The sequence below is a fragment of the Lissotriton helveticus genome, chromosome 3_1, assembly GCF_964261635.1.
Source record: "Lissotriton helveticus chromosome 3_1, aLisHel1.1, whole genome shotgun sequence".
Taxonomy (NCBI): domain Eukaryota; kingdom Metazoa; phylum Chordata; class Amphibia; order Caudata; family Salamandridae; genus Lissotriton; species Lissotriton helveticus.
Window position 1 is genome coordinate 1,554,185,031 of NC_136061.1, and position 576,716 is coordinate 1,554,761,746.

At 44.1% G+C, this 576,716-nt stretch overlaps 1 protein-coding gene across 2 annotated transcripts; it reads left to right on the plus strand.

The window, feature by feature from the left end:
- Positions 1-26,288: 26,288 nt before the first annotated feature.
- Positions 26,289-455,257, plus strand: SIK2 (salt inducible kinase 2). Of its 2 annotated transcripts, XM_078682308.1 has the most exons (16): positions 26,289-26,556; positions 162,467-162,583; positions 210,625-210,688; positions 278,470-278,631; positions 363,698-363,822; positions 365,142-365,265; positions 368,044-368,264; positions 381,251-381,403; positions 401,327-401,491; positions 419,747-419,984; positions 426,417-426,704; positions 437,203-437,366; positions 441,071-441,184; positions 442,432-442,523; positions 449,240-451,911; positions 452,109-455,257. In XM_078682308.1, the coding sequence occupies exons 1-15, from the start codon at positions 26,422-26,424 to the stop codon at positions 449,817-449,819; spliced, it is 2,742 nt and encodes a 913-aa protein (XP_078538434.1). In that variant the 5' UTR covers positions 26,289-26,421; the 3' UTR covers positions 449,820-451,911; positions 452,109-455,257. The 2 variants fall into 2 exon arrangements, with proteins under 2 accessions (XP_078538434.1, XP_078538435.1); XM_078682309.1 differs by lacking the exon at positions 452,109-455,257 and having other exon boundaries at positions 441,089-441,184; positions 449,240-449,959.
- The last annotated feature ends 121,459 nt before the right edge of the window (positions 455,258-576,716 follow it).

A 576,716-nucleotide genomic window follows, 5' to 3' on the forward strand; every position in this document is an offset into this window, starting at 1 on the left:
TTGGTAATTAATTAATATTAATTAGTTAATTACATTAAATTGAGTTAATGTTTTAATATATATAAATTTTTGTTATTGTTAATTAATTAATTGGTAAATAAATAATATTAATTAGTAAATTAAATTAATTAGAGTTAATGTGCTAATATATTTACATTTTTATTATTGTTAATTAATAATTAATTGGTAATTTATAATTATTAAGTGATTAAATGATGTGATTTATTTATGTGTAGTGGGTTGTGTGTTTATAGGGGGATAGGGTGTGATATAAATAAATGTAATTAATTAAAGAGATTGTATTTATTTGTTGGTATTTATTGTTAAGTAATTAGTAATTAATATGTGTTAATTAATTCATTTATAATTACATCAATTTAGTAATATTAATTGTTTTTAATTGATTAATTGAAATTTATATTAATTGTGTTTTTTTTATGTGTAGTGTGTTGTGTGTTAAAGGGGGAGTAGTGTGGGAAGTAATTTTTACCCCCATGCTATCCAACGCTTTCCCTACTGTTGCACCCTCTAGAGTGGGAATGGTAATTTAAACCCCTACGCTATCCAACGTTTTCCCTACTGTTGCACTCTCTGGAGTGGGAATAGTAAATTTTACCCCTACGCTATCCAACGCTTTCCCTATTGTTGCACCCTTTGGAGTGGGAATAGTAATTTTTACCCCTACGCTATCCAACGTTTTCCCTACTGTTGCACCCTTTGGAGTGGGAATAGTAATTTCTACCCCTACGCTATCCAACGCTTTCCCTACTGTTGCACTCTCTGGAGTGGGAATAGTAATTTAAACCCCTACGCTATCCAACGCTTTCCCTACTCTTGCACCCTCTGGAGTGGGAATAGTAATTTAAACCCCTACGCTATCCAACACTTTCCCTACTGTTGCACTCTCTGGAGTGGGAATAGTAAATTTTACACCTACGCTATCCAACGCTTTCCCTACTGTTGCACCCTCTGGAGTGGGAATAGTAATTTAAACCCCTACGCTATACAACGCTTTCCCTACTGTTGCACCCTCTGGAGTGGGAATAGTAATTTAAACCCCTACGCTATCCAACGCTTTCCCTACTGTTGCACTCTCTGGAGTGGGAATAGTAAATGTTACCCCTACGCTATCCAACGCTTTCCCTACTGTTGCACCATTTGGAGTGGGAATAGTCATTTTTACCCCTACGCTATCCAACGTTTTCCCTACTGTTGCACCCTTTGGAGTGGGAATAGTCATTTTTACCCCTAGGCTATCCAACGCTTTCCCTACTGTTGCACTCTCTGGAGTGGGAATAGTAATTTAAACCCCTAAGCTATCCAACGCTTTCCCTTCTGTTGCACCCTCTGGAGTGGGAATAGTAATTTAAACCCCTACGCTATCCAATGATTTCCCTACTGTTGCACTCTCTGGAGTGGGAATAGTAAATTTTACCCCTACGCTATCCAACGCTTTCCCTACTGTTGCACCCTTTAGAGTGAGAATAGTAATTTTTACCCCTACGCTATTCAACGTTTTTCCTACTGTTGCACCCTTTGGAGTGGGAATAGTAATTTTTACCCCTACGCTATCCAACGCTTTCCCTACTGTTGCACCCTCTGGAGTGGGAATAGTAATTTTTACACCTACGCTATCCAACTCTTTTCCTACTGTTGCACCCTCTGGAGTGGGAATAGTAATTTTTACCCCTACGCTATCCAACGCTTTCCCTACTGTTGCACCCTCTGGAGTGGGAATAGTAACTTTTACCCCTACGCTATCCAATGCTTTCCCTACTGTTGCACCCTCTGGAGTGGGAATAGTAATTTAAACCCCTACGCTATCCAACGCTTTCCCTACTGTTGCACCTTCTGGAGTGGGAATAGTAATTTTTACCCCTACGGTATCCAACACTTTCCCTACTGTTGCACCCTCTGGAGTGGGAATAGTAATTTTTACCCCTACGCTATCCAACGATTTTCCTACTGTTGCAATATGTGGAGTACCTATATATATTAATTTATATGTAGAGTTTTTAATTTATTTTAAATGTATATGTATTAGTTATAATTTTTTTATTATGTTTTAATGTTTTTATTTAATATTTGTAAATTTATATATATTTTTAAATTATTTTTACATTATTATTAATACATTTAAAAAACCGATATTTTTAATTTCGATATTTTTGTACTACGATATTTAATTTTCGATATTTTTGTACTTACCTTTATGAAGATAAAACTCCGATATTTTTGACTTCGATATTTTTGTGTCGATATTTTTGTATGTAGATATTCTGTCTTTCGATAATATGTCAGTGATTCAGATACACACTGCCCTCGTGATGCTATTGTTTATGATGCTATTATCGCTCTTAACACCCTTCTCACTAGCATAGTAACAATTACTTAATAAGGAAATAAAGCAATATTAATCTTAGAACAGTGACACTTGTTTGACTGTTTGATTTTACATTATTAAAAGTTATAAACACGTTGCACTAATGTGTTGATAATTCTAACAACCAAAATTATAACCATAATAATAATAATAATAACAGTAAAAGTGTGGTTATGATGCTGCTGATAATCAAATGTAAAGTATTAATGATAACAGTAGTGGTATTAGTAGTGTTATGATAATAACAAAAAACAATTATCATTAGCAGTAATAGTAGTGATATTAGTAGCATGATGTAAGTTAATCTTGTTATTATTATCAAGGATTATATATATATCACATGAAGTCTGAGACGGGAAGACACGCTAACGAGCCTATGCCAAGGAAGACTAACATTTTGCACAATAATAGTTAAGGGCATATATTCATATTGGAATGTGTATTTCACAAGAGGTGGATGTATATCTCTTCCAATATAATGCGAAAAATACATTTCTTTTCAGCAAGCGTACCGGTCAGAATGGACCTGGAGCAATAGGGGTTTGGGGGGCAGCCAAGCACAGGGAGGTCTGCCCCCCGGGCAGATTGGGAGGGTTTGGGCAGGCCAGGTGCCAGCCATCGTGTAATACTTTGGGCTATATAGGTTGTAGCCCAATAATAGCCCAACTATAAGGGTCATCAGTGGGCACTCTCATCCACCATTTTAGGTTTGGTGACCTCGTTGTTGGGAGCTGTGGTAGCGTAGGAAAAGCTTTTTCCCCTCCTTCCCATCCCTTATAGCGAGGTCTTAGCTTTGTAAGGCAATTGCCAGGTATTGTATTTGTAATGTGCACCTGTTTCAATAAAGTTGCCTTTTTCACACACAAATTGGTCTCAGTATGGTCTGCCCCCCTCTCTCCCAAGGGATATTGGGACAGTGTACTTTACATGGTAGCTTTGTGGGCATTTTTGTTTTTAAATTGGTGATGGTGCCATAGTTCACTTAGAGCCTTGGCAGTATGTCCTTTGAATGTGCGAGAAGGTCTCCCTCTGACCTCAGTTTGCACAGTAGTGTTAAAGAGTGTTAAGAGAATGCTGGGGTGCAGGGGCTTAACTTCAGGCAGTCAAGATATGACTTACTTGACCTTGTCCATTTCCTTATCCGCTTTCGCCCTCACTAAGACCCTTAGCTGATTGGTGGGTTCCAACCCCGCTGACCAATAACCTACCCCCTCCTTCCTGGGTGCCAGGCTCTTTTCGCAGGCATTTCTGTGGCTCCGTGAGGCCCCACCCTCGGGAGACATTCATCGCCGGCCTCTTCAGGGTCAGCTTTTGCCTTCCGGGCCCTCGCCATGGGGCTTAGCTTCTTTTGTTGCAGCAGGTACTATTGCAACAGGCCCAGAGGCCTGAGGGGCCCATTCAACCATGACTAAATTGTAAACCAGAACCGCGGGGCCCATTTCCTTCCTTGGCCTAGGGCCCACTGGCAATGCTCCTGCTGGGTGGTTCTTCTTACAGCAGTATGCGTTTGTGGGCCTTTAATAAACAAAGAAAGCCTAAGCAGTACCTTGCTCAGACAGCATTGTGGCACGTGCCGTGCACAAATTGTGATGCGAGCACAAGCTTTCCGCAGACTGATCTAGGGCATGAAACGTGCACAGATATTGTTCAGGCCTGGTTGTAGCACTTGCATTGTTGAGGACACACAGATTTCATAGGTAGATTTTGGGTCATATTTTTGGGCACCGATATTCTTGGTGACATGAGCATTGCACAGATAATTTAGGGTTTGTTCTGTATATAAATGATATTAATGTGCATTTCATTTCCGTAAATAGCTGCTGGCCATGCTGTTTGCTCAGATGTTGCAGGTGGCATGTTCCTTGCACTGGTAATGTTGGTGTAATTCAACTTATATACACAAGACATATGCCACAAAATTATGTATACCATTCTGTACTATGGTAGTGCCACAGTTAGAGAAACTGCACGTTGAGCCAGTGGTGAGGGCACATCCCTTGCGGCCCAGATTTACTAAACGTTGATGCAAAGCAATGCAGTAAGGAAAGTTACTGTGTTGCGTCAAAGGGAGAGAGCAGAAATGCGCTATATCTACTCAGATAATGCACCATACCTACTCAGATATGGTGCATTTCTGCTCTCTTGTTGCACTGGTTCATTTTGGGCACCCTCCCGTCAATGCAGTGCCACGACTCAAGTGTGTCTGCATTATAGTCAAAATATTTTTTTGCAGGAAGACATCTTCCTGCACAGAAACTATTCTTAGAGACTTATTCATCTTTGTATGTGTTCTGCAATACACATGTAATAAAAAGGAACTCCACCCCCACCAATATGTGTACGTTTGGTCGGGTAGTTAGCCCCTGGGTATTGGGCAGGTCCTTATAATTTGAAAAGCTGTTCCATGTGCACAATGTATCAAAACAGTGACATAACGCATCATGGTGGGGCCCCCTCATGACATTCTGCAGTAGGGCCCCAAGTCTCCCATGTCTCACAGGTATTCGTTAGCATTGGGCTGAATGGGGACCCATCGAAGGGTTGGGGCCCCCATTGAGGGTGGGGGTCCCATTGATGGTTGGGGCCCACTTGTGCTGCTGGCGCCTGTATTGTGCCCGGTTTCAAAGGAGACAGTTGTTCCTGTTCACTGTTTCATTCCATTGTGCGCATAATGGGGATTGAAGTGGTTTAACCCCTTCGCTGCGGTGGCAATTCCGCCGCAGCGCTAGTGGGGAGGGGGGCCGCGCGGCGCTCACATGCTCGTGACGGAACCGCTCTGTCACGAGCCTCGGGTGGGCTGTGCTTGTGACGGAGCAGTTCCGTCACGGCCCCGCCCGCTCAATAGAACGCGCCGCGCAGGTGCATAATCAGCGCCGCGCAGGCGCGCCGAGCGGGCCGTGACGGAACTGCTCCGTCACCAGCACAGCCCACCCGACGCTTGTGACGGAGCGGTTCCGTCACGAGCATGGAAGGGGTTAAACCTCTGTTATTCAATTATAATACACGGGATTCTGTATAAGCACCAGCATCTAATTTATTTAGTTGTGTCATAACTCGCCAATCATACTAACTGATTATCAAGAAAAGACGGCAGAACTCAAGACTACAATTTATTACATTAGAGTTCTGACATCACAATGCCTGCTGCCAGCAGCCGAGGCGAAAGGCAGGTCAGGTCACGAAGCATAATTGAAACAGCTGTTTAAAGCAAATAAAAAGGAATGTGTCTTTTTTTCTCTCTTCTGTTGTTTTAGCTTACAATGAAAGAGAGAGAGCACATGTTTTTGTTTTTTAACTCCTGAGGTAATTGGGTAAAAACTAGTATCCTTCTTCATGTTTCTACACATTCCGAGCCAGTGCAGCTTTCTGTGTTTTTTTTAAAGTACTATTTACAGCTTTCTGATAAAAAAGGACTTCTACTGAACTCTTACTAATATCATTTTAAACACATCAAACACGTTATTTGTTGCAATTTTGCACATGGGGGTTTGTTTTTATTCTTCGGGAACCCCTATAGAGGAACGAGGCCGAAATCTAGATCCTGCATAAGGTTATTGAATTCCGAGGTGACCAATATCCTTACAATGTACGGCAGGGTGTACTTTATCCCTTATATAGTATTTATCTGTGTTCTGCGCGTGGATGTCGCGCTATGGGTTTGCCATCAGATGTCCAGTTCGCCCTAGCTATGTTTTTCTGGCAGGCTTGTGAATGAAGAGACTTGAATCACCTTTCTTGGCAACCCCAGACATCTGAATCAAGATGTGTCTTTTTTATTTATCACGGAAGGAAATTGAATATTATTTTAAATTCAGCACTTGTTTTAATCTGGACTAGCACCTATTATGTATATTGAAGTACTGCAGGGCATGCATACTGCGCTGCTAGGGTTTGAATTTCTAAACCATATAAAAACAATATGTTTAATATGAAACGATGAGAATATTGCTTTTTAAAATTTTTTTACTAGTATTGCTTTCAAAGTAAAGACAATCTGAAACAATGATTTAACCCCGCGGGTGCTTAAACCTGTAACTCATGCAGAAAATGTGGGGATATGAAAATTGCAACGTCATTATAGGGTTAATTTACCTCCTTCAGATAGTGCGTTCGGTATGTGGTTTTCACGGATGGTTTTGGAGAATTAACTACAACAGACATTACTGGGGCTTGGATCTTGCCCACACACTCCCGTAGAAACGATTTATTTAAACCATATAAACTGCACGTCCCCCACATGTTCATAATTTACGTCTATTTGCCTTTTATTTCAAATATTCAAGTTACGATGTCTTTATGAATTTGCAAACCTCTGCACCTGGTCAGTTACCTTCTCTCAGGTGTGCAGATTTACCACTTTTGACAAATTGCAGGCATAATTCAGTAATGTTTTGTAACGTTATGGCAGCCGGAGGTTTCCAAGTGATCGGGGAGAAACTTTTGTGAATGCTTGGCAGAAAGAAATGTCGGGCTCCAGGTACAGTTTACTCTGCAAGGCAGGATTTTATCCAGGTATAATAACTCTGTTAATCGACCCCATATTGTTTTGGACAGGATCTTTGCACAGACTGTATTAGGGCATGTACCCTGCACAGATAGTGTTAGAGTCATGACCATTGCACAGGGAGTTTTGGGGCACATATCATGCATAAAAAGTGTTGGGATGTGAACTTTGTTCAGACGATAATGGTGCCTATAGTTTCTGCATATTATATTGAAATCATGTACCTTGTAAAGGGTTGGGGCACACACAGTGGATTGATCAGGATAGTGTATGTAGCTTGTAAAGGGTTGGGACACACACAGTGGGTTGATCACGATAGTGTATGTAGCTTGTAAAGGGTTGGGGCACACACAGTGGATTGATCAGGATAGTGTATATAGCTTGTCAAGGATTGGGACACACACAGTGGATTGATTACGATAGTGTATGTAGCTTGTAAAGGGTTGGGGCACACACAGTGGATTGATCAGGATAGTGTATGTAGCTTGTAAAGGGTTGGGACACACACAGTGGATTGATCAGGATAGTGTATGTAGCTTGTAAAGGGTTGGGACACACACAGTGGATTGATCAGGATAGTGTATGTAGCTTGTAAAGGGTTGGGGCACACACAGTGGATTGATCAGGATAGTGTATGTAGCTTGTAAAGGGTCGGGGCACACACAGTGGATTGATCAGGATAGTGTATGTAGCTTGTAAAGGGTTGGGGCACACACAGTGTATTGATCAGGATAGTGTATATAGCTTGTCAAGGATTGGGACACACACAGTGGATTGATTACGATAGTGTATGTAGCTTGTAAAGGGTTGGGGCACACACAGTGGATTGATTACGATAGTGTATGTAGCTTGTAAAGGGTTGGGGCACACACAGTGGATTGATCAGGATAGTGTATGTAGCTTGTAAAGGGTCGGGGCACACACAGTGGATTGATCAGGATAGTGTATGTAGCTTGTAAAGGGTTGGGGCACACACAGTGTATTGATCAGGATAGTGTATATAGCTTGTCAAGGATTGGGACACACACAGTGGATTGATTACGATAGTGTATGTAGCTTGTAAAGGGTTGGGGCACACACAGTGGATTGATCAGGATAGTGTATGTAGCTTGTAAAGGGTTGGGGCACACACAGTGTATTGATCAGGATAGTGTATATAGCTTGTCAAGGATTGGGACACACACAGTGGATTGATTACGATAGTGTATGTAGCTTGTAAAGGGTTGGGGCACACACAGTGGATTGATCAGGATAGTGTATGTAGCTTGTAAAGGGTCGGGGCACACACAGTGGGTTGATCACGATAGTGTATGTAGCTTGTAAAGGGTTGGGGCACACACAGTGGATTGATCAGGATAGTGTATGTAGCTTGTAAAGGGTCGGGGCACACACAGTGGATTGATCAGGATAGTGTATGTAGCTTGTAAAGGGTCGGGGCACACACAGTGGATTGATCAGGATAGTGTATGTAGCTTGTAAAGGGTTGGGGCACACACAGTGGATTGATCAGGATAGTGTATGTAGCTTGTAAAGGGTCGGGGCACACACAGTGGATTGATCAGGATAGTGTATGTAGCTTGTAAAGGGTTGGGGCACACACAGTGTATTGATCAGGATAGTGTATATAGCTTGTCAAGGATTGGGACACACACAGTGGATTGATTACGATAGTGTATGTAGCTTGTAAAGGGTTGGGGCACACACAGTGGATTGATTACGATAGTGTATGTAGCTTGTAAAGGGTTGGGGCACACACAGTGGATTGATCAGGATAGTGTATGTAGCTTGTAAAGGGTTGGGGCACACACAGTGGATTGATCAGGATAGTGTATGTAGCTTGTAAAGGGTTGGGACACACACACCGGATTGATCAGGATAGTGTATGTAGCTTGTAAAGGGTTGGGGCACACACAGTGGATTGATCAGGATAGTGTATGTAGCTTGTAAAGGGTTGGGGCACACACAGTGGATTGATCAGGATAGTGTATATAGCTTGTCAAGGATTGGGACACACACAGCGGATTGATTACGATAGTGTATGTAGCTTGTAAAGGGTTGGGGCACACACAGTGGATTGATTACGATAGTGTATGTAGCTTGTAAAGGGTTGGGGCACACACAGTGGATTGATCAGGATAGTGTATGTATCTTGTCAAGGGTTGGGACACACACAGTGGATTGATCACGATAGTGTATGTAGCTTGTCAAGGGTTGGGACACACACAGTGGATTGATCACGATAGTGTATGTAGCTTGTAAAGGGCTGTGGCACACACAGTGGATTGATCACGATAGTGTATGTAGCTTGTAAAGGGTTGGAACACACACAGTGGATTGATCTCGATAGTTTATGTAACTTGCACATTTATTCTTGTGGGCACGCTCCCTGCACTTGTGATTTAGGTCTTGTCAAATGTAGCGCTACCACAGAGGTTTCCTGGAGCTAAAGCGCATAACCCATAGAACAGGTATCTTTAGGAAAACTCTCAAAATACAAGATGATCTGAGGTTTCTTTCTGATTCGTTGGTAGTTTGTTCCAGAGTTTCTCGGCAAGGTATCTGAACCACCTGCCTCCCTGTCTCATTTTTTCACACTCTGAATTTGTAGTAGAAGCTGGCCTTTCGTGTATGACGCATGGGGACGGGGTCTGCATTTTACAGGAGGTGGCTAGATGAGGATTACTGTAAAAGGTTTTATGCATAATACAGAGACATTTAATTCGCATTCTATGCTCTCTCTCCATCTGAGACACGGAAAACACTGCATATGTGGGTAATCAGTGATTATCCAATTTAAAATATCGATATGGCAAAATATTGAGTTTAAAATATTGAGTGGACATAATATCGACTTACAAAAATATAGTGGTGCAGAATATCGAAATGCAGGTAAGAAATATCGTTTTTCAAAATATCGAAGTTAGTAATATCGACAGTCATAATATAGTCGTTAAAAATATATTTTCTTTAGTGTTTTAAGTGTTAATATATGTATTAAAAGTATGTATTATGTTTGTAATGTATGTTCAAATTTTTTAAAACAATGAATTTTATGTTAAATATTTTTTCCGTAATTTAATTCCATACGGGGTTGTGGGTTTATTGGGGAATAGGGTGGGATGCAATTTAATTATAGTATAATTTTTTTAGAATTATTTAGAATTAATTAATTATATGTTATTTCGTTTTTGCGTCATTTAATTCTGTAGCAGGTTGTGTGTTTATAGGGGAATAGGGTGGGAAGTAATTTAATTGAAATTAATTAAATACATTTTTAATTAATTAATAATTTAGTATTTAATAATTTATATTGTTAATTAAGTAAATTAATGGAGTAATAATTAATTATACATTGATTAATAACAATTACTATTTAATTGGTAATTATGTTAATTGTGTTCTTTTTTTAGTAATTAATTAGAAATTAATTATTAATAATTAATTTATAAATATGTTGATTGTGTACTTTTTTAGGAGTGGGCTGAGGGTTGATAGGGGAGTAGGGTAGGAAGTACTTTAGTTTTAATGTAATTTTGAATATTTTTTATATTATATTTATTAAAAGTTATTTTATAGTGTTAATTGTGTGAATTAATTTTGATTTGATGGTTGTTAATTTTAATTGTAATTGTAATTAGTTAATTAATTAACTGTTAATTAATTTTGTTAATTTATTAATATTTTACAATATTGTAGGTGACGTTTATACAGGAAAATGGTGGGAGGTAAATTAATTTTGAAAAAATTATTACTTGTTAATTATGTTATGTTATATTATCAGGGACTTATAAAGCGCACGGCTACTCGACTGAGTGTATCGGCACTACAAATACTAGGAGGGGCTAATTAATGTTAAGTATATTGCAGGAGTGGGTATACTAAAGTATTCCCCTACGCCATCCAACACTTTCCTTACTGTTACACTTGGTGGAGTGGGAGTATTAAATTATTCCCACCCGCTATCCAACACTTTCCCTACTGTTGCACTCACTGGAGTGGGAATAGTAATTTTTATCCTCCCGCTATCCAACACTTTCCCTACTGTTGCACTCACTGGAGTGGGAATAGTACGTTTTTATCTCTCCCGCTATCCAACACTTTCTCTATTGGTGCACTCACTGGAGGGGGAATAATAATTGTTACCCTCCCGCTATCCAACACTTTCCCTACTGTTGCACTCACTGGAGTGGAAATAGTAATTTTTACCCTCCCGCTATCCAACACTTTTTCTACAGTTCCAATTGCTGGAGTGGGAATAGTAATTTTTATCCATCTGCTGTCCAACACGTTCCCTACTGTGCCACTTGTTGGAGTGGAAATAGTAATTTTATCCTTTACGCTATGCAACGTCTTCAGTATTGTTTTATTTAATTTAGTGTAAAATATTATTATTTTTTAAATATTTTAATGTTTTAACTTAATATATATAATGTATTTGTATTTTTATAGTCATAGTATATGGATATATATCTATATAATTATATTTTAAATTATGTTTTTAAAATTGTATCATTACAAATATTAATACTTTTTTAATATTACGTTAATATATATAATAAAAAATAAAAATTGATGATTTTACATTGCATTTATTATATATTCATTTTAAGGTTTTTAAATAATTTTTAAGTATGTTTTACTTAATTATATTTATTATTCAATTCATTTTATATTACTTTTAAAACATGTAAAAAAGTCGATATTTTAGGAAACTATATTATTGACAACGATATTTAGGATTCAATATTTTTGTACTTACCTGTTTGTAGATAGCAAGTCGATATTCTGTCACTCAATATTTTTCCCTCGATCTTCTGGCAGATCGATATTCTTCTCACCGATATTCTGTCAGTGACCCGCATATGTGACAATGTCTCTAATACATATTTGATCATCTAGTCTGATGGCTGAGTTTCGGATCTTTTGCAGTTTTTTTGGTCTTCCAAGTAGATTAAATGTAAAACATTACAGTTGTCTAGCTTCAAGGATGCGCACAGTGACGCTATGGTGATATATTAACCAAGAATTGTCAGGACACACATTTATTTACATATGATGCACATCTTATTACAACATCGTATTAAGACATGGGATGCACAAACTTATTTTATTTTATTTTTTACCCGCACGCACATACAAGCAACTGCTCACACAAATATGATTTTGATGCCAACATAGGCACAGGACACCTATTGGGAGGGACCTGTCATGAAGGATACAAGGGATATGCTGACAACTATAAGAGGGTAATATGTGCATGGGACCTGCAGAAAACATGCTTTATTCCTTGGAGATGATGGGATTCCCCATTTGAACCTGACATATTGCAAACAAAAGAACAGGATTCATGATACTTCAATATATCAAATAACTAATTTACCCCTGCAGAAGTCTCTTGTGAAGAGACGAAACACTTTGGCTACACAACAAATCTGATTTTAAGAAAACAAGAATAACAGGAATATACTTTTTATATAAAACAAATAAAGAACATATAAAAGAAGTTTGTGCATCCCATGTCTTAATAAGATGTTATAATAAGATGTGTATCATATGTTCATAAATGTGTGAGCTGATCATTCTTATTAAATAACATTATGGAGTTTTACTCCTGTTAGGGCGACAGGGAGGCAGTTCTTCCAGATCAGAGAACAACAACGTTTGATTGAGTGAACTTGATGTTTTAGGTGTGTTCTTCCTTTGCCTCAGCCTCATTTCTTGTAAATCACTCGCTATGGTGATATATGCTTTCTTAGACCACAATGGAAGTGTTTGTCTTAAGATCTCTAAGATCTTGTAGCTGGTTCTATTGGTTATATTCAAATGGGAATCCCATAGGAGACCACTGTCTAGCAATCCAGGAGCCGGAGCCTTTTACACTGAGACGTCGCCCTCTCCGGAATCTTAGTCTATGACTATTTCATCCTTTTTCCTTCCCTCAGGAGTTCACTTTTACTGGCCTTCGATTTTAGAAAATGATAAGTAATTCCCTTTTATTAATTGACTGATGGAGGTACACGTGAGATCGGGATCCGTCCACCGCACTGGTCTAACTGATGCTAATCTGGGTATTGGTTGCAAAAGAAAATAGAGAATAGCCAAAAAGAGAGGATGAGCTTTATTAGAAATTGAACATATATGTTGCGATGTAGAGATGATAGGGAGGAGCCTTCTGAAACTCCCAATGTACAGGCAGCAACTTTAGGGTAGGTGTTACTCATTTTTACCCTTGAACTCTAAGACCGAAAAAGAGTATTTTGACAATTCTAAGAGTGCACTGTAACTCCAATACCTGTGTTCTTGAGGTGATTGCTCATGATCTTGGGGTTGATCGTGTCAAAGGTCACAGCAGTAGTTGTTCGACTTGGCAGCTCTGAGTGCCCTTCATCATAAATAGTCCCGAGTTCTTCAGTAGCCACTAGAGTAGCTGTTTTACTGCTTCTTCTAGGATGAAACCTGTTTTTCTGTCATCCAGCATATTATTTTCCAATTAGGCCAATCATTGTCCAACAGCTAGATGTACCAGTATTTTGGATAGAGCAAGGAGGAGTATAATTGGGCGATAATTAGCGACTTCCCTGGGATCAAGATTGTATTTCTTCGCATGGCGAAAAACAGTGACCCTCTCAAGAGAGTCGACATCACTTCTATAGTCATGGAATGAATGAAACATTCTAGGACCGGTGTGGATAAGACGGAGTCCAAAAACATCCATACATAATATTCTGCGCATGAATCCAGTGGGGAGCCAGGCTTGATAGCTCCAAGCAAGTTCGCCACTTTCTGGACGTCTTTTAAACTACACGACACCCTGATAATTGGATCCCCTGCTGCATTTGAGTTTATTAAGGTGGAGGAAACTTTCCTTTATCAGCTTCAGTAGCTGAGTAGATGGCGTTGTTTGGAATGGAAGAACTCAGGAAATTTGTCACAGAGATCTTAGGCTTGAGCTAATGCCTGCTCCGGGCATTGAAGGTGAATGAAGGAACTAAGGGGTATAAAGGCTTCTTTGTGCACTTACTCTTTTTTCAATATGTGATGTTAAAAAGTCAGATGTGGCTTTAATTACAGTGTCCTTATATATTTAATTTACACTTAGTATGCCTGCAGATCTTCTGAAAAATGTCTGAACAATTGGCGTTCTGCTTGTCATGTTTCTACCTTCCTACTTTTGGTGTCCGCTGTACCAGAATCACACGATAACCTGGGCAAGAAACATAACCACAGTTGTCTTCTGTATCTGTACTCTTCATGGATAGCGATTGGGCATGTACATTGTGCAGATTGTGTCATAGACATGACCCCAACACTAACAGCGATGGAAACATGCATGTTGCACAGATAGTAGTGTTAGGAGTATACACCCTGCACATACAATTTTGTAGATTGGAACATGCACAGGCAATCAATCAATCAATCAATCATAGCCTTTGTCAAAGCGCACTACATACCTGTGAGGGTCTCAAGGCGCTGGGGGGAGGAAGGAACGCTGCTACTATTCAAAGAGCCAGCTCTTGAGGAGTTTCCTGAAGGTCAGGAGGTCTTCGGTCTGCAGTAGGCGGATGGGGAGGGTGTTCCACGTCTTGGAGGCGAGATGGGAGAAAGATCTGCCGCCGGCGGTCACTCTTTGGATGCGGGGGCGGTGGCAAGGGTGCGGTCTGCGGAGAGGACCTGGTGGGTGGAGGTGTAGAGGCTGTTGAGGTATGCTCGTCCGGTGTCGTGGAGTGCCTTGTGTGCGTGGGTGATGAGTTTGAAGGTTATCCTCTAGCTGACGGGGAGCCAGCGCAGGTCTCTCAGGTGGAGGATGTCAAGGATCAGGCGTGCAAAGGTGTTCTGGATGCGTTGGAGCAATTTCAGGAGTTTGGCCGGGGCTCCTGCATAGAGTGTTGGAGCAGGGGTTGGAGAGTTCCTTCACGATGCTGAAGAGCTCTTTGCTGTTTGTGCGGTCTTTGAAGGCGGTCCTTTTGGCGGATCTGATGAGGTGGTGGTGTCGGAGGGTGGCGTTCCTGTGGGCTGTGTAGATTTCCAGCGTTCTTTTGTGGGTCCAGTGTTTTTCTAGTTTTCGGCAGGTTCGCTTGGAGGCCTGAAGGTCTACGGTGAACCACCTGGCTCTCTTGCTGGTGTGGGTGTTGTGGGGTTTCTTGAGCGGGGCGAGGGTGTTGGCGCAGTCATCGATCCATAGTCTGAGGCTGCGGGCTTCGGTGTCGGGGTTGGTCGGGTCTGTGGGTGGGCTGCGGGCGAGGGCCGTTGTTAACTGGTCCTCGGTGACCTTGCTCCAGCTGCGGCGAGGCATCTGCTGGGTACGGTGGTGTGTGGTGGGTTTCCGGAAGGTGAAGTGGATGCATTGGTGGTCGGTCCAGTGGAGTTCGGTGGTGCAGTTGAAGAAGACGTGGGTGCTTGCTGAGAAGATGGGGTCAAGCGTGTGGCCGGCGGAGTGGGTGGGTGTTGTGACGAGTTGTCTGAGTCCGAGATTTCCGAGGTTGTCGATCAGGGTGGAGGAGTTGGAGTCATTGTTGTCCTCGAAGTGGAAGTTCAGGTCCCCGAGGAGGATGTAGTCTGTGGAGGCGAGGGTGTGTGGGCTGATGAAGTCGGCGATGGAGTCGCTGAACTGCGGTCGGGATCCGGGGGGTCTGGAGATGAAGTGTAGATATATTTACTTGCATTGATGGCTTTTAGGCATATACTTGTGCAGAGTGATTAGGAGGGGTGACATAGGTTGTGAGACAGAACCACACATGTGTTTACCACGCATGCCGGTTCCACGCGGTCTTAACCACGCATATGCCTTTACCACGCATGCCTTTACAATAACATATGCGTTGTTAAGGCATGTATGGCAAAGACAAATGCTTGGTTAAGACTTATCAGATAATTCTCACCCCCGACCCCTGCCCTGAGACCTAAAACTACCCCCTCCCTCCTGAAAACCAACCCCATCCCCCAAGCCGCTAAAAACCTCCCTGCCTCAAGCCCTAAAAAATACCCGGCCCTACCCTAAGTTTTAAAATCTACACCGACCGAGCCCTAAAAACTACCCTTCCCAGCCCTAAAAAGTATCCCGATCCCTGCCCCCACCCAGAGCCTTAAAACATCCCCCAAAGCACCCGGAGACCTAAAACGACCCCCTCCCTCCTGAAAACCAATCCCCAAACCCAAACTTTAAAAAATTCCCTGTCCCCCGTAAGCCCTCAAAATGACCCCCACTCTTAAGCCCTAAAAACGTTCCCGTGCTGATCCTTTCACCACCTAACTTTGCAGAGTGGCTGTTGACTGAGTCGAGGGATTGTGATAGATCCTGCTCTTCAACCTACTTTACTCCTTGCGTTGTAGGAATTTTCCTTAATACATATGTTCCGTCATCTAATTTATTGCAAACCCAAGTGTTGGAGTGCAGATGGATGATTAGTTCCAGGAACGTTGGTGGGATTCCCCAGGACTTTAATTTGAACAAGAGAGCCCCCCTTGGTACACAATCGAATGCTGATTTAAAATCAATGAAGCAGCAGTATAGCAGTGAGTCTGAGGAGATAGCTTTGTCCAACAAAATTGAGATTGACAACAGGTTGGAGAGTGTGCTAGATTTCACGGTGAACCCAGTTTGATATTTTTGGAATATGCTTCTTTGACTCCACCCATGTCCATAATTTAGCTTTATTGTTGAGAAATGCTATTAGTCTAGAATTGCCCTGATCGGATCTTAAACCCCCTTTATGAATGGGATGAATTATTGTTCCACACCACACATCGGGGACCGACGAACTCCTCAAGCAGTAGTCAAGGAGCAGAGAGAGCCTTTCTGCCCAGAATGGAATGTATTGTTTGAAAAAAGCATGAGGGAGGCCATTGGCCCAGGTATATCCTGGTGTTCGATATCACATTACCCAGCTGCTTTGCTTGCCTTGTCAAGTCATGGATATGGCTCCTCTAACAGTCTCGATGTTGAGAATTGCTGGAAGTGGTAGATGTTTCTGGGTTATGCTGTACATTATGTGAACCTGAGGCTTCTCTCCGTGCGCTTCTCTGCAAGTGGGGACTGAAAGACATCTATTCTGGTTCAGTGATGTTCACACAGCCAAACCTGCTGGATCCATTAAGCTGCTTTCAGACCAGGCATTACAAAGTTCTTAGAATTAGATTTCTTACTCTTGTGGAAGAGGATTGTCCAGAAGTGATTTAGGTGTCTTAGTTTCTCTGCATGAATGGCCTGCCAAGCGTTTTTCTGAGTTAGCTTCAAAGAACCAATAAGCTCTTTCAACCTGGGATTATATTGAACTCTTCTCATTGCCGTGTTGCAGGCTTTCTTTAGATGCCGGATCGTTGACGATGCAATGGCTATTTTAGGGTGATTATACTGGCGGACTGGACATAAAAATATTTCAAGGAGCTTAGCGGTGAGACCTACCCATGCGGTGATTGATGATTCTGTGCTTAAATTAGATGAGGAAATTGATCTGCTACATTTAACCTTGATATCGGCACTGATGAATTCACTCCATTTAAGGCATTTTAGATTGTCTGTATGTGTTCCTTTCAGGTTACAGTAGCAAGAACTAGAAGGGATATGGCTGAATTAATTGTGATGATTTGAGGGTGATGATCATTCTCATTGCGAGAAAAAAAGCTGAAACTTTGTAGTGATTAGAACATTTGTGTACTGCATATTGTGCAGTCAAATAAGATGTTTTTCAGTCAGTTCTTGACTAGTTTGGTGGAATGTCTTGAGGCAGCCTGCCATTCAGCACTTTGAAACCCACATTGTTGTATTGCAAGATTAGAAGCTCTCCCGGTGGCCAGCGTTGGTAGCCCCTTGGTCCAATTTGATCTTTGGTGTTTGTGGTAGTAGCAAAGGGGAACTCGTCTGGGTTTTCCTGATGATCCTGAAAGAGACTGGTGATGAAATCCCCAGTTATCATACAGTCGGCGTGATGGTACCCCCTAATTACATCACACAGGATCAAAATCAACCTATTTAATTTTGACTACTTCTCCTTTACGCTGGGGCTGACATAAGCAACTGGAGGTAGTGGCATCCTCTCTAATTGATCAACGTTTATTTTAATTCCTTGCATCGAGCTCTCTTGAATTCTCAGCTTGACGTTCCTTTGAATTTTAACCCAGACATATATTGACAGGCCTCCTCTTGGTCTTCCGAACTTGCCGTCTCTCTGGGCTGGCTTCCAATGCTCAATATATACCATGATCAAATTTTTCTGCTCAGCCCATGTTTCCAGCAGTACAATTATATTGTGACCTTTTATAAAATCTAATAGGTTGAAAGACTGAAGTTTCTGCAGGAGACGATTGATATTCCATGAACAGAGAGATAGCTTGTGTGGCTTGGGGCGCTTGAGTGTCGGACGATCAGTTCAGTTCAAACTTCCATGTGAATGGACTGTGGGCAACCAGTTCCAGCAAATTCCTTAAGGGTCAGTTACTGCTGCTCTAGGTTAAGTACTGGGCCCTCTGGCGGTTTTTAGAATGGGGTATGGCTCTTTCCTAAGGGTCTGAGAGGGCCGGGGTTTTGCAAGCACTGTGGGGTAGCCAATCGCATTGAGGGGGCTGATCTTGATGCCCCATTGAGGAATGTATCAGATCTGGAAAGAATTAGCTGCACAGAGGCTGGTGAGACAACGGTCACTAGCATGGTTTCTGGTGTTTGGGAACCCTTTGAGGGAAGAAACTCAATAACTCAGAAATGGGGGTTCTGGTTGGCAGAGGTATGCACCCTGTCTAAGCAGGAACCACAATCCTAGTCTAACAATACTTTTGATTGACGGCTTTGGTCGCAGTTATCTTTCAGAGGTAGCATTCAGTACAAGTGCCATGCACAGATGATGGTGGGGTACGTTCTACAAAGCTCCCAAAAAACCCTAAATCACCTGTGACACCTTTATCCAGTTCCGAGTTTTAGCCACTGGCGCGTCGTATAATGCGACTTGGATTTTCTAATGACCCTCCATGCAAAGGGCGGCAGTCAAAAAATTCAGGATTGACTACAAATTTTACACAGAAAAGGTAGTCACTTGAAATCTTCGTCATTTGCAGTATCCGTGCAAGGTGCATATGCCAACACTATTAGGTGCATGAAATAAAAGGGTTGGAGCACATGCCTCAGACACAGATTCTTGGAGTTATTTTCCTTTCAGGGATAGAATTATAAATGCACCAAATACTGAGATATCCTGTGCAGAAATTGCTGGTGTGATATACTGTGCACAGCATGGGTGAAACTTGCAGAGACAGAGTAGATGAGACCATGCACTCTCTGTTTTGGAAGCATATACTAATCGGATTGGTTGCTTGTGTCCTGCAAAGATCACTGTAGGCAAGTCCCTTGCACAAATAGTACTGGGTGCTTTTATCTTTCTGACAGAGCGTTTGATGCATGCACCTAGCATTGTGGACGTTTGCTGTACACAGATAGTAGTGGGTGCATTTACCTTTCTGATGCAACATTGGGTACATATTAATGGATGCCCCACATTATTTGTGCATCTTATGCTATTGAATGCATTACACTGAACAGAGAGTTTTGGGACCGGGTCGTACCTTGCACAGATATCACTGCATGCTTTTATATTTCTGAGCTATTATTCTGTGGTGATAGATCTCTTTGGGGGTATTTGCCTTGTACAGGCAGTATTCAGAATGAATAATGACCAAATAAAGATTAATTACCCTGCACAAACGATGTGTGCACGGTAGATGTCCCAGTACTATCATCTGTACATCCCTCCAAATTGTTTTAGGAACGGTACCCCGCATAGGTGGTTTGGAGCATGCAAACTGCAGATATAATATTAAAGGTCTATACTTAGCACAGGTGAAATTTGGCGAACGTATTCTGTGCACTGTTTCTGTTAGTACCTAAAATAATCTGAACAATGGTTCTTTCTGAAGAAAACTACTAAAATGATCTATCAAGGAGGGTGTGAGAAATCCACTTCTATCTGTACATCAATTTTTTAAAACTGTATACTCATCTAGTGATCAAGTTAGATAAAGGTTGTACATTCTTCAGTTTCAGATAGCTACAGAATTACTTTTGACTGTGGCCTGACATGCATTTTGTATTATTATGTATTGATTTTCATGCAACTGTCTCCTTTCGGATTGTTGTAGATGTAAGTGTTGCACTGCGTCGTTTATTATTTATCACTGGTCACTTCCCTGTGAATAAAATACTGTAAAATTCTGTCGGTGTTTCATGTTAACACTAATATTTTGTATAAGGATCTTGGAAATGTTTAATGACTTTTTATTCATGTGTATATATGTGTGTGCTTTTATGGTGTTTTTTAATCACCGAATAAAGATTCTTTGAATTGAATACTGCACAACATGTAAATTGTTTATGACAAAGGAAGTAATTTATTTTGGCTGGAATTCCAAAAACTGTGGACAAAGAAGCCATTACTGCATAGTGTCCCACTTATGACTTTGAATTGCAAAGAGCATTGATAAACACTATAAACCGTTGTTTCAACCCCTTTAAGGTTGCTACTTTCCACAGGGTCTTCCTCGAGCCTTGACTCGGCAAGAATCAAGCGCATTCAGCTTGCAACTAGGAGCGAATATCAGTCACATTGCAGAGAATAGAACGAGTCATCTGTCAGTATTGAACTCAAGCAGTGCCTAATTTGTAAATAAATAAGTGCCGGGCTCTGGTCAGGAGGCGACTGTAGCTTGCATAACCCGCTGCCCCTGCCAGAACTGCCAATGACAGCACCAACACACTACTAATCACCACACTCTTAAAGGTGTAACAACTCCAGGCCCCGGCAGCTATAAAAAAAAAGATGGCCTGGGAAGTACGTATTAGCCATTTTGAACGTATATTCAATTCATAAACAGGTGTTTTGCTTATCTCTGAATTCGACTGACAGCACCGCCGTTAGGCTGACTGGCATAATAGTGTTGACAGTAAGTGCCGGTGCCGAGCACCAGAAACCACTGGCTCAAATTAAGCACTGAACTCAAGAGGGCAGGCTCTCCTCCTAGCCAGTTTGATATTTTTGGAATATGCTTCTTTGACTCCACCCATGTCCATAATTTAGCTTTATTGTTGAGAAATGCTATTAGTCTAGAATTGCCCTGATCGGATCTTAAACCCCCTTTATGAATGGGATGAATTATTGTTCCACACCACACATCGGGGACCGACGAACTCCTCAAGCAGTAGTCAAGGAGCAGAGAGAGCCTTTCTGCCCAGAATGGAATGTCTTGTTTGAAAAAAGCATGAGGGAGGCCATTGGCCCAGGTATATCCTGGTGTTCGATATCACATTACCCAGCTGCTTTGCTTGCCTTGTCAAGTCATGGATATGGCTCCTCTAACAGTCTCGATGTTGAGAATTGCTGGAAGTGGTAGATGTTTCTGGGTTATGCTGTACATTATGTGAACCTGAGGCTTCTCTCCGTGCGCTTCTCTGCAAGTGGGGACTGAAAGACATCTATTCTGGTTCAGTGATGTTCACACAGCCAAACCTGCTGGATCCATTAAGCTGCTTTCAGACCAGGCATTACAAAGTTCTTAGAATTAGATTTCTTACTCTTGTGGAAGAGGATTGTCCAGAAGTGATTTAGGTGTCTTAGTTTCTCTGCATGAATGGCCTGCCAAGCGTTTTTCTGAGTTAGCTTCAAAGAACCAATAAGCTCTTTCAACCTGGGATTATATTGAACTCTTCTCATTGCCGTGTTGCAGGCTTTCTTTAGATGCCGGATCGTTGACGATGCAATGGCTATTTTAGGGTGATTATACTGGCGGACTGGACATAAAAATATTTCAAGGAGCTTAGCGGTGAGACCTACCCATGCGGTGATTGATGATTCTGTGCTTAAATTAGATGAGGAAATTGATCTGCTACATTTAACCTTGATATCGGCACTGATGAATTCACTCCATTTAAGGCATTTTAGATTGTCTGTATGTGTTCCTTTCAGGTTACAGTAGCAAGAACTAGAAGGGATATGGCTGAATTAATTGTGATGATTTGAGGGTGATGATCATTCTCATTGCGAGAAAAAAAGCTGAAACTTTGTAGTGATTAGAACATTTGTGTACTGCATATTGTGCAGTCAAATAAGATGTTTTTCAGTCAGTTCTTGACTAGTTTGGTGGAATGTCTTGAGGCAGCCTGCCATTCAGCACTTTGAAACCCACATTGTTGTATTGCAAGATTAGAAGCTCTCCCGGTGGCCAGCGTTGGTAGCCCCTTGGTCCAATTTGATCTTTGGTGTTTGTGGTAGTAGCAAAGGGGAACTCGTCTGGGTTTTCCTGATGATCCTGAAAGAGACTGGTGATGAAATCCCCAGTTATCATACAGTCGGCGTGATGGTACCCCCTAATTACATCACACAGGATCAAAATCAACCTATTTAATTTTGACTACTTCTCCTTTACGCTGGGGCTGACATAAGCAACTGGAGGTAGTGGCATCCTCTCTAATTGATCAACGTTTATTTTAATTCCTTGCATCGAGCTCTCTTGAATTCTCAGCTTGACGTTCCTTTGAATTTTAACCCAGACATATATTGACAGGCCTCCTCTTGGTCTTCCGAACTTGCCGTCTCTCTGGGCTGGCTTCCAATGCTCAATATATACCATGATCAAATTTTTCTGCTCAGCCCATGTTTCCAGCAGTACAATTATATTGTGACCTTTTATAAAATCTAATAGGTTGAAAGACTGAAGTTTCTGCAGGAGACGATTGATATTCCATGAACAGAGAGATAGCTTGTGTGGCTTGGGGCGCTTGAGTGTCGGACGATCAGTTCAGTTCAAACTTCCATGTGAATGGACTGTGGGCAACCAGTTCCAGCAAATTCCTTAAGGGTCAGTTACTGCTGCTCTAGGTTAAGTACTGGGCCCTCTGGCGGTTTTTAGAATGGGGTATGGCTCTTTCCTAAGGGTCTGAGAGGGCCGGGGTTTTGCAAGCACTGTGGGGTAGCCAATCGCATTGAGGGGGCTGATCTTGATGCCCCATTGAGGAATGTATCAGATCTGGAAAGAATTAGCTGCACAGAGGCTGGTGAGACAACGGTCACTAGCATGGTTTCTGGTGTTTGGGAACCCTTTGAGGGAAGAAACTCAATAACTCAGAAATGGGGGTTCTGGTTGGCAGAGGTATGCACCCTGTCTAAGCAGGAACCACAATCCTAGTCTAACAATACTTTTGATTGACGGCTTTGGTCGCAGTTATCTTTCAGAGGTAGCATTCAGTACAAGTGCCATGCACAGATGATGGTGGGGTACGTTCTACAAAGCTCCCAAAAAACCCTAAATCACCTGTGACACCTTTATCCAGTTCCGAGTTTTAGCCACTGGCGCGTCGTATAATGCGACTTGGATTTTCTAATGACCCTCCATGCAAAGGGCGGCAGTCAAAAAATTCAGGATTGACTACAAATTTTACACAGAAAAGGTAGTCACTTGAAATCTTCGTTATTTGCAGTATCCGTGCAAGGTGCATATGCCAACACTATTAGGTGCATGAAATAAAAGGGTTGGAGCACATGCCTCAGACACAGATTCTTGGAGTTATTTTCCTTTCAGGGATAGAATTATAAATGCACCAAATACTGAGATATCCTGTGCAGAAATTGCTGGTGTGATATACTGTGCACAGCATGGGTGAAACTTGCAGAGACAGAGTAGATGAGACCATGCACTCTCTGTTTTGGAAGCATATACTAATCGGATTGGTTGCTTGTGTCCTGCAAAGATCACTGTAGGCAAGTCCCTTGCACAAATAGTACTGGGTGCTTTTATCTTTCTGACAGAGCGTTTGATGCATGCACCTAGCATTGTGGACGTTTGCTGTACACAGATAGTAGTGGGTGCATTTACCTTTCTGATGCAACATTGGGTACATATTAATGGATGCCCCACATTATTTGTGCATCTTGTGCTATTGAATGCATTACACTGAACAGAGAGTTTTGGAACCGGGTCGTACCTTGCACAGATATCACTGCATGCTTTTATATTTCTGAGCTATTATTCTGTGGTGATAGATCTCTTTGGGGGTATTTGCCTTGTACAGGCAGTATTCAGAATGAATAATGACCAAATAAAGATTAATTACCCTGCACAAACGATGTGTGCACGGTAGATGTCCCAGTACTATCATCTGTACATCCCTCCAAATTGTTTTAGGAACGGTACCCCGCATAGGTGGTTTGGAGCATGCAAACTGCAGATATAATATTAAAGGTCTATACTTAGCACAGGTGAAATTTGGCGAACGTATTCTGTGCACTGTTTCTGTTAGTACCTAAAATAATCTGAACAATGGTTCTTTCTGAAGAAAACTACTAAAATGATCTATCAAGGAGGGTGTGAGAAATCCACTTCTATCTGTACATCAATTTTTTAAAACTGTAAACTCATCTAGTGATCAAGTTAGATAAAGGTTGTACATTCTTCAGTTTCAGATAGCTACAGAATTACTTTTGACTGTGGCCTGACATGCATTTTGTATTATTATGTATTGATTTTCATGCAACTGTCTCCTTTCGGATTGTTGTAGATGTAAGTGTTGCACTGCGTCGTTTATTATTTATCACTGGTCACTTCCCTGTGAATAAAATACTGTAAAATTCTGTCGGTGTTTCATGTTAACACTAATATTTTGTATAAGGATCTTGGAAATGTTTAATGACTTTTTATTCATGTGTATATATGTGTGTGCTTTTATGGTGTTTTTTAATCACCGAATAAAGATTCTTTGAATTGAATACTGCACAACATGTAAATTGTTTATGACAAAGGAAGTAATTTATTTTGGCTGGAATTCCAAAAACTGTGGACAAAGAAGCCATTACTGCATAGTGTCCCACTTATGACTTTGAATTGCAAAGAGCATTGATAAACACTATAAACCGTTGTTTCAACCCCTTTAAGGTTGCTACTTTCCACAGGGTCTTCCTCGAGCCTTGACTCGGCAAGAATCAAGCGCATTCAGCTTGCAACTAGGAGCGAATATCAGTCACATTGCAGAGAATAGAACGAGTCATCTGTCAGTATTGAACTCAAGCAGTGCCTAATTTGTAAATAAATAAGTGCCGGGCTCTGGTCAGGAGGCGACTGTAGCTTGCATAACCCGCTGCCCCTGCCAGAACTGCCAATGACAGCACCAACACACTACTAATCACCACACTCTTAAAGGTGTAACAACTCCAGGCCCCGGCAGCTATAAAAAAAAAGATGGCCTGGGAAGTACGTATTAGCCATTTTGAACGTATATTCAATTCATAAACAGGTGTTTTGCTTATCTCTGAATTCGACTGACAGCACCGCCGTTAGGCTGACTGGCATAATAGTGTTGATAGTAAGTGCCGGTGCCGAGCACCAGAAACCACTGGCTCAAATTAAGCACTGAACTCAAGAGGGCAGGCTCTCCTCCTAGCCGCGTCTAACTCAACCAACGCTATGGGGGCCGTGTTATTTTAGGGGCATGTACTGTACACAGACCTACTGGCTGGATAATCATTGTGCAATGGCATTTACTGCATGTACCCCTCACCATGTACTGCAAGTACCCCTTGAAGGCGTTTACTGTTCACAGATAGTGTTCGGTGCCGTGCAGGGGTGTAACGCAAGCCCCTACGGCGAGGAGAGCCCCCAAACTTTCAGGGAGCCAACCGTCAAGAGGGCCCCCGTTCCCCCGGAGGCCAATGAACAGCTATCTGTGATATGCGGTAGACTAAGGGGCTCCCCCTCACCTTCTGCACGGGCTCACGCGTGCGTCACGCCGCTGCTCGGTGTTTGCATCTTTACTAGTGCTACTATATCGATCGTTTACAGGTGTGCATCCTAATATAAATATAATTGCATCCACTGAGATAGACCAAATATACCTGCGAATGGTATGTGGCGAGTACCTCTACATTGCCCATAATAAGAGCTGCGTGGATCATTCTAGACGGAGTAGCGTGGCTGTTCCTGGTAAAGAGTGCTCGGTGCATGATTTAATAGCGCCATTTTTATGGAGTAATACCCTATGTACCAGGCACAGTTCAGTGTAGAGGTTATGTAAACTGCAGAGATGGTGCCGCGTGCAATTATCTTCCGGAGCTACCGTGTACCCTGTGCTAACGGAGCTGGCACATAAAAAATATACCCACGCCACGGGTGCAAGCGGTATCCAGCTGCATGGGTGCGCGGAGACAGAGTAGGCGAGGGCAGGCACTCTGCACAGCTGGCGTCTGCCTCCCCCTCCTTGCCCACCTCCGGAGATTGATAGCCAAGGAGCTGGCAGCGGACACACTCCCTGATTGACATCTCGGCGGTGACGTCAACGCTGACTGGGGTCGCCATGGCGACGCCTTGGCAGTGAACTGTGAAAGTCTGCAGGCCCCGCCTCTGCTCTTCCCGGTGCCCTGACGTCAATTGACGTCACCGAGGGGCGGTGCAGGGCGCAGGCCCCGCCCCCCGGCCGAGGCTGAGCTCTGCCACCGGAGCCGGAGCTGCTCGCGCCGCTTCCCCGGGCTCCCGCACCCCGGTGCCGCCTCCGCTGCTCCCCGGCCCCAGCATGGTCATGGCCGAGCCCCCGGGGCACCCCCAGCGCGGCCCGGTGCGGGTGGGCTTCTACGACATCGAGCGCACGCTGGGGAAGGGCAACTTCGCCGTTGTGAAGCTGGCGAGGCACCGCATCACCAAGAGCGAGGTGAGTGCCTGTGAGGACCTATAGAGGGATTCCTATAGATGATGCACATTCATCCGTAGACACAGACACATGCACGCCGGGCCCCTGGATCACCGAGAGGGAGGTGAGTGCACGTGGGGAGCCAAACAAACAAAAAAAGGTCCTAGAGACGCACCACACACAGCCACAGAAATGTGTACATGCCTTGCAAAGTAACACGAGCCAGGCATCACCTCACTAGAGCAATAATGCATATAGGGACTTACAGGGGCGTCACTCCCACACGTTCATGTGAGGCAAGAGCCAGGCATGGCATCCCCAGCAGCCATAGACTGCGTGTGTGCAGTGGCACGTATAGACTACCACCTGAATAAACTGCGCTATACATGTGTGTATATATATATATATATATATATATATATATATACACACACATACATACATATATCCAGAAGAAAGAGGTACTGCATCACCCGGAGTTGAGAATATACAAGGTCCTACAGCAAAGACTGAGCTACGGTTATATGCAAGCCACCAGTCCGCACTGTATCACTGCAAGTGAGGTGAGTGCATGTGGTTTGTATAGAGCGGCGCCTGCACACACACTTTGCACAGTCGTGCATTGGAAAAGAGATATGACACGTTGGGAGCACCCGTGGATATTGCACACGTCTAGCGCCGTTCATTGTGGTGACTCGGAGCGCAGCTGGGAACTCGCGGGTGTGTGTGTGTATGTATATGTATGCCTGCCTTTATTTCTGCCCCGTATAAGCCACGAGCCAACGACCACCCCGAGCAAGATAAATGCGTGAGGACTGAACACATAGTTGTGCTGCCTGGACCTTCGCTTGCACGCTCTTCCCCTTAGATACATGCATGTATAACCTATAGAGGTGTACCTATGGGTATTGCACTGACATCCCCAGACACTGATGCTTGCAAGTCAGGAGCCACCCAGAGAGCGTGTCTTGTGACTTAAGAGACCTCGACGTGCAGCACACGCACCCCTTACCAATAGATGCCAGCTTAGCTCAGGGAATTGCTACACCAAGATCTAGGTAAACAATGGGGGGGGGGTCCTATAAGCTTCCTGTGCACAGACTAGTACCTATACGTATCAAACAAGAGCCAGTCACCTCATCACCAAATACAAGGTGAGTGCATATGGAACATATAGAGTGCTATTTAAAAATACGACACAACCCAGCAGACGCATGCAAGTCAAGAGCCTGGAATATATGGCCCATGGAGATACTACACACATACGTCTCTCACACACCCACTTCGATTGTGACCTGCATGATGTATGCCCACATTGTATACATAACCCATGCCAAGAGCCAGGCGCCACTTCGCCAGCTGCGAGGACATTGTAGCAGGGATTGCAGAATAGCACCTTTAAATACTGCACAAACAGAAGCGTGGAAGCAAATGTCGCACGCTGCATTACCAAGAGAGGGGAGTGCGCGTTTACACCTATGGCGATTCACCAATATAGAATACACCCTCCTGCTGATACAAGCACAGAGTGGTGCACTGCATAGCCCAAAGCGAGGTGATTCGCCTGGGCCCCCAGAGACACTGTATTCATGCACACATGCCTGCAGACTGAGATCCATGCTGCAACCTGTGGGAGACCTGCTAGATAGCAGCAAGCACAGAGAGAACCTAAAACGGCAGGCATGCACCTAGGGGATCCTCTTTCCCGGTGTTACCATACCTTTGTGTCTTTCCCAGGGCCCCCCAAATCCTTGTTTACATGCCTGACCTCACCAATATTACCCATTGCATGCTTGTTCAAGCCTTTGTGATGCTAATCATTTCTAAATAACATGTTATATTTCATCAGTTTTTGTGTGACCCTTTTAATGATGTTTGGGGTCCTGGGCAAGACCAACTTTAAGGTGACACCCTGCCCCAAAACGTCTCTGTTCCATTCACTATGCAAACGCATTTAGAAACGGATAGGAATGTAGCTAACACGTTTGCAACTCTTCGACGTTTTTCTCTGACACGCCAAGTGATAATTATATTTGACTATTGGTGGATGATGCCTTGTAATGTTGGAAAACCTAATAAAATGTTATTTAAAAAAAAAGGAAACAGAAAGAACAGGCACTGCGTCACCGGGAGCCAACAGGAACATTAGAGAGGAACCTGTAGATATCGGTCTGACGCATGTAGACATATACACATTGAAATTTAGCAGCAACGGCACCTGTAGTGATGCGCCTACATGTATAAATACCCACACCGTACCAGGTGTCGGTTGGTATAGTGCTCAAGTGCCAGCAATGAGGAACCTTACCTCAAAGCAGCCACGTGTATTAATTATGTATGAGCAGTGCACGTAAGGCTTGCACCCGGACTCGGATTTCGCAAACCGCAGTCCCCGTCCGTGCACCTGCTGTCGTGGCACTTACACTCGTGCAGAAAGTCCCTTCGAGATAATACAGCGTGCCTTGGCTCTCATCCCTGCAATCTCTTGCACGACCCTCAGATGACCTTGTGAAACCACGTATGGCGTCAGCGCTCTCCCTGCAACATGGTGGCCCAAGTTTATTTGCTAAAAGTTTCAGCCCAACTACATCCACCTTTGCTTTAGAAAACAAAGTTTAAGAATTGCAGACATTAAATCCATCCATGTCAGACATAAGATACTAAGGTGGAAGGATATCTCGGTGGGCTGAGCGCCCGCTGCAGATTTGTAGTTAGAGCCGTGGGCTGCTCATTCATATCACATCAAGAACATTCCGCCTTTAATCCTACTAGAATTTATTACACAAGTACTCAGGAGTTGAGCAATTATTACAATGTATGTTTAAGCCCCGTGACGTACTTCGGATCCTGGAGGGAAAAGTCCCCGAGTCATCAATATTGCAGGTGGCGTTTTTGATTCCATCAACATTTTAGTGTTTGTAAATGAGGGTTTTTGGCTGCAAGCAGAATCATTTGCTGCTCCACACACTCACGCTGGGGGAGATGCGAGGTTTCTCACGCGCCACAGGCATCCGCTTACTTTATTGCAGAAATGTCAGGCCTCGCCGACAGATTAACCACGTAGTCTTTCTGAAGAAATTTTGTTTAAAAAAAAAAGTATTTGAAATGTCTATCTAGCGTGAGAGGAACTTACAAACGAGGCATTGGGTGATGGTGTTTTCCAAGGTCACGTTTGTGGTCACATTTTAAAGCCGCGATTAAACCGTTATTGCATGGCCAGTGGTCTGTTGCTTGGCGTACATATTAAACAGGGTTAACTTCTTCAGCTTGAGTCTGTTATTGCATACTTGGTTGAGATGAGTTTAACGGACCTCGCTCCTACGTTATAAGTCAGGTCGTACTATACTCTGTAAAGTTATGTGTTTTGAGAATAACACCTGTTTCTTTCACCTATAATGTGACCGAAAGAACCAACAACAAGGTGACCAGTCAACCTCTGTGAAGGGCCTTCAACTGCGCGCAACACGTGTTGCCGATATTTAGTACATTTTGATATGTTTGACCTGAAACAATGTTTTTTGTTAAAGCCTGCAAGTTATGCAGCAGATATTGACTTATATCACACATCCATAAATTATGAAGAGCACGTCGTGGCCACAAAATGAATACATCTAGTGGCCCTTAACAAAATGCATGAAAAGCTCTCGCTATGCAAGCAGAATCATTCTGGCTCGCGCCACCCTTGCATTGTCAACATGTCGCCATGTCACCTATAGTCCCTATTAACATGTAGCGCCTTCTGCTGGGGGTGTTCAGCCTGTTTTAGGCACCTGCAAACTTCCGATGCCTTTGAGAACAAGAGGGAGAAAGGCAGAAAAGGAAGAAAGATGAAGGAAGAGAAAGATTGGAAAGCAGCGACAAAGGTAGAAAGAAGGGATTAAAAAACCATGCAAGAGTGGGACATAGAGACAGGAACTGTAGGGCGGTGGAAGAAAGAGCCATGTGGTAAAATCAAAACTAGCCATCCTTGGTATGTGGCATTGCAGGTTGTAGACTCAAAAGAAAAACTTGGACCCCTTTATTTCATTCACTCATATAGTTCTTACAAATTAAGCCGCATACCTGACCACAGAGGACATGTGAAGGTTATAGTTGGGGGGTGGGGTGGGGTGGACTGTAATGATTAGAGAGGGCATTGTGGGATGGAAGCCAAGACCAAACTCAAAAAGGCTGTAACTGACTCGACACTGGAAACAGATATCTCCTGGTTGGCTACTGTAGTCTTTTTTTTTTTCCTTCTTTTTACTGTGTTTATACATTTCACATCAAACTTGATACAGTATGACGTATAGGAATGGCTACAGGTACAGTAATACATTTTGAGTGGATAAAGCTAAAACAGTGTCATTTACAGTCAGGTCAGTCAGAACTTAATGTAAAAATGTGATTGAAGATCCAGTGACTTAACTTCAGTGGCAACAATATTGCACCCCAAACCCCTCACGCCACCCCCGGAGACCCTGTCCTATACCAGCAAGATATTCTAACAGTTTCAAATGTACACTTTACTCGTGTACAGGTATGTAGGGGAACCCTGGTCGCAGCAGATATTAAGTATGAGTAAAAAAACCTCGCTCAATCGCCACCATCCGCCATCTCTTCAGCAATACCCCTATCTGTCCCCTCTACTCCGGTCAGGTAGGCCCGATAATGGTCCAAAATTTCGCAAGCTCCTCCCACCTTGGAGCCACCCCAGGGATAAGTATCATACAGCGTGTTACAGTAAACCATGTCTGCGTGCCATTCTCTTGTCACCGGTAGTTGGCCGCAGGCCCAGCGCATTGCCACCCGACATCGCGCCAGGAGCAAACCAATAGCTATTAGTTGTCGGACACCGCTCTGCACCTCCTTGTAACCCGGGAGTGGCAAAAAAGGAGAGAGATCAAGCATTTCCCCAGTTATGGGCTCAAGCTCCCCAAACACAGCTCGGCAGAATTCCTGCGCGCCTGAGCAAAAGCAAGCAATGTGGACAAAATCTGCCTCCTCTGCGCTGCAGCACGGGCAGTGCACACTGTCAAGCAAGCCATAGCGGTGCAACCGGGCTGAAGTGTAGTACACTCTGATATACTTAAATTGCAAAAACCTATGTCTGCTGTTTAGGGAGACAGTCATTGGGACGAAGCAGCAATACTGCCACTGCTGGTTGCTGATGACTATCCCTAACTCGCCCTCCCACTCAATCTTGACCCTGGATACCTTGGGCCGGTGGGCCTCGTGCGCATAGTCACCAATAGTCAGCAGGGGGCGGCTGTCTGGATAAGCAAAGTTAATGGCAGCATTTCTGGAGGCTCCAGGGACCTCCTCACCTAGCAGGTTTCGTAATGTATTCCGCGTCCTATAATAGGCCTGCTGTTCTCGCTCAGTTCCACTATCAGCCTGCTCCCATCCTATGTCCCCTCTATTCATATTGCTGTCGCCGTAGCAGTATCCTATAATGTGTATACCCAGCTCATTCAAACAATTTGTTGCGCCAAGCTCCTGGCCCATGGGAGTCCATGCACACCAGGCTAAGGGCCCTTGGGGCGAGTACAATATGGACCCTGCCTGTCGCTGTAGTAGTCTCTGCCATGAGAATACCATTGCATTTAAAGAATCAAAGACACCATGACTGTGCATTGATGTTCCAAACAGCGTACGAGACCGCATCGCACTTCAACCATAAATGCTTCAAGTCCCGTGGGCCATGGATCCAGTAATGGGCGAACATACACTGGGCGGCCCTATAATAAATACGGGGGCATCCAGTCTCCCCAATGTGGTACAGCAGTGTGAGGGTCTCCCAGAGCACCCACGGTTGCTTCCTGACCTACACCAGGCGAATCATGAAAGTCCAGAAGCGCTCTAACGCCGCCCGGGTTAGCAACATGTGAATATTCATGAACTAGAATAAGAACCAGAGCAGCACCACCATTTTCATGATTGCGATGTGGCCCATAAGAGAACTGCAACCTAATCCAGCATTCTGTTGCATCTGAAAGTTTCTGTTCTGCTTTGCCATAGTTGTCTAACATGACAGACCAGGCGGTTGTGTGTACCTGTTTTGGGTGGTGGGTAGCATGGCTCGTGGGGCGGGGGGTGAGGGAGGGAGGTCGCATGGAGCTGGGTTATGCACAATGTAAAAAAAAACATTAAAAAAAAACCACTTACCTTGCCGACGGGTCCAGCATCTTTGTTCCTGCTCTCCTTGTCTTGATTCGAGGAAGAGGAAGCCCAGCCAGGCTCCCCTGACCAATCACAATACTGCAATGCAGCGTTGTGATTTGTTGAGCCTCCTGGTTCGCCGCTCAGGCAGGGAATGGTGGCCTGTACATGTTCTCCAAGCAGGCTGTAATGCAGCCTGCATGGAGAACAGGGAAAGTGTGCATGACTGTTTTGGGCGGCCCAACCGTCATGTGCACTTAGGAGTGGACAAACCAATTCCTCCCCTGCCCTCCTCCGAGAGCAAAGAAGCCTGCCTTACTGCCTGCCCTCCGGCAAAGCAGCACAGAAACATAAAGTGATAATAACTCAACTCAAAATTATTATCATTTTATGTTTCCTTTACGTTGCACTGCTTAAAAGCAGTGGGGTGACGCTCCTCTGCCATAGCGGCGGAGCCGCGTCTGCCTGTATCTCCAGATAGACTACCTGCTGCAGTGGATGACCTATTCAGTATGCTAACTGCACAGGTGGCGTACCTGGGGTGAGTGGGAAAATGGTGGACTTAAACCAATTGACTCGAAGTCTGGAGTGTTAACCGAATTGCACCACCTCATTCAGCACTGGGGTAAGATTACCCTCCGGATTGCGTATATGAAGTAACATATCATCAGCATAGGCCTAGATAATTAACTTGTATCCCAGGAATTGCAGGCCCGATGTGCCTGGTATTCACGCAGTGCACAAGCCAATGGCTCGGCAACTAGCGCTTACAGCAGAGGCGAAATGGGACAACCATGTCTGGTGCCTTTTGTGATAGCAATAGGAGCAGTAACAGTGCGTGAATTAGGATTAACAGCACTCTGTTGGGTGTAAAGTACTGTCGCCAATCGCAAAAAGGCGTGTCTGACACCCATGCGTCGCAAGACAGCTAGCATGAAGCCCCACTCTGCCGAATCGAATGCTTCCTCAGTGTCGAGAAAAAATGCACGAACCTCTGGATCCAGTCAATGAATAGTGTGGAGTAAGGTTCGGAGATTAAATGTCAAGCTACGTCCCAGAACGAATCCGGCTTATTTGGGTCCCACCACCCTGGCAGTATCAGGGCTAAATGATAAGCGAATATCTATGCATATATTCTGGTGTCGACATTCAGTAGGGACAGCGGACGGTAGGCTGAGCAATTATCCGCTGGCTTACCCGGCTTGAATATGGCAACTTGTAAGGCCTCGCGCATTGTGGGGGGGCATACAGCCATTTTAAGTCATCCCACACCTGGTATCCTTATACAAGGAAATGAGTTGATCCAGATAGGTCTTATAGAAGGCCACCGTAAGCCCATGTACTATCCTTAATAGCTGCCCATATCTCCCAAGGGCACAGCGGAGCCATGATGTGTTCCCTATGCTCAACAGTAAGCCTCTGCATGGCGATCTGTGTAAAATAATCAGTGGCTGCACTATCATTGTGAGCAAGCCACAGCTTATATAACACATCATATTATCTGTGGAAACGCTCCAATATCTGCTCAACAGCACATCGTTTTTGCCCCTGCTCATCCTGTATCTCAAGAATCACATTATCCCCCCAGTGGGGTGTGAATGAGCGCTGCCAGTGTTGTATAGTGAAAGAGAGCTACCTGGTGCGAGCATGCTATCGCGTATTTGTCTAGGTGGTTCACCTCACTTTGTGTAGTTATGAAGTTCCTCTATCTTCATTCTGATATCACCCAGGAGACTTCGCTCAGCTGTTTCCCTGTGTTGCTGTTCAAGTTACGCAATATCCGCCTCTAGTCTGGCTTAATGGTCCCATAGCAATCTGAGAACACCCACTTGTTTACATATGGGGCGTCACATTGCCCAAACTTTGAACGCTTCCCCTACAGTCATTTATCTACTGAGCCTATGTTGAGGCAGAAAAACTTGGGGAATGCGTTTTGCAAGGTGTTGACGGAGTCCAACAGCGAATACGGGGGAAGCGCCACAATAATGCGGGAGGCCTTGAGTTCCAGCTCTAAAAGGTCCTTGAAGTGGTCCGAATATGTACACGGGAGCGGCTCGCAGCTTCGTACATGGGAAGCCAGTTCTCGCGACACCCGCATCCACTATTAATCGGTGCATGATGTACATAGCAGCCAATAATGTGTGAAACCCCCTCCACAGTGGAGGCTCTATATTGCCAGATATCCAGCAGACCCTCCTGTGCTGCTATTTCTGCAAGAGCACGAGTCGGCACAGCAGGCCTCTGAGGCGGCCTTTAGATTTATTGTGTTATGGGCTTAGGTTACAATTAAAGTCGCTCCCTTCCATATATGGGGTAGGTTCTCCCATGGTGTTAGTCGGTCATTCAGGACATGCTAAAACTGTGGATCTTCAGGGTTGGTATTTATGGTCCAAACTAAGAGGACCACTAAATCGTCTCGTAACAACGCATCACAACATATCTGCCTCTAGAATCTACACACACCTCCTGCAATGTGATGCCTGATCCCTTGCGTACCCAAATCAAGACGCCCCAGCATGGGCAGTGAAACCGCCCAACGCAATGTCCCTGTATTCCTCGATGTGTCAGGCCACCCTTCCCTTGCGCCCAATGGGATTCCTGCAATATCGTTGCATATACCCTGTGCCTCTGTAGAAAAAATGTCAGTGCACCAGGGACAGAAATGCCATAGCAGGACAATATTCCCAATTGCTCATACAGCCTTTGCTGTTTCATTTGAGGCGACCTTTGCAATTTGTTTTAGTCATTGCTTTAAATAGAAAAACATAGGCTAGTAAGAAACTGCACTTCTAATACCTGGGTGCTACTGAAAAGTGCAGGTGCTCTCCCCTTTTAAGTATTAGACTTGTGCTGAAAAGTGCAGGTACTCTCCCCTTTAAAAAAAAAGGGAAGCACAAGTTTTCAATGTCTGTGAATACCTACCCTTTTAAAGCACTATTTTCAATCAGCTCTTGATTTGTAATGTTAATAACAACTGTTTTTTTTCCTGACGTTCCTAAGCGCTGTAGATTTCAGACGTCACTCAAGTAATGGCATGGAGTGTGTAATTTTATTTTTTGGTTTGTGGGTGGGATTCCTCTCTCTCTCTAGGAACTCTGCTGGGTCCGGCCAACTAATTTCACATAGATGTTCTGTCATTAGCACATCATTAGGGTTTCCAGTTACTCTGACAGTATTGAAATTGCACTTATATAGCGTTTACTACCCTTGACAAGGTGTTGATGCGCTTTTTGGCGAGTATCCAAAAGAGATTAGTGGTGAATTAGCATAGGGAGATATTAAATAAATTTGAGAAATGGATTTGTAAGTTTATTTGGATTGAAAAAGGATAGTGGAGGGATAGAAAGCGCATTGTTTTAAAGTGTTTATTGGGAGATCATAGTAATAGGAGGACGTTTGGGATGAGTAAAGAGGAGGTGGAGGGGGAACGAGTCAGAGGGAAGGGTTTAGAAAGGCTTGTTTGGAAGATCTTAATAGTAAGAGGTTTGAGATGAAACAAGGAGTGGTAGAGGAGGGAAGAGTCTAGAAATTGTTATTTTGGGGATCATAATAGAATGAGGTTTGGGTTGAGTCAGGGTGGAGGTAGAGGAGATATAGGCTGAGATATTGGGTAGTACACTAGAGATACTGAATTAGAAGTAAAGTAATACATTTAAAGCTACATAAGTACATGGGAGGTATATATGTATTAGGAAGGTAATGTATCTCCATTTAAGTTGTCGATTTAAGTAGCCACCCCCTCGCCTGCCCTCTGACTGCCGGTCCATTAGCGCTGGGACGCCCCGTTGCTGGGGCAGCCATGCGCTTTACAAGCATACTTAACATATTTAATAAACTCACTTTCAAGTGTTGCTGTACTTTAAGCTAATTTATTATTTTATATAATTTTTTTTGTAATACAATAGTGAAGCAATTGTAGATAGAGTTATGATAAAGATTTACTTGTTTATATAGTGACCTATATACATGTTAAACATTAATTAATATAACCAGAAGTAATCATCGTTTGTTCTGCTTAACAAATGTACATATCTATACATTTATAAACATAATTACTATAGACATTTATACATAGAAATACACACATGTAGGTACACGTATATAGTCCAAATAAATGCTTCTATATAAAGGGATATGCTGCATATTTGAGTGTTGTGGTTATTTGGGTAAGAGCCAAGTCTTGAGTAGCCTTCTGAAGATAAGGTAGTTACTCGTGGGTCTTATATTTTGGGGTAAAGAGTTCCATAGTTTGGCTGCTTGAACAGAGAAGGATGTGACACCTATGTTGTTTTTCTTGTTCTTGTATGGTGGGATTTTGAGACGAGGTGCCAATCTAGAGGGGAGGTTCCTTTGTTGAATGTATTAGGTGATTTTATTCCTGATGAAGAGCGGTCCTGTTCAATGTATAGCTTTGTAGGTGATACAAAGCAGCTTAAATGTAGATCTTCTGGAAACCATTTTAGGGCCTTCAATGTAGGGGAGATGGGGGCTTGTGGCTTTATATGTAATAGTAGTCTGGCAGCAGAGTGCTGAATCCGTTGTAGTCTTTTCATAGTTGCTAAAGATGATCCGTGGTAGAGTCTGTTTGCGTAATTGAGTTTAGGCAGAACAAGAGAGATGGTATCTTGGTACTTATGTGGAAATTCCAGATGGGAAATGTTGCGTCGCAGAGTTTTTATAGTAATGAAGTTTGATCTTGCTAGGTTATCCACTTGGGCATTCATTGGTGGCTTTGAGTCCACGAGTTTCTTACTTCCTTAGATACTTTAGGTGGAGTTCCCAGGTCATCAGTCGAGGCGGTGAGCGGGTCATAATTTTGTATGCTGCTGACGCAGGCACAGCCTACCCAGCCATGGTAAAGTTTTTAGAGCCTGTGAGCTTCGCACCGGTAATTCTTGTTACTGCAAGTACCTTTAATGTAAGATACAGTGCATGCTAGAAACAGAATGCCTGCTAAAGTGGCGAGTATTAACATCGCCCACCTTAACATCATTCATTTCCTTAATCGACCTAGAGAGGATGGAAGGTTGAACATGCCCCACCTGATTTCAAACCAGTTCTGTTCATGTTAAACACCTACCCCTGCAAAAGCTGCTTAACCAGCTCGGATATGCGACCAACAGTGTTGCTTTCAATTGCTTCAGTTGCCTTTTGGGGTGCAAGTTTAACAAGTACGTGTGTGTTTTTTTGTTGTTGTTTTTTTTTGGTCCGTCTGGCCTTGTTTGGGTTGCACAGCTGCTTACTGCCGGTTGAAAGTACATGTGTAGGTAGCCAGGGTTTCTATTTCCCAAAGACGTACTTTTTTCTCAAAACCTAAAAGCATTCAGTAACCTTAATTATTGTAATGGTACCATGTCTGGTTGAATGTGCGTTCATTTGGCAATATTTGCCAAAGCTTTTGCCAATGTCCAGTTAGCATGTACTCCATCTAACCGAAGAATTAACATTAAACAGAGAAAAACACAAAGAGGAATGATGTAACCGCCAAAGAACTTGAAATGCACAAAAGTCTGTTAGCCATGACCTCATTGCATCAGCGACTCGCGATAAGCGATTGTGGAATTCAGATAAGAGGGCACAGAGGAGGCAAGCGCCGCGGGTTTTGCAGGAAAAAATATTTCTCGTCTCACTGCTATATTGCAACAACGCTGAATATTTCCAAAGTAGATGTTCCTTAAAATACCGACTTTTCAATTGCTGTTCGACCAGGCCACTTTAATGTGTTCTTTTTAAGTTCTGGGGTTGTATTTAAGGGAACTACACTTATCAACAGTCTAAAATAGGAAACCCGGCGCCCTTGTCAAACGGAATGTTTTACATTATGTTGGAGTATTGTTACACCTGCGGTATACTTTTTAAAAGTGTCAATACATGTGCAATTGCATTTTGAGAATTGGCGAGTTGAAGATGATAAAATCCCTCTTTACAAACATCTTTACCTTTGAAGATATATGCCTAAAAGTAAATGTCTACATGAAGTAGATTATTATGTTTTATATCATTTTAAACGTTTAAAACGATTTAAATGTTGCTGCCATCTCACACTACTTACCTGTGTTTTGAAAATTATTAACGTGAGCGTTTCCTTTTGTTTATGAATTGGACTCCAGATTTCCCGTTTTTGTTAAAAACGCGTTCCTCTCCCCTCCCCTCCTGTCCTAACCAATCAGAAAACTAGAATAGACAGGAGAGATTAAAACGTCTTGCAGGCGGTTCCTAGGGCTTCTTGTGCAAAGGTCTTCCATCGAGTGCCTTTTCGCTCTCTAACTGACAATCAGTCTAACCATCGATTACCACGGCAATGACAGACGCCTGCACGCGCTATCCATCACAGTCAGGGGACAGTGTCATACACGCCCAACAAGCTTTGCAATGAGCAACGCTGACAACCTCAAGATGTCATTATCCCTCGGTGTATCCAAGCGCCTGCCTGCGTCTGAGCTCGCGCACATTCCCTGGGCGACAAACGTGTGACGTAACACCGTGGCCTGACGCTCAATAGACTGCTCTTTAAGTAGCCTGGGCAGAACTCGACTATGCACCACTGTGAGGCCTACTCTGCCCACAGAAGCAAAGACCCTTAATTGTCCAGTCTTTGAGCCACCAGCCTGGCCTGAATTGCCCTTGTCAGAGAAATGTCTCCATCCTGAAGGGTCCAGGCGAAGATACTGCCTCGCGTTCTTAGGACGTTTTTCAAATGGGTACCCCTGAGTTAGGTAATAGCCACCCGCGGCCTGTGCAGGTATGAGCAGTAGGGCCGGGTTGGGAATTCGACAGACGACCACAAGGGAAAATTAAATAAATACATTAATTTCTCTTACCTGCACAGTCCTCGGCAGGGCCCCTGGAATTAAGCGACAAGGCAGGACTATATTTTAGCTATGTTGTACCACTTTTATACAAAAGGATTATTAAACTGATTGGACAACTCAGTGTAGTAAGCAGATTATAGGTACAAGAAATACCAGCTGGCAGAGCTGTTCAAAGCTGCCAGCACACTGAAAACCATAAAACTGCGCTTCTGTCTCTCGCACCTCATCTTCCACCACACTACTTAGCATTGCGTCCCTTAACAGAATAACAGTACCTAAGTGGCCTTACAAGATGGCAACACTTCCCACATAGGATCAGAAAACAAATACTGCACCCTTCCACTCATACACCCTACATGGCATAGCTTGCTACAAATGTAGGTAAGCCCTTCAGTGCTCCATTTAGGGGTACTACATAAATGCTGTAACGCAATTTAGTCAACCCAGCCGCATAATTTATTGTATTGGATGTCAAGAAAAATCACATTATGCAGCATAAAGCAGCACATTTGCAATAGTATTTTATAGTTTGCCACATTTACATATGTTAACACTGTAATAAGAACTTTTGCACAAATAGTTTGGCCACTTAAGTCGTTTATTACTGTATTTGTGTGGCAGTCAACCTTTGCAAAGGCCTTCCACTGCATGGCGACAGGTGTTGCTGCATTTTTTGTTGTTGTAACTTTTGATCTATTTTAATAAAAATTAATTTCTAGCTCAAATCTGCAAATTATGCTGCAGATAGTGCGTTATGAACCAGAATTCAGCAAACCCATAGTTATTGCAGAAAACGCTGGGGCCACAGAATCAAATAATTCCAGTGACCCTAGACAATAGAGACAAGATGTAATTTACAGTACTACAAAAAAATGCAAAGATTGTACTAGTAATGTTTGTATACACACTCTAGTTACTCGTACCAAGAAAAAATGTCATTACCCTGGTATAATGCCACATAATGACGGTAAACTTGCATTACGCTTGTTACAGTAAATTTCATTAACTACACCACAAGGGTAAAAGTTTGCTGCAAGGGAACAATGCCAAAACGAGAATACTAGCAGCTGTTGATCGCAACACTTGTGTTATTGTGCTGGTTTTCAAGCCAACATGGAGGCAAGGATGTATTTCATGCTGAAATATGGGAACAAATGTCTGTTTTGCATTTGTGGAATATTTTTGCAGTATTCACAAACTTTTTGAAAAATTTAGCATAATTATGCTAAAGAAATTACGTGATTTCACACACCCCTATTTAATCTAATCACTGCTGATATTCTCTTGCCGTACAATAATTACTGCTCAGAAATATACTTGCATGCTAGGCAATTCTATATCCGCATCATTTATTACAATATTTGTGATATTCTGTTTGTGCACATGTATCTTTGTAATGCAGTAGGCAGTTTGATATTGAAATGTGGTGTTTGTGTAGTATGTATATAGTGTATTTTATTTTGAGATGTACCAATCAATTCTTGACATCAATATTCTCCTCCTTCATAATGTACGAATATATCTGCCTACAAAAAAAAATATGAACTTCTCAAAGTACTAGGATTCATGTTGTTGAAAGGGGGGGTTGAGGAAACTTAAAGTTCTGCATCAGAATATTTTGATGTGCCCTTAAAGTAATTTTTGCATTGCTGATTAATGAATATAGAAAAAGGGCTATTAAACACCCCTAACAGTTATGACGTAACTCTCACGTGAAAGCAATCCCAGAAAGTCCAGAACCATAGGAGTCCATGATCCTATGTTTGTTAGCCTACCTCCTTTCTACATTTACCCATTGGGGGTACTTTATTGTGTATAATGTGCCAACATTCTCGTGGCGACCAACCTACTTTTCAGGGAAAAACACAACATTTGTCCCAGGTTTTTTTGTAAAAAAAAATTACCAGTTATCTAGCGCTCTTCTCTACAGCTAGCTCAGAATGCAGCATGAAAACGCTAAACATGACAGGAAGCGGCAGGCATTGTCTTCCATTCTGTGTTATTATACACGTTGATTGCTAATTTCTAACATTTTTGGCCAGTTCTGGTTAAAGCTTTGACAACTCGACGTAGCTGCAATGTTCACGTGTGCCTGTTCAACGCATCTTTTCAATAGTTTCCCTCTCTTGAATTTATCAATCACTCACCATGTCTCACAACCTTCTACATATTTTGAGATCCCATCATCCTACGGATAAACCCTAAACACATGAACACTAGAGCGTACAATGATAGAATCCCTTGTTACTGTGTAGTGACAACATTTAGACTGTGGAGATAGAAAATGAGACCAGTCAATGTCGTGCGAATAAAGAGAAACAGGCAAGGATGTGGATCTAAGACCAGAAACTAAATTGCTGAATGTCAGGAAACCGCTTAAAACATGGTTATTTTCTTTGTAACTTGCACTGTCATCCCATTTATACGTATTTCTAAAAAATTCAGCCCAAAGACTCCCATGGGAAGTCACAGGCTTAACAAACACAGCCCCTACAAGCATTAGCTCCTGCAATGCAGGCTGAACTATCTTGTTGTCTACAAAAGGATTCTAATCTAAAGAATCATTATTAAAACCTTTTTTATGCTATATGTATATTGTGCCGAACAAGATGTTCAAATATTGTAGTGAGGCAGGAACAGCTGTCAGACTGGTGTGTTTGAGGAACTTTAAGACACATGATTGTCTTACTTACCCATAAATAGGTAACTCTAGATGTAAATTCAGATTTTTGCCTCTGCATCTGAAATGTGATGTAGTTGATTTTCTTTCTAATGTGTGAAGCTCTATACTTATTAGGTAATTGAATACATAAGTCAAGAGTCAGTCAGTTGACGTTGTAAATTGATTAAAGAGTTCGTTAAAGAAAAGGTGTGGCAAGGGAAAGATCTTATTGTGTTGTTGAATAATTGATCAACATGTTTCAACAGTAATTGAATGTAGTTAAAATGCCTTACTCTTCAACCGGTCTGAAGTTGATGTTCCATTTCAAAGCCGTCGTTGACATCTGTCCATCATTCAGAGAAAGTTGGGGAGGTGATGTAGGTAGGTAGTGCTCAGTTCTCCAGACGATTTATTTCCAAGGGATTGCCTTACAATGTGCTTGTACTGGAGCATTTCCAACAGTGTAAGTACAAATGACCCCTAGGTAAATATTCCGTGGTGCTTAGAAGCATCATCCCGGCGAGCTCATCCCGGTGAGCTCTTTGTTGAGAAGCATCGTTGTGCCTGAACATTTTCTACTTCGAGTCAAGGGTCTTACACTGGTAAGCATTATTCACGCAGAACTCTACAGGCAAATGAGCTTTAATGCGGAGTTTAGCTAGATGATCATCTTAAGTGATCAGGTTTGAAGATGCTTATATGACGGTATAGTTGAAGTCTATAGATACAGAAGCACCATACGTGCCAAACTATAGACGTGAAATTATGAATGCTGAACTAAACAGACGTGGAAGCATTGATTCAGAAATGTAAATGCATAGAAGTCTTGTCTCTGCTGAACTCTGCACAGAAGCATTGACGTCTAACTGGATAGACACCGAAGCATTCATTTTAAACTGTAGAGGTAAAGAAGCGTTAGTGCTGGTCTATAAAGGCATATAAACTGTGACAACACTGACCTATAGTGGCATAGAGGCATTCTGCGGCACTATGTAGATGTAGAATCTGCATGATCTGCACATAAGTATCACCAATTTGAACTGTGTAAGCATAGGAGCAATAGTGCTGGACTTCATAGACTTTGAAGCTTTGTCAGCGCTGAACTATATAGACAAAGAAGCATGAATAATGAATAACCGACATAGAAGCATTAATACCGAATAACATTGACATAGTCATTCATTCTGAGCTATAAAGGCACACATGCATTGCCAAGGTTCAACTCCGTGGACCTAGATGCTTTACCGATGAAATATGTAGGCATTAAAGCATTAAGGATGAGCTATGCATGGGTACAAGCAATATGATGGATTATTTACATTTAGAAACCTTAATGCTGAACTGTATAGACCTATAAGCATAGGCATACCAGCGTTGGCAGTGCTGAGCTACATAGCCAGAGAAGCAATCAATGCTGAGCTATCTAGGTGTTGAAGAGTCTGTGTTGAGCGGTATAGCCATAGCTTCTTTAGCATTATTGCTTCTAGTTTAAAAGCAATACGCGCACTATATACATTTGAGAGCATTGTTAATCCTGAACAGAATTAACATAGAAGCCTGAACAACGCTGAGCTACAGACACATTACTTAAATTATTTATTAATTGTGTTAGACGCTTCACAAATGCCGAATGATATAGAGTTAGAGTCCTATTTTCTGTATCATATAGAGTGAGGGGCAGCGCGGTGCAGAACTATAGAAGCACCGTAGAATTGAACTTCTATTGAATATACAGGTAATGATGCACTTCATCTGCTTAGATGAACTATATATGCATGGGAGTATCAAAGATGCAGACCTGCGTATGCATATCTAAAGTAAAGTATACATTATCTTGAATGGTATAGGAATATACATGGGTATTATCAATGCTGAACTATATGCACAGAAGGATATGTTCGAGGCATATGGGCTGCAGATGGTACATTTATGAATAGATCGCCATCTGGTGTTGGGCTCGGATGATTGCACTTGTTTTTCTTCTGGAGAAGTCTTTGTCGTCATCGATGACTCCTCCTCTTGGTGTTAGTGCGCATGGGCATCGGCTCCATCCTTAGATTGTTTTTTTCCGCCATCGGGTTCGGATGAGGATCGAAGCGCTCCGGACCGACTTCGATAAAGAAGGTTATATTCGGCGCGTAACCCTTTCCAATTCGACGGTATTGTTATCGAACGCGACTTCACTTCCATCTCGGCGCGTTTCGAAGAACGACGACTACGAGAAGACCAGCTCGACGTAGTCCAGCCCGGAGTCCATGGAAAGGACTCCATTCAAAAAATGTCCAACGTGTGGTGCTAAGTTCCCACACAAGGACCTACACGAGGTGTGCAACCTCTGCTTGTCCCCTGAACACGAATCCAGGGACTGTGAGGCCTGTGCAGCATTTTCCTCAAAATCGACGATTAGAAACCGTCGAGCCAGAAGACACGAGGTATCGAGAATGCAGTCACAAGCAATCCCGGAGCTGTTCGAGGACCAGCACCCAGAAGAGGAGGAAGAGGAGGTCGATGAAGCGGGGTCAGAAGCGGACGAGTCCGACGTCGAGGAAATCGACGTCCAGCAAACCGTGAGTGACGACGTCCCTTTACCAAAGAACAGACCCCGCACGGTGTCGACTCCGCCCTCGAGCCCGGTCAGACAACCGAAAAAAGTTTCCGACGCCCCGCCTTCGGGCCCGGCAACGAAACCGAAACACTCGGTCTCCCATCATGGTGGTTCCGATAAACGACCCACATCGACACCGAAGCTCCATGTCAAGGAAAGCTCGAGGTCGAAACAGTCCATGTCGACACCGAAACACGTTTCGACGTCAAACACCCTCGACACCGAGGACATCCTCGACGCCGAAAACATCGGATCCGAATAAAGTCTCGGTGCCGAAAATACAAATGGACAGTCAGAAGAAAAAACACCTTTCGGACCCGAAAACTGCGGTACCGACACAGGAATATAAAACCGATCCTAAACAAAAGACTCTGTTTATTGATCCACAAACTGGCAAGGTAGTCACAGAACTACCTAAAAAGAGGAAGAATGAACAGTCGGACGACAGGACTCATCCGAAGAAGAGAACAATGGGGACAAATGCAACTCCCCTCCCCATTCTCCACAACCTAGAGACACACCCTCTTCTCCTCTTCCTCACAATAGGCCAACTATTCCTCCCACACGTCCATCTACACCTACAACAGATGTAGAAAGTGACACAGGGGAGGGAGAACATCCTGGGGATGATGAAGACACAATCCCAGAGGAGGCAGACCCATGGGAACAGTACAATGTAGGGTCAGATAACGATAACGACCCTGAATTGTATCTGTCAAAACCTTCACCTCCTGATGATAATACTGGTTTTGCGCAACTCATTAATAGAGCAGCAAAATACCACAAGGTAGAGCTACATGCAGAACCTCAAATAGAGGATTTCTTATTAGAAACACTACCTGCTACACAAAGAACATCAGGAACACTACCAATGCTTAAGGGCCTTCTCAATCACACATCAGAGATATTCAAAGACCCGGTGAGGGCTAGGGTACTGAACCCAAGAATTGATAAGAAATATAGAGCAGCTCCAAAAGACCCAATATTCATTAAAGGACAAATTCCTCTAGACTCACTAGTGGTCACAAACGCTCGTAAGAGAGCAAACTCTTTATCTACAGGAGAAGCTCCACCTCCTGACAAAGAGTCTAAGCTAATAGATGCCTCTGGCAAGAGAGTAGCATCTCAAGCGGCAAACAGCTGGCGCATAGCTAATACACAAGCACTACTTGCAAGGTATGACAGAGCGCATTATGATGAATTGGAAAAACTCATCACACATCTCCCCAAAGAACATCAAAAGAGGACAGATCAACTCATACAGGAAGGGAAGTTAATTACTAACACTTCAATCAAGTGCGCCCTAGACGCGGCAGACACTGCAGCAAGATCTATAAACACAAGCATCATGTTAAGGAGACATGCATGGCTTAGGGTTTCAGGGTTCAAACAAGAGGTACAAACATCATTACTGAACCAACCTTTTGATGAGAAAACACTTTTCGGCACAGGGACAGATGAGGCCTTAGAAAAGATGAAAAAGGATACGGAAACGGCTAAATCAATGGGAGCATTGCAACAACCGACACAGAGGTTCCTTTCGTAGGTCCACCTATAGAGGAGGGTCCAAAAATACAGGTACAAGCCAGCAACAAACCTCTTTTACACCTACATCACCCAGAGGTAATTCTAGAGGTGGTTACAGAGGTAACAACAACAAGGGTAGAGGCCGCGGAAACAACAACAACCGCAACTCTCCAACCCCAAAGCAGTGACTTCATACAGCTCCCCCCAGACCATATAACACCGGTCGGGGGACGCCTATCACAGTTCCTACCTGTCTGGGAAAACATCACATCAGACAAGTGGGTGAGACAAATTATCCAACATGGTTATTGCCTAGAACTCACAGCTACCCCACCAAACATCCCCCCCAAACAGCGTCCAATGAAACAAGATCACCTGACGCTGTTAAAACAAGAAGTACTATCCCTGCTAGAAAAGCATGCCATAGAGAAGGTTCCACAGCACCAACAAGGAACAGGAGTATACTCACTATACTTCCTAATTCCCAAAAAGGACGGGTCTCTAAGGCCAATACTGGACCTAAGACCTCTCAACGCATACATAAATTCGGAACATTTCCACATGGTCACGCTCCAACAAGTACTTCCTTTACTGAAGAAAGGGGACTTTCTTTCTACACTGGATCTAAAAGACGCTTACTTTCATATCCCGATTCACAAAGCCCACAGGAAATACCTCAGGTTTGTGGTAGAAGGACAACATTATCAGTTCAAGGTCCTTCCGTTTGGTGTCACAACGGCACCAAGGGTGTTCACAAAATGCCTAGCAGTGGTGGCAGCTCACCTAAGAAGACAACAAATACATGTCTTCCCCTACTTGGACGACTGGCTAATAAAGGCCAAGTCACAAGAGGAATGTCTTCAGAACACACAAAAGACAATTCAGCTGCTACACCAGCTAGGGTTCACGGTGAATTACACAAAGTCACACCTGCAACCAAGCAAGGTTCAACAATATCTGGGGGCTACTATAGACACAGAAAAAGCCAAAGTATACCCCAATCCAGTCAGGATAAAAACAATGCTTACAATCATTCAAAGATTCCAGCCACAACACTCACTAACAGCAAGGGTGTTCATGCAGCTATTAGGGATGATGTCATCCTGCATACTGCTAATACCATATGCCAAACTTCAAATGCGTCCGCTACAAGAATGTTTAGCGACACAGTGGAATCAGGCTCAAGGACAGATTACAGATCTGGTGTTGGTAGACGACCGCACACACCGCTCTCTGAAGTGGTGGAACACAACAAACATTGCAAAGGGGCGGTCGTTCCTAGAACCAATTCCACAGGTGACAATAACAGCGGACGCATCGCTCACAGGATGGGGAGCACATATGGAGAAATACACAGTACAAGGAAGGTGGAGTGTGCAGGAAAGAAGACTGCACATCAACCATCTAGAACTACTAGCAGTGTTTCTAGCATTGAAAGCCTTCCAAATACATGTTACCAACAAGGCAGTCCTGATCAGAACAGACAATATGACATCAATGTATTATATTCAAAAACAGGGGGGGACGCACTCTCTCCAACTATCCAGACTAGCACAGGAAATTTGGAGATGGGCCATTCCTCAAAACATCTATCTGTTAGCCGAACACCTACCAGGAGTCCAAAACCAGATAGCAGACATCTTAAGCAGACAGTCGGAACAAATACACGAATGGGAACTGCACCAACAAATACTGCAGCCATTCTTCCAAAGATGGGGACAACCAGAAATAGACCTCTTTGCCACTCATCAGAACGCAAAATGCCAAAGCTTCGCGTCCAGGTACCCACACCACCTGTCGCAGGGCAATGCGTTATGGATAAATTGGTCCAACAAATTTGCATACGCTTTTCCCCCTCTCCCACTAATCCCATTAGTGGTCAGAAAGCTGCAACAACACTCAATGACCATGATACTAGTAGCACCCACGTGGGCACGACAACCGTGGTTCACCACGCTCCTGCAACTCTCACAAGTGCCACACCAAAAGCTAAGAATTCTACCCATGCCCCTTACACAGAACCATGGAGAAATAATGCACCCAGATCCCACACAACTGAACCTAGCGATCTGGCTCCTGAAATCCTAGAATTTGGGTACTTAGATCTACCCCCAAATTGCATGGAGATAATTAAACAAGCGAGACGTCCCACCACCAGAGCATGCTATGCAGCTAAGTGGAAGAGGTTTGCTATACACTGTACCACTAATAATATCAACCCTCTGGACGTATCAACAAGGGAGATTATTTGCTATTTACTACACTTACAGCAATGTAATCTCGCGTACACATCTATCAGAGTACATCTAGCAGCTATAGCAGCGTACCTACAAAACAGGCAGCATATATCCCTGTTCAGAGTGCCAGCGATAAAAGCCTTCATGGAAGGCCTTAAAAGAGTCATTCCACCAAGATTACCACCTTCCCCGGTCTGGAACCTCAACATAGTACTCACCAGACTAATGGGACCACCTTTCGAACCTATGCATAGGTGCGAGATACAATTCCTTACATGGAAGGTGGCTTTCCTTATAGCCATTACCTCACTCAGGAGAGTAAGCGAATTACAGGCATTGACAATACAAGAACCATTCCTACAGTTGCACCAGAATAAAGTGGTTCTTAGAACAAACCCAAAATTCTTGCCTAAAGTAATTTCAGCATTCCACATCAATCAGCCGGTGGAACTACCAGTCTTTTTTCCAAAGCCACAGACGGTAGCAGAAAGGGCCCTACATACACTAGATGTCAAAAGAGCCATTTTGTAATACATAGAAAGGACACAAAACTTCAGGAAAACTAAACAACTATTTGTAGCATTTTCCCCAACACATAAGGGCAATCCTATCTCTAAAGCGGGCATCGCTAGATGGATTGTAAGATGTATACAAATATGTTACATTAAAACAAAGAGAACATTAACTGTTCCTCCTAGAGCTCATTCTACACGGAAGCTAGGAGCATCTATGGCATTCTTAGGGAACATTCCCCTAGATGGCATATGTAGAGCAGCAACTTGGCCTACACCACATACATTCACAAAGCACTACTGTGTTGATGTGCAGGCTACACAACAAGCCAGAGTGGGCCAAGCTGTATTAAAAACTCTATTTCAAACAGTTGCGACAGACACTGGTGACCACCGCTAGGGAGGTAACTGCTGTACAATCTATTCATAAATGTACCATCTGCAGCCCATATGCCTCGAACGGAATATGCTACTTACCAGTATGCATCTGTTCTTGGCATAGAGGGCTGCAGAGTGGTACATGCCCTCCCTGCCTCCCGGGAAACCTGTGTCTGTCCCAACATTATCTTATTTAGATACACTTACATGGGCATATCTTTATGTATTCTACTACACTACTCCATCTAACCCTACTATGGCAAAACAATCTAAGGATGGAGCCGATGCCCATGCGCACTAACACCAAGAGGAGGAGTCATCGATGACGACAAAGACATCTCCAGAAGAAAAACAAGTGCAATCATCCGAGCCCAACACCAGATGGCGATCTATTCATAAATGTACCACTCTGCAGCCCTCTATGCCAAGAACAGATGCATACTGGTAAGTAGCATATTCCATCTGTGCCCAACTCTGGTAGGATAGAAATATTGAAGGGCCTATTTGCCATTACGTGTTACGGAGTTTGATCTTTAGAAATATACTGTATTTTATTACACTCGGGACTTTGACTCGAAGGCAAACTTTTAACTCCTGTTCCATCGTCACCCATCATTAGTCGTTTACGATTGACCATATATAAGAGATGTGAACTTCGTTTCACCATGCGAGCATGGCATCCAACATTAATTCCTCTCAGAAGTTTATGCTAAACTTTCTTATAATGTTTCATTGATAACATCTTAATAAATCTTTCACAAAAGTCTTTCCCTTTCCTGCCTGGTGAGTTTAAATCGAAGATCACGTTCCATCTGTTCACACCGATGTTGTGTTCATAGCTGCCATTCTTCTAAACCATGCATGTATTTTTAGGCACAGATTTCTGCTTTCATTTAACACCCCTGCCCAATTCACACATACAATGGAAGTGGGTTCGGACCCGGGGCTATGAACAGGGCACCAGCCCTAAAACAAGAAGTGGGGGTACCAACCAGATTAGGCAGTATGCAAGTGAAATCATGACACGTGCCATTACAGCGCATAATGTCGTGATGCGTGACATGGCATGTGATGCCACAGGAAATGACCTCACTGGAAGTGACATCAGATATTAAGACCTCACACATATGTTTATCAGGTATATCATGAGTACATTTAAGCGCATTATGAGATTTAACAAATGAGATTTGACGTTGGGTTGTGCCAAAAAAGTGGCACAATCCAGACGCAAAATCTTGGCCTCAACTAATACATAAATTTTTTTAAACCGTGCCACAAAGAAATTGGCAACAAGGAAAATCATGTTAGTAGATCGGTTATGCTTAATTGGTTGCAAGGTCTACATTTTAAAATATTTGATTGGGTTAAGGCGTCTCCTGTGAAGGTGCCTAGTAAATCTCAGGGAGTAGTAGTAATGGTGAGATAACTCTGGTGGTTAATGCACTTGCTGGAGAGATACGTGTTTTGCGAATTCCCAGATTTGAATCAAAGTAGTAGAGGAGGTAAATGTGTCTCCTGCAAAGCACATCATCTACATGCAGATGACAGATTTTTATTTTATGTAGATAGTCAAGTCGCTTACTGCTTTTAACACAGCGATCCTTTTCTTACCTGCAGTTTATAAATTGTAATCCTTCTAATAGACCACAGCGAGGTATGAAAGACATGTGGCTCCTAAACTTTGTAACCCTCACTGTCTCATGTAACTCATTTTGTACATTGATTTACACATGTACATGATTTATTGTCAATGTGTATGTTACGTAAAGAGCCCTGACACACTGCATTGGGTTGCATAGCGCTATAAAGAAATACAATAGTGCTATTTAAATTATTTGTGTAAATACTGGGACAGACCAACACACCTGGCATTCTTACAGTGCATTTATCTCTTATATACATGAACTGAAGAAAGGCGAAAACATGCCTCTCCTAAGTACCTGTGAAGACATAACAAGCTGTGTGCCTTTGTTTCTTAAGTGTGAGGTTCCAGGCCACCCCCAGTTTAAACAAAAGGAGGTCAGATGGCTCGAAGCAGACAACATGCAGGCGCTGATGACCGTTGTCCCGGTGTCTGAAAATTACACCGGGACAAGTTCAGCATATTTCTTTGGGGCTCAACTTCTTGGCAGGGGGGGGACGGCATTCACCCTGTGAATAAAAAAATAAAATAGTATTGGAACTCCCTCCCACTAGCACTAAAGTCAGAGACCAACCTACTCCGCTTCGGTAGGGCTTTGAAGACTCTTCTGTTCATCAAGCGCAGTTAATAGTTGGTCGTGGCCTTAAGTCAGGTGTTGCTTTGTCCTTTCTTCTACAGTCTGTCCCTGGCGCCGGGAAACCCACTGTGGGTAGCTGTGCGCGGTAAAAGCTTAAAATAAATAAAAAAATAAAAATAAAGAGTGGGTGGATTCTGTGTACCTGCATGTACCCCGACTTGTGCCCTGAAACACACACTGCATTAACCTGTGAACTTGAACTATATGCAGTAGTTCAGTCACTACCACATGAATATTTAGATTACCTTTCGACCTCAGAAACAGCAGAACCTGGAGTATCTCGTATGGATATCATAGAAATGGAATTCATTTTGAATTTTAGGGTTTTAGCTCAGCCTTCTGATTTTGATCAAATGAATACCACTAAATCAATTATTAATCACACCTGTCATTTAGTACTTCATTTGAGCCGGTGGCTGCCTGTGAGGTCACTGGCACTCATTTGTGGGGACTAGCACTGATCAGACTTTTCCCAACATTTCATCACAGCAAGATTGCGAAAAACTCACAAAGGTCTGAATAACCACCTCAAAGGGAAGGAGCAGGAACCTGGAAGAGTGAGATAAAGGGGAAGGGTGTGCACATTGGTATTCAGTGCACCAACATTTGATGCCACTGGCCAGCACTCACGGTTTCTAAAATGAAGCACTACGGTTATGTTTGTTCGATGTAACGAAGACTGTAGCAGCCAGTGCCATATAGAAAAAAAACAATCGGGCATTTTTCAGTAGTTTGCAACGGGATAGAACACAATCCAGTGTAGCTTGTCTTCTTTGATTGAGCAATGTCCTTTACGTCCAATAATGTAATATATAGTAGAATATAGCGCACTGCGGTGACAAGTCTTTTTAGGTCGAGCCTGGGCAGCGCGTGCGCTGCTCTGCGAGGCATGCTGTGTTGGTGTATGCCCTTGGAGCCTCTCCCACTCTCCTCCCATATTTGTCATCTACTTATGTAATTGTCCTTCGTAAATGCTGGCTTCTGATTTGTAAATAGGCTTATTAGTCCCTCCTTAGTACTGCCTTGTCTTAATTTTTAACCTCCCATGAGGACACCCCCTTTTACATGTGTCGTTGCTCGGTAGGCTTTAATTAGCCTCCAAGCACTTTCGTTTAATGGTTTTCTCATTCCCGCTGTTGTAGGCAGGACACGCTCCCTCACAACAGCTTTATTCTTTTTTTCGCACAGCACGCCACACTGATAGTGGCGGCCATGCCTTTGTTATACTTACCGCGGCAAACGCGGCTGCATGTTTTATTAAAAACTATTTATACACATATTTTTTAATTGCCCCATGCCGCACTTGCACTTTAATGTCAGCTGCACCCCTTTCCTTAAACAAGCAGAGTCTAAGGAACGGGGCTTTGCCACCATTAAAAGTGAAAGAGCGACATGGGGGGATTTTACAAAAAAACATTTGTTTGTCAAGTTGGCAAACCAACGTGTTTTTTTTGTATAAGCGCCCCATACTGCGCGTTCACTTTAATGGTGGCCACGCCCCTTTCTTTAGACATGTCTCATCTAAAGAAAGGGGCGCTGCTGATATTAAAGTTTAAAGCGCCGTATGGGCATTTTTACAAACTAGTATTTGTAATGCAATAGGTGTTGCATTTCCGAAACTCACAGAAATGCGAGACCTATTACATGATCGCAAATGCTTGTTCAATAATACTGAACTGTCTCGCTAGCCTGTTCACTGGGGGAAGTGAGCACGGTTTCTAACTGTGAATGTAATGGTTGTGACATTAATTCCTATTCCTCCCTGTTAATTTGTATGAACTCTGAAAATCAAAGAATTTGTAATATCTCTTTGAAACCGGTCAGCCTTCCACTTGTCTTTACCATCTCCAAAACACTCGCTACATGTTTGCACCCTACCAACATCCACTATCCACTGTTTTCAACAACATTTCTAATAAATTATGCAGAAATACTCCACCAGCCAGTTAAATACACGTGTTTGATACCCTAAGCTGCCCTGCAGTCATGCACTGATAAATGAGAAGATGTTCTACATCAAAATAGCACCAACCCTCCTACGATTCAGGAAGAAACTGAAACCTCACCTCTAACTCAGAAAGGTAACGCTACCAGGATGGGTGCAAGTCAGCCATTTTCCTCTGCCTCCGACCTTATATATCATCACTAGGAGTTTCCCCTGTACAGTGCTCCATAGAATGAGTTCTGTAAAATCTACCATGTGCCATTGGAAGCAGATTTGTATTAATATCTGGTGTTCATCCCAGTCTAGAGACTGATATTCTTGTCAACTTTCTCTTCCTGGGTAGGTGGTAAAACAGGCCGTGCAGCCTGCTCACATCCCAGCAGTGCCCCTATACCCAGTGATCCATTGAACCCCTAGGCAGTGATAATCGCACTCTGTGATCGGGGGGAAGGGGGGGGGGGTGTTGGTGCGTGCGCTCCTGTAGGATCTCAGTGAGCCCTGACAACTGCATGTCTTCCCAGATCCACTAGGATGTTTGTTCCCTGAAACACAATGCTGAATTCGATCTGCAAAAGATTGATCCTGCTCCTTGGTTTCCACTTCACTGCACTCTTATAGTACCAACATTTATTGGTCCCTTGGCGCTGAAATGGAGTAGATCCAGTTTGCAACCCGTAGGACCACATGCAGTTGAGGCCGGCATGAATCGCGGGTGGGGGGACGCACAGGAAGGGGATGGGGGTTAATTTAATTTAAAAAAAATTTGGGAAAAACTTGCCTGCGGTGCCTGCAGCGTTGTGATTGGCTAGGACGCCGTCCTTACAGGCGTCTATGGGGAGGCCGTTTTCTTCATGCAAGCTGTGCAGCAGCCTACATGAAGAATACGGAGAGTGAGTCAGCGCCCATAACATTGGGCTAGCCACTCCTACGTGAGAATTAAATTTGCCTTCTTGCTCTTACTGGGAGCTATTTTTGGGTGATCGGGAGTGGTGTGATGTGATCTCATCTTTTGGTTCTAATCTTGTGTCCAGAAGAAGGTGGGGTGAACCATTCATTGTAAGTACCATCGAAAGGCTGCATCAAAAGTTTTTTTTACATGAGAATTTTTTGTTACAATTTTGATTTATGTATGGTTTTTATATTGTGTGAAAACTTGGGTTTAAGCTATTCACATAAACATTGCATTTAATTTGGTGGGTGAATCTTAGGATCCGGAAGAATTATTAATAACATAGATACATGAAAACAAACTTTAAGTTTCTTATGGGGAACTGAGGGCTGCATATTAGGGTATGGTATTGAGGTCCCGGCCCTGATATGTCTCCTAAGTCTGCGTCTTTTTTGTGTTATCTGTTTTATTTTATCTTACAAATTTGTATTAAGCTTTGACCATGGACATCAATTGTATTTTTTCAATTAACTGTGCACTGTACAGACACTTGCTGTTTTATTACCAGGAATATGAATGTATAATGTATTTAATTCTGTTTTCCTGGTTCTCAGGTGTGCACATTTATAAAAATGTTTTCAGTTAGCTTTTGGTAACCTTGGATTGCAACTATATTTTTCGAATTTTTTTTTCATCCTAGGTGGGTATTTTGTTATAGCATGTTTTTATCTAATCATAAATTGTATGTTTGTCACTGTGTCACAACGCATTTTATCTGAAAGCTTTTTTTTCCTACAGTGTATTCTCAATCTTTAAACTGTGATTCTCAATTTTTGCGAAATTCTGTGATTTTGCGAATGCTGCTATGTATTTATATTCAGTTTTTGTTTTGCGGTTTATTTCGTCCAGAAGTCCATAACATTATTCCACCTACACACACACACACATTAATGAATTGGCCCCCTTTTATATACTTATATGAATATTTTGGTCCCCAGTTATTTTCAGTACTGTTGTATGTCGCTGAACGTGTTTGCCCACATTTTGAGGGATTTAATTGTGCAAAATATAGTAGTATAAAAACCCATATTTCAGAAGGAACCACAAATCTGGAAAATTATTTCGCTCTGCCTATTATTTCACTGTGCGAAATACAGGTTTTATCATCATCATTATGAGAGCCTCAAAGCCATTGTGAGGAGCTTTATCATTATTAGGATTTATAGGATTTTGCAGCAAGGTTATCGAAATTACCCACCCAAAAAATCAAATCCTGTAGCACATTCTCTTGCAGTTTTCTTTTCATCCACTAGAGCTTCAAGAGAATTGCGTGAATTATACAAATGGTATGGAAAATGCTGTATAACAATGATTTTGTGGTCTGCATATTCACAGAATCGCATAAATCTACTGGCCCTTGTCCTTGTCTGTTTTTATCAACAATTGATTCTAAAAAGATAAAACCTTGTTAGCTGCACTTTGAGGGAAAATGCTTTTTTGGGCTATTATTCAAAACTGAAACATGTAATATGTATCTTTATTATGGGTAAGCTGTCTAATATGAACCTTTATTTGTATCTCCTTTGTGGCTCTGGTGACATATCAGAAATCACGAAGCCGAGTGGTTTCCAAATAACCAGAACCTCTTGATGCAAAATTAGACAATATTACACAACCACATATATATATGTGTATATGTATATGTGTGTGTATATATATGTGTGTGTGTGTATATATATATATATATATATATATATATATATATATATGTATGTGTTTGTATATGTGTATATATATATATGTGTGTGTGTATATATATATATATTCACTGAAAAAACCATAGGTTATAGACCATATATAGTTAGGAATTAGCATTTAAAAAACCTTATTTTACTCACACAAAACCATTGAAATTCCATATATAGTTAGTTGCACTAACTATATATTGCGCACCCGCAATCCACTGCTGATGATGTCACATATTACATCATTCATGACATGGTCAGTGACATCACTGATGACATCACTGATGACATCACTGATGACATCTCAAATGACATCACTGATGACATCACTGATGACAACATCCAGTGACTATGTTTCTGTAAAGTTAAAATATGTCTTACATATTGAAGAATGAGTGGATGTATAAGTGTCTGGACGAAGGATTTAGTAGGTGCATGACTGAATGTATGAGTGAGTGATTAAATGTGTCTCACTGAGTGCATGGGTTAGTGACTAAACTGTCTTAATTTGTGCATCATTATGTCTGTTGTTCTGTAAACTGCTGCATGTGTTGATCAGTAGCTATATGAGTAACTATATGGGTTATTGATTGATTGCCCAAGTATTTGCATGGGAGACTGAGTGTGTGTGTGGCTGGCTGGGAGGTGTGTGACTCTGTACAGATCAATGTGTACTTGTATCAATGATTGTATAAGAGAGTAAGTATGTGTTAGTATATGGTTGAAAACGTAAGGTGCTCTATGTTTAACTGTATAGAGTAGAAAATGGAAGTGTGATTGATTCTTTACAGGACTGACTAGGTGTGTGAGTAACTCCATGGATGAGTGGCAGAGTGTGAGTGTCTGTATAGGTGTATGAGTGCATATGATTGTGTTGTAAACATGAGTGATTGTATGTATGAATGATTGTATGGGTGAATGAGTGAATGTGTGTGTAGACGTAGGAATCAGTGAGTACGTATGTAGTAACTAGTATTGGTGTGTCAATGGTTTCAAAAATTATACTCTGTTTTTAACACTGGGTGAAACAGAGGTTATATTAAAATGTGAGGAGATGCATTGTATTGTCACATGAATGATATCATCAGTGATGTGGTCATTGATGTCAAATGAGATGTCATCAGTGATGTCATCAGTGATGTCATTTGAGATGTCATCAGTGATGTCATCAGTGATGTCACTGACCATGTCATGAATGATGTAATATGTGACATCATCAGCAGTGGATTGCGGGTGCGCAATATATAGTTAGTGCAACTAACTATATATGGAATTTCAATGGTTTTGTGTGAGTAAAATAAGGTTTTTTAAATGCTAATTCCTAACTATATATGGTCTATAACCTATGGTTTTTTCAGTGAATTTTCAAGGTTTTGTAAATGCTAATTCCTAACTATATATGGTCTATAACCTATGGTTTTTTCAGTGAATTTCAATGGTTTTTTAATAGCAAATATCATAAGCTGTCGAATGTCAAGTACGTGGTAAGATTTTTTTTTTTCGTGTTTATGCACACTGATCTGCTTTGATTGCTGCCCCCCACCCCTCATTTCTATTAGGAGTACTCTCTCTTTGCAGATAGTGAAGGGTAGTTAACGCAGCCCTTTCCCCCTTTGTAATCCGTCGTGCCTGCTTCTCTCTCCATTTGATTGATTGTTCTCTTTGGTTCATTCTCTATTTACAAACAAGCACAGAGTCGCAATACTCTGTTTAGTCTTTGCAGATAGCGAAAAATCGTGTAAAAAAACAAAAGGAATCGAGCAAAATCAGTAGGCCACTAATGGGATCTCTTTTGACCTCGCTAAAATAGAAACATTAGGAACAACCTGTTGAAAATAGCAATGCGTATGTATATAAGCGGCGTTCATTTGTGTTCACAGTACCCCTTGTTGATTGTTTCAATCGAGCATTGAATTGTTCGAAGTTAATTCTCTTAACGATCTTCTCTACCTGCAAACGAGGAAGAATAGGAATATTCTATCTCCCTTTGCAGATAGTGAAGGGTAGGTAACGCAAGCCTTTAACACGTCGTACCTATTTCATTCCTCATTGATTGATTGATTGTCCGAACATTGACTGTTTGGGAATTAGTTCTTTTTGGAGGTATTCCCTGTTTGCAAATAAACGTAGGAAAATCTTTGCAAGTAGTGAAAGGGTACGTAATGCGGACCGTTCTCCCCCGTTGTAATCTGTCATGCCTATCTACTCCCCACTGATTGATGCACCTTTTTCACCCGGACCATTTACTAGAGATACGTCATCTGGCCCGACCAGAGAGCACCCCTAGTGAAAAGGACATATGCAATAATAACGAAGTGATCACTGTATCCTGTTAACAGAAACTTTACCATGAAACAACCTGGAAAGAAAAAAATAGGAAAACGAAAATCAGTAGGCCACTGATGAACATGAACTTTTATTAAACAACGAACAAAGAAACGATAACATAACGTAATGATAAAACCTATTAATGTCCTAGAAACAAGAAAACGTTAAAATATGCCAGTGGTGAGAGACCAGAAAAACAGTAAGAGAAACCAAATCACCCCTCGCTGTCCCACCGCCTGCCACGCCAAAAAAATCGATAGACTAGGGAAAATGCAAGTCAGTAGAACATCCACCCCCACTCTGGAAACTTCCAAGGTGGGGCAGGGTTCCGGCTACGCCCAGCCGGGAGCAGCCCATATAAGGCAGGTCCTGCTGCCACGCCTCGGCCAGGAGATACTAACGTAGGGTGTAGCCGGAGGAGAGGCCGAGACCAGCGGGACCCGGCCAGGGGATTGCCTTTACAACGCTGAACAGTTGCAGGGGGGGGGAATGTCTCCTCGACCCTCCCCTCTCTCTCCCAGTCCGGCCGCGGTGGCCCTTGAGAGTTGCAGGTAGTCCCGCCACATGCTCTTCCGGTCCGACCACCAACGGTCGGGGGGCCGAGGCCGACGGGATCCGGCTGCAGCCGATAAACCAAGAAACCCGTTCATGGGGCCAGAGCCAGGGGCGTCCGGCCGACATCCACCGGAAGCCCGGCCCGAAGACGGACGGGACACTTCTTTCTTTTATAATGGCTGCGACAACACTGGAGGGGGATGTCTTGCACATGCCTCCGACCCCCCCCTCGTCCTCATCGCCTGGTCCGGCCATAACAAATCTCAAGCGAGACGCCGTGGGGTGCACTGGGAGGGAGAGATGGTGCGAACAGGCCTCTCCCGCCTCCCCAGGTGGAGGCTTCCCAGCTGCACCCTCAGTGCTCCAGGCGGTGGCATCCTAACAACTACAGTGCTGCACAGTTTCGGAACGACCTAGATAACGGTTCTTCCACTGTGGCCATGCTGCAACGTCTCGCCCGGCAGGGTGGAGCCCGTCCGCTCATGTGACCCCGCGATCGCCGGTAGCTGCCGAACTCTCAAAATGGCGGTCGACCTGGCAAGAGCGGGCCCAACATAAAGAAATGGCCCGGTCACTGGTTGACTCCACCACCGTAGTCCTCCACGACCTTGAAGATTCTAGAGGAGCCGCGGGAGTCTCCGACCCCCGATGGGGAATGACTGCCATGATCGCCCGTGGAGTGACGAAACTGTATCCGCGGGACGTCGGCGCTCCCATGCTGGCGCCAGCCTCACTTTGAATTACTACAATCCTGCAGACCTCACTTCCGGTGAAAGCACAGTGTGACCCGGTAGGAAAAATTATTGCACCCCCTCCCCTTTTTGACTGATAGTTCAAACCACCGATCCTTTCCTTTGCCCTTTTAACGGAACTTTGGACTGCCTCCCCCTCTTTTACATTTTCTAGAGAAAACAAAACATTAACCACTACATTAGCATAGCAGTTGACACCAGAACTGTTTTCAAATTGAAAACCAACAACATCTTCAACAGAATCCTTTTTGTTTCTGCTGTGACCCTGCTACAGCACAGGCATTGTCCCCAGCAGTAATTCTGCAATGCCGGTAAGAATAGCTGTGGTGCCTACTGGACTCACTCACCCCCGCGGCGCCCCACGCCGTTTTTTGCTGGGCGGCAACTTACTAGACATCACTTTCGTGCCATCTAGATTTCAGCGCGTTCTGCTGCCTTGGAACTATTCGCACAACAGACCGCTACTGACAAGAATATTTCATTATTGGTGCTGTCAATTTCAATAAATCTATTGGATAATTAAAAAGAAATTGCCACGGTCTCTTCGTTGTTTAAATGTTTTTACTGTTTTTGTTTTGTTGTATATATTTATATGTTATTAAAGTTTTATATTCCTACTACTTTGTTGGAGTGCTATATATTTTTAATGTGACACATAATTGTAAAAACTTTGATGTACAAAGAGTCATTCCTGGAATCTTCCGCTTCAGGCTCGGTCCCCTCCCCAATCACAATACAGGATGGTTTTCAGATAGTAGGAACGCGTGTGCTGTGACGGATCACATCGGGTGTGGGCCTTGATCTACTATAACTCCTTTGAAGAGGGGTGATTCTTTACAGCTGGGGCCATAAACTACATCTGCAGGGCTAGCTGATAGCCTAGGACCGGCCTGGACATTCGGACACAGAGGAAGAGGAGTGTCAGAGGGTGCGGTAGTGAATAGGGCGAAAGGGAGGTGTCGGGCGGGCACAGAGTGTGATTCTCAGGGAAGAGCAGCGCAGATGGGGGAAGGTTTATTGCCCATGCATAAGACAGAGAGCGGTGGTGACCAGTGCCTGGGGGAGATGCTTACGAGGGTGAGGAGCCATGCTACGAATCGACAGCGTGCAGAGAGTGGGTCTGGTCAAGACATCTAAAATGGCTGCCGTGCACGACAAAAGTGTGGCATTTCAAAAAAGGCAAGATGGCGCAGACAATGTTTTTCAACACTTCCTCATTTCCTTCGAATCGAACGTTAACAGACGTTGGGGCATATTACCAAAGTTAAGCGATATTTATCGCTAACGATGCTTACCAACCAATTTTTTACCACTAAGCATCGTCAGAAATTATCGAAGATAAACCTTACTATTATCAAGGTTTATCGCAAATGCGATAATAAACGGCCGCAATGCATGAATATCGCTAAAAACTCAGCGATATTCATGCATTACCGAGCTAATACTCTTAGCCATGTTATCCACCTCCCATTGGATAACATGGCTAAGAACTGCTCAGGGCAGGTGTTACTTTTTGGAGATATTCGCGCTTAGCGCGAATATCTCCAAAAGTTGGTAATAGGAGATAGATATCTTGCATGTTGTAATGCAAGTTATTGTGGTATATGGAACTCATACCATAATCTCTCAGGAAAGCAGAAACTGATCCTTTTGGGACCGCCTAAAAAGGCCTAGGGGGTGAGGAGTACTCTACTTTGCCCCCTTTTCACGTTCCGAACTATTTTATTTTACTCTCTTCTGTAATTACACAAAATACCAGCGATAAGATGCATCGGAGACACACAGTGAGAGAAAGGAGGCCGGAGATGAAGAAGACATGTCAAATACACATTGGAGATAATATAGTGGCAGAAGGGAAGTAAATATGAGTAAACTTACCATGTAACATAAAAATGTTGCACTCTATACTATAAGTCTCATTTTATACTACAATCACTTCGCTACAACCTCATAAATTAAAAATAAAAATGAATAATGTCTCAAACAATTTTTGATTTCTAAATATAAATTTATTCTTCAGAATGTTCTAAATTTGAAAGAACTAGTAACATGTCCTCATCAGCAATGTCCTCATTAAAAGTCTCCAATGATGATTCTTGTAACTCTATGGTCTCCAAACACTCGATAAATTCGCCATCAAGAGATTGATCAAAAAAATCATTCAAGTCATCTCCTCCTTCTGACAATATTTCATTATTGGTGCTGTCAATTTCAATCAATGTAGTGGAATCATTCAAGTCATCTCCTCGTGACAATATTTCATTATTGGTGCTCTCAATTTCAATCAATGTAGTGGAATCATTCAAGTCATCTCCTCCTTGTGACAATATTTCATTATTGGTGCTGTCCATTTCAATCAATCTAATGGAATCATACAAGCCATCTCCTCCTTGTGACAATATTTCATTATTGGTGCTCTCAATTTCAATCAATGTAGTGGAATCATTCAAGTCATCTCCTTGTGACAATATTTCATTCTTGGTGCTGTCCATTTCAATCAATCTAATGGAATCATACAAGTCATGTCCTCCTTGTGACAATATTTCATTATTGGTGCTCTCAATTTCAATCAATGTGTTGGACAATTCAAAAGAAATTGCCACGGTCTCTTCATTGTGAGCCATTTTATTTTGAAATTGCTTGCTGTAAATTGCAGAAAAAAATAATCACTTTCATTTATCGTCTTTAGTAATACATAATATAAAACTAACTTTATCAAGTATTTAGTATAACAGAAGGACTGCAAATAAATAACAGAAAACATTTTTCAAATTATCTTCAAGTGTACAACATAGTTCCCCATACAAATTAACAACTCACCTTTTTAAAAGTAGCAGAAGTGTTAGTACTGTGTAAATCAAACACCAGAAATTCACCACCAAAAATTCCTCACAAATGTACCTCAGACAGTAGTATCACAAAATGGCTGTGGTTTCCTCTCATTTGACATATATACATAACCAATTAACTTTCATCACACACAAATACAAAACCAAAGTAACATTTTAATTGGTTCTAAATTTCAACACTTTCAAATGTGTTTTCCCCATGCAATTTTCCATAGGACATTTACATACGTCTACAGCCTGAATGGCTGAACGGAATTACACCAAACTTGGCAAAATGGCACATCAAACCTAAGAGGTCAGGAAGGATCTACTATGCCCCCTTATGGTCATTTCCCCCTTCGCTTTGGCCTCCTCTTGTCTCTCAATCCTACCGAGGGACAAGATGGCGGCCGCTACGGACTGTTTGGAATGTTGACAGACGCCGGAGAACCAATCAGCTTCGCAAAGCTCCGTAACGCGAAAAGTACGCGAAGCGGAGCGCTGTTACAGATATATATCTTTTTTTCAACGTTAATTTCTCAAAATCCACTGGAGCACATATATTGAGACCTAGCAAAGGCACATCGGGCTACCAGTCCCTAATATTTTGCCAAGTTTCGTGCAAATCCATTCAGCCGTTCGATTATTATTATTTTGTTTTTTTTTTGCCCCGCGGGGCCCTTTTAAAACCTCCACATCAAACCTAGGGGGTCAGCGAGGATCTACTATGCCCCCTTATAGTTATTTCCCCCTTTGTTTTGACCTCCTCTTGTCTCTCGATCCTACCGAGAGACAAGATGGCGGCCGCTACGGACTGTTTGGAATGTTGACAGACGCCGGAGAACCAATCAGCTTCGCTTCACAAAGCTCCGTTGCGCGAAAAGTCCGCGAACCAGAGCGCTAACCGGTCCGCTGTTACAGATATATATCTTTTTTTAAACGTTAATTTCTCAAAATCCACTGGAGCACATATATTGAGACCTACAAAAGGCACATCGGGCTACCAGTCCCTACAATTTTGCCAAGTTTCGTGCAAATCCATTCAGCCGTTCGGGCTAAAAGTGAGGCCAACCGCCCTATGGAAAACTCAATGTTAAAAACACGTTTTGGGACCCCCCTTTTTTCTCGGCCCCCACTGGACGAACCCCCCCCAAATTTTCAAGGGCTGCTCAGAAACAAAATGTGCCATTTTCCTGAAAATTTCAGCCGATTCCGTCCACAAACGCCAAAGTTATTAGACATAGAATTTTCAAAAAACCCATAGAGAAAAAATCCTAACTATATATACCTACTGGCGACCGCCAGTAGGTAATATGTGTATGTGTGTATATATATATGTGTATGTGTGTATATATGTGTATGTATATGTGTGTGTGTGTGTATATATATATATATATATATATATATATATATATATATATGTATATATATGTATATATATATGTATGTATATATATATGTATATAATGTATAATGTGTGGTTTATTTTTTTATAGCATTGAGGACACTATCTACAAGAATGATAAAATACAAAAGCCATAATGCCTCCAAATCAGCGGCACAATTTTGCTTTAAACACATGTTGTATAATGTTTTCTTTCTTCAAGGCGTACTTTGGTTTTCCTTGCCACACAATTTGGCCAACCCCGCTGCACAAGTTGGTGCTCCGTTACCACATAATTTCTGCAACCCTCATTAAACAAAATTGAATGCCACCATGCTTTGGCAGAGCATTTTATAGTGCATCAGTTGGATGCCATGCCGTCTACCTTCTATTGGCAAACTGGAAAACATGCTATAAAGTCAATTCTATTTGCGCCACTGGTCTCTTAAAATTGTTGGCAGGAAGAAAATACCGTTTTCCGAAATTCTCGAATTTCTTCCTAATTCTCTTTATTGAGAGAGATTCTGCCAAGTCAGCAAATTGTATTACATGAAGTAGAAATGCTTGTATTTTGTTCATATTACGTGTAAATAGTGATAAGCTGGGCATATTACCAGTGTTTCCTAAAATATACAGTAATTACTGGCCACTTACTGCCCTCCTCGCGTCCATCCTCTCCTCCCGCTTGTGGCTGGTACTCTCTTGAGAGGTTGATGGTATCGGCACGCCTGTAAAAAGCCTTATTCTTTCAGATTTCTGTGCTTAAATTAAAACAAATTGAAGGCCTAATGCCCTATAAACATTATTAGCGTCGAGTGAACTCCATCCTTTCATGTCCTTTCTGGCTCCCCGCCTATTCTCAGCGGAAGGGCAGATTTTTTTTTGCCTGGTTTGCATAATGTGACTTAATTTGTTTTTATAGCGAATTCCATGTGAAAAGCGTAATGACTAGTGAGCCTCATGTGGTTTGTTCAGAGAAACTTCCAAAGTACATATTGAGGCGGGAACTGGTGCACTGACGACCTACATGTACCTCTGTGAACTACTAGGCAATAGAGGGCCAAGTTACACAGCAGTTTTGACTCAATTATGTGGTGAACAAAAGGCTAGTTAAGCAGTAAGGGAATGTAAATGATGCTGCATGGTATGTGGAGAAAATCAAGTAACGTGCAACAGTTTGTGACTTTGTGTGGCTATTTTGAAATGTTTAATTTCCTGAGACACAATTAGAGCCACAACACTACAGAAAATTTGGTTTAAAAAAATAAATAGAAAACCAGACATTCAATAGATCCTGTTTAAAATGTTATACAACAAACCACTAAATCGATAACTTTGCAAAGCAGCAAATAAACGCTATTTTATTAAAACTGTCCTTTCTACATTCCAGAGTAATATAGTTTGTGCACAACTTGTATACTATACATTGTTTCCCTCTGGGGAAAACAAGTCTACAGGCCCACCCTCCTTTTGATTATAGATGTGCCTCTTTTATTCTGTGTATCGCAGCAGCAGTTTGGGGTTTACCCCGCATTCATGCAACATGTCCTCTGAAATCACCCTTCAAATCCGGTACATTATTTCACGTCTCGCATCTTTTTTTAACATGTCTCACTAGAGGGCACTTTCAGATTCAATAAAAAGAGATACTACGTTCTCGACATTCTTGTCAAGTCTGAGTGCCCTCCTGTAATAACTGCTACTTTGAAAACATTGCTTTGGTTCACTTTTCACACAAAATTCCTGTTTACCTAACTGACAGTTTCATGCCAAGGAAAAAATCCGTCTTTTCGCCCTGTTTGAGTTACAGTAGAGCTCTGGATTTTATTTTGGGCTGGAAATTACATTTCTTGCTCTTGCCCATCAACCGGTATAGTAATACCATCTTGGCAAAATTGTCACTATTTTGAGCGTGCGATACATCAGTCAGTATTTGAATGGTGAACAATTCACTTTTGGTAAGCGTTGGACATGGAGTAGGCAGCGTTGAGTCAGAAACATTTTTTGGGTTCCAGTCTGCTCAAGATGGATTTATGGTAAGCGTGGCAAATCTATATGTATGCGGAAAAGATGCTGCTGTGGCTGCCGTAATTCCTGTTTGCTGTGCCTCGGGCACAAATTCTCATTTAGAAGTTCACCCGATTCTTACTGTCTGAAATTGGTAAGTGTCTGGCACAGGCATACGGTCACAACCAGCTACTATCACTTGTGCCCATGAATAAAATGTGGGATAAGTAACTAGATCATCGACACAGGTACATTTTCCATGAGCATGCCCAGATGCGTTTTTAGGTCTCGTGGCGTTCTGCGCACATGCGCAGTCGAGCTCGTGAGATTTTATGTTTTTAGGTGGGTTACACTAGCAGGCTTTAAGCCCCGCCCCTCTTTTCCATTGGCTGACGTCACCATTTAGGGTAAACGGTGACCAGCCATTGGAAAAGAGCGTCCTGTGATGTACACTTTTCTCTTTGTAGTCCGTCCCATTCGGACGGACTTCCCCGACTTACTGCTGGCGTAAAAGGTTTCTTATCTTCTTTATGGGTCCAAACAGATGGGCCCATAAAGAAGATACCTTTTACACCAGCAGGAAGTCCGGCCGAGTCCGTCCAAATGGGATGGCAGACAAAGAGAAAACTGTCCGTCATGGCGAGCGCTTGTTTAGGACTTGTGCCCTGCTTGGATTTGATACAACTATTCATATCTTTGTGAGGAATGACAATCAAGAACAGTGGTCCGGGATCACACAGAGTGTCCGAAAATACCACGGTCCTGCTTCATTGACACACACCTGAGCATAACCAACAGGCCCCTACCCAGGAGGAAGAGCCTGACTGCCCCCTCCCCGCGCCACCTTCCCCCACCCTGCACAAAGTAAGCCATAGCTGTCTGGCGCGTCCCCCTCTGTGCGCCACGCGCCTTTGACTTGATAATGCTCCGGCCCCCAGGCAGCTGCCTTAGTGCCGGTCCCACGCATAGAGAGTAAAGCGTACGGTTGTACTCACCCGGCCTGCCTGTCCTTGATACAGATGTATGTCCGCCGCTCGAAGCCCTGCCTCCTGGCCCCTGCCCATACCCTGCGGGCACATCCTGCCTCAGTGGCCATTCTATGCGGGCGCACCTGCTGGGTGTGGAGTGTGGGGCCTCCCAGCAGGCATACGTTGGATGGGGCTCACCCGGTGAAAGCTGTAGGCCCAATGGGTGCATCCCGCCCACCAGGCCACTCGTGAGTCACCGGGTACTCCCACACCAGGTATGAGGCTCTTACCACATTTCACCGCATACCTACTCCGAGCATTCCTGTGGTAACTCCGCCCTCCTGACCCACTTACAGAGCGCCCTGGGGAGGCGCGGGTCCAACCATTGTGCGACGGGGGGAAAAAGAGGGTGTTTAATTTAAGTGCTGCAGCGTTCCACTCTGTATATTCAGTCTGAGCACAAGTGGCAATTCCCTTTAGTACTGTTGCACCTGCTGGGATTTCCCTGTATGTTTCATCCACGCCTCTTGGAAATTCCATGTTTAAATCACGCACCTTTATAGGAAATGATCATCTGTTTTATGTCAATTGAATTATTCCTGAGTTGGGTGCCCTTGTCCCGGGATAGGTACTCGCATAGCCCCCAAAATCTTTTATTGGGTGAACACTGCGCTTTATAAATGCCACCATCTCTGTGCAAAAACCTCCGAAGGGCATTATGGGTACACTGTATACTTCTGATTTGGGCTGTACGGTTATTTTTCCACCCTTGAAGACACATCACCTCCACTTCGAGGGCAAGTCCTATTTTGTTTTAAGGCGGTGCCACGCACTTCAGCTGCCCATTCAGTGTGTAAATAAATCTCAGCGCCGAGTACCACGTTTTCATTTGTGGGGAATTCCAATATAAATGTTCGAATTCCTCCAATGACTTGTATATCCAGTTTGGCACACTGGGGAATAGCAAAATGTATGTGCGCGTGGGAAATTCATTGTGCTGTACAAGGATGTTGGAGACTTTATAAACACACTGCGTACTTGTCATATAATAACTTTTATTTAGCACTTCCTTATACACGCCTGCCCTTTCTAAGCATTGGAAATAACAGATGCTGCTATTACTTAATCCAAGTGCAATGGGACACAGTTTTCCTACCTCGGAAGGATAAAAGGCCAGCTCTAGTGCTTGACGTAACCTGCTGAAGTCACCTACTCAACGCAGGCATACATGCCCTGAATTCTGGTCAATCGATGGAACGAATGGAGTATGCCAGCGACATTTTAACATTGGAAAAAGGGCACTTTATGGGCACTACACCGTACCCTATTTACTAGAGATGTTGTGAGCCGCAACATATTCATCTCTGTGGTCTACTCACTCTGGCGGCCCCAGGCACACGTCATGCCATGCTGCATATTAGAAAAGATAGCCTTTATTGCGTGATTACTAAAAACCATTGCAAATGTAAAGCAATATGTCAAAAAAGTACAATATGATCAGACCCTATTTTAAAATACACTTTGATAAAACAATAATCTCAGAGATGTTTAAAGTTCGAGCCCTTGTATGCGTGGTAACTGGATAGTGTGCGTTTGAATTACCTTGAACATCCGCTGTTGGCATCCCTACATTTCTACCAAAGGAAGCCCATCGATGCAGGAGCACCTTTTCAGTATGCATTCTAAAGTAAAGTCACTCATGCTGGATTCTCATCTTCTGCGAAGCTTATCTCGCAGCGCGCTGTCCTACTCTGCATGCACTCATCCATTGTCCTAACTTCCTGCCCATCGTTTAGGGCCGGAAATGGTGTCCAGTGTGCAAACTACAAGGCAGCAGGATTCTATGCTTAGGGTGAACATGACCCTCTCATATAATGAATCACTTGACAATTTGGACACTAAATTAGAGTGATGTCTTCTGAGCAATAATCAGTGTTATATCTCAAACGCTGCTCCTAAACTGTCGGTGTTAACAATGATTTAATAGCTGAATCAAATTTCACATAGACCCTTTTAGGAAGAGCATAGGAACTTCACAACAGACCAGCAACATAGGTATCTGGACAGTGACAACACATCTCAGCAAGGCAGCCATGCTTTAAGGGGCACATTACTGCTGTAGTTTGTGGGAGAATATAGACGTTATAGCGTGTTCTAAAAAGATATCCCTGGTCCCCTTAAGATGACCCTATAGAACAACATGGGTACTCACAAATATTTTCCCAGTGGCCATAAAGTTTTGTCTGTGATGTGACCTAGGGCCACAATGATACCAGCAGGGTGGCAGTGGGAGGAGGGGAGGAGTGTGGGTGCAGAGTGGGGTGGTGGCAGTAAATGGGTGTAGGGATGCAAAGCATATACATCTACACATCTAGTTGCAATTGCATGATGAGAAACCAGAAAACCTGGAATTAATCCTAGCTACTTGTTTACGGACCGCTTGCAGGTTTTCAAAAAACATAAATGTAAGGCATTCTCATTTACAATGACAATAGCTCAACCTCTCACAAAGGCGATACCTATTGCATTGCAAATGCTTGTTTTTTTGGCACAACTGCAATGTAAGTGAGCATCACCCATCTGTCTTTTGCACAATGAGGAAAGTGAGCAGGTGAACCTATTCCTCTGGCACAAGAAGGCCGTAAGTGTGCAGCCTCTGCTCTGTCACTTGTTCACGCACAGTATAAATTAGCATGCAGAGGTTGAGATCCTGCATAAATACCCTAATAGTTTTTAGGGCTCGGACTCCTCCCCACTGAAAGTGGGAGGAGTTTGAGAACTAATGTTAAAGAAGAAAAAAAAGAAGTATCTCCTAGGGCCTTGGCGAGAGGAATTCCACACATTCCTTAGCGTTTTCTGTCATCTGGCCAGTGATTCGTCTTCCTTGTGTTTTCGTTTTAATAGGCTTGAAGTGATAGGGTAAATGTAGTTTTGTTCCGCCATTTTGGGCATATTTCGTTCGTGCTCGCGCAAAGAAGTACATAAATTATAATTAGGAGCTGTCAGGGTGCCTCCGTTAGTGAATCCAGATGGCCGGGCGCGTTCACAATTCTGCAGCGCTCAGCGCGCAGCTTCCTTGTTCTTGCATGTTATGACTACGTTGCGTTGTATGAATAAATGGGGATACGGTAATGGCGCCGCTTTAATTTCTTTCGTATGTCACTGAGGTCCAGACATGCCGATCATTGCGGTGGTCTCCGGGGCTTGTTTACATTTGGGCACTGGAAATACGGGGTACGAAGCAGAGTCGTCATTTCATCAGGACTTGTCATTTGCTGGTTTGTGCACACCGTTGCAGCTTCTGCTGCTCTCAGAGCTCTCTATCTTTGTCGAAGTTTAAACCCTGCTTCCTCCGTTTGTGTGTCTTTTACTTGCCGCGGGTTGTGTGCAGAATTACGCTGCAGCTGATGTCCAGAAGAAAGCGGAAAGCCGATGTCGTGTTATTTAAACTGAAACGTAGCACTGTTAAAATGCTTATGTACTCGCTGGTGACCAATGTGAATGAAGTACACATACATGATGTATAGCATCCATGGAAATAAATAAGAAAACACGAAGGTTAAGTTATTGTTTTTTTGGGCACTGCATTTGTGAGCACGCAAAGACCGGTGTCAAAAGCAGAAGGCGCATATACACCTGAAACCGTAGTGGTGCCGCTGTGAGATGGATGGATCTTGTGGTGAGCGCATGCCGCGTGGGTCTCGGATGGAGCTGTACATGTGAATGTGATTTACGCCATAGAACATGGAAAGTTCACAGCGCGCTCCTGGGACTAGACTTTGTTCGGTTGTAGATTTTTGTCCGGGGCTGTTACCACAATGGCTCAAATGTTATTCACAACTTTTGGATTCATAATCATGCCGCATTCTAGGCGGGAATGCCAGGCTGGGAAGCACAACTAAGGGAGGCGGTGGCCTCCTTCCAGACCGCGCGCCCCTCCCTGGCACCCAGGGGCGGGCTCGCGCTCCTTGCCGTGGTCACCCCCGCCTTGCTAGAGATGAGTTCCAGCTGTCTGCCTGGGGTTCCGCGCTGCACATCTCTCGCGTGCCCTTTCTCATGCTCTGATGTCACGTGCTCCCCGTAGATCGGGCACCCTTCCGATTCTGGGCAAAGGGCCGGGCCTCTTTCCTTTCCAAGATTGCCGAAATTCAACGGGAAACTACGGGATCCAGCCAGTGGGCATCTCGGGCCGACATTGGTGCCACCCGGGTGCTGCTGCAGCTCTCCGGTGCATCGTGGGATTTGTAGTGTAACACTTCCTCTTTACCCTGCTCCTAATCCCCATTAGTCACCTAGTGTCAGTTCTCCCTTCTGTGCCTGTTCCCACACAAGCTTGCATCTTTCCTGTTCTTCTCTCCTGTAGTCTTACGTCTCTCGTTCTCGGTACCTTCTGGGAAGGAAAATTAATAAATAAGACATACCATTCTATTCTGTATACCACGAACATGCCTGGAGATAATGTGTTCGGGTTTATGCTGTAAAAATAGCATTTGCCTGCAGTTATAGTTGGACCAGCTTGGAGGTCGGCCGCTCTAGCTGTTAAGCCACATCCTCTCGTCTGCCTGTTAAGAAACGTTAATATTTTTTTGGACCTGTCTGTCTACGCGTTTTTAGCCTTCAACTGAAGTCTGAAGCTTTTCTTTTTTTCCTCTCCCCTATAGCACACCAGTTTCTCTCTTTCGCTTTAAGCTCCTGTTCTGCAGAGCTTGGCGGCACGTGGAGCACAAAGAGCTTCTGTGATCTAACTTCTCTCCACTAACACTCTCCACTAACACTCTCCACTAACACTCTCCACTAACACTCTCCACTAACACTCTCCACTACCACTCTCCACTACCACTCTCCACTACCACTCTCCACTACCACTCTCCACTACCACTTAACACTCTCCACTAACACTCTCCACTAACACTAACACTCTCCACTAACACTCTCCACTAACACTCTCCACTAACACTCTCCACTAACACTCTCCACTAACACTCTCCACTAACACTCTCCACTAACACTCTCCACTAACACTCTCCACTAACACTCTCCACTAACACTCTCCACTAACACTCTCCACTAACACTCTCCACTAACACTCTCCACTAACACTCTCCACTAACACTCTCCACTAACACTCTCCACTCTCCACTACCACTCTCCACTACCACTCTCCACTCTCCACTACCACTCTCCACTACCACTCTCCACTACCACTCTCCACTACCACTCTCCACTAACACTTTCCACTAACACTCTCCACTCTCCACTACCACTCTCCACTACCACTCTCCACTACCACTCTCCACTAACACTTTCCACTAACACTCTCCACTCTCCACTACCACTCTCAACTACCGATGACAGAGCACACTTACACGAAGGACATCACAGGCAGCAGCTGTGCAAGCTTGTTACACTCACAAGGATACCACAGGCAGCTGAGGTGCAAGCTTCTCCCACTCACAAGAAGGATATCACAAGCAGCAGCGGTGCAAGATTCCCTAACACACTCACAGCAGGTACTGTGCCAAGGCAGCAGCAGCAACAGAGCAAGAGTCCCTTATAAAGAACAGGCACAGCACAGAGATGCACAATGCAATCTTCTCATACTCACAGGCAGCAGCTGTGCAAGCTTCTCACACTCACAACAACGACATCACAGGCAGCAGCAGTGCAAGCTTCTTACACTCACAAGAAGGACATCACAGGCAGCAGCAGTTCAAGCTTCTTACACTCACAAGGAGACCACAGGCAGCAGAGGTGCAAGCTTCTCACACTCACAAGAAGGACAACACAGGCAGTAACGGTGCAATATTCTCACACTCACAATGAGATCACTGGCAGTACACACCACATGAACACACTCCATAACACATAACAACAATACATTGGCATTTACAATGCCATTAGCTCAAACTCAAATAAATCCGAGCCCGATTGCATTTCTAATGCTTGTTTTCTATGGCTAGCACATCTATACTTTGAACGTACTAAACAGGTTACTTACGGGCACGTGCATCAAACTATTTTCCGATTGCAAACAGTGCGATTCACAAAAATCGGCCGTTTGCGATCGCAAAATGGCCTTTTCTAATGCATGAAAGTTTTTTTTATTCGCAATTTAGGTAACCGCAATAGATTGCGATTACCTAAATTGCAACTGGGGATTCGCAATTTGCAATTCCCTAATGCACATGCAAGAAGCCTTTCCTAAATGTGAACTGTGCATTTAGGAAACGCTAATTACCATCAACTTCAAGTTGATGGTAACCATGTGCATACTTTAAAAAATGCACAAAACAGCATTTTTCAAAGTGCCATCTGTGTGCCTTACATGTGCACCTTTTTCTATTAGGGGTGCCTCGGGGGGGGGGCTTAGGCCCCCGGGCACCTTAGGCCCCTGGGCACTCTTGCTTTTGCATTACCTAATTTGTGATTACCAATTAGGTAATCGTAATTTAGGTAATGCAATGCCATTCTCACCTATGGGCCTTGAGGCCCATAGGAAAGAATGGAGTCGCAATTGCAAATAGCGATTCCCTAATTGCGTTTACGATTCATCAAGAATCAAAATTAGAGAAACGCTATTTGCGGTTTGTTTTGTTGCATTTTGCTATTACCAAATGGCGATTTCTAAACAAATCAGTATATGGTAATGAATCGCAAAATGAAACTTTCATGCATGTACCCCTAAGTCTGTAAACTCTGTTTCAACCATTTAAGCTTTCCACTGCCCTTGAGCTTCACTGACTTTTATGTTTAGGTCTGGCATTAGCGGAGGCCTTTTATTTTTGCTAAATGTATCGATATAATATATAGGATAAAATACCCCCTGTGAAACATTACAAAGCTATTTCCGATCACAGAGGAGTTCCATAACCTTATAGAGTCACAAGACCGAAGGCAGAGTTCCTTCATAAGGGCTTGCATCTCCGAGTTCCAACACATCAAAAGCCTGGTAGATATTTGTTGCAGATATTAGAAACCGTTCAATACAAGTCTTTTTTTTTATGTGTAGAAACATGCAGAAAGATTTAGCTTTTTTCTATGTAAGGAGTATAAAATATAAACATTCTCTCTGCTTTTCTTTATTCTGCTCTATATTAGTAGCTTACAGTGACCAGCAATGTTCCATTTCGTTGCTTTACAGAGCTTCTTCAATTATGCTTCTTGACCTGACCTGACTTTCACCTCGTCTGCTGGCTCTGGCAGCAGGCATTGTAATGTCAGAACTCGTCTGCAATAACTTGTAATATTCGAGGTCTGATGTCCTTTCTTTACAATTGGTGATTATAAAGTCATTAGAGACTGCCGTTTATACAAGGTTTACTGACTCCCATGTATTATATACTCATTGGAGCTACAGCCATCCCACTGGATCTATTGATCGGTCATTGGGTCATTCACATTTTTCTTTCCACCCACCAAAGTATTCAGCAGGGGGGCAATGGGTCAGCACACTTTTGGCTAACTTCGCTGTGATTGCGAAACAGAAGAATTCAGTCATAGAAAACATCTGCACACATAAAGCAGTTCCCTTCAGTGCCAGGGAATACTATGGCAATGAGTACTTATTTAATACTCCAAAAATATTTTTGACTTAATCGGTTTTTAGGTCTCGCCTAGCGAATGCAGCGCAGCTGCTTCGCGAGGCTCTATTGTTGCTGCTTTGGTGGGTGAAGGGAGACAAACCATGTGCGCGCACGGACAAGTGCTGTGCACGTGCATGGCGTCTCCTCTCCGCGCTCCAACCGCGCGCTCACACTAGAAGGCAGACAAGCAGGAACTGAAACAAATTAAGACTTCAATTCATTCTGTGGAACGAGCCTCCTCTGAAACCATGCATAAATTGAAAACATGCAATGTCTGGTTCTATTAGTTCAGCTGGTATGTCAGCTTTTTCTACGTGACGTACTATGAGTCATTGCAAACGCGCATGAAATGTTTCATAGGTTAACGTTCGCGAGCTTTCGCAATCTGTGCGAGCTAACTCACGTTTTCAACACGATTTTCCTCCTGCTTACTAAATTAAATTATATTTTGTGCACAGCAAATAACTATTAAGAGGCACAATGTTTTAACATAAACCAATTTTCGTGAAATACTGCTATGTAATCTGGAGATGCTGGGGATTGAACCCGGGGCCTCTTACATGCGAAGCATGCTCTCTACCACTGAGCTACATTCCGATCCGTGGTGACGTACTCAATTCAGATGTATTGACTAAACACAAGTCGCTGCCCTTGTATTTCTTGATGATACTGAAAGAGACACCGGATCAGTGAGCGAGTACTAGAAACAGATCGCACCCTTCTCCTTTTACTAGAGTCCACCAAGCTGAGCGAGATGTGTTGTAGAAGAAAAAGAACCATTAGAAAAGAGCGAGAGCGTGCCAGTACAATAGAATAATAGCAATCCAGAGAGCACCCTCTCCTGTCTGCTTAAGAATATGACGTCATACTTGGTATCCTTCGAGATTTGTTTATCGCATCTCCTTCGCCCTTGTTTTGAAAATAAAGTTATCTGAAGAGACACAGCAGCAGATCTCAGGGTTACATTTCTTTACAGAATGTTTTTCAATTTGTAGCTTTTACAGAGCTCTCTCATTCCCGAGGTCTATGCATGTGTAGGTCGCCCAGACTTTTACTTTTTTCACTGTGCATCTGACACCTGCCTGTGGGTGAAGTAGCTGATAACAAGCAGCAGATTCGAGGTGCTGTGAGCTGTTGGGGTGCTTCAAACAGCAGTCCTTAAACAGGAAACTCCCCAGTCCCAATCGAGACCTGAGTGCCGCGCGCAGCTGCAGTTATCTGTAAGTAATCTGTAGGTTAGACAGACATACGTTCTCATTTCCCAAGGACAATTCATTCTTTCATTTATAAAGTCAGTTATATTGAGTTGGGTAAATACACCGTCTGTGCTGCATTATCTATTTTGTTTAAATAGTCTTTTACGCGCTTTATTGCTTAAAAATATGCAATTCACGAGAATGGCGTTATTGTCGGCGTCACTTCTGGTTATATAACCTAATTAATTCACCGGTACAATTCCATGGTTCTGAATGCCGTATTTCAACCACCGCTGTTTTCCCAATGACAATAACCGACTATGATATGTACATGATCCATAACTGTCAACCTGGTGGTATTGTACTGAAGTGTCGCATAGACTCCCACTAGATGAGAAAAACAACACACACAATTGGTTTGTGCATATTACCAGGGCACGGGAATGGTAATCTGGCAATAGATTTCCAAATGCAAACAACGGTCAAATACATCCCACGTTCCTGTCATGGTAGCGTTTATTACCGTTGTAGAGGAAGGCTGCATGGCCCACACTAAATGATGCTAATAAATGAACGGTTTCAAGGAAAAAGTAATACAGTTGCACTATTGCAAGGTATTTGTGCTTATGCACATGTACGCCATGCACAGTTACACACGATAAAATGCCTTGGCATGTTACAACGTTTGGGATTCCTAAAACGATATAAGAGCTAGGCCTGGGATAGACACACCTTCCCAGAAGTAGTCCTGGAATCCTCTGTAAATTCCTGAAAAGTCAGATATCTGTTCTAAATGTCGATATAAGCCCACAGGCTCATTTTCTTCTGCCTTTAACATAGCCATTCCGAGCAAGTCATCATCATCATCAAATATAATTTTTCAGAGCAAGACAAGTCGCACCACTAAATGACCACTTGAGATTGGCAATGCAAAGTATCACGCACATCACTGTGCTGGTTACTCTTATACACAGTTTGATTGGTGGATATCTGCATTCTGCATAAGTCTACCTTCATCTGTTTGCTCTGTTCAGTAGTTTGTGAGTCAATCCATTTACAATAAGGCCTAGAAGTCTGAACTTTTCTGCAGACTTCCGTTTCTGATATCAATTTGCTTAGATTTCACTTGATGGTTTATTCCATTTCTAGGCACTTGAAGCACACCATGCATAACTGTCCTTATTATTGACTTAATCAGTACTCTAAAGTATAGTAAGGAACAGACAATTCTCCGCACTGCAAGAGGAAGCAAACCCAGACTATACTATTAGTTGCAAATCACACACTCCTTGTTGAACAGTAGTGTGTCCTGGACACTACCCTGACCAGAGGGGTAGCAGTTCAAGACAAACCTAGTCCACACACCGGTGGTGTCTTGGACGGACTATTTAATCAGTATGTGACGAGGTCCCCCAAGAAGATAATGAGACCATTTGAACCAGTCGTTAACCTAGCCACCTGACTAGTCCTTGAAGGATTGCAGCACATGAGTCGCACACCACCATCATTTCAGTCATTGACTCCCAAATGATCAGAGTTTAACAAAAACTATTTAGAACCTGGAAACATACTGAGCCAGAGTTCCCAAGCACCTCAGCAAAATGACATGCCACTATAGACAGGCGGAACGTTTTCCTGCTGTTGTCAAAGCAGAAGATATAACAATATCTGTTGAATTCAGTGGAGTATTGAGAGTTCAATAAAACACAATTGTAATTACAATGCCAATAACTCTAACTGATGCGAGACCTGTTGCATTGCAAATGCTTGATATTATTTTGATGGACAAGAACCTGTCCGCTTCCCCAACAACAAAGATGTGCCAAAGCCATGACAAAACAAAACTGTTATTAAGACCCCTAAAAAGCCTACAACTAGACCTATTGGCTTTGCTGATACTTGTGTTTTATGGTTTACTACTGCCTGAATGGGCTGTCCATCACCTCCATGGCATTTTGAGTTTCTGATGTAGGGTCTATCAAGAAGTCCCGTTTTTTACACGAGGCCACATTCTGCTTGTCATATCTGCAGTCTGTGTTCTTTGACATGGTGAACTTACTGATATGACAACATTTTAATTGCTAATTTTAGACTTTTCCGTTTAGTAAGTGCTTGTTGCGTGGATGCCCCGGGTGCTCAGAACCATGCAATGAGAGGAAAGTGAATAGTTTTGTATGTGTTTAACTTTGCTATCATAATGGTACATTGGACTTGCATTTTATCTGTTAAAATACGAAGATATGTAGCTTTTTTTTTGTTAGGATGCAACAAATCTATAGTCTCATTTCAAATGTATCTACTCAATAAAAGGAGTCCAAAGGCACACACAATAAATATTATGTTCTTCAAAGTGTAGAAGTAGTATGCATTGTAATAGCCCTTTTCTTTGAAGGTACTCCTTAACTCTCCTAATGCAGCCAGCTTTGCTGTAGCTAAAAATGTTGCTCCTGTAGGGGATTTTAATTGTAGGACAGGTTAGGAAACACACAAACAAATCACTCAACTTAAACCAAAACCTTCCCCTAAAAAAAAAAAAGTTTTACTGTTGGCTTTGCCAGTGTTTGTTTCTGTTTGGGATCTATTTCTAGTGATAACCAGTTCATTTCCATGAAACATTAATTCCAACTATTGAGTTGATTTCTTTTTTAATGTGAAGTAAAGCATTCATCATTTTAATGGGCACCTCTGATTGGCACCTTAAATGACAATTCCTGCAAATGGTTTGTTACATGATCTCATGTTTCAAAATAAACTGTGCCACAAAAGGCTTCTTGATCTTCCCTTTCTCAGTTTAAAAAATAGAAAATGGGTCTGGACACCCCCATTTCTAGGTTTCACCTGAGACACCGCGCTGTCAATGAAATATTTTCTTAACAAAACAAAGCTTAGAGCCACCCAATTACTTACCGTTGGTTGGCTTACACATCACTTTTGTACCATTTCTTCTTATTGGTTCCCTCTCCTACTTCCGGGTGGATCTTCAAGTGTTTGTACTTGGTCAATGCTCTACGGCAGGCACCTTTTCCTGTCTGTGGTCATGTACTTCAACTGAGAGCGGGCTCCTTCAGGTACTCTGTAAGAGTGCATGTGTCTCCAGTCTCTCCCTCTCCCACTGTCCGTGCTCTTGACCCACATCCGACCCACTCTCTGTTGTGTCGCTGTTTCCTGCCCCACACCCTCCTCTTGTTGCTTGCCCCCGCACTCCTCATGGCCTCTTTGTTGCGGTTTCCTCCCCACAGACCTCCCTCTTGTTATTTAACCCCATGCTCCTCCACCCTTTGTGTCGCTGCTCCCTCCCTGCTGCCCCACACCTCCCACGCGTTGCTTGCCCCACACCATCCTCCCCATGTCCATAGTGTTGGTGACCCTCCCATCCACCACAAAAAACATTAAACAAAGGCAAGTAGCTTGTGTGGATGCAAGTCATATTTGCCTGTCCTAATGTTTTTTAGACCTATTGCTCAGCACAGCTGGCTGCTGTGCAACATGACAAAGTAAAAAAAGCTAAACAAGCATTGGAAATGCAATAGGTCTCGCATTAGAAAAGTTGGAGCAATTGGTCTTGTAAATGACAAATATTTTATTTATTTGCTGGTTTTTAAAATAGCTAAATTGATAGCTTTGTCATTTACAATGGCAATAGTTATAACTTTCGTGAACGTGACACCTATAGCATTTGGAATGCAACATGTTTTGTATTTACGTGATTTAGATGGCAGCTCTGGTCGTTAGGCCACATCTCTGTTGTGCATTAATGAAAATGGGGTAACCCGAATGATCTAGGACCTGGGTGATTGACGTTATTATAAAACAGTGGTCCAAAGACTATTATTTGTGGTGTCACAGTTAGTCAACAATTTCAAACTTAATGATCTGAGTATAATAATCTACTCTAATCAAATTGGATAATCTTAAAAACGCAACAGCAAAATTGAACATTCAGTAGTGGTTTATTTATTTTTCAACCACTCTTAGTGATGCACTCTTAGTGATGCACATAATTGTAAAAATACATCTGGGTCATGTTGGTTGCCCCAAGTGGAGCGTGCAAAAATAGAAAAGAGTGATAAAGTTCAGAGATAAGAAAAGAAAAGAATTGCAAAGATAAGTGACATAAAAACACAGTAGTTATATTATACACAAGGATCCATTAATCATCCCTACACTCTAGCCTGGCCTTCCAAAAGTCACAACATCAATTATAAGTTAATCAGAAACCTATATTGGTAAATTATAGTGCACGGGGGAACAATATATAGGTCCAGGCAGATATTAAATGGGCGTCGACGTTTCGACTCGGCTTCTGGCCTCCCGGTGATTTAAACCTGGGCCTTGCGAGTCTTCATTAGGACTGTATCGGGCAACCATACACCAGTGGGTGACCCTATAAGACAAATTTTTTTTGTCTAAGACCGCTGTTGCCAAATTAAATCGATTAAGTCAAGTAAAAGCGCAGGGGTCAATTGCTTACCCTAGCGAAGAGGAAGATTTGGTTATGCTTTTTCTTTTGGTCGATCAATGAATGAGGCGTCCTCCTAGAATACAATAGTTTCATGAGGACCTAAAAACCAAAAAACGCAGCCTCATACCACATGTGGAGAAAGGTTGGAAGGGAATTACCTTATCATATGTGTGTGTCCGATGGGAGGGTCAGAGTTTGTTCTAACTGAAGTTTTCTATGAAAAGAAACCAGTGAACTTCATTATCCAAAGCCCCTACTGATTAAACCAATGACTACACATCATACTGAATTAGCAAATACCTGTATTTTTCAGTTATATCAAGTACTGGAATTTAGTCAATATCCATTCAGACGATGTTCCAATTCAAAATGTACCTTCCAGCCGGTGCTGATATCTTAATTAGCTGAAAGAAGGAGGAGAGGGTGTCTCCATTTAGATTACCATGCTCAAGGCAAGTAACGTCTACATCAGAGATTGAATTTAATAATTTAGAGGTCCATTGCTTACCTAATTTTACGAATTCCCCAACAGAGGAGAGCATAAGTTCAGAGTATTTCCTGCGGATTATAGACGGTCCTGTCTATTCAAAAGATCACTGTGATGTTGGACCACAGTCAAAGAGTCCTCCACGTTTCGTTTCAGTAACGCGAACCAGCTCGTGACCGAGTACGGGAAACGCCGGGTTGCTCGAAACTACAGTCTACTTAGGTAAGCATTCGGCAACATGAATCTCTGTTTGAGATTTTATGGGAATGGACTAGAAACTTAATACGACCATTCCCTTTTCCCCTCACAGTGATCTTTTGAATAGACGGGACCGTCTATAATCCGCAGGAAATACTCTGAATTTATGCTCTCCTCTGTTGGGGAATTCGTAAAATTAGGTAAGCAATGGACCTCTAAATTATTACATTTAATCTCTGATGTAGACGTTACTTGCCTTGAGCATGGTAATCTAAATGGAGACACCCTCTCCTCCTTCTTTCAGCTAATTAAGATGTCAGCACCGGCTGGAAGGTACATTTGGAATTGGAACATCGTCTGAATGGATATTGACTAAATTCCAGTACTTGATATAACTGAAAAATACAGGTATTTGCTAATTCAGTATGATGTGTAGTCATTGGTTTAATCAGTAGGGGCTTTGGATAATGAAGTTCACTGGTTTCTTTTCATAGAAAACTTCAGTTAGAACAAACTCTGACCCTCCCATCGGACACACATATGATAAGGTAATTCCCTTCCAACCTTTCTCCACATGTGGTATGAGGCTGCGTATTTTGGTTTTTAGGTCCTCATGTAAATGTAAATGTCGGAATTTGTAAAGCGCACAGCTACCTGAGGAAGAGGTGTGGCGCCGCGGCCAGGGCGACTGACGCTGGAATCTGGGGACCAGGGTTCGATCCCCGGCTCCGGCGGCAGGTTAGCCCAGCACCATGTGACTCTGGGCAATAGCTCGCTTAATCTTCCCGACGGCCCCCAGCGCCTAGAGACCCTTACGGGTGATTGTGCGCTTTACAAATGTGGACTTTACTTTACTTACCTCCACCGGAGGTGTCCCAGCGCTGTCCGTATACCGCTTAGGAACCCTTCCTGGCTTTCCTGGGAAATGTCCACTCCTGGGCACCCCCCAGGTGCAGCCAGGCATCCCAGCGCTTTTGGGGCCGTTGTGGAGACTAAGCAAGCTATTGCCCAGAGTTGCAGCGTGGGACCCATGATCAGAACAGGCACTGAGGCGAGAATATCCAGTCAGGGGAATTAATGAGCCGGAGACCCGCCGAGGCGGGAATCGAACCCTGGTCCCTGGCCAGAGCTCTGCATCAAGGTCTGCCTGCTCTAACCATTGAGCCACACTTCTCCACACTTCTCCACTCATGAAACTATTGTATTCTAGGAGGACGCCTCATTCATTGATCGACCAAAAGAAAAAGCATAACCGAATCTTCCTCTTCGCTAGGGTAAGCAATTGACCCCTGCGCTTTTACTTGACTTAATCGATTTAATTTGGCAACAGCGGTGTTAGACAAAATTTTTGTCTTATAGGGTCACCCACTGGTGTATGGTTGCCCGATACAGTCCTGATGAAGACTCGCAAGGCCCAGGTTTAAATCACCGGGAGGCCAGAAGCCGAGTCGAAACGTCGACGCCCATTTAATATCTGCCTGGACCTATATATTGTTCCCCCGTGCACTATAATTTACCAATATAGGTTTCTGATTAACTTATAATTGATGTTGTGACTTTTGGAAGGCCAGGCTCGAGTGTAGGGATGATTAATGGATCCTTGTGTATAATATAACTACTGTGTTTTTATGTCACTTATCTTTGCAATTCTTTTCTTTTCTTATCACTGAACTTTATCACTCTTTTCTATTTTTGCACGCTCCACTTGGGGCAACCAACATGACCCAGATGTATTTTTACAATTATGTGCATCACTAAGAGTGCATCACTAAGAGTGGTTGAAAAATAAATAAACCACTACTGAATGTTCAATTTTGCTGTTGCGTTTTTAAGATTATCCAATTTATTTGATTAGAGTAGATTATTATACTCAGATCATTAAGTTTGAAATTGTTGACTAACTGTGACACCACAAATAATAGTCTTTGGACCACTGTTTTATAATAACATCTCTGTTATGAGCACGCAAGCAGTTGCCCTTGGACTGCTTGCTGTGTTGCCACCTTGGCTGTAGAGAGAGCGGGACAAAGGGTTCTTGCTGATTCTATTGTGATTGTAATTGCATCTGTATAGTGCTTACTTCCCGCAGGGGAAGCTGAAGCGCCTTAGATTGCATCCAAATAGAACACAGGCATGCAAAACAGTAGTGAATGGGTCTGTGGGGTGCAAGAAAGCCACATAGCTGAGGTATACGAAGGAGCAAGGAATTGTGTGTGTTGTGTGCCTGGGCGTGTATAGAGAGAGTGTGTCTGCTTGTGTGTGCGCGGAGGGGAGAGGGGGTGGGGGAGGGGGGGTGGGGTGTGTGGAAGGGGGGTGTGGGGGGGGGGTGCCCGCAGTTTTGCTGTTCCCAAGAGCTGAAAATCGCACCTGTTACTTATTACCGATTAGTAGACCTCGGAAAGATGAGAGGCTGGGTCGGTCCTGTTAAGATTTAAAGTCGTGGCGCGCAAGTCATGCACAAATAAGAGCAGCGAGCGCTCCTCTTACAAATCATCGATGTTAGAGCAAAAGGTCTGTAAAACAATATAATCAGTCAAATTAATATCAAATAATTTCATATATTCATCAGTTAAAGAGAATAAAAAGCAGATGGGATAGATCAACCGCGACTTCAGAGTGGGTCAGAATTTTTAATATCATTGTAAATGGGAGCAATTACGGCATTAATGCAGGACATTTGAGGACATTGCAGATCCACTTGATGCGGCTTGTGTAGGGAGTTGTTTTGCTTTACAGCTAGATTTACGCTACTTCACACGTGCTTTCATGTATGGGCATTGCTTCTAAGGTCTGTGTGCAACCTGCAAGACTCTGGCTCGAATCTTGGTGTCCCCCCGCAGCTTTTAATTATTGCTAAAATTCGTACCATTAAGGGCTCATTACAAAGTTTTTAACAGACCCCTTGAGACCGAGAGGGATGGACGAGCTGCTCTCCCTGCTGCGCCCCTCACTTCCCTACTTATGACCGGGGGACTGTCACTGGTTTTCCATACCTAGGGCAGGGGAGGGGGCGGAGCGGGTAAAAAAAACAAAAAACAAGACGGAGGGAAGGCAGGCCAGCACTGATCTAGGTACTATGGTCAGACAGACGGGTGATTTTATTAGAGCCACCCCGGTCACAATGGAAGGAGACACGTAAGTAATTGTATCGGATCGAGGACATCGTGGTCACGCCAATTCTGAATGAGTTCAGCAAATTAATGACATAAAATATTCACCTGCATTACATTAAAACATCACAGGGAGCATAATTTTACTTAAAAGATGGGATTTGAAAGAGAACAGACACTCCAAGAGCACATGCGTGTTCAGTTATTTTTTTGTAAAAATCAGCTGTGATGCATGATTGAATAACTATGTAAAAAGACGGAGGGAAGACAGAGAAAGGGAGAGGGGAGTAGAAATGCGACACGGCGGGCAGGGGAGGGGGCGGAGCGGGGGTGTAGGAGGAGGGAGAGCGGATTAAGGAGAGCGGGAGGAGGCAGCGAGTAGTTTAGCGAGCCAAGATGGAGGGCATTGCTGTGGGGATGGGGGAGGAGAAATGTCACAGGGAGCATAATTTTACTTAAAAGATGGGATTTGAAAGAGAACAGACACTCCAAGAGCACATGCGTGTTCAGTTATTTTTTTGTAAAAATCAGCTGTGATGCATGATTGAATAACTATGTGGGAAGACAGAGAAGGGGAGGAGGGAGGAGAAATGCGACACGGCGGGCAGGGGAGGGGGCGGAGCGGGGGTGTGGGAGGAGGGAGAGCGGATTAAGGAGAGCGGGAGGAGGCAGCGAGTAGTTTAGCGAGCCAAGACGGAGGGCATTGCTGTGGGGAGGGGGGAGGAGAAATGTCACAGGGAGCATAATTTTACTTAAAAGATGGGATTTGAAAGAGAACAGACACTCCAAGAGCACATGCGTGTTCAGTTATTTTTTTTGTAAAAATCAGCTTTGATGCATGATTGAATAACTATGTAAAAAGACGGAGGGAAGACAGAGAAGGGGAGGGGGGGGAGGAGAAATGCGACATGGCAGGCAGGGGAGGGGGCGGAGCGGGGGTGTGGGAGGAGTGCGGCTGTGGGAGGAGTGCGGCTGAGGGAACAGACGGCGATTTCAGGCTGCGATGAGGGTGTGAAGCAGCAGGTGCTGCGGGAGGGAGGCTGGGCTGCCTTTGATGGAGGCTGGGCTGCCTTTGATGTGTAATGCAAGGCAGGCGGCTGGTGGCATGTGCACGCGCTTTTAATGTCAATGCGCTTGCGCATTGAGCTTGAATTTCACGGGCACTGCAAGGAATCGCCATCGACTTGCAAGTTGGTTAAAGTCTGTTTAAGCCCCCATAGTCTCGCAAGCTCAATGCGCATGCGCATTGACAGGCGAGACCTAAAAACTGCTGTGGCCAGCACAGACTGCGTCATGTCACTTTTTTTTTTATTAAGCCATGACGCGGTCACTGCTGGCCGCGTCATACGGCTTAACGTTTTTTAAAAAGTGCCGTTGTACAGCTTCCCATGCTACTATGCAACATGTCTGAACAAACATTAGCAAAGCCAATAGATCTTGCATAATGTTTTTTAGTCTACTTATTAGATCTAATATTTTAGGTGTAAATGCCCATGCTCTACCCGGCCCTAAAATAAATCCGCTTCTTTAGCTAAAGATTTATGTGCAGATTTTTGGAAACTAATTGAAAATACTCATGCCCCTTTAAAAATTAAGAATGGGAAAAGGCAAGGCCCACATGCGTCACTGATTTTGTATCTGCAGGTGATGGCATGACAGCACTCAGCATAAATATAAACCGTCTCTTCATAATTATGTGTACATTTAACATGTCATGGTTTGCTTACAATGCATAGGCCGTGCCAAACAACTCACCAAACCAGAAGGTGCACGAGTCATACAATTTCTAAAAAGAAACTTTCACTTTGTAGTCTTACGAGACGGTTAGTAGCAGAAAGGGTGTCAAATAATTGTCTAAACGTGTACAAATTCTCACTACCAAATACCCATAGCTTAACTCGGTGAATAATAGTAACACATATGGAATTCTGAAAATGCCTAAATATGTAATGCTTGCCACGGGCAGATTACTATGAGGTAGGCCAGTTTTGCACTTTTACTGAATTAACAAAAGCAAAAGGTCTTAACTTCAAGGTCCTAATGGCTAGAGCTTCTAACTCGAAGCAGGGGTAACCAGGTTCGAGTCTCGGCAGGGACGCTCAACATCCTGTGATTCTGGGAAAATCACATACTGGCACATGCATCAATATTGCATTTTGCGATTCCTTAATTGCGAAAAATAAGGAATCGCAATTAAGGAATTGCAAAATGCAATGCATCCAGAAATTGCTAAAAAAAATAGCGATTTCTTAAAATTCCTTAATTGCGATTCTCTAATGGAGAATCGCAATTAAGGAATACCTCCCCATCCATTCCAATGGGCCTAGAGGCTCATAGGAATGAATGGAAAGACATTCTTAATTTGCAATTCACCATTAGAAATTCGCAAATTAAGAATGCAATTTCAAGGGTGCAGGGGTGTCCAAAGGACACCCTGTTGCACCCTTGTAATCTGCTTAGAAGTTTATTTTGCACACTCACATGCCCCAAGGGCATGTGTGTGTGTAAAATGGAACTTTGAAAAATGCACTTTAGTGCATTTTTCAAAGTTTTCGCAAATTACCATGAAGGTCAACTTCATGGTAATTTGCTCCTCTTATTTGCGAATTCGCAAATTTTAAAAGTTTGATGCATTGCATTTAAGGAATCTCAATTTGAGATTCCTTAAATGCAATCGCAATTTCAGAAATCGCAATTTTGCGATTTCTTAAATTGCGAAAATAACAAAAATGATAATGCATCTCAAAACCGGGAATTGCATTCGCAAACGGCCGAATTTTTCGATTCACACCATTTGCGAATGCAATTTCCTTTGCATGTGCCCAATAATCTCCCCGTGACTAACAAAATGAATATATCCGTCTGTAACACAACTGGTGCTCAGTTCATGCTATATAAAACTTATATAAAACTTTGAGTCGAGTTCGCGCTATATAAAACTCTCCCCAAAAATGGCTTTAATGATGAATGTTCATGATCAATTGAAGAAATATTCGCAAAAAGAACATTCTTCAGAGTGATCCAGTTGAGCAGAATAATATCCTGTGAAACAGGAAATGGGTAATTCAATGTGGCATGTACTTGCCATTCATTACCAACCACTCTTGCAAGATGCCACGTTATTGGCACTGGCTGGACAAAGGACCTTAAGTGAATCTTACACCATTAAATGATGTACTGCATTTGGCTGGTGTTGCCTCTTGCTTGTTTATCCGAGAGAACTGCCATGCCAAACAGAACTATTTGTGTAACACTCGAATGATGCAGACCAATGATTGGACAAGACTGGTTTATTTGTATAACTTTCTATTGCTCCGAAAACCTGTTGTAGGTCTGTAATTAAAGAATAAACAACAATTTCCAACTTGGTTCCTCTTCTCACAAGCGATCACAAAATATTTTACAATGCAAGTAGAGCACCTTCAATGCCCAGGTTGAGTAGCAGCTTAGAGGAATGTGTGGGCTGCTATCATGTTCCCCTGCCAACACCTTAATTGGTCCAACTTACCTTTTTATTGACCAGTAAAAATTGCAATGATACACAACCCTGATAAAATGTGTGACCGGTACAGAATCGATATTAAGATAAAAAGAACTGGTTAGCTCCACGCAAAATACTTTAAGGCGGATTACAGAAGGTTCGTTTGATAGAACACCACTTCATATGCACAATCCTGTAAGAATCCAGAATGAATGTTGTGTGACAGGGCAAGCTTAAATCTGACTCCGAACTGCACTATCACCCTTTCAAGCTCTGCAGGAAGCCTATTTTGCATCCCGACTAGATGTATGACCCTCTGGTGCTCTGAAGTCTCAGATCCTTGCGTGGTCTTGGGTTACACACTGAAGGTATTGCACTTTTCCCTGGGTTGTCGAACCTTCTGGTCTGTTGAACCTTCTGGTTTACATATAGAGTATAAAAATAGGTACCACAAAAATGAAAAACATAAAGTACTCTCCTACAAAAATATCCTCCTGGTAAACTCCTCTAAACCAGTTCAACGGTAAACCAGTTCAACTCACTTCTCACAGACTGTTAAATTACACTTGTAACTCCAGCCCTTTAATACCTGGGGCAGGTGCTTTATGGCAGTTGTTAATGATTTTGTCTGTAAAAATGTATACATGGGAATTATTTTTGCATTTCGCATTTTAGTCTTTTTATATTTTCATATTATGTATTTATGTCCTGGTCGAAAAATGCAGGAATCTCTTGCATAAATGTGAGATCCAGCCACCCTCTTGCTCTTTTTTCAGCTGTGCTGTTAAATATAAAAAATTTCAAGTAGAAAAGTCCAGATGGGAAAAGTATATTGTATGTTTTCTTTTAGACTTGTAAGTCGCGTAGTACTCTTTGTTGGCTAACAGCGTCTTGCCATTACAATCTCACATCAAAAAAGTTTCTATAGGGTTAGAAATAGTTCTTTAGAAACATTTGGATCCTAGATCCCAACAATGACTACTGTAAAGAAAGTCTAAGTCACATAAAATGACCTCTGTATTAAAGTTGGATCTCGCAGTGACTGTCCAGTAGCCACTTTGGCTACTTGCCAGCTGGTCTTCTGCTGCCCGTTTTTACTTTGCCACTCTGCCTCTGTGGACATTGCTCGGGCTTCTGCCCTGGTCTCACAAAATGTCACCTGCCTTGATCCTCGACTGGTTTAAGAACTTTATGATGCAAATCACACTATCATTACGTCCTTTGTAGAACAATCATTGTCATTATAGATGGCATAGTTTTGCTGTAAGAACTGGAAAGTCATGGTTTTTTTCTTTATCTCGCAAAAGTGTTTACTCAAACTGCAGAAGCTGCCATTCCCACAGCCATTCCCCCAGCCTCACAATTCCCATAAGCCCCATTTGAACATGTTCTCCTTCCCGGAACCATTTTCTATCCAGGGGTGAAATCAACGGAGTACATAAGAGTGGCGGAGTGATGATTGGCCATGATTAAGCAAATTAGGTACTTTCATTGTACGAAGAGTAATAAGTGTAGTCTATTTTAAGATTTAGGGTAGAAATCATTGGCATTGGAAAGACATGTGTCCAGCCCAGTAGCATGTACATTCTTTCCTCCTCTACTGCGCATGCATAAGTGAGGATTACAGCATCTGCCCTTTTGTGCAACAGAACCTGGTCAGTGTGCTTAAAGGCATGAGTGAGGCCTTAGAATGAATTTTAAAAGATGAACCAAAACCTAGGATAAGTGTGGCTGACATAAAGGTGCAATATATGCGCAGACTATGACAACCTGGCGTAATATGACTGTAAACTAGCATATGAATCCTAGCATATGAATCTAGGCATAATTGAGGCTGTACCTGCCTGTATTATTAATATTATTTGTAAAGCGCATAGCTGCCTTAACCGGGCTTACCAGCGCTTGGCAAGTTTAGGTATAGCATAAGAACCTTGACGTTCAAACAGGAGTGTTTAAAGAGCCAAGTCTTTGGTGTTTTCTGGAATCTTTTCAAGGACTTATAAGATCTCATAGAGGCTGGCAAAGGCCACACAATTTGTGACCCAGAGAAGAACCCGACAGGGTTGGCCCGTCCTTCTGACTCTAGTACTGTAAAGAGATTGCTGTTACTTGGTCACAGAGAACTGCTGGGGCGATAGGGGGCCACCAGTGATATAAGATAGTGGGCCTGAATTCACCTTAGCCTTATGCTTATAGTTCAAAGCTTTAAAATGGACTTGTTTCTCGATCTGGAGCCAGTGGAGGTCTCGAAGAAATTTAGAGGCGCAGGAGCGTTTAAGGAGATAGTCCGGAATGCGGCAGCCAGATTATTTTTCTATCTGAAGACGTCTATTTAGGGACCCCTAAGGCTTCACTCAAAGAATATTACCGTTGTCCAGCCTAGAAATGTTTAATGCTTGTAGTAATGTTGTTTAGTTACTGTTGATCTCCGCCCAAAGTATTTTTCTTAGCCTCCTCCTGTTTCGCCATTCAAATTACCAAGGTAACCATCTTAGATGATCCATTGAGAGGTGGGGTTTTGGCTGGACAAAGTTCTTAACCTCTGAGACAGGGACTGGAGGTGTACCAAGAAGGCCAGGCCAGAGAGGTGGTCCCCATAGACGAGGTTGATTTCCCACCAGAAGAACTTCAGTCTTATTTCCATTTAGTTTGAGGGAGTTGTTATTCACCCAGGCATCTACTTCAATAAGGTAGATGTTTAGAGTGTCAGAGCTGCGATCATCCTTAAGTGAAAGAAAGACCATGATCTAGGTGTCACCCGCATAGGATAAATCATGAGACCACAGCTTTCCATTACGTACATCATATGTGGCACATAAATATTAAATAGGGTCGGGTGAGAGCAGACACCTGAGGTACACCTCTAACCCCCATCCCCTATCCTCTGTGTAAGTTCTGGTGAAGACTTGAAAAGAGCGGTGTTATAAGAATGGGCTCAACCAAGTCAAGGCAAAGTCTTGAATGACCAAGTCCTGCAATCTTTGGAGAAGTAACTGGTGACGTACAGCGTTGAACGGAGCACTGAGATCAAGCAGAGGTTCCAATCTTTCCTTAAGGGTCAAATGCAGGCAGTGTCTCTCCCTCCTTACCGATCTGATTAACATCACACATGGTGTGCCACAGGGCTCGGCAATCAGCCCGATTTTATTTAACATATATATGAAACCTCTGATTGCAGTCATTAAAGAGCATAAGATTAACCTCATAAATTATGCTGACGACACTCCGCTTATTCTCTCCTTGGAGGGAGAGCAGTCTACCTCTTTGGAGGAGTTCCATTGCTGCTTGCGTGATATGGCTCTGCGGCTGAGGGGTAATTCACTGCAATTCAATGCAGGCAAGACAGAGGTGCTCTTCTGCTCTGCGAATAGGGTTCCCTCGGTGTTGCCCAGTAACGTCTGGCCTCCCGTCTGGCGCAGTGAGACCTGTGGATACGGTTCGCAACCTGGGCATCATGTTTAATAACAAGCTAACTATGGAGGCTCAGGTTACCAGAACAGTGGGTAGCTGCCTTGTGATTATTAGATCTTTACGGACATTTCTTCCTTTATTACCCCCCAGGCACGGGCATTAGTTGCACAGAGCACAGTTCTGAGTAGATTGGATTATTGCAATGCCCTTCTGTTAGAATCTCCAAAATTTCTTCTGGACAGACTTCTTAGGATTCAGTCCATCGCAGCTAAACTTACCTTGGGCTGGCCTAGAAGGTCCTCTGCCTCTCGGGCCCTGGCAGAAAGGCATTGGCTCCCGGTGGGGCAGAGGATTCAGTTTAGGTCCCTCTGCCTAGTATTTAAAGCCATGCATGGGCTGGGCCCTGTCTCATTGCAGAGGAAATTTGAGTGGTATGTTCCAGCTAGAAACCTCTGTTCCGCTTCGGCGAGATTAGTTAATACCTCGAGGTTTAGGAAAGTCCGAACGAGTGGCAGAACCTTTACGGTCGCTGCGGCCAGACTGTGGAATGGGCCCCTCTGGAATTGAGACGAGTTAATGATCTCCTTCTCTTCAGAAGAAGACTAAAAACACTGCTGTTTCCGAAAATTTAAGGGCTGTATGTTTGGGTGGTTTTCCAGACCCTGTCGCTCTTCTGCACATTTCTCTACCATGTACTTTCAGTTTGCAAGCGCCAGGATGCCTGTTAGGTGATAGAGCGCTCTAGAAATGAAATAAATAAATAAATAGTTGGAGTCTAAGCCGTTGGGTGACTCCCATCAGAGTGGACGCGGTGCTGCACCCAGCCCTGAAAACAGACTGTTGAAACAAATGCCCTCCTTCATCCCTCTCAAACATTGAAATTTGCTGATTAACATGATTTCTACTTTTTTTTTAAAGTAATGGTAAAAGCGAAATCTGTCTACGATTCGACCAGTTAAGAAGGAGGAGGAGATTTTATTGCATGTTTCCAGGATTTGGTAACTCGGCCTTCGAAGAGTGAGGAGCTTGCATCTATACATGTATCTATATATTATGTACTGTGTCCTTTGAAGTAGCCACAAGGTGACACCAGGGTTTTACAGAGTACCAACCCAATGGGTGCAAGAAGAACAGAAGGAAGCTCTGGTGGAGCGGTGGAATGTTTCTCCAGTTTGTGGGAACAACGTCTTTAATAGATGTGTGGGGGATTGCTCCCAATTTGGCTGGCTACAGGACACAGGTCTTAATACCTGCTTATAAATTAGGCTAATCCATAGTATTATTCTCTGTGGAGAACCTCCACTACTGTATGTTGAGCAAACAGGAAAAGTCCCACTATCCCGCTTTTTCTGCAGATGATGAGGTTGCAGTGAAGCAAAGGCACTATTGTGTGCAATATGAAGGCACTAGGCTGGCCCATAATGGCTACATTTAGGGAGTCTGATGCCACAGCTAGAACACAAGGGCAGTTGCAAGGCATGTGAATCTGAACCAGGATATCTGAGGCTGTAGAAGGTCATGTGTGGCTGTATGTTGGTTACAAAGCTTCTCCTGGGTATTTGAGTTATAAGTCCACATTGAGTCTTCCTTTGGCACAGGATTGCTGTACCTGATATACAGTGTTACTTTATTGACATATGTCACATCCTGGGCTTAGATCATTACCTGGGCATGCCGTGTTGCTCCTTTTTACGATGGAGGTGCATCAGTCTCAGTATGTGTATGATTGCCGTTTACGTGCATACATGATTGTGTCTGGCATCTGAGCCTGCAACTGACCTGAGAATCTCAACCTGAAAATATCATGGCAGTTCCTAGCATACCGTGGCAGTTACTGGGCATATGATTGTGCCCAGGGTACGAGGCAGTTTGTGCCATATGGTGCAGGAACTAGTATGTTATGGCAGGTCCCAGAATGTGAGACTGTATACTGCCTATTTGCTGTGCGTGGGCAGATAATGTCTGCACTTGCAGACCTGCCAACCTGAGCCAAAATCTCACTGTGTGAAGAGGGCCTCTGGAGGGGGCGGGCCTTGTGCCAAGAAGTACCTAAAAGGCACTTTTGCCCCCACCCTGCCCCCAAACCCCCTCCAAAAAAGAAAAGCTTACTAAGGCTGGTGCCAATGTCCTGGGGTGTTTTCACACTCCTTTATGGACTTCGGCAGTTCAAAGCCTTGGAAAACGAGTTGAAATCCACTCTCTGCAGTGGTTTCCGGCTCCTTTTCTCTTCCACCGTGTGATAACAGCCCCTCACCGGGAGACCATGTGATGGAAGCCGATATCGTGTGTCACACTTTAGCATGGTGTTCTCATTGGCAGGTCTGCACTTGTGCTGTACATGGCTACAAATAGGCATGTAATGGCTGTACTTGACATATTAAGGCCTATATATAGGCATACGAGTGTTGCACAACCATCAAATGCACATGTGTATGTGACTAGGAGTACTGAATTGTACCTGCCATATCACACCTGCTTCTGTGACCTAAAAATGAGAAAATTAATTAACACATATTCTTTTACACCACATACAAGCCCATTTGGGTCATGTGCCATGACCCAGCTTGAAGCCTAGCTGGAGATTGTCCATTTTTGGGTGCCATTGGGACTTGGGTCAGAAACTCCCTGTTTGAAAGTTACCTGTCCCTGGCATAGAGCAGGAGTAAAAAGTGATCCCTTAAACAGGTTGGATGACGTCTGCTCATGCCACCAGCTGTATTACTTGCCAGTTATACATCACTTTTGATGTAAATTTACAATGTATGGTGCTCTTATGCCTAGGTATATGCTCGATAAATACACCTGATATATTGTGTTCTGCGCACAATGTGTACACCATACACTGAAATAAATCCCTGGTTTCCAAACCAGACATTGTAGCTTTGCCAATGCTTGTTCCTCTGATTTGGTTTTCAGTGCTTGCTGCACTGCTTTGCTATATATTGTATTTAGTAAAGCGTGAGATGAGCGGATGTTAAACAGTATATCCTACAGCAATATATATTTTGTTATCTTTATTGAACTGACTACTCCTTTTCTTACCAGAGTTACTTTTTTCTATTCATAGTCTTCGCCAGCCTTATGCGCCCCCACCTACCACCAATGGCATCCATGACATGTACCCCCACAATGATAAAGACGCAAAATACCCTTCTTTGGTGCTTTCATATTCAGTCAGTGACGCACTTGACATAATATCAGAAAATCCCACATCTTGCTAATTATGTGCCTGACGGAACGCAGGTGATCCTGACATGCCGCTGACTCTTCCCCAGTACTACCGGCACTAGATGATGCAAAGACTGCTCAGGTTGTATTTTTCGGAATACAAAGTGTGCCTTGTGGAATACACGCGGGCTAACTGTGAGAACACCTCTTCCTCCTTTCAAGATAGCCTTATATTTTGTATCTTTTTGGGGAAATAAGTTTAGCTGCAAATCCTGCTGAGAACTACCCCTTAGAAAATTTAAATTCCCGTTTTCCTGAATATTAGAAAAATGGCGTTGGTGGCTGTTTAAGAAGATAAGACTTTTCTTTTTAAGTATTACTGTTTTTTTTCAAACAGATTACACAAATATATCTCATTTAAAGAAAAACATGATTCTACACAGATCGATATGAAGTTAAAGTATTAGCATATGTATTTCAGCAGCCATCACTTGGGAGATTTGAGCCAATGGCTTAAAATCCTAGCTTTAGCGTTGAAGACATGGGTTTTAATCCTGATATTGGCACTTGAACAAAAACTCATTGTGTAAAAATTACTTTACCTCCCTCTTTGACAAATAATAACTAGGCGTGTGATTAGTATGTAGAAGCTAGCTGTGTGGGTCGGTCTTTTTGGTGAACTGTTACGTCTTCTCTCTCCCATCACATACTAGTATTGGTAGTCTGGTTTAAAAAAGAAATACATTGATAACCTAAGAAAAAGTGGAAGAGAGAACATTTATGTTGGTTGCTGTGGTAATTATGCTGATATAAAGTCAATACATTCGTAATTGAACTAAGTAAAGCCTTGAAAATATCCCAGGTATCAATATCTTTGTTTTGTTAATCTTCAGCTAGATTTGCAGTACATGATGACTTCTCTTATATTATTAGGAGAGATTTCACCTGCACCATATTTAAAATACTTTATGAATATTATGTATATTTTAGGGCAGGGAAAGTGTAAGATTCTAGTGAGAGTTTAATTTGATTGCGTTCACAATTGCAGTAGTAATTTGAGATACCTGCTTTCAGAAATATACAGTTTCATCAGAATTCGAAGATGCATTGATGGGTAACAATATGTTCCAAAAAAGTCCAAAGAGGACACGGTCCCTTCTATTTGTCCTCATTGTACATGAATCTTCGCATTTTACATGTTTGGGGCCAATTCACAAAAGCACGCCAGAGTACGTAAAACAGGTCTACAGGAGTACTGCTTTACATGCACCAAAAGTGCCATTAGTAGAAAAAAGGTCACAAACGCAGGGACCTATTCACTGTCAGCAGGAGAGATGTCATAAACCTTGGTGTAGTGTTCACTGTACCCCCAAAAGACTATTAAGCATCTCCACTCCTATAGAGGGGTATCTTATTCAAGTTATCGTCCTTTGCAGCACAGTGCTCATAATGGCTCAAAGAAAGTCAACAATAATCAATTGGTTTTTTAAAATCTGAAATATCAGTGGGCGATTATTCATTCCCTGAATATTCTTCCATCTTAATTGAAGCCATCGCATATTGGGTTTGATACAATATATTTATTGTCCATCATGCTTTTTTGGCTTCGGATATTCCTAGAAACTTCCAGCGTGTTTTGAATATATGCATTTTCCCTGACCAAGAGAATGGTTTAGTACTGAATTTAAGTCCCAAAGGACCCAAGTCCCACAGGAATCCTTGCAATAAATAGAGCAAGCAGTGTGTAGGGGGTGCCTCCTTCCCTTTCTACAGAGATCTCAATTCTGCTTTAGCCTTTGATCATTGGCAGAGACCACTTCTACTGCCATCATCCACTGGAGGACATGACAATGCAGAAGAACCTGGTCATAACAAACTTTCAATTGTTTGCTATACCGTTTAACATATCTCAATCATAGCCTTCAAAATGGCGTCTCACAGGATATTGAGCAAGGGTTCTTTGGCCTAGTGTTTAATCTTACTAACAGTTTACCAATGGGTTTTGGGGGGAGATCCTGCCTGACAGTGCCATTTTCATTATAACCAATTAGTAATACAACCAATAGGCCTATCTTAATATTTCAAAACACAGTTTATAATCTGCACTATGCCATATGATTAGTGTAGACAGACACTTAGTGCAGTGTTTACAGTCTTTAAATTATCCACACAATACAAATAACACAAGATTTCCAGTATGCCGGTTCTGTCTTCGGGGAGCATTTGAAACAAGTTGACAGACTACCCGTATATAAACTCTACAGTAAGCACACAATAAAAGTAGTGCAGTGTTAACAAGCTGTCTGCACTAGTTGTATAATTGTTCCAAACAGTAGTTCAGGAGACAAAAAATAATTCAACACATTTTCAAGAAAGATTCAGTTAACACTGAAAATTATTTTAGTGAAAAAATCAAGTAGAATAAAAAGGGGAAAAGAAAAAGAAAAGAATGGAGAAACAAGGGACCAGAAATGACAATTAGTGCATCAAAAAAGATCAACAAATAATTTAGAAAAATATCAAAAATGTATTAATCTAAATAATACGCTCATGCGTTAATTGTTGGTTGCTAAAAATACAGTACATCAGTAAAAACCAAACAAGTGGCGAACACTACTTCTGTTCGGATAGAAGGGTTTCAATGTAAACATCAAATTATGAGCCCTCTATAGTTTGGGTGCCACGAATGCGTCAACGGCGTTTCAACCGCAGTGGAAACTTGCGGTCATCATCAGGACAAAGAACGTAAGAGCGCGAACAATTCGGTAAACCTAAATACATGATGTTACTTAATTGGACTCCCTTGGAGAAACAGCAAGGAAATGAAGAAGAAGACAAGCACTGGCGTTGCCAGTAGGTCTCGCAGTAGGAAAGTTGGAGCTATTACAATTGCAAATAACAATGCCTTTTATTTTTTTATTTTAAAAACATAAAGGGCTTTGTCATTTACAAAACTAATAGCTCCAACTTTCCTACTGCGAGACCTATTGGCAACGCCAGTGCTTGTTTTACAATATGTTGGACGAAACCGCTGCAGCCTTGAGAAATAAAATGGATTTCCCTGTAGATAAGGGTTTTTGTCGAGACCTAAGAGGTCTATCTTTTCCTGATTTGAGTTTTGTTCTGTAAGACTGCTAGGGGTTTCCTCCCTGCACAGTTTTTGCGATTGGGCCTTTAATAACCTTATAGCAGTCGGCCTCGGGCTGTAATGATATGCTTGTGTGCGTGCAGGCTAAAATAGTGAGGGAATAAGTACGGTTGGAATTTTGTGCGGACCCCGCATCATACAGGGCACATTAGTTACCCAATATCCAACACCGACTGCCGCAACTCGCAACTTTTTATTTATTTTGATTATTAAAAGTGCACATTTTTTATTACAGATTTCCGTTTTGAGAAGTGGAGTCATATTAAAACTCTTGATGTTGTTCATGTCCTTTTGAAATCCCACATTGTGTCTACTGACGGGTTCGCCTGTTTGTTCTTGAAGTGCTACGTTTTAGCATCAGTCGATTGGAAAGGTTTCGGCTAATGCGTTTTTTATGGTGTATACTTGATAGTGTTTTCTCAAAAGCAGCTTATTTATTTCTCGTCAAATACCTCATCGCCCGTCCTCTTAACAGGATGCAGCGTGTTGGAGATGGGAGAGCTAGGTGCGACTCTTAAGTGTGCATGCCTAAACTGGTGCTGCCTTAAACCTACCGGCCCCTAAAGAGGCTTTGGAGTCGCAAGAAGGGCGTTCCTTAGTGAACCGTTGCATAATCGCCGTTTCGAGTCTGAACCAATGTCCCCGCAGTTGTGCTTCAAAACCGCTGAGTAATGGTCATGTGGCGAGTTTTATTTTAAACAGTTCGTTCCCTTGCGTTTGTTCCTTTTGTGTGGTGTGATTCACAGCTTAATGAGTTGCAACAAAATAACGTTGCCTGTGATTGTAAGAACGCCACCCTGCCCTCTTTTGTAGTGGCTAATTTCATTCCAGAGCGCTCGTAAGAGGTTTCTCGATGAGGAATGTGTAGGCTCATGGAGGGCTGCAGACGGGACGACGTAAATGAAGCCATGTAATTTCTGTTGCAGGTTACATTGGATTATTTTCACTTTGCCTTGGCATTTTAGAGTATTTTTTGGGGCATTGCAGGATAAAGTTATCTTTTGTCAAAATTGTATGCCAAACGTGCTGGGAGTTTCTGGCTAGAGGGAAAGTCTAATGAGGAAGTAAGGTTGAAAGATCACGGTATTTTTGTTGAAAGGGGAAGGGAAGTTGACTGAGAAATTGCGTAGTATTTGTCTTTAAGTGGTCTTTTATAGAGGCAATGCCGGGGATCCTGGGCTTAGCAAAAGTGCACAGTTGTCCGGACGGGGCTGGGGTGGCTGAGGGTGTGTAAGTACTACTATTATTGACGTTATGCGTTAGTGAGACTAACAAAATACTGCGGAATCCCCATTTCGGTTTCGATTTTTTCCTAATAATGGCATACAGTTTTCTTTTAAGGAATTTGACTGACCGGGGGTTTGTCTCACGCTTTCTCGGGTGCACCCTTTTTTAAGAACTCGGAATTAGCCGTATGTTTTCCCCCCCCTCTGACAACAGGAAGTGGAGAAACGAAGTCGCCTTGCCTCGCTGATTAAGCACATTATCACAGTCTTTCCCCTTTTTGCAGAAACATTGCAATGGAAGCGTATCTTCTTTCAACTGCACAAGTTTCATTTGTTCGTTTCTGATATTGCAGTGATGTGTAGAAATGTTAAGAGCTGCTCGTAGCTCCATGGTTACCTCTGAGCAGAGGGCAGTACAAGCATCGTCACTGAAAGGGTTTGAACTGAGTGCAGTGTCCCTGTTGCCATGCTACTAGAAACGAAGAAGTGTTTGCAAAACATAGCACGTACTTCTCGCTCGGAAGACAGAGTAAGGAAGACAGAAAGAAGAGAAAAAGAGGGAGAGAGAAGGAGGGGGTTAAAGAAGCAGAGGGACTGTGCAAGGGCGACGTGTAGGATACGGATAGAGAAAGAAGCGAGAGAGGCTGAGACTGCAGACAACAAAGTCGTATTTTCAATTGCGCAAGGAAGGCAGAGAAGGGGAGGGGGGAGGTTACCAAATACACACTATCTGAAGCAAGGGGGAATGCAGAGCTGCCGGGCGGGAAACTGAAAGTACGGGCCATGAATAATTAGGGGAGGAGAAGCCCTTTGATGTGCTGGGCTGGCCAGAATGCGCGTGCTTGTGATTCACGTGAACTCTAAGAAAACCGCAGTGCAAGAAGCCCTTAGTTTGACGAGGATTTCGAGCACTTGAATTCTCGATCCCTCAATGCGCTTGCGCGCATTGTAGGTCACGAGACCTAAAAAACTACTGCACTAGTTGTATAGCACATTTAATGTGAGGACACACTAGCATGCTCTGAACAGCACAGCAACTATCTCTTGGTCTTTTAGCCAGGCAGACTGAAAACACTAATATTAGTATCAAATGGCTGATGCAGGCAGACACTTGATGGTTTGTTGTATGTGGTAACGCAGATCGACTCATGGGCAGGTTGTTAACAACACTTTATTTGCATCCTGCTTAATTAAGGCAGGTACACTAACTTAAAAGCAGGGCACAAGTCGGGGGTACATGCGGGTGGATGGCGTCCACCCTCTTTTTTCACATGGTGAACGCCGTCCACCCTGCCAAGAATTTGGGCCCCACTGAATATTGTGCTGAACTCGTCCCGGTGTAATTTCCAAACACTGGGACACTTTAAGCAGCGCTTGCACGTTGTCTGCTTTCCTTCTGCAACAATCAACAACTTGCAGGCAGGGACAGGATGGGGCTTTCTTATTTAAGACTCCTGCTGGGCCCATAACAAAGGCCGAATTTGAGGGGTCATCAGGCCTCCTTTTTTTTTTCGAGTCTCTTGGCTGGGAGCAGCCAGAAGCCTCACACCTGATGCATATGAAGCAGAGGGGAATCAAAGGCTCACACCTTGTTAGCACTTCACACATACCTAAGAAAGGCAGCTTTTCTCTTTGTTCTGTCCCTGTTGAGGAGATAACATGCACTGTAAGAATATCAGATGTGTTGGTCTTTCCCAGTATTTACAACAAAACAAATTGCATTTATATAGAGCTTACTTCCCATGAGGAGGCGTTGAAATAATTTAAGTACCACTATTTTTTCTTGAATAGCCCTACTCATTTCAATGCAGGGTGTTAGAGGGCTTTGCATCAATCAACACGTGCATATTACATATATAATAAATTATATGTATGTAAATGAATGTACAGGATGTGGTACATAAATCTGGGGGATTGCAAGGTGTAGAAGTCACATGTCACCTTCCATAGCTCACTGTCTTATTATCCTCGCAATGCGCTCAAGCGTACACATGATAGACCAGCTAAACATATGTGAGGGCTTTAGATCTGATGTCACTTCTTGTGATGCCACTTCCTGTAAAGTCGTGGCTTGTGATGTCAATTCCTGTGATGCCAAGTGTGATGCCATGCGCCATGATGTCACTTGCATACTGCCTAACTAGGTTAGTCCCCCCCACATCTTTTTTTTGGACTTGTGCCCTGCTTAAAACGCTACTGTTTGTTTTGTATTCCTACTTTTTGAACTGAGGCCGCAGACTAGCTTTCCAGGCTGCCCTGTAATATGATGATTTTTTTTGTGTAGATTGGTCCCCAGTGTTAAAAGCGAGCAGTTGCTGTTGACTCAAAGTGCATTCAGGATCTTTTTTACATGACATAGTGCACTACCTGTATTTTTCCATCTTTAACTGATGGCTTTTCGATTACATTTGCCCGTTAGTGTTGCTGACGACGTCCAGTAGATGGTCGCGTTTGGTTCAAAGTAGACATGTAGTTATGTTGAACAAAATTATACTTGAGAGTTCTGTTATGAAGTCCTTCCTCTCTGTTTGCACTGATGTAAAATCCTCCACGGATATCTCTCACTTTCACTTTATCAGTAGGCTCATTAATTACAGGCCTCGCCACGCGGAAAGTATTAATTACTGTCAACCCTGGAAGAATGGACGTCAGAATTAATTGGCAAGGCCAGTTCCAGTCTAGGAGCGTGCTCTCGGAAAAGTTATTGGACAACCAAATTCCCACCATTGTGTTTGGAAGGGAAACATCATTTACAACGATGTCTTTTCCACGATTGACGTTTTAAACGATCCACTTACCCCGCAAACGTCTCTTCAACGAGGGAGCCTTCAACGACCGTCTTGACCACGAAAAAACGTTCAGCGTGGCTTGGGGGGAGACGTGGTATTCCGTCCAGTCGTGATGGGGGGGCTGGGGGAGGGTTGGGAGGGGGCTGGGGGGGCTGGGGGGGTCTCCCCCCCAAAAAATAAAAAGCGAGCGAGCGAGTTAGATAAAAAAAAAAACGCTCTGTGGTATTGATGAAGAAAAAGGAATGACCCTCCCTCAAAGACGTGCAGTGTACGTAAAAAAAAACAGTCCTTTATTTATTTTAGAAGACGTGGGCTGGGGGGGCTGGGGGGGTCTCCCCCCAAAAAAATAAAAAGCGAGCGAGCGAGTTAGATAAAAAAAAAAACGCTCTGTGGTATTGATGAAGAAAAAGGAATGACCCTCCCTCAAAGACGTGCAGTGTACGTAAAAAAAAACAGTCCTTTATTTATTTTAGAAGACGTGTTTTGACGCTTGTTTCCATGGTAGATGGAAGTAAGGGGCTGCAGGAGAAAGACGTGCAGGTAAGACGTTCCTACCGTGGTACAATCCTTCGTTGTCAATTCCAGCGTGGTAAAGCCACTTGCGATGTAAAATTCGCGTGGTAATGCCATGCGTGGAACTTGTATTAGTTGAAAAATCATATATTCGTTTGGAAAAGCACGCATCCATGCCTTGTCAGCACAGATATTTTTTTAATGTGTAGAAGCACATTTGTTTCCTCACACGACCAACCATGTGAATGTTGGTTTGATTGGTGATGTTTCGGATACCAGCATTCTTTAGGGATCAAAAGCCCACGCTCCGGCAGTAATTGGTTCTCCAAACAAGGGGGTTGGCGGGTACTGAGATTAATTGAAATGTTGACCATGGGCTGCACAAGTAATAACATAGTAAAATCATTTCGAAATTCTTATTTACATCACAAAAAATAGTATCATCAATTTAAATATTTAAAATTTAGAAAGAATATATATTGGTATAAAAATGTCAACTTCCATTCATAACTTTATAACTCGCTGAATAAGTGTTATTGTCCTCGCACTTTTGTTTTTGTACGTAGAAATACTTTTTTAGAGTGACTAGCTTGTACATTCTGGGTACACAGAGCTCTGCATTTGTGGTACTTAGAATCTTCTTAGTTGAATTTTGTACAATACTAAGCTCACCAAAAATGCTGTAGAAGAGATTCAATAAATGAATAAATACACCAAATCGCTAGTCTGCATATCTATCAGACCTTTTAAAATGTGAGCTAGACCATGAACTAAATATTTAGCTCGTTTTCTGAATTTCAGGAAATTTACACGAAACAATTTGTATTGTTTTAATTTCTTTCGTAAGCTGGGGAGTCTGGTTCCATTACTGTTATTTATAACCTGAATGGTGGTAAAGCGAGTGGCTTTTGTATTGCATCTTGTGTTTTGGTGCTAAATTGTACAGCCAACAGCACAGCAAATTTGTATGCCAGTTTTGATCCTCTGCATTCTGGCCGTTTTCTGATCAATTCAATGTTCTTTAGTTTCAATGAATTTGACACCTCCCTGTCTAGAGGAACGCTCTCATCTACGGCATAGGTAGATATCTATTCACGATCATTGAGAACAGGAACCCTGTTTATAGCCGACCCCTATCTGGCCCATTAATTTTTGTGCTTCAGTTGTAGAATGTGCTTAAGACTTTGTTGTGAGTGGCGTGCACCTTCGAGTTAGATAGCCCAATTAGTTTGCTCGCATCAGAGAGATGTGTGTAACCATCACGTAACATATTTGACTCTCATCTTTTTAAGTTTGATAAATGAGTATCAAAAGTACGTTAATACCACTCTAAGAGGAAGCATTGAAATAGTTTTGTGCCATTTGAGAGAGGGATGTAGCTGTGAATGGGGTTCAATGGATTTCTAGTCCAGCCCTATCTCCTGTTTCTACCATTGGAGTCAAATTGTATAATAACTGCGGAATTCCTGCTTTTTATTCAGAGTGGAGTGTGGTTATTTTATTTTCATGGGTTCATGGCATTCACCCTCTAGAATAGCAGGTGCTCCTCGGAATAGTAAACCTAGGTATTAAATGTTCATGTCTAGGAGACCTAGGCCATTTAGAATGTATTAGGCAGCCCACTAGGTCAATGGAAGTCCTTGGTGGAGGACCGCCAGCAATATTTTGAGATCCCTGACTGCCTAATGCATATTTCACGGTTTACAATCCATTCTCTGGTAAGGCAGGTTCAGTGCTTTGGGGACATTGATTGATTTCCCAGCGTTGCATAGCAGTCCTGAAGAGAAATTCATTGATGGTCAGAGTGCCATAGTCCCAGAACTTCACATCATCGTGTAGTCTTTGGTACACCCGGATGGATCCTTCCTAGATGAAGGAGGAATGTGCTGAATTTTCAACCTCTTTCACTTATTTAGAATTAATAGAAATCTGGAAGCTGCATTCTGGCCTGTTGGGAAATTCTGCTGCTATGTGGATTTCTGAATTTCTGACTTGGATTTTGTGGGATTTCAACATAGGTGGAAACCGTGAACTTTAAGAGTGTTGCAGACATTTTGAAGACTGCAGCATTTCTAGAAATGGAGTGGAACGATTTGGTCATTTTCACTTAAGCCTACTCCTGGTTTAATTAAACATACTACTCTCTTGTCCCAAGCGTCCACTTACGGATTCCAAGCTACATGTGGATGTTTTCAAAGTCTTCCTGTTGAGTTAAATCTTGGCTTTTGATATGCTGCTGTACACCATAGGTGGGTTAGTTTCCTGGCCTTGTAAGTTGTGGTATCACTTCTGATGGCTGTATAGGTAATTTACCTGGTTTTGAAGTTGATCGTTGCCAAAAGGGAAGTCAGTGAAGTTCCTTTTACATGAAAGTGCTGTCATCTAATTCCCTTGGTTCCTCGATAAGACATGCCACATTGAATAGGATGCCTTTGAATGCACGCAGACCTGTACAGTTGTTTCAAAGTAATTTTCTGGACGGGACGGTTTCATATGTTTTGAACATGGAGAGGTGGGGCCAACCTATCTTTTGTTTTGACGAGTTTCTTGTCCGAAAGTCACTTTTGGATCAGTGCATGCAAACGTCCAACTGCAAATCAGCGTTTGGTGGAATAGATCAAATCTCCACCTCGAGTCCATTTCTGTTTTTTTGGGTCTTTTTACTTGGTTTATTCGGGTGATGTGAAAATGGGTAAGAATAAGAGTGGGAAAGAAGTGCCCTGACAAGCCATCATGATTGTGTCTAGTATTATATCATAGAGCTGTTTGTGTTCTGCTGTTTTGCTATTAGAATAACCTATTTCTACTGTCTGAGTTCAGGAACATTCATACTTTGCTCAGAAGAATTCTTTACTCGACCAGCATGATTTAAAAAAACAAATGTTTTATTAGAGCTTTGAATTGGATAATGTTTTGTTTTGCTTTTTGCTAAACTTTATTGTGGGGGGAAACTGCCAGCTTCCCACCCCCTAAAAAAAAAAGTGTGTTCTTAGCTATTATTAAAAAAGAACACCTTGCCATAGTAGGCCCTAGCTCTGAAGGGAACTTAATCCATTGGCTATTTGCTGTAGTTGGCGGAAAAACCTGATAAATAGCTTAACAAACCAATGGATGAATTTTGGCTGTCTGAAAGGCCCTATGAGTATATTCTACTTACAATTTTAGTAAAATTGAAAGGTTTTTGCTAACACTAAACTCAAAAATGTCAATGACTCCTTGTTTGTAGTGCATTAGGCCTGTATAACGGTTTTAGGAAACATCCTAAATTTAACCCAGTATAACAACATCCATTAGCTAATAATTTGCGCCAAGAAAATCTCTAGAATATAAACCGAAATTTCAACCTGTCTTTGTGTTCAAGTTGGCAAAAATAGCATATTTTTTTGCACAAGTTAGTATGCTCTTTTAGAACCTTGCACGTGTAATAAATTAGTAATTTGAGTCAACGTTTTGATGCAAAAAATACATAATTTTCTTAACTGCCATTTTCGGTTGAGTACAGTTATTGAGGCGTCAGATAGCAGGGTTGGAAGGCACTAACTGGTCCTTTTCATTTAAATATTGTTAGCCAACAAAATAACTGTCCCTTTGTTATGTGTTCACTATCGCTGAAATCCTATCAAGGAAAAACAACCAGTTCAGCATACCAAACCCAATAACCGCACACAAGAGAACTGCAGAATTCAATGGTTTCACAGCTTTCATGAAGGCAGAAAGGACTTGGCTGTTTTGAGGTAACTGATTACAGTCCTGGCCCCTTGACATACCTCTGTTAAAAATTTTTTTTTTTAAAGTTGTTGTCTAGAGATCTTCATTTTTGATTTGTGTTTTTGTATCATTGGAGAAGTAATTTGGCTTGGCTAGACATTGCTAATCCGGGCCGAATCTTTCTGGATGACATTTTTTTTAAATGGCAGATGTGTTGCAGTGATGTAATATTTCAGGAACCATCAGACCTATATACTTCATTTTCGTGTGAAAACATAGGTTTTGGGGGTCAGGTAGTGTTATAGAGACAGAAAATAACTTCTCAGAGCAACCCTTCTGCCATTTTCCAAAATGGCGGCTCTAGAATGACTTGCTTTAGCCACCATATTCGTAATTTGTTTTAATTTCAGATTTTCTGTTGACTCCAATTCGTAAACATGAGCAAAGCAGGTGGTAGCAGTGGATATTTACCCCCTGACAGTGTTGCTAACTACAAAATCTGAGGACTCCAACAAAGAAAAATGTGTCATATGCCAAACTAATCTGAAAGAAAAACTAACATCTACTGCGGCTGGACAGAAGAGTACCACATGCTGCAGAAATATGTCAAGACTAGGTTCACAAAAGATTGAAACTGATGGGTGAAGAGGATCAAATATTTTATGAACGTAAAATGTGCTACAAGTTGTATACAATGGAAAAAAGTCATCAAAAAGTAGCAGAAAACAGTGAATCACAACAATAATCTGAGTCTTCTGCTAAAGCGACGACAACCGAACCCAGTGCCCATCCACTTAAAAGATTGATGGCTACCCCTCGCCTACCTCCAACAACTGATCAGAAAGCAGAGGATCTTCAATGTGTTAGCTGTGGTTAAGACCGAATAAGGGCCAACGGAATTGCCGAAAGAGCAAATTACAGAATATGTGAGTCTACAAGGCAAACCAGGTTTTATCTGCAGCTATTTCTTCCTACATTATGTTTTCAGCAGAGTAGCTGATCTAAACAGTGAGGTGAATTTATTTGCAGCAGATTTGTATGCCCACCCCAACTGCATGTGTGCATACATTTGAAAATATGAATGTACAATGAGCTCCCAGCAGCAACGTAACCACCGACCTTCAGTTAAGCTTACACTCTTTGAAATAGCAAATTAAGTTTTAAAGCAATGCTTAGTGCTGGCTATGGGTTCAAGCTCCGAGAGATCAGAGAAATAATGGGCGACATTGATGAAACTGTATTGATCCACAATAAGGAAATGAGGATTTTTTTGGACAGAATGTACAATGACAGAATTCGAATTGTCAGTCTAACAAAAAGAATGAGGCACTTATGGTGTTCTCAGCTTATTTGACTCCTGAAGTTCTTGCTGCCAAAAATAAAATCATGGGATGCAGTAAGATCAGAAGGGACCATTTTAAGTAACGTCCTGAAAGATTTAGATTTTGGATTCTGTGGCAAATCATGGAAGTTCTCTAAAAGGCCTGATGTTATCGTAACATTTTTTTAAATCATTGTTTAATATCAGCAAAGCTAAACTGTTACAAACTAAAGTTGTTAAGTTCGGAACAGGAGTCGGCAACATTGATGATGGCTTTGAAGTTATAAGCGCCGCAGAGGAAGACTATCGGATGAACCGACAGGCTTCTGCTGTGCAAATGTACTGTCTTGTCCAAATCATGTTTTATGAATTGCATCACGGCAAAAAGAAAACTCAGCTACACATATTTGCCCACGCAATCTGACAAGTGCAAAAGTAGAGAGCTAAACACTTCAGTGAAAAGGACTAGTGTGTAAACGAGTTATAATGGCACAGAACAGAGCAGGAACTTGTTAGCAGAACATTCTGTAAAAACTTGTAAATCCGACAGCACACCACTTCCAAGTCAATTTACCAGGAAAGGATTTACAATCTCTGCTTTTGCTATTTTTGATTTTGAACACCGCTCTTCTTTGTCTGGAACATCAGCATTCATGATACTGCCATGGTGCTTTTTCAAGACTGTACCGATGACATAGCTGCTGGAAAACAAGCGGTGTCAGATGTAGACATAAACAAATGAAGCTGAAAATGTATCACCCAACTGCATTGCCAACGTTGCCAAATCACTACAAACCATCAACATGTCCCTGTCCACCAGAAAGCTTCAAAGTGGCTGAGGACATGGATATTCCTCTACCTGATGCTGCTGTCCGCAAAGCTGATTTAAATGAATTTATCATATCGCTTATTCAGTGCGAACTGAAGGATAAAGAACAGCCAGTTATTTGTTGGCTGGAATTCATCCTCTGATCTCCCAGAATACCGTCCCACTGAAGAAGGTTGGGTTTTTACCAGTAATAGCATTTCCAGTCCCAAACTACGCAACAGTATACACAGCTCTGAAAAATGTCCAAAGTGTGTGTGCTCAGCTTGAAGACCAGCCTATCCTGCCAATTTTCTGTGATTAATGTGTTTTGCGTATTGTAGCTGACATTTTTGTGAGCAATCCAGTAGAATTTGATGATATTTATCCAATTGTGGGCGTTTTCCACATGACAAAAGTTGTGTTGCGGTGTGCAGGAAGTTCAGTGGATGTGGCATAGACAATGCACTTATTAAGGCTGAAATCTTTGGATGCAAACCTGTCCTGCCAGTATTGAGCAGAACTCATTGGGTGCATTCGGTTCAAGGCATGCTCATCATATGTGAGTATATTGAAACATTGTGTTGGAATGCGTTCTGGAACAAGAATGACAAATTAGGTTTTGCATATCTTATCTCAGGAGTGAACAAGGCACAGGGTGCATTTCATTCACAAAACATAATGCAAAGCCGGGCAATGGTCAATACACTCAGTTCAAATTCAGAAAACCTGAAAACCAAGTTCGTAGAGTTTGTCAAAGAATGTGAATAAAAATCAGAACTTTGTAAGTGCTGGGGATATGTTTAACTTCTATTATCTCTAGTGAAAGGATTGGTACATGCCGATCTGGAAGGTGAATGGGTGCTGCACGTGAGGACTGTGAAGTTGCTGATTACTTTGTTTCGCGAATTCGACTGCATAAACTACCTGAGATATGTGTCCTGGTATTTGAAAGAGTGTAGAAGTTAGAGGTGGAAAAACCATACCTCTACAGAGAATTAATCCAAAGACATTTTGTGGAGAAAGACAGAGAGGGAAGGCTCAATGTGGCTCCAGATGTGAAACTAGAACAGATGATCAAGAGATCACAGAAAATCTCCAAGGGAATTCTTGGTTAGACATGTAAAAGTGAATATGTTGCTAAATGGCAGATAATTTACGATGAATTCCATTTCTATTTGAAATGTTTTCAGAGAGATGACCAATTCAAAATTAAGGGACCGTTGTTAAACTGCTCCTCAACAAGAACTTGTGGGAAGGCGAGCGGAACGTTTTAATAAACATGTTGGCTAGCCTTCTTCATTTCATGCAGCAGCAAGGAAACCCCTTTAAAACGACTGAGCCTGAGCGACTAAACAGCTTCATGACCAAACAATATGTGGATAGTGATATAAAGACTGGTCTACTAGGTGTCCTGGATCTAAACTATACACAGAACTGAGCAGGAAAGATTTGTATTGAAAGAGAAAAAGCAGTTTGACATAATCACCAGAGCTAAACTTCCACGCTTTTATTGCCATGGTAAGAGTTTCGTCCAACCAGCCACTACGAAACAGGTTACAAACAAAAGCAACATTCACAAGCATGTAGAGAGATGGAAGTAGCAAAAGAAAGGGGTGACTTTTTCAAGGACATTCTATTGCATGATCTTCAAACAAATACATTATTTGATGGAGATGATGCAACCAAACCGGCGAAGCACAAACTCGTACAAGAGGTAAAAAAAAACCAAAAAAAACTTTCACCTCAAGAATTTAAATTTGAAAAGGTGTCCTCATTTAAAACTGCTGTTGTGAACTATGTCACAATTGCAAATAGTCAAGATTTCATCCATGCAAAATTTCGGAGAAATTGTTCACTGTTCTACAGATATCAAACTCAGTGTGCACCTTGCATGAACTGCACATTGTCTTTGACAGATAGTTCAAGATAACTGTCAAAGAATGTAAGAGAATCCGACAGATGTCTGCAAGTGGAACAATTGACCTCGCCTGCATTAAAAATTCGACACCTTTACCTGTGCAACTTGATAAGTTGTGGTCATCAAAATCGAATAAGATGAACTTGGAGATGTTAATTCGCCAAAACATTGGTGATGCTTGAGTGACCACTGATTTTCCAACTATTGCAATTGGAATGTTTGTCATTGAGGGGTTGTTGCCTGCAGAGATATATTAAAAAGGTATGGGCCATATTGTTCAAGAACCTAACAGCAAATTGGAGGAAGAGGAGAGGAACATGTTGTGCCACATGTTGAGTGGACTGTTCAAATTGGTTCTAATCGAGTCATTGTACTGTCATATGACACAGAAGTTATTATTGTGCTACTTTAGATTTTTTTCAATGTTAATAATTCAAGAATCATCAGTCATAGATACGTTGTGGAACAGGCGAGAAAATACACTTAATCCCATGTCATATTCTTAACAAGGCACCTGACCCAGATTTTTTCAGTGTTCTTATCAAGGCACATATTCTTGTGGGTGTAGATACTATGAGCAAAATTGCAACAAAGCCTGGAGCTTTAACTGCTGAACCTGTGACGTTTCTAAAAGGATTGGCTGATACAGAAGAATGTGACTTTGTGTGTAGAAAATGAGTTCTGACTGTCACACCTTTGGCACAGTGAATTCAAGACATCAGTCCCGCTAAGTGATCTTCCACCAACATCTGACCAAGTAGAACACTCTATTCAGTGCGTGGACAGATTAAAAGATGTCTAAATGTTTTGGACCATGCATATGTAGCGAAAGATCCATTTGAATTTTTTTGGGAAGATATCGATGGGGTGCTAAAACCTGCAAAATTTCTAAAGCCTCGAAGTACATGTACTTTTACTTGCAAAACCTGTGCTACAAAAAGATGCCTGTGTCTATGCTCTTCTCAAATGTTCAACATTTTGAAAATGTACCGCGAGGAGATTGCCAAAACAATTAAAGTGAACTTTGAAAATACCAAAATTAAATACGTAGGTCTCATGGTTCCTGAAATATTGCATCATTTCTGCAACACACCCACCATTTTAAAAAATGACATCCAGAAAAATTTGGCCCAGATAAGCTATGTTTACCCAAGCTAAATTACTTCTCTAATGAACCAAAAACACAAATCAAAAATGAAAATCTCTGGACCACCATTTTTTTATGGAGGTTTATCGCGGCTGGGATTATTATACATATATGGACTTCAAAGGACAAACATATGGCACTGACAACAGAAAGTGATTCAGACCAAGGCAGGGTGCACTTCATCCAAACGGAGGTTTTTAAAATCTATTTTGATTGTTTTAGGTAGCTGATACATATCTGTGCTTAGTTCGGAAAAAAGGCTGAATGATGCCAACGCATTCTAGATTATAGTTCTTTTTAGGACATTTTCAGAGATTTCAAATCTATATTCAACACTTGAACAATTTTTTAACAGATTTAATGCTGGAAAAGTGGCTCTGACTGGATGTCCGTCCAGATCATCTCCCATTGGAGCTGTAACCCGGTCTCGTATAGAAAAAAACATCATTAATTGCTATGGTTTTTACCATGATTGCACTCCTCAAAAGTAATCTCTGTAGCCTAGATGGCGACTCAGGTCATTGTATAAGAGAGCAAGAAGAAACTCTTATTGAGGGCTGGTTGATTTCTGGTGAGGAAGTGTTAGGTGAAGGGTGTTTACATTAAAAGCTTTCAGAACATGAGAAGAACTCAAATCAGTGAGTATTTTTCTGCTTGGGACATTACCATGACCAAGCTCAAACAATGCACTGGTTTTGGATTCTTCATGGGGCATTCTTGCTAAGACCAAGTGGAAGGTGTGCTGTTGGACCAGTGGCTGCTTTGGCAATAGTAACATGACTGAGTCAGAAAGATTGTTCTCTGATGAGGTGTGACATAATGTTGGGAATTTTGGATCATATTAGGAGTAAGTCACGCTTCGGGAAGTATATCTTTGTAAATCTACCTGTCTGTTGCAAAATCATATTAGTTTAATTTGCTCTCCCTATACCTGTGGTTGATTTATTGATAGGGTGACACCATTTTGAAAGTTCACTACAACAACAGAGGTCTCTCGGCAAACACTTGGGTAATGACCATGCCTTACTGTGCCACCAAGCATCTCCTTACTTACTGAAGGAAATACTAGAATGAATTTGCAGAAAATAGCAGTCCACACTGCAAATATCCCCCTGAAAACCATCTTCCTACTTTAGATTCCACTTTGGATATAAGTGTATAGCAATGTTTGGTATCCTGGTCAGAGAGTTCACACAGGAGCACGTAAATAGATGGGTTGTTGATTCTGACGGCAGTCGATTTTAGTGATTGGTAAAAGGGTTGCAGAGTTATTTCTGGCAGCAGAAATTTGGTGGTGCAATCATTCTATCTGGATTAAAGCTGCTCTTCATTATTGGAGAGCGTGCACATGGGGGATTAGTTCCAATACTTGGTCATACTGGCAAATTTCTATCCAGCATAACCAACCTTCAAATTGTGTAGTTCAAGTAATAGATGACCGAACAAACCAGAATTAAATTCTTGTGACACGGACAGTATTGACATTTTCACAAATAGTAAATGAGAAAAAGTACGTTGACCTGATTTTTGAAGTCTGGAAACAAAACAGACTGGCAATAGTTCCAATGTCCTGCCCGAAAAAAAAACGTCCTCCCAAGTTCTAGTTTAAAAATTTCAACAGTGTCAACCCACTTCCTCATTATGCGTCTTCACATAGAACCACTGCTACAAATGCATTCAACTTATCTAAGCCTTTTGACTACTGTGGACCCCACAGAATGACTACTGGATGGGTGGGACCCACGCCTAAACAATTTCGATGATATGAACCTCAAACAATACTCAAATATAGAAACAAGTATACATCAGAGTATTTCAAAATTTGTGTTCTATTTTATTTAGCTCACAAACTAAACACTTCTAATTAAAATATAGATTTTTGCAGTTTGGAGCTTTTCAGAATTCACTTTTATTTTTAACTGCTGAAGTATCATGCTGGACTCTCGCAATACTTTTTTTTCTGTTGTGCTCCTTATTCATGCCCTCTTTTTGTCTTTGAATACTCGGGCGTACATGGAGGTCACCAGTCATCACTACTGGATTCCATTTGCTGTGCTTATCCCATGAATCAAGCTAAGGATACCAACTTATCTTTAAGCCTCCAATTTCAAATGCCTCCACATTTATATAGCGTTTTAAAATGTTCAACTTTGCTTAGTTATGTTCATATACTTTGTTAAACTGCCATTGTTGATTTTATAAGCAGTTATGGACCACTGAGTTTGTGTCGTGGACATGCAGACATCAGTCCATCGACCACAGGTTAAGAACCACTCATCAAGGGGATGCCTCATTGGTGGCAACCAATTAGGAACTCCCTATGATAACCTTGGGAATACTCTTGCCATTTTTGTTTTTGTTCAAATGAAGGTTAGTCCTTTGTCGTAGTGGTGATGGTGTGCTTCTGAAACTCAAGACTACCTAGTTATGGGACTGTGTTCTCTAACAGTGTGTTCTCCCCTTTCCTGATATTTTCGAACAAAATAGAAGTTATGTTATCTGATGTGAGAGAAATTTATTTTATGCTAAATTAAAAACCTTGACAGTATAGAAGCTAAAATGAATGCATTCGATGTTGGCGAGGAGACGCCCAAGTGAGAGAGATTTACTTCCTTGACTTAAAACTGAAAAGAAGAGGCAAAAAATCCCATTTAGCTAAAGAGATGCATAACCGGTTTAGGACTCTGAATTGGTCCTAAAAGTGAGATTATTAGCAGTTAGGAGAGCAGTGTAAATAAGGTTTTTCCTGCTGACATTTATAGTACAAAAATGCTGCATTTTTGTTAGCTGAGTGAGGTGTGGAAGAAATAAACTGGAATGGTGCCATTTATTCAGTGGGAATGCCTTAGAGCAGTGCTTCCCAAACCTTTTAGAACCCAATTTTTAGTATGACAAATGTTTGCGACCCACCTAGCTGTAATGGACATGAGGTGGGGGCATTTTCTACCCTTTTTTATGTAATAGTAGGGATGCTGTCAAAATGCTATAAATTACCAAAATAGCATATTCTTTACAGTGTGTGCGTTCCTTTCACGCAACTATTTGTAAATTTCCCGACCTTGCCCATGCCCTTCGATATGCCTTTATCAAATTGTGGCCAATATATTGACTGCCCATAAAAGTGGCAGATGGTGAAACTGCACTGGAGATGGAACATTTTTTACAGTGAGGCATCTGCTTACTAAAATCACAAGGCTTTTTAAAAAACTTGGTGTTGAGAAGAAATATCCCTTCTGCAGCAGAGTACAGGGTAAAGCTTCATATCCATTTTTGTGTTGAAACGAGGTCCAGTAGATCACATTACATAAGGTCAGATTCATTTTATTTTAAGCACAGAAGAATAAATGATTTGCCAAGAGCCAAAGCCGTGACTCAAACCTGGTTCTCCAGATCCAAAGTCGGCAGCTCTGGCCAGTAGACCACATGCATATTTTTTAATGTATATGTGAAATATAGTCATCCCACGTGAGTATGTGATTATGCTTAGGGAACATATTAATGTTGAAATGGATTTGTGCAGTAAAAAAAGTTGCAGCAAAAAATACTGTAAGGTTTACCCGGAGTCTCGCTTGGGAATACGTTCAATTGCTTTTTTTTTTTAACTCGACTCTGCAACATTGATGTCAGTACACCCCACTCTGAAAATAATGCAGCACCTTTGCACCAGGGGTGCTGGCACAGTGTTACCCCACTGACGTCCTAGAGGTTAATAAAAATCCTAGATTGACACAGCAAATGTGTTCAGCAGAAGAGTGGTAAGGGTGTAGCATGTAGCTGGTAGTGATATGGGAAACGTCGTTTACAACACGGTCGTTACATCGCAATGCCATTACATCGCGGTTTTTAGAATGCAAGTCGTTCATCGACTTGCGCTGGATGGCGCTCTCGGACAAGGAATAGTATAATTTACTATCCAACACCTACCCTACTGTATGTAGACTGGAGTTAGAATAGTAAATTATACTACTTGTAAGTCCAGCGCCCTCCAACGCAAGTCGTTGTAACGACTTGCGTTGTAAAAACCGCGATGTAATGGCATGCGATGTATTAGCATGCGTTGTAATGTCATACAACCAGTGATATATTTCTGACAGTGCAGCACTACCACACAAAGCCTTAGTGTGTTTTGGATAACAGTGTAATTTACAGTCTGCTCATTTTACATTCAAATGGCCACTAAATTTGCACAAACATAAATGCAGTTTTACTGATAAAACTATATAGCACACAAATGATAATTTGCAGAAATTGGTTTTCAGTGAATGTTTATTATTTCTGCATCACCCAGTAAAAGTATCTTGATTCTATTAAAATCTTTGTTTCCATCCACACTTCAGATTTACAAAAAAAAGCTTTGTTTGCTTTCCTAACTGCTGATGTCAAGTAAATGTACAATTATATTTTGCAGTAAGAATTTAAGAGATGTGGCGTGTTACAAAAAAATTGCATCCTACAGTCTTCCCTTTCACACTGCATGTACCAGTAAGATTGACAAGTGAGAGGAGTTTTTAAATGAACTATGCGACAGTCAGAGATAAAAAAAAAAGTAAACACCAATGGCCATGTTATAAGAATAATCCGCATTTTGTCAGAGGACATAGCCTGATATTTGACCTCTATCTTGAAACATTTCTCATGCTTCAAAGAGAAATACAAATGTAAAAGCATCTTTATTTATTGCTCTTTCGGGACCCACCTGAAATCAGCTGTTGATAAACCATTGGGTTGCGGCCCACAGTTAGGATAACGCTTGCTTGGAGGTTTTACTCCTAAATGGTTGGTAATTTGCATTGCGGTTATTGCGATAGGCCACTATTTTATCAGAATGACAACCATTCGTAATAATGAATGCTGTCCTCTAAGTCTTTTTCCCAACCTAACAATCGGATAGGGTGGTGGCCATGGTACACCAACGTTTTCTTACTTGGCATAGGTTCCGAGGAATGTGGAATTATTTAAATAGCATCTGGTTGCTCACGTTGTAATGTATTAATTTGCGAGTTTCTTATTAATAGCAGTGTGAACACGATTGCTGACCCAGAGTGCTTTGTGTAAAATGGCACATTGGTCTAGCAGAGAAAATGTGAACGATTCAGTGATCAGAGTTTAATAGTTTGTGTTTAAGATGAAAATGACAGACACCAGGTTTTGGGGATTAAGGCAGCAGTTGGGATGTTTCAAGAAGTGTCAAGAGGTTTAATATGGTAATGGTTTCATGATAATTCTTGGTAGGATGTGGTTTGTACAGCATTGTGCATCAGTCAACATATCGACATTGGAAAAGATTTGACCTTGGGAATCTGTCTAACCTACAAAGAATAGTAGCAATTGAGGCTAGGTAGAGCAGGACTTAGTTACAAGGTTTGCAATGTTTAATGGGTTCCCAGCCTTGAGTTGTCTGGACGAGATATGTCTTTAGGGCCCTGCAAAACTTTAGGGAACCTGCTTCGAGTCTGAATTGCCCACCCTGCACATTTCACATCGCTGAGCCAGGGATGTGAACAGTTTAAACCCGGAAATCTTAGATATTGTAGAGTTTTAGTGGATCTGTTCTCTTTAGCCTCCCTCAGGGGCCTCAATGACAAAAGATCTTGGAATTCTGTAGCCTGTGGTGTACCCAAGGCCCTTGTTGCATGACCAGTGCAATAAAGGAAACCCGTACCTTCCTTTGAATGTATATTCATTCTGTAGATTCTCCCAGTTTGACTGTAATGCTTTTCATCTCCCTCCACACATTTCTTGCAATATATTTGCCCATTTGTGGCTCGGTGGAACATTTTTTGGGAAAAAGTAAGGAGGCTTCACAGTTGGCAGAATGAATGATTTGGCAGAGAGTTAGAAGTGCTCTCAAGTGCTCCCTAATTGTGTAATTTGAAAGCATGTTTTACTTTTACGTCAGTCAAAGACGACCTACTATTTCGAGAGAGTGCGATTGTGACACATTTATTTTTTGAAAAAATCATATCCTGTTTGATGTAAACAAATTTGACGTAAGTTTCAAAATGTAATGATATCCTGATACATAACCACACTCCCCGAAAAGTGTATTTATTGTAAACGGGGCTCATCGGTGCTATAGAGTCCTTTCAGTTCATGTACCACATAGGAGTTGACAATGAGAAGAAATCCACTTGGAACATGGGTCTGTGGACCCTCTTTTCAAAGCTCCAGGTGCAGCCCTGTGCATTCCCACAATACCACCGAATTGTAGAAAGACTACCCATACCACTTGGTGATCTTCATGTACAAAACAGAGGACACCAGTTCAACCTCGACTCAGCCAGAGCTTGGGAGGCTGGTGAGGGTGCATTTCTACTTAATTACAGCTATTGAGGCAGCCTTGAAGCATGAAGAATTTATTAAAATCAGTCTCTCTCCCTCTGGGGGACTTTTTTTGCCAATTATGTCGGGAATGTTGCCATCTGGGAAGACACTAGACATTGTACACGTCTATGTACAGAGGAGCAGAGTTCCATTCAACAACCAATACCCATAACCCCACTGACTGCCACTATTGATATCTGTGATTTCAGATCCCAGCATAGTGGTATAAAAACCCTTCTCACTACTAACCACGAAATACAGGGAATATTTCACGGCTGCCTGTTAAATAAGGGTTTCATCATCATAATGAGCCCCCAAACTGCTTCAAAATAATCTGGTCTTCTAGTATTATGAGGTATGAAGGGCCAAGTTATAACTAAGAAAATCTTGCCACATGTGGCAGTAAATGCAAATTGTGTCCTATTCCCTGGGAATATAATTCTCATCCATTTCAGCAGGAAACCAGATTTTTGTCAAATCTGCAAATTATATGTAACGTATATGATGTGGTGAAGACTACATTCACAGAACCACATAAACCAGCTGTCTCTCACAGTTCTCCATTGTTTTATCAATGATTTATTCAAGAAAAGTAAATCCAAATGTTCTTATGCCAGTCAGTGCCATGTTAAAGGCTCTTATACAGTGCGAGTACTCACTCCCAAAGGAGTATCTCCGCGATTGCTACTGGGCAGTGATGCATATCAACAATCTTTAAAAAAAAAAAAGTGTATTGTGGAGAGGTCAGGATAGGTGCGGATATGGCTCTCTCTTTCTCTCTTTCTTCCTCTCTTGCTTTCTTCCTCTCTCTCTCTCTCTCTCTTCATATATATATATATATATATATCATCAAACGCCATTACAAAATGTCTGCCAAAAACTGAGTGTAGAGACGAGTAGTCCTACTTCTATGTTCAAGAATTGTGCGTTATTTGTATTGCAAACTTACAAACGGTTCCTCGACCCGTGACCAAGGTGCGGCTGCACCGAAACACGTCTGGCGTTTTACTTGCTGCATTTTTTTTAATAAATTCACACGCTGCAAGGAATTGGGCTTGAGTGGATTCTTTACGGAAAGTGTGAGAATCACGGCATGTGTGTATATGTGTATGTATGTATATATGTGTATATATATATATATATTTTAGCTTATTTCTAAGTGGTGCAAAAGTAAAACATTTGATAATTAAGGAAGTTTAGGGGGGATATGATTGACTGCTAATCTCGTCATTTTAGAAAAAGGGGTTGAGGAGAAATTCGAATTAAATCTAATGTCTCCCTGAACAACAATTTGAATTAAGTGGTTGAGTTTCCTTTAAGCTATTTTAACTATAAGTTACCTACCTAGGTCCCACCAATCATCCCTGCATCTTTTCTTTCATTTCATGCATTTCCATTTTCACTGTCAAGCATGTTGGTGGGTAACGGTACAGAGGTGAAAAGCCTATTGATAACCTGCAGGGCACAAGTCGAGGGTACATGTGGGTAGGCTGCATCTACCCACTCTTTTCACAGGGTGGACGCTGTCTCCCCCGCCAAGATTTTGTGCCCCACAAAAATAATATGCTGAACTTGTCTCTGTAATTTTCAGACTCCAGGATACATTCAGCAGCGCCTACATATTGTCTTCTTTCATTCTGACCCTCAACGTGCAGACGAGGGTGCTTTGTTATTTTAAATTCCAACTGAGCCCACAACAAAGGCTACGGGTCGTCATATGTCCTTTTGACCAAGCATCCTAGCTGGGAGTTATCTGGAACCTCACATCTAGGTGCAAATACAATGGAGGGGAAACAAGTACCTGTGAAGTAATAAACTGTGAGCCTTTAGGCGCGTGCTTTTGACTTATTGTGCACTAAGAATGTCAATGTTTTATATGCAGGAACTGAACAGATCTGTTGGTCTGTCTCAGTATTTACAAAAATAAAACAACATTGCGGTATTAAAGTTTTGTTTATTGTGCTAATGTTCCCAATCCAGGGTGTCTGAGCACTTTACATCACACATACACATTGACAATAAATTGTGTATGTAAATCAATGTACAGGATGGGTTACATAGGACAGCGAGGGTTACAAGGTGTAGGAGTGACATGTACTTCATAGTTCATGTTGCAATACTTATGATATATAGCAATTTATGAACCACAAGTAACAAAAGGATTTGTGTTATCTGCGTAGGTTACAGCTTTTGATAGATGTTTATTTTAGCTAGTTATGTATCAAATGATGTGCTTTGCAGGTGACTCAATAGTCACAGTTTTGAACCAAAGTAACATAGAGGGTTAGACAAAACACAGATGTCTCAATAAAATGACTTATCTCACTATTATAATTATTGCCTGAAATGTTCTAGGCACACAAAGATCTATGCAGCATGTGCTTTAACCCTATAAGATATATAATAAAAATGCCTACTTTGCAATAATTTAAGCAGAACAGATGTACTGGCACATTTCTCCTTGTTTCCAATTTCATTGTGGCAAAGTTTGAAGAAATAAATGTTTACAGTCCAGATTTTGCGCCCGGATTGCATCACTTTTTTGGCACAACTCTGAGGCAAAATCTCATTTGTTAAATATTGTAATGTGTTCGAATTCTAATGCAGGGCACTAGTTGGGGGTACACGCTGGTGGACTGCGTCCACCCACTATTTTCACAGGGTGAATGCGGTCTACCCTGCCAAGAATTTGGGCCCAACTGAATTATGTGCTGAACTCGTCCTGGTGTAATTTCCAAACACCAGGACACTTTCAGCAGCGTCTGCAGTTGTCTGCTTTCCATCTGCAACAAGCAACAACATTCAGGTTGGGACAGGATGGGGATTTCTTATTTAAGACTCCTGCTGGGCCCATAACAAAGGTCGATTTTGAGGAGTCATAGGGCCTCCTTTTGTTCATGTCTCTCGGCTGGGAGCAGTCAGGAGCCTCACACCTGATTCAAATGAAGTGGAGGGGAAACACAGTTTAGCACTTCACACATACCTAAGAGAGGCAGCTTTTCACTTTGTTCAGTTCCTGTTTAGGAGATATGCATGCACTGTAAGAATGTCAGATGTGTTGGTCTTTACCGGTATTTACACAAAGTAAAATGCATTTTCATAGAGCTTACTTCCCCTGAGGAGGCGTTGAAATAATTTAAGTACCACTATTTTTTCTGTGATAGCCCTACTCATCCCAATGCAGGGTGTCGGAGCACTTTACAACACATGCATTTTACATGTACAATAAATTATCTAAGTTTGTAAATGAATGTACAGGATGTGTTACATAAATCTGGGGGATTGCAAGGTGTAGAAGTCACGTGTCATCTTCCATAGCTCACTGCCATATTATCCTCCCAATGAGCTGAAACGTACACATGATAGACCAGCTAAACATATGTGAGAGCTTTAGATCTGATGTCACTTCTTGTGATGCCACTTCCTGTAAAGTCATGGCTTGTGATGCCACTTCTATGATGTCAATTCCTGTGATGCCAAGTGTGATGCCATGCGCCATGATGGCACTTGCATACTGCCTAACGAGGTTAGTCCCCCCCCCCCCCCCCCACTTCTCTTTTTAGGACTTGTGCCCTGCTCAAATGCACTTATGGTAGAACTTTTAAACAGGTGGGTGAGGTCTTAAGATCAGATGCCACTTAGTGTGATGTCACTCCCTGCGAGGTCATGGGCTGTGATGGCACTTCCTGTGGTGCCACGTGCTGTGATGCCACACACCCTGATGTCACACACTCTGATGTCACTTGCATAGTCCCTAGCTTATTTAGTCCCCCTACTTCTTTTTTTGTTTGTTTTTTTGGACTTGTGCCCTGATTACCTGCGTCAAGATCCAAATAGGGCTTTGGCTTAGGGACACCCGTGACAGAGTCACACACAACCCTTCCAGCCTCGGATCCAGCCCTACTGGCCTTTTAGAACCACTGTCGTGTTGTAAATCCTGGTATATACACTGACGCTTGGATTCAATTCCCTATAAGTTTTCCTCGGAAGTGGCGTGCCCCTACTGACCAGCATTGCCTTTAATTACAGGCGGGAATCTGCAAACCAAGGACAAAACACAGGTTTGTCCATGAACCGGGCCTCGTTTCTATTGAAGTCCAGCCCTGCTTCCTGTGTAACCTTTGATTAGCACGCGCCGTGGGTGGGACAGCGCGTGCACTTCCTGCGTCCGCTCAACACGTTTCGGAACACTTTTATTCATGATACTGTGCGGTGTTCAGTAACGAAATGAAACGGTGGGGCTGCTGCACACGTGCAACCTGTATCGGGGACGCTGGTTCCTGGGATTTTCGTTAGTTGTGTACTAAAGTGCAGTGATTTTCTCTCAAGAACTTATTGGAATTCTTATGAATTCAATGATTACTAATATCCAGTTTTCAAGGAAGTAAGTTTGCCAAGGCCCAAACGTGGGAGAACCTTGAAACCCTGCGTGCTTCTAGTAGGCCACAATGGAGACTTACGCAAAACACACCTAATAGAACTGTTGCATACCTCTGATTTTTGCTTCTGTGTTGGCAAGCTTTTCCCTAACGTCTGTGCCGATGTACCCTATATAAAGTGGCTCTCAGTGCCTCCTTCAGGGTTTTGTGTTATGTTTTATTAGAGGTATAGTCAGGGCTTTAAGTGGGCCGGGTCTCACCGGTGCTGAGCACCAGCAGTGTTTTAAAGGGGGCCTTCAAACCGCTCTCTATGGGGCTGCGTTTTGTGCCCTGGCACAGGCGGTCCATTTTTTCCAGACTGCAGTGACAGAAGGCACATCGATGTGCGCGTGCTCTTTCTGCTCACTTCTCACTAGTGGAGAAGATACGGCATGACCTCATGCCAGGTAAGCGTTGTAGGGGAAGGAAAATCCTTTAAAGAGTCATTTTCTTTACAGGTTTCCCTTCTCTTTTTAAAACTCATGGGCAGCAACACTGTTATGGTGTCACCAGGGCTTGAAGTGGAAGCTTTTTCAATATTATATACAAGCCATAGTTAGTGCCTATTTATCTTATGCAACTAACAACCACTGACAAAGCCAATAGTCCTGACTTGTTGTAGGTATGATGTTACTTGTTGTTTCATGTATCTGGATGCAGTGTCAGAAACAGCAAAATGCAAGTCGAGCGGCACACTATGCTAAGCACAGCTTTTCAGCTTGCATGTTTTTAAGCCACGCCCTTAATTACATTGGCCACACCCCTCTAAGAGACCCTGAGTGTTTCCATCCCACTTAAAGCCCTAGGTATAGGCAGTGCTTGAAATGGAAAAATAGAAGTGCAGGTACTCTGTATCAGAGTACCTGCTTGTTTCTGAGAAGTGCTGCTACTCAACAATTAAAAGTAGTACGCCTCTCTTGAGAAGTGCATGGAATCTTCTCCCAAAAAAGAAAAGTGCCGGTGCTCAGTACCGGCCTATTTGAAGCACTGGGTATAGGATGCCTTAGTTGCTCGTAACTGTTGCTGAAAATGGGATCAGGGACAGCTTGGTGCATATTCCCGTATGAGCTGAATGTAGCAAAGCAGGTGCTTCCAGTTCCAAGTGGTACAAAAGGGGGTGGTGATGGACGGAGCATCTGAACCAATCAAAAACTCACACCCAGTCAACAGATCTGGGTTTAATCCATCACCGTTCTTCAGCCCACTCTGCCACCCCAGTTCAGACATGGCCATATGCAAATCAGTCTGACCCTGTGCCTCATGGGAACAGTCCAGCCCGAACTGCCAAGCCATGCCTTCCATGGACCGGATTCAAGCTTCCTAGGACCAGTTTCTGGCATTCCAGCCGTCTTCAGCCAGGCTTGCTTGAATCCAGTGGCAAAGTGAGCAAGGGACTCACATCTGAGCATACCCTGCCACACTTATGGCGGCCAAAGCGGTACAAAAGGGGGTGGTGATGGACGGAGCATCTGAACCAAACACTCACACCCAGTCAACAGATCTGGGTTTAATCCATCACCGTTATGGGAACAGTCCAGCCCGAACTGAACAGAACGGTGATGGATTAAACCCAGATCTGTTGACTGGGTGTGAGTGTTTGATTGGTTCAGATGCTCCGTCCATCACCACCCCCTTTTGTACCACTCCAGTTCCAAGCGGCAGATTTTTTTTGGGAGCGGGGGGGGGGGAGAGGGGGGCGGCAATGAAGTTAAACGGCCTGCAGCGGGGTGGCTAGCACGAAAAAATAGGGAAAGAAAGCCAACAGACACCCCGTAGATCAGGCTGAACATCTATACACCCAGAATGTGAGGAAGCAGTAGGGCGGTCCTGTGAACTATGGCAGAGAAAAAGGTGGAATGTGAGGATGGAGAGGTTTAACAAAGTGTGTGTATGTTTCAGGGAGCATGAGGAGAGCACCCCTTTTCGAAGAAGTACTTGCAAAAACCAATCGGTATGGCCTTGGCATGACTGTATTTTTTTAGGTCCTTTTTTCATTGTTTTCTCAAATCCATGCAATTGACATTAAAAGTGTAAAACCAATAAGCAGTAACAATATAGAAATGCTTTAAGACAGTTTTCATATGTTTGCAATAAAATCTAATACAATAAAGCCCACCACAAAAAGAACCCATTGCAAACTGAAAAAGTAAATCAAAGCAGAATTTTGCCTCCCATCCCTAGCACTGAAACTGACTACTTCCAAGGTAGGTGTACAGAGGGGCAAGAGCATAATTCAGCCGCTTGCAGCGAAGAGAGTAAGTTGCTGGAGTGGGCTTAAACATTGCCTGATGCTCTAGGCTGTGGTTGGTCGAAGCAACATGAGAATGACACTTGAACAGACCAATGGATGAAGAGGTCCGACCAAAAGCCCCTACATAGGTACATCTGTAGCTAATTTTGTTATATTTTTTTGAAAACATGAAGGTGGTGAAACTGATAAAGCTGTCCCTAGGCAAGGCCAAAAAGGTGTAGATAGTGACAGTACAAGTTCCCTGTACTTGCCAGTGTGCACCCCAAAGGTAGTGAGGAACACAGTTCCCTCTAAAGTGGGCAGGCGCGCACACCTAGGTTTTTCTCCCTGCAGAGACCTACCAAAACTGCGCATCACAAAGGATTCCTCTACATTTGAAAAGTACTTAATTAGAGCCTTTGTAATGCTGCCGTAGTGATGAATCTGCGCTGCTAAATGCATTTTAAAGACTTCTTATTGTCTTTAAATATGCTAATTGAGAAGGTGTAAACAACTGGGGCTGAATTATGTATTGGCACTGTTTGCGCCCAGCGTATCTTTGAAACGGTGCGCCAGGCGCAAAAAATGCCAATGTGCTCCATTATGGTGAATGCGCTGCCCTGGGGGCAGCCGCAAACTTGCGTTGCCCCCAGAGCAGCGCATTCCATGTGAAAACACGGAGTAGCTGCTCCGTGTTTTCCCAGTGCAGGCGGCACCTGCCTACACTTTCAAAGGGGACATCAGGGGGGTCCATGGGACCCCTGCAGAGGGCTGCTTTCAGGGGGCGCACTGACAGTGTGCCACCTTTTAAATGGCGCACTGTCAGTGTGCCTCCTGAGGGCTGCTTTGACTCTGCACTTGCGTCTGTAATATGGCGTGAGCGAGAGTCCAAGGAATTCCCTCATTTGCTTAGGACACACCCCTATGCAAATGAGGGAACACCCACTGTTGATAACGCTGGCGCTTTAAGTGTGCCAGCGCTTCGGTATTATAGAAGGGGATGCACAAGAGTCTGCTCCCCCTTCTATAATACCAAAGTGCCGCAGGGGCGCACAGAGCGGGCGCAAACACCCGTTGCGCCCCTGGGGCACCTTATCTAAAACGGCCCCTGCAGTGAAGGGCAGTCCTAGAGCAGCCCCAGAGCGTTTATTGCAGCCCAAAGTTCTGTCTGTGGAATACCATGGGAATTGTGACAATTCCTAGATATTAACATACTTTGGAAGTTGGGGCTGACAACCTTTCAGGTGTCAGCCATCAGTAACATCCCTGAGGCTGAAACTTTATAAATAATAAAGGAAGGCCATCCGTTTTGGAGGCTGATAGTTTTAAAATTCACCATCTGACAGGCCTTGTATTTTTACTGCTGAAACTCCTCTTGTTTCAGAGGGTGGCATGGATAGAAATTGTGCAGCAGGTGCACTGGCACCAGGCTTCTGTTCTGCAGGGTACACTCTGGTGTATCCTAAGTCCCAGTGTGATTCAAACATCCTCTGCATTTTATTATTGCAGATTTTTATAGTTTCAAAAATGATCAATAAAATTAATCTTCACAGCCCTACTACTTGGATATTTATCTTTTCAGGATCTTCATTCCAAAGTAAGGGATAAGCTACAGAGAGTAGGTCCACATTCCTTTTTCCTTATATTCAAGGTCACTGGGATTGTGTGGGCAGGGAGGACTAAATTATGAGGTAGGGTGGACTAAATTATGTGGCAAGAAAAGAAAAAAATCTTTGTTTTGTTAAAATATTTATATTCTGTAGCAGATGCTGGATTATGTGGCAAATGTGAAAAATCCACCAATATGACATTTTGCGGTTGCAGTATTTTCTGCAGAATTCCAGTAGTGGCCCGGCTTAAAGTCTGCAAATGCTTTGGAAAAACTGCATGTGCCAGTGTCATTTGCTTGGTCTTTGTAACTTGTTTAATGAAGTTGACAACTGAGAGACTCAATGGATGTTTCTAACCACATTGGTAAATGTATAACTTTATGCTCGCTGGTTATCAGGTTTGCACATTGCTGGTTATGGTGTGAAGCCAAAGGAAAAGACACTAGACCTGATTCCTTCACTGGGAATAGTTATGTCCGGTGACAAGCGTCTGATCTATTTATTATCAAAAGTTATGACCAAGGTAGTAGCCCTGGCTTGATTATTGTGAAACAATTTTCTTAAAACCAATAGGCCTATAATGGGGAGTTATGATACTGTGCTAAAGCCTGTACAGGCATTTACCTACATAGAATTTCCCAGATTACCTTTGTGGGCAAGAATTTTAGTGCTGGTGACTGACTCGACCAAACTGTGGACATAGGTTTGCAATAGTATAATCATTGTTAGGCCCTCTTATGGGGATTTTAAAAACTTTTTTAGACCACTGTAATTTAGTATATATTTATTGATGGTTGCCTTGCAGAAAAGCTTATTGGCCTGCCTCTGCTGCAGTGATGAGCCAATGACAAAAGCTATACACATGATGGTTCATTGAGAAAAGATATTTCATATACAATAGGTCTGTTCTATATAGTATGACATTTTCTGACCCAGGCCATAGATCTGATCTATTTATTATGAAACACACCGGTTAAAGCCAATAGGCCTTTAATCAGGGCCGGACTGGGAACCACAACCGGCCCTGCAAAGTGCTCGGCCGCCCCCTCCACCCTTCCCCTCTGTGGGGGGAGGGGGTTGGAGGTGCCGCCGAGCTCTTTGCCGGGGCCGATTTTCGGCCTATTTTGGTACAGGGACGATTGTGCAGCTATGCTGCAAAAATGGCTCTATAACAAAAACGGCCCCCAGGGGCCCAAAACCAGCCCCCACCCGTGTGGCGCACCAGGGGATTGCCCGGTTCCCGCTATGGCCAGTCCGGCCCTGTCTTTAATGGTAGATTGTTATTGCACTCTGCATGTAACAAAATACATCTGCAGGATTTAACAATCTCACAGGTTGGTTTTTAGGCAAGAATATTTGTGTTTTTAACCCTTTGACAAACCTTAGGGTTAAAAGATATGCACTTTAATAAGTCTTCCTGGAATCTCTCTTCGTAATGTCTGACAGGCATAGTGGACTGCCAGAATCTTGTATTAAACACCATACATACCACTGTTATAGCACTTCAGTCATAGACTCTCTTGCCATGTGAGTGACATTTGTCTTATCACCTGTGCACAGCGACCTGAAAATGAGGACTTCAGTGCCAAGGCTGGTGTGTCCGTCCTTTAGTTTTCCATTTTCTACTTACAATTCCCTTTTCATTTCTTTCCTTCACCACTTTTTATTTTCATCATCAAAGCACCTCCGAAAGCAGTTCTAACTGGCGGCTTGCTTGCCGCTTACATCTGCAGTGTACCGCAACATGTACAGCCTCTGCATCTAAATCACCTGACCCTTATGGGAGGGTACTGTCCTTGAGGTTTAATTTATTTTACCATTACTAAATGGCCAACATATTGGTTCTAAACGATGCACTCAGATGGAAGTATAAAACTATACAGTATGTACAGTACCAATGCAAGGCGGCCACCTGCTGCTTTGTTTAATTTTGTTATTGCAAGGACATGTCTACCATTTTTAGGCAGTAGCATGTGTTCTTTTTTTCTTTTACTTTTTACTTTTCTGCTGTTTATTTATCTTGCGTATATTGCTGAGTTTGTGTATACATTTTATTGTGGTTGTGTAAATAGGTGAATGCAAGAGTAAGTCCGTGATGAATGGATGCATGATTGCAGGATGAGTAACAGAATGCATGTGTGATGACCTATTCTGTGTCTAAACCCACCAATGAAGGAGGCACTTTAATTTATCCAAACCTATTGACACTGCCAATGCTTGTTATTAACCTTTAAGTGATAGCTACACAATATTTCTAGTTAGGCATCTGATCACTCAGGTACACACATGCTAGAAAGGTGTGCATGCAAACATTCTGTAGCTCACACGAGGAAGGAACCTAAGAAGTAACATTGGTGTGGAACTCCCTGTGCTGAATGAACTTAAAGCTGTGGATGGTTATTCGTCGGTTAGTCAATGCCCTTACTCAAACCTCTTCACAATATCGGGATCTTTGACTGTGGTAACTTAGATATGGAGTTGTTTATCTAGGTTGGCCTACTTTTTTGCCATTTCTTGATTTCAAATCTGACTGGCTCATGTACCCAATGATATTAACTTCACACCAGGGTATTCAAGAGATGTGATACTAAAGTACTTCCATCTTTGGTTTGTAACAAATGATTTAGGTCTCCCGTCATCAAACCATTATCTCTTCAAACTGTTCCTCCTTGATGGTGTGGCTTCTTCATGGGCATTAAACCTGTAGATGGAGCCAAATAGCACATTTTAGAAGTAATGCAAGAAGAAAAATCATGGACTAAGAATGAAAATCAAAATTTTGGAAGCGATGGGAAAAGGAAAATATGGCAGTATAGAGAATCTGTGGAAGTAAATTAGGAAACACGAAAATGTTGAGTAGATTGAGGAAGTGAATAGACATTATGAAGCTACAGGAAGAATGGAAAAGTGTGAAAAGGAATGTGAAAGAAGAATACACAACTTTAATTTAAAAAAAAGGGCATTTAAGAATAGAAAAAACTGCTGGATGGAATACTTGAATTCAACTTGCCACTGGTAATTACTTCTGCAATGGAGGATTTTATTTACTTGGATATTGGAGGAGGCGCCTGTTTGTTTATAGTGAAATCATTGAACAAGCCTGCCGTGTTTTTCTTTTTAACTGCCCTGTATCTCTAAGACAAGCATGCTAATTTTTGAAAGTTATATGAATAATAAATATTTTTTCACTATAATGTTATGTCGATTTGTATTGCGCTGCATATCACCAATCCGGGTAACCACACGCTTGAGCAGGAACGCCGGACGAGCGGAGCTCTTAGTTGAACAGCCAGGTCTTCAGTTTCTTGCAGAAGTTGAGTTGTGAAGGGGTGGTCCTTATGTGTTGAGGGAGTTCATTCCAGGTCTTGGTAAGAGTTGCGGGGGATGCAAAAGGAACAACCTCCTCACTTTCTTCTGCAGATGTGGGGGACCCGTTCGAGTGCAAGTGAAGGTCAGCGTGGCGGTCTGGTTTGATGATCGAGTTGAAGTTGGTTGTTGAAGTACGTAGCTCCGGTGTTTTGAAGGACTTTGTGGGCGAGCAGTTTGAATTGGCATTGTTTCTGGATCAGAAGCCAGTGTAGTTATGTGAGGTAGGGAGTGATGCAAGCAAGCTCTTCTAGGGACATCTAGGATGAGTCTGGTGGCGTTATTTTAGTTGGTTTGGAGTCTTTGGGTGAGGTGGTGGAGTTGCTGGCAAAGAGCGTGTTGCCGTAGTCTCGTCTGCTGGTAGGAGGGTCTAGGTGACAGTGCGTCTCGTTTGCATGGGGACGTTTGAAAATCTTGTGGTGCATGCTGAGTATGAGGAAGCAGGATGAGGCCACTGCGTTCACCTCTTTAATCATTGTGAATTGGTCATCTAGGATGATACTGAGGTTTCTGTTGTGGTCTGTGGGTGTGCGGCCCGGTTCAGCTGGCCACCCAAAGGCATTCCATGTGAAGCTCTTGTTTCCAAAGATCATGATTTCTGTGTTGTCCGTGTTGAGTTTTAGGCAGTTCTTCCTCATCCAGTTGGCCACGTTAGTCATGCAGGAGGTGAAGCTGGTCCCGGTGGCAATCTTCTTGTTGGTAAGGGAGAGAATGAGCTGTGCCGTCTGCTTAGGAGACAATGTTGATGTTATGGGCTTAGATTGTGCGCTTATATACACATGCACCCCTCACCTGTGTTATATATGCGTGTGTGTTAGTATGTATAATATAAACATACATGTTTGTATTATTAGAACAGTCTAAATGTTTATTTGTAGGTGATTTATTCTTATGCTCCTTAATGTGGCTGAGGTCATGTGCATGTTGAACCGGACTGGTTAGTAATGTAAATTGACATTTCTTGATTAGCTCTCTATAACTGTTTTATTTACTTTATTTTAAAGCGTCTTTTTACGCTTAATGTGGAATTTTGTAATATTGGGAACTTCTCTTTTCCTGCTTTCTTAACTGTTTTCCCTATTCTTTCAACATTCCTCTGTGTCACTCTTTGCTCTGTCAACTTAGTTATAATTCTTCTCTTCCCACTTTTTTTCATGGCTCTGCCTCTTTTCACTTCCACCCTCTTATCAACTCTTCCCTAGTTTGTTTCTTCCGTGCATTGTCTTCCTTCTTTGCTGTCATATCTTCATCTCATCCTTTCTTTACTTGCATTTTGCCTGGTATAGGTTCTTTGCTCACCAAAAAAATGCTCATTCATTAAAGTTGTGTTAAATTTAGCATCCTCTCCTAAACCTTTGGATTTTAATTTATAGTATGGTGGTCTGTCCATCTTCTCTGTCTTCTTGCTTTCTCACGGGTCAGTACTGTGCCTGGGCACCAGTAGGGTGTACTTCCAGGTAACCATGTGTGGGGTCCCTGACACTGCAGCCTGTATAGCACAGGAAACTAACCCATGCATCTCGCCAGACATGTAGATGGGGGGGAAGGGGGCACGGGGTTCTGCCTAATTTGTGAGTGACTGTATAGAATTATAAAATATTCACCCTGCAATATAGGACGCCCAGAGATGCATAAAGTAACCGGCTTCTTATAATGAGCTTTAAAAGGTTCCTTGGCAGGAACCATTTGCAGGTTTTGTTCGTTTGGAAGAATTCATCTTTCAACCATTTGCCAAACCTCTCTTGGAAGCGGGCCGTTTATTAAACCAAATACCGTCGGTCCTAATGAGTTAAGCCTTGTGAGTATAATCCAGTGTGTAAATATTTACGGGTAGAGTTTCCCAGTGTCGCTTAGCTGATGCAATGTTTGCAATCTACTGCAATGGGGAGGCAGGTAAGAAAAGACAAAGAGAGTTAAAATGGCGTAGTGTGGTAATACTGCGATTTTCTACTGGGAATCTCCCATATGGCGCTAAAGCCCGCAGCCGGAGCACCCTAACTCTTGTCAAAAAAGGCAATAAGCTCTTCACATGTATACTTGGTCCAGAAGCGTCTTGGTTGTGTGAAGGTTTGCTGATGGTTGGTGAAAAACTGTGCAACTTGAAGATTTGTAAAGTTTTCGATTTTGTAAAATTATGCCTTTGCAACAGTTTGTCCCATGCACTCACATGTCACGCGAAAACCATTTTTCTGCTAAGTATCTTATTCAGAATCATGCTGTTTTGCATCACTGTGTAAAGCACAAGGACTTGCTCAAGAGAAAGAGTTAAACTTGCGCAGACAAATTGTGCATACATTTGCTTGTGTGCATAGATGTATTCTGTAAATGATACTTTTCCAGCTACTAACCGCGATAATTTGGAACTATGTGAGCAAATAAACTTTGTACGCATTTAGAGGTAAGCTCATAAGCTTTTGACATATTTCATTTTCTCAGGCTTTCTTAAATTCTAATTTCAGTTTACTGTGTCTTATTAAAGGACATACTAATAGCTCAGAAAGGCCCGCGCATGACTTTTGAATAGAATAGAGCTGCTTCCGCTGATCCTCGCACCTGAGGTTTGATTGAATGATGTGAGTAAAAGTATGGTGCCAATCTTTGAAGCCTTAGGGTCTTGTTAGCTCTTGCCTCCTTTTTCCAACCTTGGGCATGCAGGGTCGTGCTATGTACTAGGCCATCAAGAAGTGCAAGGCATAGTGCCATCACTGGCAAGGAACATCATATCCTGGAGTTCAGAGCAGTCCGTGACCTCCTCTTTCATATTCTTGATTATGGCAATAGCCTGGATTAAGGTGGTCCTTTATGAATTCTAAAAACACCAAGTGCCAGTCTCTCTTAATGATGGTATGGTGAACCTTCACTGATTTATATTTCATCACAGCTATCTGTGGGTACGCTCTCACAATTGTCAATGCCTCCCTCATTCAGTGCATATTCCTAAGAGCTCCTGAGACAAATTAGAACCTCCCACTCCTAACAAAACCTGCAATAGACCCAGATGATCTTACTCATTACCGATCACTTATTTACCATTTATCCTCAATATTATTGAAAACAAGTCTAAGTTGAACTTCCAAGATCACATCAGTGCTAATCATCTGCATGACTACCAGCGTGACAGAAGATCACACTGTAGCAAAGAGACTGCTACCTTACTACTCATCTGCGATACTCTCTTGACCAGCGATGAAGATGACTCCCCAGCTCCTGATATTGCTGGGCCTCTCAGCTGCTTTTGACAAAGTTGATCATCCCACCCTCATATGCACACTGAAACTGAATCTCATTTGAGACTCCAGTGTCCTTCACTAGTTGAAATCCTACCTTCCCAACCAAAACCAGTTTGTTCACATGGACACCCTCGGTCCCATTAGATCTCCGTCACCCATGGAGTTCCTCAAGAGGAGGCCGTATGAGGCCCTATGTTGAATCTCTATGTGGAGCTCCTCATGGTGCACTTCTCACAGATAACAGCATCAAGATTCACCAATATACTGATGATACACATCTTGAAAGTCTCCTCTGCTTCAGACATTCAGCACTTCAAACACTGCCTGTACGTGATCCAGACCTGAATAACTAGTGCCTCCTTTAAGCTCATCTCAACCAAAACAGAATTATTGTCATTTCCCAGTAACAAGTGACACTACACATCCAGCTCAATGACCTGATCCTTGACCTCTTCAAACCACAAGTTTGACCGAAGGTTCGGTCACTAAACAAGTCTGCAAGCCTCAATCACCTGCCTTGGCAGACTGTGAAGTTGAGTGCCCTCTAATAGCGTCCCTTAAATGTGAATAGATATCTGAAAAATATACTCTGCTTCGCTTCATCCTCAAATACTCCAACCCCCTTGCTCCTGCAATTCCCTGCCGAGCAGCCTGCTCCCTAGAGATGCTGGCTCGTTGCAATGCGGTTTGCCAAGACTTCTTGGGATCGCAATGCGACCATGACGAGAAGTCTGACAACAGCACAGAGATAAAGGAAGCAGAGCACAGTGATGGGTATTGCTTCTTGAGAGCAGTCTGGAGAGAGGGACGGTGCCTTGTATGTCTTTGGCTGTCTTTTAAAAGGCAGGCACAGCACACAATACTCATACCAATATTCAAGCTGTTTATTGTCTGTAGAGAGAGAGGGGTGTGTTATGTTCTGAAAAGTTTAAATGAGCACCCGGTTATCCACCGGTATGATCTTGTGCCTGAAGAATGGCTCATTGAGCTGAATGTTCTTTTGTTGACAGATAGTGTTTTAGAATTCATGCGTTGGAGATCAGGCAAGCTAGGCTCATCCTTCCACCATTCCAGATTGGGTAAACTAATGCCATAAATTGATGAATAGTAACATGTTATTTTATTGCTTAAAATGGCAGAAATGGGGTATTTAGTGCTATAAAATATAATTCTAATTACCCCATCAGAACTTGAAAACCCTAAAAGGGGAGTTAATTCTGGGTGTGAGGTGTTGGAGGTCCTGCCTGCTCATTGCCTATTTACTGATCGAGTCATGTCGCTTTGCATCACACTGATAAACACAAAATGGGGCAAAACATATATTTGTTTTTTGTGGACAATCCTAGCCAGACTTTGAGATGTATCCATCCATCCATCCATCTACTGTATGACTACCTTGTGGGCAGCTTTTTCTTCGACCTATTACCAACCGTAAGTAGTCCTTTCGCTGTGTTTAAATGCATTCCCCACCACATCTGCATGTGCTTTGTTTAGCGTCCTTTCACTGCTTTCTATCTTTCTTTTTTTCTTTTCATCTTACCATCATGTTGCTTTTTCACTCCCACCAACCTGTTGTCCGTTTTGCTTATTTTCTCCCACCCTGCACCCTCCCATTATCCACTTGGTTCTTTCTTTCCACCTCTCACCCTCCTGTTGTTCTTGTTGCTTATTCTCTTCCAACCCTGTTCTTCCCTTTGTCTGCACTTCTCCTTTTCTCTCATCCCCTACCCTCCCGTTGTCCCTGTTGCCAGCATTGGCTGTATCATATAAAAATCACTATGACGTGGCCAATGCTGACCATATCTTAGTGCTTTTATACACGCTCCCTTCGACAACGGTAGGGAGGGTGGGAGAGAACGGTCTGTGTTACCCCTTCTTTTCCACCCTTCCTCCGGTTGTCTGTGTTGCCACCCCACAACCATCTTAAGGAGGAAAAAAAAAGTGTTCTGAAGCGGCATGCACTGGTTGAGTAATAGTGCTTTTTTGTAAGATTTAGCCATGCTGCACAGGAACCACGCTGCTGTACAACATGGATAAAAGACATTGGCAAAGCCAGTACCTCTCTCATAGGCAAGACAGTTTGTTTTCGTCCATGCTTGTTTTGTGTCCTGGTTTCCGCTGTACTGCTGACACTGAAGGTTACCTAATGGACTTTTAATTAAAATGCATTGTGGTAGATTTTTTTTTTTTGAGGACGCAATGCAGGATTACTCTTCCTAAGATGTGAAATGATTCTCATCCTCAAAATGTAGGTCATTGGAGAGCTCAACTAGACTTAAAATGAGGTTTGACTTGACACAAGTCATACATCGCAACGTCTTGTTGGTCTATGAGGAGCCTTGTCTTGGCTTCAACCCGTTTCTTCAAGACCAGCTCTTAGTACCTGCTTAGTAATACGTGTGCAATTTGACCAGGCAGCAATTTGATTTGTGTCTGTAGTTTGTTGCATGTTTTTATAAACAAAGTGATGGAAGTAATGCTTGAATTAATTAATTTCCGGAACTGGCAAATACTCATGGACCTATACAAACAATATTTTTCTCTTACAGTGCCACTCTAGACAGAGACCAGCCGTATGCAAATTATTCTTTGTTCCCATGAGAATGGGACCATCAGCCTGGACTGTCAGGCCAGGCCGCTTTCAGATGGGAACACAAGCATCCCTGGACTCTTTTAATCCTATTTGGGCCTCATGAGTGTAGCTTGCGTCATGTGGCACACTGAGCTCAGTATCCACAATTAGGGGTAAAAATCACACTTAGGGTGCCTACTCTAACGAACAATAAAGAGATGGAAGGAATGCTTTAACTGTTCTCTGCACCCTCGATCACATAGGTGGGGGGGGGTCACTTTACAGACCTTTGCTTTTTGTGCTAGCTATGCCACTCTAGACAGACCAGTTTAATGCAAAATAGTCTTAGCCCTGCTCTAAAAGGACAGTCCTGCCTGCCTAAACGACCATGCTCTCCAGATGGGAACACAAGCAACCCAAGACCGGTTTCATCCTACTTTAAAAAAAGGAAACTAGCTGTAGCTTGAACAAATGGCATGTTCTAAACTTTTACTTGCTTTTTTTATTATCTGTGTATTCGCAAAAGGAAAATTAATATGGCCATTTCTGACACCCAGCTTCAGAGTAGTGCCGATCAGAAAATCCCTCCTATTTATTGTTGATATATTGAACTGGAAAGAAATTCACAGAGCTATTTTTCGGAAAATTCAACTTTGTGCACCAATAATTTAGGCACAATCATTTGCAGCTAAAATGAGGAAAACCACATTTTAGCAACTGCTGTGCATGACCACCAACATAATTTTGTGTCCTCTGATATAATGCGGGATTTTCAGCAGGTTAAGTATACTATCAATAAATTAGGCCAATTTTGTGTATTGTTGAAAAATTGCGGCCCATTGTGGCCCTTTTGCTTTGCTTTTGATGTATTTCTAATGTCCAAAAAGACACACTTCTTCCACTCAGCACATGGTCCTATGAGTTCAGGCCTACATCCATTCTTCCTTCAAGGCACAACTCGAATCAAACTCTGACACAGAAGATTGGAACTTGCGTAAAGATTTCCCATCCTCCGTGTCGCATCATTTCACACCGATTGATAACCCTTCTGCAAGGCTTTTTCTCTCTGAATCCACCCCTGTTTTCTGCTATATTCTTCTTTGTTGTGTTTAGCTACACTTCTTTTCTTCCCTCCCAACAACTTTTTAAAGTATTTTCTGGCTAGCTGTGAAGCACTCTTCTGCTCGTGTGGCATGGGTTGTGCGATACCAATACTACAAATAAATAAATACAATTAAATGTATCCCTTGCAAGTGAAACATCTGTGCATCACCCCCATCTCCTGGTACCCAACAGGATAGCTGCTGAAGAGACTATTTTATTATGGGTGCCCATTCCTATTCCTCAAGAGCTGCATGGGGACACATTATAGTGTGTAGTGCTTTATGAAAATTATAAATGATTTAAAAAGGCTACCATGTCAACACTTCTTTTAAGTTTATTTTGAGAACATCTGAAGGGCAGTTTCGGAACTGTCTTTTATACTATGCCTACAGTCCATATAATGTATGTCTATATTCATACACTCATCAACTCAAACTACTGTGCATATTTCACATAATATTTGCTGTGACTTACTCTTGTCGTACTTCTGTCTTGTGTGGGATATATCAAATTCTTTTTTTAAATTATTTAAAAAAGTCTTCCTCTCGCACTTCTCTGGTTTGCTTCTTGTGGGAGACCGCTCAGCCAATCACAGACTGTTTGAACCTAGGAAATTCAAATCTCAAAGTAAAAGAACTGCCATTGGACAGCATGAAAACCGCCCTCCAGAGGAATTTTACTTTCTCTGTTTAGGTCTGTCTTGTTGAAAGGCACAATGGCCCCTTCAAACATCCTAATGGTAATATGATTGGATGGTAACTCACATGAAGGGCACTACGTCACATGACGAGAAGCTCTTTTAGACAACATGTTGCATAAAAGGAAGTTCTCGAATCAAGCATTTGCCTAGACTTTGTATGTCTGGTATATTCAATTGGTGCTGTGTTTACAGCCTGCTAGTGAAATTGCTCACCCCAATCACATAATAGATCAGTAAACACGTCACTACTTATGTGTCGTCTTGCATGACAACTATGCGGGGGGTTTACGATCTGTGGCCTCCATTAAAATGTGCTTGGAAATCTAGGTGCGGTAATGCATCCGTGTAATAAGACACAGCTATTGGAAATTCAGTTGTGCGGTACTACCCCAAGAGTAATCTTCTGTGAACTCCCTGTGGAATGGGGAATATCATGCAGCAGTCTGTGTTACAGCACCAAATTGTGCATGATATTCCGAATGCTGGCCCCTTTTCACTGGAACCACCAGGTGTGACATGGCGTTTTTATATACTTAATCTACAGTTTAAAGGTGCCCTTTTTAAAGCCATTTAAGGTGAAGTATATGTAGGGGGTGTAACCTCAGCATATGTATTTAAACGACAGCACTCGGTTTTGAGGCTGGATTTTTAAAACCGTGCTGGATGGAAAGACCTGTTTTAATCCCTACTCTTGGGAACATCCATTCTCCTCCTCTTTGATGATGTCCCAAAGAAAGAGCAGGGGTCTCTTAGGGCATTGCGATTCATGTAAAGGCGAGAGGACGCAGCACACAAACTGCTTCTTAAATGTAATCCTTAGTGTCCAGGACTTTAATTGCTCTTGCACGGTCAGTAGAGTTTCTATTTATTGACAAATATATTTGCTACAGGAAATGTTGATTGCGAAACCATATGCAGGTTAGAATGGCACATTGTGGGCAAGGCTTGAGGGCTGCACGTGCACGAGGCTCATAATGCCATGGGACTGGTGAGTCAACATACAACTAGGCCAAACATGCCAGGAGCAGGAAATGTCCCTCTTGTTTTTAACAGACAGAAACTACTAACTTCTGTCCAGGTTCAGCGTTCTCTTTCGCTTCACTAAAAGCTCTAATATGATCTAACAGAAAGACCAACGAAACCACTTTTATTTGGATATTGTTACGTGATGTATCACTTATTTCGAATTTTAACCAAGGGCGTAGCATTGCCCCGACTCGGCTCGCTCTTTGAATTTACCTTCCTGCATACCTCAGACATATCTGTTCACAGCTGCGTATGTTTCTGTGGCTTCCAGGTCCTCATAACTGTAATGTGGCCGGAAAATAAAGGTGCAAAGTATAACTTTTGCAACCATTTGACGTTGAATAATCTTTTTTCCAACAAAAGTACATTGACTTTTCACTGTTGAATGACAAATCTTAGTTTCAGCCGCAGACATTTGAAAGTAAGGTATGTTGTGTAGCCCTGAAAAGATTCAATCTTAGAAGGTTGTATCTTCCCATAGCCACATGACTTGTCTTTAATGCACCCTTCCAAGTTTGAAATTGTTTGCAGCCATAAAACCTAAGAATGAACTACCACCATGCAAATGAGTTGCATCTTTCTTCAACCAACCACATTAAGCTCTGGTTTTAAGCCGCATGGTGTCGTATCTTCATTTGCAACCACAGACCCATGAATATTTTCCAAGCCATGTCATGCATGTTACTAGCCTTAAAGCATGTTGCTGTGAGAACATGCAACCTCATATCATTGTAATTAGAAGACGTATCTTTTTGTCCCATTGTGACGGTGTATCTTTTTGCAGCTGTGTAGCAACCCTCCCATGAGCATGCACATGACGCACATGGCTAGAAGGCCAGATCCGCTGTACCCGGCTGCTAATCTGCCTTTGTGCCTGTGCATGTTGGCATGCCTGTGCCAATCCCTTGCAAGAGCTTGTTCGAGGACAGTTAATCCGTGTGAAAATATGACCCATCCAAAGTGTACCTGCTGCCTACAGAACGTTTACTGAACCAAAACTCTCCAAGATGTGTTGAAGGGTTGACTGAACGCTCTTCGTTAAGGTGGCACAGCGAGACGACTCTTTCCAAGCAAGGAAAAGAATTCACGCAGGTGCCAAAAGTGCAATTTAATTTTTTGCCTAATCGTACATATGACGCAAGCAATGTGAATACCACATTCACATATATCTACCTTGGCGAAAATACTTCATTGGGTTAATTGTGTCCTATTCAGGGAACTGTGTGCATCTTTGAGGTCACAGAAATTATTCCTGGCCAAGACCCTTTCAGGCATTTCACTCTTGTCCACTGTTTGGTTCAGTTTCGGTGATTTTAGCGCAGTGGCTTTTTAGTTTGAGCAGTGACCGCTGGTGAACTTTGAAAGTGGTGAGGTGTACAAACCTTGCTCAATTCTCAGCGAGTTCGTGAAGTGGTCAAGCTTGATCTTTTCTAGCGGAGTTTGAGGAGGAGGGGTTCTTCTCCCTCCCCCTTGATAATTGGACCACACGGTGTAATTTACAGCACAGTTTTCCCCCTACATTGTACACTTAAAAAAAAAAAACTCTGGATTTTTAGACCGAGGCTGGAGCGAGGCAACTAAATTGAAGTTTACTAACAGGAGTAACAATTAGTTACACTTCATCACTTCGAGAGCAGTGCAAACTTCCTAGTGCTCTCGTAATGACCAATGAGAACACTTCTTCTGAAAACATGCATAATTCATGCTCTTGAAAATCCTTTTGGCACAAGTATCATTGTGCCAGATGTTATGCATGCTTTCAATGGTAATCCTCGACAGGAGCACCACTGCCACTCAATGCACTCGAGACACATGCGCACACATACCCCCAGATATCTTCTATTGAATCTTATCTTGGGACAAGGAAGATGAAGATCATCTTCCTCAGCAAGCACTTCAGCATCCCAGCTACTAGGCCCAGATTGACAAACTTCACACCTCCCAACTCTAGCGTGCCAGCCACCAGAAGAAGCTTCCTTTGCTTGATCCTGGCCTGCTCCATGATCTGCTAAATCAGAAGATAAAATAGAGAGGTGAGTCGTCCTCCAGCTTTATCCTAGTTTCTGATGGTGCTTCTGGGCTGTCAATCATACCCCCTTAAGCCCTATTTGCTCCCATGTTGCCCTGACCTTGTTATATCCAGCACAATTTTCAATTCTGAATGGTGCATGCTGTTGATTGGGTTGTGCGCCTGCTGCTGGGGGGGGGGTATGCACCCTGCAGGCCACTACTTAAAATCTCTGTCTAGTCTAATAAACCTGGGAATGTTCTCTGGTTGATGCTTCCAAAAAGAACCAATTGTGATATTCTGAACCCAGCACTGGGGGGATGGGGGGGGGGGGGGAGGCAGGAATTTGTAAAGTACGTGAATCTAAAACTCAACAAGATCAGTCATTTTGCGACAGGTGAATAATGTATTCCGGTTTACCTGCACAGACTTGCTGCTACAAAGCTCAGATTATTAATGTGTTCATATTACTAAAAACACTATAAATCCTCCTAATTAATGTTGGTCTGAATTTCATCACTCTCAATGTTGTTCTAGGGGGCCATCAAGTCACATCAGTGGTGTTTCTCCTCTAGAATGATTCCTTCTTTAGCCAGCCCCATCCTGAGGTCATGGCCCCCTCTGCTTGACTACTGGCACCTTCTTGGAAGATGTGCTGTCACTGGTGGCTTTGATTAATAGAAATCCCACGAGATGGCTGAGTCTTGGGCACTTACTCTTCGCAAACACCATCTGGGCAGTGGTCTGTATTTATATCCTTTGTTGGGCAAAGGTATACAACCGAATGTCCCGGCGTCCTTGTGTTGAATCCGTGTTTTGAGGCAGGTTTTGTTGAGCTCAACTTCTATTTGAAAGCCACGCAAGTCTTAGGGGCGAGAAGAGAGAGCAGGACCATATGATTTACAAACTGGTTTGCAAAATTATCATTCCCGCAATGTCAGTGTCTAAATTATTTAAAAAGACAAAAAGACCATCCGGAAGTCTCAGTCCCTGTTATATACAATAATCAGTAAGATAACCAATATAAAGTTTGAAATCTCCACTAAGTAAACCAAAATGGCATTGAGTGAACTCGGGCAGCCCCTGAGATGGACTTTTTTGAGTTTCTTAATTGATAGATAACTCTTTACCATTTCTGTGTCGATGTTTTTCTCTTACAAGTGTAAGGTTGTTTATGGTTTCCCAGAATTTCCTTGGGTTACTCTGCTTGGCATAAAAAATTGTATTATCCCAGAAAGCATCGGTCACAACTTTCTTATCTTCCCGTAGTTTGTTGCACTCTTTCTTGAGACCTTTCAAACGTCCCCATAGGGGAGATTTTAGGGGGTGCACTTTCAGTTGCCTGGTGAGTTTCTTTTGTTCCCTTTTCAACTTGGTGCAGTGTTTCAAAAGGGGTGGTTTTATTCTTATCCTGACTATCGGGCCAGAAGTCGTTCTTTGTATTGCTAGTGGGGCTTGCAATTTGATCTGTGGTGTTTATACTGTTAAGCTTTAGCTCTTTTGCCAGAGATGAGAGGTCTGCTATGGATTCATAGACCATAGCTTTAGGTTTGTTGTGGTAGTCACACCTGTTTCAACTGAGGCCAGTGCATATATACCTGGAGTTATTCCTAACAGGAACTGGCATGAGTGATCATTGCGTGTTGTATATTTTATAGAGAAGTGCATGACCAAGGGAATCAACGGCAGAGAGACTATTGTGTAGTTACTGATCGCTTGTGAATTGGGACCATAGTATGTGTAATTAGGTGGGGTATCCACTGCAAATCTTCCATTTAGGACCCTCATTCTCCAGCGTAATGACACATTTTTCTGTTAAGATCTCAACGCTTGGATTTAGAGTTGACCTGGACCGGTGCATTCTAAAATGTATTATCAGTGTTGAGTATGTTGTCATCCTCTATGGTATGAATAAGGTTTGCGTTTAAGTCACCCATCAATATTATGTCCCATGTAGATTAATCGGGCTTGTAACTGGATATAGTGGATGTTATTTTTTCTATTAAGGCTTTTTTCTTGAATGCGTTGGGATGAATGTAGAGGTTGAGTAATAATACTTATCTAACATCCAATTACTAAGTTTAATAATTAGGATGCTAGGGTCTATGTTGGGTAGTTCTTCTGTGATAATATTTAGACAGAGCGTCATGTAGACAGTGAGGTCCACTTTGGGTCTTCCGTAGTGTTTGGGTTTTGTGGCACTAGTTTGGTATAGTATAAAGCCTTCTACTATAAGATACACCTCTGACCAGGTTTCTTGGATGCTAAATTAAATCAGTTTGCCCAGTTCTTAGGAGGGGAACCGTCTTGAAGCAGCGGTTTTACCCCTGCAATATTCAAAGATAGACTGAGCAGGCCCATACGCTCAGATGATGGTAAATTTGCATTAATTGATGTGGAGCGAGGTTTGTTTAGTTCTATAGGGTATACAACCCCACTGAGGACCAGTTTGGTCTGTTTACACCTTTTTTGGATTGGGTCTTCTGATTGGTCGATGGAGAAGCTTCTTGCACCCCTCAGTACTGATTGGGTGGTTTTTGCTGTTGAGGACTGTGACCTGTTTTTTTCTAGGAGTGGGAATGGATACCTAGGAGGTTGATATTTTTGTACAGTAAAACACCAACTTTCAAATACCTTTATGGATTAAAGAAGCGACCCAACTATTTCATTTATTTCCAAATTGTTAAAGTGGTTTCTGATTGTAAAAGGTTGTGGGTTGCCAGGAATTCGACTGCTAATAGATCTGTTGAGGTTGTCTTTTAGTTCGGGTATCTCCCCAAGTAGCCTTATGATGTTTCCTCTGTTGAGGATGTCCTGCTGATCTTGGGTAATGTATTCTGGATTAAATAGGAGGTTATCATGCCTACCCTCAGTTTTGGTGGCGGGTTTCTGTGGGCGAAGACTTTTTATAGTGTTTCTTATGGATGTTATGGCTTGTATACCCACGTCTGAGGTCAGTGATGGGCCACTTTGAGAAAAAATTACAACTCTGTAGGAAATCACTTTTGATGGACCTATATTCCCAGCAAGGTGGATACCTTTTGGGGGGCTTGGTTTAGCTCTTAGCAGGGGGTAAGAGTTTTAGTGAGAGGGTTCTATCCCAGCCATTGGTGAAGATGGGCATTAGATGTGGCTTAGGTGCGCATGTGCTTAAATTGTTGTGTTCCCCGTAAAACGTATTGCCTCTTGTTTGAGGGGGCGATTTATTTGGGCCCTCTAGTTGAGTGATTTAGACTTGGGTCTTGGTGAGCTGTTTCACGGCTTACAACCCTATTTTGTGTGAATTCCGCTGGGTCATCCTGCGTTTCACTCCCTCAGCTAATGATTTATATGTCTGGGTGCAAGTGACAGCCATTGTTTGGTCCTGCGGTTGTGATGATCGATTGCTAAAGTTGCTTTTATTTGCCACTTGAGTTTTCTTCTGCCTATATGATTGGCATTTAGTGTTGTCATTTTGAGGGGATGCTTTGCCAGGAGAAGTTGTTGAACAGTGGCCGAACATAGTGTGTCTTCCAGGTGACAGATGGATAAATTAGTGTGCGCTGTACCTGCATCCAGTGTTATTTTTCACAAATAAGGGGTCAATTTGTTTAGGTGCTGATTCCTTTCACTGTGTTTTTATATTTTGCCGCTGGCTTTTGGTTAGTTTGGAGGATGAGAGACTTCTATTGATCATGGCGAACTTGCACCTTGTTTTTGTGAGGTGATTTTTCTCCCGTTTGATTTTCTATGTTGATGGTTTTTGGCTGTTCATATTGTCCTTCTATGGGTTCTAAATCCATGCATAATATTTCCTGTTTTAAGCTCCTGGTTTGAGTCTGTTTGGTGGTGAATGGGTATTTTCGGAAACGACATCCACCAGAATATAAAATACTTGACAAAACTTCCGGGAGCTAGGACAATTTTTCTATTATCGGACTGCATGTACATTTAGTCGGCGATGGTGAATATACAACTTGTACACTTGATATTAAAGATGTCACAGATTCCAGTTTTAAGTTTGTCTGTAATGTATGTAGCCATCGGGTTCATTAAGTCTATCTGTACATCTAGTTTGTCCGATTGGAAGTTCAAGACTTCAATTGCCTTTCAGTGTTAGTAAGATTTCCCACCAGTACGGATCATGTTGTGTATGCCTGGCTGTGATTGTTGGGGGGCTCGCTCCTCATGATTTGTTAGATCATGTGAGGGGACGGGCAGCTTTGCCGACTGTTAAAGGGGTCACATTCCTCGCTTTCGTGTCGCCCATGGGATGTGTGAAAGGCTTGTGTTAGGTTTAAATGGGCCTTTGGAATGCTCTTCCAGGGAGAGTTTCTGTCTACATTTTGGTCACATTGAATTTAGCATTGGAATAGGTATTTTTTTCCGATAATGAGAATTGTTTCAGCCACCCTGTTTGGTAGCATTTTGTTGCTTTGGCCCAGGTTTTATGATTGTACATGAGCCCAAGGGAGACTCTGGAGGCTGGTTGTTATCTAAGCATAATGTTTTGACTTTCAGGGCCTGCATGAGATCTGTATTAATTAAGTTTGAGTTTTGTTGGGAGCGGATCGGGATCTGGTTGTGGCATGAACCTGCAGGGCTACCTGTAAGATTTTTTAACTGGAATTAAGCACTGGCGAAAAGGACTTTCTGTTGGTAGCAACGGTCTGCAGTGTCTGCTGCTGTGGTGAGCTTACATTGGGTGCCATTGTTCAGGCTAGTTGTTTTGGAGGACAAGATGAGTGTGATTCAATGCCTTTACCCGATTTTTGTGGGGGTTATGGCAATCAAGGTACTAACTCTGGTGTGGCATAAATTACTGCCATGGGATCTTTCTATCCTCGATTCATTCTTATTGAAATCTGTGGAAGATTTATGCTTCCATGGCTTATGTTTGGAAAAATAAATTGTTGATCCCAATTCTAAAATGTAAAACCAGTTTAGACATTTCTGCGCACTAAGAATCAGAATCTGGTTCAGTTTTTTAGTTATTGTAATGCTTAGACCACAGTTCATATAACCAATTGTACATTTCCACCAGTATGTTAACTTCGAATAATGCCCTTAAGATTAGATGTTCACCCCTCCTCCCACGTGCTAGTTTGGTAGTGTTCCATCACCGCTCCCACTCTGGAGAGAGACTTCCTCCTGTCTTTGAGTGGAATAAATCTTTGGTAGTATCCATGGTGGCAATACATTTCTCAAAAGTTGGTTAACATAAAATTCGAGTTTGTGGATAGTCATCACATTTTCAAAGCATCCCCTCGCGTGTGCACCCACGCCCCTTCCCTGTGAGCAGATTTATGCACTGATAACATCACAACCTACACCTTCCAGATAATATGAAAATATATATTTATGTAAACAAAATTGATGGAAATCAGTGGGTTTTCTACCAGCATTGTAAAACAGATTGCATTTTCTCATGGTTTCCATCTGTATCCTTTCTTAAACTATCTCAACATTGATTTATAGACTGTAGAGTGCTCCTTTTCCGATTGGCATTATTGAGTGATAGTCATGCCCGGTACTAGGCCTGAGGGATTCAGCTAGGTCCAAAAGATGGCATTAAAAGTGTGTTTACGTTGTTTTTGGCTTTAAGTGCAGTAAGAGTTTTGATTGGGTGGTGAAGGGCAGATCCTCTCTCTGTAATTGTCCAGGTTCCACCTCCCATACTGCCAACGTTTGGATGAAGATGCGAATGCCACTGAGATGGCAGCATCCTCGTCCCACCAGTGACCCGCCAAACACCTGCCATGTTACAAGCAGCATGTACCGCCACCTGAATCTGTTTTCTTTATCCATCTTCTCCATGAACTATGTTAATGTTGGAGGGGTGGCTGTGTAGTAATACAACTCCAAGCTGGTGGGTGGTAGCTACAGTCTCGCCCCTGCAGGGAACATTAAAGTACCAGCAAGGAGTTGTCCGAGGTGTTTGCTTATGCACTTGAAGGTAATCGTAAGCATTGCCCTAGTCTCCTCGATGACTGGGGGATCTTGGGAACCACTACTACCTTGCCTGTGCGACAGTGTGAAAGAACTTGCAATGACGTGTAGGGGTGGAATCCGCGGAAGCCCTCGATCCCAGGTCTGAAGATGCCACATTGTGGTGCTTACCTGCTATCAACAAGGTACAGGTGACTGTGTCAGATAGCAGGCGCTGTACTTTGTTTGTGCTTCTGGTTGCAGCTGATGGGCACGAACACTCATTTTCTAGGGACCAAAGTGATTTTATCATCATTTGACTAGGAACATGAGAGAAAAAAAGTCCGAATAGGGAAGATAGAAAATAACAATGACACAGAGGGAAAGCTGGGGTGAGCACGGACCTTCAGGTGTGAGCCAAAAAAGGCAGGAAGTATGGCGCGGTGGAATAAAGATGCATTAGCTGCAATCATGGTAAAGCAGTATTGTGTTTTTCAGTTAATAAATGAAGCGCTGGCTCGGCAGCACACGGACATGATCTGGGCAGTGCGTGCCCTCCCAAGCTTATGTGTGCCATCACTAGCCATGAGCCCGTCACGCCTGTATTTGAGAGGACTTGCCCCCACCAGCCATGGTGTGGTTGTGGAGCTGTGGTGGGGATTGATGGCCCTCGTGGAGGCAGCACCACCATCGAGGTCTCAATAGACCTCTCGGTTAGGTAAGCCTAGACAGTGTGCTGTACATTCTGCCTGAGCACTTCGAGTGCTTTACCTGTCATATTGCAAAGGAAAAAAAAGGCAATGGTCTGGCAGTTGCACTTTAAAAACATGGGGGCAGATTTACAAGCCCCTTGCGCCTCTTTTACGCCGCCGTTGCGTCACTGTTGTGATGCGGTGGCGCGAAATATGCGCCATGGTGCGGGGTATTTACAACGGGACGCATCTCCCAGATGCGTCACGTTGTAAAGCCCTGCGCCAGAAGGAGGCGTTGCATCGCAGGGGGAGGCGTTCCGGCGCAGGAACGCCTCCCAAAAGTGGCTGAGTGAAATCTACAAGATTTCACTTAGTCACTTTTGGGCCCATGCTGCGTCAAAACCCTGCGCCTGCCTGAAGCAGGCGTAAGGATTGACACGGCATTGTGGAGTTAGACCCCCCAGAGCATTGCTGGAGCTGCGTCGCGCTTACGACGCAACTCCAGCAATGCGCAGCTTTTACGGCACAGATGCATGACGCATCTTTGCCGTTTTTGCCCCATGGTGCGCCGCATTGTAAATGCGGCGCATCCAGGGTGGTGGAACTGCGGCGCACAATTACTGGCGCATCCCTGCTGATATGCAGGGATGCGCCAGTAATTGTAAATCTGCCCTATGGTGTATTGCTGTTGATGGGCTCATATGAAGCCATGTATCCCCCGTGACGTGCCACTGGCTGGTTTACAGTCGAGCCTGGGCTAAAGGCCTGGAATATTAATAAACCGCCTCACTTCTGCCACTGCAGACAACGCATTTACCATCTGTTAAGGCTGTGTAACACTTGGCAAGAGTCCGAGTGCGTGTTTTCAGCGGTATTGTATTTAAAAGCAAGAGGAAGCTGTTGCGTTTTTTATTCATGTGTACAGGAAAGGCTCGCAGCTCTATTCTCGACATCACATCACTTCGCGCGCTTCACACTGCCAGAAAGCTGTCACTGACGGTCAGCAGCGCAGCTCTGGGACCACAGGCTCCGAGTTTCATCTACAATTTTCCCCCAGTTTTTCGTGCTCGGTAAATTGGCAGTCGGCTTCTCTGAGTTTGCAACTTTTTAGCGCTGTTTAAAATAAAATATAATAATTCACGAGAAGCCACGTAGTTTGAAGCTTCACCAATCTAGTTTAATTAAAAAAGAAAAATAGCCAGTAAAAGGAAAGCAGATGGGCTTATCATTTAGTCTTTATAAATTGTATCTAAAAAAATATATATTTTAAACGAATTGGCAAAGCCAAGTTAGTTGAATTGCATTTTGACTTAAACTTAGCGCAATATATATGTATACCAAAAGCACATGTTAACTCCTTAGGGCATCTTGGCTCAGAGTAACCCATGTTTATTGTTACCAATGTTGTGGTGCTTATTTTATAACCCTCCGAATGATGAAAGGCTGAGTGAGCCCCCTGGGATTTTAACCAGTGACGATGATTTCGAGCAAAGACTCCTTGACCGGATGCATTAGCCCACTGAACCATTAGACTTGGCTGTTCAAGTGTGCTGCAGGGAAAACAACACTTAACTTTTTTCTATCACAATGCATTGTAACAGCAAGAATTTAATGTCTGATTCTGTGTACTTTTGAGATGTGAAATTGTCCGTCTTCCATTTCAATGCAACCAGTCCATGGGAAGTTAAATGATATATCAAACCGCCCAATGCATGATATATATATATATATATATATATATATATATATATATATATATATATATATTTTTTTTTTTTTTTCAATACAACACCAAAGGTTACAGGAACGTTATAGTGAGGTTCAGATATTACAATCCCAAAACCTTAGAAATTCAGCAGTTAGTTACTTTGGGGAATGAGTTAGTTAACTCTATAATATATATATATATATATTTATTTATTTTATGGTTCGTTGGAGCCCTGCACAAGTGTCCTATTTGCTTTTGGATGGTGATTGTCGGTGCTCTCTGCCGACCGTACCCTCCACCTCCCATGGTTGGGGTGCTTTTGCAGAGCATTTTGTGTGCATATATAATCAAATAGTTCCTCCATTAAGGGAGCCCTAGACCCAGACAGTGCAGCATTAACTTGCGTGAGCGGAGCACCCATGAATCAAACCAACGAGAAGGAAAACGTTCAAACCAAGTCTCCAAGTTCCCAATGTTTTAATTGCACAAATTAAGAAAGGAAGTGTGCATATCCTCCATAGTCCTGATACATTTCGGCTCCCAACACGAGCCTTGATCACAGGTGAAAAGGGTTACTGAGTTAGGTAACCACATGGTTTAAATGGAGGATGCAATGCGCCTCCAGGAGTGATTAGATAATACAGCAACCAGCATGCACTGTGAATAAAATACTCCAGCTCGTAGCATACTTGTGGTGCTTATAAATCCATATCAAATACCACCAGGGCACTGCAATAGCTTTTGCTATTTCAAGTTCCACTATGCTGGCGAAATAAAGTGACTACTTCCTTAGGGTGGCCTGCATAAATCTCTGTTAATTTACATTTTCGCCTAGTGCCAAATGCATTGAATTGCTGGCTTTGTAATGAATAGAAATAAACAAAAAAAGAGGTCAGAACAATCTCTCAAAACCACAAGAGAAGGAGTCACTTCAAGGATTCACACACCCGCTTTGGGTGGTAAAGAAAGCCCTCACACACCGACCTAGTCAGTGTCATGCTTCATCATCGGGCCCCACCAAAAAGGCCGAGTGCCTCTTTGGTGTGCTACGACGCCAGAAAGACTGCGGAGCTGGTTTGTGTGGGGAGGGCGTATTATCAAATTAGGTGAAAATATTAATAGTGCCTAGAAAGGGTATCAAAAATAAATTTTAATAAGTGATCCCTAAGGCACAAAACAAAGAGTATTTATGTGTCTGAATTTAGCTGCCAAGGTATAAGGATTGGTTAAATTCAGAAAATACTAATATTAATTTCAGTCAACATGTTTCTGCCATATGGGTGGTTTTATTTACCAAGGCATTCGTCAGGACTAAACCCCGGCGGTATGGGCTCTCTAATCACCCACCCTAACCTGGGGACGTGAAAGTGAAAATTAAAAAAGGTGAAAAAGTGCTTAAAAAGGGAAGAGCGTGATGCTCATTCCAAAAAATACTCCAAAATTTTAGGAGTGTTACAGCACCTGTAAAGTGAAAAACATAGACAAACAGAAGACAAACATACATATTATTAATATAAGCCTTACTGTATCATCATAGTGCTCCATAATATGTGGCATATATGGTGTTCACAAAGTAACACTGATTTTAAACACCATCCGAATAGCCCCTAGAGGATATTAGCGGATAACTCTGGGAAGTGGAGTGCTAAAGGTGTCTATTTACAAGGAATATTAAAAGGGGGTTAAAAACACAAAATGTGTACTCCTTATGAAGGGATCAATGGACCTAAGAGGTCAGTGCCCCTCAAGATGGTATCTCATGTTGATATCTCACTTTAAAATAGGGCGCTACTCGCACCATGGGTCTCGGGAGGGGGGGTGGAGCGACCTGGCACATCCTAGAAGGAAGAAGAGGTATTGTTAAGAAAGATGAGTGCACGATTGAACACTTAGCTTATTAGGCGGAATTTCGGCGATCTCGCAGTAGTGTCAACTCACGCCCTCAGCGCTCGCAACCCGCCGTAAACCTAGCTGTGGCCTCAATACCGGACCCCGAAGATGGTAAGACGGGGCCGGTAGCGCTGTGTTTAAAGGTTTCGCTTGCCGTGTGGACCGCTCTTCCGGGTGGGCGTGTCCCGCCACATCGAGGCTTGGAACACGCCCGCCCTCACCGGGAGGCGTGGTCGAGGTTCAGAGAGAGGCTTGACTGCTGTCTCTCCGTCTAGGCAAAACGGGCGAAATTATCATAAGTGTGCCACTCGTAATTCAAGTTAGGAGTGTCCAATGAGAGTGCCTAGAACCACTTAAAGTATTAAGTGTAAGGATACATATTGTGTATATATCTGATTGTGCATTGGGAAAAAAACGTGTATGAATTTAACTCAATGGCTAATGCAAACATATTATTAGGGATATTGCAATATTAGTGGACATTGTAGTTACAAAACGAACAGATAAAAACAGAGATCAAAGAAAGCAATATTTCTGTTGAGTTTGCCACTGTTGGTAATACACAGAGTCATATTGAGTAATGGGCTGATCTCAGGGTAAATGCCAATAGAATCATTAGAGAGTTTCTTAGATGGTTGTGAAAACCGTATGAGCCACAAGGGATTGGTCTCAAGGTAGTACTGTGTTCCATGGGATGTCATCGTTCAGCCCATTTACATTTGTGCCCAAGCGATACACCCAGCGTTGTTCCTTTTCAAAGAGTCTACTGGTTACGTTAGTCGTGCCCCTCACAACTTCAATCACTGTCCACCTCATGTCATTTGGAGTGTGATTGCTGTCCAAAAAATGACGGCTCAGTTTGGTAGTCACTTATTTGCATCTGACGTTGCTCCGATGTTCGCAGATACGTTGTTTGACCTTGCGTGTGGTCATGCCAATGTAGCGTAGCTTGCAGGGGCAAGTGATCAAGTAAACAGCGTTCATGGTGTTACAATTAGTATGTTCTCTTTGCGTCCATACTTTTCCAGCTTCAAGCGACAGAGTTTTGGTAGCTTCAGTTAGGTGGCAGACACTACAGTCCGAGCAAGGGTAATGACCTATGACTCTGGGCAGGCCCCAAACAGCGGTGACTGTTGGTATGGGATTGGGTGGCTTTTCCCTGGGGCGAGTGTGCACCAAGGCATCTCTAAGACTCCGTCCTTTCTTAAAAGAAAAAAGGGGTTTCTCCCAGTTTTCTTTGTAGGAAGTCAATATGTTCCAATGCTTGTTGATTTTCTTCATCAGATTAGAGAGACTACTGTAAGTAGTAACACACGTGAGTGGTATGGAATCAGAGTTGGTGATCTTTTCTTCTAAAAGAGCCTCTCTAGGTTGGTTCCTTGCTCTTTTGAAACCTTTAGTTAGGATTGGTGCTGGATAACCTCTGTCTTTCAGTTTTTCTGTGAGACTTGAGGACTGTTCTTTGAAATCCGTGAGTGAACTACAGTTTCGTCTCAGTCTTAGGTATTGCCCATAGGGAAGGTTCTCCTTAAGTGGGCGAGGGTGGAAACTACTGAACTCCAGAAGGTTGTTTTTCGCAGTGGGCTTATGGTGGGTTTTGGTTGTAAGGCCCACTCCATTTACTGTGATTACAACGTCAAGGAAGACTATCTCCGATTTGCTTTTGGTGTTTGTGAACCGCAAGTTGTGGTCTAGAGTATTAATCCATTGAAGGAAGAATTCTAGGTCTGTGTCATTGCCTGTCCATAGGAGTAGAATGTCATCTATGTAGCGCTTCCCTAGGAGCATTGATGACGAGAAAGCTAGGGTGGGTGGCAGGATGTATTTTGCCTCAAAATCCGCTACATACAATCCAGCCACGCTAGGAGCGAAAATACTCCCCATGGATGTCCCTGAGCACTGAAGAAATAGCCTGTCTTTAAAAGAAAAGAAGTTTTCTTTCAAGGCTATGGTTGCACACTCAATGATGAAGGCTTTGGGTGTCTGGTAATCCCATTCGATCGAGTCTAAGGATTCTGTAAGGACCCTAATCGTGTCGTCCTGTGGGATACTCGTGTAGAGGCTTTCTACGTCCAAAGTTACAAGGGTGACTGAGTTTTCAGGGAAGGTCACATCTGATAGTAATCGTAAAATACTTTTTGTCTCGCCCCAGGGAAAAGCCACCCAATCCCATACCAACAGTCACCGCTGCTTGGGGCCTGCCCAGAGTCATAGGTCATTACCCTTGCTCTGACTGTAGTGTCTGCCACCTAACTGAAGCTACCAAAACTCTGTCGCTTGAAGCTGGAAAAGTATGGACGCAAAGAGAACATACTAATTGTAACACCATGAACGCTGTTTACTTGATCACTTGCCCCTGCAAGCTACGCTACATTGGCATGACCACACGCAAGGTCAAACAACGTATCTGCGAACATCGGAGCAACGTCAGATGCAAATAAGTGACTACCAAACTGAGCCGTCATTTTTTGGACAGCAATCACACTCCAAATGACATGAGGTGGACAGTGATTGAAGTTGTGAGGGGCACGACTAACGTAACCAGTAGACTCTTTGAAAAGGAACAACGCTGGGTGTATCGCTTGGGCACAAATGTAAATGGGCTGAACGATGACATCCCATGGAACACAGTACTACCTTGAGACCAATCCCTTGTGGCTCATACGGTTTTCACAACCATCTAAGAAACTCTCTAATGATTCTATTGCCATTTACCCTGAGATCAGCCCATTACTCAATATGACTCTGTGTATTACCAACAGTGGCAAACTCAACAGAAATATTGCTTTCTTTGATCTCTGTTTTTATCTGTTCGTTTTGTAACTACAATGTCCACTAATATTGCAATATCCCTAATAATATGTTTGCATTAGCCATTGAGTTAAATTCATACACGTTTTTTTCCCAATGCACAATCAGATATATACACAATATGTATCCTTACACTTAATACTTTAAGTGGTTCTAGGCACTCTCATTGGACACTCCTAACTTGAATTACGAGTGGCACACTTATGATAATTTCGCCCGTTTTGCCTAGACGGAGAGACAGCAGTCAAGCCTCTCTCTGAACCTCGACCACGCCTCCCGGTGAGGGCGGGCGTGTTCCAAGCCTCGATGTGGCGGGACACGCCCACCCGGAAGAGCGGTCCACACGGCAAGCGAAACCTTTAAACACAGCGCTACCGGCCCCGTCTTACCATCTTCGGGGTCCGGTATTGAGGCCACAGCTAGGTTTACGGCGGGTTGCGAGCGCTGAGGGCGTGAGTTGACACTACTGCGAGATCGCCGAAATTCCGCCTAATAAGCTAAGTGTTCAATCGTGCACTCATCTTTCTTAACAATACCTCTTCTTCCTTCTAGGATGTGCCAGGTCGCTCCACCCCCCCTCCCGAGACCCATGGTGCGAGTAGCGCCCTATTTTAAAGTGAGATATCAACATGAGATACCATCTTGAGGGGCACTGACCTCTTAGGTCCATTGATCCCTTCATAAGGAGTACACATTTTGTGTTTTTAACCCCCTTTTAATATTCCTTGTAAATAGACACCTTTAGCACTCCACTTCCCAGAGTTATCCGCTAATATCCTCTAGGGGCTATTCGGATGGTGTTTAAAATCAGTGTTACTTTGGGAACACCATATATGCCACATATTATGGAGCACTATGATGATACAGTAAGGCTTATATTAATAATATGTATGTTTGTCTTCTGTTTGTCTATGTTTTTCACTTTACAGGTGCTGTAACACTCCTAAAATTTTGGAGTATTTTTTGGAATGAGCATCACGCTCTTCCCTTTTTAAGCACTTTTTCACCTTTTTTAATTTTCACTTTCACGTCCCCAGGTTAGGGTGGGTGATTAGAGAGCCCATACCGCCGGGGTTTAGTCCTGACGAATGCCTTGGTAAATAAAACCACCCATATGGCAGAAACATGTTGACTGAAATTAATATTAGTATTTTCTGAATTTAACCAATCCTTATACCTTGGCAGCTAAATTCAGACACATAAATACTCTTTGTTTTGTGCCTTAGGGATCACTTATTAAAATTTATTTTTGATACCCTTTCTAGGCACTATTAATATTTTCACCTAATTTGATAATACGCCCTCCCCACACAAACCAGCTCCGCAGTCTTTCTGGCGTCGTAGCACACCAAAGAGGCACTCGGCCTTTTTGGTGGGGCCCGATGATGAAGCATGACACTGACTAGGTCGGTGTGTGAGGGCTTTCTTTACCACCCAAAGCGGGTGTGTGAATCCTTGAAGTGACTCCTTCTCTTGTGGTTTTGAGAGATTGTTCTGACCTCTCTTTTTTTGTTTATTTGTATTGAACTGGGGATTGAGAGAGTGTCCCTAACTTTCCCTACCTCTCCCATTTTTGTCGAGTTTGTAATGAATAGGCCAGGTCATGAATATGGCTCAAATAAAGTGGAGTCCCTTAGGGTACCCAAAGTCCCAGGGCACATCTCTGATTTATTTATAGCGACATTAGTCATTCTCATCATACAGATGTATTTTCTACTTTCTTGAGAACATTGTCAATTCATCCCTTGCACATAAGTTGAAAATGGCCTACGAAAGATGCATGGTTATTGAGACTGTGAGTATGCCATTAGAATCCTTCAACCTGCTGTTGATGAGCCATGTACGTATCCTCTACAATTAACCCGTATCTTAATTATAACTCGCCACCAAATGTTAAGGATGAGGGAAAAGGTGCATTTATCTAAGATGAACGTTTGATATTCATACACATATTAGACACTTCTGGGAGCCGGGTACATTCTGGAAATACCACACTCCTCCATACTGTTGGAAAAAAGCTGCCACACTTGAGACTGGATGTCTAAATCTCTTGTTCTGGGCATAGGGTAAATTCTAGTTAGCAGTGGTAATGATTTGACTTCATTTCTGGGACTGTGTCTGAGAAACTTGCATGTTAGTTAAAATGGTCATGGTTGCTTCCATTTTATTGTTTTTTTTCGTACGTTTCCATAATAAGCTAGTTTATCAATGAAAACCACATGACTAGAACCAAGATGTCTTGGGGATGCAGGTAAATTACGGCCCTGTGATTGTATCATAGAATAAATCACCACATCGCCAGAGATGGGGAAGTGCATCCTTCTCCAGCAACAAACTCCTTTCCAATGCTCTTCTCAACTGCCACACACTCTTGGGTGATATGAGAATTAGAGATGTTTGTTTTTATATTTGAATCGTGGGGGAAGGGGGTATATTGGAGTAAGTGTAGAATTGAGGTGTTGGCGTTATTTCTTTCTAAGCATTGAGGAACTATACAGACTTGCTTTTTGAATCCACAAGCTTGCAATTTTTGTTTTATTGAGTAACTACCCTTTTCTGAAATACTGAAACTAGCACCCATACACACCTGGAAATGTCAGGTATTTTCAGAGGTTGTGAGATAGCCAAGGTGGTTATGTGCCTTCATGCACCTAAAATTACGGCATGGGGGCTTTAACAACAAAAAACATATTTGCAATGCAATAGGACTCGCATTTGCGAGAGTTTAAGCACTTTGCATTTACAATGCCAATAGCTCAAGCTTTCGTAAATGCAGATGCTTGGCTTGTTTAAAAAAAAATCTCTCCAGCATAAGGTCCGAGTCTTCCCCTGTAAAAGGAAGACCTGCGGGCACGTGAACAGTTTGTGTTCTCTTCACGTTTGATCAACCTTGCTTTCTTCTGCGTGTGTCTGCTTTAACTTGCCTGCCTCCTCCGTGCAGGGTCAAGGTGGCCCCAAATGAATCCACGCTGCACGTGACGCACGGCATCCTCTGCCGGTCGCGAGACCGCAGAGATGACATCACCAGCGCGCACTAGTCCGCATTGTGGCGCACGGCGCGCGCAGGTGTCCACCGCATTCTGAGGCAATGGCGGGCAGGGACGTCAGCAGACGAGTAGCCGCCAGGCGAATGGCGCTCCCAGCGCGGCGTTTCATGCGTACCTGCGCAGATGTGCTCTAATCCAAATTAACAAGGAGCAGCCCCTCGGGGGAATGTTACCTAATGTTAAACCAGCCCATGGATTAACTAATTGCTACTTTAACCACGGTTGTATTGTATTTCTTGACATCATCCGACACTTTAAAGCCTGGAGCTTGTAGACAATTATCTCATAATAGGAATGCTAGTCTCAAAACGTTGCGGTAAAAAAAGGCCCTAATGAACTTCTGTTACCTGTTTTATGATGCACCTGCCTGCTGGACAGGTCTCATCAGATGCAGGTCAATTTTTTTTGTTGTTCTTGAATATGAATGCTAGCTTCTGCAAGGCAACTTCTTCGAGGTAGTATACAGATGTGATGTGTATGACCAACACACAGTATTAATGATCAATACTAAATGCAGATACAATTTTCTCACATAGTGCACAACAGCAAATAGAAAAGCTTCTAGGCGCGTACGGTTTTGTCTCACAAGGGAATTGAGGTAATGAGCTAAAATGGTTTGACCTGAATGGACTTCTCTCAAGTGTCTGATTCACAGACAGAATCATCCACTCCATGTACTTTATGTGCATTCTGGTACTTGCGGTTCAGTTTCTCCAGTCGTCAATTAAAGGACTACAGTTACTAAAATACAAACACATAAACTTCATTTTTTTTCTATGTGCTACTTTTGCATTGAATTTGAAAACTTGCCAGCTTCAACAATTTGAGTCAGCTCAAGTGATGAAGCTAGGATTGTCATCTTATTTTGCTGGTTATGAAGTTGTGATAAAAGCCTGCATTCTTAGCTTGTTGCATTAATGTTTCAGACTTGTGTTCAAAGTCTCTGGCAAAAAAAAAATGTTTTTTGTCACATTAGAAAAGGTGAATAAAAGTTCAGCGGTTGATTTTTACCAAGAGAGATACGAAAAATGTCATGCCTAAAATATTACAAGAACGGTTTAAAGCTGCTAGTTAGTTCCTTGTATTACTTTTTGGGGCCAAACTATTTTCGTGATAAATTCTGGTTAGTAGTCCATAGAGAGTTGGGATGGCCGAAAATTCCAAGTCTTTCAATTTTCCAAGACTAAACGGAATATTGGGAAACCAGTCAGTTTTGTAAGGACCACCATCATGCCTTGGGTTGATATGGTAGGGAAAGAAAATGTCCTCCAAGCACAACATGAATATTCGTTAGATTTAAAAGCAGGAAGTGGTATTTTAAACGCAATGCCAATTATAAATCCTTTGACTTTTTTAAGAAGCTTTTATGGCATGTAATGGGCCTATACTAAGGTATGTATATAATTGTCACAAAAATATGCAAATATATGAGCTTTTGAACACTGTAAAAATTCCCATTGACTACTTGCATTTTGTGTCTTCCCGTGGTATTTTGGGCACTGAACTATATGAATTCAGCAAGAAAAAAAGAAGAGAGGTCTGCTGGTTAAAGATATGACAACTAAAACCAGTAGATGCAACAGCTACTTCCAATGAGGGAATTAAATCACTTCCATTTGCTTTATAAAAGTTCTGTGGATGTCCAAAACCAAAAATGCCTGCGACGTTTGTTTAGCAGACACTATTTATAACTGGTTAACTGACTAGACCCCCAGGGACACTGTTTGTATTTAGGCGTTTGCTGTCCATCTGTACAAGAGCTGACATGGTATGCTGACTAGGTATCTCAGTAAGGGTTACAAGGTGTGCTTAAATTATGTGTGATTTCGATATGCAGGACTAGGGTTTGAATTCGGGCAGGACCAACTCACCCTTTCATCTTTCCAAAATCGAGAACGTGAGTTCTATTCAGCTGGGTGTCATTAACACCTGCTCTTTACACGACTTGAAGCAAATCTGTGGTATTCAAAGCTGTGGTATTAAGCACTCAGTCAAACATTGACAAAGACAGCAGGTCTGGCTTCTTTGTCACTTGGCATGTTTCTAGGTCTGTGAGTTTCCAGATTTAGTGAGTGGATTGTTGTGAGAATGAGTCCATGGTTAGGTGGATAAGGAAGTGCACAGGTGGATGAATGATTGAGTGCATGTGTGAAATAGTGAATGGATGGATGGATAGGCAGGTGAGTGCATCGATGAATGTGAGTTCGAGCATCAGTGAATGGGCAGTAGCTGAGCACAGCAGTAAGCTATTTTTAAACAAAATATAAGGAGCTTTTTTGGACCTTTTAGATTCGAAACCACAAAACAGAAAGACCGTTTTAGAGAAAAGGCACTTGAGGATGCTCCCATTTAGTTGACATTCGATCCCAGGAATATCACCACCTTATGCATTATATGGCATCCAATTCTCCCTTATCGTATGATGTTTTTGCGGGCAACCTCTAGCTTCGTAACTAGGCGGTTCCATTAAAGTGAAGGCATCCAGGCTAGCCTTCCCTTTGAATAGACCAAGCGCCTCTCCCTGTCGCAATCGCTGCTCAGCGTGCCTGACCTGAGCCCCAGAAAGCCCCTTTCCTATGTGTGCCCAGCAGTTCTAGGGCATTTAGTAAGACAAAGCAAGCTAAACTATATTTGAAAGTTTATGGTGCGGCAGTAGTGGTGTCAGGTGAAGAAGCCCCTGCCCAGGTTTATAAAATTAATCGATTTGCTGTGCCATTCCCGTTTCTATAATAAAACTACGTAAGCACGCAAAACAGAGTGCTCGGATTTTCCATGCACTTCCCATGAGTAGCTCATCCAGTCCATATTTTCATTGCATTCTGGTACTTGTAATTGTTTGAATGCATAATGGGAAATCAGGATGGGAGGTAGCACAATCACCTTAAAATACATTTTTATATAATAAACATATAAGGGGGAAATGGTGATCTGGCTTCAGGCATGACTACCAAGCTAGCTCGTGAATTGGGGGAAATGGATTCTAAATCTCAACAAGATCACGTCTTTCAATTCATTGTCTGTGGATGTGGCAATAAACTGTACCACCATCACTGGTGGAGTCAGGGTTTTGTGTTCCAGAGGGTGAGGTCTTATACGGGGTTCTAGAGTATGAAAGGAACATCCATAACCATGTGGGCGACCTCGAGCCCGAGAATGGGATTGGGTGGGCATGACCGTTGTATACAATAAAATTCTTTTGAAGAAAAATGCATTTTTAATTTGAATCACATTTCTTAGTGTAAACTTCAGCTTTTGCAGATTGTATTCAAAAGTGCATGTTTTAGTGTTTGGTCAGTTTTATAGTTGTAATTTTTATCTAATTCATGTTCGCCTCTGAAACTTTCAAAACAATTGTTTAGTGGGCCGTAACTCTTCCTTAAGGGTTTTTTTAGATGTAAGAAATAAAATCCCATATCTAATGGCGCGCGTCATCTATGCCTTCCTTTTTAACTAGCTGAAAAGGTTTCCCAAGAGTGCTTCCTAATAAATGTCTCTGCATCAGATTCCATCTGCTGATTTTTTTATTTTATTTTATTCTCCCAAACAGAGCACTCATTTGATGAGCAATGTTTTTCATTCATCGTACATATTTCAGATTTTGTTTTCGTTGAGTTTGCAGCTTGTATTGAAATGACTTAATGGAGTGAGTTGTCTGTGAAGGGTGCTGTGTATCCGGTTAAACTGCAGCAAAGTGGTTTGCATCTGTAGTCGGATGAGGACATATCTCGGAAACCTCAAACTGCACTGCATCGAAAAGGAACCTCTCCTTTAATAATGTATGGGGTGGGGAGATAACATGAGTTTCTACACAAATTCCACCTGCTAATGTACTTCCTTTGTTTCCTTGCCAATACACTGTACCGAATTTGTAAACCATGTTTTTTTATTCTATGTGAACCCTTTCGATAACTTTGCTTTTGGTAAATGTGAAGCAGCGAATTTGTATTTTGATGATTTCATGTAGTGAGTTTACTGTGAAGCCCGCACTGGTGCAGCATGAATGTGGTTGAAAATGCTGAAGCAGAGCTTCGCGGGTTTGAACCAGGCTATCTTGGGGATGGATTAGCGACAGCAAATTTGGGTAATGTGAAATATTTATGTAAGAATTTAATTCTTGGAAATGAAGTATTTTGATTGATCAACAGCAAATTTTAATTCCGCTTGCCAGATTAACTTTTGCCACGTTTATTCCACAGTAGTCGTGTTTTGGCCCATGCCCAGGCTATACAGAAATCATGCTGGGGAAAGCGTATTCCAGACTATTGTAGGCTGGACAGGTCATGTGCGCAGTTCCTGGCTTTGGGCCCGATTCACAAAGCTAAACTTAAACTGTGTAGTAGTTCACTACTGTTTTGGTATCCATTAACTACAAGTTTATCTTTAGTGAATCAGGCCCTGTGTCTCACAGTGGCCTTATTGGAGTGTAAAGTATGAATTTGTGTCTTATTTTAACCAGGACATTTTCTATTAAGTACTAACAATGAGCGGTCACAAACCAGATTTCTTTCTGCAGGTGAATACTCATTAACATACTTCAAACTAAATGTGTTATTTGAATCTTATGTTTTGTAATTGTGCCATCCACAATCTTCATTAACATAGACTCACTTAAGAGGAATATTCGTTTTCACTGTGGATATAACAGGTTTCCAGAATTAGCTTAATTTTTTGCTTTTTCCTTTCCTTAAACTACAAAGACACTTCTATTTTGTATCACCCTAACAATTATGATGACATTTGAAAATGCCCCCGCCATTTTGTCTTTGTGTGTGCACTCAAAATCTGATAATTATGCCCTCAAAGTGGAAGAAAAATAGAAAAATACATATATTTGTATAGAAGGTTTGAGCCAAGAGACCAAATTGAAATTACACAGGTCACTATACTTTCTACACAATGGTACCCCCCACCCCCGGCACTTGTTTTACATTGCTTTTTTAGTTTTCCCCTACAATGGCCTGGCACTTGCTTTATGAAGACTAGACTATTGACTCTTCTGATGTCTGTTTCGTTTCCCAAACAACAACATGTTTATTCAGTTAATCTTTTATTTTGCAGTCACAGGCAATAACGGGGCTATGTTTGTTTTCAGAACATGAACTTTTATGTTTTGCTTTTCCTAAACAAAAATTGTGCTTAATTTCAATACTTCCTTTGTAAAGTTTTTGAGAGTGCTAGGATGCTGCTTGTGGTCACTTCAGAACTGTAGGAGGTGGTTTGGTCTGAACACTTGATTGAGATCATTCTACAATACCAATTTCATGCCACTTGTTTTTGGAGTCCGCATTGCAGGCACAGCAGTTGTGCATTATAACACAAGGTGTAAGAGTGGCTTGTCATGTTGTAAAGGCAGATTAAATTGGACCACTTGGTCTGGGTGCCGTGTGTGAGATCATTCTGTGAAACAAAGTTGCATAAGTGATCTGTTCAGGAAGTGCGCATTGCAAGCATGAAACTTGTGTGCTCAGGCTTTTCTCTGTGTTGGGTAGGCAGTAGGCAGGTAGGACTTATGGCATCCATCTGGTGCACTAATCTCTTCAGAAAAGTTCTTGTGCCTCTGATACACTTTTGGTTGAATGGGTTTCGCCCCATTTGATATACAGGCGTTCTACCTTTGGGTGTGCTAATGGTATCACTTTGGATAAAGGGAAGGACCTTTTCATAGGTGTTAGTAGTTTACTTCTAAATGACTGGCCCAATGGTCCCCATTGTGTGTGGTGTCCCATTGATCGATAAACCTTTATCCAAAGTTTTGCTTAAAAAAAAAAAAAAAAATCAGGCGTTTCTTCAGCCTGTAGAAGTTTTGTTGGGATTTGCAAGCGGTGTCCACACTGTTCCACAGGGAGTCTGAGTTTTTATAGTGTACATTAAAACCAAAAGGGCTTCCGCACGCATTAGCCACCTTCTCAATATAGGTGGCAAATGTGTACAGAAAAGTCCAGTATCGAAGAATCGCTACAAGAGTAGTCTTGTAGTACTTGGTCCTGCATGTTCTCCACTCAGGAACGAAATGTGTCATGGCTGGTAACTGGAAAGGAGATTCCGGCTAGAGTCTGTAAATCTGCAACCAAAAACTCCAACTTCTGTTAACAGCCATGCCGTAGTGGGGCCTGAGTGATGTTCCTGTGCTTTCGCATGTAATGGCATATGTGCACCTATATGGGTGAAAAAAACAATACTTAAGTCGGCTCCCTGTAGCCATGTCAGGGGCAGGATTTTCCCAAAGAAGTAGGGTTTCCTGAGCACCCACTAGGCAGTACAGACAAAACGCTTAAAGACCCTATTGTCACAAAACACGAAATGCTGTGGTTCAAATTATGTGTATGTCTATTAATAACTATTACATTGTGTGATAGTAACTTCTGTTCTTCAAAGGGCATCAGTGTACTGCACTATGAGATGTAAAGCACTGTCAAAACAGATCATTACTGTTATAATTATGATTTTTAATAATAATCTTTCTCCTTTTCTAAATTGTGAGTTTTGTTTTTTTAGAGAGTAGTAAACCAGGTCTTAGCAGCTAAACTTACCCAGAGATCAGAAAGTCCCCTTTTTATAGTAACTCAGTATCACATTAAACATCACCCGTTATTACACCCATTATTACACCTGTGCCACTGTTCCCTCTTCCCACAGTTGATTTAAACTGCAACTGCCACTTATTCCTTCTGCTGACTCAAAGGAGGCAATCCTCTGCAAAGAGTTGCCAATGCCAGCGGTCCCCACAAAATCAGAAACCACTTTATCCAGCCTAGCCCTTTAAGCCACCAGCCCTTTGCATGCTGGTACTTGGTTTCACACTTCCACTTTGTGTTACTGCCTACTAATTAATCTAACATGCCCAGCGTCGTTGCAGTATTACTTCACCTTCTTGCGGGCTCATTCGTAATTAGGGCCTAAATTGGGTAGAAGGGATATCTGTGACTTTTACATTTCCATTCCAGTGCCTCGAGCGTCTCGCAGGTAGAGCGTAACATCGAAAATACTCATTTGGTTACTTGAGCAAATCTCTGTTTTTTCAGGTACCTGACCCTTATGTCTCCTTCATTTGCTCCATCAGGTTGCAATAAAGATCATTGACAAATCTCAGCTCGATGCAGTGAACTTGGAGAAAATCTACCGCGAGGTGCAGATCATGAAAATGCTCGATCACCCACACATCATCAAACTATACCAGGTATTTCAGTATTTTTCAATGTGCCTGGTTTTTTTTGGAGGAGGAAGTGGTGTCCTGAAAAAGGAATGTGTTTTTATTGTGCAGTCAGTGTGTCACTTTATTCTCCAAGGTGAAGAGGTATGTTGAAACGCTTCCAAAACCAGAAAACCTTTGGCAGCCCTTGCCATCAATGATTAAACTGCAAACAGCAGCTCTTGAGAGTTTACATAGTGACAAAATATTTTATAGATCGTTGTTTACTACTAAACTGACTCCACCATTCGTGGGTGCCTTGAATATAGTGATGTTTGATTGTTTGTGTTTTGATCAGAGATGGGTGAATTTTTTTTTTTTTTTTGCTCAGCAAACTTTCTGAATTATTGTTCGGCACTTTCCTACATCCTTCGTAAACCTTTTTACATTTAATTTGTGGGAATAAAGATCTACTTTAGTGTTGTTTAAGGGGGAAAAAGTCGCAACAGAAACGTTATTCTATAGGACCAACACCTTCTCAAATGCAAGTTTTCTTTAAAGAAAATGGTCCTGAAAGCAAAATTTTGTGAAGTTTAGAAAAGTTAGCAACCTTCGAGGAGTTTGTAAATATCAGAACATTTTGTGGTGAAATGTAAATTTCGTACATCCATAATTTTGATGCCGAAACTATTCATTTTCCTGTTACGTTTTGCGGCACAAAAGCCAAGTGGTTTTGTTTTAACAAGCAGCCTCGCCCTTTGATAATCTTTAATTGTTAGTTGTTTCCCAGCCTCATATGCAGTGGTTCTTCATCCTTTGCTTGCATGCCCCAAGAAGTAGCTAATCTTGGCAAATGTGTTTTTGGATAGAACTGCTCACCACAGTGTAAATCCGAGGCATGCACTTAGTGACATCTGTATGGATGATTTAATCACTTTTGAACCATGTTTGTTATTGTCCCTGTTTATGACTACCTAAGCACCATTAAAAAGTCAGGAACATGTCCATTTTCTGCTAGTTTTTAAAGAGATTATAGTTTTACGGTTTGACCAATATCTGCGGGAGTACTCCAGCATGTCTAGACAGGTCATAGGTTGTTTTTAGTGCTTCTGTTTCCTTCTATTTATACACTTACTCTGATTCTCAGGACCATAGTCCATCAGGGTAAGGTGCTGGAAAAGTGTGTTTGCATAGTTATTTATTTTTCTCCATCAGAATTTTTTCCCTGTTGAGAAATCCTTTCCACTACACATTTAGGCTATTTTGGTTGGTTGACATGCACAGTTTGTACACCATGTTGTGCTTCTTGGCACTAACATTAAGCACTTAGTGGAAAACCTAGTGTAAATGTTAGTGAATGCTACAAAGTTGTGAGCACTTTCTTAGTTGCAGCTTTTTCATTAATAAAGACATTTTCTACAACAGAAATGTTGCCATATTGGTCGAAGTGTCACAGTTGTGAGTGTGAAGTAGAGTCATAATAATATCAAATCTGGTGTATGATTCAATTTCAGAATTCTGAGGTTGTTTTTCTCTTTTCATTTTATCTCAGTTCACCTTACGATTTGGTCCAACTCGTATTTCTTTATGGATTTTTGTGGAGCGCTATACACCATGAGTGGTGTCTCAGAGCGCTACACATTTCTTCTGCTAATCAAATTTCTTCTGCTAATCAAATTAACACATGCATTCTGCCTGAGCGTCTGTCACTGCCCCATTCTACCATCTCATAAAATGCAGCAAAATAACAATAAAAGTCCTCTTAAAGTTATCCTGTCCTATTTACTTTAATAATTATATGTATTAAGCAATCTAATATGTCTAGTCGCTCTCACATCTCAGTTCTTTGGAATATCCCTCCCTGACCTGCCACCACTTATGCCACCGACACCATACGGAATCCAGAGACCTTGCTCACCTCATCGGTTGCGCACTTGAGCTGATAGTGGCTGATTGTTCCACGTTTTAAACAAACTCGTCTTGGTGGACACTCCATTGCCGTGAAAGCAGCAGTAGCCTGGAATACCTTACCCCTGGCGCTTCGCGCTAATCAGAACCTTAATCTCTTCAATAAAGCACTCAAGACACATCTCTTTAAAATGACACTTTAAATTTCTCTCTGCTATTTGTAGTTTCTGCCTCTCCGCATCTTTCTTCGCACCAGGATACTCCAGAGTAATTGAGCGCGCTTCAAAACCACCCATAACATAACTTGAGCAACGACTGACCCCTCCACTGTCGTCCGATCTCTGGTCTGTATCCTCTGAAGAGCCTCTTCCAACTGCTCTCGCTCTCCAGAGCCGCAACGGGGGTGGTATTTGGGCTGCCCAGTCTAGCAAGGAGCAGATTGTGCAAACTCCATTGAGCCCTGAAGGAGGAGACACTCAAGCCTACAAATCACTCTTACCAAGGCATAATTTCGAGCCGAAAAGTACAGTTTTTGATGATCATCGCTTCGGCTCCAGTAAGGCTGGCGCTCCCGATCACAGCGCCGTGAGCTTCTTTTGTTCTCTTCACTGTATGGCTAATTCTTGTTGAAGAAAGCAATTTGTGACCCTCTGTTCAAGGTACCCTTTTTGGCTTTACCTTCTGTGCGCTGTTTTTCGCCCCTGCCGGTAACTGCATACCTTCAAAATGGCGGCCAAAATTTCCCTCGATACGCGTCTACCTTCTTCTCACCACAATATTTGTTTCCCATGTTATTGTGGACCCCAAAGTTTGACAGCACGCTCTTCATTCTGTGGCCCCTTGACCTACTTTAATATGCTCTCTCACCCATTTTAGTCCGCGAGTGTAACTGCTTTTGAATAAGCTACTATCAAAATGGTTCCCAGTACATGTTAATGTACTGGTCTCTAACTGCTACTTTCAACATTTGCTGCATTGGGGAAGCAGTCTCCCAGGCTTCTGTATCAGTGACCCAACTGTAAATTCCCCAGACTGCAGTGAGGGTCTTACTCTACCAGCCCAACTGTTCCTAAGATGGCTGCCATGAGTGGGCCCTTCGCTAAAGCTCCCCTTCTCCCCTTGTTGGGGAGGTATCCAGCATCTGTGCTCTGGAGTTTCAGAGACCCCTCTGAGAGAGACCACAGCGACAAGGGAGTCGCACACAGCAGAGGATTGGGAATGATCATACTACCGCTCGGAGCCCAGCTCCACACACCGTTTGTGATGCTCACGATGGAACTTTTTGACGATGCCCCCCTAGGCGGAGTCTAGAACCTTCGGTGCCCGAGCAACCTTTGGCCGATGACCGGTGGAGCTGTCCTATGCAGCTATAGAGGAGTTTGGCTCTGGTTCACCTCTCGGCCGTCACCTACCCAGCCGGACGTCGGACACTATTTTTCCTCCTCTCCCCATTGTATTTCCTACCCACTCCTTCCCATGTTTATGCTGTGCTTTTGTAACTCATGTAACTAGGGGCCCGATGTAGGTAGCCCTTTACCGATCGGAATCGGCCGAAAATACCGATTTTCGGCCGTTTCCGATCGGTAAAGGGCTATGGAGATGTAGGGGCACATTTTCGGTAATTTTACCGAATCGTTATCATTACCGAATCGGTAAATTTACCGAGTCGGTAAAATTTACCGATTCGGTAATATTTACCGATTCGGTAATGATAACGATTCGGTAAAATTACCGAAAATGCAATGTAGGTAGCCTATGTTCCGGCAGCACATGGCTTACAGAATCGGTATTTTACCATGGAATACAAATCCATGGTAAAAAAACGATTCCTGTGTACATGCACATCTGTGCATGTACACATGTGCCATGTGACAGACAGACGTGCCCTTAGGGCATGTCTGTGTGCCACATTGCACACATGGCCGTTTTGGGGGTGCTAGAGGGTGTCAAAGTGACACCCCCTGCACCCTTGTGAATTCTTAAATTACCGATTTGGTAAATACCGAATCGGTAATGCCTAATCATTCCTATGGGCTTCAAAGCCCATAGGAATGAATGGGCATTACCGATTCGGTATTTACCAAATCGGTAATTTAAGAATTGTTAAGGATTCGGTAACGAATCCAGATGTTGGGACCTACATCCCATTTACCGATTTTTGAATACCGAATCGGTAGGATTCGGTATTTCAAAATCGGTAAATGGGATTTACCTACATCGGGGCCCTATGCTCCAGCAACTTTGTAACTATGTTCTGAAACTATGTTCTTCCTCATGTAAAGAGCTCTGATCCCTTCGTGTCTAGCCAGCGCTATGTAAAACTCTTCAAATAAATAAAATAAATAAATAAATCTGATCTATGGTATACACCACAAGAATGCAAAACACAAATATGCTTTGTCTTTAATTCTCAAACTGTACAGTTAACTCTCATATCAAAGATTATTATGTGACACTTGCAAAGTTTTGTTCATTCAGCCATTCATTCAAAATGTGCTTTTTAAGGAACTTTACAAAATCTCAATTTTGTAACATTGCGTGGAAGCACAGTTTGGGAGAATGGTTGGGAGAATGGTTGGGTGAATGGTTGGGTGAATGGTTGAGTGAATGAAGGATCTGTTTTAAATTACCTTGGTTGCCTCTTGAATGCATTGTCTGAAGAAAAGCATAGCACTGAGCTGTACATGTTGGATGAATTCTTAGATGAGTGAAGGTGCAATTGCTGTATGTCTGTATATGAGCTTATTGATTATTAGATCATGATATGTTCATGTTTATTTTTCAGTGTGTATCTGTACACGAAGAGAGAGGTTTATGAAAGATTGTACATATTGCAAAGCTTTTTTATTGCATAGCGCACAAATCATAACCAAATTGCCTCTAAGCACACTTGATAGATGCAATAGTTGCATGCAATAAAACAGCTGGTTACGTAGCTCTTGGAAGTTCATATTTTCCTGACATCCAGTCTGAGCTACATGAAACGTAACTGCTTCTTGACCACGAAGTCCCACCACCTTATGAGACATCCAGTTAACGGGCAGTGCCTGAAAGTGCTAAATTGAATAAATCGATTTGTACTGTAAATAACACAGAAAGAAAAAAAACACTTTGGGAGGTATGGGAAAGAGGCTGAGTCACGTGACCAGATGATCACAGATGTCAAATCTAAAAGATTTTTACTCTGGTGTTCCACTTTAATTAAAGTATTAATCCCACCTGAATGTTTGGATGTACTAATCTGTCAATTTTAACGTTCTAATTTCGTTTTTTTGGCAAAACATCAAGTTGTTTGAAATGTTCCCTTCACCCCTCTGCCAGTTATAACCAAGACCTTTTGTTATGTGATAATTACAGGGAATACTTGTTTAATAGCATCGACAAACGCCATGCCATATATGCTGTGTTTTTTCTTTACAGCTATTGTTTCGTACCGCACCCGTTTGTTAAGCTTTATGTCAACTAATACCACAGTGTCTATAATATCAGAATGCTTCACCTGGGACTGAATTTTAAACTGTATCAGCTTCTTTTGATTGACATGCTGTATGCTGAGTGGCATGCATAATGTAAATTAATGAACAACAATAAACTGGAATGTTTGCAGATGAAAGAGGTGCACTGATGAGCACTGTAAGGACTGTTCCACTGAGGACTAAATAAATGCGATAATTGCATAATTCCGACCTAAGAGAACCTTTAATTATATATTACATAATATGGAAACAGTTATTGTGATACTTATAAGGGAGAGAAAGGAAACATGTTATTTGTCCACCCTCTTTCCCTCACATGCATTATATATTCATACACACAAACAAATGGGCACATTGCTAAAAAAAGACCTGTGTTGAAGTACTGTTCTGCTTATTCAACACTAAATAGTTGTGGTATCGTTTTTAAATAACAACTAAGTAGTCTCTGATGCGAACTACTTAAAGCCAATTCTACTATATCACGGCAGCCATGCACTCCCTGCCCCTAGCGTGACGGGTGATCAGGCCAGGCTGAGCTACCAAGCTAGAGCCTACTGCAAAAGCCAAAGGGGTGAAGATGCAACTGGAGAGGTATGTGGTAGTGTTCCACCTCACGGTTTGAGAGCAGTCATTCTCAGGCAGACCTACTCAACCAAAGCAATGTTCTCAAGCATTCTGCCTAGTGTACTGCAAGAAATCCAGTTCAAATATGAAATCATTAATTGGGGGCCCAGACTAGCACGATATTTGAAAATATCCCGCAGTGTCACCTTATTACTAACGGCTGCAGCTGCCTGATTGTGCACTGCCATTCACTCTGTAAAACACACAGAGGCTGGTGGCACTTACTAGGGCTTTGGCCGCAGAGTCCGGAGGTGGCGCTCCAAGAATTGCTGAGGCAGCGTCTCTCTGCAAGGCAGTGGCTGCAGGCTCACTTAGCCTGTTAGCAAATGCGGGGCACGGTAATTCGAGTTTGCCGGCCGCCTTAGTTAATAGTCACCTTCCAGGCTGGCTGTCCAGTGAGCCCCGGTCTTGCCCGTCCTGTGACACGATGTCGCAAACTCTGTATTGGCGGCTGTTACAACCCAGATCACTCACTCCTTTCCTACTTTCTCGGGTCTGGCAGTATAGAATTTTGGGGGTGAGGGGAGGGTAAACAAAGGGTTGAATAGCACGCGGCGTGCCCGGCGGGAGCTGCCTGCAGCACTTAGCGTGACGCTACAAGCGCCAATGTAATGTAATTTGCGGAGCCTTGCGCAAAACACGAGCCAGCTGCCGCTTTTCCCCACAAACTTATCAGACCCGCTCTGGCAGCAGGAGGATGTGACATCATCCCCGCAGCATTAGCCAGATGCGCACAACCTGATTTAGCCGGAAGCTCCGCTGGGATTCACAGTCATACATTGTAGCAGTGGGAGTGTGAATCTTCAACCCTGCTAGCAGTCTTAGTAGCTTACCTGCAAGAGCAGCAGGCATGACAGGCTGCAACACTTAAGAGTTGTAACAGCCAGGCAGCACTTGGGTGGCAGTTGTGAAACACTATACATTAGGCGTGACAAAGCATTTCAGTGCAGCAATGTGGATTACCACACTGAAATGCGTTAGTCTAACTCCTGATGCTTGGTATTTGGCAGGATTTAACGCATTCAGTCCTCTATGGATCGAGATATTTGGTGTCCAGTTTTATAGATATGACTTTGTTTACTTTTTTAATTAATAATTAGGTATTTTAATTGCCACTGATTTTCTTCCCTTCCGAGATTCACTTACTATTTTCCTTATATGTTGAGGATATATAGATTACGTTAAGTAAACAAAACCTCTTACGCTGGAATCGCCCTCATTTGTAGTAAAACCCTGTTCTAAATATTAAAACTCCATATTTTGTATGACTGTACTACAGTTTAAAAAAATTGTGTCCGTGCCTTGTATACCTGGTTCGTCATTTGCCTATTCATCTGAGCCTACTTCGAGATCATTTGTTTATGGACATTGTTTTGTGCTGAACACCATGCTGTGCCTGGCCTTATGGTTGCGGAATGAGATATATTGTACCAACTTGATCTAATCTACGGTGTACAAACCAGAAGGTGGCATTGGAACTCGAGGGTGGCTGCATGTGCGAAGGTTTCCACAGCATGTGGTCAAAGGCAGCAAACAACTTTAACCCACAAGGGTTCTTCACTGACCTAAGTGGTGTCTGCCATCCTGGAGTATAGAATGGGAAAATGCATATTTAACAAGAAGCATGCAAGGGAAAGAATATGAATGCCTCAGATTTAAACACTTGCGTCCATGGTGCCTGCCATAGCACTGAGGAACTCAGTGGATAAGCCGCTCACCATAGCAACCACAGACCGGGTGGGGGGAGGGCATTCTCTGGTACCTATGTACACCGGAAGGGGGAGCCTTGTGGCTCTGCACTTATGCCACTCTTTTCCACATGTAATGGTTGGGACCTATTTAGGTGCCACTCACACGCATGACATCATTTCCTTTCTCTACACACTTCCAGATGCGGATCCGGAACTCCCTTTAGTTTCTCAGACATTCACCTCGATTTTTCCACTAAATTTCCACAGTGTCAAGGGATGTCACCACTTAAAAGGGCAGGTTTCAAGCTCTGTAGGAAGTATTGCAAACAGAGGTCTGTGAACGATTCCCATCAGGTGTGCCTGGGGTTTCTCATGTTGAGTCACAACTTCAAGCCCTTCCATTAACTCCAAGGCCATCAGGAAGTGCGAGGTGAAGCTCTACATCACCAAGCAGAATAGGAAGATTCTGCAAAGGTACTATTCAAAGTACTGCTCCGCATCCAAAGTTTGCTCTTGGTTCCATTTTCGGAGTAGTCTTAGCCGCTCTACCAAGATGACAGTTAGTATCCTATACGTCCTTGTATAAGTGGCCTCAATAGCGCCCCAGAGCTGAGTCTTCTCCTCGATCAGCCACAGAAAAGTCAATTTCCTAGCCTATGGTGATGGGGCGGGCGGCCGAAGTAGTACCGCCAACTCCAGACCTTGGAAGTTAAAATATATGTCTCAACATAGGTCCACTAACTAGGACAAACATCTTCTGAGCCCCTTCTTCCCTTTGGCAAGGCACTAACATGCAATGTTGGGGGCTTGGGGTAAACCTTCCTCTGGTCCCGCAGTCAATAAACTACTCAAAAAACATCCTCCTCCGACCCCAGCGAACTCTAAAACTGCCAAACTCTAAAACTGCCAGCCAATCTCTCTGCTCCCATTTCCAGTGAAGGTACCGGAAAAAAATCATCAATAATCAACTCCTGGCACACCTGGAGCAGAACCAGCTACTTGGCACCTCCCAATCCAGCTCCCGGAGTAATCACAGCACCGAAACTGATTGCAGCCACCAATGGCATTCGATCCCTCCTCGACCGAGGAGAAACAGCAGCTTTGATCCTCCTCAAATTCTCTGTAGCCTTAAACACCAGACCTCACCACACGCTGATCGAAAGACTCCCAACACATCAGCATCCAACGGAATGCGCTCAGATGGATCACCTCCTTCCTCACCGTAAGACCCCAGAGGATCCACCTCCCACCTCCGAACCCAAGGAGATCACTTGCAGTGTGCCCTAGAGCTCAGCCCCATGCTCTTCACGCATATATGACCACACTGGCCAACATCGGCAGATCCCACGGTCTCAACAATATTTCCTACACAGATAACACCCAACTCATCCTCTTTCTCACCGACAACCCCACCACCACCAGAAGCCACTTCCACATATGCGTGACAAACATATCGCGGACTGGATGAAGAACTACCTGCAGCTGAATACAGACAAGACGGAAGTACTGATCTTTGGCAGCAACACATGGAATGACTCATGGTGGCCATCAGACCTAGGACCTTCATCCACTCCCTCTGTCCACACCAGAAACCTCGGAATCCTAATTGACAACAAGCTCACCATGAAATCATAGATCAACACTGTCTCCCCCACCTGCTTCCTCACTCTGTGCATGCTACATAAGATCTTCAAGTGGCTACCCCAGCACACGAAATGCACAGTGACACAGGCCCTCATTACCAGCCGACTGGACTATGGCAATTCCCTTTATGTAGGAAACACCACACACCTCATACAGAGACTTCAGATCATACAGAACACCGTAGTCGGGCTCCTCCTTGACCTTCCCCGATGAACCCACATCACACCCCACCTCCGGCAACTCCACTGGTCCCCTGTATAGAAGAGATGCAATTTCAAACTGCTGACCCACGCACACAAGGCTGTACACAACCAAGGACCCTCATACATTAACCACAATCTGAACTTGCACCAACCGCTCGATCTCTGGGCAGATTGGCCCGCCAACGCATAAACTTCCACCTTCCTTTAATGGCGTTAACCTAGGCGTCCCTTACTGCCACCCCTTCCAGCCCCCATCGGGAACCCAGCAGTTTTGCGGTAGAGGCCTTGCAGGCCAAGGTCAGAGTGCCGTACAGTTTTGCAGCTTCCCTTTTTAGATTTCACCTGTGAGCATATGGCCTGTCTTTCGCAAAACAACTTTTGTTTACTTAAAGGGGGCTTAGAGCCCACCCATTGCTTACTCTTGGTTGGCTTTGTCATCTCTCTCATTTGTGGACTCATTCTTGGTCAGTACGTATTGACTTCACTTCCTCTTTGTGTGTTTGTCCCTCTCCTGGAGCACTGTCCAAGTACTGCAACCATGCCCAGTGTGTCCTTGTGGTCTTGGAGGTACTTTTTTGCTTTTACTTGCATTTTATAGCATTCCATAAAAGTTAAGATGTTTGCATGCCCCGTCTTTGTTGCTTACCCCCCCATCCTTGTTGCTTGCCGGCCACTCCCACGTTATGCTGTTTTACCCATCCCCCTCCCTCAATGTGTTGCTTTCCCCTTTCTCACTATACTTTTTTGTTGTCAGGTACGTTTCTAGTACTGTTTCACCTATCTCCACTCTCTTATTCTGCCAGGGAAAGAATGCATTATTAGTGAGAGAGAGGTCTCCCCAAGCCAAGATGACACTTCGAGTTGGGACTGGGTGTGTGGGTGTGCCATACTTTCCCACCACGTAGTGACATGAGGGAGATAATTGGTTGTCGACTTAGGAGTTGTAAGAAAATAAGAATTTAAAACTGTTTCAATGAAAGTTAAACATATGATGCCCAGAAGTTTCGGGGTGCACAGTCCCACAATTTGAGTGTGTGGCAAGTCTCGTATCCGATGAATGACAAGTGGAATCAACTTAGTTTAAGGGCTGTAAAATAAATAATCCTCAAGTCTGCACGCACAGCAAGCAACCCCTGGATTGCATGTGGAGCTAGCCTATGTGTCAGAAGCCTGGCTTCGAACAGCATCTATTCACAGGGACTTGAATCCATCTCAGTATCCAGGTCTGCTCTGAGGCTTGATCTGGATAGGACTATATCCCAACACATATTTTGCTGCCTTGGGCTAGCGAGACACAAATCATTGCCTGGTTATACTAGCCTTGTCTGATAGAGACATCTAGCTGCAGTATCCTTATCTTATAATCCTCCCCAGGCGTCAGGCTGGATCCAACAGTACCTCTGTGCGTCGGTAGAGGATGTTTAGCAACTTCACAGTGACTTTGTCTCTCAAAAGTGACGGCAACAGAGTCCAGATAAGCCTTCCCTTGATGCGCGGATGTCAGTTCTTTCTTTTCCACGCTAACAAGTGGATCAGCTCTGCAGACGTTTTTGGCCTACGTGACATTTTTTCAGTGATGGAACAGAGTGCCTTTATCCTTCATCTTCAATGTCCTTGACATTCAAGCCCAGTGAGTCCTGTCGACGATAGATGTCCGCCACGGATCCCCACTTGATTTGCATGTAGTGTCTGGGTGAGCACCATGATTCCGATGAGTGCGACTCTTGTCACTAGGTCCGACCGAAAGCAAGTAGGGAATATTGCATGAAGATCCTGGCGGCACAGATATCAAAGTCTTAGAAATCTTCTCATCGTCCTTAGTCTACTACGTTTAGGGTCTGGCCAATACTGACCCACACTGAAAAACAATCTCGGGAAACAAAGTTGCTCTGTGTTGTTGCTGTAGTAATAGTCACTAAAGAAACTGACATCCACGCGTTGGGGGATGGTTAACATGGACTCCGCTGACATCACTTTCTAGAAAAAAACGTCGCTGTGAAGTTGCTCAATGCCCTCTACTGACGTACAGAGGTGCTGCTGGAAAAATTTCGGTATTCTGCTGGTGAGGATTCGAAGATAAGGAATCTTTGGCTAGATCTTATCTCTACCAGTTAAGGCATTATCAAAGGTAAGTAACATGTTCATCTCAAGCACAGGGAAGACTCATCAACTCAAGACACTACTAGGCATGTTGTCTATATTGGAAGACACTAATAAATTACGACGCTATAGTGCATGTCACAACCGCTGTGAAGATGCCAGTCATTCCTAGAAACAATTGCATAAGCAATGACAGTGCTGCGGAGACACGGATCTATCCCACACTATACTGAGCCCTCCCCACACTCCATCCCCAAAGGCCCAGAGTAATCATAGAAACTATAGTTTGACATGGACACGGTTGAGAAACAGCAAAAAAGTCCCGGGGGCGCTGCTGAAACAAACAAGCATTGCCAAAGCCAATTGGTCTCTCTTCGGCTTGATGTAATCATCACTCTGTTTCTAAATGCCACAGCACTCTTAGGAAACAGGGACACCAAGAGGGGAAGTGACTCCATCAAGACAGTAGTATGGCCTCGTGGGAAACTAGGATTAGAGCATTGGTATCCTGGTTCCAGAAAGGCGGGCTACCCTACATCTACGTCCTGTTCCATAGGCTCATCTTTAGTGCAATACAAGGCAGCAAGAGTCACACTTGAAATAGTTTGTAACGCCTTTCACTTCAGTTATGTAAACTAAGTGGAGCAATGCACGCACCAACACGCAACAAAATAGCACTTTATATTCCCTCTTTCTTCAGTAGTTTCTTTGGCTGTAATTCAAAGTTCTACATCGTTCCATCATTGCTTCTGACATGGTAAGCATATGTTGTAGGCATATCCATCACTGTTTCTTGCATATCAAGTTGTTGGTTCTAAGTTTTTCTCATCACTCCTTCATCCATATTAAGCCTGATTTCAGGTTTTTCCATCAATGCTTTTTCCATATAAACGTCGAATTCTAGGTTGTTCCATTACAGCTACACAACTTCAACCACACCAGATATAGAAAGCAGATGCCACCTCGAATAAGCAGGATATACCTATTAATGGCAAGGCTTACCTGGGGCATGGCAACAACCTGAAGTTATTCATTTACAAAATGAATTGCCGCCAATCGTTGCCTTTGGTTCCAGGGCAGTTCTGTCAATTTGCTGCTCTACAGACTATTTTTGTTAAAGGGCTCTATAGCACACTTCCTGGTGCTTTGATGCTATATGAAATTACTTTATTTGAAAAATAACAGAAAGGAAAACCATATGTTTACAAAATTATAAATGCCATAATGTGAACTGTCGGAATGTATACCTTATTAAAAAAATCCAGCTACAAGTCTTAGAGCGCCAGATAATTCGCTTCCTACTCATTTTAGGGCTGGCTTAAATTGCTAATTTAACTTCAGTTCTGATTTTGGTTATGGGAGCAAGTGCTTGATAAAGAGTCTCGGTGGATGCAGTCATGACTTTGGGTGATATTTATTTGTGGTGGGGATGTTGGTCTATTTTCTGGAGTTTTTTTATTTTACATAAAATGTTTTTATAGTTAGCGTTTCCCATGCTACCAGGTACTAACTGTAGACGTATTATATAAATGTAATACCTTCCTTTGAAGATCTCATTCTGTTTACTTCAGTGGTGTATGCCAAGCACGAAAAAATGCTAACGCTGCATTGTCTGAGGCATTAGATATTGTGCTATTCTAGCACAGGACGTCAGTAAGCGCACATATTCCTTTGGCAAAAAAATCGAGACCCACTGTCCCAGACGACGCTTCCATTTCTGCCTCCTCCCACTGCTGAAAGTGTCTTCTTTCAGTAAAACCCACCTGGAGGGCGAAGTTTCACAGTTTAAAGCCGACAGGCAGCAAAACTCCCTGACAAGTCCGATAAGAAAGCTAGAAACCAAACCTGGCTCTTAATTTGGGGGCTATTGGACACCTTGGCAACCACCAAGATACCCCCTTTAACCACTAAATTATTGAACCATAATGCAAACCAGATTAATAAATATTCCAATGGGAAAAAAAAAATAAGCGCCACGTTTTCAGGTGAAATAAGCAATTCTTCATAAACACAGTCTATCTGATGCAGCTTTTAAACATAAGCAAGCATCCGAGCAGTGCCATGTTCAGCATGACATGACCAGACTATATCCGAGGACCCTTGACACCTCATCCAATGTTTCACACATAGGTCATACTGTAAACGCGCACATCATGCAGGTCTGCCTGTAATCACTCCAGACTGGTCGAGTGCCATGATGTCACTGTAGCACATTACTGCCTACCTGCATCCGTGCATTCTTTCTCTTCTGCTTTCAAATGGTTTGTGCTTTAGGCCTACAAGGTGGTGTTTCAGTACCTCAAGGTGTGCCAAGTCCGTTTCATTTCGTCGCCTGGCTCCGACCCATTTGAAGATTCCAGCCCTGACTTACACACTGACAAAGCCTTACACAACATTATCCACGCCACTCAACAACCGCATAAACGTCCACAAAGCTACCAGACACTGCCGCTCAGCAGGAATCCTACTCGTGCACACTCCCCACATACACAGAACCAAATCCGGCAGTCGTCACTTGTCCTACAGTGCTCCTAAAGCCTGCACAACCCACCACTGTTCATCAGAGCCTCCTCTTCAGGTCGGTAATTCCCCAAGAAACTGTAGGCCTTGCTGGTGGCTCATTATACACAGCTGCGGCCCGTGCAGGTAAGAGTGGTGGGGCAGATTGACCGGGTGGGGTGGGATCTCGACAAACGAGGAAGAGGGAAAATGTATTTAATGAATTTTCCCTCAAGGTCCTCTGTCGAATCCCTCACTCTCCCACCACCCCACTCCAACCCAGCCCCACTGCTCTTGCCTGCATGAGCCACAGCTGCTCATACAGCTCCTACTCAAGTTTCAGGATACACTTTCAGTTTAGTTGTGTGCTATATAAATATGCATAACATAATTTAACATACCTTGTGTTCTGAAAAAGTCACAACTGAAATATGCATTTGTTGCACTTGCAATAAAAAGCTTGGAACACGTGTAAATTTACAGAGTCTACACACGTGCCTTGCAGACACATACATATGTATACTAGGGCACCACTTGGAGCGATGGACATGGATATGAGGAGTCCCCACAGTTTTTAGTGAAGGGACACCTGTTTCCATTAGCTGAGAACTAAGAGACTAGGAGGTGATCATAAGGTCACCTCGAGCACCGCCCCTTCCGCTATTTGCATCTTCTTGGGGTGCTTTTAACCATCCATTAATTTGTGAGAATTGCCCAAACGGAAGTGGTTTTTATATCTCTTAACTGCACTTCATTAATCCTTATAGGGCCGTAGCCACCATTGATGCAGAAGGTGCAGTGACGTCGGAGCCCATTTAACCCTGATCATTTCTCTATTTACTACACCAATAGCAGTGAAAAGGGGCAATTTCCTTGCTTGCATCAGGGCTCACGGCATTCTTGACACACTACAGAATCCTTTCATTACTTTACAAAGTGCGAACATGAGGAGCTTTTAAGCTCTGAAGCTGGTGAACTGTTTAACAAAAATACACTGCAATTTTTCAATTAGTCTGTAAAACAAGTTTAATAGTGTACTAAGTAAGCAATTAAAAATGCCACATTTGTATACAGACCGATTTCTAAGTTCTTAAATATTGTTGTGTAGTAAACATGCATGACAGTCCTAACCAGTAAAACCAATATTAAAGTTATTTTTGCATTTCTGTGTAATTATGTCCATTTGTTGTTTTTGTAAAGCGCACTTGCAGCCAGGTTGTCACCCCAGATATTCACAAACCTCACACAGGTTTTCCACCTGAACCACTATTTTACTAGCCCAGTCTGTGACGAAAACAAAAAAAAAGAATAAACCCGGTTAAACACTGAAAAGTGTTCCCCTTACACTTATAAACTCAAAGCATCGAATCTGATAAAATAACGTGTCAAAAGACCAGTAATGCAGTCTAGACTTCTCCAAAATAGTTTTAAAACCATATAGAGGTCGCATTGCTCTGTTTAAAAGAATACATTGAATTTTGCAGTTATTCTATACTATCAGGCAGTGACAGCTAACAGGTTAACTCCTACTACCCATCACCCACGCTCTTCCCTCAGTACACCATCCTGAGCCCACAACCCCCTAGTCAGACCTCCATAGAAGATAAGTTGGCTGACCTCAGGCAGGATCTTCAACTAATTAAAGATAGCAAGCAAAACTTATTACTCTTTTCAGTGAAGATGGGAAGAAATCTGATGATTATTCAATCCCTGAGACTAATCTTCCCAATACTCCTGCTGCAGGCAAGCATTGCATGAGAATACCTTCGTCCAGCAAAAACCCACTTATTTTTCTTGGGAAAACTCAACCGTATCCTAATCACCACTCTAGACCCCATAGGTCCACTAACCATCTGTCCAGGGATGTCATCCACTCTCTCCTTCTTTCATATAATGGCCCTCGCAGTGTCTCTCAACCTTAGGCACACCATATTCAACCTATACCTTCTAACCAGTTTAGAGAAACCACTGTCAAGCCCAGATCCATGTACAAGAACAACCTAGTCCATATACCCACATCACACCTAGAAACGGTGGCAACTAAATCGCACATCCAATCGATGCTCCTTACTTGCAGGTCAGCGGTCAAACCAATGCTGATATTGCTGACCTTATTTTACACATGACCTAGGCATCATGATATTAACGGAAACCTGGCTCAATGACGACTCCTTGCCAAGTCTGGACATCTTAGTGCCTCCCAAATATCACATCATCAGGATGGATAGACCTGTTAAAATGGGTGGCAGTATTGCATACATTTATAGCTCCAGTCTTACCCAGAGACTCTCACAAACGGTGCCGATGTACTCTCACAAACACCTGAGTGTTGAAATTTGGAACAACAACAAGATTGTCTGTTTACTCCACATGATCCACCATCCTCCTGTAGACCATCTTATCTTCATTGAACAAATGATGGAAATCATATCCTCTAACTCTGAGTTATCCTCTAACCATATCTTCCTTGGGAATGTCAACCTGCATTGGAACACTACAACTGATCCCTCCTGTGTACCTTCAAGTCTTTCCTCTCAGACCTTAACCTCACCCAAGTTTGCAATAAACCCACCCACAACAAGGGTTCCACCCTCGATTTAATCATAGCCAAGGATAACGTGATACAACTGGAAAGCATTTCACAGTGTGACTTGTCAGATCTCTAGGACATTCATACAATAGACCTAACCTCTGTTAGTAACAACCTACTCTCTCCAACCCCTAACTTGACCAATTTAGACGACCCAACTGAACACTATATACAGACCATTCACTAATATACTAGACACAGTTGCTCCGACGCAACTCAAGAGGATACTGGTCAGACAGTCCAAACCGGCGGTCAACGGCTCCCTTAATGAGGAGCGTCTCAAACTAAGGCTCACGGAAAGATTATGGAGAAACTCTCCGTCCGAAACTAACATCAAACAGTTGAGGAGAGCAAGAAGTTCTTACAATAAACATATCCGCAGCACGAAAGCCGAACACTTTGGATATCCGCTAGACAATGCTATAAACAGACCTAAAAAGCTATAAAAAATCATAAAACAACAAGCTAATCAATCAACCAACCTGCAGTCTGCTTCCAGGATCTCTCTCCCCAGTGAAGAGGTCTTTTCCACACATTTGTATCAAAGTCCAAAAAGATTGAACTAGAACTTCAACATGCATCACATAATAGGCTGCATCGGGCTCACTCCATTACGTCAACCTGCTTAAATTCAGAGAGTGCGCTGTCCTATAGTGGCATAGGCCTTACGCCAAAAAATAATGCATCATGGAACAATTTCAGACTTCCTGACGATGCTGAGCTTTGAAAAATCATAATGTCACTAAAACCCTCTAATCATTTCCATGATCCCTTGCCAGCCAAATTCTACAAAGACTTTAGATCTGCCATCCTCCCTCTCTGGTCCATGATTATCCATGAATCCTCGTACAGGGTAGGACTGCTGACTGTCTAAAGTTAGGACAAGTCATTCCCATTCCAAAAAAGCCTAATGTAGACTTATCTGATCCCAACAATTTCTGTCCAATTTCCAACATCATGACTAGCAAAACTTTTTGAAAAATGCATACGCTTGCAACTCTGCAATCACATCAAAGAATTTCATCTGCTTGACCAATACCAATCTGGTTTTAGAGCGGGACATAGTACTGAAACGGCCCTAACCCACATTATTGATGATGCCTTGAGTCTACTTGACCAAAGTGTGTCATGTCTACTTATCCTTCTTGATCTATCCTCAGTGTTTGACACGATCAAACACAAAAACCTGATTGATATTCTGGAAAAAAGGATGGGGTTATCAGGCCCATTCTTAAATTGTTTGACTCGTTCCTACAAAGAATAAAAGTGAATCATTCCCTCACTAAGAGTACACCGATTTCAATTGGAGTGCCTCAAGGTTCCACACTTTCTCCAGCACTCTTCAACTTGATCATGAAACCCCTCACAGAAATCCTGAAACAAACAATACCACATGTACGCTGATGATACTCCGCTTTATATGCAAATGGCCTCTTCTGGAAGACATCAAAACGCTGAACTGTGTTCTTCTGTAAACTGAGCAATGGCTAACTCACAATCACTTTTTGCTTAATGCTCTCAAGACTGAATTGCTCCTGGTCGCCCCACCCACTCAGTCTATACCCAATTACGACTGGCTCAAACATCTTGCGGCCCTTAACTGCAATCCTCATGTTGTTGATACAACTAGATCCTTAGGCATCACTCTAGTCAAACACCTCAATATGCAAGACTACATCAACGCAGCAACTACGGAAGCCAACTACCATCTCCACACTCTTAGGAAAATAAAGCCGTTCCTTCCTCCTGTGGACCTGCATCTTGCAGTCCAGTCCCTAGTGATCCCCTGTGTGGAATAATGAATTGTGACTTTGGCTGGGCTGCCCAAAGTTAGATTGACCCCCATAAGGGCCACTCTGAACTCTGCTGCCAGACTTATCACAGGCTCTCGAAAACATGATCACATCACCCCTCGACGATCCTCTCGACAATCTGATTAGGTTCAAGATTGCCTGCCTGACGCACAAAGCGCTCCCCGATAATACTCCCTCTTACTTGGCAAATTACCTCAAACTCTCTGGTATGTCTTGGTCCCTAAGAAACTCCAACACTATCCTGCTGAAACCGCACAAATTCAAAAAGAAACGAACATGCAACCACGCCTTCTCGGGTCTGGCCACAAGAATTTTGAACGCTCTTCCGCCCGATATCTGTTCCAACCCTTTGACCTCCTCGTTCAAAATACAAGTCAAAGGACTTCACCTGAATAACCAGCTGCAACAACTGTCCCGAAGACAATATAACTAATCTTTTTATACTCTAGAGAAAACATGGCTATCTCATTTGTTTGAGACATTTTCGGGATGCAATTTATGTTCTCGCTACATGTTCCTCATGTTTGGTTTCGCTCTTATTGTATTGGGGTTGATTCACTACAAATGTTTAGGATGTTTACTTGCTTAGTGACTAATCATATCCTTTTTCTGATGAACAGCTCTCTGATACCCTTTTTGGGTCATGTCCGCGCTTTATAAACCTTTTCAAATAAATATTCAAGTATCAGCTCCTGGACCTTTCATAACCTCAAAATGCGCACAAATGGCTGTTTTTTTTCACTAATCATGATGGCAACCCTACTGTGCACAATGGCATATTTTTTGTTGATCAGAACATGTGCCTTAACTTTGTCATCCCTGACTCCAACTTGGTTTAATTTATAAATGATAACTTTGATAGCGCATGATTTCTTACTCAATATCTGTATTTGTCAATTAAAATGCATTTTTTTCCATCCGGTGTATATATACATTTTGCATCGTGACCATCTATGAAAAGGATAAATATTTATAAATGTATGGTTTTGTTAGGCCTTGCTTGAAACATGCAACGTCATTTGTGAGAGCATCTCTTCGCTTACAGTGAGTAGGCTTAGAGCCCACCCATTGTTTACCATTGCTTGGCTTCATCGTCACTCTTATTTACTTGCTTCTGATTTTGTTAACGCTTGTGGGCATCATTTCCTCTCCTGTTTGACCCTTCCCTGGAGCACTGCCAAAGTACTTGTGTCCTTAAACTGCTTGCCTTTTTTCATTTTGTTAAAGCACTCTTTGAAAGTGCATGTGTCCTCCTGTTGCTTGCCCCCATCTGTCCCCTGTTGCTTGCCCCATCCCTCTCCTCCATGCCTTCTTCCTTCTTGTTGCTTTCTCCCACCCGTTATCTGTGTTGTTGCCAGTGCAGTCCAGCTGTGCATGTTGATTGCCTCCCATGTTGTTGCTGGCCCCCTTTGCTATCCATGTTACTACTTGCACCCCCTCCAGCCCTGTTCCAACTGTGCGTGCTGTTGCTTGCCCCTACCTACCTGTCTGTGGTGTTGCTTTCCCCATACCTCCCTCCTCATGTTGTCCATGTTGCTTGCCTCCTCCCGCCCTCTGTATTGCTGCTTGCCCCCCCCCTCTTGCCCTCAGTGTTGTTGTTGCTTCCCTCCTCCAGCTGTGTTGCCCACCCAACTGCTATAACAACCAGCATTGGCATAGCCAATAGGTCTTGCTTTTGGGACCTTATAAGTATTTAGTTATGCAGCACAATATCCTTGGTGCAACAACAGTTGCATGGCGATACACATATAAGGTCCCAAAGGCAAGACCTATTGGCTATGCCAATGCTTGTTTCTTGATCTGATCTCCTTACCATCATGTTTTTACTTTCATTTGATGTTGCTGTTAACTTTCTCCTCTTCTGCAGCTCTACAAACCTATTCCCTTCATTCATTGCCCGCTCCTCACTCTTGAGAATTCTCTCTGACTTAATGCGACTGTTACAGATGTCATCATATAGGCCATATGTTCTAATCCTTGTTAGGGGGTCGTCAACTGAGGAAAAGTCATCTACATTGGCTAACACCACTTGTCCAGAAACGGTTTCTTTATTTGGGTGTGGGAGAGTTGTCCCCCTGTTTGTTTTGTTGTCCCCGGGCCGGCCGGGCCCCATATCAAATGTTTAAGCTGTAGTGCCAACGCAGAGTGCACTGCTTTTATTTTGACATGGCCTGGGCCGGGCAGATTTTTGCCTTGCTTTCTTTTTGCAATTTGCATGAGTGAGGCGAGGCGCGGGGGCGTAGGGAGGGATCTTGGAGCTTGAATTAAATGTTTGACACATGTTGAGGTGGGCCTGGGGGAAGTGGGCCCGCAGGGTCGTAGGGGTGCCTTGCTGTGACCAGCCCGACATGCGCACTGAACCCTGGCCGCTGCAGCAATGTTAGGAGCCCGGGGGGATTACAGTCACAAACCCCAGGTCTCCTAAGGAGCGTTGGCAGCGCCTGACTGAGTCAATCATTGCACTGCTCTCATGCAGTTTCTAACAAACAGCGTCATGACTGGCTCAGGAGATGGGGGGTGGGGCTGAAGGGACAAGCTGGTCACAACTTCCATGCACACCCTCAAAGTCACGAGTGTTCTTTAAAAGTGAGAGGGACTCGTGGGAAGGTGCTGCCATGAGTCACTGAGTCGTGCGAGGTGAAGCTCGAAAAATGTATGATATACCAATGTACTAGAGTGCAGTAACAGTAGAATGCGTTTGGTATGAAACATAGCTCTGTTGAGCTGGCGACCTCCTAATCAGGCCATCACGGTCAGGTGCTGCTTCGATCCAGTTCAGAAGGGGTAGGCCAGTGCAAGATTTGAGCGTATTGCAAAGTTAGAGCGTATTTCAAAGTTATAGCGTGATGGTAACAAAAATCAAGTTACGTGTACTCCGAGGCAGGAGCTGAAGTGAGGAGAGGATCCCTGAGCGGATGTGTGCTCCGAGGTGGGGGGCTGAAGTGAGAACCGACATAGGAGGCACTTGCGCTCGGGTATGCACCAATGTGTGACACGATGAGGGGGTTGAAAGTGGAGAGAGATATGCTCAGCCTTCTTTCGATGCCGCAGAACGCCCTAATTTAATAAAACAGACAACACTGAGAAAATACGTTAAATCATCGATTGTACTACTCTACGCTTAGCTGGGTATATAGCAGCTCACGCCCCCTCAAGGAAGGATGGTATCTACCCGTACTGCCTATGATTCTGGGATCCAAATAAAGTCTACTAACCAGTCTGTCTGTATGTGTCTTGGAGTGCAGTGTCGCAGAAAAACACAGGATTCGTTGCGAACATTAAATTCACAACATGATCAGTCACATAAATCCAATTGAAAAATGTAGATTCCGAGAAGTATGGTTCATAAACCAAAGAGAGAACGGCGAAGAGCAATGCTCGGCTGCAAGCAGAGTGGAGTGGGTGCAACCATGAATGTAGCGGTACATTTTAATTGGTTATACCGTTTCTCTTTTTAACTCCTTAACTGCTGAGCAAGGCACAAGTCCTAACAAGCGCGCTGCAAGCACGCGAGTGGTGCGCGCGCAGCAGAAGTGAAAGTTATCGCGCTGAAAGCTGGCAGCTGCGCAAGTGCACGCGCGTGTAACCACAAGCGCTAGGCCAGCAAAAGCATCTGGTAGCACTTTGAAAACCCCACTTACTAAATGTCTCGCAGACAGCGCATGCGCTGGCTCAGGCGAGACCTAAAAATCACTATGACGCGGCCAGTGCTGGCTGCATCATAGTGCTTTAAAAAAAAAAAGTTTTACTTTCTGCCGTTCACCCTCCTTCACGGTGCCATTGCTTTTCTCCCATGCCGACCTCGTTGTTGCTTACCCCACCCACCCTCCCTAATAAAAAAGGTGCTATGACACTGACACCACCGGCTGCGTCATGGTGCTTTTATCTCACTATGACCTTCCTCTCCCCCTCCGTGATTCCTACCACCAATAAAATAATAGCAGTATGAGGTGTTCAGCCAGCGCAGACCATGTCCAAGCCCATTTTCTAAAATGTGTAATTTTATTTTTTTTACTTTGTCATGCTGCACAGCAGTAGCGCTACTGGACAACATGACTAAAAAAAGAAAATAGACTTATTAGCTTTGCCAGTGATTGTTTTTTAATGTAATCTTGCATCACACCTAAAACGTTAATTGTTTTCTGTTGGAAGGTAAGGTGTACTATGTGTTTAGTTTAGCTATAAATGCATTCAGTGTATACATATACCTACATTCATGATGCAAAGGCTGCATCTCCGATTTGATTGCAAAATAGGTCCGTTTCTTTATAAATGAGAGCTGTTATGGGGAGCACCATCGCTTCCCATTACATGCAAATCGGAAACAATGGTTCTATTGGGTTGATTTGAGCAATATTTAGTGAGGGGGGCCGAAGTATTGTTCCTTTTGGGTAACCCAGAGCATACACAACACAAATCAAATAAACTATAAAATAACGTGGGACCCACAAAGTAAAACATACGATTGATGTATTTGTCCAAGTAAATACAATCAGAAAATCTGTAGGTGATAGACATGTATCAGCATGCTGTTAGCGTTTGATGGTGACTTCCTGTGAGGTCACCTCACTTTACTCTGGTAATTTACAGCATGCATTCTTACATGCAGGTAAAGCAGACTGTGGCAGACCTCTTTAAATTATGATGGCAGACCTCTTTAAATTATGATGGTGACTCACCCACCAGTGTTGTTGGTACCTCATAGGTCGTAGGCCGTTGTTGACTGAAATGCCTTCATAGTGCCTCCAGGGCAACTGCTCGGTTCCATTTGGCGAACTAGATAAAACAGTGCCATATTGTGCCAATACAAGGTGATGTTAAATTACAAGAAAAGGCTCGATAAATGTTATTCATGTTTAGGGCACAGAAGAGCGCTCCAGTGGCTAAACACTATTTTTTCTTGCACTGATTAAATCCTTGGATTCTTCTTTTTACCTCTTAGCCTAGAATGTTAGAGTTAAGGAACATTACTAACTTGTTACAATTGTTGCGGAGTTTGTGAAGGCTTTTATGGCTGGAGTGTGTGGCTCGAAAAACAAGGAAAACCCTAACTGGAGTACCGACTTCTGGTTGACCTATCAGATGAATAGAATGAAAATTAGAAAACAATACCATCTGCTTCACTGCAATCCACCAATTTACTTGTCGATGTGTCTGTCCCCTTTCCTCTTTCCCCTAGACCTACCTATCTCCCCTCCTTCTCAGGTTCACGCGTTTTACTTTTTTCTTCTAGTTTGTTGCAGATAATGGCTCTGCGCTTGAGAGCCCAAAGGAACACAGGTGTGACAGTGAGAGAAGCGCGGGGAAGGATGATAGACGGTGCTTTCCCCCAAACACATTTAGAATGCCTATTCTTAAGAGTTTTCAGTGTTGATCCAGAAAGGCAAGATCCATGTCAAGTTTTCAGGATAATCACGAGATATAAGTAGTTACATTGACTTTAAATAGATCTGTGGTTATATCGTGGACCAGAGTTGGATGCATGGATGGATGGATGGATGGATGGATAGATATGCAAACCTATGATAGATAGCTATGCAAACCTGAGTTTGGGCAACAGACAGTGTGCCATGGAAGTGCAGCTCTTAACAAACATGTGTCCATATTTAGCCTCCTTTAATCTACGCATCAGAGGCTTCCCTTACTTCAAGTTGGACTTAATACACACCATGCCTAGATGGCTGACTGCAATGTATTGGTCCTGGTGCGTGGAGTGCTGCCTACCATTAGACCACACAGATCAGCATGTTTTTCATATTCAAGTCTCCCAAGCGCATTAAAAAAGTCTATAATCAACCCATACTTTAAGGCTCATTAACAAATTGATAAACGCTTGTAAATACAGGAAAACGACGCATGGGTGAGGCACGAATTCATTATTACGTTAGTTTTATGCTTTCCAATTCTTTGGGGAGTGGCCAAGTTAGTCCATTGCGGAGTGGATGAATACTCACTCAGGCCCTTAGTACAACTCGCGTGCAAATCCCTATTCAGGTGCTCACAGGTGTTTACACTCCAATCAGGAATCTAAGTATGGTGCTAAATAACCATATCTCCCGGTTTTTAGGTTTCGCCCTGGGCGTTGGCAACTGCGTAGCAGTTGCCCCGCCCACGGCGAAACCTCATGATTCTACATATGTACTTTGGTTCAGCCTCTGTCTACCATTGGCTAGCTCCATAAATGGAGGCTAGCCATTGGGAGACAGAGGCTGTCAATCACGCTTTCTGGTGAAAACGCGATTCGGGGGCGTTTCTGGGACTTTTTTTAAGCCCCGCCCCTTTGTCCCGGGCCGCGCTGTCATTGGCTGCCGGCCCGGGACACCCCTGTGATGTCATTCCCCGGGCCGCGCTGTGATTGGCTGGCCGGCCCGGGACCTGACTTGTTTATTTATTTTTTCGCAGAAACAGTGTTTTGCGGTAAGGCAATATGCTAATGTGGGCCACGTTTTTTAGCGTGCCCGGGACGATTTTTGATCCCACTCCAACCCTGGAGCCATGAGTACCTTCATTAAAGATGTCTCAGGTCTTACAATGTTTCGAGCCATCACACTAGCTGTGGTTAGGTTTCTCTTTGGCCCTACACACGGTTTACGAGCTCACCTCCATGCGCTTGGGTATAGTATTGTGCCTCACTGTGCTGCGTTTTCGTTTGTGCAAAACACTGTAGTTTAAAAGCTCATTTGACATCTTTGAGCTTCAGAGAGCCTGAGTCCGATGAACACGAGCGAATGAAAGCTGCGCTGCCACACAAGGACCTTCAAGAGGCCGGAGCTGAGCGGCAGACATTGAGATTTTGCTGGAGGGTTCACTGGGGGTGTGAGATGCAGAGAGGGGGGGGGGGGTCGCACGCTGGGGAGGGTTCAAAGGGACCTGTTGACGCTCATTGTTGAGCGGTCTTTAAAGCCCAGCATCGGGCTCTGGTCTCCGTCATCAGTTGAGGAGTTGGCGGTCGGTCAGGCCCCAGCCCGTCTGTCTGTCGGATGTGAGCTCCAGAAGCGCGCGGAATCACTCCTGGTGTCTGTAAGGTTTACAGATGTCAGCCCCCCCCTGCCCGAGGGCACCCAAGAGACGAACAGAGCAGCCCCCTCTGCCCACAGCTGGATCTGCCCCTCCTGGGGGCGGCCCTGCAGGCCTCGGGGCCGGGGCCACTATCATCGCTGTCTGCTTGGCCCCCGCTAGACGCTCCACCAGCACCCCTGCCGGCCACCGAGACACCCCGGGGTGACAACACCAGGCCTAAGTGTCCAATTAGGGTCCTGGCCTGTCTGTGCAGGGCTTCCTGCCACATCCTGCTGTCTGAGGCCACAATCGCTCCCAGATGTCCCCGGAGTAAGGAGCCCCCGCCTGGGTCGGGGCTGCGAAGGGGCTTGTGTGTTTTGAAGCTGAGGCGGGGCTCGGGCCTTACAAGAGACACATTCACTTCCCTCTGATCCTTTTCTTCTGCATTAAGAGCGCCGCCTGGCACCAGTGAGCGCCTCCAGGCGCTGGGCAAAACAAAACAAAAAAAAACAGCCACCCTATGGTCGGCAGGACGGGTCTACCCCAGGCGCCCTCGTGGCATCACCCCGCTGTGTTCGCCGCTCAGACCTTCTCCACCCTGAAGCATAGCGCCTTCCCTCACACGCTGGCGCTTTGTAGTGCTGCACGTGCCTCCGGCTCTACCCCAGGCGCCCTCGTGGCATCACCCCGCTGTGCTGCCCACTCAGACCTTCTCCATCCTGAAGCATAGTGCCTTCCCTCACACGCTGGCGCTTTGTAGTGCTGCACGTGCCTCCGGCTCTACCCCAGGCGCCCTCGTGGCATCACCCCGCTGTGCTGCCCACTCAGACCTTCTCCATCCTGAAGCATAGCGCCTTCCCTCACACACTGGCGCTTTGTAGTGCTGCACGTGCTTCAGGGTCCCTTGGTCTAAAGATGGAGGACAGCGCCACCCCTGACCGCAGGGGCGTCACCGGGGCGTTATTAATGTGCCGAGAGCGTGCCTCGCGGCGCTGGGAGGGCATTACTACCCCTCAGTGAGGGATGAGCTGTCAGGGAGGGAGGGCGCCGGCCGGGATGGATGAGGTGTGAGGCGGCTCCCCCGCCCCCCCACCCCCCCGGCCCCAGAGCCAGGCCATGGAGGCTGTCCGCTTAAAGCGCCTAGACTGACAGCGCGCCCTGCACGGCGCTGTACACCGAGGGGACTCAGGCTAGCAGGGTGAGTCCTCGCAGTACTTCACCCTCAAGGCGGTGAGTGCGCGCGCCCCCACAGTACTGCACACTCAAGGCAGCATAACTGCTGCTTGGGCCCCATTTGTTTAAATTCCGTGCTGCTTCGGTGTATTGGCACTTGGAAGCAAGGTGGCGTCATCAGTCTCACGAGCGCCCTCGGCGCGTGAAAATGAACGAGTTCTTTTTTAAAAAAAAATTTTTTATTGAACATGATCTGTAGTATTCATAAAAGCATTTTCTTTACAGAAAGGAATACATTCTTAATACAGCAATAATACATCCAAAAAATTATTAAGAACAAGATACATACATAAGAAAAATAGAAGAAAAAAAAAAAAGGGAGAAGGACAATTATAATTTACACAGTTTGCCTCGTCTTTACCATGTCAGCCCATGTCGGCCCTTCTCATATCGGGGGGGGGGGGGGATCTTACATTGGAATACCAATTCGAAATTGGGGCCCAAATCTGGGTGCCCCGGGCTCTAGTTTTCCTACCCCTTGTGCGATATATAGCTATCTCCTGCTTATAAGTGGCAAGAAATCGTCAAAGCCACATCTGAAAGGTGGGTACATTGGGATCTTTCCAGCATGCCGCAAGAATAATACGAAAGACGGCAGTACCCAAAAAGACAATCCTCTGTTCCTCTAAGCTGTATCCTAAGGATTCGTCATGACCTAGAAGATATAGAGTAGCGGAGGATCTGAGATTCCGCCCGAAAACTTGAGTCCAAAATCCTCCAATCATTGTTTGTAGGTTATCTAGTTTCGGACATTCGGCAAACATGTGAATTAAATTTGCTTGTCCATGTCTACATCTGGGGCAGCAGTCATCTACTCGCATACCCCAGGTGAAGAGTTTAGCCGGAGTAAAATAAAGGTTGTAAATAGTTCTAAAGTATTGCGCTTTAAGGTTAGGTGCTAAAAATAATGTTGTGTAAAGAGTTATAGAATGATTAATATCTACATCTGGGTTGGCAAGTTTTTGTGCCCAAGATCTCTCAACGTTATCTAAATCATCATTAAAAGATTGGAAAAATAAATCATATAGAGTACCTATTCTAGTAGCTCGTTTCCCTATAATAGAAAAAAAATAAAAACTATCTAAATTAATAGTAAATTTAGAATTACAAATGTTGGTATATACTTGAAAATATTTTAAATAATCTGTAGTTGGTATATCAGATCTCTGTTGTAATCCCTCAAAAGATGGGGCAACATTCTGCCCGAAAAAGTGACCAAGTGTATATATGCCTGAATTCTCCCATCTCCTGGAGACAGTGTCTATTAGAGATGATGATATGATCTTGCTGTGCCAGAGAGAGGTATACCTTGTTATTTTCGGTATGCCTAGTTGTTTGGAGGCAAGTTTCCAGACTTTCCATGCGTCTTCGATTACCTTGAACTTCGTCTTTTTATAATATGATGCTTCGAGCTGTTTCAAAAATAGCCCTCGGCATTTATCTCCTAGTCCAAGTTCGAAGATAGAGGGGATATAAGAATCTATGATGGGTAAGTTGGAAGGTTTCACTTTGAAGAGCAGGCCCATTTGTTGTAGTAATGTCGCCCAGAGATAGAATGTCAAATTCGGGATACCTAAACCACCTCTATGTAGGGGAAGAGTTAAAGCTGGTAATGCTCTCCTTATTTTACCGTAATTCCAAATAAATTTAGATATGGTTGAGTCCAAAATTTTAACAGTGCTACCTTCAGCCATCAATGGAATAGCCCGGAATAGATAAAGTATTCTAGGAAATATACTCATTTTAATATAATTTGCTCTCCCTATTATAGAAAGGTGCAAGTTATCCACCCTCTTCAAATCTGTTTTTATTGAATTAATTAGAGGATCATAATTAAGCCGGTTAATTTCTTTTATCTCAGGAGAGATGTTTACACCCAGATATATTGCGTTTTTAACTTTATAGGGGCTGTCGTATATGATGTTGCTTGTACATAAAACCATGGTTTTATCTCTGTTGAGTGAATAGCCAGAGTGGAGTCCGAAATTTTGAGTTATTTGCTCTATTTCAGCTACTGCATCTGCTGGTTTGGTTGTGAGCACAGCAATATCGTCGGCGTATGCCAATATTTTAGTAGAATACGGACCCACCTTAACTGGTCGAATTTGAGGGGAGGTTTAAGAAGCTTTAAAATTAAAGGATTAATTACTAGGGCAAATAATATCGGGGAACAGGGACATCCCTGCCTAGTACCTCTTTGTACCTCTACAAACTCTGACTCAAAACCCTCAATGGATAATTTAGCCCTAGGGTTGATATATAGAGCTTTCATGGCTTTAATAAAGCCAGGGCCGAAGTTGTTAAATTTCAAAATTTCCCATAAATATCGCCAAGACACTCGATCAAATGCCTTTTCGGCATCGAGTAGGACCATCGAGATCTCTCCCCCCGTGGCACCCATGATGTCAAATAAGGCAATGACTGTGCGAGTATGATCAGTCGTTCCCCTCCCTGGGATAAAGCCGTGTTGCCATGGGGATACGAGATGTTCGATGACCCCCCTTAGACGGTTTGCAAGTATCTTCGAGTAAAGCTTTGAGTCAGTTTATGAGCGATATAGGTCTATATGAAGAGGGAAGCTGGGGTGGTTTTCCTTTTTTAGGAAATATCGCTATATTGGTGTGCTTCCATGACTCTGGTGTAGCTGAGTGATGTTGTACCCCTAGAAATAGATACAATAAGTAGGGTAGTATCTGTTTACCCAACAATTTATATAGTTCTAATGGGATCTTGTCGGGCCCAGCCGCCTTCCCATTAGCTAGATCTGATAGCGCATTTTCTAGTTCTTCCATTGTGATTTCTTTCTCCAGTTCTTCTCTATCAACTCGATCGAGTATTCTAGACATCCCTGGTTCCGGTAACCACTCTCTGAGAGATTTTCATATCTCTTGTAGATAGGTGTTCATTCTCATTTTGATATAGTTTTTGATAGTATTTTCGAAACACTTCTACAATATCTTGAGGAGAGGTATGTTGTTGACCCTCATATTCGATATTCTTTATCCTATTATATGTTTGCTTTTGTCTAGTTTTGAGAGCTAATTGCTTCCCTACTTTTTCCCCTGCTTCATAGATTCTAGATCTGTTCGCTTGATATATTTCTGCTGCTTTTTGGGTTAGCGAGCTATTTATTTCTGTTTTCAGGATCAGTAATTTTTGTAGTGTATCGGCGGTTGATATTCCTTGCTGGATTTGTTTGGCATGCACTATTTCCAAATTGGTAAGTTCTACGTTTAGTTGTTTATTAATACTATCTTGAGTTTTCTTTTGGTTTGCTACAAACGCTATCGTCTCTCCCCTGATTACTGCCTTAAAACAGTCCCATACACTGAATCTGGGTGCACTGTATTGGTTATTATCGAAGAAAGATTGAGCGTATTGTGTAATATAATTAATGTAATCTGGGTTAGTGAGAAGCTTTCGGTCGAATGACCATTGGATATTAGGTCTGTTGAAACTATCCAATTCAAAAGTTAGTGTTAGTGCGTTGTGGTCAGAGATGGTTTTGGGGGATTTAATTATATTTATTAAGGCTGTCTTGTGTAATGATGTCATAATGTAGTCTAACCGAACATACTTGTTGTGGGGATAAGAATAATAAGTAAAGGCATTTGCATTATGCTTCAACATATCCCAAACGTCAAATAAGTCGTGACTGTCCATCAGATGGGATACTGCCTTATAAACTTTGGGTTTACGGCCACTATAATTCTGCGGGAGTCGATTAGTTACTAATTTTTCGATATTTATATTAAAATCCCCACACAGAATTAGTGGGCCGACCCAGGAAGCCAATTCCAGTTCTAGTTCAATAAAGAGCTGTGGGTCATCCAAATTAGAACCATAGAGTGAGCAAATGGTTATATCTGATTCTAATTGAACCACAGCCCACCTGCCATGCTTGTCGACAAGTTGGCGTCTAGGACACCCCATTCCGGGTCTTGCTAGGATGGCGACCCCCCGTATTTTAGACGTTTGTGTTGTTGCTGCTAACAAGTTAAACCCAGGAATTTTTAACAGATTTTTATCACAGCCAGCTATGTGGGTCTCCTGAATACAGAGGATGTCTACAGGGTCTTGACGTAACAGTTGAAAGAGTTGGGCCCCTTTTCTCCCATCATTAAGACCTGCTATATTCCAACATCGCAATTTTACTCTCCCCATTCAAATTTGTTTCCAATTGAACCAGTACCATCTCTATAATATATTTTGTACATGTACCACGACCACCGTCCTACTTTAAGTTCATTATGCAAATTAACATTCCTCTCCCTGTTTAGGTTACTCAAAATACATGGTAAAATACTCCAGTTATTTAAAGAAATTAGAATCGCCAAAACTTCTTTGAAATTTCTTATACTACAGATCACACTCATTTTTACAGTTTTTTCTCCCCCCCTTTTACCCTCCCACCTCCCCCTCCCACTCCCTCCAAACCCCTGCGACCCACCCCCCACCCTCCCCCACCCGCAATGTGAGGCAATTAGACTCTATGAGAGTCTTTGGTGATGGAGAGACACTCCCAAGCCAGGCCCAAACTAAAAATGAACACCAAAAAGAAGGAGAAAAAAAAAAAGAAGGATGGGAGTGAAAGTTTTTAGGAAAATATAGAGAGACATATAGAGGCAAATTATTCTAGTATATCCATATGGAGTTTCAGTACTGCCCAATACGCTCTCTATGTTCATCTAGACTAACTGAAATCCCGCATCCGAATTCTGTTTTCTCTCTTTCTCATCCAATGGCTACTAGAAAAAAAAAAAAAGGGCCATTTATTTATTCTAATTTTATCACTAGTGAATCGTTAAGTGAGACTATCTAAAAATTCTTTCGCTTTGATTTCAGAGGTAAAAAATTTAGTCTGGCCATTGTATATCACTTTCAGTTTGGCTGGATTATTTAAGTAGACTTGTGCTTTCTTCTCCATAAAGGGTTTAATAAGTTGCCGCAAACGCCACCTCCTTTCCACCGTCGTGTGGCAGAAATCAGGTCTTACAAAATAGGAAATGGAATCCCTGGTCCTGCGTGCTTCTGGCCTAGCTTTTTCTGAAATGGCTTGCCGGAGAAGAAAGTTTCCAAAAAATACGAGGACTGCTCGTGGATAACCCCCCTGCTTTCCAGTATTTTTCAAAGTAATTGGAGTTCTATGCACTCGTTGCACTTCAAGCTCCCAATTCCATGAAGAGAGCTCTGGAAGGGTGTCTTTAAAGAGCTGGATGATGAAGGCTCGGATATCGCAGCCCTCAATATTTTCTGGTATTCCAAGGACACGCAGGTTATTACGCCGTAGGCGATTTTCCATGTCCTCGAGCTTCCATCTGACATCGCTTAATTCTGCTTCATGAGATTCTACTTTTTCCTGTGTGGCTGTGGCCTCCGCCTCGTTAATGACTATTCGTTCTTCCATCTCTGTCATTCTAGTGTTGAAGGTATTAACAGATCTTGACAATTTACGCACTACACCCTGAACCTTATGCAGCGCTAATTGTGCTTTGCGTCCATCCCGTGATGTCTCTTCTCGATGTGAGGCGATAGCCTGGAGGACTGTATCCATTACCGTGGAGAGCGTGGCATCCTGTTGGTGTATAGAACTCCGTTGAGTTGGACGAGGGCCGGTGGCATGTTCTTGAGACCCCAATGCGATCGAAGGGGAATAATCCCACGTCAGCCCCTGGGACCTTTTCTTCCGTAAAATAGTCCTTTTGTTTTCCCTGGATTCCACCGTTCTCGTCTCTTGGTCACTTTCCGTCTCGGAGCCAGTGTTAGTTTCGATTTCCAGTTCAGAGTCATCTGACCATCTTGCATCTTCTATCCCTTCTGATAATGAATAAAAGTCTGATGGATCCCTATCAGTGTCGGTAGGGTCAGAAGTTATCGCATCACTGTCACTCCTCTCCTTGCCATCAGTGATCTCCAGCAAGTCGCCCAGATTTTTTGTGATATCTCTAAAATCTGATGTCCAGAGCTCACTATCTAGAGCATTGCTTGATGATTGATTTTGCAGTATTTCCTGCAGAACTACAGTCTCTGGGGCTTCATGGGCTGTTGGTGTAATTTCTAGTCCTGTTTCTGTTACTGGCGCTGATGCTGATACGCCTGCTGGACTGGTCTGTGTCACTGAAGTTAAAGAGGTTAGCGTAACAGTAGAAAAATCAGGAGCTTCACACAAGGAAAGATTTTCCATACCTTGTATTTCTGCATCTGAATCTGCCCCAGTCTTAGGATCTAATACTCCTGCCACCACGGCTGTAGGCTCCATACATTTCACTGAAGAATCCTCTCCTGTAGTTAATGGAATATTTACACTAATATTCCTATTCTCTTTTTCCTTGGTTATGCCGTTCTCTCTTTGCCCACTAGATGCCACTGTAGCCTCGGTTATCGGCAGAACTGATGGATTTTGTGGTGTAGGAACCAGGATCGGGGCCGTAGCAGACATTGAAGCGGGAGTTTTTCCGGAGCAAATCAATCACAGAAGGACCAGCAATAGGTGTGCTCGGCTGTTGTCTCGAAGCTTTTGCCGATTTACCAGCTCCTACTCCCGCATCGAGGTCGGTAAGGTCACTGCTGCCCTCCAGACGTATACCGCCTCGTTTTGTAGTTAGCTCCCTGTCCCGAAGAAGAGCCTGCTTTGCTGCCCTCGTCTTGGCTGCAGCAGCGGCTACAGCAGCGGCGTTTTTCGGCGCCATACCGCAGGAGATGCAGGAGAGACCCAGTAGATGTGGAGCTGTGACCATGAGCCGAGCCGGCTGTTTTAACTCCGGGGGCCCGTCCCGTCTCACTTGTGTAGCTCGCTCAGCTCCTCCACTGCTCTGCAGGCGGACTATGAATCGCAGAACAAGCACACCGATCAAGGAAGCGCAGAATGAAAAACGCCGCTGTATTGCCCTCAGGTCCAGCTGATCCTCAACTCCGATCTCGGACATCACGCCAAGTTCGCCATCTGGGCATTAACAACCACAACTGCAGCAAGAAATAGGGTAAGTGCCTCACTTTTCATTGTTACTCATTATTAGCGAGCTAGAGGTGAAGATGGCGGCGGCTTGTTAGACGCTGTGAGGCAGCTCCCAAGCCAGCACTTCAAGAAAATGAACGAGTTCTAAAGGTAGCGCAATCCCAGCGGGGCGGAAGGGGAGGTGGAGGACAGATTGCCCGTAAAACCGCTCACTGAATACCTCGCAAGGAACACCGTCGCTGCCTGGAAAGGTATGCGTGTTTATAAATGCAAGCATTATCAATGCCATCTTAAGGAATCTGACATATGTTGGGGGCCTCTGTACCGAACAAATTTGAATTATATGCTACAGTTTAACAGGGTCACAAAAACGGTTGCAATTTGACGTGCCCCGGATCCAAAAAACCATACACTAACACTGGTAAAGGAGATAGACTCAGAGTAGATGCAGGTAGAGATGTAGAGAGATTTAGAGGGAGAAATAGAATAGGCGCCTAAACATTGCCCACTTTGCCCATGCTTTAAAACGTCTATCTGGAAATGACTCATACATTACCTGGCGCCTTCAAGAATCGTTTTTTAAAGACATAGAACTAATGGTGTGCTGTAGATCAGAATGCCTAAAGCATTAATGTACATTTATATATGTAACATACATTGCAAAGTTTCTTTCTGAGTGAAATAAGCAGTTTCCACGAAATGTAAGTAATAGGAATATAGATATTTTTATTTTGGTTCTACTCGGTCTTTTGGGAGCAGTGTGCTCTGTCTGTACCGGGGATGAGACTGCCAGCATTCTGTAGTGGGGATCGCACATACAGCATAAGTAGTCTGTACAGGAGACCAGTTGTGAGCAGTCTGTCCTAGGAAGGGCTGCTAGCACTCTGTACTGGATAGCAGTGGAGACAGCCTGTACTAGGTAATAGCACAAGTAATGTATCCTAGGAAACACTGCCAGCATTCTCTACTGGGGAGCAGTGTATACGATCTGCACTAGAGAGCAGCGTAATTGGTCTATACCGGAGAGCAGTTAGATCAGTTTGTACTAGAACCAGTGCGTACACTGCACTAAATAACAGCACAAGCAGGGCGTCGTGGGTAGCATTGCTTGCTGTCTGCAATGCTGTACCTGGCTGTAGCACATCATCGGCGACCCTTACAGTAATTCCCAACCATTTAGCTAACGGTGCACATGTGATCTATGGCCACTGTAATAGTAGATAATTTTAAATATTGCTTCTTACTTTTACATTTTTTAAGCACGTTAAACTATAGATGTTGTTACTGTGCAGTTGTGCAGTGCCGTTTTGAATGTATTCATTTGGATTTCCAGTTGTCTGTAGAAGTAAGGCTATTGAATGAGTGTTTTTCTCCATGTATTGTGTGACTATTCTTCCTAAATATTTTAGTCTAGTTACACTTTTTGGGGCAGCAGTTTGCATTGTTTTTCTCTTACCTTCTTGGTCACGCAACAAGTTAGCCTGACTAATGCACAGAGCAAACTTCATCCAGGCAATCCCTTCCTTGCTACTCGTAGTGTCGGTACAAAATGTCCTGTAGCAGTGTTGTGAAGAGCACGTACACTCACTTTCAGATGTAAATTGTGCAGGCAGTCAACACCTGCAGATTAAAGCACTGCGTTGAGCCTAAAAAGAGATGCAATTCTCATACCCTGGTACTCTACCGGTTTAGGGCGATGCCCTTTACGTTCTAGGTGGGTGTGTGTGTGACTCTGGGTGGGTGTGTGGCTCTGGGTGGGTGTGTGTGTGGCTCTGGGTGGGTGTGTGGCTCTGGGTGTGTGTGTGTGGTAGTAATTGCTGTCCGCTGAGCTCGTCCGTAGGGTACAATAGGTCTCACATTTGCAAGAGATTAAGCTATTGGCAATGCAAATGACAATCCATTTATTTATCAGTTTTCAAAACCAACACATAAATACAGATTTTGTCATTTACAATGCCAATAGCTCTAACTTTTCCAAAGGCGAAACCGTTGCATTGTAAATGCTTGTTGTCTTTGCGATTTATGCTAGGTGAAACCTGCCAGGATTTCTACAACCAGTGAGTGTTCCATTCACAGTTTGTACACTCTGGATATAGGTCGATTATATGGTATTTCAGCATAACACACATTTTCAGGTGTAGAAATCTGAATAATGCAGAATTATCACACCTGGCATCTACGGCACCCTGTGGCATTAGTAGTTACCAACTGTGGTATTGCCACCAGGAGTAGCGCCGGAATTGTAAAGTGGCCCTTTGTCTTCTCTTGGTGGGTATTCGCAAACATTTCGCGGTGTACAAATTTAGCTAACATTCATGGTGAGACTGACTGACTGGGGAGCGCCCCCAAGTGTGCTTGGTTCCTTGATGTTTTCGTTGTGAGTTTATTTCGGAGACCCGGTTGCTTGATGAAACCCCTGTTTAATTTGGAAAAATAAATAAATACATGTGTGGCCTAAAGTTTTTCTTAGGAGCCTACTGCTGACATTGCCAAGTGCCTGGGTTACCAGATGGTAAGGTTGCCTTGTCTCAATTTCACCCCATGCCTTTCTTCTACCACCATACACTGTCTTTCTCACTCTTACAGGTTATTTACATCCCCTTTCCTGCCCTTGTCACTGTTTTCCTGTCTTTTTCTTCCTCATACTTGCTTTGTGCCTTTTTTTCTGTCTGGGTCAAAGTCTGAACTCCGAATCTCCAACAAGCACTGCCAAAGCCAATATTTCTTACCTATGCGAGATTGATTGACTTTGTCAATGTTTTTAGCCGGTATACAACCATTACCACGCAACTTTTACAACGACCTACCATTACCACACATTTTTTACAACGCAGGATCCATTACAACGAAATACCATTACAACGCATGTATTTACAACGCAGGTACCTTTACAACGCATACCATTACAACGTAAGTATTGGTAAGTATATAATTTTATTAAAAATATTATAAGTTTGGTTTTTTGGGTAAAGGGGTATTTTTAGGGTTTAGGGTCAGTTTTGGGTTTTTGGGTAAAGGGGTATTTTTAGGTTTCAGGGTCAGTTTTGGGTTTTTGGGTAAAGGGGTATTTTTAGGGTTTAGGGTCAGTTTTGGGTTTTTGGGTAAAGGGGTATTTTTAGGTTTCAGGGTCAGTTTTGGGTTTTTGGGTAAAGGGGTATTTTTAGGGTTCAGGGTCAGTTTTGGGTTTTTGGGTAAAGGGGTATTTTTAGGGTTTAGGGTCAGTTTGGGGTTTTTGGGTAAAGGGGTATTTTTAGGGTTCAGGGTCAGTTTTTAGTTTTTGGGTAAAGGGGTATTTTTAGGGTTCAGGGTCAGTTTTTAGTTTTTGGGTAAAGGGGTATTTTTAGGGTTCAGGGTCAGTTTTTAGTTTTTGGGTAAAAGGGTATTTTTAGGGTTCAGGGTCAGTTTTGGGTTTTTGGGTAAAGGGGTATTTTTAGGGTTCAGGGTCAGTTTTGGGTTTTTGGGCCAAGGGGTATTTTTAGGGTTAAGGGTCAGTTTTGGGTTTTTGGGTAAAGGGGTATTTTTAGGGTTAAGGGACAGTTTTGGGTTTTTGGGTAAAGGGGTATTTTTAGGGTTTAGGGTCAGTTTTGGGTTTTTGGGTAAAGGGGTATTTTTAGGGTTTAGGGTCAGTTTTGGGTTTTTGGGCAAAGGGGTACAGGGTAAAAAGTAAGTACAATTAAATTTAAATTACATTAAAATAAATTAAATTACATTAAAATAAATTAATTAAATACAATTAATTACATTAAAATTAATTATATTAATTTTAATTAATTTACATTAAAAAAATATTATAAACTTACCAATACTTACGTTGTAATTGTATGCGTTGTAAAGGTATCTGCGTTGTAAATACATGCGTTGTAATGGTATTTCGTTGTAATGGATCCTGCGTTGTAAAAATTGCGTGGTAATGGTAGTCGTTGTAAAAGTATGCGTTGTAACGTCATACATCCTTTTTAGCCACGTTGCCCTGAATTGTGGCTGCTCTGCAACATGGCTGAAGGTAAAGAAAATGAAAGCACTATAAGTTTGCCAGTGCTGACCCAGTCATAGCGCTTTTATTTTCTTTACTTTCAGCTGTGCGTTATATCCTTTTCAATACACGCATGCCCGCCTATCCACCCACTCACCAAAGTGATGGATATGGTGCATTGCGATATGTATTACAATATTTTCTTTTAAACTCTGATCTCTTAAAATAAGGTTATAGCACATGCCAGATGGAGGGACAATCACATGAACATAGTGGCACAGCTTACTCAGCCGGCAAAGTGACCAAAAATAAACACCTAAAAGAATACACGCTATAGTATAGCCTACGTACTTATTTCTTACCTTTTTTTATTTTTCCCTCCCCTTTGCTCAGTCATTGACACAAATATATTACAGGTTTTCGTCAGGGTAAGACGTGAATATCACTGTACAACAGAAACGTGTTAATTTTACACTAGCCATTTATTCATACATGCATCTCGTACTGTTAAAAATATGACATTAGCACTTCATAGCTTTGTTTCTATGGCGCAGGGAAAGATTTTGAGGCAACTTCCTCTTGGGGTAACTAATTGCATATTTTTTGTTTACATTTTCGTACTTAAAGGTCAGACATTTGCTAACAGGAGACCTTGTAATTAGGAAGCTATCGGTTGGGTTTTGTCCACATTTTTAGTCTACATGTCTTTTTAGCATATTGTAAAATGTGCACGTCAACACAATGCACCACGTTTACCCGCAGTAAATTGGCAGCTGCTAAAAAAGTAACTGAGCAACGATCAAATGATGCAAAATTGAAAGGCACCACCACTACTTGACTTTGCACTTTGGCTAAAACAGTTTCTACCTGCATTCCAAGTTCATTGCAATTTTGCTTGTCGATTTCTTCCCCCAAAAAAATACTGTCTGCATTTTAATTGGATTAAAGTTTCAAGCTTTTCAACAAGCAAAAAACATAAACCGGACTGGTAATAAAAACATCAGCAGCTTACACAAATTCATGGCCACTTCTTCCCTATACTGGTATGCAGTCCCCACTTGTTTCATCCTTCGTTCACGGATTTATGCATTAGCATGTCCTTTTTACACCGATAGTTTGGGGGTGCTGTGCACTTGACTAGTCATGCATTCATCATTTTTCGACATCTGAGTTCTTTTAGCGGGCCCACGCAGTTGTCCTCGTTTCTTCAGTCAATCATTTGTTTGACGACCTGTCCCTGCGTGCCGGTTCACTCCGCTCTACGTGTGTGAACACGATAAATTCGCTCATTCATTCGTTACCACCTCAGTATTTTCAAACTGTTATGAATCATACCACTGAAATCTAGCATTTGCAGCATTGACCGAACAATATTCTTGGTACAACAACATCAAGTGTTGCATGGCTAAACACTTATAAGGTCCCAAAGGCGAGACCTATTGGCTATGCCAATGCTTGTTTTAGAATAGGAGACTAGATCCTCATCTGTGTTTCTTGAAGGAAAGGGTTTGCTGGTTGCATTTCTCAACATTGAGATAGGCAATGTTTAAACACTTTCCAAGGCTGCACATACTTTATAGCCCAGCCATGCATTCCCTTTTCCGTCTATATACTTGCTTGAAGGAAAGTCTTTTTATCTGAGACGTACAGTACCTGTAACACACCCTTACAGGTACTGTACGTCTCAGAAAAAAGACTTTCCTTCAAGCAAGAATGATTTAATCAGATCGCAGTGAGACTAAAGCACAGTTGCCTGGAAACCCGCTTATCTGCGTTTGTGTATGGTTAGGAGTCCTGCACTGCACGTAGAAGTCTGTAGATCTGGCTCATTTGCAGTTCTCGGCTTTCCAGGCCAATACTACAAACACTGGTGCAAAAAAAACAAAAAACAAGCAACGAGGGGTAAGAGCGAATTGCAGCAAGCTAATGACTGGGGCAGCGATGAGGGAAGCATCAACGATAAGGGAAGGACAAAAAAAGTACCTTAATCCAAGCACGAGCAGTGGAAGGACGCAATTGAAACCATCAATCTGTACTTGGTCCTTGTTCCATTGAAAGGATGAACAAATGAAAAGGAAGTCACGCCTGTACATGCTGACCAATAAGGAGCAAGGAAATTAGATTGCCTATAAAGCCAACCAATGGTAAAGTAATGGGTGGGCTCCAAACTCTTTTTTAGCGTGCAGTGTTCAGCCGAAACCTAAAAACAAGCATTGGCATAGCCAATAGGTCTCGCCTTTGGGACCTTATAAGTATTTTAGCCATGCAGCACATTATCTTGGGTGCTACAACATGTCCTGTTACTTCACGTGCCACTGGTGACTGGCCATGCTGTGGCTAGCAGTGCAGCCCGTGGATCCCGTGCGTGACAATGATGCCATTAATATGTCCTTAAACGTTCCGTTCGATGATAGCAATGGTCATGTTTAATAATTATTTCTGTTTAGCAACCCCTGAATAATTCCAGCCTCTGGCAGAGATTATTTGCAGACCTGTTTGTTATTTGATTTAATCCATAACTGAAAATACAATGTTGCCTTCACTAACTGCTTGATCTGTCTGTTTTTGTTGTAGCTGAGTTGTTGTTTCTATGATGACTGTTATCTATATTCTCCCTCCTGATGTCTTGTGAATCGCTTTAATGCCCTAGGGATTAAGTTGTGCTATAGAAAATTGCTAAAATAAATAAAAATTGTGCCACCTTAATAAAAAAAATAAAGGCCCATTGTAAGCAATACTCAAGCCACAAGCATAATTGATTGTAGAAAATAAACTCTGATCATGACCGCTCACTAACTACATTGGTTGGATATATAAGAAACCACTGAAAAAGGAGCTTCATAGTAGTTGTGGAGAAACTACACTAACTACGCCGGCAGTCCAGGGAATGGTGGAACGTCCAGACCCCCAAATGCACTGCATGGTGCCTCTGCTTAAACTTACTGCTGTCTAGCATGATGCCGAGCATACCCGGCACTTGCGGTTGAAGGTGAAGAGGCTTTGAGACAGGGAAGAGCCCCCTTGCGGTTGTCCTCGACTCTGTCTATATCCATGATCCTCCTCCTCCTGGCTCTGCTGTCCCTTCATCGGGCTCTCAGGATGTGACATGTAGCCGAAGTCTATCTAATGTCCCTGACCAGTTCATTTTTGCTATTTCAGCCGTCCTAATCTTCAGAGCATGGGGCATGCAAGGGCTCACAAATCACGTAGTATGAAACATATTTTCTAAGTGGTTGGGAAAGTTTGATCAATCTAGATTGGTTGGGGAAGGTTCACCTGGATTGGCTGGGAGTGTATTTATTGTTTATTGGCTGTGATGCCCCACACTTTCCTAATCTAAGATCTGTCCGTGTATGGGTTCATGCTGCAACACTGGGGTGCAGTTTTATTGATTGTTGTCTTTAAACCCATTTAGTCGCAGCAACAACAACACGTGTACATATCTTAAAGGAGGACGTCCTATCTTTTGAATTTCATGGGTCAACCTGAAAATAAAACTTCACTCAAAAAATAAAACGCACCCTCCAACCAACCTGCGCTTTTATACGGGGCAAACTCGCTTCACTTTCACACACGATCTTTGCTTTTAAATTGTTTAATTACATGTTAATTAAAGCCAACAGAAACTATGTCCCTAAATCTAGATACAGGAGCTGGGGCAGCAACACGAGGAGCGCCATGGCTGGTATCCCAGGTGACAGAGGCAGGGATCGACTGATATGGTGTCCCTGACTTTCCCCTCCAGAGTTACCGTGTACGCCCTGCAAAAAAAACCAGATTCTATGGCCCTTAAATTTAAAGCGGGACGGAATACTATAAAAAAAATGTAAACTGAGTTTGGAGATACAAAGCGGAGCTTGGAGCGTGAGCAGGAAACTAATGGCCACGAAAGTGAAAGCGACATCAAATTAATTCCCGAACATTGAGGGTGTTACTGTTAAATCCAATTAAACCAGTGCGGCCGCGAAAGTGATCATTGCAAACAGATGGCGCAGCCGCTCGCTCCCGCAAGGTAAACGCCATACATGCACGAGTTCTCATTTAAAAGAGTGCAGTACATGCACGAGTTTCCCAAAAAGTCATGAGTGATTCCAAGAGGTCATCCTAAGCAGCGCTGCGTTGGGCTCGACCTAATGAGTGCCAGGACCACCACTACCTGCAAACACAAGCACAGTTTAATCACCAATGAACCCAGAGAAGTCCAAACGAGTTTCCAAGCAGGTAGTCTTATTGAGCCAGCAAATAGTAAAGTTAAGCTAGGTTTTTAGGATAGCCACAATGAATAACTAATCAATTTTTATATAAATTATTTAAGTGGAGATTATTTGGGTTTACGGTTTAGCATGCACATTTTGTACAAATGTACCACATTGGGGCCCGATGAGTCCAGCTTTACTTGTGGAGCTAAGATCGGTTGGTGAACTTAGGAGTATTGGAATTACTTGTTAACGAGTTTCATAGTGTCATAACTTTCTTTACTTTGTTTACGTTTTTACACTTTATAAAACTACAAACGTGCAAGCTTTATAAACCAACAAGCTGTGGTTCTTTTTCATAGCTATGTGTGTGGACTTGAGCTCCTTTGCTTTGTAGGTAGATTTGGTGCTATACAAGACACTAATGGTGGGTTATAACACAATAATGCATGGGGGAAGGTATGGGTCAGCACAGGAGGGCTGATTGGAAGGAGAAAGGGAAGGAGGAAGGACCTGTGAGGGGTTAAAGAAATGAACAGGACTTGATAAAGTTTCCCAAAATAATTGATAATGGAATGCTTATCCCTTCGTAAGTCGCCTCAACTGCCCCTTCAAGGATTCTGTGAGATTTCTTTTTTTTCTGGTGAATTATACACTTAGCATTAATTAATATCTGGACACTCACTAACATTAACATGACTATTTTATATATTTTTCTCTTTTTTTTTTGTTTGTTTGTTTTTTCATGGGCTTTTGATTTTAACTCATTTGTGTTTTACTTGTGTTTTTTTAAATTACTGTACCCTCCCGGATTTTTTTTTTTTTTACCTTTTCAACCACATATCACTTACCTTAAACACTTTTTACTTCCCTCATTTATTTTTTGTATCCCGTGTTTTATTTGTGTTTTTCTTCTTTTTTTTCATCTTCTGACAGTGTCCCCGATTTTAATCATTTGTAGCCAAATTCAAGGCATCACGATTATGCCATGTGACCTCTGCAAATGTGGTCGTTTTCTCCTTGTATACAATGTTCCAAAAATGTTAACTTTTAATAGGGAGCCAGCCTACCCAGTATCTCACACATGGTATTCTTCCTTAAACCGCTCACCAGGCCCAAGTGAGTAGTCATTTACCATGGACACTTAAAAATACAATCTCGTGCATCTAGCACAAAAAAAAACGTAACTACTCCTAATCGACTACGATAAATAGTAAAATACAAATATTGATGGTACTAAAAACATGAAAATGAATATAACTGCTGCCGATCGCTTTACTGTGGTGTAAGGTCTCATGCCATTTAATTCTTTATCGAGTTTTATATAGTGCAAACTAGAAGCAACGGTATCGGAGTGCTTTACAGGGATATCACAGCAGCAATAACATGATACCCATGTGGCGTAAATAAAAAGACATAGTGACATTATAGGAAAATAGAATACTCTATGTGGCAGGATATGTGGACAGATAGTTTGGAGGTAGTTACGGTAGGTTAATCATAATATCTAAGCTTTAATAGCATTACAATGTCATTTGTGTGTCCCTGAAAGTTCAAGACCTGGCAGCTAGATAAATAAACACAATAATCACAGCTACCTTGAGAGGTCATTGCCAGTCGGCTACTTGTAGAGAGCACATATGCTGAATTTTCTTGGCGCCTTTAATATGTTGAAAAGAGTTGGAGCCGGGGCAGATGTTTGAACCTACCTGAAATGATTTGGTTTTCAACTGCTTTCGATAAGACAACAGCTTGAAGTCAACCTTTGCTGTAGAGGCAACTCATACCAGATCTTTGCTTCTGCAAGTCTGAAGTTGTATCTCAAATACAATCTTGTTGGTTTGAGCGATACGCTGAGTGCAAGAGTGGAGCAATCTTGCAGACCCAGAGACGTTCTATATGAAGAAGTCTGAGAAGCTGAATGTATCACCTTCTGAACTACTGAGAATGATTTAAAGGAAACTTACAGGCCATGGTAGTCACACCACCTGCACAGCTGTCTCTCTGTTGCCTTTGCTTCACTCCACGCATACCCAGTGTCGGAATGTGGTCAGTTTATAGCTTTTGGCAGACCAGAAGCAGGACGAGGTCATCACCAGTGGGGACTTTTGTTGGCCTTGCTTCCACAAGCTGCTAGGCAATGCACCATGTCGACTTAGCCGTCCATATGCGACATTCCAGTGACCCCATCACAATAATTAGGTAGGTTACTGCACATTTCTCTGGTCCACAAACGGCATTGGCGCTTTACCTTAGTTGATCTTTTTCAATAATGCCTTTTCTCCCTTGGTCACAATCTTTCCACCTCTCACGTATGTTACTCTACCTAGTTGTTTTCCTTTGCTTGTCTTACTCTTTACTCACTCATTACTCACTTCCCTCTTTGCATAGCTTGGAGATTGTAGGAGACATCTTTGTGTCTCTAAAACCACAAGAGTCATTTGGCCTGGTTCCCTTTCCTCTTTTATCCAATCACCACTGAAAGCATTTCTGTGGATTTTGTTATAAATGCAACAGAACAGGGTCACATGGTGCTTTGTGCTGATCGGGCTGCTGTGTTCTCGTTGCCATTGTCTTTCCTCCTTTTCATCTCCATGTTATGCCGAACACTGTGTCTTGTTATATCTGTTTATTTTAGACATTAGATAGCAGACTTACTGTGGGACCGTCCTCAAAGGAAATAGGCAATAGCATTATTAATAGCACAATTGGTATAATTATAATAAATGTGTTCATAAATGTTAATTAGATGTATCATTATAATACTAATTACAAAAAAGATAATAAACATAAAATATCAGCAGCACATATATTATGAGCTACAGACACTAAATGTATACAATTACCATGTAAAGTGATATAAACTGTAACCTATCCAATGAAATAACATTTGAAATTATAATAATGTAAAAGAAATAACAATAATTCGTCAATGTTAAGGGTGGTACATTTTACAAATAGCTTGTTAGAGTTAGAATTGTATCATTGTGAAAGTAAGCAAGGGAAAAAACTAAAGGAGCCTGTCGGAGAATAACCTGGACTTCTGTGTTGGTCTTTTTGGTAAAATAAAAATAAAAATGTGTTTGTCCATATTTGAGAGCACACAAATAATGTAGTTAATTTCACTTCATTTGTGGGCACCATTACGGAACGGCTACATCGTAGGCACAATTTAAGAATGGATATGTTAATTATATAATAATGTATTATTTAATGTTATATATTGATCACATCTGCAGATGACTTACTCCCTTGCTATTGCTTGCACATACGATCTTCTGCGCAGTTGTTCGTGGACATAGAATGTCCAATATGTTGTGTTGTGTGGAATGTTAGGTTTCCTCTGTGGCTACCATTCAACGTGTTACAGTGCAATGTTTTTTCCAAAGGAGTAAACTTCAGATAAACTTGGCCAAAGAGTTCCCAAGGAAATGATGGTGTGACTGCAATTTTTTTTAATTTGCCCTACAATCGTTAGTCATTCCATGGAAAATCCCAGTGAAATAAGAATAGATGGGAGTATATATTTTTATTTTTGATGATTGACTCATTGTTGATAGTGAAATTACTCTGAGTTTAGCATGGTTCTTTGTATGTGCAAGGACCTCTGTATGTGCTGTGTAGCCTTCATGTCACATGTGTAAACCCTGGTCCATTTGTTTTCTTTCTGCATTCAAAAAATGAGTGTTGCTCATTTTGGTTGTCCTATTTGGTAAGAAACTAGAATAAATTGTCTTTGCTGCTTATGTGAAACCAATCTTTGTACCAGGCTTCTCCAGCTAGTAGCTCGTGAGCTTTTGGTTGCTGTCCAGCTATCTGTAAGTAGTTCTCCTATGTGCTGCATAGCCTACTGCATTAGTTTTTCTAAATTGTATTATTTATTATATTTATACTAAATTCGAAAAGTGTGTAATCGAGATGAAAATGTGTCCATTTTCAGATTTCATAAACTAGCGTTTGAAGAAAAATAGTATTACCCACATAGAGGCATTCCACATTGACAAAGCCTGTTTTTTAAATTACTGCTGACAAACATTCCTGATGTACTGAGGTGATCACTGCTGATCATCTTTAATACGGTGGCCATAAAGTAATCTTGTTCGAGTTGCAATTGTGACATGAGATAATATCAGTAGCTCAGGTTGATTTTCATTGAACATAAGTAGATCTTATTACAGAAAAGGCTGCAGATCCCTGCTCTATACTAATATTAAGGTGTAATACGGCTGTCAAAGATGGTGCTGGTTATCGGATTATGAAGATTTTCAAATGCTCAAAGTGGTCTCTGTGGCTGGATAGGTTCTTTCTGTGGAAAGCTTGCTAATGGACTCTTGCCTCTTACCCACTGTACTGCCGTGTGGTAAGGTGTGCGCTGTAACCTGTAGTGCCCACTTTATAAAATAAGGCCCATTGCTGTGGACATGAAGGGTAGGGGGTTTTGAGCAAGTTGCATGTGATGAGTCCACATGCACTCGTTGAGGGACTAATACTGTTATCTGACTCAGTTTGGCATCAGCATACAGGTGGTACCACAGCAGATGGAGCACATTCTGAATAGATAGAAGCTAATAGGAGAGGACGCAGGATTGTACCACTCCTCCTTGGTTTAACGTTATAATGTTAAATATTTTCCTTTGTGCGCTATATATTAAATCCAGATGTGGTCGTTTCTGACATAGTTCCATTAATATACTTCATGAAATTAAAATTCTCTGGCCCAGCTCTCAGTCGGATTCGTGCCTTGAACTGGCTGAGTTAATTGCTCTGCTGCTCTAGTTGACAGATCAAAGGCCTCCGCATACAATAGGCCCATTCCAGGGATGAATACAATTGTGCTGTTGGATCAAGGGGGTGGGGTTGAATCTCCTTTGCAGCCATCCTGCAACAGTCTGATAATCAAAGGGAGAGATGCTCCAGGGAGTTAACAGTGACCGGTCCAAGACTTTGGTCACTGCGTCCTATCCGTGGGTCTCATTGAAGAGGTTTGGCGGGGAAAGATAGTCCTCAGTGGGCATGGATCGGCTTGGCCGGAAAGGCGCATTCATTTTGATTTGAGTGCTGTTTGCCGTCCTTTACAGACTGCAGCACTGGTTTGGGATAGGCAGTCTGCTGTGTAGTGCAGTAATCGCAGGAGACTTCACCTAAATTCTTAATTTCCGGCGCTGGCTCTGCTCCTTGAGGAGGAGCATGAACAAACCCAGGGATGGTTGGCATAGCTGATGGGTTGAAGGTGCACCCTTTTGTGAGTTGTGCTCTGGACTTTTTTAGATTGTCTTCATGGCTGATCATGCCAACTTCCTGACTCTCTCAGCTCAGTGGAGAATGGACTTGCTGAAAAGCCTGCAAAAGAGGGGGTGAAGAGGGAGTTAATAATGTTTCAATTGGACAAGTGTAGCCCTTAACATGTCTTCATTAACTAACATGCCCTGTTCTAGTATTGTTTGCAGAGAGACTTCAATGTAACTTAGGTAGTGTTTCATCTGATCGTCAGTAGAGTTTTCATAGACACCAAAATCGCCATTTTGTTTTTCTCAGGCAGTCTGCATGCTTTTAAAGGCGTGGCTACCAACATTTCTATGGGCTGATATATATTTTATACCACCCATCTGATGGCCAGGGAAGGGTGTGGCTAAACTTGAATCCTAGTTTTACCGTTGCAGCCTAAGATGGTGAGCCAGAAACAAAGACCAAATTGATAACAAACATCTGAGAGTGCTGGCCGTCTACTGCTGCACTCTCTGCAAAGTCTCTGTGGACGCTGCTGTGCGGAGGTTAAAAACCCAACAGGGGGGAGTGACCCCACCTTTAATTCTTCCGAGGTCGGTAAAACCAGCTCATGATTTGGTTACAAAAGAGCTTCAGAAAAATCCCATTAGTGATCTGTGCTGAGTACATGGTCAAAGTACTATTAATTACTATGATCATTCTTATTGGTGTTTTTTCCCAATTGTTGCTGCTAAAATTGTGGCTATCATAGGCATTATTAGGTTTTTCTTATGCTTTTTTTCTCTTTCCTCATCTGTTCGTCTGTCCTCTTTCTTCTGCTTCCTGTTCCGTTTGTTACTCCTGTTTTCCCTTCTCCTCCACCCCCCCCCTTCCTTTTCCAAGACCGGTTATCCTTAGCAATTGTACAGCATTTGAAGCTAGACTTCCTACAAGTAAATTTCTATTTCTGCCCTAACAGGTTATGGAGACCAAAAGCATGCTGTACCTCGTGACGGAGTACGCTAAAAATGGGGAGATTTTTGGTGAGTGCTTGATCATTTTGCGACAACAATACATTTGATTTAAACTAATGCAGCGATACCGTTTTTTTCCGGTTAGTGGAGCACTGATGCAGCTGTAATTGAGTTGCATTGGTGGGCCTTGACCGCTTCCATCTGTATGTTCGATGGTTTCTTCCTTATAAAACTTGGGATTACCTAGTCATGTGAAGTGAAGTGAAGAGATACTTGTATAGCGCGAAACTGCCACCCTACGGGTATCCTGGCTCATGTGTAATGCTGGTTAAATGTTCCTTGTGACCTTTGACCCTTGCAGAGACTCTTTGTGACTCTTGTGTTCCATGCTCCTGCTCTTCCACACCCTTGTCTGTGCACTCATTTACCACACTGTTTTACTACTCTTGCTGCTCTTGTTTGTAATTCCCACCTCCATCTGCTTTTCAAATAATTCATTCCAGTCCTACCAACCCGACCCTCTTCCTTACATCGTGTGCTCCCGCATCCTTCTGTTCTCATATTCACTTCCATTTTGCCTTATGCCATCTCTTCTTCTTGAGTTTTGTCCTATCCAAACTATCCCTTTTCCTGTGGTCCTCGTGGTCTCGAAGCCCTTCGCGCCGTCCAGTCATGTGGGATGCTATGGAATCACCAAAAACATACATTTATTTTCCAATGCCGAAGCATTATTACATATTTGGTTTGGTCTCGTTCGTTTTAAGATGCTCTCTAGTTGATTTATATCATTTCTGTTCGCCTATTTTTTTAATGCAAATTGGTGTAGAGGCAATCAAAGGATTGAGTGAATTCATTACTGGCAATTTGTGCTGTGTGATTACAAAAACAAACTTTACATCACAACTTTGGAAACTCCATCAGTGAAATAGGAGAGCTTTTCATTTAAAAAAAAAAAAAAATTCTGATGAAGTTCTTTGGATGAGAACATTGTAGGAAATGCACGACATGGTGTCCAATCTGGGACCGCATTACCATTGAAATGAAAAGTAATAACTTCAGTAATTATTACAGGCACCATAAGGCAGAATAACATTCTTTTAGCATATGCACATTAATATTGTAGCTTGATATAATATATTGACCGTCTCTGTGTTGTTTAATGATGATCTATGCCACTTTAATATTGCACCACAATGTAGTAAGAGCCAAAGGTGGAACTTTGCATAGTCTTTTTAATAACGGACCATTATGTTTGGGTGTTTGATAAAGGCTGAACAATGCGATGATAACGTTCATATTGAGAAGACCGAGGAACTCATGTAGAGCTCAATAGGCCCGCCTTACAGCGAAGGTCCGTTCGTCATATTTGGACATCGACACTGTGATGACATGGTTGCCTGATGATACAGGAGCGCTTCTATCAGAACATAAATGCTGAACAGCGCCATGCCATGTCTGTTTCGGGAGATCATTAGAACGGAGAGGGGGTAGGGGGGGATTTAAATTAATATATAGGTGATCCTCTGAAAATATTCCCAGGCAAAGTTTTGCAGCACTACATCTAGCCAAAAGTGTGGCATTTTAAGTGGGAAGCGGATTTGAACATTAAATTGAGGTCGGTATGAAAAGATCAAGCGCGAAAGACTCTACTGGCCTCCGAAGCGTCCTCTCACTGATCTGCCAGCATGCAAGCGCCATTTTATTTGACAACCAGGATGGCCGTAGTCCTTCTGTTGATTGCAGTCACATAAAATGGTGACATTTTCCAGATGGGCACTATTGGCATCCATCACCTAATGCGTATTCTGCATGTATTCCCCTAGTTATTCTAGAATGATTCTGGCTTTGATGACATTAATTTAAATCAGTGGTGTCCTTCGTAACTCCAGGAGGACAGAGTACTTGGCAGACTTCCCGGATATCCACATAAAATAAATGTATATATAATTAAGCCAAGTAGAAATCATTTACATGGTTATCCAGAAAGCGTGGCATGGATCCAACCTTTGTGGACCTCCTTGGAACATCTCTGATCTTAATTGTATCTATATATATATATGGAGGCCTATGTTTAATTTTACCCGGTGTAAATAGCCTCCTTAACTATGTCAAATGCTAAACTTTGAATAAGGAGTATTGGGTTTTGGAAGCTGCATCAGGTTTTGTATTGCTGCTGAAGACCGGTGTTTTTGGGAGGATTGTGCCTGAGCAGTCTCTTTAGTTGTCTTGAGATGATTACTCAGTAGACCGCGCTGATGTTGCCTCTCGCATGTCCTCCTCATAAAACCATCCTTTACTAGGTCTGTGTTAACTTGTCATCTCATTCAGCTGCTGAACTTGTTTTTTTCCATTGCTGGATGAATTCGGGAGATAGTTTGGCAACAGACCATGGGTTCAGGACCCGCAATGACCACAAAACAGTGTTATGGATGAAAATGCTGCTCAGATGGCCCAGAGTCTAACTTTCAAGCAGTCCTGTAGTCCTGCAGTCCTGTCCTTGAACACTAGTAAGGAATTTGAAAGTAGAGGTGTTGATATGCGTGTTATTTTTTTTTCCGAGATCCAATATTTATATAGTGAGTGTTGATTTAAGTGCTGTCGAGATTAGGAGTCTCTACCAGTAGAAGATGTGTGTTCTTGATAGTTATGAGCTGTTGAATGTTTTTCCAGGAGAGGGAAATTCATGTTAGATTTTCAGTGTAACCACTATGTAAACAAACTCTCTTTAGATTAATGTCACGTACGTTTCTTTTCAATGTTTATCTGACACGAATACATGCCCGAGTTGCAGGATAAAAAATAGGTTAATCAGTTCAAGTTAGATTAATTGTATGAGCTTTGTATGGATGTGTGCAAAATATGCCATATTGAAAAGTGAATATTTCGGGGGGCAAGTGTTTTTAGTTTTCATTTGCACCCCACCTCTCTCATTGCTTTTCCTACAGAAACATTTTTTTATTTAACGTATACATTTTTATGGGACCCTGCAGCTGCAGTTGTCTCCCAAGCCACTCCATTTTTATGCATGTTTTCGCACCTCTGTAAAGTTCTCTTTTTAATTTTGCATACTGCTCCGTGCCAGCAGCTTTCTTGTAATGGTTAGTAAAAATATAAAAAAGTAGTAACTGCTTCATGCTCACGCATGCGCACTAGATCACCAAAGCATCATGACATGCATGTTTGCATATACCCCCTCTATTTTTCTACTTTTTGAAAAAATGTGTGCCAGTGCTGCATGTGATCAGCAACAAACATTTAAAAAAACCCTAACAAATAGATTCCTGGCATAGACTTTGGGAGAGACAGGGCACCAGGGGGGTCTCAAGGTCAGCAACTTCTAGATTGGTCAGGAGCATGTCCTTTGCAGGAGAACCCTCAAACACTCTGCTCCTCTGGGTACGTGGATCTGAATAGTTTCAGAGCATCAGCAAATACCCACCATGAAGTTGCTAGAACAATGAAGACTAATGGAATATTAATCAAGTGACGGTTGTATAATTGTGATATCTGTTGCAACAGCCCATTGCAGCTCTTTACTTTTTATGTATTTATTTATACCTTTCATCTGGTTTCAATCAACCCTATGTAAAGCGCTCTGATACCTCCTACGTCATGTGTGCTCCTTATTAAACACTCGAAATAAATAAATACATTTTTGTTTCCTGATGTTGCACAACAGCAGAACACACTGGCAAAGCCAAGAGGTTGAACAGACGAGACCTATTGTCTTTTGGAGTGCTTTTTTGCTCTCCACAAGGAAAATATTTTTCACATGGAGCAGCTTGTCCTAAACGTTTGCCAGTACTGAAGCTGTTCCCATCCCTTTCCAGGTCTGTCTTTAGCTACAGTAAAACCTGCAACCGTTGTCAGAAAGGGAAGCTGCCAAAACCAGTAATATGGACCTCCACAAATCCCATAAACTGGTGGGGGTTTACCACCCTTTCAAATGTCCATGGCCTAAAGTTACCAATATCCAGCCATGTGAGATTTACTATCACCTACAATGACGTCATACTCTGACTAAGGGGTGAGGTTTTGTATCCTAAATTAATGCTTAAATTAAAATAAAACTGGGTGTAGAGACCCACATTTTTTCTTGGGAATCAACTTGGTTACTGCTGAGCGCCGGGGGATTGCCAAGTTGCAAGGGTGGATAGTTTTGAACCCCACCTCATGTACCTTGCATCCACCAGCTTAAATTTCCAGTCTCTTTGTCTCACACTTGTAGGTTCTCTTTCTTGCATTCTTTGTCTCCTTTTTGCGGTTTTAAGATATTTCTCGGTCTCCTTTTCTGCCTGTTTGATTCTCTGATACTGCAGGAAATAGTACTGATCCAGGCGGATCCCAAATCCGCCGCTATTATTAAACCAGATCTGGAATTCGGGCCATTGGGTAAAGCAAAGATATCGGCAGCAAAAGTGGTAACCCACTCGGCTATCTACATAAATTATAACTCCGTGACATGCATGTGATGTTTCATGTTGCGCTTTGCAGGAGGCACATTAACCCGCTGATATTTTTATGACTAAAACCTGTGACTAGACTGCACACAGATCTCTCCAGGAAGGGCATTACCCACAGAGTTATCTTACTATTATTATACTCTGGAAACTAGTTAGCAAGCAAAGTTCTGTAAAGCAGTGCTTTAACCTCATAAGACATTTTAAAATGCTACCTGCTTGCGACCAATTAAGTGTGCGAGAACAGATTTACTTTTACATTGGTCCTTGTTGCTAATTTGTGGGGGCAAAGATAGTTATTTTAAAAAATGTGTACTTTGTCTGCGCCCAAAGGGCCCCCCACCCTCCCCCCCCGCCCGTGGCTCCGCATCCTGACCACCTATTTATGGAATCCAGTGCTAAATTTAATTTCCATGACCACCACTGGTTTTAGGTCAAAGTCTGATGCTAATAAATAAGTCCTTATCCTCAAAATTGTGTGCTGATGCCCGCCATTGGCACTAATTCTAAATAAGCCTTGATGCCAGGCCTTTAAGTAGGCCGGGTCTCACCTGGTGCTGAGCACCGGCAGTTTTTTTTTTTTTTTAAAGGAGGCCTCGAAACGGGTCTCTATCGGGCTCTGTTTTGTGCCCTGGCGTTTCGTTTTTTCCTGGACAGCAGGGACATTGATGTGCGCGTGCTCACACTGCTCACTTCTCACTAGTGGAGAAGTTATGGCATGACGTCATGCCAGGTGAGCGTTGTCGAGACAGGGAAATCATTTAAAGAGTCATTTTCTCTCTGGATTTACCTTCTCTTTTTGAAACTCGGGAGCAGCGACATCGTCGTGGAAGCTTTTTCAATATGATCTACAAGCTATAGTTGCTGCTTATGTATCTTATGCAACTAACCACCATTGACAAAGCCAATAGTCCTGACTTGTTGTAGGTATGATGTTACTTGTTGTATCATTTCGGGATGCAATGACAAACAGCAAAATGCAAGTCAGGCGGCACACTATGCTAAGCACAAATGTTTAGCTCACGTGTTTTAAGCCACGCCCTTAATTACATTGGCCACGCCCCTTGATGGTACCCGCAGTTTTTTCATCCCACTTACATTCCTGCCTGTTGCGAATGCTGATATATGCATACTTCCTTTTTGCTTGGGTGCGCAAATAGGTGTGTGACTCATGTCTGTTTTTCCAGTAAAGCTAACTTGTAAATACATTAACCATTTGAAACTCCCGAATGTGAGTGTAGGAGGGACTTGGGTGGTTTCTCCAGAATTAATTATGTTACTTCCTAGAAGCGGTGCCTGCTATCTTCAGGCCTTTCCTTGTCAGAAGACCTGCTTTTCAATAAATGTTCTCCCCTCTCTTTTGTTCTTAGATTTTCCCGACATTAGTAACTCTGCCGCGAGTTATTTCTCCGCCCTTTTTTCCCCCCCTCTTCCTTCGAGCAGCCGAGTTGGGGAAATAAACAAGACCGAGCTTGTTTGACAAAACCAGTCCAGTGCGACAAAAGCCAGGGCGCCCTTGAGGTGGAAATTTCTGACATTCTGGAGAAATATGTCTTCCTGACGCCTTCAGCGGGGATCAAAGCTCCATACACCGTCCACCACCCCCGCCTACAATCTGTGATGGCTCAACTTGTAGCCGGAACTCCTTCAGATCTGTATGTGTGTTTATAGAGAATGTATACACCTCTGACCCTGCTACAAACCAAGGGTGCACTGTACCACATCTGTGTGCGTGTTTTTTGTGGGAAGAGTGGGATTTTAAAAGGATGTGAACAATATAGATCCGAGACGCCTACCTTTGGGGGTCCGTGACGGTTAGGAAAATTAAAAAATAAAGTTTATGTACATAAACATGCAACATTCCCAATTTTAAGTTGGTCTGTAAATGGGAAGGAATTGGAAATTGGAGGCCAGCAATTAAGTTGGTGTCCTTGTCTAGAGTCATGGGAGCAATGCAAGTACAGCAAACAGAAATAGTATTGATCGTTGGTGGCCTCAATGGAAGCACTGGTCTGTGCTGGTAAAAACAGAGCATGCATTAGAAGCAAGAAAGTGACATGGCAGACTCTAGCATATTAGTTGGTCTTTTGGAAATAAAGACACATTTTTGAAAAGTTTTAACCTTTCCCTTAAAATTAAAACGTTCCATTTTTGTATACCGTTTTGTTTATGAATTAAAATATTTCATAGTTTGTGTGTCTTTGTATACTTGTTTCTGTGGTCTGTGTATTGTTTTGAGGTTCAAATTGCATGACTAGCTCAGGTCGTGGCCCCTGCTTTCAGTAGTAATTCAGTAGTGAAGTTCTGTGGTCTGTGTATTGTTTTGAGGTTCAAATTGCATGACTAGCTCAGGTCGTGGCCCCTGCTTTCAGTAGTAATTCAGTAGTGAAGTTCTGTGGTCTGTGTATTGTTTTGAGGTTCAAATTGCATGACTAGCTCAGGTCGTGGCCCCTGCTTTCAGTAGTAATTCAGTAGTGAAGTTCTGTGGTCTGTGTATTGTTTTGAGGTTCAAATTGCATGACTAGCTCAGGTCGTGGCCCCTGCTTTCAGTAGTAATTCAGTAGTGAAGTTCTGTGGTCTGTGTATTGTTTTGAGGTTCAAATTGCATGACTAGCTCAGGTCGTGGCCCCTGCTTTCAGTAGTAATTCAGTAGTGAAGTTCTGTGGTCTGTGTATTGTTTTGAGGTTCAAATTGCATGACTAGCTCAGGTCGTGGTCCCTGCTTTCAGTAGTAATTCAGTAGTGAAGTTCTACAGAAGTCAAAAAGGTAAGCCCCAGCAATATAGAGCTAAAGGGATGGGGGAATAAAGAGAAAGGGGTAGTCTAGCGGGTGCAGATGGAACAAAGAGGTATTTACTTGGGATGTACATTAACCAGGTCACTCTACAAAGTGTGTCGCTGGAAGACATGGTTTTCAGTTACCTTAATTTGTGGAAGAATGAGGAAGATTTTTTGATCCAGTTGCAAATGGGATTACATGGGATATACGTTGAATAAGTTATTCAAGTAATTGTGTTGCTTGAAGACATGGTCTTCAGTTCCCTCCAGATGTGGACGAATGAGGAAGCTTTTCAGATCTGGTTACGGATAACTTTGCCTTTCAGCACCTTTTGGTCTCTGGCCTAATGGTCTAAACCTGAGTTAATAGGAGCTGGTCGCTCGTCATTTCACCTTGACCAATTTCAGTGATTTCTTTATTTTGGAAGAGATGCCAAGTTACGGTGCACGGGTCGAAGGAAAGCACATTATCCCCCAAAAGTTAGTGTTTAGTATGCATATCTAGAGATTTCTCTGTGTTTCTACCACAATAGTCTAGATATTGACTGTCCGATACCACAAGACCCTTTTGTACACCAATAGAAAATGAATTGTGAGGAACTGCAGAAAGTTGCACAGAAGCGGAGCGTCATCTCCTGTTGAGGGACTTTAGTTGACCATTTATCGATGGTTTCTACTGGCTTAGGCTGACACATTCAACATTAGCACGTGTCTCCAGTAAAAATCGGGAATTTGTACTTGTTAAATACATGTAGAAACTGAAACCAGTAAAGAACAATGCATACTAATAACTAGCTCACATAAATGGGTCTAGAATCCTGTGGAAGTTTCTTTTAAAAAAACTTGATTGGAAGTAACCCGTACCAGCATGTGGAACTGGTACAAACTAGTCAATTGAAATTATCAGTAGAAGCACATATTTAAAAATAGAATTTAGCTCTAATTTTCTTGTACCCTGATACTTTCCCATTAATTATCAGTAGAAGCACATATTTAAATATAGAATTCTGAATATAGCTCTAGATTTGTTGTACCCTGAAACTTTCCCATTCCTCCAGAGAGGTATTTAGAGAAAAAAATAACTCTTCCAAGGAGAGTATACTTAATTTAAAAGTTTGGAAACAGCTGAAAGAGAAAGATCCCTTGTTACATCTTCTGCAGCCCCTTGCTTGCGCATGAACTCCACCATACATGAGAGCTTCTTTCATCAGCCCATCTCTGTACGAGGGGGTGGTACAAGAGCTGCCAAATCCCAAAGGTGAAGTCAGGCAGCAAGCTAGAAAGCACCTGCCTGCAAGAATATACCTGAAAAATAGCTTTTTATTGGGGAACACGGAGCACCTTATTGGTAAAATGCTGTTTTGCTTGTGGTACACGAACTCTGTATGCACTCATTGTGGGTGGGGTCTTGATATCATTGACATCTGCCTCTGCCCCCATCATATGCTTTAAGATATGGGTGTACAAGTGGCTCGGTGTATCTAGGAGTGAGGCCCCCCCTGCTGCTCACTCATAGGATATTGAGGAGGTTAAGTGAGGTCGCGAAAAGTCACATGATAGATCTATAGGTGATATAGTTAAACAGAGTTTTACTTTTGGGTTAAGATTTTTCCGTCTGTAGCTACAGTTAAGATCTTTATTGCACTCGAGCAAGGCCCTAAGGCGCTCCAAGCTGCTCAGATTATCGCCCATAGTTGGTAGAGGAGAGGTTTACAGAGTGGTCTGTGTGGGAAGTACGTTGGTGTCGTTAAATTATATATCTCCGTAAACGTTGTGTGCATATCCTTGTCGTCTGTGCACTGGAGGAGTCGCACACGTTCACCAAGGCCGCAGAAAATCGCTTAGCTCGTAAACAAATTGGAAAGGCCTCCTGCCTGCAGCCGACTCTGCTTTTCTAAGCAACCACACGCCACAGGGAATAGGAATTTCTGGCAAAGGCCGGGTGTTTTGAGGCTGTAGAAGGTAAAAGGCCAAATTCCTTCAGCTCCTTGTGAAATCCCTTTTGACATGTCCGCGAGAATTGTAATGAGTTTATCACATTTTCCAACAAAAATAAACCCTTTCATTTTTCAGTTGATTTATTTTTTTATTTTTTTGATTTTGTTAAAGAGCAAACCTATCCCAAGGGTATTAGGGAGCGTGACAATAGAACCAAACTGTGTTGCACATTTTATTTTCCCTTTTTAGGCCCAGGGAGGTTGTGCTTTGCCCAGAAACTTCAACACGGGGAAGCAGGTTTGAACCCCTGACTCTGTGCCCAGCAGAGACTGCAGCTGTAGCCGCTAGGCCACATTTTTGTAAGAGTTTACTTGTTTTAAACTATATTACAATCTGTCTTCATTTGGATTCGCCTCTCCTACCTTATTGTTAATAGTCTTACTGCAGATCTCAATTTAATGAGATCCTTGGATAAGGTGCTAGAGGGATTCTGCCTCCCTCCCACTGATCACTGTAGTGCAAATCGGCATCGAGTGCTTTAATTGTGAATCAGTGATTCATGGTGACCAAGAGCCTGTGCCCAGATAACTGGAAAGGAACTGCTTGGAGGACACGGGGATGGTTCTAGATTTCACGGCAGCTGCAATGTCGCTGCAGCCAGCTGTGCAGTAGATGCATGATGAGGGCTGTGTCAAGGCGCTGCTCTGTCCCCTTCACCCCCTGGTGTGGTGTGAGATAGTAGGCGCACATTTTTCTAACTTTTAGAGCAGTGTTTCCCAAACTGTGGTGGACCCCCAGGGGTCCGTGACACATTCCCAGGAGGTCCACAGGCAGCAGTTTTTAAAGCACTTGAAAGTATCTTGTATAATTAGCAGTTTTCAAACAACAATAAAAGTGTCAGGATAACACACCAGTGTCAGTCAGTCAGTCAAATGTCTTTATTCGGTTAATTAAAACCATAAAAGCAGTACACAATACATTTTAAACATACATACATTATACAAGTAAAATTACAGATATACGAATATACACATGATTGTAATTCATACGTTCATTCCTAAAACAATTAAAATCTTTGATACAAAGAATAGATAAGTAGCACTATACATTTAAAAAAAAGAACCACCCCTGTTTCCTAGTCCTGTTCCCCACTGTGCTTAATACATTTTCCCAGGGCGTAGTTGACAAATGTCAACCTAGTTGATTATTTGTCTGGGTGAGTCTTATTTTGTTTATACGAGCTGCCGCTACCAAAAAAGTGGCTACACTGAATGTGACCTGCACAGAGTTAAGCATTTGCAAGTGTAAAAGTGCCGGCCTCACCTGGGCAAAGTTAAGGGCTTTCAGGATTGGGTATAAAAATGTTTTCCGAGCCACCAAATAATGATCACAGAACATCACTAGATGAAGCGTGTCCTGTGTAGAAAAACTATCACAGGTACAAGGTGTGGTGTTTGCTGGGGTCCCCCACTTTGTATAGGCACCAAGCACAAGGTGAATGAGATTGAACCTGAACCTAAGTAAGAGGAAACGATGGTATGGTTTAGTCACGTATTTTAAATAAGGTTCCATGACTGGGGAGGTTGTTAACTCATATATTGATCTCACCATTGGTTTACTAAGTTCAATCTCCTCCCTTTCTAACTCCAACAAATTTCGGAAATGCACCTTTACCCACCCTACATCCTCTTTCCTAAGGCCCTGTGGTGATAAATACATGTCCGGACGCCCCAGCCTCACGCATGCCGCTCTAACATACGCAAGCCAGGGTATACTATCCGCTTTATCCAAGGCCATACAATCTTTGAGTATGAGGTGGTTCAGTGTAATCTCCTCATTTGTCCAAGTTTTAACCCATCGTAACAGAGGGGTCATTTTTAGGAGATCAGTAATATATCCCAAGCCCACTTCACAGTGGATAGAGAATGTGGGGGATGACTTTGGGAGTGACAAAAGAGATCGTATAAAATTATTTTCTATAATTTGAATGCCTGGTGAAGGTACGTAGCCCCAGATATCGGCCCCATACGAACCGATTGCTAAACATTTTGCTTTATACATACGAATCATAGCCTCCATGGGTCTTGAGCCAAGTCTTTTAGAAAAATTCATAAGACCTGTGGTGGATCTTGCAACCCCATTGCCCTTAAGTTTCAACTGAGGCCCCCAGGTTCCTCTTTCATCAAAAATGACACCTAAATAGCAGAAAAAAGGTACCCTAGAGATTGGTGTATCGTTACATCTGAAAGTTTGGATCTTCATACTTTTCCTGCGTAGACCAGTTACCATCACGTGGGATTTAGATGTGTTGATTTTTAAATCCAAAGCTTCCATGAAGGAGCCAAAGTGGTCTAGCAGTCTTTGTAGGCCCGTGCCTGTACGTGCGAGTAAGACAGCATCGTCCGCGTACAGGAGGACCGGAATGGATGCCCCTCCCATACGCGGAACGTCCAGGGTGGCTATGTTCAGAGATTTGCCCAGGGAGTTGATGTAAAGTGTAAAAAGGAGTGGGGCCAGAATACAACCTTGTCTGACCCCTCTCCCTGATCTGAATTGCTCGGTACACCTGCCTTCCCTCGTTACCCTTACGGAAGTGAACAAGTTCTGGTGAAGATCATGTAGAAAATTAACCAAGGTGATGTCCAAACCCATATCCCGCAAAATAAGCCATAATTTAGAACGGTTAACCAAATCAAAAGCGGAGGATAAATCCATGAAACCTAAATATAAAAGCCCCTTCTTCGCCACTGTGTATTTGCTAATAATAAGGTAAAGATTTAAACATTGGTCCATGGTCCCCCTGTGAGCTCTAAAACCATATTGGAGGTCAGAGAGAACCCCACTCCCCTCAAGCCAATCCCCAAGTCTTTGTAGGATGACTCTGCCCAGGATTTTAACAGCAGAGTCCAACAAGGAGATTGGCCTGTAGCAGGCAGGGTCCCCCCTTTTCCCCTTCTTAAAAATCGGGACAATAATGGAAGAGGACCAGGAGGATGGGCAGCCCGCTGAAGGTATTGCGTTAAAGACGTTAGTTAATATTTTGGACCAAAATTGTGGATACTGAATGTAAAGATCAGCAGGGACCCCGTCGGGGCCAAGAGCCTTGTGTTTACTTGTATCTTTGATCGCCCTTTCCACCTCGGAGATATTAAATTTCATAGTCATGATGCCACCAGTGATTAATGGAGAGATGAGAGTTTTGTCCAGTGGCTGCTTTGAATTATCTAATGTAGCACAGAGGGTTAACATGCCTACTGCAAAGAACATGTATAATGCATTTTAAAAAACAGAGATTATTTTGGTACTGTGCAGTTCATAAGTGATAATCGTAATCTAGCATAGTGACCTATAAACTGTCATCAAAGAGCTGCTTGCAAACTGCAAGGTACAAGTTAGTGACATGTTTTTCCCAGTCTTTCATTATCCTGATACTGCTAAAAAGGTTTATTTGGGTGGAAATACATTTTTATTGTTAAAGTCAATGCTAACCACTGTGTTATTTTCTGAATCATGAGTTTGTGCTTTTCCAGACCAAGCTCTTTTTAAAAATGCCTACCAGTATGAATGATGTGAATTCTACACCTTGTATTAATTACCCTTTGCCTTATTTGACATTTTATATTCACAGATTTACATGTAGGATTCACTGTCTGTATATGTGTGTGATGTAAAGTGCTCTCTCTCAAACAATGGTATGAGAGATGCTATAAAAATATTATACATGTGTCAGAGGGGCTATGGAGAGATGAGAGGTAATGTTGGAGGGTGATAGTGGGGGAGTCATTGAAGAATCCCAAAAAAGATTATTGTATTCTTGTGCATAGTCAGGTCTTCATTTACTATTCTTTAATAGCTAATACAATTCAATATGTAATGATAACTGTGTTGTAGACCAACCACTTGTTTCCATTGTTTCCTAAATGTTTTTGGGGCGAGCATCCCAAAGCCCCCTTTGTAGTGGTCAGGCTCACTCACTGCACTTGGTGTGCACCCTATGGGGACTGGTCTGAAAACATTTGCCAGGGCTGCTTTGAGTTTCCAGTCTGGCCCTGGCAGGAGCCTCGTACTGCGAAAAAAACAACCATTTAAAAGTTAGTCACGGAGATGCAGCACCAACCTTCCCATCTATTTTCTTCCTTTTTTTCCTAAATCTTTCAATATAAAATACAACAGAAGTGGCAGAGAGAGTTGTTAGCCTCCTTGGCTTAACGACACGCTCCGCCACTTCACAAACACAGGGCTGCACCTATATTTACAAGAATATGATGCAGCCCTGTGTTTCCCCTACGCTCACGCTAAACTTAACTTTGTGGTGCCAACGCAGGCACCCTTGCACCATAGTGCAAGGGTGTCTGCGTGCAGGGGAAGATTGTTTTTCCCTGGTCTTAATTTTGGCACTGCATCCCATTTACGCTGCCCTTGTTAATAGGGGGCAGTGTCAAAATCAATGGGTGTTGCGGTGGAACGCCCACCGCAACACCCACTGCCCACCCCTTTCACGCTAAGCATTGGGTGAAAGGGGGTGTTATTTACAAGCCAGCGTTAAGCCATGTTAAGTGTGGCTTAACGATGCCTTGTAAATAAAGCAAAGCCCCGGTCGCCATGGGAACGTCGCAAAAAGTAACATTCTCATGGTGATAGGGGCTTGTAAATATGCCCCTAAAATACTTACTAATCAGATTCTTTGTTTTATGTGCACACGTGTGTTTATTTTTTTTCGAATTACTGTTTTAATGTTTGAATTTTAAATCCTACAAATTGTGTGGGGGTCCCCGGTTTACAGTGGTGACTCAATGGGGGTCCGCAGGAGTCAAAAGTTTGGGAGCCACTGTTTTAGAGCATCTATACTTCCTTTGTCACTCCAGTAGCCCTGAAGAATCTCAACTTCGACCCCTTGCCATGGAGAACCGACTACTTGGTGTCCATTTTGGGAAAATCTGGACAGCAAAAGGCAATTCCTAATGTGCAAACCCCTCCACCCTAAAAATAGTGTTTAGGGTCACCTTAGGTTAACCAACACCATAGAAAGCTACTGTCTAAATCATAAGAACCAAGTGGCACCTAAACTCTCGACTCCAGTGGGTTAACTGTGGTCCCCCCAAACCCCGTGGCACCGGGTTCTCCGCTTCCTCTGATTTTAATACTGTAAAGTGGGAGTTTCCAGTCGAGTCAGTTTGCACAGTGAGTTGCTGTAGAGACACTTGACCTTCCTGCTGTGAAAAGTACGTCACTAGAACTTCTTGTCAGCATTCATGTTCGCAGGGGCTTAAAGAGTGTAATTTAATCATATGAGCACCCATGTGGGCAGTCATTGTTTGTAAATCTCACCTTTCTCCCCTCACTTTCACTTCTTACCTCTGTACACCTCCTCACTTTATACCTTGGAAGTATAAGGCGTGTGTTAAATTTTTAGTTCCTGGCACTGCAGAATCAGAACTAAGTGTTTAATAATGAAACGATTCGAGCATAGAAACGCTTGTAGAGTGATACCTGGGCCCCAGATGGCGCTAGACAATGCTGGTTTATGTTATGGATTTGCATTTAAAGTGTAGATAATGCAACAGGCCTATGATAAAAGTCCTTTCTGAAGTGAAGAACTGCCTGGACGTTCATGTTAATGATGGTTAGGTACAAATCAGTGCTTAATTTGTAAAAAAATAATGATAATAAAGTGCCAGGTCTTTCGTTAGGAAGCCCCTGCAGCTTGCACCATACATTGCCCCGCTATGCTCTCAATGATAGTAACAACACAACTACTAACCATCACACTCCTACGAGTGTGACCGTTCAGACTCTTTCAGGCCCCCAAAGCTATAAGAATGGCTTGGACGGCAGGTAATAGTCATTTTTAATGTGTATTGAAAATAACAATTAACTGTTGTGGTTATCCCTAAATCGGTCAGACAGCGCCACTTTGTGGCAGACTGTCTCAAGCTCCAGTGTTGACAATTAAGTACCAGTGCCGAGCACCAGAAACCACTGCCTCAAATTAGGCACTCAGTGGTATGGTATGTCTGAGTTTCTAACGCCAGGCCTTTTCCAGGAGTAAGTCTCGACTGCTCGGCCCTATTACCCTGAGAGGTCAAGAGATCAAAAAAAAGAAAGGACTTGATGATTCGGTTTTTGGGCAGCAGTGTTGTGGCTCAGGTCACCAGCACTGAATGGTAATAACTCCACTAGTGATTGCCCACTAACCTCTGAGTGCCCTGGGGCACAAGGACGGGACTGACTAACTGACATTTGCTTGGGTGTTTGAAGCATCTTCGTGCACCCCTATGGTTGGCTTTGATGAAACTGTAAGCCTTTAAGGCACTAGCCCTGACCTTTGACCTGGCACGTGTAAACAAGATTTGTCCCTTGCATAGAATAAGCTTTTGGGCTAGCCTTTGTTGTTGTTTCTACATGGCTATCAAGAAATGATTGAAATCAATGTATCCAAGAGACAGAGCTTACTGCCACTTCTCTGCTTATTGCTGTTTCGCGATCCAATATTTAGTTGTTGACTCTATCCGTAGTGCTTTGAAGCAACCAGGTTGTCGGGCAGGGTCGGATTGGTATGGCGGGCACTCAGGCAATGGCCGAGGGGCCAGTATCCGAGTTCCAGCTGTGGGCTGCTTTTTGGGACAGCGGGGGAGGGAGGGGGGGGGGTTATTTGGGCGGTGTCTGTTTGGATGCCGCCAGCGGCCCAGTGGGTGCCTGAGTGGCCTACAGATGGGCCTCCATTATCTCCCTTCTACCAACGGGCAGAGGCTTCACTCCCTTTCTCTTGCTGGGCCGGCCCACTAATGTATACAGATTGAGCGGAGGCAGGGGGCCTGAGCAGAAGTGGCCTCACTTGTATTCAGGTGTGTTTTACCCGTGTGAACTAAAACGTGAATTTTATTTGCATCTAAGTGAAGTTAAGAAAACATGCCTCTGTCAGAGATCCCCCACCCTTCTTTTCATAATATTTCGCCAAAGCAGTGTTTTGCGGAAAAGCAATCCGCAAATGTGGGCCACTTTTTTTTAGCGTGCCCGGGCCTATTTTTGATCCCAATCCAACCCTATTAACGGTTACATATTGCTTCCACATCTACTGTTCGATTTCTACTATTGATGAAAGCGTGAATCCAATGTTTTTACTGTGCGGTATGAAAATATTTTTCTCTATTTTTGAATGAACCGCTCTCTAAATTTACACAGAAATTTGTCAAGAATGGACGCCTGTAGAAATCATTCGAACCAGCTGGACAAACATAGTGTTAATCAACTGGTTTTTAAATTGTGAAACTCTGAAATTCTGGACCAGTGCACACTCAAATGGAGACACGGAAGTATACGTGAACACCCTTCTCTCCTACAAATTGGAAGTTTGATTTTGAACCACAGTAAAGTGGTTGGTACAGGGTAAACTCCTACTCATGTTTTCTGGTTGGGGGATATCATAAAATCTTTAGATGTCACATGTGTGAGCGCATGTGCACTAGTGTAAATGTTAACGCCTGCAAGAGATTGTGTTGAATAAGGGCCTTCATTAGCCATTTGTGGGCTTCATTTTCACTCTCATTTTCTGCCTTCTTGTTGGGCAGCGCAAGCCGTCTACAATTCCTCTTCTTTCTGCAGGAGCACGCACCAAGCACTGATTGATTTAGATGTATTAAGGCCCATCTACAGCAGGCACTGTGATTGAGGAATTTTTTTTAGTTTCTTGCTTCTCTCCCTCCCACCTACCACTGTCTGTTACTTCTTCCACTCCCACCCCCGCAATCAGTGTTGCTTCTTTTCCCGTCCTTGTTGCTTCTTATCCTGTTCCCTTCCCCATCCCTGTTTCTTCTTCTACTCTACCTGCCCCACCCGTGGTGCTTCTTATCCTCCCACCACCTATCGGTATTGCTTCGTACCCTCCCACCCCGTCCATATTGCCTCTTATGCTTAAACCCACCACCGGCTGTGTTGCTTCTTATCCCACCCGTCCCTTTGTCTTTTTCTCCCACCCGCCATGTCTGTTGCGTTTCCCCCTCCCTCCCACCTACTTGTCCCCTGTTCTCCAGTGTGCATTTCTCCCACTCCAACCCACCAGTCCCCTAGTCTCCCCCTTCCACCCATGTCTGTTTCATCGCGTTCCTCTTGCCCCTTTTCTTCACCTTCTACCCGTTTCTTCAGTCATGTTTCTCCTCCAACCTGCCTGTCCCTGTCTCCACCTTCCGCCCATCCCTATTTCTTCATTCCCTACCCACCCTCATTTCTACACCTCCCACACTCCTGTTTCAGTTTCTTGAATCCCATCCTTCAGTTCCTGTTTCTTCATCATCTTCCAACCCGACAATTTCCGCGTCTTAATCAGTTCTAGTTTTTTCCTCCCCTTCCACCCATCCGTCCCTGTTTCTTCAACCCCCGTTCCCACCCGCCCTTCCTCATTTCTTCATCCCTCCGTTTCCACCTGTCCTTCCTCGTTTCTTTATCTGCCAGTTTCCACCTCACCTTCCTTGTTTCTTCATCCCCTGATTCCTCCCCCGCCCTTCCATGTTTCTTCATTCCCTCCCTCCCCCACCCTTCCATGTTTCTTCATCCCCTCCCTCCTACCCGCCCTCCCTAGTTTCTTCATCCCCTCCCTCCCACCCACCCTTCCTTGTTTCTTCATCCCCTCCCTCCCACCCACCCTTCCTTGTTTCTTCATCCCTTGTTTCGAGAATCAAGACCCAATGGAGCACCGGAGTACTCGTGTTACCTCACCCAGGGAACCCGGGTGCATAGGTGTCTTTTCGTGTCGGGTTTCGTTGTCGTTTTCAATGGAGAGCTGCAAAGAAGTGCTGCAGGCGACTAGAGGAAAGGTGTCTGGGTGGATCCAAGGGTGGATCGAAGATCTGAAGAACCTGAAAGCAGAAGGGACAGAGTCTGGGTCACTTGCCAGTGACCAGGGCAGCGATAGAAAGATGCCACCAGATGTCGGGTGATTTTAGGTGAAGATGTAAGGTTTGTCTCTTCAGCCACGAGGACCAGGAGGCGTCGACAACGACCAGGAGCTGGATTCGAGCTGTCCCACGAAGGATCTAGTTGACTGCAGTGTCTGTATCCGGACTGGACCCAACAAGCCTTGGCAAACGCTACCCACGCAGGATGTCGAGACTGGCTTTGGTGCAGACCAGCAAGGTCTGAGGAACTTCTCCTTTGTAGGGAAGTTGGAGCAAGCCTGGGGCAACCAGGAAAGCAAGTTAGATTTAAAAGGAAGTCTTCAGGGGGCTCACTAGCCAACGGACTAGGAACCGGGAAGACGCGTCGAGCTGAAATGCAAGAGCGGGCCCCACGGGACACTCGTGGAGTGTGGAGGCCTGAGCTTCAGTGCAAATGGAGCTCGGGGCTGAGGCTTCTCGTACCCCTATGCACAACTGCGAGATACCTCGGGAGTTGATGCAGTTAGCAAAATGCAGGATGTCCAGAAGTTCCGGTCCCACGTCTCTCGTGCCCGCCACAGGTCTCCGCTTTGCTGGGAACGAAGGTTGGGGTCCGAGATATCTGGAAGTCCATGTCCTGTGTCGCAGATTCTTCGGGATCCGGCGGGAGCCTCGAAAATGCAGACCAGCAAAGTTGCTGTTGGTGCCTGTTTGAACAGGATGGTCACTTCTTGAACACACGGGAGATGTCTTCCGTCTTCCAGTCGAAATGGAATGTTGAAGGTCCAGGATTTATGTTTCAAAGTTTCGTCCAGGGTAATCTAAAGTCCTAGTGATTGGGCTCCTATACTTTACCAAGCTTAGGGGCTAGACTACCCTTAAGGTCCCTCCTATGGGTGGACCTTGGAAGGGGGTGGTTACACCCCTTTCCCTGTGTCCAGTTTCGCGCCAGAGCTGGGGCAGAGTGCCCCAGCAACCAGTTTGAACTGGGAAATGCATGGAGCACCTTGTGTGCCCCAGGCAGTGTCTCGAAAGCATTCACTGAATGCAGTCCTCCCTGCCCCAATACACAAAAGCCTGTCTGGGGAGGTGCTGGCACCTCCCTGGACAGGAAACCTATTGTCCAGGCCTCCCCTGCCAGAGTTTCATCCAGCAACAGGAGGTCAGACTCGTGTCTGTGGCAGCAGCATAAATTTTGTGATGCTGAGGCTCCGTTTAACTTTAACCGTGTAAACCAGTAACTACATGTCTTCTCCCTCTAGAAGGGTGGAATGCTACCCCCACCGTCAGGACTGGCGGAGGGGTAGTTTTCCAAAGTGTTTGACACCTTACACAACATGTTTGATAAAGCCAAACCAAAGTTAGCATTAACTGCGAGGATTATAATGCACTTAAGAGTATATGATATGGCTATATCATAGAACAGCTATAAGGAGATGGTTCCAAAAGCTGCAGAGGGGCTCCGCTCATGCTAGGGCACCCTCTCACATAAAACCAAGCACTCTGCCTCCAGGATTAAGGCCTGCCATAGGAGTGACTTATAGGTGTATATGTGTCTATATGCATATATAGATATCGGTATACTATATCTAAGTAAGGGGTGATTACACCACCTTACCCAGGCTGTATGAACAGACCTGTGGAGTCAGTTTGGAAGGCAGATCAGCGGTGGCACAATACGTGCTGCAGCCCCTGGTAGGCCTAAGGTGCACCATGCCCTGGGTACCTATGGTACACTATACAGGGGCTCACAAGGATGACCCAGTAACCAATCTGGTATGTACCTAAAGTACATGGTATTAATTCAGAGAGAGAGCAGCTGGGCTGTGGGCCTGATTAGCAGGTCCACAGCCACACTAAAGTCGAAAAACCAGAGAATCACAGCAAAAAGTGGGGGTAACCATAGGAAGCAGACCTTACTCTCCTACAGTTGCAGGCATGGCACACTCTCTCCTAACGCTTTAAAAAAAATCTTTAACACGGGCGCCAATCGCATTTGCAATGTAATAGGTCTCACATTTGCGAGAGTTTAAGCTATTTGCATTGTAAATGACCATGCCTTTTATGTATCTGTTTTAAAAACAACACATAAATAAAAGGCATTGTCATTTACAATGCCAATAGCTCAAACTCTCATAAATGCGAGACCTATTGCATTGCAAATGCTTGTTTGTTACTGCTGCATTAAACATTATTTCTTTCTTTATTTCTTTCTTTATTTATTTGATTATGAACAATGCATACAACCCTGTGCCTTTATTTCTCTTTTAGCACTGCCACCAGTCTGTGGGTGTTTTGCTGAAATCGGTCCCTGAAGTATTTTTTTGGGAAATCCTTTACATATACATTTCAGCCATGCACTATTCTAAGTGTTTTGCACCATCTTTGAACTAAACCCCTCTTTGTGCTGGGCCCAAGTGATAAGAGCTTCAGGAGGAGGGAGAGCGGGCGCTGGTGTATGACTTTCACATTTTAATCATGAGACATTTAAGGCTGTTCAGTGGGAATGAAGTCAGGAAGGAGGACACTGTGACTCATCTGTTCCAGGCTGGAATGCGTCATTAATGCTAGTTAGAGGGTTGGCTGCCTCCAGGTCACAGGTTCGAGACCGGCCCCGGTGCTACGATTGGACAGTGTGACCTGAATCTGGTACTCTCGCAACAGTTACCAACCAGATGCCATCCCAATCTGGCAGATTTCTGAGTATAGAATGGCGTTTATGGGCTCGAAACACCTGGCAGGGCGAATTCAAACATTTATTATTCCATGATCATTAAAATAACTACGTTTGTTTCAGGAGATAAGAGACAACTAAGCAAGGTTTGTCCACTGGATAAATACTACTATATTTATTACATTTTAGGTGATTGATGGGGCCCACGCCTAGCTTCAGATGTGAAATTATTAGAATGAAGTATGATGCTGGTTTCAACATTTTTCATTTAAACTCTGGTATAATCGTTAGGAGTGTGCGAATTGTGCGAAACAAAAAAAAGGTAAATTACACTTGACATGCAAAACTATGCCTGGCTACCTCATACCTGTACTATACGTAATATTTTTGCTATGTACTGGAACGTGATGATCTTGATGATGATTACACCTGCCTCTGTAAAGCGCTCTGTTATCTGCAAAGATCTTGTTCGCGCTATATAAAACTTTCAAAATAAAAAAATAAATAAATAAAATGCGAAACTGAAGCTTAAATAAAATGTGTGACTACAAGAATGCATTTCCAGTGGCGTAACAAAACTTGAGCCCCACCCCCCCTTTGGGGTCAGTCAAGAGCTCGCAGGCCAAGGTACTGTGCTGAGGGGGGGCCTGTAGCTCGCCCCCCACCAGCACAGGGGCTCCGAGGGCGTATGTTACACCATTGTGCATTTCGCGCTAAAAAGGCACAAAAAAACAGAAAAAGAAAAGTGACCAGCCGCCGATCTCTTCAGTCAGTTATGCTGTTGACGTGCATGTGTGGCAAATCTTTACCATGAACGGGCATAATTACACACGTAGCGTAATGGTGGAATTTCAGGAATTATGCATAACCAGAGTTACATGAAATTATGCTGATTATGCTAGCGTAACATAAACTTTGACCGGGTCTAATAATCGCCCGGATTTTTCAGTCCCCTTCCCATATATCCATACATCCTCTCAGTGCAACTCGTATGCGCCCAGTTAACATGCAGTGTAAAGTTTTCCATAAGTTTCAGTTAGACACCTTTCTGGTGGGGTCAACCTTCAAATCGGGAATTGTGAGCGACTTGCGTGTCGTGAGATGTGTTGGCAAATCTGTGTGCAAAATTGGTAGTAACTGTACAAATTGGGAAGAAGCAGGTTTGAAAACGCAGCAAGGCTGTCATCAAAGTTGATAATAACGGAGTTCAGCATTTGGAAATAAGGCATGAATACATTTGTAAATGCCTGAAAAGAGATGTTTGAAAAACTGGGCAAATAAAGAAGTAACCTTTCATTTGAGAAATTTTGAAGACACTATTGCATGTGGATCTTTCTATTTGGTAACAAATGCTTAACTTGAAGGTTGACATTTAGTGCTTTGCCGATTATAAACCACACTTGTGCAAATACTTTGGACTTCAGAGCAGGTCTGTACCTGGTTGTCGAAGAGCTTTTATCTTTCTGGTAGACACCCTTTCAACGATCGGCACAATGTTTGCAGTCTCCCTACAGACACAGTGAATACAATACGACTTATTTATTTATTTGTGGGTTTATATCGCGCTTGAATCGACTCCCAGAGGAGTATCTCCGCGCCCCAAAACACCAGAAGCAGCAATTTAAGAGAGACCCACATTTAAGAAGTGAGCTAGTTCTGAAACAGGAAAGTTTTCAGCTTTTTCCTGAAAATCAGATGTTCTGGACATTGCCTCAGCATCAAGGGGAGTTTGTTCCATAATGTGGGGCCGACCACTGACCGAGCTTTGCCGCCCTGTCTTGCCTTTTTTGCAATAGGCACTCGAAGGAGAAGCTGGTTGCTAGACCTAAGGGAGCGGGCGGGATTATGGTACAAATCTGTCAGATAGGAAGGTCCTAGTCCGTGTAGACTTTTATGGATTACACAACAGATCTTAAATTTTACCCTTTGGCGAACTGATAGCCAGTGTAGTTTGTCCAAGAGGGGTTTTGACGGAGATCTGGGAGGGGCATTCAGGACTAGCCTAGCAGCAGTGTTTTGTACTACTTGGAGTTTGGCTAATACTCACTCATTGACAGATGCCAGCAGTCCGTTACAGTAGTCAAGACGACTAAGTATAAGGGCCTGCACCAAGGTTTTTCTGGTGAAGTCCGGGAGTAGGGGGAAAACTTTGCGGAGGAGACCTATAACATGGAAGCAAGAACCCACAATGTTGTTTCCATGCTGCTTTAGGGACAGCTCCTGATCCAAACGTACCCCCAGGTTCTTCACAACCTGTTTGGGGACAGGGACCGGACCTAGATCTTGCGGCCACCAATTGGGGGTCCATATGATTTTTTTGCCTCCCCAAAGAGCAAGACCTCAGTCTTACCTACATTGCATTGTAGGAAGTTTGAGGACATCCACTGGGCAACTGCCTTCATACCGTCGGAGAAGGAGGTTTTAACCTCGGTGGTAAGAGATTTAAACGGAAAAAGGAGCTGTGTGTCATCCATATATGACACCGGGATGAAACCGAAAGCTCTCATGATCCTAGCCAGGGGCGCCACGTAGATATTGAAAAGAGTAGGCCTCAAAAAAGAGCCCTGTGGCACCCCCTTAGTGATCTCCACCTCCGCTGAACGGAACGCACCCATGGTGACACATTGGGTGCGATCGGATAGAAAACTCCTCAGCCAGGCCATTGCCATACTCTCAAGGCCGATCTCCACAAGCCGTCTGAGCAGGATGTTGTGGGATACAGTATCGAACGCAGCCGATAAGTCTAACAGTACCAGAACCACGGAGTAACCCCTGTCCTGGTACATGTGAAGATCGTCCATGACTGACAGCAGTGCTGACTCAGTGCTGTAAGTCGGTCTGAAACCAGATTGAGAATAATCCAGGCTACCCGACTGTTCGATAAAGTTCGAAAGATGTTTGTTCACATGCTTCTCTGCAAGTTTTCCCAAGAATGGAAGCAAAGATATCGGTCTGAGGTTGGACAGAACTGTCCAGGGGGTTGATATAGACATGGAGTGGGCTTTGGGTCGGTTCTTGCTCATGATTGGTTGGCTTTCTTGTTTTAATTCCTTCTTCTTTATTGGATGGCTTTCCTAACTATTCTCGCGGTTGGTTTGCCATTGAGCATTTCTATCTTTATCCTCTCTTTTAGAAGGATGAGTTTTAGCCTTCTTCTGCTGATATCATGGAACTATTTTCTTTTTTCCCCTGTCACTACTCATTCAGAACTCCATCAAATTGCATGTCCTTCCTCTCACTTGCTCGGCACATAGGGTGCTCACGTTCTTTATCCCCTCCCCCAACTTCCTCATCTCTCTCCTTATACCCTCCTCACGGGTCTCTAATACCAAGTACTGCTGGGCTCCGTGTCAGGCTCTTTCATCCCTCTTCCAACTCTATTTTCATTCTCTCTGCTTTCTCTCAGTCCCCACACTTCTCCTACCACCCCTCTTCCTCTCCACCCTGACAGTCGCTGTTGACTTTGGCAAAGCCACTAGGGGTTCCCTGCCATCTTCAAAGTGTTTTTGCCATGTTTTCAGGATGTCCGCCGTATTGCATAACAAAGTGATCCATGATGCAATGTGGTTGCCATTTTGTAAGAAAAAAAGAATGTTCTATGCTTTCAAGATGGTTGCCATGTTGCGCCATGTTGCATCACTCAACGGGATACCCATCTTGAAAGTGAAAAATATTATAATGCAACATGGCTAACATTAAATTATAAATAAATAAACCTTCAAGCTGGCTGGTAACGTTATGTTCTTTGGCCATTGCAGCTCTATTAAAAAAGGAACAACAAAGCCAATACCGCTGCCTGGTAAGCATTGGCAAACCACTTTGCCAGGGCTTGTTAGGCATATAACTAAGGGAGATGCCAAGCGGTGTTATTTATCCCAGTATGTTTTTGGATCCGTCTCTCAGTGTGCGTTTTACCCAATTTGATGCCTCTGGTGCAGGATGGTCTGGCGTTAATCTGTTGAATTATCATTTTCAATCTGCTCAAGCCTCCATTAGTTTGTCATCCATTCTAGTAAGTTTAATTTGGTTCTCCTTTGCCACTGCCCATTCTAATGTCTTTTGTCCACTTATTTGTGGCATACTAGGCTGTAACCAAACCAGTATATTGCAATTCACATTTTAGCCATCACATCCTCCAGCAGCAATACAACACTTTAAAGGTAAATTAAAAAAATAACGCCACTTTGAGTGTTGGCGGTCACTGCCCTTGGAGAGGGTAGCGTATAAAGTGTATAACGGTAAACAACAATAATCACTCTGTTGCTTTATCATGTCACAAACAGGACTTCCAGTGATTTTGCGTTGCATTGCCTGTATGTTATATGCGAGTAGGTACAGGGTTTTGTAGCTGTAAAATGATAGAGAGGACCACATAGAGGCCTGGTTTATTGACTCTTTTTCTCCTGCCAAGACTTCTACCACTGAATATGTATATATTTAGATGTCTGAAGTGAACAAAATGTGACTCTTTGCCGAAGACCTTGAACACGATTTACCTATAATAAAAGCAATTGAGTCCATTTGGATGAGCGAACAGTTCTGTACACAGTAGTCATCCACTGCTGCTTTTGATGTGTGTCTCAGATGGAATGACTGAACAGGTTAATTTGGAGAAGCCTTTTCATGCCAAGTGATGTGGTTCTTCCCCTTCCCAAATCTGTGACCCTGGACTCCAATTGAACAACCCCTATGCTTGAAAGGCTGTTAGCAGATTCAGTTTGGGGTGGCCTAGTGCTTAGGTCAATTTTAAATGCTCTTAGGGCCATTGTTCATCAGCCTGGTCACAAGGGATCTAAACTACATCCTTGACTCAGTAGGTGGCCAGCGAAGGTCCTTCGTGGATGCGTTTCCATGGCGCAACCCGGCTGTCTAGTTTTGAAGAATTGAAACGAAGTGCGTATCGAGCGAGTGCCTCAATGGACGCTTGGTCTTATCATGAGCTTTGGTTTTTAAGATTAAAACAGTGAGCATCTGTAAAGATGTGGGTGGTTAAAGACCAAGAACCTAGGCCTAATGATGACATCTTTGGTATAAGATTGTGGCGATTAAAGCATTAATATTAACATCCCCTACTGACCACTGAGACGATTTTTGAAGTAGAATACAAAGTTCTCAGCCCACTTTTCAAATTTTGTGAACCTGGATAAAATGTTGTCTGCCTGAATGTATTTTTAAAAAAACGAAGAATTATTTTGATACACGGTGATTCCAGTACTAGGAAAATATGAGAAATGGCCACGTACACAAATTAATCTGATTGCCCAGCCTAATGATGCCATGTTGGTGGATCCCAGCGGCTGTTGCAACAATGCTGTTCCAGTTCGCAGTGTCATATTTTGTCAGCTCATGAACTGTTTTCTTACGGGGTGTTCTCTGAAGGTATCTAAGGTTTCCCACCATTACTGGATTTTTTTAAAGAAAAATAATTTAGATATGGTCTCTACTGAAACCAACCTTAAGACCAAAGTTCTTTTAAAGGCTTCTTTTTGGGACTAGTGATTCTGTCTCCTACTTCCATAAATCATAAGTCTTCTACAATTCACTGAACACTGACTCTGGTTTACCAACACTGTCAAGCCAGATATTCTTGACATTTCGTAAACATCTACTTACAAATTTTCAAGAGAAATATAAAGACTTGGTTGTTTTACTGTATGTGATGTAAAATGCATTTATTTTCTTACAATCAAACTTTCTGGAATTCCAGCCGTGAATTTTTAAGTTTATCGGTAGAGGGTTATTGTAAGGTCCGCAGTGCTTAATTTGTACCAGTTATTAAACCAAAAGAGTGATGATGGAATGCTTTCATTAATCTCATCCACTGTAATGCGCCATCATTGTTTGTCCATTATGCCACACCATGCAGAGACCAGCCATATGCTGATTAGTCAAAATCCTGTGGCAATAGTGCACCAGTAGGAATGGTCCAGCCTAAATGGAAGACCAGTTGTCCTCTACACCGGAAACCAAGCAACCCCCTATCGATTTTGGTTTATATGGTTCAGCTTAAGTCCAGTAGCTCCGTTATGACAGGCACATATTGGGGTATACTTGTTGCACTAGTAGTGTCTCACTTAGAAAAACTAACAAATGTTGGATGGAATGCTTGAATTAACCATAGCTACTGGTAATTGCTCTAACCACATTCCAGTCCTTCAATTTCCGCCTTGTGCCTCTCCAGAGGTCAGCGATATACACAACAGCGTTAGTGTAGCTAAACTGGAGCACAAGCAACCGCAGAACGGTTTCAGCCATGTTGGGTCTTATCAGTGAGGTGCAGCTTGAGTTCTATGGTATGGTGAGCTCAGGACCCACATCTTGGTATATACATTGAACTTGGGGTGCTTCACGTAAAACACAATGTGTAATGCTTGAATTAATCTCAATCACGGGTTATTAGTTGAGGGCGCATTCCACCAGTCTTCGATCTTCCATGCCTGAATTGCCTCTTAGCTAAGTGCATTGTATTTTAAAAAAATCTGTTTTTATGATCCACATTCTTTTACGTCTTGTGACAAAAACATTTTTCTTGTATTTAGCACAACTACATGAAACCAGGCCTAATGAAGATCTTTTCTTAACCCTAGTAACTGCAGTAGGCTTTGCTGGTGGAAGGGTGGATATGTCTTCTAGTTGTTCATTTTGCTGATTGTGGAATTTGGAGGCTGGTGCCCTAATATTAGTGTCCCCACTTGATTCATAACTCTGCAATATTGGCCATCCCTCAGCACAGACTTACAGCATTTCAGTTAGGGGCTGGATTGTTGCATCATCAGTGGGACAGTATAGTCAGTGCTTAATTTGTGCCAATGGTTTAGGTGGTAAACATGGGCACTAATTTTTGGGAAGTTGGGCTTACATTTCATCATTAGACTTTAGCCCAGAGCTAGATCGAGAATGTCAGAAAAAGGAGGAAGGGCTAGATAGGAGAACAGTGACACCGGGATAAAAGAAGATGCAAAAGTGAGATGAAGAGACCTGCTATTACAGGAAGAAATAAGAAGTGTCAGGTAGTGGAAGGAAGAGGCATCAGATGGATTCAAGATTAGGTAGCCTTTGTATTCAGCATCAGGATTCCAGGAACACTTTGGCCCCATGCGCTTATTTTGTTTCTTACAAACTAAGGATTTGCCAGCCGTGCTCTGCATTCCCTGCCCACTGAAGCAGCGTGATGCTACCGGTTGCCATAGCAACATTGCATGAGGTGCATGCTGTTGTGCACAATCATCTCTTCCAATATGGCAGCGCACCTGTCTGTACCATGAAGTTAAATGTAAATGTAAAATGTAGTGTATTTTGTAAAGCGCACAGCTGCCCCAATGGGGCGTCCCGGCGCTGTATAAGGCTGTGGAACCCTTCCTGGTTCTCCCTGTGAGAAGCCCCTCCTGGGCACCCCAAGGTGAAGCCAGGCATCCCAGTGTTGTAGGGGCCGTTGTGGAGATTAAGCAAGCTATTGCCCAGAGTTGCAGCGTGGGACTCATGATTAGAGTAGGCGCGAGGCGAGAATTATCGAGTCCGCGGACATTGAGCTCAAGACCCTGCCGCGTCGGGACTTGAACCCTGGTCCCGGGCCTGATCTCTGCTTCAGAGTCTGCCGCTCTAACCAGTGAGCCACACTTCTCCACAAATAAAGCACTTCCCCTCCATTTGACTATTTTCTCACAACTGCCTATGTTGAGTACCCATTAAAATAAGTTATCTCTAGTATCAACCAATGTGTAGCCACAAACTAGATTGGTTGTCAATGGCAGACCGCGTCTAAGTGTGCTGGAATGCTTGCTTTTTGTTGTGTAAAGCAGATGCTATAGTCTTAGAATGGTTGTTCCTTTCTTTGCACGTTGTAGGCATTATCAGATTGATTTTTTTCAACTTAACCTATTTGGTCAATATGATCAAATTCTCAATATTGTAATAAACATATGTTAAAAAATAAAGTTAATATACAAGAACTATGCTATATTTTCCTACTAAACAGGCAGCCACAAGTGAAGCTACCTTGCAGACAACAGAGTCATGATTTGAATGGTGCAGCAGGTGCAATGGCACCAGGGCTAAACGTTGTCATAACTCCTCTAAACACCAAATATTGCTGTATTTTACTACTAAGCAGGCAGACACAAATGCAGTAATCTTGCAGGCACTAGGAGCATCATTTAAATGTTGCTGTAGCTACTGTGTCACCAGGCCCAAAAGTTGTTAGAACTCCTCTAAACACATGATATTGCTATTACATAAATTAATTCAATTTCCTTCTTTCATTTCATTTTTCAAAAATTTGCTATAACTTACCCTCACTATACCACAAGTAACAGCACAATATATTGCCTTTTTGTACATAAACATGTCATAACACCTTAACAGGTTTTCCGTAACTTATATTGTACAACTACTCAGCAAGTTACAACTCACAACAAAACTCACAACAAAAATCAGCTTATTATTAATCACAGAGGCGAAACCTAATGCATTTACCAATGCTTGTTTCAAACGTATCCCTCTTCTTTCCGTTTGATTTCTAACTGCTTTTTCAGACCATTGGATTTAAACCACATGTAAGTAAAACTAGACTTTTCAAACTTGTCCGTGATTAACAAGGGTATCCGAGAAGGATAGATAAGCAGAGACTTGTTTCATGTCCGTCCTTCACCTCATTACCCATTTCTTTCTCACTCAATTTTCACTCGTCATCCTCTTCCCTTCTTGTTCATCACCTCTCTGCCACCTTTCCAGTAATCTGTTGCATTTCCTTTCCACTTGATATTCTGACTTAAAATGGCTGTCCACCTGTCTGTGTGCCTGGCTTTGAAGATTCATAATGATCTTTGTGATTAGTTCATTATTGCTAATTGACATTTTGTTGAAGGTATGTCTGCTGCCTAGTCATCCTGGAATAAGCAATACCCAGATTTAAACTTCCATCTTAAAGATCTAGGTTTGCGTACGCAGTGGAAGCCCGTGTTCTTATCCTCCCTGTTTAGGTAGAGCAACGGACTGTGGCACTCTAGTAGAAATTGATAGGTCCGGATTTGATCAACCTGGGCAATTAGCAAAGCAGCCATTGGGAATTGGGTCTTCTTGTTCCACAATGATTATCTTTGAGAACTAGATCACAGGTTTTCCTAAACTAATTACCTAGAAACAATCTCATTCCATTAATTGTCAACAGTCAGGGCTGAACCATGAGGACCATGAGGACATTTCTTCTGTGTTGCTGATCGCTGTACTCGCACTCAACCAGCTACGCCAGCGGAGTTGACAGCAGACCTCTTCAGAGCTTTTGACAGCTGCATGCACGCAAAGACTGTGGCCTGTCTGGGCAAATGAAAACAGCTGTAGCTGCCGAAAACAAAACCTGACACATCCTAATACGAGGAAATTGCGGAATGTACAGTGTAGATTGTCAGAGCGCCGCCGTACACAAGGCAGCAATTTACTCCAATTTTTGTCAGACGCAATTTGCAGTGATTATGGAGCTTGGATGTGAGGCAGACGTTCCAGACATCTGAATTCTTGCTGGGTTTGTTCTTCTCTGTCCGGCGATCGTTTTTGTCAATGCGAAACCTAAAAACCTGTGGAAGCGGCATGATGCGATTGGATGGACATAATTCTCCTTCACATTGTAGACGAGTTCGGTGCCGCCCCCTCTAACATCATCACCACTTATTCCACCACTTCCTGTCCTAAAACCACCAACATTTCCACCAGTGTCTAGACAGCTCCTAAAATTTATTGGGTACATTTTAGCAAACTTTTGTTGCTGCTCATTATTAATTTACTCCATCAGAGCAACACGCCCAAAAATAAATGTTCTTGCAATGTGGAAGATAAACATCAGTAAAATATTTATATTATCTAAAAAAAAGTCCACTAAGTGTTGTATTCAAGTGCTCAAACTTTGGGACTGGCCAACTGGTTTGCAAGGTGAGTGCCCCCTGCATAGATCTTGCAACTTTAGCTTTTCATCATTCTGCAGTTGATAGAATGAGTTCCATTGAGTGGGTGAAACTGTTCATAGAAGAGGTCACTCTCATGTACCTGTCTGCCAGAGCTCTAGAGGGCTGACACAGCTTTTGGACAGTGTACAGTAAAACATTTATGGAACATGCAAGTACCAAGACACGGTTGTATGACGGAACAACGCATGCCTTTACCACGCAGTCATTACAACGCCTGCATCTTTACAACGCATGCCTTTACAACAAAAATGTCAGTTGTAAAAGCATGTATGATAAAGGCATACGCATGGTAAACATTTACCAGATAAATATAACCCGTGTGTGTGTGTGTATATATGTGTATATATATATATATGTGTATATATATATATATATATATATATATATGTGTATTTATATGTATTTATGTATATTCACTGAAAAAACCATCAGCAGTGCATTGCAGACGTGCAAGTTATAGTGAGTCCAACTAACTAACGTGGGAATTTCAATGGTTTTATGCGAGTAAAATTTCCAGCTAACTATAACTGGTGTGAAAACTATGTTTTTTTTCAGTGAATTTCAAAGGTTTTTTAAATGCTAATTCCTAACTATAACTGGTGTGTAAACTATGGTTTTTTCAGTGAATATATATATATATATATATATATATATATATATATATATATATATATATATTCACAGAAAAAACCATAGGTTATAGACCATATATAGTTAGGAATTAGCATTTACAAAACCTTGAAAATTCACTGAAAAAACCATAGGTTATAGACCATATATAGTTAGGAATTAGCATTTAGAAAACCTTATTTTACTCACACAAAACCATTGAAATTCCATATATAGTTAGTTGCACTAACTATATATCGCGCACCCGCAATCCACTGCTGATGATGTCACATATTACATCATTCATGACATGGTCAGTGACATCACTGATGACATCACTGATGACATCTCAAATGACATCACTGATGACATCACTGATGACGTCTCATTTGGCATCATTCTTGTGCTAATACGATAAACTTCTTCAGACTCTAATATAACCTTAGATACACTCAGTGTATACAGACACTCACACACTGCCACTCATCCATGGAGTTACTCACACACCCAGTCAGTCATGCAAAGAAACAATCTCACCTCCATTTCTTCAACTATACAGTTATACACACCTTACTTATTGAAACATATACTAACACATATTTACTCTCTTATACAATCCCTGATACAAGTTCACAATGATCGATACAACCACTCACTCAGTGGCTCTCATGCACAGTTATTTATATATGCCAACTCTCACATGTACTGTGTTTGACATATGTACTTACTATGACATGTAGCATTGAGATATCCATTCACTCATCAATACACTCATGCACACAGTCAACTGCCCATGTAGCTGTTTCCACATGCACTCTTGAACTCATACACCTAGTGAATAAACTGCTCACACATCTATGCACAGAGTCACACACCTTCCAGCCACCCCCACACAAACTCAATCTCCCATAGAAATACTTGGGCAACCAATTAATAACACATATAGCCTCTCGTATAGCTAATGATCAACACATGCAGCAGTTTACATCACAACAGACATAATGATGCACAAATTAAGACAGTTTAGTCACTAACCCGTGCATTCAGTAAGACGCATTTAATCACTCACTCATACAGTCAATCACGCACCTACTAAAACCTTCATTCAGACACTTATACATCCACTCATTCTTCAATATGTAAAACATATTTAAACTTTACAGAAACACATAATCACTGGATGTTGTCATCAGTGATGTCATCAGTGATGTCACTGACCATGTCATGAATGATGTAATATGTGACATCATCAGCAGTGGATTGCGGGTGCGCGATATATAGTTAGTGCAACTAACTATATATGGAATTTCAATGGTTTTGTGTGAGTAAAATAAGGTTTTCTAAATGCTAATTCCTAACTATATATGGTCTATAACCTATGGTTTTTTCAGTGAATTTTCAAGGTTTTGTAAATGCTAATTCCTAACTATATATGGTCTATAACCTATGGTTTTTTCTGTGAATTTCATTGTTTTTTTAACAGCTAATATCTGTAGCTGTAAAATGTATTCTTCTTTAAATCCAAAAATATATTTTATATGTTTATGAATAATTTTTTTTTAAAATATTTTTTTTTCTTCGTTCCCGCTTCGCGAATCGGGAAGCTTCCCGTTAGCTGACCTTGATGCCGCGAAATAGACCGCGAGCCGGTAAACGTTTCTTTACCGCAAGTGCCGCGTTAGAAAACAACATCGTGACGCCTCCCGTCCGCATGACGTTCCACGTTGTCGCGTGATACGTCATATGACGTGCTACGTTAGCGAACTGGTACGCGAAGCGAGTGCCAAAGCGCAGGTTTCTGGAAGCAAACCGGGAGGCCCTGCAAAGCGCTTAACGTAAACACAGCAAGTCATGTGACTTGGTAATAACACTTTTCATTGGTTCATTTCACTTTTGGTTTCCTAATGATGTAAGACTAGGTCATATAATCTAAAATGAACACTTTTGATTGGTTGAGAACTCTTGTTTTTCCCAAATGATGAAAATCCCTCCTTCTTTCCTCACTCTGACTTTCATCATTGTGAGAGAAAGACCCTTTGTGATCACTGAGCAATGGCTTCTTTAGTAGCTTCAGCTGGTGCTTCACCACCTCCACCACATCCAAGGAAGAGTGGACCACCTGCTCAAGTTGTAATTCAACAAGAAGAAGAAGAAGAGGAACAGGAGGACGAGCACGAAGAGAGGCAGTTTTTGCCTGAGCAGCCCAAGACGTCTCACCGGAAAGAAAACTTCATTTGGCAATTTTTTAAAATTCCCAAAGGTCAGAAAAAAGTAAATGCAAGATACGTTACTTGCCTTATATGTCAAGATAGACTGTCCAGAGGGACCGACAAAAAATACAGTTTCGGAAACTACACAATGCATCGCCATATGACTAGGTGGCATCCTAACAACTACAGTGCTGCACAGTTTCGGAACGACCTAGATAATCTCCCTATTATGGCCAGAAGATCTGTTGTACCGGAAGTAACGGGACCAGAGGGCAGGGAGATGGTGCCAAATATACAAATGAGATTTGGTGAAGTAAAACACACCTGCGTATTTTGCGATGGATTCATTTCCTACGGAGAAAGAAGCATCACTCTGATCAACAGAGCTATTGACTATCATATGCAAGTTTGTCCGAAACGCCCAAAATAATAAATACTTCTTTTTTTTGTTTTGTTGCTCCTGTTGAGCCCTTTACAATGAATCGTTTTCATTGCCCCCTCCAAGAAAAACCCAAAAAAATATAAAACTGTTCCGAAAAATTCAAAAACATTAAAAAAATGTTCAGAAAAATAAAAAAAAAAGTTCTTTTCAGAACTACCTCCCCGTTATTAAAAAATTGGTACAATATTTGGAACTGTGCCAACCTCTATTTCTCTTAGTTCGCTTCCTAGTTCGCTCGCTGGTACGCGAACTGGAAGCGAACCAAAAACAGTAAGTATAAGGGAAGGAAACACACACTTATGTTAAAAGAAAGACAGCTATAGGGGAGTAAACTAGAGATACTATTACCCATAATCCACTACTGATGATGTCACATATTACATCATTCATGACATGCTCAGTGACATCATCAGCAGAGGATTGCGGGTTTTTTGGCAACATGCCTTATCCACGGTTTAATAACGCTGCCTTTTGCTTTATATAAGTTTTCAAATTGTATGAAATATATACCAATAGGTCTTTATGAACCTTTAGGTAGTGCTTTTGTTCATGAGGTCTGGTCGCTTCCATACACATACAGATGTTTCAAAGATGATCAAGAAGTTTATCTGAATGGAGAGGAATGCACTGAGACGCCAGATCATTCACTAATGTGTAGGCACATACAGTTACACGATTCATGCAACAAACACCGACCAAATATGGCTTGCGTGTTGCAAGGCACGCCAGTTCCTGCTATCATCCCCACGTTCAAGTTGTTGGAAAATGGTAGTTATTTGATGCTCAATAATGAAGATTGTTCTGAGTTAATTAAAAGTATTCCTTTTATCGTAACAGTAAGTGAACGGGTTATTTGCTGCAGAAATGTTCTATTTCCTCCCACACATGAACATAGGGAGTTTTCAATCTGGCCACAAATACCAACCTTGGGACACGTTTCAACGGCATGACAAGAATAAGAGCTCTTTTGTCTCAGAGAGAGGTGGCCTTGAGTTCGGCCCGTGAAACTTTCGTACTTCACATAGCGAACACCCGTACACAGGTTTGCCTTTCAATTTCAGCAACATGTTTCCGACTATCTTTAACGCATCCTCCACAAAATCCCTGGCACACTTTTTTAAAGTTGTTACCAGTGGTCTCGTGACTTCATTTGAGAAAATCTTTGGAGTCATCCCTGCTCCCTTTCATTCCATTTTCTCCACTCTGGTTCGTGGATTGCATTTTTACTTGCATTACCAGCGGACGCTCTTGTGCTTTTTTAAATTTTTAAATATGGATGTCCCTCCTATGCAACCTCCGACCCTGCAGCTGCTGACACTGTTCCGCAATCGCATGCTAGAATATTATGGCACAATGCCGTTGGCGATATTAAGCACGGCATATGGATTATCTTTTCGGTTCTCCTACTTCACCTGTGTCCAGCCTGTATTTCACTGCCTGACCTGTGATTTCGATTGGGCCATTGATTTGTGTCTCTGCGGACCGGTTTCTCCTGACGTCGACTTTAATCAGCTGATGACTCCTATCATTACTCACGAGTTGATTTGTCCTGGCGAAAGGATTATGGCTGTGGCATTGATGCATGGACTACTTGGTCCCTGGAATTTACTGGCGGCAGCACAGTCTTTCTTGGAACACAGCTTTCTTGAAAACCCACCGAGCTGTCCTCTGATGGTGATAGAGGATCCGGTGCTGGGAGAGCACGTATGTTCTTTTCCGCTTTTAAATTGGATGGCTGAACTGTTTTCGGATGAAGACGGTGACTTCCTGTTGGAGGCTGTTGCAGCTTATTTTGCATACACAGTTATGTCATAGACCTTTTTCATGTTTCATATGCTGAGTACTAGAATTTCATTGACAATTCATTGACTTAATTGTCAAGTTTTTATTATTTACCTTGCCTATTGGCTTAAGACTCGATAAAGTACTTGGCTGTTTTATTTTTCTTTAGCATTGAATTTTCCTAGTTTTTAATGCTTTACCTTGCGGACCGTCCACATATAAACTTGCAATCTGCTCTCATGAGATGGCACTTCTATTATCTTATTCAGTTCGTTTCCGGATCATGAGGAGGTGTCATCTAGGTCCTGGATATCTTTACACCGTGTTAAGTTAGCATGGGCTCATTACCGGTTTAAACGCCATTTTTCCTTTTTTGCAACTTCTGCACACGACATTTAGTTGTTGCTTTAGCTTTCCACCTAGTAGTTCATCGTGGTTTACATGAGAATAATATGTTATTGGTCTACTATCTGCTTTACTTGTTAAACTATATCTGTACAGCGAGTGCTAAAGTTTCAAGAACAACACGATACAGAATTGTTATGAGGTCTGATCTCCACGACTTCATACTCATAACATAAGTGCAACTTCTGCCAATTCTGGGCATGAGGCGGGTTTTATATTGCTTTGCCGAACACACATACACAACAGTTGATGCGGTTCACATGAAGAGAGAGCTGGTGTATGCTGATGTGATTCCTTCAAATCTAAGACACTAAAGTATGGGCACGCCCTAAACCAACACAAAGAGACCTTCTTAGCAAATAATATAATATGTGTATTAGGGAGGGTGAGATATAAGCAGCCGCGGGCCGTGGAGGGAGTTACGGTGAGGCAGGGAGGCGGGGAGGGGGAGAAGCAGGGTGGAGCCCTCTCTACCTTGCCCCTCCCCCTCCCCGCCTCCCTGCCCCACCGTAACTCCCTCCACGGCCCGCGGCTGCTTATAAGTGTTGCTAACTCTTATTCATTTACAGCATGTTAACATACTGTCACCATTCGCTTTTTATGTACTAGTAACTATGCTGGTAATTTTGCTACTGATAATATGTGTACTTGTATTCTCCACCCTGCTTCTCCCCCTCCCCGCCTCCCTGCCTCACCGTAACTCCCTCCACGGCCCGCGGCTGCTTATAAGTGTTGCTAACTCTTATTCATTTACAGCATGTTAACATACTATCACCATTCACTTTTTATGTACTAGTAACTATGCTGGTAATTTTGCTACTGATAATATGTGTACTTTTATTATCTAAGGTACTACGCCTGAGAAGACGGCATTAGTAAATAAACATTTCAAATACACATGTGTTCTTCTTAACTCCATGTTCTGGTTTCTAAGAAATATATAACGACCGACTGTTCATGAGTTCCACGTATCCTGAGGTACTATAAGTTCATATTCTGGATTGTCTAAACATTGAGAGTTTGTTATATCCAATGTGACACTGTACCTAGCTTGCTAAATAGTTTTTGATTACTAACGTGAGTTTTGGGACACCCTAATTCGCCGAGGTTCCAATCCTCTGTCCACAGTTCTGTGTGAGAACAGAAACCCTGCGACAGGGGCACCCCCGACCCTTGCTGGAGCTTCATCACACTTGCGATACAACTCCAGCAATGCGCCACCTTTACGGCACAGATACATCACGCATCTGTGCTGTTTTTGCCCCGTGATGCGCCGCATTGTAAATGCAGCACACCATAGGTGACGGAACAGCGGCACAGAATGACTAACACATCCCTGGTGATGCGCCAGTCATCATAAATCTATCCCTATGCTTCTTATCTTGTTAGAGATGAACCGCCATATGTATCATCAAAGTTATTTGCATTTCCTAAATAGCGAACTTTAAGGAATAAATAGCGATTCTTTACCATTCCTAGTTTGCGATGAGCTATTTGCTAATTAGCCGAATGTAGCCCAATGAAGCCCAATGTAGCCCAATGTAGCCCAAAGATGGCCGCCAGACACACAAAAAAACAAATGTAGCCCAAATATCAGCCAGATGTAGCCCAACTATAGCCCAGTGACAGAATGACCAATCAGCTTCGCAAACCTCCGTTACGCGAAGCGGAGCGCTGTTACAGATATATATCTTTTTTTGAACGTTAATTTCTCAAAATCCACTGGAGCACATATATTGAGACCTAGCAAAGGCACATCGGGCTACCAGTCCCTAATATTTTGCCAAGTTTCGTGCAAATCCATTCAGCCGTTCAATTATTATTTTTATTATTTTTTTTTGCCCCGCGGGGCCCTTTTAAAACCTCCACATCAAACCTAGGGGGTCAGCGAGGATCTACTATGCCCCCTTATAGTTATTTCCCCCTTTGTTTTGACCTCCTCTTGTCTCTCGATCCTACCGAGAGACAAGATGGCGGCCGCTACGGACTGTTTGGAATGTTGACAGACGCCGGAGAACCAATCAGCTTCGCTTCACAAAGCTCCGTTGCGCGAAAAGTCCGCGAACCAGAGCGCTAACCGGTCCGCTGTTACAGATATATATCTTTTTTAAAACGTTAATTTCTCAAAATCCACTGGAGCACATATATTGAGACCTACAAAAGGCACATCGGGCTACCAGTCCCTACAATTTTGCCAAGTTTCGTGCAAATCCATTCAGCCGTTCGGGCTAAAAGTGAGGCCAACCGCCCTATGGAAAACTCAATGTTAAAAACACGTTTTGGGACCCCCCTTTTTTCTCGGCCCCCACTGGACGAACCCCCCCCAAATTTTCAAGGGCTGCTCAGAAACAAAATGTGCCATTTTCCTGAAAATTTCAGCCAATTCCGTCCACAAACGCCAAAGTTATTAGACATAGAATTTTCAAAAAACCCATAGAGAAAAAATCCTAACTATATATACCTACTGGCGACCGCCAGTAGGTAATATATAAAATTTCTATGGCAAAATGAAACCCCTCATTTTGTTCCTTTTCAAATTAAATGTATTAAGGGTTACCACTTTATTCCAATCAAGATGACTTCAGGTGTGCCATACTTTTGTCATAAGTAAGACTGTTAGCGTCCTAGTTGTTCTTTAGAACACTCTGGGACATTCTGTCATTGGGCTATAGTTGGGCTACATCTGGCTGATATTTGGGCTACATTTGGGCTCTTTTGTCTCTGGTGGCCATCTTGGGAGACTGCATATCAGAATTTTTTTAATGAAATATAAGGGGATTTGAGAAGTCACTCAAAATGTGCCCTAATTTTTCTTTCTTCAGCACTAATCATAATTTCTATGGCAAAATGAACCCCCTCATTTTGTTCCTTTGCAAATTAAATGTTTTAACACTAACACTTTATTCCAATCAAGATGACTTCAGGTGTGCCATACTTTTGTCATAAGTAAGACGGTTAGCGCTCTAGTTGTTCTTTAGAACACTCTGGGACACTCTGTCATTGGGCTATAGTTGGGCTACACCTGGCTGATATTTGGGCTACATTTGTTTTTTTTGTCTCTGGTGGCCATCTTTGGGCTACATTGGGCTACACTGGGCTACATTTGGGCTCTAACATATATATAGCCCAATGTAGCCCAATATATATTTTTTCAAAGTTAATTTTCGTAAAAACCACTGGAGCATATATCTTGAGACATAGCAAAGGCACATCGGGGTACCAGTCACTACAATTTTGCCAAGTTTGGTGGAAATCCATTCAGCCGTTCGGGCTAAAAGTGAGTCCAACCGCCCTATGGAAATTAACATGGGGAAAACACGTTTTGGGACCCCCCTTTTATCTCGGCCCCCGCTTGACGGATCCCCCCGAAACTTTCAGGGAAGGAGCGGCGCCAAAGTTATTCCCAATATAATGTTGCGGATTTCCTATGGAAAACTATCCTAACTATAACTACCGCCAGTAGGTAATATATATATGTTTGTCTGTAAATGTATGTGTATGTATAGGCAGGGCCACTAAAATTATGCAACATAGAGGATCAAATTATGTTGCATAAAAAGCAAAGTTTGCAGCATAGTGTTCCACATTTTTGTGATAAAATAGTAAGGTAATTCTGTAATTTTTACAGGTTAACATTATCGGGGAAAATGCTCCACCACAATACTACCAGGGTGACCCCCAAATACAACAATAAACAACAACAAGCATTGGCATTGCCAATAGGTCTCGCATTTGTGGGACCTTATAAGTATTTAGTTTTGCAGCACAATATCCTTGTTGCATAATCGGATATTGTGCTGCAAAACTAAATACTTATAAGGTCCCACAAGCGAGACCTATTGGCAATGCCAATGCTTGTTCTCTTTCTCTCCCCCTCCCATCCGCCCCCTCCTCCCAGCTCTCCCTCCCCTCTCTGTAGGACACAGTAATGGATTAATAAATATATGTGTGGCTTTATTTGCGCGCGGTGATTAGCCAGAAAACTAGCTAACATGATTTATTGGTATTTAGAAACTTTCCATGCCTTTCGGTACTCTGTGCAACACACACCTGCGCATACCGCTCATTCGCAAACACAGGCTATAAAAAGTTAAATAAATAAAAAAAAATACACCGCAGATAGGGACACACATGCGTACACACACACTGATAAACTGACAGGCACAGGACCGCACACACACCTGACCACACAGAAATTCCGCAAACACAAAGTTTGCACTTGTGACCCAAACGAACAAACAGAAACGCTTTAATGTCTGCCTTAATAAATAAACAATTGCGCAGTAGTTTGAACGCTTTCAGTGGTAATGAGAGAAAGCCCATGTCAGACTTGAAATGAAGGCACACGCCACATGTGAGGCTTGACATGAAGACCATGCGTCACTTGTAGGCACGCACACGTGAAAATCTATATAACATGCCACCTGCGTCGGTTACTGTTAAACATTCAGCATGGTGACGTGTCTTCGCAAAGAGAAGTGTTCTCATGTCTCGCCCCTACGTCTCGTTGGTCACAAGATACACAACAGTCTTACACGCAGCACACCCACCTGTGGGATTTTTCTGTAATGTGAAATGCCGTAACCAGCAAAGATTTTCTCTTGCAAAAACGTTGTGTAAAATAGAATTTGCGATTTTAACACAGGTTTCCTATAAAAAAAAGGAGCGAGTTTATATGATTATATGATATATGTCCCAAAAATTGAGTCAATTCTAATCATGTTTTACGGCGATTCCAGTATTAAGCAGTGCGTATGTCCAGTCTTTAAAAAGTGCGCCATAGTTTGAAAGATTCACCAGTGAAGTGCTCGCTTCTAAGGTCGAGCGTGATATGCAGTTCCTAGGGTCGACATGACATTTTAGCCTACGGAGACCGAAAAAGGGAGTACAATTTACTTGAGAGGTAACAACAGTAATCGTGTACAAACGCTGTTCTGTGTGAAGCGTTTTGTTCTACGTCTCCATTGTTTTATCTACTCTACCCGTTAGAGCTGTAAAAAGAGGCTGTTGTAGGAAAGGGGGACGAAAGGGTTGTCTAAATGACAAAAAGACAATGGTAGCCATCGCCTCCCAGAAAAAGACATGCGATGTTTGCAAACAGCAAATGGTGGGGGCCTGAAGGAGGAGGGGGTGCGAGGGATGGGGGAAGCTGGCTGGGGAGAGAATGCAGAGCGCACGCTGGGCGAAGCCCTTTGATGCGCTGTGAGCGGCCGGGAATGAATGATTAGGGGAGGAGAAGCGGGAAAGTGAAAGTACGGCCGGCCATGAATAATTAGGGGAGGAGAAGCCCTGGCCGTGAATGCGCGTGCATGTTGCTCACGTGGTTCACATGAACGGCAAGAAAACGCCATGAAAACGCCAGCAAAAAGCTGGTGGTTTCATGATGTTTTCGCCGCTTGAATTCTCGCTCCGCTCGATGCGCATGCGCGCATCGATAGGTCGCGAGACCTAAAAAACTGCCCTGTGGGGTTTTGTGAAGGGCCTTCCACTGCGCTGCATTTTGTGTTGCTGGGTTTTTAGTAACTTTTGATCCATTTGAGCTACAAGCAATTTTTCTTTGTTAAAATCTGCAGTTTATGGAGCAGATAATGAATTATGTGTTAAATCTGTAAATAAGCGGGCATCGTAATGCAGGAATGCTGACTGAGAGCAGGATCCCGGCCAGATTTTTAGCAACTACTGATCGTAAAGGATAGAAATTTGACCGTTTTATGGGTTGTAGATTGGTGTTGCACACCCAATATTACTTTCTTACTCTCATGGGAATATGCGTCAATGTCTGGGAAGTTCCTCTTGTACCAAATGAAAGTGCTGACAATTCTGTTTGATGATCTTTAGTGGCATGGCCTGCGCCTTTGTGACATACATGGCGTGGTCATTGAGGTAAGAGAATTGTAGGACTCCCTCCAGAGCACTGTCATTGAACAAATCACTTGACAGCAAAATACTGCACCACATGGCGTTTTGCTAGTTCTGGGGGATGCTGATTTCTGTTTTTAGTTATTTTCTGTTACAGGAGGATTCTGTGATTAGATGGAAATGCATTTTGCAGCCCTGGGAAAGTCCAGTGTGGACGAAACCTGTTGGCTGTTTTTGTGATGAAACCGTGGAACACTTCACGTGATTAAAGGCAGGAAAAAAATATTTATTATATAGTCACCAGCTTGCTTGTATTATATTGCATGGGGTGCATGAACGTAAGTGCATCATGTCTAGTCACCCAGAAAATTTGCCTGGATATAGAACTTCGTTACCTGTATTAGACACCACTAGAATGGGCCTTGGGGGGCAGACGAATGAAGGGAGGTCTTCCCCCTGGTGATTTTGGTCCTGGGAGCAGGGGGAGGCAGACTACTGAAGGGAGTTCTGCCCCCCTTGGGATTTTCGACATTGGGCTAATTTTGGGTTACAATCCATTGGGCGGATTTTTGTTTCAAAATTAACCAGCTATCTTGCGATCCTGGGCAACATGGTGACACGCCGACCGTATCGGGCAGTTTATTTTGTCCCCTCCCTCCCGTCTCCCTGTTTTATTGGATTGCCCGCAATTTGTCTGCCTTGGTTAAAAAAAAGAATTTTGGGGGCCAGGTTCTGTGAGGACAGGTGCACAAAGGTGAGATCGATGTTTTATTTGTCACTTGGAGCAGGTGCATGGCGGTGGTAAGTTTCAGTTGCCATAGTTTTAAATTAAGATGAGGGTTGTGAACATAGGGGAATAGAACATTGGGGGTGTGGTAAGAAAGTTAAACGTGGAGGAAGAAACAAATGTAAAAGTGAAGAGGTGTAGGATACTTAGATGGTAATAGATATAGCTTTAAGTGTTATGGATGTAAATGTTAACAGTTCAATGCCAGGGTAGGATTTACAGTGGCAAGGTAAAGATGTTTAGGGCGCGGTTGCTTAGGAGTTGGGGGTAGGAGGAAGTAGGTGAGTTAATGTTTGGAAAGTATAGTTTTGTGAGGCGAAGGCCTAGGGTTTTTGTGATGTGTGATAATCACCTGTCTTCAATAAAGCAGCTTTTTTCACACTATCCTTGTATGTGGTCTGTGCTGCCTCCTATGTGGCCCAATCTTACAACATGAACAGGAGAAAGCACCACGCCTGCTATTCTGTAAATACTAGTTTAGACTACTCTCCTCTTTATCTGATCCGGTTAAAAAAAGGCAGTGTCAGCACAGGAGACTAAACATGACTGGCAACTGCCTTACTACACGTATTCCAGCATGCATGAGTTGGTGGAAGGTGGCAAAATCCTCTCTACCGAGGCATTCAGAGTGGTAACCAACAACATGGAAGAAAAGTTCACTGGGTAGAAATGATACAGAGAAATGCCAAGAACACACCACTCGTATTCCTGAAGCATTCGAGTTTCAAAGAGAAGTCTAAGAAATACACAGAAAAACACCCAGAATGTCAGTAACCTACGTTTTTAAGAGAATTTCTAAAACTAAATCTCATTCTCCGAAGAGTACCCCAATGCTTCATGCGCTCTTGCCACATTTATGGACAACCAAACTTAGAGGCCATGTGTACCATACGTAGCACTATACAAAAAAAACCTTAATAGCGTCCAGATCCCACGCTTTCGCATTTAACGGCATAATGATTTATATTTTTTCCTTCTCTTTCGAGTAAGTTGGAACTTGCAGTCTGTTATGCCCAAGCAGTTCAAGCCGTTTTCCAGCAAGAAAACTGCTTCATTCTTAGCACTTTTGAGTGTAATAATGTAGGGTTTCTTTTATGTTATCAAAGCAAATAGTTAACGGAAAAGAAACTAAATTGTTTTTGATGGAGAGAAAAAACGCCCTTTGTCGGTCAGATCCTTTTTGTAAGAAGAAAGTCATCGGTATTTGTGCACCACCATGGCCAAGGAAATACTAGCCCCCATACCCCTGGTTTGGTAGTGGAAGGCTAGCAGAATTAAAGTGCAGGAGTCTCGAATACCGGTGCCACTGCACCTGCTGCACCAATAATAGCCGTCTCTGTGCCTCTTTTGAAATAGAATGAATTGCTTTCTTTAATGTGTTCATTGTAACCACATTTTTCTTGTTTCATTTCTATCTTGCACATTAAATAGTGCTAACTATTCACTCAGTTGTTTGGTCCACCTGCAAACCAGGACAGCTTGAGTGTAGTAGAAGCAAGGTGGCCATCCATTACTACCTACCAGAATGTGGTGACCATGCAGTCAACCCCTTCACCCCAAACCTTTTTTAGGTATGGCTTCAGTAAGTTTTGGCAGATGCCATCATGTTATCCATTCATCCAAAAAGTACAATGACAAAAAGGTAAAAAATGGGGGTTGGGTGTGCCCCTTTTCGCCATTGGCTTTCATGTGTTTTTCATGGTTTGCCATTGCTTGGATGGGGTATTTGTCGAAGTCTTGACTTTTTAAGGACGTTTAGATTGCCCCATTTGGGTTTCCATTGTGTTTGGTGATGGGGCCCTAGAGTAGTACCTTTATTAGATTTCATATTAGATAGGAAATCTGGTGTGTGTTCTTCACTTAATTTACTTTGTTAACACGAAGTGCCATTTTAAATGCTGGATTGTGGCCTTTTTTGTTTAGGACGTGTTACCTCTAGTGATGTCCTAGCTTAACATTTAGTCCCAATGCAAATCGCTCCTCCACGTTCATTGGTTTCACTCTGGTGCCATGATAACATGCTGGATGAACTGTTGTCACAAAGTAAAGATGAGTGCATACATAGGCAGCTATAGTTTCCTAAAGATGCAATTAACATTTTAGGTCGAACTAAAGATATTGGCTGACTGCCAATGAAAATACTGCATATTGGTCAAAGGTAACATATATGCAGTGTGTTGCTGCTTATGTCTTTTAACTTAAACATTTACAACACAAATGTTATCTTCGAACTCTTTTTCATAAATAGCTGTGGGGTCCTATCCCTTTCATCGATATTGTTGAGAGTCTATGACATTGCTTCATAATGGGATTTTCTTCAATAGACAGAACACCCAGTCACCCCACTATCACCAAACGCTTCCTTAACAAAAAGCTGGAACCTTTGGCTTTGAAAATGCTTGTTTCTTCTATTATACCCACAAATATGGAGCTTCACTTAACTTGGCCCCCTTGGCAGCCATGTGGTTTGTGGACGAGCTGCTTGGACTGTAAGTAACAAAGTATACTTAGCACTTAGAGGGATAGCTTCAAATGTAGGTATTTGGTCACACACATACCACTGGGGCAGTGGTGGCTGGCGAACTTTCAAAGAGGTGGGGCTGAGATACCTGGAGCAAATGGCATTGAGTGAGCAAGATGACCTCCTGCATCCTCTAATTTCTGGCGCAAAGCAGGATCAATGGACATCTTCGCCATAGAGAAGTGTGGTGGAGGTTGAGCAAAGTGTAGAATTTAACTGCACTATTTTATCAAAACAGACTCAGTTAAGTAGCAGTTCTTAATCCGCTCTGACTATGTACTTCCTACTTTGCTGGGTTATCTCTGTCCTCTCAAAGATGTTTTCTTAGGAGGGGCCCCAAAATTAGATCAGTTTTCCACCGCCATTTTGTCAAAAAGTATTGACCAAAATCCATTGGGTTTGAAGGCATTTTAGATAACCATTATGCGGTTTGAATTGGGCTTGTGTAATTTAAAAAACATTTTTTAAAGCCTCTTATGATTACATTGATGTGAAAACTACAGCAATGATCAGCTGGAATACAATGTTTATCATCCCACCTACAACTCCTTATGTCTTTAAACAAATGCAGTCGATGTGCTTGTGCACAGTTCTTCAGATTAAATGTGTTTTTTTGTTTTGCTCTGTATTTTTTTGAAGATACGCGGACACCACTTTTTACTCCCACAGCCCAGCGACACCCTGCAGAGCTCAAGATTTAGGAGAGCCCTCCCCTACACAGAGGGAGCATCCCTAATAGGCAGTATGACCCTATATTGCCCTTATATTGAGGAGTTTAGGCAGTATCATACACTACAAGGCACAATTGTTTGTAAATGTCACTAGAACCCTGTCATGGCAACACAGGACATGCTATCTATTAAGTATTTCTTTCATGTTCAATTTGGAGCAGTTAATTTGAAAACATTGTTTTTGTTTCAAGCGGAACACTTAATTGGAAACAGTGGGTGAAATACTGGTCTCTGTTCTTCGGATGCTTTTAATAAAAAGAAGACACAATAAATTATGTGGTTACGGATGTAGTATTTGATGGGGGGAAAAACACCCTTTGCCTTGGTAATAAACACAGCATGTCTGTAGAACGTAGAGATTAAAGAAATTGTTTCTACAAGGAGAGAATGCTGTTCAAGCAACAGCGAATGGTAAAAATCTGTAGAGTGGATTTGAACTGTCATAATGCTGAGACTAATGTTTTACAAAAACCAAAGCTAAGCAGTAAACCTTTTGTGGAACAAAAGTACTTTACATGCAATCTAGATGGATGGATGGATAGATGGATGGATGGATAGATGGATGGATAGATGGATATATAGATATATAGGAGTGCTTGTAACTCTCTCTCAGCCAAATATAGATCTGCCTTAACCCCTTCTACGCTCATGACGAGCTCAGCTCGTCATGAGCTTAACCTGCGCTACGCGGATGACGAGCTGAGCTCGTCATGTAACGCGGGATTTTTAAAATCGCAGCGCGCAGCGGGAAAACCGCTAGCGCGCATGCGGTTACTACTATCCAGTTGTTAGATGTGGTACTGTAGGTCGGACTAGTCAGCTTGCCTCAGAATGGTCTACGTTGCCAGGAGTGATGTGCTTATCTCGGAATGGCATGCTTATCAAAGACTAGCTTAAACTAGTTTTCTTTACTTCGATGACTTTATTTCAAGCCCGGCAAACTGGTCTGAGCTGACTAATCTGCTATGACCTGTTTTCCAATTCCAGATCATTCTGTTGAGCTTTGACCATTCCGGCTGGCCTTGCAGAGGCTATCCCGCTCCAAGCAGTCTTCACAGAAAGCGTTAAGACGTATCGTATGTTCGTACAAGGTGTTGGTTGAACAGATTGGTGACTGTTGCAGAGGGCACTAGTGTGGGCGTTAAACTCTTCCCATGGAGTTCACACAACAATGTTTTAGGTTCCTTGTTGGGTTACTAGAGAATTGGGATTCCTGGTAAATGGAGTACTGCCGCAGCCAGCTTCTTGAGTGGCGATCGCCAAGGCAACAGGTCTGAGGCCTCAAAACCTGTGCCTTCCTCAGCTGAATCCCTCACATCTCGAAAGGGTGCGAATGAGGGGTGCCCTTGTTTGAAGCCCTCTCAGCAGCTGACAGCTCTCACTTGAATAGAGCTGTAATGATGTCTGGAATTCAGGAGGTCTTTTTTGTGTGGCTTTGGCTCTGTAAATGCCAGTGAGGGGCACCAGTGTGATTACTAGACGTTGGTGCTCAGACCACAAAAGACTAGGAGATAAGAGAGGGATGCATTCAACGCTGGAGAAGGTAAATAAGTGGTAAATGCTAAATTTGAATAGTTGAAGAATAGTCATAATTTAATAGTGATAACTTTATTACATCACGCTAGCAAGCAAGAAGTGGCAGGCAGGGCACTCACAGGTAGTTATTAACCAGAGGCAAGGGTCGCATGGTCTACAGTGAAGCAGAATGCCATACCCCTGCGTCGCCAGGGAGCGACTGCTGCCCCTAGCCTGTATTACAAGGCCCCCACCTGTACATGAGTGAATCTAAATGCTATAATAACCCGGGATATTTGCTCCCCAATTGTATATGTAAGGTCATCACCTCATTTGGAGATACTGACCAACCTTTTGCTTATCTTTACCAAGAAGTAAGGATAGTGCACTGCCCAGGGTGCCCTCGGACAGTGGAAGGATATGGTCTATCAATAAGATTAATTGTGTATACAGAATGCACCGCTTTCTGATTTAACTCTTTGTTGCAAGATAATAGTCACATAATTTTTTTTTACGTGGAGCTCCAGATTAGTCGCCTAAATGCATTTTGTGGTGTTTCCTTGCTTAAACCAGTCTGTCAGCCACATGGTGTCCTCATGAGCTGGCAGTTATTTCCTTGCGAGTGCTTGTTGGTGGTAAAAATAGATGTGCTCTTTTCTTGCCCATTAAGGTCATTGCAATTTGTAAACTGGTTGGATAATGTTGATTGTTTTACTTGAAACAAATTAAAAGTGTTTTTCAACTTTCACACGTAAACCCACATGCATAGAACTTTGAGCTACGAGTAGTAAACCTAGTATTTGCAAGAGTAACGAGAAGCTCACAAGACAAACTTTGCAACTTAGCGCAACCCTGGTTATCATTCATTTCCCAGTTTAATGGCAGTTATGGAGTAGTCCTGGAAAATGGTGCATATCTGTGGGGGATTACAGCCGTGGCCCGTGCAGGTAAGATCGGTGGGGCCTGGTGGGGGTGATTCCGGCAAACGACGCAGAGGGAAAGTTAATTATTTATTTAATTTTCCCTCGTGGTAGCTTGTCGAAATCCCCCCCCCCCCACCCAGCCCCACTGCTCTTACCTGCATGGGCCGCGGCTGGCGTGATTCAATTCCAATGGTTGTTTTTCATTTACCACCCTATATTAGTCCAGAAGTCTTGATTCTCTTAAACTTTTACTGAACATCCAGTGTTAAAGGGTATGACTTCAAGCTCCACTGTTCTGCCAGATTGGTTCCAGAATGCAGATTCTCAACAGCGAAACGCTACGTCACGCGATCACAGATTTTTTGGAATGGAATAGCTTCAAATATTTAGCTTCCAGTGGTCAAATATGCCATGCATTCTACTGGATGTCTTTCATTGGCACTCAACGCCTCCGTTGAATGTGGCCTGAATGCTACATCTCTGATGTGCAGGACTCTGGGTCATCAGTGATACTTTTGATCTCTTATTTCACTGTCTGGTTTATCTGAAGGAGGAATTTATAGTGGACACTTTATATTTGTCATATAAGGGTCTCTCACAATCGTTTTCTACAATGAAGAAAAGGCAGCTCTCTGAAACGAACAGCAATGCCCATGGGGGTTATTTATAAGGTCTTGTACAGGCGCGTCTTTTCTAGACGCAAAGCGGTCACAGAAGGCTGCTTCAGCATGAATAGTATAGTACTCTGGTGTCCAATGTTGGCTCACAAATATTCTGTCTAGCCACTTGAGATACATTTCTATTCAATGAGCCTTCATGAAAGCATTTACATAGTCGATGGTTATTCTAAAATCCCGGCATGGATCTGACCCAGTCTTGTGTGGCAATTCTCTAACAGTATCAGATTGTCCAACTCAAGAGTCACCATCCAGGAGGGCCTGATCCATGCTAGGTTTTCCCAGTACAGTTATGCAATACATTTGCAAGCGATGAAGTAGAGATCATTTAATCAGTCCGTGAGCATTCAGAATATCCTGGCGTGAACCACTCATCCTGGACCTGTGGTGAAAGTCTCCTAGTCTTATTAGACCATCTGTGCCAGGTTTTCAGGGATACTACTTCACTGTATTTATGAGTTACCTTTAGCTACATAGAGTGTAAAAGCTGGCATGTGTCTGGCCCTCTTGGACCTACATTGGACAGTCCTTTATGACACGGTCAAGCACATCCGGGCTCCCCAGTTCCTGCCCTTGATGTGTGTTTTGTAGCAAGCACTGCAGGGTGCAGCCGGGCACTGGTCTCATATATTGTATGACCTGAGCCAACCAATTTCTCTACCCATGAGGTGAGCAAACAGGAGTTTGTTACAACCCAGTGCCTCTGTTTCTCTGCTCGATGTTTGATTTCTGCTGTGTCTAGAGTAACATTGTGTTTGACGTGGTACTTTGAAAGGTCTTAATATTGAGCTGATATATTTTTTATTTTAAGGGTATTAAAGGGGCCATCCAGTGAATGATGTCACAGTAGGATGCAAACGCCAAGCGTACATCATTAAAAAAAGTAACATTTCAGAATACATATTGTTGCTGATTGTTATAGATGGACCGGGAAAGGGAACTGTTTTTAGGGTCCAGCCAGTGAAAGATTGCGCTAACGCATGCGTCTTGCTTGCAAGACACTATTTTTTACTAAAATGGCTGGGACCCCTCCCATGCTTACCATTTGTGCACTTCAGTATCACTCTTCTTTGCAATTTCCCTAATTGGCTAGTCCAGCTGTAGGGTTACTTCCATTACTTGCTGTGGAGCGCAGACCAAGCTCAGATTGATTCAACTTAATCAATCCACCGCTCCCGACATGATTGAGGTACCATTTCTTCCCTCCTTCCACTGCTCCCTCTATAGCGTGTTTTTTTTTTTGTTGCTTTATATTTCTTCCTCTTCTTTGCCTGCTGATTGCACTCACCACCCTTTTGTAGTAGTTGTTTGCACCCCTGCCATCCTTGCTTACTTCTCCTCCCTCGCCCCATTCCAACTCCTGTTGTTATTGCTTGTTTAGTTGGGCCCTGCCATTTGCAGCTTCGAACAGCAAAGCTTGCTGAATTCTGGCTTTGCGTGTATTTTTTTTTTTAAGTAGAGTTTTATATAGTGCAAACTAGACCTGGGAAATTGGGTATCAGAGCGCTTTACATAAACACCAGTTTCGTTACAGATGGACACTTTTTTATATATATATATATATGTTCTTTTGTTAGGCACGGGGAGATGAAGGGCCAGATGTACAACCTTTTTTTGTGCTCGCAAACGGGAGATCGGCCCATTTGCGACGGCAAGAAAGGGTAATGGCATTTACAAACGCTATTTTGCGACTCACTGACTCACAAAATAGCGTTTGCGACTCTCGCTATTAGGAAGCTAGTCGGAATGGGTGTCCCTTCCTAATTGCGAGATTCAGTGCCATGTACTATTGTTATGCAACCGCATTTCCCCTTTGTAACTGTGTGAGAAAATACTTTTTAAGAGCAGGCAGTGGTCCCAGCCCTTAAAAAATGAAACTCAAAAGTTTAATTTTTCTTTTTTAAATGCATCCCGTTTTCCTTTAAGGAAAACGGGCTGCATTAAAAAAAAAAAAGCCTACTTTATTTAAAAAGCAGTCCCAGACATGGTGGACCCCATTGGGAACCGCTAACGGGGTCTGTGACACTGATGTACATTGCATTTTTTGAGTAGCAAATTGTGAGACACAAAATGTAAGGGTTGTACATCTGGCCCTAAGTGATTTGCCCAGAATCAAACCCGGTTCCCAGCATCCAGGTTGACTGCCCTAGCCGTAAGGCTACATCCTCTCCTTATATGTTATATTTGTACTGGAAAAGGCTTAGAGAAGCCGCCGTGCTTTGTGTTTTTGAATGACAGGCTGGTATGGGAGTCAAAGCACTACTACAGCAAGAGAGGAAGGTGGAACTAATAACTCATCCGGTCAGCTGTTCTCCTCTCACAACTGATCAGCAAACTCATGAGAGCAACTACATGTGGGTGCCAGTACTAGACTCGTACTCGTCTCACTTACTGACTCAGCTGCTCCCAGTTGAGATTTTCTTCTGCCCACACGCACACCCTTTGTGCCATTTGTGCACAGCACTGCACAGGATCCCTTCGAGAGACAGAGACTGCTTGCTCAAGGGCGTAGGCAGAAATCTAAACTAATTTATTACCCCCATTCTGACTCGTACTGCACCGAGCGACCTTGAAGAGTCAGTCCTTCCTTCCTTCCTTCCTTCCTTCCTTCCTTCCTTCCTTCCTTCCTTCCTTCCTTCCTTCCTTCCTTCCTTCCTTCCTTCCTTCCTTCCTTCCTTCCTTCCTTCCTCTGATGCCTTCCTTCCTCTGATGCCTTCCTTCCTTCCTTCCTTCCTTCCTCTGATGCCTTCCTTCCTTCCTTCCTTCCTCTGATGCCTTCCACTTACATCATCTTTTCACTCTTCTATTTATTTTTCACCTTCCCATCCACCAATCCTTTCCTCTTTTCCAGGGTTCCTTTCTTTCACTGTTTCTTCCACATGTCCATACCTATCATATTCTTGCCCCCTTTCTATTTAACATTTATTTTATTTATTTATTTATTTATTGCCTTTCTCTCTCGTTTGATTTTAGCATTTGCCTATCTTGCTCCATTTTCACTGTTGTCATTATTTTTCCTCCTCCATCTCTTTCACTTTATTGACCTCATTCGGCAGACTTCATCTCACACCCCTCAGGTCTCTCAAACAATGTTATTTATCCTCTTACTCAATCTGCAGACAGAAGAAGCCCATATAGAATTCCCGGCGTTTAATTGTTTTTCTTTAACCCCTTCACTGCCGTGGCTATTCCGCCGCAGTGCTAAGGTGGAGGGGGGCCGCGCGGTGCTCCCGTGCTCGTGACGGAACGCTTCCGTCACGAGCCTCGGGCGCGCTGTGCATGTGACGGAACGGTTCCGCACAGCCCCGCCAGCCCAATAGAACGCTCAGCGCAGGCGCGGAATTCGCGCCGCGCAGGCGTGGCGAGCAGGCCGTGACGGAACCGTTCCGTCGCAAGCACAGCACACCCGAGGCTTGTGACGGAATGGTTCCGTCACAAGCATGCAATGGGTTAAAACTGTGTTTTGACCGTTATTTGAAAATCACAGAACATTGCAAGTTTTAAAGATATAGCATTAATCGATTTAGCAGATCAGGTTGGAGTTGCAGGACACAGTTTTTGTATGTTATGTTACTGTTTCTTGTAGAGCGCATGGCTACCCGGCGCTTACAGGAAGCATAGGAAAAGAAATAATACGCTGAGTATATGGACCTGTGAGTCTTTAATTGCTTTCTGAAGCTGAGCAGATTACCGGTGGCTCATAGGTGGATGGGGAGGGAGTTCCAGAGCTTGGATATCAAGTAAACGAATTATCATCCTCTACTTTTGTCCCTTTTAATTCTGGAAACGACCAGAAAGAAGAGGTTCTTCGACTTCAAATCCCGTGCATTATTATGCAGAACAATTTAATGGCTTAGGATGTATGTGCTCTGAGAGTGTTTTATCTTGTGTGCGAGGCAGAGCGCTTTGATTTCTATTTTTTTCCTTACCGGCAGCCAATGAAGACTGGCCAGAGCCGGGCGTGCAGCCTGATTTTAGAAGGCTCAGCAGACCACGAGCTGTGAAATTTTATATAATCTGCAATCTCTTTATGACAATGGCAGGATGACTAGGTAGGTCGAATTGCCATAATCTAGATGCAAGAGTATGAGGCCTTGTACTACTGTTCGTCAGGTTTCCGCAGGGAGCCATTTGAGCATCTTTCTCAATGCTCTTATAAGACTAAAGCATGACCCTACTAATTTCTTGGCCTGGGAAGCCATAGTGAAATCCTTATCTAAAAGAACTCCCAGACTCTTAACTTCCGGTGTGGGGGATGGATGGTCACTCAGGCATGAAGGCCAAATAAGATGGTCCCTGAGGGATGGATTGTTCCCAACTATCATGACCCCCGTCTTGTCACCGTTTAGTTTAGGGCAGCTTGTAACCATCCATTTGTGAACTTGCTCCAGGCAGGTGGATAAGTTTGCCGCTCTTTGACTGATATTCGGTGCCAGGGAGACGACTATCTAGGTGTCTTTAGTGTACGATACCATGGTGAAACCAGATGAGCAGATAATATCAGCTAGGGGACCTTCATAGAAGTTATCAAGAGTGGGGCTCGGGGAGGAACCCTGAGGCGCACCACGCTTGAGCTAATTGACCTCCAACATACAGGAGTCTTCTCTGACCTGGAAGCTCCGGTTTGTAAGGAATAAGGTCGGCCGTTAGAATACTTTTCCCTTTATCCCTAGCACCTCCAGCCTATGTCAAAGGAAGGGATGGGCCCCGTATTTACAGCGGCACTCAAATCAAGAAGAATGAGTGCAGCTGACCCCCCTTTAACTAGGGTTTTCTTGCGATTTTCTGTGGCCAGTAAAAGAGCCGTCTCAGTACTGTATCCAGATCTAAAAATCGGTCTGTATCTGGTGCAGAAGGTTATGGGCCTCTAAAAAAAGGTCAAGTATCCATTGGTCAATTTTTCAAAGATCTTACTGACACCTGGAAGCAGAGATATTGGTCTGTCATTTTTTGTCATGGCAGGATGTAGGGTAGGTTTTCTCAACAGTGGCCTGATACTCGTGTGCTTTCAAGAGTTGGGGACTTGTCCACTTTCCAGCGATTAAGTTATATATGATGGTTAGAGCTGGTGATAGTGTCTCTTCCTTTTAACATAATTCTATGAGCGCTGGGTCCAGGAGAGAGCCGGATTTGATTGTATTTACTGTTTCCCAGAGGGTGTTACAACATAGTTGAGGAAAGACCGAAAGAACTAGAAAGGTTTTACTGTCAGGAAAGCTCTCATTAACAGGGAAATGCGGGTCTAATCTTGCCCAACTCCTCACAAGGTTCCTTAGAAGGGGGGAGGGCCTGTTCTGCAACGTTCTATTTAAGCAAGGAATTCACTATTGTGTAGATTGTTTGGAGGCTTGTGAGGACCGGGGAATCCTGTCATCAAAGTCCACTAACCTAGCCTTCCTACCACAGCTCATCAATTTATTCGAAATTTAGAAATGCTCTTATTTGCTGCCATGTTTCTTTATTCACCATTGTAGTTCGAAGTCTCTCTCTCTCTCTCTCTCTCTCTCTCTCTCTCTCGCTCTCTCTCCTATCTCTCGCTCTCTCTCCTATCTCTCGCTCTCTCTCCTATCTCTCGCTCTCTCTCCTATCTCTCGCTCTCTCTCCTATCTCTCGCTCTCTCTCCTATCTCTCGCTCTCTCTCTCCTGTCTTTCTCTCTCTCTCTCCTGTCTTTCTCTCTCTCTCTCCTATCTTTCTCTCTCTCTCTCCTGTCTCTCTCTCTCCTCTCTCTCTCTCTCTCTCGAAAATATACTATCCCAAGGAGCTAACAACTGTCCTTCCGTGTGAACCAACACCATTACTTAACTTGCATTTGGAAATTTGAGGATCTGGACAAGCGCTCCGAACATGAGACTTGGGCAGTGCTTAGCAGCTTTTGACATTAATGCTCCTGAGGCGGTTTCTTCTTTGTAAGGTCGGCATATTGAACTTTTGCATTTGTTTTCTGTGCAAAAGGTGTGCAGCCTAACTTTTCCTCATATGGTGTTGTAGCGGGTGTTTATTGTGTTAGGAGGAGGTCAATGAACTGCTTGGCTGCCATTCCCCTTTGTTTAATAATGCTTCTACCATAGCTCACAGGTTGCACTCTCAATACCTTGGGGACTGAATGATTGAAGACAGACAATGATGAGTCTAGAGATCGAATTTTACTTTTTTTGAAAGTTACAGCTGCCCGATATTTAAAAACAATTGGAATCCCGTCTATAGCTAGGGTTAGCATGGTGTAGCAGCTCCAACTCCTGACTTGCCTTTTTAAGTCAAACCTAGCGCAGTGCGCATGTGCTGCTCTATGGGAGGCTTCTTGTGAGGGCTCAAAACTTCTCTGTGTTGTTCGGACTCCTCCCACACATCTGATTGGCCTTTGGGTGTGTCTTTCAATAATGAAAGCACGCAAATGGCCAAACGCAGGTGCATTTACCACTCCTTCGTCAAATGTTCACTCCCAAGGCGTTTGGCTCTCCGAATCGAGCAGAGGCACGCAGGCTGGCACCTGCATTCCTCCCTTCTCGTGGATCAAGTTACTAATTAGCAGCCTGCGCTCCATGTTTACACCCCTCCCACTCTTCTTTGTTTGTTCTTTTTAGAGCAATATTACTGGTTTGCCTGGGACTAGTTACATTGAGACTCCAAGTCGCACAGAGATTATTAAGCTATGCTCCATATATCTTGTTTGTGGCTGGACCGTTCTGTGAACCAGAGATTCCCGCCCAGGTCTTTCACTGTCTCTCTCTCTCTCTCACTGAGTGACTCTCTCTCGCAACGACTGACTCTCACTCTCTCTCACTCTGTCTCACTGACTCTCACTCACCGACTGACTCTCTCACTCACCCACTGACTCTCTCACTCACCCACTGACTCTCTCACTCACCCACTGACTCTCTCACTCACCCACTGACTCTCTCACTCACCCACTGACTCTCTCACTCACCCACTGACTCTCTCACTCACCCACTGACTCTCTCACTCACCCACTGACTCTCTCACTCACCCACTGACTCTCTCACTCACCCACTGACTCTCTCACTCACCCACTGACTCTCTCACTCACCCACTGACTCTCTCACTCACCCACTGACTCTCTCACTCACCCACTGACTCTCTCTCACTCACCCACTGACTCTCTCTCACTCACCCACTGACTCTCTCTCACTCACCCACTGACTCTCTCTCACTCACCCACTGACTCTCTCTCACTCACCCACTGACTCTCTCTCACTCACCTACTGACTCTCTCTCACTCACCCACTGACTCTCTCTCACTCACCCACTGACTCTCTCTCACTCACCCACTGACTCTCTCTCACTCACCCACTGACTCTCTCTCACTCACCCACTGACTCTCTCACTCACCCACTGACTCTCTCACTCACCCACTGACTCTCTCACTCACCCACTGACTCTCTCACTCACCCACTGACTCTCTCACTCACCCACTGACTCTCTCACTCACCCACTGACTCTCTCACTCACCCACTGACTCTCTCACTCACCCACTGACTCTCTCACTGACTGACTCTCACTGACTGACTCTCACTGACTGACTCTCACTGACTGACTCTCACTGACTGACTCTCACTGACTGACTCTCACTGACTGACTCTCACTGACTGACTCTCACTGACTGACTCTCACTGACTGACTCTCACTGACTGACTCTCTCACTCACTGACTGACTCTCTCACTCACTGACTGACTCTCTCACTCACTGACTGACTCTCTCACTCACTGACTGACTCTCTCACTCACTGACTCTCTCACTCACTCACTCACTCACTCACTGACTCTCTCACTCACTGACTCTCTCACTCACTGACTGACTCTCTCACTCACTGACTCACTCTCACTGACTGATTCTCTCACTGACTCTCTGACTGACTCTCACTGACTCACTCTCTCACTCACTGACTGACTCACTCTCTCACTGACTGACTCACTCTCTCACTGACTGACTCACTCTCTCACTGACTGACTCACTCTCTCACTGACTGACTCACTCTCTCACTGACTGACTCACTCTCTCACTGACTGACTCACTCTCTCACTCACTGACTCTCTCACTCACTCACTGACTCTCTCACTCACTGACTGACTCTCTCACTCACTCACTGACTCTCTCACTGACTGACTCTCTCACTCACTCACTGACTGACTCTCTCACTCACTCACTGACTGACTCTCTCACTCACTCACTGACTCTCTCACTCACTCACTGACTCTCTCACTCACTCACTGACTCTCTCACTCACTCACTGACTGACTCTCACTCACTGACTGACTCTCACTCACTGACTGACTCTCACTCACTGACTGACTCTCTCACTCACTGACTGACTCTCTCACTCACTGACTGACTCTCGCTGACTGACTCTCTCACTCACTGACTGACTCTCTCACTCACTGACTGACTCTCTCACTCACTGACTGACTCTCTCACTCACTCACTGACTGACTCTCTCACTCACTCACTCACTGACTCTCTCACTCACTGACTCTCTCACTCACTGACTCTCTCACTCACTGACTGACTCTCTCACTGACTGACTGACTCTCTCACTGACTGACTGACTCTCTCACTGACTGACTGACTCTCTCACTGACTGACTGACTCTCTCACTGACTGACTGACTCTCTCACTGACTGACTGACTCTCTCACTGACTGACTGACTCTCTCACTGACTGACTCTCTCACTGACTGACTGACTCTCTCACTCACTCACTCACTGACTCTCTCACTCACTCACTCACTGACTCACTCACTCACTCACTGACTCTCTCACTCACTCACTGACTGACTCTCTCACTCACTCACTGACTCACTCTCTCACTCACTCACTGACTCACTCACTCACTCACTCACTGACTCTCTCACTCACTCACTGACTCTCTCACTCACTCACTCACTCACTGACTCTCTCACTCACTGACTCTCTCACTCACTGACTGACTCTCTCACTCACTGACTCTCACTCACTGACTCTCTCACTCACTGACTGACTCACTCTCTCACTGACTCACTCACTCACTCACTCACTGACTCACTCACTGACTCACTCACTGACTCACTCACTGACTCACTCACTGACTCACTCACTGACTCACTCACTGACTCACTCACTGACTCACTCACTGACTCACTCACTGACTCACTCACTGACTCACTCACTGACTCACTCACTGACTCACTCACTGACTCACTCACTGACTCACTCACTGACTCACTCACTGACTCACTCACTGACTCACTCACTCACTGACTCACTCACTCACTGACTCACTCACTCACTGACTCACTCACTGACTCACTCTCTCACTCACTGACTCACTCTCTCACTCACTGACTCTCTCACTCACTGACTGACTCTCTCACTCACTGACTGACTCTCTCACTCACTGACTGACTCTCTCACTCACTGACTGACTCTCACTCACTGACTCTCTCACTCACTGACTGACTCTCTCACTCACTCACTCTCTCACTCACTGACTGACTCTCTCACTCACTGACTGACTCTCTCACTCACTCACTCACTGACTCTCTCTCTCACTCACTCACTGACTCTCTCACTCACTCACTGACTCTCTCACTCACTCACTGACTGACTCTCTCACTCACTCACTGACTGACTCACTCACTCACTGACTGACTCTCTCACTCACTCACTGACTGACTCTCTCACTCACTCACTGACTGACTCTCACTCACTGACTCTCTCACTCACTGACTGACTCTCGCTGACTGACTCTCTCACTCACTCACTGACTGACTCTCTCACTCACTGACTCTCTCACTCACTGACTGACTCTCTCACTCACTGACTGACTCTCTCACTCACTGACTGACTCTCTCACTCACTGACTGACTCTCTCACTCACTGACTGACTCTCTCACTCACTGACTGACTCTCTCACTCACTCACTGACTGACTCTCTCACTCACTCACTGACTCTCTCACTCACTGACTGACTCTCTCACTCACTGACTCACTCACTCTCTCACTGACTGACTCACTCTCTCACTGACTGACTCACTCTCTCACTGACTGACTCACTCTCTCACTGACTGACTCACTCTCTCACTGACTGACTCACTCTCTCACTGACTGACTCACTCTCTCACTGACTGACTCACTCTCTCACTGACTGACTCACTCTCTCACTGACTGACTCACTCTCTCACTGACTGATTCTCTCACTGACTCTCTGACTGACTCTCACTGACTGACTCTCTCACTCACTGACTGACTGACTCTCTCACTCACTGACTGACTGACTCACTCTCTCACTGACTGACTCACTCTCTCACTGACTGACTCACTCTCTCACTGACTGACTCACTCTCTCACTGACTGACTCACTCTCTCACTGACTGACTCACTCTCTCACTGACTGACTCACTCTCTCACTGACTGACTCACTCTCTCACTGACTGACTCACTCTCTCACTGACTGACTCACTCTCTCACTGACTGACTCACTCTCTCACTGACTGACTCTCTCACTGACTCTCTCACTCACTCACTGACTCTCTCACTCACTGACTCTCTCACTGACTGACTCACTCTCTCACTGACTGACTCACTCTCTCACTGACTGACTCACTCTCTCACTGACTGACTCTCTCACTGACTCTCTCACTCACTCACTGACTCTCTCACTCACTGACTGACTGACTCACTCACTGACTGACTCACTCACTGACTGACTCACTCACTGACTGACTCTCTCACTCACTGACTGACTCTCGCTGACTGACTCTCACTCACTCACTGACTGACTCTCTCACTCACTGACTGACTCTCTCACTCACTGACTGACTCTCTCACTCACTGACTGACTCTCTCACTCACTGACTGACTCTCTCACTCACTGACTGACTCTCTCACTCACTGACTGACTCTCTCACTCACTGACTGACTCTCTCACTCACTGACTGACTCTCTCACTCACTGACTGACTCTCTCACTCACTGACTGACTCTCTCACTCACTGACTGACTCTCTCACTCACTGACTGACTCTCTCACTCACTGACTGACTCTCTCACTCACTGACTGACTCTCTCACTCACTGACTGACTCTCTCACTGACTGACTCACTCTCTCACTGACTGACTCACTCTCTCACTGACTGATTCTCTCACTGACTCTCTGACTGACTCTCACTGACTGACTCTCTCACTCACTGACTGACTGACTCACTCTCTCACTGACTGACTCACTCTCTCACTGACTGACTCACTCTCTCACTGACTGACTCACTCTCTCACTGACTGACTCACTCTCTCACTGACTGACTCACTCTCTCACTGACTGACTCACTCTCTCACTGACTGACTCTCTCACTGACTCTCTCACTCACTCACTGACTCTCTCACTGACTCTCTCACTCACTCACTGACTCTCTCACTCACTGACTGACTGACTCACTCACTGACTGACTCACTCACTCACTGACTGACTCTCTCACTCACTGACTGACTCTCGCTGACTGACTCTCACTCACTCACTGACTGACTCTCTCACTCACTGACTGACTCTCTCACTCACTGACTGACTCTCTCACTCACTGACTGACTCTCTCACTCACTGACTGACTCTCTCACTCACTGACTGACTCTCTCACTCACTGACTGACTCTCTCACTCACTGACTGACTCTCTCACTCACTGACTGACTCTCTCACTCACTGACTGACTCTCTCACTCACTGACTGACTCTCTCACTCACTGACTGACTCTCTCACTCACTGACTGACTCTCTCACTCACTGACTGACTCTCTCACTCACTGACTGACTCTCTCACTCACTGACTGACTCTCTCACTCACTGACTGACTCTCTCACTCACTGACTGACTCTCTCACTCACTGACTGACTCTCTCACTGACTGACTGACTCTCTCACTGACTGACTGACTCTCACTGACTGACTCACTCTCTCACTGACTGATTCTCTCACTGACTCTCTGACTGACTCTCACTGACTCTCTGACTGACTCTCACTGACTCTCACTGACTCACTCTCTGACTCACTCACTCACTGACTCTCTCTCTCACTCACTCACTCACTGACTCTCACTCACTGACTGACTGACTCTCTCACTCACTCACTGACTCTCTCACTCACTGACTGACTCTCACTCACTGACTCTCTCACTCACTGACTGACTCTCGCTGACTGACTCTCTCACTCACTCACTCACTGACTCTCACTCACTGACTGACTGACTCTCTCACTCACTCACTGACTCTCTCACTCACTGACTGACTCTCACTCACTGACTCTCTCACTCACTGACTGACTCTCGCTGACTGACTCTCTCACTCACTCACTCACTGACTGACTGACTCACTCACTCACTGACTGACTGACTGACTGACTCACTGACTGACTGACTGACTGACTCACTCACTGACTGACTCACTCACTGACTGACTGACTGACTCACTCACTGACTGACTCACTCACTGACTCACTCACTGACTGACTGACTCACTCACTCACTGACTCACTCACTCACTCACTGACTGACTGACTGACTGACTGACTGACTGACTGACTGACTGACTGACTGACTGACTGACTGACTGACTCACTGACTGACTGACTCACTGACTGACTCACTGACTGACTGACTGACTCACTGACTGACTCACTGACTCACTGACTCACTCACTGACTCACTGACTCACTGACTGACTGACTGACTGACTGACTCACTGACTCACTGACTGACTGACTGACTGACTGACTCACTGACTGACTGACTCACTGACTGACTCACTCACTGACTCACTCACTGACTGACTGACTCACTGACTCACTGACTCACTGACTGACTGACTCACTCACTCACTCACTGACTGACTGACTGACTGACTGACTGACTGACTGACTGACTGACTGACTGACTGACTGACTGACTGACTCACTGACTGACTGACTCACTGACTGACTCACTGACTCACTGACTGACTCACTGACTGACTCACTGACTCACTGACTCACTCACTGACTCACTGACTCACTGACTGACTGACTGACTCACTGACTCACTGACTGACTGACTGACTGACTGACTCACTGACTGACTGACTCACTGACTGACTCACTGACTGACTGACTCACTGACTGACTGACTCACTGACTGACTGACTCACTGACTGACTGACTGACTCACTCACTGACTGACTGACTCACTCACTGACTGACTCACTCACTGACTGACTCTCTCTCTCACGGACTGACTCACTCACTGACTGACTCTCTCTCTCACGGACTGACTCTCTCACTGACTGACTCTCTCACGGACTGACTCTCTCACGGACTGACTCTCTCACGGACTGACTCTCTCACGGACTGACTCTCTCACGGACTGACTCTCTCACGGACTGACTCTCTCACGGACTGACTCTCTCACGGACTGACTCTCTCACGGACTGACTCTCTCACGGACTGACTCTCTCACTCACTGACTCTCTCACTCACTGACTCTCTCACTCACTGACTCTCTCACTCACTGACTCTCTCACTCACTGACTCTCTCACTCACTGACTCTCTCACTCACTGACTCTCTCACTCACTGACTCTCTCACTCACTGACTCTCTCACTCACTGACTCTCTCACTCACTGACTCTCTCACTCACTGACTCTCTCACTCACTGACTGACTCTCTCACTCACTGACTGACTCTCTCACTCACTGACTGACTCTCTCACTCACTGACTGACTCTCTCACTCACTGACTGACTCTCTCACTCACTGACTGACTCTCTCACTCACTGACTGACTCTCTCACTCACTGACTGACTCTCTCACTCACTGACTGACTCTCTCACTCACTCACTGACTCTCTCACTCACTCACTGACTCTCTCACTCACTCACTGACTCTCTCACTCACTCACTGACTCTCTCACTCACTCACTGACTCTCTCACTCACTCACTGACTCTCTCACTCACTCACTGACTCTCTCACTCACTCACTGACTCACTCACTCACTGACTCTCTCACTCACTCACTGACTCTCTGACTCTCTCACTCACTCACTGACTCTCTCACTCACTCACTGACTCTCTCACTCACTCACTGACTCTCTCACTCACTCACTGACTCTCTCACTCACTCACTGACTCTCTCACTCACTCACTGACTCTCTCACTCACTCACTGACTCACTCACTCACTCACTGACTCTCTCACTCACTGACTCACTCACTCACTGACTCTCTCACTCTCTCACTCACTGACTCACTCTCTCACTCACTGACTCACTCTCTCACTCACTGACTCACTCTCTCACTCACTGACTCACTCTCTCACTCACTGACTCACTCTCTCACTCACTGACTCACTCTCTCACTCACTGACTCACTCTCTCACTCACTGACTCACTCTCTCACTCACTGACTCACTCTCTCACTCACTCACTCACTCTCTCACTCACTCACTCACTCACTCACTGACTGACTGACTCACTCACTGACTCACTCACTGACTCACTCACTGACTGACTCACTCACTGACTCACTCACTCACTCACTCACTCACTCACTGACTCACTCACTCACTGACTCACTCACTCACTGACTCACTCACTCACTGACTCACTCACTGACTCACTCACTGACTCACTCACTGACTCACTCACTCACTGACTCACTCACTGACTCACTCACTGACTCACTCACTGACTCACTCACTGACTCACTCACTGACTCACTCACTGACTCACTCACTGACTCACTCACTGACTCACTCACTGACTCACTCACTCACTGACTCACTCACTCACTCACTCACTCACTCACTGACTCACTCACTCACTCACTCACTCACTCACTCACTGACTGACTCTCACTCACTGACTCTCTCACTCACTCACTGACTCTCTCACTCACTGACTGACTCTCTCACTCACTCACTGACTCTCTCACTCACTGACTGACTCTCTCACTCACTGACTGACTCTCTCACTCACTGACTGACTCTCTCACTCACTGACTGACTCTCTCACTCACTGACTGACTCACTCTCTCACTGACTGACTCACTCTCTCACTGACTGACTCACTCTCTCACTGACTGACTCACTCTCTCACTGACTGACTCACTCTCTCACTGACTGACTCACTCTCTCACTGACTGACTCACTCTCTCACTGACTGACTCACTCTCTCACTGACTGACTCACTCTCTCCCTGACTGACTCACTCTCTCACTGACTGACTCACTCTCTCACTGACTGACTCACTCTCTCACTGGCTGACTCACTCTCTCACTGACTGACTCACTCACTCTCTCACTGACTGACTCACTCTCTCACTGACTGACTCACTCTCTCACTGACTGACTCACTCTCTCACTGACTGACTCACTCTCTCACTGACTCTGACTCTCTCAGTGACTGATTGACTCTCTCAGTGACTGATTGACTCTCTCAGTGACTGATTGACTCTCACTGATTGTCTGACTCTCTCTCACTGACTGTCTCTCTCACTGACTGTCTCTCTCACTGACTGTCTCTCTCACTGACTGTCTCTCTCACTGACTGTCTCTCTCACTGACTGTCTCTCTCACTGACTGTCTCTCTCACTGACTGTCTCTCTCTCACTGACTGTCTCTCTCTCACTGACTGTCTCTCTCTCACTGACTGTCTCTCTCTCACTGACTGTCTCTCTCTCACTGACTGTCTCTCTCTCTCTCTCACTGACTGTCTCTCTCTCACTGACTGTCTCTCTCTCACTGACTGTCTCTCTCTCTCTGACTGACTCTCTCTCTCTGACTGACTCTCTCTCTGACTGACTCTCTCTCACTGACTGACTCTCTCTCACTGACTGACTCTCTCTCACTGACTGACTCTCTCTCACTGACTGACTCTCTCTCACTGACTGACTCTCTCTCACTGACTGACTCTCTCTCACTGACTGTCTCTCTCTCACTGACTGTCTCTCTCTCACTGACTGTCTCTCTCTCACTGACTGTCTCTCTCTCACTGACTGTCTCTCTCTCACTGACTGACTGTCTCTCTCACTGTCTCTCTCTCACTGACTCTCTCTCACTGACTGACTCTCTCAGTGACTGACTCTCTCAGTGACTGACTCTCTCAGTGACTGATTGACTCTCTCAGTGACTGATTGACTCTCTCAGTGACTGATTGACTCTCACTGATTGTCTGACTCTCTCTCACTGACTGTCTCTCTCACTGACTGACTCTCTCACTGACTGTTATACAGGTACTATTTCCCAACCTTCACCCTCCTGATATTTATGCCCCCGCAAAACAAAAAAACCCATCACAAGCAACCATTGGGACAGGCAGATAGAAGTTGCCAGCATTGAAAGGACAAAAAAAACTCAAGACGTTATTTATTGTTAATACTTTTTTAATATGGTCGCTCAGTTGTGCATAATGCTTGGTCATATATAAGGTAACAACAGTGCTTCTGACACTTCTTTATTATAACTTTTCAGCATGCTGCAGACTTCTGTACAGCACAGTTTAAAGACATAGGCAAATTCAATATCTCTAGCTAAACACTTATAAGGTCCCAAAGGTGAGACCTATTGGCTATACCATTGCTTGTTTTACCCCTGGCACTGCTCTTGCCACGCATGGTCTCTTGGGTTCTGAAAGCAACAACAGGAAGGAAGGTCCTTGATTCCAATTTACTTCTGGTCGTTCCCACTCCTGGTAGTTTATATTCCTGGTTCTCCCTTAGCCCCTTACTGTTAAGGAACTAAAGATATAAACTGTGTTATCTCTCTGTCATTGAGGTGGGAGCAGGGGGTTAAAAGGTGTGCGATGTTGCTTGTGCAACTCCTGTCCTTTTGTACATCAAAGAAAGAGGGGAGCATAGATTGAAACAGAGTAGGGGATCTGCCCCTTGATAGGTGCACCGCATTGCACCTGCCTCAGGTCTGGATGATGCACCAGATGTTAGACAGATGAATGGGTGGAGGCTAGGGGTTAGTCCCAGAAAACCAGGTTAGCTCTGCCTGCAGTGGTTCTCATCCTCCCTTGCTCCCACCGACTCCTTTCCGGCAGCAAAGATTTGAAATATCAATTCTCATTGCTCCCTTTGTTATGTGATCCCTTGGCAGTTTTGTGCCTTCAACCCCACCCCAATAAAGTGATTAAATTAGCCCCACCAGCTAGCAGCATGGAGAGGCTCAGTCTCAAGGGTTTGGGCAGTTCAGAGAGACCATGTTGCTAGAAAGTATTACCTGTGTTGGGGGCCTGAGTTCTTTAGGTCGAAGCCGAGCACAGCTATCTGGTTGCGAAAAGACTTCTTGTGGGCGTTTTAAAAGCTTCCCTGGGAACATTTCAGCCATTGCGTGCCATTGGGTTTGTAGGTTGTAACTCATTTTTCTGGCTTTCTATGTGCTGGCTTATTTGTTTTAGGCTGTCCAGTGTCTATTTAAAATGTGTTTTCTGTAATCACAGTGCATCAACACACCATGCATAATCCACTTTACGCCACTCTACTCTACAACACTCCACCACACACCACTCCACGTCGCTCTGTGCCACTTCACTCTAGGCCACTCTACTCCATGCTTCGCCATTCCACTCTAACACTTTACTCCATTCTGTGCTATGCCACTTTACTCTACACCACCGCACTCAATGGCACTCGGCTGTACGAAACTCCACTCTACAATACTTTACTCCATTCTATGCCCCTCCACTCTGAAACTCTACTTTAATCAACTGTACTCCACTCTGCGCCATTCCACGCTCTTAATACACTCCACTCTGACATGATACTCCACTGTATGCCACTCCTCTGTACGACTTTACTCCACTCTGACTCTTCTCCATGACACCCTACTCTATGCCACTCTTGAATAAAGTGTCAGAGTGTAGTAAAGTAGAGTGGAGTGTCACTCTACGCCCCTCCGCTCTACGCCCCTCCGCTCTGCACCGCTCCACTCTCACTTTTCGCCACTCTACTCTTACTCTTCACCACTCTACTCCACTCTTTGCCACTTCACTCTGACACCCCACTCTAACATGCTTAACACGCTAACAGTAAGCCAAGCATAAAACAGTAGCCATGCTGGTGTACACCATGTATAAAAGAGATTGCCAAAGCCATCAGATCTTGCATGGGAGAGACCTATTGGCTTTGCCAATGCTTGTTTTTATTCATTACACTGGATGGCCTATTTAATATCTGGTACTTGAAACTATATTATGAGCTTGTCAGATACAGTAGAGATTAGCATCCTTCATTTGAGGTCTTGCATAAACAAGTCATAAGCTTGAAGCTTTGTGGGGCCAATTTAGCCATCCATCAATCGATGATTCTTATTGAATCAAGAATATAATTTCTGGTGTTGTAGACAGTACTTTCAAGTTGGATGCCTTTGGCAAGATGTGCTGTGAGAGTGGCATTATTTCTATATGCTCAGGAATTTAAAAAACCAATTAATTAAATATGGTAGATAGTAAAGAGTGTGAAAAAGTTTAGTTGGAAATTATAGTGTTTTGGAGTTATTTGTATTTTTACTTTTATTCTGGAGATCCCACCGTGTATGGGTCCAAAACACATACTCCAGTCTATAGATCTACATTACTCAGGCAAGCTGTGTCCTTCACTACACTAAGCTCCTAGATAACAATATTTGTGCAGCGTATTCTGTAAAACGAATTTTGCCAACGTTGCAGTGATGTATAGTGTAACTCAGTGTTTAAAACTCTTCTCGTTGCAGACTATCTGGCGAACCATGGGCGACTGAGCGAGCCGGAGGCCAGGCGGAAGTTCTGGCAGATCCTGTCAGCTGTTGAGTACTGTCACAGCCGGAAGATCGTACACCGAGACCTGAAGGCTGAAAACCTGCTGCTTGATAACCACATGAACATCAAAATAGCAGGTACCTGGTCTCTCACGGACAGTATTACAACTGTTTATAGTAACCAACTGTATGGATAACAAGAATTTCTCATCTAATTCAGATTGCTTGGAATGCTCTGTTGCCTGACTGGTGACTGATTTTCGAAGTTCAGTGTAGGTGTGAAGCAGGCAGGGCTTGTAGAGTTGCCACCTGGCCAGTTTTATACCGACATGACTATTTAAATGTTTGGCAGCTACATAAAAATTTTAACAAATACAAGAAAGCTGGTATTTTTTCAGCTTATCACTACATACTTGTTAGGAATTGGGTCTCTAGTTGGCAGAGGTATGCACCCTGTCCAAGCAGGGACCATCACTCTAGTCAGCGTAAGTCAGATACACACTAAAAGATTACCTGTGCTCACCCTAGCTTGGCACAGAGCAGCCAGGCATATCTAAAGAGGCAATGTTTAAAGTATTTGTTCAACACACACACCCAGTAACTCAATGAAAACACAATAAAAGGCACCACTCAGGTTAGAAACATAGACAATAATTATATAAGTAAATCAAGACCAAATTGATAAAATGTGATAAAAATCCAATAAGTAGAACCGGAGTTATGGATTTTTAAAGATAAAATGGAAATACAGTGCTTAGAATCTTGAAGCGCCAACCAGGGAATCTGGTCACGCTTGACCGAGGCAAATCCAATGCTCAGGCACACTGTGATGGAGCGCTGTTCGGATACAATGACCAGCCTTGGCCCGCTAAGAAAAGTACCTTGGTTGGAGGATATGTTGACGTTGAAGACCCAATGCAAGGATCAGAGGAGGCGATTCATAGTCGTCGATCCCTTGGATATAAGCCATGCGTTGGTTTCGATCCACACAGTCGGAGAAGCTTCATCGGCGGATCTCTTTGAAATGCAGGTGATGTGTCGTCGAGCCGTGCAGTCATCAAAGAGATGTCCTTGAGCAGCAATGTGTCGGAGAGGATTAATCATTTCGATCCGCACAGTGGAGATGTTGCGTCAATTCAGCTGGGTCAGCACAGGAACTTACTTTGACCTGCCCAGGATTGGGTTGACATCACTTCTCAGGTTGGTGGGACTCACAGATGGCATAGTCCAGATACTGATACAAGGTTGCAGGAAGTCTTTGTCCCTGAGGCTTCAGAACAGGAGGCAAGCCACTGGAGTCCATCTGGGTTCAAGTGAGATGGGCCAGTCCTTTTCCTCAGCAGGTCAGAGGGCAGCAGGCTGCAGGGCAGCACACCAGAGCAGAAAAGTAGTTATTCTAGAGTAGCAGGGTGGCAGTCCTTGTAGAAGCACAGCCGTCCTTCCTTCTGGCCGAGTTCTTCACATGTCCAGTAATGTCTGGTTTGAAGTGGTCAGACTCCGTGCTTATACCCAATTGTGCCTTTGAAGTGAGGGTGACCTCAAAGGCAAGTCTTTGAAGTGCACAGCGGTCCTTTTTCCCCATCTCTGGCTCCTGACTATCAGTAGGGGTAATCAGCCCTTTTGTGAGCCTATTCAGATGTAAGTGTGAGCCACCTCCCCCCCCTTCCTGCCCATGAAGGCTGTCGTGAAGGGCTGGGTGTGACAGTGGACTCAGCTGCATTCTGTGTTTGTGACTGTCTAGAGGGAATTCACAAAGTGTAGCTCTGACCCACCCCAGACGTGTGTTGGAGACAGGCTGCAGGCACAATGAGCAGTGACAGCAGAGAAATGCCCACTTTCTATAAATATATACTATACTACCATCAAATAATATATGATTGTGTTGGTAGTATGTTCTGTTGACAGATATCTATTTGATGATGTTACAAGTGGAATAAAAATATACCGTTTTGATATATTCAGGTATATCTGCATTCAATCCCTGTGACTATTCAGACTAAGTGTTCATGTATATGACATTATCAGAAATGATTAATAGTTCTTAAATGTTTCCTCTAGGGACAATGTGCTTTTGTTATTGAATATACCCAGTCCCGAGGGGATTATTGGGTGGCTCTTTTGGATATCTATTACCACTTTCTAAAAGTGGCATTTCTAAAATAGTAATGTTAAATCCAACTTTACCAGTAAAGAGGATTTATCATTACCATTCCAAAGATATAAAACATAACAAGGCTACTCTTTTCTAATTAGGAATTACAACCAGGGGCGTAACACAGGCACCCACAGCCCCCACGGTGTGGGGGGCCCCAAACTCCAGGGGGCCCCCTTGGCCCTGCACTCTGGCCAGAGAGCTTCTGATTGAGCCTGGAGGGGGTGACTCTTCGTACAGTGCAGGGAGACCTCCTCAATTTTCATTACGCCAGGGATTACAATTTTAAAGTGTCTTAAGGAATTCCCAATGTTAGCCTATGAGATAATAAAAGGGGGGAGCATAAGGCTTGACAAAGGGTTTTGAATTTAAGTTGAAATTACTTTAAATTGCAAACACAGGCCCTGCAGTGGCAAGCCTGAGACAAGTTTGAAAGGCTACTTGTGTGGGTGTCTCAATCCGTTCTGCAGGTCCACTAGTAGTATGTAATGTACAGGCCCTGGGTATATGGTATACCACTTTAGAAGGGACTTATTAGTAAATCAAATATGCCAGTTGTGTATAGACCAATGGCAATGTTTAGGGGAGAAGCACATGCACTTTAGCATGGTCAGCTGTGGTAACGTGCTCCGAGTCCTAAGGCCAATAAAAAGAATAAGCAAATAGAGCAGGTAAGAAGGCAAATTTTTGGGAGGAAGACTACCCTAAGGATGACTGGTCTAATGATACTTTCAAACAGGAAATGATAGAAGAAAACACTTAAGAATGCATTCTACAGATGCCCTAATGACCCGTGATTGATAATTAAAGCAAACAAAGACAGAGGGACATGTTAAAAATGAATATAGACTGGTTCATATAAAGTTATACTTAAAACTCCGTTCCAGGCCTTTGCACAATCTTAAAAAGTGAACAGTTGGCCTTTAATTTTCTCTAGGAAAACAGGTAACCCTAGCAGAGGTTTAGGTTTATCTGCCAGCGTTGGGTTACATAAGAGGAACTGGTTCAAACAGCCGAATAGGCCAGCATTCACTCAGTCATTAACTGCCATATCCCATCATTGTTCACCTGCCTCTAACTCAGGCTTATATTTGAAGAATGGGCAATTCATTGTTTTTAACACAGTGACCAGGTAGCAATAATTCTTAATGAGCTCATTGGAATGCCAGAGGGCTTGCAATTGATGACATGTGCTCTTTCATTGAGGGATGTAGCCGTTAATGCATGCCCTGCTCTCTACCTGCTCTCCCGGAGAGGGCCTATGCAGAATAGGCTTCAACTATGGATTGTATCCTGCTGGCGAGGAATATAATGGTGGTTTAATCTCGAAACCAGTTATAGGAGTAGCATCAGGCCGAGGGCCGGTTATAAAGAAGAGGGCATTTAACGACTAATATAGCCCGAGGCAGAAGGGTGGAACGTTATTAGACCATTCCACCCACTCAGGGTTATGTTCTAAAATAAATAGGGAGAAATAAAAAGACATGCATTGGAATGTTGGAGAAAAGAGTTTATACCAAACATTATTGGCCCTGGGCTGCTTCGTTGCCTTTTTGGGAAGTACCAGCATTTCAGTGATAAAATAAAGCGTGACTATATATATGAAGGACTCTGAGAGCATCTTGACAGTCCCTAGAACACCAAGGATCATGCAAGGTTTGGATGAACCCCAGAATTGTATTTAAAATTAAATGTGATGTATGTGGTTATTTCCCCTCTTTTCTTGTACGATGCTAGAAGCCTGCAGTGAAAGTTACTTCCAATGCAGAACTTACTTTTCATTACTTTACAACTGTTACTGCCTAGTGCATGTGTTTCCACCCAAAAAATCAAGGCCTACCAATGTCAGATTTATTATGCTTGTTGTGTTATGTCATTTATCAGGGTTCTGGGGGTCTCATTGACCAGATTCAATTTGTGTTTCTTTACATTGTTTAATTTTGATTGGTATTGTTTAAAGATAAACTGTATTCGATATTGAGCGAAGACCTTAAACCTATGGTTTGGTGATGGATTATACGGATTGGTCTATGTAGCTCTCTGTGCATGGATGCATATGCAAAAATACGTTGCCAGGTGGTTGAGACTGTCAATTTGTCAGTTCATCTGCTTCATGTTTTAATACAGCATGCAAAAAATGTACATTTATGTGTTACGGTCAGGACTATAACATACACGCATATGAATCTGATGTTGTAATGAATGAGGCGTTTTCAAGCGATAATGGCCCGGAGGCGCCGATATTCAGTTCGGAGTTATCAAGTTTTTCTTCTGCTCACGCTGAAGTTGCTGACTGCTGCCATGTTTGTCTTGTGTTCGGAAACAAAGCTTGTGGTGTTTGAAAAGTACATAAAAAGTCAGACGGGCTCCATTATAACCTCATGTTGTTTGCTGTAAACAAGTGTGTGTGGAACATTTATTGCGTCCGAGGATCAGGCGGCAGTGCCACGTGGAAGTGGACTACGAGTCTTTAGCGCCTATTGGCTGACACTCCTGGGAAGGTCTTACCCGGGGTTGTTTGTGTTTTTTCAAGGAATAATTCAAAATTCTGCAGTTCGATGACACTAGATCTGAACAAAAAGTGCGATCAAAGATTGTGGAGGTAATCCTAAAATTGAAGCTGGACTAAAGACGATGGAATGAAATGTGGCCCAAAGACTTTCCATTAATAACATTAAATCAAGTACTCTGTACATTATATTTTGTGGCGCTCAAAGTGCAAAGTTGTGCAGGACATGTTATTAAATGTTGTTGAAAAGTAGAAAGAAAGCCAAACTGTGGCCTAGGCAACTACATTGCACAAGACAGATACTCAACTTAAGGAAATGACAAATTATTTTACACGTGCAGGGGGCGCTGGGGGGCTTCTCTCCTAAGATTTTGAGATGATAGCCGAAGAAATTAACAGTCAATTCTACATTGTTTTTGCGTCCCACAATTTTCAAAATCTTGTAAATATTTAAGCTCCTGTGTGTATATTTTCTCCTACATTTGCTTTGAACTAGAAAGAACCCACTAGTGTTAATTCAACAGCAAAACCAGTAGTGCTTCATGCACTTTTTACCCCACGATGATGGCATTGGGTAGGCCCTTCTAACTACTCTCGTCATGTATCGCACTGCTAAGCGCTGAGTCCCACAACACTATAACCGCACCTCGGTGGTCATCACGAATGACATGGAAACCCTTTCCACATAAGGAAGGGGGATGGGAACACACTACTTCACCTCCCAGCACAGTTCACCCCTTAGCATTATGGTAAATGCAGTTCATTTTAAATGCTTACTTGTGTTTTTGCTTAAGTGTTTCACCAAAGTTGGTTCAGGTTAGTGCTGTCAATCTCTAGACTTATGTGTTTCTGGATATTATCCTTCATCAGTAGAGATAAAAAATTAAATTTATCTGGGGTTGCTGAGCAAGCTGCCCCCTATCCTTTTAGGTCTCAGTACCTGTCACAGGCGCACAGGTGTATCTCCAAAAGCTCATCAGCTCAATGGCTCAAGGAAACCTTTTCAAACATAAGGGGGATGGGAGCACACTGCTTCACTTCCCAGCCCAGTTCACCCCTTAGCAATTATGGTTAATGCCACATAGGATCAAAACAAAGACGATGAAACAACTAATAAACCGCAACCCTCAATACAGTTTGACAAGCTCAATAGTGTACAATCTTTAAGATAAATATTCAAAGTGTTCAATGCAAAGCTCCTTATCTGTTAATCAGTGAAAATATATTTTATTTAATCAAACGTACATGTAATGATTACTCCATTCCTTCACATGCGTTTCATTATAAATCCATAAACATACTGGCTAAATATAATTATTTGTCTAAATACCCTAAAACCTCACTCAGAGACCCGTGTAGAAAAATAAAAATGAATACCTTGCTCAGTTACATTTACACCACACACTCTGATTGGTATCAACCACCACTTGATGTTTTATGTTTCATGTTTTATGCTTCATGTTCTAACTAGACACCCGCCAATGGCGAATTAAATGTTAAATGTACGTATAAGCCCAACACTCTGGACGAACAATCTCGTACTGCCGAACTCACCACAATGAAAACCCAAAGCTACGACTAACCAATATGTAATCTGTAAATACCAATAAAAAAACTTTTTTTTTTAAAAACAGACCGCACACTTTCGGTCACACACCCTAGATTATGTAGCATGCTACCCATGTAGGCAAGCGCTCCAGCGCCTCATATAGTGGTAGTTAGCTCAATATAAATGTTGCAATACCATACCTGAAAACCAAGAGACGCCCCTTCTACCTACTAAAATCTTAGAGGTTCCATAATGCCTTGACCAACATTAAAAGTATTTCACGATCGAAAGTATAAACTAATGCGACAAGCCCCTTGCCTCCAAAAAAATTTCGGCAATGATTTCTGGCACACGCGTTGTGTGCTCTGCATCTCCTACAATCGAAATTTCGTAATCCGCACATTTCATTTATTTATTTTAACCCTTTGGTATTAACAATATTCACGGAAGTGGTTTGTGTGGGGGAATACACAATTCATTCCCTCCATTACCCGCTGATGATCTTTTTCACAGTAGTTTAAGGAGCTGTCATTCTTAGTTACAACATATGCATCACTTACACTCTATCGTTTTAAGCAGCATGCTACTCGTCCGCAAAGCACTTCAGCGCCTCGTCAGTAAGTGATAGTGATAAATACTTCTATAATACAGTAGGGTGGCATACTTTCAGATGTCCATGCGCAAGCCTCAAGCTATACTAGCCAAAGAGTTGGAGGAGCGCGCAATGTACATGGCCACCTTCAACTGGGCAGTAAAGTGTGCTACTCTCCATGAAAGCACTCCAACGCTCATTGCGGTTAGTAGGCGATATATCAATGCAGTCACAATTTATTTATCTTTGCACCTTTACATAGCGCAAACTCGACTGAAGGTACTGGAGCGCTTTACATTTACCCGTTACACTACATAAGGTCCGATTCAGTGTAATCTACTACTCGTTAATCTAAAGTACGAGTATGGGGAAGAAGTAAAACAAAGAGGAAGGATGCCATTGAATAAGAAGGTAGCAAATGAGATTAACAAGAAAACCAACCAGTGATAAGCAATGGAATTATGCAATTGTGTGGCGGCAGGCGATTTTCGCATAATTATATAATTGCTGCATTTGCCACATAATCTGCAGATTTTAACAAAAACAAATTTTGTTTCTAGCTCAAACAGTTAAAAAGTTACTGAAAATGTAGCAACACGTGTTGCCGCTCAGTGGAAGGCCATTTTCAACGCTGGACTAGTCCCCTTTCTGTTGCTTTTTGCTATATTTGGGTAATAAACTGGCAACTTATGAGGTGCAACCAATGCCCATACAGTATTGCCAGGTTTAACAAGCATTGGCAAAACTAATAGGTCTTGCCTATACAAGAGGTTTTGCCAATATGTTTTAGCCAAGTTGTACACTGGCTTGGCAGCTGTTCAGCATGGCTAAAAGTTAGTGGCATAAAGGAGAGGGGTGTACAGTGGAGTGATGTGAAATAGTGTAGTTGAGTGGTGCTATGGAGTAGCGTAGAGAGTTGTGGAGTGCAGTGGAGGTTCAATGAGTGGAGTGGCATAGTGTTGTGGAGTGTCATTGAGGAAGTAGAGTGTCGTGGAGTGTCATTGAGGAAGTAGAGTGTCGTGGAGTGGAGTGGAGTGTCATAGAATTGAGTGGCATAGAGAATTGTGGAGTGGTGTAGAGCAGAGTGGAGTGGCTTACTGGGTGTTGCGCAGAGTGGAGTAAAATGTTGTAGAGTTGTGTAGAGCAGAGAAGATTGTTATGGAGTAGTGAAGTAAAGTGGAATGGCATAGAGTGGAGTGGAGTAGTGTGTCGTAGAATAGAGTGGAGTAATGTGTATGGAGTGTTATAGAGAGAACTGCGTAGGGCATGGGTACTCGCAAATATTTTTCAGGGGGCTAAAAGGTTTGCCTGTTGTGTGATCGAGGGCCGCATTGATGGCATGTGGGGGTGGTCATAGGGAAGCAAAGCATGTACAAATAAACGCTGAATTGCACAATATGAAGCAAGAAAACCTGGGATTAGTCCCGGCCTCCCCACTTGACCAAATTGTGTGATCCTAGACAATTGTTTTATTTCACTTTAACTTCTTTTTCCTCATTAATACATATAAGAGAACCTCAAAATACATGACTTCAGGGTGCGCACTGTGTGAAACCTTCCCTTGCGTTTTGTTTCCTAAACTATGTTATCCATGCATAAAGGAACCTTGGCAACTCAGATGGTAAACATAACTGACTTGCCTCTTAGTTTACTATTTGCAATGTTGCCAGGGTGGGGGGAAGCACGAATATTTCTAAATCCATCTTTGCAAACAATCACTTTACAGAGAAAAAATTCTCAATGCACTTATATAATCTATTGCACTAAGACAAAAAGCTTCTGCATGGTAATGAAATACCCATTTTTAATTTTGAAAAGACTGAGATTTTTACACTTGCAACATATTTTTTTTAAAAATGGTATTCCAAATAAAAATGGTGCACAACACCTTAATTACTCCCTTTAACTTCAGTTATGCTGTAAATAAATGTGTGCCCGTTTATTTAAAATATTTCTCAAACGTTAGTGTTGAGTCGAGAAACAGCAGCCTAGCAGACAATGGGGCCGCATTGAAAGGTCAGGAGGGCCACATGTGGCCCCCGGGCTGTACTTTGACTATCTGTGGCGTAGAGCATCATAGAGTTGAGTAGAGTGAAGTAGAGTGCTGTGGAGTGGAGTGGAGTGGCTTACAGAGGAGAGGCATTGAAGAGTAGACATGCAATAAACATCTGTTATTCAATACCATGATACCCTTCTGGATGAACATGTGCTTTTAAAATACACATGTTATGTAGAGTGGAGTAGCATAAGGTAGAGTTTAATGGAATCGAGAATCATAAAGTGGAGTGTTGTAGAGTGCACTAGAGTTAAGTGGTGTAAAGTACAGTTGTGTCGAGTAGATTGACATAGAGTACATTGGTTTTGAGTAAAGTGGTGTAGTGTATTGGCGTAGAGTGCTGCAGAGTAGAGTGGCACAGCATAGATTGCAATGGCGTAGAGTGGAGTGGTGCAGAGTGGATTGGCATAGGGTGGAGTAGAGCGGCGTAGACTGCAGTGGTGTACAGTGGAACGTTGTAGAGTACTGTAGAGAGCAGTGGCGTACAGAGCAGTATAAGGTGGCTTAGAATGCAGTGACATAGAGTGCAGTGCTGCAGAGTAGATTGACCTAGAGTGCAGTGGTGTGGAGTGCATTGCTGTTTAGTAAAATGTGGTGTAGTGCATTGGCATAGATGGAAGGGGTTAGATTAGAGTGCAGTGGTGAAGAGTAAAGTGGCATAGAGTGGAGTGACGCAGCGTAGATTGCAGTGGCGCAAGTTGAGTAACTCAGTAGATTTTTGCAGAATTTAGTGAAGTGACATAGGGTGGTATGGTACACGGTAGAGTGGAGTGGTGCAGTGACATAGGGTGCAGTGGTGTAGAGTAGATTTGAGTGTATGGCATAGAGTGTGCTGACAAAGAGTGGAGTAGTACATAGTAGAGTGCATTGGCATGGAGTGCAGGGTTGTGGAGTGGTGATGAGTGGAGTGGGATAGAGTGCATTGGTGTAAAGTGATGCAGAGTAGAGAGACATAGACTGAAGTGGTGTTGAGTGGAATGGTGCAGAGCATAGTGGAGTAGAGGTAAAGTGCAGTATGCATACTGTGATATCACACTACCATTACAGACAACATATTGATTTGTTTTAATGGTATTAAAATATGTGTTACCACAACTCTGCAGAATTACCCCCAGTAGCCTGCATGATTGTCACATAAATGCTTTAACTTTGTCATTGGAGAAAGAAAATGAAACACCAGGTTCCCTGGAAAGATAGAGCCTGACATTTGACCTCTGTATTTGATTGCACAGCAAATGTGATGAGATAAGAATGAGATTTAAATGCCTGTTAATAGAAAGGGAGCACTTGGAATGATACTGTAAATAAGATTTTGCCAATGGCTAACCCTAATCCCACTGGTTAAATAGTCAATTGAATTTTGTCTGTAAATGAAACTTAAAAAGTATGTTCTTAGCGATCAAATCCTTTCCAAAATTCCAAGAGAGCCTTCACAATGTCAAGGACTTTGGTCAAAAGAATTTTGAATTCCCTGTGTCCGCCTTATGTCTTTTGGAGTATTAAATCACAAGTGTGACTGGGCAGTCCTGCCAGTATACTAGACTTGCAAATAAGCTGTGGCCAGATGTACAAAAAATAGGAATTGTGGTTTCCTGATTGCGATTTTTCCTTAATCTTAATTAGGAAATTGCAATACTTATGAGAACTTACAAACGTCTGATAGTGATTACTAATTGAGTTGCAAATAGGCCTACCTCATGAATATTAATGAGTTAATTGTAGGCAAGTGTCCCTTTTTGATATGGTCACCACCACTTTTTGCCTGGTATTTGATGCAATTTTGACTGAAGTGCATTGGGTTCCTGCTAACTAGGTTACCAGTGCTCTTTCCCTGCGACAAGGTAACTGTGCAATTGTTTGCCAGTTTGCAAGACCTTTAACATCTCTGTAAGTCCCTAGTTAATGGTTCCTAGGGCTTGGGTATCAAAGAGTCTCTAAGGGCTACAGAACGTATTGTCCCACCCTAAGCGACCTGCCACCAAACTTGTGAAGACTGCCATTGCAGGCTGTGTGAAAGGGTGCAGACATGTGAAAACACAACATGGCACTCACCCTGTGTGCCATGCTCACAGACACTTCACGCAATATATGTAACTCTACCCTACTGCAGGCCTTACAGCCTTAAGACAGGGCGCATTATATTACATCCGAGAACATATCTGCGGGAGCAGATATGCCCCTGTGCTGTCTACTTCAATTGCTAGATGGTACAAGTGAACAAGGAAGCCATCTTAAGTATATGTACTGGGCATAGCGAATTCCCCAGCTACATGATTGCTTTACTGGAATCTATGGTGTTTGTACACAGCGGCTTTTCCAGGCAGCCTAGACGATAGAAGTGTTTCAGTGCAAGACACCTTCCAGAGGGAATATCAAACTCCAGTTTCATCAAACATTTTGTCCGTCTTCTTTTTACGCATATAACCTTATCTTTCCTGTATCATTCCTATACTACAAACATAACATGAAACTTTACATTAGCACTGTCTTAATAAATCTATACTAATATCTGTAGTGGGATTATTAAGATATGTACCCAGAGGGCACCTTAGAGGTGCCCCCTGAAAGCCTACCAGACTTTTAGTGTTATGGCTGACTGGTATTGTCCAGTCTGCCACCACAGACCTGTTTCAGGCCCCCCTCTAGGTGAGAGCTTTCACTCTCTGAGGACAGAAGCAATGTCTGCTCCAGAGGAGGTGTTCACACCTCCTCCAGCTCGATGGCTACTTAATCTCCATACCAAGGCAAGAGACTTAAAATCCCCTGCTGCATTTTATATGTGACCCCGGCTTCCCCCATACCTGACAGATGCCACCACCTGCCCTGAAGCCCATTTGGCACCAGGACAGGCGGCAAATTAGCTTTGCAAGGAGGCGAGGTGCACTGCCAGGCCAGACAAAACCCTACGGTGGGCTGCCTGGTGTTCCCCATGAAAGAAGGGTTCCACCATTTTGATTTTGTTGGAGTTAGGAATTCTGGGACAGGGTTATGCCCACTTTTCACAGGAAGTGCTCATATATGGGTGTAGTGACCCCAAGGGTAAAGTAGCCCATTGGTTACTACCCTTCACTTCCTTAACACACCTAAATTGAGTATTTAGGTGGCCCCCTGATACCAGGAACTTAAATTCGTCTGACTGATGACAGAAGAGGTTAAAGAAAAGAGGAAGAAGCGAGAACTGTGGACTGCTGGTGGACTTTGGTGTCAAACCCTGCCTACTTAAACACACGGAGCTAAGAGGGAAGAATAAAGGACCTAGGTTGCCCTCCACTCAGACTATGTGCAACAAACTTAACCTAGTCCGTACTGGTAGGCAATAGTTCAAACATCAGTTGTGATGGCTACTACTACAGACTCTACGTAGTCTGTTTGTAATCTTGATCCTATCAACAACGTGTGCCTCTTTCATATCTTCTATGAACCCACTCTACATGTCTCTATGTGATTACTTGTGTGTCAAGCAGTCACTCTACTTAAGTGTGAAAAAGGTAGAGAAAGGGTAGAAAAAGTGTGGAAAGGAAGGAAGGAACCTCACGGGAGCAACCACCAGGGAACTACTGACTGGTACTCGTCAGTGTGTTCCTTTCATCATCATCGGCTCCTTCCAACCAAAAGAAACAAAGTTGCAAAGAATGGTGTAAAAGGAAAACAATAATAAACAACTCGTACAATGGTGATCCCTATACTACACACATGTGTTCTACTACCCCCTATGTGGTGAGAGCCGCTATCCGGCGCTCTACTGCTATTAAAACTGGGTCAGGTATCCCTGGCTATCTGGAAATTTATTCTGTGCTGGGTACCTGCACCTATTAAAACCAACACTCAACAGTTGTGCTTCGGTTTAATATATAGGAAGCCAACATTTTTCGTTGCCTATCATTCTTGGTCGGCAACTTCTTCAGGGCTGGGGGTTACAATTGCCACACTCTTCTGGAATCTTCCAGTATTTTAACTCTGCAGACCTATAGAGAAACAAAATAAAATATGGAGGGACACTGTTAGTTGTAATGCCCTTTCTGTAGACCAGTAGTCATAAACCAACTGTTCATAGGACTTGCCGTGGTTACCTTGTGTCAAACCCTGCCTGCCTACCTGCTTCTGTCCTGACAATTGTGACAACCCGACTCGTCCTGCAGCTGTGCATCCTCCAAAAGCCTTGGAGGGCCTCCAGCACTTCACCAAGCCATCAGCATTTCACTTGAAATGAAGGAGCCACGTGCCTGCAGGCAACCACTGCAACGTCTGGTTCCCCGTTTTGCTGTTCACTGGTTTCACCGACACAGCAGCTGCCCAGGAAGCAATCATTTTGCTCCAGGGGGTCAAATTTAGCTTCCCACCAAGTGTGAAGACTCCAGGGCCAACTGGATCCGCCCTGCACCAATATCCGGGGTACCGGACCCCTTGCAGCAACCAAAGTTATTTTTAGTCCAGTCTGGACTCCAATGGCAAAACGGCTGACCAGCCTATGAGGGGTGTCTGCAATACAGAGGCCAACACCGAAAGTGGCCCTGCTGTTCTGTTTTGACTCTCTATGCAGGTCTAACCAAGAACTGCGAGTGCCTCTGATGCATGGGCCCAGCCGACCAAAACCCTCTCCACCTGAATTCCACGGCCTGGGTCCACGACAACCTACCATGCTCTCCTGCTCCCAGGACCGAGTCCCCCCATTGGGAGCTCCCGTAGCTGTCCCCATGTCCCCCTCTGCAGCATGTTTCTAGGTGCCTCCCCCTCTTTGCCTACTGTGTAGCGCAAGGCTACAATGCGCCCAGCACCTCTGCACCTGGATGCCCCAGGGCAGGTAAACCCAAACTGATGGTGGGACTTTGGACCTTGGCTTCTAGCACCTTAAGTTCTTAAGGGGATCCCCGGAATGCAGTTGCAAGTAGCTGATGCAGTGTATGCCTTTCTCTTTATAGGAAAGCATTACCACATAAAAATGCATTTGGGCTCCAATTACTTGCCTGTAAAAATTGCTTTTTCGAAAAGTATTTACCCAATTACGATCTTCTTGGTGTTAATATATATATTCTTTTAAATTGGTCTCGAGTTCCTCCTTGTGTGTTTCATTTATTGACTCTGAACATGTTCAATAGATGCTTAACACTACTCTCTGATAAGCTTAAACTGCTCGCCCACAGTACCACAAAAGAAAGCATTTGGGGTTATTCATTTAAGCCCTGTAAGCCAATGAGGGTTGTCTGTACTTTCTACATAGAATATCTCATTTTGGTATTCTACATAAAAAGCCAACTCCCTACAGTAATATTAACTGCAATAGTGGTTCTCATTGGTATCATTTAGACAAAAAATAGATAATGCGAGGTTGATTATCCTCATGCAATCAATGCGAATGGAATAGGTAATAAGGGGTTAAATAAACTACATACAATCCATGTTTCAAAAAGACCATCACCACAAATTAGGATTTATTAAAAAAATCCATTTGTAATAGGCACATTACATTAAATACAACACAAAATTGCCAGTAAATTATACAAAATGTAAAAAAACATCACAGTGCAATATGACCCCAGTGCAAAGCCCCTGAAGACACAATCTAAAATCAAACAATATTTACGCACCCCCCAGGTAACATGCGTCGCCACCTGTAGCGGAGTGCGGGCTCGGAGAGAGACGCTCTCTGCCTCTCCTATTCCTGCAGCGTAAGCCTCTGCTTCGGCTCGTATCGCGGCTTGTACTTGCCAAGGAGTGACAGTATTGGGGCCGGAGTGCGGAGCTGCACTTTGGTTTACACCATACCAGTGTGGGAGCATCTGTTGACGGAAGCTGACTGCGAGTCAGTACGAGTGGCGGAGAAACCGCCTAAGGCACCGTGATTGGTGCTAGATTGTATTACTCATTGCATTATTTCTGCATTACGAACTACCTAATTGTCGTATTAGGCATTGCATTATTTCTGCATTACGAACTACCGGATTGTCGTATTACGCATTGCGTTATTTCTGCATTACGAACTACCTGATTGTTGTATTACGCTTTGCATTATTTCTGCATTACGAACTACCTGATTAGTGTATTTCGCAGTGCATTATTTCTGCATTACGAACTACCTGATTGTTGCATTACGCATTACATTATTTCTGAATTACGAACTGCCTGATTGTTGCATTACGCTATTTTTGCATAACGACCTACCTGATTGTTGCATTACGCATTGCGTTAGGTTGCGTGACGAACTGCCTGATTGTTGTGTTACGCATTGCATTCTTTTGGCATTACGAACTGCTTGATTATTGCATAATGAACTGCATTATTTTTACATTGCAAAGTGCCTTATGAACTGCATAGCATTGCATTTGGACTGCATGGATCATTTAGAATTGCTCATTAATATTGCCAGAACTTACCAGGACTGGCTGGCCTTACAGGCCTGGAGGATTCCTACAAATACGCATATGTTGGAATTATATTGTGTGGTCTCATTGTATATCTTTTTATATAAATTTATACTTGTTTTTATAAAACTCGTGTGGAGTCCATTTGTGGTTTCATCATTGGGTTGCTGAGAAGGTGGTTGCAAATACTTTACACACTTGCCTTGAAGATAGCCTGGCTGCTCATGCCAAGCTATCGAGGGGGTGAGCGGGGGCTATCTGAGAAGGTGTCCTTCCTTTCCCTGACGTGGGAGCAAGGGTCCCTATTTGGCCTAAGGTAACTACCTCAGCCAACTAGCGACCCCCAAGTCTGACACTTCCCATTCGAGAATGGTTATCGACACCCTTGAGGTGTTGGTAATAAATGAATGGTTTGTGACCGTAATTCGTCCATACATACATACATAGCACTGCAGTTCAGTATTTGAAGGGACACTCTAAATTCACCCCTTCCAAATACTAAACCGTTAAACACAAATTGAAAAAGCATTTTAGCAGTCGCAAACTGCCCGATTCTGCGCGTCAAGATGTTTTTGACTTCAGAAATGCTCTTGTACATCTGGCCCTTGGTCTCTACTTCTCAGTTAACTCTTTTGTCACCTTCTCACTCTAGGCTTCTTATTTTCCCCGTTTAGACACCCACAAATCACTATGTGCAACTTAAGTCAACCCGAAGAACTGACAAAAACACCTACAGCTTGTTTAGATCAGGCAGCCAGAGAACTGCCAAAAACAAAACGTATGTTTACGCTATTCACTAGGCTATTCATGTGTACAATTATGCCCAATATTGTCTGCCTTCTGCAGTTAACAACAACACATTTAAGAAAACTTGAAGATTATGGTATCAGAAACGTCCGTCAAATCCCAGCTCAGAGCTTTTGCCTGAATGGCCTGCCTCCAAACCATTGAACACTTTATCCAAGTCTAATCTCTCCATCCCAAATACCTTTGGGTGCCAGGGACAAAGCTGCGTTTCCAGGCAGCCTTGATGATAGAAGTGTCTCGGTGCAAGACTAAACCCTCCAGTGCAAAGCCGAAAACTCCAGTTTCACCAAAAATGTTGTCAGCCTAATTTTTCCGCATTAACCTTATATTCGTGATTAAATTAACTATCTCGTGCCTACACTAAACGCATAACATTTTATGAAACTCCATATAGTATATTAGCATAGCAAACAAAAAAAAAACATCATAAGCGCTATTCCTGTAGCGTGTGTGCGCGCGAGCGCAAGCAAAGGATAGAACTCACTGCATTACTTCCAATGTATGCTGCGCGTGAAGCTAGCGAAACGAGGTGCACTACTGTTTTAACGAAGTCATGTTTTTTTTGTATTTTTTGGTGTCTTATATAGCACAAACGAGAACTGAAGGGATTGGAGCTCTTTACGTTAGCACCATGTTTCAGGTGTCTTTTGTGGATAGGGTTCAACATCTTTTTAAAAAGGAACCTTCGGTTTTTTTTTGTGTTTTTTTATGTTTGTGCTTTCGTCCCTATATTTGCCCTTGCCGCCTCCAGAGGTCTATTAGGGAGCATGGTTTAATCAGGTAGTAGCGACTGCTATTTTGAAGCGGAGGCTGCCTGCCTCTGGCCTCCCCGGGCTGGCAGACGGCATGCCAGGCATTGACGTCATAGCCGGCTGATCAGTATTCTGCCCGCGAAGTGGGTCAGCTTTGATAATTAGTGCTCTCTGCAGCTCGCTTACCTTGCTGCTCATTCCCTCCACAATTATCTCCATCCCTCGCATTTAGCATCAGAATAATCGAAAACATGCCATTCATACTGATTCGCACGCGGTGCGCGGAATTAACACAGATATGGCTCTATGTCTATACAAAGTCTTTCTTGGTTTGTTCTTTTGTGTTTTCATTTTCTGTGTGTTGAATTGTGCTCACGTCCTTGAACACCGAATTAAGGAAACGCATTGATATTACCGACGCTGATTTCCTCAGTAAGGGACCAAAGATGCATTGTTTTCGCACGCTGTTCTTCCGCAGACCTGTAGGGTTTTCTGCAATTGACTTATCAAGGTCCCTGCCGAAGTTCGATGCGTTCAACCCTGGTTCATGAGGGCCTAAACCATTAGTGATTTTCAGGAAAATGAATGACCATCTAAGCAATTTCAATTCAGATTTATTCTATGTACATTTATTGTACCCAGATATTCTGAATATCTGGAATGAATCTGGCCCCCAGTTTGTGTCTCCAGTGCCCTAAGGGCGCATCATCCTCAGGTAGCAATGTAGTGTGCTGGGCATCGCTGAGATGAGGGATGGCTGGCACACGGCCAAGCATCTCGTGTAGAAGATGATGCAGTCTAAAGCCTGAAGATGGAAAAGGCACCACATGAGGCGGACGATCAAGACACTGGAGTTTCTACGGAGAGGACACCTTGAAGTATTTGAAGGGTAAATCAATTCATGTCCTTGGGGCACCGAGGGCAGTGAATTGCTGGTACAGCATACAGTAAGAAAAGAGATCCTTTGAGGTCCATTTGTTTAGGCTCCACCAGAAATAAGCTAGTGCAACAGTCCTACCGTCTTCAGATGCTAGTTACTCTTGCGGATCTTGCAGGGGACATCTGTGTGCTGGAATACTACTTCTGAAATGATGCAAATGGTCTTGAAAGGTGAACGGTCTTTGAGTGCGCCTGGTGTGCCACCTAATGGCTGAACATAGCCCAAGGAACGGGTCCCAAGAGAGGACACTGATCATGTCACCTGTGGTACACTCTGCTTTGGGATTTTGGCACCAAGAGACTTCCCATCCGGCTCCCTGCTACTGTACCTTACAGACTAGTTATATGTTAACATTTACAGCAGCTTGTTAAGTTGACAAATTAGAAATGTCAACAAGCACATAAGATTTTCGATTGGCAGAACTGAGGTGATGACCAAATTTGTAAACCTGCAGGACAGAGGCTAGGGAGACGGTCGCTGTTCCCTCTATATTGTCCGCAGCAGGAGAGCCCTGTGTACGGAATGGGATCCCTGCCTTTTTAACGACGTGATCTGTACAGTGTCTTATTTAAAAAGCTTCCAATAGTTTCAGAATACATTTTTAACAGATGCTTTTTTATATTACACCAGGGCGGGCATGCATCTGTTGACACGAAAGTAAAGATGATTTAATCTGCTTACTTCTAACATAGGATGTGGTAGAAGAGCATAATGTGTGGAGTAGGGAGTTATGCTGGGTACTGCTTATGCAAAGGTAAAATTTAAACTCGTGGGATCCATATTGCTCAGTGGAATTGGTCACCAGTTTTCTCCTCAAAGTTGTCACTGAGTAAATGAAGGAGCAGCCATTTTCCTTTAACTGTTTGCCCACCCTACTCAGGCCAGGAAAGTGTGAGGATTTAGATTGCTTAAGGCAAAATAGAATTTTGTATCCTAGAGAACTCACATACACTGGTAAAAGGCTTTTTATGAACCTTAATAGGTAACTAGGCACCACCACTAGGCGGCCCGCTAAGGCAGCTGCCGTACTTTCTCTTATGTACTCATACATGTGTTATCAACAACTTGTCCAGCAGAGGAGGAAATGGTTCTATCAATCAATGCCTCCAGCAAGTGTAGTTGTTAATTTTGAGGCATATGCAAAGGTTAACTTTATGCCACAAATCGGACTAAAGGCTGGCACTCAGAAATATAAGCTAGCATGTGTGATAGCACAGTTGCTGGCAAATTAAAGCCCAGTGTACAAAATGGTTTTGCACTAACTAAGGAAGTACAACACCAACAGACGTGATGTACTAACAAAACATTGCCAGAAAGTTGCCACTTGCAAATAGGTTTCTGAACTTGCATATTGCTTGACGGGGCACTCATTTTCTTGAGACTCGCATGCCTACGTGTCAGTGATTTGTGACTGCTTTTGCAGTTGTGTACTATGAATGAGATGCAGACCTCTTAAAAGGAGTGGTATCCCATCGCAAAGTGGAAGCTGTCTGAGAGGGACAGCTTCACCTTTGTGAATTTGGCCTGTGGGTTTTTGGGGAAGCAGACGTGGTCCAGGGGATTGCCCTCTCCTCTGTCTATCACTACACAACGTTATACCAACACAGGAGGTTTATTAAATGCATAAACCTGTTGTGACGTGTTTCGCCCCCGCAAGGGCTTGTTCACACGTCGTCACAGGAAAACGTTCAATTTAACATACTGTCAATATGGAAATAAACATAGGACTGTGAAATTTGTACATATACTCAGTTTAAGCGCCATCATGTAGAAGCTTTAGTATCCCAGATAATCGTAAAATAACAAGGTTAAATGCCACAGTTTCACACCTCTACATAACATTATGTTGGAATAGAGAGTATAATAAAATAATATATACCCTGAGTCAGGGATAGATGTTTATCTCTGTTATTGTTCGTAACTTTTGGGAAATGGCCGCAAAGGTCCTGATATCTGCCTTGCGGGAAGAAACTATTGCCAAATGTCTCAAAGTCTCATTGCGTGAGCTAGAGGGCACCGCTGGTATCGCCAATGTGATAACGAAACCAGCAATCGTCACCCTCTTAGTGTACCGAGGCAATGTATGCTGGGAAATGTAGGCCCTTTGGCGGTCTTCAAGTTAAGACATGTCTCGTGTTATCCCATATATGTCTGTCAAGAGTGTCTTTCGAGGGGTAATAGGGAACGTTTCCACACGCCACACAGTAGAAGTGAGCAGGTCGATTGTGGCCACCAAACGCCACCACCATAATTTTATAAACATAATAGGTGGAAAAGCCAGTTGGCCTCATTAGGCTGCCTGCTTACATATAAAACCCTGGTTAGTGGGTATAGGCAATGAGAATGGGCCTGGCATCACCTCGTGTGGGTGAAAACAATGTGGTGTACGGCACCAACCGGCTACAAACAGTATACATCCCTTATTAGTGGGTTAATGTTAGGTACATTCCACGATGTATCCCAAAGGGCCAGATGAAATGTTCGTCTGGTAGGGTGCCCAAAAGTGAAACTGTCCGACTCTGGTTGTAGTGAAAAGCTAACTTCAACCCTGAGCAGCAGAAAGAAATTTCAACAATCATGTCCATCAATCGATACACAGATAAGAAAAGTAGTTTTGTATTATATTTTGTAATTGTTATTGTAATATATGTAAATCTGCACTATTACACGGGGATTCTTTAGGGGGTGAACAGAGTTTTCGTTCTATTATACACTGTGTATCAATTGATGGAAAGAGGAAGGATTGAAGAGGTTTTCAGATCTGAAAATTTGTGACAGTACCAGGTCCTTCAGTTTGCTTGATGTAAGGAGAAGAGACTCCGTTTTCCTCACAGACTTTCTCTTGGAACATACAGCTGGAGTGCTGATTTTTTTCTTTCTAATGTTCATCTCTTTCTTGGTGAGTGCAACCGGCATTGTACAGGTGTTTGTGCAGTTTCTCAGATGCATCCACAGAATGGAAGTATTATGGATTATTTTCCAACGCAAATAAATCAAATTTGTAAAGAGAGGAGGCTATTGTTTCCAATGGAAAAAGAACTGATCTTTGGAATGAACTCCAAAACCTTGATGCTCCGATTACATATTCTGCTTTACAAATTCCCCAAAATAAAAAAAATAAAAAATAAAAAATAATGCATTCTTTTATGTTTTTTCAAACGCTGTCTTTTTCCATTTACACTGTAAAATTTTAATCCTTGCATGCCTTATATCATTTTTATGGGCATATGCAACAAAGCCATCATCACATGCCTCAGAATGTGGAGCTTCTGACTGGGTAAGTGCTGCTCTAGTTAAAAAATGGCTGAATGAATTATACAGATTATTAGATTTCGGCAGATACTAAGGGGCTGATTACGACTTTGGCGGTCCGATTGACCGCCAAACCCGTGGTGCGGCGGTCTGCCATACCAGAGGTCTGACTGCCGTATTAAGAGTTGAATGGTCGGACTGCCATGGGACTGCTGCTACCGCCAGGGATCCACAGTCCCTGGCAATCTTGCAGCGGGTCTGGGGCCCACAATATGCTGCCGGTGCCGCTGTGGCCCCTGCCAAGCATATTACGAGTTTCTTCACTGCCACAGTTTTTGTGGCAGAAGGGTCCGCCATGAAAGTGTGGTGGTGAGGAAACTACGGAGGCCCTGCACTGAGGTGCGTGCAGGGGGGCACATGGTGTACGCACCCGTCTTTTGTCACCATCTGTTCCTGCACAGCATGAACTACACTGTCCATGCCATGCAGGAATGCACTTTGGCGGTCCCTCATCGGTGCTTTTATAAGTCTCTGCTATAAGCCTTCCAAAGGCACTGCAGTGGAACCACCCGCCGGATTTTAACTCTTAATCGGTGAGCGGTGTGTGGACTACTTTGGTGGTCTTGGAGCGGGGCGCTGGTGTGGCTGCCCGCTCCAAGACCACCAAAGTTGTAATCAGGCCCTAAGACTACCAACAAGTACTGTTCAACTGCGTTATAGGAACATTACTGGGTTGCTGACCACCATTTTATATGTCTCTGTTTTAGGTAACATTTTTCTTACTTCATAACTGTACATGTATAGTGAGCAAAAACATACTACACACTTTTTTGATGTTGGCAAAATAACGAGTTGTCTTTCAGTTTAAATGAAATCGTTAATGTAGCACAGATCAGTTTGGTGAGGCGTTGTGGGAAATCTTTGACAAAGCATTCACCACTGCTTGAGATGAACAGTGTGAAAGGAGGGAAGGGGTGATATTTGGCAAATTTAAGACAGATTGCATATTACCTCAGTTCAGTGCAATGTTGGCTTGCCATCAGCAACAGAAACCTGGTACTTGCGCAAGTAAGATATGTTTCAATATGAAAATCCTTCCTTTGCTCTCCTTTTTTCCAGAAAACGTTTAATCTTTAATCTGCAAGAACGATTAATGCTTTGTTCATGAGTTTTGTCTCTGCAAATACACTTTATGCTTCACAGCATGACGTTTAGGCTAACATACCTAAGGAAGCAATGTTAAGAATTTCAGCAAGGAACAACCTTCCCTGTAAGTTCACTCACAGTGGCAGAGGTAATCCTCAGTTGATTATGACTCACTCATTTGAAATGTTATTTTCGTCTATAAAGTAGCAAGACATAGCTTTGGAACATTGGCCAGGAGAAGACTTTCAGCTGTATTGTTGTCCTTGGTCCGTTTCCTAGCTGTTGAGATTTGACTTGCAAAGTTCGCTCAGTTCTCTGAGCTCTGTGATTGGCATCACATGGGTTCACCTGAGGGCCTAGCCCTCTCAAGGCACCCCCTGATTTGGCAGCATGCTTACCTTTCAATGTGCATTGCTCATCTTCTTAATCCCATACTTAGGATGCAAATACAGTGCACCCACTGTGTGTCAGCTGCTTGTTAGAAGAGAACTAACTTGTGTCCATCAGAGAAAATGAGGGGGACTGCCATGTTAGCATTCATCAGTGTTACAAATTGGAGTGGCCTGCAGTGTACTAAGGTGTGTTATAGGTTGTTTGTGTAGGATTTATGCCACGTTAAGGCAGCATGAACGCATCTTGATCAGTGAGGACGCAGAAAGGAAAGTGCTTATTGATCATTGGTTTAGGATATTGAAGTTAAATCAACTATGCTCATGCCAGGGGAGTGAAGTCAAATGTTGGTACACCAAAGCTGTAGACATGGCAGATCTTCAGAATATCCACCTTCTATCTAAATGCTTCACGTTTAGGTTTGTTATTTGCACTTTTCAATGTGCATGGGTGGGCCAAAAACCTTGAATTGATCTGACACATGTGCATCAGTCTTGGATAACCTTGGTTTACACTTTATCTACACGTTTTAGTTTATCTTAAAACAGAAGCTATTGTTGAAAATAATTAACATTTCTATAACTTTAATGTGTAGTGACTTTCGTTTGAAGAATGTACAGCTGTTAGTATAGATACTTAAGATGGGTAAATATTCGATGGTTCATTTTGCAACTTTTTTTATACTAGTTTAATTTTAGTAAAGAGCGTTGATTTAAAATGCTTCTACTTGCTTTAATTTTAGTGTTCGTTTTAGTGTTTGCTCTAGAATGTTTCCAACGACTTAAGCTTAGTTTAAGTAACGAAATGTTAATTCAGGGTAACAGTGCAATTTTTATATTTTTTTGTGTAGAGGCGTTCTTTTTAATATTTATTGGCTTCATGTACCAGTTTAAGTTTATTTTTTATCATAGAGGCTATGATATGAACTACTTATAGCAGCTGAAGTTTACAATGTTTACAGGTGCTTTTGTTTCAATACATTAGCTTTACTTTAGTTTTGGTATAGTGTTCCTGCTTTATAACTCTTACAGAGGTTTTAGTTATATCACAGAGGCTTTCTTTAAAATGTGTTACAAAATTAATTGGAAAAGTTATACCAGCGTTAGTTGAGGTTTAATTTGTAGACTGAAGTTTACACTATTTATAGCTGTTGTTGTACCCATATTATCCACATATCCATAGTAGCCAATCAAATACCCTTTTGTGCTCTGTTGGAGTACATTAGGATTGTGGTTTAATGTTTTGTTCGTATCTGCAGGTTTACTGGAGTAATGCATCCACTCCAGAAACATGTGTTTTGACCTCAGTGACACAGGTTCAAATCCCAGTGGGTCCACGCAGCTTTGCATCCTTCTTAGGTCAATAAAGAGTATCGTTAGGTAATAGTAAACACCGGTTGTTCAGTACCAGAATACCAGAGTGGTAAATGTGCACTTTGTTCTATGTGTGCTGTTGTATGATGAATATACATCATGTGCCCTGGTGGATAGTGTAGTTCTAATATAGAGGGTTTAGGTAAGAATGTGTATAATGACTTTAATTTAGCATATTTAAAACTGATTCAGTTTTGTCTTACAATATAGGCTGTAGTTTAGAACGTCCAAGATGGATTGGGTGCTAGTATACTGACTTTATACTGCCTTTATGGAATTAGTTTTGACTTTATCAACTAATATAAGTTTACTTTTTGTATACAGACTTTAGTTTGCAATGTTTATAGGAGGTGTAAGTTAGAAAGTTTACAGTGGATTTAGTGAAGTTTAAGTATAGAGGCTGCAGTTTAGCCGGTTGTCTGTGGATTTAGTTTTGTTTTTAGTATTGCAGCATTTGTTTAGGTTGTTTATTGCAGGCTTTAATTTTGTTTTAGTACATCAGCATAGTCTACACCCCAAATCATTTGACTGAATTTTAAGACACAATAGGTCCCCTTCATCCACAGGCTGATGAGGAAAAAAACGATTAATTCCTCATCAAATGAAAAATACTAATATAACTTTCCCAACCCCGACCCTTCCCCTCACTGGGAATCTCTGACCACAGAGCATTGCTTTAGCTCAGAATTGCACATTCCTATAAACTCCTGGTTTTTATCCTTTCCTCCCATGCATGCCTATCTCCTGCAACGTAGCAGATCAGAACACTCATGAGATATGAATTTCAGAACCTGGCTATTGGGGGTATGTAAGTTCCCTAAAATAAGGTGAATGCTAATCTATAAAGAGGGCCCTTGTGAACTCAAGTTTCCTGTCTATGGTCAAGCAATGAATTGAATTTCCTCAATATCCAGCAGGTCTCAGAACCATTTACAAGTTGTGGATGTCTGGGACCCTAGTCTCTCTTCCCCCCCCCCCACCCCTCTCACATAGAATATTGATAACCTGACTAGCATCACAAAGGGTCAACGAAATATGTTTCCCTGTTTTCAAAACACGATAAGTCTGTCTGTTAGGCAACCTCAGGGTTGTGTATACTGGAAATCAAGAGCTAACTATTTTGAACAGAGCGTCAATTGCATTATTAATATTGGTCCAGTACTTCTAAAGTCTTCAGCAATGCCAAAGGAGATGCACTACTATCTTCAATTTCCACATATCCCATTTGTGCTTTTTAACTGATGTGTAGTACCAGTACAGCATTGTTTTAACCATGGCCTCTTTTCCTACTGAGAATCTGAATGTGTTGTGTATTCTTAAAAACATCTAATCTCATTCTTCCTTGCTAAACTGTTGCCTCAAATCACCCTCCCAGTATTTCCATCATGGAAATTTCCCCACTGTAGTGAAATGAACCGTGAAACTGTTTATTGCTTAAATCTGTGTTTCATCTCTTGCTTACACAAGCAGTCAATTTTCAAATTGCTAATTACTTTGGCACCATTTGACGAATCTTCACGAAATTCTCCAAAAAAGTGGTCTACTTAGACTACTTCTGCATGAAAAGTTTTGGTGTGATTCGTTGTGCTGGGGCCGAGAAAAAGAAGAGTCCCAAAACAAATTTTCCCCATGCAATGTCTAAGGGGGGTTTTGCCATTTGTAGACACGGCTACAGGCCGAACCGCTGAACGACTTTACACCAAATTTGGCAGAAAGATAGCTCCTAGTCTTGAAAGAGTCATTTTGCAATTTGGTGTAAATCTGTTCAGTAGTTTTGGAGTTATTAAAGAAATCAAGCTTTGTATTTCCAGGGACACGGATATGTGAGTACCCGCAGATCCAATTTTATATGTTACTTTGTTTAAAAAAAAAAATTTATGAAAAAATAAAGCTTACAAGGATGTTGTAGTTAGGTTCACGTTTTATCCACACAAAACCATAGAAATTCAGCACTTATACTTATCTGAAGAAACTATAACTTGCGTCGTTAAGTAACTTTAGGCCACAAGGTATACTTTAATAACGTGTATAACTGCTGAATTTCTTTGGTTTTGTGTGGGTAAAAAGTGTAGGGTGGAAAGGGTATTTTTAGAGTTTAGGGAGAATAGGTTGTAAATTGTATTTTTAGGGACAGGGGTGGATGAGGGTATAGGGTTGTAAGGGTAGTTTTAGGACTATGGGGTTGGTTAGGGTATTGGGTTGTAAGGGTTTATTTAAGTTTTAGGGGTGAGTAGGAGTATTGGGTTGTAAGGGTGTTTTTAGGGCTTAAGTGTGAATAAGGGTATTGGGTTGTAAGGGTATTTTTAGGGGCTAGGGGTGGGAAAAGGTAGCAAAGATATTCTAGTGTTTAGGCGTGGATAGGGTGGTAAGAGTACTTTTATGGTTATGGGGTAGTTGGGTGGCAAGGGTAATTAATAAAGAGGTGTTTGGAGGGGTTCCCCTGAATAAAAAAAAAAAATAATAATATATATATATATATAGTATTTATATATATATATATATATATTTAACTTACCTTATTTACACTTACCTGCATGGTAAAGGTATGCATGGTAAGGCAGAAATGCATGTGTGGTAAAGACATACATGTTAAATGTCTGCATTGTGAAGGTACTGCACAAAGGGAAAGCCCTCTTCTTCAACACGGCGGAGGAAGCGCAGGATTGGACTGAGTTTCACTGCCCAATAATCCCTAACCCTGGACCCCAGAGAGCTCGCAACAACGACTTTAGACGATCCAGACGACGAGGTGCAAGCCGGGCTCGATCGGGCCGCCCCAGGGGCCGGGAGTCGCCCCCTACGGGCTCACCCGACCTCACACAAATCATGCAGGAGCGACGAGAGGCCTTGAAAGCGGTGACCGGACTGCACACGTCGCCCACGGCGTCGGATCTGGAGGGTCGACCACACCTGTTCACCCCTGAGAAGGACCGGGACAGTGATGGAACGATGTCGGGGATCGGGCCGATCTCCTCCCCCCTTGTTGCGGGGCACACCTTGGACGCTACCCTGGCCAGCCAACCTGGCGCCTCTTCATGATGAAAGGACTACCCACTGTTATATCCTTCTCATGGTGACCTATTGTGTTGCGCAACGTCTAGGAGCCTAGACTGTTTTGTCATATGCATGTACGCGCTAGCGAGCGATAGACGCTTCTCCTGCAAGAGCCCGACCCGCGCACAGGCCCAGCAGCGACACACGCTGCCACCCCCGCAGATATTTGTTGTATTTCTCCCCTAGTGGGACACTAGTTTGGATATGTCACCTCCGGTGAGATATCCCCTGTATTGGGACTGTTTCCCACCTACGGTTCTGGTTGTTGTTCATCCCCTTCGTCCCTCCCCTATGACTGTGGAAGCTTGGCGCATAGGAGCACACGTGACTCATACACACTGGCGGCCGCCGGGGGCTGCAGGGGGTTCCTTCTCCCACACACGACATCCTACGAATGGCAGTCTCAAGCTCAGACATTAATGTCCTTACACTGAACGTACGAGGCCTACATACGCCCAGCAAACGCTACTCTGTTTACTCATATGTTAGACGCATGTCAGCCAATATTGCGTTTCTACAGGAGACACACATTAACACTACCGAACTCACTCGCTTGCAGGTCAAGTGGCGAGGGATCCTCTGTGCCACACACTATTCGGCGTTTGCGCGCGGCGCGTTAATTTGGGTCAGACCTGGCACTCCCTTCCGGGAGCTTCGACGGGTGGTAGAGAGGGCAGGTATGCGCTTTTAGAAGGGATACTTGATGGCCAAGGCATACTCCTTGGCAGCATATACGCCCCCAACACAGATCAGGACAAATTCTGGGACCACCTCACGGGCGTTTTAGCCCAGTTCACTACAGTTCCGTGGGTGCTGGGAGGTGACTTTAATTGCACATTGGACCCCACCCTGGATCGCTCGCATCCTCCCCCCACGCACTCCCCGGCCCCCCGGCAGGCAGACCTCTTCAAGGCGTGGACTATGCACTGGGCGCTCACCGACGCATGGCGACACCTACACCCACTGACTCGCGTTTACTCTTTCCACTCGATTCCACATAACCTCAGGGTCCGCCTGGACCGTTTCCTCTGCTCTGCGCCAATCCTCTCTAAGATCACATCTACAGATTACTTGGGCCGGATCCTCTCTGATCATGACGCCCACATCATTCGGCTGAACTGGCGCCCCCCACACCCGCCAGTCCCCACCTGGCGCCTCCCTAGAGACTGCCTCTCAGACCCAGTATTCAGAGACGCACACAACACCAGCATCCAAGAATACTTCACACACAACACAGACACGGCATCTTCGGTACTGGTGGAGTGGGACGCTTTTAAAGTGGTGGCAAGAGGCGAATGCATCAAACAGGTAGTCTGGGTCCGCCGCACTTTGGAACGGATGCTCCAAACCTCCGAGCAGACTCTGGCCACACTCACTACACAGCCTGACGACTCGGAGGCTCACGCCATGCTCACGGCCGAGGCTAAGGCGGAGTATCAGGCCGCCTGCGCTGACCTCCGAAGATACAATTTTAGGGCTTACGCCTCCAGGGTACATAAGGACAGAGACAAAACTGGAGCGCTACTGGCTTGGATGGCGAGGCAGGATACCGAAATCAAGCCGATCACGGATATTGTCAATCCGGACGGCGCGCTGGTGCGCTCACAGGCTGAGATCCTCCTAGCGTTCCAGCGACACTATACGCAAGTGTACGGGACTCCGACTCAATGCTCCCCTTTTTCTGTGGATAGTTTTTTAGACCCACTGACGCTGCCCACGATTTCGGATTCGGACAAGTGCACCCTTGACGCCAGGATCAAAACCCTCTGATATCACCCAAGCGATTAAGGCCATGTCCCGGAATAAAGCACCGGGACTGGACGGCTTCCCGCTGGAGTACTACTCGACATTCTCTCCCCTAGTGGTCCCCCATTTATCGCGGGTGTTCGGGGCGTCCCTTCATCTAGGGAGGTTACCCCAGTCACTGCGGGAATCCGTGATTGTCACCTTTCCCAAGCCCCACAGAGATCCACTCCACATGGGATCGTACCGCCCCATCACGCTCTTATCAGCCGACTGTAAAATCCTGGGGAAAATTCTGGCTGATCGTTATGCACAGGTCATTCGCCCGCTGGTCCACCCCGACCAATGCGGCTTTGTTCCGGGGCGAAACACCTCCCAGAACCTCCGCCGTGTCTTCCATGTTCAGGATCAGGTGCGTGGCAAATTTCCCCGCGCCGCCTGCCTAATTATGGACCTGGAGAAGGCATTTGACACCCTCACCTGGCCCTATCTCTTCTCGGTCTTGCAACGCCTCAATGTTGGCCCGACGCTCATAGCATACACGCGCCTCTTGTATACCGATTTGACCACGCGAGTCCGTATCGGGAAACGTATATCACCAGCGTTCGAGGTTCGGCGGGGCACGCGACAAGGGTGCCCCCTATCGCCTCTCTTATTCGCATTGGCAGTCGAGCCGCTGGCGGTTCGGCAGGGCTTGGAGGGTGTGGAGTGGGGTATCCCACTTGCGGACAGCACGCATTGTGTCTCCATGTACGCGGATGATCTCCTCATATACGTCCGAGACATCGAAACGGACCTGACCCCTATAGGGGCGACACTAGAGGAATTCGCGGATGCCTCAGGACTACAGGTGAACTGGGATAAATCCACAGTCTACCCCTTACACCCGAGCCTACCCCCCCGGGACGTCGAGCTCGGAGCGCATAAACTCTCATGGTCCGGGGAAGCCCCCCGATACCTCGGTGTTCGCTTGTACCATTCCCCAGCTGACCTCTTCGCAGGGAATCACCACAAAGCACTTGCCAATCTGCGCCCGGCTGTCGCCTTCTGGAAAAAACTCCCACTGGCCCCAATAGGACGGATAGCACTGGCTAAAATGATAATGCTTCCCCGACTCCTCTACCACTTCACGAACTTGCCAGTGGTACCACCCAGGTCTTTTTTCCGTGACGTTGACTCCCTCCTAGGGACCCTTATCTGGGGCGAGGGCCGACACAGGGTCACCCTGAAAACCCTCCAACTTCCCACGACGTTGGGCAGGCTTGGAGCTCCGTCCTTCGAGTCATATGTTATGTTATGTTATGTTATGTTATCCCGGGGTTTTATATAGCGTACGGCTACTCAGAAGAGTGTCCCGACGCTTTGAATTGCACACAATCTCATAACACAACAAGAAAATAAAACCAGAGAGAAAGAAACCTAATAGGGCCAGGAACTAAGAGGAAAAAAGCCAAGTTTTGAGCCCCTTCCTAAATGTTAACAGGTTAGGGGAACTGCGCAGGGACACAGGCAGTTTATTCCACAGCTGGGGCGCTAATAATTTAAAAGAACGGCCTCCGATGCGGGCTCTCTTGACACGGGGAACCGTAGCAAGAAACAAGGCTCCTGACCTGAGCGGCCTGGCAGGGTAATAGAATGATAGCCTTTTCTGAAGGTATTTTGCTCCGGAGGAATGCATGGCTTTGTATGCCAGAGTAAGGGTCTTAAAAATTATCCGCTTCCGGACAGGAAGCCAGTGCAGAGCCTCCAGGAGACCCGAGGCTCTAGCACGGCGAGAAAGTCCATAAATGGCGCGTGCTGCCGAGTTCTGGACAACCTGTAACCGTTGGAGCAGGTATTCTGGCAGGCCGAGATATAGGACGTTGGAATAGTCAATTCTCGAACCTATAAACGCCTGAACTGTGATCTTCCTGTGTTCCTCCGATAACAGGGGAAGGAACTTGCGTAACATCCGGAGCAGTCCAAAGCAGGTGCCAGTGAGCCCGATTACCTGTGAGCGTAGTGAGAGGCCATTGTCGATCTTGATCCCAAGGTTTTTTGCCACCTGGGACGAACTTGCTGGTGGAAACATGTTCTCAGGCCACCACACTTTCCAGTCCGGATCTAAGCTGCATCCAAAAAAGAGGACCTCGGATTTATCAGAGTTGCACTTGAGGCTGTGATGTTGGAACCACTGAAACACAGCCTCAAGGCAACCCTGGATCCTACCTCCATCGAAGTCTGCCCCCCTCTCACAGGTGAAGAGGAGCTGGGTGTCATCGGCGTAGGAAACGATCTGAGCCCCGAAAGACTCCGCCAGAGCCGCCAGAGGGGTCATGAAGATGTTAAAAAGAGTAGGGCTCAGTACTGAGCCCTGAGGAACTCCGACACCCAATGGCGACATCTCGGCGGAGCAAGCAGAAGCCCAGACCGTTTGTCGACGGCCAGCCAGAAAAGATCGAAACCACTGGAGCACCGTCCCCCGGAGACCAATCTCTGCGAGTCTTCCAAGAAGACCCTCATGGGGGACGGTGTCAAAGGCCGCCGACAGATCTAACATCACCAGCATCACTCTTCCACCCGAATCCAGCACCTCCTTTATCGCCTCCGAGACTTCCAGGAGAGCTGTTTCGGTGCTAAGATTGGCGCGGAAACCTGACTGGGTAGGGTGCAGTAGATCGTGGGACTCCAAATACTCGGCAAGCACCTTATGCACGTGCTTTTCAATGACCTTCGCGAAGGCCGGTAGGAGCGAGATAGGTCTATAATTCGCCAACACCTCCGCATCCAAACCAGGCTTTTTAAGCAGGGGAATAATCATTGCTTGCTTCCAGGCCTGGGGAACCACACCCTGTACAAGAGAGCAGTTCAACAGGGGGTTCACAAGTGGATTAATGACAGCTGCCATTTTAGCCAGAAATTTAGCGGGGCAGGCATCCCGAGGGGAGCCAGATTTAAGCCCAGCCATCAGGTCAAATGACGCAGCCATCGAGAGAGGCGGGAAGGCTGCCAGGGCCACACCGGCGTTAGGCAGGGTAACAGCGGTATTCTCCACCCGATCGGGCATCTCAGGCTCCAGCACAGGGAAGGAGTCCTGGATCCGTTGGATCTTAGATGTGAAAAAGTCCGCCATCGCCCTGACCCACGGCGCAGGAGGGGGGGCCTGAGTAGGTGCCTCGCGTGAGGTTGTAAACTCCCGCACAATGGCGAAAAGCTCCTTACAGGAATTGGAGGCAGCTTCAATTTTCCTCGCGAAGTAGGCCTTCTTCTCCGAGAGGATGTTCCGGTGATAGGCTTTAACCAAAGATCTGTAGGCGAGTTTCGCCGTTGCGTCGTATTTCACGCGCCATGCTCTTTCTGCTACCTTGCATAGCCGACGAGAGGCCGCCAATGCTGCCGTAAACCAAGGGGCAGATGCCCCTTTTTCAGGTTTGCGGAGGGGTTTCAGAGGCGCCAGGTCATTAAGTCTCTCTGAAAGCCAGACCTGCACTCGCTCCACATCCTTCTCTAAGACCCCCGTTAGCGCACAGGGATGGTCCACACAGGACTGAGCCAGCAATTCCGGAGTGACCCGCTGAAGTGCCCTGAATCCCACGGAAGTCTGCCGGGGGGCAGCGGAAGACTTCCTAACTTCCGGGAAATAAAATTTCACCAACCTATGATCAGACCAAAGCACCTGAATAGGAGCCAGCATCTCTATGGGAGACGTAGAAAAGGTCAGATCTAGGGTATGTCCCTTCTCATGGGTCGGTCCAGCATGATAGGGAACCAGGCCCAGAGGGGCTGTGACGTCCAGCATCTTAATCGCGTCATATTTCCTTGCAGCACAGCTCCAGTGGCTGTCGTACTGGACGGCGGACCGTTACCCTCAGGAAACGGTCACCTCGACCGGCAGAATCGCGGCCCCAGAACTCACCCGTCTACTACTCCCGGGCACCAAGCCACGGCGCACATACCCCCTCCAAGTGGCGATAGCGCGCCGGTGCATGATGCGGATCCACCGAATGTCCCCCAATAGGCCTCCGTACTCTCCGCTCTTACCACTGATTGGCAGCCCCAGACAAGACTCCTACTTCACGGCCCCGTTCTTCGCCGAATGGTCGCGCTGTGGCATCACAGATCTGGAATCGCTCTTTGAGGAAGGCCAGATAAAAACACTTGACCGCCTGACCGCTGAATACGGGCTCCCCCCGGGCCAATTCCTCAGGTATCGACAGCTGATTGATGGATACCGACCCCTTTTTAACCTTCGCACGGGTGAGCCAGACACACATCCAGTAATACACACTATCCTACGTATGGGGGTGGGACGCCACTTGGTCACCTGGTTGTATAAATCCATCCGTGAACTCTCACACGCTCCCCTGACGACCTTGCGAGCTACATGGGAGGAGGACATAGGCCGCGCACTACATGACTCTGAGTGGACTAAGGCGCTAGAGGCCCCCAAACGCGTCTCCAGGAACGCCCGCTTCAAGAACATCCAATACTACATCCTACACAGGGCGTACCTCACCCCAGCGCGCTTACAGAAATTCTATCCCTCCACGTCATTCCTCTGCCCCAGATGCTACTCCCCTGCTGCAGATTTTCGCCACATGTTCTGGAGCTGCTCTGACCTTCAGCCCTTTTGGCGGGCGGTACACGACACCCTGTCGGAACTGACAGGCCACACAACATTATCCACCTGGGAGTCTAGCGCACTAGGCATCTTTCATGTCCCTAAGCGAGTCCCAGTGCATAGACGCTTCGTGTCCCTGGCTCTTTTGTTAGCGAACAGATGCATAGCCATGCGCTGGCGCTCCCCGGAGGGTCCCCCTGTAGCAGCCTGGACGGGGGCGGTCGGTAAATGGGCGGCGGCGGAAGAGGATGCTCTTAGAGAGGAAGAAGCCAGGGGCGCGCGTAAATTTCCTATATCCATGGAATGGGCCATGCTCCTCCACAGCTTCCGGCAGTCCACAAGTGTGAGTGCTCCGCCTACCCCTTCCCCCCCCCCTCCAGCCCGAGAAGACCAATAGCATCTACCTGATGTTTCCCCCCCTCCCCAGAGCAAGCCCCTGATTGACCTCCCACCCTTCTGGAGCGCAGGCTGACTACCTCCCTGGGCCCCCCCCCCCCCCCCGACACCCGTCACCGGTATTCCCCTGCTTTGACCATGCTGGCGCCCACATGCTTCCCTCCCACGGTTTTGTCCCCCCATGTTCTCTGGTAGCACCGTTCACGGACAGTACAGACCCCGATCCAATGCCCCTGTGACGGGAATTTACGTACCTGTTGTCATCCACTGTCCTCTTGACTATGCTGGTTTACTGTCTCCCAACTTGCAGACATGGTTGCACGATCTGTACAAATTGACTGAGGAACTGTATATTTGCACCAGTTGTTTAAACCAAAACACGTTGCACGCATGGCTGAATGTTGATGCCACGTCAGCAGATTATTTCCACTGTATCCATCTACTTTGATGCAACAATAAAACAAATAAAAAAAAAAAAAAAAGTTAAATGTCTGCATTGTAATGTCGTACAACCACTGTGTAAGGTCTTCAAGCTCCTCACACTCTTTGCCCACGTGCATATATAGCTCCTTAACCTGTCTCTGTACTTGATGAAGATCTCACGCTCTGCCTGCAGGCTCCAAGCTTGATACATGTTCCCCAATCTCCTCAAACAGTCTGTCCACGTGCCGCTAACTCCTGAAAAATCTCTACACGTGCTTCAGACACTCCCGCGGTCTGTGGTCTCCAGGCTCCTCACACTGTATGTCAGTGTGTCCCACGCTCATCAGTGGATCTTGATGTACCCTAAGCTACTCACATTGTCTGTCCTTGTCCCCAATTCACTTAATATGATCTGGCACTCCACCAATGACTCCATGCTCATATTCATGAAAGGATGAAAGAGGTCTCCTGGGACTCTGGAAAGTATCAGCACCAGAGAGAGAAAGCACAGTGAAATCCACCCGGATCTTCCTACAGCTTGGCAGGTACTGCAGGATAGACACATACAAGAAAGTCATGAAAAATGTAATCCGTTCAGTGCAGGTTATTAAGTACAACCAACTGCTCCCCATCGCTAATGGCCTAATGGACCTCTTTAGATTTCTTTGCAGCCAATTTGCCTGCGCTAAAGAACTTCACAGGGGTGATCCGCTTTAAAAAATAACTGTTTCCTTTACAGTGTTATACTCGAATTTCGCTGATGACGAGCTAAAACAATTTAAATTAATGTTTCTGTAAATTAATGAAAGATCACAGTAGAAGTAATCTCTAGTGGATGCCTTCAGGTTTTTGAAAGGTTGGGCATCTAAGTTAAAATTTATTGTAAATGTAATACAGGTCAAACGAACAGCAGACCAGCAAATAATATAACCAAAGTTTCTAAAAGTCAAAGAACCCTTGTGACTGGTAGTTGATAAATATTTTAACTCTGCATGTCAAGTCCTGTAATATCTGCTCAAAACTGGTGTGCACATTGATGCGCTCTTCTGAGATTGCATGGATTTCACATGTCGCTAGATGAGCCGGCATTGCTGCTTACACCCAAACGGATAGACCAATGGGCAGATCTACATCACACTGGATCTGCCAGATTTAATAAGTGTCTGGCACCTGCCTCCTGCTTCTGACGGCTTCCCTTCCACAGTTGATACTTAGGATAACGATGTCTGCTGCCACAAGCGTCAAGGCAACACTGCCATCAAAGAAGTCACCAGAGTTTTATCCTGGGAAACAAGACTTTGGACTATCTGGGCTTCTATCTGGATTTTGTCTCAATTTCTTAGGTACTTTGTTGGATCTTATCAATAATACCTACATTTCTAAGTGCAAGTGCCTACCTTCTGAACAGCTCAGTTGCTGACTATAGAACTAGTAGACCTACTTTCAAGTCCCAACTTCAGCACTGAACTCATTTTGTGATCCCAGACAAATTACTTCATCTCCTCATGTTTCAGTTCTTCAGTCTGCCACAACTGGGAGAGCTAAGAACTAGCTTTTACACTAGGAATATCCACATTGCACATAGAAACATAGATATACAAGATGTACTTGCATTGTATTGCACATCCCAAGATTCCTTTTTAGGTCGAAGTCTGTTAGACAGCTGTGCCGTCTGGTTGTGAACGACGTAGTTGGCTGACCAGGAAAGCAATCCTACCCTTTGCTTCTATTGGCTGTTTGTTTTGTCAATCTTATTTTCTTGCTTTCTACCTGATGGTTTTCTTTTAGGCCGTCCATCTAGTCTTTGTCCATCTGGTTTAGCATAGCTTGTTTACCATCCCTCCAAATAGTTTCTTTTATCCTTGTGCATGTGTCTGCTTTTGTGGATTTTTTTCTTTTTCTTTAAGCATTCCATGAGATTGCATACATTTCCCCCATTCTGTGTTTTCCCACTTCTCCTAGAATTTTTCTTTTCATAACTTTATAAAAAAAATATAACTGTCCACAACTTTGTCCTTTATGCCTCGCTTCCATACACTTTCATGCAGGTTCGCCCTTCGAGCCGCTTTCTTGTGCGCTTTAACTCCATGTTTTGCTATTTTGTTCATTTGCTTTCACCCCTCTCCATGCTGCTATGTCTCCATTTGCTTCCCACACCTGTGCCCCCTCTTGCTTCCCCCAACTGCACGCTTCATGTTGCTTTCCCTGTGCCCCGTATTTTTGCTTTCCCCACGGTAAGCAAAAAGAAAAAAACAACGCTTGCATCATTTTGTAGACATGCACACACATTGGTATACGTGTCCAAAAAATGACAAAGCGAGCCATGTAGATTTTTTTGTTTGTTTATTAGCTATGCTGTGCAGCATAACTAAAACCATTTATGTTATGTTATGTTATGTTATTATTTGATAGAGCGCAAACAGCTGCCCCAGCAAAGAGGCGTCCCGGCGCTAAAGAACCACGGAAACTCAACGGAGGACAGAAGGAGAAAAACTGGGAGGCCTAAGGGGAAGGGAATAGATAGGTTTTGACGGCTTTCCGGAAGGCAGACAGATTTTCCAATGAGCGAATGTTCACTGGCAGGGTGTTCCAAAGTTTGGCTCCCAGCACCCTGAAAGAGCGTCCACCAGTACGGGCTAGCTTTGTGCGGGGGACCGTCAGTAGATGTTGGCCTAGAGAGCGCAAGTTGCGCTGTGGCACATAAGGTATGAGGAGTGGCCGGAGAAGTTCTGGGCGTCCAGTTTTAAGGATTTTGAAGATCATGATGAGTTTTAAACTGGATTCGAGATTCGATGGGTAGCCAGTGCAGCTTTCGGATTGTGGCTCTGGCGGAACATCTGCGGGGAAGACCGACCAAGGTTCTTGCCGCGGTGTTCTGCACGCGTTGCAGTCGTGCTATCTCCGCTTTGTTGGCGCCCAGAAGTAAGACATTGGCGTAGTCCAAGCGGGAGAGAATTGTGGCTTGGACAATCATTTGGCGAACCTTGGAGTCGAAGAAGCCGAGTATGGGATTGAGGCTCCTCAACAGGTCCACACAAGTGGCCGCTACTTTTTTTGTGTGGGTCTGGAAGTTAAGTGAGGAGTCCATCCAGACGCCTAGGTTTTTGACCAAGGATTTGGGGGGTGGAATGGTGCCCAGCGACGAAGGCCACCAGTGCTGGTTCCAGTGGCTAGTATTCTTTCCGAGGAGCAGCACCTCCGTTTTGCCTGCATTAAGCTGCAGGCAGTTGTCTGTCATCCACTGGGCCACAGCAGCCAGACCATCTCTGAACCGTGCGGCAGAAGTAGAGGGACCTTCGGTGAGAGTGATGGCCAGCTGCGTGTCATCGGCGTATGACACCAGCGTGAGGTCCCATTCTCTGGCTACTGCGGCAAGTGGTTGCACATATAGGTTGAAAAGGGATGGGCTGAGAGCAGAGCCCTTTACCAAGCCAGTAGGTCCCAAAGGCGAGAACTATTGGCTTTACGAGTTCTTGTTTAGTAATGAATTTTAGATAAGTTGCACTCTGCTGCTGAATTACTCTGGTGACTGTCAGTAGTTAGTAGCAATGAAGTGTGATATGACCAATTTAGCTAGATTTACTCTATTTATGTTGCACAAAACATGAATTGGATTGTGTCTACATGCGACGACTGCTCGCATTTTGGTTACTCCCATCCAAGGAATTTTGGAGATATGCCAAAAGGCTGATACCCATGGAGAAAATTGAAGCAGCAACACTAATACCTTGTACGCAACCCACAGGCTGTACTAAATTGTTATGTGCAAAATCAAAAATAATCTGAAATTCTTTAATGTCCTCAACTTGAGTGGAGACTCTGTTGCTTCAGGTGTAAGAATCAAATAGGCCAGAGACTGTTTTTTACTTGTCCAAAAGTGTTTGTTTCATAGAAAGTCCCAAATGCACACCCAATACAATACAGGCTTCTGAGTCACTTTGAAGACCTGCTTGGAACACAATTTCATTCTTATCATGACCTCTCTTTTGCCAGAACTAGCCAACATGTTTTTTTCCTTTCAAACAATGGGCTTTTCAAAGTTTGCGTATAGTAGCAGTTCCATAAAAAAGTTACATTATTGTACAAACTTAGAAAAGTTGCCTCCAAATGTCATTGTAAGGTCGGTAATGTACCACTGCTACTTGACCACACCATATACCCTGGCATGTCTCTTCCTTCGGTATGTTTATTTGATACTATTATTTTTAATTTGTTTTATTTTATCACGCGGTTCATTACTTGTGAGGGGCCAAAATCTAGAGTTTAATTTAAATATGTTTTATTGTAATATTTAGATCATTGCTAATGTTTAATTCAAATTTTAACTTGATTTTTATGGTTCATTTATTTTTAATGTATAGTCATCGCAACTTCATTTAAATGTGTTATTATAATGTTTACTTAATTGTTAATGTTTAGTTCATATTTTAACTTTATTTTTGCAGTTATTTTATTTTTAATATCTAGTAATCTCAATATTTAGTTCAATTTTAATAATTTTAATTTTTATGGTCTTGCTTGACAGTGCAACTGTCGCCAGACAATAATATGAGCATTAACGTACATGGATTTTAGGTCTTGCCTAATATTGCAACTGTCACTTCACCTTATAACCTGCACCAATATTCTACTGTTCTTTGCTTCCATACAAGTACATATCCATTCTCATGCCATCTACCTGTAATGCTTCACATTATCACCCAACATTCCTTTAAAGCCAGACCTATTAGCATTGCTTGTTAATGTTGTGATAAGTTTAATGTTCCATAAGGTTATGTTTTTAGCTAATTTCTCATTATGGCACATTTTGTATGTTTTGATAAATATGAATAGTTCATTTTATAGGGTGGCTAATATTCCTCTTGTTTAATATTTTGATAATAAGTTGATGGTAAATATTTAACGTAACTTAATGTTGTCTAAATTTTATATTTCGTTTGTTTTTTGTTCATATATTACGTTATGTTATTCACCTGTATTCATGTTCGTTTTTTAGTCACTGTTTAATGCTTTAATTTTTTGGGTCAAGGCCGATTTAAATTCTTTATTTAATTTTTTTTTAAGATGCTTAGCTTAATTTTTCCATCATTTCAAGTCAACTATCCTTTTTCTGATTTTTGACATCCTCTATGATGATAAGCCACTTAACAGAGCATGATTTAGGAAAAAGAATTCCTGGCTTGCAGTTCTGGTATAGTCTTAAGCAAAAACACAAGCTCTTTATGAAAGATTTTTTTGGGCTTTAAGTCCTTCAAGGTTTAAGAATGTATTTAAGAATACTTTTCTAAACAATAATGCAATTAATTTTAAATATAAGGAGTGGTTCCGTTTGACGTGCTCTTTTGTGGCGTGCCTAGCCAACTTATATGCCAACGGGCTTATGTGAAGCCAGAGTTCCTAGAATTCAAGCGAAATGCCCAACTTGTGCAGTAATAAAGTTTCTGTTCCTTTTTTCACAAAGATTATGCAATGGTGCATTAAAATTCTTTAGTGCCTGTGTTACGATATGTGTATTTGTTGTTTTTGATGCACTCTCTAACCAGTTTTCTATATTATACACTGTAATGCTTCCTTCCTGAGTCAGTTCAGTTAAAGACTACAGCAGTATTTACCGAGGTATCGTGGGTTCATGCTAAAATACTGACCCCCCCCCCACCTCTCACCCAATTTTTACAATTTAAGTCAATGTGTAGTATAAATTATATAAATGTTATCACCCTGGCCCTGATTTGCAGGGTAAATTCTATTGCTGAATATATAGGAGTTTGTGGAGGGATCGGAATTGTCAGTAGTGCTATAAAGATTGCACTTCCGCGCCTAATCTCCTCATCAGAAACATAGCAAAATGTATCCAATGGGAGGAGGAAAGGCACAGCCAGAATTCAATGTTAAAAAAAAAATATATATATATATATATATATATATATATATATATGTATGTGATCAAGGCCTCTGTGAAGGCCGAAACGTCATGCTGTGGTGTGCCGTCTCCTCGAGGAAATAAAATACACTGCTCACCTGCACTTGGGTCTCCTCTCTTCTTCCGCTGCGCTGTGGTATCCAGGATTGGGCTCCAGGCGAGAGCAAGCAGGGACTGTTCATATATATATATATATATATATATATATATATATATATATATATATATATATATATATATATATATATATATATATATATATATATATATATATATATATATATATATATATATATATATATATATATATATATATATATATATATATATATATATATATATATATATATATATATATATATATATATATATATATATATATATATATATATATATATATATATATATATATATATATATTTTTTCAAACAAAGGAGGCGGCACATCAGGAATTGATTTAAGTCTTTTTATTCAAGACTTCACCCCACCAACGCGTTTCAGCCAACACTGGCCTTGCCTATATATATATCAAACAAACTCCTTCATGGAAAGAGGAAAGGCCACACTTGAGGAGGTTGGCGGAAGCGCTTTAATGTACTGCCCACACAGAGAAAATTCTGACACCCGTAGTGGCGGATGCATTTCGGCGATGTCTGCCTCTTCAGCGCCGGGTGGAAAAGTGTTCTGAGGGAGGGGATTGAGTGAAGGTTAAATGTCCAGCCTTCCCCTCATTCACGGACTGCAGCCACTCCCACCTCGATAATGTCACGTGCATATACTTCCTGTGGGCAGCTGGAGCCCCAGTGCCTACAGGTCCCAGAATGCAGCAGCAGGATTCTGGTAAGTATCGCACACGAAGTGGGGATGTCAATAAAGCTGCAATGTCAGTGAATAGCCCCCACACAGTTCAAAACACACCTGGGCAGCGGCGCTTCCTTGAGTCCCCAAACCGCTTCAACCACTTGTCATCGGAATCCTTTCTGGCGGGGACCCGGTTAATGAATATATATATATATATATATATATATATATATATATATATATATATATATATATATATATATATATATATATATATATCAAACACAAACAGGAAACCCTTTGAAGATACGTGCCACACGAAGGTAAATCAGCTCTCTTTATTTTGGTAGCCTGCCGGCAGGAAATAATGAGGGACAGCTTTTCAGAATAAAATGCCAGACGCGTTTCAGGTTAAGACCTTTCTTCAGTGGCATATAGTTGTGAGAGGCTGCAAGCGCAAGTAGAACTGCACAGTTTATAATTTCCAGCACCTGTCCTTGTGGGCGTGGTCATTCGCATGGCCTTGTGGGTGATGTAGTGCAGTTCTAGTATTGCCCCAGTGGGTTCGCTTCTCGAAGTCTCTGAGTGAACTGGATAAATCTTGCATTGTCCAAAATAGTGCCTGCCCAGCTTTAAGACTGCCAAATTGTAGCTTGCGAGCTGGCTCCTTCCCTGCAAAAAGGCTCCAGCTCTCCTTCGTTCACAAATGCTACAGAACCCGCGTGGTGCCGCAGCTGACCCGCAACAGCGGTGGGCTTCTCTTCGCGACCGGGTAACAGCCGCCTTTAATGTCAAACACAAACAGGAAACCCTTTGAAGATACGTGCCACACAAAGGTAAATCAGCTCTCTTTATTTTGGTAGCCTGCCGGCAGGAAATAATGAGGGACAGCTTTTCAGAATAAAATGCCAGACGCGTTTCAGGTTAAGACCTTTCTTCAGTGGCATATAGTTGTGAGAGGCTGCAAGCGCAAGTAGAACTGCACAGTTTATAATTTCCAGCACCTGTCCTTGTGGGCGTGGTCATTCGCATGGCCTTGTGGGTGATGTAGTGTATATATTACTGGAACTTCGCTTTTCTTTGATGCTTGGCGCAGAAGAACGAAACGGACCCAAGCAGGTAGAATTGCTATATTTATTTCATTGTGTGCACCACTCTGTCCGCCATGACGCGTTTCGGGCCCTGAAGCCCTTGATCACAAATATATGTGCGCGCGAGTATGTGTGAGTATAAATGTGCATGTATGTGTGTGTATGTATGAATGTGTATGTACGTGTGTACATATGTGTACATAGGTGTGTGTGTGTATACATGTGTGTGTGTATATATATATATATATATATATATATATATATATACATAAACACACACATATGTATACACACACACCTATGTATATATAGATATAGATATATATATATCTATATATATATATATATATATATATAGAGAGAGAGAGAGAGACACTAAAGCAGTAAATGCGTGTTCATTGTGTTATGCCTCATTCCTGCCTTCAAAATTCAGAATAGGAGGTATTTACGTTGTCTGGAAATTACTACTTCATACGCCACACTTACCCACAATTGGGGCTAAGTGATCAGCCACCATGTGCTGTGCCTCTAATATGCATGTTATGCTTTATTGCCACCTAGAAAATTCTGAATAGGTATTTACAAGACGGGGCAGGTTTCACCTCTTGTTCCCTGCTACCCGCAGGGGGGTTTGAAGTCCTGCGCACAGGGAGGATGTGAGGAGGGATCCCTTTGACATTGGAGCGGTAAGCTTTTTATGCATGACAGATGAGTTGCTCCTACAAGAGAAATGTCTTCAGCTCCTCTCTGAACTGCAAGAAGAATGCGGTACAGGAAGAACCAGTGCCTGGGTAGTCTGGTAATAAAGTAGAGCCCATCTATATTGATGGCCCCAGCTCCCTGCACATCCATCTTGTCACCATGATCTTGGGCTGAAGGTGACATCAACCTGTCTTCCTTGGAACAAAGGCGTGATGACAGCCAACCTGTGCAGCTGGGCTGCTGCCGAGGACATGATGGATGGGCATGGTGGATGTCTCGGTACTTCTTTATAAATATCGTGTGCTTGTCTGTAAATTTTATCAGATGCTGCAGTACCTTCTCCGCTCAAAGGGGTTCCAGAAGCTCGGAGCAGCCTGTTGCCCAGCCCTCGTCCCGTGTCCTGTAGCAGCGCCATTTTCCCTGGGTATCATTGGTTCTCGCAGATCATGAGGTGAACTAAAAAGAATTGAAAGACCTTAATATATTAGTTTATTCCCGTTTCTGACACACCTGGTGTTAGTGGATAAGAAAGCTTGGAGTAAAGGGAGCCAGTGGATTGGGTCCACAAAGAAAAGCTTGAAAGTGTGAAATCTACGCCATGTTTGCTTCCTGTCAACCTGTGTGGGTTTTCCTCTTCCAGGGAATTCACTACATTCCTCAATTATACAAATCCTAGATTTCCCGCTCTGCTGCAGCTCCAGCGGTTTACTGTCCGCTGGTGAAAATAAAGCATCATTGAGAGATTGTCTGGGCTTCATGGAAAACGCTTTTGATGCAAAGCTCCTTTTACTAACTCCGTTGGAAAAAAACAGCGGTATTTGAAAAAAAATGTCCATCTCATTTACATCTCATTTACACACCTACTCCATCCTGTTTTTGGAGTAAGTTTCCATGTGTAAATTTGGATGAAAAGACACTGTGGAGCGGTGGGTCTTCTTTGTCTATGCAATGTCACCAGTGGCATAGCTAGGGTGCCAGGAGCCCCAATGCAAACCAGACAAAATGTGTCCCTTTGCTTCCATGTTGTCTAGTAAAAGAATGCTATAACTGGGGTGCGTTGGACACCTCACTCCTCTGGGCACCAGTGCCTTTGCATCTGCTGCACCAATTGCCATTATAAAAATGGGGTTACCCAGTAAAGTCAAAGGACCTGGGTATTGGTCGGTACAAAGAAACAATTGTCCTAGACTAACATGGCACGAATCTAAAGTCGTAGCATTGAATGGCTAAAGAGATATGTATATCCAAAAAGGCACATACAGTGTTCTAGGCAATAGAAAAATGAGTACTCCTCAAGGCCACTATGATAATGATTGATAGCACATTTTTCATTCACTCATATTGGGAATTATTTTAAAAAACACACAATTTTTCAGAAAAAGTTATATCCACATGGTTATCATCAGAAAGGCGGGGATGTGTGAAAGATCGTGCTCATGTGAGAGAGAGAGTAGAAAAGAAAAAGCAGTTATTGTTTGCAATAAGAGATTCAAATAACTTCCAGCATATGAGATCCAGTACAAGTAAAAAATGATCTCTTCAAAATTCAGGCCTACCCCTATATGCACAGTTAGATATAGTACATTTTGTTAGACTGTTGTTTTCACAGTGTAACCACATCTGTGTTTCAAGTGTAGGGGGTTAGGTGTAGGGTGTCGGCCTACTCGTGGCCGTCGACGTTTCGACCCTATTGCATAAGGGTTAATGTAGTCCTCAGCGGCAGGTCCTCCTCAGGACAGGGGCAAGGGGCATCTGAAAATAACCATGATACTTCAGATAAAAGTGGCCGTGCCAGATAGAATAAATCAAAAGTATGGGTGCCTACACAGATTCAAAGTGCCTCAATAAATGTGAAATTCTATTATAAGGGGGGCTCACCAAGGGATGTGTCAGGTGAGTAGCCAATAGTAGATCAATCCTAGATTGGTTTAATTAAATATTCAATCATGTAAATAGGCTGTGGTAACGTTTCCCAGTACTGTGGATAAACATACAAAAGTCGATGATTAGACAACACGATTGCGAAACATGAAAAATAGTGGAAAATAAATCGAACAGCCATATGACTCGGGCCGACTCACCCGCTGTGTGGAGATACGGCGTGGGGGCATTGTGTGGTAGGAGTCATTAGTTTCATGAATCTGTCAGAAAAGGAATGATTAAGTAGGCTGACCGTGCCCGTTGGATCTGCACGCTAATGGTGACAAAAGCTAAAACCCCTATGGGTTCAATATACCTTGGTAAGTTGAAAATCTCCGGAGCTTCAAACAGCACGCCGTATCCGTCGGCCTCGCTGATGGAAAGACAGAACGGCGGTTCCAGCCGGTATTAAAAGGCAGTGTGCACGTATGGGAACCGGGCGCTCATATGGTGGCGTGATGCGCTCGTAACAGTTAAAAGTGTGAAAAGACTAATTGCTGGGTCTCGAGAGAAAGGCACTAATAAAGTTACGAGAACAATGACCCTACGGGTTGTGCAATTGAGCACACGGATGTGTTACGGAGAGAAAATATCGTGTGTGTAAATGGCGACCCTGGTGATGAAATACATAGTCGCAATGATGTGTGTGAACCAGTGAGAATCGAATTCACAACACTGTCAGAAGCTTATCAAAACTTCCCTATTTGTACAGTTTTTCCACCGGGTAAAACACAATACTAAATACATATTACATAGAAAATGGAGTACATTAACAATATATATAAATCATCAAAATTAAAAATCAGCTGTGTATGACGGAGAACATACACAGATGTCTCCAGTCATACCAATGTTAAGCAATCAGCTGTGTGTGACGGAGAACATACACAAATGTTTCTAGTTATATCAGTGTTATAAATCAGCTGTGTGTGAGACGGAGACCATACACAGGAGTCTCCAGTCATAGCACAGAATTGGTCAAGTGTCAATTGAAGAGCGGGCCTAGGAAAAGCACAGATGTAGGGTGTGCAGAGCAGGTGTACCTAAACAATGTTGAGGATGCCTATTTGTTTAGAGATTTCCTCATGTTTGTTGAGTCCCCTGTTCACAATGTCAAAGATGTGGATCCATTTACACTTACGGACATTCATAGTGTTGGCAAAGTTCCCACCTCGTGGGTTTGTCTGTACTTTTTCTATGATCCACCACCTTAGACTCTCGGCCGAGTGTCCAAAGGTGATAAAATGTTCTACCAACGGTGCACCTTGTGTGCCGCACCGGATCCTGCTGCAATGCTGCAGGATGCGACACTTTACTTTTTGCACCGTTTGTCCTATGTACAGGAAGTCACACGGGCATATTATGGCATAGATAACCCCAGTTGAATTGTAGTTGGTGTGCTGCCTTAGTGTGTGAATGTAGGTGTTGTAGGTGCAATGCTTCAGTTCCTTGGTGAGCGGGTAAGCCTTACATGACCCACATTTGTAGTGAAATGGGATGGGTGGAATGTTCCATAGGGTTGTCTGATCCGCTCTGGTCTTTTTTGGTAATAGTGATCTCACCACATAGTCCCTCACGTTTTTGCCTTTTTTGAAAGCATGCATCGGGGGATCCAGAATGCCAATCTCGTCTGCCACCAGGTGCCAATGTTGGTTGACAATCTTCCTCACCTCACTACTTTTGGTACAAAATGTAGTGGCACACACAATCCTTTCATTGCTAGATCTATTTTTTGACTTGGGTTCTAAAAGGAACTCCCGGTGACAGAACCAGGCTTGTTTCTGTGCCCTCTTGAGCAGATTTTTTGGGTATCCTCTCTCACTGAGGCGTTCCATCAGACCCCCTGACTCCTCAAAAAAGTCCTCTTTTTTACTACAATTCCTACGCAACCTTAGGAACTGGCTAAACGGCAAATTGTCCCTAAGGTTGCGTGGATGGTGGCTGGAATAACGTAGGAGGGTATTCCTCTCACTCGGTTTTTTATAGAGGGTAGTGTGAAGGTTACCCCCCTCCTCCTTGATAGAGATGTCAAGAAAATGTATAACCATTTTGTCTGATTCCAGTGAGAACTGGATATCATGTGATCGATTGTTGAGCCAGGTATGGAATTCCAGCAGTTCAGCACCTCCCTTCCATATCATTAACATATCATCAATATATCGACGCCAGAGAGAGACATGGTCTCTGTAGGGGTTAGTTTCACTAAAGATATGTGTGTGTTCATATGCATCCATATAGATAATGACCCGGTCCGGGGCAAAACTTGCCCCCATCGCCATGCCCTTAGTTTGCACATAATGATCCCTCTCAAAGTAGAAAAAATTCTTTGTCATGGCGATCTCGAGTAACTGAATTAGGAAATCGATGGGGACCTGGCACGGTCTGGGGCGTTTGTAAGTGCTACTCTGATGGTGTCAAGTGCTTCCATTTGTGGGATGCTTGTATAAAGCGATGTTATGTCCATTGTCCCTAGGAGGTTCTCAATGGAGTTAAAGGGGCGTTCGTCTACCAATTGTATGGCCTGCATTGTGTCACGTAAGTAGGCCGTGGTACCTTCTGCAATTGGTTTGAGAAAAACATCTATGTATTACAAAGAGGTTCTAAAATTGAACCGCACCTGGAGATGATAGCTCTCCCTGGCGGGTTAGTAGGTCTTTTGTGTACTTTTGGAAGTGTATATATGCACTAATTGCAGCTGCCACCCAGTAGCGGCTGCTACAAGACTGGGGTGGATTAAAAAAAAAGCACTTACCTGGGTACGGCCAGCCGCCACCTCTCCTCTGTCCTCCATACCTTCCTTCTTCCTGTCTCCAGTCCGAGCACCAGAAAGCATTTGGGATCCCAGGCTCCTTTAAGCCAATCACAATGCTGCAATGCAGTATTGTGATTGGTCTGAGCTCCGCTGTTCGGCACTCAGACGGGGACAGGGAGCCTGTGCATGTTCCCCACCAGGATGTGCATTACATCCTGGTGGGGAACATGCACCCTAGACGGCCGTCCAAACAGTCCTGTGCACAGAGTGCCACAACTCCTCCTCCCTGCTCTGGCCAGCCCTGCCCCTCCTGAAACAGAGCCACTGACTGCAATAGGAAAAATAATATGATAATAAAGATATGTTATCATTTTTTTTTCCTTTTGAGAGGTGGGGCGATGCTCCTCCGCCCTAGCGGAGAAACCACCACTGCTGCCGCCCTGACTGACCTCTTCGTTCACCTCAAACATTTGTGTTCCCACTGCTCACCCGTAAATGATGTGTCACAGAAAGTCTGCATTAATGTCACATTTTCCGTGATACTAAATGTCATCCCTGCGAGTGCGATGGGGTTAATCTGGTTTTGTAAATCAACCCCTCATAGTGACTTACTAAAATGTAATTTAGACGCACAAAAAATAGTACGTGCGCCTTGTGCCCTCTGCCTAGAGTCGGCCAATTTTGCCAAGTGGGTAAGCTGAGATTGGAATTTCACTCCTGTTTCTCTAAATGTGTAGTGGAGGAATTAGAAAAGGTTGCAAGGCAAAAACAGTATTTTGTACAGTACTTTTGAATTATAAAAATAAGCATGCATTCCCATCATAAATAAAGAATGTCGGTGCAGGGTTGATCGGTCCTAGCAAATTGGAGAGAAAAAACAATTCTACTAAGTAAATTGCGTCACCCAATTTGTGATATTGCTACAGTGGCATTGGCTTAATAGACGTCGGATTTTCAAAATTTCCATTCATAGATCTGTGATACTAATTATAACGGTTCTTTTTTGTGAAGTTAGCCTTAATCTCTTCAGTTTCACCACAACCGTTTGTTGGTTGCAGTTTTCTCCCCACATCAATATTGCCTTTCCTAAACCTCAACATTATGTTCTGTACAAGTGAAACAATTATGACCCAACGTTCATGAAGAACTCAAAAAATGAAAGGCCCTGCTGTGCCCAAAATTGAGCTACTCCATTTTGAAAGAGAGATGGCGTCCAAAGCCTGGCTATGTAGGCCTCCGAAAAGCAATGATCAAATTTGAACGCGCAAAGCTTCATTGGAGGTAGTTGTGATTGCGCTATGATGAAAGCGGTCTACTGTCGGCAGCGCTTGGCCTGGTCCAATAATCTCTTTAATTGTTGCACTAATTCAGCAGGACGGAGAGCGTTGTTCGCCTCGCCTATCGGATCTCCTCCAAGTGACCCCATAATCTGTGTTTTTGGCAGGGCCTTAGAAGCTTAATTGTTTAATCTTGAGCAGACATCAGTGTTTCTACACTTGACACTTTGTGATCTTTGCCAAACAAGGGATTGTTAAATAGCTCTCTGCCTGCCTGGATTCGAGAATGGGGACATGTAAATTATTCTTATCCCAGCTACTCTTCACCTCTCATTTTTCATTCTTGGTTCCCAAAAAGGAATTGCCACGTAACATGGTTGTTAGTGAATAAACACATTAAGCGATCAAAGCCATGTCAACAAAACCGCACCAAACCCGCTCCTCACTGGCTAAATCTGACAATTGCTCATTCTTTCTTTGGTCATGTATACGCCAGGCATGAATTCAGATTCACTCTAATTCCATCTTTATAGGCAGCCACACCAGGTCCCTGAGGGGCTCCATCAAAACTAGATATCTGTTACATTTTGATTTTTGTTGGTGTTTAATTATACTTTGGCCTATAGAGCAGAATGTATTCTTACAGTATAAGCAAAGGCTGGTAGAGCGGGTAGGCCGAAGTATCCTTTTCTGCCTAAACCATGATAAAACAAGCACTGGCAAAGCCAATAGTAGAAGTAAGAGATTTATTGTGTTATTTGAAGGATTACAATAAAAACTAAATATCAGCTTGATCAAATACCAGGTGATGGTTAAAAAGTTCTAGACCTGTATAAGTTAAGATCAATGATAAATGCTGTTGCTATCTCTGGAGACTAACGCTTTATATTCTTCATCTAAAAATGTCATGAGCCCTATGATTTCACTATTATCTCTGACACTAAAACAATATCTAACAGCCTCGAGAGTTGATCTCATTTTTGCTTTGTTAAAAAAAGTACATTTTTCTTAAATACAAAATGTTGGCGCAAGTACTAGAATATGCACTAGGGTTTCATTTGTGTGTCCGCAAAGTCGACAAGCAGTTTTTCCTTTAAAAATAGGGTTTATTTCCCCTCAAATTCATAGATCGGGATGTAAAACAGTCTAAATATTAGGAGCTTCATTTTAAAATAGCCAGGTAGATTTGATCCTAGATATTCTTGGCTTTGTGAGGCGAGGGTATCAGAAACCAAGTCCATTTGTTTATATTGTTGTGACTTGGCCAAGTCATTATCCCTGTCTGCCAGTTAAAATTCCTCAGAGTATATTTTTTCAGGCCGGTTGGTTGAACTTTGCCAGCGACTCTAGGTCAGGTAAATTGTGTATTTGTAGAGGCATTTCTGATAATATAACATTCAGTTCCACATCTTTATTTGATGTTTTTTTTAAATTCTTGTTGGAGTAAGGATTTTAAGATTAATGGATCTGCCCTTGCACTGTCACAAAAATAATTCAAGCTGCTTCTGTAGTGCATTGACGTCAAAGATGTTATATTCAGTTTGAGCCTGCTGACAGTGTGGAGTGGCTGCGCGGAGATGCTGAAGGTTATGCACACATTGCATATACGTTTTATCGAGACTGGCTATAGCCTTGTTATTTAACGCATGTGATACATGAAGTAAGTGTGGAATATGTTTCATATTTAGTTCTTTCAGTGATGGTTTAATTGCTCTGCTGCTGAACAGGTTGGAACATCTTACAATAGATTTTGTTATCGTAGGTGACTTAGGCTTTCTTACACTCACGGACCACGCCCAGAACCTCTGGATCATATTAGACTCCTCCCTCACCATGACCCGCTAGATCAACGTAGTCTCCTCCACCTGCTTCAGCACTCTCTGCATCCTTCGCAAAACCTTCAAGTGGATCCCCCCAAAGCCAGAAAAACCGTCACCCATGCACTCCTAACTAGCAGACTGGTCTATGGAAATGCCCTCTACGCTGGAATCAACAAATCCCTGCTACGCAAACTCCACTCCATCCAGAACACCACGGCCAGACTCGTCCTTGGAATCCCACGACATGAGCACATCACTCAACACCTGCAAGATGTCCACTGGCTCCCTATCGAGAAGAGAGTAACCTTGAAGCTACTCACCCTTGCCTACAAATCTCTCCACTTCCCCTGAGTGATTTAGTTGCCTGTCTTAGTCTGCGATGTTCCAAGAAATAATAGAATGTGTTAATGGAACATTCCAGATTCTTCGGTGCACTAGATATACTGATTAGTTGTGCGAACAGCGATTGGCTTGTTAGCCATGAATTCTCCCAGTAGGTCTGGCTGTGGCTGCCAGCTTTTTGATCCATGTTTTGTTTTCTCATTTTCCTTTTTCTTTTTTTTTTTGCAAACTGTTAGTGTGAGTGGAGCTCTAGGTTCTTCATCAGAAAGGAAAAAAAAATGCTATTTTTTTAGCTAAAAAAACACACATCTCCATAGTAGTCACTGACAATGAAACAAAACTTTGTGTGCAGAGGTGCTCCTTGTGAAAGAGCAAAATGGAGTCACTCAATAAAGTTAGCCAATGGCTTAATTAGGCTGACCCTCTGTCTCATGTTGTGTGCTGTAATGGATGGAAGGAAAATGTGACTGACAGACACAGCACACCAATAGCTGAAGAGAGCTGGCAGAAAGACCCTTTAATTAAGTATTTTATATACATCTAATTTTAGCTCAATTGAAAGGTCTTTGGTAACGCCAAACCTAAAGTGCACCATTACAATGCATGATGTTGCAGCATACCTTGTTTAAGGAATAGTTATGCATTTTAAAAATGGGAAGCAAAACCATTCCAAGCATAGCCCTTAAAGAGGAATTCTCTCAGATGCAATTGATTCACTGTCACCCCCCCCAGCTAAAACAACTAGAAAGCTAACTGCACACATGGGGTCGCTGTGTCAGGCGCCATGCTAGCAGAAATTAGTGTTTCAACCCAAGTATTTATCCAGTCTCGAGCGACAGCATGTCTCTTACCATACTATTTTAGGGTCTGACAGCCATTGCAAGGTTATAACTGGAAAAGAAGACTTGCACATCCGCCACGTCTTCTCTCTGTTTCAGATGGCTATGCCCAGTGCTGCTCAATGCCTTTTCTCTGTTTCCTGCTTCTAATGGAGTACGCTTTTTTTTTTTTTGGACCTCTGATGTCTGTGGTTCAGATGTTTTTCACAGTGCAAAATCTGAAACAATTGACTTTGCAAGGCTTATTTTTAGGTGTGAAAAAGCAAAAGAGACACAAATGATGGACGGAATGCGGAGCAAATCAATCTTTCACCCCCATTCAAGAGATCTGGGTTAGATCCATTGCTCTTTTGCTAACCACGCCCCCCCAGTTTGACCCAGCCATATGCAAATCCGTCTTGATCATGTTCCTCATGGGAACAGTCCAGCTCGAACTACCAAACCGGGTCCTTCCTGCACCAGAAACAAGCGTGCTGGGACCGGTTTCGGGGCATTACAACACATCTGCCAGGCTAGCTTGAAACCAGTGGCACAGTGAGCCCCAGGACCAACGTCTGGGTACCCGGCACACTTAGGGCAAGAAAGCAAAAGACACAATCCTTGGCAGTTCGGGCTGGACTCTTCCCATGCAGGGTCAAGACTGATTTGCTTCTGGCTGGCTCCAAACTGGGGTGGCATGGTGAGTAAAAGAACTATGGTTTAAATCCAGATCTGTTGACTGGAGGGGGTGGGGGTGAATGTTTGCATTGTTCACCATTTCATCCATCTTTCGTCGTTTTTGCTTTTATTTGTAGATGTGGTATTAGTCCAGATATTTTTATTTAACTCAAATTAGCTAACTATTATAATTCAATTATAGGAGCTTTCAGTCTGCCTTCTTCATCCATTGGCCTGTTGCGTCATTTTCATTTTTTTTCCAGGGACAATGCCATGGTCAGTAGGTCAATGCCCTTCAGCCATGGGTTAGCCTAACAATGAGTAATGGCTTTCTGCTATTTCACAAGGATCACATCTGCAAAACAGTTCCCTTACTGCTAGGGCTTCTATGCAATGTGTACGTTTTGAGACCAAAAATATTTTTGCATTTAGGCAATTGTTTTATATTGGCTTGGGCCCGAAGCACCCCCAATAAAAGCAAATGTTTTATTAAAGCATTGACTAAACAAAAGCAGCATTGGCATACTAAAAACCGTATAGATAAAGTCAGACCTATTGGATTTGTCAATGCTTGTTTTAATAATGCTTTTGGCCTGCATTTTAATCGTCCCCATTTAGCCCGTTTGAGGCATAAAGCACTGTCAAAATAAGTAATTTGTCCAGGATCACACTTATTGTCTAAGCGGGGAAGCCGGGACTGGTACTCGGTCCACCTGGGCCCATAGCCACTTGGCCATATCTCCTCCACGATTAGTGGGAATGTTGATCCATCTATGCCAAAATAGGGGGAAAATTGTAATTGTAAGTATTATTTCTAAAGCGCAACTACCACACCAGGGAGTACCTTGGCGCTGAGCAGAGATAGACGGTAGGCACAGGAGGGTGCCGGTGTCACAGTTGCTGGAGAGTTGAAATAAAATCAGCAGCAAGTCCTTTCTGGCTCGTCCAGGAAAATATACAACCAGAATTACGTTAGTAACGTGCTGACGTCATAGGGATGTTCTCCATTCCCCACATGAGTCATGGAGCCAATACATAGTAGAGCAAAGGTTCGAGTGCTGGCGGTTTACGTAGACATGGTGAGCTGGGGTGTGCAGCACTTCTCCCTGCAGAAATGCTGCCAGACAGAAGTCTTGTAATTCTGCCTTAGTCTTGCTACAAACGCATTCAATGGCATCAAACCACGTAGCTGGCAACATAGAAAGATTGCTCAATGGATCAATGCACGTTCTGCGCTTGCCCGTAGGATGCAGGTTAGAATCTCCGAAACGGTTCCTATGCTTTTCATCCTTTAGGTTGTGGTGGAATGGGTACCTTGGGTAGTTTCAAGAGCTATTATTCAGGGGCACTGAAATTATGTGGCAGGGAAAGGCCGAATTATGCGGTAGTGTTGAACAAATTATGCAACCAGAAAAGGCAAATAATGTTGCACATTGCAGCACATTTCATGATAATACGTCTTTATTTTGTCACTTTTACACTTACCGTTGTCTGGGCATTGGTTGCACCTCATTTAATACCCAAATAAAGCCACAAGGAATAGAAAGATGACCAGTTAACCTTTGCAAAGGGCCTTCCACTGCGTGGTAACGCGTGCAGCTCAATTTTAGTAACTTTTGAACGGTTTGAGCTATAAACCTTTTTTTTGAGGGGGGGGGGGAAGGGTGGAGGTAAAATCTCCAGATTATTTCGCAGATTATGTGTTATGTGGTAAATGTGGCAATTATGAGAAACTTCATGGCCGCACAATCGCATAATTGCAGTGGCAAGCTTTTATGATAATTCTTATAGAATAAAGTACATACAACGACCTGCTGAGTCACCCTTCAGAGGGTAGTCTGTGCTACAAAAATCTAGAACTACCTGGTGGTTCCTTTTCCGTGGGCACATCATGTTCCAGTCCTGGGGTTCCAATATGAAATCTGTGGTATTCAGGGAGTTGTACTCTTAGTTAATCTGAATTGCTCTAGCCCCTTTAAAGTGCCAATTACCATGGTTTGTAAAAGGAACCTTTATTTGGAACAGGCCCCACACCTCTGGCATGGGGTCTTCAGGCAGTCCATGTGGTTAGCATTAGATGTTGTCGTTCCGCTTGAGCAGTAATGTGTTTTGAGCTTGGCCCTCTGTACAGAAACCTATGAGGCCTGCTGGCCCGGTGCCACCCAGCAATCACATGCGTCTGAGCAACAGGAAGGAGTGGCAGGGCTAGATCAGCAGCCTGGTGACTGGGTGCCACCCTGTGACTTACACACCAGCAGCAGGCGCTGCCCTGTCACCCTGCTCGACCCGCAGGACAGAAGCAGAGGCCAGAGGGCTTCTGCTGAGCCAAATTACATTCTTCTGAGGATTCAAACAAAGATATACCGACTCCTGCGAAACAGGCTGAATTGTCAAAATGCCTTCTGTCAAGGATGAAAACAAAAAAAAAGTCCCTTTTAGAGGAGGAAATCCGAAGCAATCCGCAGCCTGCTGAGGAAGAAAACAGGTTTGTAGAGGAGTAAAACAGTCAAATTCATTTTGCCGAAAAGGAAACCGGGCAAAAGGTCTTCCACGCGCCAAAGACTGAGTCAGACTTCTTTTTACAGAGTAGAAATAGTACCACCCATAATCCTTTCCTTTAAAATGAATAACTCAACATTGTTTGTTTCGAACCCTTTAGTTGTAAGGTTTGGTGCGTTACTTCAAGGAATTGTAATAAGCAATGACCAATACGAAACTAAAGTGGCCATTTGTTCCTTTTTATTTAGAAAACTCTGCTTGTGAGGAGGCATGTACAAGTAGCCTATTGGGTTGAGTGTTAAATATCACGATCTGTGTGCGAAACTGTCGGCCGTCAATTCAAACCTCAGAAGTCCTAGTCGCCCATTCATCATTCTAAGGTGTGATGAAATTAGTTGAGTAAACTTTTTATCTAGTGCTTCGAAGCTGGAGGAGTATTCTATTACAGTGGTTCCTAACCTTTTGAGTTTTGAAGACCTCCACTGAATCAGTTACTGGAAGCTGGGGACCCCAACCCTCGCACTTTCTGCTATTTTAACCTCAAAAAAATACACCAAATCATAAAACAGATCAAACAAATACAGAATTATGAAATATTTCGAATCATTCACACACAAATAAATGCCAACATCGAAATTGTATTTTTAGCGTAAAGGTTGGAGCCTTTCAAAATGGATTTTTTTCCTCCAAAAGACGCAGCGATATTCTGCACTCTAGCATATCACTTAGTTATTTTCCAACTAATTCATGCTCTTTTTTTGCTAGTGTGTGCCAATGCTTCATTCAATTGACGCCACCAATCGTCTATACTAGATTCTGTTCGCTGTATGCTTGCTGCTTCTACAAATCAAGATAGGGATACCAACTTAATTTTTAGCCTTCTTTTTCAAAAACGTTCACATTTGCACAGTGATTTAACATAATACAATTTACTTTTTGATGTCCGTTCACTTTATAATTCTAATATTTAATTTTCTAATGTGTTCCGAACCCGCTGAGTAGGTGTTGCAGATCCCAGGTTAAAAATCGCTGCTAAATTAAACTCCATATGTAAAATGAATTATCAAAGCCAACAATAATTTATTTTTAATCCTTAATTGTTATATGGATAGGCTTCAATTTCCTCCAACATATTTTAAAACTCTTACTCTTGTCAAACTTTTTTTTGCATTGTTTTTACAACCTTTTTGTGATTTTAATTGACATTAAAATTAAGAGACCGCAAACAGGAAGCTTCAAAAAGCACTAGAAGAAACACACTTAACCCAACCCACTAGTTGTTTTTAAATAAATCACTGTAAACGCGTTCTGCCTTTTACTGATTATTGGAACTTTCTGTGTGTTCAGCCTCAATATTCTCTGCACTTTCTGCCCAGAGCTCTCGCTTTTTTTTTTTTTTAACAGCACTGAAGTCGAGAGGTGACATCACCACTGTTGCCATGGCAGCGCATTGTTATGTTGTAAACATAGGACTAGGCTTTCCCTAAAGGGCTTGTCAAATAGAATCTCTCAAGTAGGGAGGATATAAAAGGGTTGTGACATCACATTCCCTTGCATTCCGCTCAGTTCACTGTGCTTACTGCATCCACCTTGGACCACATGTTTGAACGTGGTAAAACTCACGAGTCACGACATGTTAGGATAATGTTATACTACTGTCACTGTAAGATAGCGCATACCTCCATTATGCCAAAGATGGCCTCTCTTTGTAGGTTGTAAAGCACTGCCTATACAATCAGCTCAATAAAGGTGCCCTCCCTTCTTTCAAAGACAACCAGGATCATATATCTACTGGCTTCTTGAATGATGGGTTGGTCCAGGTACCTTATTACCACTAGCAGTGGCAGCCCCCCCTAAAGGATGGGTTGGTCCATGTACCTTCCTACCATTATCAGTTGCCAATCCCTTTTTCCCCATGGGTTGCAACTGGACCCTTTTTGCCAGGTTCTAGTCCTGTTCCATTGGTGCCATGGCTGGTTTCATTTCCTTCATCTAACCACTGGTTCCAGTCCTCCCACCCTTCCCCCCCATACTTGGATATGGTCCCTATTTTCGCAGCAGCTGAATATGGCTCCTTCTTAGTGTAGCTTGCTCTGGTCCCTCGATTCATGCGAGGGAGAGGTTTTACCAAATTGACGCAAGGATGGCTAAAGAATTTATCCATTTTGGGCGGCACAATGGTGGGTCATGGCCAGGTGTGTAAGACACTGTTTGGTGTCCATTGGTGATTGGGTCGAGGTGAAACCTGGAAGGATATCTAGTGGTTTATCTAAATGTAAAGGTCCTTATAGGGTTTTCTCTGTTTAGGGTAATCGTCTCAAGCTAGAGAATGGCCAAAGGTGGAATAATAGGAAAGTGGCAATTTATCAGAAAGGCGGTGTTCTTGACAAAGTGTTTGGTGAAGGTGATGAAGGTGGTAGTGCAGTTGTGTTTGTCTAATGCAGAATGTGAGGAATTCAAAAAGGGACTTCTTGCAGAAACAGGGCGAAGGAGGTGGTGATGGCAGAGGTTTGTTTGGCCCTGAGCAGAGAGGAATCCGGAGATCATATCAAACTAGAGTTGGGAGCCCTTCAGTTGGGTGAAATGACAGGTAGTCCTCTTGATGTAAATTTTATGCATTCTATTTTTATTATGCTATTATACCTGCATTTTTACACATTCTGTATTATGTCGCAGACCAGAAAGTGGAGATCCTTTTTAGTCCGCCAACTCTCAACGGATCCGGAACTCTCAACACTCTGATATCATAGGAACGCTGATACCATCGCATTATATGCTTATCTCAACAATCGCAGTCAACCGTCCTTGTGACGATTGCATTTCAGGGCTCCTTTCTTAGCCGCATTTGGTTAAACCTTACTTTGATGCTCAACTTAGCATTACCAGACGAAAATTTGCGGCCATCGTTGTATACTGTGGAAGCTCTTTCTATAGGTATCCCACCTTTGTAGGTTTCAGATAATATTGTCAATGGTATTCTTTATTTCCCACCCAGCTAGTGGAGCTCTTTACGTCCAGTGTGATATGGTGTTATTTCAGTGAGGTCGAACAATTGATTTTGTCTTCATCAGAACTTCTGATTTTCTGTATTTCTTTCTGGATGTAGATATTGTTGCAATACTCAAACTCGGGTACAAGTAAGTCTCTAGTGATTTAATTTTGGTAACTTATCTAAAAGAATTGGGCGACTCTTCAAAGATATATTGGGATTGGCAAGATTGACAAAGTGATGTGTGTCCACAAGTTCAACTTAGAATGTATGAATGTTCATTTACATTTGAAATTCGCAAAACCCAAATTGACGCTTGTAAACTGGTGTATTCACACAAACTAATACATCAATATCGGGTAATATTACCAGCAGTGAGCAGAGGCTGTATTAGGGCAACAATGCCTCCAAAGTTGATGAACACTCACAAACTGATGAGATTGTATGTTTGTGCAGACATGTTCACATCCCATTCCTTCACGAACCGATATGGTTAGAGATTTAGGCCTTCAAAGGCAGGAATTAATCACTAGCCAGTGTGGAATAAAGGGGAAACACCTCCGAAATTGGTGTGACAAGTGGTTTCACCACAGGTAAGCCTATTTTCCCTGGGGAGAAAACAGAACATAAATAGACTCCAGATCACCCAGAATTGTGCAGCCTGTGTGCTTATGGGTCTCTCCTGTAGGCAATCTGCTTAACCCGCACTAAAAACCCTACATTTACTGCCTATTTTAGAAAGGATTAAATTCAAGGCGCTTTGTATCGCCCATAAGTCCTTTCAGGGAACAGGACCGGCAATGAATGAGCTCCTGATTATCCAATACCATCCTAACTGAAGCCTTCGCTCTTCGAATATGCTCCTTGTAACAGTTCCAAAAATAAAGATGGCAAGAAGTGGTGGGCGTTCTTTCGTTTATAATGTTGCGAAATTGTGGAACACCCTCCCACTTGACATTTGACAGGAAACCAACCACCTGTCCTTTAGAAAACAACTTAAAACCTGGTTAATTCAATTGTACTCAACTACCTCTAGCAGAGCTGGCCTTTGGGTCCATGTCTGCAGACAGCGCTGGGATGCCTTAGGGTAGCTATGCACCTTATAAATGTTTATTTCATTCATTCATTCATTCAAAGTTAAGGCATGCACCTTTAGTAAGTAGTTAAGCTTGTCTAAAAGGTTCCCCAGTTTAGTGTTCCTAAATGCTGCGACTTTTTAGGCGGCCTCTGACTGCTTTAGGACATTATTGAGGAATTCACAAAATTTGTAACAACTCCAAATGTAAGCTTAAACCTATGCATGTACAGTTAACCGTTTTGTTGAAAATTAAGCCTTCTGAATTAATGGCAGTTTTAATGGAGGCCTAATTACCTGCTGTACCAACACCTGTCAATTTCAAAATAGTGTTGTGGTATGCAATTTGTAATGCTTGCATTTATAGGATGATAGTTGTTTAGTAGAAGATGGTTTCTTATTTGTAATTTTAGGTTTTGAAAGACGGCTCTACTTTGAAACAAATAACGGTAGTTGAATTTTGGGATGAGAATTCTCTTTTGAAATAATACAATTATAATCGGAATGAAAGTTTTACTTTTGGAATGTTCGTTTTGCGTTATGGAAAATAGTAACATTTTGGAATGAGATGGTGTGGGCTTTGGAAAATTAGTTTTAGATTTGGGTTGTGGAATTAAGAAAGGCAATTCTGTTTTGAAAGCTTTTAATACACTTTAGAAGCTCTTAAATTCGAATGTGAGTTTATCATTTAGTGCGCAAGTTTTGTGTTGAGTTCTAAGGTTACCTAAGAGATCTAAGGTTTAAAGCGAATGTTACTTTTGGATTTTGAGACTAAGGAATCCGAAAACTAAAATTGGAACCAATGTATGTTAGCATGAGTTAACTAAAAAATATTAGTTCTCAATCTGGAAATTATATTCTTACTGGGCGCGATCACACTATCTTGTCATGAGAGTTCTAATTAGGACGTTACAAGTTGATTTAATGGGCCGCCTACATATTAATTTTTTGACTTTTCTAGCGCTCTTGTATAAGTAGGTTCCAGGCACTCTACAGATACCGGATTGGAATTCATTACAATAATCAGGAGAGACAACACAACTTAGAACACAGATGATGTCCAACATACAAAGGAAAGTGAGGAGAACCTCATGTAATATCAAACATTTTAAAATATGGACTGATGTTTTTCAGGAGGGGATTAGCTGAAGAAGTGAAAAATTTGTTTTTTAAAGCCTTTGTGGAACGGAGAGGTTGGAATTCCATACAAAAGTTGTGGTGAAAGAGTGCTTGTAAGCAATAGATGTTCAGAATCTTGTTTTCCAAGTTACAAGGAATTTCTGCTTTTCAGGCCTCTCCGGTGCCCAAAACAGACTGCAGCTCGAAAAAATAAGAAAGCTTGTTCTGGTGTTAGGGACTGTTTACAAGGTTATGCGGTTGATTTTGATCCTAGTGTCGGTGGTAGCCAATTAAGTCATGGAGTGTTAAAGCTTATGCCATGGAAGTGACCGGTCGGACTGCAGAATGCAGTATCACTTCAATCAGAGTGAGTGAGGACTGAGCAGCACCTGCAAGAATAGCGTACCTGTAGACTGAGAGCTTGAACGTATGTTTGTAGATATGAAAAATAAAAACAGAATCTATAGTGTGAAATTTAATACACCAAAAAGAAGATTGTAATTTGTTGCAAAAAGATATTGGAATCTGTCACAAAAAGGAAAAGCCAGCGCTTATTTTCCTTGTTTAAACTGCAGCTATAATTATGCTCGATGGCCTGCCTTCACCTTTGCTGCAGGCAGCAGGCATTGTGAAACATGATACATGTTACTACTTTTGAGCAGCTACATCATTTTATTACAGATGACTAGAGATGTCAGAACTTGACTGTAAAGTGTGAGCTCATATTGTCTAGGAGCTATTATGTATGCCATTCAGTATACCAAAGCTAAAAGCTATGTCCGACTTAGAGTAGAAATTCTTCTGCGCTTTGATTCCGGGACCCATGGCCCAGATGTACGTAGGGAGGGAAGGCTTTGTGATTACTAAATAGCACATTTTTGCTATTCGGTAATCGCAAACACCATGTACAAATGTGTGTTTCACACATATTGCGAGTCCCAATGGGTCACAAATAGACCTACCGCTTTAATATTGATGAGGTAAGTTTTTTTTGTGACCCACTGGGAATCTCAAAAATTACAGGTATGTTGGCCTGCTGGCCACGTTTTCTTTTCATTTTTTAAGAGCAGGCAGTGGTCTGTGGGATCACTCCCTGTTCTTAAATAAATATTTTTACAAACGGTCACAAACGGAAAGGGGTTCCTTGGGAACACCTCCCAATTGCGAATGGGTTATCCCCGTTATTGAAGTAGGTGGTAAAATGCAAATGTTATGCAACCGCATTTTGATCGCAAACATTCAAATATACCACAGTGGATTCAGTATTAGGGAGAGATGCTCTAAATTCACCCCTTCCTAATGGTGAATCGCAAACCCTATTTGCAATTTGGTAATAGGTCACCAAATCACAAATAGGGATTGTTGCATTTAAAAAAAAAACTTTATTGGTCGCAAAAGCTACCAAAAATAGCTTAGTACATCTGGTCCCATATCCTAAATTGAAATCCCACTACCTCGAATCAAATGACAAAGCCCTGCAAAGTTTGCTGAAATCTCCTGCTCCATATGCAAGTACTGTCTGGACGCACAAGGTTGGAGGTACATATTACAAACCACTTCATGACAGTCACCGTCGCTGATCCCATCTCCTGGAAATTCATAATTGTCTCTCCATCTTCTTTTGGACGCTGCAGTAATCATAGGAAGCAAGGACTTCCGGGATTGCAGCCACTGACTCACGTTTCTTCTGCTCGTAGTTTGGTGACCTCAACAGCTGCAGCTTCAGTGCTGGCTATCTCAGTATGCCACGTGACCACCGCGCCATTGTCTTGTCCTCCGTCGCGGTTCCTCGGCTATGGCTCTTGCAGATTCCCCACTTGACTTGATTCTCGAGTCTGCACGCGCAGGAATCCACTGCCAACGGTTTGTCACACTCAGAGACCAGGGGTGAGACTGCTTGCAGAGGTGAAAGGCTCAGTCTGCTTAACTGCGTAAACAGAGCTTTTATACAGCTCCAACAAACCTTCCGGTTACGCAAGGCAGGCTAGATCCTGGGCTGCGAGGTATCATTTATTTTTTCCTGCAGGTTCAAATCTCCATCAATGCTCGCTCGACTGGGTTATTCGTATTTTCCCTTGGACTTGTAGTCTTTCCAATTACGACACGTTTGTTATTCATTTAAAAAAAATTTTTTTTTTACAGACATCTAGAAATGTATGTACACTGTTATTATTGTTTGGATTTTGTATAGGGCATAATCTGCTATTAGTATAGCATCGGAGCACTTTCCAATAGTCCCATCAGTGACTTTCCAGAAGCGTCTGATATCCGGTATAAATCGGAGTCTGGTAAAGTCTGAGGAGATGTGTGTGTGTGTGTGCAGTGCCTGGAGTAAACGTCGAAGGCTCTCTGGTGAATGTGAGTGTGTGAGCATTTCAGATTTGAAGTTTGGTGGGTGAGAGTGGGAGGGCTGTACAAACTCACTTATAAAACTGGTCAGTCTGGCCGTATTCCCAGTGCCCGGGAGGTAGATGCAAGCCCGCGTTAGAACCCTGGTTAATAAACTATTGAGGCCATCTGTTCATCTTTTTAGGATCATGTTTGGGGTGCTTTTGTGGACAATGGTGTTGTGAGAGGGATCGTACCCAACTATAAGCCATATCTGTGCTTGGAGGGGGTTCTTACATGCAATGTTGGAAGCTGTGGAAAAATAAAAAAATAATAATAATTCCAGTACTTGTATAGCGCATGAATCAATCCCGAAGGGGGTATCCCGGCGCTGCGGGCCGTTGGGATGATTAAGCGAGCTATTGCCCAGAGTTGCATGGTGCTGGGCAGACCCCTGCCGCCAGAGCCTGGAATCGAACCGTGATCCCCAACGTCCAGCGTCAGTCGCACTGGCCACGACGTCACACCTCTTCCCTTGTGCACACTTTTTAGCTTGGTGATGTCCACTTTTATGGATTATTGGAGCTGTTAAAAGTGAGTGCCATGTTGTGCCCAAAAATGTCCCAGTAAGCCATGCTTTAATAAGAGTGTAGTATTTAGTTATAAATGGCACAGCAGTGGAACCAGATGATTTATCCAGGATTTTCCAACGGGGAAAGGGTCTGTGGTCAATGTGAGGTTCCGCCACCTGCTCACAAACCACTACAGATAACCACAAGCTACCACTGCCATTGTATTGGTCTGGGGGTGTCTGGTGTCATGGATTCCCCACAAACCAAAGTCTATACAATCACCACCCACCATGAGCTCTGTCCCTTCCCTCATACTGTTATATAAAAACTGACAGCACCTTATAATAGCCGGTGTTATCGTATATATGTTTTTCTATCATAAATACACCCCTTTCTGAGACTGGCTGCTGACTGGCATGTTTCACGTTAGCTAGTGTTTGAGTCCATAGGAGGTCTTTTTTGATTGATATTATTGGACTCTGTAGGGATATATATTTAGTGTGCAGGTTTCTGGTGTACACTTAGGTAGAAGAAGGGATTCGAGCATTTTTTTAATCCGTGTATTTTTATGATCGTTATCATATCTTTTTTTGAGGTAAGTTCTAAACTGTTTTGTAGTTTCCTCTGCCTTTTCAAGAGTGGTATATAAATGTCTCAACTTTTGCAGAAATTGTCACTTTACTGCTGAAAAAATATTCTGGGATCACATAAATTACACTGATAACAGGTAATTTAGCGATTGGAATGATCCACTTGGTGCCAGACAGGGGAAAGCTAGTGCCGAGCAATGCTTCCATAATGCCAGGCTATTTTGCACCAAAATTAAACTAACTACTACACTAGCATTTATACTGACCTTTGACCTACTGGTACAAAAATACATTTTACTTTCTGCAAAAGTAATTGCAAAATTGCTCGAAGCCAGCAAAAGGTTCCTGGACACTGGTGCAATTTACAAACTCCGACAGCAGATTTTCATATTTACTAGAATGCGTTTTTGTCCTTCTGTCCCCAATCATTTGCTGAAGTTCTTTTTTGCTACCGAGTATTTTGGTGTATTTGAACATTTATGTCATAATTTCAAATCTGTTTTAATAGGATGCACCTATGAGGTTTTCCTTTTTGGTCTCAACCAGAGATCTCGTCAGCTGGACCAATTGTTTCCAATATACTCCTGGAGGGTTTGGCCAGCCCCTTGCTCACCATGGCTTTGTTATCCAACTTCGATGGCTTTCTCCCTGTTATGTTTTTCTTGCCCAAGAGCATTTTGATCTCACAATGTTCTGATTGGTTGACGTGTATCCTTCCACTGCTGATGTTGAACCTTTTTTTCTTTACCTTTAAGAACTTATTGGAAGTGCATGTGTTTTCTTGCTTTCTCTCCTATGTGCTGTGTCTTGCCCCAGGGGCGACCCACCTCGCCATGTTGCTTTAAACCCCTCACTCCCAGCTAATTCATCACTCATTTTTTCTTTAAATATCACCCTTGCTCTATCTACCATTGCCCCCTGCTCTGCACACTAGTCCCACTCTTCCCCCAGCTGTGGAGATGTGTGCGCATCCATGGAGGCCATCTTTAAATGGATTTGGAATGTTTTAACAGATCCCTTCAGCGATGCTGCTGTGGATGTGCATGCACCAACAGAGGCTATCTGACAATAAAGTGGCCGAGCTAATAGTTTTCAATGCCGAGATCTATTTTCTTTGGATTTTTACATTAATTGAACATTTCTCTAAGCAATGCATTCAGCTGCACAGGGGTAAATTGTATTATCTTCTGCTGTAAGTTACACTTTGTGCTAATATGTTTGATTGGGGTCCAAGTTGTAATTGTTGTTGGAATTCTGGAGAACTCACTTGCAGCCTGATTGGTCTGGATTTGTCCAGTTAAAGATTTTCTATAAAGTTTTCCATATTAGTTATTTTCTCAAACTCACTACTGCCAGTATACTGTGATTTTTCTTGAATGGCAACATATCATAATTTTTCATATTTAAGTCTTGTTATCTTTTAGAGCTTGTTGATGTTGAAATTAGGTCTAATTGGATGTCATAGTCCTCAATACTTCTGCTCACATTTACAATTCACGCATCTTTCAGTCGCCTCTTTTATTAGCTTTTATCCTGAACATTATTTAAGGGATAAAGTACCACCTGCCATACATTATAAGGATATTGCAAGTCACTGAGGAGTTGCATAAGCATATAGAGGAAAGAGACCGAAGGCAGAGTTTCTTTATGAGGTTTTGGAACTCCTAGGTGACTTGTAATATCCTTATCATGTACACCAAGGGGGTACTTTATCCCATATAATGGTCACATAATTACCTTTCCAACAAACCATTTAATACTTCGGTGGTAGCTCTCATGTGAAAGAGCGAGCATGTTTGCAAACACGAAGAATAAAAATAAAACCTCTAGTACAAAATCAAACCCATCAAAAACCGGTTTGACATTTGTTGCAAACCGATATTATAAACCGTTCAATGCAAGTCAGTGTTTTTTGTTTTAAACTTATAATAGTAGAGTTCGGACTTCTTTTCTTTATAATTGGCGACTAGGTGCATCACTAGTCAACAATTATAAAGAAATTAGAGTCTGACATTTATACAGGGACTACAGAATCCATGTGTTATAGCAGTGTATAACAGTTATGTGTACTAGAACATAATACATGCACCACTGTACATCCTCTTGCTTGCAACCCACTCTCTTTTTAGCTTGCACCACCCTTATGACGTCTAAGATGGACAAAACTTGTATATGATTACTTGTATTGAGAATCAGAAAGGTTGTGGCCCAGCTTGGTAGGCTGTACTGCTTCTTCTTGATTATGGCGCCCAGAGTGATTTGCATGGGAAGTTTAGGGGTGAACCGTCAAGCTGGTATCAAGAAAAGGGGCGGGATGTTTGAAAAAAATATGTCTTCCCTTATTAATTCCCATAGGAGCTTTGAACATGACTACAGCCCGAATCGCTGGATGGAATTAGACCAAATTTAGCAAGAAGTCAGATTTTGGTTTGCAGATCACGTTTTTGTTATTTGGTGGAAATCCATTCAGTAGTTGTTGAAAAGTTTAAGGGAAAGCAAATACGGATACATGGTACGGTCTGATTGGCTGTCAGCACTTCAACCAGAAAGTGGTGACAGCCATCTTGAGACCAGTATACATGATAGCACCCCATTAAAATTATTTGTAGTGAATGGCAGGTTTTGAGGGTTACAAAAAGGAGAAATCATTTGTTGATGGTACCATACTAAACTTCGGAATTGTGGTGTGTTCCAATGTGATTTTACCCTTTGAAAAAGCCTTCTGCTGGGAGTACATCAATCATGTTGAGAGAAAACACATTTCTCATGATTTTTCCATAGAGGTTATAGAAGGTGCTCCAGAAGCTAAAATGAGAGCATATTTTCTGTAAATTCACACTGTTTCTCAGCCATTTGAGAATGAAGTCTGACACTCTCAGTAAAACATGTGCTTCCAAAAGGAGCAGCCTGTCAGTTGATTCCCTTGTGTTCCACAGCAGTTTCCCAGAGTGTTCTAAAGAACAAATAGAGCATTAACAGTCTTACTTATGACCAAAGTATGGCACACCGGAAGCCATCTTGATTGTATCAAACTTGTAAAACCTAAAACGTTTAATTTGGAAAGGAACAAAATGAGGGGTTTCATTTTGTCGTAGAATTTATGATTAGTGCTGTAGAAAGAAAAATTGGACACATTTTAAGAGTTCTCAAATATCTTCCTCTTCTATTATATTAAAACATTCTGACATGTAGACTCAAACATGCACTTTCAACACCAGCAGCAGACTGTCTGTTAACTCCCTGGTGATCAGCAGTTTACTACAGTGTTCTGATGAGCAACTAGAACGCTAAAAGTCTGAATCTATGCCAAAAGTGTGGCATATCTGACCGTCATCTTGATGGAATCGAAGTGGAAAACTGAAAGCTTTTTCGACTGATGATACTGCGGTAAATGAGGATATTAGGGAGCATCATAACAAATAAGACTTCCAAGATGGCCACCAGAGAGAAAAGAGCCCAAATGTAGGACAAATATCACCCAAATGTAGACCATATTGCCCAATGTTAGAAGTGTGCAAAAGACCCACACATATTGGGCTTCCATATAAAAGTGCATGAAAGAGTTTACACATACTAACCAATCAGGAATGACTGGGTAAATTGTGTTATGGATTGGTGTTTCCATGATTAGCATATTTGATTTACTTGTCAGTCTCTGGTAAAGTGCACTGAGTGTGCCAGGGCCTGTAAATCAAATGCTACTAGTGGGCCTGCAGCACTGATTGTGCCACCCACATGATTAGCCCTGAAAAGGTAACTCGGACCTGCCACTGCAGAGTCTGTGTGCAGTTTGTAATTGCCTTATCGATTTGGCAAGTGCACCCACTTGCCAGGCCCTAACCCTCCCTTTTCTTACATGGAAGTCACCCCTAAGGTAAGCCCAAGGTTTCCCTGTGGGCAGGGTGCATTGTATGTGACAGGTATGTGTGTAACATGTTGTGGTAGTGAATAACAGTGCATTTTGTTTTTCACTATTGAAATACTATCTGGCCCTTAGGAAAGCATGGGAGTTCATTTCTAACATTTTATTAACATAACTACCCCTGGGAACAAGGTAGAAAAATAAAGTTTAGTATGCCTGAACTCAAAATGTTAAAATGCATATTTTAGTAAGGGTGATTTTTACATTGTGTTTGAAAATAGCACTTTTAGGAAGTAGGTATTTTCTTGCTTAGCCATCCAGTGTGCCTCTGCTAGGATGTGTATTGACTGTCTGGCTTTGGAGTGACGGGGGTTGGGGATTGTGCCCTGGCTCAAGAGTCTGGATGAGTCAAGGCTGGGCTGAATAGACCTGGGCTGCATTCAGAGTAGTGGGAGGAGTTGTCACTAGCACCTGAATAGACCCTGTCTGACTTGGCCAAAGCTTTCTCCGCCTCCAGCTGGGAAGCTGGGCCAAAGAGGACCAAACTGGTTTGGACTAAGCACAGACACTTTCTGCCTGAGAGGACAAAGGATCTTGGGCTATAAGAAGTGGGGCCCAAACCCCTAAACTTTAGAACTCTTTTAGAACCAAGAAGTCTGCCAAGAAGAAGAGCTGGAGAAGCTGTGAGGCTAGACTACCACTTTGCTGTGTGCCAAGGGCTTGAGGTAGGGCTCCCCCCCCCCCCCTGTTCAAGAAGTTTCAGGAACAACAAAGACTTCAAGCTCTTCTGCGATCAGCACGGGGGACTGTGTGTTTTGTGCTGCAACAGAAGAAAAGCAACCCGACCCTGCTGCCGACTCAGTATCCCAAAGGCAACGCCGCACCGCAACCCTGATCCCACCGATGCCACCACCTGATGCTGCCACGAGCCGCTGCTTATACCGCAACCTGTGGGCACCGCACTCCGCCTTGCTTCACACCATCGTCCTGGTGTCCCTGACGCAGCTGCTTGCACCATGGTTCGAGGGCACCACTCGTAAGTTACACAACGTACCGTACTCATCCTGCACCGCAGCATTGGCCTACTGACGCTAGCGCCATCGACTCCAGTTCGTCAGCCGACGACAATGCTTCAACAACAACGACACCGCTGCTTGCACCGTGATCTGCCAGCACAATCACGAGCACCGCATCACTTCCCACCGTAGCCATGTTCTCACCACCGCCGCTGGACGACCGTCACCGAGCAGCTGCCTGCCTTGCGACCTGAGGGCACCGCACGCTGCACTTTGCACCACAGCACCCGACGCCTGCGCTCCTGACTTCAACCGCAAGGATTTCGATCTGCAGCGCGTGGGACTTCGAGGGCCAGACGACTGCTGCACCGAGCATCAGAACTGACGCCTGCGGATGCCGTGCTTTCTGAGCTCTACGAGAGGTCGTGGACACCCTGCATTTCTACAGGTACTGTTTTGCGGGTCTTCCCGATACAGTAGCAGGCCCGCGACGCCATGGTCAGCCAGAACTGTTCTGATTGGTTGTTCACGATGCTGTTATAGCCCCAAACTGAGCTATCAACTTCAAGGAACTTTATATCAAATCTTTTTTAATTACTCAAGATTTCGAAGTACTGTATTGTGGATTTTTATCGTTTTTGGTCTTGTCTTAAGTATATACAAATATTGGCTATTTTTCTAAACTGGTGTGGTGTCCTTTTGTAGTGCTTACACTGTGTTACTGTTGATTATGTGCAAATGCTTTACACACTGCCTCTAAAAAAAGTCTGACTGCTCATGCGAAGCTACCAAGGGGGTTAGCAGGGGTTATTTTAGTAGTGAAACTCCATTATTCTGAATAGAAGGAATGGTCCCTACTTGGACAAAAGTGCAAACCCTTGCCAACTAGAGACCCCCATTTCTAACATAAATCAATTTTCAAGTATGTGTATTTCTTTTAATTTAGAGGAAAAAATGATAGAACATTCTCACATATACCTACCTTTTCAAAGAGAGTACCAAATAGTTATGCGAAAAATTGGAACTATGAGGTAATGTATGAGTGGTTCTGTTTGTGGGTTTGTATGTTTAACAGGTGAGTAAGACGCTTTGAATACATGAGAATGTGACAGTTTGTCTGATCTGCAGAATAGATGTGTGAGAAATTGGTTCACAATCTGTTGCTTTTAATTAGTATGTTGTACATTTACTGCTTATGTAATTGGAAGTTACAAAAACAGTAGATTAAGAGTTCAACGTTTAATTAGCAAGGCATTAGAAGATGTGGAAATATTACCATGTGTATATATGATGTACTGCTCTCAGTGTTTTTCTTTGAATTCTGGGTGTTGTAGTTCTGTTACACTGCTTTGTCAGACAGCTACAGAAGCACATATACATTCATTCACTTACCCAGAAACTAATTGTGCATTCAGCAGATTCAAACATAGTTGTAGTCCCATCTATAGTTCTCTTTTCTCCGTAACACAGGCAAGGAGGTGTTTGTTTATAGCGCTTACATATATATTTAGAGAGTCATAGAGCTAAAAGAGACTGGCACATATACTCCAACGTCTCATGGCAGTGCTGCAGGTGTACTTCTACAATTTCTCAGATATGTTAGCAAGTACTGACACAGCCTTCTAGTTCATGTACAGAAATACTCTTTCTAACCTGGATGATGCTGGGAAGTACAGGTTCTGTGTGTGCACTTTCACTTGTAGCTTGATTTGTCATGTATAAGCTGTTTGTCAAGTCTTAAATCCAAGTTTCAGTATGCACACGTCGCATGTGAGAGATGCTGTAGTTGTGCTATGAAGCATGCTGGTTTGGGCTCAAAAGATGACACATGTTCTTTTCAGTTCACCAAGTTACTTGTGCACGTGCATGCTCCTATGCCATAGAGTATGCCATCCCTAACGCAACTTTTTTCTAAAACAACAGTGGTCCCATGCAAGGATAGGATGCAGTAACAATAAATATAGACGCGAATCCAATCTATATTTTAGAGTGACATGTCCAGCCGGACAGAGGTCATTCAAGTTTACTCAATAAACAAGTATCCAGCATATAACAAGAATACCTTCCACAATGCCCCTGTGAGGTACACAAGCCTGTGCCCAACACTAGCGGGGTAAGTACAGGTGAAGAAGTGGTAGTGAAAGTTTAAAGGCAAAACAACGTTTTTCTGCTTACACATTCAATGCACAGAAAATATCAAGTTGGACCATTACATTAATTTCACAATCAAATATGTTTGTATATGGTGCATGAGCAAGTCGACGGCGTTTCGGTTCCCTTAAAGAATAATTAGAACCATCATCAGGACAAAAACAAATTATTTGCCTTATAGCACTAAACCTCAAATTGCCTAAGGAAAAATAGGGAAAGAGTAAGAAAAATTTCATTTAAAAACTAGGACAAATAACATTCAAATTCCATGAAGTGACTCTCAGTGCAGGGTGTAAAAACATACTCCTTCCATGCAGAGTGAAATTATTATTACGCCGTTTTCTAAAGGTGGAAAACCGGTGTTGGCTATGAGATTGAGGATCTCGTTCCATCGGTAAGTCCGACGTGACCCGGCGTTTTTTAGCGCGACTACTACCATGCAATACGTAGTGAACAGGCACGTTTGAGCAGAGTGAGCACGGTGCTTGGAGGCTGCAGTGTCTGTATAGGACAGTGAGGGGAGACGGAATGACTCGGATCGCGTGGTCAACGATGTAGTACAAAATTGGACCCATACATATATATTTAGAGAGTCATAGAGCTAAAAGAGACTGGCACATATACTCCAACGTCTCATGGCAGTGCTGCAGGTGTACTTCTACAATTTCTCAGATATGTTAGCAAGTACTGACACAGCCTTCTAGTTCATGTACAGAAATACTCTTTCTAACCTGGATGATGCTGGGAAGTACAGGTTCTGTGTGTGCACTTTCACTTGTAGCTTGATTTGTCATGTATAAGCTGTTTGTCAAGTCTTAAATCCAAGTTTCAGTATGCACACGTCGCATGTGAGAGATGCTGTAGTTGTGCTATGAAGCATGCTGGTTTGGGCTCAAAAGATGACACATGTTCTTTTCAGTTCACCAAGTTACTTGTGCACGTGCATGCTCCTATGCCATAGAGTATGCCATCCCTAACGCAACTGACATACATGTTCAGAAAAACACAAAGCCTCTGTCTCAGCTATTGAGCCCGCTACAGAAGCACATATAGATTGTCCCTCACCAGAAACTATTAATACATGTAGCAGACTCAAAGGTGGTTGCAGTCACACCTATGAGGCTCTGTATTTCCTAACACAGGCACAAAGGTATTTCTGCAGCAACTTAAATACACATTTCAACAGCCATAAAGGTATTATAGAAGGCAGTTACATACCAGCACATTAACTTAAACATCTCATGGCACTGATAGAGGTGTACTTCTATACTCTCCCAGATATGTAGGCAAGTACTACACAATCTTCTCAACCATACAGAGAAATAGTAATTCAAAACGGGTAAAGGTCACTGCAAGCTTCACTTCGCATGTTATAGGTGTTTCTTTGCTTTAGTGCACATAGCACACCTCTATGATATGCTGTATGTATGCCATAAAGGACGCTGTTTTGTGCTTAAGAGATTGACAGGTGTACTTTTGAGTTGAATACGTTACTAGAACACTTGTAGGCACCTATGTGAATTCTTCTTAGAGTATGCACCCCTAAAGCAACTGATATACTTGTTCACAAAAACATAGACCCTCTCTGCAACGTAATCAGACTGATACAGAGGCACATATACATTCAGTCACATAAGCAACTACTTATGCCTACAGGAGAATCGAAGGTAGTTGCGATCACACGTTCATAGCTCTCTATTCCCTTACAGAGGCACTGAAATATTTATGCTTCCACTTAGATACACATTTAGGCAGCCATAGAAAACTAAAACATAGTCACATACCAGCACATTTACTTAAACATATGATGGCATGCATACATGTGTTCTGCTACACTCACTGACATATGTAGGAAAGTACTGACACAACCTTCATGCAGAGAAGTTGTTTGTGAATCATGGGTGATGGCTACTAGTACAGACCCGGTCTGTGTATTCTCACTCCAAGCTTCGCCTGGCATGTTAAAGGTCTTTCTCAAGTATCAAACCCATGTTTCAGTGCACATAATGCTCTTCTAAGGTATGCTGTAGGTATGCAATAAAGGATGATGTTTTGTGCTTTAAGACATTGAGAGGTGTCCTTTTGATTTGAATAAGTTACTTGTGCACTTGCAGGCCTCTATGCCAAGTTCTACATAGAGTATGCGATCCCTAAAACAATTGACATACATGTTCGCAAAAGCATAGAACCTATCTTGAAGTACCAGAGACTGCTACAGAAGCATTTATACTCTCATTCACTCACCAGAAACGATTTATGCATGCAGCAGACTCAAACATAGTTTCAGTGACACCGACATAGCTCTGTATTGCTAACACAGGTACTGAGGTATTCGTACAGCTACTCACATACACGTTTAGAAATAGAGGTATTATAGCAGGCAGTTACATACCAGCACTTTTACCTAAACATCTCATGGCACTGATGGAGGTATACTCCTATACTCTCTCAGATATGTAGGCAAGGACTGATACAACCTTGTCAACCATGTACAGAAAGAGTATTTCAAAATGGGTGCTAGCTAGTAGTGCAGATTCTATCTGTGCTCTGTCACTGCAAAGTTAACGTGTCACGTTATAGGTCTTTCTCAAGTGTCAAATCCACTCAAAAACGAGTGCACTCAGTCACTGACCCACTCAGACACTCATGCACACACTTAGACATCTACTCAAACAGCTAGACTCACTCAGTGATGCATCCACTCACACAACCAGGGAGACACTTATGCAGGCAGGGTCGGATTGAGATTACAATTTGGCCCGTCATTGCAGAAAAAATTGGCCCACATTCAAAGTGAAGATGATGTGAGTTCACAACATCAGCTGGCTCCCACAGCGAGACCCATTCTTCCTCGCCCACTATGCCCTGAATGTGAAGGGCTGTGGGCGAGGTCAAATGCAAACACCTTTCCTGGGCCGCGTGGGCCCCAGGGGGGCCGAGGTGAGAATGGCTCAATGGCCTGAGCAACTCCTGGCACCCAGGGAGGCTGATTCTGGCACACAATCACCCGCCACCCAGCCCACCATCCGCGTGATTGCTTGGCAGGGCAGGGGGTCAAGGAGAGGCCACAGCTGATAATCACTGAACGGCCATACCACATGGCCGCCCAGCGAGTCTGCTTTACTCTCCCTGTCCAGTGCCCTCTGTAGACTCGGGAAGGGGGGAAAAAACGGCCCACAGAGGGCACTGAGACACCAGCCCTTCGGCCAATGCCTGAGTGCCCGCAGTACCATTCCGTCCCTGTATGCAAGTATTCCCAGACCCACTCAGACACACACACACCCCCCAATTAAGACACTCACGCACTCAGTCACACTCCCACTGAGTCACTCTTGCAATCACTCACGCACTCATTTTCAAAGGTTACAGTTATGAAATAGAATTTAAAATACCCTAGAAATTCACTGAAAAAAACAAAGGTTTCAGGGACATTATATTTAGGCTCACTTATACAAAACCAGTTAAATTCAGCCGTTCGTTACCTGAGCTAACTATAACTTATGCTCCCATAAAATGCACTGCTTGTAACCTAAAATATTACATCACTCATGACATGGTCAGTGACATCATCCAATGGGTGAGAGTGTTTTCTAAAAATGTATATCTTTAAGGTTCAGAAACTAAGATACTACAAAATGTAAATAAGTATAGTTTGTGTACTACTAAAGAGTAATACTGTTTGTAACACATATATTATGAGAGTAACTGTGTATCCATGTGTGAGTGGGTGTGTGAGTGAGTGGCTGCATTGGTGAGTGAGTGACTGTATGTATAGCTGTGTGGTTAAGTTAGTGGGTATGTAAGTGATGTATGGAATAGTTAGTGGGTATATGAGAGGCTGTGTATGTAAGTGAGTGATGGGTTGTGCGAGTGGCTGTATGAGTGAATGGGTGCATAAGTGGTGTATGGATGATTGTGGGTGTGTGAGTGTATGGGTGAGTGTATTTGTGTTAGTGACTGCATAAGTGTCTGAGTACATTTGTTAATATCTGTCTGAGTAGGTGTGTGAGTAACTGTATGGGTGAGTGAGTAGGTGTGTGAGTAGCCATGTGGGTGTCTGAGTGGGTGTGTTAGTGTCTGTATGTCTGGGTGTGTGAGTGGCTGTGTGGGTGAGTTAGTGGTTAGGTGAATGTATGAGTTAGTGGATGTATGAGTGGCTACATGAATCAGTGAGTAGGTGTGCGAGTACTTCTAGGAGTCTGTCAATGGGCTTATGAGTGGTTGTATAGGAGTGGCTGTATGTGAGGTTGTATAGGGATGTGAATGGGTGTGTGAGTGGTTCACTGGATGAGGTCATCAGGGATGTGATTTGAGATGTTTTCAGTGATGTCACTGACCATATCATGAGTGATTCAATATTTGAGGTGATAAGAGGTGCATTGCGGGGGTGTAAGTTATAGTTAGCTCAGGTAACTAGAACTGCTGAATTTCACTTGGTATGTATTGGTGAAATGTGAACCTAAATATAACAGTCCATTAACCGTTCCTTTTTCAGTGATATATATAATGTACATATGCATGTATATTTGCAAATATATGTATAATATACTTGGGAAGTTATTGAAGGTTTTATGTAGGTTGTTGCTTTTCTGAACTGCACACCCTGCTGCCCTCCATTAGAGCAAGACTCTGGGTACAGGCAGCAGTTGCAGACGGCCAGCTTGTCCCTGAAGCTGTGAAGGTTAACCACTAAGCAAACAACATGCTGGAGTTCACATGCTTTATTGTCAAGAGCTGTTAAAGATATCTGTATATTTTAGGGCATATTGATTATGTAAGCGTTTTTGTTTGCTGCCTGCAAACGCTCCGTCTCTTTCGGCGGCTGGTGGTTAAAGAAAGGTCTTTTTATTGTTGATTACAGCGACCGATCATAACTTTAATTAAACCCACAGTTTAAAGTACCTGTGATGTGATTTAAAAAAAACGACCCTCAAAATTACAAGTTGGCGGAGTGAGTGAATGTTCAAAGTGCACGCCACGAAGTAGCAGACACTCGCACATTCAAGGGGTCCTGTGCCAGCTAAGTGCGCAAGGCAGAGCAATGGGTCCAGACGCCTATAGCCGAAATCGGAGTCTAACCTATAGGTTCTAGTTCGAATTCCAGTGCAGCGACGCAATCATTTATTGGGCCAAAGGCGGCAAAACGCAAACGATTGTGTTTCTAAATAGTAACATCGGTGCTTTCAGTGCCAAGAAGATGCCACATGTTGCCAGCAAGTGAATAAGTATGAATGCAAGGAGTGGTCGATCCTGCATAAGCTCTGTATTAATTAACGTTACCACATAAATATTATTGTGTTGAACTTTTCAACCTTTGACAATCCCAACAAGATAATCTTGTTCTAAGTAACCACCCCTGAAACCTAAAACTCAGTGCACTCCTGGCTGCAGGTAATTCCTAGGTCCCTAACGCTGTGGTCGTCAATCTCATCTGCCCTTTCAGCCTTTATCTTCTGTACACTTCACGCCCACTCCTGCCACCTTCTCAGGGAAAGCACCCAGTGCCCATACCATTAAGATAGTTTGGTGGGTACAAATACCTGCTGCAGAGACCGCCATATACCAGATATCCAAGGGTATTCATTTAGCTTCTCTCCTTTCTGAGGTTCATAAAACAGACTCGGAGGTAGATGTCCTTTTTTCGTGTAACACCTCTTTCTCAGAGATCCCCTTTTCGATGTCTGAACTGTAGTACAAAGTGGGAAATTAATTTCCACTGGAATTCAGAGAAAGAGTTGTGATTGCGACTCTCTCCTGGCTGCAAACCTGATTTTTCTGCTACAGGATCATATTTGTTCCCACCAGTGGTTGGAATCTTGGAATTTAGGCAAGGTGTTTCATTTCATTACTTGACCCTGATTGTTAAGTGAAATGTTCTTTCTTCCAGGTCAATAAATAATCATATAAAGGCCAAGTATTGGCTTCCATATTGCATATTTTAACCAGAAATGACGACTTTTTTCATTTTGGCTGCTCTTTTTTTTTTTTTTAAATGGGGGCGTTACCATTATTTTCACGTTTTCTTTTGAAGTTGCATTCCGTTTTTTCACATATGTAGTGGGTGGAACGTTTCTTGATCAAAGATAAGGTTTAAATTCCCTTGTTGTCACAGCACTTAACACCAGCACTAACCCTCTTTGAGGCATTGACAACTGTAGCATTGGAAAGAAGAAGGGCATTAGGGAGATAATGTGAGTTGTCAAGGGGCATACAGTTGAGGACGGGCTGGTTAGAGCTCTGGTCCAAGAGCCAGCAATGTGGCCACAAGACCATGGTACCCTGAAGTCATAGGTCGGTGGAAGCCTGTGAGGTGGTCACCTTGTGGAGCCAATGGATAAACTGAAAGTCCTAACCTATTTAATAGTTTAATAGTTTATACTTTGAGTAACTAATCATAAGTAAGGTCAGTCAAGTCGATGAAAAGTCTAAGTACCTGCTGTTCGACCATAACGCCTCTTGTTTCTTTGTGTGTTCTAATGAGCAAGCTACTTAAGTTGCACAAGAGGAGATAGACAGGCGATCGACTTCGCTGATGAGGGGGGCTAATCCCGAACCGTTGTCCATACTAGTTCTGCCCAGAAATAAGGTTGTTTCATGAGAAAAAAACGTAGTTTAAGTTCCCGAGCTTTGAAAGCAGCTTCTATAGAGTGCTCTCGGTGTGGACCCCGTTGCCCCACACTGCAGAAATCTGTTAAATCGGTTTAGTTTCCGAAATGAGCATGTCTTCAAGTTCAAGTTGTTGTTAGTGCCATTACCTTTGACGTTGTATACTAAAGAACTACACCTCATTTAGAAAGATTGTGTGGCAATATTTTGTAAACTCCTCAATTTGTTTGTCATAACTCAACTCATCTCTTCAAATGCTGATTCATAAAATTCCCATAGTAAACTAGAAATGGGTACACTGTTCAAAGGTCAAGAATCAAATACTAAAATAATGTATTGTAATTCCTCTAATATTGTGACATTGATAATTATTTCCAAACTAATATAGTTTTTATGAAGCAGAGAACTAATAAAACCTAAAAAAATATATATATAAAGAGTCCACTGTACTAAAAATCATATTCATCCACACAATTTAAAGAGAGGTAAATGAAAATCAGAAATTCAAGTCAAAGGGTTGTATTGAGCACACGTATCACCCGGGGGTCTCAGAGTGCTGGGAGAACTCCAGTGAAGACAGTAAGCCAGTTGACAAAAGGAGAAAGGCGATCAAAAAAGTCAGGTTTTTAGCCTCGTACGGAACTGTTTATGGTCTGTGGTCATGTGGAGCTGTACTGGGAGTTTGTTCCAAAAGGCAGGAGCCAAATGAGAAAAGGATCTACCGTTATTTCTGGCGGTGCGAATCCTGAGGGGAGTAAGAAGTTTGGTTTGTGACCTCATCCCCCTGTTAGGTAGGTACCAGTTACGTTTTTTGGCAAAGTAGCGAGGACCGTTTCCATACATGGTTTTATGTACCAAACTGATAACCTTAAAACGGATATGTTTCCTCATGGGAAGCCAGTGAAGAGTTTTCAGGCTAGGTGCAAATGGGGACTGCGATGAAAGTCGCTACAGCGGGATTCAGTTACTAGGTCTAGCTTGTCAGCACAGCTGTCTATGCATGATCTATTGCTACCAGTTCTTATATACAAATAGAGTGGCCTTTCGGTGCTTCCAGGGGAATATCCCCTTTAGCCTAATGGTTTTGACTATTAGGTGGATAGCTCTGTTTCCTGTAGAATGCTTGCATTGCAGCATTTGAGCGTTTGACTTTACACCCCAAAAGCACTCCAAATAAAGATGCATTCAATTCTTTATTTGATTTGTGCATTTAAAACAGAAATCAATCACATTTTGCTTTGTTTTTCACAGGAAAGGGCTTTTATGTTTTAGGACTCAAAATGCAAGCCAGACCTGTTGGCTTTGCCAGTGCTTGTTGATTTAATGCCATGTGGATTAGATAATATGAAGTGCCAGGAGGAGGCAATCCGAGGTTAAATGTAAATTCCAATATTTGTAACTGCAACAAGGTGTTTTTTTTAGGACGAGGTTAGCGTAGAGAACTAGAAAGCTTGTGGGAAAGGAGTTGTAGAAAGGACCATTGTGGACAGCAAGGTTGCTGTTGCTTACATAAAATATCAGAAAAATCATAACTTTGGCTGGAAGTTACGATGTTGGGCTGCGTGATTAGGGGGGTAAAACGGGGGTATTGGTTATGGGGGCAAGAAGAGTCCCGAATGCAAACCACTCCCAGCCCGTGTAAATGGGAATGAAATGTAAGACCTTCTACTTTAGTTGGTGTGATTTTTCGGTAAATTAAAATACTGGAATTTATTTTCTACATACTTAAGTAGGTGAAATGCTATGGAAAGCTCTTTATGAATTGTGGTGTTTTAAATGAGTTGGCTTATTTTTGTCTAAATACGGTGAAATTCTCTAAAACTACTGAAAACGATAGTCGACGAAAAAAGATTGAGAACGGAAATAGGAGGTGATAATGCAAAGCTTTCATGTGCTCATCATTTTTAAGATAGAAATCGCTTGAAATATTAGCAAGGAAAATGGCTGTGTGAGCTGAATGTTCCCCTTAGACAAAAATAATACCTAATGTACCCAATGTACCCACCCTGGAAGGATAGGTGGCTGCGTTTGCTTTGTAGGGGATAGGAATTCATGATGTCCAAAATATAAAGTGGGTGATATTACCGTCTGTAGTTCAACGTTCGTATAAATGGCGGACATCTAGCAGTTAGTGTGATATAATAAATTATTGCTGTTGGAGTTGTTTAGCAGTAACTCAATTAAAAGATTTTTTGATTCCCTTATGGTTAGAAAAGGCAAAACACTCCTAAAACTTAAGAAAAGAAGCCCAATACTTCGTAGGTTGTTTTGTGTGTTGAGTTAGACTTCAAAATGTGGAGTCTTAGGAGTTTCCAAAACTGCAAAGTGCCAGCTATGTGGTTTTTTTAGGTCCCGCGCCTAGCGTTGCAGTTCGCAGCATTGCTCGCACAGCGAGAGACCTCTTGTAGGGGGTTTCAAAACGGACCTAGGAATCGCACACACTTGTGCGTGTGCTTTTCCTTTTGGCCCACGCTATTGGCATTTGCGTGCGTCTTTTTATCAAATACAGCACACAATTGGCCAAAGGCGGGCGCATAGCTGCGCCCATGGTCTATTGGTGTTGGTTACCCGCACCACTGCCATGTGGTTTTAATTATCGTGCCCAGACACGGGCGCGGTAATTGAAACCACATGGCTCGCTGTGGCGCATGCTTGTTCATGTGCTCTTCTTGCTTCTCGCCCCAACAATTTGGGCTCAGTACACGGCCAACTGGGCTTCCCTGGATGCACGCCCCTTGCCTGGCTAGTACGATGAGGCCAAGTTCGTGATATTTCTGCACGGGGGAGTCTTCCTTCGGCTACGAATGTTTTGGGTGGCACTGGGAAGGTGAGCACAAAGCGGATTACGTAAACTTCATGAAAAAACTATGCTCCAGGTGCGACGTACGCCAACTTCGCACCCGGCTTCACCGCAGAGTTCTTCGACCCGGACGCGTGGGCTGAGCTCTTTGAAGCTGCGGGGCCAGGTGAGTGCAGGAAAGTAACGTGGGTGGCGAGACGGGAGGGATATACTAAAACAAAGCACTCTGGTTGCTTTGCTCGCACTACCAACATCCACATACCTTGACAGTTTTCATGCATTTATGAAAGGGAGCCGTCTATTTGAGTTGAATTTATTTCAGTTTATTATTCCAGTGTTGGAAAGTGGAGGGCAACCCGACTGAATCGGGTTCTAGCAGCTATTTCATGCTCGGCCAGATGGCCTTCCCATGCTGAATTTGATCCGTATCTTTTTGAGACACCGAGACATGAATCTGCAGCGCCCGCATGTTGTTAACATATTGTTCTGAGCAGCAACAATCCATTCTTTTGTGTAGTTCGGTCTTTTGGAATATTCACTGTGGGTTTTTAAGGGGGTATCCCTATTTCACTACATTTGTTTACTTCTTGTTAGATGGCCAACAGGCACATTTGAACTGTAAGTACTGTCTGTTGTGGGTATCTCCATCTCTGTTATTGTTAGCTTACTCTGCAATTTGACTTTCCAAGGCCCGCTACTTACAAGACATTCCACTCTCAGCCTGGCCTGTTAATCGAGGCGCGATGAGAAATGCCGGTATCCTGCTTCTGAAATTAATTAGAGGTGGGCAAGCCAACAAATTAACAGGAAGAGCCAGGCCAGAGCCAAGCCAAGGCTCTGACTTGGCTCTCAGAGATGATACACGCGACCTGTGTAAATCAAACAGCAAACACATCATTTAAAATATGTTAAAGTCTCTTCAAAACAGAAAAAAATGTATTGCTGTACCACGTGGAAGCTTTGACTTGATACATCCCATTATAGCACTGCACTGACAAGTACTTATTAAAAGTGATAGGTTTTAAATACAAACCATTAGTGAACTAAGAAGGCAGGCCATTTGTCATGTAATCCTGATGATGGCCCGATTTATATCAGAGTAACACTGTTGTTTATTAAATCAAACGCAATAGATCTTTGTAAATTTGTTCGTTTGGACTCACATATTTCAACAGTACTTTCATATGCGATAATCAAGAAAAAGATGTTTTAGTGAAATAAAGTATTTACTTAAAATAACACATAAGCAGGAAAGCCACGATTTTATCCAGGTTTGCTGGTATCACTTTGTAGAAATCAGTTACTAACTTAGTATCCATTTGTCTTTTCTTAATGTTCAGTTTTGTTTTGACCTCTTTGTACATTTGTCTGCAGTTCTTATACAGTGCAAACTGGACCCGAGCACCAGTTACATCCCACAAGGTCACATTTTTTTTTTTATAGGCACAGGAAGATTAAGTGATTTTCCCAGAATCACAGGATGATGGGCTGACACTGTAACAAGACATCCTGGGTAGAGTGAGTGTGGCAGGCCAAAGCCACATGAAAGCTTTCCACGTTATGGGCTCCAGTTTACAACAGGACCCCGAGCAGAGATAGAGCTAGGGTTCAAGCTCGAGCCTGGCTTGAGCTTTCAGTGGCTTGCCCACCTCTTAAGATTACTACTCTTGCTGCTGTAGCTCTTGCCTCTTTTTTTTCACACTTTGGCATGCACATACTGGTCCCTCTGACCCTTGCTGGGTTAACACTCTGGTCCTTAGGTTCCCCTTTGTGGGGGACTTAAGGACCAGGAATTCTCTGTTTACAAGTGAGAAATGTGGGTCCTTGAGAGTGTAAGTTGAGAGCAGTTTTGGTGGTGGGTTCTCTGAGACAGAAGATAAATGGTAAGCATATGGTAAGCATATGTGGAGTGCATCATTGTAGACTCTCCATTATTGCTCATGTCAAAGGTCCGGAAACCTTGGCAGTATAGGTCAAAGGCGTAGTAGATCACTGCCCCCCCCCCCCACACACACACACACACAACACAACCACTGCATACATTTTACAGCCAGCCCTCGGATTGGTGCTTTGCACTGGTGTCCCTCAATATTTTAAACAGGAGTAGCACAAAGGCTATGATTGTACAGCACCCACTGCTCGCAAATTAAAAACCTCTTTGAAGAGGTTGCCACATATGTCTGCATAGAGCATAGTTAATTTTCTGCCTATCTTTAGTTTCACTCTCAAAGACCTGAAAACATAGATCGACAGGATTCTACTTAAACATGGAATTCCCAATATTGTTTTTACTTACCACTTCCAAAATGTTAGCATGAAAATATTCTGACCTTCAACAAAACGGAATTTCTTCCAAAATTTCAGTCTGGCAATTTTATGACTACTCAGAAAAAAAAAAATACTGAAACATTTTTTCTTGGGTTATCGGCCCTATAATAACACATATACCACATGGCGTTTGTGACAGTTCACTTATACCATTTCCCATTTTCTAAAGTAACTCTTTAAAATAATTATAAAACAAGCAGTCTTGTCCATTGGCCTACGGAGCAGACTTGCTTTTTAGTAAGAAGATAAATAAAGGCCGCCTTACTACAATTGGAGTTAAAATTGATTGGCTACACACACAAAAAACAGGTTTAAACAATGTCTGGTATATTGTCACTGTATCATTGTACTAGTTGTGCATGTTCGCAGCTGTCTCTCCCGTCTCCTTGTAACCCTGCCCCTCCTTTCACCAGAGGCTCTCTGTTTCTAACCTGCTCACTTATTTCATCTCAGCCTTCCAGTCTATCCTTGTGGCGCTCCCCACCACCACTCCAGGCTGTCTCTGTGCTCTGCTAGTCACCCTGTCCCTTCGCTCTCCTAGTCACCCTGTCCCTTCCTTAACTAGAGTCTCTGCTTCTTACCGGTCTCCTCCATTCACTTCACCCCTTCAGTCTCTCCTAATTGCCCTCCACATGAGCTGTCTCTCCCTCTCCGAGTCACTCCGTTCCTCCTTTCACAAGAAGCTCTCGGCTTCTTAGTGGACTCCTCCTGCCACTGTCTTCTAGTGGTACTGCCATCCTGTACTACACGGGCTATCTCTCCTCTCGTCATTCTATCCCTCCTTTCAGCAGAGGCTGTCCTTTTCTCAACCAGTCACTCATTTCATCTCAGTCTTTCAGTCTCTCATGGTGAGGATGGGGATGGAAGAAAGACTTGAGGGGACACCAGGGAGGAATAAAGTGATAACATTTTTGAACCTACATCATTCCAGTGCAGAGAAGCAAGGTGACTGGCCGCCTTCACCAGCTGGCATCTCATCGTGCCAGTGCAACGAGGCAGGGTGACTGGCTGCCTTCAGCAAATGGCATCTCATCGTGCCAGTGCAGTGATGCAAAGTGACTAGCTGCCTTCAGCATCTGGTGCAGGGTGGTTGGCTGCCTCACACACACACACACACAAACACACACACACACACACACACAAACACACACACACACACACACACACACACAACACCACACACACACACACACACAACACCACACACACACACAACACCACACACACACAACACCACACACACACAACACCACACACACACAACACACCACACACACACAACACACCACACACACACAACACACCACACACACACAACACACCACACACACAACCAACCACACACACACAACCAACCACACACACACAACCAACCACACACACACAACCAACCACACACAACAACCACACACACAACCACACCGTCAGTGCACACTTTAACCAGGCACAGACACCATCAGTCGTCAGTGCACGCTTTCAACAGGCACAAACACCACTCGCCGTCAGTGCACGCTTTCACCGGGCACTAACACCACCAGCCGTCAGTGCACGCTTTCACCGGGCACAAACACACACCACCAGACATCAGTGCACGCTTTCACCAGGCACTCACACCACCAGCCGTCAGTGCACGCTTTCACCAAGCACACACACACCACCAGCTGTCCGTGCACGCTTTCACCAGGCACACACCACCAGCAGTCAGTGCACGCTTTCACCAGGCACACACACCACCAGCCGTCAGTGCACGCTTCCACCAGGCACACACCCCACCAGCCGGCAGTTCACACTTCCACCAGGCACACACACCACCAGCCATCAGTGCACAATTTCTACAGGCATGCACACCACCAGCCATCAGTGCACACATCAATTGTTAACGCATCCACAATTAACTAATGTGGCAATCGCAGTGTGGCACACTTTACTTTTAAACCTATTCACCTAAAGCGCAGCATGCCACCATTGCTAAAAAAATAAATACACATGTTTTTGGCTCCAATTTATAGACTTTTGTTGCAATTAGTGTTGCAATATTTAGCAGTGCCAATAGCTCAAACGTAATTAATGCGAGACCTATTGCATTGCAAATACTTGTTTAAGTAGGCAGGTATCATCAGTTACCAAGTACCTGCACTTCTTTCATTTGTTAGGGGGGAGTACCTGCACCTCTCTGTGTGAGTGCAATGCTTTTAAAGGGAGAGTACTGACACTACCCAGATGCAGACAGGTATTCTGAAACAGACAGTGCCTGCACTAATACATTTCCATTTCAAGCCCTGCTGTAGTGTAACCTGTTCAATATTTTATATGTATAAACTCCTAATAAAAAGTCTAAACAAAGCATCTGACTTAATTTTATTATATGACATGTCGAGCTCTGTTTGTTTTTCCTTGCTTCCTGGTTAGGACAATATAAGTATGGCTTCCAGTTTTCCATTTTTACTGATCTTTACAGACAAATGCAGACAGAAAACAATGTGTTTACTTCCTGTATTTATTTTATTTTTAAAAGCGGTAAAATACAGAAAGTGAACCTTTTGTGAGAGACCTTTATCAATTCCAGGCCAACTGCTGAGCAGATGGATAGCTTGGGGAGTTAAAAAAAGGATATTTCCTTAAATACAGGCATATGTTAACATATATTTCAAGTAGCATGCTAATATTTATTTTTGGGTGTATGGTTTTGTAATATTTGACTGTTTAATTTGCTAAAATGCTACAGACATCAAAGTTTTGAGTGCACATTTATTAGTTAAATAAAGATGAACATATACCATTTTACGGCTCACTATACCATTTTACGACTTCATTAATTCTCAAAACACTAAATAAATAAAGATAACTACCAATAACATGTACAGAAAATAAATATGGATCAATACAGACGGAAATGTTAAAGTGAAGTTTTCTCCAACGCATGGATCTGTTTACTGCCAAAATGATGTTCCCAATATCTTGCTTTGGAAAATTATTATCAACTTTATGAAGAGAAAATGGGATATTTTGTGAACAAAGAATTGAGCTATATTTTCCCTTTCCGCTTCCACCACAGATTTTGGATTTGGGAATTTTTATACAGCTGGTGAACCTCTGGCGACGTGGTGCGGGAGTCCCCCGTATGCAGCTCCGGAAGTTTTTGAAGGACAGCAGTATGAGGGACCACAGCTTGACATCTGGGTATGTACAATGTAAATTTGCTAGCTAGGGCAAATAAGGAAGAAATAGTGTGGATGACTTAGTAAATGATTCTCAAATAGTACGCTCTTTTCATTTATTGATATACATCTTGTTACCGCATCACGATCCTCTGTCTTGAAGGAGTAAGGAAAAAGAGTACCACATCAGACAGACTCGGGTCAAAGGGAGTAAGCTGAGAGACTTCACCCTTTCCAAAAAATTTCCAGCAGTAATATATGGGATAAAGTAACCCCAACTGTGCATTGGAAGGTTATCGCAGGTCACAGATGTTCAGTGGCCTTATAGAGCCATGTGGCCACTGGCCAAGTGCCTTAATACGATCTGAGAACTCTAAGGTGACTTGCAGTATCCTTTTCATTTATAGCTAGCTGGAAGTATTTTATTTGTTTTAACATATGGTCCAAGGTTTCCTACGTGCCAGGTGTTTCCCGGGATTGTAGGTCCAAATTTGCAATTTTCGAAAGTTTGCTAAAATCCTTGGAAACTGTAAGTGTTTTACAACAGCTTGTGGTTACATGTCAGCAGTGGAATAGCAGTTTCTAATCGGAAACAAAATAAACTGTATCGGAGTACAAACTTTATTTGAAAGAGCGTTAAATAACCTGCCTCTGAAAATAATTCTATAGTTTGCGCCTTTACCTTAAAAACATTAAAGTAGGCTTCGGGGTACACGTTGCACACAGCCCAAGTTCTGCCACTGTGATCTTTTTATTATTTTCTAGTCTACAAGTGCAGGTCCTGACTTCTCCAGGATCTGAGGCCACTTGCCGCACCAGCCTAGCTCGGTGTGCTGCTTGTTCTGCCGGTCTGTAGAGAGACCGGCTGTAGCACAGCACTGCAAACCAGCGGGGCTGCTGTGAGCGAGTATTGCACGCATTTCCTGTGTGAGGGAGGTGGTGGGAAATAGGCACCAAAGCACAGTCTGCCAAGCTACAGCACGTAGGAGCTCGTTTTTTTTTTCCTTCAAAGTTTTTTTTATTTGTTCTATCCCTGCTTCCAGGTCACGGACAAATAATGTTTGCGGCCGCGAGACATTTCTTTCATAGCTTCTGAGGAAAAGGGAAGCTGTTTGCTGTATGCAATGAGTGGCGTAGGTGGCACTGTGGCATTACTGCTAGCGTGTAAACCCTTATTACTAGCGAGTAGTGATAGTCTTCTTATCGAAGAGGCGTTCTGATGTCAGACTGTGCCTGTAATAAGTAAGTCGTAAACCTATTTATAGAAACTCAGGTAGAACAGTCTCATTTGTAGTCTTATTTGTGCGTTCTGTCTGTATTTTTTCTCTCTTTTGCAATTAGAGCATGGGTGTGGTGCTTTATGTTCTGGTGTGCGGAGCATTGCCCTTTGACGGACCAACGCTGCCTGTTCTACGACAGAGGGTCTTGGAAGGGAGGTTTCGAATACCTTATTTCATGTCCGAAGGTAACTACAGAACTTGTATACATTTTATTTTACCTATAATCCCAACACACGTAGCGGGTTGCCTCTTATGAACAATTCAATAAATTTCTTAGGAATATGCATTCTATTATTCAGTCTTTTTTTTTTTTTACATTCAAATTATTACCCAAAATACCAGCTATCGATCACAGCAAGGGTGGACTGTTCCATGAAAGTTGCTTCCTGGTAATGGCGGAGAGAAAAATGTGGGTGTGGGACTGTGAACCTCAGATTTTTTTCGACTTTGTCTTGTCTAGCAGGGCTTTTCTTCTCCCGCCTAGATTTTTCCAGCCCCTGGATGTTGGTGCTGATGTTGATAGCCCTGGTGCATTTGATAAATGCTGTTTCCTCAGCAGACTTTAGAGCTGCTCTGAGAATTCCTTTAATTGTAGACACGGTGGCAGCAGTGGAGGATGGAACGATAATCCAAGAATTACTCATACCTAGACCTCTCTGGGGGTGGGAAGCATGTAGCGCATCCCCCACTTTCCCTCCTCTGACCAGACATGATCCAGGAAGGCCAGTGATCACTTCTCAGTTGCTCATGCAAGAGAGAGAGAGCGAGAGTGTAGCAGGCTAGCCTAGGGGAGGCTATCCGCTTCGGTGTTGGATTTCCCAGGTAAATGGTGAGAGCATCTCATTGTGCCCGCGATGAACCATCAAACATAGTGTCTTTCCTGTGGGATAAATCAATCCGCACTTGTTTTCTCTGGTGGGCATTCGATGATAACATACTTTGTCTCTTGGAGAAATGATTGTGGGCGTTAGTCCTCTGCTGCGAGCGCATTGATTGCTGGCAGATTTCCTCTGTTAGGCCCAATTTATCGAGCCACAGCCTTTGTTTTCAGTGTAATGCACACCGAGATATTTCCTTTCCCATGAAGCCTCTATTATTTGGCAGAGATTACATCCATAATTATTTTCTTAATATAAAAAGGATGGCATTTAAAATTACCTATTTTGATGGGAACTAATTAATACTTGAGTAAAATCTGCCACTTTGCGTCAATTATTGGTACGATTCCTCATAAAAGTTTGGATCTTAATTACAGGTGTATTTCCTCTGCTCTTCCCCATTGATTATATATAATTCCTTCGTAGCTGTGGTTACCATCATAGTGACGTAATTGTTCTGACATGTTTGAAAGCTTAATGTTTCTCTTGTGGATGCTCATTTGATAGACCTACGAATGGCCAATATGTTTGGAATTTTTGAAAAGTTAAAACCAAAATCTGGGTAGATTGGAGTATGTTTTATTTTGTTTCCCAAATTAGTGTAGGACGTCCATCAATCAGTTTGGGATTATCCACTAAAGCCTGCTTAAGTGGATCTGTGATTACCTTCAAATACTTTCCCCAAGACATTAATTTGCTCGCAGCTTTTTGGGGGAGAGCTCCCACACCCGCTGCCCACTGCAACCCAACTCTGACCACTGCTTAACAGCATTCAAATTTTCCCTATCCTTTGTATAGTACATCTGCACTTCCTCCCACATTTGTACCACCGTGGTTAAGTTATGGTTTGAATGCATGTTTTCCCCTCAACAAGCACCAAATGACCCACCCTAAAACCCCATCTCCTCTGCTTGCTTTTGGGTATCCATTACTTTTCCCCCATGCTCATTTATAAATTGGTAATTTGCGCATCGGCCTCTTCCACCATCTGAATCTGCCCAGTCCCTGATCATGTGCTCTGGAAGGAAGCCACCTCCTCCCATTCACATGCCAAACACACTGACAAACTTGTTCCTAGCCTCGCAGGCCAGTAAAGATGACTCAGGGACGTGACAAGGATGTTAGTATGATGTGTGACAATCTAACCCATATGACTGTGAGCACTAAAGGAGGCTGTTTTCTCCATTGACAGGGTAAGTAAATAGAGAATGGGAGGTGGAGGAAGAAAAGTCTTGCCGGAGGAGTCCCAAGAAATGACTAGATTGTGGTAAATTCACTAGAGGATCAGTCATAGGAGAGGGCGAAGGCAGGGGAGCCAAGGTGCAAAATGGACAAATCCAGTGGTGGCTGAATTTTTTAGTTCATAAAAAAATCGGTCTTTTGTCTTATTAACACTATAGTCCCCTCACAACGTTGGCCCTGGAGAGCCGGATCCATGCCAGATTTTTAATAATAATAATAATAGGGGCATTTGTAAAGCGCTGAGTTACGCACACCGGCGTGTCCCCGCGCTACGGTGAGAGAGGCGGAAGCTAGAATTTTAACTGAGGGGCGAGCATTCTACCTGACATATAGGTATGTTTTTAATTTAGCACGGAACCTAGTTTCAGCCGGTTCTAGTCGTAGCTCCACCGGAAGCATATTTTAGCATATCCACTTTTAGATAAATGTAGTTATCTTAAAAATCTGGCATGGATTCGGCCCTCCAGGACCGACTTCAGAGAACCCTGCTTCAGAGAACTCAGTGGTCAAGAACCGAGATCTATCTATTCCAAGGATTCCTTATTGCAGAACGTTTGGAAATTTTCCAATGTAAGAAAAGATAATAAACATGTTTTTTTTCATTATGACACTCCTCCCTGAAAAATAAACAAAATACAAATACAAAACTGAAAAGCTTCCACATTACATATAACCTTAATCTTTAGATATGTAAGAACTTAGAGCAATAAAAATAATTCCAATTAAATGTGTTTGCACGATATTTTTCAGTAAACAGAGATAAGTTCACTGCTGACAACGTATATGATGTTGCTATGTTCAAGAATTAGCCATTAATGTCCTTTTTGTCTTTCCATACTTAAGAGTGTGAGCATCTGATCCGAAGGATGCTGGTGCTGGAGCCTTCCAAGAGACTGACCATCTCTCAGATCAAAGAGCACAAGTGGATGTCGGTGGACGTCCCTGTTCAAAGACCCGTTCTGTACCCTCAGGAACACGACAATGCATCTTCCATTGGAGAGTACAACGAGCAGGTGCTTCGGCTGATGCATAGTCTTGGGGTCGACCAGCAGAAAACAATTGAGGTAAAATACTGTGGACAACAACTAATGGGTGGCTAACGGATGGCTGGATGACTGCTGCATTTTCCGGATAATTAATGACTGCAAAAATGAGTTACATTTAAATGCATTGTATATAAATGTACCTCACGTGGAATTCTGTGAAATCTTGCATACATCCAGCCCTCCTGGGCCTAGATGGACACCTCTTGTATAACTTTGGTGGTGTGTGTGTTTAAATACAAAGGCCTGATAAGAAGTTTGGCGGTCCTGGAGGTGGCCGCCACACTACCTTTCACTCCAGGACCGCCAAACAGCGCCGCCGCCCACCCGTCAGATTACGAGTTTTTCGTGGTCTGTCATGCAGACAGCATGGCGGGCCTACAGCGGTCCCTTTCAAAGGCACCCATGTATGCCTTAAAAAGGCCTCACCACAGGACCGCCACTGCGCTTTCGAACATGGTATGTGCTGTGAAGTCCATGCCGGGCCGAAAACTGGGGGTGATGCTCACAGGAGAACACATGTGCCCCCCTGCATGCACCACCCCCATGCTTGACCGCCAGCAGTTTAATTTCAGGAAGAACCTCCATTACACAGGTGGTGGTTTTGAAACTCGTAATATGCATGGCGGTGCTGAAGCGGCACCGCCAACATATTGTGATTCCCTGACCGCCGGTCCGACCACCAAAGTTGTAATATGGCGGTCGGACCTCCTGTGCGTTGGTGGTTGGACTTCCACCCCCGCTAGTCTGGCAGTCAGAGGACCGCCGAACTTGTAATCAGGCACTAAGTGATGGCTTGCGGTTACTTCCCCTGATTCAGGACTCCTGGAATGCTCTGGCTCCTGATCCCTGGGCGTGGAGAGCATGTTGCAGACCCCCGCCGCTTCCAATCCCGGCACAACCCCTGTCAGATCTGGATTACAACTCTGCATTACCCCACGCACACCACGACCGTTGTGATGTTGCCTCCTTGTACCTCCATTATTACGCGTTGAGGCTACCTTACTTCGGCGGCTACTTCATCCTTATCACCCCGTTTCCACCACGAATCTCGTGGTGACGACATCGTGCTCTCCCGCTGGAATGAAACGGTATGCCTGCACTCCTGCCATGGCCGCACCAGCTATCTTGGACGGGCCCGTGCTTTTCGCTATGTGACTTTTTCAAGCATTCCCACTTGTCTAATTCCGGAGACACTGTTTCCCCTTCTGTGACTGGGACATCCTTCCCAGCACTTATCCTCACGAATCACTGCAGCTTCTCAGGCACTTCTTGATTGTCTAGTCCTGATGATGATCCCATAACCTTTGTTGGGGATCCAGACGTAGTCGACAACCACATCTTGACTCCTATCTGTAGTGTTGATTTATGCGGAGCATAAGATGTCTTTGATATTGTGACTAATGTGATTGTTTATTCTTACCACCAAGTCACTTTTTATTTTATGCCTGAGGTAAGGAAATCTGTTGATTCCAGTTACCCCGTCACGTCCAGCTCACTTCATGTTTTTTGTATTAATTAGGTTTTAATTCTTGATAATACATTTGTAACACTTCTGCATTTAACACATTTAGACCCAATCCTGATTTCAGCATTGTGGTTACACTTCCGTATTCTTTTTTGAAAGGGACTACTGTCTCTGACAACTGACTACTACCCTTGGTCCCCTTCAACTATATGGGTTCCCTTGTTCATTGTTGATAGGCTTGTGGTGCATAACACGTTCCCGGGCAACTGACTCCAGTGAAAATATTTTGAACTATAGATGGGGTGTTTCTAAAGCATATGTCGCGTAAGCACCGCATTTTATAAGAAACAAAGACTGCATGAAGTTGGAGAAGGGGTACTATGTATTGATCAGTTGGGGTGGGATGTGGTTTTTAGGAGGATTAGCAGTAGTGATAAATCTAGGGGTGCTCCTTGCTAGATGCAGATATTGGCTATGGTAGGTGTTAGGTTAGGAGTTCAAAGGGGGGTAGGTGTTACATAAAAAGTGATTTTTTTTTCTTCCTACTAATAGGGCGAGCCTGGTTGTTAAATTCCGGGAGATCCCTGCTTACATGGAAAAGCCTTGCTTCATTAATTTCTTTCTAGAACGCAAATACACCCTTTTCCTGCATTTTAAATGCATAGATATTGTTTTAAGTTCAGGATTTTAACTCTCCTCTACGTGCTGCAAATGTTGACAGAAGGGCTCTAGATAAAGTGATTTGCCCAAGAACACACAGTGTAATTATGTGGGTAAAAATGGGATTAGGACTCAATTGTCCTAGTTTGAGCTGTCTAATTTACCTCCTAGGCATACGTTCTCCTAGCGTTTCATTTTTAAAAATAAATAGCTTTCCTCTTTAAGGGAATGCTGGCTTTCTTTAATATAAAACTACACAAGCCTAGGAAATAAAGTTATTTGCCTAGGGTGACTCGATTTGCTAACGTGGTGAAAAACCACGTATTCCATGTGCCACACTTGAGTTGTATACAAATGTATGTGCGCTTGGGAAACAGGCTAACTCCATTGTTATGTGGGTCCAGGGCCGGACTTTGAACACAAAGCATCTCTTGCAAAAATTGATCAAACCCAGCCCTGCTCCCTTCCTCTCTCTTTCCATTCAAAAGCATTCTCTCTTGCTTGCTGCGACACTCAGTGGCGGTCGCCACACAAAGAAAGTGGGGTGAGGGGGAGAACGAGACTGGGAATTAAGGGTAAAAATATTAGAAGAGAAAAATCTTTCCTCGCCGCCCAATGCCAATGGCTGCCTCGGTGCTTCACTCCCGGCAGTCTCTGGGAAGGCACAGGCTCCCCACCCAATCCAGGTGCTACTCTTTCTCATGCTATGAGAGCAGCGCCAGGTTTGGTCTGTGCGGCCTGGCCTCCACTCACACTGCTTAGGAACCTGCGATTCTTCTCCAACCTGGCTGTGAACAAAGCTGGGTTCGGAAAAATCGAAGTGCGCATGTCTGTTTGGCCAGCCTAAGACGGGCCAAACTTACATGCGCACTGCTAAGTGCCCACCACTTCTGCCCGTCATGGCCCGGTTCCACCCTGCACGCAGTCAGCCAGAGCCCATCACAGAAAAATAAAATATTATTGTTTTAATACTTTATTTTCCTGTGACTGACTGACCAGTGGGGTGACGCTCCTCCGACATTACGGAGGAGCGCACCTCCCCCCTCTGTTTTTCATGCTCCCGCTCGGTCTCCCTCGCCTTATGCCCCGCTGAGCAGCAGTTAGAACTGTTCCCCGGTGGCAAAGCTCAGCCGTTCTCCAATGGCCCAGCTCAGTCACCCCTGACGCGCCCCCGCCGGGAAATTGTCCGACGGCATAAATGGCCAGTCCGACCTTGCGGGCTTCCCTTGTCATTTGCACTGAGTGCTGCATGTTGCAGGGTCTTCACTCGGCCGTCCATTTTTTGCTGGGCTCTTGGACACGATAGGTCCGGTATTCCAGAGATCTGCAAGCTGCAGCCTTTCCCCCCGTATCTGGCGTGGACATGTCGACTCCAGCTGCACACGTGTGTTTTTTCTAAAGCTTATATAACTGCACGTTACGCACGGTGTCTCCAGGACACTGGTTATCTTCAAAACGATAGCGTTGCGTCATGCTGGCCCCCTGTGCTGTTTCTGATTTAAAAAAATCGTCGGGGATCGAGGCTGGCCACATTGCTGCCGGCGAACTTCGACCTCTCATGACGTGACGCAGCGGCTAGGTTGCTGACCTTGTTACAGGAAAGAGTGCGGTTCACACTCACCTTTGTCACGTCACAAAATGCCTCCAAATAAATGTGCAGTGTACTGTCTAGTTCCAACCCAATTGCTTGTCCTTGACGAAGAAAAAGTAAAAATTAATACTTTGTGCTTACCCCAAGCACTCTTGGTGTGCTCATATGCGATATGTATCCTATGGAAAGAAGTTGCATGTCAGAATCATACTTGCATACCAGCCAGTTTCACCTGTTAACTACGAAATGCATTCGTTAAACATGCTGTAAATTAATGTGTTTTTTTGTAAATCGGCGGCACTTTGTTACCTTTGGGCGTCCATGAGAGAAAAAATCCCGTCTTCGAACCAAAGAGGGGGGGGGGATAGGGAACAAAATGAACTTAAGTACAGGAGAGTTTAACATATAGAGAAACAATGAAAGGGCTCTAATCGGTTTAGTCTGCGAAGAAAAGGCTCAGAAGGGACACGGTAATGGCTCAATAAATAGTTCAAGGGAAGTGGTGAACAGGAAGGAAGGGAATTATTTTTAGTCATAAATAGCCTGTCATCGATCAGTTGGATGTAATTTTAGGCAACAATAGTATCTGCTCGCGCTTTAATCCTCATCATTTTATTTGACAAAATGCGTCCAGGAGTACGGAGCAGTTCATGTGCAGTATCGAACCGGTGGTGTCCAGCGTAGGTGCGGGAGGGTCACATCCGTATCAGACTTTCTAGATAACCTCAATTTAAATGTGTCCCTTTCAGAGGATTTGGTTGTAAATGGGTGAGACGTGTAAACCTTGGATATCTGACATGGTTCTGAGTCTCTTTAACTTATGCCGACACTCCAGTATTAAAGTATATGACATTCATGTTCAAGGATGTTTAACCCCGAATTATTAGGCACATTAGCTGTACCGAATTCTAGAGACTGAAACAGGCTATCAAAAGCTGAGGTTCACCCTACTTCGAGAGCTTCTTACCGCCAGAGAGGCAGTCATTGGTGTAATATCTGTTTGCACATCTGCCTATACCCAGATGTGCATTGTAGAGAGGTGTAAAATGGGGCATGGCCTCGGACCACTTCTCTGCAACGCAAATCTGTGGTGCTTACTGGAGGTACATGGTGGGCTAGTTGGACCCAGGAACTCTCAGGATTCAAGGGGACTTAATCCATCAATGTAAAACGTGCCACGGGGCGCCGTTGCACATTGGTAAAAGGAGGGGGCGTGGGCAGAGGTGATGTGTGCAAACACGCCCTGTGGTGCGTTTGAAGATGGGGAATTAAGTCCCCTTCAATCCTGAGGGCCCCTGGGGGCCAACTAGCTCACCAGGTACCTCCAGTAAGCGCCACAAGCCTGTGTTGCAGAGAAAGGTGGTCCACCCACGCCCCTTTTTACACCTCTCTGCAACGCAGCTCTGTGTTGCTTACTGGAGGTACCTAGTGGGCTAGTTGGAGCCCAGGGACCCTCAGGATTGAAGGAGAATTAATTCCCCAACTTGAAACACTCCACAGGGTGTGTTTGGACACATGTCACCTCAGGCCTCCCCTCCCTTCACCACTGTGCAAATGCGCCCGTGGTGCGTTTTAAGAGGTAGTTTTAATCCCCCTTCCCTATTATATACTAGGGCCTTACAGAGGATTTCATTCTAATCACAGGGGTACCCCAACGCATAGTGTTGCCTAGTGTGTAGGTGTTTTCACTGTATTCTAAGTGTCTTTTAGCATAGCACTGGCTCTAGGCCTGGTTAGTCAGTCAGTTACCACAAGTACCCGTCTGAAAAAGTTGTGGGCACAGTATGATTTTGGAAAAAGGCCTCTTTCTGCTCATCTCTTGCTTCTTCCTGCACTTTTTTCGTCTTTCTGGACTTCTGTTGACTCTTTCAGCATTTGTCTTGCTTCTTTCTGTGCTTTTCTCCCTCTTTCTTCACGTCCTACCTTTATAAGCATAGTTAGAAATTAGTTTTTAAAAAACCATTGATATTCACTGAAAAAAACCATAGGTTTCAAGCACGTTATAGTTAGAAATTAGCATTTAAAAAACCTTAGAAATTCACTGAAAAAAACATAGGTTTCAGGCACGTTATAGTTAGAAATTAGCATTTAAAAATCCTAAGAAATTCACTGAAAAAAACATAGGTTTCAGGCACGTTATAGTTAGAAATTAGCATTTAAAAATCCTAAGAAATTCACTGAAAAAAACATAGGTTTTAGGGAAATTTATAGTAAGTTGGACATTTCACTCACACAAAACCAGAGAAATTCCCAGTTATAGTTAGTTCAGCGAACTATAACTCGCGCCCCCGCAATGCACTGCTGATGACGTCACATATTACATCACTCAAGACATGGTCAGTGACATCACTGATGACATCTCAAATGACATCACTGATGACATCATCCATGTGATAATTTGATGCATCTTCTCACACCCTAATATAACCTTTGATACACCCACTCTAAATTACAGACTGCCATTCTCAAAACCATAGACACTCCAACACCAATAACTACATACCCACTCACTGATTCTTAGGTCTACACACACACACCTACTCACTCAACCGTGCAGTCACCCATACTTATGGTCACTCAGTACAGGACTATCATATGCACTCATACACCTATATAGACACTCGTACATCGCCACTCATCCATAGAGGAATTCACACACCTAGTCAGTCATGCAAATAATTAATCACACTGCCATTTACTCTCCTATACAGTTATACACACACCAGCTCACTTACTCGTACAAATACTAGCACCTTCTTATACAATCACTGATACAAGCACACACTCATCCATACAGCCACTCTCATAATCTCTCACTTATAGACATTTATATACTCCCTCCAACACTCATATATACTGCCTTTCACATATGTAGTTACTCACACATGTACCACTGAGATGTACAGTCACTCATTAACACACCCATATACACACTTACCCACCCATACAGTCCATCACAGATGCACTCTGGAAACCATGCACCCAGTGAATCACCCACTCACACATCTATGCACAGTCTCACACACACCCCACCCTCACACTCAGGCACCCATACAGATACTCAGACAACCAATCAATAACCCATATAGACAATCATCTGGTTATTCACTAACCCATGCAGCCACTTACACACCAACAGACAGACGGATACAGACATTCACACAGTTTAGTCACTAACCCATGCATTCAGTAAGATATGTTTAATCCCTCACTTATAGTCAGTCACGCACCTACTAAATCATCCATTCAGACCATTATAAACCCACTCATTCTTCAATACGTCTTTCCTATATATATTAAACATATTTAAACTTTACAAAAACACAGTCACTGGATGATGTCGAAAGTGATGTCACTGACCATGTCATGAGTGATGTAATATGTGACGTCATCAGCAGTGCATTGCGGGGCGCGAGTTGTAGTTCGCTGCACTAACTATAATGGGGTCATTTCTCTGGTTTTGTACAAGTGAAATGTCCAACTAACTATAACTTTCCCTAAAACCTATGTTTTTTTCAGCAAATTTCTAAGGCTTTTTAAATGCTAATTTCTAACTATAACTTTCCCTAAAACCTATGTTTTTTTCAGTGAATATATATATATATATATATATATATATATATATATATATATATATATATATATATAGAGAGAGAGAGGTGTGTTATGTATAACAGGCACTGATGAGAGCCATTGGAAGGCACTCCCCCAGCCCGATTATGGTCCCGGGGACCCCATCTTGTGGAACCCAGCCAATTGGGGGAGGAGGCAGGCAGCCCCCCTCCCTGGGCCTATATGTGCCCTGAGGACCCCAGCCCCCGAGTCTGGCGAAGGATCAAAGGGGGAGGGGGGACCATGCAGCAAACCTTCCCGGGCAGATTTCCCACGGGGACCCCAACCCCTCTGCTCCCGGCTAATCATTAAAAGGGGAGCAGGGCACACAATATTCAGATCTGTTTTCCTGCCGTATCAATGCGGGCAGGGAAACAAATCTGAAGTCCACTCGCCGCTACCGGGAGCATTTTTAAAGTTACTTCCAGCTTGGAGTGGACTTTGTGTTCGCTCTCGCTTGGCTGGAGTTTTGAAATTGCTCCAGCGAATAAGAACAGAAACCAGTCTCCCTGCCTGCACCAGTGCGGGTAGGGAAACCGCTATGACCTGAGGATGTGCATCCTGTGACATAGCAGAAGCTGGATCTGCAGGATGGGGTCGCAATGGCCATTAATGGCTACAGAAGTGGGGCGGTGCAGCCTACCCTCCCTTTTGACATTGCAGCTGGGCCCTAGGGATAGGGACCCCAGGCCAAAATTGGCCGGGGTAGGGGGCCCTCTCCATTAGTAATCTGTGTGGGCCCCGTGGGAAGGGGTCTTCGGGCCGCAAATGTCCTGGGAAGGGGGACCACTCATGCTCCCATTACACTGCTGATTAGCCCCATGAGACCTGGCCCACCCTGGAAGTCATTAAAAAGAAACAAGCGCTTGATTTTTTTTAAAAAATTCACAACAGATTCAGCAATTAAAAAAAAAAAAAAAATTAAACGTCTTTGGCCCCAGGCGGGTTCCCTGTGGGATCCTACCACCAAGCCTAGGCGTTTAGGACATTCCTACCCTGCCCCCTTCTGTTTTTTTTCCTGTTTCTTTGGGACTCGGGCTGACTCCCGAGTCCCAAGAATGGCTGCCACCACTTCTGACCACTTCAGATCATGATCTATGGGATCCTTGGAGCATCCGTGTTCCTAGATATAAGTAAATCTTTTTTCTTAAATAAACTCCAAAACTACTGAACGGATTTACATCAAATTATGAAAAAGGCTGTTTCTGTACCAAGATCTACCGTTCTGCCAAATTTGGTGTAATTCTGTTCATCGGTTCGGGCTGTTGTCGTCTAAAATTCCTATGGGAAACTGCATGAGGAAAACTCGTTTTTGGACTCTCCTTTTTCTTGGCCTCCGTTTGACTAGTCGCCCTGAAACTTTCCTGACAGCAGCGGAAGTGAGTGGCAAATTAGTTTTTTTAATTTTGTGAGCTTGCCTCAAAGTTATTAGGAAAACAAAACAATTTTCCTATGGAAACAAGGTCCTAACTAGAACTACCTAATGGCGAACGCCAGTATATTATAATGAGATCTATATATGTATGTGTTCATTAAAGAAAAAAGTTAAAGTGGAGTTATACGTCAATAAGATTTTAACTTACGTTGCAAAAAAAACTTGGAAATTGACAGCAAAAAACAAAGGTTAAAGTGGAGTTATATGTGGGTCTTCTAATTACAAAAAAACTATGGTTTAAAAAACAAAACACTAAATTTCGCCCTTTAATTAACTTACCTAAGTAGAACTTGCACCGCCATGGATTTCAGATGTCTTCAGTGATGTAATAAGCAGTGCAGGTTAGACCTAGGTCAGTTACATAAAATTGGTGATTTTAAGTGTTTTTTGGTTTTTGTGTTTTTAAACAGCTTTTTTTTATAAGAAGACCTATGTATAACTTCACTTTAACCTTGGTTATTTCCAGTGAATTTGTGAGTTTTTTAATGACGTAATGTGAAACCTTATTACAATACATCTGTGCCCAACCCCTTGCTGCACATAGCTGAAGCCCGTGCATGGCGCGGTTTGTCTTGCAGAGCCTGATTGCTCTGCCAGACCTTGTGTCCAATCCCCAGCAGGCAGCTCTCCTCTTTTGGGAGCTACCCTCCCACAAGAGTACATTGCCCTACAGACCTCTACCCCACAGTAGCTCTTTTGGTTTTTTTATTGCAGTGGGGGCCATACTGGATGCAACAGGAGGACCATGAAAACCTATTTATTTTATATTTTTTAAATGTTGGCCCCATTGTCCTTCCAACCCCAAGGTGTAAATAAAAGGTCAGGGTATCTCTGTCATGCCCTTTTATATTTTTCAATTTTTTGATTGTTAATCTTGGCTCGTATCATTCGGCTCCTATGGAACTGACCAAGGGAGTACCTCAGGGCTCATGTTTGAGCCCAACATTGTTTAACATCTATATTGCTCCCTTGGCCAGTCTCCTGAGGACATATGGGTTCATTCCCATATCATATGCCGACGATACTCAGCTTCTTTTCCCATTTAACAAATTTACGGCTACAGTCCAGTTGGCCTTCTCCAATGGGATGAGGGCCATATCACAATGGATGGTAAATAATTTCTTGCAATTCAACGTGGAGAGACAGAGGTAATGCTATTTGGAGAGGCCCCAGACTGGTGGCCAACTGATTTGGGCTCCTATCCTGCTCCTAAGCTTATAGTTAAAAATCTGGGCATTCGCCTAGACCGGGCACTCAGCCTGAAGGAACATATTGCCCAAATAGCTGGCTCCTGTTTTCATGTAATAGGCCTACTCCGTCGAGTTTTCCCTTTACTCTTTGGTTCTACCCGCAAAACTCTAGTCCAGGCTTTGGTATTCAGCCGCCTGGACTGTTGTAATGGCTTGCTGATCTCTGCCAATGATGCCTTACTCAGCAGACTGCAGGTAGTTCAGAACACGGCAGCATGGCTGGTCCTGAATGTTCCACCTAGGACTCCCTCCTTGTAAAGCTGCATTGGCTTCCTATCCGCCAACGGATTAAATTTAAAACTAGCTGCACCATCCACAAGGCATTGCAGAACCTGGGCCCTTCCTATCTTTTGGAGAAATTCCTACCCTATGCACCCCCAAGATCTCTCCGTTCAAGCGTTAAACATCTTCTGGTGGTACCTCATGTAAGAAAAGCTAGACTAGGAGGAAAACCCTCTCCTACCTCGGCCCTCGCCTCTGGAATGGGCTCTCTCTCTAAGACAGTGCTCAGAACATCTGAAATTCAGAAAATTTCTTAAGACCTTCTTATTCTGTGTCTGCTAAACCTGCTAGGAACCACTGCTTCTCCTCATTCTGCTTTAAGCGCAGAGATACCCTTCGGGGGCCAATTCTAGCACTGTACAAACAAAATAAGTTTTTTAAAATTACATTTTTAGGACTTGGGACTGAGTCCTGTAATAGCAGCCATAACATTTCTGTTCATGTATCACCAACCAATCAGAGCCCTGGGTCCCGCTGGACCAGCCTCAGTCCTGTGGTACCACCCAGTCAGAATGCTTTATTTTAAATTCCAGTATCGCAGACCCCCTCAGGAGTGCCATGACATTAGATATCTCTATTTTTTTTTTTTACTTTAATTTATCAAAAATGTCTGAACAGATTTACATCCCATCACAAAAAGCATATTTTCTGAGAAAGTGTCTAGCTTCCTGCCTAATTTGTAATTCTGTTCAGCCTTTTTTTCTGTATTGTGTAAAATTCCCAATGGAAATTGCTTGTGAAAGTTTTTGGGGACTTACCACACTTTTCTCAGCCTCACTTGACACATCACCCCCACATCTTTCCAGGAAGAAGCTCGGGTGGATGAACTTTTTTTGTAATGTTTCGTGAAAATTCATTTAGCTATGCCAAAGTTATCAGAAAAATAAAAAAAATGTCTTCCAATAAAAATTCTGACTAACATATGTATAACTGAATAGTGGTGCCTGCCACCGTGTAATAGCCACATACAGCATAGTTAAAATGAAGCTATGGTTACAAAAAAACCAGACCTAAAAAATACTGAAATCTGCGAGTAATGGTTAGCTCTCAATCCATAACTCACAACAGCCATGCAAATCAAAAATCGGACACCATAGGCAAAGCAATGCTCCTATCCTCATCCTTGATGAAACCGATGCAATCACAAATGTTCTAACTAACCTTATCCACATTATCAGTAACAACGTGAATGAGGCTGCAATGAATGTGATGTTACCTATTGATTTGTGTATGTGTTAATATTTTAATAAATGCGTTTAAGTGTTGTGTATTGATAGAAATATTGTGAGGTCAAAAGCAATAAATTTGGTGTGCATTTTACGATGTTTATGGCTGTTGTGTGAGTTATGGATTGTAGAGCAAACTATAACTGGTGAATTTCAATGGTTTTCATAAGTTAGTTTATAACAATAACTTCACTATAACTATATTTCAACGCTTTTTAAAAAAAACATTTGTTTAGGTGTTTAACCAATGCCAACCATAACTTAACTCTAACTTGTTTTTTTCAGTAACTTTCTGTTTTCCTAGTAATATTTTTCGCCCAGCTTCTATAATAGTATTCTCTATCGTACTGCATGACCAACACCCACCTGCCAAACCACGCTGCCCATGACCCCCATAGGCAGACGCACAGGGCATAAGAGTTAATAAAGACAAGCTCTTTGATTATTGTTAGTGGTTTTCAAAAGAATGTTTTTTTGTGTAGAAGGAGGTTTTGTAAGGGGGGTTTTGTGTTTTTGTTTTACATTTGTTGTGGCATGATGCCACGTGTAAACGTATTTTTTTTTTTACTGTTCGAATTATTTGTTATGTTCTTCCATCATTTATTTTCCAATCGTTGGGTTTTGTTTTCTACTCTATTCATTGATCTTGCACTCCATGCATTACAGTTCGAACACTTTGAGGCACAAATAGTTTTCTTCCTCTCCTTCATTCCGCACTAAAGCAGGAATAATTGGCAGAGTTGCATCCTCATGCTTCAGCAGTTGGTCTCTTCCAGGGCAGATCACCTCTTGCGCATCAGATTCACAAGCCAAAGCGGATGTAAAATATAATCCAGGGTGATCGGTTGGAACCTTGTCCACCATTGCTTGGAGTGGGCTACCGCCAGCATCCTCTCAGAATCCCAACTGCTCAGGTCTCTTGCCTCACCAAATGATGGAAGTGCCTCCCATTGCTATGGTAAAGGCACTTTTCGATGTAGTGACCTGCGCTCTCAATGAATGTTCCTAAAGTTAATTTAACAGTATTATCCGAGGGGGAGGGGGACACTCCCAGGTAGTTATTTACAGGGGTGAAATAGGCCCCTCGGCTTCACCTTGGGACCCTCTGACAGAACTATGTGGGATTGCCCCCTCCCCCCCCCCCCCCCCTTTGGAAATGTTGCTTAATTAACTTCTAGAACATTCTATGATCAAGACCAAGTCAGTCAGTGACTATTGAATGCACATGTGCCATAATCTTTCACCATTGATATGTGGAATGTATTTGAGAAAGTTGCACACTGTTCTGAAAGCTCATTTTTGGATACATTGATGTCTAAGTCAAAAACACCTGTGTTTCATATACATAGGCCTGTGTTCTCATGGTTATGAACATCGTGGGCATAAGTGGGACATGTGACGGGGGCGAGCTTTGTGTTACACCCTTGTCTGCTGCACTTTCACGCACTTTGTTTCCTTCTCTTCCCTTCCCTCCCCTCCCCAGTCCCTACAGAACAAGAGCTACAACCACTTCGCCGCCATTTACTATCTGCTGGTGGAGAGGCTGAAGTCGCACCGGAGCAGCTTCCCCGTGGAGGCTCGACTCGATGCCCGCCAACGTCGGCCCAGCTCGGTGGCGGAACAAACGGTTGCCAAGGTAACGCGCCATTAGCCCACTAATCCCATAATACCTCGCGGCCCCCACAGCCACTTCTGCGCCGCGCCTCGCTGGCATTCCAGCGGAACAAGATGTTTGGCCTCCTTGCAGCGGGTGGAGTGGTCTTTTTAAAGAATATAACCTTTACTGAATGCCCCGAAATGGAAAGCGGTGTTGTGGGAGGCGGTTGAAGTGCGTGTTCTCGGAATCCGAGGAACACGGCTCGTTCCCGCTTCATGCAGGCGCCAGCAGGAGGCAAGCATGCCTTTCCTCCTTTTCACGACCTGTTCTGCTATTTTCATAAAACCAAAGAATTTCACCATTTATGAAACCCTTTCATTTTCGTCAACAGAAATATACACATAAAAAAATCAACTTGCCCGTCAAGCAAAGCAATCAAATGCATGACTTCAGCACCTGATGACAGGTTTTTTTGTGTGCATCTTTTGTCGACAGTTAATTGTACAATACAGTAGTTAAAATTGTGAGTGCGTTCAAGAAGCAAATAGGCCCACATAGCGTCCGTTTACCACGATGCACAGAGACATAGTATAACTAATTAAATGAATGCACCAGCAGTTAGAAGATTATGAAGTTGAATTATTAAGTGTCGTGGAGTTCTGCTTCTTTCACGAGTTAAAAACTTTCGATTTGTAAAGAAGAGGATCGGAGATTGAGAAATGTAGCAGTCCCTTTTTATTATTATTAGTTATAATTACTGTGATCTCATAATATTTAATTAACGTATGCTGCCCAACACTTCAAGCATTGAAAACAATGACTTCCCAACTCAGTGGTGTTGAGTAGACGCAGATACCTTAAACAAGGAAGTATGCAGCTGTCTGATAACAAGCAGTGGGGCATTATGAATTGCTTCTAATTAAAAAGAAAACCACTAGGTAAAATGTGTTTGTTATTTAGCTTCCAAGGCAGGTGCTATGGAAGCTTTTGTGATGGCGTACATTTGTAGAAATGCCAGTGCATCAGATTGGTGGTGGGCCAAGGACAGCGGAAAGACCTGAAGTAGAATGCGTCTGTGAGTGGTACGCATAAGTGAATAGAAGCATGAGATTGAGAAATGTGGTCCTGGTGCAGATAATAATGCAGCGATAATCCCAAGGCAAGCTACCACCTGCCTTAATGTTTTTGTGTTTTAAAGCTAGTTTGTTATTAGCAATTTCTGAAAACCTACAGACTATTGCCCCATGGTTCATAAGGAATAATTATGATGACGAACCACCGGCGTCCATGTTGTCGGTCATGTGAAGGTGGAACTCCGCACTGACTCTGCCCAGAGTGAGCCTGTAACTTTCGTACTCTTTCTTCCAGGATCTGCTACCTTGTCCCCTCGTTGAACAAGACCCCACTGTCCTCTCTAAAAATACAGGAATAGTATTGAAGGAGTTTATTAGCAGTTCTTGTGTATCTATTCCTTCACCCATTTAAACTGCAGTAGATTTCTGGGCTTACCCTTGAAACCGGCGAGGAAGCCAAGCCTTCTGGGTCGTGGAGGGAAAGCTGCTCACAAATAGCGGTCAATGGACCACATCACAAGTGTGACTTTCAGCTACTCCTGGTCTTTGAGCCAACAGCACCGAGCATGCTGGGATTTGCGGGCAATACTAATAATGGAGAAAGGGAAACTAACGAGCCCCAGCTTTGGTAGTGCTGTTGGATACAAAACTGGGACTGGCTCGCTGATGACCTGGGCAGAATGCCACCTCAGGTTCACACTTCTGCGCACACCACATTCAGCAACAACATAGCCAGGGTACTCCCCTAAGAGCAGAGGTTGGTGCATGCGAGCAAACTGGGAAGTAGCTATTACGCTGTCTGTGGTTCTATGCAATCCTTTGCATGTTTAAGGCCCACCCCTCTACTAGCAGGGTCTGCCATAATAACGGCTGTATTTTTGTAGGATTCATTGGCAAAGCTGTCTTAGTAAGCACCATATACGAAGCAGATGGTATTGTCACAATTGATTCGATGACTGTAAATAATAAGAAAATATTGTTTTTAAATGACCACGGAATAATTTATATTAGTGTCACACAACTGGATGCCACATGTAAGTGCCTGGGAGTACATTATCTTAGATGTGTGGCCTGTGCAGCTGCAAAAAGGGTATCCAAGCCATAGCGCGTAAAAACATCACAACGCTAGAGTGAGGATATGTAGCAAAAAGTAGCAAGTTCCCAATCAACCCAAGACTGGGTACAAAAATGCGTTTTTTTGCATTGCTAAAGTGTCATCCTGAATTAGATGAAACTGCAAATTTTGTGTAAAGACCAGTGCCACATTAAAGAAACCGCACACTATTCCATTCTGTGCTGTGGTGTAGACTGGGACAGGGCTGCGTATCACAGCAAATGTGCTGTTCCTGGTACAGGTGTAAACCCACGCCTTCAGTGGAAACAGTGCATTCGTGAAAAGTGGACCAGCTGTTTGAATCCACCAGTCCAACTTTCACTGTGCAGGTGACAAATGTCCACTAATGCGGTTATGGCCCCACCTGTAATACTAGAGTGCGCTGCTTGGTCAGGGGCATTAACCAGTTACACCTTCAGAGCACTTTATGTATTATAACCCCCGATGTTTAGGTTCAGGATAGTTCATAATCTAGTGAAAATAAGCACTCAGCAGCCATTTTTGTTTGTGGTTGTAAGATGAGGCACCCTAAACTAACCTATGAGAAAGCCAACTTGAAGTCGGGCAATTGTGCAGAAAACTTGCAGCTGACATTTTCTTTTTATTACACCTTTACCTATTTCACAGTTTTCGGGTTGGTGCTTGACATCTGAAATCAAGATGGCTGATGGGTATTTATTTAGGCACTGTGAACATGAATCGTAGTCCTTATTAAAAAGTGCGGTTTTCCAACTAATTGGATAGGGAAGTTTGCCATTTGAGACCTAAATGCCAAATTCAGGGGCGCGTCTCTCCCATTTCTGGCACCTCACTTGTGTTTTGTTATAAAAATACATCCTGTGCATAAATAAGATATAGATCTCAACGTGTTAGCTCAAAATTCTTGCACACAGCTTGGTGCATATTTTAGCAAGAGCCCAGAAGTATTTTTTCCTTAAAGGACCTGTACGTGTAGTTGTTACAAAACCAACAGATGTCAAATTGTATTTATTTAAAGGATTTGATGTTTCTGTCCTATGTAGGTTAAGAAAAGTAATATAACTGCGCGCAGCTATGGCTCCTTGGTCTCTCTCGGGAAATTAATCAGAGTAAGCTTATCGCCGTTGAAAAATGATTGCAAGAGAAGATTGTTTCTCTTTTTCAAAAATGTCCTTATTTTGATGAATCCGCTAAACATTTAACTTATGATTTTCTTTGGCAAAGCTGTGATATCTCAGTTGAAGCGTACAGAAACTAAATAATTTGTGGTATAGTTTTTTTTAATGAATTCGCTTTTCTTTTTTCTCAAATATTAATAACTAATAGAAAATCGAGACAAAATCTTTGACGTGCTCGTTGTCCTCTGTTGTACCCATAGATGGCGAGGGGGGGGGGGTTTGCAGCTCTCACGGATCAGTGCACTCTGGTTTACCACAGGTTACAAACTGAGAGTGGGCAGCGTGTCTTTGGGATAGTGGCCATATTTAGAGCCGACAACTTTTTCTCTGCTCATTGTTCACTTCTCCATGGCGTATGCTCCGACCGTACGTCTTACGTCATGTCAGGTGATCTGCTCCTGGGCGCGCGTGCCTCGAGGGCCACATGGTGTCGTTAACAGGTTAGCTTAACCTCGGCGTTTTGACGCAACACCGGGAAGGTGCAAAACAGAATTTCAATAGGAATTTTCAATTATCAGCCAATCAATCTCGGAGCAAGTGGACTGCAAAGTGCAGAAAGAGCGCATTCAAAGGTCGGCTCGAAAAAGCCTTACAGCAGTGGTCTTCAAACTTTTTAATGCCACGCCCCCCCAGTGGGTGGAAAAAATTATCGGGGACCCCCTCATAATTTTTAAAAAATATTTTATTAAATTGGCAATGTTTAAATATGTCTATACATAATTAAACATTGCAGTTATGTTCTCTTAACGTTTTAAAAATGCAATCAAATCCATGATTGCCAAACATACTATTCTGGCCAAGCAGGCCTTACTTGTACCGTACGATACATGTACAGTATCTGCCTTGTGACTATTAGAAGTGGGGGTGAGTGGTTTGAAGAATATTTGGAGTCCTTTCCCTTTTGACACCTTCTCCCAGCTAGAATATAAAGGACAAAACATGTAAGCGATGGGCCATTACAGAGCGGCTTTGTGACGCTCTTTGTCAGCTGAAAACAAAGCACTGTTATCAGCTAAATGCTTCTTTTGGGCAGAGCCTTGGCGCCCCCCCTGGGATCAGTAGGGGCCCCCCTAGGGGGGCCCGCCCCCCAGTTTGAAGACCATTGCCTTACAGCATTCTGTACAACGTGTCCTCGGGGACACTCCGTCTTTCGACATACGATTCTGCACTGTAACCAGAATACGACTGGGGCGTTTTCGGGGACTCCTGCTCCATTAGACCTAAGCGAATGACCGGGTTTGACGCATGGAGTCCACTCGCCCTTTACCATGTGTTTGTGTGGTTGAGGCTAATCTCTGCGAGCTGTCCATCTCTGGCGCTGTATTCACTTTTCAGTCAATAGTTGATGGATTATCGTTGTGCATTGCTTTTCTTTTCATGGATGGGCCCTGGGGTGGTTCTTAGTTTGTTTATTTTCTGCACTGTAGTCCCAATTAGATTACCAATGTTCCAGAGTCGGGTGGACTCTTAATTTCTGTTTTCTGTTAGGCTAAATGATGATTCCACTGATGCTATTTACGTATTGTCTGGTTCGAGGCATATGGGCTGCAGATGGTACATTTATGAATAGATCGCCATCTGGTGTTGGGCTCGGATGATTGCACTTTGTTTTTCTTCTGGAGAAGTCTTTGTCGTCATAGGTGACTCCTCCTCTCGGTGTTAGTGCGCATGGGCATCGGCTCCATCCTTAGATTGTTTTTTTCCGCCATCGGGTTCGGATGAGGATCGAAGCGCTCCGGACCGACTTCAACAAAGAAGGTTATAACCGGCGCGTATTCCTTTCCAAATCGACGGTATCGTTATCGAACGCGACTTCACTCCATACCGACGCGGTTCGAAGGACGACGACTACGAGAAACTCGACGTAGTCCAGCCCGGGGTCCATGGAAAGGACTCCATTCAAAAAATGTCCAACGTGTGGTGCTAAGTTCCCACACAAGGACCTACACGAGGTGTGCAACCTCTGCTTGTCCCCTGAACACGAATCCAGGGACTGTGAGGCCTGTGCAGCGTTCTCGTCAAAATCGACGATTAGAAACCGTCGAGCCCGAAGACACGAGGTATCGAGAATGCAGTCACAAGCAATCCCGGAGCTGTTCGAGGACCAGCACCCAGAAGAGGAGGAAGAAGAGGCCGACGAGGCGGGGTCAGAAGCGGACGAGTCCGACGTCGAGGAAATCGACGTCCAACAAACCGTGAGTGACGACGTCCCTTTACCGAAAAACAGACCCCGCACGGTGTCGACCCCGCCCTCGAGCCCGGTCAGACAACCGAAAAAAGTTTCCAACGCCCCGCCTTCGAGCCCGGCAACGAAACAGAAACCGAAACACTCGGTCCCCCATCATAGTGGTTCCGGTTCCGATAAACCGACCACATCGACACCGAAGCACCAGGTCAAGGAAAGCTCGAAGTCGAAGCAGTCCATGTCGACACCGAAGCACGCTTCGGCGCCGAAAACACCCTCGACACCGGGGACATCTTCGATACCGAAGAAGTCGGATCCGAACAAAACTTCGGCACCGAAAATACAAATGGACATTTCAAAGAAAAGACACCTTTCGGAACCGAAAACTGCGGTACCGACACAGGAACACGGAACGGATCCTAAACAAAAGACTTTGTTTATTGACCCAAAGACTGGCAAGGTAGCCACAGAACTACCTAAAAAGAGGAAACATGAACATTTGGACGACAAGGCTCATCCAAAGAAGAGAACAATGGGGACGAATACAACTCCTCCCCCTTCTCCCAAACCTCACACACCATCTTCGCCTATTCCTCACAATAGGCCAGATATTCCTCCCACACATCCATCTACACCTACAACAGATGGAGAGAGTGACACAGGGGAGGGGGGACACCCTGGGGATGATGAGGACACAATCCCAGAGGAGGCAGACCCATGGGAGGAGTATAATGTGGGATCAGGTAATGATACCGACCTTGAGTCATATCCCTCACAGGGGTGGGGGAATCCTATCGCCCGACGCCCGAACCATGTGGTTTTTATTGACGGGCAAGAAGATTTAATGTCTATTTTGTCCTACGGACAAGAGGACATTAAATCACGTCAAGAAAATAGGCTGTGGGCTTGCAGAGAGCCTTGGGAACCTTTGGAGCCCTCTGATTGGCTAGCGGGCCATGACTTCACTGGGCTGTAGCCAGTGATTGGCTGGGGAGTGAAACGTCACTACTCTCAGCAAGCAGTTGAACTTCGGGACCTCCGCGAGCGAGGAAATTCCATTTGAGGTAAAATTAAAGCACTGCCAAGGCGCCCGCCATAGCACTGCTAGTGTTATTTTTCCCTGCATGGATACAGATTCCACTGAAATATTAGACTAGAACTTTAATGTCTGCCTGCTGACAGCCCGTCGCTAATGCAGCATCATTGTGGCTGCAGAAAGTGCGGGCTGACTCATCACTTCGCTTGCCGACTGCGCACATTTCTTTTGGTATGCAGAGTGGATTAAAAGTCCCTTTCATACCAGACGTCTGACACGGATTGGGCAATTTCTCTCATAAATGAGCGATATCTTTCCCATTTGTGAGAGAAAATGCTCAATTTGCCAGTGCCTATTTTTCGGGATTAATTTATTTTAGCCCGTTGTGCGCATTGTTTTTTAAACTGCAAATGCCTCAGCATCGTCGCTGCAGTGTATCTTTAATAAATTGTAAAAGGAGACTTAATTGTTCCTTTGAATGTTAGTTAATTGCGGGCAGCATGAGCACTGCACACATCGCCACATCAGTGCCAGGACTTTATGCGGGGGTTAAAAATACATTGATTTTGGAAAACGAAAGTAGCCGCCTGACTGTTCTAATGCTGACGGTGTAAAAGCTCTTTGTGACCGGGATTAGTATTTCCACTGAAGAACGCTCCCTCCATCGCAAAAGGTCATGAAAGGCTTTCCAATTCCACCACTAAGGAGGCATGTAGGGCGCTTGTGTTTTGGCTGGGCAATTAATCAGCTTAATGTTCCGGCGTGATAAAATGAGACAGCGCTGCACTGGGGGCAAGAAAGAGGCGCGCATACAGTAGCAGATTAAAAACCTCAGAAGGAGAAAGTAAGTATAGGTGGAGACAAAAGGAGAGCATGCAGTGATATCAGGCGTGATCTACAGTGGAATAAAGTTATCTGCAGGCGTGTGCTTATGTGGTCGGAAGGGCGCTGCCTAACTGAGTATAAGGGGAGCAACAGGCACAGTGAGCCACACATTGTTTTACTTAATTTTGCAACTTCAGCTGCGCCGCGCTCAAAGTGTAGCAGAGAATGCCTAAGGCCGGTCACAGGGAGGCACCTGATGTACCTCGAGCAGCCACTTTGTCTTTCTCTGTGAAGACTACAATGATCGCCTTAATATTGTATTGGCATCTGTCAGAATAATGTCCCCTCTGCATAAGTTCACATATCATTTGATATTTCTCGTGCAGCTGCCAACAGTGATACGCTCAGAAATAAATAAGTGTCCTTGTAGTAATGTAACTGGCGCTCATCTAAGCGCTCCAATACGTTCAGGTAGAGTTTGCGCTATTAAACTGCAAAAAAAGTCATTCTTTTATTAGAAATGCACTTTCAGTGAGTCTGAAGGTCATATGCAAGTGTAGTCATGTCTTAAAATAACTCGGGCTAGAATATTAGAAACAAGTGAAATCGGTAAGTGGTGAGGAAGATATGAAGGGTACTAGCATTAAAAAAGAAGAGAAAATGCTGATTTCACTAAGCAGGAGTTCAATTCTGGTGGTGTGTTCATTTGATATGTGCTACTTTATACAAATAGATATGCAGAGCTCTGCCAATGAACACAACTAGATCAGTCTGTGTGTGTGTGTGCTTGTGTGAAACAGGGGGGCTGGGCCTCTATGAACAGCTCTGCAATGCACTTCAGTTCTGCCTCAAATAGCTCTGCAAATGCACGTTCACATTATATTATTTAATCATAGTCCAGGATTCTTTTGGTGATTGTATCTCTGCAGTCTTGCTTGAATCATATGTTTGTGATGACTGTCCGTTATTTGTGATATGTCTGCATGCTTTGGGATAGTTCAGTATTCTGGATAGCTGTGGCTAGTTGGCGACAGATGTTCCTTATTAGTGATCATGTTTTTTTTTTTAAAGCAGTGAGTTAAGTAAGTACTGGTTGCAATTAGTTGTGACATTATGCAACATCCTGCTTGAGTGCAGAGTTTATTTACAGTAGTTATCTGCTATTTGTGATGTGGCAGAATTCTTGACAGTCCAGAACTATTTAGATACTCTTTGTGAAAGAGAACCTGTTCTAGCTTGATAAATAAAAATAAAAAAATAGCTTCCATGCTTAGATTGGCAAATATTTTATTTCAACCAAATTAACTTTTTCTTTTTAAATAAGACTCCCTGCTTTCCATTTTTACAGAAAACCATTTATTTTCTTATCTGTATTTATTTTTAAATATGGCTAAAAACTGAAATTGGGTGCTTTTTGAGCGATTCTAAATACACTTTTTTCATGATTGTCAGGCCAATAACTGTGTGGCTTGATAGGTCAGGGGTTTAAAAAAAGGAACTTTAGTAAAGAAGCTTAAACAGCAGTAGATATGAACAAAGTGGATACTGAAATGTGCATATTTTCACATAAGTGCATTGATTTATCTTCTGCATGTGTTCATATCTGAAGCCTGGCAGGCATTCAAGCATGACTGCATTTTTATTGGTTAAATAAATGTGGAAATATACCAGTTTCAGCTTTTTTTTCTTCATAAAACTCATAATAAATATGGATAAATACAGATAAAGTTGACAAAAAATAAATATGGATAATATACAGACAGAAATGTCAAAAAAATAAATACCACATAAAACCGGGAGCCCTATTCATAAGAATGGAAGCACTAATGTTTCTCTGTCAGCCGGTGCCCTTATGTTTGATGTGGGACGGGAGTAGGTGGGACAAGTGGATTTTACAGGACATGTAGATCTCGGTGGCATTTTGTCCCTTGGACAAGTAGATTTTTTGGAAAATTCCACACCCCTGCCCTCAAAACCTTCACCTCCTGATGACAATACTGGGTTTGCACAACTCATTACTAGAGCAGCAACATTTCATAAGGTAGACCTACATACAGAACCTCAAGTACAGGACTTCTTATTAGAAACACTACCTACTGCACAAAGAACATCAGGAACACTACCAATGCTAAAGGGCCTTCTCAGTCATACATCAGAGATATTCAAAGACCCAGTGAGGGCTAGGGTATTGAACCCAAGAATTGATAAAAAATATAGGGCAGCTCCAAAAGACCCAATATACATTAAGGGACAAATTCCTCTAGACTCACTAGTGGTCACAAACGCTCGCAAGAGAGCAAACTCTTTATCTACAGGAGAAGCTCCACCTCCTGACAAAGAGTCTAAACTAATAGATGCCTCTGGCAAGAGAGTAGCATCTCAAGCGGCAAACAGTTGGCGCATAGCTAATACGCAAGCACTACTTGCAAGGTATGACAGAGCGCATTATGATGAGTTAGAATCACTCATCAAACATCTCCCTAAAGAACATCAAAAGAGAGCAGATCAACTTATACAAGAAGGGAAGTTAATTACTAACACTTCAATAAAGTGCGCCCTAGACGCGGCAGAAACTGCGGCAAGGTCGACAAATACAAGCATCATGTTAAGGAGACATGCATGGCTCAGAGTGTCAGGGTTCAAACAAGAGGTACAAACATCGTTACTGAACCAACCTTTTGATGGGAAAACACTTTTTGGCACAGGGACAGATGAGGCCCTAGAAAAGATGAAGAAGGATACAGAAACGGCTAAATCAATGGGAGCATTGCAACAGCCGACACAAAGAGGTTCCTTTCGTAGATCCACCTATAGAGGAGGATCCAAAAGTACAGGTACAAACCAACAGCAAACCTCTTTTACACCTACATCACCCAGAGGTAATTCTAGAGGTGGATACAGGGGTAACAACAACAAGGGTAGAGGTCGCGGAAACAACAACAACCGCAACTCTCCAACCCCAAAACAGTGACTTCATAGAGCTTCCCCCAGACCATATAACACCGGTAGGGGGACGCCTATCACAGTTCCTACCTGTCTGGGAAAACATCACATCAGACAAGTGGGTAAGACAAATTATCCAACATGGTTATTGCCTAGAACTCACAGCTACCCCACCAAACATCCCCCCCAAACAGCGTCCAATGAAACAAGATCACCTGACACTATTAAAACAAGAAGTAATATCACTGCTACAAAAGCATGCCATAGAGAAGGTTCCACAGCACCAACAGGGAACAGGAGTATACTCCCTATACTTCCTAATTCCAAAAAAGGACGGGTCTCTAAGGCCAATACTGGACCTAAGACCTCTCAACGCATACATAAATTCGGAACGTTTCCACATGGTCACGCTCCAACAAGTACTTCCTTTACTGAAGAAAGGGGACTTTCTTTCTACACTGGATCTAAAAGACGCTTACTTTCATATCCCTATTCACAAAGCCCACAGGAAATACCTCAGGTTTGTGGTAGAAGGACAACATTATCAGTTCAAAGTCCTTCCATTTGGTGTCACGACGGCACCAAGGGTGTTCACAAAATGCCTGGCAGTGGTAGCAGCTCACCTAAGAAGACAACAAATTCATGTCTTCCCATACTTGGACGACTGGCTAATAAAAGCCAGGTCGCAAGAGGAGTGTCTGCAACACACACAAAAGACAATTCAGCTACTACACCAGCTAGGGTTCACGGTGAACTACACAAAGTCACACCTACAACCAAACAAGGTTCAACAATATCTGGGGGCTACTATAGACACAGAAAAAGCCAAAGTGTACCCCAACCCAGTCAGGGTCCAAGCAATGCTTACAATCATTCAGAGATTTCAGCCACAACACTCACTAACAGCAAGAGTGTTCATGCAGCTATTAGGCATGATGTCATCCTGCATACTGCTAATACCATATGCAAAACTACAAATGCGTCCGCTACAAGAATGCTTAGCGACACAGTGGAATCAGGCTCAAGGGCAGATTACGGATCTGGTGTTGGTAGACGACCGCACACACCGCTCTCTGAAGTGGTGGAACAGAACAAACATTAGCAAGGGGCGGTCGTTCCTAGAGCCAATTCCACAGGTGACAATAACAGCAGACGCATCGCTCACCGGATGGGGAGCACATATGGACAAGTACACAGTACAAGGAAGGTGGAGTGTGCAGGAAAGAACACTGCACATCAACTATCTAGAACCACTGGCAGTGTTTCTAGCATTGAAAGCCTTTCAGATACATGTTATCCACAAAGCAGTCCTGATCAGAACAGACAACATGACAGCAATGTATTATATTCAAAAACAGGGGGGGACGCACTCTCTCCAATTATCCAGACTAGCACAGGAAATTTGGAGATGGGCCATTCCTCAAAACATCTATCTGTTAGCCGAACACCTACCAGGAGTTCAAAACCAGATAGCAGACATCTTAAGCAGACAGTCGGACCAAATACACGAATGGGAACTGCACCAACAAATACTGCAGCCATTCTTCCAAAGATGGGGACAACCAGAGATAGACCTATTTGCCACTCATCAGAACGCAAAATGCCAAAGCTTCGCGTCCAGGTACCCACATCACCTGTCGCAGGGCAATGCGTTATGGATAAATTGGTCCAACAAATTTGCATACGCTTTTCCCCCTCTCCCACTAATCCCATTAGTGGTCAGGAAACTGCAACAACATTCAATGACCATGATACTAGTAGCACCCACGTGGGCAAGACAGCCGTGGTTCACCACGCTCTTGCAACTCTCACAAGTGCCACATCAAAAGCTACGAATTCTACCCATGCACCTTACACAGAACCATGGAGAAATAATGCACCCAGATCCAACTCAATTGAACTTAGCGATCTGGCTCCTGAAATCCTAGAATTTGGGTACTTAGATCTCCCCCCAAATTGCATGGAAATAATTAAACAAGCGAGACGTCCAACCACCAGAGCATGCTATGCAGCTAAGTGGAAGAGGTTTGCTATACACTGTACTAATAACAATATCAACCCTCTAGACGTATCAACAAGGGAGATTATTTGCTACTTATTACACTTACAGCAATGTAATCTAGCGTACACATCTATCAGAGTACATCTAGCAGCTATAGCAGCATACCTACAAAACAGGCAGCGCATATCACTGTTCAGAGTACCAGCGATAAAAGCATTCATGGAAGGTCTTAAAAGAGTCATTCCACCAAGATTACCACCTTCCCCAGTCTGGAACCTCAACGTAGTACTCACCAGACTAATGGGGCCACCCTTCGAACGTATGCATAGGTGCGAAATACAATTCCTTACATGGAAGGTGGCATTCCTTATAGCTATTACCTCACTCAGAAGAGTAAGCGAATTACAGGCATTAACAATACAAGAACCATTCCTACAGTTACACCAGAATAAAGTGGTTCTTAGAACAAACCCAAAGTTCTTGCCTAAAGTAATTTCAGCATTCCACATCAATCAGCCAGTGGAATTACCAGTCTTCTTTCCAAACCCACAGACGGTGGCAGAAAGGGCTCTACATACACTAGATGTTAAAAGAGCCATTTTATACTACATAGAAAGAACACAAGACTTCAGGAAAACTAAACAACTATTTGTAGCATTTTCCCCAACACATAAGGGCAATCCTATCTCTAAAGCAGGCATCGCAAGATGGATTGTAAGATGTATACAAATATGTTACATTAAAGCAAAGAGAACATTAACTGTTCCTCCTAGAGCTCATTCCACAAGAAAACTAGGAGCATCTATGGCATTCTTAGGGAACATTCCCCTAGATGACATATGTAGAGCAGCAACTTGGTCTACACCACATACATTCACAAAGCACTACTGTGTTGATGTACAGGCTGCACAACAAGCCAGAGTGGGCCAAGCTGTATTAAAAACTCTATTTCAAACAGTTGCGACAGACACTGGTGACCACCGCTAGGGAGGTAACTGCTGTACAATCTATTCATAAATGTACCATCTGCAGCCCATATGCCTCGAACGGAATATGCTACTTACCAGTATGCATCTGTTCTTGGCATAGAGGGCTGCAGAGTGGTACATGCCCTCCCTGCCTCCCCGGAAACCTGTGTCTGTCCCAACATTATCTTATTTAGATACATTTACATGGGCATATCTTTATGTACTATACTACACTACTCCATCTAACCCTACTATGGCAAAACAATCTAAGGATGGAGCCGATGCCCATGCGCACTAACACCGAGAGGAGGAGTCACCTATGACGACAAAGACTTCTCCAGAAGAAAAACAAAGTGCAATCATCCGAGCCCAACACCAGATGGCGATCTATTCATAAATGTACCACTCTGCAGCCCTCTATGCCAAGAACAGATGCATACTGGTAAGTAGCATATTCCTTACTTTTCCCTTCATTGCCTACTTGGAGATACTGATTCCCATTTGCGTTGGATATTATCTTGCTTTCTTCAGTGCGGCTATACATTGGATGAGGGCCTTTCATTACGATGCAGTCTGATAGCGTTGGTTTCTATAGAAGTACACACTGTTATTTGTTCCTAGTTAGATATTTTCTGATATCCCTGTTCTCTGTGCTTTACTGTACCCTCCATGGGTGTATACTAAGCTACTGATTGCTAGTTATGCAGGTTTTTCATTGCTGTTCACTATGTGGGGGTACTGTGGGTTCCTAGTTGAGTATATCCTTCCAATATGAGAATACTATTTACAGCTGTATTAAAGTTGGCTATGTTTTGTATTCCTTTGACCTGTGATGTTTACCCTAGGCTAGTGGTATCTAGTTATATGCATTCTACCGTACTTTAATCTGTGAGGGTGTACCATGGGCTATTAGTCCTTACTTATGCGTGTTCTGCATTGCTGTTATTTATGCGGATGTACTGTGGCGGTCTTCTCTAGGCCAGTGGTTCCTTGTTTGTGTAGTTGGTTTTGTTGTATGTTACTGTTCTGTATGCAGGGTACTATGGGCGGGGTCCTGCACTGTTGTCCACAATAAGGACACACTATTGTTGAGGCTGCAAACTCGGTATATTTTGTATTTCTGTTCTCCATGAAAATTAACTTGGGCAGTCCTTAATTTGTAAATAATTAAGTGCCAGGGCTTTTCTCGAAGGCCACTGCAGCCTGCATCATCTATTGCCCCTGCCAGCGCTGCCAATGACAATACTAACATAACACCGAACCATCGCACTTCTACAAGTGACACAGTTCAGACTATTTCATGCCTCACAAGGCTATAATAATGGTGTGAGAGGCTGGAAGCATTAATTTTCTATGTGGATTGACTTAATAAACACAGTTACTGTGCTGCCTTGAAAATTAAACAGACAGCGCCACCATGTGGTGGACTGTTACTAGTACCAATGCTGGCAACTAATTGTCGGTACTGAGCACCGGAAACCTCTGGCTCAAGTTAAGCACTGCCTCTTGGCCAGTAGTTTGTTCTCTGTGTGGGTGTACTGTGGGCTAGTGTGTTGTAGTTCTATGTACTGTTCATTACTTTTATCTATGCCGGTATACTGCAGATTACTGGTTCCTAGTTAAGCCTGGTCTTCACTACTATTCTCTGTGTGGATGTACTTTTAGATAGTTTGGCATGTTCTGTATTACCTTGTCTCTAAGACTGTACTATAGGCTAACAGTTTCTAGCTATGTATATATTATGTTGTACACACTATAAGTTTGTGGTTCACAGGTGTGTAGGTTCCATTCTTATATCCTTAAATAAGGGCAAGCCTTCAAAGTGCACTGTGTTCTGCGTTCTTCCTCGCTATACTTTACTGACATTCTCTCTTCCTGGTTCCTAGTTTAGTATGTGCTGCACTGCTGTCTTTTATGCACCCTATTTGCTAAGGGTACTTACTCCAATATTGCTCTGTGGTGGGTCTTCTCTGGAAGGTGTGTATGTGCTGTTACTGTTCCCTGTGCTGGTGTTCCATGAGGGTTAACTCCTGGCTGGGTGTTTCCATTTTGTGTCCTCTGCACGCTTGGCCTCGTGCCCTCTTCTCTCGGGCAATAACCTCATCCTATTGGTGGAGTCCCAGGCCTGGGGTTCTCCTTTGAACCTTGGGATTATTTTTGTCTGAAGATAAGCAGAGACCGGTCGAGTCCTTCAGCCTGAGGGTACATGTAAAGGTCAGAGCTGTTCATTTGTTTGCTCTAAAATAATTTTGGCTGAGAAGCGAGCAGCTTGCAGGCATTACACCATCCCTTCTGTGACCTAGAAGCAAAATACCTTCTACACGATTCTTGCATCACAAGGCAAAACTGTTGTCCTTAAATGGTAGGGGGGCCATTCTTATGGAGGTACCAACCACACTTTCTGGCCATGACATCTTCGCCTGTAGTCGTAATTTTTGTTCCAAAAAAGAACCTTTAAAGAGTACCCCTATGGTCATAAGTCACACTCTGGGACTTCAGTGAGTGGAAAGGTAGTTGCAAAAATACTCTAGGGGCTATCAGGCAGATTTGCACTTACGATATACGTATAGCACAGATCGAGTCAGACTCAGCAGAACTCTACAGGGCCAAATATGCAGTCAACGAGAGGCTGGAGTGGTGGGTGGGTTCGGAGAATTAAGGTGAGCTGTTAATTTGTTATGATTCACTGTGTGGTGTCTTCAGCGGTTTTCTATATTAGTGAGGGCTGGGGTAGGCCTGACAGATAAGGGGGGTTTTGTGAGGTGGCCAAGTTGATGACAAAAATTGTGATTGTGGGCAAATCGCTGCATCTGCCTGTGCCTTAGACTGAAAGGTTATGCATTATGTAAAAAACTAAATAAAAAAGACCAACTCAATTGGGTATTGTCACAGCTACGTGTCCAATCCCATGCTGGTTTCTCTAAACTTGTTTCTACGGGACCCAAGACTCAGTACTGTTCTATGAGCAGCACTCCATTACACCATTAATATATCATGATGCTCTTTACGATGGGAGCTGTAGATTCTGCTGTGATGCTCATATTCTCTGTGTAGCACTCTGGGGGCTTCCTGGAGCTTGAAATCACGTTTTCTTCCAAGGACAGGACACTACATGTGTATCAGGATTCTTCTACCCCTTAATCTGCTTGACTGAATCGCTTTTTATGTGCTGCACATAGCCAATTTATAGACACTACTACTTGGAAAAATACTTCGTTAGCACATCTTATTTACTTGCTGCATAATTGAGTTAGTGCTAACGATTACAAACCAAGCCATGTCATTTTTAGCTTTGTTTTTAGTAGCACACACCGAGTATGCTAAATACATCTACTCCTCTTCAAAAAAAAAGGAACAGAAATTACAATTCTATCAAAACCACATAAACCTAGCAGCACTGTTAAATTAACAGTAAAACTCGAGTCACTGCCTACACAGCACCGCATAAGGCAGTACATCACATGTAGAGCAGAGCGAGACATCAGCAACACAGTGGCAGGCACTTTTACAAAATATGAACTACTTCTCAGTCCTCATCAATTTGTAAAAAATCACACTAACTATTCATGCTATTTTTTAACCTCGAAATCTGCTTAGCCAGTTTTACATGTGTGAAGTATCGGTACACGCACTGCTTTAAATGTGCAGGTACCGAGCACCTGCACTTCCTTAATTTGAAAGGGAGAGTACCTGCTCTTCTCAGGAGGGGAGCAATAATTATAATGAGAACGTGCTGGCCTTTCTCAATAGTACACAGATACTCTGGAAAAGTGAGTACCAGCACTTTTATATTTCCATTTCAGGCACTGGCTACATTGATGTGGTAATGGTTCACATAAATGAACAACAGGGCACATTTGCGCTTCCACATTAACACCAGCAACGACATAAGAGTGTCTAATAGGCCTTCAGCACAGAAACGCAGCCCGTTAATCATCACCATGGTTACCAATAAAGACCAAGGTACTACCCTTTAAAGTCTGGACTTAAGAATTGCGCTGCAGCATATTAAAGCTTCCTTTATATATTTTAAAACCCGATAAAAAATGTTGTCTCTCCACCCACATAATTGCATTTCATTCCTTACCATACGAATATGATATGCCTTGAAAATGCCCTTCAAATAACACATTTTCAAAATCTTTATACCAGGGCATAAAATAAGTGTGCCGCAAACTTTTTAAATTGAAGCTGAACAAACACCGTTTTTTTGCCATTCTTGCCTGGTACATTCCTTTTACCAATAATTTCTGGAACAGGTGCCAGATGGAGATTTATTTTCAAAAGCAGCCTTTATAACACCACTGGGAAGGTAAAGCACTAAAAATGTTGTGTAAGAGCTGGGCGTATCTTGAGCGTTTCTAATCTGACTTTATCTTCTAAGAAGCTCATGTTACACAGTGTGTTACATACCAATCCAAACAGTTTCTTATTCATAGAGGAGGATTGCTCCCAGACTGTTACGTGTCTGCATAGTTAATTTCGAATTTTCTACAAAATTGTTGTTGGTACAGATTTGGTTGAAGGCAACGGGAACTTCAATATCAAATATAATAGAAAAGAGATAGCGGTTTTGCATTAACTGTCATAACATTTTCATTCTTTAATACCCCTAACAAACATTAGCAAGAAAATGTGTGCTAATCAAGCATTATAGCCCGCTGTTGAGGGCAGTTAGCAGTTGTTAAAGCCCCAAAATGCTGCAAGGACCTTTAGGAACTGTTATATACTGAGACTGAAGGAATATAAGGCTTTTAGAACATACCCCACTGGGGGAGGAATGTTCTAAATTAAAATTAGGAAACAGAAAGACAGACATTAGAATGTTGGGACAGAATTTCTGTACAGCCATTATGGGCCTGAGGTCCAGTATAGCCTTATAACCCGCTTCCGGGGGCTACATTGGTTGTTAAAGGCCATGAACCTGAATTATAACAACTGTATAGCCAGAGGCAGAAGGGCTAAAAGGCTGTTAGAACATTCCACCCACAGTGGGTAGAATGTACTAAATTAAAACGTGAGAAATAGAAAGACACATATTGGAGAAGAAGGCTTATACCAGCCATTATTCATCTAGGACGAGAAAGCAAAAGACACACAAAAAAATAGACGGAATGCAGAACAAATCTAAACATTGACCCCCCCAGTCAAGAGATCTGGCTAAAATCCATTATTTTTTCCTCACCATGCCACCCCAGTTTAGTCCTGGCCATATGCAAATCAATCTTGACCTTGTGCTTCATGGGAACAGTCCAGCTCGAACTGCTAAGCCGGACCCCCCTGGACCAGAAACAAGCATTCTAGGACCGGTTTTGGGGTTTCACCCCTCATCAGCCAGGATAGCTTGAATCCAGTGGCACAGTGAACCCGGGACCCACGTCTGGGCATACCCGGCGCAATTAGGGCGAGAAAGCAAAAGTCACACAATTGATGGCCGGAATGCAGAACAAATCAAAACATTCACCCCCAGTCAAGAGATCTGGGTAAAATCCATCATTCTTTTGCTCGCCATGCGACCCCAGTTTAGACCTGGGCATGTGCAAATCAGTCTTGACTCTGTGTTTATGGTTTAAGACTGATTGGCATATGGCTGGGTTCAAACTGGAATGGAATGGGGAGCAACAAAACGATGGATTTAGGCCCAGATCTCTGTACTGGGGTGAATGTATGACATTATTCTGCATTCTGTCCATCAATTGTTCTTTTTGCATTATTCATGTAGGGCCACTATGTAGTCCTCAGTGGTGTTCCCGGTGTTCTAATGTTCTAATCCCCCTTTCACATCCCTTGGAGGTTACATTTCAAAGCAAGTCCATACTAAAGTACATGGATGCCTGATCTTCAATGACCATATTAAAATGACAGTTCCTTTCAAAAGCATTTGAAGTAAGTCCAGTTCGAAATTGCATTGTTTCTGGGCGCAAGGTGTCTAAGAAAATAATAAATCAGCCGGAGTTAATTTTCAAAGCATCACGAGTGGCCTAAAAAATATAGTGTACTGGTAAAGTAACTTTTTATTGAATCCAAGGTAACCTAAACAATTCGTTTGACTAAGAAAGGGTGCTAGAATTTGCAAGATGATGGATCAGAAACTGCTCTGTCACTTCTGTTTCAAATTTGAGAGACAAAGTATGGTCTCTCGTGATCAAAAAATGAAGTATGTAAGGTTTTTGTAAATTCCTTTATTAGAGTTCAGGAGCTGGGGTAAAATCTTCTTCTTGTGTCTCTAAACAACAAACGATCAAATAGTTTAGTCCAGAACAGTAAATAACAATTCAACCTGCTTTGTATTATGTGATGGAGTCTTCATAAGGAAAAAAGTCAGACAGTCAAGGTAGCACCTTTTTAGGGCAACAGAAAAGATTATGGAAAAATTATTTTCAACCCATGAAGCATGGGCACAACTCTGTGTTACTTAATAGAGAAGAGCACATAAATGCCCAGAAATAAATCTGTCTCGAGGTCTGTCATAGGAAAGTTTCCGAAATGCATCTTCAATTTTGATTCTCAAACAGGCAAAAAATATTCGTGGATGTGCTAGCACATTAGTTATTCAGCCACTTACAGCCTCAGCTGACACGAGATCACACTGTAACTGTGAGAAATGTATTTTTTTTTTAAATAATTAAAATAATGTACTTATATTTACTTATGTACAGGCCAATGCGGTCACCACTCCCGTGAACATGATGTCGCAGAATATTCGACTAATGAGGTCCCCGGTCCTGTCGCACACGTCCACGACAGACGCTTTCCCCTTCCCGCCATCGGTCTGCCAAGCTGAGCATCCGTTCATGGAAGAGGAGAACGTCAACACCCCCAAGGTAAGCGAGGAAATCACTGCGAGATGCAGAGCGTGTTTTCGTTATCCCTTATCCGCATATAATGCCCAACAGGTCTGCAAGTTCTTGTCAGAACTATGGATGTGCAAAGTTGGGAAGAACAGTGTCTGTGAACTGCCTTCCTTTTTTTTTTTTTACGTTTTAAAGTGCGAAGTTAGTGATGTTCAAAAAAAGGCGGGTACATACCACGAGTGGGCACTGCTGTTTCTATACTTCCGGAAGCCTGACCCTAAGGAAGGGGGCGCCATTGCTCCGCAGCGGAGTTACCTGCTGCAACTCCGGATTAACTACAGTTCCCGAACAAGTGAAAAACACTACAAGCAATCTCTGCGGCCAGGTAGCCAGCCATCCCTGGGCAGCCATCTGGCTGCAGTAAATTGGCCCCTAAATCTTCATATATGCGATGTCCGGAAACTTCTCCCACCTTAACGAGGTGCTCACTTCTTGCCAGACTAACTTGGGTAAAGCACTAGCAGTGACTGACCGGACGGATGCGAAACAGTTTTTTTTTCCTTTGTATACTATTTGGTCGGTACAAGTACTGTTTTTGCACTGGGCGGTCTGTGCAAATGTCAGTACCCTTAGTGCACACTTCAGTGAGAAGGTCATCATAACTTACAGTAGAAGAGTGAGTCTGCACGTTATTCTGCACAGTTGCACTTTCACACTTCTCTTACTTCAGATTGCATTTCAATAAAAAAATTGTTATGGTTTTAATTAACTAAAACAATAAAGACATTTTTAAAATGATTTTTGATTTGCACAGTCCAGCGAGAGGGTTAAGGAATCTGGCCCATGCCTTGGACGATATCAACCACTTTATGACAGCAATCCTGGACAACAACTAGAGGCCACGCATCTAGAAAGACAGTTTTCACTCTTTATAACAATTACATGTATTTGTATTCACCATCCTGTTTCAATCACCCATAAAACACGTCTGAATAAGAGTCATGCGCCCCAAACAGCGCAAATCATGCCTGTCTTTGTTGAACATCTTATAAAAGGTCTGCTGTTTTACATTACTGTACTTGTCACGTACTTTTTCTGTTACAATGTGCATACAAACAGCAGATTCTTTGTCATGAGAAATAACTCTACCAAAAAGTGAAGTAGGTGCTCAGAAAAAGTGACGCAGGAGACTGTGGTGGAATACTATTTTGTACGGCACATAGTAGTGGATTTTGTTTGCTGATTTTTGTCATTTTACGACAATATTGAGCAATGTTCTGTTTAGAAAGGCTGTGTACTGCAGTACCATAGTCACCAGGAAGGCCCATGTTTCAATAAGGTTATTATTTAATATGTTTTTATGGTATGGGCCTAGCCGCATTTCACCTGAGCAATAGATTAGAAAGCCAATTTTTAAAGTTGTAGCAAGAAATCAACAAACAGAGCATGAACAATAGAGAATGGAATAGTATGAGGGAAACAAGCATTGCAAAGCCAATAGTCCCGCCTTGTAGTCATATATGCTATGCCAATGCTTTTTATTGAGGCCTTTAAAAAAAAAAAAAACGGCGCAATGGCGTCGCCGGTGTTGCCGGCCTTGTCATTCTACAGGCGCATGCATTCGTTATGATGAATACACACATGCAAGTGCCTACAAAATGACATCAGCACCATCATCTTTCTTTCTTTATATTTTTTCTGACTGATCCAAACGTGCGGATGTCACTTCAGTTAGTAAATGAAAAATAAAACAAATGTTAAGTGCTCAAAAGAGCTTTTCTTGTAGAGGCAAGCCTAGTGGCAAATGGGAGCTGCTGAGCCCTCCAAAAAAAAGCTGCAAAGAAACATGTAAATGAGAGCATGGGCTGGGGGAAGCAGCAGACAAGGTAGAGAATATTTCAGAGCATGGGCTTTTTTTCACCGAGGGAGAAGCACAAAAGGGAGGAGTTAGCTAGGAAACTCCTGTTTTCTCATAAAGTGCTAGATGAAAAAGAAAAATGTAGTGGCTAAAAATTGAGTGGAAGAATCCAGGTCAGTCAGTCAAAAGGATGGTAAAGAGGCTAGGCTCCAGGAGAGGGACAAACACAAGAAGAGGAAGGAAAGCCAGTGAAGAAGAAGTAAGCACATGAGTGACAACAAAGAAAATCAATGGAAGCAGTGAGCGGGCTGTAAGCCTACTGTAAGTACTTAGAATTGCCCACAAAAGGTCTTTTGCAACCAGATAGCTTACACGCTCTGGTAGGCGAGATCTAAAAAGAGTGAAAGAAAAACAGGGAGAAGGAGAAAGATAGGGAAATTGTGAGAGCATGAATTAAGTAAAAGGCAAAAAAGAAGAGTGAGCTAAAGATTGGCGAGAAAAGGGAAAAAGAAAGGGAAAGAGTGATAAATAGGAGAAGTGGAAGATAGGGACCTAGAGAGAAAGCGATGCAATAGTGAAAGAGAGAGTAAACTAGCAATGGAAAGAAGTAGAGAGAAACAGAGGAAGACAGGTGAAGGGGAGAAACAGAATATTGGGTCGCTTGTGAACATTTGAGAGACACTAAGACTTGTAAATATAGAATATTCTACCTACGAACCTCTAAATAGATGGCAGCAATGGTAATATGAATCTCTAAATAATTGGCGATAAAGCATTGTTGAATAGAACAAAGAGAAATGGCCCAGCTGCTCCACTTAGCTGCCTCCCCCCCACCTCACCCCTCCCTGGGCTGCAGTTATTCCAAGTGCTGCTCCTAGGGCTTATTTCAGCCACTACCTGGAGAGGGTCTCTCCTCTCCAGCAAGAGTATTAAAGGTACCTCAGCCTAGTGAGTCACTTTAGGATAATGCCATTGACCACTTATGGTACACCCACAATGCACCTTACCTTAAATAATTTGCATATCACCAGAGCTTAAGTTGATGACTGATTAGCCACCAAAGTCTCCCTTCCCAGTTCATTTATCGCCGTAAAAACCCACCCATTTATTTCATAGCAATAAAGTGAACTTGTTTCTGTGCAGTTTTTACTATCATAGATTTACAATTTTCACAGTGCTATAAGCAATGGCCTTTATTTATAATAGCCGGGTCTGAACTTAGTGGACTAATGTGTCCGCTGTAGGGGCCTGTATTTGACCTCATGGTCCAAGGTTCAGATCCCAGCAGGTCCACTCAGCCTTTCATTCATTTGAGGTCGATAAAATGAGTACCATTGAGTTGGGTAGCAGTAAAAATCTGTTATTCAGAGCCAATATAACTATGGGTTAACGTGCACTTTACAAATACACATATTATTAGCCAGCATAATGGTACTAACAGGTGAAAAGCATGAGATGACCCAACTTTGATTTAAACCTCTGACAGCCAGTTGCACACAGATTTCAGCAGTGAGCGCCTATTCACCATGAACACTACTGGGGTCTCTGTTTGCACCTAGCAGTGTGCAACAATTTGAAGGGAAGAATAGTGACGTAATCTCGCCGATTCATTTTGCTCTTGTACCATCGTGCAAGCTTCTATAGAGAGCAGCAGATGAAAAGGCCACAGAATCTCTTCAGCTTCCTGCTCTATTTCGTTTCCACCTCAGTACCTCTTCGGGTCAGGCCATTGTCCACATGTAGAACATAAACTACTTCACTGGTTCCAAGAACTGATGCTGTTTCCCGGCAGCTGCCAAGAGGGGGGTAGTATGTCTCCACTGCAACCAGCTCCAAGGACTGGCATGCCCTACTTCATTCCAGTACTTACTGGCGTAAGACTTCACGCACTCAGGATTTGTGTGAGGGGTTTGAAATCAGATCATATCTACTGCACCAAGTTTGTGTGGAAGGTGCCAGTCCTCCGGGTTGGATTGGTAACGCGGGCACTCGGGCAATGCCCGAGGAGCTGGTGTCCAGTTCCAGCTGTGGGCTGCTTTTGTGAGCAGTCTGGGGGGCCGATTTGGGTGGTTTCTGCATTGTTCGGATACCGCCAGCGGCCCAGTGGGTGCCTCAGTGGCCTATCTGAAGGCAGATGGGCGTCCATTACCTCCCTTTTATCACCGGGCAGAGGTGTCACTCCCTTTCTCTCGGTGGGCCAGTCCATTAATGTATGCATGTTGAGCGGTGGCAGGGGGCCTGAGCAGAAGTGGCTTCACTTGTTTTCACGTATGTTTCACCAGTGTAAACTAATCCGTGCATTTTTTTTTTACCCCCCTCCCCCCATTTTTTCAACATAAAATTCGGCCAAAGCAGTGTTTCACGGAAAGGCAAAATGCAAATGTGGACCACTTTTTTTTTAGCGTGCCCAGGCCGATATTTATTCCTAATCCAACCCTGCCAGTCCTGCTGATCAAAGAATGAACTTCCCCGTTGTAGCGTGTTCCCACCGAGTTATCTTTTGGAGTTGTAAAGATTGCAGGTTTATATTTGACATTTAGTCAGAATTGAAATATAGAGCAAATGACAAAATGGGTAAGAAGAAGGCTTTGCCTGCATCTATTGGTCAGTGAGTGCAGCTAAGCATAAAGGAGCAATTTGTAAAAATAAAATGTGTTTAAGGATAAATGACTGTGGCTATTTGTAAATTAGTACAGTTAAGGACATGTGACTGCAATTATGGATTATTGACTGCAGCTATAGCTAGTTTAATGCAGCAATTGGTAAATGACTGCAGCGATTGATAATCGGCTGTAGTTAAAGATAGATGATGTCAGCTATTGGTAAATCATTACAATTGTTTTTCAATAAATACTAAAGTTAAACGACTTCAGCTGTTTGTTAATAACTCTGTTTAAGGATAAATGACTCTAAGTGATTGCAGTTACGGGTAAATAGCCCCGTGTATGTCTCTATCACTTTACTTCAGGATTAATGGTTGTCGGTGTTTGCAAATATGATCTATTGTCTGTATTTATGGGTTTGTTACTGCAGCTATTGGATGCTGACTGCACGCACTGGTAACTTAAAGATATGACTTCAGCTATTGGCAATTTACTAAAAGTGTTAAATGACTGCAGCTGTTGGTAATTTGGTTAAGGATGAATTAATTCAAATATTGGAAAATGGCTGTAGCTTTGGGTAAATGACTTAAGATATATTAGTAAATGTCTGTTCTTACGGGTAAATAGATGCACCAAGAGTCAATTAATGCAGTTAGTAGTGAACTAATGAAGATAGAAATCAATGAATGTGGTTGCTAGTAAATGACTGCCAAGATGAGTGAGCAGGTTGAAATCTTAGTAAATGGCCATCTATTGGAAAGCGGCTATGAATATTGATAAATGGCTGAAGCTGTTGAGTGGGATAAGATATTTCTGAACGATGGCAACAGTTATTAAATGGTTGCATATATTTACAAATGGATGCCGCAGTGGGTCACATGATAGCTGTGGGTAATGGCTGCAGATCCTGGAAAAGAACGCCAACTACGGACAGATGTCACAGCAAGTAAAAAATCATAGTTTGATAATTACAGTTACTTTTCAAAAGTATTAGTTGTGTGTGTGTGGTACAGTGCAAAAAGGGGGCAAAATATCACCCCTAAATAATTAGGCACACACATTAAGAATAACACCATCTGGCCCAATATATATATAATGCAAAACATGAAGCCTTTCATGCATATTTCCTATAGACTAGAACATATTAAATTGGCAACAAATTCTGCTGGATTTTCTGCCTCTTCATTCTGAACAATATGGGCTGACTCGAACTGATTCTGCCAATTGTGGAGTCTCAAAACCAAATGCACTGCCGCAGTGCTCATTTTGTCTTTCCAACAAAAATACATGTCGCTGCTTGCAACTTGTGGTGGAACATTGAAAAAAAAAAATCAATTTGGCAAATAAAACTTAGGCCTGATAAGTGATTGGCCTTGTGAGTTCTAAAAGTTAGAAAACTAAAATAAGGGAATAAATTCAGAATTATTGAGAACTTTCAAAAACCAGTCCACTAGTGTGAGGACGAGGCCTGGGTTGAGTTAGTGAAACTCCGCGAAGGGAGCCAAAAAAATTCTGCTGCACTACGCAAAGGTCCACAAGCGGCGGATATGTCGTGCTGATTTTGAATGCTGGGTCGTTGTCCAGCGCTGTAAAATCAAGGCGAACAGCACCTTGCACAGGGCAAGAGGGAGATGCTTCTTTCTGCTGCTCGAGTAGATGTTCTACTAGAGCAGCAGGTTCTTCAGTGCAAGCGGAAGGTTTCTCATTGCTAGCGGTAGCGACCAGCCATGACTGCCTGTGTTGAGAAATCTCGCGAGAGGTGGTATGGAGTAAGATTTTCCACACTTTCCAACTTAACGTTGGAGAACCGCGGGAGAGGAAAAACTGTTCCGTGGAGTTTTTCAGAACTCCAGGCTCTACGCGAATTGGGATAAAACTCTGCAAGTGGAGTGGAATTTCACACCCAGGCCTAGTGAGGATAGAGTTCCTAAATATGGAAACCATGGGAAAAAAACTCAAGTGTACTGCACAGTAGGGGACATCATTGTGACACGTAGATTGGGCATCACCAGCTTTTCCTTGCACAACAGCCTGCCTTGGTGTCCTGGAGTTAACACTGTTCATGTCCCTCATGGGCATCGCTGCTGGATTGAGCCTCAGCAGCCCTCTCTTTGGACTGGCATCCACTTTTGGTGTTCTTGAATCAACATCATCAGTCCCCCACAGGGGCACCAATGTGGCATTGGGCCTCATTGGCCCTAGCTTTGGACTTACTGTCTGTTTTGGTGCCTAAAATACATGCAGTTTGCCCCAGGAGTCTGGTAGCAACATTTGGATTCATATACCCTCTTTTTGTATTTGGAGGGGACATCCTGCCTTGAGGTCCTGGACACTTAGTCCTCCTTTGGCACTCTGGCTAGATTTGGACAGCATGGTCTCAAATCCATTCAGTTATCTCAGTGGAGCCACAATTTCATATTTTTTTGAGTGGGGACAGGGCGGCTTTAGCGCTGGTGGCACCCGGTGCTACAATGTCTGTTGGCACCCCAGCCCCCTCCCCCCCCATCCATGGTGGAGGGGGTGACCACCACCACGGATTCCCTCGCCACCACATTTTAACAGTGCCCCTCAAGTCTCCATAACCACACCCATTCAGATGGATTTAATTAGTTATATAGCACCACTCATACCAGTGTAGGGTGTCCGAGCACTTTGCATCACTCACACGCACAATCAATCATACTTGTGCAAATCAGTGTATAGGAAAAGTTACATAAGCCAGAGGACTACAAGGTGTGAGAGTGACATGTCATTCAAACTGGTAGGCAGAATAGTTAAGAGTGCTTGGTCTGAAGAAGCACAAACTCAGAATTGAAAACGGAACACCATAGTTGGGGGTTCTCTTTAATAATAAAAATCGATTTGTACCCAAATGAACTCTTTGCACCATTAATCGATGCTCTAATGTATACTTTGCAGTTTGCATGCAGTTCTTCGATGACAGTTAATAATTCACTGTTCTATATTCGGATTTAACTAATAAGCTGCAAGTAAGAAAATGATTTCTCTTAGAAAAGCAGTAGCCCACTGACCTATTTACATGATATGCACTTTGTGATCTGCATGGTACACATTATTTGCGGCAGGCATTTTAACCCTGTGCCCTATTTTACGATTAATCAAAACCTCAACTATACATAACTCTGATCTCTCTCCATGAACAACATTAATCACCGGAGTTATCTTGACATTTTTATTGTTGCCTGGAAGTTGCTGGCGGCAAAGAACGCGGCAGCAGGGGCTCTTCAAAACAAAATAAACTTGCAAACATGGCGCCCCCTGAAGTCCGCACCCTCACCGGTCGCACCGCCCTAGAGGCGGCCCTTAGTGGGGATGTGGTTGTATCCCTCAAGACATCATGAACAAGTGTCGATTAACACATGATATGACTTCAGAAGGGATTCTTATTTGTACTTAGGATGTCATGTTCTATTCTGCTTTGACCTTTAGTGCCGGTTGTCTTGCTCTGGGAAATGTTCTGATTGCGCTCACATTTTTTGGTTTGGTCACTAGAATATCATGGAGTAAATTAGGCATTAATAGTGGCGTTTAATTTATTTGGAATGATTTCGATGTTTAGATTTTTTGTTTTAAACTCTTTAAATGAGTTTCATACTTTTATTAAGTGCAATTGCAATGTTAATAAGGACTAAAAACTCCTTAATAAAGGTATATTTCTTTCTTGTGACTATTGTGAACAATGCAAAAAATCGATATTCAAGAACAGTGAAAGAAGCTGGATAAAATATTGTTATTCGAATAGAATATAATTTTTCTCTGACAATCCATTTTTATAGATTTTTGGGGGGGTTATGTATCGCATTGGTGATGCAATATCTAGTGTTGGTCGTGCACAAACAATACTAATTCCTGTGGGTACCTAGAATACAATTGGTCATGAAGACTATTCAGGGTTCCATTAGTGGTATTAATTACAAATAATTAGCTGAATGGCATCTAATTGGTCGCTCAACTGTTGACATATAGACATTCTCCTACTATAGACACGTGGTGCTGCTATCACAGGGGGAATTTGTGCTCGGCCGGGCTTTGCTCCGCCGAGAACACATCACCGTCACTTTCCACTGACCTCTGCACCGGCCGGGCTTGGCTCCGCCGGCCCGAACCACCACTCCCAGCAGCCCCGCAGTCAGGCTCCAGGTGACGCTGCTGCCCTGCCCATCAATCCGCGCCAGGAGGCGCATAAAGTTCAGTGCTTCCCGAGGACTTTGTGCTGCTATCACAGGGGGAATTTGTGCTCGGCCGGGCTTTGCTCCGCCGAGAACACATCACCGTCACTTTCCACTGACCTCTGCACCGGCCGGGCTTGGCTCCGCCGGCCCGGAACCACCATTCCCAGCAGCCCCGCAGTCAGGCTCCAGGTGACGCTGCTGCCCTGCCCATCAATCCGCGCCAGGAGGCGCATAAAGTTCAGTGCTTCCCGAGGACTTTGTGCTGCTATCACAGGGGGAATTTGTGCTCGGCCGGGCTTTGCTCCGCCGAGAACACATCACCGTCACTTTCCACTGACCTCTGCACCGGCCGGGCTTGGCTCCGCCGGCCCGGAACCACCATTCCCAGCAGCCCCGCAGTCAGGCTCCAGGTGACGCTGCTGCCCTGCCCATCAATCCGCGCCAGGAGGCGCATAAAGTTCAGTGCTGCCCGAGGACTTTGTGCTGCTATCACAGGGGGAATTTGTGCTCGGCCGGGCTTTGCTCCGCCGAGAACACATCACCGTCACTTTCCACTGACCTCTGCACCGGCCGGGCTTGGCTCTGCCGGCCCGGAACCACCACTCCCAGCAGCCCCGCAGTCAGGCTCCAGGTGACGCTGCTGCCCTGCCCATCAATCCGCGCCAGGAGGCGCATAAAGTTCAGTGCTGACCCTTGTCCCGCGAGGACGCGCGCGGGACGCGCCGGGCTAAGCCCGGGCAAAGGGCGGGCCCTCTGTGGCCCTCCGAGGCACGAAGAGGACGGGACGGGGCCACTCCCCCTGACTTCACCACATTGCTAAGGTACCATTTTTCTGAACTAACTGACAATTTGGCAAGGGTTTACAAACTGGACCTTAGCTGTAAATTCTCTAAAATCTTCGACTCTCTTGAGGCTTTATTATAGCCTAAACATTACACACCCCATGATGACTCATAAGGGGGCGACCAAGAAATCAATCAGCCAGAGAGGCTTGAACGTAGGGCCACAAACTCTAGGAAGGCCATCTCCGTCCACCGCCATTATGAATGATTCTGCCACTTCTAGCATATCCATTGATTAAACGGCCGACCCTACGAATGGTACAGTGCAACATCTTTCGCTGTTGGATGAGTTAAATTTCCTCTGCAAATCAAGCTACGAAACTGTGGAAGCTAGAAACGTAAGCACAAGTTCGTCCCCTTGCCACGCTAAATGTCCCAGTATGTCAACCCCAATCGCCAGTCCTCTGGTACAAATTCCCCAATCCAATGCCAAAACACCACACACTACTTCTCCTCTATCCTCATCTAGTAAAAGGAAGTGGGATGGGGCCAAGCCCATAGGGAATAAACCAAAACAACAAAAACTGTGTTTTAGCTCTCCACTGACTGCGACTAACACCCTTCTAAAATTGGAAGATAAAATAGATCAATGGATTACCTCTTTCAATGCGAACTTTCTGGCCCAGATTGAACTAATGGTTGGCTCACTCATCTCGCCATTAATTGCTAAAATCGCCACCCTAGAGGATAGGTTGTTGGGAATGGAGAAAAGCATTAAGGCCAACCTAACTTGTTCTGAAAATTCTGTAACATCAATCTGTTCCAATCCACCTGGTACTATCAGCAATAACCAATCTCAACCATTGGTCCCTACCCTTCTACCCCACAATGCACCTAAAGTCAATCATAAACCGGGTCCTTTACAACGTACTGCTATAAGAGTAGAACCAAAAAATAACACAACTCACATTCAGCTACCCCCGGAGGCTGCACCCTTTGTGTGTGTTCTAGCAGGAGTTCCAGTAATTAAAAATGGAAAAATTGAGCGGGAACAAGACTTACTCAATAAAGTCATATACTGGTTAACAAAAAACAGGCCCCTGCCCATGGGTTTTGATGGGACCATCATATCTGTTAGAAGAGTGGGCTGGTTAGGCCCCTTACAAAAAGACATTGATGGTGACCTCGTTCTTATAAAATTTAGAAGCAGTTCAGTCGTTCCCTACCTGCGATCTTTGTACCCCCGTGAAGGTGTTGGCCCTATATCCATCTGGGACTTATGCGACTTTTATCCAAGCAGGGTACTCACCCCTCAACTAAAACCAAGGGCAGAGCCAGCACACATGAAGCGCAGTAACTTCCGTGCACTGTGTGGTCATGGCTTTTCCGCCTCCAATCACCCTGTAACAATGTAAATCGGCCATGGGTTTGGGTAATCACGAATGCAACTATGACGCAAGGAATTTATTTACGTAACATGGACAAATGTTTTATCTTCATGCCATTTTTTGTTCTTGTACGTAACTCTTGTTATGAGTGTTTTAAATGTATGCTTTTACGATTCTTAAACAATAATCGAACTAAGCTAAAGAACAGATAGAACTATGCCTTTTTAGTTCTTAGCTTAGTTAAATTACGATTTCCAAACTCACCGATACCTTCTGTAGGAGTACAAATTATGTAAATGGTAACTGTATGTAATGTCTGTTTTCTTTTTTATGCATCTTTTATGGTCCAACTGGGCCGAAATAAAGATTGGAAATTGAAATTGACTATTGTGAACAATGCAAAAAATCGATATTCAAGAACAGTGAAAGAAGCTGGATAAAATATTGTTGTTCGAATAGAATATAATTTTTCTCTGACAATCCATTTTTATAGATTTTGGGGGGGGGTTATGTATCGCATTGGTGATGCAATATCTAGTGTTGGTCGTGCACAAACAATACTAATTCCTGTGGGTACCTAGAATACAATTGGTCATGAAGACTATTCAGGGTTCCATTAGTGGTATTAATTACAAATAATTAGCTGAATGGCATCTAATTGGCCGCTCAACTGTTGACATATAGACATTCTCCTACTATAGACTCGTGGTACGCTTCTCCTAGATGTGTTGCCTGGGAATTCAGTATGGCTCCCTGGCAGGGCTTTAAGTGGAATGAAAAAACCAGGAGGTCTTTAAAAGAGGCGTGGCCGATGTAATTAAGGGTGTGGCTTAAATATACGCAAGCTAAAAAATCTGTGCTTAACATGGTGTGGGTACTGATGCAACCAGTGCTTGAAATGGGCCGGTGAGTACCGGCACTTTTTTATTTTTAGGGGGAGAGTACCGGCACATCTCAAGAGAGAGGTAATGCATTTAATTCGAGAGTACCGGCACTTTTCAGAAACAAGCAGGTACTCTGGTACAGAGTAGCTGCACTTTTTTTTTTTTACCATTCCAAGCACTGGATGCAACAAGTAATATTACACCTACAACAAGCCAGGGCTATTTGCTTTGCCACTGGTTGTAGTTTGTGTAAGATAAATCAGCAACAACTATGGCTACCTTGTAAAGAATATTGAAAATGCTTCAGTTCTGAAATGATGAGACTGTGAAAGTACAATCTCGACCCTCTTTAAAGTTACCTCAAAAGCAGGGAAGGCTGGAACTTCTGCAGAGGTAAGATTTCTTTCACCTTGAATGGAAAAATGGAGAGCCCACTAGAGACCCGGTTCGGCACCGCTTTATAGAACTGCCGGTGCTGAGCACTGGCAAGACCCGACCGACTTAAAGCCTGCTCCCTGGTAGAATAGGTCTCTTTTCTATTTAGCGTTCGTCACGCTTACAAAGTGTTGTGTCCTACATGCAGTTTCGGTAGAGGCACGTCATTGGTCCCGGTGCCCCCATGACGCCACTTCCTTAGGCCCGAGCAGGTGAACCTTCTGCCGCTAAGGATCTAATTGGGAGGTAATTGGCCTTCCTGCAGCTCATTTTCAGTCGGGATGCGGTTGTTGTGAATTTATGCCTGGGGGAACTTTGCCCAATCATAGGCGATAATCCCTCCGGGGCACGCGACGTCATAGCCGCGCGCAGACTGAGGTACCCACCCAGCCTCGGTGCTCGCGCTGAGATGGAATGTTCTGAGCAATCATGGCGTTCACTGGGGAAATCGAGTTTCCGAAGCTCTTCGTCCCTTAATGAGCTCGGTTACATATTTTAATACATTTATCCTCTTCGAGTGGGAAGGGTGGATGTACAGAAAGTCTGCTTTCTGCGGTATAACTAGTTTACGCAGGTTTGGGGAGCGTTTAAGGTAGGGTAAGGCAGCTGCCTTACAGTGCCACCAGTAGGGTGCAGGGATGAGTGTCTTAATGTTGCTTAGAGATACGACCTTTCGAACAGTGGAGGAATGCTTGCCTTTACACATGCCTTTACACTGCGCACCCTACGCCCATCACCACACTTTCTCCACAAAAAAAACGTCTAAATATTTTAGTAGTGTCAATGCCCAGTCTAAAGGACGGTTACTTCAAGAGAAGTATTTCTGCCTCTCCGAAACCTTGCAGACGGCATTCTTTCAAACCAAACCTACAAACAGAAGTGATGATTCTAAAGTGAATAAAAAACAGACTACACTCCCTGTGATGCCCGCCCTCGGACCGGGGTGGGGGGATAATTTGATGAAAGCCTTAGAAGAGCCAATGGGTTTTGGGGTTACCCAATAATATATAACCGGCTAGTAATCCGAAAAAAATATTAGTTTTAAATGTGTATTTTCCCTTCATTTTTTTTTAAATTTCAGTTCATTGAGAACACAACGTGGAGGAGTGGGATGAAGGGAAGAGAATATCTGTATTGGAAGAAAAGAGGCAGTATTTGCCAAAGTATTACATATTACTCCTGTGCATTTCGATTATTTGATGAATGGTGTTCGTTTTTATGGGAGTTTTTTTATGGGTTTAACTGAAGGCTATCCATTAACTCCTCCTTCCAACATTGTACTGCATATGGCTTCACAGATGGCTTCATTATGAATGTGTGTGGAAATGTGAGAATGGAGACTGGGATCCTTAGCCTTCTTTTCCCAATAGAACAAATTGTGTGAACCTGGGCATATCCAGCTATCACCATGTCCCTCCCCATGCCTCATTTTTATGTTCTACTCAAATGTGGAAAACTCTCCCCATCTTTTCCAGGAAACACCTCATTTTTGCATTGCCTGTATCCCCTCTATCATCACCCAACCTTTGCATAACACTCTCTCGGCTTGCAGCAGTGCTACAAATCTCAATTTCTTCTCTACTTTCATCTACACTTACTTTAAGGGGCACAATTGGGTCAAAGACTGCACCATTCCAACTGAAGATGTAGCCAGGTGATTTCGTTTTGTTTAATGTAGGGTAATGCAGCATGCACCTTCACCGAAATCACAAGAACGTAAAGTATTTTCAGGGATGGACCGGATCACCACCTACCACTCTGCGTGTTACCGTGCTCCTGCACCACCTATTTTCTCCGTAGGCAAAACCAGTCTTCCACTGTGAGATGTGACGATGTACCAGACGTGGGTGGTATTGTCTTTATCTACTAGTCCTAACACACCAGCTGCCTTCATAGGGTCATAAGTGATGAAATCCGAGTGGCCTGTCTTGTTGGACAATGCTTTTGCCCACCTCATACCTAACGATTCGTAACAAATGGCTTTGAACACCACTTGGAACTTGGATTTTGCTGGTTTTCTCCTAATACTATTTGATACACTTAATGTGCTGTCTGCTGCAAGTGCTTATTGTGCGAACAATTTTATGGCTCCTACTATTTACAGTTGGGAGGGGTTGAAGGTGATTTGTGACTCTCTCAGCAGCGTTTCATTGTGGGTTTCCTGGGTTTATGTAAACTGATTAGGAATGTCATCTGCGGTATAGGCAATGTTCTTTCCACAACTGCTGGTTGCAATTTGTATTGGTCAGTAGACTTTTTTTTAGGTCGAGCCTGGGCAGCGCATGAGCTGCTCTGTGAGCCATGCTGTATTGGAGTATGTACTTGAAGCCCCACCTACTCCACGCCCATATTTGTCATTGGCGTGTGTCATTGTCCTTGGTAAATGCTGGCTTCTGATTCGTTATTAGGCTTTTTAGTCCCTCCTTAGTATCGCCTGTTTTCATTTGTAACCTCCAATGAGGACTGGCCCTTTTACTTCGGTTGTTACACAGTATGTCTGCTTTAGTCTGTAAGCACTATTTTCTTTAATGGGTTTCTCTTACTGCAGGAGGGTCTCATGCGCAGTTGTGATCACCGGATTGTTTACTTATTTTGTAGCAAATTGGGGGGCTCTTCAGGGGCCATGGGAGACAGAAGGGAGAAACTCAGCGATGCCTTCAAACATTTGGAATGCAACAGGTCTCACATTTGCGAGAGTTTAAGCTATTGGCATTGTAAATGACCATGCCTTTTATTTGTTTTAAAAAACAAAACATTAATGATAAGGCATTGTCATTTACAATGCCAATAGATAAACTCGCATAAATGCGAGACCTATTGCATTACAGATGCTTGTTTAGATGGCTGACAAGTAGCTTTGTGAGCTGGCGATGGGAGCGAGCAGTTCCAACAAGAAGAAAACGCTGCATCATTATCAGCCCAGCCCCCCCCCCCCCCTCACCCAACCCAAGTTTCAGTCTCCTTGTTATCCTCTGTATACATCATGGATAGACAGCATTAAATTCACAGTTAAACAAAAGCTGGCACTTGTTTACTGACTTAAAGTTCAGCGCGTGGCCTTTATGGGAAAATAGTACGAAGGAAAGCAGGCGCGGGAACCTTCCTAAGAAGGCAAAGGGCGCCAAAGCAGTGAAAAGGTGGTAGCTGAAAACATGGGCTGGTCGAGACTATTTTGCTAAATGGAAAATTGCAAAATCATCTTTTTAAAAAAAATTCTCCTGTGGAGAAAAATTGGGCTACAAAAAGCCTCTCAAAATTAGTTGCTGAGGCGAATCCGAGAGATGAGCAGAATCCGTTGTTCAGGTAGTACTTTTTTTTTTGTTGCAGTTTTTATATAGCGCAAACTCGACCCAAGAGTATGAGAGCATTTTACATAAGCACCAGTTACGTTACACAAGGACTCATTCGTTTTTTTGGGTAGGCACTTGGTGATTACATGATTTGCCCAGAATCACAGGATGTTGTGCCAACACAGAGGATCGATCCTGGTTCCCCATCTCCAGACGGCCGCGCTGACTGTTACAACATGTATGTATGTATGTATAGGTATTCTTGTATAGCGCGAAATCTGTCACCCAACGGGCATCCTGGCGCTTAGACTGTCCTGATACTTACACATACATTACACGATTACATTGCCCTGGGAAACAGGTGAGTTTTCAAAGTTTTTTTAAAAGAATTAAGATTTTCCAAGCCTCTCAACCCCAAAGGAAGGGAGTTCCACAATCTTGCAGCCGCAAATCTAAAGGACCGACCGCCCGTCCGGGACCTCAGTATCTTAGGCACAACCACCAGGTGAGAAGAGGCTGACCGTAGCAGTCTAGGCGGGGTGTACCAGGAAAAGAGGTTCCGCAAAGGGGGCGGACCTTGCCCATGTAGGGCCCTGAACACCAGGCATAGTGCTTTAAAATCAATCCGCTGGGAGACTGGCAACCAGTGGAGGTCCCTAAGTGCCTTAGTCGAGGCATGGCAAAATAAGGTCCACTGAGACCCACAGGGAGTTCTTAGAGGCATAATGCATGCCCCTCCAGCCTCTGCAGCGCAGGTGGGACCTCAGCGGTTGACGGGAACCCCAACGAGTTACGAGGCCCCGATTGAGCCCAAGACGATATGGGAGACTCTGCCTCCTTCATCATATTTTGTGTGTGTGTGTGGGGGGGGGGGTGTTATCACTTTGCTTTACGTCACTGTAAGTGCTCAAATCTCCCATGAACCAGTCACTTTACCATGCAGTTTGCTAGGGATAATCTCGTGCACTACCCATGACTGCTTCAGCCAGTCAGTTCTCAGTTAGTCGGGGGCTGGGGGTTCCATTATAGGTGGAAGCAAATTTAGCAGCTCTTCTTTGGAACTCGGTTTGCATACCTGGAATAAGCATAAGGTTCAAGAACATAGAGTATGATCTGGCATACGAGGCATTAGTCACCTTTTTTGGAGGGAGGCAGCACCTGAATCTCAGGTTGGCATACCTTGCCCCTGAAAAGACATTTCACTCTCCGAGGAGGGGCTGGGCCTTTCGGACAAGGGATGAGTTGTCATGCGAAGAACTGTCTTAAAGGCACTTCTGCCACACCCGATCCCCATCAACCTCCCGTAATCTCCCAAAAAGCAAAAGCTGGATGAGGTTGCCGCTGATGTCCTGGGGTGTTTTCACAAACCTTAATGAAGATTGACTGCTTATAGCCCTCAAAGATGAATTAAACCCCCTACCCCCCTTGCAAAGGGGTTTCCATCTCACCATCTCTCACATATGATGTAGCTTCCACCAGGGCCGAAGTCCTAAAAAAAAAGAAGTGGGGGGACGCTGTCACCAAAAGCGATGTCACGACAGGAAGTAAAGTCACGAAAGGTGGCTTGCACCATCGGGCTCATTGCCTCCCCTCGCTCACCCCTTAGATGCGATTGCATCTGAGAAGTCAGCGCGTGAGGAGCGTGCTGTGAGCTCCGATCTCATCCCAGAGAGGCCAAAGAGTGAAGTCCAGCTGTTTGGCAGGGGGGACGGCGGTGCCCCGACTCGAGCCCTGGTTTCCACAACGGGTGACCGTGTGAAGGGATCCAACAGACCAGTTGCCTTCATAGAGCCCTAAATGGTGCAATGCAAGTGACCTGTTTTGTTGCAAAATTCCTGATTTTTTGCGCACCTCATTCCAAATTACTTGTAACAAATGGCTTTGATCACCACTCGTAACTGGGATTTTACTGTTTTTCCCCTAGGACTCTTTTATACACTTAATGTACACTCGTGTGATGTGATGCGATGTACACTTTTGTGAGCTGGTAGGTCTCGGTTTGAGCTCGATGAGCAGCAGTAGTTGTAAATAAATTGATTCTAACTTTGGAAGCAAGAGAAATTCCAATATTTCTGGACCTTTCCTTTGCTGAGGTGGGAGACAAAGACTGACAGACGCACATTGTGAGCAGAGACACGGAACGAATGTTTCAAATGTAAATGTATTGCAGGGCGTTTGGGTTCTGCTGCTGATGTGAAAAGCAGTTAATTTCTTCATATAGCTCTTGGTGGGCTTAGCATTGTATGTACGTGTTCCTGATTGGCAGAAAACAAGAACTAGGAATATGGAGATAGTTATTCGCACTAACTCACACCATTTGATCAAGCCTGAATAAAAAAGGAGGGTTTATGGCATTGAAGCATTTCAGTCATTTGCTAAGTAAGTAACCTGCCAAGAATTTGCCCGTGTATAAAAGGCATTTTCCAATTGATTATTCATTCACTAGAGAATTGCTCTTCAGATAAAAATCCAGTTTTAGTTCCATAAAAAAAATACTGCAAATGGCATGCCGTTTTTTTTAAATAATTGACGAGCAGTTCCAAAATGTAGGACTAAACTTTAAATAATGAAGATTATTAAAAAAAAAAGTATATAACAATCAAATTTCAATTGGTTTCATGTTGTGCTCTGTAAATTCTAGAGCAATCACACAGTATGGGGAAGTTTGAAATGTTTGCCAAGATTTCTTAACTGTGGTATGTTTGAAAAATACAAATCTTTGGTTCCAGCCCAGTAATTTTGTCTTATGCTGCTTTTCATCATAAGATTTATTTTGACAGCACCTAGTCATGTGACACTTGAGAATAAACTCATTCACGAACTGTGTACTTTTCTTACCTTCTTCTACGTAGGTGAACGGGTGCATGCTTGACCCCTTACCACCAGTGGTGATGAGGAAAGGATGCCAGTCGTTGCCTAGCAACATGATGGAAACTTCGATCGATGAGGGCATTGAAACGGAGGACGACACCGAGGACGACCCGACGCATACGTTCAAGGCCTTCCAAGCCGCCCGCTCCGGACAAAGACGTCACACGCTGGCCGAAGTCACCAACCAGCTTGTCATGCTGCCGAGCACGGAGATGGAAGGTATGTATCCGCGTTTTACTAGTTGTATAGTTTGTGGTACTTCCTTCAGATTGATGCCTGAGGTTGCTTTGTAGGACATACGCCATGCTGTGAAAAAACGGACAAATAAGGCACTGTAGGGCCAGCTTCACATCTTCTGGAAAGTAGGGCAGATGTAGAGCTGTGATACAGCGGTATAGCCAGGGCTTTAAAAATGAATTAAACAGCAGAGACACAGGTGGGAACAAGGGTTTTATCGGGCCACATGTAGTCCGGAAATAAGAAGGGCATTTATTATAGCACGAAAAGTTAGCACTTTGTGACAGCCACAGCTTGTATAATTTCTAAAGCAGTCCGCTCAGTTTTCATGTATTATTAGACCATAATTATTAAAGGACGTGATTTCTTAAAGGATTAGTGCACGTGTAACATGATTTACAAGCAGTTCATGTGACTATGTTGCAATGGTTTCACATTCTACTGTGTGCACTTGCAAGGAATATCTTTTAGTGTAGGCCGTAGAAAATTCTACTTAGACCAGTTTCCATTACGCAAGCAGCAGAGAATGTTCTTTATCAACCACTGCAAAGTTTACTTAAAAGGATACGAACAGGATACCAATTGTTGGTGAAAATTGTCTTAAAGGTTATATATAGTCTAAAGGTGTTATGGTTTACTTTCCACGTGCTTGGTTACGCAGTGACCCCTTTGATGAAGGGGTGCATGAGGAGGAGGTTTATGTGACTGTCATGCAAAATGCTCCTTTAAGTTGTCTTCTGTAACATTGCGTTTGCACGCATATCTATTATTATACACACACGTAGCCCACTTCTGTGTGCTCCCAGCTTCTTCACTAATACGAAATTGATGTGTAGAGATTTGCTCAGGATCACACAATTTGGTCCTGCTCTGTATCATGGACCAAAATGCCAGTCTCCTACTTCCGGGGCTGATACTTCAGTCTCTGGTACCTGTGCCCACCTCCCCTGCTCACGAATGCATGTCTTTGTTCTGCTTCATTATTTTTTCGAGTCAACATGGCATTGAAGTTCGGTTGGCAGCAATGGAATTGCTTCTGCTTAGTGAATGTCAGTGAAATGTTATCTGCTCTGCTACAACCACCTTTGTGCATTCAAAGAGTAGGGAGTCACTTTGTGCATAACTTAAAAAAATCACATCAGGCTTTTTCATAATATGGTGCATTTTTTTGTGTTTTTTTTTAACATAGGTTCCTAAACAGTGCACTAGTTCATATTGTAGGATACACAGTGGGCTGAACACCCATGCAGATGCCTGCAGATCGCCAACAAACCATAAAGCCTACAGAGAGCTCAGTTTATCTGTTACTTAAACATTTTTGTATTAAATCTAAAATACCTTTTTTTCATGCTTCTTCTCTGTTCAGTTAGCGGGTGAAAACAGACCTGCAAAAATATATTTTAAAAACCACCACCTTTGTCACCCCAAATATTTGAGGATTGAAGTTCTCATAGTAATTAGTGAGGAGGGGAGGAGAGAAACCTTGAGTATATCCTCTCAAAGCTGTAACAATAACCACAGTGAGGTACTCAAGAATTGGTTCTATAAGACACCTTTAAATGCCTTTCAAATTTACAGAGAGAGAATTGCTCAGACATCCTTCTTATTAATAGACTGAAAGTCCTCCACCACCCAGAGGGTGGCATCCTGCTTCATATGGCTTCTCTCACATTGTTAGGATGGTTAGCAATGTGGAGTACAACTCTGGAGAGCGCATAATGGGTTAGATGTCCGTGCCCGAATGATGACTCCAGCGTAGATGCTCGATTGGCGAGAACAGCGGAGTCAGATGTGTGGAGACTGAGAGTGCCTACGAGTGGACTAATACATTTATTTTTGTCCCCAATCCGTACGGTTAAAAAGACAGGGGAATGTTTCAGCCGTGAGGAGGGTCACATGCTTATGTCCTATTAATCTGAATAATTTCAGAGCAATCCTCTGTGCATGAATTTGAGAGACATTTAGAGGTGGATCAAAGATCCATTTTCCGAGTACCTCATTGTGGTTATTCGAATTTGTGATTTAAATAAGCGCTACAACACGCAAAAAGTGATCACACCTTGGTTTGGATTTTTTAAAAAGAAGTTTTTGTTATTTTTGCAGTTTGATATATTCACTCTGCCTTTTGCTTTTCAACTTTTTTTTTTATCAGACTGTTTTGTGTTGCACATTTTTACATGTAACTCTAGCATAGTATCCAGAACAGCATCCCTGTACCCATAAGGACAGCCCAACCCTGGTCCAGTTCAGTGAGAGTTAGACACACCTCTTTAAGGAACGCAGTAACAGTGCACAATCCAGCTACTTCTCAAGTTTCCTGTTATTGTGTTCTTGCCTTTGACCCTCTACATCGTTGTGATGCCTTTGACTAGGTTCAGGCTATACAGATACCGCATACATATAACACAGGAGCATTAAGAATGACTTTTCAAGGATATTTATGTGATTTTCACCATATTTAAATGTGTCCCTGCTCAGCTTTAGGATTTTCACAACTCCCATTGTACATGAATTCCGGAAGATATCTGCCCGGTCACTTTTGCAGAAAATACTTTTTTGGGACCCAGTTACTAGTGTCCGCGTTTTTTTTTATTTTGACTTTAAATGGACATTACACAGGGGTTGTTTAAAAGACTTCCACTCGGATATTTGACGAAAGAAAAAGAATATAAATAATCAAATGGTGCTCAGTTTAAGCCACAATTTAAACAAGGAGACACTTAGAGATGTAAACACATAAAACACACGGGACGGGGAGTGAGGACGGATAAAAGGAACACGTTCTAAGCCCCAGTGGTAAGAGACACATGGCAAGGGAGCGGAGATATGGATCAGTACCAACACTGCTGCCCTTGTAAGCTGAAGATTGGGTTCGGATACTTCGCAAAAAAAAGTGTGATTCTGGGAACATCACTGTTACTCCATATGCATCAGCTAATTGCAGGCATGTAACCCATCAGTGTGCTCTTAAAAAACACATTCACAGCCTCCCATCACGTTCTAGTTTCCTTATCCATCCACAAAGATTTGAGCTACATATGTTAAGCAGAATTAATTAATTGGGTTAACTTTTTCTCTTTCGCCTTCCTTTAAATATTCCGTTCTGTTCCCTCCTGCTACCCTGTCAGGTTTCTGTTTTAAACAAATGCAATGCTAGTGTCAACGTTTATTTATTTATTTTAAAGGTTTTATATAGCGCTGGCTAGACCCGGAGGTATCAGAGCGCTTTACATGAGCATCAGAACATAGTTACAGATTACATCGTTACAAAGGTTACACAGTTATTAGAGCATGGCAACATAGTTACTTGCATGGTCGAGATAAACAATTAGCACAAATACGTAAGGGGAAAAAAAGGAGGAGGGAAAGATACACTTTTATTCTAACAAATAACTGCTCCCAAATAGATTTGCCTTCTTACCCATACATTATCACTTTATCAGTACCTTCACTGACTGCATATACCATATCCAAAAAAGGCATAGACCCTTTTGAACCTGGTGGCCAAGGTGCCCCTAGCGTGCCTGTGATGTCACTACAGTGTCAAACCAACCTCTGTACAAGTGTATGCAGTCATGGAAGTGCGTCAAAAACAGATTCCCTTTGGGATTCCTCAAAAGCATACCACACTGTTTACACACCACATTCAAACAGTCAGCCAATCACCCAAACATATAGTAGAAGTCAAAAAACAATATAAAAATGTTTATCTGATAGATCTATTCAATAGTGTTAAAAAGATTTTAAAACCTACACATTGCATGATATTTCAGGCGTTAAATAATAACTAGCATCGGGTTATTTCATACCATGCACCCTGTAGTCATGAAAGGCCACATGGTGCCTTTTGAAGAGCTTCCTGTTCTGGGCGGTGCGGTGTGGTGAAGTCCATGCTTGGTGGCTAGACTCCATTCCCCCTGTTACTTGCCGGTGGCCTGAAGTGGAAATGAAAGGGGGACAAATAGTGGCAGATATCCTCCCCGTGCCACGTGGGGTAGTGGGGAGTCATTCCTTGTGATGGATTTGTGCTTGAGGAAAGAGGATTAAATTACTCTCCAAAATTCTTGGCTGATATAAGCGAGGGAGAAAATCTTTACAGGCCTTATAAAAGAGACTGAAGTAGAAAATGAATCATTTCAGTTTTGGACTAGTCACTCAAAAAATAGTTTTTGTAAGAAAGGCGGTTCTAAGTTGTGAATGATGTGGATCTACTGGGACCCAGGTACCCCATTTTAGCACTTGACTCTTTCAGGGTAGTGAGGCAGCGCAGCCAAAGGTATACTCGGAGGAGATGGTGTGGGCTAGTGCTCCAGTCCACATGCACTCAATAAACAACACCCAATAAATGACTGTCCAATCAGTGCTTTTTCTTCGAAAAGGTTAAGTACTTTACTAAGCACACATTATTCAATACTACATTTCAATTTACAATCGTCTTCATGCTGACAGGTTAAACTACCTATGTGACACCCTCCTAACCAGGCACTGGGAGAGTTTGGGTTTGCACCTGGTTGCATGCTTCATCAACCAGTAGTAGATTCTGAACACCTCCTGGCCTCTAAAATTGTATATTTCTGTAGAAGCTTGCGCTTTTTGCACTCCCTCCTTCCACAAGACCTGTATGCTATCTGGGTTCCTTGCCCCTTTCCTGGACCAGGGTCTTTCTCAGCAGCACCCGCAGGGCACAAAAGGCAAAGTGCCGGCCCACCTTCACTCCCCAGACCCTGTGGCTTCCTAGGCCCTTGCAAATCACCTGTGTGTCAGTAACAGCCAGGGGCCTCCTCCTTTTGGAGAACACACCTGTTTTACCTGTATACAAAAGAGCAGAGTAACTCTCTATGGTCCCCCCCGCACCCTACCTACGCAGGTCCATGCCTCTACTGTCCCTCATAGAAGGTAGGGGAAGGGAAGCGCCACTGGCCCTGGATGAACAAATCATAGTCCCTGAGTGCCAGATGAAGCCCAAAAGTCATAGAGCCCTTCTCTGAAGGAGTGAGACTTCTAGCTGGGCATTCCCCTGGCATCCCTTCCCGAGACCCAGATGCTTCTCAACAGTCTCTTCCTCGTGCAGGGTTTTTTTTAAGTGACAGTAGAACATTCTAGAAGGAATGCACCCCTGTCAAATCCTAGGGTGCCATATCAACCCCCAATCCTTCTACACTGCATTTTGGGAGTTTCCGAGACTGCGCTGGCAAATTATCCCTTTAAGGACCTTCCCTGAGAGCCTAAGCCCTGCCCCTACTTGCTACAGCTGCCCGGTCCTTTCCCTCCAATGCTTCAAAGGGCAGCACCTTCTGTGGCTGGCTTCAATAGTCTTGGCTACCTGACATTGCTTCTGAGGGGTTGAGCCTTCCCAGGCCAACTGGAGTGTGAGAAGTAATTAGTGCAGGCGGGTTTGTCCCCACCCTCTCCCTTCCCAGGAGCAAGCCTAACTGCTGGCTAATTATCCTATTGTGCAGCCTTTGATCCTCCAGCAGGCCAGCAGAGTAATTAACTTTTCCCAACAGGGGGTTCATAGGCCCATATCTCATTAGGCCCTAAACCAGAGAAAAATGATGAATCTTGAGGTTGCACAAGGAGTCCAGATGTGTGAAAATTAATGTCAGATCTGCATTCAGCATCCTGGTTTACCATAATAATGGTGCGTCAGCTGAGTCTTCAGGCCCAACTATGGCAAAATTGTAGTTTGGTGCGGATTGCACTCAGAATTTATCATTTGGTAAAGCACTCCATTTGTGCATAGTCACAGTAATAGTTCTGATTAATGTCCAGATCTGGTATGTTGGACAGTGAGCAAGGCCCCACAGGCCTTTCCTGTCTGTATATTGTACCAATTCATGCCTCCTCATTCCACATACGGTGCCTCTAGCGCTGTATCTAGCTCACTCCACGCTCTTCTTCACTTCTTTGTACCTTTGGCTGCAGGTGGGATTTCAAGTGCCACACATTTGTTTGAAACATTAAGTAAAGGTTTCTGCAAACTTTTTTTTTTCCAACTATGCTGGGAATTCCAAAAGCAGCATTTTACTTTACTGAAATGACCGATGAGATGCTGGTTGCTGTTTTCATTAAGCCCAAAAATTGAGATTGAAGAGTGGGCTTCAGGCTCATTGTTGGTGAAAAGACTGCCTTAAAATATCATTTGTCTCCTTGCCTAATTTCCCTTACTTTTTTGGTGATACTAGAAGTCTGCAGCCCCTTTAGTAAAAAAAAAATCATACCATGAAGCAATGCCCTTTAAATCCCCTCAAACAAAATTTGGCGATCTCACAGATTTCAAAAAACGCCACTCGTTATATGAAATTATTGCACACAGTACTATATTTTTTTTGTTTAAATCAGTGGGTTAATTTACTTTTTACTTCCAGAAATTACAGCAGCCTTAATAAAACCCTTTCCCTTTTACTTCACAAGGAAAACACTTGGGCATAGCCAACAACCCATCATTGGGAAGCGTGGACTCGGAGTACGACATGGGCTCCATACAAAACGACCTCAACTTCCTCGAAGAGGTTCCGGCAATGAAGGAGGTGGTGCTTGTGAACCAGCCAGTGGCCCGCATGACTCCGCCCTTCCTGGGTATGCGACCCGTCAACCCTGCTGCAATGCAGGTGTTAACATCTCAAAAACGTGAAGCACACAACAGATCTCCGGTTAGCTTCCGGGAGGGGAGAAGAGCATCAGATACTTCTTTAACACAAGGTAAGAGAAGATTCATTGTAGAAAGCATAGAAAATAATCTTACATTAAAAAATGCATGAAATGTTCTTTCCCTGCTCTAGAATGCGTACAGTAGCAGTTTCCCAACCTTTTAGATCAGTATAGTAGAATACGAACTGAAGCATATTTTCAACATTCAGATAATTCCAGAATATCTGCAAGAAATTAATTTTTCTTCTAAAGTTTCCTAAAATGGGAAAGCAGTTTCTCACACTATTAGATCAGTCTAGCGTATGTACCTAAGTGTCTCTAATATATTAGATCACTCTACAATACATATGTCTGGTCAGTGTGTAAACTGCGCACTAGAGCGACTTCTCACCCTTTCAGTTCTACCTAGAACACATACAAAAGCATTTTCGTTACTATCAGAATAATTCTAGAATGCTTGAAAATACTTTTTTCATTCTAGGTCATGGCTTTCTTTCACTTCTGTATGATTCTAGAATGTAGAGGTGTGGTTATAGGCAAGAAGCAAAAAATGTATGACAAACACACTTGTACGCGAACTGTTTCATATTACCCAATAAAGCTAATATATCGATGTTTTTGTATGAAATTTCAGGTGTTTTTTTTAAGTAGATACTTCAATGTATTATAGTTTATTTTTGGGTGCCAATACTTCCGACATGACCTGAGATCCAAATTTGGAATGGGAAGGTTTTTCTTTAAAAAAAAAAAAAATGTGATAGATTAATTTTTTAAGTTTACCTTCAGGTGAATGTTTTTAATGGTTTAGAAAGTTCAAGTATAATATTTTATAGCCAAATTACAGTACAAACTTGTCGACAAATGATGCTTGATTGCTTGATTTTGACACTAGTGCTCACAAGCAGAAAAGGTGTTTAGTATTAGGCCTGATGGATGCAGGGGCGGCTCTAGGCTCATGGCGGCCCTGGGCAGGGAGCGCAGGTAGGGGTCCCCGGAAGAGGGGGTCTGGGCAGGGCGGAGCACGGAGGCCAGTGATTGGGGGGGGGGGGGTCAGGGTGTTTGGAAGTGGAACAGAGCCGGAGGCCGCCAAATCCCTGCCAGGGGCCGCTACGCAAATATGTATTCATCCTCAGAGGATTATTATATTAAGTATATATATTGGCATGGTGGCCCCTGGGGTTTGGTGGCCCTGTGCAGGTGCACAGCTTGCACATGCCCAAGGCCGCCCCTGATGGATGGGAATAGGGCTTGAGGGGGTTTGTTGAGGATCTTGGATGGAATATCTGGAAGCATAATTAAATCCTTCTAAACGTATTTAGTTCATTTTTGTTATATAGCGAGCATTATCCAATCGGATGTTGGAGCACTTTAGTGAGAAGGTAGGATGGCAGTCTTACACCAGCCCAGCACATTTGGTCAGTGTGATCTGTGATTGGCTGTTCATCAAAATATACCTAGACTTATGTTCTCTTGTAAAGTGGAAGAGGGACAATTTCTCCAAGTAACCCAGGATTCTTTGGAAGGCCTGGTACTAGTTATTTCGAAATTTTACCTCTAGGAAGGGTGTACAAAATTATAATTTCTCGAAAATGTACTGTAGATGAAGTTTAGGGCATAAAAAATATTGGATGCAATATTTTTCTATTAAAATATATTTATTGGTCTATTGATCGTAAAAGAAGTGGATCTTGCTGTTTTTCCATCCTTCAAAACATTTTTACCATGACTTTTGACATTGGATATTTTTTACAATGTCCGCAATTGCATAAAGTTGTCGAAGTTAAAAAAATATCTCTATGAAATTGGCAGAATCCAACTTCTTAAACACTGCAACCTATACGCCACAGGGTGCTGATTGAGCATTTGAGGGTATACTTCGTATGTGCTTCTTTTTTATTTAATACAAGGGCACATACTGGCCTCCTGAGTTTATACACTTTGTGATTAACATTTTCGGTGGATCCATTATAAATTGCATTTTTGTTGTCTAGGTATGTTAAGTTTGCCGGAGCCAGTCACTCCACCCGAAAGATAGTTTATAAACAACATTTTTTCTCTAGTCCTCATGTAGTCCTTGTGGTCACTGCTAGTGTCATAATAATCCGCTTCTGGCAACTAAAGTATCTAATGCTAAATTTTTAAAGGCTCTATACATTTAGATCTAAATACTGCATTCAATATGGTCGCGTGCCGAGATGGAACTTAGCTAGTGGTATTGTGTGCAACTCATGTGTACCCATTTTAGTATCCTTTCTGTTAAAATACGTATTTAGTTAGACAATTTCTTTTGACCTCTGCACACTGCAACACGTTAAAAATGATAAACTAATGGCCAATCAAGCCATGCCCTTATTTAGGAAACCTAAGCTCCTTTTAAACAGACCCCATATGTCCAGTTGTACTTTGATTCCATGCACTATGGTAGCTGTCTTGGTGTGCTTCCTATGAACCATTTGTCCCGACGTTTCTGTTCATAGTGACTAAGAATAGTAAAGCTGAGACTGGAAACATGGTGTCCTAATGATATTGATCGGAGTGGCAAATATATCTGTGTCTGGTGTTTGTTGCATTGTTGATCGGTGCTGATCAATGAGATGTGGAGGAGCCAGGAGACGGAAACTCAAATACTATTACTAACAACTGCACTGTATACGGTCACCTGCTGAGGTGAAACGTGGCAAGAGGTGTGTGCAACTCATTTAAGTGTCCTGTCTTTTATGTATATAGCCGATGTTTCTTTCCCAAAGACCTATTCATGCTGCAGATCTGACAGATAGATCCGGATTACTGGTTAATCAGTGGCAAGAGAGGTAGTCCATGTAATGTGCACTTAAGTCAAATCTCCTTGTATCAATTGTACTATCATGCCGCCCTTGCCTCATCTCTGAGTATGAGCCTCTTATGATACTTTCTTTCTCTCAGCTGCATGGACGCTGTTGGATTCAGGTGATTGTGTGACACAGTATCGCGTCATATTTACAAGTATAATTAAAGGATAAATGAAAGGAATGTTTCAATCAGAGTTAATGCATCAAGAAGTCCCTATCTGCAGAGATTCAGTTGCTTTAGTTGAAAGCACAACACCGATGCAAACAACCCATTGCTAGTGAGCAAGACTTTCTGAAACAACAGAATAGCGAGGATCCATTAGCCCTGTGAGAAGAATTGACTTTTACAAGGAAGCTGATGAAAGAACTGAACATTTATGTATAAAAGCAAAGATATACAGGGAAGGCTGTCAGTTGGCCAAAGGCAAACTGGAAGAGACAATAACATGGAGAGTCAAAAAAGGAGACAGAACTTCTTAAGGCATTGAGGCCAGTCTTCATCGCTATGGGGAGTCTGTTAGAGGGATATGCTGCTTCTGTAGTAGGGGATCTCTGTGTATAGTCCTAATCTAGTGAATAGTCCCGCTCATGTGCGGGGACCCTGGAGCAATCAAAAATAATCTCTTAAGCTGTCTTTTGTGCAGTCCTGCATAGACACTTAAGAGAGAATTAAAGACAAAGAATGCAGCCTATACATGCAAGGCTACACTGTCCAGTACTTCAACTAGAAATGCAAAGGATATTCCACCAATATCACATTTAAACCTGTCTACCAGGTTTCACCATGGAAAATACTTCCCCCCTTTACCAAATCCTTGGAATGATAGAGAGGAAGGGCAGGAAAGACAAGCCCCCATAGGCTGCCATTATGTGGCTTAAAAAGGGATACCGTGCCTTTAAGAAAACTTTCCAGAACTCTCCTGGTATCCCAGAATGCACAGCAACTCCCTCCACTTTCAGTTCTTTTTTCCGGATCCTGCTAGCAGGACCCTGGAGCATTCAGCTCTCCCTTTTTGGGTGTTATTCTAATCTTTTTTGCACTTTAAAAGTGTTCAGAGTGTTTTGGCCCTTTCTGCTCTTGCTGGTGTTTTTCTAGTAGGTTTAGCTACTCTTTTCATCAAATATGCCATCCCTATTTGATAGGTGTCCAGAGTGTGCTGGAAAGAAGGCCAAATCAGACAAGCACAGGGTGTGCATTCATTGTCTGCCCCCTTCTCATGTCCCAGAGGATTGTGAGATCTGCCAACAGTTCTCCAACAGGACCCTGAGGGACAGGGAGAAGACTCGGCTTCAAGGATTGGAGAAGCGAAGACAGCGTGACCAAGGTGGGTCTGGGCATGAAGGGGATCCTTCCTCTGCCCGTGCTGAGGCCTCTGGGGGGCCCCCCAGTAAGGAAAAGGCCAGAAAACAACATCATTCTCCGTCGATGGCCTCGGCGTCGAGAGGCATGACTACGGTGTGTTCCCCGTCTCCCAAGGGCTCTGGGTCAAAGCGGCGTCGTCATTCGGCGTCGAGGGGATTGACGTCGAGTCCTCCGACGAGGTCGATGTCGAAGACAACTTCGTCGTCGACGTACCACCGACGGCGAGAGGGGTCTCGCAGCCGTCGGCGTCGAGGCGACACCGCCGGTCATCGTCGACTCGGCGTTAGTCGTCGAGGAGGCGTTCCTCAACGTCGAGAAAGATCTTCGGCATCGAGAACCAGATTGGGGGCAAGACGAAGGGAGTCCAGGTCCCGAAGACGTTCTAAGGCCAGGACAGAGCTCCGTTATCAGTCTTTCTTCTTCGACCACGAGCTCACGGTCGCGGCGGCGCCGTCGCTCATCAAGGAAACGGTTGGCTTCAAGGTCTCCTTCAAGGGTACGGAAGCCAAAGAGACAGAGGGTGGAGAAGTCCCCGGGCTCGGGGTACTCACAAGCCTACTCACCCTCTAGGCATGGAACACCGCCTCCTCCGTTACCTAGGGGCCTTCCCCCAAAGATACCTACACCTCCTCCACCTCCGAGGACGCCTACACCTCCTCTGAGGACTCCAACTCCTCCTCCTCCACCTCCTCCTCCGAGGTCCTACTCATTACATCTACCTACGCCACCCTCAGGCCCTCCGAGGCCTAAGCTGCTGCCTCAGCCTCCACAACCCGCGCCTGTACGGCCAGTGGATCGGCCAAGACCAAGGAGACCGAGGTCCCGCTCCGGACGGAGCAGGTCCAGAGATGATCGGCGGTCGTCTACTAGATCCAGACGACGTCACAGGAGAGACAGGTCCAGGTCCCGCCGCACGGAGTCATCTAGTGCCAGGGACTATTCCCCGACGCTTTCGGATTCCCCTCGGACGAGGGTGTCTCCGGTGGACAACATTGCCTCCTTTCAGGAGGTCTTGTTGCGAGGAGCGGCAAAACTGGGCATCACGCTGACGGTTCCTACGCCCTCAACCTCTGTTATATTCTAGACCCTACATAAAAAGCAGCTGTCCCGTCCTCTACTACTTTTGGCGCCAGGGCTAGAAGAACCAGCCATGGACCTCTTCCTTATGCCTGCCTCTACGAAGTCTGCACCGTCGAGGCTACAAAAAAAGTACAAGGCCCCCGAGTCGGACCCTGCTTTTCTGCGTGTGGATCCTGTACCGGACTCAGTAATAGTGACGGCAGCAAGGAAGCAACATTCCACCGACTGTGCCTCCTGACAAGAAGAGCCGATTAATGGACTCAGCGGGCAGGAGAGTATGTGGTACGGCCTCCACGTCCATGAAGGCCGCCAGTGCCTCGGCGTTGTTGGGGCGGTACGATAAAGCAATGTGGGAGTCCCTGCAGCAGTTCGCAGAACATCTGCCCAGAGAACGCAGAGAGGACTTCCAGGAGATTATCACGGAGGGGATGATGGTCTCTAACCAGATAATCAGCTCCGCGGCAGATTCCTTGCTGTTGGCAGCCCACAGGTACTGCCACGGTATTAACCTGCGCCAACACGCCTGGCTGCGTCTGACGTCGCTGAAGCCCGAAGCTCAACAGAGGGTCGCCAATCTGTCCTTTTCTGAAGCGACCCTGTTCGGCAGAAATGCGGATGAGGAGATGGCCCGCATGAAGGTGGAGGCTGAGACCCTGACGGCTGTCGGGTTAGAGAAGCCGAAGGAACAAAGGAAGACCTACCGCCCGTTCCAACGGCGGTACGGGGCACAGGGCAGAGGACAGGGTCGGCAGGCTGGTCAGCAACAGCAGCAGCAATACCAGCGGCGACCGTTGCAGAAGCGCCAGAGGAGCAGAGGTGGACAACAGTCCTCCGCAGCGAATAAGGGCTCGGCCGGGTCTAAGCCCTGAGGTGCTTCTTCCCCCTCGTCCGTTACCCGCTCCGGTGGGGGGAAGCATCCAACATTACCTGGCAGAGTGGAGAAACATTACTCAGGACAAGTGGGTGCTGAATATTGTTTGCAATGGATACATTCTTTGTTTCATCAGCCCGCCTCCAGCGGTTCCACCGGTTTGCTCGCAGTACCAGCTACGCGAGCTCCAGGCGGAGGCCGATACCCTGTTAAGAAAAAGGGCGATAGAAGACGTCCCTATGTCTCAAAGGGGAAAGGGTCTTTACTCACGCTTCTTTCTGTTGTGCAAGAAAGAGTTCAGGCCCATTCTGGATTTGCGACAAGCAAACAAATGGATTCGCAGGGAGAAGTTCCGCATGCTATCCTTGCACCAGATTTACCCTCAGCTGCAAAGGGGAGACTGGCTCTGTGCGATAGACCGGCAGGATGCGTACTTCCATGTGCCCATCACATGGACACACCGGAAGTTCCTGCGATTCTTGGTCGGCACCAATCACTATCAGTACACCGTTCTGCCGTTTGGACTGAAGTCTGCTCCAAGGACTTTTTCAAAGTGCATGGCGGTGGTGGCGGCACACCTGAGAAAGAACAAGGTGTTTGTCTACCCATACCTGGATGATTGGCTGATCAAAGCTTTGACTTTCCAGGAAGCACAACTACACTTCAACAGGACGACCGCTCTGTTGAGACAGCTGGGTTTGCATATCAACATGTCCAAGTCGGTCCTAACTCCTGTCCAGTGCCTACAATACCTGGGGGCATCGATCGATACGTTGTCAGCAAGAGTGTGTCCTTCGGAGGAGAGACGCTTATCGATCCTTCGGAAGGCTCAGACTCTCACAACTGCTCAATCTACAACAGTGAGGACGGTGTCTTCTCTACTGGGGTCGATGGCCTCTTGTATCTTCCTCACTCCGCATGCACGCCTGCACATGAGGCCGCTGCAGGAATGTCTGGACGATCAGTGGGACCAGAGAAGAGGGACCTGGGACGACAGGATACAGTTGTCTCTGCATGCTCAGCAGTCCCTGAGGTGGTGGTGTTCGGCGGAGAACCTCCTCAAGGGGGGTTCCGTTCCACAAGGACATTCCCTCTCAGACTATCGTGACGGATGCTTCTCTCCACGGATGGGGAGCGCATTCCGGACAGTTACAGATCCAAGGACTGTGGTCTCAGACGGAGTCAACGTAGCACTTCAATTTCCTGGAACTCAGAGCTGTTCACTTGGCACTGAAGGCCTTTCTGCCGTCCTTCCAGACCAACTCTCTGCTTGTACAGTCGGACAATACAACTACAATGTATTATCTGAACAAGCAAGGGGAATCGAGATCGCGCACTCTGTCACAGGAAGCGCAGGCGATCTGGCACTGGCTGCTAGCCAGAGGATTGACGATAACAGCCACCCATCTGCCAGGTGTGCAGAATGCTCAGGCGGACGCCCTCAGCAGACTGATTCAGGAAAACCACGAGTGGGTCATAAACGACGAAGTACTCGAAGACGTCTTCGCCAGGTGGGGCACTCCAGACGTAGATCTGTTCGCCACCGCCGAAAACAGGAAATGCCAAGACTTCGCATCGAGGTATTATCAGCAAGGGACTCTGGTGAATGCCTTATAGATCAACTGGTCGAACAGCTTTCTGTATGCTTTTCCACCCATTCCCCTGATTCCGGCGGTGCTCATCAAGCTGTCCCAGTCCAGGGCGCGGATGATCCTCATTGCTCCGGAAAGGCCCAGACAGTGGTGGTTCACGGACCTGCTGCACCAGTCTCTCCTTCCTCACATGCAACTGCCGTGCAGGCCGGACCTTCTCACGAAGTTCGGGGGACAGATGGTGCACCCCAACCTCTCGTCATTGAGTTTGACGGCATGGCTCCTGAGATAGTGCAGTATGGCCACTTGAATCCTCCTGAGGATTGCATGGACATATTGAAGGAGGATAAGAGGCCATCTACTAGGACCTCTTATGCTTACAAATGGAAGAGATTCTGCATCTGGTGCATGTCTAAGAACTATGATCCGACGACCTGCAAGGAAGATGTCATCCTTCCATACCTTCTGCATTTAGCTCAGTCTGGACTTAATTTCCATTCCATTAAAGTTCATCTGGTGGCGTTGACTGCGTACAGAAAATGCCCTTCACAGACATCCTTCTTCCAGATTCCTGTGATTACGGATTTTTTGGAAGGGTTGAAGAAGGTGTTCCCTCCTGTTTGGCTTCCTTCGCCTGCATGGGAACTGAATGTGGTGCTGTCCAGGCTGATGAAGGAGCCTTTCGAGCCTATTCACAAGGCTTCACTGCAGCACCTGTCTTGGAAGGCGGTGTTCCTCGTGGCCATTACATCGGCCCGCAGGGTGAGTGAGATTCAGGCATTGTGTTGCCAGGAACCTTATACTGTATTTCATGCTGCTAAGGTTGTTATGCGTACTCACCCTAAGTTCCTTCCCAAGGTGATTTCTGATTTTCATGTTAATCAGGTTATAACTTTACCAACTTTTTTCCAGAATCCTTCTACTCCAGCGGAAAGGTCTCTTCATTCCTTAGATGTCAGAAGGGTATTGAAATTCTATCTGGATAAAACCAAAGACATTTGCAGATCCGACCAATTGTTTGTTAACTATGGGTCGGTTAGGACTGGTCTAGCTACTTCGAAACAGTCCATCTCTAGGTGGATTGTGTCTTGTATCCAGTTCTGTTATCAGAAATCTTATAAGACCTTAGGAGGTAAGCCTAAGGCTCATTCCACCAGGGGCAAAGCGGCTACAACAGCTTTGCTTCGTAACGTTCCCATTGCAGAGATCTGCAAGGCTGCCACTTGGAAGTCGGTCCATACCTTTGCTAAGCATTACTGTCTGGAATCGGATGCCAGGGCAGATGCTCAGGTTGGGCAGGCTTCATTGAGAAATCTGTTTGCACAGTAGTGGTGTTGTGTTACTTTTTCTCCACCGCCAGGTTGTTTTGTGGACGGGCTTGCCATTCTATTCTATTCACTAGATTAGGACTATACACAGATCCCCTACTACAGTTCTGTAGTAGGGGTATCTCTGTTATAGTCATAAGCGCCCGCCCTCCTCCCCGGTGGAGAAAAGGATAAAAATTGAATGCTACAGGTCTAGCTGTATACACCTCCAAAAAGAACTGAAAGTGGAGGGAGTTGCTGTGCATTCTGGGATACCAGGAGAGTTCTGGAAAGTTGTCTTAAAGGCACGGTATCCCTTTTTAAGCCACATAATGGCAGCCTATGGGGGCTTGTCTGTCCTGCCCTTCCTCTCTATCATTACAAGGATTTGGTGAAGGGGGGGGGGGGGGGAAGTATTTTCCATGGTGAAACCTGGTAGACAGGTTTAAATGTGATATTGGTGGAATATCCTTTGCATTTCTAGTTGAAGTACTGGACAGTGTAGCCTTGCATGTATAGGCTGCATTATTTGGCTTTAATTCTCTCTTAAGTGTCTATGCAGGACTGCAAAGAAGACCGCTTAAGAGATTATTTTTGATTGCACATGAGCGGGACTATTCACTAGATTATGACTATAACAGAGATACCCCTACTACAGAACTGGAGTTACAGGTAAGAAACTACTCCTTCACTCACATCTTTCCTCTATTGCTGATTAAATACAGGGCTAGGCTGAAGGACTGAAAAATAGCCTTATCACCAGATTGTTGTGGGTGCAGTAGAAGAGAGCAGACCTCAAGTGGAGGAGTGGTCCGTGAACGAGAAGTCAAGAGACAGTTTGGTGCTAGAGCAGTCGAAGCAACCTTAAGAAGTTCATCCCAGTAATACTAACAGATGCACAAGAACTGACGTTTAGCAAGGATTGGGGACAGTGCTTGGTAAAAGAATTCCCGAAGGCCTCTTGTGCATAGATGTATAGTTTTGCTGGAGCAAAGGCAGACCTTAATTCAAAGGAGTAATTAACAGTCGTAAAGAGAGCATGATTTTTGGTGGATCCAGCTATTGTCGAGGACCAATGAGGAAATCACCCCAACTGCACAAAAGCATATATCTATGCAATATTATGAGCAGAATTTGCCTGCTCTGCGCTTGTCTCACCAGTGGTGGAGGACAACGAAAGCTCAGCTGATCCAATTCTCAGATTTTGTAATTTGTCAGTTCTATGTTTGTTTAGGGGGAGATGCAGATGGATGCTTATTGCAGCAGTGCTGGTTGATGACGTTCTATTTTTCACAATTATGCTGTCATCCAAAAAGGGAAAGGGTAATATGTTGTGTGTTAGGTAGTTTGTGGGATTAATGCACTTATTGCAAGGTCAGCAAATTACATGTTCGATAAAACAAGGGACATAGACTTAAATAGAAGTAATTGTTTAACTTACACTGCTTTGAACTTACTAAAGTGCAATTGCCAAAATTTACAATCTACAATCTTTGGATCTTGATTAGGAATTGTGGCATTTCGTCAGCACCTTCAGAATCTGGCAAGAACCAAAGGCATTCTGGAGCTCAACAAGGTCCAAATGATGTACGAGCACATCGGCTCTGATGAAGAACCCAACCTGCCATCTACATCGCCCCATCTTCAAGACCTTATTAATGACCACCCTCAGGTACATTGCATTACACACTGGGGGAATCCAAATATATTCTTTCCACCATTTCAGTTCTGGACTAAATCACTAAATAATAATCTCTTTAACAATGTCTCAAAAATTTTGTAAAATCCCTATTTCTTTCATCAATTTTTGTGGAAAAAATATTTTTGGTGCATTATGGTATCTCGTTAAAGAGGTTTTTCTTTCTTCTTTAAATGAATGCTGGTCACTGCCCCAGGTACATGATTTAGTCGAATGTAGAACCAGCTTTTCAGCTGTTAAAGTGTTCTCTTTGAAAGATTTTTGGGTGGTTGTTTTGTAGGCAGCGTAGTTGTCCTGGAATTGACAGTATAAGGATCTTCTTATAAATTCCAGCTGCAATCTAAAAAAACAGATGCAAAATAGACTAATATTTTTCGTCTCACGGTCATAGAGAGTTTTTCTTGTCTGAAGTGAATTCCAGTCCTGAATTGGTAGTTCACTTTGGATCTGAGAATCGGGTGCTCTGTGTTTTACAAGTGCAAAAACAACAAGGTGATGGATGGAAAGCTTGAACTAATCTTAGCCACTAGCAATCGCTCAAGACGCATCCCAGGACCGGTTTCGCCCATTTTATGGGTTCTTCAGCCAGGTATAGCGTGGTTCCAATGGCAACGCCCTCTATGCGGGAACCACGGCCAAACTCCTTAAAAGACTTCAACGCATACAGAACGCCTCTGCATGCCTCGTCCTCGACATCCCCCACTACAGCCACATCACTGCCCACCTGAGAGACCTGCGCTGGCTCCCCGTCAACAAGAGGATCACGTTCAAGCTCCTCCCCCACGCTCACAAAGCACTCCACAACGCCGGACCAACATAACTCTACAAACGACTCGCCTTCTACACTCTGAACCACGAGCTTCGCTCCGCTGACCTCACCCTCGCCACCGTTCCACGCATCCACCGAACGACCACCGGCAGCAGATCATTCTCCCACCTCGCCCCTATGACATGGAACCCTCCCCATCCACCTGTGACAGACCTAGGACCTGCTGACCAAGGACAGCCTTGCGGGCCAACTACCTCTCCTATTACCTCTAGTAAGTCCCATACAGCAGGATTGCTGAGATCTGACAGCAGGGAACGCCCCTTTTCTCCTCTACCCTGCAAACATGCAGAGCGGTGCACAACTAGTAGGTAGATGAAGTCCCCTTGACTATTAGGGGTCCAAGGGGGCCAACTAGCCATCCTGTTACCTCAAGTAACGCCCACACAGCTGGATTGCTGAGAGGTAGTCAGAGGCCACGCCCCCTTTCCCCACCACTCTGCAAACGTGCCTCTGGGCACACTGCTGCTTGGGGGGAAAAGTCCACTTTAGTCCTGAGGCCCTCAGGAGGCAAGGGGACGTCACCCCCATCCATTTTAAAAATGGTTTTATGCCATTACGGGGTTTCGGCGGGTACCCAAGACCATGGCTTTGGGAGTCCAGGTATTCCTACCCTGCCCCCTTTTCTTTATTTCCATTTTTCTTTTGGGACTCTGCTTGAAGCCAAGTACCAAGATAGCTGCCAACGCTTCCTGGATGAAGTGTTGGCAGCCAATCAGAGCAGTGCGTTTCCCTGCATGAGCTCTTTGTTCGTGAAGACTTTGCGACCAGAGATATCACTATAATTTTAAACTTGAATTTCTCAAAAACTATTGAACTGATTTATCCCAAATAAGTAAAAGGCACTTTCCTAAACCCACATCTACATCTTGACCGTTACGGTGCGGCTTTCGTTCTGGAGGAGGCAGTTATTTACGGAAGAATTTTCGGTGATATATGTGTATATGTATATATGTAAATGTGTGTGTGTATATATATATATATATATCATCCCCAAACTCAACCACCCGTAAATATATTCTTACAACTCAATGCCCTTACCCACCCCTAAACGCCAAAACTACACTTAACCACCATTACCACCTTATACTCTTACCCATCCCTAAACCCTAAAAATACCCTTAACACTCAGTACTCCTACCCAGCCTAAACCCTAAAAAAACTCTTACCACCCAGTACCCTTACCCACCCTTTAACCCTTAAAATTCCCTTACCCTAATTCCTGATATATATATATATATATATATATATATATATATATATATATATATATATATATATATATATATATATATGCGCATGGTAAAGACTTGAGTGGTAATGACTGAATAGTAATCGTTGTTTCCCATGATGGGTATGCCCAGATGTGGGTCTTTGGTTTACTGTGCCACTGGATCCAAGCTAAATCTCACTGAAGAGCTCAAAATAAGAGCAAAACCAGTACTGGATTGCTTGCGTTCCGTTTCAGAGAGGACCTGGCCTGGCAGTTCGGACTCTTCCCATGAGGAGCAGGGTCAAGATTGATTTGCTTATGGATGGCTCAAAACTGAGGTGGCATGGTGTGCAAAATAATGAGGTATTGGGTTGCGGCCCGAGCGATTGCCAGTGGCTGAGATTAATTGAAGGTTTCCACCCATCACCTTGTTATTTTTGCATTTGTTGCCCCAAGTGCGGCGGCAGGTTTGCCCAGACGTAGATCTTGGGCTCACTGTGCAACTGGAACCAAGCTATACCCAGCTGAAGAGCCCAGAACAAGGAGCATCCCCTCCATCAACTTTTGTTTTTGCTGCTGTTTTACAGAATCCTTTTTTGAAGGATAGTCGATGAGTGCATTTTGCGTCACTTTAGATTTGGTGAAATACAGCTACCCACGCTTGCAGAGGAAGACACATCACCTTATAGCTAGGGACGTTGCGATAGGCGTCTGACAGATGGCAACTCACAAAATTATCTCCTTACTGGTACTTTATAATCACAAGGATGGGACCGCTACATTTTTCCCCATGCAATATGTAACTCATTGAAGGAATCAGGATAAAGGTTTTATGTTTGCATTGTGAACTAGACTTAAATACTTCCTTATTTTTTAGCATAGATCAATAAGCCAAAATGTGAACTATAGCATTCATCAAGGAAAGTTCATTCCTGCGATGCTGAACAACTCTCCCAATACTTTACAACACTGTGAAGGCTAGGATCTCAAATAACTCTGGTTTACTCCAAGCAACACAATGTACTCGTTTTGTCATCCATCCCCTCAACTATATTTTTGCTCCTTTCATCTTTCGTCGGAAGAAAAAAATTGCACTGCTGGCCCCTCCCCCCCCAAAAAAGTCCCCATAGCTCCCTCTGAAGTCGAATCCAGCGCCATTCATGAGGAAAGTTGTCCCAACCCTTGCAGAAGTCATCACAAGCATAATTAATAATTCCATTTTAAGTGGTTCAGTTTGTGACTTATTAAAACACAAAATCAACACCCCTCCCTAAATAACCTATGCCAAGCCTACTTGTGGTATCCAAACCCATCTACTGTAACTTAGCAAGGTCTTGGGGGGTGGGGGACGGGGGGGGGGGGAAGAGTCTCCATGACATGCAAGAGTGGTGTGTTGCAAAATGAAAATATCGCCAACAAGGGCTATGTAGTAATACATTATTGTAGACATAAAGGGTTGTCAATAACTGGCCTCTTGTTTAGCTTGACTAGATATGAATAGACTATTATCTGACCATAGACCAGGTTCCAGAGAACAATTTAAATACAAAGTTAAAATAAACCTCCCTCGCAAAGTTGGAGTTTCACACCAGTTACAAACCTTATTGCGCACGCTTTACTTGATTCTTCTGTTTGTAGGATGATTTTGCTCAACAGATGAAGAATGTGACCGCCTTCCCCAACGGAGTTCATCCTGAATTGCTGTCCAGGCGTCAAAGCCTGGAAACACATTATTTGCAGCACAGATTGCAGGTATGTTGACCTGAAACCGGGGAACCAAGTACAGAGCAGTAATGTTCCTCTGGGTTAGTGGGAGGTTCTCTAAGAAACCGAAGTCTCTTTTCATACTGGTGTTGGCGTGTGTATAAATGTAATTGTTTTGACTAGATGGATCACAAGAAGACCAAAGGTTTGGCATAAAACCACATAGTCCGGTAAGATGTGGGCAAGCTATAATTAGACCAAAATATTGGTAGATATTCACCAAGTGCTGAATGATTTAAAGGCGGAGTGAGTCCTCTGGTGATTCATACATTTGTTGTTCATTTAAGCAGTCTTACCAGTTTTGAAAGGACGTTTCCACAGCAATCACAAATGCATCCTGAAATGGAAACTGGGCATAGCCAAGACAAGACTGAAATGCGACACCTCACTCCTAGAGTGGAAACAGGGACAGGTTCATCTACTTCCATAATGTAACCATGGACAGACTTGTCACCTCCCATGGTCGAATCGGAGACCATTCCACCGCGTGATTGTGTAATTAGAAACCAGTGCTTCAACCTATTCCCACAGCATTCTCAAAGACTGTGTACACTGAGAAACACTCATTCCTACAGTGTCCTCAGAAAAAACATATACTCACTCCCTCAGTCTACTTGGGGAATATGCCACCTATGACCAGTGTGTGCTTGGGTATCCACTGTACCTCTGTAAGAAACCTACTAACTCCTATAGAGTACACCAGGTCAGACCCACTCGCATACTGTGCGCACACATGGAAAGATACTCTCACTCTCGCAGTGTAATCCGGGATACACAGGCTGCTTCCCCTAGTGTACACTGGCACGCACTTCCACAGTTCACTCAAAAAAAAAAAAACCCACTCCATCCCACAGTGCACACTGAAGACACTTATTAACTCCATCAGGTGCACTAGGGCAAACCTCTCACATCCCGTATGTCGCAGGAGGAGACCCACTTACTCCCAGGGAATACTCCTTCTTAGTTCTACTCAGTGCTGCCATGTACTCATTATCAAACCCATGTGTATTCTGAAAGAAACACTTTCCAAACATAGTAAGACATTCTTTAAGAAGCACACACACTGTGATAGTGGTGACCACATAACCTCGTCTCTGTTCATTTTAGCACATTTGCGACACACGTTTCACAGCCCTGGTGGTGTGCAGACACCTGGGCTGCTAGAGATGTCAAAAGCATTTGCCTTCATAGTTTGATGCCCTCTGTCATCCCTTGTATTTTTGTCACTGTTACAGAAAGTCAGCTTGCTTGCAAATGCCCAGAACAGTTGCCAGTTGTACTGTAAAGAAGCACCCAGAAGCCTAGAGCAGCAGTTACAGGAGCACAGGTAAGAAGACTGTTGAAAGTTTATACTTACGTGCGTTAAGTAAGGGGACACTGTTAGTGATTACGCTAGTTATTGGTTATTGTTGGTTGTTGTGATTAGTATTGTTTGCTGCAGGAAACTCTTCCATGCATTTACTTCAGTTTCTTTGTTGTAGATTACATTAATATGAATTAGGTGTGATCCTTAGTTGGGGGCTGGAGGGATACGAGTTCATGCTGCTGGTTGGTGGGATTAATAGATGAACCAGAGGAGATAAGGTATTTTTAGGCTCCAGTTGTATCACTTTCAAAGAAAGATAGACTGTGCTCCGTGAAATGAGGTTTGAGCAATTTGTAGACATACAGTAATAGAGATTAAGGCAAATATGCCCGTCGCTTAGAGAAGGCTGTGCTCAGGGGGACAGGGGCATGCAGAAGATGGGAATTAAGGAGACATTAATTTGAAAGAAAGAGTGCCCACAATTGGAAATTTTAATTCAAGGTAAAAATTTCATGCATATAGAGGAGTCTTATTTCATGCAATCTAAGGATGTGAAACTGTACAAATAAACATTGTTTGCATATGAGAAATGACTAAATTGGGTAATTTTGATAAACAGTAGAACAGGTCAAACAGCAAGGACAGCTGATCAGCTATGGGGTTGGATGTATAAAATAATGGCTGGATGCACATATAAGGAAATATCGAGCGATTTAGACGTGATTCAAAGAAAGAAGTGCCCTCATGATCATAACCACACGAAAGACTATACGGGGTATATAGTGCAAATATCAATAGGGTGATTGTTCAAATACTAGAGCTGATGTCTTTTGATGTTCCCCATTAAAAGTTTGACTATCAGTATTTTAAAAGCAAAGTTGGGTCGATTTTGGACGCCCCAGGTTTAGCAAAGTACAAGGAGTGAGGATAACCTCCCTGAACTTTTTGCAATAGACTTCCACCTCCGAACCTTTGCTGCTTTTCACTGAGGCTCTGACTGAGGCTGTCGTGGTGGCCTCGGCCAAGCCTTGTCCAGCACCACAAGTGAGCTGTCCAATAACTAAACACCCATTGGCCAGTTTCTTGGCATCCGGCCTTCTCGATGCAGTTTCCGACTCCTAAGAGACTGGTTTTAAAGGTGTCCGCAATTAACGTGAACCCAAAATCCTTTTCAACCACTTCTGGCAGAGTCTAAATGAATTGATGTCCTTGGCAGGAGAGTTTTCTCCTCTACTACTTGCCCTATTGTTTTTGAATGCTGTGAGTCTTTTGGGCCATTACAGACATGCACTGTGGAATATGGCCAGGGAGATCTTGATTGCCCTTCCTTTCATAGAAGGAACATTGATGATCAAATCTGCCGGCCACGGCATGGCTACCAGTGTTATTCAATGCCATGCGGGATGCTCGCCACCGGATTTTCCAGTAATGTACAGGTATCCTGGATGGGAACCATTGGATGGCTTCAGGCTCTGTCGAGAGAAAGCAGATACAGCCCTGAAGTGCTTTAACAATAGCCAGGCCACGGTTTGCTGGGGTTGCAATGTCCTGCCCGCCAATTCCACCAGCAATAACAGAAGTTCCAAGCCTAGTCCCGGGCTTGGCCTTCTGGCATTGGCAGTCCTTCTGGCCTCTCCAGCAGCCTACCCAATCCTTTCATAGCTGAGAGAGGCCATGGCAAGGACTGTGGCCACAAGCAGATTTAGCAGTCCTCCTCCTTTCCTTCACCTACATGACCACCACCAAGCCAGAATTGGCGTCTGCACCCAGAGGTGGTTTGAGACATCTTTGCCCAGCGGGCATGCCTTGGCTCAAACTTTTTACTACAGCTAAGAACGTTCATTGTCAAACCTTTGGCATCCTAGAGTGGCCACTTGGTATTTAGATAAAAATATTGTGGGACAGAATATTGTGTTGAGAATATCGAGGGCAAATATTGTGAAGGTAAGTTTCTATAGGTAAGCAAAGTTTTACTATATATAAATCCACTTATATGTACCTTGACGATATATATATTTTCAAGGTACATGGCTGTGGAATTAAAAATAGTAAATATGAAGGACTATTAGTTATAGATTCCTTACCTTAGAATTACCCCCAGGCGTCAGACTGGATCTGGAGATTTTTTTCTCAGCAGTACCCCTTAGTCATCGGCGTCATGATAGCTGGGATGACGTCACTGTATCTACTTAGAAGCCGCCTCTGTGCGCAGATGTCACTTCTTTATTTTTCCGCGCCAGCCAGCGCAGATCCGGAGAGAGCCATACCCTTAGTCATTTTTTGACTAAACTTTTTGTCGACATACCTTTTTGAAGTCTTACGGCTCCTGGTGCATAAGGGATGTCAAGTCGTTGACTCGGTTTCAAGCCTTGGGACTCCTGTCACAAGCTGATGTCGGTCACAGATCCGGAACCTCATGTGCCTTTGGTGCCTGGAGCGCAACAAAGAGCCGAAGTCATGCTCGGACTGCCAGGCCTTGAACCCTGAGTTTTTACGGAAGCGGTCCCGAAAGCTTTTGGAGGCCCGGCAGTCGGCTCCGCGCCATTCGCACGTCCCAGTTGAGGGGAGGGTTATGGGACCGGTCGCTGAGCCACCACCACCATTCGTCATCGAAGTCTTCGTCATCGGGTAAGTCGAAGCACAAGAAGAAGGCGAAGAAGCATCTTCGCCTTCTCCTCGGCCGGCACAACGTGGGGCACGGAGGGTCGTTGCTCTCCAGGTGCTGGGAGGGCTCCACGCTTCCCTCCCTTTCCAGGACCCGGAGCGTCCCCTGCCCAGCTTCGAGCATTTTACGAAGCCCTCCACACTATCTTTGGGTAGCCCGACTCTGCCGACTCGCCTTCAGGCCCAGCAGACTCGGCTGGGAGCTTTAGGCCTTCAAGGCCGGCGGCTCCAGCCTCGGTGTTGCAGGGCCCCCGAGGATCCAGGCCCAGGCCTGGATCCGGATCGGCGCCGGTCGACCTCACGGTACGTACCCCGGAGCCGATTCCCCTGATGAGGCCTCCGATGCTGGTTGTGCCTCCAGCCGTCGTCGACCCCAGCTTCCCTCTCGACTTGGACACTGACCCGGACCGGCGTCGACCGACGCCGGTACCAGCGCCAGAGGGTACTTTTGTACTGCTGTTCTTCCCTGGTGTTCAGTATCGCCCTGAGTGGCAGCCAGAGGAGGGTGAGGAGGACTGGGCGGGGTCTGTTGACCCTCTGGCAGACCAGCTTGAAGAGCTGGACTAGATAGAGGAGTTGGGTGATGCCATTGGTCTGGATACCTTCCCAGTCCTTGGTATGCTTTCTCCCCTTCCGTGGCTACGTAGGAGGGAGTTTCCTACACTGTGGTGTTGCGTTGGGTGGCCAAGGCCTTGGGCCTTGAGCTTCCTACGATGGCAGTCAGGACTAACCTCCTGACTGAGGTGCTTCAGCCGTCAGCAGGCTCTTCGGGAACCTTGCTGCCTTTCAATGAGGCCTTCACGAACGTCCTTCTGGGCTCCTGGTCCAAGCCCAGCACAGGGGCTCCTGTGGATAGGATGATTGCCAGACGCCACCTCTCGGCCGACCCACTTTTCCTCTCCCAACACCCTAACCCTGAGAGCTTGGTGGCCCAAGCTTCATCCTCGAAAGGAAGCGCTTTTCCTACAGCTCCTCAAAATAGGGAAGCCAAGAAGCTGGACCATTTTAGGAAGATGTTTTCTTCCGCCAGCTTAGGACTGCGGTCAGAGGTGGTGCAAGGTCTCTTTCAGCAGTGGGGAGAGCCTTGGTTAGATCTGTTCGCCACCGAAGAGAATGCGCAATGTCAGCAGTTCTGTTTGTTGGAATTTCCAAGGTGGCCCTCTGTCAGCAATGCTTTTCGTAGCGAGTGGAATTGCGGTCTTCTATACGCCTTTCCACCTATACCACTTCTGTTCAGAGTGCTGAAGAAGATCAAGCACGACCGGGCCCAACTCATTCTTGTGGCTCTGGACTGGGCACGAAAAGTGTGGTATCCCGAGCTATTTAGCATGGCCATCGATCCTCCGATCAGACTTCCTCTTCTGGAGGACCTTCTGTCGCAGCAACAGGGGATGGTCCTCCACCCGAACCTGTCCAGCTTCCACCTTCTTGTGTGGAGATTGAGCGGCGACAGTTGGCAGCTTTTGACCTCCCTCCCGAAGTCTGTAATGTCATCTTGGCAGCCAGGCGTCCCTCTACAAAAACAGTATACAGCTGTCCATGGAACAAATTTGTGGCATGGTGCACAGGAAAGGCTGAAGATCCCCTTTCTGCCCCTCTTTCTAAGGTTCTCCTCTTCATACTCTATGGCCCAACAGGGCTCTGCCCTGGGCACCCTTAAAGGCTATCTTTTGGCCTTTCTTCGCCTTCCTGATCAGCCTTCTCTTTTCAAGTCCCCTGTTTCTTAAGGACATTACTCACCTCTTTGCTCCTATTCCTTTTGTTATGCCCCAGTGGGACTTGAATCTTGTCTTAACTTACCTTGTGTGCTCCTTTTGAGCCAATACATAATTGTCCTCTCAGACTCTTTACTTTAAAAACTGCTCTTCTGGTTGCCATCAGTTCTGCCCACAGGGTGAGTGAACTTCAGGCGCAATCTTCTAAACCTCCTTTCCCTGCGGTCCATATGGACAAGGTTGTCCTTCGAACTGGGCCTTCTTTTATACCCAAAGTGGTTACCTCTTTCCACATGGGACCGACCATAACTTTGCCCACCACCTTCCCGCCCCTGCATCTTTCCAAAGAGGAGGAAAGGCTCCACTGTCTGAATCCAAAACGTGCATTATCGTTTTATCTGGATCGTACAAAACTATTCTGGGTGGACGATCAACTCTATGTGGGTGCCAAGAAAGGTCGGGCCGTGCAAAAACGGACAATCTCTTGATGGGTCGTCCTTTGCATTAAGATCTGTTATTCCTTGGTGAAAAAGGAGCCTCCGATTGAACTGCGCACCCATTCCACCAGGGCGACGGTAGACACTACTGCTTTGGGATGTGGAGTCCCCCTCAGTGATATCTGCCAGGCAGTCACTGGGCATCACTATACACGTTCACTAAACATTACTGCCCGGATAGTCCAGTCCGGTGAGATGACTTCTTTGGCTGTTCAGTTCTCCAGGACTTTCTGGTGTGAACTTAGTTTGCCTACTCAACTCCGGGGTTGGTATTGTTGGGGTATCTATTCTAAGGTAAGGAATCTATAACTAATAGTCTCTTTCAGATGAGCAAGTTACTTACCTTTTGTAATGATATATTTGTAAGAGACATATATTAGTTATAGATTCCTTACCGCCCACCCATCCTCCCCGTTCTGCGTACTGACTTATAGAGTAAGGGACTCCCTTACTGGGCCCTAGTTCTGTGCATCTTTGGTCAGTGTCTTGCATGGCTCTGCTCTTCTGACATGGAATTTCGTGTAAAAGAACTGACATGAGCGCTCAGGAGCGGCGTTTAAGTAGATACTGCGACGTCATCCCGACGATCATGACGACGAACGTGGAGTCGACCGACGCCACTACCGACATGCAGGTGTACTGCTGAGAAAAAATTCTCCAGATCCAGTCTGACGCCTGAGGGTAATTTGAAAGTAAGGAATCTATAACTTATATATGTCCCTTACAGATATATCATTACCAAAGGTAAGTAACTTGTTCCTCAGGTCTGCAGAGAGAGGCATTTTGCTCTTTTGGTCCTGCAGGACTTTCTGGTGTGAAGTCCACTCCACATCTTCACCATGCTGCTACCATCCAACTATCGATTCAAAAGGTGAGGCATCTGTGGTTAAAAGTATCCATCAGAAGAATAAGTTACATGTCTTTTTAATGGTCTTTTTAATGGCTACTCTAACCACAGAGGTTTTACTCTGCTCCCTCTTCCTTGTTTTGCAGGCAGACTTCTGTCATAAGGACCCAATTTAGGTTGAGCTCACTGTCTGATAATTTGTCAGCCACTCCGCTTCTGTGATTGCAGAAGTTGCTTGTGAACCTTGCAATGCGCAGAGGTGGCACCCCTTTATGTGCCTTCACATAGTCACTCCCATATTTGGTACGCAACTGCCCAATGGTACAACCTGCTAGCTCATGGAAGCTATTGCATGAAAAATGTCCAGATCCAGTCTGGCCCCAGTGAGATTCAAAAGGTGAACAATTAGTAGTTAGTCTATCCACCATAATGAGTACTTACTATTGTTAAGGACGATTTCGTTTTATTGAATTTTTACTTTATAGCAAATAATAAACCTTCTACCAAAATTACAACGCTCCTAGTGCCAAATCCTATCACATTTGCTAGTGTTCATTGTCTGGTGATGTAAATATTACATAGTATTCATCAAGCTCTTTTATGGTTATGGAAGCATGTATTTTACAATTCTCAGACAAACCATGTCTGGAAGTACTTATTTTATTTAGTTGTTCTTGTAACAACATTGGGAAATTGATTGCTTTTATTTGAGTATAAAATGTGTTTCAACGCTATTGATTAAACACCCTGTCTAGCGAGCCACAATTGAAATTCGCACCATTATATGGATTATGAATGGTTGTTTTTCATGCCCAGATTAACAGAATTTATATTAAGGTTGACAAAATGTAATGTCATAAATGAACTGTTTATTGTAACAGCCACCACCAGTCAATGATCGATTTACTAAATTCTCTCCTTCGCCTGTTGAAGATCCACAACTATAAAATGTTACAGTAGTGTAAAAATGAACTATTGTTTTTGTTTAAGCTTACTCTCTTTTGTTTTATTCAGGTTGTACCAGAAGCGCCTCTTGCTCCAGAAGCAGTCTACCCTGCAAGCATACTTTAACCAGATGCAAATCGCTGAAAACACATACCCGCGGTCAACTCAACAGCTGCCACTATCGCATCAGGATGCACAACAGCAGACAGGACAGTTCAGCCTGTCGCAGCCTTTGAGCCCAGTCATGGAGCCTACCGCTGACGACATGCAATACGACCCTTACCTCAGTCAGTACCACAACCTTCAACTCCAAAGCCAGCAAATACAGAACCATCCACCGTCGAATCAATCCCACCTCGCTCCTCCTTCCCTCCTGCAGCCGCAGTCTCTAACATACTCTTACCAGGCCTGTGAAATGTCAGGTGCTCCAGTGCCGGAGCACGAGTATGATACACAGTGCCAGTACCCAATGAACCAAGCCCACCATAGTGACAAGACGCTTCTGGCCGATGGTCAAACTGGCTCAGCTACACAAGAACCTCAATCTGCCTATGAGACTTTAGCACCCTCTGAGCTACCTCAAATCTTTGACTGCGAAATGATGGAGACTGTTGACTCCCAACATAGTGGCTATGTTCTCGTTAATTAGCCTCATCCCAACAGTGTTACTGTCTTCATATGGAAAACAGGTGAAATGAGTGAAGGAAAAGCGTGTGAATTTTTTGTTTTGTTCCAATCCTTGAAGAAAAATTCATGCCTAATTTTCCTAACTGGAAGCTCATAGAGGTTTGGAAGAGCTGTCCAAGAGTCCTTGTCGGAGGCATGGCTGTTACCAGGCGGCTGGTGGGCTGATGCCATTCGCGACTAGGCACCCTATGTTGTAAGCTTGGTTCAGTCAAGAGTCTGAGAGGAAGGATGGATCTTGCACATTTACTGGGCTGAGTATTTGGAATTTGTGTATAGGAAGTGGACATAGACTCCAAGGCGGAGCTCATAAGATTCTCACATTTAACCAAATCCAACTTGGTAATGCACATTAAACATGGAGATTATGTGTAGTGGAGAAAGACCATTGGAGTTACTGGCAATAATAGCAATATCGATTTCTGGGTACCACTTTGGTAGCTGTAAGGCAGAATCTAAATCATTCTAATGCACAACAGAATGACAATGTGCGTTGGGCGCTACTGGTTGTCAACAGTCCGTTAGTACCCACAAAAGGATGCTGGAATGCAACAGATTGAAGTGGCCATCAATTGTGGCACCTTAAAACTTGTAATTTACTTGTAGTTGGCAAATGAGAGTACCTCTTAGCACAAACAAGGGACGGCGACTCGGACAAGACTGATGCCTAGATTGCCCCCTGCAACCCACCCAAGTAGTATATTGTCATAAAGTGTTCAGAGAACGAAATCTGCAGTATTGGAGCAAAACTGTAGCTGAAATGTAACTCTGAAGAATATTAATGACATTAAACTAGGATTGAAGAACCCTAGGGACCAAGAAATATCGAAGTACCAGCTGAGTTGCAGTGAGGAATAACGTGAGCAGGAAACGACGTCAGAGTGACCCTTACTAAAGGAGACCTTCTCTCCACAGCAGCCTCTTGTGGAGGCAGTATATATCCAGCCCATCTCTGGTCACTGGAGATGCATTTGTTACAAGACTGTCCTTTGTTTGCTTTTGAAAACAAGATAATATTAACTGTATTTTGAACTTACAGTCTACCGTGTTGTTGGTTGTTTATTAAGCTTTGTAAATTTATGGACAATTTAGGGTTTTAGACAATATCAATACAAAGCAGCCAGTGTTTAAAAAAAAAAAGTGGCGTGTGATAGTGCTGTGCCTTCTTCTGTTCTTTATCTTTTCAGATATATGCTTTTTCTTTTATGAAGAAAATTAGACCGTTTGCGTCGAGGCTACAGCCAAAGTCCCTTCAGAGTTTAGGTTTGTGTTCCACTGTGTGGAACCCTAAAGTGTTTTAAATGACTTCAGTGTTTTGATTGCTTCTGTCTAAAAAGTTTAAGAAGTATTACAGCAATATTTAATAATATTTAATGTCAAGAACTGTCGATGTGTTATTAACAATGGTGTTAGGAGGGTTGTATGATTTTTCAATTCATTGGGGGTAATTTTCTTTTCAAATCAGGGAGGCACAGTGGCAGACTGGGCCAAGGAAACTCCTACAAAACAGAGGCTATGGTAGTCTGTCACATGTAAGCACTGTTTCAGTCTTTTGTGTTGAACAGCCCAATAATGTATTTTGGCAGCAGCACTTTCATTGCTAATGTTCTTTTACTTGAGTACAATGCGTCAACTTAACGAAAATTTGCACCCGAGCATCTTAAATGACAAACTGAGCATCTCAGAGCAATGCCACATGCAGACGTTATCTACCAAGCTTGGCACCGGAGCCAATTCATGATGCAAATGAGCGAATCTTTGGGAATTCTCTCTGCACACGAATCTCTTAGATGCTCTCCATGCATCGTTGGATTTGCAGATAAGCAAAGCGTAGTAAATAAGTCAAGACAAATATTGCCTTTTTTGCCATCTTTCTCATCTTGGGTCCACATGTCACATTTCACTGCGTATTTGAGTCATTGTATTTCGTCACATGCTGTTTTGCCAGTCTGGCCTGAAAACTGTTGGTTTGATTATTTTCTTCATTTCCAAAGCTTATGAGAGAACACCTGACATTTTAAAAAACTGATGTAATGTTTGTGCTGTGTTAAATTATGGTCCTTTTTTTTTCTTGGTATCAAGACTTCTTTACTTCAGTATGATACAACCAACACCATCAAGTCCTCTCACAAACCAACTCGTTTTGACCACTCTGGTCTTGCTCACGGTTAGCAGTGATCCACATTTTAGGTCTATATATACACACAACTACCCATATAGCCATTATGATGCATTATGGGAAATGTGGTTCCAGTTCAAGATTCCTTTTTTGAGGACAGCTCACGAGTAAACATTGTGTTTTGCAGAGCCCCCGGTCTTATGCCACTGATGTAGTTTCCACTAACGGACATTGGCGATACCCCTGCAAATGGTAGATCAGCACACTTGATGGAGATAGCAACAGGTTTTAAAGCTTTCAACATGATTTGTTTAACTTCATTGATGATCTTTTGCGATGGTGCATACTATAAAATTGTTGCTTCTTCACCATAGTCTACTGATCTTCTCCAAATGTGGCACGTTTATCATTTATGTACTGTTATGGACTTCTGAACTATGTAGAGCGTTTAAACAAACATTCTGCCTGCTTGTATTATGGATGCTGCTGAAGGGGAGAGATGGCCTGTGGAACATGGATAAATCAAACACACAGTATTGAAATAAACATTTTCATGCAAAGTTTTTCTTTTTTGAACAAAACAGCATTTATCAGGGAAAAAGGACGAACAATGAAAACAAAGGATTGAGCTCTGCAAATCCAGTCTTGTAAATATGTCTTTGAGAACGATGGTAATTTATCTGGCTAGTTGGGTTCTTCAGTTTCGCCTGCAGCATTTGCCAGTTCATACATTTTTTGATGGTATTGCACCTTCTTTTTGGGTTGCCCATGAAGGTTATCCAATTGCTATCAATATTGCTTTTTCATGGGGTTCAGTGTATTCCATTAGGTGTTCCAGTTTGGCCAGTCCCTTTTACCACATTCTTAAACGTTATACACATCTCTCATATATATTTTTTATAAATAATTGTAAAAACAACTGTGGGTGGCTGCTCCTAGTGTGACCTGAAGCTGGGCATTGCAGGATCCCCATCTGATTTTTTCTCTGTAAGACCAGAGGAGAGCCATGAGCGTGTCCTATACGTGCCCCAGTTAACTGTTGCGCTCTTAGCATCCGATCGATTGGTGTTCTCTGAAAGAGTCCTGTAAAAGATGCTACTGTCACAGAGCCCCTGAAACTAGGGCCAAAGTAGAAGTGTTCTTCCATAGGAGTGCTATGTGTGTGATTTTGGGTATAGCATGCTGTACACTTTGACAGCAGAGGCATCACTGTCCTATTAGTGAACCTAACGATCAATTACTTCCAGGTGGTTGCAGGGAGTGGACCAAAATTGGTCACTTGTCAGATTATCCATGTAGAGATTCTGATGAATTTCTCTAGAGGTCGGGTTGTCTCTTTAGTATGAGACTGCTTAGGCCTATTTTAACATTCACATGAAAAGCTCCCCTTTTTAGGATCTAAAGGGGTTTTATTCATAGTCATATAGCATATTCATATAGCACAGCAGCAATAAAATGGGCAGTATGTGGCCTTTAGCTTCTTCCTAGTTAGTGCCTACCCACAGGAAGCACAAGACCGATTATGCTCGAACACTCAAACGTATGTGGCTGATCAAAGCTCCACAAATTTCCCCACCACTAGTTTCATCTAGTGGAATTGGTCAGTAAGAGGTATTTATTAATATATCACTTTAAAGAGAAGATCTTCGGTCTTCACATCCTGATTGGGCAACTGGTAGACTAAACTTTTCTAATGAAATGGGGCTCTCAGGATTGCGTTATCATGTAATCACACCAACTTCGCCTTTCATGGGGAAAAAAGAGCTCCACCACTGTTGGCGATCACCTGTTAACTTTAAATATACCGTACCGACATGTTTAAAGAAATGCTACGCCAGACCTCATAATATGATGGACACATTGTCCTCTCAGAAATGTGTTTCCTCTTCATTAATCCTGGACAGTTATTGTGTAAAGTGAGATAGTGACAGTATGGGAAACAAATGTCTGAAATATCTTTGTTTTGAAATTGGCTGTAACAGCATTTGTTTTAAATAGATCAAGGAAACCTTTTTCGTCTGCCTTGACTTGGGTTGTGTTTTGCTTGTGTGTTTAGGTATGTTTAGTTTAGCTGTAAGGGCGAGACATACAAAGCCATTTTACGACCCATCCTCTCTGATTTGCAATATCAGAAGATTAGCAGACATAAGTGGTGTTAAGTATGTATTGAGCTCATTTTGCGAGTCAGAAAAGCCTTTCTCACTTGCAAAATTGGTTCTGGACCAATACCGAATCACAGTTATGACCAGTCATGAAAGGGGTGTGCCCTCCTAATTGTGATTAGATGTGGTGTGTAACAGTGGTTTATGACTGCAGTTGCAGTCGTAAACCATTGATCAGTTACCAGCACCTCAAAAGAGATGCTAACCAGTTTGCAAGGAAAAAGTGCCCCTTCGGAACACCTTCACCTTTGCGAATGGTGCTGGGTGACATTAGGGTCCCACCGCCTGCTCCCTTCGAAATTTTCCCTAATGGGAATTTTTTCTTTTTTGTAAAGCTACACTGGTCTCTTTAAAGAACACAGGCTGCCTTTTAACCAAATGTTGTTTTCCATTTGGGACTGCAAACTCATGGATGGGTTTGCAGGTCGCCTACCTACCCAATCAATATTTCGTAGGTATGCAGCCCCCCCCCCCCCCGCACCCCCTGATTTTGCCAAGTGACCTATTATTACATAATTTACATTGCAAAATGGGAGACTAGTCATAAACAGTGGCTGCAGTTTGTAACAACGTTTTTGCGACCTTTTTCTTACTACATCTGGCCCTTAGTTCTTAATGGTTTAAAAAAATGCACTTGCAATACAATCATTTGAATTGGCTTACAAAAGGCAAGGTAGATTCCTGGCCCTGTAGTTGAACCTATTTCATACAGGAAATCTGGCCTTACAAATGGTACCAGCTACGAACTGAGTAAGGATTTTTTGAGTTGGTTTTTACCCCAGTATGACAACACAAAATAATACTCCTGTGTGAGTGAAGTGGAGATGGGAGGGTCCTGCCAGATGTTAAACGATAAAGAAGGCAATAGACCGAATTCCAGCATTTATCCAGTCCTCACTGAAATAGTACATATCCTGTAGAAAACTCTTTATGGAGTTTACCCGTGTTATATCCACTGCACCCAAACCTGTTATAAGAAGAGGTGTGTGTGTGTGTGAATGTGCCCGACTTTCATTCCCAATACTTGGCTACTTTTGCAAGTCTTTTCTCCTTACACTTTATAAAGTTTTTCCCTATTTTTTGTGGGGATTGCAGTCTTCAAAAATGAGCTTGGCATGAGAATTTTTTTTACAATTTGTCTCTATCCTGGATTAGAGTTCCTTCTGTCTTGTGAGAGTAATCACCTGCACAGTCCAATAAGATGACTTCTATGGGAAGTTAAAGGTGAACTTTTTCTACTTTGACCAGTGTGACTGGAACTTTGCACATCCATTGGAATATGTCTGCTGCTTCTCTGAGTAGACACTCAATTGGTGGACGAACAGATGACTGACACATTGTTGAACCAATTGTCTTGGTGCTTTGTTCCACTCATTTGAAAGGTCTAACCTCTTGTATCATTCCCCAGCTGCATTAAATATGCAAATATGTAACAAAGAGGTATGATGTGACCACAAACTGAGAACACCTACATTGGAAAAACATGGGCTGGGAGATGTAGGCATACATTTTGACCACACATAAGTGTATCACTACAAACAATTCGACCTATACTCGCACTATCAAGGACTTGCCCCAGATACGATATGGCTCAATTTATTTGAACATTTTGTGAAGCAATATCGATTTACAGTCTGTACTTTGGTGGTCTTTAGGTTTGATATCAGTTTTTTTCTATTGAATTCTGTTACTGAAATATTTACTAAACCAATCTGATGCTACGTTTTTAATGCTCAAGATGTTTCTGTTTGACATTTTGTCGGTCTATAGGATGACACAATTTTATTAATAACACATTCCTCTCTTTTGGGCAATTGCCTGTATCAGTTATTGTAACCTCAAGCTTCCTTGATGAGATCAACCAGTACCATTCTTAGAATGCAATAGTCTATTCATTGAAAGTCTAGTACAGGAGCATTCTGTCAACCATCCAGCATTATCTATGAAAACTTTGGGTAAATCAAAGATACATTTAACATGTAAGACCTGTTCGCAGTCAATATACCCATAATGTTCAGACTTGTGCACACCCTCTGGTTGTTCTAAATGGAGCATGCGAACGTCTCTTGATCACAACTGAAAGTTGGAGTTCTTGGCCCATTCCACTAATAACTTTGCTGGCCTATGTGATAAGTGTACGAGTAATTTACTAACCTTACATGTGGTTGAGTTTGTGCCATGGTTTCTGAAGCAATCAGCAAGGAAATTCAAAATATAGCTTGCACATCAAGCAAATAGTGTGTTTAGCAAAATACTTTACAGTATATTGTAATCTCACCATAAAATAAAGGTGATGTTTACACCATATATTCGTTTTGAAAACTTATTTAATATACGACTGCTGTTTTGATTGTATTTGGGCAGAAGCATACCAGTATTAGTTGATGGACACGATTGGACTGATGTTTGGGTGAGAGGGATGGATTGCTCATGTGGTGGCTACAGGTGCGGTTCAACAAAGAAGGAGCCGGAGTTGGAGACCGAGTGAGTCCCAGTTCCTGGGTTAGCAGAGAAACACATTGTGTTGTTGTGAGCAGATGCTGTCTGAATAACAGTCCAGATTCCAAGAATAAAGCCCTCCGATGCCCCTCTGCTTAATGTTGGCTGGCTTAGAAAATGTGTCATCCACTGCATACCCCAGTGTACCGCACTCTGGAGTTTAAACAGAATATCACTTAACAATTACAGAATGCAGTGCCTCAAGTATCAGTCAGCGAGGCCACCTGTGGAGCACCAAGTAAATGTATTCGAACCTTGATGTACCTAGGGTAAGCCGATGGCTGTCTCCAGAACACAATGTATCCATTTGTGGTCTCTTTACCTACTACAGCCCTACGGAAGCTGTATCTTTGGTTCAGTGCCGTCGTAGCAGCATACAATGTTCCAGTTGACTTGAAATCCTCTGATAAATGAACTCATCTCATCCATGTACCATCTTGTCAGGTTAGAATGCTCACTAACCGAAGGCAAGTAAGACACTTTAAATGCACCAAGTAAAATAAAACCAAGGGGAATTCTGGGGAGGCATACAGCAGGTACCATTTTCATACCCCCTCAGTGGACCCGTGCTGATCACACATTCAGCCAGCCATGTTTTTTTTTTATCCATTATCAGCGGGTACTCTGCGAATTGCAGTTTCACTCTTGCCATTCCAAGAATGAACCTATAGGTTCACAGAAAGACCAGGCTGTTAAAAACAAAAGAGGGCAACCTAAAAAGTCGGCATGACAAAAACCCACTCACCAGCTGCTCCTTTTTTCCTTTTTACAAACACTTCAGCTGCTGGACTACTAAATACGGGCACAAGACATTATTACAACCTCAATTTCAGTGGGCTTCTGTCGTCATGGTGCTCAATGGCTTTCTCAGCTAAACACGTGCAACGTGAAGAATCTTAAATTAATGTGGTCAGTCTGCAGGCTGAAGCAAGTATGCCAGGAACAAGGGGCTTTATAAGGGTTTTTGTTTGCATCCATTTGTGGTGAAGTCTCGATTTGAAGGTTTGACTGTGCCTCTTTCTTAATAAGCATCAGCGTTAAACCCTTTAAAGAACAGGTGGATCGGGACATGCTATGATGGAGTAATAATGAGTATGAGAAACATACGGGCTCCATTTTTTAAACAATTTCTGTATATATTCTCCCTGTGGCTATCCAATGCAAAGAAGTGAGGGACCTCACCATAGACAAGAATAACTTTGGTCTTAAAAGAAAAAGTGCAATATGTCCTCGGTGTGTATCAATTCTTCTGTTTGTTTTTCAAATAAAATTCTGGGAAAAGTCTCTCCATGCCTTCAAGCCACTCAAACTTGGATCAAAAGTCTGCCAAATGGTTGACAGAGACATGTTCTAAGATAAAGAACCTTTTCTTAGAATTCATAAGAATTATCTAAAAAAAAAATACTAACACAGAAATATATACTAAAGTAGTCTACGTTTTTGACAAGTCCTTGTATATTAACACTGCTTTAAAAGGAATTATTCCGTTTGTGTTGTGTTTAAGATAAAACGTGCTCTACTGTTCAATAAATATCAGCTTTATTTTCTTGTAATACAAGTGACTTTGAAGAGACTTTGGTTTGATGTGTATGGGATAAGGTCTAATCTCATTCAGAGGAAAGTGCAATACATGTGTGGTACGTTTGTTAATTTACATTTTTTAAGACCTAGAAATTTTAGCCTTGCTTTTGGGGTTATTGCACTAGTTCCGTAAGCTCTCGATGTATGCCAGAGCTGTCTTTTTAACAGCTCGGCCATGTCATCTGTAGTATGCAACTGATGTGATAGAACTTGTAAAGCAATTCCAATGTATTATTACAATAATAAAGATTATGTACTTTCCTTTTTTTTTTTATTGTTGGTGAGCGATATTGACTTCTACCAAATGCGTGAAACGTATAGAGATGTGTATAGTATATTTAGAGAATTATTTTATCTGAATACATCCATATTCTTCTTCAGAACAAAAAGACTTCATTAATCCTTCAAAATTTAATTTTGCATTTCCTTTCATTATGAATATACTTTTCAAATCTGCTTCAAAAGATGCCAAAGGTTACATTGGGAACAAAGGATTAGATTATAATTATTACAGCTCATATATGGCTCTGTATGCAGCATTACATTATTACATCATTTGATTCATTTTGTCTAAAAAATACGAAAAACAAAAAAGTCACTGTGTCGGACTTCAATTAAGAAAAAAGCAGAAAAAATGTTGCTCTTAAAAATACAGATAATAAAATCGTTATTTTCGAGATTTAAAATTGGAGGTCTGTATCTGTCGGAGAAAGAAATGCGGCATGACGGTAACACATTTTACCATTTTATTTTTGCAACCAGTGTATGCTGGTACATTTGCTTGTTAATATGTCTGAGTACTTCTTTGTGAATTCCATGCACGTCACAAACATATCCAGAGCATAGGCATGAGCCTACGGGGTCACATATCTGACTTTCAACCTTGGAGTTCTGTGAGTTGGACCTCTACGGGGCTGCAATCCATTAGATAATAGGATTTGGGGGAATGACATCTGAGTTTTGATCTTTCCATTACTTGTCAAATCAGGATTTCCTCTGGACTCGAAAGGGAGTGATTACTGTCCAGGGAGGGCAGCTTGTCCAAACTGCATGAGGTTCAATCTGCTCCCATCATATGTTCAGTATTGCTACCATGAACGTCCGTACGAGTAGACTATGGATAAATATTCAATGTTACAATATGTGGCCTCTGGGCTGCTTCCTGTAAAATCTGATGTCGTCTCCAGGACCCCTAAAGGAGCTGCCAACTCTGTGAATGCCAGTCTTACTTCAAAATCATAACTATTTCCTAATCATGAATTACTTTGCCGCATTCGCTTTAAACAGAGCATAATTAACCCCAGAGATATTTCTGACTCTATGGTTGTGCTCCACCATACAACCTTATTTGGAGCTCAGAAGATACATTCCCATTAACATGCAATACATAGTTGCCAACCTTCCAAACCAAACTTTTGGCTTTGAATTTTTAGCTTAATCAGTATGGTGTATAGAGATGTGGATGTCAATACGTACTGTGCCTACAAACCTCAATCTATAGCCCCCTGGTAAAGCCCATTGAGGCACAAGCATGTCTGGGTCTGCATTTGTTGCCACTTTGGGTGTGGCCAGCTGCTCAGGGTAGACAGGCTCTTTTTGAGTAGATGTCCATCTGAATTGAATCAAGACTTGGAAAAAACGGATTTGATACTATTCACGCAGTGTATCACCTCAGTAGCTTGCAGAACATGAGTGCCTATGTCAAACACAATATTTAGACAAAAATGTTCACCAAAATAACACACCAAAACTCTGATGTGCTCAGACGTATCCAGGCAATCTAGTTGCACATTTTCACATGACTCCTTTTCATTTGCCTCTAAAATGGCTCAAACAAAGCAAAATTAACACTGACCCCTCTGACAATTAAACGAAGATAAGTTTGCTATTCTCAAATACTTTTCCCATAGAAAAGGATTGTAGTGCATAATCTTAATGATTTGGTGAAAAAATTAATGAGCAATGCAATGCTTCAATGACACTTAGGCATTTCTTCCACTTAACAGAATAAAAGGAGACCCGTGCACTTCTAATTGTTTTCCTCTCCGTGTAGAAGTGACCTGTATGTACGCACAACTTTCTCAGATCGGAGTGGCAATTGATGTTTTTTGTTGTTGTTAGGCTGTCCTGCTTTAGTTGTGAATCTATACTAACTGATAAAACTCCACCAAAAGACAAACAGCCCTCATCAATGTAAACATATAGAGACTGATAAACACTTGCACAGCCACAATCCAAAATACCATTCAAAGAAAGGAAACCTAGAGTGAATGAGTCATCTTTTCTGTTTCTGAAGGGGTCAACACAATGTAGCTTTGTTATAAACGATAACAGAAAGAATGATTGGTCTAAGAGTATTCTGCTTGAGGTTTGTTGTTCAGGGATGTAACTAAAATATTGGTTTTTCTTCCTTTTGTTTCCTTGTTACTTCTTCCTTTTGTTTCCTCCAGTGTTGTGTGCTTGGATTAAAGGTGCAGTGTTTAGAAGCATGATTTGGGTCTGATCAAATTATTTTATACACTGTAGAGAATCTGGGAATATAAAAATCATATTTGATCTTTAGGCTGTGTAAAATTCCTTCACTGGCTGGTGAAATAGCTTGCTCGTAATAATCATGACCAATGTGTAGTATAACATTTACTTACAGACACAATGTAAAACTCTGATACATCGGCCTCTTCTCTAACTAGTCAGTGTAATAGCATGTCATCTGCCAAACATCCCAGTTTTTAAATGGTCAATGCAAGGTGTAGTTACAGGTACCTGTGTGCTATTACCATGAACATGGGATGTTGGTGAAAACATGACACAAGACTTTTCACATACCAACATAATTCATAACTGCAAGATGTCCCATTGTTGTGTGAAACGTTCCGCAAATCCTGCCTTTGTACCCGGCTACACTTCACTGCTGGGGTTTTGAGTCCATAGGTAAATGTTAACAGAAAAGAAAATCAAACCTCAGAATACAATGTGATGTCCATTAAAACTCACAACTGACTTAAATTGAGACACTTGAATCATGGGTTTGCATTTCTTTGGTTGGTGACATTTGCAGTGCATGTAATCAGCTAAAAATGTCCACTAAGCTGCACCACCACAATGTAGTCGGACAAAGAGTGTAGAAAAGCAGTGTTGAGCATGCTCAAAGCATCAAGTTTCAGGTGCCTTAGAATGCATATAATTAATCCGTTGTAATTTACAATTTAAAAGGATTTACCAAAGTATTATGCTGTTGGCAGGGTTGACCACCCATACAATGTCATAATATGCACTAACGAGTAGGCGAATATCCCCCAACAGTGTTCAGGAATTTGTGTATTAGTCCTGTAAACCAGACAGACTCCTCACAGAGTGAGTGTGAGAGGTAATGAACTGCAAGAGGGTAATTGGATGTGCGTGTGAGTCCAATACAGACTTTCTTTAAGCAGTCTAAAATAAGTCAATTGAACACACAGTCTACATACTCCACATTACATTTGTGCTTTATAACAAGCACTCCAAATAACCCAACATGTTTTGTCAACACTGGAAAAACACAATTTTCGTCCATTTTGTGTGTTATGTAGCTGAATAAACAACGATAAGCACGGATTTCAAAAGATTTTGAAAACACTGAGAAAACAACATTGAAACCACAAAAAATAAACACAGGAAAAATGACAGACTGTTTATTGTTTTACATAATACAATTTAAATCAGATTGTCATTCTTATTAGCATTCTGCTTTTTGAACAAGATGGCGGACCTCCAACATGCTAGGGCCGATTACTGAGGATTGCCTGATGGAGCACTCCCTCCCCAGGGGCCATGAGCTTGCTACATACAGCGTATGTCTGACGGAGGGTGAATCCAAACTGTTCAGGAATCGGCCCAGTGGAGTGCTAAAGGCGGCAAAACTGTTGCTTCTGTTATCCTGAATATGTAGAGCAGGATCAGCTGGAGGAACAAGAAGGCACCCCCAGAGGGCAATGGTGAGCGCAATAGGGCCAAATAACATGGGCCTGCCAATACCTAGAGGGGGTAATGTGATTGGAAGTGGTGATGGGCGAGTGGATCCCAGCATGCGGTGGAGTACCGCAGGAGATAAACAACATGATAAAGAAATGGAAGTCCAGGAGAAATCGACCAAATCGAGTCAACCAACTCAGGCACAGTCTATGCTATTTACCAGGGGATTATGTTCCACAGAGAAGAGATTCTTACAGATCACCGCAGGGCCCAGATGACCACCAGGAAACTGCAAAGATGTGGCAAAGACATGCTCAGAATTTTCTGATAGTATGGAAGTGTTCAAAAACGGTGGCAACTCTGGAGGCTGATGTGGCTTACAAGAATTCTGCTGTGGCACATCGACCACAATTAGTTGATACCCAATGGAAATTGGAAGAATTTGAAAACAGTCTGCGACTTAATAATCTCAGAGTTCTGGGTGTGGCCAAAGGTGTGGAAGGGAATGATACAAGAAAGTATATAGTTCAGTTATTTAAGAGTATTTTTCCTAAGTTGGAAGGCTGAAACTGAGAGCAGGAGATAGAGAGCCCATAGAGTCCCGTTTATGCAAAAGCAATCTATACAAGACAGGGGTGTGATAATTTGTGTTTAGGAAAATTTGAAGAAACACTGCAGTATGGAGATGTAGTGAGCAAAGAAGAAATACATGTTTTAAAAGGTGAAGTTCCACGACCATACCTGTTGTGCAATGTTATTGCTGAGTTCATGGGCTTGTTAGGAATGATCTGCAACATTTCAACAGATTATCCAGTTCTGTAGTAGGGGATCTCTGTGTATAGTCATAATCTAGTGAATAGTTCCGCCCATGTGCGTGGACCCCGGAGCAATCAAAAATAATCTCTTAAATCGTCAAAAAATGCAGACCTGCACAGACACTTAAGAGAGAATTTAACGACAGATAATGCAGCTTATATCCACAGGCTACACTGTCCAGTACTTCAACTAGAAATTCCACCAAAAACCCACAAACAGCACAGCCTGTCCAGTTTTCCCCACAGAGAAAAACTTTCCTTTACCAGCAAAAGCCTCTGGAATGATAGAGAGGAAGGAGTGGACAGACAAGCCCCATAGGCTGCCATTATGTGGCTCAGAACAGGATACTGTGCCTTTAAGAGAACTTTCCAGAACTCTCTCAGTATCCCAGAATGCACAGCAGGTCCCTTTTACTTTCAGTTCTTTTTTCCGGCTCCTGCAAGCAGGACCCTGGAGCATTGAGCTCTCCCTTTTACGGGTTTAGTTAGAGATTTTTTCACTTTTCAAGTGTTTGAGTGCTTTCATTTGAAGTACTTTGGTGTTTTCTTCCTTGTGTGTGTCTTTGAGCACTCTCTTATTTGTCAAAATGCCTGCTTTGTTTGACAAATGCCCAGAGTGTTCGAGGAAGAAGGCCAAGTCGGACCCACACGAGGTGTGCATCGTCTGCCTTCCCTCATCTCATGTCCCGGAGGAGTGTGACATTTGCCAGAACTTCTCCACCAGGACCCTGAGAGAGAGAGGATGAAGATCAGGCTCCAAGGCCTGGAAGAGAGAAGACTGAAGGCACAAGGTGGGTCTGGGCATACTCTATCTGCCCATGCTGAGGCCTCTGGGGGGCTCCCCAGGGGCAGGAAGACCAGCAAATGTCCCCGTTCTCCCCCGGCGTCGAGAACTGAGTCCGCTGGGGCACGCCGGCGACATTCGCCGATAGGAGACACTGCCTCTCCATCGCCTCCGCCTAGGAAGAAGAGGGTGTCACCGGGCTCGGTGTACTCCGAGGTATATACACCTCCTAAGCCGAGGTCGCCTTCCCCTCCTCCCTTGCCCAAGGAACCTCCGCCGCAGACTCCCACTCCGCCTCCGCTTCCACCACCGCCTCCTCCTCATTCTCATCCTCTGCTTCCGCCTTATGGACCGCCGACGGTTCCGCCGAGGACGGCTTCACTGCCACGGTACCCGACGCTGCCTAAGGGGACTCCTCAGCCGAGGCTCCCGGTCAGGCCGCAGTCGCCTACTCCTGTGAGACCTGTGGAGCGTCCGAAGCCGAGGAGATTGCGCTCTCGCTCCGGCCGGAGGGAGAGATCGCGGAGTAGTCACCGGTCGTCGACGAGATCAAGGCGACGCCACAGGAAGCGCAGATCGAGATCCCACACAAACTCTTCTGGGGCCAGGGACTACTCGCCGACTTTGTCGGAATCCCCTGGGACGAGGGTGTCGCCAGTTGACGGCATCGTCGCATTCCAAGATGTTCTGCTGAGGGGTGCGGCTAAGTTGGGCATCACGGTGACAGTACCCACGCCCACGACGTCCGTGATTTTCAAGACACTACATAAAAAGCACCTGTCTCTGCCGTTGCTGCCTCTAGTACCAGGATTGGTAGAGCCCGCCAAGGAGTTGTTTCTCACTCTGGCGTTGACAAATTCGGCTCCCTCCAGGCTCCTCAAGATGTACCGGGTGCCGGATTTCTGACCCGGCTTTTCTCAGGATGGATCCGACACCGGACTCGGTCATAGTGACGGCGGCTAGGAAGCAGCATGCCACCACCCCGTCGTCTACAGTACCTCCTGATAAGGAGAGCCACTGGTTAGACTCGGCGGCAAGGAAGGTCTGTGGGACGGCGTCTACTGCAATGAAGGCTGCAAGTGCAGCGGCTTTGCTAGGGCGCTACGAACGAGCCCTATGGGAGTCCCTCCAGCAATTCGCTGAGCTCCTTCCTCGAGAGAAGAAAGAGGACTTTCAGGAGATTCTGAATGAGGGGCTGTTGGTGTCGAACCAAGTCATCAGCGCGGCTGCTGATGTGTCTCTTCTGGCGGCGCATGGGTACTGCCATGGTGTCAACCAACGGCGCCACGCTTGGCTTCGCCTTACATCCCTAAAGCCAGAGGCTCAACAACGGGTGGCCAACCTGCCCTTCTGGGGGGAAACCCTGTTTGGCAAGCAGGCAGACGACGAGATGGCCCGCATGAAAGCGGAGGCTGAGACCCTGACGGCTGTCGGGTTGGAGAAGCCCAAGGAAAAGAAGACCTACCGCCCGTTCCTGAGACGGTTTGGGGCGCAAGGCAGAGGGCGAGGGCAGGCTTCAGAACAGCAGCAACAGCAGCAGCAGTTCCGGAGGCCCTTCCAGAAGCGCCAGAAGGGCAGAGGCGGCCAACTGTCCACAGCGGCGAACAAAGGCCCGGCTGGGTCTAGGTCCTGAGCGGTTACTTCCCCTGCATCTGTTACCCACTCCGGTGGGGGGAAGCGTTCAAGTTTTTCTGGCAGAGTGGAGAAAAATTACTCGGGACAAGTGGGTGCTGAATATTGTTTGCAATGGATACAGTCTTCGGTTCACCAGCCCACCTCCAGCAATTCCACCGGTCAGCTCGCAGTTTCAGCTGCGCGAGCTCCAGGCGGAGGCCGATACCCTGTTAAGGAAAAGGGCTATAGAAGACGTACCTCTGTCTCAAAGGGGAAGAGGTCTGTACTCCCGGTTCTTTCTCGTTCGCAAGAAGGACAAGAACGAGTTCAGGCCCATTCTGGATTTGCGACAAGCAAACAAGTGGATTCGTAGAGAGAAATTTTGCATGCTGTCGTTGCATCAGATTAATCCTCAGCTGCAACAGGGAGACTGGCTATGTGCTATAGACCTACAGGATGCGTACTTCCATGTGCCCATTGCACACAAACACAGGAAGTTCCTGCGATTCCAAGTTGGCACCAATCATTATCAGTACACAGTACTGCCATTAGGGCTGAAGTCTGCGCCCAGAACATTCTCGAAGTGCATGGCAGTGGTAGCTGCACACCTGAGGAAGAAAAAGGTGTTTGTCTACCCGTACCTGGACGATTGGTTGATCAAGGCCTCCTCCTTCTCTGAAGCTCAAGCGCACTTCCAGAAGGCGTGCATTCTCTTGAACAAGCTGGGGTTGCACATCAACATGTCCAAGTCTGTCCCGACTCCGGTCCAGTGCATACAGTACTTGGGAGCCTCCATCAATACGCTGTCAGCAAGCGTGTCTCCTTCAGAGGAGAGACGATTATCACTCCTTCGGAAGGCTCAGGCTCTTATGACGGCTTCATCTACATCAGTGAGGACGGTGTCTTCTCTACTGGGGTCGATGGCCTCTTGTATCTTCCTCACGCCACACGCACGGCTGCACATGAGACCATTGCAGGAGTGCTTGGAGGATCAGTGGGATCAGAGGAAAGGGTCTTGGGACGACAAGATACGACTGTCTCTGCATGCTCTTCAGAAGTCTTCGCAAGGTGGGGGACTCCAGACGTAGATCTGTTCGCCACCACCGAAAACAGCAAATGCCGAGACTTCACCTCCAGGTACTACCAGCAGGGGATGCTGGGGAATGCGCTATGGATCAACTCGTCGAACAGCTTTCTGTACGCTTTTCCACCCATTCCCCTGATTCCAGCAGTGCTCATCAAGCTGTCCCAGTCCAGGGCGCGGATGATCCTGATTGCCCAGGCAGTGGTGGTTCACGGACCTGCTTCACCGGTCTCTCCTTCCTCACATACAGCTGCCGTGCCGGCCGGACCTTCTCACAAAGTTTGGGGGACAGATGGTGCACCCCAACCTCTCGTCTTTGAGTTTGACGGCATGGCTCCTGAGATAGTGCAATATGGCCTTTTGAATCTACCAGAAGATTGTATGGACATACTGAAGGAGGCTAAGCGACCTTCCACTAGGACTTCCTATGCTTACAAGTGGAAGAGATTCTGCATCTGGTGCAAGTCCAAGAACTATGATCCAACGACATGTAAGGAAGATGTCATCCTTCCGTATCTTCTACATTTGGCGCAGTCTGGCCTTAATTTCCATTCCATTAAGGTTCATCTCGCTGCGCTGACTGCCTACAGGAAATGCCCTTCGCAGACTTCCTTCTTCCAGATCCCTGTGATCAAGGATTTTTTGGAAGGCTTGAAGAAAGTGTTCCCTCCTGTCCGGCTTCCTTCGCCTTCATGGGAATTGAATGTGGTGCTGTCCAGATTGATGAAGGAGCCTTTTGAACCTATTGATAAGGCTTTGTTGCAGCACCTGTCCTGGAAGGCGGCGTTCCTCGTGGCCATCACATCGGCCCGCAGGGTGAATGAAATTCAGGCGTTATGTTGCCAAGAACCTTATACTGTATTTCATGCTGCTAAGGTTGTTATGCGTACTCACCCTAAATTTCTTCCAAAGGTTATCTCTGATTTGCATGTTAAACAGACAATAACTTTACCTACGTTTTTGCTGAATCCTTCATCTCCAGCGGAAGGGTCTCTGCATTCCCTGGATGTTAGGAGGGTGTTGAAATTTTATCTGGATAAAACCAAAGATATTCGTAGGTCAGACCATTTGTTTATCAGTTATGGATCAGTCAGGACCGGTCTTGCTACCTCAAAACAGTTCATCTCGAGGTGGATTGTGTCCTGTATACAATTGTGTTACCAGAAGGCTAATAAGACCTTAGGCGGTAAACCTACGGCTCATTCCACCAGGGGCAAAGCTGCCACGACTGCTTTGCTACGTAATGTTCCAATTGCAGAAATCTGCAAGGCGGCCACTTGGAAGTCGGTCCATACCTTTGCTAAGCATTACTGTCTGGTCACCGATGCCAGGACAGACGCTCAGGTTGGGCAGGCTTCGCTGCGAAATCTGTTCTCACAGTAGTGGTGTTATTTCTCTTCTCTCCACCGCTGCTTTGGTGTGGGGATGGGCTTGCCATTCTATTCACTAGATTATGACTATACACAGAGATCCCCTACTACAGAAGGAGTAGTTTCTGTCCTGTAACTCCAGTTCTGTAGTAGGGGTATCTCTGTTATAGTCTTAAGCGCCCGCCCTCCTCCCCGGTGGAGAAAGATATTCATGTAAAGAATGCTACAGGTCTGGCGTGTTACGCCTTCAAAAAGAACTGAAAGTAAAAGGGACCTGCTGTGCCTTCTGGGATACTGAGAGAGTTCTGGAAAGTTCTCTTAAAGGCAGAGTATCCTGTTCTGAGCCACATAATGGTAGCCTATGGGGCTTGTCTGTCCACTCCTTCCTCTCTATCATTCCAGAGGCTTTTGCTGGTAAAGGAAAGTTTTTCTCTGTGGAGAAAACTGGACAGGATGTGCTGTTTGTGGGTATTTGGTGGAATTTCTAGTTGAAGTACTGGACAGTGTAGCCTTTGGATATAGGCTGCATTATCTGTCTTTAAATTCTCTCTTAAGTGTCTGTGCAGGTCTGCATTTTTTGACGACTTAAGAGATTATTTTTGATTGCTCCGGGGTCCACACACACATGGGCGGGACTATTCAATAGATTATGACTATAACAGAGATACCCCTACTACAGAACTGGAGTTACAGGACAGAAACTACTCCTTCTGTGGAAATATCCAGAATCATTTGATGGTTTAGGTAAACTAAAAGATAAAGCAGTTACTCTGCATATACATGAAACGGCGAGACCCATTTCTCAAACACATAGAAGGGTTCCAGTCCATATGCAGGCAAAGGTAGAGAAAGAAAGAACATTGTTTCTTGATCAGGACATAATGGAAGAAGTAACAGGATCAACGCCTTGGGTGTCACCCATTGTAATTGTTCCAAAAAAGATAGTGAGGACATCAGAATCTGTGTTGATATGAGAATTCAAAACACAGCCATTGAGAGAGAAAGGTATCCAGGTCCTCATTTAAATGATATGATTAGTAACATCAATGGGGTCTGTTGTTTTTTCAAAACTTGATTTATGCAAAGGATATCATCAATTGGAAATTGATAAGCAGTCGGTGTATATCACGACATTCTCTATGCATTTGGGACGGTTTAGTTACAAATGGTTAAACTTTGGAATATGTTCAGTTGCTGAGATTTTTCTAGAAATGCTAAAGAATTTCATAAGGACAGTGTAAAAAAGTATGAACTATAGGTGATAATATTTTAGTCTTTGGTAAAACTCAGGAGAAACATGACCAGGCATTAGATGGAGTGTGTCAACCGCTGCAGAGAGCTGGGGTGACGCTCAATTAAAAAAAAAAGGGAAATAAATCAAACGGAGTTGACATTTTTTGGACACATATTTTCTTGTGAAGGAATGGGGTCAGACCCTGTCAAAGAACAGCTCTAAATGTAATTCAAAGGTCTAAGGATGTAACAGAGTTGCAAACATTTTTAGGAATGGCTAGCTATTGTGCACAATATGGTAAAAAGTTTGCAACCGTAAGCTCACCACTCAGAGAACTAACAAAGAAAGGATGGAGATTTTATTGGAGTGATGAATGTGAACATGCATTTATTGATTTAAAACTAGATATGTCAAACACAGCTAATCAAGAGTTGGTAGTGGATGTCAGTCCTGTAGGGCTGAGTGCAATTTTGGTACAACACAAACCCGGGAGGCAAACGCTTAGATATGTGATCTCTCATGCCAGCAAAAGTCTATCTGAGGTAGAACAAAGATATTCTCAACCTGAAAAGGAAAGTTTGGCACTTGTTTGAGCATGTGAACATTATCATGATCTTATATATATGGAAAGCCATTCGTAATTATAACAGGTCATTAGGCTCCCATTTCTAAGTTTGGAAATCCAAAAACAAGAATGCCACGAGGATTGAAAGATGGGGAATGAGGTTGATGTATTGTGATTTTTAGAATCATTCGTAAACCAGGAAAGGAGCATAATCCAGTGGATTACTTGTCTAGACACCCATTTAAAACGGGTGGAGCAACAGATAGTAGCAGAGGAATATATATGTTTCATATGTCCGAATGAGGTCGCACACTGCTCGTCCAATCAGCGTGTGACCCCGGAGCATGATGGTCGATGTAGTCGGTATCAGCGGGTGTGCTTCTACCCGAGTCTTGAGGGTGTTCACTGGTGTGCTTGCCATCCCTGGACACGTGTTTCACGTTCATTAACGCTCATCAGCAGGGATTAGGCGTGTGCACGGGGTTGCTGCGTGGGCTGCCGAAAATATTTGTAGGTCCAGATACCTCTTAAGGCGCGCAGGTGCGTTGTCGCGAGGTCGTCACCTCCACCGGCTCAAGGGAGCCTGTATGAATAGTATGTCCGAATGAGGTCGCACACTGCTCGTCCCATCAGCGTGTGACCCCGGAGCATGATGGTCGATGTAGTCGGTATCAGCGGGTGCGCTTCTACCCGAGTATTGAGTCTTGAGGGTGTTCAATGGTGTGCTTGCAATCCCTGGACACGTGTTTCGCGTTCATTAACGCTTATCAGCAGGGATTAGGCTGTGCACGGGGTTGCTGCGTGGGCTGCCGAAAATATTTGTAGGTCCAGATACCTTTTAAGGCACGCAGGTGCGTTGTCTCGAGATCGTCACCTCCACCGGCTCAAGGGAGCCTGTATGAATAGTATGTCCAAATGAGGTCGCACACTGCTCGTCCCATCAGCGTGTGACCCCGGAGCATGATGGTCGATGTAGTCGGTATCAGCGGGTGCGTTTCTACCCGAGTATTGAGTCTTGAGGGTGTTCACTGGTGTGCTTGCCATCCCTGGACACGTGTTTCGCGTTCATTAACGCTCATCAGCAGGGATTAGGCGTGTGCACGGGGTTGCTGCGTGGGCTGCCGAAAATATTTGTAGTTCCAGATACCTCTTAAGGCCTTCTCTTCCACCCCTAACTATTTTCTCTATTGATGAGGGAAGTTATCCCGAAACCCGAGCCATGTCTCGGGCGATATCCAAAAACCCGGGACATGTATCGGGTCTAGAGATCATCAGTTCTACAAGTACTTACTTGCACCCACTGGGGTGAACCACTCAAGAACTCCATGTACCAGATTCCCGAGGAGGGGCTAGCGGTGTGCGCTCCATTGCGATTGCTTATACAAATTGGCTCCCTTGAGCTTTGAGCCGACGGGCTCCTGGACGATGCACCTGCGTGCCGGTTCTGGCATCGAGGCCTTTGACGGTTGTTTGGCGGCCTTCTCTTCCACCCCTAACTATTTTCTCTACTGATGAGGGAAGTTATCCCGAAACCCGAGCCATGTCTCGGGCGATATCCAAAAACCCGGGACATGTATCGGGTCTAGAGATCATCAGGTCTACAAGTACTTACTTGCACCCACTGGGGTGAACCACCCAAGAACTCCATGTACCAGATTCCCGAGGGGCAACCTGGAGGAGGGGCTAGTGGTGTGCGCTCCATTGCAATTGCTTATAGGTTTCATAATCAAATCAGCAGTACCAGGAATTATTATGGAGAAAGAGTTAATTGAGGCAACACGAACAGATGAGACTATCCAAGAGGTGAAGAGAATGCTATATGAAATTAATTGGAGATTGGTAAACAACATAAGCCGGTTTCGTTCAAGTATAAAGATACATGATGTACTAGCATTCAAAAACATACACTCTGAGTTGTTTGTGGCTTCTTCTGGAATACTTCTAAGGGGAAACAAACTAATCATTCCAGCAAGTCTGCAAATGTGTGTCATTGATTTGGCACATGCAAGTCATTGAGGTATATATGCCACAAATCTTTTTTTGAGGGAGAAGTTAGGGTTCCAGACTAGACAGACAAGTGGAAGATGTGGTTCAGTCTTGTTACATTTGTCAATGTATCTTTAAGTAAAGAGGGATTGAAGAATTGCATATGTCTGAACCACCAAACACTGTGTGATCTAATATAGCAGCAGTCTTTTATGGACCTTTAGACTTGGGACATTATCTACTAGCGATAATAGATGATAATAGATGAATATTCTCAGTTCCCTATTGTGAAAGTGATGTCCTCAACATCTACATCAGCAATACTTCCAATTCTGGATGAAATATTTTCTACTTGGGGAATACCTAACACTTTGAAAACTGACAATGGGCCACCATTTAATGGAAGTGAGTTTCAAAGGTTCACGAATTATCTGGGAATAGTACACAGAAGAAAAACTCAAATGTGGCTTCAAGCTTAGGGAATGGTGTAAAGGTTGATGGCCACCATTAAAAAGGCTGTGCAGAGAGAAAAATGTACGCAGATATGGATAAACCAGGCATTGTGTCAAGTTTTGCGAGATTACAGAAATAATCCACATATGTCAACTGGGAAATGCCCTTCGGATCTAATGTTTGGTCATTCAAGGCAAACTCGTCTACCACACCTGCCAGCAGATCCGCCAAAGGGTCAAAAGAAAGTAATGCAAAGAGATAAAGAGGCAAAGGACAAAATGAAATACTATGCAGAAAATGGAAGCAAGTGTCAAAACCGGGAATACCAAATAGGTGATTTGGGGCTGGTTCGCCAATAGCAAATAAAGAAGTCACAAAGTAGATTTCATCCTCTACCCATGGAGGTAACAAATGTTCAAGGAACAGCAGTACCAGCGGAGGATGACCGCAGAATAATAACTAGAAATAGGACATTTTTTAAAAAAATTAAGCCGAGTATTGAACAGAAAAATGTACAATTAAATATTCAACAAAACGAGCAGATGCTTTGAAAATCTGTAAGAGTTTTGAAAAGACTTGAACATTTAATTGAACATTGCTGAGTTTGTCTTATTTTTCTTATCTCTTTCTTCTTTGTTTTTTTCTTCCCCTCTCGTTTCTACATGTAGTTATCATTTTGGCCACTTTTTCTTTCTTTTATTTTTATTTTAAAGGGGGGAGATTGTGATGCTGTGGTGACACTGTGATGCCACCAAGAATGGTAATGGGGAGAAGCTTCTGGGTTGGAAGGAAGAGGATGTTTTAAGTAGTTACAGGGCAGTTCAGGTTAGGACTGGAAGTGATATGTATTCGGGTTCGTGAGCTCTAATTCATTTATTATATTTACTCTCCATGTGAGCCTATTCCTTACAGGGGGAACCCAGTGCTATTCTGGTCTTCTTCTGGAGTTTTTTTCTTAGGCAGGCTGTATTTGAAAGGGATCATCCAGACTAATTGTTCTGCTGAAGGATGTACATTTTTTGTGTGGCCAGGTTTTTGCCATGTAACACTTTTTGTGTGTAGGATGGCCAAGAAGACCTTGGGGTCAATCAGTGTGGCTCTATTCACTGCGCGCCATGTTGGTTATGGACCCTCACTGCACCTTTGGACCTGGAGCTCAACTACGACCCAAAGTCGTGCTCTGACTGCCGGGCCATGGCGCCGAAAGCTTTGAGGGAGCGATCCCTAAAGTTGGTTGAGGTCCGGCGCCTCAGATCTCCTCTGAGATCTCGCTCCCATTCTCGGTTGGGAGGTAGGTCCAAGCACTGCTCTGGGGATCCAAGTTTTCATCCTCCCATACAAAATCTTCAAAGGGGTCAGGTAAGAAGCACCATAAGAAAAACAAGACATCGAAGCATGCTTTGACTTCGCCCTGTCCATCACCTGACGTGACGGAGGAGTCTCGGTGTAACAGGCCAAGCTCCATAGAGCGGGTGCCTGGGTCGACTCCTCGTTCCCCCCCACCATTTCCGGGGCAGGGAGCGAGCCCCACCCAGTTAAAAAATAATTTATGATGCCATGTGCACCATATTTGGTTGGCCTGACCCTGCCGGTGCTCCTTTGAGCCCCGCAGGCTCAGCAGACGGAGCACCTCTGTGTTCAGCTCAGGCACTCAATGCTCCTCCGGGATCTGGACAGACACCAGCCCCATTCTTATCCCCGATGACACAGAGCCTGTGAGGCATCCATCGGTGCCGACGGAGCCTTTGGGCTCTATGTTGTACCTTCAGCCTTATTCCGAAGGGCTAGGATTGGAGGAAGATTGGGAGGGGATGCAGGACCCTTTAGGAATCCCACCTTTCACAGAAGAAAGGGACTGGTATGAGGAACTGGATCATGCCAGTGGTTTTGGATAGCTCTCCAGAGCCTGGCATGCTTTCCCCTCCCTACCTGGCTATGGAGGAGGTAGCTTCCTTCACCATGGTGGTGTGTAGGTTTGCAAAGGTTATGGACCTACAGCTTCCTACTGTGGCAGTCAAGACCAGTGTCTTGACAGATGACCTGCTGCCTGGTGTCGCCATCTCAGAACCCTTGCTTCCATTTAATGAGGCCTTGACCGATATTCTTCTGGGACCTGGTCTAAACCTAGCACAGGAGCACCTGTGAATAGAACAGTTGCTCGCCACCACTGCCCCCACTGGGTGACCCATCTTTCCTCACCTCTCACTCAACCCCTAAGAGCTTGGTGGTTCAAGCCCCTACTTCCCTTGGCGCGTTCCCTTTTGCACCCCTGGATAGTGAATCCAAGAGGCTGGATAGCTTCCGAAAGAAAATGTTTTCTTTCCCCTGCCTAGCATTGCGGTCAGTAAACACTGCATGCCTATTGGGCCATTACTCCCATTCCCTGTGGGAGACAGTGGTACAAGTGCTGCCACAAGTCCTGGAGGAGGCCCGGGCTGTCCTTTCCCAAGCTAATGTAGACAGGAGAGATGCAGAAAGTTTACTATATTTTGTGGCGTTAACCGACTCGCTGGGCAGAGTGATTTCCTCAAAGGTGGCCATTAGGTGCCAATCCTGAGAATGTTTGTCTTTTCAGGGGATGTCCAAGCAAACCTGATGGACATGCCCTTTGATGGCTCTCGTCTATTTGGAGACAGGGCGGGCACAGCACTAGAGTGCTTCAAGGAGTTGCAGCCTATGGCCAAGTCCTTGGGCCTCTCTGTATCATTCTGTCCTGAGTCTGCCTTTCGCTCCTTTCATGGCTACAGAAAGGGTTTCCAACCATGCCAGCTCTTTCCTAGCCAGAGGACCGCGCAAGTGCCACAACCTCGGTGCAGCCGTGGTTCGCACCAATTCCCTAGGTCGGGCGGCCAGAAGTCAGGTCAGGCCAATATCTCCTCTCCCTCCGATACCTCCAAACCTTCCTAGTCCGATACTCCCAGATCATAGGCGCCCAGTTGGTGGCAGGATACTCCATAACCTCCACCACTGGCAGGACATCACCTCTGACAGGTGGGTTTTGCAAATAATCTGAAGGGTTTACTACCTCCTCTTTACGACTATCCCTCCCTACATGCCTCCAACATATGATTGGTTGACGGAGGATCACCTTGCTTTGCTTCAAGAGTAAGTCAAGACTTTCTTGGCCAAGGGAGCTATAAAGAGGTTTCCCTGGCCAGAAATAGGCTGTGGTTGCTATTCCCGCTATTTTCTGGTTCCCAAAAAGAGTGGAGGGTTTCATCCGTTTCTTGAGCTCAGAGTCCTCAACTATTTCCTCAAAAAAGAGAAGTTCAAGATACTCACTCTTCTTCAGGTACTGTCTGCCCTGGACCCTGGAGACTTGATGGTAGTATTGGACTTGCAGGATGCCTAATTCCATATCCCAGTCCTCCCTACCCATCAGAGCTACCTGCGGTTTATGGTTGGCCACAAGCACTTTCAGTTTACTGTGCTCCCTTTTGGCCTCGCCAGTGCCCCTCCGGTGCTCACCAAGGAGATGGTGGTGGTTCCAGTTCATCTGCGCAGATCAGGCGTTCCTGTCTCGACGAATAGCTGTTAAAGGCGGACTGACCCCTGGCAGTCGTCTCCATACTAGGGCGAACCGCCTGCATTCACTGGGGTTCCTATCAACGTGCTGAAGTCACACCTTACTCCCTCTCAGATGCTACCTTTCATCAGTATTGTTCTGGACATAGTGCAGTTTCGGGCCTATCCTCCCGAGTGGCGAGTCCAGGACATTCAGGCTATGAAACCGATGTTTCAGACTCTATCCTGGGTTTCAGTGAGACTGACTGGGCCTCATGGCCTCCTGCATCTTGCTTTTGAATCATGCCAAATGGCACATGCGGGCTCTGCAGTGGGACCTGAAGCTCCAATGTGTGTAGCATCAGGCAAATCTCACCTACCTGATCAAGGTTTCGGAGGGAACAGCAAAAGATGTGCAGTGGTGGTTGACAAACCGCGATCAGGTCAGAGGCAGACCCCTCTCACTTCCCCCTACCAGATCTCACAGTAGTGACAGATGTTTCACTTCTGGGATGGAGGCAACCATCTGGGGGAAGTGGAGATAAGAGGACATCAACTTGTTGGAGCGCCATGTGATTCGATTGGCACTGAAAACCTTCTTACCATCCCTCAAGGGAATGCTCCATCAGGTGTTCACGGACAACACCACCTCCATGTGTTACTGCGACAAACAGGGCTGAGTGGGATCGTGGATCCTCTGTCAAGAGGCCATGCATCGCAGGACGTTGCTGGAACAGCAGGGCATATCTCTGATGATTCAACACCTGGCCAATTCCCTGAACGCCAGGGTGGATTAACTCAGCCTTCGGTGCCTAGCGGATCACAAGTGGCATCTCCATCTGAAGGTGGCGCAAGGACTCTTTCATCGGCGGGGAGAGCCTTGGTTAGATCTGTTTGCCTCTGTCGAGAATGCGCAATGTCAGCAGTTTTGCACCTTGGAGTTTCGATGGCGCCTCTTGCTCTGCGACGCTTTTTGTCTTGAGTGGAGCTCTGGGCTCCCCTTCGCCTTTCCACCCATATCACTCCTGTCTGAAGTGCTCAAGAAAATCGGGAGCAATTGGGAATTATTGTGGCTCCAGACTGGGCATGGAGAGTTTGGTATCCTGATCTCCTGCACAGGAGCATCAATCCTCCGATGAGGTTGCCCCTTCGAGAGGATCTTCTGTCGCAGCAGCAGGGGAGGGTCCTCCCCCCAAACTTTTCAATCCTCCTCCTCCATGCATAGAGATTGAGCCGCGACAGTTGATAGCATTCAACCTTTCTCCTAAAGTTTGCAATGGTATTCTGGCAACCAGGCGTCCCTCCACTAAGTCGATATATGCCTGCCGATGCCAAAAAGTTTGTAAATATTGTACAGTATGGTCTATTGACCCTCTGTCTGTCTCACTTTCTGACATTCTCCTTGTCATCCTGTCTCTTGTCCAGCAGGGTTCTGCCCTGGGCACTCTAAAGGACTACTTTTCGGCCTTTTCTGCTCTTCTGTGGTTGCCAGATCAACTGTCACTATTCAAATCCCCAATTGTGCATAGATTTCTGAAAGAGCATACATATGTTTCTCCCTTCTCCTTTCATCATGCCCCAGTGGGACCATAATATTGGCCTCAGTTATCTAATGTGTGCCCCATTTGAGTTGCTGCACAATTGCCCCCTCCGGCCGTTCACCATCAAGACAGCCTTTATAGTGGCAATAACATCTGCCAGGAGGGTGAGCGACAGGCAGGCGCTCTCCCATCAGATAAGGTAGTGCTCTGCAATAGGGCTTCTTTTTAGAATAAAGTTGTGACACCTTTCCACCTAGGGCAATCTGTTACCTTGCCCACCTTCTATGCTCCTCCGCATCCTTCTAAGGAAGGGGAACGTCTCCACCAACTGGACCCAAAAAGAGCTTTATCGGTCTACCTTGACCGCACTAAAGAGTTCGGGTTGGATGACCAACTCTCTATAGGGTACATTGGAGCAAAGAAGGGACGTTCTGTACAAAAGAGGACCATCTCACAATAGGTTATCTTCTGTACTAAAATCTGTTATGCTCTGGCAAAGAAACAGCCTCCTGAAGGCCTCTGAACTCATTCCACCAGAGCTAAGACAGCCACCACTGCTCTTCAGCGTGGTGACCCGGTTCTTGACGTGTGCCTATGTGGGCATCCTTTCACATGTTTGCCAAGCATTATTGCCTGGACAATCGGGTCTGTAGAGAGGGCCTCTTTGGCCATTCTGTCCTACAGGACTTTCTAGTTTAAGCTCTTCCACAGTCCCTCCTCCCGGGTGGTATTGCTTGTCCATCTATTCACAGGTAAGGAATCTATGGCTAGATCTCATTATCAGATGGTGAATATACTTACCTTCAGTAACGCCATATCTGGTAGGGACTTGATCTAGCCGCCGATTCCTTACCGACCCACCCATCCTCCCTGCACTGCGGATCAGTTATTCATGTCAGGTCTGTTCCCCTTCAGGGCTCTTGTTGTGTAAAGATCCCACTGTAATTCAACTTAATGGCTCAGAGCTTCTGACGTGGAAAGTTGTGAAAAGTAGTGATATCAGCGCACTGAGGTGGCGCCTATATAGATGCAGTGGATGTCATGACAACAAACTCAATGCCATACAATGTCAGGCGCAGTCGACCAACGCCACCTACTGGTACGCAGGGGTACTGCTAAGAAAAATCTTCTGGATCCAGCCTGACACCTGCAGGTTCACAGGTAAGGAATCGGCGGCTAGATCTTGTCTCTACCAGATAAGGCATTACCGAAGGGAAGTAACTTGTCCATTTGTAATAACAAGTACAGGGACCCTCATGCTCTAAGCTTTAAGAAAGACCCTGGCTTGCAAGCAACTTAAGGGGCCAAACACCTGTTGGCTGTATTTGATTCATTACCAAGATTCTATTATCATTTTCTTCAAAAGCATTCTTCTATGAAAATAAGCGATACTCAAAAGTGGTGATGCTATCACTACAATTACAGTCTAGTCGGACATCTCAATAAAGTGCAATAACTCTGAGAAAAACTCTCGCCATAGTACAATTCAACTAAAGTAAGAGGCAAAGTTGACCTAACGCTCATAGAAGTTTCATACATTTCCCCATGATGAATCAAAATATCTAAGGTATTAAAGAGCAGTATAGAGTGAGTAGGACCTAAGACTGCATATAATATATCATAACGATATTGCAAGTCACCTAGGATTTCCATGAGCATATAGAGGAATGAGGTTTAAGGCTGAGTTTTTTATTATAAGGTTATGGAACTGCGAGGTCACCTACAATATCCCTTTCTTTTTTTTTTATATTGATTTTACCATCAGCCATATAGCCGTTGGCTATATAATGGAGACTAACCCCACCAGATTGACACATGTATTACTGAACTTATGTACCCACCTTCAGTACAGCAGTGGTGTAATCATTGGATAGTGGACCCTTTCTGAGTCAAAAGGTTCGTCCAGAGAGTTTTGGCTCTTTGATCAACTGCCACAGCCTGCTGGGAGACCTGGTTCACTGCTTTAACCCAAAGTGCCCCATCAGATATCCACTTTTTACATATCTCTACATGCTCAAGTAGAAGAGCAACTGTTCGATTTGCTTTCCTCACAGCATCCTGCCTCCTGATAGCCGACAAACGGTGATTACCTCCCTGATTTCATCTAAATTGGACTATTGTAACAGTCTATACCTGAACATGCAGAAACAGCATTTGAATAAACTCCAACTACTTCAAAATGCGGCAGCATGGCTGCTAACTCGAATTCCCAAGTATAGTTCAGGTAAGCGAGAAATAAGTAAGCTCTACTGGCTGCCAGTAAGACAACGGGTCAGATTAAAGGCACTCTGCTTTGCCTTCAAAGCTCTGCATGGCATAGGTCCTGACCACCTTAGGCAACGTTTCACCTAGTATATCCCTGCTAGAACTTTGCTCTCCCTCGGAGCAAAAATGAGCGTTGTGTCCAAATTCAAACAAGCCAAATGGGGGGCATGTGCTTTATCATCTGTACTGTTAAGTTATGGAATACTCTTCCTTTCCATATCCATGCCTCCCCAGATCTTCTTGCCTTCAGGAAGTTGGTAAAGACCTGGCTTTTCAGGACTCAGTAGTTTCTGGCCCGCCGTTTCTCCTGTCTTTCCGTTATGTCTGAGCTTATCGCCAAGACACCTTATGGTAATTGTGTGCACTAGAAGTATAATTAACATAACATATTAATGTGAGCTATTTCATCAAGCTTCTTGGTTAGTATTACTCTTGGGTATCTTATTTGGTGCTTCAGGTTATGTACATAGTCCCCATTAGCCCAAGACTTGACCTCGGTTTTACCCTGATTTATTTGATATCCTGAGAGCTGGCCAAACTCCTGGGCTAAAGCATAAAGCCTGGGGCTTGTGATATGTGGGTTTGCGGTGTAAACAAGAATCTTGTCTGCAGAGAGCTAGCTTTGTTGAGACGGACCGTACAGTGAAGGGGAGGATAATAGGATCTGAATAAATTGCCTGCGCAAATGGTTCAATATACAGAGCAAACCATAGCAATGACAGTGGGCAGCCCTGCCAAAGTACCCCTGTCAATAGTAATTGCTCGCGATAACTCTCGGTTGACTAGAACTCTGGCTCTTGGAGAGTGATCGACTTTTCAATTCCTTTAATCGTGGCTTCGGGGAATTTTAAGCAATTAAGCACCTCTCATAGGTAGGACCAGCTGACACGGCCAAAAGTGTTGTCCTCTAAGGTAGCAATCGTTAACTGATAATCAAATGTCGTGGCCATATCTGTGTCTCCAATTAACAAGTGAGACAATCCATTCAGTTGCCTGCTCAGAATAAACCCTTTTTAATCATAGTGTATTAATTGCTGTGTCTGGTTAGCTTTCTGGCTTGCCACTATTTTGAGCAAAAATGTTATAGGCCCATATCCTTCTTAAATAATGACTACATGAGTCTGCACGAGTTGGTGGTTTGCCTGGTTTTATTAACACTACGACTGTTGCCTCTGCCCAGGAAGATGGTGGCTATTGACTATGAAATTAAACAGTGAGCACATCACTGGGGCAAGGTCTTGTGCCAGTGAGTTATAGTATTCTGCAGGTATCGGGTCTGGACCTGCCGCTTTCCCGTTCTTTAGTGTCTTAATTTGGGAAATAATTTCTTCCTTGGGGATCTCTCGTATCATTTCCAGCATTTGACTTTCTGTAAGTCGGGGGGAGTTCTTTTCCAGAGAGCCACCTCTTGATGTTATCATGATCAGGCTTTAAATCTTCCTGGTATACCAGACCTAGGCTGCTTGTCAGTTCCTCCTTGATGTCTGCAGTTGTGGAGAGCTGTATTGCTGCTCCTGCTTGCTCCATTATATCGATGTGATTCCTAGCATTGTCAGATCTTGTTTTCCATGCCAAGAGTTTCTCCCATAATCAAAGTGCTGTCGTTTACTGACTTTGCATTTGTCTAGGGATTTCTTGTAGAGATATGCCTTATAATTGTGTTGCACCTGCTCAAGTTTGCTGATTAGTGGATCATGTCCGCCAATAGGGGAGGAGGCATTTCCTTGTAATCTGTTTTTTAAAGTCAAAGCTCATAACCGCACCTCCTTTGTGCATACTTTCCGATGGTTTAATGTCACAGCCGCCAAGCCAGCAGAGCCAAGATTATCATTAAAATACAATTGAGTCCCTCCACCCCGCAAAGGAAGCAGAACACCATGGACCACAATACCACAGCAGGCATAGGGGCCACAGGTTGATCCGACATTGCCGGGGCGGCCCCAGACAATGCTGCAGTACTGGTGGTCATTACACAATTGCGTGACATGCTCGATTCCAAGATCAGCCCGATGGGATCAGAAGTTACACTACTTCTGCAAGATCTCTGGATGGTGGTGGACCGCATAACAGAAGCGGAGACCAAGGTGTTGACCATGGGCGTAGGAGACACTAAATTTCTGGGGGGGGACAGGGACAACCTTGTGGACTTTCCAGTGACCCTATACAAATTGCCCATTGTGTGAGACCGTACGCGCGTTAAATGTATAAAATCGCATAGTTATGAAGAGAAATATTAAGAAAGCCAGGCAAGTAGTGGACTTGGAAGATGTACTGGCTACTCAAATGCGGTACTAAGATGATCCTGCTCAGTTGTTAAATGGTGACAAGTACAAAGAAATGAAACTGAGGGACTTGAGACAAAATCTTCACTAGCAGTATCCTGAGCCCAGATACCATAAGGTGTACAACTCCACATAGTTTTAAGAGCAATAGAGAATTGTGAAACACAGAACTAGGAGAGAGTGTGTGTGAGCTGCACGAAGGCTCAAACATGGTGCAGGTAACCTCTAGCCTATAGTCCACCAGTACTCTGCCATAGCCTGCCCTTGCACCCAAACTATGTAAGGGAGTGAGTACCAAATTGCCAATTGCCAGACTTAAAAATCAAATAAAAAATAGTGCAAATACTATGTTCATTGTTTGTATGATAGGTGTGACCCAGCATTAATAGCCAAGAAACCAGCTAACTCTAACACCACTGGTTGGCTTTCAGCTGCACTATGTAAGGCTAGGTTTCAAAGTCCATGCCTATAGTAGAAAACATAAAACTACAAGTACCAGAATGCAAAGGGCTGCTGGCTAAAGAGCCACAAGTGGCTGATGACCTCATCTATCATTCTTGTCCACTTGGAACTTTAAAATTTAAAGTCACTCAGCTGAAAATCTAATTTGTACAGTCTTCAAAAGCATAATTTTTCCTGAAATCCCACTTGAGTGTCCCTAATTCAAGATGACCCACAGCTGTCACAAACAAACACAAACAGAAAGCTCGGAGGGCATGTGGCACTTGGCACACGTTTTATCAAGAAGATGCCCTAGCAGGCCTGACACTTCTAAAGGTGGACAGGCGCCGACTGGTGCAGTAAGGTCACAAGGGCTACTCACATTTCAAATGCTGGTTCAAGACTGTGAGTAAATCTCGTGCACTTTTTGTGAATCACAAACACAAGCACAAGAGGCTTAAGTGGGAAAATCAATTTTTAATTTGGGAACACTGTCAGGCCATTAATGGTAAAAGACTTGATAATGGGGCAACTCAGTTTACACTTGCCACACCTGCAAAAAGGGCCCTCATATTTCTCTCTGGGTTCAGAGTGGTTCTGCCTGAATAAATATAGCTTAGCATTAATGTTATCAGCGTACTCTATAATATCATTAGATACACAGTGGTCAAGCCATGGGTCTTCCCTTTTCCTGAAATTGCTCTCAGGTATATTAGTCCACTTGGTTAAGCTGATGTAATGCAAGACTACACATCCCAAGATGCATTAGTGTGCTTAAGGAAAGTCAGGGACTACAAAATAGCGTTTTTCCTGATAGTGTCATCTGGTACCTTTATTGGGCTTCATTAGTAAAATGGCAAGGCACAGAGAAAGTGCCCTTGCCCCTATGCAGCCCGTGATTCCTAATTTCAAACCCCAGTTCCCACCTGAGCCAACTGTGATCTGCGACTGTCGCTCTTAACCCCGTCTCTGATAATACTCCAGTTTCTGGGGGTTCGACATTGAAAACATAATAAGCTGAAAGCAGTGGTCAGAGTGGGGGAAAAAAGTAGGAGAACTGTGGGCAGAGAATCAGAGGCCCAGAATAACTTGAGGATTAGATTTATGGGTGGAGTCAGAGGTGTGGCCAGAAAGAGCAAATCTTTCCTATATTTAGTATTTGTTTAGCATTTCACTGACCAGTTACAAACTACTACGCTATCTAATTCAACCATGCTTATTTAAGGTTTAATATGAGTTATTGACATTAAAATACATTCACAAAGTGGGATATGTTCCCAATCACAGAATGACCCAAATACGCTTAAAAGTGGAATCACAGGCCATTTGTCTCTGAGCCAAGCAGTTTCTGTCATCAGTACTTTTCTCTTTTACGCAGTTCAAATATGAATAGCAAAATATCCTAGTTTGCAAATGTTTTGATCATAATTATAGTTGTACCATATTTGCCACATAATTCATCATCTGCTGAATAATCTGACAATTTTAACTAAAAAGTGGTTTGTAGCTCACAGGGATCAAAAATTACTGATTAAATGTGACTTATGTTGCTGCAAAGTGGAGGGCCCTTTGCAAAGGTTGACTGGTCACCTTTCTCATTGCTGCATTTGTATGTTATACTGGTACTAACGAGGCAAAATCTTTGCAAAGACTGAAGGTATGTGTAAAAATGTCAAAATTCACTTGAAGTAACTTATTCCTTAAATTAATAATTGTGCCCCTAAATTAAGAATTTTAACCAAAACTAAAGTCATGTGTTTTTCACATGTATTGTAAAAAAACTTGTAATGTGTGGCACAGAACATATCCAATCACAACAGCATCTTGGTTTTCTGGATCATTCTATTTTTTCATGTCAGCTGATTTTATTGCTGTTTCACTAGTAGTAATTCATCCCCCCTTCCCGGACGATTTCACTGTCATGTCATACATGTGAACTAAGTCCCATTAAGTGCAGAATGGCTAGTTTCACTGTTGTCTAAGCTGCATGCCAATGCATTTAGTTTTCGGCAGCACCAACCCACATGGCTGGGTTTCACCTTTACCCATAGCTTAATGAACCAGGGCTCTCTTCGTGGAAAGTAAACAACACTTTAACATGCTAGGTGGAATCAGGGCCCTTTGTTAGCTACACCTAGGGGCAGATTCAAGGACATATTACTCCCACTGTTAGATTGTGCTCAGCAAAGGAGAATGCCCCCACCGAAAGCTCACCTCTTGAAGGGGAGAATTACACATTTCATTTTAAACCACCAAACTGCGTGTCTTTTCAAATACTGCAAACGTTTTGAACATTAAATAGCAAGCCCGGATTTCAAGCCACAGACAATCTAACTGTAATGTTACCCTCTGTAAATAAATATTGGATTAAAATATTAGGGCAAGAAGAGTGCAAAGGTTTGAATGACCAAAATATTTTCTGACCTAGCTAATGTTTTTAATGGCAGTCCAGGGTGGTCTGAGAGCACTGAATCCCTCTTTCAGAGACAGGCTTTGCAGATGAAGCCAGGCTAGCAGCAGGCCCTGCTTTGCTCTGCATTGATGTGTTGTTGCAGTGCCTGTCTGAGAGATGGAGATCAAGTTATCACGGGCCCCATTCCCAATCATGTTAACATGCACTTCATAAACTAGCTGGACACAAGCTGAGGACATGGTGGCCCTAAAGGTTAAGTACACATGTTTGACCCGTGCAGACCTCCGCAGATATTAAATACGTTGTGCTCTTGTGAGGCAGCTGACTGTGCTGAAAAGTATCCTGGGAGTGTCTTTAAATGCTTAGACGCTCTTCTTATATTAAACAAATTGTTTTAAAAAAACGCTTTTCTTCTGGGGAAACATTTTTTGAGTGCAGCTTGCTCCAAAAAATAGAAAGTCGCCAATTGGATATCTTGTGTTATTCTCCAATGAGGCGGCCTTGGGGTTTCGGTAATATTTACACCCCCAATACCTGGCCCTCATGCGACTGTAAATTTTGTAACTTGTGGGATTGGAGGGAGAAGGGGATGGGTTACGCGTGTGCGTGTCCGTGTGTGGATACCATGCCACTGAGAGTCTATTCATCTCTTAAATCAATAGACCAAATCATATGTAACTGGCACCAGAACCTATAAATCGCATTTTATTGTACAACATCCAGCGCCTGGTGTTCAGTATAGCGACCTCCGAAGGATGAAAGGCTGAGTCAGCAGTGATATGTACATCAGCACATTTATAACTTAAATGGCAGCAGTAAGTCTTTTGTCGTTTATTTTAAGCCCCTAAGACATGAGTGCGCACCCAGTTAAACGGCACTCAGATTGTGACATGATGAGAACATCTGAGCCGACACGGCTCCTCCTTTCAGCAGCGCACTGGTTGCATCGCATCATTGTGTTATGTTGTGGAATGTCATTGCTGGCCCGCACACTGGAGCGGAGGCTGTGTTACACAAGAGGAGGGTATGGGTTTCAGGCAGAGCCACTGGAATTCTAAAACTGGGGAGCACAACATTGTCACTGTCATGTCACACCTGGCTTATCACATGTCAATGTCAGGTAAAATCAAAGTTCAGCAAATAGCAAACTAAAAGTGGAGTCACAGAACATGAGAGAGGGAGAGGCGCAACGAGAAAGCAAGAATGAGGGAGGGGGAAAAACGAGTACAACAGACGACAGATGAATGCAGTGTAACAGCCCTTGGCTTTACTTACAAGTTAACCGAACCAAAAGTCAGTCACTTCAATGGGATAGGTACTCACGCAGGAGGGACCTCACACTTAGTGGGAGCGTGCTGCTGCAGTCCTTCCGTCTTTAAGCCGGCAACAGACACGGGGCGAGGAGTCCGAGGTCAGCAAATCAATCAGTGCACTGGCTACAGGCAGCTGAGGTGATAAATAAATAATTCCCGGAGCCTCAGGGTGCTGCGCCACACAAAGAGTTGAAAAGGGCAGAGGCAGGGGGGCGAGTGGCCTCTGACGTCACCTTATGCTGTGACTTTCGGATCATTGGCTCCTCACAGACAGGTAACTAGAGAGACGCCAGGTCAAGTGCAGGGCCATTAGGTCACGCAGCTCCGCTCGCACTTTTTTTTCACGTGATAGAGGCCTGCTAATCTCCCTCTCAGGAGGGAGAAGGGAAATGTGTTTGTCCCCTGGTCCCCCCCACCAGGGCCGGTCCTAGAACTTCTGGAGCCCCGGGCGAAAGGGAAGATGTGAGGGCCCTCTAATTTGCATGTAAAATCCAGTCGCGGCTAGCATGACTCGCGGGTGGGAGGTCTCGCAGGGGTTATTTAAAAAATTAAATAAACTTACCTTCCCAGGTCTCGTGTCATCTCTGCTCCTGACCTCCTCTCTTTTTTCCTGCCTCTGGCAGGAACAGGAAGCAGGCAGCCTCCCTCCCCAATGGCAGCATTGTGATTGGTTGGGACGCCGACCAGCCAGGCGCCTATGGGGAGGCCGTTTTCTCCATGTAGGGTGCATTGGTGCCTACATGGAGAAAGGCCAGAGTGTGCATGACTGCTTAGGTCGGTCCCAGAGGGCCGACCAAACAGTCAGGGCCCTTAGCAGGGGGCAAGGCACTCCTTCCCTGCCCTAAAGCAGACCCGCCTGCCCCCAACCAAACACTTCTGCTTTCTCGCAGTGTGAGTAGCAGAAACATAAAATGGTAGTTTTTGCATTTTATATTTCTGCTTCTCGCTCTGCGAGAAAGCAGTGGGGTGACGCTCCTCCGCCCTAGTGGAGTCACTGAAGTATGCCCGAGCAGATGACATTTGCGGCGGAAGTCGCTGCGGCCACGAGGCGCCCCTTGCTGAATTGCCGCTCCTCTCCTTTCACAAAGTGAGCAAGTGCCTGCTGTTAAAGTAATTCAAGAATAGGTGTGTAGTAATGCCTTGAAATAGCGAAGCGACGCCCTTCAGATGTACACTAAGCAGACCAGAGTCACTGCCTGCATGCGCCACAGTCGGACTCCGTACTGACTCAGACTCATCTACGGCCGTGGCCCAAGACCGTAAGTACCAGGCACTGTGAGCCTGTGTCTGTTTGTAATAGACAGTGATGGTGCCAGTGCAGCGCACAATCACATCAGGTAGCTGCAGTCGTTCCTGCCGGTGTTACTTTAAAGTTGTTACTCTGTAGAGTGACATAGGTGGATTGATCCGATCGAATGTATATATAAATGACACCTGTTCATGTTGTTGGGCCCTCTCTGACATAGGTCCGTCCCCGATCCCAGTTGGCCCAGGTCACTCACGTGATGTCAGAGGCCCGAGTTTGCCAGCGGGGAGGGGGGCCTACCACATAGGCTGGCAATCTGTATTTTGTTTTTCTGGTGGCCCACCCGCATGGCAACAGGAGGCACCGGAGGAGTGTGTTGTTTGTTAGGGCTGTGTCCCACGTGGCAGAGAGGCCCTTGATAGACTGATGCTCTAAACAACAGCATCATTAATTTCAAGGGTGGAGTCAGGGAACCCAGTACGAGTCGCCAAGGCTGGAAGACAGGATTCTGCCAGCCTGCCCATCAACACAGATGTCCAGGCAGGTCCATGATGTTTTCGTGCCTCAGTTGGGTCTTCACACACCCTGTTTGGGCTGCGTCCTACGTTATTTTATATGTTTTCCTCGTCATCGTTGCTTGATTTTGCGTACTAGAACGGGTCACTCATGGTCGTTGAAATGTCACTCATAATGACACTGAATTATGAAAATTTCACACATAGCAATTTGAAACCTTGGCAGCTAAGATGGAGGCTAAGGTGTCAATTGCCCATAGCCAAAAACCTGCTCCCTCAGTGACGGCCCGGCATACTCCCACCTGCCCCCACCCACCATTGCCTGGCAGGAGAGCAGTCTGGGGCAAGACACTTCTTTGCGGCCCCAATGGGGGGCTAAGGGAGAATGTCACAACACTTAGAGCAACACCTGGCCACAATTAAGGCAGATTGCCACACTTAACACCTTCGCCCCGCACACAAAAGCAAGAAGTGTGATGGCCTGGGAGGCAGGGATGAAGTTGAGGCCCTTTAACAACCGGCCCACATGTCACACCTTTCAGCACCGGCCCATCGGTCAATGCTCGACTGCTTGCCTTCGCAATCCGACCCTGTCCCCAATTACAGGTCAAAGCTGCAAATGCAGATGGGCCTCGCACTACATGTGGGCTGCACAGCCCTGGGGAAAAGGGGCCCCCTCCCTGGGGTTAACAGCCATTAATCAGTGCTGCGAGGCACAGGGGAGGGGGGCCTCTTCTCCTATTCTTACACATGCTTGCGAAGCCCAGAGGAGAGGCAGCCCTTCCCTGGGCCACGCAGTGCTCACCACAGGCGCGAGGCTGGTAGGGAAACACTTTTGCGAGGCCCCCTGTTGATGGGCTGAGCTCGGGGCCCTGGGCAGCCGCCCATGCCTAGCGCCGGCCCTGCCCCCCACCCTTGTCCCCTGCGTCCCCCCCACTCCAAAATCTGGGGGGATATGTCCCCCGCGTCCCCCACAGTTCCTATGCCCATGGTGTCGACAGTGGAGGATAATGTGGCATCGTTCCAGCAGAAAGTCAACAAGCTGAACAAGAGCTACATGAGTAGAAGGTGCAGAAGGTCACGCTCAACGCAACAACCTACGCTTCGTTGGTGCCTGGAGGGGTGCTTGGGGACCAATGGAGGTGTTACTATCGCTGTAGCTGCAACCCATCATGCCTGAAGACTCCTTGTCCCCTTGCTTTGTCGTTGAGCGGGCGCACATGGCTTTCGTGAAGAAACACCCCACTGGGTGCCAGGCCCCGACCAGTAATTGCTAAATTGTTGAATTATCTAGATAGTGATGTGATCCTCAAATTTGCCTTGGGACACAAAGATAAATTGACACATATCTTGCAGGCCATTATGATATTCCTAGACTATACTAAGATAGTTCAGCAACAGCGTCAGTCCTTTGTGGCGACAAAGCAGAGACTGCGTGAATTGAATGTCCAATATATGTTGTTGTACCCTGCACGTATGCGGGTCATATGTTCTTCGACACACCTGAAGTGATCTTTGCATGGGCTGATGAAACAGTGTGTCTTAGGCCACATAGGCCACCTCTGCTGGAATCAGACTCAAAGTGCCAGGCGGAATTGCTCAAAGAAGTCCACATTGAAATGTTGGCACTGTTCCCGATCTCAGACACAGGGTGAAGATTCATAGTGCAGTCACAGCTATGGACGCAGTGCGGACCTCGACGGGGCCCCGACTTAGTTTCTGACTTGTGGGTTTGAGCCCTTGTCCTGAACTGGCATGCTATCCCAGGCCCAATGCACCCCTGGAAGGATGCTTTTGAAGTTTCAGAGACTCCTGTTTAAGGAAGTTGGGTGTTTGGGGATTCATTGGAGAGGGGTCTCTGGGCTCCTGTTGGGGTCCTGGGGGTGCATCCAGCGTGAAAGATACTTCCTGTTTGCCGAGGTTTAGGGGTGGGGGAGTGGATGTGTTGGTTTTCAAATTTTGTGGTTATATTTTTACTTGGCACAGACACAGATGCACTATGAGTCACGAACACTCTGACACTACATGGTTTCCCTCTTTAATGTAGATGGCTGCCCACACATCTAGGGTTTTGGACGGAGGGGTCTGAGTCATGTTATGGAATGTGAGGGGGTATTCTTGACAAAGTCAAACATGGGGCGATCCTGAGGTAGGCCAAGAGGCTCGAACAGACGTACCGCTTTTACAGGAAACCCCCATGATGGGAATCAGGGTACGGAGTCTGGCACGGTTTGGGTTTGATCAGATTTTTCACTCTGTTTGTTTGGGGCTCACAGGGCACAGCTATTACAATTCATCGCAGGGTCTCATCTAGGCTGACTAGAGTATGGACGGACTTGACGGGAGATACACCCTAGTGACAGGGTTGTTACATGGGGAACTATTGGTGCTAGGCAGCATATACGCCCCCTCTCCTGGGCCAGGCATTTGTCGTCAGGATCATGCGTCCTTGGGGAGGTGGGGAACTGCCAGACAGGCTGTCTGTGGTGGAGGGGGCCTGGAATGCTGTGATGGTGCTAGAAGATGGGTGGCGCACAGCTGGGCCAAGCTGGGGCTCCGGTGACTCTAGGATGCATTTCCTGACATCCACCCTGGGATGCACAGACGCAGAAGAGCCCAGCTACACCTTATTCTCTACGGTTCATGGGTCCTCATCCGGGTTAGATTATATTTTTCTCCCAGGCCCCTATATCCATAGGGTCTCAGCGGTTGTGATTCTGGGGCATGGGTTGTTGGATCACTCTCCTGTGGCCCTCACGTTACACATTGGATCCCACAGGTCTCCATTTCTGTGGCATATGTCACCCTGGCACCTGGGTATCCCATTGTACAGGTCCATGCTTCATCGATTAGTCACTGAATATCTTTCCCTTAAAGTCGGCACGGCTTCCTCTAGAGTGGCTTTGTGGGAGGCTCTGAACCCACGCTTTGGGAACTCAACATTAGTTTTTGCGTGGGGGAGCGATGTCGCCAAACCGAAAAAGTGATTGAGTTGGAGGCCCAGAAGCGGGCTCTGGAGATTGAGATTAGGGGCGGGGCGCAGGTCCGACACAGGTTGTTCTTTTCACAACAACTGCAATAGCTGCTTTTAGTTGAGGCCCGGATGGCATGGCAGGCGGCGCAGAGTAAGATCTATCAATGGGGCTACAAATCAAGCAAAATGCTACACCTGTTTGTCAGGTGGCACTGACATCTGTGCTGATGCCTGTGCTCAGAGATGCTGGAGGTGGGCTACGGTCTGGCCCTTGTGAGGTGGCTCAGGCCTTCGCAGAATATTATACAATCTTATATGCTTGGCGAGAGCTCCTAACCCACAACCAAATAGTAGACTTTGTATGTAGTATACCTTCAAGACCTGTATCAGATGCGATGTGTGCAAAGCTTTATGAGCCAATTACTGCAGAGGAGCTGGCCGGTGCACTGGCGAGTCTACGACCAGGTCGGGCTCCGGGACCTAACGGGTTCCAGGGTGAGTTCCTGAGAGTGCACGTGCCCAACTGGGGACACGCCTGCTGAGGGCGCTGCAGGAGGCCTCCGACATGTTGATCCTTCCATCCGATTAGCAACATGCAGAAATAGTGGTTTTTCACAAACCGGGACGCCCCGCAGAGGAACCATCTTCATATCAGCCAAATTCGCTATTAAATATAGAAGTCAAGTTACTTGGCAAAGTACTAGCTGACTGTCTTCCCTTGCACATCTCTGATCTAGTCCATCCTGACCAGGCTGTTTTTATGCCGCAACGGTCCACTTGCCACAATATCAGACAGGTTCACAATGCACTGACAAAGGCGCCAGGACTAGGGAGGCCGGTGGCCATATTACTAGCTGATATAGATAAGGCGTTTGATTCGATCAGCTGGGAGTATTTCTTTATTTTCCTACAGACCCTTAGCCTAGGCCCACAGTTCCTGGCATTTATTACCAGCTTTACTCGGATTTATCAGTATCCGTTCGTGTGGCTGGTGCGGTGTCCGACCCGTTCCACATACACAAAGGCTCTAGGCAGGGGTGCCAGCTGTCTTCCCTGTTATTTGTGGTTGCTGTAGAGCCACTGACTGCATGGGTGAGACGAGACCCCCTGGTGCGTGGGTTTGAGTGGTCTGCTGAATTATCTGAAGAGTTGCACTATACGAGGATGATGTGCTGTTTTTTCTTACGGACCTGGCATCTTCTGACCTGAGGATACTGCAGGTCCTACGGGTGTTTGGGGGGACCTCAGGGCTATACATGAACTCGACAAAGTCTGTACTTTTCCCAGTCTGTGGCCACCAAGAAGAGGGACATGTGCATCACAACTGACTCCGGCTGTAGAGGGCTTTCAGTATTTGGGGTTCTATATTTCCCCAGACCCAACTATCTCCTGGTTGCATAATATTGGTCCTCTGCTGCCGCTGGTTCGGAAAGAGGTAAAGGCTTGGTTCCCCTTGCCTCTGTCATTGTTAGGCCGGTCTGCCATTTTGAAGATAGTGTCTCTGGCGTGACTGTTGTATCGTCTCCAGAATTATCCATATGGCAATCCATACTCGTGGTTTTGGCAAATGAACGCAGTACATAACCACTTTTTGTGGGGGGGTGGAGCGGTCTTGGTGGCACTCCACACATGTGTTCAGTCTACCTTCTGTGGGGAAATGGCTGCGGCAGATGTGCATTCCTAATATGTTGCTTCTCATCTACTTAATTTCAACGAGGGGTGGAACAGTGACTAGGCTGACCTGGCATATGCTGTGGAAAGATGATCGATGGGCAGCGGGTCAGGACTGGACTTCCTTTAAAGTCATGCAGGGATGGAGAATTGCCTCCAGCGGCTTGGGTGGTCATCCAACTATGGTGACAGGTTGTTCAGCAGTAGGACTGGTGGGGGTGGTTGAACCAGAAGCCTCTGCTGTGGCATGGAATTTTCCTGCATCAGGTGGTGGCGCTGCCTGGGTTCCGAGAATGTGGCCTTATAGGCTTGTCCACGTTGAGGGAAGCTTTGAAGGGGACAGTGCTTAAGTCCTTCCAACAATTACAAGATGAGTACCAGCTCCATCATAGCTAGTTCTACAAGTATTTACAGTTCCAACATGCTTTATCTATGCACAAATGCCCTGCACCCTTCAAATGTTTAGCACAATCCTTTTATGCAAATAGTCACACTGTTCACATCATGACAACGTTTCAATCGTTTCCCCAAGAAGTTCAGGTGAAGACTCTTCAATTTAAAAATTGTTTCTTTTATTCAAATTTCTTTAAACAATGGATAGCCAACGCGTTTCATCCGTTACCGGACTTCTTCAGGGCTATGAAAAAATACAAAAAAACCAACAAAGTTGCTATTTACAATGATGCTGACATACATAATAAAACATTTTACAAAAACCAGATATTTATATACAGTCATGTTAGTCCACAATGCTCTATATACAGTGAATTAATTACTGGGAAAACATTCAAATGACGATGATTGGACTGAGGCCCTGTGGTGCTGCTATTTCGTCATGCCACCACCTGATCCAATTTAAGTATTTGCATGGTGCCTGATATACTAGACACCGCCTATGGTGGATGGGTGTGATATCTTCCCCGGTGTGCATTCGCTTCAGTGTGGAGGAGAGGACTTTCCTCCACACGGTGTGAAGTTGTGCCGCGCTGCAGCCCTTTTGGCACAGTGTGACTTCTTGTCTGTTCTAGGTATTGTCATGGCAGATCCCTCTCAAGCCCAAGTTGGTCCTTCACAGCACAGAAGAGATAGGAGGGAATCGATATAAACAATATCTCCTGTTTCTGGGGATAACATTCTAAGCGCGATATCATCCAACACTGGAAGGCAGAATGCCTTCGGTGGGTGGCTGTAAGGCGGCTGATAACAGGTGTATGGGGATGGAAATCGCAGCCTTTCAGGCAAGAGGCTGTTCCCAGAAGCATGGTAAGATCTGGAAGTGATGGGCAGATTACCGTGGTATTGTTTTGCCCCCATGCGGTCTACTGAAACCCTTATAGAGAAGGAGGTACGATTGCATAGGTCTGAGACATAGTAGACCCCCCTCATTTCCAAGACACATGTGGCAATGGACATTAATATAGTAAGGGTTCTGGGGTGGTATTTGGTTTGTGCTTGTTCTATGGAGTCATATAACATTGGTATCATTAAGACCTGTTGCCATGGTGGCTACATTTATATGTGCAGGTCTTTCAGGCCTTGATGTGCTAAAAACAAAAACTTCAAGAAAAAAATATAGAAATATAGAATTTGGGTCTGGATAGATAATTCAGGAAGTATCCCTTGATCCTTTAACAGGGTTTTATCCAGAGTCCACCTACCTCTTAGCTTGTGTGCCGTAAAGGAGCTTGATAGATTGACTGCCCCATGATCTGAGATTGAGGCCAGAAGATGGAACACAGCTTGTACTTAATCTAAGAGGGTGTTGAATAGAAGAAAAAAGTCAATACAGGTGTAGGAGCCAGACTGCTTACTATAATAAGTAAAGATGTTCCATGTACCAAGTTCCCTTTGAGCCATATCTGTGAGACCAAGCTCCTTCTTCATATCGATGATTTTTAGTTCCTTTTTCTTCATTTAACTCCCCCCTATATTTGGACCTTCTGTTAAGTGCCTCGTTAAGAACTATGTTGAAGTCACCCCCAATTACCACTAGTAAGCTGACTTCCACTACAAAATGTTTGCCCAATGATGTTTACGTACATGGGATGGTCTGTATTCGGGCCGTGGTAGCCACAACAAAGGAACTCTGTCTGCGCAACTGCCACTCTTGTGAGTAGCCATCTAACCAATGCATCTGTTCAATAATCTAGCAGTTTCTGGTCTGTTATTTATTAATAATAATTGCCACTCTCTTCGTAGCTCCGAACTGTTCCAATGCAATAACCTCCTTTACCCAGTAAAGTTTAGAAAAGTAGGCTTGTCACTCCCCTCTCTCTAGATGTGTCTCTGGTAATATGATTATCTGAGGATCCATATCCTTAATATACTGAATTACAGTAATCTGCTTCCTCTTTTCCTGCATTCCATTAATATTCCATGGTGGAGTTTTTATTATACTATCCATAGTTGGTATGTCTACCATTAACAGAGCACATCCTAAGGCATCTTGGAGACCTTTGGTGTAACTCAGTGATTTGAGGATTACTTTTTTCCTTTTTTGCCCACCATGATTCCCACACAAGTGCTTCCTCCCTGAAGAACAAGATCCTTTACCTTTGACAATATCTTCTAATGGTTAGGACGGTAGAATGGAAGGAGAAAAACAAAAATCGTGAAAACTAATAGTGACAAAGGAAGAGAAAAAAAGAACAAAATAAACAGAGAAGACAGAAGTTAGTCTGTGAATTGATGGGACTGAGTGAGCACTTGCAATATCCCGGTCATGTACAGCAAGGGGTACTTTATTTCTTATAATATGTAGTCAGACAATCACTTTTCCCAGAGACCACTTAAATCCTTGGTTCCAAGCACTTTCATATGAAAGAGAGCGCATGTTTACAAATATGAGCAATAAAAATAGAATCTCAGTTGCAAAATTAAACACATCAAAACAAGTTGTTAGATGTTTGTTACAAAAAGATGTTAGAATTGGTTTAATGCAAGTCAAGTTTTTTTTAAATGTGCAAAAACACTCAGAAATAGGTCATTATAGAAAGGTTATACTAAGAGTGCATAAACATGTTACCATAAATATCTCCTTTCCACTTGCCACTGTACAGCTAGAAAACAGAGCAGAAGAAAGAAAAGCAGCGTTTCGAAACTGCTGTTTTAATTATGCTCTATGACCTGACTGCCTTTCCCCTCAGCTGCTGACTCTGGAAGAAGGCATTGTGATGTTAGAACTAAACTGTAATAAGTTATTGCAGTTAAGTTATCATATTTTGTTTTTATTTATGAGACGACTAACTATGCTCGAAGTCGTGGATTATAAAAAAAAAATCAGAGACTGGTTTTCAATACAATGATTGCAGAATACCATGTATTTTAAGAAGTGTACAGGGAATACTCAGGACAGACCGCCAATCATAACACAAAAATAATTATAAAAGTCTTGAAAAGCACTCCAAAAGGTTAATTCCTAACGCTGTAAGGACGGCTAGTGTAGTGATTACAATATTTAAATGGGTCTTTACACAGTGTATGTGCCACAAGATTAATCTGTAAGGGGGGAAAGTCTGTCAAATATTGACAGTGACACCTCACAGGAATGAAAAAAATGGAGCTTTGAAACAAATCCTCGAATACCTGATGGCTTTTCATCCTTGATGTGCCCTAGACTGACCAGACAATTCAAGGGACAAAAACTTCCCTACTGCTGAACCCCATAACTTTTTAGTGTATAAAAGAGTGGTGTCCTGCCTTAACACCAAAATGTCTATATATCTCCCAATCGCGAGGTTTCGGATCGCCAGGAATGTGAAAGGAATACAAATGTGCCTTCCTGCACAAATATTGCTTTATTAATAGTTAGCCTGCTCCAGTTAAATCATAGACTGATGCTTGTACTGGTCAAATCAGGTCATCCAACATGTTATGTTTCACTGCTTATAGGCAAGATTCGTCAGGACTAAAAATCTGTTTAGACTCTTCTTAAACTATACTCTCTGCCTTTTTATGAGTCTTTGTTGGTGTGCGAGGAGTCCTGAAGTGCCCCGAGTTAGACTGGTCTTGGAAGGTGACGTGCTGGAGCAAACACACGACCCACTGAGCACACTGCAGGTTTGGACAAACCCAGATATCATCTCAAACCCACAAAGCGAGAATATGGGTCAATGCCCAACTGAGAAGATTTGGTGAAGACATTAGAACATCACAACTCTCCATAGATTATGGCAAGGGTATATTAACTTCTGCCGCAAAACACCAACCACACCTGTGAGGGTTTACGCGCGCAATGTTTGTACGACCCCCTCCATCATGATGTAACTTGTGGAATCTCCTTCTGTTCGATTGTTCGCCCTAAGTTGTCAGGGTATGCCCAGACGTGGGTCCCTTGCTCACTTTGCCACTGGATTCAAGCTAGCCTGGCTGATGACGGCTGTTAGCCCGAAACCAGTCCCAGGATGCTTGTTTCCTGTCCAGGGAAGACATGGCTTGACAGTTCCAGCTGGACTGTTACCATGAGTCACAGGGTCAAGACTTATTTGCATATAGCTGTGTCTGAATTGGGGTGGCGAAGTGTGCTACCCAGATCTGTGACTGGGGGTGAGTGTCTGATAAGTTTCACGGTTCCGTCCATCATCTCCTTGTGTTCGCTTTGTTCGCTGTAACTTGTGGAATCTACAGGTGCAATGGGTATTCCAAGTAGGGGTGGGCAAAGAATCTCGCTTCGCCGGTGTAGTTCTGAGAGGTTTGGCCACTCCGCATTCTGTGCAGAACACGAAGTTCTGCAAAATTCAGCAAAGTTCTGCAAAACTCAGTGAAGTGATGCGGAGCGGAGTTGTTTCTCTCAAGCGGCTCACCAACCTTAAGTTTGCGAGCGCTCGTGAGAAAAAAATCACGCGCTAAACCTTCTCCCTGCGAGATTTCTCAATGCGGGTGGTCGTGGCCTGTCACGACAGCTCATGTTCGGTTGCGACCACTCGCATTGAGGAATCTGCCACTCGCATTGAGGATGCTACCATTTGAGTTGAACATCTACTCAAGTGGCAGAACGAAGCAGCGCACTTATGCGCTGTGCGTAGTGCTGATTTTACAGTGTGGGACAAACTCCCCAGCTCTAAAAATCAGTGTGAGCAGTGCTACATGCCAAGCTCCGCCGCTCATGGGGCTACGCAGAGCGCGGTTCATTTTTTGTGTCATGTCGCAGAGTTTCACGGAGCAGAGGCCCGCAAACTCCACCCAGGCCTAATTCCAAGTCCGTTCATTCCTGATTACTTGGATCATATATGTGATTCGAGCTGTGTGTTAGATTAAAGTTTGACTTGCCTTTAGTGCTGTGAGTTGTCTTCACATTTGGAAACAGGGTGGCCCATGGCAAATCCAGAGACCCCCAGGCTTAAGGTTTATCTTCTGATAATTTGTTGTGAGACTGACGCTATTGCGGTGTATGCGATCTAGAGTGGACAGGAGCCAGCAGGAAGAGAAGTCTTCTTCAGAGCAGTCAGAGACTTCCTGCTGAGCATTCAAGGAAGGAGAATATTTGGCAATCATTCATTGAGTCCTGCTAGAGGTCAAATAGGCAGGCAAAGGAGTCTTTTCACATCAGCGCCTATGTAGTAAGGCTGACTCGCCATGTGATTTACATGCTCACTTACTGGAGGTATGCCAAAGACCAAAAGCTGTGTAAAGAAGCCTTTCTGGACCAGTGCCTGCACAGTCACGCCGACTTGACAAGCGAGGTCTTCATATGTCCTGGGGTCAGCTGGACATATTTTAGTAGTGAGCAATGTTGGCTTATTGGCGAGGGTATCTTGTTGGCTGCCAATCATGCTTATTGCCAAGCATATCTGATTTAATGTGACATTTCACTGAGTTTGGCTAAAGCTGTTTGTTCTCATAAGCATTACAAAGTGCAGTTATTAACAACTGTCAACTTTTGGAAATTGGTGACAAAATTGTAAATAGATATGTAACACTCTATTACTATACCTTTATTGAGCGCACATGCAGACTATTAATACTCTATGTTTTATTAAATACTCTAGTGAATCATCAGCTTGGTGATCCACTACCTTTCCGAAAGGAAAAGATGAATTTGAAACATTGTTGAGCCATGGAGGGCCAAAAAATGTTCTAACACCTTCCACAGTATACCTTTCCTACAGGTCAGGAATAAGATGAACACAAAGAGGCTGTTAAATGGCTATATAAAAGTTTGGGGTCTAAAAGATGCTCTACTGTGAGAAGATATACTTCTTTTTACAGACAACAACAACGGAATGAATCAATTGACGTATGCAGCTTCACTGAGGTATCTGGTTGTAGCTTGTGAATTTGGAAACTTTACAGGCTGACTTATCCGGGACTAATCAGTGTTCCGTAACAAGAAAATCCAGAAGGAACTACTACCAAGTAAACATCCCAGCTTAGATGCGGAAGTAGAAAAAACAAATATTGAATCTTCATTACTGGATGTCAAGATTTTGAGGAAATCCAACAAGGAGACTTTGTGTGTAGTTCATTGGTCAAAACTGTGAACCAGGTTGGGGGTGTTGAAAGGAAAACACAAGTCAAGGGAAATCAGCAATTTATAAACACAGGTGGAGTTTACAAATTTGGATTTATGTAACATAGCAAATTCAAAATTGTGTCCAGCACTGGATGGAGAGTGCTTCAGTTGTGGAATTTGTACCTATATAGATAGAATATGCATAACCATTGATAAAAAAAATCGAATCAGTTTGGTGGCCACTGAGAAATAGATGCAAGTGGACATTAGTAAGCTTTTATTAACTGTTCCTAATGCAGGTAAAAGTGACTAGGACTGCAGGGATCCCGTTGCTGGGACAAAGAATAGTAATTCGGGTTACTATCTGGTTCTCAGGAGCGCATTGTAATTATTTTATGTAAAACCTGTGTTTGCCGCATTAAGGATAAATGATGCTGGTGTATCTGCATATGTGGACTGAAATTAGGTATGACTGATTACTTTGAAACCACGATTGTGTACAGGGGTTTAGAGTTTTATGGAAAAGTTTATGTGGCAATTAAGGTTCAACATATTCTGGGCTGGTTCCATCAATGTTCGCTTCATGTGGTGTTATTGCCAGAGAGATTAATCCAGAAATTAACCACAAAAGAAGTTACCTTGAAGTGAATACATGTGTGGAGTGTGTGTCTTTTGAAAAAGAAATGAGCGAATGGCTTCAAGATTGGCAATTATTCCTTTCATTTCTTTCACTTCATCCACTTTGCAAACATAGTGACATTTTTAAAAATGAGTTAGGCAAGTTAAAAAGCACATGATAAAACTCAAGCAAGATGCGTAGGCAATTAAACATAAAGTGAGAGGTTTGTCGCCAAGTGTGCCGTCATAAGTTGACAAAGGTTTTAAAAGTAGCGAGTGAAGTGACTGAACCTGCATAGTGTTCATTATGGTTGTCTGTTATTGCGTAGGCCAGGAAGAGCAACAACAAGCTGTGTATGGCTATTCTCAATAAGGCATATTTTTTTTTATAGAGTTTTATATAGTGCGAACTAGACCCGAAGATATCAGGTATCAGAGTACTTTACATGAGCACCCGTTTCGTTGCAGATGAACACATTAATATTTGTAGGCACAGGTAGATGAAGTGATTTGCCCAGAAGCACAGGATGTTGAGCGTCGTTGCCGATACTCGAACCCAGTGCCCCAGCAGGCCCGGACTGGCCATAGCGGGCACCGGGCAATACCCCGGTGTCCCGCACGGGTGGAGGACAGTTTTGGGCCCCTGAGGGCCGTGTTTGTTACAGGACCGTTTTTGCAGCAAAATCGGCCCTGTATCAAAATCGACTGATAACCGGCCCGGGCAAAGGCTCGGCGGCACCCACAACATCCCCCCGAGTGGGGGCGAGTGCTTTGCCAGGGCTGGTTCTGGTTCCCAGTCCGGCCCTGTTCCCCAGCTTCGAGGTCGAGCACTCTAGCCGTAAGGCTACATCCCCCTCCCCCCGATTAGATTAGATGGCCATCAATCGGCCAAAATTGAAGAATTTCGCCATGTGGGTAAAGCAAAATGTTTTTTGAAAGTAGCCTTGCTGACTTTTTACCCTGCTTACTTGGTCGAACAATTTCAACATTTAAGTGCTTTTATCTTGCTGGTTTTTTTTTGCAGTGGAGAGGAATGCAATTTGGTGTGGCATCAGCAGCTTTGGGTTTCCAGCATGCCTTAAATTTCTTATTCAGAGGTACACATTGAGAATTGGCGTACCAGGATATCTTCGTTTAAAAAAATAAAACTATAACAAATATAATGGTACATTGTTTGAAGTTTTCTGTGTGTTGTCTCAGAATGGTTTCAAACTCAAGTTGAAAATGTGCACGTTTTGCAAATCTGAGGTTAAGTATTTGGAGCATCATTTCTACGAAAGGAATAAAATATAGGCTAGTGCTTTTTGCTACAGCAGACGCTCTTCAACCAAGGACAGGGGACCAACTATGTCATTTCTGAGGCTCTGTGAATTTTATGCAAACTCTGTAACCAGCTTTACTAATTTAACTGAACATTTGACAAAGGCAGACACTTTGTTACAGTTTGGAACAAGATGATTATCGTTAAAATCAAAAAAGGCTTGTGGAATGCTATAATTCTGCAGCCCTTTGTTGTTAAATTCCCCAGTGCTGCAGCCCTAAGTACATATTTTTCCAGTTGTGACTGGATGTGAGCAAACTGGGTTTGGTGGTTATCAATTTGTGGAATAATAAAGTGTGTGAGAAAAACAATGCATTTGCTTTCACACAAGCAGGGGAAACAACAATATATCATAGCAAAGGAAATGCTTGCTTCTTCCTGGTTTGCACAAAAATACTAATTCATGGGCACCAGATTTACTTTGAAAATTGATCATAAACCGCTTGTTTATATTTTAGAGGAAATCCTTGTGTGGTCAAGAATATCAACAGCCAGTCTTGCCATATTGGATACCAAATTGTTAGAGAACAGTTTCTTCAAAAGGCATATCCGGGAAGCAAAAACAAGGTGGTGGATTGACTGCCTAGATTACCACTGCAGCCTAATAGCTCAAGAAACTCAATGGAGAAATGAGTGATTAATTGCTCATTTCTACAGACCACTCTTTCAGTCAAAGAATAAATCTCATAAAATCTTTTTATTTTAAATGCCCCATTGGTGTTTTTCTTTTTTTTCTTTTTGTAGTATAAAGAAGTGTAAAGATATTTGGATTTTTACTCAGTCCAACATATCTAGCAATAATACACAGGAGGGGGAGAAAGGCTCCTAATACTAAAATTTAGATGAGAAAATTTGAAGTGAAAAAGAGGAAAATTCAGAGAATAGAAGGCTGATATTTTTCAAAAAAACAATCAACTACTGCATCCAAAAACTGCATCCAGGCATACAAAAGTGAAAAAATCGTGAAAAAAAATCAAGGGGAAGGGAAAGGAAAGGAAGGGATTGAGATGCGGTGGCCCTGCACTTCTCCTATTTATAAATCGCAGGTAAAACCAACACACATGGATTGGAAGAATATCTTTTAGTACATTCAGCAATTAGACCATCAGACAGTTCCTATTTCAACACTAATACAGATGATTGGCCTAAACAATAAAGGGTCAAAAAGGTCGACGCGTTTCGAATCCCCAAAAGTAGTGGGATTCTCCTCAGGACCTGATTTGTATATGGCCATGTCTGAACTGGGGTGGCAGAGTGGGCTAAAGAACGGTGATGGATTAAACCCAGATCTGTTGACTGGGTGTGAGTGTTTGATTGGTTCAGATGCTCCGTCCATCACCACCCCCTTTTGTACCGCTTTGTTCGCCATAAGTTGGCAGGGTATGCTCAGACGTGAGTCCCTTGCTCACTTTGCCACTGGATTCAAGCAAGCCTGGCTGAAGACGGCTGAAATGCCAGAAACCGGTCCTAGGAAGCTTGTTTCCGGTCCAGGGAAGGAATGGCTTGGCAGTTCGGGCTGGACTGTTCCCATGAGGCACAGGGACAGACTGATTTGCATATGGCCATGTCTGAACTGGGGTGGCAGAGTGGGCTAAAGAACGGTGATGGAGTAAACCCAGATCTGTTGACTGGGTGTGAGTGTTTGATTGGTTCAGATGCTCCGTACATCACCACCCCCTTTTGTACTACAGTGTGTACAGTGGCAGACACCAATTTATTTACTAGAATCGTTGAAAAGGTACAGCTTTGTATGGAGAAAACAGTTTTTTTTTCATTTGGAGGGGTTGGTGAATTCAATGTAACTGTTATCGAATAAGGGTGGTCTTTTGTTGCCTCAAGAACATCCTTATGTGATATTGTTAATTAGAAATTTAAGTGGATTGAAATGAGCTTTTCGAAGGACACCTGTCACAAGTACTTTCAAGGAATTTTTGTCTTTTTGTTTTAAAGAAGCGCTACTAAAGTTTTGCTCTTGGACAGGAGTGCACTACGAAGGAAACACAAGATTATTTGAGGAAATCAGATTTTTAACATGGGTAGGGAAGTCTTAAACATCTTCATGGAAATAATCTCTCTGAGCGTGCCAAGAGAATGGTGGGTAAATGTAGGAAATTAGCTGTTGTCAACAGGTTGGTCATGAAAGAATTATCAAGAGATTATTGGTGTATCCTACATTTAACTACCAGTATACTACCATTTAAAGTTATGAGGGATTGCAAATGTGTTTCTATGTTGGAGCCAGGTTGGTTATCAGAGAAGGGAAGGAAGAATTTTTGTGAGAACAGCATGACTTGAAAGTGAAAAGCAGTGGCGGCTAGTAACTTTTGAAAGTGGTGACGCATAAAAGTTAAATATGCTCATAACAGCAAAGTATTTTGCTTCATATAAATATAATAACAATGTGCCCCGATCACCGCTGCAAAATGAATCTAATTCTGCTGTTTATTACAAGTCAATAAATATAATCTTAACTTTCCGATCCTCTTCAGCAAGACATCTTCATCTACAAACCTTTGCACAACAAGCGCAACCGAGATTAAATCCTCCTACCGAAAGTGTTGGCTGCTTGTAAAAGATAAGCACTTTGGGCAATAGCTACCCAGCGAATCCAAGCACTGCTCTCATGCTGTTTAAAATACTAAACAACAAGAGTGCATTGCCAGGATTGGCTGGTAAAGGCAACCACAGTGACCCATTGGGGACAGATGGGGCTAAGTGTCTGTTCTCCTAACTCCATGGCAGCTTTGATTGTGAAAACCTGAACTGCGCATGTCAGGCTGGCCAGAGTGAAAACACCGGCCAATCTAACAAGCGCAGTTTGGTTAACAAAGCCTCAGCTGGTCCTCCCATCAACCACATCACATTACAGTAATAGCAGACACCTGCCTTCTGTTTTGGCTCGAGAGAGAGTTCTATGGCCCGCACCTAAAGGTGGCAAAATTTATGGCGCTACGGGGGTGAGTTATTTCAAGGAAAAATATTTGAGCAATGTGACTGCGACATAATGGCTCACAGTGGGAGAGTCAACACCCCCATGAACCTATGGATTAGCCACCCCTGATGAAAAGGAGAGATGAAAAAATTTGATCTTCTTAGGCATGGTATGATGGTTTACATATTGCCAAAGAATGGATTTTTCCATGGGAGATGGGAGATGGGAGATGTCAGTATGAGGTAGCTTGAAGTGATGCGCAAGGGTGAGTTTAAGTTCAGACTGGAAGAAGTAGTTGTACAAGTCTCCAGATCTGTGGTATGGCGGGAGACAATTAAATATTGGAACAAAGAGAGGGTAGCCAGGGTTATCACTGGGCTAGTTACTATAGTTGGCAGAGTGATTCTGACACGGTGGTTGCCTCTATGAATGTGATACATATATTGGTTTGATCTGAAAGATTTACTAGATCTACAAACAGTTTGTATGCTGTTGGACCCGGTCCTTTGGGCAGGTTCACCCCGTGACTTTTTGCTTTTTCCTAGCCTGTTTTTGGAACCTGGATTGGTGATTTTAGGCCTCTGCGCACTTTTTCACTGTGGTACAGTGTAAAGTGCGTGTGCTCTCTGTGTATGGATGGTGAGTGACCTGCCCTCCCATAGGAATGAATGGGGAATATGTATGCCCATGGTAGATTCCTGATGCATGGGGAGTGCAGGGTCGAGTTTGATATGTGTGAACTCGTGAGAATGAATGCTGCAGAATGGTATATGCGGCATGGCTGTGTCTAGTCTAGAAGCGCTACTTTTAGAAGTTGGCATAATTGTGTAGTGAGTCTGCTGGCACGTGATTGGCTGATGGGCCTGGCCCAGGCATGCCTAGGCCTGCTGGTAGATGGACTGTCTGGTGAGTAGGACGGGGTCTGCAGGGACCCGGAGGAGGGGGTCTGAGTCAGCCGTAGATGAAAGTCCCCCATCTGCTGTCACGGATGGGAGGGAAGAGCTCTGGTGGTGCCAGGCTGTGCCTGTCAGCCCACCCTGCTGCCTCTCCCTTCTGATGGCCCACTGTCACCTCTGACCTGAGGCTGACAGGAGAGGGAAACCAGATACACCCAGGGCTTAGGGCTCGCTTACACAAAGACTTCAAAAGACTTCAAAGCCTTTTCTGTGTATAAGAAGGGGCTGTGTTCCCTTCCAATTTGTTCTTGTTTTCAACTTGAATCTGCCAGGGGCTGCTGCTGCTTGGGCTCAGGGGATCCCTGGGCTCTGCCCAGCCCCTGGGCACCTGATGGACCTTTCCCTGGGTCTTAGGAGCTGCTTGCTCCATCTCTGGATGATCCTGGACTTGGAGAGGGGCTTTAGCGCTGGGGAGCGCTTATTCTGGCCATTAGCGCTGGGAGCGCTTTATTTGCCCTAGCGAGTGCCCAGCTCGCTTATTTCTTAGTTTTACTTAACTTCGGCTGCTCACGCCGTGATTGCCGCGACCCGGGGCTTGCATCTGCCTGGGAAATCACCGCCGCAGCTCCAAAGCCACGAAGATTGCACCGAAGGGACTGCCTGCTGATTGGCGGCTGATCCGGGAAAGCCGCGCACGGATTGGGCCTTAGCGGAGGGCTCGACGAGGAAGTCGCGTCCTGATTGGCCCAGGAAGCGCTGACGTCAGCGGAGGCGCCGCAGGGCCGCGCTGGGATTGGCCCAGCCCCCGAAGCAAGTGGCCGCTCCTGAGAAGCCGTGGCGGGAGCTGGGAGGCATCTGACCGTGCCCCGGTGAGTGGAGGAGCCGCCGAGAGCCGTGGTGGAGGTGCACCTCGGCAGGGAGACCCGGGAGAAGTGAGGAGGACGTCGTTCTCGCCTCCCCCGGCTGGGGGGAAGCCATGGTGGGCCCGTCCGGTCTCCCGTGAGGAGAGGGAGACCGGAGCTGCTGCGCTTGGAAGGCGGGCCGAGAAATGGCTGCTGGGGCTCCCGTGTGCTGAGGGAGCCCCGAGTGAGCAGAGCGGAGGGGGCGCGAGGCACATGGTCGGTGCCGGCCCCCACCGCAGGCGGCGAGAGTGAGCCGCCGCCCAGCAGAGAAGCCGCCGCCCGGAGGAGCCCGCCCAAGAAAGCCCGGTGAGTCGGAAGGGCTGGGGAGGGCTCCGTGCAGCTGCTGTTGGTGCCGGAGAGCGGCACCTGGGCGGGAGTGGAGGTAGGGCGGCCCCAGCTGACAGTGGGCCGCCCCCAGGTTTCAACGGAGCCTGAGGCTCCAACGCCCATATTTTATTTTGAGAGCCCCAGGAGGCGCAGGGGGCATGTCGGAATTCTGAGCCCCCCGAGTGGGACACCGACGGAGTGGGTGACTTCCCAACGAGCCCTGATAGGCTCCAACGCAGGCCATATTTGGTCAAGGAGTCTAGATGGCTCCTGGGACACCTCGGGGCATACTGTCGATGCCCGTCCCCTCCTGGGCTTGTGTAGTGCTGGTGCCAGTGAAAGCACCATGGTTGTTTAAGAGCCCCAGAAGGCTCCCGCGTTCGGCGCAGTGTGGTGGCAGAGCCTGGGTGGCTCCAACGTTGCGCAGTGTCATGCCAGAGCCTGTGTGGCTCCAACGTGGGCGTAGGTGTTTGTAGAGCCTGTGTGACTCCAGCGTGGGCGCGGTTTGCGCCTGAGGGTCAGTAAGGACCCTGTCACAGTATGAAGCTCCCAGCTGCCCAGCAATTAGTGGGCAGCTGCACCGTTTAGGTTTTGCGCGCTTCACAGGTGCCCAGCAAGTAGTGGGCCCCTGCATCGTTTAGGCCCCTGACATTGAGACTCAGGGCGTTCTAGCCCCAACAAGGCCAGTTGGCCTAGGGACTGCCACAGGTGGTGGCTTATGTAGGTTTTGCGCAATTGTATGGTTCTTGCACCTCTGAATGGGATTTCTTGCATCATGTCTTATTCCTGCACCTCTGAATGTTTTTAGACATCATGTGACTATTGCGCTACTGTATTATTCTGGTACCTCTGAATGTAATTTCATTGCATCATGTGCTTTATTCTTAACACCGCTGAATGTGTAGGTTTATGCATTATGTGTTTCTCTTTACTACTCCTCTGAATGTATATTTATGCATAATGGGTAATGTGTACTTTCTTTGACCCCTAAAATGCTGTGTGCTACTTAGGTGGTTTTCCTTTACTACTCCTCTGAATGTGTTTCATACATCATGGGTAATGTGTTCTTTCTTAGACCCCTAAATGCTGTGTGATACTTAGGGGGTTGTTCTTTTTAGTACAGGGGGTCCTAGTGAGGTCCTGGTCCCCTGCGTGACAGTCTCCTAGGGGGTTTAGGGTTGCGTAGGTGGTACTTACCTGTTCCCAGTAGTTACTGGATGTGATCTATAACTGTTACTTTGTGTTACAGTGAAGTTTCTATACTTTTATTCTAATTACTGACAAGTATTTCTATATCTGCAAAGTGTTGATTCAGACAGTGGCCCATGTGGCCCTGTCTTGTAAATAATCCCTTGTGAATATTGCCGTGCCAGTTGGCACAATGTACATGTGTAATTTCTATCTGATGTGATTTTTACAATACAAAAGTTATTTTAATATAACCTTGTGTGGAGTCTCTTTTGTGGTGTACCTAGTATGTTGTTGCTGTTGTGCGCTGACGCAAATGCTTTACACATCGCCTCCGAGTTTTGCCTAGACTGCTCGTGCCAAGCTACCTAGAGGGTGAGCAGGGGTTATCTTGGCGTGTGACTTCCTTGCCCTGACTGGAATGGTGGTTTCGGCCTGGCTTTGGCGTCAGCCTTAGCCTACCCGAAATAGCCGGTTTCCTACATTGTTGGTCAGCGGTGCGGATTAGGACTTGTGTTTGCGCAGTGCTATAGCGACAACTGGCTACATTACAAAACTCTGCATTTTTTTCAGATAGTCACATGTTTGGGATTATTGTTTTTGATTTTGTTTTTCCTCAAGAGTGTCATTTTCAGATGGTGTTCCTGCACTTTATGTTTAGTGGCAGATGAGAGAAAATTACAGGGCGGGACGCCAGTAGAGAGGGGAGGTTCCCGTAGATTAGGAATCCCTTGCTGGGTCCAGGGTCCAATTCCTGTTCCTGTCCCTGTGTGGGTAGAGGGAAGAGAGGGAGTGTGGAGGAGAAATTGCTTGCTCAGGAGGGTGGTTATTCCCTGAGTGTAGTGTGTGTGTCTGGATTCCCCAGTATGGTAGGATCCAGTGGTGGCAGCTTAAATGTGTCCAGTGCGTGAATTCCCATTCTCAGTTCCCAGAGTATGGTGCCTGGTGCTCAGTAAGAGGGTGACAGGTTGAGAGTCAGAGGCAGTGAGGGACTGTCTCACCAGTCTGGAGGGGGAGTGTGTGGATGAGTGGTGTCTTGAACTGGAGGGGTTCGTGTGAGGTTTTTTTAAGGAGCTTGCACGTGAGTTGTACCTCTGGTGGTGTGCAGGAGGTCCTGCAGAGGCATTTGGACATGAAGGTGGATGTCTGGCGGTGTGCTAGATGTCTTAGAGAGACATGAGGGAGTGATTCTAAAAGTAGTGGCTTGTGTATCTGATGATCCTGTGTAGGTGAAGAGGTTCATGTGTAGCCCAGCTAGGTCCCATTAGGATGGTAGTGGTGTAGGGGCTCACGTCCTGTCTCAGTGGAGGCGGAGTGAGTGTGGGACGGTGTGTCCCACGGTGGCCCGAAACCCTGTCTCAGGGCCCGGAGGGTTCCCTAAGGGAGCGCCAGGTCAGGGGCCTAGGCTGTACTTACAAGTCATTTGAGGAGGATCTTCCTGTGTCTAGAGGACGGGGAGTGTCTGTAATCAGAACTCCGGCGGTCCTAGTGTTGGGCAGTACCGCTCCTAAGTGGAGGGTGCAGAAGTCCTGGTTCGCTGGGCATTTGACCGTCTAGAGTGCTTGCCCATTTTTGGGGCCTCTGGAGGTCATTCCCCGAGGAGGGGGGGGCAGGTTCAGGTTCAGCCTGACCTGGAGGGAAGGGCATCTGTAGTCAGTGTCCTGACCGGTTGTTGGCTTCCAGGGGTACCGCTCCAAGGTGGGAGGGTGCAGAACTCTGGAGGGGGGTGCAGAGGGACGGTGTCCTTACTTCTGACCCCGGTGGGAGGAAAGTGTGTTGCTGATACGCCGCTGGCATGTGCTCTGTCCAGCCGGGAACATACTGAGAATCACCCTGTGATAGGGAGTACTGGAGGAGAGTGTGTCGCTGCTACGCCGCTGGCGTGTGCTCTGTCTAGCCTGAGACATACTGTGCCTGTAATAGTGGAACTGGAAGGGGGTGCAGAAGGACGGTGTACTTCTGACCCCGGTGCAACTTGAGGGTTTAAATCCTAGGTTGGGAGATTAGGTAGCTTCCAGGTCAAGAGGAATCTCTACCCAAGTAGATCAGCTGAAGAGACTGAGGGGGCTGCCCTTGCTGTGTGCTCTGGGGCCCACCTGCAGTTTGTTGTTTCCACTAAGGTAGAGGAAAGGGGGCTTTGCTGTGTGCGGTGTCCCCCCCACCTGCTTGAAGAGGGACTGTGCTGTGTGCTTTGGACCTCAGAAGTGAAATAGTTTCCAGGTGGTAGACCAGTGACGGAGTGAGGTCCTGATCTGGTAGGAGAATTGTGTTCTGGTGAGTGCTTCCCTGTGAGGGTGCGGGAACACAGGAGTAGAGGTACGGTGGGGCATTCTTGCCCGTGACCTCTAGTCAGCCTGAGGGTGTGGTCCCTAGGTTGTAGGATCAGTGGTAGTGTAGCTACCCTGAGAGAGAGAGAGAGTGGAGATTGGCTATTGTGTGCCAGGGGCTTCTGCCCCCACTCTGTGGATTGGTTAGGACCTGTGATATTTGGATGGCCTAGGGCCTGGTCCTGGCTGTGGATGACTAGTGTGTACCAGTGGGGTATCCTAGTTGTGTCAGAGAGCTTTTGTTGAGGGAAATCCCTGTGGGTTCAGAGTGGCGAAAAACTGGAAGGTGGCCCTGCCCTGCAGGCCCGTTTCCGTGGTTTTGTCGCCCAAAGCATTGAAGACCATCAGTGTAGTGATTGGTCTACCCTGCGTTTTGGCTGGAAGGGGGATGTGTTGGACCCGGTCCTTTGGGCAGGTTCACCCCGTGACTTTTTGCTTTTTCCTAGCCTGTTTTTGGAACCTGGATTGGTGATTTTAGGCCTCTGCGCACTTTTTTACTGTGGTACAGTGTAAAGTGCGTGTGCTCTCTGTGTATGGATGGTGAGTGACCTGCCCTCCCATAGGAATGAATGGGGAATATGTATGCCCATGGTAGATTCCTGATGCATGGGGAGTGCAGGGTCGAGTTTGATATGTGTGAACTCGTGAGAATGAATGCTGCAGAATGGTATATGCGGCATGGCTGTGTCTAGTCTAGAAGCACTACTTTTAGAAGTTGGCATAATTGTGTAGTGAGTCTGCTGGCACGTGATTGGCTGATGGGCCTGGCCCAGGCATGCCTAGGCCTGCTGGTAGATGGACTGTCTGGTGAGTAGGACGGGGTCTGCAGGGCCCCGGAGGAGGGGGTCTGAGTCAGCCGTAGATGAAAGGCCCCCATCTGCTGTCACGGATGGGAGGGAAGAGCTCTGGTGGTGCCAGGCTGTGCCTGTGAGCCCACCCTGCTGCCTCTCCCTTCTGATGGCCCACTGTCACCTCTGCCCTGAGGCTGACAGGAGAGGGAAACCAGATACACCCAGGGCTTAGGGCTCGCTTACACAAAGACTTCAAAAGACTTCAAAGCCTTTTCTGTGTATAAGAAGGGGCTGTGTTCCCTTCCAATTTGTTCTTGTTTTCAACTTGAATCTGCCAGGGGCTGCTGCTGCTTGGGCTCAGGGGATCCCTGGGCTCTGCCCAGCCCCTGGGCACCTGATGGACCTTTCCCTGGGTCTTAGGAGCTGCTGGCTCCATCTCTGGATGATCCTGGACTTGGAGAGGGGCTTTAGCGCTGGGGAGCGCTTATTCTGGCCATTAGCGCTGGGAGCGCTTTATTTGCCCTAGCGAGTGCCCACCTCGCTTATTTCTTAGTTTTACTTAACTTCGGCTGCTCACGCCGTGATTGCCGCGACCCGGGGCTTGCATCTGCCTGGGAAATCACCGCCGCAGCTCCAAAGCCACGAAGATTGCACCGAAGGGACTGCCTGCTGATTGGCGGCTGATCCGGGAAAGCCGCGCACGGATTGGGCCTTAGCGGAGGGCTCGACGAGGAAGTCGCGTCCTGATTGGCCCAGGAAACGCTGACGTCAGCGTAGGCGCCGCAGGGCCGCGCTGGGATTGGCCCAGCCCCCGAAGCAAGTGGCCGCTCCTGAGAAGCCGTGGCGGGAGCTGGGAGGCATCTGACCGTGCCCCGGTGAGTGGAGGAGCCGCCGAGAGCCGTGATGGAGGTGCACCTCGGCAGGGAGACCCGGGAGAAGTGAGGAGGACGTCGTTCTCGCCTCCCCCGGCTGGGGGGAAGCCATGGTGGGCCCGTCCGGTCTCCCGTGAGGAGAGGGAGACCGGAGCTGCTGCGCTTGGAAGGCGGGCCGAGGAATGGCTGCTGGGGCTCCCGTGTGCTGAGGGAGCCCCGAGTGAGCAGAGCGGAGGGGGCGCGAGGCACATGGTCGATGCCGGCCCCCACCGCAGGCGGCGAGAGTGAGCCGCCGCCCAGCAGAGAAGCCGCCGCCCGGTGGAGCCCGCCCAAGAAAGCCCGGTGAGTCGGAAGGGCTGGGGAGGGCTCCGTGCAGCTGCTGTTGGTGCCGGAGAGCGGCACCTGGGCGGGAGTGGAGGTAGGGCGGCCCCAGCTGACAGTGGGCCGCCCCCAGGTTTCAACGGAGCCTGAGGCTCCAACGCCCATATTTTATTTTGAGAGCCCCAGGAGGCGCAGGGGGCATGTCAGAATTCTGAGCCCCCCGAGTGGGACACCGACGGAGTGGGTGACTTCCCAACGAGCCCTGATAGGCTCCAACGCAGGCCATATTTGGTCAAGGAGTCTAGATGGCTCCTGGGACACCTCGGGGCATACTGTCGATGCCCGTCCCCTCCTGGGCTTGTGTAGTGCTGGTGCCAGTGAAAGCACCATGGTTGTTTAAGAGCCCCAGAAGGCTCCCGCGTTCGGCGCAGTGTGGTGGCAGAGCCTGTGTGGCTCCAACGTTGCGCAGTGTCATGCCAGAGCCTGTATGGCTCCAACGTGGGCGTAGGTGTTTGTAGAGCCTGTGTGGCTCCAGCATGGGCGCAGTTTGCGCCTGAGGGTCAGTAAGGACCCTGTCACAGTATGAAGCTCCCAGCTGCCCAGCAATTAGTGGGCAGCTGCACCGTTTAGGTTTTGTGCGCTTCACAGGTGCCCAGCAAGTAGTGGGCCCCTGCATCGTTTAGGCCCCTGACATTGAGACTCAGGGCGTTCTAGCCCCAACAAGGCCAGTTGGCCTAGGGACTGCCACAGGTGGTGGCTTATGTAGGTTTTGCGCAATTGTATGGTTCTTGCACCTCTGAATGGGATTTCTTGCATCATGTCTTATTCCTGCACCTCTGAATGTTTTTAGACATCATGTGACTATTGCGCTACTGTATTATTCTGGTACCTCTGAATGTAATTTCATTGCATCATGTGCTTTATTCTTAACACCGCTGAATGTGTAGGTTTATGCATTATGTGTTTCTCTTTACTACTCCTCTGAATGTATATTTATGCATCATGGGTAATGTGTCCTTTCTTAGACCCCTAAAACGCTGTGTGCTACTTAGGTGGTTTTCCTTTACTACTCCTCTGAATGTGTTTCATACATCATGGGTAATGTGTTCTTTCTTAGACCCCTAAATGCTGTGTGATACTTAGGGGGTTGTTCTTTTTAGTACAGGTGGTCCTAGTGAGGTCCTGGTCCCCTGCGTGACAGTCTCCTAAGGGGTTTAGGGTTGCGTAGGTGGTACTTACCTGTTCCCAGTAGTTACTGGATGTGATCTATAACTGTTACTTTGTGTTACAGTGAAGTTTCTATACTTTTATTCTAATTACTGACAAGTATTTCTATATCTGCAAAGTGTTGATTCAGACAGTGGCCCATGTGGCCCTGTCTTGTAAATAATCCCTTGTGAATATTGCCGTGCCAGTTGGCACAATGTACATGTGTAATTTCTATCTGATGTGATTTTTACAATACAAAAGTTATGTTAATATAACCTTGTGTGGAGTCTCTTTTGTGGTGTACCTAGCTTGTTGTTGCTGTTGTGCGCCGACGCAAATGCTTTACACATCGCCTCCGAGTTTAGCCTAGACTGCTCATGCCAAGCTACCTAGAGGGTGAGCAGGGGTTATCTTGGCGTGTGACTTCCTTGCCCTGACTGGAATGGTGGTTTCGGCCTGGCTTTGGCGTCAGCCTTAGCCTACCCGAAATAGCCGGTTTCCTACATATGCATTATCTACATTTTTCTCACATCACTTTTGGGGCCCACGGGGATGGAGGGGGGAGGCAGCACCGACCACAGACTCAATTTATAGTGTGACAAAGGGCGCTTTATTAGAAGCAGGTGCATCTTACAAAACACAAAACCCTTTGCCTGTGCCGTTCAAAACTAAACCTCACTAAATATATAATTTTCCTAACAACCCCCAACCCTCTCCCCTAAAATGGTTCCCCCAGAGAACAACATGAACACAATTTGAGTCCCACCAATTCCGAAATCCTAATGGCTCCAAAAAACATCCATGACATAAGCGTGGAAAACAATATAGTCTCCGTCCAATCGCGACAGACCGATGGTAACGTCTGCAACAGAGCCGCAAGCAAGTCTTCAGTAATGGGCCACCGCTGACTCACCCTGGCCCCTGTGGCTAGCTCATGGAACCTCTGCCACTGTGAACGAGACAAAGCATCCGCAATGTCATTGTCCACCCCCGGCAAGTGTTGAGCTTGAAATAAGATATCATGTTCCAAGCAGTGCAGCATGAAAACTCTCATCAACTTCAAAACCTGTGGATCCCTGGCCGACTGTCTGTTGACCACCTGCACCACCAACATGTTGTCCACCTGAAACAGCACCCGTTTGTGCGCCAACTCCCACCCCACACTGAAACGGCCACCACCAGCGGAAACAATTCTAAGAAGGCAATGCTCCGCCCCCCTGCCACCCAGTGCTGCGGCCACTGCTCCGCGCACCATCTTCCTGCCCAGTAGAGCCCGAAACCGCCAACCCCCGCCGCATCCGACGATAACATGACGTCCCATTCCCAATCCTCCGGGGGCGCCATGGGCACCCCATTGAAGCGCCCCAAAAAAGCCTGCCACATGCGCAAGTCCTCTTTCATCCCCACCGACAACCGCAGATGATGATGTGGCAGCGACAAACTGGACAGCGCCAGACCTAACCGACGGCAAAAAGTATGTCCCGCCCGCACCACGCGTTACGCAAAATTCAAATGCCCCAGCAGAACCTGGACCTCCCGCACGGTCACCTTCCGCTTGTCCAGCATGCCGCTCCCCAAAGCCAACATTGCCGTTTTCTTGTCCTTTGGCAGGCGCGCTGCCATGGCCACTGAGTCGAGCTCTACACCCAGGAATGACAGCACTGTACTGGGACCGTGCATCTTCTCTGGCGCCAGGGGCACACCCAGGTAACCCATGAGGTCCATGTCCGCTGGCAGTCCGTCGAACCCGGCCGACCCACCAAGAAGAAGTCGTCCAGATAGTGCGTCACCGTCTCAGAGCCTGTGCGCCAAAAAAAAGCCCACTGCAAAAAGGAACTGAACCGCTCAGAGCACACGAAATCAAGCACCCCATGGGCAGTGCTTTGTCCACAAAAATTTCCCTGGCAAACTGGATCCCCAGCAACTGGTAATCCTCCGGATGAACCGGAAGCAGCCTGAAAGCCGACTTAACGTCGCATTTTGCCATGAGGGCGCCCGCTCCCACCGCTGCCACGATCTTCCGCGCCACATCAACGGACGAATACAACACCGACGCGAGTTCCGCTGAGATATAGTCGTTTAATGATGCCCCATCTGGCCACGACAAATACGGTATCAAGCTAAATTGCCCGGGCTCCTTCTTAGGCACCACACCAATAGGGGAAATAATCAGACCCGGCAGTGGCGGCTCTGGAAAAGGGCCCAGCATCCGGCCCTCTCTCACCTCCTTGAACAACTTCTCCCGCACCACCCCCTTGTGCTCATTGATGGACTTCAAATTCTCCGCCCACCTGGCGACCCGCGGACCCTCATAACCCAGCCAAAAACCCTCTAGGAAACCCCGTCGCAATGTGGCCGCATCCTCCGCCCGCGGATAGGATGCCAAGAGGGGCTCGAGACGATCCAGCCTAACCGGTGTATGAGCCTTTGCCCATAGCTCCAGACACCCCTTTTCCACCTCCCCACCCTCTTGCGCCCCCCACCGCGGGCTGCTGTCCCTGGGTCCCCCCCGACTCCCCAACATCGCACCACTGGGTGTCTCTTCCCGCACTTGGAGCATTCATGCTGGAAATGGCACACTTGCCTGCCGCATGCGCCTTTATTGAAATCCCAACACGCTCCGACTGTGGCCTGTGCAGCGCTTTCACTGTGCTCCACCCCCCCTCGGGTGGGGCGAGCCGGAAATGGAGACGGCACAAGCGGCAAATCGCTGGCCGTATAAATCGTCCTGCCAAACTTTGCCCTGCCCATGGTCTGGTGGTACAAGTCTGAATCAAGCTCGCCCCACTTTGCCTCCGGATCCGACGCCATCCGTGCCCAGAACTCCTCGTCATAATGTGACCAGGCATAACCTCCATAAGTAACCTGCGCCCGCCTGATCACATCCATGTATTTGAACAGAGCAATGGCCCTGTCCGGGTACTTCTCACATTATATTCGCTGGCGTATATCAGTAAAGCTGCTGACCAGTTGTCAATAGTCAGAGGAACCTTGGGGCGCCTAGCTAACTCCTGCACTTCCTCCTTCGACCTTTTCCTTCGCGTCAGCTCCCTGTGAAGGAGCTTCAGGATTTCCACATACTCCCCCTTCCATATCTTCTCCTTAGTCGCCAGCAACAGGTGCGCCCCCAGCGGTTTCACCGCGCCCATGTAGGGGAGCTTGCACACCGGAACATCACAACTCTCTTTACCCCCTTTGTCTCCAACGGCTCCCTCGCCCGCTTTTGCGTCCCCCGCACCGGCACCCCCGACACCGCCACTCGCCCCAGAGCCCCCAGACCCCCCGATGTCTGCCGCCAATGCCCTGTCCGGGCCCACCCCGTTTCCTTCGCATATTGCTCCTGCAGAAGGCGCACCCCCAAGTCCCCCCGACCATCCGTACCCACTGACACCTGCACACAACGAGGCTTGCCCAAACCACTCCCCGCTCCGTCACCATCCTTACCAGGTCTGACTCCTCTATTAGCAGCGGTGACTCCGCACCCCCCTCCCCTAGTGCTGCCCCCCCTCCGCCACCAGCTCCCCACTGGTCAGGGCCCTGGGTGGCACCCGACCCCCCCCTCCGCACCCTGCTGTCCTCCCACCGCTATGGCACACCATCCCCTAGCTCCTCCTCCCTCCCCCCGGTCCAGCCGTAAATTCAAGAGGCGGCTTTCCAAACACGCCCCGCCTTCCTCCCACCCTCCTCCTTCTGCCGTGAGCCTGTGCCGTGCGCCCACGACGCCCACCCTCACCTGCTTTCCGTCCCCGCCTCCCCTCACCCGCCCCGGGTGTGACCGTGGTGGTTCTGGGGCCAACACCGCCGCCGCGGCATCACTAGCAGCACGCCGCGGAGGCCTCACCTTAACCCCGGGCCGCACTATATCCATGAGGCCCGCTTCCTCCAGTAGCCGCAGCGCCTCCAGGACTCGCGGATTCTCCAGTCGAGCCATCGCAGGTACGCTGCACTCCTGCACCGCAATCTCCTCACTGCTCCACACGCTCCTGTCTGCGCACAGCGCGACCCACCAAGGCACACCAACGCCGGTCCCGAAAGCCCCGGCCTCCTGCGCATGCCCAAGGCAATCCCAGTACCAGGCGCACTACAGCGAAATCGCTCGTCTAGCAACCCTCAAAAATGTAAACGGGCAACCAACCACACTATAAGGTAGGCCCAAAATAATTAAATGCACCACTGAACACCCCCACCCAGCTGCTGTGTCACTACCACCGAAATGGTGGCTAGTGACATTAAATGGCCGGCTTTATTTCTGCCAGCCCAAACACAAGCCCAGAAACAGCCCGATCAGAGCCCAACACTACTCCCAGCCCAAAACCAACCCACATACGGTGCTGGCCACAAAGCTCCCCCCCCCTCCTCCGCCAGTCGGCCGCCCCACCCAAAGCCCTATTCTTCATCTTTAGTCTCTCTCTTGTAACTTCTGTAGCTAAAGTTGTATGACATTTGTCAGCATTCTGTTTGTTTTTATTTATTGACTCCCTTCTGCCTTTCTGTTAGACTTGGGGGTCTCTAGTTATCACAGGTAGGTACTTTTGCCAAATAGGGACCCTTGCCTCTAGTCTGGGTAAGGGGGTCCATTCCTAAAATAACCCCTGCTCACCCCCTTGGTAGCTTGGCACGAGCAGACGGGCTTATCTCAGAGGCAATGTGTAAAGCATTTGTGAACACATACAGTAATCAAGTGACAACACTACAGATGGACACCACACAGGTTTTATATAAAAAATAAGTATTATTTATATAGACTTAACACAAGACCACAAACAACAAAAAACCACAATACTGTACTTAAAATGGTAGAATTAGCTTAGTTCTCTTTAGATCTTAAAATGCAACACTTTGAGTCAATGTACCTTAAGATGCGACACGTAGGGCAATGAAAGTGTTGCAGGAAAGGTGATGCGGTAGTCCCTTACACGCAAGGACGGCGATGCGTTGAAGATCTGGTGCAAAGAAATAAAGATGGTGCTTTCTCCTTGATGCGACTTTGATCCTCTTCTCCGGCGATGAGCCGCAACAGGCCCTGTGACACGCTTCTCGGAGATGCGGCGGCATCTGATGCGACGTCGATCCTCTTCTCCTGCGACACCCTTCCCGGTGATGCGGCGGCATCAGCTGCGATGTCGATCCTCTTCTCCGGCGATGCGAGGCGCTTCGTGTTGTAAAGTGGCAGCGGCAGTTCGGCGACACGCTTCTTGTTCTTGCGTCGCACTTCCAGCTCCTTGCGACACGCAAGTCCTCAAAAAGTCCAGCACAACTGCAGGCACTTCAGAAAGACTCTTGGGGAGCTGGTGGGTGTAGTCTGTTGTCCCTGAGACTTCAGCAGGAGGGAAGAGGAAAACAGTGGCAAAGGGAAACCTAATATCAAAAAGAAATCCCTCTTAGTGAATGGCATAAACCTCAGTGATACACTAGGATCATCACTTAATTTATGTTTTTATTATTTAATCTCTTAAAACATTTTAAGGTATTAAATAATAAAGGGAATTAATTAAGTAACTATGCTTATTTCTGTCCACATTGTGACATCTTGGCCAAGTGGGATTCCTTTATGATATTTGGTACCTTATTGAAGCGACCGTTTCTAATTCCAATATCTATAGTTTAAAAAACACCACAAGAACTCGAAGAATCCTTAGCAAGCACAATTCCTTTATGTATTGAATGGTAGCTCCTACCAGTTCTTTAAAAAGTCAGTGCTCTTTGGGAGACTTAGTTCTGAGAGAGGCACATGCATGCCAACCAGAACACATCCTGTGTCAGATAATGCAGTCGCTCTGACCCTCTGGGAAGCTGGGGGGATGGGTTTCAGATATTCTCGTCAGCAGAGGGCAGTCATCTCCTGATGACTTAGGCGTGATCCTCCTCTATGCTGGGTTGCATAATGGCAAATCTGCAATTTTAACAGTCAGAAAGAACTTGGATTTGTACTGCATACACCAAAAACAACCACCTACCTTTTGCAAGGTAGGAAACCATAGCCACATGTGCACCTTAACAGCCTAGAGGAACCAAAGTACGTGACTGCTGATAATGTGCACAAAATGTAAGATTGGACGTATGTCTAATGGCAGATGTTGACTTGCAACTTTTTTCATAACTTTAGGTGCAGGGGGTGTTTAGTGCATGCACAGACGTGTGAATTTTCAGCAACCTTTAAATTTTGTTAAACTTCTTTATATTTTTCTTTCCAGTACAATTATATTTAGGTCTCGGGTAGTCAGCTCATGCGCTGTCTCCTCCAAACATGTTGTTTACAGTTAGTGGGCTACAGCCCATCCCTAGCTTACCATTTGTTTGCTTCCACGTTGCTGTCATATCCTTCAGTCCCATTTGTCATGGCATTCCTGCATCATGCCTCTCCTGGTGTTTGGCCCTCCACTAGAGCATGGACCAAGGACTTGTGCCCATCCACTTCTCTCATTTTTTAGCTTTTTAAATTCTGTTTAAGCACCCGATAGGAATGCTTGTGTTTTCACTTGCTTCTTTCCCTTTCCACCTGCCTCCATTCGTGTTGCTTCTTTTTTGTCTCACCACTCAACCCCAGCTACCTTTTAATAGTGTTTAAGCACTGCATACATGCTTACTTTTTAGGAACAAATGCCACTGACTCTGTATTCTAGATTGTTTCCCCCAACATTCTCCTTCTCAAACACTGTTGCAATGTTTTGCAGGCAATATGTGAACTACAGCAAAATTAAACAGTACAATAAATCAATCATCATTTTTTTTTTTAAATGAGAGTGCTTTTGAAAACTAGAGCCACTCCACACCACTTCATGACTCTCTATGCCACTACATGACTCTCTATGTCACTGCATTACCTATGCACAAAAGTGAAGTTGAGTGTCATGGAGTGGCAAAGAGTTGAGTGGTGTGGAGTGGTGTAGAGTGTTGTGGAGTGTTGTGGAGGGAGTAGAGTGGAAGGGTGTAGAGTGGTGTAGGGGTGAGTGGGGTAGAGTGAAGTAGAGTGTCAGAGTAAATTCTTGTAGTCTAGAATGCATAGAGTGTTGTGGAGTGGTGTAGAATAGAGTGGAGTGATGTAGAGGGTGTTGCAGAGTAGAGTGTGGTAGAGCAGAGTAGACTGTCGCAGAGTGGAGTGGCATAGAGTGTAGGAGATGAATGGTATAGAGTGGAACAGAGTGTTGTAGAGTAGAGTGGCGTAGAGTGGAGTGGCTAGAGTGAAGCACTAGAGTGGAGTAGTGTGTCACAGAATAGAGTGGAGTAATGTGGCATGGAGTGGCCTAGAGGTAGTTCTGTAGAGTGGGACACAACTCCAGTCTACGACAGAGTGGAGTAGAGTGTCATAGAGTGGCATATAACTTAATGGAGTAGTGTCATAGAGGGGTGTATCGTGGAATGAAGAGTCGTAGAGTGAAGTACAGTGGACTGAAATAAAGTGGTGTAAAGGACAGTGGTGCAGAGTAGATTGTCATAGAGTGCAGTGACGTAGGTTAGAGTGTTGCAGAGTAGGGTGGAGTGGCGCAGAATGGAGCCAAGTGGGGAAGAGTGCAGTGGCGTAGAGTAGATTGTTGCACTCTTCCCCACTCTACATCACTTCACTCTACGGCAGAGTGAAACAATCTACTCTACGCCACTGCATTCTGGCCCACTCTACTCCATTCTGCGCCACTCCACTCAACTGCAACCTAATCTGCACCACTCTACCTTATGTCACTGCACTCTACACCAATAGACTCTACACCACTTTATCAAAAGCAATGCACTCTACGCCAATCTACTCTGCACCACTGTACTTTACACCACTCCACTCTACCCTGCACCACTCCACGCTACTTCTCTCCACTCTGAAACAATCTACTCTACGCCACTGAAGAGTAGAGGAGTAGCATAGAGTGGGGTGATGCAGGGTAGAGTGGAGTAGTGCATCATAGAGTGTTCTAGAGGTATAGAGTAGAGTGGAGTAGAGTACAGTGGCATAGAGTAGAGTGGTGTAGGGTGCAGAGGTGCAGAATAGATTAGAGTGACATAGAGTGGAGTGATGCAGATTAGAGTGCGTAGAGTGTAGTGGCGTGGAGAGCATTGACTTTGTGTGCAGTAGGGTGGCGTAGCGTTGAGTGGCATAGAGTGCACAGTAGCATGGCGTTAAGTTCAGTGGCGGAGAATGCAGTCTTGAAGAGTAGAGTGGTGTAGAGTGCAGTGTCATAGAGTCCAGTGGCATAGAGTGCATTGGTGTAGAGCAGAGTGGTGCAGAGTAGAGTGGTGCAGTGGCGAAGAGTGTAATGGTGCATAGTAGATTGGAGTGGCATAGCGTGCATTGCCATAGAGTCCAGTGGCATAAAGTGCATTGGATAGAGTGGTGCAGAATAGAGTGCGATAACATAGAGTGCAGTGGCGCAGAGTAGGGTGGCATAGAGCTCAGTGGCAGAGAGTGCAGGGTGCCAGAGTATAGTGTCATAGGGTGCAGTGGTGTATGATATAGGGGCGTAGAGTACATTAGTGTAGAGTACAGTGGTGAAGAGTAAAGTGACAGAGTGCAATGGTGTAGATTGGCGTAGAGTATCTGCTCCGTACCACTGCACCGTATGCCACTATACTCTACTGTACAACACTCTACTCCACTGCACAACACTCTACTCCACTGCACTCTAAACCATTGTACTCCATTGCACTCTACGTCACTTTCTCGTGCACCACTTTACACCATGCACGCTACACTAATGCACTCTACCCCACACCACTGCACTCTATGACACTCTAGCTGCAACCCTGCACTCTCTGCCACTGAACTCTATGCCACTCTACTCTGCGCCACTGCACTCTCCTCCACTCCACACCACTTCCGAGTGGTATAGAGCAGAGTGGAGTGCAGTAGCATGGAGTAGATTGTTTCAGAGTTGAGTGAAGTGGTGTAGAGTGCAGTGGTGCAGGGTATATTAGGGTAGATTGGCATAGAGTACAGTGGCAAAGAGTGCAGTGGTGCAAAATAGAGTATTGGCATAGAGTAGAGTGGTGTACAGAGACGTTGAGTGCAGTGGAGTGGTGCAGAATAGAGTGGAGTTGGGTAAAGTGGAGAATGGTAGTGCACTGCTATTAGAAACAACATATCTTCAATTGAAATGACCATTACATTTGCACAGACATACAGTTTTACTAATAAAAGTTTACAGCACACAAACGATAATGTCACCACCTGGTGTATTTATTTGTTTTGATTGTATTAAAACATTTGTTTCCACCACACTTCAGAATTACCAAAAATGTGCTTCACTTGTGCTTTCCATATTATGAAATTTCTGCACAGTTCATTTAAAGGCATTTACATTTTGTTTTGTGCTAGAAAAAAAATAACTCTGTGCAGTACACCCTATGAAGCCAGCATGATTGTCAAATAAATCCTCTTACTTTACTTTTCTTTGGTTGACACCAAACACCAAGCTCCCTTGAAAACAGAGCCTGCCATTTGACCTCTGACTTTCAATGCACAGCAAATGTGAGAAGATAAGAACAAGATTTAAAGGCCTGTTTACAGAAGTTCAATACTGGTGGAAAAATACAGTAAATAGGGTTTGGGCAAGGGAAGGGGTGAACTCAAGATGGACTGCCTAAAACTAATAAAGCCAGCAAATAGAAAGCAAGTAAATGTGAGGTACAAACCACATAGCCAATGGTAAACAATAGGCGGAATGCATTCCCTAGGAAGTTTTCTGAATGTGCTCAAGATGTCATTAGCAAACCAGACAGCTGCACTGGCTGGTAGGCTTTGACCTAAAAAGGAGGTAGCAGCTTAAATCTGTAATTAGAGCCCATGCCATTCTGGCCATGCAAATGAACTCTGGAATGGCTTTCTTGACGTTGCAGTTACAGACTAGTAAGAAATAAAGTTTACATGCAGATTTTCTGTAAAGCCAAAAAAGATACACAAAATAAATACGTTTTATTAACAAAATGCCTACATTTAAAACAGCTATCAACCATTTGAAACTGGATAGGTGTTTTTTTCAATGTGTACTTACAATGGGACAAATGTGTCCTGGGCCAGAATTTTATTTTTCACTTTCGAAAACAAATTGCCTGCACTGGGTATTGATAATAGAGAGGAATGTGCACTTCATCATAATGATACCCTCACTTACTCATGGCAAAGCTACCCCAGGACCTTCATCGCACTTCCGCTAATCCATCTTCATGGCACTGCTTCTCCCCTTTCCTCCACGTGCTACTACTCCCCTTTTCATCGCATCACAGTCCACCCCACTCCAATCTACCCTAATCCACCCCACTTCAATCTACCACAATTTATCCTACTCCACTCTACCCTAAACCAATCTACCCCAACCAATCTATCCCTCTCCAGGCTATATATCCCACTTCTATCTACCCCAATCTATCCCACTCCAATTTAGCACACTACATTCTACACCACTTCAATCTACACCAATCTGCATCACTTCAATTTACTCCAGTCTATCCCAATCTAGCTCACAACAATGTACTCTACTCCAGTCTACCCAAACTTCCACACTCTAATTTACATCAGTCTACTCAACTCCAATCTACACCACTTCAATCTTCCCCACTCCAATCTACCCCACCCAATCTACTATACACAATCTACTATACCCAATGTACCCCAACCTACCACACTCCAGTCTACCCACCCCAATCTCACCCACCCCATTATAAGACACTCTAATATTGCCCAACCCAATCTTTCCCTATCTACTCTCCCCGCCCACCCAATCACTTTTAGCCATGCGGAACAGCCACCACACTGGTGTACAACATGGTTAAAAACACATTAACACAGTCAATAGCTCTCACATAGGCGAAAACTATTGGCTGTGCCAATGCTTGTTAACACATATCTTCAAGTCAAGTCAAAAAGCTTTTATTCGATATGCAAGATATCTTATAAGCACACATGCAATACAAACATTTTCAATTATACAAAAAGCATCACTTAAAGAAGTCAGTATAAAAAGCACATTTAAAAGGGATAAAAGGACATAGATTGTCCGCTGATAAATTAGCTAAACAGAATTAAATCGCTACTGACAATCTCTTGCAACGAATAAGCCAAAACTGTTTTAAAAATTTTGCAGTTCCACATACAATCAGGGGGGATGTGTCCGTGGTTAGGATACGTAGAGCTGTTAAGTGGCTACGTGTGCCCATATTTCGGCAAAGGGGCTTCAACCAAGTGCCCCTAGGCCTTGCATAATCCGGGCATTCAAACAGTACATGCGCAACGGACTCTATCTTACTTGGGCAACAGGCACAATTCGGGGACTTACGGGCCGTGGAGCTCCAGTTAGATACCAGAGCACCAAGAGGTAGAGAACCAACTCTAAATTTAAAATAAAGGGCACGATCAAGGGGAAGAGTAATTAAATCCAAATAGGGTTCAAATGCCACGATGTCTTTAACAAGTAAAAAGGCGGCAGTAGATTTACAATGGTTCGAGTTTGTAATGAGTTGCTCCGCGACCCATTTCCAGAAAAGGGCCTTTACAACATCTTTCGGCGGAGCTGAACGCGATGACCAGTAGTCTCCCAAACCAATTTTCTCCATCAGGTTTTTGGTATCCCTTAGCCATCTTATCTTTGCCCAACCCCCCAGGCTCATAATTTCCCTCAGGCCGTCAGCATAGGATTTTAACTCCTCGCCCCTCCAGATTCGGGTCCATAAAAGAAGAGGGCGAAGCAGAGCTTGATCCTTAATGCTTCTGCAGCCTGTGTCCAACAGCACAGGTACAGATGGGGTGCTCAGGGGGATGGCAATGATTGATTTCAGAAGCTTGGTCTCAGCTGTTACCAGAGTGTCCAATCGGGAGTGGCCCCACAATTCAGCCCCGTACAAGGCTGATGTCACTACCTTGGTCTTGTAAATTTCAATTACCGGGGTAAGCGATCTCCTCGGTGAGGCCCGGTACTCCCTCATAAGAGCTCCTCCTACTCTCTTATGGTTAAGGACCATTTTATCTATGTGATTTCCCCAGGACATTCTATCCGTGATCCGAATTCCGAGATAATCGAATTCGGATACTTTTTCTAGGGCAACAGAGTTAAGCATAGGTGGGCGGCCCAATTTCCGTGGGGGGTTTAGGACTAAGTATTTAGTTTTGTCCACGTTTATTATTAGCCCTTTTGCAGCACAAAACTCCTGGAAGCGCGTTAGGAGTTTCTGGAGGCCTTGGGGAGTCTTCGAGATCAAAAGCGTGTCATCCGCAAAAAGCAGGGTGGGGATCCGGACTCCTCCAAGACAGGGGGCGTCGGCTGGTTCTTGTTGGAGATATTCCACCACCCCATTTAGATAAAGTGAGAATAGGGTGGGCGCCAAGACGCAACCCTGTCTTACTCCCCTAGACACCGGTATTTTTTCAGTGACCTCTCCGTTTTTACCCCAACGAACCTGTGCATAGGTATTGGCATGGAGGCTAATGAGGAGGGACAAGATATAATCGGGCAATCCCAGTTTGTAAAGTACCCTCCATAGTTCTTCCCGGGGGACCAGGTCAAAGGCAGTCTTCAGGTCTATAAAGGCCAAGTAAAGACTACCCCTACCTAGATCCACCACCTTCCATCCCAATAGTGCCAACCTAAACACCTGCTCTATTGTCCCCATTCCTGCCCGGAAGCCTGCCTGGAAGTCTGATAGGATTTTATTTTCCTCCACCCAGTGGAGGATCCTTCCGAGAATAGCTTTACCAGCTATCTTTTGGGTGGAGTCTATCAAACTTATTGGGCGGTAGTTCCCCGGGGTTTCCCTACAGCCTTTTTTGTAAATTGGGACCACCACTGCCCCTTTCCAAGATTCTGGTACTGCTCCTCCCATCATGATGTCATTGAGGAGAGCAGCTATCACCCTTCCCCATTCTACGGGATAAGCCTTCATTAAGTCCCCCGGGAGGCCATCTGGGCCCGCTGCCTTGCGGGGAGCTACCCACCCTATGACCCCCTCAATTTCTACAGGGGTGAAGAAATCATAGGACTGAGGTTCAATTACTAGTGAGAAGTTTACCCCCATGTTCATGTCCCCGTCTGGAGGGAGGTATAACGCCCCAAAATGATTTACCCAATTTTGGGGCGGAATATTACAGGGTCTCATAGTTTCAGCGGGTTTATTCCGTGAAGCTATAAGATTCCAGAAAGCCCTTGTGTCCCTACTTTTACTCGCTAAGAGCAGGTCTTCCCAGAACTTATCTTCCCACTCCCTCCTAGCATTTTTAAGGGCTTTATTATAGGTCTTCCTTGCGACCTGAATCTCACTGGAGGATTTAAACTTTACAGCCTCCACTAATTTTGACTTATACGCCCTACATGATTGGGTATACCATCCATCAGCGGGCTTTATAGATCTTTTATTGCCCGGCTTACTAGAGTATGGGGTAAACACATTAGTCAACGCCTCTATCAGGGCGACAAACAGCCCACTCGCTCTGCCCACTCCTTCAATAGGGGACCCAAGGGTTGCCACTGCGAGGTTTAGGAGAGATGAAATTTCCCCTACCCTTGCCTCAGAGAGGACCAATTTCGCCCATTTTATTCTTCTCCCACAAGGGGAGACTTCAGACTCGTCGGGAGGAGCAGGTACCGGGGTAATATATCCCTTTTCTCTAGGGCGCCACCACTGGTCCATTTTTAGGGAAAGCGAATTATGATCGCTTTCAGTCGCAGGGACCACCAGCATGTCCCTTACATGGGGCCATAGGTGTACGTCTATCAACAAATAATCGATCCTCGAGGTGTGCCCTGGTCTATTATAAGTGTGGGCCCCCACCCTGTCCGAATTTGTCCTCCCATTTGCTGCCCGTAAGTTTAATTCGAGACACAAGGAATATAGCTGGAGCGCCACTTCTGACCACCTCCTGATCGGAGAAATTTCCAATACAGGAATCCCCCTTCTAGCATCCTCCTCATCTTGGTCAAGGGCTACGTCCGAGCCCAAGGGCTCGAAAGTACAATTCATATCTCCTGCAACCAAAGTACGCATCTTGTGAGGAGTATTTTTTAGGATGGTCTCAAGAAGAGATATTACAGGAGACTTCCGTCCACCCTTGGTCCCACGAGCATAAACATTATAAATATTTAGGACCAGTCTCCCCCTTTGGTCTGTTAAGGTGATGTTTTGAATATCCGGGCAGCCTGTGGGGAACTCCTCTACTCTACAATCTAGAGAGGCAGCAACCCAGATAAGGAGGCCACCCAAGGGACGCCCTCTCCCTGTTTCCGAGGTTTGAGCGGGGACAGAATGGGAGGAGAATCCCACCCTATGGGCCGGGGCCAAACTCCATGTCTCTTGAAAAATACACACAGAGTGCTCATCAACCCAAGCAGCAAAATCCGGTTGGGCCAACTTTCTTGCAATCCCTGCGACATTCCAGCTGAAAACCTTAAAAGCCAGGTCCGTCACAGCTGGAATGTCTCTGGGTGCAAGAGTATTCTCGTCTATGGGCCTCGCCATGGATATCTTAGGGGAGCAGGGGCCATGGATGCTAGTTTTAGTGGCTAGCGTCCCGCTAGTCAAAAGGATTTGAGAGGGCAATTCTCCTGTTGGGTACGCTCTACTCCCAAGTTCCAGTCAGTTCGAGCTTGGCGCCCACACGTGATTAGCCCTCGTGCCTCCCATTTTCCCTGCCCAGGAAACCTCCCCAATGTGTCCCAGCCCAGGGGAGATTTGGCTTTCTCCAGTTAGTTTTACAACTTGCCTAGGGTAAAAATAAGATAAGTCTACCACTTTAATCCCTGGAGCCCCCATGTTTTTAATAGGAGAACAAATGGAGGGCACTACTCTAGGGTCTTGAAAATTTATAATTATACAGTCCCCTTCCTGTGTTTTTCTCCCCTGCCCTACCCACCCAACTCTACGAACGCTTAAAATAATCCCATCTACGTCCAAGGGAATAGGCTTATATGCCTTCAGCCAGTGGATACACTTGTTCTTAAGTGATTGGTGATTTTCCATCTGGCCTTCCTTTAGAGGGGGGACATTTACCATCACAGCAACAAAAGGTTGACAGTCTGGCGGGAGGTTTACAGGCGGGATCCGACGCACAGGATTTCTGGGGACCAATGGAGTGGGAGCCGGGACTGTAGACTTAACCCTAGATCTGGGAGTTTTCCCTATCACTGGGCCTTGAGTTTTATTACATGTACCAGCCACTTGTGGATCTTCCACTTTGCCTCTGGTTGTCAGTGGCTGCTTTTGTGGGATAGGGTTGGGTTTACTTGCGACATGCACAGAGCATGCTGGAGAGTCCTTACGGTTTAGCCCTACTTTGGGAGGAGGAGAAGTTTTAGAAGATGAAGTTATTATATTATTAGGATCAACCTTCTTTGAACAGTTTAGGGGCTTAGGGTCTCTCTGAGGAGGTGGTTCCTTCCCCTTTGCACCAATGTCCCGGTTTTCACCCACTCTAACTATTTGCTTAATTGTAGTTTTGAGTGAGTGGAGTCCGTCAAGGGTTGATTGCTCTAATTTGTCAATCCTCACCCCCAGGCCCTTAACCTGGGCTAAAAGAGGCCTCAGGAGACTATTTACCTTCTCTAGGATATTTTCAAGCGTTACAGGGTCAGCAAGGGCAGGAACGTTAGTAATATTGACATCTGTGCAAGTCCCCGTAGGGGAGTCCACAGCAGGCCCTTCTATGCCGCCCTCACTCTCTAACAGCCCAGCCTTTGTGATTCTCATACCTTGTCCAGTATGCCTTCTTACTCTTTGGTAAAGTGCGGCCTGCCTAACAAGCCTACCCTTTTTACGTTTTCTTGCCTTTTTACTTTTAGGACTATTGTCCTGCCTAGTTTCGGGAGATTGGATGTTGACAGAAGCACCTTCTGGGACCCCGTCTAATGAGACTAGTGTGGGGGTAGGAGATTCTGGTGAAGAAGGGACACTAATAGCATCACTAAAGGATTTAAATATTACAGTTGGATACAGGGAATTAAGGTCACCATCTTCTACAGAAACAGAGGGGATGGACGTAGCCAGATTTTCCAACCTAGTTATATTTTGCCCTATTTCCTCCAACTGGGGCGTATCTATAGTGTCTATAGTAACACCTGAAGCACCGGGTAGGGGAACAGAGTGAGCCTTCTCACTAGTCGGTGTGAGCGACTGGGCAGCAGCCCCCAATGATGATCGTCTTGAGGGGAGATAGATCTCAGATAGGCGCCGCTCGGACATCGCTATCTCCTTTTCTATCACCGCTGCTACCCTGGTAATGAAGCGGTCCATTGTTCCAATCACAGGGCTCCCAGCAGTAGATCCTCTCTCGCCTTCACTCTGGATTCACTGTGCATGTTATTCCACTTTCTGGAAATATTACACCATGCTCATTTCGGTTTGATTAAGAGGATTTTTTTTTTTTATTTCAAAAGTTTTTATTAGCAAATTTTCATATATACATACAGTACAGTGGTAGCATTGCCTCGCGGGCTCCGAAGGGGTTACAACGGGCTAGGCGGGCTACATGGTGGGCGTATATTGCGTGATCGATTGTATATGCATGCTATTGAGTCTTGTTGCACCCTTGTACAAGGAAGTAAAGAGATGAAGAGAAGTGAGTGAAAGGAAAAGAGAGAGGTGGAGATAGAGACAGGTTGTCGCTCAGTTATGCTGTGCCAAAAAACACAGGTGGTCGAACGGTGAAATGGGGGTCATCAAGGCCGTCGCGAGTCCTACAAAGCCTGGCTGTATGTCCCTCCCTACTACCTTTGTGATGAAGTCTGTTATTCTGGCCCAAAAGGCTCTGACTCGGGTGCAGGGAAAGATTAGGTGAGCAAGGTCCCCCTTCTCTCTCTTGCAGTTCCAGCAGGTGTCGGTATCTCTGACCCCTACCTCTGCGAGTCTGGCTGGCGTCCAGTAAGCTTTGTGTATCATAAGCAAGAGTGAAATCACTGACTAAAGTGTGATTTGCACTGACCAAGTATTTCAATTTCATGCTCTCAACACTTCGGGGGGCCCCCACTCAGCCCCAGGCCAATGAATATCTGTGCGATATGGGGGGCTCTGGGTCCCCTAATGACATTCTACTCGGGGGCGAGCGGCGCCATTTTTCTATTAACTCTTGCTTCCCAGCCAGGTTCACACTGTAAAAGTACCATAGCATTATGCATATAAAGGCATCGTTTTTTTAATCTTTTTCTTACAGTTAGCTATCCTAGATTGTCCTCATCTCTCAAAACGACACTTGCACAAAATCACACTGAAATCCCCACAGCGTGTTGTGTCAGTAAATCTGGGGGGGGTGTAGCCGGCGCGTGAGGAAGTCGTGCTGGATGGATGAGCGATGGAGTGCGAACAGGAAACACCTCCTACCGCCTCGGAACTGCAGCAGATGTACTGAAGTGTGGGAGTGAGAAATCAATGAGGTGGCGAGCTCTCCTTAGCGGCATTTTTAGCATCGGTGTGTAAAAATAGAGCCGCTCCGGCTCATTAAAGGGGATCTCCTGTCTTAACACAAGGCATGCCTAATGGCTGTGTTTGGGGTTAGTTACTAATATGTGTTTAGAAACCGCTTACATGAGTCATTGGGCCTCATTTATGAGAAATGACGCATCGCTGCGTGAAAGCAGCGATGCTGCACTTCTCAGTGCGCACTACTTGCGACATGATTGATGCGTCATATTTACAGTATGACGCATCATGTCGCAAGGGGTTACAGATACGTCAGTATTTCTGACATGTCTGTAAGCGCAAAAGTCACGCATTGCTGGAATGTGTCACAAAAGTGACGCAACTCCAGCAATGCGTCCTTTCACATGGGGAAAGCCCCATGTGAAAGGGCTTGTGTCAGTCTTACGCCTGCTGTAAGGCAGGCGCAAGATTTTGACGCAACAGCGTCCTAAAAGTGAGGCAGTGAAATCTCATAGATTTCACTGCGTCACTATTACGAGGCTTTTTGCGGGGGAACGCCCCCTCTGCATACATTATACCTGACGCAGGTATAATGTAGCGCAGGAGTTTACAAAGTGACGCATGTGCTTAGATGCGTCACTTTGTAAATTGTGTGCAACAGGAGGCATGTTTTACGCCGCCGGTGCGTCACAAAAAGTGACGCATCGGAAGCGCAAAACTGACGCAAGGCCTCATAAATGAGGCCCATTGTATTTATCATATGAGGAAGTTCATGCTGCTCTGGGTGAGTCGCCATCTTGTCTGCTCAGTGGCGCCGGAACAATTTTCAGAGTGGGGGTGCTGCCATTAATGTTCTATTACTGAAGTCGAAGGGGTTGTGAAAAGTCCAAGAGTCACACAAAGAAGAAGTGTAGCAAATGTGCTATGCCAATTCACCAGGGGAGTGGTGAGGGTGTGGCATGGAGCTGGTGTTGCTTTTTGGTGGCTGGTGCAGTAACACAATGTCATATACAGACAACACACTTCCCATTGAAATGGCTCTAAATTTGCACAGACAAGCAGTTTTACTGATAAAACTACATAGCACAGAAATGATAGTGTGTTGAAATCAGGTGTATATGAATATTTATCATTTGCACATCGGCAAGTAAAGTGTATTGGTATGTTTTGATCCTATTAAAATCTTTCGATCACGGGTTTCTGGAGTAGCGTGCTACTCACCCAAATAAAAAGCGCTTCAACACCCCATCAGGGGTAACAAGCACTATATAAATACAAACCATTGTTCCCCCTTCTATCCTTCTGCTATCCTTCTGAATCTAAATAGTTGACTAACCTGCCCACCACTTAAATCACTTTCATATTTCACTATACTAATTTAACACTAATCCTTAATGGGTGCCATCGGAGCGTGCTACTCGCCGAAAAAGCGCTTTGGCGCCTCGTCAGGGGTAGCAAGCGCTATATAAATGCAATTACAATACAATACAATACATGAGAATTTCCAACAACCATTTTCAGACATCTAGGGTTCATTTACAGGTGTTTAACTTGTATTGTGTGACATCCTACAAACTTTCCTTCACTTCTTGTACCCCAGCAAGATTGTCACTTAGGTCACTTTTACAAAATCCTCTCTCTTTGCAGTCAGCGAAACAAAAGTAAACACGGTTTCCTTGCTAAAAGAATTAGCAGCTATTTGTCAGGAGACATTGCCTCAGATTTGACCTTTGTTTTTGATCGCACAGCAAATGAGACAAGATATGCACAAAATAGAGTTTAAATGCATCTTCATTGCTCATTCAACTTCTGAACTCCAGAAGGTTATTTTGGGGGGCACTGCAGCACCTCCTGCACTCCTAATTCCAGCGCCTATGTCTCTGCTGACAGAAAAGAAACACTGCCTGCTTCCCATTGAATTATATGTCAACTCTGTAGCTGTCCTTATTGACTTGATGGCAACAGCATTACATATCCTAGTTACCATCTCACAGCTCTTCTTCTCAGAAGCCTCTTCTGAAGACGTTTCTTCCCAGAGACCATGAACCTGACTAGAAAGTGTGCAGCACATGGTCTACGTGTATGTGAACAGTGCTTTGACAAGTCCTTCATACAGAGGCCCAACGTGCCAAACAGCCTCTGCGTCTATGCCTGCATATTGAAGATGGTAGTAAGACATGGAGCTTACATTCAATGGAAGCAGGTCCTCAGAGATTGCGTGTCACTAGTAGTGGCTGGGAAGTAGAGTCCGCATGTCCATCTCCACTACACAGACTGGTATGTATCTCTGTCCTTGAGTGGAGAGCTACCCTTAACCAAGGCCAATGTTTGTTAACCAAGGTCAGTGTTGACCAATGAGATAATCTGAAACTGTTGAATCTGGGGAGCTCTTCCAATCCAAAGGGGCATGACCACTGCATGGGTTGTGTTCGGCTGAAACTTCCCCTCGGCTGGTTCAAACAAGTTCAATAAGAATGTCCATATGTTCCAGACTTGAGACTGGATTCCCAGCAGGAGGAGTGGAAGGGGATAGTCACACTGGCCGTGACACTGTAGCTACTTCAAAGGCTTGGTGTCCACCACACTTGTACTAGGGGCGGGAGGAGAGGACGCAACTGGGTGGGCTCCTTGGTCAGCAGAGATCCGGGCAGCTTTCCTACAAAGCCAGTCACTAATTGAATGTCACACACACATGTGGACTCCAGTTGACACCACCATGCACCACATCTACTTCCACACGGAGCTTGCACTCGACCACAGCCTTACACCAGTCTGGACACGCATTCTCCATACAGGGTCATCTTCCTAAATCTTTTTATAGTGGGTAGGCCAATATAAAACGCCCCTTGAAGTGTACAGGTCGAAAGACCAATGCAGTCACTATATTCACACGCTACGCTGTCAGTCTCTAAATGGCAGAGAGCGCAGGAGCGGCAGACCCTGATGCAGAGGTGTGGCCTGGGACCAGGGTTCAATTCCCGCCTCGGCGGCTCTTGGACTGAATCTCCCTGGACCTGATAATTCTCGCCTCGGTGCCTAGTCTAATCATGGGTCCCACTCTGTGACTCTGGGCAATAGCTTGCTTAATCTCCACAACGGCCCCAGCAGCGCTTGGATGCCTGGCTTCACCTTGGGGGTGCCCAGGAGTGGACATTTCACATGGAAAAGCCAGGAAGGGTTCCACAGCGGTATGAGTGCAGCGCCGGGACGCCCCGTCGCGTGGGCAGCCGTGCGCTTTACAAATACAACACATTTTTTATTTTTAAAGACTGTTGCAATTTGTGTGTTCCCTATACCTCAGCCATATACAATATGAACACTGACTAGATTGTGGAGCTCACCATGGGTAAAAACAGAGATAAGGTTGTAGGCGCTCCAGGGCCATGCAGAGGACTTTCTGTCCTAGCACATACACCACACTGATACAGAACAAGATCAACCCAGCCATAATCTAATATAATTCTTATTACAATCGCATTAGTGTATTTTATTCTGTCGGACACCTATCGAGTACAAATCACCTTTTAACAATGCGGAATACAAGCAAATGCAATACCAACAGGCCGCTTTGTCGGGCAGCATAGAATCTGAAATCCCTAGGACACCATACAAACATTTTAAGAAAGAGATTATACAAAAACATAACTGTGAAAGTACACACAATTCCAGTTTTCCCACTGGGTTTTAGACACTTGCTATGACTGTACATGGCAGGATCCGACATATGCAACTTTGCTGTGTCACAGTGTCAGCATCTTGAATCGAGGGTTAATTCACCAAGGCTGTACTTTTTGTTGGGACTTATTTAGCCATAAGTCACATTTTGGCAGGTTCCTCTGTGATACAGAAACAGGGATCTCTGGGTAAGAAGATTATGCTTTAGAGTTGTAGAACTGGGGTATCCCTTCTGCTTAAGTGACTAGTGCAAGGCTTGCTGATAATTCCTGAATATTTGAGGCCAGATGTACGACCCTTACAATTTGCGAGTCGCAAATTGTGTCGCTTTGCCACTCGTAAAATGTAATTTACAACAGTATCTCAGACTCTGTTAGTGATTGCTAATGGGGTCACAAATTGCCTGCCTCATTAATATTTATGAGGCAGGTGCAATTTGGGACCCCATTAGGAATGGGTAGCCTTCCCAGGGATGGTGACCCGCTGTGGTCAGCAGACGTCCTTGTCTGTGACTACTTTTTAAAAATACGCAGGTTAAAAGAAAAATGTAGCTCGTTTTCCTCAAAGGAAAACGGGATGCATTTAAAAAAGAAAATGAAACGTTTCTGTTTCATTTTTTAAGAGTAGGCAGTGGTCTGTGTGACCACTGCCTGCTCTTAAAAAATATTTTCTAACACACTCACTCAGGGAGGGGTCCCATTGGGACACCTCCCTGTTTGCGAGTGACTTACCACATCTACTTGAAGTATGTGGTAAACTGCGCGTGTTTTGCAACCGCAATTGTGGTCGCAAAACAATCATACATCAAGTGACACTCGCTATTAGGTAGGGAAGCCCTTGGCACGCCCCTCCCTAATAGCGAGTCCAAACCCTATTTTGCGAGTCGGGTCTAGGTTACCAACTCGCAAAATAGGGTTTGTACATTGGGCAGGCCAATTTTACGTTCGCAAACGGGCCGATTGCCAGTTTGCGAACGCAAAATATGGTCGTACATCTGGCCCTTAAAGTCTTAAATAAACGAATCTGTCAGCACAGCAAAAGGTGATAAAAGCAAAAACTGACAATGCACATCTGCTCTCAAATAGGACAGTGCACGTCAACTGTGAAAAAGTGCAGTGAAATGTGAAACATTTTTCACCTTTGATTGGTTGAAAATGTTGGAAAATTGTCTTTTTTCACAAGTACGAGAACAGCTCTTTTTTTCATCCAGTTAAGCAAAAGGTACTGAAAATATCAACAGTCCCTGTTTGTACTGCAGAGGGAAAAAAGGCAACATTGTTTTCTTTTTTTGCCACTAGTGAATTTTTTTGTGTGTAACTCTATAGAATGTAAAGAAGTTCATATACAAAGCTCATCATCATGGTTTACTGCTTTTAGTCTTAACCATATGAACAACCGATATAAAATGTACAAATATAAATACAAGAACTATACAAAAATAATTACACTTGGAAATCGTCACCAAGTCACATGCCACTGGATGACTAAAAACTATTAATATCTGCAAACATTTCCACGTTTACAAATTCTTCCAAAAAGGAATATTTTTACAGTTAGTTAATATGTCAGTTATTAATTCAATATCCCTCCTTCCACCCAGACGGTGGAAACTACCTTTGACCCATTCTACAGAGGTTAATTTTCTTCAAGCTTTTAGTCAAAAGGAGAGCAAATACAATCCACCCATTGACGTCAGCAAGGTCAATAATGTCGTAACTCCTAAATGTTAGTTCAATACCACTGATAAAAGCCTTCCAAAGCACGTCACCAAGAAGACACATCACTGGGCCCTCAGAGACTGTTGTAGGCCAGCTTACTAGCGATATAAACTGACCTCTTTGCAATGGAATTCCTTCTCGGGCCTTCATTACTTGAATACAGTTATGGTGCCACATCCCAAAGGCTAACAATACACTACATCACCCCAGTGCTTAATTTGTAAAATAGGTGCCAGGGGCCTGACCAGGAAGCCACTTCAGCTTGCACCACACATTGCCCCTGTCATCTGCTGGTAATGACCATACCAAAACAACTACTAACTGTCTCTCTTGCCTGCAAGTAGGACAGTCCAGATTATTCCAGGTCTCCAAAGCTAGAGTGGCTGGGGAGGCAGGTATTAGTCATTTGTAATGTATATTATATTCATAAACAACCTTTGTTCTGCTCATCTCTAAATAAGTTGAGCAGCGCCACCATGTGGTAGACTGTCATAAGTGCCCTGTTGACAATTAAAGTGATGTGCCTGCACCAGAAACCAATTAAGTGCCAGTGCCGAAAACCACATGCTCAAATTAAGCATTGCATCACCCAAGTCAAAAGGCACATACGAGGGAAGTTTTGTTTGCCCTTGTGCTCGTCATGTCATCACCCGCTTGGTTGGAGCGCGCCTTCGAAATAATTGGCACAGTTGATGGTACCTTCTTCTGGCCCTGCTCCAGCACACCGTCAATATACCAACAAGCCCACTGAGAACTTATTTATTTGTGCAAAGTTGTATTTGACACAAACCACATCCTACGGGAACCATAGTTCCCTACTAAAGCAAGACAGGCTAAACTATTAGGTACAACTTTGAAAAGACAGGGCACAATGACTACAACAGCAGGTTCTGTGTAGGATAAAATGTCATATAAAGTGCGATGGTCCTGTTTGATGTGTATGGCACTTGCATCATCCATGAGGAAACATATTATATTCTGTACTTGAATTTACTTTTGAGGTCCACCTCCTTCATGCATTAGCATCTTCTGCCTTGGACCCTTCAGCCATGGGCTTGTCATATTGTCAGACACATTTTAGATGAGCCCACAGAAGTATTTTGGTGTCATCGTTTCTCAATTGTAATTTCAGGTATGCCTTAGACCCATTGGAATGCATGAGGGACTATTTTACAGTCCGCGAGCAACTCGGTAGTACTTCAGGGTAGAGCTGACAAAAGCATCTGTAAAAATGAAAAAAGCAAACATTGTTTTACGCTGCATTCATTTTTCTTATGCTTTTGTCTCTGCTCGCTTCCTGGTACATAACAAGCACTGGCAAAGCCAATAGCACACACTACAAATGCCTAACCCATTTTCTTGTCAGACGAGATTGTGAAAAAACGAGTTCAGTGGACGCAGCATCCACTCTGGAGCTCTCCATTCGACCTGTAGGTTACAGGATACAAGCTTGGAAGGGTCGAACTAATTTTTTTGTCCTTAAAAAGTCAACAAGTTGTTGAGCGATATTCACAAGTATAAGTGAAAAAGCAGACAGTTTTTATTGGAAGGCTACACCAATTGCAAATTAAGAGACTTAAAAGATTTTCAAAAAAAGAAGCACTCAAATAAGCAACTTAAAGTGTCTTTTACCAGAGCACTTTATAAACTATAAATAACGCATTGTTTCATGTCAGGTGTTGTGTAGTGATGTTTTGGTGATTTCAGTGTCTTGTACAATGCTACGACATTCCTTTTAAAAACAAAAAACAGCATGTATCTCAGAATATACACGGCAAAAATCAAAAAAGTTAAAAACAATACTATTCAAACGGAATATACAATCAAAGTGTGCCAATAAAGAATTCAATGAAATACAGACCCAATTCCATAAACCAAAATGTACAGAAGCTACCAATCCCAGTTCTCAAGATCTTTGCGACAAACTGGCTAACCATTACAACTTTGAAGGAAATATGCTGGATCCACCTTAAACAACAGGAAAACCTACTGCCCCAACCAGTTTCCAACAATACCCTCCAGCCAAAAGGAACGCAGTAACTATACTCCTTCAAATAACTATGACCAACTATATTTTGGACCTTTTTAAAGCAAGCAAACCAGCTAGCTGCCCCATCTGACCCTTGCCCCTCTCAAATGTACACAAACATCCTACTATCACAGTTAGTGGCCACCCCAGTAAGAACGTTTGTCAACAACTCCTTAACAACAGGAGTTCTTTCAGAAGACCTAAAGAAAAGTACACATACGCCCCCTTTTTTTAAAAAAAACCTACCTTCGACAATCAAGACCCAGCAACTACAGACCTATAGCTAAAGGATCATTACTGGGCAAACTCATAGAAAGAGCATCTTTTGCCCAGATAGCATATTTCATTGAAAACAATTCAATACTTTCTGAATACCAAACAGGTTTTCTCCCAGGAAGAAGCACTGAATAGGCCCTAATCTCTATCTGGGATGACCTTAAAAACACAGTGGACAAGAATGGAGTTGCTGCCCTTCTTCTCTTGGACCTTTAAGCACTCTTTGACACAGTGGATCATTATACATTCATCCAAAGCCTTAAGGAAGCTCTCATATTGATCACATCCTGCCCACACACCAGAACAAATATTATACATACCCTTCCTATTCTCTTCTAAACAATACAAAGCAGGAGTCCCTCAAGGCTCAATCTTCTCACCCCTGTTTTTCAACATCTACATGAAATCACTACTGGATCTGATCAAAGGGTTTAGGGAAGCTAAATATCCTGCAAAGGAATTCAGCACTGCGAATTACAGAAAATATTTCACAGTAAGACCTATTTTCTTTGAAATGTGGGGATTTTGAAACCATTGGCAAGCATTCAATACAAAGCCTTACTCATCTAATATATATAACATGTACTATCCTGTGGAAGGGGGAAGCCAAAACATTATAGTGGAAATGTATTTTTGTATACATCATCATTAAAAATTTTGTTCGATCTATTCACAAACAGATCATAAAAGCACAATTTCATCAAATGGGAGACCTGGGGCAGGGGCCCAGGTCTGCGTGCTTGAACCTCTTCTCTGGAAACCCAAACATCAAAGGGATTAGATTCAAGAGAAAGCACAGCAGGATAAATCTGTGTTGTGCTACAGTAATGGAGGAAAGGTAGGAATAACCTTCCCTTGGTCTTGGCGGGATTTGATCGTAAACTGTGAGCGTCTGTAGGTGCCTGTTTTTTTCCCTTCGATCAAGGTTAGCCTTCTGTAAGTTTAGTTTGATTATTTCCCATTTAGAGACCTTACTACAGGACGAGGAGTCCCTAAATAGTTCTCCCTGCTCAATTGCATTTAATTCCGCCTGCATGTTTCTAATTCAACAGACCAAGGGCTAGATGTAGGTAAATGTTATTTACCGATTCATAAATACCGAATTTTACCGATTCGGTATTTATGAATCGGTAAATATGAAGGGGGGAGATGTGGGTATTTCCAGATGTTGAAATACCGAATCGTTAATAATCGGTATTTACCGATTCTGTAAATACCGAACCGGTATTTATGGGAAATACCGATTCGGTAATTACCGAATCGGTAAATACCGATTCCAGCAAGTGTGCAGGGGGTGTCACTTTGATACCCTCTGGCACCCCAAAAATAGGCATGTGCGCCATGTGGCACACAGACATGCCCTAAGGGCATGTCTGTCTGTCACTTGGCTAGGTGTGCATGCACACATGTGCATGCACACCTGGATTCGGTATTTTAACACCCAATTGGATTGGGTGGTAAAATACCGAATTTGTAGGGCCTTTGGGACTCAGAAGAGTCCCACCTACATCTGGGATTTACCGAATCGGTAAAAATACCGATTCAGTATTTTACAGAATCGGTAAATTTACCGAATAGGTAAATTTACCGATTCTGTAAAATTATGCCCCTACATGCCAATTCTTAAATACCGGTCAGTAACGGCCAAAATCGTCCGTTACCGACCGGTATTTAGGCTCCTACATCTGGCCCATAGTCCCGAAGCACACCCTCTTTTTGTGCTTATAATTATTTTTTGCTTTTTCTCTGGTTTAGCATGCATTCACTCGTTTGTTTGTGTGTTCCGTTCCATTACACACAAGTATTTTAAATTCATGAAGAATGATGGCGCGCACCTTGCAGGTCATTGCGAGTTGCACAGCTGTATAAACATTTAGTATTCCAAATCATTCACTTTCACTAAAGTTATTCATTTTTTTTTCCCATTATATTTCCACGTTTTGTCCAAATCTTATTGGCACACCAAAGCCACGAAATTCATTTAAACTTATGCATTTAACTACTACATGATTGCCTATCCAGGCCTAAACATGAGCATTATTTAAATCTCGAGTCCTCCAAATTATGCAAGAATCCATCCACCCAATGCATTTCGGTAATAAACTTTGTCTGGGGTATCTATGATGTAAAAATATACATATATCAGTCACTTTTAATTAAGGTTCAGCAAGATTCACAAGTGCTTTAACAATATTTATAGCCACTTCAAATGCGAGTGACAACTAATTCGTAATCCCCCCACACACCCCGTGCTCACGCTAATTCCACCCAAGTTCCATGACGAAAATTAATACTCAAACTAAAGAAAACCACCCTGTACTCATATGCCATCAAGCAAATCTTTTTTATAACTTAAAAATTAAGTATGCGCCTTATAACATAAAGCCTAACCTCCCCCAAACTGTAACCTACCCGGTCTTGTAACTCTACTAACTCCCGATGTTACCCTCTGTTTCATTTAAAGTATTTACACAAGCCCTCTGGCTCCTCATTCACTAACGGATCCTTGTTTACTCCTATCTAACTTCGGTGCGTACCTGATGTGAATCTGCCATGTACCAAGCTCCATATCTGACAATCCGTTTAACCTGTCCCCCTAAAACCCGCTCTATTTAAAGTTACGTAACCCGCCCACCTATAACACCTTTGTGCAATCAATCACTTGTCAGCATCGCTCCTCCCCACCAACGGCCCATTCCCAAAAATATCCAAAACATCAAAAACTTCAAAATATCACTGAATGAACCCATGTGCAGTAAACGTTCACCCTCCCACATACATATATATACACATTGCAAAATTTCAGATCGTAATTTAGTTTCTGTAGTAGGGGATCTCTGTGTATAGTCATAATCTAGTGAATAGTCCCGCCCATGTGCGTGGACTCCGGAGCATTCAAAAATAATCTCTTAAATTGTCCTCAGTGCAGTCCTGCATAGACACTTAAGAGAAAATTAAAGACAATAATGCAGCCTATACCTGCAAGGCTACACTCTTCAGTACTTCAACTAGAAATGCAAAGGATAATCCACCAACATCACATTTAACACAGTCTGCTAAGTTTCACCCATAGAGAAACTTCCCCTTCACAAAATCCTTGGCATGATAGAGAGGAAGGGATGGACAGACAAGCCCCCATAGGCTGCCATTATGTGTCTGGAAAAGGGATACCGTGCCTTTAAGGAACTCTCCAGAGACCCTCAGTATCCCACGATGCACAGCAAACTCCTTTTACTTTCAGTTCTTTTTTCCGGCTCCTGCTAGCAGGACCCTGGAGCATTGAGCTCTCCCTTTTTGGGTGTTTTTTAATTTTTTGGCACTTTTAAAGTGTTTAGAGTGTTTCACTCGACGTCTGACTGCTTCTTCTACCTGTTTCTGGAGTTTTTGGCCAGTTTTGCCCACTCTTTTGTCGAATATGCCTGCCCTGTTCGACAAGTGTCCTGAGTGTGCCAGGAAGAAGGCAAAGTCAGACCCTCACAGGGTGTGTATCCTCTGTCTCCCATCCTCTCATGTTCCTGAAGACTGTGAGAGTTGCCAACAATCCTCCAGGAGGACCCTGAAGGATAGAGCGAAGATCCGGCTCCAAGGACTGGAGCTCAGGAGACAGCAGGACTAAGGTGGGTCTGGGCATGGAGGGACTTCGTCCTCTGCCCGTGTGTCGGCCTCTGGGGGGCTCCCCAGTCAATATAAGGCCAGGAAATGACACAGATCTCCATCGATGTCGATAGCCTCGACGTCGGCGTCAAGAGGGTTGACCACCATCTGCTCCCTGTCGTCCCAGGGCTCTGGGTGGAAGCGACGTCGCTGTTCGACGTCGAGGGGACCGACGTCGAGACCTCGGACGAGGTCGATGTCGAGGACCGCGTCGACGTCAAGATACCATCGACGTCGAGATCACCGGCTCTCGCCATCGAGGCGACACCACCGTTCGCCGTCGAGGAAGAGAGACTCGACGTCTAGGGATGTGTCGACGTCGAGACGTTCGACGTCGAAAAAGAGGTCGACGTCGAGAAAGAGAAGTCGAGGTCCAGGGGACGTTCAAGGGACAGGACTGTGTCACAGGACTCGGTAGTCACCCTGTCCCCCGCATCCACGAGCCCACGGTCGCGGCGGCACCGGCGCTTGTCTAAGAAGAGATCGGCCTCTAGAATAACAAGGCCTGCGCAGAGGAAGAGGTGAAGAGTGGTGCGGTCTGCGGACTCTGATTACTCTCAGACCTACTCGCCTTCTAGGCACAGTACGCCTACGCCTCCTCCGTTGCCTAAGGATCCTCCTCCTCGTAATGCTACTCCTCCTCCTCCGCCTCCTCCGCCTCATCTTCCTCCTCCTCCTCCACCACCTCTTCCTTCACGGTCTGCATCATTGCCGCGTCTTCCATCGCCGCCTAAGGGGCCTCCACAACCTAGGCTTCCGGTTCGGCCTCCGCGGCTTTCCTCTCCAGTACGGCCAGTGGATCGCCCTAGGCCTAGGAGGTCAAGGTCACGGTCCAGGCGGAGACACCGTTCAAGGAGTGACCGCCACTCTTCAACACGGTCCAGACACCGTCGCCGGAGGGACAGGTCCAGGTCCCGTCACACGGACTCTTCCAGTGCTCGTGACTACTCACCCACCTTGTCGGATTCACCACTTACGAGGGTGTCACCGGTGGATGACATTGTGTCGTTCCAAGAGGTGCTGTTGAGAGGGGCAGCGAAGCTGGGAATTATGCTGACGGTCCCCACACCTTCTAGGTCAGTGATTTTCGAGACCCTGCACAAGAGGCAATTGTCTCGGCCCTTGTTGCACTTGGTGCCAGGACTGGGGAGAGCCAGCCATGGAGCTCTTCCTGACTCCGGCGTCTACAAAATCTGCTCTTTCCCGGCTACAGAAAAAATACAGACCCCCTGACTCCGATCCGGCGTTCCTTAGATCGGACCCAGTGCCGGATTCAGTGATCGTCACGGTGGCTAGGAAGCAGCACGCTACTGCCCCGTCCTCTACTGTGCCTCTGGACAAGGAGAGCCGTATGATGGATTCAGCAGGAAGAAAGGTGTGTGGTACGGCAGCGACGTCAATGAAAGCCGCTAGCGCCACGGCTCTCCTGGGTCGGTATGACCAGTCTTTATGTGACTCCCTACAACAGTTTCTGGAGCACCTTCCTAGGGACAAGAGGGAGGACTTTCAGGAAATCATCGAGGGCATGATGGTATCCAACCAGGTGATCAGCTCGGCTGCAGATTCCTCTCTCTTGGCGGCTCATGGATACTGCCACGGGATTAATCGGCGGCGTCATGCCAGGTTGCGCCTGACTTCGCTAAAACCGGAGGCGCAGCAGAGAGTCGCCAACCTGCCGTTCTCTGGTGCTACGCTATTTGGAAAGCATGCGGATGAGGAGATGGCCCGCATGAAGGCGGAGGCTGAAACCCTGACGGCCGTCGGGTTAGAAAAGAAAAAAGAAGAAGACCTTCCGCCCCTTCCAGAGATGTTTTGGTGCCCAGGGAAGAGGGCAAGGTTGTCAAGCTGGGCAGCAGCAACACCAGCAGCAGCAGTACCAGCAGCGTTCATTCCAGAAACGCCAGAGGGGTAGAGGTGGCCAGCAGTCCTCCTCGACTCCTAAAGGCCCGGCCGGGTCTAGGCCCTGAGGTGCTACTTCCCCCTCGTCCGTTACTCGCTCCGTTGGGGGGAAGCATACAAAATTACTTGGCAGAGTGGAGAAAAATTACTCAGGAAAAGTGGGTGCTGAATATTGTTTACAATGGATACAGTCTTCGTTTCACCAGCCCGCCTCCAGCGATTCCACCAGTTTTCTCGCAGTTCCAACTGCGCGAGCTTCAGGTGGAGGCGGATACCCTGTTAAGAAAAAGGGCGATAGAAGACGTCCCTTTGTCTCAAAGGGGAAAGGGTCTTTACTCTCGGTTCTTCCTCGTGCGCAAGAAGGACAAGAACGAGTTCAGGCCCATTCTGGATTTGCAGGGAAAAGTTTTGCATACTGTCTTTGCACCAGATTTATCCTCAGCTGCAAAGGGGAGACTGTCTTTGCGCAATAGATCTGCAAGATGCGTACTTCCATGTGACCATTGCACGGAAACACGAGAAGTTCCTGCGATTTCTAGTCGGCACCAATCACTATCAGTACACCGTACTACCGTTTAGACTGAAGTCTGCACCCAGGACGTTTTCCAAATGCATGGCAGTGGTGGGAGCGTACCTGAGAAAGAAAAAGGTGTTTGTCTATCCGTACCTGGACGACTGGTTGATCAAAGCCTCCACCTTCCAGGAAGCGCAACTGCACTTCAACAAGACGGCTGTTCTGTTGAGCCAGCTGGGGTTGCACATAAACATGTCCAAGTCTGTTCTGACGCCTGTCCAGTGCCTTCAGTACTTGGGAGCCTCCATCGATACTCTATCAGCAAGCGTGTCTTCTTCGGAGGAGAGACTCTTATCGATTCTTCGGAAGGCTCAGGCTCTCATAGCTGTTCCATCTACAACAGCGAGGACGGTGTCTTCTCTACTGGGGTCGATGGCCTCTTGCATCTTCCTCACGCCACACGCACGCCTACATATGAGGCCGTTGCAGGAATGTCTGGAGGATCAGTAAGACCAGAGGCTGGGGAACTGGGACAACAGGATCAAGCTGTCCCTCCACGCTCAACAGTCCCTGAGATGGTGGTGCTCCGCAGAGAATCTTCGCAAGGGGGTTCCATTCCACAAGGACATTCCCACTCAGACTGTCGTCACGGATGCTTCTCTCCACGGCTGGGGAGCGCATCAGAACATCTACAGATCCAGGGAACGTGGTCCCCGGCGGAATCCACGTATCACATCAATTTCCCGGAACTCAGAGCTGTTCACTTGGCACTGAAGACCTTTCATCCGTCCTTCCAGACCAACTCCTTGCTTGTGCAGATGGACAATACGACCACAATGTATTACCTCAACAAGGAGGGGGGCTCGAGATCGCGCACCCTGTCACAGGAAGTGCAGGCGATCGGGCACTGGCTACTTGCCAGAGGACTGGCGATAACGGCTACCCATCTGCCAGGTGTGCAGAATGCTCAAGCGGACGCACTCAGCAGGTCTGGTGCAAGAAAACACGAGTGGGTTCTAAACGACTAAGTGCTAGGAGACATCTTCGACAGGTGGGGCACTCCGGACGTAGATATGTTCGCCACCGCCAAAAACAGAAAATGCCGAGACTTCGCCTCCAGGTATTACCAACCGGGGACTCTGGGGAACGCGCTATGGATCAGCTGGTCGAACAGCTTTCTGTATGCTTTTCCACCCATTCCCCTGATTCCGGCGGTGCTCATCAAGTCTCAGTCCAGAGCACGGATGATCCTCATTGCTCCGGAGTGGCCCAGACAGTGGTGGTTTACGGACCTGCTTCACCGGTCTCTCCTACCCCACATGCGGCTACCGTGTCGGCTGGACCTTCTCACGAAGTTCGGGGGGCAGATGGTGCACCCCAACCTCCCATCGTTGAGTTTGGCAGCATGGCTCCAGAGATAGCGCAATATGGACACCTGAATCTGCCTGAGGATTGCATGAACATTCTCAAGGAAGCTAAGCGGCCTTCCACTAGGACGTCTTATGCCTATAAGTGGAAGAGGTTCTGCATCTGGTGTACTTCCAAGAACTATGATCCGACGACCTGCAAGGAAGATATTGTCCTTCCATATCTCTTGCATTTGGCTCAGTGCAGCCTTAATTTTCAATCTATTAAGGTTCACCTTGCAGCGTTAACTGCGTACAGGAAATGTCCCTCACAGACTTCCTTCTTCCAGATCCCTGTGATTAAGGATTTTTTGGAAGGATTGAAGAAAGTGTTTCCTCCTGTACGGAGTCCTTCGCCTTCCTGGGAGTTGAATGTGGTGCTGTCCAGATTGATGAAGGATCCTTTTGAACCCATTCATAAGGCGTCACTGCAGCACTTATGGTGGAAGGCGGCTTTCCTTGTGGCCATTACATCGGCCTGAAGGGTGAGTGAGATTCAGGCATTGTGTTGTTCATGCTGCTGAGGGTGTGATGCGTACTCACCCTAAGTTCCTTCCTAAGGTGATCTCTGATTTTCATGTTAATCAGACTATAACTTTACCTACGTTTTTCCAGAATCCTTCCCCTCCAGCGGAAAGATCTCTTCATTCCCTGGATGTGAGAAGGGTATTGAAATTCTATCTGGATAAGACCAAGGATATTCGTAGGTCAGACCAACTGTTTGTCAACTATGGGTCAGTCAGGACAGGTCTTGCTACATCGAAGCACTCCATCTCTAGGTGAATTGTGTCCTGTATCCAGTTATGTTACCAGAAGGCTAATAAGACCTTAGGAGGTAAGCCTAAGGCTCATTCCACCAGGGGCAAAGCGGCTACTACGGCTTTGCTTTGTAATGTTCACATTGCAGAGGTCTGCAGGGCTGCCACTTGGAAGTCGGTCCATACCTTTGCTAAGTATTACTGTCTGGACTCTGATGCCAGAGCAGATGCTTAGGTTGGGCAGGCTTCGTTAAGAAATCTGTTTGCACAGTAGTGGTGTTGTCTTTTTCTCCACCGAGGTTAGATTGTTGGGATGGGCTTGCCATTCTATTCACTAGAGTATGACAATACACAGAGATCCCCTACTACAGAAGGAGTAGTTTCTTACCTGTAACTCCAGTTCTGTAGTAGTGGTAGCTCTGTTATAGTCATAAGCGCTCGCCCTCCTCCCCGGTGGAGAAAATGGTACTGCAATGTATGCTACATGCCTTTCTTTATACACCTTCAAAAAGAACTGAAAGTAAAAGGAGTTTGCTGTGCATCATGGGATACCGAGGGTCTCTGGAGAGTTCCTTAAAGGCACGGTATCCCTTTTCCAGGCACATAATGGCAGCCTATGGGGGCTTGTCTGTCCATCCCTTCCTCTCTATCATTGCAAGAATTTTGTGAAGGGGAAGTTTCTCTATGGGTGAAACTTAGCAGACTGTGTTAAATGTGATGTTGGTGGATTATCCTTTGCATTTCTAGTTGAAGTACTGGACAGTGTAGCCTTGCAGGTATAGGCTGCTTTATTGTCTTTAATTTTCTCTTAAGTGTCTATGCAGAACTGCACTGAGGACAATTTAAGAGATTATTTTTGATTGCTCCGGGGTCCACGCACATGGGCGGGACTATTCACTAGATTATGACTATACACAGAGATCCCCTACTACAGAAACTAAATTACGATACATATATACGTTTAAATGAATTTCGTGACTTTGGGTGAGAATAGGATTTGGACAAAACATGTAAAAAAATGGATAAAATTTGGAATAACTTTGGTGAAAGTGATTGATTTGGAATGCAAAATTTTTATACAGCTGTGCAACTTGCGATGACCTACAAGGTGCGGCCATCATTCTTCATGAATTTAAAATACTTGTGTGTAATGGAACGGAACACACACAAAAACGAGTGAATGCACGCTACACCGGATAAAAAGCAAAAAAGAATTATAAGCACAAAAAGAGGGTGTGCTTCGGGACTATGTCTGTTGAATTTTTCCCAAAACGTTCAAACCTGTTCAGCACCCGCAGAAAAATTCTGATTAATAATAAATCGCATGAAGGTCACGCCAAGGACTATTTACCAAGTTATTGGCACAGAGGGCTGTTGGATTACACATTAGTCATTTATTTCACATACAATAATGGGATATTAAATTACCATCTGAAATTTTGCAATGTGTATATATATGTTTGTGGGAGGGTGAACGTTTACTGCACATGGGTTCATTCAGCGCTATTTTGAAGTGTTTGGTGTTTTGGATATTTTTGGGAATGGGCCGTTGGTGGGGAGGAGCGATGCAGACACGTGATTGATTGCACAAAGGTGTTATAGGTGGGCGGGTTACGTAACTTTAAATAGAGCGGGTTGCAGGGGGACGGGTGAAACGGATTGTCAGATATGGAGCTTGGTACGTGGCCGGTTCACATCAGGTATGCACCGAAGTTAGATTGGAGTAAACAAGGATCCGTTAGTGAATGAGGAGGCAGAGGGCTTGTGTAAATACTTTAAATGAAACAGAGGGTAACATCGGGAGTTAGTGGAGTTACAAGACCGGGTAGGTTACAGTTTGGGGGAGGTTAGGCTTTATGTTGTAAGGCGCATACTTAATTTTTAAGTTACAAAAAAGATTTACTCGATGACATATGAGTACAGGGTGGTTTTCTTTAGTTTGAGTATTCATTTTTGTCATGGAACTTGGGTGGAATTAGCATGAGCACGGGGTGTGTGGGGGGGATTACGAATTACTTGTCACTCGCCTTTGAAGTGGGTATAAATATTTTTAAAGCACTTGTGAATCTTGCTGAACCTTAATTAAAAGTGACTGATATATGTTTATTTTTACATCATAGATACCCCTGACGAAGGTTATTACCAAAATGCATTGGGTGGAGGGATTCAAATAATGCTCATGTTTAGGCCTGGATAGGCAATCATGAAGTAGTTAAATGCATAAGTTTGAATGAATTTCGTGACATTGGCGTGACAATAAGATTTGGACCAAACGTGGAAATGAAATGAATAAAATTTGGAATAACTTTGGTGAAAGTGAATGATTTGGAACTCTAAATGTTTATACAGCTATGCAACTCGCGATGACCTGCAAGGTGCGGGCCATCATTCTTCATGCATGTTTCTAAGCCAGCTGATCCTGCTATAGCCCTCGAGCCTCAGGCAATCACCAATTATGCGTTGGGTTAGGTTGACAGTGACCCTCCGCCAGATCGAGAGCCACAGCAGGATGGGCGCCAGTCTGATAGAGTCAAGCAAGTATGGAAGGCCCAGTTCGAGATTTAAAATATAATTAGAGATTGAGGGTGGGAACAAAACCCTCGACTTAAAAAAGGTATCTTTAACTTTTTGCAGTTGTTCAATATGGGCCATTCACCATACTCCGGCCCCATAGGTTGCCACCGCCTTTGTTTTGGCTTGGTAGATGGTTTTGATTGTGTCCAAAGGGCTGGCTCCTAATTTTGTGGAAAACCCTTTTATAGCTTGGAGAAGTCTTTCCATGCCCAGGGCTCTTGCTGCCACCAGGCTATTCCAGGATTGCTTGTTATCAAACCAGATTCCCAGGTATGGGAAGGAGTCAACCACCTCGATTATCTTTGAGGCTAAATGGAAGTGCGGTGCTTTCACGCCTCTAGAAGCTCCAGCTATGATGATGAATGATTTGGATTCATTCACTCTGAGGTCTAATGAAGCCATGAATGAAGCATACGAAGATATAAGGCATTCGAGAGCTACCCCTGTCCTGGCAATTAAGACCACATCGTCAGCATACGCTAATATTGGGAGTGAGATGTTATCAAATTTTGGCATATGTAAAGAGAGACCAGACAGGGTCGCCTCCACCCCGTTGGTATAGATGGAAAAAAGAAACAAGGCGAGGGCACATCCCTGTCTGATTCCTTTATCGATCTTAAATGAGCGCGTGCATTCCCCGTTTCTGCCAGACCACACAGAGGCAGTGGCATTGGCATACAGCTGACGAATAAAACGGATAATCAGGGGATCGATCCTCATGCCCTCCCTCATAGGCCACAGTTTAGAATGGGACACACAATCGAAGGCCGCTGACAGGTCCATGAAGGCCATATATAACTTCCCACCTTTGGCCTTCATATATTTGTCGATGCAAAGCGAGAGGTTTAAACATTGGTGCACTTTCCCCTTACCTCTCTGGAAGAAGTATTGCACCTGCATTAAAATATTCCATTCTTGTGCCCACTCCTCCAACCTGGCTAACAACCGATGGCCCATACATTTGGCGGTTGTGTCCAGGAGGGAGATGGGCCTATAGTTCTTGGGATAGCAGCTGTCTCCCTCCTTAAAGATTGTAACTATTCACTGTGGTTCCAGGATGGAGGGGGACCCTCTACTGCTATACTATTAAAACCATTTGTTATTAAAGGAACCCACAGGTCGTAGTTGGCCAGGAAGAGGTCAATTGGGACCCCATCCGGTCCCGGGACTTTCCCTTGAACACAAGCGTCCAGTCCTTTTCTCACTTCATGCAGTGAGAAGGTCAGGATTCCTTGGATGGGGGGCAGTAGAGGTTGAGGGAGCTCTTGGGGAGATTGTTCTGCGAAGATGCTTTCAAAGTACCCTATCCATGCATCTTCCTCTACATACGTATCTAGAGACGGGTCATTTAAATCTTTAAAGCATGGGGCATTTATGACATTCCAAAACTCCCTACTATTACGCGAGCTTGCGGCTTGTTCAAGGACATACCAGGCCTTCTCCCTTAGTTCCTTCACACGTGTACTTGTAGCCTGCTTATAATCGTTACAAAGTGATCTTATCAGTGCCGGAGATCTAGGCTTGATTTTTAAGGCACTATCAAGGGCTCTCTTTGCTGACCAGCATGATGAATCAAACCAACGACCAGGTGGTGTGCCAATTGCTGGTTTATATCGAATAACTGCAGCTTTTATTTTGTTAGATGAGTTCTAAAGTGGGAGACTAAAAGGGAGGGAGAGACCTCCTCGTCCAAGCAGTGAAAAATATCCCCCCTTACTTGGGCTAATATGGCAGAAGCCAGAATCATTTTCTCTACCTGTGCCCACTTCATTTGGTAACCATTTTTTCTGGATAGTGTGATGTTATTCACTATCAGTTGATACCTCTTCGCTTTTTGAGGGGTGCTTAAGTAAATAAGTAATATTGCGTGACCGATATGGCAAGTAAATGTGTTGCTAAGATGGTCCACTCTATCTTGCATTGTAGAGGAGGCTAAAATAAAATCGATCGAGGACTCTGAGTTGTTCCTTCTAAATGTTGACTCGATCTGACCAGTCTTGCCACTATTGATCACGATCAGTTGCCTTATGTATAGGAGCCTATTGAGCGTGTCACCATATTCACTATGTGTGAAGTGTGAAAGGGGGTTGCCGTGCGGATCGTCCATTCCACACACACTAACCTCATTGTACATGCACATATGGGTATTAAAATCCCCCAGCCAGATTATGCTAGGAAGACGCTTCTGTGTTCGTGAGTTAATTAGTCAGAGTTCATTATTTAAATTGTCTACCACTCGTTTCATATTACCCCCAAAATCATTATTATAAAAAAGTAATTAATATTCAATGGACATCATTTGTGATGACTGTGAGAAAGTGCCATATTTCTTGCATTGGTAGGCCCCCACTTTTTGCTGAACTGCTGATGTGCTTTGACTGAGTGTGCCCTGGGCTCCTGCCAACCAGGTGCCCAGGGCATGTGTTCCTTCCCTGAAACTGTGTTGAAACTAAAACCCAATTGGAATCTCTGGCCACCTGTCAGCCCCTAGTAAATGGTACCCTAGGTACCCAGGGCATGGTGACCAGAGAATACCCCTAAGGGTTGCAGCACTTATTGTGCCACCCTTAGGGGCCCTGTACCCTGACACCCACACACTGCCTTTGCAGGCTTAGTGTCTAAGTATGGAACTAAACAAAGAGTCGACATGGCACGCATCCCTGTGTGCCATGCCCACAAAACCCACTGCCCTGGCATACATCAGCCACCCCTCTAGCTGGGTGCCCTATGCCAGTGGTGTGGGCACAGGTGCATGAGCCATGTGCCCCTACAGTACCCAGGGCCATTCCAGTGCAATGATGCCATTAAGAGTATATGGTGCTGAGAGGTTGTCATTACAAACTCCAGAGCACCATATTGGCTACACTGAAGACTGACAAGTTTGTTATCAAACTTCTCAGCACATTAAACCCACACTGGTGACAGTGTGGGATTTAATGTAAAATGCACTACAGAGGGCATCTTAGAGATGCCCACTGAAACCTAACCTACAATCCACTTCTTGTCTGAGAGGCTGCCTAGGTTGCCACACAGCATACATGTTGCTGGACCCCTGGGTGGAAAGCCCTTGCTCTCCTGGGCCTGCAACAATGCACATCCTGGGACGAGGGGCCAAGCTTCCTCCCCCAGGATGGGCAGGGGAAGCTTCAAAGGCATTCCGCCTTTGTGAGCTTCTCCAGACTATTTGCTGTACTCAGCAACTAGCCCCCACCAGTTCTGACCCCCACTCTGGCGGGAAGACTGGCGGCAAACCCTACGTCAGGAAGGGGGAGGTGCCAGCTTGTGCCAACTCCACCCCTCAGGTGGGAGAGGCGAGTTAAAGCACGACCCCAGGCTCGGCCATCTTGAAGATGGGGAGCCCTGCCTAATCACAGCTAGGCTCCTGCCCCCCTCCCACAGGAGAGGAGCAGGCTAAGGGTGTACCCACCCCAGGACAGGGACCCATTGGTCCCTGCCCTTGCCCTACCTGTAACGCCCCTAAATTTAGTATTTAGGGGCACCCTGAACCTTCCTTCCTCAGATCCCGATTGCAACAACAAGAAGACCAAGAAACAAGAAGAGATGCTGTGCAGTTGCTAACAAAAGGACGACACCCACTGACTTGGCCCCAGAACCCTACAGGCCTGTTGATCCTTGAACCTACTCCAGCAAAACTCCGGCGTCTACAGCGGACAGCAACTTCGACAACCCAGGAGGACATGCCTGCCTTGAACCTTCCACAAGACTGGGACTCCCACGAGTAGTGGTTCTGCTTCAACAGCAATTACCCTGGTGCCAGCCAGGAATCTCGAATCCAGCCCACTCTGCATCCGCCAAGCCCGGCCTGTGCCTCAGTGATCCAAGACCATGAGGACGTCCCCCCGGCGACTGGGACCCAAAGTCCAGTGCCCAAAGACCCTCCTGGACAACCCAGATGACGCCTGCAGCCTCAGAACCAGGGACCCCTCCAACCGCGACCAGCTGAGGGTAAGATTTCCTGATGCCAAAAGACACCCCTGCACCCGGCGCCCCGCGGCCCCCTGTGCCCTCCTTTGGAGTACCTACCTCTTCTCCAAGATCCCAACTTACCTCTCGAAGTGGTGGTCGCACCTGAAGAATCTCCGTCCCCGAGCCTGCAGCCTTTGTTCACTTTTTAACTTTCCCATTGGATAACATTGAGCGCCCGACGGCTCAAAAGCACCCTGCACCCAGCCGCCCGAGTGCCTCTGGAAGTGCAACTACTACCCTACTCTACTTCCCCACTTGCCCTGAGTAAGTGACCAGGAGCTCACCTCCCACAGCCACGTGGCCTGCTTGCTTACAGCCACCAACTAAAGGCCCCCTACCCTCCATTGGATTGCATTGGGCCTACTATCTCTGCACCCGGCTGCCCCTGTGCTGCTGAGGGTGTAACAGCTGTACCTTTCCGACCCTGGGAGACCCCTGAGTCTATGTCCAGATCCTTAACTCTACCAGTCGAGTACTTACCTAAAAGCCGATAGCCCACTTTCCTTCCGTAGGTTAACATTGACTGGTTTTCACTTGAAATTTGTTTTTTTTAAACTTTAAAATATTCATCTAAAATCAGCCGAATCACGAATTCCGAAATACTCACCTGTGATCAGGAGAGAAGCCAGTACTGTACCTTTTAGCCCAGTACTGAACCGCAAAAGTAATCCTAACTGTACTTACCAGTAACTTGAATTTCCTTCCATAGGAATCCATTGACTGTTTTTCTCTGAAATCTCTTCTGTCGATTTCTGCAAACTAGAAATATTCCTTAAAATTCGTACCAACTACGAAAACTTAATTACTTACCTGTCTTAGGTAGAGATCCCAGTGCTGAACCTAGGAGTCCAGTACTGGGTTAAAAAAGTAACGAGAAGGTACTTTACCTGTGACTTGAATTTCCTCCCATAGGATAACATTGGTGGGTTTTCACTGAAAAGTTTCTAAGTGTTAACTTTGAAAATACATTTATATTCTTTAAAAATCTCAACTGTAACCAAAACACTTTTACTTAACTGTTTACAGCTTATGTCCCAGGACTGAATCCAGGATCCAGTCCTGTGGTTAGAAAAGTAATCCTTAAAGTAATCAACTGCATTTATGTAGAAAAACCCATTGACTTCAATGTTAAATTGTGTTTGAAATTGTGTTGCCTTTTGCAATCACTGTAGCTATTGTTCTTACAAAGCCTATTGCCTTTCTGCAAAGTAATTACCTAAAGTCACTCATATTGAGAACACTATATTTTGATACCTGTTGGTTCTAAAATAAAACAACTATATCTTTTGATATAAAACAATTAGCCTAGAGTTCAGTTCTTGAGTGTGTGAAACCTTGTGCTGACTGACTGTGTACAACAAATGCTTTACACTGTCCTCTGATACTGCCTTACTGCTCGTCCAAGCTACCACTTTAAAGAGTAAGTTCATATCTGACTTTAGCCACTGTCACACCTCTGGAGACTGGGGACTCTATACACACACTATACCTTACTTTGGGTTACCTGTGAATTGTTCCTCCCATAGGATAACATTGGTGGGTTTTCACTGAAAAGTTTCTAAGTGTCAACTTTGAAAATACATTTATATTCTTTAAAAATCACAACTGTAACCAAAACGCTTTAACTTGACTGTTTACAGCTTATGTCCCGGGACTGAATCCAGGATCCAGATTGGAGAATTTGGAAATAGTCATTCTGGGGGCCCACCTGTTTTACTTTTACCAATAGTGTATTAGAAACTAAGGTTAGTAGACCACCCTTAGTTCTACCTGACGCCGAGGGCACTGCAGGTGAATGAATAGTGCGAAACCCGTGAAAAAAAACTGTGTCCTTAGCCCAGGTTTCTTGGAAACAGATAATGTCCATCCTTTGCCAATGATTAAGCCACTCCTCATTTCCTGCCTTTGAAGCAATCCCTGCCACATTCCATGTAACTAGGCTTATCATACTTCTTTCCCCTATTACCTGGGGGGAAAGGGGCAAGTGTGGAACCTGCTAGATAGGAGCAGTGTTGGCCAATGTTGAGGGCGATGGGTAGGTAGGTGTTGGTGGTCAATTGCATGCTTCCAGATCAGAAAGGGGGGCAAATCTGTTATAGAGCCTGAACCCCAGTGCAATATTTGGGTGTTCTATGTGTCTTGACATGAAATGGCCTAGTCATTACCTACCCCTCTGTTCAATTCCTGGAGTTGGGCCCTGATTATAGAAATGTTCCAGTGCTAAAGGAATAATCTGCGTGTTCATAGAGCAAGATCTTTCGAGCTTTCTAAGAAGGAAAGGGCCAGTATAAGGGTTAATAAAATGTATCACTACTCAGTCACCAGCGAGGATTTTTGTTGAATTTCCCAACCACCTCCCCTCCTAGCCATAATGATTTTGTTGGCTAACTGGTGGCTCCCCATTCCCCAGTCCATGGGCTGATTTGATAGCCAGTGCAGGCATTTGTCCATTAACTGCATAGTAGACTCCTGCTGATTGTCCCGCAGAAGGGGGATGTTAGCCAAAACCAGCACTAGAGGGGAGGCTGCTGTTGGAAGGTGGAGCCATTGTTGTGGGTTATTGTCCGCCATTACTGCAGAGGGATGATCTGGTCTCAGTAGATGAAGTGCCATTCTTGATTCCCCCGGCACTCGGGGAACCTGATGCGCCTGCTCTGCCATCTGTCCTTTATCCCTGAATGATGAAGGTTAGGCTATTGATTGTGTGTGCAATTGATCATAAACCAAAGGAGCCGAACCATCCATTGCATATGTGCTTGAAAGGATGCTCAGGGGCGATAAAACAGTCACATCCCCACCAGCACGGATATTAGTTTGTAGCTTGTCCAAAACTGAATGAGCAAAGTCTGCATTCTGGACCAAGGTTGATGAAGGTGCGGGAACGCTTTGGGACTCAAGGCCAGCTAGTCTCTCTTCAATCTTAGTCAGTTTAAGGAGAATGGGGTCAAGAAGAGTCGTCATTAATTTAGTGACCTCTGCCCATAAAGCGTTGTCCGGTACTAACTCTCGGGTCAAAGTACTTGTAATTGGTGGCATCGATGCTGTCGCAATGTCCACTTTAGCTGTCTTGGTGTGAACTGCCCTGGGTTTGGTCACTCTTGCAGGTTTAGGTTGTTTGAGTTTAACGATCCCATGACCCCTACATTGCTTTGTAAGAGGGTCGTTTGCTACGCTGGTGGGGGGGTGGGGATTCTACATCCCTCGAGTTGGAAGTGGATAGCAATTGAGTAATTGGTGAGGTCTCCCATTGACCAGGCGGGAGAACATCGAGTAGTGACTTTTGTTTCCTAGGGGTAAGAGGGGCATTCTCGTCAGTGCTTCCTAAGATTGACAGGTAAGCAAGAATAAATGGTTCCATGGACACGCGCCTCTCTGTCAGCTCTATTTCATGAGAGAGAATGCTTGCTGCTCTAATCAGGAACGCATCAAGAGTTGCCACACTCCCTCCCCCTGATTTCTCCGCAGGAACCTTCCATCTCACCATAGTTATTAGAGGACACCACGACAATATAAAAGAAATGAAGGAAACAATAGTACCTTACTCTGGGAACAGGATGTTAAAGGGGTGGCCCAGCCCAGTCTCAGACGGGCTCCGACGAGCGCTGGCCGGGCACACCCGCATGCATCCTGCATTGCGGGAGCCCTGACCACAACTTAAGCACCTCCTGGCGCGCACAATGACGTTCAGCAGTGGTCGCGCCACTTGGAAGCTTGGGGAGTGTAGTTTTCCCCTCTGAGTCCCTCGCGGGCACAAAAAAGGTCAGGCGGCGAGCAGACAACAGGCAAACCAAAGAAAATGAGCTCCCACGCTGCGGGAGCCCTGGCCGCAACTTAAGCGCCTCCTGGCACATACCATAACGTTCGGGGGTGGTCGTGCAGCTTAGGGAGTGTAGTTGTCCCCTCCGAGTTCCTCGCGGACACAAAGTAGGTCCGGCGGCGTGTAGGCACCAGGCAAATCAAAGGAAATTAGCTTTTTGTATACATTTACAGTCCCAAAAATAGAAAATTTAGGATAAAAAAGAGGAGATTATCAGGCTGAGAGGGCTATTGAATGAGCCCTGAGCGAGCCTGAATATATTGAAGCCATTAGGCACCCTCAAGATAAACAATCTGAATATGTATCACATAGTCCAGTGAGTATGTCACCATATTGATCATGCCTGCCTTGAACCTTCCACAAGACTGGGACTCCCACGAGTAGTAGTTCTGCTTCAACAGCAATTACCCTGGTGCCAGCCAGGAACCTCGAATCCAGCCCACTCTGCATCCGCCAAGCCCGGCCTGTGCCTCAGTGATCCAAGACCATGTGGACATCCCCCCGGCGACTGGGACCCGAAGTCCAGTGCCCAAAGACCCTCCTGGACAACCCAGATGACGCCTGCAGCCTCAGAACCAGGGACCCCTCCAACCGCGACCAGCTGAGGGTAAGATTTCCCGATGCCAAAAGACACCCCTGCACCCGGCGCCCCGCGGCCCCCTGTGCCCTCCTTTGGAGTACCTACCTCTTCTCCAAGATCCCAACTTACCTCTCGAAGTGGTGGTCGCACCTGAAGAATCTCCGTCCCCGAGCCTGCAGCCTTTGTTCACTTTTTAACTTTCCCATTGGATAACATTGAGCGCCCGACGGCTCAAAAGCACCCTGCACCCAGCCGCCCGAGTGCCTCTGGAAGTGCAACTACTACCCTACTCTACTTCCCCACTTGCCCTGAGTAAGTGACCAGGACCTCACCTCCCACAGCCACGTGGCCTGCTTGCTTACAGCCACCAACTAAAGGCCCCCTACCCTCCATTGGATTGCATTGGGCCTACTATCTCTGCACCCGGCTGCCCTTGTGCTGCTGAGGGTGTAACAGCTGTAGCTTTCCGACCCTGGGAGACCCCTGAGTCTATGTCCAGATCCTTAACTCTACCAGTCGAGTACTTACCTAAAAGCCGATAGCCCACTTTCCTTCCGTAGGTTAACATTGACTGGTTTTCACTTGAAATTTGTTTTTTTTAAACTTTAAAATATTCATCTAAAATCAGCCGAATCACGAATTCCGAAATACTCACCTGTGATCAGGAGAGAAGCCAGTACTGTACCTTTTAGCCCAGTACTGAACCGCAAAAGTAATCCTAACTGTACTTACCAGTAACTTGAATTTCCTTCCATAGGAATCCATTGACTGTTTTTCTCTGAAATCTCTTCTGTCGATTTCTGCAAACTAGAAATATTCCTTAAAATTCGTACCAACTACGAAAACTTAATTACTTACCTGTCTTAGGTAGAGATCCCAGTGCTGAACCTAGGAGTCCAGTACTGGGTTAAAAAAGTAACGAGAAGGTACTTTACCTGTGACTTGAATTTCCTCCCATAGGATAACATTGGTGGGTTTTCACTGAAAAGTTTCTAAGTGTCAACTTTGAAAATACATTTATATTCTTTAAAAATCTCAACTGTAACCAAAACACTTTTACTTAACTGTTTACAGCTTATGTCCCAGGACTGAATCCAGGATCCAGTCCTGCGGTTAGAAAAGTAATCCTTAAAGTAATCAACTGCATTTATGTAGAAAAACCCATTGACCTCAATGTTAAATTGTGTTTGAAATTGTGTTGCCTTTTGCAATCACAGTAGCTATTGTTCTTACACAGCCTATTGCCTTTCTGCAAAGTAATTACCTAAAGTCACTCATATTGAGAACACTATATTTTGATACCTGTTGGTTCTAAAATAAAACAACTATATCTTTTGATATAAAACAATTAGCCTAGAGTTCAGTTCTTGAGTGTGTGAAACCTTGTGCTGACTGACTGTGTACAACAAATGCTTTACACTGTCCTCTGATACTGCCTTACTGCTCGTCCAAGCTACCACTTTAAAGAGTAAGTTCATATCTGACTTTAGCCACTGTCACACCTCTGGAGACTGGGGACTCTATACACACACTATACCTTACTTTGGGTTACCTGTGAATTGTTCCTCCCATAGGATAACATTGGTGGGTTTTCACTGAAAAGTTTCTAAGTGTCAACTTTGAAAATACATTTATATTCTTTAAAAATCACAACTGTAACCAAAACGCTTTAACTTGACTGTTTACAGCTTATGTCCCGGGACTGAATCCAGGATCCAGATTGGAGAATTTGGAAATAGTCATTCTGGGGGCCCACCTGTTTTACTTGTACCAATAGTGTATTAGAAACTAAGGTTAGTAGACCACCCTTAGTTCTACCTGACGGCAAGGGCACTGCAGGTGAATGAATAGTGCGAAACCCGCGAAAAAAACTGTGTCCTTAGCCCAGGTTTCTTGGAAACAGATAATGTCCATCCTTTGCCAATGATTAAGCCACTCCTCATTTCCTGCCTTTGAAGCAATCCCTGCCACATTCCATGTAACTAGGCTTATCATACTTCTTTCCCCTATTACCTGGGGGGAAAGGGGCGAGTGTGGAACCTGCTAGATAGGAGCAGTGTTGGCCAATGTTGGGGGCGATGGGTAGGTAGGTGTTGGTGGTCAATTGCATGCTTCCAGATCAGAAAGGGGGGCAAATCTGTTATAGAGCCTGAACCCCAGTGCAATATTTGGGTGTTCTATGTGTCTTGACATGAAATGGCCTAGTCTTAACCTACCCCTCTGTTCAATTCCTGGAGTTGGGCCCTGATTATAGAAATGTTCCAGTGCTAAAGGAATAATCTGCGTGTTCATAGAGCAAGATCTTTCGAGTTTTCTAAGAAGGAAAGGGCCAGTATAAGGGTTAATAAAATGTATCACTACGCAGTCACCAGCGAGGATTTTTGTTGAATTTCCCAACCACCTCCCCTCCTAGCCATAATGATTTTGTTGGCTAACTGGTAGCTCCCCATTCCCCAGTCCATGGGCTGATTTGATAGCCAGTGCAGGGATTTGTCCATTAACTGCGTAGTAGACTCCTGCTGATTGTCCCGCAGAAGGGGGATGTTAGCCAAAACCAGCACTAGAGGGGAGGCTGCTGTTGGAAGGTGGAGCCATTGTTGTGGGTTATTGTCTGCCATTACTGCAGAGGGATGATCTGGTCTCAGTAGATGAAGTGCCATTCTTGATTCCCCCGGCACTCAGGGAACCTGATGCGCCTGCTCTGCCATCTGTCCTTTATCCCTGAATGATGAAGGTTAGGCTATTGATTGTGTGTGCAATTGATCATAAACCAAAGGAGCCGAACCATCCATTGCATATGTGCTTGAAAGGATGCTCAGGGGTGATAAAACAGTCACATCCCCACCAGCACGGATATTAGTTTGTAGCTTGTCCAAAACTGAATGAGCAAAGTCTGCATTCTGGACCAAGGTTGATGACGGTGCGGGAACGCTTTGGGACTCAAGGCCAGCTAGTCTCTCTTCAATCTTAGTCAGTTTAAGGAGAATGGGGTCAAGAAGAGTCGTCATTAATTTAGTGACCTCTGCCCATAAAGCGTTGTCCGGTACTAACTCTCGGGTCAAGGTACTTGTAATTGGTGGCATCGATGCTGTCGCAATGTCCACTTTAGCTGTCTTGGTGTGGACTGCCCTGGGTTTGGTCACTCTTGCAGGTTTAGGTTGTTTGAGTTTAACGATCCCACGACCCCTACATTGCTTTGTAAGAGGGTCGTTTGCTATGCTGGTGGGGGGGTGGGGATTCTACATCCCTCGAGTTGGAAGTGGATAGCAATTGAGTAATTGGTGAGGTCTCCCATTGACCAGGCGGGAGAACATCGAGTAGTGACTTTTGTTTCCTAGGGGTAAGAGGGGCATTCTCGTCAGTGCTTCCTGAGAATGACCTGTTAGCAAGAATAAATGGTTCCATGGACACGCGTCTCTCTGTCAGCTCTATTTCATGAGAGAGAATGCTTGCTGCTCTAATCAGGAACGCATCAAGAGTTGCCACACTCCCTCCCCCTGATTTCTCCGCAGGAACCTTCCATCTCACCATAGTTATTAGAGGGCACCACGACAATATAAAAGAAATGAAGGAAACAATAGTACCTTACTCTGGGAACAGGATGTTAAAGGGGTGGCCCAGCCCAGTCTCAGACGTGCTCCGACGAGCGCTGGCCGGGCACACCCGCATGCATCCTCCATTGCGGGAGCCCTGACCGCAACTTAAGCACCTCCTGGCGCGCACAATGACGTTCAGCAGTGGTTGCGCCACTTGGCAGCTTGGGGAGTGTAGTTTTCCCCTCTGAGTCCCTCGCGGGCACAAAAAAGGTCCGGCGGCGTGCAGACAACAGGCAAACCAAAGAAAATGAGCTCCCACGCTGCGGGAGCCCTGGCCGCAACTTAAGCGCCTCCTGGCACATACCATAACGTTCGGGGGTGGTCGTGCAGCTTAGGGAGTGTAGTTGTCCCCTCCGAGTTCCTCGCGGACACAAAGTAGGTCCGGCGGCGTGTAGGCACCAGGCAAATCAAAGGAAATTAGCTTTTTGTATACATTTACAGTCCCAAAAATAGAAAATTTAGGATAAAAAAGAGGAGATTATCAGGCTGAGAGGGCTATTGAATGAGCCCTGAGCGAGCCTGAATATATTGAAGCCATTAGGCACCCTCAAGATAAACAATCTGAATGTGTACTATATAGTCCAGTGAGTATGTCACCATATTGATCTTAAATTGTGTTACATCAACACTAGAAAAAACAAGGTAGGACATTCCGATGCCATCACTCGATTAAGTTAACACCTAGTTATGACATTCTAACTGGTGAATCAAAAGTAATGCAGAACACGCATTAATAAACACAGAGTAATAAGTAATTATGTGACAACACGCAAAATATATTGAATATTGAATAATAATCTAAACATGTCAAAAATACGCAATTACCAACAAACATCATAGTTAGGCATACCACTTTATAAAGGCTCATATGTAGATAGACATAATGCAGTAGTTTTTTTTATTTGCTGTTTGTGTGAACTACCATTCCTACAATGCCTCTTAATGGATAATGTGGGAGAGAGGTATTTAAGATAGAAAGTAATGAAGTAAAATTGTATACCGTGATCAAGACCAGTTTGGTTGAAACGTGTTTGTGAGAGTGCAATAGCCGAGTTGCTTTTGACTCAGTAAATCGCATTGGATCCTTCCCTTGAGAGTGCAGTGTTATTTTCTTCTTTGTTGGATAATTTAATTAGGGGGCAGTCCACCCCTGATGCCTGCACCAGCTGTGCAAAGTGCGCACTTTGTTTAGCCTGTATTGGTGGAGTATATATATATATATATATATGTGAAAGCAATGCGCCAGGCGCTTCGAGAGGGCTCACCATGAAAACATCGACTATCCAGCCTTCATTAGCCCCACTCGATCTCACAGCCTCCCTCCAAAGGTTTGTTCAGAAGTCCGACGCGTTTCGGGGCAGACACGCCCCTTCTTCATGGACATAAACAAAGTACACATTACACTCACCAATTCGATTTGAATGCAATTTATTCAAAACGGGGCCGTCGAAGTGGGCGTGGCTCATCATGCTATGCTCCCAGGCATGCTGGAAGCTGTAGTCTCTGATGGTGAGTGTCAATTGTTCCTTAAGTAGGTTGTGCACAATTGTCTTTGATTCGTCATCTTGATTATTTCACCTCCTAGTTGAAGTTAGGGGGGTAGGCTCTGGGACGATAATCATTTTCATGATGTTTCATGCTGTGCAAACAAAGATGAGTATCTTCGCTCCAGTCCTCGTCATGTTGTTAGCTTCAAGCGTTCGATGAAGCGGAGCCCCTCCCACGATCAAGGCAGACCGGAGAAATATGTGAAAGCAATGCGCGAGGCGCTTCGAGAGGGCTCACCATGAAAACATCGACTATCCAGCCTTCATTAGCCCCACTCGATCTCACAGCCTCCCTCCAAAGGTTTGTTCAGAAGTCCGACGCGTTTCGGGGCAGACACGCCCCTTCTTCATGGACATAAACAAAGTACACATTACACTCACCAATTCGATTTGAATGCAATTTATTCTAAACGGGGCCGTCCTAAGTGGGCGTGGCTCATCATGCTATGCTCCCAGGCATGCTGGAAGCTGTAGTCTCTGATGGTGAGTGTCAATTGTTCCTTAAGTAGGTTGTGCACAATTGTCTTTGATTTGTCATCTTGATTATTTCACCTCCTAGTTGAAGTTAGGGGGGTAGGCTCTGGGACGATAATCATTTTCATGATGTTTCATGCTGTGCAAACAAAGATGAGTATCTTCGCTCCAGTCCTCGTCATGTTGTTAGCTTCAAGCGTACGACGAAGCGGAGCCCCTCCCACGATCAAGGCAGACCGGAGATATATGTAAAATCAATGCGCCAGGCGCTTCGAGAGGGCTCACCATGAAAACATCGACTATCCAGCCTTCATTAGCCCCACTCGATCTCACAGCCTCCCTCCAAAGGTTTGTTCAGAAGTCCGACGCGTTTCGGGGCAGACACGCCCCTTCTTCATGGACATAAATAAAGTACACATTACACTCACCAATTCGATTTGAATGCAATTTATTCAAAACGGAGCCGTCCTAAGTGGGCGTGGCTCATCATGCTATGCTCCCAGGCATGCTGGAAGCTGTAGTCTCTGATGGTGAGTGTCAATTGTTCCTTAAGTAGGTTGTGCACAATTGTCTTTGATTGGTCATCTTGATTATTTCACCTCCTAGTTGAAGTTAGGGGGGTAGGCTCTGGGACGATAATCACTTTCATGATGTTTCATGCTGTGCAAACAAAGATGAGTATCTTCGCTCCAGTCCTCGTCATGTTGTTAGTTTCAAGCGTTCGACGAAGCGGAGCCCCTCCCACGATCAAGGCAGACCGGAGAAATATGTGAAAGCAATGCGCCAGGCGCTTCGAGAGGGCTCACCATGAAAACATCGACTATCCAGCCTTCATTAGCCCCACTCGATCTCACAGCCTCCCTCCAAAGGTTTGTTCAGAAGTCCGACGCGTTTCGGGGCAGACACGCCCCTTCTTCATGGACATAAACAAAGTACACATTACACTCACCAATTCGATTTAAATGCAATTTATTCAAAACGGGGCAGTCGAAGTGGGCGTGGCTCATCATGCTATGCTCCCAGGCATGCTGGAAGCTGTAGTCTCTGATGGTGAGTGTCAATTGTTCCTTAAGTAGGTTGTGCACAATTGTCTTTGATTCGTCATCTTGATTATTTCACCTCCTAGTTGAAGTTAGGGGGGTAGGCTCTGGGACGATAATCATTTTCATGATGTTTCATGCTGTGCAAACAAAGATGAGTATCTTCGCTCCAGTCCTCGTCATGTTGTTAGCTTCAAGCGTTCGACGAAGCGGAACCCCTCCCACGATCAAGGCAGACCGGAGAAATATGTGAAAGCAATGCGCCAGGCGCTTCGAGAGGGCTCACCATGAAAACATCGACTATCCAGCCTTCATTAGCCCCACTCGATCTCACAGCCTCCCTCCAAAGGTTTGGTCAGAGGTCCGACTCGTTTCGGGGCAGACACGCCCCTTCTTCATGGACATAAACAAAGTACACATTACACTCACCAATTCGATTTGAATGCAATTTATTCTAAACGGGGCCGTCCTAAGTGGGCGTGGCTCATCATGCTATGCTCCCAGGCATGCTGGAAGCTGTAGTCTCTGATGGTGAGTGTCAATTGTTCCTTAAGTAGGTTGTGCACAATTGTCTTTGATTCGTCATCTTGATTATTTCACCTCCTAGTTGAAGTTAGGGGGGTAGGCTCTGGGACGATAATCATTTTCATGATGTTTCATGCTGTGCAAACAAAGATGAGTATCTTCGCTCCAATCCTCGTCATGTTGTTAGCTTCAAGCGTTCGACGAAGCGGAGCCCCTCCCACGATCAAGGCAGACCGGAGAAATATGTGAAAGCAATGCGCCAGGCGCTTCGAGAGGGCTCACCATGAAAACATCGACTATCCAGCCTTCATTAGCCCCACTCGATCTCACAGCCTCCCTCCAAAGGTTTGTTCAGAAGTCCGACGCGTTTCGGGGCAAACACGCCCCTTCTTCATGGACATAAACAAAGTACACATTACACTCACCAATTCGATTTAAATGCAATTTATTCAAAACGGGGCAGTCGAAGTGGGCGTGGCTCATCATGCTATGCTCCCAGGCATGCTGGAAGCTGTAGTCTCTGATGGTGAGTGTCAATTGTTCCTTAAGTAGGTTGTGCACAATTGTCTTTGATTCGTCATCTTGATTATTTCACCTCCTAGTTGAAGTTAGGGGGGTAGGCTCTGGGACGATAATCATTTTCATGATGTTTCATGCTGTGCAAACAAAGATGAGTATCTTCGCTCCAGTCCTCATCATGTAGTTAGCTTCAAGCGTTCGACGAAGCGGAGCCCCTCCCACGATCAAGGCAGACCGGAGAAATATGTGAAAGCAATGCGCCAGGCGCTTCGAGAGGGCTCACCATGAAAACATCGACTATCCAGCCTTCATTAGCCCCACTCGATCTCACAGCCTCCCTCCAAAGGTTTGTTCAGAAGTCCGACGCGTTTCGGGGCAGACACGCCCCTTCTTCATGGACATAAACAAAGTACACATTACACTCACCAATTCGATTTGAATGCAATTTATTCTAAATGGGGCCGTCCTAAGTGGGCGTGGCTCATCATGCTATGCTCCCAGGCATGCTGGAAGCTGTAGTCTCTGATGGTGAGTGTCAATTGTTCCTTAAGTAGGTTGTGCACAATTGTCTTTGATTCGTCATCTTGATTATTTCACCTCCTAGTTGAAGTTAGGGGGGTAGGCTCTGGGACGATAATCATTTTCATGATGTTTCATGCTGTGCAAACAAAGATGAGTATCTTCGCTCCAGTCCTCGTCATGTTGTTAGCTTCAAGCGTTCGACGAAGCGGAACCCCTCCCACGATCAAGGCAGACCGGAGAAATATGTGAAAGCAATGCGCCAGGCGCTTCGAGAGGGCTCACCATGAAAACATCGACTATCCAGCCTTCATTAGCCCCACTCGATCTCACAGCCTCCCTCCAAAGGTTTGGTCAGAGGTCCGACTCGTTTCGGGGCAGACACGCCCCTTCTTCATGGACATAAACAAAGTACACATTACACTCACCAATTCGATTTGAATGCAATTTATTCTAAACGGGGCCGTCCTAAGTGGGCGTGGCTCATCATGCTATGCTCCCAGGCATGCTGGAAGCTGTAGTCTCTGATGGTGAGTGTCAATTGTTCCTTAAGTAGGTTGTGCACAATTGTCTTTGATTCGTCATCTTGATTATTTCACCTCCTAGTTGAAGTTAGGGGGGTAGGCTCTGGGACGATAATCATTTTCATGATGTTTCATGCTGTGCAAACAAAGATGAGTATCTTCGCTCCAATCCTCGTCATGTTGTTAGCTTCAAGCGTTCGACGAAGCGGAGCCCCTCCCACGATCAAGGCAGACCGGAGAAATATGTGAAAGCAATGCGCCAGGCGCTTCGAGAGGGCTCACCATGAAAACATCGACTATCCAGCCTTCATTAGCCCCACTCGATCTCACAGCCTCCCTCCAAAGGTTTGTTCAGAAGTCCGACGCGTTTCGGGGCAAACACGCCCCTTCTTCATGGACATAAACAAAGTACACATTACACTCACCAATTCGATTTAAATGCAATTTATTCAAAACGGGGCAGTCGAAGTGGGCGTGGCTCATCATGCTATGCTCCCAGGCATGCTGGAAGCTGTAGTCTCTGATGGTGAGTGTCAATTGTTCCTTAAGTAGGTTGTGCACAATTGTCTTTGATTCGTCATCTTGATTATTTCACCTCCTAGTTGAAGTTAGGGGGGTAGGCTCTGGGACGATAATCATTTTCATGATGTTTCATGCTGTGCAAACAAAGATGAGTATCTTCGCTCCAGTCCTCATCATGTAGTTAGCTTCAAGCGTTCGACGAAGCGGAGCCCCTCCCACGATCAAGGCAGACCGGAGAAATATGTGAAAGCAATGCGCCAGGCGCTTCGAGAGGGCTCACCATGAAAACATCGACTATCCAGCCTTCATTAGCCCCACTCGATCTCACAGCCTCCCTCCAAAGGTTTGTTCAGAAGTCCGACGCGTTTCGGGGCAGACACGCCCCTTCTTCATGGACATAAACAAAGTACACATTACACTCACCAATTCGATTTGAATGCAATTTATTCTAAATGGGGCCGTCCTAAGTGGGCGTGGCTCATCATGCTATGCTCCCAGGCATGCTGGAAGCTGTAGTCTCTGATGGTGAGTGTCAATTGTTCCTTAAGTAGGTTGTGCACAATTGTCTTTGATTCGTCATCTTGATTATTTCACCTCCTAGTTGAAGTTAGGAGGGTAGGCTCTGGGACGATAATCATTTTCATGATGTTTCATGCTGTGCAAACAAAGATGAGTATCTTCGCTCCAGTCCTCGTCATGTTGTTAGCTTCAAGCGTTCGACAAAGCGGAGCCCCTCCCACGATCAAGGCAGACCGGAGAAATATGTGAAAGCAATGCGCCAGGCGCTTCGAGAGGGCTCACCATGAAAACATCGACTATCCAGCCTTCATTAGCCCCACTCGATCTCACAGCCTCCCTCCAAAAAAGTTTGTTCAGAAGTCCGACGCGTTTCGGGGCAGACACGCCCCTTCTTCATGGACATAAACAAAGTACACATTACACTCACCAATTCGATTTGAATGCAATTTATTCTAAACGGGGCCGTCCTAAGTGGGCGTGGCTCATCATGCTATGCTCCCAGGCATGCTGGAAGCTGTAGTCTCTGATGGTGAGTGTCAATTGTTCCTTAAGTAGGTTGTGCACAATTGTCTTTGATTCGTCATCTTGATTATTTCACCTCCTAGTTGAAGTTAGGGGGGTAGGCTCTGGGACGATAATCATTTTCATGATGTTTCATGCTGTGCAAACAAAGATGAGTATCTTCGCTCCAGTCCTCGTCATGTTGTTAGCTTCAAGCGTACGACGAAGCGGAGCCCCTCCCACGATCAAGGCAGACCGGAGATATATGTAAAAGCAATGCGCCAGGCGCTTCGAGAGGGCTCACCATGAAAACATCGACTATCCAGCCTTCATTAGCCCCACTCGATCTCACAGCCTCCCTCCAAAGGTTTGTTCAGAAGTCTGACGCGTTTCGGGGCAGACACGCCCCTTCTTCATGGACATAAACAAAGTACACATTACACTCACCAATTCGATTTGAATGCAATTTATTCAAAACGGAGCCGTCCTAAGTGGGCGTGGCTCATCATGCTATGCTCCCAGGCATGCTGGAAGCTGTAGTCTCTGATGGTGAGTGTCAATTGTTCCTTAAGTAGGTTGTGCACAATTGTCTTTGATTGGTCATCTTGATTATTTCACCTCCTAGTTGAAGTTAGGGGGGTAGGCTCTGGGACGATAATCACTTTCATGATGTTTCATGCTGTGCAAACAAAGATGAGTATCTTCGCTCCAGTCCTCGTCATGTTGTTAGTTGCAAGCGTTCGACGAAGCGGAGCCCCTCCCACGATCAAGGCAGACCTGAGAAATATGTGAAAGCAATGCGCCAGGCGCTTCGAGAGGGCTCACCATGAAAACATCGACTATCCAGCCTTCATTAGCCCCACTCGATCTCACAGCCTCCCTCCAAAGGTTTGTTCAGAAGTCCGACGCGTTTCGGGGCAGACACGCCCCTTTTTCATGGACATAAACAAAGTACACATTACACTCACCAATTCGATTTAAATGCAATTTATTCAAAACGGGGCAGTCGAAGTGGGCGTGGCTCATCATGCTATGCTCCCAGGCATGCTGGAAGCTGTAGTCTCTGATGGTGAGTGTCAATTGTTCCTTAAGTAGGTTGTGCACAATTGTCTTTGATTCGTCATCTTGATTATTTCACCTCCTAGTTGAAGTTAGGGGGGTAGGCTCTGGGACGATAATCATTTTCATGATGTTTCATGCTGTGCAAACAAAGATGAGTATCTTCGCTCCAGTCCTCGTCATGTTGTTAGCTTCAAGCGTTCGACGAAGCGGAGCCCCTCCCACGATCAAGGCAGACCGGAGAAATATGTGAAAGCAATGCGCCAGGCGCTTCGAGAGGGCTCACCATGAAAACATCGACTATCCAGCCTTCATTAGCCCCACTCGATCTCACAGCCTCCCTCCAAAGGTTTGTTCAGAAGTCCGACGCGTTTCGGGGCAGACACGCCCCTTCTTCATGGACATAAACAAAGTACACATTACACTCACCAATTCGATTTGAATGCAATTTATTCTAAACGGGGCCGTCCTAAGTGGGCGTGGCTCATCATGCAATGCTCCCAGGCATGCTGGAAGCTGTAGTCTCTGATGGTGAGTGTCAATTGTTCCTTAAGTAGGTTGTGCACAATTGTCTTTGATTGGTCATCTTGATTATTTCACCTCCTAGTTGAAGTTAGGGGGTTAGGCTCTGGGACGATAATCATTTTCATGATGTTTCATGCTGTGCAAACAAAGATGAGTATCTTCGCTCCAGTCCTCGTCATGTTGTTAGCTTCAAGCGTTCGACGAAGCGGAGCCCCTCCCACGATCAAGGCAGACCGGAGAAATATGTGAAAGCAATGCGCCAGGCGCTTCGAGAGGGCTCACCATGAAAACATCGACTATCCAGCCTTCATTAGCCCCACTCGATCTCACAGCCTCCCTCCAAAGGTTTGTTCAGAAGTCCGACGCGTTTCGGGGCAAACACGCCCCTTCTTCATGGACATAAACAAAGTACACATTACACTCACCAATTCGATTTAAATGCAATTTATTCAAAACGGGGCAGTCGAAGTGGGCGTGGCTCATCATGCTATGCTCCCAGGCATGCTGGAAGCTGTAGTCTCTGATGGTGAGTGTCAATTGTTCCTTAAGTAGGTTGTGCACAATTGTCTTTGATTCGTCATCTTGATTATTTCACCTCCTAGTTGAAGTTAGGGGGGTAGGCTCTGGGACGATAATCATTTTCATGATGTTTCATGCTGTGCAAACAAAGATGAGTATCTTCGCTCCAGTCCTCGTCATGTTGTTAGCTTCAAGCGTTCGACGAAGCGGAGCCCCTCCCACGATCAAGGCAGACCGGAGAAATATGTGAAAGCAATGCGCCAGGCGCTTCGAGACGGCTCACCATGATAACATCGACTATCCAGCCTTCATTAGCCCCACTCGATCTCACAGCCTCCCTCCAAAGGTTTGTTCAGAAGTCCGACGCGTTTCGGGGCAGACACGCCCCTTCTTCATGGACATAAACAAAGTACACATTACACTCACCAATTCGATTTAAATGCAATTTATTCAAAACGGGGCAGTCGAAGTGGGCGTGGCTCATCATGCTATGCTCCCAGGCATGCTGGAAGCTGTAGTCTCTGATGGTGAGTGTCAATTGTTCCTTAAGTAGGTTGTGCACAATCGTCTTTGATTCGTCATCTTGATTATTTCACCTCCTAGTTGAAGTTAGGGGGGTAGGCTCTGGGACGATAATCATTTTCATGATGTTTCATGCTGTGCAAACAAAGATGAGTATCTTCGCTCCATTCCTCGTCATGTTGTTAGCTTCAAGCGTTCGACGAAGCGGAGCCCCTCCCACGATCAAGGCAGACCGGAGAAATATGTGAAAGCAATGCGCCAGGCGCTTCGAGAGGGCTCACCATGAAAACATCGACTATCCAGCCTTCATTAGCCCCACTCGATCTCACAGCCTCCCTCCAAAGGTTTGTTCAGAAGTCCGACGCGTTTCGGGGCAGACACGCCCCTTCTTCATGGACATAAACAAAGTACACATTACACTCACCAATTCGATTTGAATGCAATTTATTCTAAATGGGGCCGTCCTAAGTGGGCGTGGCTCATCATGCTATGCTCCCAGGCATGCTGGAAGCTGTAGTCTCTGATGGTGAGTGTCAATTGTTCCTTAAGTAGGTTGTGCACAATTGTCTTTGATTCGTCATCTTGATTATTTCACCTCCTAGTTGAAGTTAGGGGGGTAGGCTCTGGGACGATAATCATTTTCATGATGTTTCATGCTGTGCAAACAAAGATGAGTATCTTCGCTCCAGTCCTCGTCATGTTGTTAGCTTCAAGCGTTCGACGAAGCGGAGCCCCTCCCACGATCAAGGCAGACCGGAGAAATATGTGAAAGCAATGCGCCAGGCGCTTCGAGAGGGCTCACCATGAAAACATCGACTATCCAGCCTTCATTAGCCCCACTCGATCTCACAGCCTCCCTCCAAAAGTTTGTTCAGAAGTCCGACGCGTTTCGGGGCAGACACGCCCCTTCTTCATGGACATAAACAAAGTACACATTACACTCACCAATTCGATTTGAATGCAATTTATTCTAAACGGGGCCGTCCTAAGTGGGCGTGGCTCATCATGCTATGCTCCCAGGCATGCTGGAAGCTGTAGTCTCTGATGGTGAGTGTCAATTGTTCCTTAAGTAGGTTGTGCACAATTGTCTTTGATTCGTCATCTTGATTATTTCACCTCCTAGTTGAAGTTAGGGGGGTAGGCTCTGGGACGATAATCATTTTCATGATGTTTCATGCTGTGCAAACAAAGATGAGTATCTTCGCTCCAGTCCTCGTCATGTTGTTAGCTTCAAGCGTACGACGAAGCGGAGCCCCTCCCACGATCAAGGCAGACCGGAGATATATGTAAAAGCAATGCGCCAGGCGCTTCGAGAGGGCTCACCATGAAAACATCGACTATCCAGCCTTCATTAGCCCCACTCGATCTCACAGCCTCCCTCCAAAAGTTTGTTCAGAAGTCCGACGCGTTTCGGGGCAGACACGCCCCTTCTTCATGGACATAAACAAAGTACACATTACACTCACCAATTCGATTTGAATGCAATTTATTCTAAACGGGGCCGTCCTAAGTGGGCGTGGCTCATCATGCTATGCTCCCAGGCATGCTGGAAGCTGTAGTCTCTGATGGTGAGTGTCAATTGTTCCTTAAGTAGGTTGTGCACAATTGTCTTTGATTCGTCATCTTGATTATTTCACCTCCTAGTTGAAGTTAGGGGGGTAGGCTCTGGGACGATAATCATTTTCATGATGTTTCATGCTGTGCAAACAAAGATGAGTATCTTCGCTCCAGTCCTCGTCATGTTGTTAGCTTCAAGCGTACGACGAAGCGGAGCCCCTCCCACGATCAAGGCAGACCGGAGATATATGTAAAAGCAATGCGCCAGGCGCTTCGAGAGGGCTCACCATGAAAACATCGACTATCCAGCCTTCATTAGCCCCACTCGATCTCACAGCCTCCCTCCAAAGGTTTGTTCAGAAGTCCGACGCGTTTCGGGGCAGACACGCCCCTTCTTCATGGACATAAACAAAGTACACATTACACTCACCAATTCGATTTGAATGCAATTTATTCAAAACGGAGCCGTCCTAAGTGGGCGTGGCTCATCATGCTATGCTCCCAGGCATGCTGGAAGCTGTAGTCTCTGATGGTGAGTGTCAATTGTTCCTTAAGTAGGTTGTGCACAATTGTCTTTGATTGGTCATCTTGATTATTTCACCTCCTAGTTGAAGTTAGGGGGGTAGGCTCTGGGACGATAATCACTTTCATGATGTTTCATGCTGTGCAAACAAAGATGAGTATCTTCGCTCCAGTCCTCGTCATGTTGTTAGTTGCAAGCGTTCGACGAAGCGGAGCCCCTCCCACGATCAAGGCAGACCGGAGAAATATGTGAAAGCAATGCGCCAGGCGCTTCGAGAGGGCTCACCATGAAAACATCGACTATCCAGCCTTCATTAGCCCCACTCGATCTCACAGCCTCCCTCCAAAGGTTTGTTCAGAAGTCCGACGCGTTTCGGGGCAGACACGCCCCTTTTTCATGGACATAAACAAAGTACACATTACACTCACCAATTCGATTTAAATGCAATTTATTCAAAACGGGGCAGTCGAAGTGGGCGTGGCTCATCATGCTATGCTCCCAGGCATGCTGGAAGCTGTAGTCTCTGATGGTGAGTGTCAATTGTTCCTTAAGTAGGTTGTGCACAATTGTCTTTGATTCGTCATCTTGATTATTTCACCTCCTAGTTGAAGTTAGGGGGGTAGGCTCTGGGACGATAATCATTTTCATGATGTTTCATGCTGTGCAAACAAAGATGAGTATCTTCGCTCCAGTCCTCGTCATGTTGTTAGCTTCAAGCGTTCGACGAAGCGGAGCCCCTCCCACGATCAAAGCAGACCGGAGAAATATGTGAAAGCAATGCGCCAGGCGCTTCGAGAGGGCTCACCATGAAAACATCGACTATCCAGCCTTCATTAGCCCCACTCGATCTCACAGCCTCCCTCCAAAGGTTTGGTCAGAGGTCCGACGCGTTTCGGGGCAGACACGCCCCTTCTTCATGGACATAAACAAAGTACACATTACACTCACCAATTCGATTTGAATGCAATTTATTCTAAACGGGGCCGTCCTAAGTGGGCGTGGCTCATCATGCTATGCTCCCAGGCATGCTGGAAGCTGTAGTCTCTGATGGTGAGTGTCAATTGTTCCTTAAGTAGGTTGTGCACAATTGTCTTTGATTCGTCATCTTGATTATTTCACCTCCTAGTTGAAGTTAGGGGGGTAGGCTCTGGGACGATAATCATTTTCATGATGTTTCATGCTGTGCAAACAAAGATGAGTATCTTCGCTCCAGTCCTCGTCATGTTGTTAGCTTCAAGCGTACGACGAAGCGGAGCCCCTCCCACGATCAAGGCAGACCGGAGATATATGTAAAAGCAATGCGCCAGGCGCTTCGAGAGGGCTCACCATGAAAACATCGACTATCCAGCCTTCATTAGCCCCACTCGATCTCACAGCCTCCCTCCAAAGGTTTGTTCAGAAGTCCGACGCGTTTCGGGGCAGACACACCCCTTCTTCATGGACATAAACAAAGTACACATTACACTCACCAATTCGATTTGAATGCAATTTATTCAAAACAGGGCCGTCCTAAGTGGGCGTGGCTCATCATGCTATGCTCCCAGGCATGCTGGAAGCTGTAGTCTCTGATGGTGAGTGTCAATTGTTCCTTAAGTAGGTTGTGCACAATTGTCTTTGATTCGTCATCTTGATTATTTCACCTCCTAGTTGAAGTTAGGGGGGTAGGCTCTGGGACGATAATCATTTTCATGATGTTTCAAGCTGTGCAAACAAAGATGAGTATCTTCGCTCCAGTCCTCGTCATGTTGTTAGCTTCAAGCGTTCGACGAAGCGGAGCCCCTCCCACGATCAAGGCAGACCGGAGAAATATGTGAAAGCAATGCGCCAGGCGCTTCGAGAGGGCTCACCATGAAAACATCGACTATCCAGCCTTCATTAGCCCCACTCGATCTCACAGCCTCCCTCCAAAGGTTTGTTCAGAAGTCCGACGCGTTTCGGGGCAGACACGCCCCTTCTTCATGGACATAAACAAAGTACACATTACACTCACCAATTCGATTTGAATGCAATTTATTCTAAATGGGGCCGTCCTAAGTGGGCGTGGCTCATCATGCTATGCTCCCAGGCATGCTGGAAGCTGTAGTCTCTGATGGTGAGTGTCAATTGTTCCTTAAGTAGGTTGTGCACAATTGTCTTTGATTCGTCATCTTGATTATTTCACCTCCTAGTTGAAGTTAGGGGGGTAGGCTCTGGGACGATAATCATTTTCATGATGTTTCATGCTGTGCAAACAAAGATGAGTATCTTCGCTCCAGTCCTCGTCATGTTGTTAGCTTCAAGCGTTCGACGAAGCGGAGCCCCTCCCACGATCAAGGCAGACCGGAGAAATATGTGAAAGCAATGCGCCAGGCGCTTCGAGAGGGCTCACCATGAAAACATCGACTATCCAGCCTTCATTAGCCCCACTCGATCTCACAGCCTCCCTCCAAAAGTTTGTTCAGAAGTCCGACGCGTTTCGGGGCAGACACGCCCCTTCTTCATGGACATAAACAAAGTACACATTACACTCACCAATTCGATTTGAATGCAATTTATTCTAAACGGGGCCGTCTTACGTGGGCGTGGCTCATCATGCTATGCTCCCAGGCATGCTGGAAGCTGTAGTCTCTGATGGTGAGTGTCAATTGTTCCTTAAGTAGGTTGTGCACAATTGTCTTTGATTCGTCATCTTGATTATTTCACCTCCTAGTTGAAGTTAGGGGGGTAGGCTCTGGGACGATAATCATTTTCATGATGTTTCATGCTGTGCAAACAAAGATGAGTATCTTCGCTCCAGTCCTCGTCATGTTGTTAGCTTCAAGCGTTCGACGAAGCGGAGCCCCTCCCACGATCAAGGCAGACCGGAGAAATATGTGAAAGCAATGCGCCAGGCGCTTCGAGAGGGCTCACCATGAAAACATCGACTATCCAGCCTTCATTAGCCCCACTCGATCTCACAGCCTCCCTCCAAAGGTTTGTTCAGAAGTCCGACGCGTTTCGGGGCAGACACGCCCCTTCTTCATGGACATAAACAAAGTACACATTACACTCACCAATTCGATTTGAATGCAATTTATTCTAAATGGGGCCGTCCTAAGTGGGCGTGGCTCATCATGCTATGCTCCCAGGCATGCTGGAAGCTGTAGTCTCTGATGGTGAGTGTCAATTGTTCCTTAAGTAGGTTGTGCACAATTGTCTTTGATTCGTCATCTTGATTATTTCACCTCCTAGTTGAAGTTAGGGGGGTAGGCTCTGGGACGATAATCATTTTCATGATGTTTCATGCTGTGCAAACAAAGATGAATATCTTCGCTCCAGTCCTCGTCATGTTGTTAGCTTCAAGCGTTCGACGAAGCGGAGCCCCTCCCACGATCAAGGCAGACCGGAGAAATATGTGAAAGCAATGCGCCAGGCGCTTCGAGAGGGCTCACCATGAAAACATCGACTATCCAGCCTTCATTAGCCCCACTCGATCTCACAGCCTCCCTCCAAAAGTTTGTTCAGAAGTCCGACGCGTTTCGGGGCAGACACGCCCCTTCTTCATGGACATAAACAAAGTACACATTACACTCACCAATTCGATTTGAATGCAATTTATTCTAAACGGGGCCGTCCTAAGTGGGCGTGGCTCATCATGCTATGCTCCCAGGCATGCTGGAAGCTGTAGTCTCTGATGGTGAGTGTCAATTGTTCCTTAAGTAGGATGTGCACAATTGTCTTTGATTCGTCATCTTGATTATTTCACCTCCTAGTTGAAGTTAGGGGGGTAGGCTCTGGGACGATAATCATTTTCATGATGTTTCATGCTGTGCAAACAAAGATGAGTATCTTCGCTCCAGTCCTCGTCATGTTGTTAGCTTCAAGCGTACGACGAAGCGGAGCTCCTCCCACGATCAAGGCAGACCGGAGATATATGTAAAAGCAATGCGCCAGGCGCTTCGAGAGGGCTCACCATGAAAACATCGACTATCCAGCCTTCATTAGCCCCACTCGATCTCACAGCCTCCCTACAAAGGTTTGTTCAGAAGTCCGACGCGTTTCGGGGCAGACACGCCCCTTCTTCATGGACATAAACAAAGTACACATTACACTCACCAATTAGTTTTGAATGCAATTTATTCAAAACGGGGCCGTCCTAAGTGGGCGTGGCTCATCATGCTATGCTCCCAGGCATGCTGGAAGCTGTAGTCTCTGATGGTGAGTGTCAATTGTTCCTTAAGTAGGTTGTGCACAATTGTCTTTGATTGGTCATCTTGATTATTTCACCTCCTAGTTGAAGTTAGGGGGGTAGGCTCTGGGACGATAATCATTTTCATGATGTTTCATGCTGTGCAAACAAAGATGAGTATCTTCGCTCCAGTCCTCGTCATGTTGTTAGCTTCAAGCGTTCGACGAAGCGGAGCCCCTCCCACGATCAAGGCAGACCGGAGAAATATGTGAAAGCAATGCGCCAGGCGCTTCGAGAGGGCTCACCATGAAAACATCGACTATCCAGCCTTCATTAGCCCCACTCGATCTCACAGCCTCCCTCCAAGGTTTGTTCAGAAGTCCGACGCGTTTCGGGGCAGACACGCCCCTTCTTCATGGACATAAACAAAGTACACATTACACTCACCAATTCGATTTAAATGCAATTTATTCAAAACGGGGCAGTCGAAGTGGGCGTGGCTCATCATGCTATGCTCCCAGGCATGCTGGAAGCTGTAGTCTCTGATGGTGAGTGTCAATTGTTCCTTAAGTAGGTTGTGCACAATTGTTTTGATTCGTCATCTTGATTATTTCACCTCCTAGTTGAAGTTAGGGGGGTAGGCTCTGGGACGATAATCATTTTCATGATGTTTCATGCTGTGCAAACAAAGATGAGTATCTTCGCTCCAGTCCTCGTCATGTTGTTAGCTTCAAGCGTTCGACGAAGCGGAGCCCCTCCCACGATCAAGGCAGACCGGAGAAATATGTGAAAGCAATGCGCCAGGCGCTTCGAGAGGGCTCACCATGAAAACATCGACTATCCAGCCTTCATTAGCCCCACTCGATCTCACAGCCTCCCTCCAAAGGTTTGTTCAGAAGTCCGACGCGTTTCGGGGCAGACACGCCCCTTCGTCATGGACATAAACAAAGTACGCATTACACTCACCAATTCGATTTGAAT

Excerpts from the sequence above, each read along its gene's own strand:
- SIK2 (XM_078682308.1), top strand. The coding sequence starts at position 26,422 with ATGGTCATGGCCGAGCCCCCGGGGCACCCCCAGCGCGGCCCGGTGCGG. Across the intron at positions 162,584-210,624 it reads ACATCATCAAACTATACCAG|GTTATGGAGACCAAAAGCAT; the intron begins GTATTTCAGTAT and ends CTGCCCTAACAG. Across the intron at positions 401,492-419,746 it reads AGAACGTCAACACCCCCAAG|GTGAACGGGTGCATGCTTGA; the intron begins GTAAGCGAGGAA and ends TCTTCTACGTAG.